General features: G+C 44.5%; 5 protein-coding genes and 2 long non-coding RNA genes across 14 annotated transcripts; 1 reads left to right on the top strand and 6 right to left on the bottom strand.

Moving 5' to 3' along the window:
- Positions 1-83,787: 83,787 nt before the first annotated feature.
- Positions 83,788-148,622, bottom strand: DHX9 (DExH-box helicase 9). 2 transcript variants are annotated; one of them, XM_068239678.1, is made up of 28 exons: positions 148,547-148,622; positions 141,906-142,046; positions 134,651-134,791; positions 134,456-134,567; positions 129,712-129,839; positions 127,477-127,625; positions 121,899-121,945; positions 120,890-121,026; positions 119,185-119,274; positions 117,806-117,964; positions 117,248-117,325; positions 115,525-115,716; positions 115,292-115,433; positions 113,695-113,777; positions 112,612-112,768; positions 111,497-111,597; positions 111,174-111,387; positions 109,953-110,047; positions 108,470-108,543; positions 104,908-105,060; positions 104,626-104,786; positions 103,333-103,444; positions 101,675-101,836; positions 101,466-101,593; positions 100,573-100,802; positions 97,895-98,010; positions 87,786-87,986; positions 83,788-84,464 (listed from the first exon to the last, which is right to left on the bottom strand). In XM_068239678.1, the coding sequence occupies exons 2-28, from the start codon at positions 142,014-142,016 to the stop codon at positions 84,161-84,163; spliced, it is 3,777 nt and encodes a 1,258-aa protein (XP_068095779.1). In that variant the 5' UTR covers positions 142,017-142,046; positions 148,547-148,622; the 3' UTR covers positions 83,788-84,160. The 2 variants fall into 2 exon arrangements, with proteins under 2 accessions (XP_068095779.1, XP_068095780.1); XM_068239679.1 differs by lacking the exons at positions 127,477-127,625; positions 129,712-129,839; positions 134,456-134,567; ... (1 more) ...; positions 141,906-142,046; positions 148,547-148,622 and adding an exon at positions 124,729-124,796.
- On the top strand, positions 140,486-295,770 carry LOC137521000 (uncharacterized). 2 transcript variants are annotated; one of them, XR_011021987.1, is made up of 3 exons: positions 140,486-140,586; positions 143,284-143,371; positions 295,714-295,770. It is a non-coding gene; the product is annotated as an uncharacterized lncRNA (long non-coding RNA). The 2 variants fall into 2 exon arrangements; XR_011021986.1 differs by lacking the exon at positions 295,714-295,770 and adding an exon at positions 177,931-178,060.
- On the bottom strand, positions 174,994-209,010 carry NPL (N-acetylneuraminate pyruvate lyase). 3 transcript variants are annotated; one of them, XM_068239683.1, is made up of 12 exons: positions 208,863-209,010; positions 203,742-203,813; positions 201,356-201,432; positions 191,957-192,044; positions 191,637-191,694; positions 188,563-188,638; positions 186,656-186,748; positions 180,799-180,941; positions 180,658-180,704; positions 177,990-178,074; positions 177,847-177,886; positions 174,994-176,004 (listed from the first exon to the last, which is right to left on the bottom strand). In XM_068239683.1, exons 2-12 carry the CDS (start codon positions 203,807-203,809, stop codon positions 175,859-175,861), a joined length of 921 nt encoding a protein of 306 aa, XP_068095784.1. In that variant the 5' UTR covers positions 203,810-203,813; positions 208,863-209,010; the 3' UTR covers positions 174,994-175,858. The 3 variants fall into 3 exon arrangements, with proteins under 3 accessions (XP_068095784.1, XP_068095785.1, XP_068095786.1); XM_068239684.1 differs by lacking the exon at positions 208,863-209,010 and having other exon boundaries at positions 203,717-203,774; XM_068239685.1 differs by lacking the exons at positions 201,356-201,432; positions 208,863-209,010.
- On the bottom strand, positions 220,088-309,690 carry LOC137520998 (uncharacterized). 2 transcript variants are annotated; one of them, XM_068239680.1, is made up of 9 exons: positions 309,605-309,690; positions 291,128-291,180; positions 288,705-288,746; positions 271,689-271,740; positions 261,148-261,214; positions 236,948-238,148; positions 235,390-235,441; positions 228,742-228,805; positions 220,088-225,543 (listed from the first exon to the last, which is right to left on the bottom strand). In XM_068239680.1, the coding sequence occupies exons 2-9, from the start codon at positions 291,177-291,179 to the stop codon at positions 225,376-225,378; spliced, it is 1,698 nt and encodes a 565-aa protein (XP_068095781.1). In that variant the 5' UTR covers position 291,180; positions 309,605-309,690; the 3' UTR covers positions 220,088-225,375. The 2 variants fall into 2 exon arrangements, with proteins under 2 accessions (XP_068095781.1, XP_068095782.1); XM_068239681.1 differs by lacking the exons at positions 261,148-261,214; positions 271,689-271,740; positions 288,705-288,746; positions 291,128-291,180 and having other exon boundaries at positions 309,605-309,658.
- A 6,850-nt stretch (positions 309,691-316,540) lies between these two features.
- Positions 316,541-342,276, bottom strand: LOC137522490 (cysteine-rich secretory protein LCCL domain-containing 2-like). The gene is made up of 7 exons (XM_068242558.1): positions 342,221-342,276; positions 339,823-339,874; positions 339,673-339,739; positions 322,294-322,516; positions 320,277-320,328; positions 320,129-320,195; positions 316,541-319,938 (listed from the first exon to the last, which is right to left on the bottom strand). The coding sequence occupies exons 3-7, from the start codon at positions 339,712-339,714 to the stop codon at positions 319,762-319,764; spliced, it is 561 nt and encodes a 186-aa protein (XP_068098659.1). The 5' UTR covers positions 339,715-339,739; positions 339,823-339,874; positions 342,221-342,276; the 3' UTR covers positions 316,541-319,761.
- Positions 342,277-459,977: 117,701 nt separating this feature from the next.
- Positions 459,978-469,023, bottom strand: LOC137522491 (uncharacterized). Its single transcript, XR_011022309.1, has 3 exons — positions 468,940-469,023; positions 465,784-465,837; positions 459,978-460,021 (listed from the first exon to the last, which is right to left on the bottom strand). It is a non-coding gene; the product is annotated as an uncharacterized lncRNA (long non-coding RNA).
- Positions 469,024-485,457: 16,434 nt separating this feature from the next.
- On the bottom strand, positions 485,458-548,580 carry LOC137522492 (protein rtoA-like). Of its 3 annotated transcripts, none has more exons than XM_068242561.1 (21): positions 548,427-548,580; positions 544,067-544,099; positions 543,901-543,915; positions 543,700-543,732; positions 528,422-528,445; positions 526,819-526,851; positions 525,409-525,441; positions 525,245-525,277; positions 522,939-522,971; positions 521,269-521,301; positions 521,102-521,134; positions 520,210-520,242; positions 520,057-520,086; positions 512,526-512,558; positions 510,840-510,872; positions 510,004-510,036; positions 509,816-509,848; positions 509,613-509,645; positions 499,770-499,799; positions 495,349-495,378; positions 485,458-485,603 (listed from the first exon to the last, which is right to left on the bottom strand). In XM_068242561.1, exons 1-21 carry the CDS (start codon positions 548,563-548,565, stop codon positions 485,578-485,580), a joined length of 756 nt encoding a protein of 251 aa, XP_068098662.1. In that variant the 5' UTR covers positions 548,566-548,580; the 3' UTR covers positions 485,458-485,577. The 3 variants fall into 3 exon arrangements, with proteins under 3 accessions (XP_068098662.1, XP_068098661.1, XP_068098663.1); XM_068242560.1 differs by having other exon boundaries at positions 543,883-543,915; XM_068242562.1 differs by lacking the exon at positions 499,770-499,799 and having other exon boundaries at positions 543,883-543,915.
- Positions 548,581-576,716: the final 28,136 nt, after the last annotated feature.

The following is a 576,716-nucleotide window of genomic DNA, read 5'->3' on the forward strand; positions in this document are numbered from 1 at the left end:
CCCGTGTCCCCCAGGTTCTGGTGCATAGCCCCGGCTCCTTGCAGAGAAATGCTGTGGCACTTCCATGGCACACTTGGATACAGAGAGCCCCATGGCCCCATGGCACCTATCTGCAAGGAGTTGGGGGTATGTGCCCGAAGTTGGAGGACAACGGGCTTTCAGAGTGAGCTGGACAAAAAAGACTTGGCAAGTAATTATAACTTTTTATGAGAAGAAGATAGATACAATATTTATTTTAGACTATATAGTCTCTTTAACTGACTCATCCAACAGCTGAATCCAGAGAAGAGAGAAAGTTGTAGATTCCAAACACACCTGCCCATGAAAACGTATTCTGTCCAGCATTTTGCTTCTATACACCATTTATATTTCATTATCTTAGGGCTGGTGCACACCGAGCGGCTTTTTGGGCGTTTTCAGATCCGCTTGCGGCTGCGGATCTGCTTGGTCAATGTATCTCAATGGGGTGGTGCACACCAGAGCGGCAGGCGTTTTGCAGAAACGAAAAATGCCTGGGTGAGGCATTTTTTGGATTTCGGATGCGTTTCTGCCTCAATGTTAAGTATAGGAAAAACGCAAACCGCTCTGAAAAACGGCACTTCAGAGCGGTTTTGCAGGCGTTTTTGTTACAGAAGCTGTTCAGTAACAGCTTTACTGTAACAATATATGAAATCTACTATACTGAAAACCGCAGCAGCAATCCGCAAAACGCTAGCAAAACGCCTCATAAAAATAAAAAAAAGCGTTTAAAAATCTGCTAGCATTTTGCGGATCTGCTAGCGGGTTTTGGTGTGCACCAGCCCTTAGGCCTGGTGCACACCAGAGGAGTTTTTCTGAGCGTTTTGAGTTTTTAAATCTGCTGCTAATGTTATCCTATGTGTCTGTGCACACTGGAGCAATGAGGTTTTGTAAAAAAAAAACCCATAGCATTACATTGGGAAGAGCTTTTAGAGGTTTCAAAAGCTCTTCCCAATGTAATGCTATGGGGTTTTTTACAAAACCTCATTGCTCCAGTGTGCACAGACACATAGGATAACATTAGCAGCAGATTTAAAAACTCAAAACGCTCAGAAAAACTCCTCTGGTGTGCACCAGGCCTTCCTGACTGCTCTTAGTTTGCCTTGTTTAGTAATTCTTGAACTAGCAGTGCTTTACATTGGCTGTATATGAATCCAGGCTGCAAAAAGCAATGCAATCCTGAAACCTAATTTTGCTAAATAGGAAAATGATGGTGTTCTTTCCATAAGCAGCTCCTCTACATTGTTAGCATTCTTTTGACATGTCCTGTTTAGAAATTGCAGCCAAACCCTACATAAGAAAAAAATAAATAAACAGAGAAGTCATGATTTCTCAGTTTCCATCTTGCAAGGGATGTCATAGCTTGCAGGCAATAAAAGCTGAGTCACTTATTTGATTACAACGGAAAATATAAGGTTGTCATTCAAATATGGAAGCAGGATTTTCTATAACAAGTATCTACGTACATGTCAGCCAAGGCAAACAATGGCATTACAAAGCTGTCACTCTTAGAAGCATGTTGTTTCACATACGTGCGTGTGTGTGTGTGTGTGTGTGTGTGTGTGTGTGTGTGCCTGTGTGCCTGTGTGTGTGTGTGTGTGCGTGTGTGTGTGTGTGCGTGTGTGTGTGTGTGCGTGTGTGCCTGTGTGTGTGTGTGTGTGTGGTGTGTGTGTGTGTGTGCCTGTGTGCGTGTGTGTGTGTGTGTGTGTGCGTGCGTGTGTGTGTGTGTGTGCCTGTGTGTGTGTGTGTGTGTGGTGTGTGTGTGTGTGTGTGTGTGTGTGTGTGTGTATGTATTGTATTGGTTGATGCACAGGGGAACCAAGGAAGTTTCAGATTTGACAAATCAGGTTCAGGTGTGGATAACAAAGTTAAATGGATATTTCAACAACTTATGCAGCACTTCCGAAAAAGCAGCAGTGTGTAAGAATGTTTGAATCATTCTCAGTATGGTGGATTAATTCCAACCAAATTAATATGAGCTTCACGTCACACTTTGGGGACAGGGAAGTGGAGTACCTGGACCTCAAGGTGGTGATTGAGAATCATAGGATTGTGACTAAGGGTTACAGAAAAGAAACGGCTACTAATAGCCTACTTCACGCCTCTAGTTACCACCCCAGACATGTCAAGGACGCCATCCCGTATGGACAGTTTCTACGCCTTAAGAGAAACAATCAAAGACAGGTTGATTTCGAGACACAGGCAGAAGACCTGTGTGAATGCCTTGTGAATAGGGGATATGACACCCTATCTATTCACAGGGCTTTGGATAGAGCCCGGGAGGTCCCTAGGGAACAGCTACTCCTGAGGAGAAAACGGCCACGTCCTAGTGGGAATCGGTGTAACTTCGTTTTCGACTATTCACCCCTTTCTGACAGAATCAGGCAGGCCATCCGTAATCAATGGAGGATTCTTAAATTTGATAGGACCCTTAGTGAACTAACCACTGCTCCACCTAGAGTCAGCTTTAGACGGGGGAAGACCATCAGGAAAGTGTTGGTTAACAGTGATGTTAGAATTAAAGATGAAGGCCAGCTAAATTGGTTATCCAAACATAAGTGGGAAGGAAATTATGGGTGTGGGCACTGTAGTGCCTGTCGATCAATGAAAAAAGGGAAGGTGGTCCAGATTGGTCCAATCACCTGGAGAATCAGAGAATTCATTAATTGTCGTACAAAATACGTAGTATACTGTGTATGGTGTCCGTGCGGTCGGTACTATAATGGTAAGACCGTTCAGCCACTAAAGGAACGCTTTCTCCAACATAAGAGATCGATTGGTAACGGCGTAGGTGCTACCCGTTTCATAGAACATGTGAGGGGGGGTCACTTGGGCGATGCGGAGTGCCTCTCCTTTGCAGGTTTGGAAGTTGTGCAAAGCGACCTGAGGGGAGGTTGGAGGGATGATAAGCTCTCTAAAAGGGAAGCATGGATGATATCACGTACTGAGGCTCTGGGGAATCTGGGTTTTAATGAGAGGGATGAAGTTAATGCTTTTTTTAAATAAGGGTCTAGGAAAGAATTTAGTATTCACTACACTGCCACCCATACACCTCACTTAGAGTAATATCTCCCCCTCCCCCCTGTGAGAGAGAGGTAGATGGTGGGAGGAGTTACCTGTATATAGGTGGGGAGGAAGTGATGGGTGTCAGGCCCCACGTGTCCTGAAGAGGCGTGTTGTACACGTGAAACAGCTGTAGACTGAGGGGCGTCCTTTTGTACCTGTAACATGTGGCGTGAATAAAGAGAAGATTTTGATGGAGTGCCGGAGTCTGCTCATTTCTTTGGAAGCATTCTCAGTATATGCTTGCACAGGAAGTTAAGCACATACCACGCAGCTATGCAAAAAGGGCGCAGAGGAAAAAAGGGCGCCTGGTGAAGCCAAAATGAGAATTTCAGCAATAATAGCTAAATATAACCCTATAGCTGATGACCCATTGCCCGGGTATGTATTTGGCTGCTGTTGGCTCTGCCCACTTTTTCTAACCCTAACACACAAACACTCAATGTCCAAGCTTTGAAATGTTGGGGTCTTTGGCATCAATAAATTGTATATTCCCATAGAAATTAAACAAATCTGATTGGCTGTTTGTGGCTTCGCCCCTCTCCAGTATTTGAACCCCAGTCACCCAATGACCAACTGTAACAGGTTTGAGGCATCTGCTATTAACAGTGTAAAAATGGCAGCAATTTAAATATTCCCCTTGAAAATCAACAGGTGAATTTTGATTGGCTATTAAAGGCTCCACCCACTTCCCTGAATATTAATCTCAGTCTCCCAGTGACCATCTGGGCAAATTTTGAGAACCCTGCCATTAACAGTGTAGGAATGGCTGCAGTTTATATTTTCCCTGAATATTAATCCCAGTCACTCAGTGACCAACTGTGTGAAGTTTGAGAACCCTGCCATTAACAGTGTAAAATGGGTTCAGTTTATCTTTTCCCATGTAAAAAGTTTATTTATTGGCTCCGCCAACTTTTTCTGAACTTGACATGCAGTCACTCAATGACCAAGTTTATGAGCTTTGGGGTCCTTTGTATCAATAATTTGTATATTCCCATAGAAATTAAACAAATCTGATTGGCTGTTTGTGGCTCCGCCCCCTTCCCAGAATTTGAACCCTTGTCACCCAATGACCGACTGTACCAGGTTTGAGGCTTCTGCCATTAAGAGTATAGGAATGGCAGCAATGTAAATATTCCCCTTGAAAATCAATAGGTGAATTTTTTTGTAGGCTCCACCGACTTTCTTGAATATTAATCGTATTCACCAAGTGACCAACTGGGCAAAGTTTGAAAACACTGCCCTTAAGAGTGTAAGAATGGCTGCAGTTTATATTTTCCCTGTGAAATTTGTTTTTGACTCCATACACTTTTTGTAACCTTGACACACAGTCACTCAATGACCAAGTTTGTGAGCCTTCAGGTTCCTGGCATCAAAAATGTGTGAATGGAAGCAGTTTATGCAGCAAAGAAATCTGATTGGCTGTTTGTGGCTCCGCCCCTTTAGTGAATTTGAACCCCCAGTCACCCAATGACCGACTGTAGCAAGTTTGAAGCCTCTGCCATTAACAGTGTAAGAATGGCAGAAGTTTTATTCCCCTTGAAAATCAATAGGTGAATTTTGATTGGCTGTTGTAGGCTCCACCCACTTTCCTGATTATTAATCCCATTCACCCAGTGACCAACTGTGCAAAGTTTGAGACCCCTGCGATTAATAGTCTAAGATTGGTAGCAGTTAAGATTTTCCCATTGAAAATGAGTGGCTGAAATCTGATGGCTCTTTTATGCTCCACCCACTTTTCCTGAGTTTGTAGCTTTGGTCACCAAGTGACCAATTGTGCCAAGTGTGGGGACTCTGGCTTGATTACTGTGGGAATGGCAGCCTTTCCCATTTTTCCCATTGACTTGAATAAGTAAAATCCGATTTGCTGTTTGTAGCTCCGCCCAGGTGTGCAGCGGGGACCCGAGACCCCCACAACATATCATCCCAGGTAGTGAGGGATCTGTATACCAAGTTTCATTCAAATCGGTCAAGGCGTTTTCGAGTGATCGAGGCACATACATACATACACACATACATACGATTTTATATACAGGTAGTCCCCGGGTTACAAACACCCGACTTACGAATGACCCGCCAATACGAACGCCCGCCGACCCGCCGCAATGACGTCATGCAGCCCGGGGACTACCTCTTGTGCCCCGTTTCCTAATGCAGAGTATGCGCAGCAGAAGCGATTACAAGTCTCACCTATTCCATGGCGGCTCCGGGCCAATCAGCAGCGTCCTCTCTCCCCTCAGTGCTCTTAATACAATACAATACAATAACATTTCTATAGCGCTTTTCTCCCATAGGACTCCAAGCGCTTAGGCTCTCTCAGATTCAGTAATTGGTAGTAGGATGAAGTATTCACACAACAAAAGTTATATTTCTGCAAATGCCAAACTGAACAGGTGGGTTTTCAGTCTGGATTTAAACACGTCCCAGCAGCTTCCCTAGCATCGCGTAATGAAGCAATCAAAAGGAGACCCCGCGGCTCCTTCTGATTGCGTCATTGCGTCATTAGGAGACGCTACTAGTGAAGCCGCTGGGAGGAATGGTGAAGGGAGAGAGGACGCCGCTGATTGACCCAAGAGCCGCCATGGAATAGGTGAGACTTGTAATCGCTTCTGCTGCGCATACTCTGCATTAGGAAAGTGGGCACAAGGAGACACAGAGGGGGGCAGAAATGACACAGAGGGGGGACACTGGAAGGACAGGGGACAGAGAAGGCACAGCGTTCCGATTTAAGGACGGATTCAGGTTAAGAATGAGCCTACAGTCCCTATCTCGTTTGTTAACCGGGGACTACCGGTATATAGAATCTCACACTGAACCCTCCCTCTACCAATGCCTAACTGCTCACCCGCAGCTAACCTTAATTACCTTCCCCCACTGCTAATTTTAACCACTCCTCACCCCCACGGCTAACCTTAACCGACACCCCTCCTCCCCAAAAGGAAGACTTGAAATAAAAACAGTACTTTTCGGGCATCAGGCACCCAAATGTACCCTTAATTCTGATATCTGAATGGGTGTCTATGGCATTGCCCGAACTTCACAAATGGTGGTCACCCAAATATCTGTGATCTACAACCACCTGTGGACAGCATAATCTGTAAAATAATGACATATTGAAAGACAATTAAATGATATCCGAGCTGAAATGTAAAAGCGATGGGAAAACCGATGTTAAAATCACAGTATAAATCGCTCAGCGCTTGCGATATCGCTGGCAATTTATAATGTGAACAAGGCCTAACTCCATGCAAAACCTTTTCATAGGTTAGGCAGCTAGTATTAAAACCTCCGCCCGGCCTTTATTGCTGTCTGAGATCACACATACGGTGGCCACTAATGATCCGATCTTTTTTATCCGATTTTACCATTTCTATGTAATATAATGGACTTCCTAAAGCATCCATTCAATATACTCACTCAGTCACCCTCCTACTACATAGATTTTGGTAAAATTAGACAAAATAGACTGGATCATTAGTGTCCACCATCAGGAAAATTTCACCCACTACTTTTTCCTTTCATGGGTTTCACAAAGGGCAGGTCATGAATGAAATGTACTTCTTTAGTGGAAAAGTTAGTACTGGTACCTCAGTCAGAGTTTTAATGACTGTCCCAAAGTCGTCACAGAAAGCAGGAAGTGAGAGAATAGCTTCCCAACAAGTACTCAGACAGTGGTAACAAACAGTGGTTCTAATGCTTTCCGTTTCTGTTTGTCGTAAAAATGTTTGAATGAAGATGAGGTTTGAAGATTGAAGTTATTCCATGTTCATTCCAGAACAGGCATGTCAGAAGACCTCTTGGGGGTGAAGAAGGCAGGCTGAGAGAACATTCTCTGGCTTTCAGCCCTGGACAATAGAAACAGCAGCTGGAATGACATTAACCCATGTTAGGAACAATGGGCCCAATTCATTAAACAGAGATTTTTCAATTTGCCTGTTTACACCTCAAGTACGCGACCACAATCATAAAAAAATCTATTTTGTTTATAATTAGCTTGATTCTGATTGGCTGTTTTGAAAATGTGCAGTATTTCTTTGTTTGTTTGTTGCTGGGCATACACGGTGCGATCCGGTGGCTCGATTAGCCGCCGGATCGACTCCCGCCGCGTCCCCGCAGGTCCGCTCGTGCGCCCGAATCGATTACCGCTCGTCCCTGCCGGCGCCGCTTATCTTCCGCTCGATTCCCTGCCATTGTCCCTGTTCGGGAATCGAACGGGGAATCGATCCATTCGTGATCGGACCTGTCGGATATTATCAATCGAGCTCATCAGCGACTCGATTGATAAGAAAGAAACGCACCGTGTATGCCCACCAGTTAGGGACAACATGTGCATGGACAATAGATTTACAAAACTTTTTTGCAATCACAGCAATAAGAGAAATGTTTAAAATGCATGACTAGACAATTTACCAAAGTGAAAAAGTAGCAGGGAAATGTGAGAGTGCAGAGAAATCCTTTTTTTCAAATTCATTGGACATGAGTGGATGTTAGAAGTGAGGAGATGTATACTTCTCTAGATGTAAACCAATGTTTCAATGTCACGGTGGAATGTAGCTTTCTATGAAATTGGAGCAGAGACAAGCATCTTTCCGATGTATGAGGACTAACCTGGATCCGGCAGCTGATACTACACTATTCATTGCAGTCCAGTCACAGTGTCCCCTGATTACTACCCACCTGAAAAGGAAACACTGAAACAGGATTGCTGAGAGTGGTCTTAAAGCGGTAGTTGCTGAAACGTTGATTAAATTGCACCAGCAGAACTACAAATACAAAGTATAACAGTACTACTAGCTAAAACTTACTAGCTACTAGTAAAACTTACCGACTTTAGAAAATTTCATATAACTGGGTTCCTGTATCAAATTCAGCCTACTACCATCTTAAAAACGCAACCGCAACATTAAAATGTAACATAAAAATGCAAATGTAAAGCACAAACGCAACATTAAAACAGAAAACACAAAACATATGTGATTTTTTTTTTCAATTTTTGTGCATTTGCAATTTGGGGGGGAGTTAGATGGTGTTCCCTGAAGCACTTGTGAGCATGAAACCAGGAGAGCCACGATGGTAGATATATGTGGGTGTGGGTGTGTGTGGGGGTAGGTGACTATTTCATGTATGTGAGGATGCCATTAGGGATTACCCCACATTAGATCTCGGATCCACTTTAAGATGTGTGTGTGTGTGTGTGGGGGGGGGGGGGGATGCTTTCTTCTGTCTGAACATACTAGAAACATTACATATGCATCCCTATTTGGTTTTATGTTTTTAAAGCTCATTTCCAGGAATAATAACTAGCACAACGATGTGCCTGATGTCCCCAAAAGCCTCCTTATACTCACCTGTGGGGTTTTTACATTTTCAGCTTCAGGGATCACATGGCATCCTTCTTCAGGTGGACTATTTGGCTTCTACCCACAACAGCCTAATTTCTTGTTTTCCAGATGCCACCCAATCCCTGGGTGATGGCTACCATCTGGCCACAATTGATGTGGTCAGCTTATATAGCCGAATTCCACATACGGCGGGGCTACGAGCATTGCACAACGTGTCGGATCAATACGGGAAAAGTGATGAATTCTCTGACTACCTGTGTGAATGTATGCAGTTTATCCTAGAACAGAATTCATTTATGTTTAACCAGAAGTGGTATAAGCAAGTGTCAGGAACTGCTATGGGGACCCCTGTGGCCCCAACCTATTCTAATCTCTTCTTGTCAGTTTGGGAGGATGAAACCATCTGGTCCCCCACTAACCCCTTCCGCAAGCAGATTAAGTTGTGGCGTCGGTACGTGGATGACGTCCTGGTAGTCTGGGATGGTGACGAAGTGGAGTTTTCTAAATTTATGGAGTGGATTAATTCCAACCAAATCAATATGAGTTTTACCTCACACTTTGGTGACAGGGAAGTGGAGTACCTGGACCTGAAGGTGGTTATTGAGGATAAGGCGGTGACCACTAAAGGATATAGGAAGGTAACCGCCACTAACAGTTTGCTCCATTTCGATAGTTACCACCCCAGACATGTCAAGGACGCCATCCCGTACGGACAATTTTTACGCCTCAAAAGGAACAATAAGAATGAGACAGATTTTGAGGAACAAGCAGGCGAGCTTAGCGAACGCCTCCTAAACAGAGGGTACAAGGTGGAATCAGTGCATAGAGCTCTGGTTAGAGCTCGTGAGGTCCCAAGGGAACAACTACTGGTCAGGAGAAGTAGGACATGAACGAAGGACAGTCGATGCAATTTTGTATTCGACTTTCCCCCACTCTCTGAAAAGATCAGACAGGCGGTCCATAATCAATGGCGTATCCTAAAGCTGGATAAACATCTGAAGGATCTAACCACCTCACCCCCAAGGGTCAGTTTTAGGAGGGGAAAAACAATTAGGAGAATGCTAGTACATAGTGACATTAGAAGGAAGGAGGATGAGTTGGGTAATTGGTTAACAAAGAAAAAATGGGAAGGAAATTATGGTTGTGGTCACTGTAGTGCCTGCCGCTTTATTAAAAAGGGCAAGGTAGTACAAGTGGGTTCAGTCACCTGGAAAATCAGGGAATTCATTAATTGTCGTACACGATATGTCGTTTACTGTGTGTGGTGTCCCTGCGGTCGCTATTATATCGGTAGGACGGTTCAGCCCCTGAAGGAGAGATTTCTTCAGCACAAAAGGTCCATTAAAAACGGTGTAGGTGCTACCCGTTTGATTGAACATGTGAATGAGACCCATTCGGGTGATGCTGATTGTCTCTCCTTTGCTGGGCTGGTGGTTGTACATTGCGACCCCAGGGGAGGATTAAGAGATGATAGACTCTCTAAAAGAGAAGCGTGGATGATCTATCATACTGAGGCTTTGGGGAATCTGGGTTTCAATGAGAGGGATGAGGCTAATGCTATTTTTAAATAGGTCCTTAATAGGAATTTTGTATACACTACACTGCCACCTATACTCTAGACTTTGCTTCTTCCTCCCTGATCCTGCCCTCTGAGAGAGAGGTGGGAGAGGGGGAGGGGTTACCTTCTTATAGGTGGGGTAGGAAGTAGAGGTGTTAGGCCCCACGTGTCCTGAAGAGGCGTGAAACTCACGTGAAACAGCTGTAGACAGAAGGGGCATTTGTTGTATCTGTTGCTGTGTGGCTTCAATAAACAGAAGTTTTCCTATGGAGTGCCGGAGTCCGTGAATTTCTTCCTTGACTACAATCCCTGGGTGTAGTTTACGTAATAGACTACTGCTGTTCCTTCACACTACTCCCACACCACATGCCATGATCTTCTGGTGTGCTAGTACAGCTCACAGTCACTCCCCCATAGGGAATATCAGGAGGGAGGGTGAAGGGAACATAATACTTCCTTCCAGAAGGCAGTGACGGTGGTCAGGCTAGAAGATCCTGGGACTTCAATTAGAAGATGATGAGTGATGTCTTTGCTAGATGGAGAGTTGATAGGGATCTTGTGAGAATTAAAGTCTTGGTGATGGTGGTGGTTAGTTGGAGGACTTTATAAGTAGCGAGGAGAACCCTGCAGCTGGCCAGAAAAAAAAATCTCAAATCAGGTCATTTCTGCGCACTACCTGTCGCTACCACAGGCACCACCATAGCCTACAATGTACAGTATACCTGCAGCTATGGATCACCAGGTGGTAATTTTGGGTACCAGCAATTATCTGTTATATAATTGAGCACAGGCACTTGGCTATTCAGTATCCAACCCCCGGGCTACGGGCTACAGTGTAACTAAGTGTTGGCTGACAGTGCACAATGCTTATATTGTATAGCCGAGCGTCAGTGGTTGGCTTTTCAATAGCTGGGTTTCAGTACATGGCAGTGTGGCCGCTGGCAATCAGCTGTCCAGAGTATGACTGCTAATATTGGCCATGAGCGTTTAGCTATTTTATAGCCATGTGCTGGTAATCAGCACATATTATCTGATCTGATGTTGCAGATTGTATAGCTGGTGTTTGCCTATTACACAGCCAAGTGCTAGCTATTGTCTCCACATAGTGCTGGGTAAAGAAGTTAGGGTTAGGCATATATAGGTTAGTGTTAGGAATAAGTGAAGGAAGGTTAGTGTCAGGGAACAGGGTAGGGGGAGGTTACTTACACGTTCCGTATAACATCAACAACTATATATTACCAATATTGCTACTATCGACATCACCCAGCACCCAAAATATGCAGCAGCAGCTAAATATTTACTAGGGAAGAAGGGCGTTACATCTAGTTAGAGGGATAGATAGGCTACCATCTTAATCCCCGTTTTATAAATTCCTGTTTGCCTAACAGTCATTCTTATCCTTTGCTTCTAATACATCTTGAATCAAATTTGCAGATTGGTCCAACTGACACAAATCTAATTCCTGTGGCCCAAATGCAAACAAACTAACAAATCCATATGGATTATTCTATCAGATACCTTCAGCTGTGCATCCAGGACCTATGTACTCCGGCTCCTCTTAGATGATGACACAGCTCAACCACTACGGCGGCTCCCCTCTGTGAATCCCACCACTGGCTTCCTATCCAGTCCAGAATCAGATTCAAGATACTATGTCGAGCCTACAAATCTGTCTACAAAACCTGCCCAGCCTACATTTATGATCTTAATTAGAGGTACACACCTAGCTGCTCACTCCACACCTCCAATGAACTTAACCTGACCGCCCCGCATCACCTGGTCCCATGCACGCCTCCAGGACTTCTCAAGAGCTGCTCCAACACTATGGAACGCCCTACCTCCCCCTCATTAGGGTTGCTCCCTCCTGCAACATCTTCAAGAAGGCCCTCAAAATGCACCCTTTCACTCTGGCAAACCCCCTTCACTGGTGCTCTAAATCCACAGCTGACCTCTGGTCCCCAAACTTTAGTGTCCCTACCTCTCCCTCTAGATTGTAAGCCTTCGGCAGGGTCCTCCTCCTTGTGTCTCCTACCTGTTCACTCACCTCCATTACCGTACACCCATCCTATGGATCTGAGTGAACTGCCTAATCTCCACGCTCTCATCCAGTGACTGACTAAGCATTACCTTGTACTCATGCTGTGCTGCATTATCTGGTTTGCACATATTCCTGTATTGTCTTATTGCTGTATGTAACCCCTAAATATTGTCTGAAACCTTAACTAACTAACTTAATGCCCAGTGCTGCGTAATCTGTTGGCGCTTTATAAATACAATAAATAAATAAATTTAAGAAATATCCTTTAACAAACAAACAAAACAAATTGGACATGTCTTTATGTTTTTATTTTCCAACATTCAACAATGAAATTACAGGTTACCACAGTTCCAGGCCTCTTTCCTTTTATCTTCTGGTGCACTAATACATGGTGACAGGACACGCCCTTTAATATGACACCTTCAAGCCTATGAGGGGAAATTCCACCACACATTAATATCATTAATAACATATTATTATGAATTAAACATTATGAATCAGTCTCTTTGATTTATTCAGGTGGTTATTAGTTATGTGCGCATTGAGAATTCCTCCCCTTTCCTCAGCAGACAGTAAGATTCCTTCTGCAGAGATATGTTTCCTTTACATTTCACATTTTCTCAGTATGAAATGTGTAAACAATCTTAGTCATTGTGCAACACAAGCATGCTGGAAACATGCCTCCGCAGCAGCTGACAAGATCTTAGCTTGCAAATGCTTCCATTTGATACCCGATGAAATTTTCCCAGGGTTAATGTATAAATACCATTTAAACAGATTAGAAATGCTACCGTCATGCCATATTGTGCAGCCAATGTATGTTTAAAGAGCCAGAACTTCATGAAGGAATCTCAGGAACATGGTAAACCATGAATAGCATCTGTAACTTCACCAAGCCTTATACCAGAACGGTTGAACAGATGCAGAATTGTTCATGATCGTCTGACATTTTTAGTTATGATAGTCTGTTTATTAAGATTCTATACTAATGAAAGTCAGTTAACCAAACTTGGAGCTCAATAAATGAATGGAGCTGGTCACATTACAAAGCATATTCCATCCCTAATGGGTCTGTTACAGGGGGCTTTGTCACTAAGGGGCTGCCCCTTTCTTTTACTCTTGCCCCTCCATCTCTTCTCTCTCTTCCACTCTCTTCCCCCTCCTTCTGTCTCCTCTGCCTCATTTCTCTTCCTAGTCTCTATCTCCTAGTCCTGGGGCCCAGTAGAGTGCTGTCAGCTGTGCTTCGGGATTGCCAACGATCATCAGTGACCCCAAAAATAACTATGCTGATGAAAGTGAATGGAGGGGAACCCAGAGAAGCAGTTGTGGTTTGGCCAAATAATTGCGTTCCAAAGCAAAAGATAGGACAGCTGCAAAAGTTATTTTGAAGTGACTGTGTGTTTACATGCGTAAATAAAGTTCAAACTACTTGCTGGGCTTCCCAATTTCCAATTCTGCCAGCCTCTGGCCAGGGACGGATCAAGAACAAGTTGCGCCTGGGGCAAGGTCAGGTTTTGGCGCCTAAATGTCAGGTTTTGGCGCCTAAACTGCCATTCATTTTGCCGCCTTTTTAAGAATTCAACAAACTGCGCCTGGGGCAAGATACCTGCTTGCCCCCCTCCCCTAGATCCGTCCCTGCCTCTGGCGTGTAACCACGCCCCCTAGCACAAGAGGTCCTCAAGGCTCCTCTATTTGGAGATAGAGAAGCACCTAAGACCTCTTGTGCTTGGGGGTGGGGTTATGCACCTGAAGCCAGCGGAAAATGAACTTGGGAGATCCAGCATAGTTTAAACTTTATTTACACCGGATACAAAAGATTAAAAAAAAAAACCTGCAAATCAGATGTGCTTTACAATTGCCGGCAGTAGATTGTACAGCAATTCCAATTGCTGTACAAATTGAGCTGGAAATCCCTGTAGCAGCTCTCTGTAGTGAGCCCCCGGCCTTACTCTTGCTTTCTCCCCTACTTCTCTTTCTAATTCTTTAGAATCTATTTAATTTTCTCTTTAACTCTTGAGGCCCACTTGTGCGCAATTCCAACATTTTTTGCCGAGATTTCAGATCGATCACTATTTGCTCCTCATTTGCCTGAATGTGATTGCGCCGGATCAGTCGCAAAAATGCTGCATCAGCCTGTGATCGCAACTGCGGGCTCACTCCCACAGGCTTTCAAGATCAAAGCACTTATGGAATCGTCAGAGATTCCTAGAGAGCATAATTTGCTTTCTCATTCATCTTGATTCTCATTCTGGATTTAGTAATTTGGGTGCTGGGATCAGCAGGCATCTGAAAGACGCCAATATAGAATATCGGTAATCAGGGTCCCAGTGGTGAGTTAAGTGCTCAATGCTGCTAATTGTTGCAGCCGATCATCTTTTTGTAGATGATCGGCTTCGGATAGTGGTTATTTGGCACACAGGCTAGTTAGTATGAGGGGAGGTTAGTGTTAGGTACCAGGAGGGGGGATTAGCGATAGTCATTAGAAGAGGGGGTTAGGGCCTGTTTCCACTACACGCTGTGACAATCTGTCAGCTAGAGCACGGAGATCTGATTACGAGATTATCTGCAGTACAACCACTAATGCAGATATATAAGAGCAAGGCAATCAGTATCTTCCTGATGGGAAATCAGCGGAAGGCTCACTACTGATGTCACCAATCATACAAGGACAGACCCGATTATATAGCAATCTGCAGAATTGCTTATAATGCGGGCTGATCAAAACAGGGTAATCGACACACGAATAAATGCGGTAACAATAAATGCAGTAAAAATTCACAACGTAGTGGAAATATCCACCACACGGCGATTCCTCAGAGGTGTGGTTACCTCTGAATGGGAACCCCATGTGTGAGATCCTCCAAAGGGGCAGAGGAAGAATCTCGGCCTCTAGCAGTAACGGTCTGCTAGGGCAAGTGTCTCGGAGAGGCAAGCCTCAGAGAGAACCCTACAGTGGGAGACGTTCCACTGAAGGGAGAAAGGTCAGACAGACAGAGGTTCGGCAACAGTACAGGCGGCAACAGTACAGAGACGTGAGACGAGGGAATAGTCAGAAACCAAGCCAATAGTCGGTAACGGTGCGGGCTGGCAAGGTACAGAAACAGAAGGCTGATTCATAGTCGGTAAACAGGCAGGGTCGGCAACTTGAATCAGATAGGCGGAAGTACAATAATGATTAGAGTAAAGGATAGTCAGGGATAGCCAGAGTCATACACAGGTAAACAATCAAATACAATCCTAATCTGAGGTGTGAAGTCCTTGGTTTCGACACCTGGGATCTAGCCTAAGGTCTGAGCGCTAACACAGAAGTATTTACGGCAGCAGACAACTTGCTACTGACAAGCAAGTCCTATATGTAGCCAGAGAGCTGCCCAGCGCCGCCCCAGTGCCCCAGCCAATCCAAGGACCTGCTGGAGTCAGCTGACCGGCCTGGTCAGCTGACTCCCCTTCTGGAGGCATAAAGTTCACTGAGCCGGCGACGGAGTGGATGACCCCCCAGGCAGCAACTGTGCGGCGGAGTCCGCCGAACTCACGGACTCCGCCGCCTGCCCTACTCCGCCCGCCGGCAAGGATGCGGAGGCTCCCGCTTGTGATACGGAACCCGCCGCCACGTGCGTTCTGGCGGCGGTTACGCTAGTTATTACACACGCAAATCGGATGCAGAATGGATGCATAAAAATGCCTATGGGGAAATCTGCATCAGAAAAATTGCTTTTAGTGGAAACAGGTCCATAGGCTTTCATTGGAGTCAGTTTTTCTGCATCCATTCTGCGTCCAATCTGCGTGTAGTGGAAACAGGTCCTTAGCGTTAGGCACTAGAAGCAGAGGGTTGGTGTGAGAATGGTGGCCGGGTTATTCTATAGTAAAATATTGGTGATATACCAATATTTTTACTATTGGCGCCACCCAGTGCCCAACTGAAACGGTGGAATTGCTACACATACACTTCCCAACCCCCCTTACATACTACAGTACTTGCTACCATGCTCACTTCCAACAACTGCACAGGATTAATGAGCTAAGCGGTGTGAAATGCATAATTTTGTCTTGTTGGTTGGATCAGTGTAATATGATACACTACAATAGTAGGGGTGCTAGGTTATTGAGACCTCAGGTTCAACTATAAGCCCTAGTTCACCCTTCCATTTTTTAATGCACATAATAGTTCATGTGCTGTTAAGTTTTGTGCATTGCAGAAATATGTCTGACTGGCTGGGTTGGCTTGGTCCTCTAGCTCCTTGCTGCCAACAGAGTGGAAATTTCTTCCTAGGGACCAGGCTGATCACCTGTAGCCACTCCTGTCTTGTCTCTGCTGAAAGTTCACTTCTGTGTGGCCAGCAATGCAGTGAAGGATCCCTTCTGTTTAGTGTAATAAAGCATTTAACTTTTCCCAGGCTTTTTTTTTCTAGAAGAGCCAGATGTACCTCTCACCACCCCGCAAGCTATAATATATATCAATTCCCACTGCCCCTTTACCTTTTTTATAAACCCACTGGAGAGGATGTGGAAAGAAAAATACACACTGAGCAGGTAGTAAATGGATAGGAAAATGAAAAAACTGATGAGCTGCAGTACTGACCACAAAGAGTCTGTCAGCAGCACAAGGTGGAGATGGTCCGGATCAACGGATCAGAACTGTGTTCAAAGTGAAATACCTGTCAGTGCTCCTTCAGAGCTCCTCCCTGACTACGTCATCGTTAATGATGGGATAGGGAGGAGTTTGAATGGCTCACAGACTGCTGTTCACTCTAACCAAGCAAAATAGCAACTGAAACTGGCACAGAAAGACAGTTTTGTAAGGCCAGCAACTAGGAGGATAAAAAATGAATATTACAAATAAATACATAAACAATAATAACACGCAGGCTGCTCCTCTGTAATCATCCATGTTAATACTAAAATGAACTGATCTGTCATCCCTACTTTACCTTACAACCCAGATTTGATACCATCCTGTTTAAAATACCACTGAACTGGGGCCCAAAAAAATGACTGAAGCCCACGGTGAGCTAGATTACCTTTGTAGAAGTTTGCTGCTGCTGTTCGTTGTCCTTGAGCTCCCCCCATTCCCCAGTCATCTTCATATTTAATAGTTTCCTCCAGTGGAATAGGAAAACCAGTAAACACCCCCACCCCCAGTGATGGCGTGTGAATCAGAACTGTGCAGGTGCAAGATCCAATCCGCATGAGCACAGCGAAAGCAAGAGCTTGTTCACAAGAACATTCTTTCACTGCGCAGGTGCAGCTTGAAACTTGCACCTGCACACTTAACGGGAACCTAAACTGAGAAGGATGTGGATTTTTCCTTTTAAAATAATACCAGTTGCCTGACTCTCCTGCTGATCCTGTCTCTCTAATACTTTTAGCCACAGCCCCTCAACAAGCATGTAGATCAGGTGCTCTGACTGAAGTCAGACTGGATTAGCTGCATGCTTGTTTCAGGTGTGTGATTCAGCCACTACTGCAGCCAAAGAGATCAGTAGGACAGCCAGGCAACTGGTATTGCTTAAAAGGAAACATCCACACCCCTCTCAGTTTAGGTTCCCTTTAAGAATAGCTTTGTGCTGCTCAGATAAACGTCTGGGTGGTACGGTAGCTACGAGGACAGGGGATCAGGAAAGGAGGGGGGCAACAAGTAGCAGCAGAACACATCTACAAAGGTAATTTAGCCCACCATGGGCTTCATTTCATATATTTTACCTTGGTTCAGGGGTGCTTTAAAGAGAATCTGTACTCTAAAATTCTTACAATAAAAAGCATACCATTCTATTCATTATGTTCTCCTGGGCCCCTCTGTGCTGTTTCTGCCACTCACTGCTGCAATCCTGGCTTGTAATTGCCAGTTTTAGGCAGTGTTTACAAACAAAAGACATGGCTGCTAAGCAGCTTGTGATAGGCTGAGAGGAGCTCAGTCTGTGGCTCACACAGAGCCTGCAGGGGGTGTGGAGGGGGTGTGTATAGCTTCTATCCTATCACAAGCAGACCAGCACATTCCTGCCTGAGTGCCTGAGCCTGACAGAGCCATCAGCGGAAAGAAGATTAGATTATATAACAGAGATAATACAGCCACTGTGCAACTAGGAAAGGCTGCAGTAAGACAGACCACATTAGAACAGGTATAGGAAATTATAGGATAGAAGAAATAAGGCTGAACATTTTGTTACAGAGTCTCTTTAAGCTAATGAAGAATGTAATCTGTGGCACAAGATTTAAGGACCTGCAGGTGGTCCAAGTAGCTGTGAAACGATGAGATGGAGTTCCCTGGGAAATTTCTCCATTACAGTTTTGAGGCCTGAATCTACTAGTGGCAAAATACATCACCATGATCATGACTATATGGAAAGGTAGCTGCAAGTAGAGAACTTTAATGACAAACTTAATTTATGTTGATTGGTTCCACCTTTCCATTATTAAAACAAAAACACAAAGAGATTGTTACTTTTCATTACTTTTTGATAGCCTCTCATATTATAACTGTGAAGCAATACTTACTGTGAGAATAACCCAGGCCTGAAGTCAGACAAAAACATGACTATTCAGCTTCCTCTTCACTTCACATGTGTAGAGTGAAACACATAAAATTGCTTGGTGTAATCAGACTGCAATTTGTGAGATAAATGCAAGACAGACTTTGGTGTGACAAGGTCTGTGCATAATTAAAGAAACTAAATATAGCTTATTAGGTAAAGCTTATTTTCGATTGATGTCTGCCTCTTAAAAGTTGCTGAATGCTTTTCACCATGACTCACTTGTTTCACACATTGCTCTCCCCACATCCATGATTCCCCACCAATGCGTCACAAAGCTAGGCTGGCTGGAGAAAAAGAAGACGGCAAAAACTAATTTTGAGAAACATGCTTTAATTCCGTATTATCACTACACTAATAGTGGCCATACATGGTACAATAAAAACGTTCTATGATCCTGTTTATTCGATCTAAATGATCGAATTGAATGAAAGTTGAAAATTATTTTTTTTAGATCAAGAAATTTGAACGATTATCCCGTTTTTTCGAGAAAAATCAGATCGGACATGCTGGAAAAATCTTTATATTCGATCTAACGGAATAGTCGAAACTAAATTATCTAATCGAAAAAAATGAAAAATTGTACCATGTATGGCCACCTTAACCACTTGAGGACCCACCCTTTACCCCCCCCTTAAGGACCAGCGCTGTTTTTTGTGATCTGTGCTGGGTGGGCTCTGCCTACACGGGGCGTCCCTGTAAAAGACGCAATTCACGATTGCGTCCAACCGAAGCCTCCCACCTGAATGCTAATCTATGTAATTCCTGCTAGGTATGGTACAGCAGGCAAAGGGTGTATGACAGTGCACCTGATTGGCTGACTAGCGTCTGCTGGCCAGATAGAGGCAGGATATTGCTCTGACTGGAAGTTAGCAATTGTGTTTGTTGCAGTTGGCATTCAGTTTAGAGGTGGTGGGGTGAGTTCCCTGGAGGTGAGAGGTCCAGGGCTTGCCCGCACTTCCCTCTAGGTGTCGCATGGTGGTTTGGGGGCCCCAGTGAGTGAGAGAGACCTGGGGCCCCTGGGCTGTCATGTGGACCAGTGTTTGTGATTTTAAATTAATTTTTTGCAGCTTCTAGGATGCGGTTGACAGGTGAGTGGTTAGGGAGGGGACCGTGTGGGAGATGTGCCTACACGGGGCGTCCCTGTAAACGACGCAATTCACGATTGCGTCCAACCGAAGCCTCCCACCTGAATGCTAATCTATGTAATTCCTGCTAGGTATGGTACAGCAGGCAAAGGGTGTATGACAGTGCACCTGATTGGCTGACTAGCGTCTGCTGGCCAGATAGAGGCAGGATATTGCTCTGACTGGAAGTTAGCAATTGTGTTTGTTGCAGTTGGCATTCAGTTTAGAGGTGGTGGGGTGAGTTCCCTGGAGGTGAGAGGTTCAGGGCTTGCCCGCACTTCCCTCTAGGTGTCGCATGGTGGTTTGGGGGCCCCGGTGAGTGAGAGAGACCTGGGGCCCCTGGGCTGTCATGTGGACCAGTGTTTGTGATTTTAAATTTATTTTTTTGCAGCTTCTAGGATGCGGTTGACAGGTGAGTGGTTAGGGATATGGTTATTTTAGGCCTGTTTCACATTGATACTAAAAACAGTACGTTTAGGCTACTTTCCCACCAAGATATTGCGTTTTAGGGGACGTTATGGTCACATAACGTGCTCCTAACGCAACGCATGGTGGTGTTGAAGTTAGACGTCAGATTAAGCTGCGTTATGCAGCTCTCAAAGCAGCCGCTCCAGGTTAGTGATAGGAAGTCCGGATCTTTTTAAGGGTTCGGATCATTTGAATCGGATCATTGAAAAGATCCGGATCTTTGAACCGAATCATTTGAATCATTTTACTAGGGAAGCAGACTGGGTGAAATGACTAGCAGGACAAGACTTTCCCTGCACTGTACATTCTGTATGTTCCTGTTTCCTCCAGACAGACATCCACTGTGAACCGAATCTTTCATTGTGATGATCCGGATGATTCGACTCACAAAAAAGATCCGGATCAAATGAACAATTCGTTCATGATCCAGACAACACTACAGTCCCACCACAGTCTCCTCAGTGCAGTGAATATTAATTAGCCATGTGGCTGGCCTGAGGAGGAGGAGGGGAGACCTCCTCCTCCAACATTACTGAGCATGTGCAAATAGTCTAACGTGGCTTAGCCCAGTATAACGTACAGCATGCAGCACTTTGTTTAAACGTGCTGCGTTACTATGTAACGCAACGTGTGCACTGTGAAACAGCACATTGATTTTACAGTGCTGTGAGTTAGGCTGAGTTACTGGCTGCTGTAACGTGGGACTTTAACGTCCCACTGTGAAACCAGCCTTAGTGGAGCTAAACGGACCAGATCCTAACAGAGATGAATGGATCCTATGTTAGGATCTGTTCACATTGCTCCGTTAGAACGGATCTCTTTGACACATTCCTCTGAACAGACCACAAATTTGGGGAAACTGCAATAATTTTGGAACGACAGAGGCGTCATATTTACCCCATGCTAACGGGAATAATCAAAAACTGATGCCCAATATAAAGTTTACACGGATCAGTTTCCATGCCAAATTCCACCTCCAGCCGCTTGACTGTATAGTGCCAGCCCCTGCATTGGCCTGGACTGTTAAACATGTATGTCATCGCTTGGCAATGCAAAGTGCAGCAGCATCTTAAGGCAGGGTTCACACTTATAATTGTGGAAAACATCATTTTCTCATGTTTTTTCACATTAAAATGTGCATTTGCACGCTCTCAGAACAGTTCATGAAAGTCAATGGGAAATAGCATACGTTGTGTGAATTTATGCTGCAAGAAGTACATTTTTTCACCCATTCAAAAATGAGAATTTTGGAAGAAGTGAATTTTCATCAGTGTGAACTATACCTCAAACAAGGTAAGTGCAGGTCGTCAATGGCATTTGTTTGAAAAGCAAGGCCATAGAAATTCACTTTAGCACAGTCAATGGAAATCATTACAGGATACAAGAGCCGAAGTATATAGGAGAAAAGGGGAGAGCTAACATGTATGGTGAGCCGTCTTGATGCCCACTGATCCCCCATTCTCCTTTCTGCTCCTCCAATCCTCCTAATTGCCCACCGGCACCTTCTTCCGAGTTGCCAGATTTGGGCATCACTGCGCCAGCGCTGGCCCGGCTGAGCTCATCCTAATGCACCCGACCGTGGTCAGGAGCGCTATGCACATGATGCAATCCTAACGTCATGCGGAGAACACTCCTGGCTGCGATCATACGTTGTATGACGCATGCAGCCGGGCCAGCACTGGCGCAGTGATGTCCAACCCGGCCGACTAGGAAGAGGGTGCCGGAGGGCAATTAGGAGGATCGGAGGGGCAGAAAGAAGAACAGGGGGAGTGGTGGGATTCAGGAAGGTTCACCATACATGCCTGTTCCCCCCGTTTCTCCTATATACGTTGGCTCTGGTATCCTAAATTCCTGTAGGCTGAGTGGGATTAGCACCACAGGTGCCTGGCTCAGTAGTGCATAGTCAATAGTCATAGTCAATAGGATTTTGTGTAGGAATCAAAAGAAACCTAAAAGTTGTATTTTCACAGGCTAAGGAGGTTGATGGAGTTATAAACGGGTGTTTGAGAGAGAAAATGACGGAGAAAAATAGATGGATTCGCGTTTGGAAGACAAACCCAGAGTTATTCTTCTGTAAATATGAAGAAAGTTCCATACAGTATGCTGGAATTCTTGTTGTGGTAAACGCTCTGCTTGTTGTATTCATGCATAATTGCTTCCTCTCCGTACAGGGCTTCAGAAGATCATGTCATTATATATGTCAAAAATATAGCTAGCACTTTGCAGAAAGGTTTTCTGACTTCAGGAGCTTCGTTTTTTTGTGCATGTCATTTTTCTGAGTTTATCTTGCCAGAAAAAGCATTTACACTCATTGTCACAGTGACAAGGAAATAAACAAAATATGAGATTGAAGGAGATTCTGGTAATAGCTTGTTCAGCCAAATTATATCAAGCTTGTCACTGAAAACACACATTTTGCTGTTTGAATCTCTAGACACAACAGACACGATAATTACTTCCCAACATGACTAGGTCTAAAATAGTTAATCTTTTAGACTGTTGCATGTTTGTATTTTGGGCATGTGCAAACACGGTTGTCAACCACAAGAAAGGAATCTTTGTGTAATGTACCAATTGTAAAAAATGTCAGCTATTGTCAGCCATGACCAGGGACAGTAATCCACATGAATACTTCCTACGATAGAAAAAAATGTATCCCATGCTCCAATGAAATATCCCATTTTTTTGCATGTCAGCAGACACATCCTAGATTCTATCTGTGCTGCATTTGCTGCTATGTTTATGTGGTTTGAATTGAATTAAAATGGCTGCTTCACAAAGTCTTAACCCATTTAATTGTGAAACCTTTCATTACTGCATTATGTGAGCCTCTTTGGAAATGCTAAAATGCTTTAGCCGACAATGTGTCATGTGTGAATCCCAAGTACTCTTAAAATTCTAGAAATTGTGTTACGTGGCAACATGTGAACACTACAAATTTCTTCTACTTAGAAACACACATCACTAATAAGAACCTATTGTTCCCATTTAGCTGGGAGGAGACATTTTCCCTATTTGCTGAAATGACTCTTGGCAGCTGTTCAGTTCCTTTGAACATTTAGCTTTTTCATGTGTAGCATTTCAATTTTAAGTTGTTTTGTGAACTTTTAGCAATAACATGAATAACATGTTGCTACATCCTAGAAAAACGATTGTTTACAATCAGGCTTTGTAACTGTCTGGGAAAATAACACAAATGCTAGATACAGTAGAGTCCTTGTTGTCCATGGCTCAAATAACTAGCAGTCTCAACCAACCAGCACAAATGGCCAGCAGTACTCACAGTTGTGAAGGCCAACTTCTTACACTGTTTGTGGGCTCTGCTGTGCTGAAAGACTGGGCTCCACAGCTCCCCCAAGGTTAATATACTTTCAGTTACTGTATTTTAACATTTAATACAGAGTTCATGGTGTGTATACAGAGTGGGGTATAGTCCAGGGTATTGGCCAGGCCTACTTTTAAAGTCTCAAGCAACTAGAAAGCACACTATGGGCCTTATTCACAAAGCTTTTCTGTTAAATTATCTCACTTTACTTATTAACTCACAATGTATCTCTCCTTAAATGACTTAACTCATGATTTAGCTCTCCTTAAAGAGAATCTGTACTCTAAAATTCTTACAATAAAAAGCATACCATTCTATTCATTACGTTCTCCTGGGCCCCTCTGTGCTGTTTCTGCCACTCCCTGCTGCGATCCTGGCTTGTAATTGCCAGTTTAGGCAGTGTTTACAAGCAAAAGACATGGCTGCTAAAAGCTTGTGATAGGCTCTGAGAAGCTCTGTCTGTGACTCACACAGAGCCTGCAGGGGGCGTGGAGAGGGTGTGTATAGCTTCTATCCTATCACAGCAGAGCAGCAGATTCCTGCCTGAGTGCCTGAGACCAACAAAGCCATCAGAGGAAAGAAGATTAGATTATATAACAGAGATAATACAGCCACTGTGCAACTAGTAAAGGCTGCAGTAAGACAGACCACATTAGAACAGGTATAGGAACTTATAGGATAGAAGAAATAAGGCTGAAAATGTTGTTACAGAGTCTCTTTAAGTGACTTAACTTATTATTTAACTCTCCTTATCTAACTCAACTCATGGTTTAGCTCTCCTTAACTGACTTAATTAATTGTATAACTCTCCTTAACTGACTTAACTCATGGTTTAGCTCTCCTTATCTATTTATCTCATGAATTATCTCTCCTTATTTGTTTATCTCCTGCATTAGCGCTCCTTACAGTTAAGGTGAAAAATAAATAACCTTTGTGAATTAACCCCTTGGCGCCTAAAGGATATAATCTTGGTGAGTAACGGTAGCCATACACCTAGCGATGAAGGGCAGATTTGACCAAGAGACAGATCTCTCTCTGATCGAATCTGATTAGAGAGCGATCTATCGGCTGCCCATACACCGCAGACCGATTCCTGATCGATATCAGCATGAATCAGCTGCATCCGCTGCCTTGGTGCTGCCCCCCCCCCCAATGTATAGATGTGCCCCCCATATGTGCACTTATACATTACTTTTCCTATGTCGACAACCGTGCTGTGTTCATCCGTCATCCGCTTCCCACTCCTTGCGCCTCATACGCTGCCAGCATTTCACACATGGCGTCACACATGCTATACGCTGGGGGCGTGTGAAGCGGAAGGAGCAGGATTCTGAAGAGGGTTGAGCACCTGCAGTGGGTAACATAGGATAGCTAATGTATAAAAGCACACATGGTGGGTGGGCACATTTATACACTGGGGAAACAGCCCCAAGGGGTTCGTTGCTCGTCCCGATATCTATCCAATTCGATAATAATTATTGAATAGGATGGTCGATTGGCCACCAAGTCATGTATGGCAAACCTTAAAGGACTTCCGAGGCCAAATGTTCCCCCAAAAAATAAAAAAAAGTTAGATACCTGTATAACTTTGGTGGACACGGAGGACGCCGTCCGCGCCCTCTGTGCCGTTCCGCCAGGTCCCCGCCTCTCAATATCCCCCCGAATGGCTCCCGACCCCACGGCCAGGGTCGGGCTCTGCTGCCTGTATAAAGATGGCCGCCGGCGCTGGCCGCGGCTGCGCACTCCGCATGGCGGCTGCGCAGCTCTAGGGCCAACCCCCTGATCCACGCAACAGGCTGTTTCCTGTTGCGTGGATCGGGGGGTTGGCCCTAGTGCTGCGCAGCCGTAGTAGCGGCCATGCGGAGTGTGCAGCCGCGGCCAGCGCTGGCGGCCATCTTTATACAGGCAGCAGAGCCCGACCCTGGCCGTGGGGTCGGGAGCCATTCGGGGGGATATTGAGAGGCGGGGACCCGGCGGAACGGCAGGGGGGCGCGGACGGCTTCCTCCGTGTCCACCAAAGTTATACAGGTATCTAACTTTTTTTTATTTTTTGGGGGAACATTTGGCCTCGGAAGTCCTTTAAGGCCCTGTTCACATCTGAAATTGCAAAACGGTAGCGTGTTTTGCGTGGGTGATTTTACCGTGATTAGCGCAATAAAATCACTGCTCACACTTCCATGATTCAGAGCAATCGCAGTCAGCGCTTTATAAGCACTGTACCGCGATCGCAAATCGCGGCAGTGAGATCACTGTCATAGGGTAAAATAGCACTAGCACTTTGGCAATGAGCAGGAATCGCCCGCTAATCGCTGTAGTATGAAAGTGCCAAGGATTATGTGGACACACTGCATAAGTAACAGATATTACCAGGCTCAACCAAATAGGAAGTTTCTGACTAGTTAGTATGTCCATGTGTAGAATAAAACACCTTATTGGGACTTGCTTTACTAAGGAATCCCAAGGTGATTTTTAAGAGGGTACTAACCCTGAAGCACTCAATTAGTACCAGAGCCTTGGATGTACCGACCAGACCTACCAATACGTTTGTGAAGGAGACAGGGTTTTTTCAGGGCTGCACACTTTTCTGTGAGCAGACTGACTGCACACTTACCCAAGTGCTGTATCCACATACAGTGTACACTCATGCATCCGCTCTGATCATGTGCTGAAAATTTTTACACTCCTTGTAAACACATTCACCCACTGTAAGCATGTGCACTGTATACCACCCCTTGTAAACACTTGCAGTGTATACCTGCTGTAAACAGATGTGCTGTACGCTTCTTAACTTGATGTAAGCACATGTGCTGTACACTTACCCATCCGCAGTAAGCACAAGCCTCGTAGCGTTACCAACCCACTGTAAGCTTATGCTCTGTATACTTGTTCACCAGCTGTAAGCACATGCATTGTGCACTTGCCCACGTGCTCAACACTTACCCATGTACTTTATGTGCATCTACGCTGGGTTAGAGCTGTTTCAGGGGTCCAGAGGAGCCCTCTGGAGCAGTGGTGGTCACAACCTCTGCGATCCTTATCCCTTAGGGCAAATGTACATGGGGCCTGATTCACAAAGCTTTTCTGTCTATCAGTGTTAACTCAATTTATCTCTCTTTAAATGACTTAACTCATGATTTACCTCTCCTTATCTAACTTAACTCATGGGTTAGCTCTCCTTATTTGACATAAATCATGGTTTAGCTCTCCTTGTTTGACATAACTCATGGTTTAGCTCTCCTTATTTGACATAACTCATGGTTTAGCTCTCCTTATTTGACATAACTCATGGTTTAGCTCTCCTTATTTGACATAACTCATGGTTTAGCTCTCCTTATTTGACATAACTCATGCTTTAGCTCTCCTTATTTGACATACGGTAACTCATGGTTTAGCTCTCCTTATTTGACATAACTCATGGTTTGGCTCTCCTTATTTGACATAACTCATGGTTTAGCTCTCTTTATTTGACATAACTCATGGTTTAGCTCTCCTTATCTATTTATATCATGAATTATCTCTCCTTATTTGTTTATCTCATGCATTAGCACTCCTTAAGGTGGCCATACACTTATAGATGTGCAGCAGATTCGACCATCAGATAGATTTCTGTCAGATGCCTGTCAAGTCGAATCTGATAGGAATCTATCTGATGTGTACCACACACTAGGAACAGATTTCCAATAGATTTCAGAATGAAAGCTTTTGGAAATTGATCTAAATTCATTATTGGACCATTAGATCCAATGCAACTCTAAGGGCCATCGACCTGCTGTCAGCAGCAGATCGACCTAGATTTTCCATCCTGTCAGATAGATCAAATCGATCGAAATCGGCCGCAAATCGATCGATAGATTTGATAGAATCAATTTCCGATTGATCAAAATCGACCAGTGTATGGACCCCTTTACAGTTAAGGTGAAAAGTAACCTTTGTGAATCCACCCCAAGGAGTTCTGAGTTCAGGATAAGGCCTGACTCCAACCTGAGCTAAAACTGAGGAAAATATGTCCCTTTATGCCTGGAAAAACTGACTTCAAACTGTAACTTATGTTAAACTGATAGCTTACTGAAGTAAAAGGTGAGTGCTGTGTCAAGTTTGGCAGAGCTGTATTTTAAAATGACACTGTAAAAAGAATGATCTGTGTATCAACTCCTACTTAGTACTTTGTAAATGAAAGAAAATGGTTTTACCTTTTGGCAGTGCTGTCTGTTTTGTTTCATACATCCACATGCAGGCGTCTGTGGAGTCTCCTGAGATGAAATTAGCATAATGGTCTCCTAAACTTGTCCCACAATTGCCCCTTGCTCTTCTCTCTCTTCTTTTAGTGTAAATACTCTCCTCCCAACTCAAGAGAACCCTAACTATTGAACAGAGCCAGGACAAGGTCCTCCAGCACCCAAGGCTGAGAAACCAAAGTGCCCTCCATCCCTCCCACCCCAGCCGTCACACACTGATTGCTATTACACTAAGAGGCACCCCAGGGCCCCTAACACCTTAATCTCTAGTTATCTGGCTTGCAGTCACTGCTATGTATCCCCTTTTCTTATTTATCTCTGCTTCAAACACAATAGAGTATTGCTAGCTGAGGGAGTGTTGTGCCCCCACCTAAACTGCGCCCTGAGGCTGGAGCCTCTCTTGCCTCTGCCTTGGCCTGGCCCTGCTATTGAATAGTATTCCTCCTCTGTTCCTCTCTACAACTGTGCTGATCCACATTGCATAGTTTGCCTCAGATATTACAAATGTGTAAAATGGAGGCAAGGACATAATTCTGATCATAAACTATCATAACGTTTTACAGCTGCAGTTCAGCTATTCTATGACCTGTTTTGGTGTTTGTTGTTGGTACCACTCGTAAGACACTCCATTGTATTTCCATTGCATTTTTTTCTATTTTTTATTCAGATTACTTGTAAACCTTGCACAGATGTTTCACTGTTAATGGCCACTATTCAGATCGCTGAACCTTTTTCCTCTAACACTGCTAATATTCCCAGACAATTAGTTGCAGAAGTACTGGAACAACTTGACAACTGTGTGCCTTTGTTAGAGATCTACCCTACAGAAGGACAAGATGACACAACGTGTGAAACTGCTAATTCTTTGGAATTTGTGAGGTAGGTACAAATTGTATTCCACATCAGTGATTTAAGTTGCTTGTGTAAATATATTATGTTTGGCGACGGTATGTGGACACAAGTACAACACCTATGGGTGATGAATGAACATAAGCATTGATAAGGAGGTACAGGTAGTCAAGACAAGACAACATTTATATTGCACTTTTCTCCTGGTGGACTCAAAGCGCCAGAGCTGCAGCCACTAGGACACGCTCAGTAGGCAGTAGCAGTGTTAGGGAGTTTTGCCCAAGGTCTCCTTACTGAATAGGTGCCGGCTTACCGAACAGGAAGAGCTGAGATTCAAACCCTGCTCTCTTGTGTCAGGCAGAGCCATTGACCAGTATGCTATCCAGCCATTACCCCAGTTAACAAACAAGATAGAGACTTTCAGTTCATTCTAATCTTAACCTGACCATAAGTTGGAACATTGATCCATTTCTGTCCCCTGTACCTCCTCTATGCTTCTCCCCCCCCCCCGTGCCTCTAGTGTCCCCTCTGTGTCACCCCAGTCCCCCTGTGTCCTCAGTGTACTACAGCGAAATCTAATTTCATCTGTTTAAAATCCATTTTCTCAAAAACAACAAGGTATTTTTGGAAAAAAAAAATGTTTGACTTGTTCCCAAAGAATCACAGTTCCCATTTTTGGGCCGTTCGTAGCAGCTAGTATTGATATGGAGGTAGTTCCGTTTCCTTCTATAACAGCCTCCACTCTTCTGAAAAGGTTTTTACCTAAATTTTGGAATATGGTTGCAGATATATGTTTATGTTGCGACACAATAATACACACACACACACACACACACACACACACACACACACACACACACACACACACACACACACACACGTTACAGAAGGCCACAGTGCTGGTTTATATGGTTAATGCGAACTTTCAGAGTTTTCAGCTATTTCAATCTATGCATAGTTCTTTTTCGTATATTACTGGAATTCCAACACCTTATTCAAATTTGAACAGAATTGCTGTCAATTCATGTTTGCTGGTTTCATTGATATGTATATCATAGGCAAATGCAAGGGATGGTTATGGTTGCCCAGAATCCCCCCTCAGACCAGGACCGGTGCTCCCTTTATCTCTATGCTACAGTTGACTTTGGATGAAGCAGGTCAGGTATGAGCACAGCCCTGTCCCTTGCTGTGTGAATGCTTCACTTTCCCCTTCATTACCAATGTCGGCTATCCTGTCTGGAGCAAATCGGACATTTAGAAAATAATTGTCAGATCCTGTCAGTCAGATGGGAAATTGCATTATGTGTACCCAGCATGATGTCCTACCATATTATTATACTGTTGTGTGGCTGAGGGAGACCTTTCAGGAATCCACCCTTCCCCATTGAAAATCCTATGTATGATGTACTTGATGCTCTGTAAAGGGTAGACCTTGGCAATACTGTTTTTGTGATATCTTTCAAGCTGTAGGTTAATGATATTTTACTGAATTCTTCAATAAAAAGAGTTAAAAAAGGGTAGTGTATTTTTATTGCGTGTTTATATAGCAATGACATCTTCTGAAGCACTTTACAGAGTGCGTAGTCATGTCACTAACTGTACCTCAGAGGAGCTCAGATTCTAATCCCTACCATAGTCCTCTAGGGCCAATTCATTTGGGGGAACCTATTTACTTACCAGTATTTTTCTGGGATGTGGGAGTAAAACTGAGTTCCTGGCGTAAACCCAAGCAAACATAGGGAGAACCTAGGGAGGCAAGCAAAGCTGGGCAAAATGATTATGATGATGGCGATGATACGAATGCCACGTATGTTCCCAATAAAGGAGATGAAGAGGAGTAGGAGGAGATGAGTTCCTGAAAGAAGCAGGGGGAGCTTGTCGTCAGAAACAGCTGGTGGCAGTGTCCGGCGCCATGTATCACCACCTATGTACAGCCAGCCAACATGCCCTTCAACGTCAGCTGCTGATTCCACCATAGTGCCATCACCCCAGGGGGGCTCAGCGGTTAGGACATTTTTTAATATGTCTGCCGTAGATCAGAGCAATGCCATCTGTTCTCTCTGCCTCCAAAAATTGAGCCGTGGAAAGGCCAACACCCATGTAGGGACAAGTGCCTTACAAAGGCACATGAAGAAAAGGCACAAACAGCAATGGGAAGAACACCTGAGGAAAAGCAGCACACACCCTCCTTCTACTCTTCCTCCTTCAGGTGCAGCATCTTCAGCCGCTTTCTCCCTTGCACCTTCATAGCCACCCTCCTCCACTCCGCCTCTGACCTTGAGCGGTTCCTGCTCCTCTGCCCACAGCAGTCAGGTGTCTGTGAAGGAAATCTTTGAGTGGAAGAAGCCAATTTCTGCCAGTCACCCCCTTGCCCGGCGTCTGACACCTGGCTTGGCGGAACTGTTAGCTCGCCAGCTGTTACCATACCAGCTGGTGGACTCTGAGGCCTTCCGTAAATTTGTGGCCATTGGGACACCGCAGGGGAAGATACCAGGCCGCAATTATTTCTCTAAAAAGGCGATACCCAAACTGTACTGTGAAGTTGAGAGGCAAGTGGTGTCATCTCTGGCACACAGCGTTGGGTCAAGGGTCCACCTGACCACGGATGCCTGGCATGACCATGGATGCCTGGTCTGCCAAGCATGGTCAGGGCAGATACATTACTTACACAGCCCATTGGGTCAACCTGGTGACCGATGGCAAGCAGGGAGTACGTGGCTGTGCAGGGGACTAACTTGTGACACCTCCACGGCTTGCAGGCAGGCCTCCTGCCACCTCCTCTCCTCCTGCTACATCCTCTTCGCTGTCGTCATCCTTCTCCTCCTTGGCTGAGTGTCATAGTACCAAGGCTTAGAGGACGTCCTGAAGCAGGCCAGGAAGTTGTGTGGGCATTTCAGGCGGTCTTACACGGCCATGGCACGCTTTGCCGATATTCAGCGGGGAAACAAGTTGCCGGTGAGACGCCTGATTTGCGATAGCCCGACTGACTGGAATTCGACCCTCCTTATGTTCTCTCGCCTGCTAGAACTGGAGAAAGACGTCACCCAGTACCTCTACAACTACAGTAGAAGGACACAGCCTGGGGAGATGGGGATGTTCTGGTCCAACAACTGGACACTCATGCAAAATGCATGCAGGCTCATGTGGCCGTTTGAGGAGGTGACCAACCTGGTGAGTCGCAGTGAAGGCACCATCAGCGACTTGATCCTGTACGCTTACTTCCTGGAGCGTGCCGTGCGTAGAGTGGTGGATCAAGCTGTGGAGGAGCGTGAACAGGAACAGTTACGGGAGAAACAGTTGTGGGAGCAATTTACATCAGAACAAGATGTTTCCTCAACACCTGCGACAGAGGGGGGAGGAGGAGAAGGAAGAGTCATGTGGGGAAGAGGAGTCAGACTCGGATGATGAGGAAGATGTTTCTTTGGAGGAGGAGGTGGAGGCGGCGGCAGAAGAACAACCGCAGCAGGCGTCGCAGGGGGCGTGTGCTGCTCAACGTTCCCGTGGTATTGTTCGTGGCTGGGGGGAGCAGGAGGACTTACTGGAAGTCACTGAGGAGGAGCAAGAGGAGATGGATAGTACGTCTGGATCCAACTTTGTGCTGATGGCATCTTTCATGCTGTCCAGCCTGTTGAGGGACGCCCATATAAAAAAACTCAAGGGGAATGACAATTACCGGGTGGCCCCGCTACTAGACCCTCAGTATAGGCACAAAGTGGCGGATATGTTACCAACTCACCTGAAGGCAGAACGGATGCAGCACTTGCAGAACAAGATGGCAACTTTGCTTTACAATGCGTTTAAGGGTGATGTCACAGCACAACGCAATAAAGGTACCACTGCCAGTAAACCTTCTCCCATGTCCACGCAGGCAAGGACAGGACGCTCCAGCGATTTCATGGTGATGTCGGACATGCGGACATTTTTTAGTCAAACGCCTCGTCTTAGTGCTTCCGGATCCACCCTCCACCAACGCCTGGACCGGACGACCTCTATGCCAAATTGCAGCCCCCAAGCCCGCTAGTTCAGGAGATAGATTAGAGAAACCTATCTCGGGAACCAGTGGAGCTCGGGGGCTGCAATTTGGCATAGAGGGAGTTTGGAGGGTCCCCTCCCTACCCTGAAAATTTGGGGAGTGTAGGATGTGAGGAAGCAGAGATATTTAGTATTTTACCACCAGCAGCATAATTAAATAGGAACTGTGGCCGCACAGTCTCCTACTGCGCATGCGGGGCAGCCCAAATTAACAGGCAGCGTAATCAGACACAACACCGGCTATATGAGTGGCTCGGGGGGGAGGGGGGGTTTGCTGGACATTCACTGTTCTGTCATTGAGCTACCTCAGCCTAGCGACCATATGGGCATGAAAACCGCTATCGCCTGCACTCTCGCCATGGTGCGCATCAGTCCACCAGCACGGCCGTCATAACACAAATAGCTGTTTGCGGTGCGTTACACAGTGAGTTTGGTGTGTCAGTGTGAAGCAGTACTCTAATTACACTCCCTGATTGATGTATACACATGCAAGATGTTTTAAAGCACTTTAGGCCTCCAATTTAGCATTCATTGTGATTTCTGACCTTAAAACGCTGCTTTGCGACAAATCCAGATTTTTCCCCGGGATTTTTGGCATCCATCCCACTCCTCCATGCAAAAACTCAGATGTTAGACCCCTTGAAACATCTTTTCCATCACTTTTGTGGCCAGCATAAGTGTTTCTAGTTTTCAAAATTCGCCTGCCCATTGAAGCCTATTGCGGTTCGCGGAAGTTTGTGCGAATCGAACTTTTGCAGAAGTTCGCGAACCGAAAATCGGAGGTTCGGGCCATCTCCACTAATTGTGTCCCAACCTAGGTAACCGTAGCAAATAATCATCCATTGCAGTATGTTTGAGGTTGCGCACACACAAGGACCTGTGAAAACTACTGTTTTAGATCAAACATTTCAGAAAGTTGTAAGTTATACTTTGTTTCGTTATATTTCTTTCTAGCGTTTAACACATCCTAATTGTTGCAATAAACTTTGCCCTCTTTTTATGTTCCATACAGCCGTCATCTGTGAGCAACACACATACAATTTCTTTGTCATGTTCTATTATAAAATATGTTGAATAAAGTTTGAAATAAAGTTTTTTCTTGTGTAAATTTCCAAACTAATTTTAACATTTTCTCAGGTTATTGATGAAAAGACATAAGAGACGTGAAAGTTTGCTAAAAGTTCTCTAATGGATATTTTCTGAAAACAAGAGACCTATACTTTTAACACTGAGTGTAATTTTGACTTCTTAAAACAGAAGATATTTTTGATAATTCAGCTTTAAAGGAAACCAGAGATAAGTTACTATAAAAAGATTTATACATACCTGGGGCTTCCTCCAGCCCAATGCGCTCGTATCGCTCCCACACCGCTGTCCTCAGTCTTCTCCAGCTCCGGTACCGGGTCCTGTAACTTCATCCAGTCGTGGCCAGTCTGCGCAAGAGAAGTGCGCTCATTACGTATCTCTCCAGCAGCCGCCAGAGAGAGATACGTAGAGGGCGCACTTCTCTTGCGCAGACTGGCCGCGACTGGATGAAGTTACAGGAACCGGTACCGAAGAGGGAGAATACTGAGGTTGGTGGCGTGGGAGAGATCCTTGCGCATGGGGCTGAAGGAAGCCCCAGGTATGTATAAATCTTTTATAGTAACTCGTCTCTGAGCGTACCTAAGAAGTAGGATAGAAAAAAATGTATACATATCTAGGGCTTCCTCCAGCCCCCTTCAGGCTGATTGCTCCCTCACCACCCATTCGTGCGGCTGGATCCTCCGCTAGCCGGCCTGGTAATACCTTCAGTTGGGGCCAGTCTGAACATGTGCACACCAGCTGTGCGCTCCCCATCAAGTTTCTGTCACTGGGAGTGTCCAGCGCAGAAAGGGGGCGCATGTAGCAGTATGCCCCGATTAGATGAAATACCGGTCTGAATATTGGTGGATCCAGATGGCGTGTGAGGACAGCAAGGGAGCGATGAGCTTGAAGGGGGCTAGAGAAAGCCCCAGGTATGTATATCCGTTTTCTATACATTTTTCTCAGCTTTCCTTTAAGGGAGCAACTGTGGTTTCCCCTGGTGCATCACTCTTAAATATGTTAATTTTCTCTTTTTACCATTATATAGCTAAAGAGACACTGAAATGAAAAAAAAATATGATATAATGATTTGTATGTGTAGTACAGCTAAGAAATAAAACATTAGGAGCAGAGACATAAGTCTAATATTGTTTCCAGTACAGGAAAGTGGAATATAACCCTGCATTTCAACTTAGCTCTAAAACATTATTTACAGTATATTATATGCAACCAGCATTTTTTTTACTAGACTAGCATTGTAAGGGTTACAAAGGGCTTTAAAGTTCCTGGAGATTTCTGCAGACGCATCCGAAGCTGAAATAGATACATTTTGTTTACATAAATGTATCTAAGTGTTGAATGTGACTCACTCTCTCTGACTGAGAAGGAGCTTGGAGGACAGCCAAAGAGTGTGTAACATTTATCAATAGATACATCTAACTAAATAGAATGTATCTATCTGAACTTCTGCATATCTCTCCACGGAACTTGAAACCTCTGTGTTTAACCCTTCCAATGCTGGCCTAGTATAAAAAAAATGCTTTTTGCATATAATATGCTGTAAATAATGTTTTAGAGCAAAGTTGAAATGCAGGGTTATATTCCGCTTTAAGAAAGTATGCATTAGAGCAACAATACCATCCTTTAAAAAGACACTGAAGCGAAAAAAAATATATGATATAAAGATTTGGTTGTGTAGTACAGATAATTACTAGAACATTAGTAGCAAAGAAAATATTCTCATATTTTTATTTTCAGCTATATAGGTTTTTTTATAACATTGCATCATTTTTAATATTTGCAGTTTACACACTACTCAGCATTCTAAATGATTTTACAGAGCAGGCCAGTAAATTTTTGAACGTTCTTCTGCAGAGAAAAAGAAAATACAATGACTGACCGTTGAGATAACAAGCTTCAGAAGACAGAGCTCTCTGCAACTTTGAAAGTCCTGGAGCTCAATGGCTCTTTTGCATAGATAACAACTGGAGTATTATGGTTGTGCAAATGTAATATTATCTATATTATGGCTATGTGTTTGTTATTGGGTTATAACACTTATTAGGATAGCGTAAATAAAAATCACAGAAAACTTTTCTTTAGAAAATAAGCAGTCAGTTAACATTCCATCTATGGCACAGCGCAGTCATTGGATCTTAACCCTACTGAGCTACTGTGGGAACAGCGTGACCGAATTGCACATTAAAAGTGCCCATCAAACTAATCCAGCTTGCTTCAGGAAGCAGGGAGTGAAATCACCTCAAGTTACCCCTACAAACTGGCAGCTGGCATGTCCTAGGTCTGCAAGTAATTGCTTCAAGTGGACAATTTTTTGACAGAAGCAATGTTCATTATTATTTAAATGACTACATTTCTTTTTTTTGAAATGACTTGTAGCATCTTAGTGATATTTATTTAGTTTTTTTCAGTAATCATTAAAGGTGTATAAACAGGTATAGGTATTGCAGGGGTTAACCTTCCTGGCGGTAAGCCCGAGCTGAGCTCGGGGTAAGCCGCCGGAAGGCACTGCTCAGGCCCCGCTGGGCCGATTTGCATAATTTTTTTTTTGCTGCACGCAGCTAGCACTTTGCTAGCTGCGTGCAGTGCCCGATCGCCGCCGCTACCCGCCGATTCGCCGCTATCCGTCGCGCCGCAGCCGCCCCCCCCAGACCCCGTGCGCTGCCTGGCCAATCAGTGCCAGGCAGCTCTATGGGGTGGATCGGAATCCCCTTTGACGTCACGACGTCGATGACGTCGGTGACGTCATCCCGCCCCGTCGCCATGGCGACGGGGGAAGCCCTCCGGGAGATCCCGTTCTTTGAACGGGATCTCCGGATCTCCGATCGCCGGCGGCGATCGGAGGGGCTGGGGGGATGCCGCTGAGCAGCGGCTATCATGTAGCGAGACTTTGTCTCGCTACATGAAAAAAAAAAAAAAAAATTTAAAAAAAAAGATTTGCTGCCCCCTGGCGATTTTTTTGCAAACCGCCAGGAGGGTTAATAAGGGAATGATAGGCTAGGCTAGGTAGGGCTTAAAACTTAACTGGGAAAAAACACTTCATTTTATTGAGATTCTTGTAACTTTTTTTCTTTTTAACTTGCACAACTTTTTGTCTAATTTTTGAATGAGTTGAATGAGTATTGCTTTTTGCTGTAGCAACAGTCATTCACTTTTACAAAGGTTCGTGCCCATGCAAGAACTTGTAGCAAGCGGGTGCACGCACGCCATATGCGGGAGCACGCATGGGCACACGCAATGACAGTATGGCGTTTTTTAATCTTGGACGTACAAACTTGTTGCATTTGTTTTATATAGAAAACAGGGACATTTCTGTGACTCCAACGTTTTTTTGAATGATTGTGTATGAATAGATGCTAGATTTTTCATTAATAGAGTTTCAGTAGAATGATTATATTGTCTGTACAGCTGCCCTATCCAAGCTACATGTCTGTAGAGCAATCATTCCCAAAGTATCTGGAATTATCATATCTCCGTGGCAGTTCATCAGATCATGTAGAGGATAACTGTGGATTCCTCATGCTCTCTGGTGTTCACAGATATCAAACATAGGTTAATTATTATGTTGCATTTCAGAGAAAACCATGTCTGTGACAGAAGGTGGTAGCTGCTTGGACACCTTCAGGTTGTGTCCAGAAACCATCTAGCTAATTTTGATATGAGTGGCATTTATAGCAAGATGGAAATATAGAAGATTTTTTTTTTCTTTCTAACTTAATTAAAGGTGACTTCAGGCTCATCCACCCGTGGACAGGACAGGGGGATGTTGCTTTGACAGTAAATGGTTTACAACAGGACTCTGGTTTCTGGTTCCCTGACTTCCTTATCAGTATTCTTGTGAAGTCTATATCAGAAAATGTCTGATGAGTCATTACATGTGGAAATCAGGCCTGCTAGGAAGAAGTAATGGTTTTATGGCTTTCCCTGTGAAAAGGGATAATTTGCATATTTAGTGGTAGTGCATTGTGGGTAACCACAAATGTTCATTTATAACTGAATTATTGCACATTTCCTTCTGTTTTAAGAAGGCAATTACACCAAGCCCTGTGAGGGGGAAAGTGTAAACACTTTCCTGACAAGACACATTTAATTTGCATATTTAGTGGTAGTGCATTGTGGGTAACCACAAATGTTCATTTATAACTGAATTATTGCACATTTCCTTCTGTTTTAAGAAGGCAATTACACCAAACCCTGTGAGGGGGAAAGTGTAAACACTTTCCTGACAAGACACATTTTCTTTATGTAAACAAAACTCTACGGCCTCCAGAGCAAGCCTTACTACGTATACTTTCATGTGAGGCACGCATCTGGCACAGGCGAATCTGTCACAATGGTTATGAATGTAAATGACAGGCAGATGAGCAATCTGCAGGAGCCTACAGAGTTTCGAGGCCGGGTGGACAGTATGTCTCTGACGCTTGTTTGGAAATGGAAACACCCAGATTTCACGTCATACAGCGACCCATTAGTCACTTTCTCAAATTGACTTGGTCCTGGGGAATTGGGAAGCATTAGCGGCTGTCCTGGACATAGAGCGGCTACCGTGAGCTCTCTCGTATCATGCTCCTCTTTTGACCACATTGAGTCTAAGGGAGAGTTCAGGTTTGAGGCCATGAAGGTTGTCGGGTTGTTGATCAGTGATGAAATGGTTGAACCTAAAATTACAGTGGAAATACCTAAATATTCAGATCCAGATGTTTCCCAGTCCCAAGGTAAGTACCCCCTTTGGGCACTTTTTTCACTACAGGTTCACTTTATTAACCACTTCTGTACCAGCAGTCTCTGCCCCATTAAGGACCAGAGACTGCTGGTGTGGTAAAACGCTGCTTCCCGACAAATCGCCACAATAATCCGCCGCTCCCATCCTTTAATGCGCTGCCTCATCGCAGAAGGCTCCTCTCTCTGCCATCTCTTTGATGGCAGAGTGCTGACAGCCGGTCAGGAGCCGCTTTCATTGCCCTCCTGATGCTGACTATCAATAGGAGCCAATGTGATTGGCTCTCTGTGATCACACGGTCAGGAGCCAATGAAAGTGGCCCTGACATGCTTGCAGAGCTCTGTTGTCTTTTAGAGCGAGCGAATTGCAGCGGACACAGAGTGAAGGTAACGGCTGGGATGCGCGATGCAGTGTGACGTAGAATCTACATCCAGTCAGAGCGGCAGCACCACCTGCTGGACATAGATTCGTACTGCGTCGGTCCACAGGAGGTTAATGTAGTGTGCAGACAGTATGCAACAATATTACCAGTACTTAAAACAGCAGAGTACTCTGTGTGGTACAATTTGCGTGACCCGGGGTACACGGGTAATGGAAGCATTGCTTTGTTACCTAGTCTGATAGGGTGTCACTGAAGAATTCAGTGCAGAACAGTGTACTTTGCTGTCCATTTAATCACTATACCATTGTCACTAGAACTGTAAGGCTTGAAAGGTTATGTCCCCAATCAGTCTCTATGCCCCAATCTATTACCACGGCTCTGAGCCGGGCCCACAGTCTTCAGCTATAGACAAGCCCCCACGTGAACAGGACACGTTATTTGTCTCCTGACTACGGTTACCCCCAGGTTTTACCGTGCAAGGCATACAAACTGAAGGAGAGAGGACAATAACCCGCCAGAACCCCAATGAGGCTAGTAACACAGTTCAATAGTTCATAAGTATCACACAGGGCTATTACCTTGATTCAGAAGGATGAGGCCCTCAGCGTCAATTGTCAGTAATGACAGATGTATCAGGAACAGGCAGTGAGGTTCCAGGTATATAGGAGAGAGTTCATGCAAAGTCCTCATGCAAGGTTATTCAGCAGGCAGAGAATGATCCAGGAGAGAGTTCATGCAAGATCCACATGCAAGGTTATTCAGCAGGTAATGGGTGATCCAGGTAATATATGAGAGAGTTCATACAAGTCTGCATGCAAGGTTATTCAACAACTGGCAAGGATTAGTTCAAGTGTACTTAGCGTCCGGTCCAGGTAGCATTTAAGAGTATCCAGTAACAGGCAGTAGTCGGTGCAGGTGGCAAGCAAGAATATCCAGTAAACAGGCAGAGGTTGGTCCAGGCGGCAGGCAAGGGTATCCAGTAAATAGACATAGGTTGGTCCAGGCAGCAGGCAAGAGTATCCAAGAATCAAAGCAAGGGTTAATAACAGCAAACAGGAATAGTCAAATACAAGCCGAGGGTCAAGATCCAGTAATCTAACAAAGTGAGTGTGCACCCAGCAACTAGCCAAAGCTATGCTTATCACGGGCGATGACTGGGAGCACTCTGCCGGTTTAAATACACCTTTCATCCAATCAGAGGCTAGCCACACTCCGCACATCAAATAACACAGTAGTACATCTACCTAGGTGTCTGCTGTAACGTCAGCTGACACCGCACTATCAACTGATCGGAGTCAGCTGACTATTGTTTACATCTGCAGAGGGCATACTGGGAACACGCCTCTGCCTATTAGAATGTGAAGCCTGTGTCTGAGCGGCAGCGTCATCAATGAGGAACAAGCGCCGAGACTCGGAAGCAACGGATTCCACTTCTGTATTATATCTGTGTTTTTATGTACCCATGTTTCATTCCTTGTTCTTTATGCTCGGAATACACAATGAGTTTTTTCTGTAGAATTACTGTCTGATAGATTTTCTGATCGATTTTCTGATCGGGATCCATTTCCATTCACTTCAATGACAAAATCGTTCAGAAAATCAGATTGGACCTATTGGAAATTATCTATCGAGCCATCTATCTGCCACAAAATCTCATGGTATATTCCAAGGATTAACATTGCCATGGGAGATAATGGGGCTAAATGATAATAATGTCCAGTGAGGCTCTATTGGGTACGGCAACCACTGCTTTATCAACACAATCTAAATTGAATCAGCAACACTTCTTATGTATTTCAGATTTTTTCATGACTACCTTTGGAGAGACTGGGATGAAGAGGAAAACTTTGAGAATTATATACTGTTCTTAGAGGAGAGAATACAATTGTAAGTTCTTATATTACTTTTCTTATCTTGTGAGATTTTTGACTTTCAATATGTAGTTTTAAAAATAAACATTTTGTCCAATCCAAAAAGGGTGTTGCATGAAGAGAATGTACGTGCAGGATGTACATGGGTGTTTGGGAGTTGGTTTATTTATTTATTTATTTATTGTATTCATAAAGCGCCAACATATTACGCAGCACGGTTTAGTGGGAAAGTTCATATAAGCATGTGATCAAAACCAAGAAATGAGTTTCATCCATCAAAACTACTTTCTTGCAAGTATACAAGCTGATTGTGGATGCTTGCTTTTGATCTGTGAAGGAGCAAGCGTACACAATCAGTAAAGTAGCTACGCTGTGTGACGGTGTTGGCACTGAAGTAGGGGAGCCGTTACACCTGTTGCTAAGGGTATCCGCTCCTGTATCGGGGTTCTGTGGCTGTCATCCTCTGCCTGCTGAGATCTGAAAGGTACTGTCTGAATGGATTTTCTTTTGATGGATGGGATAAATTATGAGGAGCGCGGTGGCAAGGGGCACAAGTAGCACTAGAAACCAGGGAAATACCTAATGGGCAGGAGGATTTACAAAAAGAAAAAAATAAAATGTACATGAAAATGTTACCTATGTACTTGGTATTACCCAGTCCATCATCATCATCCGTCAATGAATTACTTCTGCTGTATTATAACATAAATATCTGCAATCCTGACCTATTTTTATATAAAAAATACCAGTACTGTAATCATTACAGGATTTTTTTTTACAGCTTTTTCAGAACTGATGGCCGTTAAGCTAGCCGTATACTGCTTGATTATGAGCCGATGAGCCTATCCATTTTATCCCTCTCAGATTAGAATCTGATCGGATTGTTATTGATACCTCCCCCACACACAGCACATCAATTTTCAAAAGATTGCAGCAGGGAATCTATTGAAAATGTATCAAACCGCAGTTAGAAGTAGTGCAATGCTAGAGCCCAGCGGTCAGCTTTTTGTTCTGTCCAGTTGGTACTTTCGATTAATTTTTGGTCAGAATCAATTGAATTGGTTTTTTTTGGTGACAATAGAAAAATGTATTGAAATAAAAAGGAGATTACGACATGAGATCCTCACAGAGGTCAAGGTGGACACATAGAAATAACAAATGATATGACAAGAAATTAGTGTAGAGGCTATTACCCCAATCCTAGAGGCCCTAGGACTACTATGACACTATATATATATATATATATATATATATAGAGAGAGAGAGAGAGAGAGAGAGAGAGAGAGAGAGAGAGAGAGAGAGAGAGAGAGAGAGAGAGAGAGAGAGAGAGAGAGAGAGAGAGAGAGGAGAATAACAGCAGGATGAGAATAACAAATGCAGTCCCCCTCCTACACTGCGCCCCAAGGCTGGAGCCTCTCTTGCCTCTGCCTCAGCCTGGCCCTGCAGTAAAGCAAATTAACAATGAGTGAATCAACTGAAATTTAATCTAACATTGGGGAGGGGGGGGGTGTTCAATTTCCAGCAGATTTTATCAGAGTAATCAAACCTGCCTGGAATTGAACGAGAAAATCAATGCATGCATGGGCACCTTTAACCACTTTGCATTTCTGGGATTTTACCCCTTAAGATTCCTGACAATTTTGGCATAACAGCTGTGTTGCTATTGATACAGCAATAACTTTTTATTACCTATGCCATCAAAGTGATACATATATCGTTTTTCAGGACAGTCTAGGCTTTCTATGGGTAATATTTTTTCCAAGTATTGTTTAATTTCACAGGCATTTTAAAACGCAAAAATTAAATTTTTCATGTTTCACCTTTCCTAATCTTCACATGACAAGTGCCACGGTTATTACTGTATATTCTGGCGTATAAGACTGCTTATTAACCCTTGAAAATCTTCTGAAAAGTCAGGGGTCGTCTTATACGCCGGGTGTCATTGATGCCGGTGATACGCCCTATCCTGTTACCGACTCTCAGATCTCTCTGCTGAACACTGTATTGAAGCGGCGCAGGCGCACATGTGAGAGATCTGAGAGGCGGAGAAGGAGGCTAATAGGATTCAAGGGTGGGCCAGAAGGGAGAAAGAGGCGTGTTTTATAGGCACAGCGTGATCTATTCTTCCATACCGCTCTGATAAACAGGTAGACAAGGAGAGCTGACCAATCCACTTAGGGAGAGTTGCCCAATCCACCCAGTCAATCGCCTATATACTGTTATATGCTGAATACCACATACAGTACAGCACCAGTATCTGTTCATACATAGCACCAGTATATGATTTTTTAAAATTTTTATTTGGTGTGCGTTGGAAGAGGGGTAGTCTTATACGGCGAGTATATCCCAAACCTATATTTTAGCTAGAAAAGTTGGGGGGTCGTCTTATACGCCGGAATATATGGGTATTATTATTTAGAATTTATATAGCGCTGACTTCTTTCGTAGCGCTGTACAGAGTACATTGTCTTGTCACTGACTGTCCCTCAGAGGGGCTCATAAGCTAATCACTACCCTAGCCTTATGTCTATGTATGCATTGTGTAGTGCATGTATCATAGTCTAGGACCAATTTAGGGGGGATCAAATTATCTTATCTGTATGTTTTTGGGGATGTGGGAGGAAACCAGAGGAAACCCACGCAGACACGGGGAGAACATACAAACTCGGTGCAGATAGTACCCTGGCTGGGATTCGAACCAGGGACCCAGCACTGCAAAGCAAGAGAGCTCGCCTCTACGCCACCGTGCTGACACAGTTTTACAACACCTCTACACGTATTTACAACACCTCAAAATACTTTTGGCTTATCCCAGTTAAAACAACACCATATATGCCATATTTCATTGCTAGTTGGGCATGTGTCATACTATTATCGTCAGCCTATGCGTCTGTAGTGATTGCATGCGATCACTAGGGTGCCTAGTTTGATGACCCCAGTTCTGTATAGATGCTTTGCTAGGCAGCAACAGAAGGATGCATCTATACAGTGTTGGACCCCCGAGCTGTCGCCCTAGTTTTTTAATGGGACATTGTCACTTTACCTTTAAAAAAAAAAAAGCTTTTAAAGCGGTATTGTCACCATAAAAATCTCATTTCAACAGCAACTGGGCTGAGTGTATAAAGTAATAAAGATGCTAATCCTGCATTCAAAACTTTCAAAACTTTTTCTGCTGTTATGATTTGGAGTTATCACATACTTAAGGAGCACTGGCCCTTTAGTAGTCAGTGTCAAACAGTTGCATGCTGGGGGTTCTTTTTATCTATAATATATTCCTCCTCTTTCATTTATTTCCCTGCCTAGGTGCTTATCTGAAACACGATCCCCTGCTCACTTGTGTTTACAAGCAAAGCTGAGGTGACTCAGCGATTGGAGGAAAAGGGGAGAAAAAAAGAAAAGGGCAGAAATGACATCAGGATTTAGCTTCAGCTGTGTGGGCAAAAGACATGGTTCCCACCAGGAACAGAATTCTCTTCATTTACTATATAAAATTCAATGAAATCAAAACGTGGACAGTACAATACATGTTATGTAAGTAGATCAAGTATTTATCTACTTATATATGTGTTTTTTCCCCTGACATAGTATGGCTTATACTACTGCTTTAACCTCCTCCCCCCCCCCCCCCCCCTCTCATTTTATTTTAATGATTGCTGCTATGGCAGCAGTCATTCTCTATTGAATTGGTGCACGAGTGTGCACAATGACGTGCATGTGCATGAGCAGCCGGGGCACGTGTGGTTGCACGATCACGGTGGCGGTTTTTTGTGCTGGACATGAGTCTCACGTGCAGGAATCTTTACAGTAACTAATTTAGATGTGAGACTTGTGAGACTTGCGTCATAGAACAGAAAGTGGTTAAGCTACCTACTCACTTTAAAATTCCTGTCACCAGAAATGATTGCTTGTGATGATTAATCAGGTGACAGCCTTGGAACAACGACTGCACAAACACACTACTTAGCTTTCTGCAAAGCAGCCTGCTATATTATATCCAGAGAGGAGTGGGTGGACAAGCAGGGGGCCTTCTGCAGCAGGATCTTCAAGAAAAGTTCCTTCAAGAACAGTAGAGGTCAGATATTACTGATCCAACATGGTGGATCACTAACCACCACCAACTACCACCTTGAGGGACAGCTATAAACATTCTAGATTTTTGACTGAGACTATCATGAAATAATCATTTTCAAAGAAAGAAAACCTAAAATCGGTCTTTATCTTTTGCAATAGTCCATTGTTAAGTGCTATTACCTGCCACGATTGGTACAGCATAGATGGCAATAGACAACTTTAGGCCTTGTTCACATTGCGTTCCGTTCGCGTGTCCGCCCGGCGCTTAGGTGGGCGATTAGTTTTTGTGCTTTGCGGTTTTCTAAGCGTTTTTTTCCGAGCAGTTTTGTAATTCACTACCTGACGCAAGTCAGGAAGTGAACTCTTTGACCCGGAAAAGAATAAATACAATGTATTTATTCTTAAAAACGTGAGCGCAATCGCCTTATTGCGCATTTTTGTACGCATTCGCCGATTTTCCTATACCCTTCCATTGAGGCGGAATCGCCCCAAAAATGGAACATGCACCACTTTCCTAGCCGCACCGCGCACGACCCGTGCTGATATGAACCGTCTCATAGATATGCATTAGCCACGCAGTCGGGTGGGGGGAACGTTTTTAAAAACCGCAGGTGGACGAAAAACGGCTGCAGTGTGAACAAGTCCTCAAATAAACTTTTCATAGCAGGGTTCACGTGTATTGCCTGGAGACTAGTTCTCATACTTTCATGAAATCTAGTTTGTACCACCTATTCTCTATATGGAATACACTAAAAGCTGCATTTAATAAGATTCTAGGGTCAATGACATCCAATATGGAACAATTCCCCATCCTGTTGGACTGTGATTCAAAGGACACTTGAAAACTATCGTAATAAAAGACTGGGACTGATTGACTTTCAGGGTATTAAGAAGGATGACCCTTCAGTTACTGAAGCTGTTGATTGCTGGAAAAGATACTATGAGGTCCTGATGCTGTGTGGCCTGTTAAAAATATGACAAGATCTGCGTCTCAGGTATAGGATGTCTAGTCTTGTACTGTATACTCTGCTGGTCAAAATCTGCCGTGGTATTTCTAGTGTCTTTTATACATATATAGAACATGATAGATTAAATGGATAATTTACTTTCACACTTGAGCTCCAGAATTCCTTTCTATAGCAGAAACGATGTGCTTTTTCTAATACATGGCAATACACGGGCAGCACGGTGGCGCAGTGGTTAGCTCTCTCGCCTTGCAGCACTGGGTCCCTGGTTCGAATCCCAGCCAGGGCACTATCTGCAAAGAGTTTGTATGTTCTCTCCGTGTCTGCGTGGGTTTCCTCCGGGCACTCCGGTTTCCTCCCACATTCCAAAAACATGCGGATAAGTTAATTGGCTCCCCCTAAAATTGGCCCTAGACTACAGTACTTACACTACATAATATAGACATATGGAAATTGTAGGGATTAGATTGTGAGCTCCTTTGAGGGACAGTTAGTGACAAGACAATACATATATATACACTGTACAGCGCTGCGTAATATGTCGGCGCTATATAAATACTAAATAATAATAATAATAATACATGCCTCTGTAAAATAAATATTTGAGGCAAGCTGGATGTATCGTTAGGTATGACGGTCCGGACTACGTTTATTTGTGCAGTGCAGTGGGATTAATACGCTAAGGGTCGTGCACTTGGAAACATAAATGATCACACAGAGCTGGGATAGATGATTAAAAAAAATGTGTACTGTTTGGTAGCAAAGGTTTGCAATCCTCGCATGGATGGTATCAGACAATTTTCTTAAAGAAAATAGAATTTGCAGTATTGTAGCTACATTGCACACATCCACTGCAAGATTTTATGTTTAATAAATCCAGGGTGTGGGCCCATGTCTCCAGTTGCACATCTGCTAAATAGGTTGTTAGCACATGTGTTTACAGCCTCATTTGCACAGTTGCGGCCGAACTTCCCCTCTGTCCGTGGCCCATCAGTATGACCCCCTCACAATACTGTCCCCTAATCGGTTCCTGATCTTCACATCTCCCATGCTGACAGGCAGAGCAGGGCTACCGGTAAATGATCCCCAAAAGTCCGGGACTGGAGACACACATAATACAGTGTAGGGCTTCGGGCTTCAGATGCCATTTTCCCGCTGCCCTGCTCGGTTAAAAGTCACAGTCTTCTGTAGACTGAATGGGAGCTGTGGCCAGTGAATTAGCACGGTGTCCACTGGACACCGCAACGCCAGTTGAATCCAACCCAACATCGGCGGGCTGGATGAAATAGCCAAGCTCTAGTTTGCCTACACCATCCAATTAGAAATATAAATTAATTTTACCCAGGATAAAATATTTCTGCTACAAAATACCGGAGGAACAGTTTTACACTCACAAGTAAGCAGGATTAATTGTTTGGAAAGGAATATAATTTGAAAAAGTTTGCTTCCACTTTATTTTGAAAATATATACTCTTCATTTCATATATGGTAAACCGTGCATGGTTAAAGATATTAGAAAGTCTAAAATACTTATGGTGTGCATGGCATTCTTCTAAAAAGTTATATTGACTTGCCCGTTATATTTCAGTATAACTCACTATTGGAGACCCCCTGTACTGCGACTTTTGGCGGTTGGCTCCGCCCCCTTATAACCGAGCTCCATAGCGTTCTCTGTATCGGAGATAGACACAAAAGCACCACAGCACTTGGCTGAAAGGGGGCGAGCTAACTGCCGGAAGTCGAGACGCAAAGGTTCTCCGAGCGTGAATTATACTGAGTTATACTAAAAGCAACATACATAAAGTTGGCACACAGTTAAAGGGGCACTATGATGAAAAACTGTAAAATTTAAAATATGAGCAAACATAGACAAATAAGAAGTATTTTTTTCCCAGAGTACAATAAGCCATAAATTACTTTTCTCCTATGTTGCTGTCACTTACAGTAGGTAGTAGAAATCTGACAGAAGCGACAGATTTTGGACTAGTCCATCTCTTTATAGGGGATTTTCAGCAAGGCTTTTATTCTTTACATTCCCTAAAAAGAATTTAAACAATGATGCTGGCCAGCTTCCCTGCTCGCTACACAGTTTTTTGGCAGTTGGACAGAGCAACTGCCATTCACTAAGTGCTTTTGAAAATAAATATATCCCTGAGAATCCCCCATGAAGAGATGGACTAGTCCAAAACCTGTTGCTTCTGTCAGATTTCTACTACCTACTGTAAGTGACAGCAACATAGGAGAAAAGTAATTTATGGCTCATTTTACTTTGAAAAAAACGTACTTCTTATTCGTATATGTTTGCACATATTTTAAATTTTAAAATTTTTCGCCATAGTGCCTCTTTAAATAACATATGGCAGAGGCTGTTATACTCTGCTGTCTCTGAAACTTCTGCAACAAAAATCCATAAAAAACATTCAGTTCAGTGACTGTGTGGGCTGTCTTTTAAGGAATGTAATGAAGCACAATGAAAAAGTTCTGTATGTGCTTGTTTGACTGTACAGCAGGCATTCATAACTGGCATTAGTTGTGATGCAATACATTTTTAGTACTTCTTATGTATAAAGCCATTGTTTGGTGTAATGTGTAAAAGCATCTATGCCATTCTTTGGAATTGTGAATTGTTAACATTTTTTTAATGCATAGAGCTATTTCGCCATTCATGCTTAGTTGTATTGCAATTGCAGAGCTTATGGGCCATTTTTTCCAAGAATACTGAGAAGTAAGAAAGGCCTTAGAGATTCAGGAAAGGTTGTGACGCATGTAGCTTGCCTTACTGTGTAAAAGATGGAACAAACCTTCAACTTCACCAGACACGACCAGACTAAAATACTAGCACAATACAGACTTGTATGGGGTATGCATGTGCCTGTGAAAGTTCCCAAATTGATTTATTTGCATTTAGGGAGGTCTATATTAGCCTCAAAATGTCTTACTTTGAGCTAAACCCTGCCCCTTGCCTTGCTTATCACCACTTATCACCACCATATTTTTCGGACCATAAGACGCACTTTCTCTCCCCCGAAAGTGGGAGAAAAAGTCAGTGCGTCTTATGGTCCGAATAATACAATTCGGACTGGCGCTAACATTAATGCTGCAGCGAACCACGCTGTGGAGGGGGGAGCAGACAGGACTGCCATCAGAAATTTTGGGGCCCCTCACACATCATCAGGCCTTCCCCCCCCCCCCCCCCCACTGGTTGCTGTGCTCGCTCACTAGCCCCCCCATGTCCATGCGCGAAGTGCTCTGTGGCGAAAAATGTGCATGGCTCTGAAACTGAAGAAAGTGGCATGCACAGCGTGATGCGGCAAAAAGTGGGAGTGACCATGGCATGTCGTGGGTGGAGCCAAATACTAGCAAAATACATGTAGTACACGGTTAACAAAAGAGTTAGGGACTTGTAGGTCTGTTCTTATTCTTTATCCGTTCTCTTTTGTCCCCCTCTTTTCTTCCTGTGCCTTTTTTGTCCGCGTCTGTGTTACCTCAGTTTGTGCCTCTTCTATCCCTCTGTGTGACCTCATGTTCAGTCTTATTTCTTTTCTCCATGTGCCTCTTTTGTTCGCTCTGTTCCCCCTGTGCCTCTTTTATCACCTCTTGTCCCTTTCTGTCTCAGCTCGTCCCCCTGCCCTAGCCAGATATAGGTGCCTCCAGTATAGGTATCCAGGCATAGGTGCCCCCAGTATAGGTAGCCAGGTATAGGTTACCCCAGTATAAGTAGCCAGCTATAGGTGGTGCCCCAGTATAGGTAGCCTGATGTAGATGCCCCCAGTATAGGTAGCCTGGTATAGCTGGTGCCCCAGTATAGGCTAGAAAGATACAGGTGCCCCAGTATAGGTATTCAACTATAGGTGTTGCCCTGGTATAGGTAGCCTGGTATAGTTGCCCCAAGTATAGGTAGACTAGTATGGGTGGTGCACCAGTATAGGTTAGCCAGGTACAGGTGCCCACAGTATAGGTAGCAAGCTATAGGCGCACCAGTATAAGTAGCCAAGTATAGGTGGTGCCCCAGTATAGGTAGCCAGGTACAGGTGGTGCCCTCAGTAAAGGTAGCCAGTAAAGGTAGCCCTATACTTGGGTATAGGTGGTGACCCAGTATAGGTAGCCAAGTATAGGTGGTGCCCCGGTATAGGTAGCTAAGTATAGGTGGTTCCAGCTCCAGTATATAAAGTCCGCTGTAGCGGGCTAACTCATCTTCTCCCCACGTTCAAGTGCTGATGTCACTCTTCTCTCAGTGCTGGAACGTGGCGTACTGGTTAGTGAGCAACGGGCTCGCAGCCAGCACATGTGGCCCTTCCAACGCTTTGGGGGGGGGGGGGGCAGCAGGGCCCCCAGAAGCCCTGGGCCCCTCACTGCAGTGTCAGTTGTCCCCCCCCTGATGGCTGCCCTGGGAGCAGAGCAGCATCAGAAACAGTACCTGTGTGTGTCCCCCGTGCCTTCTTCTGGGTCTTGCTCTGTTCACCCCCGATATCCCTCCACTACCACACCTTGTGAGAAGTATGCTGCCTCAGTGTCCTGTGCCGTCTTCTGGGTCCTGATCTGTCCACCCCACTGTCCCTCAGCTGCCACACTTCATGAGAATAATGCTGCCTCCATGTCCTGTGGCTTCTTCTGGGTCCTGCTCTGTCCACCCCGCTGTCCCTCCGCTGCCACATCTCGTGAGAACAATGCTGCCTCCGTGTCCTGTGCAGTAGCAGTGTTAGGGAGTCTCGCCCAAAGAACTCCTTACTGAATAGATCCTGGCTTACTGAACAGGCAGAGCCGAGATTCGAACCCAGGTCTCCTGTGTCAGAGGCAGAGCCCTTAACCATTACACTATCCAGCCACCACTGTTCATTTTGAAAGCCTGTATTGTCTAGTGAGGCTCTGGTACCAGACTGTTCAATAGTTTGGCTGGGCTTTAGTGCATGAAAGAGGTTGGTTTAGTTTATGGTATTGACTTCTGTCTCTTTAAGGAGCTCAACGTCTAATATCTTTTGTAGTCTTAGTCTTATGTCCTTACCCTAATTTAAGGCCAGTTTGTAGTAGAATTAGTTGACTTATCCGTGTGTTATGGGATGCTGGATGAAACCAGAGTGCCTGGAGGAAATCCACACAAACAAGGGTAGAACAAATTCCAGGCAGATAGAGTCCTCTTCCAGATGTGTTCATGGGACACAAGCCCTGCAGGGGAAAGTGCTATAAGTTACATCAGAGCTTCTCATCCCTGTCCTCAGGAGCAGGGCCGCCTTCAGGGCATCATAGGTGGGACTACAGTATGGGGTCCCCGTGTGATTCTGGGGCCCGGTGAACAATGCCCTAAATATAGGCCCCTGCTGCAAGTCTGTCACAAAATGTGGCTGGCCAATTTTGCATTGCAATTTTTTTTGGGTGATTTTGCCATGCTTGTGCTTTGCCATTCTCATTTCAATGAATGAGAATCGCATCACAATCACTGAGAAAATGCTGCATGCAGGCGTTTGTGATTTTCGCTAATTGTAAGTGCTGCTCAAGCACCGCAGTGAGAGTAATCCCATAGGATTACATGTGTCACAGCACTTTGCTGATCACCAGCAATCACCTTATCTTTAGCGCTACAAAACATTCACTGTTGGTAATTCCCAAGGACTGGTGGTTTAAGATCCCCTGCACTACACCAGTGTTGTACTTATGTGTACACTGCTCTATTACTGATTTTCCTTATATTCCAACATATAATGTTAACTACTGCAGCTATTGCCATTGCAGAAATTATTTAGTGACAGACAGCCCATTATCTGTACATTATCTGTTATCAGCACTTGAGTAGAGACAAAATAATGAATCTGTTATCCCTTTGGATACAGGTGGGGCATTGTTATAAAATATGAAATTATTTTGAGCACACTTACTTTGAGGCTCCCTACACACTACTAATCTGATTTGTGATTCCGATTTCAAAACAAAAAGAAAAGAATGCACAAAAAAAAAACACCGCAGCATGCAGTACCGATTCAAAATTGCAGATCGGAATCGCATGTAGTGTGCAAGAGGCCTAAAACCACCTGCCAAATGTTGTGTAGGTACTTTTTTTGCTGACAAAAAAAACTCTGACCCTTCCAGGCATGGAGTCTACAAGACCTCTGTAGCAGTAGATCCTTTAATTCATGTAAGTTGCAAGGCCTCCTTTCCAGCGCATGCCTCACATGCTTGCTTCGAGGTCCAGTCCTGATGCTCATTTGCCCATTATTGCTTTCAGCAGTGGAGAGGGCTCAGCATGGCCATGCAAGCTCCATACACAGCATGCTGAGATGCACTGTATTATGATGTACGGTATTTCTCTCATGGCCTTCATGGCGTTTTTCAGCAGTTTGAGCTACATTATCTCATGCATGATTGGACTAGATGGCCTTTGCTTGTCAAACACATCAGTAAGCCTTATATGGCCATAATCTGGTTGCTAGTTCACTGGCTGTTCTTCCTAGGACCATTTTTGGCCACAACCCCAAGACCTGATGTTTTGAAGATGCTCTAACCTAGTCAACTAGGAATCATACTTTTGATAAAGGTGCTAAGGTCCTTAACCACTTCCCGACCACCTAACGCACAGGGGCGGCCGGGAAGTGGAGCCCGCAAGGACCAGCTCACCCACAGAGGTGGCGGTCCTTTTAGGGGCATGGGCGGTGCAATCACCTCATCTGTGATGCGATCCTCCGCCGGCGCCAGTCTCCGCTCACCCGCCGCAACATCCCGCCGGCCATACGGAAGCGCCGGCGGGATGTTAACCCTACGATAGCCGCATATAAAGTGTATAATACACTTTGTAATGTTTACAAAGTGTATTATACAGGCTGCCTCCTGCCCTGGTGGTCCCAGTGTCCGAGGGACCACCAGGGCAGGCTGCAGCCACCCTAGTTTGCACCCAAACACATGGATCTCCCCCCCCCCTGCCCCCTGATCACCCACAGCACCCCTCAGACCCCCCCTGCCCACCTCCCAGACCCCTGTTTACACCCAATCACCCCCCTAATCACCCATCAATCACTCCCTGTCGCTATCTGTCAACGCTATTTTTTTTTAACCCTAAACTGCCCCCTGGGGACTCCTGATCACCCCACACCCCTCAGATTCTCCCCAGACCCCCCCCCCCTGTGTACTGTATACCTCTATCCCCCTGATCACCTGTCAATCACCTATCAATCACCCCCTGTCACTGCCACCCATCAATCAGCCCCTAACCTGCCCCTTGCGGGCAATCTGATCACCCACCCACACCAATAGATCGCCCGCAGATCCATCGTCAGATCACCTCCCAAGTGCAGTGTTTACATCTGTTTTCTACCCTAAACACCCACTAATTACCCATCAATAACCCATCAATCACCCCCTATCACCACCTGTCACTGTTACCCATCAGATCAGACCCTAATCTGCCCCTTGCAGGCACCAAATCACCCGCCTACACACTCAGATTGCCCTCAGACCCCCCCCCCCCGTATCAATTCGCCAGTGCATTAGTTACATCTGTTCTTCCCTGTAATAACCCACTGATCACCTGTCAATCACCCCGTCACTGCCACCCATCAATCACCCCCTGTCACTGCCACCCATCAATCAGCCCCTAACCTGCCCCTTGCGGGCAATCTGATCACCCACCCACACCAATAGATCGCCCGCAGATCCGACGTCAGATCACCTCCCAAGTGCAGTGTTTACATCTGTTCTCTACCCTAAACACCCACTAATTACCCATCAATCACCCCCTGTCACTGCTATCCATCAGATTAGACCCCTATCTGCCCCTAGGGCCCTCAATCACCCGCCCACACCCTCAGAACGCCCTCAGACCCCAGCCCTGATCACCTCGCCAGTGCATTGCTTGCATCTATTCCCCCCTCTAATCACACCTTGAGACACTCATCAATCACCTGCTGTCACCCCCCTAGCACTCCTATCCATCAGATCAGGCCCAATACAACCTGTCATCTAAAAGGCCACCCTGCTTATGACCGGTTCCACAAAATTCGCCCCCTCATACACCACCTGTCATCAAAATTTGCAGATGCTTATACCCCTGAACAGTCATTTTGAGACATTTGGTTTCCAGACTACTCACGGTTTTGGGCCCGTAAAATGCCAGGGCGGTATAGGAACCCCGCAAGTGACCCCATTTTAGAAAAACGACACCCCAATGTATTCTGTTAGGTGTATGACGAGTTCATAGAAAATTTTATTTTTTGTCAAAAGTTAGCGGAAATTGATTTTTATTGTTTTTTTTCACAAAGTGTCATTTTTCACTAATTTGTGACAAAAAATAAAATCTTCTATGAATTCGCCATACACCTAACGGAATACCTTGGGGTGTCTTCTTTCTAAAATGGGGTCACTTGTGGGGTTCCTATACTGCCCTGGCATTTTAGGGGCCCTAAACCGTGAATATCTCTGTAAATGGACAATTGTGTGTAAAAAAAATCAAACAATTGTCATTTACTAAGATATTTCTCCCACCCAGCATGGGTATGTGTAAAAATACACCCCAAAACACATTATACTACTTCTCCTGAGTACGGCGGTACCACATGTGTGGCACTTTTTTACACCCTAAGTATGCTAAGGGGCCCAAAGTCCAATGAGTACCTTTAGGATTTCACAGGTCATTTTGCGACATTTGGTTTCAAGACTACTCCTCACGGTTTAGGGCCCCTAAAATGCCAGGGCAGTATAGGAACCCCACAAATGACCCCATTCTAGAAAGAAGAGACCCAAAGGTATTCCGTTAGGAGTATGGTGAGTTCATAGAAGATTTTATTTGTTGTCACAAGTTAGCGGAAAATGACACTTTGTGAACAAAAACAATTAAAATCAATTTCCGCTAACTTGTGACAAAAAATAAAAACGTCTATGAACTCACAATACTCCTAACGGAATACCTTGGGGTGTCTTCTTTCTAAAATGTAGTCATTAGTGGGGTTCCTATACTGCCCTGACATTTTAGGGGCCCTAAACCGTGAGGAGTAGTCTTGAAACAAAAATGACCTGTGAAATCCTAAAGGTACTCATTGGACTTTGGGCCCCTTAGCGCAGTTAGGGTGCAAAAAAGTGCCACACATGTGGTATCGCCGTACTCGGGAGAAGTAGTATAATGTGTTTTGGGGTGTATTTTTACACATACCCATGCTGGGTGGGAGAAATACCTCTGTAAATGACAATCTTGATTTTTTTACACACAATTGTCCATTTACAGAGTTATTTCTCCCACTAAGCATGGGTATGTGTAAAAATACACCCCAAAACATATTGTACTACTTCTCCCGAGTACGGCGATACCACATGTGTGGCATTTTTTTGCACCCTAACTGCGCTAAGGGGCCCAAAGTCCAATGAGTACCTTTAGGATTTCACAGGTCATTTTGAGAAATTGTGTTTCAAGACTACTCCTCACGGTTTAGGGCCCCTAAAATGCCAGGACAGTATAGGAACCCCACAAATGACCCCATTTTAGAAAGAAGACACCCCACGGTATTTTGTTAGTAGTACGGTGAGTTCATAGAAGATTTTATTTTTTGTCACAAGTTAGCGGAAATTTATTTTTATTGGTTTGTTTCACAAAGTGTCATTTTACGCTAACTTATGACAAAAAATAAAATCTTCTATGAACTCGCCATACTACTAACGGAATACCTTGGGGTGTCTGCTTTCTAAAATGGGGTCATTTGTGGGGTTCCTATACTGTCCTGGCATTTTAGGGGCCCTAAACCGTGAGGAGTAGTCTTGAAACGAAATTTCTCAAAATGACCTGTGAAATCCTAAAGGTACTCATTGGACTTTGGGCCCCTTAGCGCAGTTAGGGTGCAAAAAAGTGCCACACGTGTGGTATCGCCGTACTCAGGAGAAGTAGTATAATGTGTTTTGGGGTGTATTTTTACACATACCCATGCTGAGTGGGAGAAAGACCTCTGTAAATGGACAATTGTGTGTAAAAAAAATTAAAAAATTGTCATTTACAGAGATATTTCTCCCACCCAGCATCGGTATGTGTAGAAATACACCCCAAAACACATTATACTACTTCTACTGAGTACGCCAATACCACATGCGTGGTACTTTTTTGCAGCCTAACTGTGATAAGGGGCCCAAAGTCCAATGAGCACCTTTAGGCTTTACAGGGGTGCTTACAAATTAGCACCCCCCAAAATGCGAGGACAGTAAACGCACCCCACAAATGACCCCATTTTGGAAAGTAGACACTTCAAGGTATTCAGAGAGGGGCATGGTGAGTCCGTGGCAGATTTCATTTTTTTTTGTCGCAAGTTAGAAGAAATGAAAACTTTTTTTTTTTTTTTTTTTGGTCACAAAGTGTCATTTTCCGCTTACTTGTGACAAAAAATAATATCTTCTATGAACTCACTATGCCTCTCAGTGAATACTTTGGGATGTCTTCTTTCCAAAATGGGGTCATTTGGGGGGTATTTATACTATCCTGGAATTCTAGCCCCCCATGAAACATGACAGGGGGTCAGAAAAGTCATAGATGCTTGAAAATGGGAAAATTCACTCTTTGCACCATAGTTTGTAAACGCTATAACTTTTACCCAAACCAATAAATATACACTGAATGGTTTTTTTTTAATCAAAAACATGTTTGTCCACATTTTTCGCACTGCATGTATACAGAAATTTTACTTTATTTGAAAAATGTCAGCACAGAAAGTTAAAAAAATCATTTTTTTGCCAAAATTCATGTCTTTTTTGATGAATATAATAAAAAGTAAAAATCGCAGCAGCAATCAAATAGCACCAAAAGAAAGCGTTATTCGTGACAAGAAAAGTAGCCAAAATTCATTTAGGTGGTAGGATGTATGAGCGAGCAATAAACCGTGAAAGCTGCAGTGGTCTGAATGGAAAAAAAGTGCCTGGTCCTTAAGGGGGGTAAAGCCCACGGTCCTCAAGTGGTTAAATTTGCCCGTACTTACTGCTTCCAACACATCACAGAAATGGACTCCACTTACTATCTAATATACTCCACCCTTTAAAGAGGAACTCTGGTGAAAATAACGTAATGTGCAAAAGTGCTTAATTTTTACAATAGTTATGTATAAATGATTTAGTCAGTGTTTGCCCATTGTAACATTTTTCCTTTCCCTGATTTATATTCTGACATTTATCACATTTCAAAATGTTTACTGCTGGCAGGTGATGTCAGCAGAAGTAGCTGCTGCTTGCTTTTTTGGCAGTTGGAAACAGCTGTTATTTCCCACAGCGCAACAAGGCTCCCACAGTGTGATATCAGCACCATGGTCCTGACATCACACTGTGGGAGGGGTTTCACCACAATATCAGCCATACAGAGCCCCCTGATGATCTGGTTGAGAAAAGGAAAAGATTTATCATGGGAAAGGGGGTATCAGCTACTGATTGAGATGTACAATCTCAAGTTCAATCCTTAGTTATGATTTCTCTTTAAGAGATGCCCTTGTATGAAGTAATCAATATTGTTTTCATCACCTGACAGTGGTTTTTATGTTGTGTACTTCTCTGTGAAAACAATGTTGGCACTCATCATTGCTTATTCCATATTTAAAGTAACCCTGTAATGGCTCCATCTATCTTCTGTTTTGTAACCTTCTTTGTCCTTCTTTATACTTAATCTAGTGATTTTATCTTTTTTTATAGTGCTTTCTTCTGCTGACATTTTCTTTTGTATACTTCCATGTTTTTTAACCTTTATTTTCAGTCTTGTAAATTCTTGCTTGCAGGGTCGCCTGCTGCCCACCCTCCCCACTGCACTACTGCTACACCTCTGTGGAACCTTCAAAAACTACCGCTCCCTACCACACCTCTGCCAGGCACCCCTCACACTGCTGGGCACTGCTGTCACAGCTGCACCGTTCCACCTCAGCACAGTATAGGAAGACCTGCAAAAGCATCTTTAATTCACCCTCTGGGGCTCCCTGTTGGTCCATTGATTGGATCAGTGAGAATTCTCCCTGAGAAGGATTTCCATAGGCCAGATCAAAGGACCAATGAGGAACCCTAGCAGCAGGTTTAAAGGGGCTTAGTAATCTCCAATATTGCAGCAGTAGTAGGAACCCCCAGCAAAAGCATCTCTGAATTTCCCACTGGGGATTCCTACTTGCCTGTATGATGACCATGTCATCCCTTTCTGCTCAGGAGACATCTAGTCATCTTTCTCATGAGCTAATATTCACCTAGCAGTGCAAGGTTAATTGAGTTATGTAATTCAAAAGTTGCATACAGTGTTGCTCGAATGTACCCAAATTCGATTCGAGTACATTCGAATCCGAGTCAAATCCGGATTCGGCCGTGATCACGACCATAGAATACGATTCGAATTTGAATTCGAGCCATGATCACTAATTGAATTTGGATAACAAGTCGTGATCACGAATTCGAATGGCCTTAAAGAGACTCCGTAACAAAAATTTCATCCGGTTTTCTTCCATCCTACAAGTTCCAAAATCTATTCTAATGTGCTCTGGCTTACTGCAGCACGTTCTACTATCACCATCTCTGTAATAAATCAACTTATCTCTCTCCTGTCAGACTTGTCGGCCTGTGTCTGGAAGGCTGCCAAGTTCTTCAGTGTTGTGGTTCTGTGATGCATCTCCCCCCTCCAGGCCCCTCTCTGCACACTGCCTGTGTGTTATTTAGATTAGTGCAGCTTCTCTCTGCTCTATTATCTTTTACAAGCTGGATAAATCCTCCTCTGAGCTGGCTGGGCTTTCACATACTGAGGAATTACATACAGGCAGAGCTGTCTGCACTCTGCAGAAAGAAACAGCCTGACACTTCAGTGGAAGATAGCTGCAGGGGGAAAGAAACACACAAATGATCTCTTGAGATTAAAAAGGAAGGCTGTATACAGCCTGCTTGTGTATGGATGTATTTTCTATGTGTGGACATACTGTACATCAACCTACTTCCTGTTTTGGTGGCCATTTTGTTTGTTTATAAACAAACTTTTTAAAACAGGTTTTAACCACTTTTAATGCGGCGAGGAGCGGCGAAATTGTGACAGAGGGTAATAGGAGATGTCCCCTAACGCACTGGTATGTTTACTTTTGTGCGATTTTAACAATACAGATTCTCTTTAAAGCATCTTTTGTTTTTTAAAGGGAAACCACATATATGTGGAGGGGTAATTTTAAAAAATTTGTTTGTTTATTCTTCTTCACTATCCTCACCTTCTTCTTTTTCTTCTCTCCATCTTTTTCTTCACCGTCTTCTTTTTCACCATCTTCTTTCTCACCATCATCTTCACCATCTTTTTCTTCGCCACCTGGTCCTCCTCCTCTGACTCCTCCTTTTTCTTCTTCTCCTCCTCCATCTTCTTCTTCTCCTCCTCCATCTTCTAATTTTTTTTGTTCATATTCTTCCTCTTGTACCCAACTTAATGGTTTTTCCCTTACAGAATTGTTTACATTTTTTTTCTTCAACAGCATAGCTAAATTTGTGGCGTAATAGCTAGTGGCGCATGGCAGCAGCGCATAATTCTGTGGACCCTGGTGGTGGGATTACAGACAGCAGGAGGTTAAATACAGCAGCAGCAGCAGGAGAAGGGAGGAGGAGTGACGTGTGGCAGCAGGCAATGTAACGGGCCATGGCACCTAGCATTGGTACCACGGCTGTAATAAACACCATACAGCAGGAGGTTCCAGACATGTGTCCAATACACAACTGGGACAGCACAGTTTTCAACCCAGACACCTCAGAATTTTCTTTTTTACGACAAAAAAATTTAGCTATTGTAGTGGCATAATAGCTAGTGGCGCATGGCAGCAGCGCATAATTCTGTGGACCCTTGTAGTGGGAACACAGACAGCAGGAGGTTAAATACAGCAGCAGCCGGAGGAGGAGTGGCATGTGGCAGCAGGCAATGTAACGGGCCATGGCACCTAGCAGTCGTACCACGGTTGTAATAAACACCATACAGCAGGAGGTTCCAGACATGTGTCCAATACATAACTGGGACAGCACAATTTTCAACCCAGACACCACAGAATATTTTTTTGAGGATCAAATAATGTAGCTATTGTAATGGCGTAATAGCTAGTGGCGCATGGCAGCAGTGCATAATTCTGTGGACCCTGGCGGCGGGAACACAGACAGCAGGAGGTTAAATACAGCAACATGAGGAGGAGGAGGAGTGACGTGTGGCAGCAGGGAATGTAACAGGCCTTGGCACCTAGCGGTGGTACCACAGCACCTACAGAAAAACCAGGCCAAATTTGCAGGGGACTGAAGGTTGATGTTGTGAAAAATTAATTCCCAGGCACCTCATGTCCTCCTCTCGCTGACAACAGGTGCCTGGAATGTGCCTTCAATCCAGGCCTGGTTGATCTTAAAAAATGTGAGTCTGTCCACGGACTCTGAGGACAGACGAGAGTGCTTCTCGGTGACCACGCCACCGGCCGCACTGAAGCACCTCTTGGACAGCACGCTGGAAGGGGGGCAAGACAGGACTTCCAGGGCGTACTGTGCCAGCTCATTCCAGATCTGCAAGCGCTCAACACAGTACTCCAAGGGGTCCACAGGCTCCTCGCCAGTGTTAAGCCCGCTGAAGGACCCCATGTAGTAGGCCACCATCCGGGTCAGGTGCTGGCTGTGACTTTGAAAGGAGGATGCTGCTGCATGCACCTCCACTCCCGGCTGCTCTACCGTCATGTAGAGTGCCTTAGTCAATGACAGCAGGTCTCCTGGGTGCCTGATGCTGCTGGCTGCAGGAACCAGCTGCTGTGCTGGCTGGACAGGGACAGAGGGGGTGGAAGGCTTGGGGAAGGCTTCCTCCAATCACCGAACAAGGATCTGCTGCAACTCCCTTGTTCGCTGCTCAGTGTCTCCAGCAGGCAGGAACTGACCCACCTTCCCCTTCAGCCATGGGTCCAGGATCATGCTGATGCAGGCGTCTTCCCGAGCTCTCATCTGCTTAACCCTGGGGTCTGTGCGCAGGCACCGCAGCATGTGCACTGCCATGGGGAACAGGGTGGACCGTCCAGCAGAGACATCAGGGTCAGTGGCCACAACACTGTCCTCCTCCTCTCTCCACCCTCGCACCACTGCAGCTGCGCTACGCTGTTCCCCCTCAACAGCAACGTCCAGGACCTCCAACTCCTCCTCCTCCAACAACAACTCAAAATCCTGCGCAGAAGTGGACTGCGCAGTCGGCTGCTGTTCCAGCTGGATCAGGGCCTCCTCTCCCACATCCATCAGATCACACAGTGCCCTGTCCAGCAGACAAACAAAGGGGACCCACTGGCAGAGGGATGCCCATTCCTGGCTCACCAGGTTGGTTCCCTGCAGGAAGGGAGCCAACACCCAGCAGACCTGCTGCATTTGCCCCCACTGTGCGTTTGAGAGGAGCTGGAGTTTGGTGGTGCCGGCAAGAGTGGCCTCAACAATGGGACGGTTGACAGCCCTCCTCTGCTCAACCAGCCGCTCCAACATCGCCAGGGTGGAGTTCCAGTGAGTTGGCACATCTATGACAAGCCGGTGTCGTGGCAGGCCCTCGCGCTGCTGCATGTTGGCCAGGTTTGCTGCGGCAGCCGCTGTGCAGCGGAAAGGGCGCACAATTTTCCGAGCCGCTTCCAACAGATTGTCCATCCCCTGGTAGGAACTATGATGTCCTACCATATTATTGGTAGGACATCGTATTAATATGATGTCCTACCATATTATTATACTGTATTGTGTGGCTTAGGGAGAAAATACTGGGGTTGCCCCTGGTACGGTTTTGTATTTTGCAAAAATTCAATAACATTTCACTTTAAAAATATTGAAACAGCGTCTGAGGTGTTGTAGAGCACCAGTTGGAGAAAGCGACTAGTTTTAAAATATTATTTAAACTTATATTTCAGGAGTTGAAAAGAAAGAAGAAATGATCATTACATCAGATTCTACCAGTGATAGCTGTGTTACATCCAGAGCCCAAAATATAAAGTTTATTAATCTAACTCTGATACAGAGAGGAACAACAGATGACATAGTGGACGTAGAGAAAGGTCACATGACCATCGAAGACTGTTCTCTTAAATGTGAAACAACAGGAGTTTGCGTTCTTACAGATGCTGGTCCGACCACGAAAGGTCGTGAAATAACCGCCTCCCAGGTAATCACAGAGGGAATGGACAAAGTCCACCTCCATTTTACATTGCAGTATAAAGATTTCACTCTGTTTTGGAAAGAAAACTAGAAGCTGTTATGACTAACACAGAGATACCTGCAATTTGTTATTAGTGCAGTAGAACAAGTCTAAGTTAAAAAGCTACACAAATAAACAGCTACATATGTGAGCAGCAATCATACAGTCATAGCCACGAATAACAACACAAAGAAAGGTAGCAGGCAAATGCAACAGCAAACATCAAGCTATTTATATTATATCCAAGGGACCAGTTAGGCTATGTTCACATTATCAGTCGCCGGCACTATCGCAAGGGCTGAGCGTTTTATTGACAGTTTTGTCAGCGCTTTTCCTTGTGTTTTGCACTTAGAAAAGCGATTTTCTAAGGGCTTTTGCAGAGTGATTCGTGAACTATATAACCCGGAAATGAATTAATACAATGTATTTATTCATAGAACCGCTCGGGAAATCAATATACAAAGCGCTTTTCGATTTCCCTAAACCTTCCATTGAGCCAAAGCGCTCAGAAAATGGTACAGGCAGCGCTTTTGAAAGCAGATCGCAATCGGTCATATGTAAACACTCTCATAGGGAATCATTGCACAAGCGCTTTTAGAGTGATTTCTAAAATCGCCAGCGCTTAAAAAAATATGCAAATGCTTATAGTTTAAACAAGCCCTAAGGATGTCCATAAATTCCTTGATTTTCAGCATTGACATATGCCCGATTTGATCATACTGATCGATCTGGCAGAGATCGATGCTGCAACATGGCCACCTGATCAATCGTTTCAATTGATTACTGGCCAAAACAAAATGACCAATCTGGCATACTGGAAAAATCTCAGTCAGTATTTGATTTGTTGACGACTGACCAACACCCAGACAGTCCCCCCCGCCAAGCTTATGTGTAACAATCGGGCCCATGGGGAGTGTTGCAGGCTCACCAGTCATGCAGGAAATTGCAGGAAACAGAGGCGCCAGGAGAGTATAAATTGATCATAGGTAAAAACAGATAAAAGTTGAGGGGCAAGGGTGGACTTGCCTCCCAAAAACCAAACACAACCACTATGCATGGTTTAAACAAGATTTAATTCGTACTCCAGAACAAATGTAACACGTTTCGCAGGTCTCAAGCCCGCTTCCTCGGGCTAGAGGAATCGCAATCACTCCAGTGGAATTTGGCCCATTCATTAACATTATCGCTCCCTAAATGCTCACAAAATCGCTCTTGTGGGTTTGAGCCCTTTGAGCCACTAGCAGACCAGTCAAAGAACTGCAAGTTTCTTAAAGGGAACCTAAATTGAAAGAAGAAAAATAAGTTTCACTTACCTGAGGCTTCTACCAGCCCTCTGCAGCCATTCTGTGCCCACACCATCACAGATCGAGTCTCCTGGCCCCCCGCTGTCACTAAGTTTTGATCTTCCCGACTCAGGCATGTGGATGGTGCCTGCAAACACAGGTGCAATTGCATTTTTTGCTAACAGTTGGATTGACTTCTTAGCAGTCTTATCAGCTGTTTGAACAATAGCAAAATACTTTTTTTAGTTGTTTCACAACAAAAGTTGTATGGGGCTTTATGCTGGGCATACACGGCTCAATTTTGCCACTCAATTCTCCCGCTGGATTCCGCAGGCGATTCTCTTATCTTCCTCTCGGTTTTCTTATCTTTTTCCATTGTGTTCAATGCGGAATTGAGTGGGGAAACGATCGGGCGGGAGATCGGACATGTCAGAAATGATCTATCGAGCCATCTAAATGGCTCAGAATTGAGCCATATATTCCCAGCATAACAGACAAGTTTGGTAGATAGTTGGTAGGTGTGTATGAACCTTTACATCCTACATATGAATCCTATGTGTTCCCTTGTATGTGCCAAAACCAATTCCGGGCACCAGTCATGCTTAGAGAATAAAACTGATTCTGAAACTTGTAACAACAAAAATATGTCATGACAAAAACAGTACAATATATTTTGTGCATGAAGACAACTTTGTTTATATGTCTGAAACGTTATTCCAGTCATTTGTAAAGGGGGCTGCCTCTATACTTAGTTGACCCCTTTTCTACATAGATTTCATAAGGTTATGCAATTAAGATTGTATTATTGATGGGCACCATTATACTTTAATCCTATAAAGTGGTGTGGAAGGACCAGAGGAAGCCTACCAACATCTCTGAGCTGAAGCTGTTTTTGTAAGAATTGGGCTTAAATTCCTCCAGGCTGATGTGCTGGACCGATCACAGTTATCAGAAATGATTACTACTTCAACAATTACTGGTCTAGTTCACACCAAAACACACCGTAATCGCAAGCACTTAGCGCTATTTGTAGAGATTCCCAGAATGTACCTAGCGATTTTTTTTATTTATGCCCAGCGATTTTGGTGTGTTTGCTTTTAGTGATTTTGTAGTTTACAGTTTGACCTGGAAGTAGTGTTGGGCGAACAGTGTTCGCCACTGTTCGGGTTCTGCAGAACATCACCCTGTTGGGGTGATGTTCGAGTTCGACCGAACACCTGATGGTGTTCGGCCAAACGGCCGAACTAAGAGTGCATAGCCGAACGGTCATAGCCGAACGTTCCCCGAACGTTCGGCTAGCGCTGTGATTGGCCGAATGGGTCACGTGGTTCGGACCCGAACGTGCTCTGATTGGCCGAACGGGTCACGTGGTTCGGGTAAATAAATACCCGATCCACGTCATTTCTCCGCCATTTGTCTGTGGGTTTAGCTTTGGGTAGGCAGGCAGGGTAGTTCACTCTCCAGCCAGGCTAGCCAGGGTCCCCCCAGTCATTGTGTCGCTGCTGGGAACAGTAGTACACCGCTCACCCACACTATATAGCATTGTGTTTACTGCCACTCTGTGTACACCGCTCACCCACCACTGTATAGCATCGTTTACTGCCACTCTGTGTCTCTGCTGGGAACAGTAGTACACCGCTCACACGCCACTGTATAGCATTGTGCTCTGTGTCGCTGCTGGGAATAGTAGTACACCGCTCACCCACCACTGTATAGCATTGTGCTCTGTGTCGCTGCTGGGAACAGTAGTACACCGCTCACCCACCACTGTATAGCATTGTGCTCTGTGTCGCTGCTGGGAACAGTAGTACACCGCTCACCCACCACTGTATAGCATTGTGCTCTGTGTCGCTGCTGGGAACAGTAGTACACCGCTCACCCACCACTGTATAGCATTGTGCTCTGTGTCGCTGCTGGGAACAGTAGTACACCGCTCACCCACTACTGTATAGCATTGTGCTCTGTGTCGCTGCTGGGAACAGTAGTACACCGCTCACCCACCACTGTATAGCATTGTGCTCTGTGTCGCTGCTGGGAACAGTAGTACACCGCTCACCCACCACTGTATAGCATTGTGCTCTGTGTCGCTGCTGGGAACAGTAGTACACCGCTCACCCACCACTGTATAGCATTGTGCTCTGTGTCGCTGCTGGGAACAGTAGTACACCGCTCACCCACCACTGTATAGCATTGTGCTCTGTGTCGCTGCTGGGAACAGTAGTACACCGCTCACCCACCACTGTATAGCATTGTGCTCAGTGTCGCTGCTGGGAACAGTAGTACACCGCTCACCCACCACTGTATAGCATTGTGCTCTGTGTCGCTGCTGGGAACAGTAGTACACCGCTCACCCACCACTGTATAGCATTGTGCTCTGTGTCGCTGCTGGGAACAGTAGTACACCGCTCACCCACCACTGTACAGCATTGTGCTCTGTGTCGCTGCTGGGAACAGTAGTACACCGCTCACCCACCACTGTAAAGCATTGTGCTCTGTGTCGCTGCTGGGAATAGTAGTACACCGCTCACCCACCACTGTATAGCATTGTGCTCTGTGTCGCTGCTGGGAATAGTAGTACACCGCTCACCCACCACTGTATAGCATTGTGCTCTGTGTCGCTGCTGGGAACAGTAGTACACCGCTCACCCACCACTGTATAGCATTGTGCTCTGTGTCGCTGCTGGGAACAGTAGTACACCGCTCACCCACCACTGTATAGCATTGTGCTCTGTGTCGCTGCTGGGAACAGTAGTACACCGCTCACCCACCACTGTATAGCATTGTGCTCTGTGTCGCTGCTGGGAACAGTAGTACACCGCTCACCCACCACTGTATAGCATTGTGCTCTGTGTCGCTGCTGGGAACAGTAGTACACCGCTCACCCACCACTGTACAGCATTGTGCTCTGTGTCGCTGCTGGGAACAGTAGTACACCGCTCACCCACCACTGTAAAAGCATTGTGCTCTGTGTCGCTGCTGGGAATAGTAGTACACCGCTCACCCACCACTGTATAGCATTGTGCTCTGTGTCGCTGCTGGGAACAGTAGTACACCGCTCACCCACCACTGTATAGCATTGTGCTCAGTGTCGCTGCTGGGAACAGTAGTACACCGCTCACCCACCACTGTATAGCATTGTGCTCTGTGTCGCTGCTGGGAACAGTAGTACACCGCTCACCCACCACTGTATAGCATTGTGCTCTGTGTCGCTGCTGGGAACAGTAGTACACCGCTCACCCACCACTGTACAGCATTGTGCTCTGTGTCGCTGCTGGGAACAGTAGTACACCGCTCACCCACCACTGTAAAGCATTGTGCTCTGTGTCGCTGCTGGGAATAGTAGTACACCGCTCACCCACCACTGTATAGCATTGTGCTCTGTGTCGCTGCTGGGAATAGTAGTACACCGCTCACCCACCACTGTATAGCATTGTGCTCTGTGTCGCTGCTGGGAACAGTAGTACACCGCTCACCCACCACTGTATAGCATTGTGCTCTGTGTCGCTGCTGGGAACAGTAGTACACCGCTCACCCACCACTGTATAGCATTGTGCTCTGTGTCGCTGCTGGGAACAGTAGTACACCGCTCACCCACCACTGTATAGCATTGTGCTCTGTGTCGCTGCTGGGAACAGTAGTACACCGCTCACCCACCACTGTATAGCATTGTGCTCTGTGTCGCTGCTGGGAACAGTAGTACACCGCTCACCCACCACTGTACAGCATTGTGCTCTGTGTCGCTGCTGGGAACAGTAGTACACCGCTCACCCACCACTGTAAAAGCATTGTGCTCTGTGTCGCTGCTGGGAATAGTAGTACACCGCTCACCCACCACTGTATAGCATTGTGCTCTGTGTCGCTGCTGGGAATAGTAGTACACCGCTCACCCACCACTGTATAGCATTGTGCTCTGTGTCGCTGCTGGGAACAGTAGTACACCGCTCACCCACCACTGTATAGCATTGTGCTCTGTGTCGCTGCTGGGAACAGTAGTACACCGCTCACCCACCACTGTATAGCATTTCTGTACTGCCACTGTACTGCTGCCAGTCAGCGTGTACTTTAAGGATAAGTGAAATGAAGAAGAAATCCTGTGAAAGAGGGAGGGGCAAGGGAAGAGGTGTTTCCCCTGACGGTTCACGTACAGGCCACAGTGGAGCACCGAAGAAAACCCACTCAATACCGCCCATGTTGTCCAGGAAATCAAACCTCACAAATCCAAAAGAACAGGACCAGATAATTAATTGGATGACCTTTCAAGCGTCCAGCAGTGGGTTAAGCAGCACCAGCACATCACACACGAGGTCCGAGTCCTCAGCCAGTTACAAGGAGCCAGTGGGCACAAAGCTGACACAACCGGCAGCGACACCACGCACACAACTGCCAAATACCCAGTCCGAAGAATTTCCTCAGGACACAATGGGGTATTCGCAGGAACTATTCCCAGCCCAACAAACTTCCACCTTTCAAAGGTCAATGGAACAGCTAGAAATGTTGTGCCCGGATTCACAACCATTTACTGTGGGAAATGCACCGCGCACTGAAATGCAAGGCGAGTCCGAAGACTTTGAAACCCAAATCCCAGAGCAAGTTGGGCAGGAGGGGTTTCAATTGCAGGAGGTCGGCCGAGAAGATCTGGAAGACGACGTTGGAGTGAGCTGCGCAGAGGTTGTTCTGAGGAGCTCTACTCCACGGCGGCGGCCCACAATCACATATGACGAGTTTGAGGAGATGGAAGAGGAGGGTTTGGACAATGTGGACACAGACCCAGATTTTGTATGTGAAGGAGAACATCGCCGTCGTAGCAGCACAGATGAGTCTGTTGAAGAACCCACTGCTGCACGAGTTTGCCTTGTGCCACAAGGTAGGCGGCGTGAAATTTCAGGCACCACAATCGTGGAAGTTCAAGTGAGACGCAAAAGAGGCGCAAACAGAAATCGCCAGCAAGGCAGGTGCTCCAAAGTCTGGCCTTTCTTTGAAGACTGCAGTGAGGATGGTACCATGGTGATTTGCAAGGTGTGCAAGACCCGCCTGAGCAGGGGGAAAAATATTAACAACCTCTCCACCACCAGCATGACCCGCCACATGGTATCCAAACATCCCACTCTGTGGGCAAACGCGGCAGGACAGGGTACCAGCAACACTGCCTCCCTTGGGGTCACCAGACTCACCACCAGACCCTCCTCAGCAGCAGCAGTAGCCCAGCCATTGCGTGGTTCACATTCACAAACATCAGACGACGCTGACACTGTCACTTTCCGGAATAGTGCTCTTGAGGTCTCCCAGTCTTCATCAAACACAACAACCAACAGCCCTTCAGTGTGCAGCCCTACGGTTCAGTTGTCTGTCTCGGAGATGTTTGAGCGCAAGAGGAAATTGCCAGCAAATGACCCCCGGGCCGTGGCACTAACAGCCAGCATAGCCAAGCTTCTGGCCTGCGAAATGCTGCCATATCGAGTGGTGGAGACAAACAGCTTCAAGGGCATGATGTCAGTGGCCATCCCACGTTACGTGGTTCCCAGCCGCTACCACTTTGCGCGCTCTGCAGTGCCTGAGTTGCATGAGCACGTGGTCAGCAAAATAACCCGAAGCTTGAAGAATGCCGTTGCCTGCAAGGTTCACCTCACCACTGACACCTGGACAAGTGCGTTCGGCCAGGGTCAATACATCTCCCTTACCGCGCACTGGGTGAACCTTGTGGAGCCTGGCAGCGATTCCTCACCTGCTACGGCACGGGTGTTGCCCACGCCGCAAACAGCTGCACCGCCGTCCCTCCCACTGGATAACAACAGCAGCACCTACCTCTCTGACTCCTTCTCCTCCAACGCATCTCAAAGCTGTACCTCATCCGGAAACGCTAACCCAGCAGCAGTAGGATCGTGGAAGCAGTGCAGCACAGCTGTTGGCATGCGTCAGCAAGCGTTGCTGAAGCTGATCTGCCTTGGGGATAAGCAGCACACAGGGGAGGAAATTTGGAGGGGAATAAAGGAACAGACGGATTTGTGGCTGGCACCGCTGGACCTGAAACCGGGCATGGTTGTGTGTGATAATGGGAGTAATCTCATTCGCGCTTTAAGGTTGGCTAAGCTGACACACATCCCTTGCCTGGCGCACGTGATGAACCTAGTAGTTCAGCGGTTCCTGAGGACATACCCAGGCGTGGCCGATCTTCTGTTGAAGGTGCGACGAGTAGCCAAACATTGTAGAAATTCCAGTACTGCTTCGGGGGCACTCGCCAAGATGCAGGAGCGCTTCAATCTCCCCCACCATCGCTTGCTGTGTGATGTCCCTACGCGCTGGAATTCTACGCTGCACATGCTAGCCCGCTTTTGCGAGCAGAAGAGTGCAGTGGTCCAGTACATGATGGCGCAGTACCGAGGCGCATCCAGACAGCTGCCAAGCTTCTGTGGATCCGATTGGGCCAACATGTTGGACCTCTGCCAATTCCTCCAAAATTTTGAGCAATCCACGTTGCTTGTGAGCAGTGACAACTCTTCAGTCAGCATTACCATACCACTGCTGTGTTTACTGAAGAAGTCAATGTTGAAAATCAAGGAAACAGCTGTCATGATGCAACTGGGGGAATCTGAAGGAGAAAACGATCAGCGTGATGATACCAACATCAGGCCATCTGCTTTAGGAAACGCTGGCCCCAGCAGCTATGACGAAGAAGAGGAGGAGGAAGGAACAGCTGGAGTTGGAGCAGGAATTTCATGCCACCACTGACGAGGGCCAGAGCGGTGCACGTTGAACTTCCACAATTCAGCGCGAATGGTCAGCAGAAGCAGACCAGGAAGAAGGTGACGACTATGATGCATCACAACAACTATCACAACGCTCACAAGAGGAGGATGAGGATTCTGGCAGGACTCTGGCACACATGGCTCAATTCATGCTAGACTGCATTGAACGCGACCCACGCATTGTGCGCATTCTGGACAACACCAATTACTGGGTTTATACCCTTCTGGATCCACGGTACAAACACAATGTTCCAAAACTGCTTGAAGAAAGAGTCAGACAGGTCAAAATGGAAGAATACCAGCAGGCCCTTGTGGAGACTTTAGAGAGGAGATTGACATCCTCCCCCTCCTCTAGCCAGTTGTACGCCGACAGACTGACTTCCGCAAACCCAGGACGACCAGGAGGGCAGCAAACAACACAAGCCACAGCTAGTGCCCAAAAGGGAATGGTATCGGCGGTGTCCTTGGAGTGGGAAAATTTTCTGACACCCATGCAGCAGCCCACAGAACAGCAAGCGTGCAGATCCACCTCCAACACCGATCGCCTGGAGAAGATGGTCAAGGACTACATGTCAGATGGCGTAGCTGTGTTGAACAATCCATCTGCACCCTTCAACTATTGGGTATCGAAGCTAGACAACTGGCACGAACTGGCAATGTATGCAATAGAGGTGCTGGCTTGCCCGGCAGCCAGCGTTATGTCGGAACGCTGTTTCAGTGCTGCCGGAGGCATCGTCACAGATCGGCGTATCCGCCTCTCCACAGAAAATGCAGACCGTCTGACTCAAATTAAAATGAATCAATCCTGGATTGAAAACGACTACGCAACACTCCCGGACCCCAACCAAGTAACATGAACAATGACCATCTGTGATGGGTTAGCGTTTCCGGTCCCCGTTTATTGAACCTCTCATCTGTATTACATTTATGACTGCATGGCGACAAAATGCATTGCTATCCGCACGCTTCTTGTCCTCATGCAAGGCCTGGGTTGTTGTGTCTCAAAGCGTGGCCTTCTCCTCCTGCGCCGCCCTCCTCCTGTTCCATCACGTGTGCTGCTGCTGCTGCTGCTGGGTTAGCGTTACCGGTCCCTTTTCCTGGAACCTCTTCTCTGTATTACATTTATGACTGCATGGCGGCAAAAAGCATGTTACCTGTGCAAAGAAAAATGACATTTTCCGCATTTAAAAGACAGTTTTTCTTTTGAAACTTTACAATCAATTTTCTCAAAAACTATAAGCTCTTTTTCAAATATTTTTTTCCCTCTTGTACCCACTCCCAAGGTGCACATACCCTACAAATTTGGGGTATGTAGCATGTAAGGAAGCTTTACAAAGCACGAAAGTTCGGGTCCCCATTGACTTCCATTATGTTTGGAGTTCGGCGCGAACACCCGAACATCGCGGCCATGTTCGGCGAACGTTCGCGAACCCGAACATCTAGGTGTTCGCCCAACACTACCTGGAAGTGAAGAGCTTTTGGCAAAAAAATGCTTTCAGAAATTTTAGTTTCCCTATATTTTACATTGAGGTGTAATCACCTTCAAAATGCTGCATTTGCGTTTGGGGAAAAAGTCACATCGCTCTGATGGGAACTAGCCCACTTAGATTTTGTATTCTGGTATAGTGTATGCAAGGAAAGCTAAAGTAAAGAGACTCAAGTGAAATATATACAGTAGAATCTCATTATAGTAAACTCTGATATAGTAAACCTCTGGATATAGTAAACTCAGTCCTTAGGACCCAGCAAATTCATCTGTATAAATATACAACGTATGCCACTTCTTATGTAGTAAACTACTCTTCCTGGTCCCTTGGAATTTACTATAAAGGGATTCTACTGCAGCGATAGCTGTCATTATAACCAACAACACAGCATGTCTATATTCCTGTAGGGGGCTGGAGTGGAGTTGTACCCAGGCAGCATCACTATATTGGAGGGTAATAAAACACATTGTAACAGCCTGAAAAGGTCAGATATTGTACGGAATACTCCAGGTGGGATTAGTGTAAAGGTGAGCGAATGTAGTCTGCTTTTTCTGCTGAGCGCTGGAATGTAGTGTAAGGGCGTGACATGTACAGCACCATTTGTTTAAAGATGAACACACAAGAATGTCAGTTAAATACTTCAGTCTAATCACAGCCATAAATGTCTAAACAACTGGTTTACTTACATAAAAGTCAGCATAAAATACTATTTTTAATGTAATAAATTATGTTGAAAAATCCTGAAAAATAATTATACTCTGAAACATGACTTCACTTGCGCTACAGAAGTTTATATAAACAGCATAATTTTACCATAATGTAAAAGTAAACATTACATGTGCAGGCAGCGCACTTAATGCACTACATAATTTGTAATAGAGCCCTTTTCCACAGGCTGCAGTCAGAAAATCGGATGGCATGTGTTTTTGCAGAGTTCAGGAAATTGCAGGGACACTGTATTATCACTGTAATTGCCACGCCCCTTTACCTCTGTGGTGATTGGGTGTGATTTTTACCTAAGCACAATCACACTGCCTACTGCAGTTCTTCTGAGATTGTGCTTAAAGCGGATCCGAGATGAAAAACTAACTATAATAAGAAGTTTTAAATCAGGATAATACCATTTATTGGCTAACTACAAATGAATAAGAATAAACAAGCTTTCGGCTTTGCAGCCTTCGTCAGGTAAACCTGACGAAGGCTGCAAGGCCGAAAGCTTGTTTATTCTTATTCATTTGTAGTTAGCCAATACATGGTATCATCCTGATTTAAAACTTCTTGCTTTTACTGATGGCTAACACGGTACAATACCCTACTGCTAACTATAATAAGTAACATATCTTCTAACTATCTTATGTTCAGTTTAGATCAGCCTTTCTCAACCTTTTTACACTGGAGGAACCCTATAAATAACTTTGGATCTCAAGGAACCCCTGCAAACAATTTGTTTGACCTCGAGGAACCCCTGCACAGAGGCGGCCTTAGAGTATGCGGGGCCTGGGGCGAGTGTCACATGCGGGGCCTAGAGCCATAAGTGTAGGCCATATACCGTATCGCCACGTTCATGGGCTTGTCCGCCTTTAATGCAGTACGCCTTACTATTATTGTTTGAAAACAATTACGTTCGGTAAAGGCCACTAAGCCAACCAATATAAAAAACAATGGTACTACCATTCGCTATTTGATTACATTACATATTTTAATTATTCTATATAGCTAGTACAGCGCCCAGTATATAGCTAGTATAGTGCCCAGTATATAGCTAGTATAGCGCCCAGTATATAGCTAGTACAGCGCCCAGTATATAGCTAGTATAGTGCCCAGTATATAGCTAGTATAGCGCCCAGTATATAGCTAGTATAGCGCCCAGTATATAGCTAGTACAGCGCCTAGTATATAGCGAGTATAGCGCCCAGTATATAGCTAGTACAGCGCCTAGTATATAGCTAGTACAGCACCCAGTATATAGCTAGTATAGTGCCTAGTATATAGCTAGTATAGCGCCCAGTATATAGCTAGTATAGTGCCCAGTATATAGCTAGTACAGTGCCCGGTATATAGCTAGTACAGTGCCCAGTATATAGCTAGTACAGTGCCCGGTATATAGCTAGTACAGTGCCCGGTATATAGCTAGTATAGTGCCCAGTATATAGCTAGTATAGCGCCCAGTATATAGCTAGTACAGTGCCTAGTATATAGCTAGTATAGCGCCCAGTATATAGCTAGTATAGCGCCCAGTATATAGCTAGTACAGCGCCTAGTATATAGCTAGTATAGCGCCCAGTATATAGCTAGTACAGCGCCTAGTATATAGCTAGTACAGCACCCAGTATATAGCTAGTATAGTGCCTAGTATATAGCTAGTACAGCGCCTAGTATATAGCTAGTATAGTGCCCAGTATATAGCTAGTATAGCGCCCAGTATATAGCTAGTACAGTGCCCGGTATATAGCTAGTACAGTGCCCGGTATATAGCTAGTACAGTACCCGGTATATAGCTAGTACAGTGCCTAGTATATAGCTAGTACAGTGCCCGGTATATAGCTAGTACAGTGCCCGGTATATAGCTAGTACAGTGCCCGGTATATAGCTAGTACAGTGCCCGGTATATAGCTAGTACAGTGCCTGGTATATAGCTAGTACAGTGCCCGGTATATAGCTAGTACAGTGCCCGGTATAAAGTTAGTACAGTGCCCGGTATATAGCTAGTACAGTGCCCGGTATATAGCTAGTATAGTACCCGGTATATAGCTAGTACAGTGCCCGGTATATAGCTAGTACAGTGCCTGGTATATAGCTAGTACAGTGCCCGGTATATAGCTAGTACAGTGCCCGGTATATAGCTAGTACAGTGCCCGGTATATAGCTAGTATAGTACCCGGTATATAGCTAGTACAGTGCCCGGTATATAGTTAGTACAGTGCCTAGTATATAGCTAGTACAGTGCCCGGTATATAGCTAGTACAGTGCCCGGTATATAGTTAGTACAGTGCCTAGTATATAGCTAGTATAGTACCCGGTATATAGCTAGTACAGTGCCCGGTATATAGTTAGTACAGTGCCTAGTATATAGCTAGTACAGTGCCCGGTATATAGCTAGTACAGTGCCCGGTATATAGCTAGTACAGTGCCCGGTATATAGCTAGTACAGTGCCTGGTATATAGCTAGTACAGTGCCCGGTATATAGCTAGTACAGTGCCCAGTATAAAGTTAGTACAGTGCCCGGTATATAGCTAGTATAGTACCCGGTATATAGCTAGTACAGTGCCCGGTATATAGTTAGTACAGTGCCCAGTATATAGTTAGTATAAATAGTTCCCAGTGCATAACTAATAACAATAATGCTCCCCCAGCCAGCCCCAGTGCCCCGCCCAAATCATGTACCCCTCAAATAATCCTACCTACCGGACAGTATCTGCTGTGCCTCAGCTGAGTCCCCTGGCCTCTGCTCTGCAATACGTCCGGCGGCTGCTGCAGACAGTGGCTCGCTCAGTGAGTCTCAGACTCTCAGTCCTGGTCGGCTCTAGGTCGGGCTGCAGCTGCCACGGGGAGCGCTCTCTCTGCGCATGGATATGACGTCATTCGTGACGTCACTCGATGGGTGCCAGCAGCCGGGCAGAGGAGGAAATGCCGATGCGCTCCAGCCTATACAGGAAGGAAGCGCATCAGGTCAGTGCGATCGGCGGCTGCTGCCGCCGCAGCAGCCAGCAATAAATATTAAATTAGGCCGGCTCTGAATGGCGGTGCGCGGGGCCTCCTCAAGCGCGGGGCCTGGGGCGACCGCCCCACTTGCCCCCCCCAAAGGCCGGCTCTGCCCTGCACTTATTTTGCTGGAGGCATGGTTTTTGAAAGTAGGTGAGGATGTTTATTTCACTACCCACGTATTACACTGCCACTTATTATACTGTCTCCTTATCCTCAGGGGCGTCTCTAGCCACTTTGTCACTCCAGGCAAGAAAGCCTGTGGGATACAACCCCTCCCCCCCCCCGCTGCGTGGTGCCCCCTGATGTAAAATAATCGTAACGCAGCAAAGTTTCACCATAAGATAAAAGTAAGGCGGCAGTTTTTCAACAGAAAATATTCATAACGCAGCAATGATTCACTTAAAATAATCGTAATATGGCAATCTTTCACCAGAAAGATGCAATCTTTCACCAAAAATGCGGCCATAACGCAGCAATGATTCACCATAAAATAATCGTAATGTGGCCAGCGTTCACCAGGAAATAATCGTAATGTGGCCAGCATTCCCCAGAAAATAATCGTAATGTGGCCAGTGTTCCCCAGGAAATGATCATAATGTGGCCAGCGCTCCCCAGGAAATGATCGTAATGTGGCCAACGTTTCCCAGGAAATAATCGTAATGTGGCCAACGTTTCCCAGGAAATAATCGTAATGTGGCCAGCGTTCCCCAGGAAATAATCGTAATGTGGCCAGCGTTCCCCAGGAAATAATCGTAATGTGGCCAGCGTTCCCCAGGAAATAATCGTAATGTGGCCAGCGTTCCACAGGAAATAATCGTAATGTGGCCAGCGTTCCCCAGAAAATAATCGTAATTTGGCCAGCAATCCCCAGGAAACAATCGTAATGCGGCCAGCGTTCCCCAGGATATAATCGTAATGTGGCCAGCGTTCACCAGGAAATCGTAATGCGGCCAGCGTTTACCAGGAGATAATCGTAATGCGGCCAGCGTTTACCAGGAAACAATCGTAATGCGGCCAGCGTTCACCAGGAGATAATCGTAATGTGGCCAGCGTTCACCAGGAAATAATCGTAATGCGGCCAGCGTTCACCAGGAGATAATCGTAATGCGGCCAGCGTTCACCAGGAAATAATCGTAATGCGGCCAGCGTTTACCAGGAGATAATCGTAATACGGCCAGCGTTTACCAGGAAACAATCGTAATGTGGCCAGCGTTCACCAGGAGATAATCGTAATGCGGCCAGCGTTCCCCAGGAAATAATCGTAATGCGGCCAGCGTTTACCAGGAGATAATCGTAATACGGCCAGCGTTTACCAGGAAACAATCGTAATGTGGCCAGCGTTCACCAGGAGATAATCGTAATGCGGCCAGCGTTCCCCAGGAAATAATCGTAATGTGGCCAGCGTTCACCAGGAAATAATCGTAATGTGGCCAGCGTTCACCAGGAAATAATCGTAATGCGGCCAGCGTTTACCAGGAGATAATCGTAATGCGGCCAGCGGTCACCAGAAAATCATGCTGTGGGCAGCATTTACTCACCTGCAGAAGACTCCTGTAGCCAGCCGGCGGTGGCACTGGCCCCTGGTGCGTCACACGGTGCCTTCAAGCACGTGTGACAGGCGGAGAGCTGAGTTAGGGGCGGCGCCGCACGTATAAACAAACTAGCGTGCGGCCGCTCGCTCTGCACAGAGAGGGAAAGGGGGCGAACCAGAAGACGGCACCAGGCACAGGCTGAGCTGCCTGTCACAGCCGGCTGCTCGCTATGAAGGGAGAGGAAGGGGGCAGACCAGTAGGCGGCACCAGGCACAGGCTGAGCTGTCTGTCACAGCCGGCTGCTCACTCTGAAGGGAGAGGAAGGGGGCGGACCAGTATGCGGCACCAGGCACAGGCTGAGCTGCCTGTCACAGCCGGCTGCTCGCTCTGAAGGGAGCGGACCAGTAGGCGGCACCAGGCACAGGCTGAGCTGCCTGTCACAGCCGGCTGCTCACTCTGAAGGGAGAGGAAGGGGGCGGACAAGTAGGCAGCACCAGGCACAGGCTGAGCTGCCTGTCACAGCCGGCGCCGACCTGATAGTGAACAAAATAAAAAATAAACACACAGCGCGGTGAAAGAGCGCCCACTTCCACCCACGGCGCTCTAGGCCAAAATTTATAGTTGCCTAATGACAGAGACGGCTCTGCTTATCCTAGTGCTTTTTTTTTTTTTATGTGCCCATTTTTATTCTGACCTCCAATTTAGTGCTTTTTACAGTACCCCCTATTATAATGTGCTCTATTATACTTCCCCTATGATGGGGGAAAATGCCAAGAAACCCCTGCAGAGTTCTCAAGGAACCCTGGGGTTCCAGGGAACACTGATTGAGAAAGCCTGGTTTAGATGGTTTAAACAGCAAATCTGTCTACATACTGCTTTAATAGAATATGAGTATTTCTTCCTGTGATACGACAGCAGCCACGTTGTTTGTAAACATTACAGAGGCAGGTTTATCTGCACCATCAGCACTCAGACTGAAAAAACCTAATTCCCCCCCCCCCCCCTCCTCCCCTTTGCCTCTAAAATCTCTGGCTAGTAATACCTCCTCCTGACCAGACTGAGCTCCCATGAGCCCTTGCTACTGCCAAGGCTCTCTGAAAACTGTGGGTGGGGCTTAGTTTATAGGGAATTAGAGTATTAAAACAAAAACGTATTTGGCTTGAGGAATGCCCTATAAATTATAGAAAAGGAACACAATTATGCAAGGAGTAAAAGTTAATCTCGGATCCACTTTAAGTGGTAGTCTACTACGGGAGGACACAAAAATTGCATAGCAAGCGCATGATTGCAATTTTCATGCAATTCCCCTATGCAACATGAAGCTCCATCCCCTTATGGCCTAAAAACGGAGATCACAATTGCACCGCTCTAAAAGTCACGATGCAATGCACAGGAAATTGCATATTTGATTTGCAGTGAAAGAACTCTTAAAAGGGCACTACAGCAAAAAAAAACTGTAAAATTTAAGATATGTGCAAACAAATAAGAAGTACATTTTTGGGATCAGCTATTTCCTGGGCTTCTCAGCTCTCCCAATCAGAGAACTGACTGACCTGCAACCAGCCTGTAGAGGAGCAGCAGACCATGGGTTTTATACTGACATTTGATGCATGCACCGCCCACTGTTTACTATATCCAGAGTCAGCGTAACGTAGGGGCCAAACACGTTTACTATAACAAAAGTTTTATTATTTTATCAGTTTACTATACCAGGCACTGCTCCCGTAGACTTATAATAAAGATTGGCCGGGACCTGGAGAGGTAGTTTACTATACCCAAATGTTTCCGTTTCCCATTTCAGAGTTTATACTGTATCATGCTATATGTCATTTCAAGCTCTTTAGTCCCTTATGTCCATGAGGCCTACTGAAGTAGATGAAATGCGTCAAACATGTTATTTGTTTATAGGTTCTTCCTGCACCCATTGTGAAGTTAAAGTGGACCCAAATTAAAAATACAAGATTTTAGAAATAAAATCTATTTTCTAAATTATAATAATAAATAGCAGCCTTTTTTCAGCTGCATGATGACAAATATAAAATATTTTACATTTATTGGAGGAGCCCCTCCCTTCCTTTCAAATTGCCGGCAAAAAAAATCTGGCAAACTGGTGGAGTAGATGGTGTCTGGCAATGGAGGAATTGCTAATGGCTGCCACCTGTATAACCCTAGTTATGAAAAGAGAAGGGTGAAAAGCATGCACTGAAATGATCATAGGTTTGAAGGAGTGTTTATTTATCTTTATATGTGTCAAAGTGGTGCAACTAAATATTTGTAATTAAAAAAAATGTTTGGTTTGGGTCCGCTTTAAGCAACAACCACATTTAGGGCCCTTTTCCACCAGCGCAAAATCGCAAACCGCTAGCGATTTTACAATCGCTACGGTTTGCTTTTTAACATAGGAATCGCGGTAGGTAATTTCCACTACCGCGATTCGTTTTTTACTTGATCGCGATCGCGCTGCGGAGCGACTTTTGCCGCGATTTTGCTATGCAGTGCATAGCATAGCAAAATCGCGGCCGCGAACGTCGGGGAATCGGCGGTAATAGCGATTCAGCAATCGCTAGCGGTCAGCGTGAACGCTAGCGATTGCTAGTGGAAAAGGGCCCTTACAACAATGGCTATGGTGTTATTGTACAGCCAGAGGGGACGATTAACATGCACAATTCTGGAAGACCCTGCCTGTGGTGACCAGGAGGATGTACTGACAAATGCCATGCAAGCTGGACTTCAGCACCAACAACCTGGAGAAAATGCTTTGGGAAAGGTTGGAATAGTCTTCATAAAATCCACTCTGATCCAAGTTATGAGTGACTGTTGTGTGCATTATTTCAACACATAGATTTGTTTGTTAAAGCATAACCAAGGTGAACAAAGCAAAAATAAATAACTATTTACCCAAAAAGAGGGAAGTCCCACTTCCTCCTGCCCCCCACCATTGCTGCTGTGTGTGGACCCCTGAAACATTGTTGGATATGTCACCTGGCTGTACGCAGCGAGTAGCGCCACACCTGCGCAGTAAGCGGAATTTGCTCGACCACTAGGGCTGCAGTGCTATTGCGCAGACGTGCTTGTGCATGAAGAGGGAATGTGGATGCCAACTTCTAGATGGTCCCGGGCAGAGGCGGTTCCCTGGAGGAGGACGCTCCAGGCGCTTCCCTCTTAAAATATCTAATTTTGTGCTTTAGGTTCATATCAAGTACTCTTTACCATTGACAGCGTTACTATTTAACTAGTTTGGGCCACTCTGTAATAAATGCACAGCTGGGCATGCTTACAAATTTCTCGCTTAGGACACAACTGACAACCTGCAGCGGAGGGAATATGGTGGCTGCCATTGAATGCTACTTGCATGGCATGTTTGCTTGCTCCAGCTAAGTGCTGAAGTCATACACAGCTAGGGGAATCTAAAAAGCAGATATGCATCTACAGTGGGATGCGAAAGTTTGGGCAAGCTGGTTAATCGTCATAATTTTCCTGTATAAATCAATGGTTGTTACGATGTCAGTTAAATATATCATATAGGAGACGCACACAGTGATATTTGATAAATGAAGTTTATTGGATTTACAGAAAGTGAGCAATAATAGTTTAAACACAATTAGGCAGGTGCATAAATTTGGGCACCACAAAAAAGAAATGAAATATTTAGTAGATCCATTTGCAGAAATTACAGTCTCTAAACCAGGGTTCCTTGGCATTTTCCCCCATCGTGGGAGAAGTATAATAGAGCACATAATAGGGAGTACAGTAAAAGCACTAAATTGGGGGTCAGAATAATAATGAGCACAGTATAATGAGTGGCAGTGTAATAGGGAGTAAGGGAAATTAATAGCCTCCTCTACTTTTAAAGACCATGCCTCCGGAAAAATAAATGCAGGGGTTCCTCGAGATTAGAAAATTGTTTGCAGGGGTTCCTTGAGATCCAAAAGTTATTTGCAGGGTTCCTCCAGTGTAAAAAGGTTGAGAAAGGCTGATCTAAATGCTTCCTGTAGTTTCCAACGAGTCTGGATTCTGCTTGAAGGTATTTTGGACCATTCCTCTTTACAAAACATCTCTAGTTCATTCAGGTTTGATGGCTTCCAGGCATGGACAGCTCTCATTAACTCACACCACAGATTTTCAATTATATTCAGGTCTGGGGACTGAGATGGCCATTCCAGAACGTTGTACTCGTTTCTCTGCATGAATGGCTTAGTGGAGTTTGAGCAGTGTTTAGGGTCGTTGTCTTGTTGAAAGATCCAGCCCCGTCGCAACTTCAGCTTTGTCACCGATTCCTGGACATTGGTCTCCAGAATCTGCTGATACTGAGTGGAATCCATGCATCCCTCAACTTTGACAAGATTCCCAGTCCTTGCACTGGCCACACAGACCCACAGAATCATGAAACCACTACCATATATTTTTTTGTAGGTAGCAGATGTTTTTCTTAGAATGCTGTGTTATTTTTCCACCATGTGTAACACCCCTTGTTATGGTCAAACAACTCAATTTTAGTTTTATCAGTCCACAGCATCTTATTCCAAAATGAAGCTGGCTTGTCCAAATGTGCTTTAGCATACATCAAGCGACTGTGCTGTGGGCAGAGTAAAGGCTTCCTCTGCATACAGCATCTCCTTGTGTAAAGTGCACCAAATTGTTAAACGATGCACAGCAACTCCATCTGCAGCAAGATGATGTTGTAGATCTTTGGTGCTGGTCTGTTGGATGACTGACTGTTCTCACTATTCGTCGCTTCTGTCTACCCGAGTTTTTTCTTGGTCTGCCACTTCGAGCCTCAACTTGAACTGAGCCAGTCAGTGGTCATCCATTTCCTCAATATGTTCCTAACTGTGGACATAGACAGCCGAAATCTCTGAGACAGCTTTCTGCATCCGTCCCCTAAACCATGATGGTGAACAATCTGTCTTCAGGTCATTTGAGAGTTGTTTTGAGACCCCCATGTTGCTACTCTTCAGAGAAAATTAAAAAGGGGGAAACTTACAATTGACCCCCTTAAATACTCTTCCATAACTGGATTCACCTGTGTATGTAGGCCAAGGGTCACTAAGCTTACCAAGCAAATTTGAGTTCCAATAACTAGTTTTGGAATCAATAAAATGACAACAGTGCCCAAATTTATGCACTTGCCTAATTTTATTTAAACAATTATTGCGCACTTTTTGTAAATCCAATAGACTTAATTTCACTTTTCAAATATCACTGTGTGTCTCCTATATGGATATATTTAACTGACTTTATCGTAATAACCAACGATTTATACAGGAAAATCATGACAATTAACAAGGTTGCCCAAACTTTTGCATCCCACTGTATATATTTTAAGGTTAAGCATATCAGAAAATAAAGAGCACTACCCAGAAAGTTCACACCACTCAGCACTGCTAAACGCAGTGGAGCAGGGAGCAAGCATGGTTCCATTCAATACAATGAATTGGGTCACGTTTCGAGTCACATCAAGATGCTCTTGGAAGTTATTTGTGCATAGTCTTTGGTGTGAACAGTAGCAGGTCTGTGAATGGGAAGCCTTGGTAGTAATGGGTAAGTGATGGTGCTGAGCAATTTGGACCATGCAAGGAAATGTACTTCAAGGCATCACTGAAAAGTATTGTGCACTAGAAAAAGTAGAAAAACAAAAAAACAGGGTGTCCTCCAATCCTTCCATGAAAAACAATTGTGAAAAGTGCAAAAATAGGACGTTTTAAATTGTAAATCATAATATAACCACTTGCTGTGCACCCAGACTGAAGGAATGCAATATGGGAAGAAGGGGAGGAAGAACCTGGTATTTAAAAAAGTTATTTTCTGTCACAGTAAATTCCTGCATACATGCAAAGCACTTTGAAAAATTGATACCAGGAACATTTGTTGATTTTAATGGTTGAAATGTTAATAGGCGCCAGATTATTTATTTCAGCATTAATTGCTCGTTATGTTTGAAGAATCTGTTATGTTGTTTGAGCAGGACTAGAGACAAAAATGTACCTTGTTCCTGTAGTATTTCGACAGAGCTGCCTGACAAAGACAGTGCTGGATAAAGGAGATTATATTTAGACTGCTCCCAGGTCACAGAGGCCTGAAGTAAAAGCCGAAGCAGTCACGTTCACAAAAATAAATGATTAGGAGCTTTTTTTTTTAAATTAAAAAGTTAATAGACAATCTTGGGTGAGCATTTGTATGGTGCCTGAACAATGCAATATCCATTCATGTACATAGCGTCTTTCCCCGAATATAAGACACTGTCATATTCTTTTTGGGGAGGAAATAATGTGCTAGGACTTATTTTTTGGGGAGGGGCTTACTGTAAGGAGAGGGGTAGACTGTATGGGGAGTTGTGTGGTCTCTTACCACACTTCCCTTGTGACTGCACCCCCCTCCGTTCCTTGTAACTTCTGCACTGACCAGCATAGAATTGAAGCTGTACGGGCCCCTTTCTCCCTCATGCTGACACTGTACGTGAGGTCGCCTCTACGCTCGTGCTCCCTTCTCGTCATAATCCATGTTCGCCTGGGACGCATCAGCCAGGAGCACATTGATTATGACGAGAGGGAAGCATGGGCGCAGAGTCGACCTCATGTACAGCGTCAGCATGAGGGAGAAAGGGACCCGTACAGCTTCAAATCTATGCCGTCTACACATAAGTTACCACGCACCTCCCCATACACCTAGCGTCCTTAGCCACCGGTAGGTCTTATTTTTGGGGGTTGGCTTACATTTCAAGCATGCTTGAAATATAAGCTAGGTCCTATTTTCGGGGAGGTCTGATTTTAGGGGAAACACGGTATGACCAGGTAGCAGGCACCCACCACACTTTACAAGTAATGTTTTACGCCACACAAAGGCGATAACCTTTCTGCCCTGCTGATTTTCTGTCTCCTGCAGTTTCTGAATTTACACCTGAAACAAGCATGCAATTGGTGCAGTCACATCTTCGTACTTTATTTTTACACCATTTCTAGGTGAGTACTAGAGAGAGGATAAGCAGGACTGTCAGGCAACTTTCATATTGCTTTCACTAGTTATCTTAACAGCATTGTAACACCCACAGCATTTAGGGATGCCCCCATTAAGTCACAATACCAGCCACCAAATAGCAGTCCATCCTTAGCAAATGCAGAGAAGCACAAGGTTCACCTGTCTGAGAACTTGGCATAACGTTGTCTACAGTCCTGCTGCACTTGTTTTCTTTAGTCTTGCAATAGAGCTCAACAGGATGCATTGTATAAACAATAAAGAAGTCATAACCAGATTTTAGAGTGCGGTTTATTTCTGTTGCAAACAAAACGGGACCACACGGGTACTACATGTATAAAGGAAACCCTGCTGTATGCAAAGGGACTGCCAGACCCACCCTCATACTGAGTGTCTACCAGTTAAAAACAGAGCAATCACCATCATTTAGTATTGCTTCCTGGTTGCTTTGCTCAAATAAGGAATATTTCATATTTTCGTTTTTATTGTCTACAGTCATAAACTGGTATTAAAAAAAAAAAAAAAAAAAACAACTTTTTTTGTACAAATGTGTTTACAGTCTTCCAAAGGAGCAACGGGGAGAGAGCAAACATGAAAAAAAAAAAAAAAAAATGAAGAGTCCTTTGATTCTGTCTCTTGACTAGCCTCAGAAACCACCTCTTCCGCCATAGCCGCCACCACCTCTTCCTCCATAACCGCTGCCACCTCTTCCCCCACGGAATCCACCTCCACCATAGCCACCTCTGTAGCCTCCACCTTGATTGCCTCCTCTGAAGCCGCCGCCTCCATAACCTCCTCGATTTCCACCTCTGAAACCACCACCGCTACCTCCTCTAAATCCTCGATAGCCGCCTCCTGAGTTGTAGCCACCTCCTCTGTTACCTTGGTATCCACCACCACCACCACCATCCAAGCGAGCCATTTTGGGTGGACGAGGTCCATCTCCATACCTGAAAACAAAACCAAAAAAAAAAATTAAATAAAAACATGATTTCCATTAAATTAAGTGAGCCAAATCCAAATCTAAACTCAGAAGTGGTCTATCACATAGATCCCGAACCCTGTCCTCGAGGCCCACCAACAATACAGGTTTTGCAGAAAACCACTAACATGCACAGTTGGGGTAATTAGTGTCTCAGCAGAGCGGATTACCTACCTCTGTGGATTTCCACAAAACTTGCACTGTTGGTGGGCTTTGAGGACAGGCTTGGGGGAACACTGGTCTATCACATCCAGACTTTAAATCACCACTTTATAACACTTTAGCTGTGTAATTGTCAAAAGAGAATCTTAACTGTAGCTCTGCAAGCTGGAAGAGGACAGTTTCTGTACTGATGTAAATTGTCTTATGCTGGAGTTGCAAACCGCTATAAAAAGACGCCAGATAAGGGGAGATTGTTCATAGAAAGGACTTCCGAGATGAATAACTAAATTTAGCTTTATTTAACTGGGGCTTCTTGCAGCCCCTAGAAGACATTTATGTCCCTCGCCACTGCTCCTGCGGTAAGTAAAGCTAATTTACTCACCAAGGAGCAAAGCTAGTTTGAAAGCTGCCTGGATTTATTTATGCCAGTAGTGCAAAACTTTCTGGCAAACCAGCGAGCTGAAAACTATGCAAAAAACTCAAACATGCTAACTGCATACCAGCAACTTAGCTGCTGAATGTCGCTGAAAATAAATTTCTAAAGCCTGGGACACGACTTCAATTTTGATTGGCCAATCACTGACCACTTTTTACCACATTCATTTATGAACGTTACTGTAGACGATCTGCTCATAGCATTCAAAATTTGCCGACTCTCACACTACATGAAGGTGGTAAAACTGGAGACTTTAACCTCCCCGGCGAACGATTGAGATTGCCAGGGCGGCTGCAGGAGGGTTTTTTTTTTATCAAAAAAAAAAAATCTATTTCATGCAGCCAACTGAAAGTTGGCTGCATGAAAGCCCACTAGAGGGCGCTCCTGTTGCATATTTCTGATCGCCTCCGATGATCAGAAGTAACAAGAAGGGCCGCGATGAGTGGCCCTCCTTGTTTTGCTTTTCTCGTCACCATGGCGATGAGCGGAGTGACGTCAGCCGACTCCGATCCAGCCCTTAGCGCTGGCCGGAACTGATTGGTCCGGCATCGCAGGGCTCGGGCGGCTGGGGGGACCGTCTTTCGCCGCTGCTCGCCGCAGAGCGGCGGCGATCAGGCAGCACACGCGGCTGGCAAAGTGCCGGCTGCGTGTGCTGCTTTTTATTTGATAAAAATCGGCCCAGCAGGGCCTGAGCGGCAGCCTCCGGTGGTGATGGGCGAGCTGAGCTCGTCCATACCGCTCAGGAGGTTAAACCAGAAGGTGTGCACCAGGCTTAAAGCCCAATTTTCATTACATCTACATATCACCTGGGCTGCGTCCATCATTTAAGGCAGATTTTTTTCTATATCCGAACCATGTCGGATGTAAATATCATTCTGGTCTCACATCAAATAGGATTTGAAGTGAAAATTGCTTGGTGTGTACCAGACCCTACACACTACAAATCTGCTGCTTATTTTGTTTATCATAGACAGGATGAAAAAAATCGTAGTGTGGTTCACCCATAATATATCAAAATGTAACAATTTCAGACAGACAAAACAGTGTTTGTTTTTTTTTTAACCAAAGTTCTTGTAGTTTATTCTTTCTTTACAGTCTCTCCAAATCGCGGACAAAGCATATAGGTACAAAGACCGAACTTCCACTTCACATACAAAGACTGCCTAACACGTGTTTCGCAGCCAGCAGCCGCTTCCTCAGAGGCACATCGTATACAAACATCCGTGGATTTACGTAAGGTAATATCGCAATATGGCGTTTCAGGCAGAGACTGCACTCAGCGACGATGCCAAAATGCGCATAAGTTGCAAGAGACTAGCAACTTAGGCACGTTTTGGCATTGTCGCTGAGTGCAGTCTCTGCCTGAAACTCCATATCGCGAAATTACCTTACTTAAAACCACGGATGTTTGCATACGATGTGCCACTGAGGAAGCGTCTGCTGGCCGCGAAACACGTGTTAGGCAGTCTTTGTATGTGAAGTGGAAGTTCGGTCTTTGTACCTATATGCTTTGTCCGCGATTTGGAGAGACTGTAAAGAAAGAATAAACTACAAGAACTTTGGTTAAAAAAATCCACTGTTTAGTCTGTTTGAAATTGCTTATTTTGTTTAACAGAAAATGTTTATTGAGTTTTCAATATAGTATATCAAAACAAATAAAACAGCGTCATATAAAAGAGCAAGGTCCACTATAAGCAGAGGAATTCACATAAACATCCAGATGTTGGTAGCAACAAGACACAACATCCTAGTGAAGTCAACCAATGCTACTGCTTATTTTAATATTAGCATGCTGACCATCCATTTGTTAATCCGTAATCCACCCATTATTATGCATTCACGCTATAAGATTTCATTTCTAAAAGTTTTTACCCAACCTTTTGTTCCTTTAAAGATCCCACTCCCCGTTTATTGTTTCCAGTGGCTGGTTAGGAGATTCTCTTAATTGCAGTAGACTATACAGGTTGCTTTAAACCGCAAATTTTATAGAATGGTCCTTTCTCAGTCTACAGCTGACCATACACAGAGGAATTGTGATCAATTTGATAGTTTGCTTACCCAACTTGCACCACTAGATATTTAATCATACTTCAGTAGTAAAAAAAAATTACCAAAATATTTGGTACATTGTCACTGCTAACTTTGTACTGCTTGTAAGTGCTGAGCTGAGTGCAAAGCTATACAACTGCCAATCGCTCGTCTGTCCCTGTGCTTGTACTCTATAGATATAAAGCCCACTGCCATGCTGTCAAGTTTATATTGTGTTTTCAGCAGTATGAATTACTGACCCAGAATGGCCATGAGGATCAGCTGCTTAGAGACCAATGACTGTGCTTGCAACTGCAGAGGCTCCCCACAACAGTCAGGCAAGCAGCATTTTCCAGCAATGCCACCTGCTATATCCCATTCATGGCAGGATTCCTTTTACTCTCAATAACGAACAAAATGACCAGCTTCCTTTATGACTTGTGCCCTCCTAGAACGTACGTCATATACAAGAAGTGAAGTAAATAACTTGTTTTGCAGTGTTTGCAAAAGTCAGAACTGTCTGCAAGCTTTCCTCTTTTTGGAAATCCAAAAACACATTAACAAAAAATTAACAAATGGGTGACGAGCCTGCCTTGCTCTAAACAGAATTGGGCTATTAATATTACTCCCGAACACAAATCGATAATTGTAGTGTTGGCTTACCTAGAATTCCCTATACTGAGACTAATTCCAGCTGTAGACGGTTTGGATATCTGACGAATCATGTTCAACATCTTCACATTAGTCGGGTCCAGCTCTGATAAAATCTCTGGTTCCTTAGTGACTTCAACGACAAGTGCTTCCATTGCAGCTCTCAGACCAACAATGCTGGCTGCGTCCTCGTGAGCCATGGTCAGTTTAATCCTAAAAAATAATAAAAACAGGTAAATAGAGAGCAGATAGAACGGGAAAGTATGTACTTATAAATGATTGGTTAATGGCTAGACCCAGCATTCCTCCAGGTCTTTAAAGAGACTCCGTAACAAAAATTGCATCCTGTTTTTTATCATCCTACAAGTTCCAAAAGCTATTCTAATGTGTTCTGGCTAACTGCAGCACTTTATACTATCACTGTAATAAATCAATGTATCTTTCCCCTGTCAGACTTGTCGGCCTGTGTCTGGAAGGCTGCCAAGTTCTTCAGTGTTGTGGTTCTGCTATGAACTTACCCTTCCAGGCCCCTCTCTGCACACTGCCTGTGTGTTATTTAGATTAGAGCAGCTTCTCTCTTCTCTCTTATCTTTTACAAGCTGGATAAATCGTCCTCTGAGCTGGCTGGGCTTTCACATACTGAGGAATTACAAACAAGGGCAAAGCTGTTTGCAGGAAGAAAAGAGCAGCCTGAAACTTCAGTGCATGGGGGAAAGAAACACACAAATGATCTCTTGAGATTCAAAAGGAATGCTGTATACAGCCTGCTTGTGTATGGATGTATTTTTCTATGTGTGGACATCAACCTACTTCCTGTTTTGGTGGCCATTTTGTTTGTTTACAAACAAACTTTTAAAAACTGTTTTTAACCACTTTTAATGCGGCGAGGAGCGGCGAAATTGTGACAGAGGGTAATAGGAGATGTCCCTTAACGCACTGGTATGTTTACTTTTGAGCGATTTTAACAATACAGATTCTCTTTAAAGCAAACCAAGAAGCAAGCAGGCACCATTCAATAAAATCATGCCCGTAGATCAACATATAGCAACCTTTCAAACCTGACTCACTGTCAAATGTGAACAGCCTCTCGCTACTTGTTTATTCATATTCATTCTGCTGTTAAAGGACTTACGAGCCCAAAAACTTTAAAAAGTGAAGTACCTTAATCATGTTTAAATGCACGGAGGACGCCATACGCGCCCTCCGTGCAGTTCCGCCGGGTCCCCGCAGTGTAAGAGCCCCCCGTGCCGCTGCCGACCCCACAGACGGGTCGGGCTCTCCTTCCTTTCCTAATATGGCCGCCAGAGCTGGCCGCGGCTGCGCAGTCCTCATACACGTGAGTGCGGCTGCGCAGCTCTAGGGCCTCCCCCCCGATCCACGCACAGTAGCGTGGATCGTGGGGGGGGGGAGAGGCCCTAGAGCCTTTTCCCTTTGATATCAGCCTTAGGCGGCCGGCAGAGAGTATTCAAAATCCAGGGGAGAGAGGCCCGGAGTACCGCTGATTGCGCATGGGACCCTGGTAAACAAAGGGAGCAGCTGTTTTAGCTAGCTTACCGCTTTCAGCTCCTACTTTGCCTTTCATCTCAGGTTCACTTTAAAGGACTTACAAGCCCAAAAACTCTAAAAAAGTGAAGTACCTTAATCACGTTTAAATGCACGGAGGACGCCATCCGCGCCCTCCGTGCAGTTCCGTCGGGTCCCCGCAGTGTAATAGCCCCCCCCCGTGCCGCTCCCGACCCCAAAGACTGGGTCGGGCTCTCCTAATATGGCCGCCGGAGCTGGCTTCGGCTGTGCAGTCCGCATACACGCGAGTGCGGCTGCACAGCTCTAGGGCCTCCCCCCACGATCCTCGCTACTGTGCGTGATAGTTCACTGGCCTGCTCTGTACAATCATTTAGAATGCTGAGTAGTATGTAAACTGCAAATATTAGAGAATGATGCGCATTATATAAAAGTACTATATAACTGAAAATAAAAATATGAGAATAGGTTCTTTGCTACTAATGTTCTAGTAATTATCCGTACTACACAACCAATTATCTTTTTTTTTTTTCGCTTCAGGGTCTCTAACCACTTAAAGAGGAACTCCAGGGAAAATAATGTAATAAAAAAGTGCTTCATTTTTACAATAATTATGTATAAATGATTTAGTCAGTGTTTGCCCATTGTAAAATCTTTTAAATCCCTAATTTATTTTCTGACATTCATCACATGGTGACATTTTTACTGTTGGCAGATGATGTAGCTGATGCTTGCTGTTTTGGCAGTTGGAACAGCTGTAAACAGCTATTTCCCACAATGCAACAGGGTTCACAGACAGGAAACTGCCAAGAGTACGTACTGAGAATTTCTTTGTTGGAGGGTTTTCACCACAATGTCAGCCCTACAGCGCCCCCTGATGGTCTGTTTGTGAAAAGGAATAGATTTCTCATGTAAAAGGAGGTATCATCTACCGATTGGGACAAAGTTCAATTCTTGGTCGGATTTTCTCTTTAACCACTTGCTGACCGCCCACAGCCCATGGGCGGCGGCAAAGTGGACGCCTAAAGGACCGCAATACGCCTTCAGGCGGCGCGTCCTTTAGGCATGCCGGGGGAGCGATCGTGTCATTGATGACGCGCGCTTCCCCCGGCAACTGGCTCCGCCCACCCGCTGTAACATCCCGCCGGCCATACGGAAGCGCCGGCGGGATGTTAACCCCGCGATCGCCGCTACAAAGTGTATAATACACTTTGTAATGTATACAAAGTGTATTATACAGGCTGCCTCCTGCCCTGGTGGTCCCAGTGTCCGAGGGACCACCAGGGCAGGCTGCAGCCACCCTAGTCTGCACCCAAACACACTGATCTGCCCCCCCCCGCCCACTGATCGCCCACAGCACCCCTCAGACCCCCCCCTGCCCACCCCCCAGACCCCTGTTTGCACCCAATCACCCCCCTAATAACCCATCAATCACTCCCTGTCACTATCTGTCAACGCTATTTTTTTTTTACCCCCCCCCCCCTGCCCCCTCCTGATCACCCCCCCACCCCTCAGATTCTCCCCAGACCCCCCCCCCCTGTGTACTGTATGCATCTATCTTCCCTGATAACCTGTCAATCACCCGTCAATCACCCATCAATCACCCATCAATCACCCATCAATCACCCATCAATCACCCATCAATCACCCCCTGTCACTGCCACCCAACAATCAGCCCCTAACCTGCCCCTTGCGGGCAATCTGATCACCCACCCACACCAATAGATCGCCCGCAGATCTGACATCAGATCACCTCCCAAATCCATTGTTTACATCTATTCTCTCCTCTAAACACCCACTAATTACCCATCAATCACCCATCAATCACCCCCTATCACCACCTGTCACTTTTACCTATCAGATCAGACCCTAATCTGCCCCTTGCGGGCACCCAATCACCCGCCAACACGCTCAGATTGCCCTCTGACCCCCCCTTATCAATTCGCCAGTGCATTAATTACATCTGTTCTTCCCTGTAATAACCCACTGATCACCTGTCAATCACCTGCCAATCACCTATCACCCATCAATCACCCCCTGTCACCCCCTGTCACTGCCACCCATCAATCAGCCCCTAACCTGCCCCTTGCGGGCAATCTGATCACCCACCCACACACACCATTAGATCGCCCGCAAACCCGCCGTCAGATTACCTCCCAAATGTATTGTTTACATCTGTTATCTTCTCTAAACACCCACTAATTACCCATCAATCACCCCCTATCACCACCTGTCACTGTTACCTATCAGATCAGACCCTAAGCTGCCCCTTGCGGGCACCCAATCACCCGCCCACACGCTCAGATTGCCCTCAGACCCCCCCCCTTATCAATTCACCAGTGCATTAATTACATCTGTCCTTCCCTGTAATAACCCACTGATCACCTGTCAATCACCTGCCAATCACCTATCACCCATCAATCACCCCCTGTCACTGCCGCCCAACAATCAGCCCCTAACCTGCCCCTTGCGGGCAAACTGATCACCCACCCACACCAATAGATCGCCCGCAGATCCAACATCAGATCACCACCCAAGCGCAGTGTTTCCATCTATTCTCTCCTCTAAACACTCACTAATTACCCATCAATCACCCCCTATCACCACCTGTCACTGTTACCCATCAGATCAGACCCTAATCTGCCCCTTGCGGGCACCCAATCACCCGCCTACACGCTCAGATTGCCCTCAGACCCCCCCTTATCAATTCGCCAGGGCATTATTTACATCTGTCCTTCCCTGTAATAACCCACTGATCACCTGTCAATCACCCATCAATCACCCCCTGTCACTGCCACCCATCAATCACCCCTGTCACTGCCACCCATCAATCAGCCCCTAACCTGCCCCTTGCGGGCAAACTGATCACCCACCCACACCAATAGATCGCCCGCAGATCCGACATCAGATCACCACCCAAGCGCAGTGTTTCCATCTATTCTCTCCTCTAAACACCCACTAATTACCCATCAATCACCCCCTATCACCACCTGTCACTGTTACCCATCAGATCAGACCCTAATCTGCCCCTTGCGGGCACCCAATCACCCGCCTACACGCTCAGATTGCCCTCAGACCCCCCCTTATCAATTCGCCAGGGCATTATTTACATCTGTCCTTCCCTGTAATAACCCACTGATCACCTGTCAATCACCTATCAATCACCCATCAATCACCCCCTGTCACTGCCACCCATCAATCACCCCCTGTCACTGCCACCCATCAATCACCCCCTGTCACTGCCACCCATCAATCAGCCCCTAACCTGCCCCTTGCGGGCAATCTGATCACCCACCCACACCAATAGATCGCCCGCAGATCCGACGTCCGATCACCTCCCAAGTGCAGTGTTCACATCTGTTCTCTACCCTAAACACCCACTAATTACCCATCAATCACCCCCTGTCACTGCTACCTATCAGTTTAGACCCCTATCTGCCCCTAGGGCACTCAATCACCCGCCCACACCCTCAGAATGCCCTCAGACCCCAGCCCTGATCACCTCGCCAGTGCATTGCTTGCATCTATTCCCCCTTCTAATCACACCTTGAGACACCCATCAATCACCTCCTGTCACCCCCTAGCACACCTACCCATCAGATCAGGCCCTAATTTGCCCCGTGTGGGCTCCTGATCACTCGGCCAAACCCTCAGATCCCCCTCAGACCCCCTTCCGATCACCTCCCCAGTGCATTGATTGCATCTATTTTCCCCTCTAACCACCCTCTGAGACACCCATCAATCACCTCCTGTCACCCCCCTAGCACTCCTATCCATCAGATCAGGCCCAATACAACCTGTCATCTAAAAGGCCACCCTGCTTATGACCGGTTCCACAAAATTCGCCCCCTCATAGACCACCTGTCATCAAAATTTGCAGATGCTTATACCCCTGAACAGTCATTTTGAGACATTTGGTTTCCAGACTACTCACGGTTTTGGGCCCGTAAAATGCCAGGGCGGTATAGGAACCCCACAAGTGACCCCATTTTAGAAAAAAAGACACCCCAAGGTATTCTGTTAGGTGTATGACGAGTTCATAGAAGATTTTATTTTTTGTCAAAAGTTAGCGGAAATTGATTTTTATTGGGTTTTTTTCACAAAGTGTCATTTTTCACTAACTTGTGACAAAAAATAAAATCTTCTATGAACTCGCCATACACCTAACGGAATACCTTGGGGTGTCTTCTTTCTAAAATGGGGTCACTTGTGGGGTTCCTATACTGCCCTGGCATTTTAGGGGCCCTAAACCGCGAGGAGTAGTCTAGAAAACAAATGCCTCAAAATGACCCGTGAATAGGACGTTGGGCCCCTTAGCGCACCTAGGCTGCAAAAAAGTGTCACACATGTGGTACCGCCGTACTCAGGAAAAGTAGTATAATGTGTTTTGGGGTGTATTTTTACACATACCCATGCTGGGTGGGAGAAATTTCTATGTAAATGGTCAATTGTGTGTAAAACAAATCAAACAATTGTCATTTACAGAGATATTTCTCCCACTTAGCATGGGTATGTGTAAAAATACACCCCAAAACACATTATACTACTTCTCCTGAGTACGGCGGTACCACATGTGTGGCACTTTTTTACACCCTAAGTACGCTAAGGGGCCCAAAGTCCAATGAGTACCTTTAGGATTTCACAGGTCATTTTGCGACATTTGGTTTCAAGACTACTCCTCACGGTTTAGGGCCCCTAAAATGCCAGGGCAGTATAGTAACCTCACAAATGACCCCATTCTAGAAAGAAGACACCCAAAGGTATTCCGTTAGGAGTATGGTGAGTTCATAGAAGATTTTATTTTTTGTCAAAAGTTAGCGGAAAATTGATTTTTATTGTTTTTTTCACAAAGTGTCATTTTCCACTAACTTGTGACAAAAAATAAAATCCTCTATGAACTCACCATACTCCTAACGGAATACCTTGGGGTGTCTTCTTTCTAAAATGGGGTCATTTGTGGGGTTCCTATACTGAACTGGCATTTTAGGGGCCCTAAACCGTGAGGAGTAGTCTGGAAATCAAATTTCGCAAAATGACCTGTGAAATTCTAAAGGTACTCATTGGACTTTGGGCCCTTTAGCGCAGTTAGGGTGCAAAAAAGTGCCACACATGTGGTATTGCCATACTCGGGAGAAGTAGTACAATGTGTTTTGGGGTGTATTTTTACACATACCCATGCTGGGTGGGAGAAATACCTCTGTAAATGACAATCTTAATTTTTTTTTACACACAATTGTCCATTTACAGAGTTATTTCTCCCACCCAGCATGGGTATGTGTAAAAATACACCCCAAAACACATTGTACTACTTCTCCCGAGTACGGCGATACCACATGTGTGGCACTTTTTTGCACCCTAACTGCGCTAAAGGGCCCAAAGTCCAATGAGTACCTTTAGGATTTCACAGGTCATTTTGCGGAATTTGATTTCCAGACTACTCCTCACGGTTTAGGGCCCCTAAAATGCCAGGGCAGTATAGGAACCCCACAAATGACCCCATTTTAGAAAGAAGACACCCCAAGGTATTCCGTTAGGAGTATGGTGAGTTCATAGAAGATTTTATTTTTTGTCATAAGTTAGTGGAAAATGACACTTTGTGAAAAAACAATAAAAATCAATTTTCCGCTAACTTTTGACAAAAAATAAAATCTTCTATGAACTCACCATACTCCTAACGGAATACCTTGGGGTGTCTTCTTTCTAAAATGGGGTCATTTGTGGGGTTCCTATACTGCCCTGGCATTTTAGGGGCCCTAAACCGTGAGGAGTAGTCTGGAAATCAAATTCCGCAAAATGACTTGTGAAATCCTAAAGGTACTCATTGGACTTTGGGCCCTTTAGCGCAGTTAGGGTGCAAAAAAGTGCCACACATGTGGTATTGCCGTACTCGGGAGAAGTAGTACAATGTGTTTTGGGGTGTATTTTTACACATACCCATGCTGGGTGGGAGAAATAACTCTGTAAATGGACAATTGTGTGTAAAACAAATGAAAAAATTGTCATTTACAGAGATATTTCTCCCACCCAGCATGGGTATGTGTAAAAATACAACCCAAAACACATTCTACTACTTCTCTTGAGTACGGCAATACCACATGTGTGGCACTTTTTTGCAGCCTAACTGCGCTAAGGGGCCCAAAGTCCAATGAGCACCTTTAGGCTTTACAGGGGTGCTTACAAATTAGCACCCCCCAAAATGCGAGGACAGTAAACACACCCCACAAATGACCCCATTTTGGAAAGTAGACACTTCAAGGTATTCAGAGAGGGGCATGGTGAGTCCGTGGCAGATTTCATTTTTTTTTGTCGCAAGTTAGAAGAAATGGATTCTTTTTTTTTTTCTTTTTTTTTGTCACAAAGTGTCATTTTCCGCTTACTTGTGACAAAAAATAATATCTTCTATGAACTCACTATGCCTCTCAGTGAATACTTTGGGATGTCTTCTTTCCAAAATGGGGTCATTTGGGGGGTATTTATACTATCCTGGAATTCTAGCCCCTCATGAAACATGACAGGGGGTCAGAAAAGTCATAGATGCTTGAAAATGGCAAAATTCACTTTTTGCACCATAGTTTGTAAACGCTATAACTTTTACCCAAACCAATAAATATACACTGAATGGTTTTTTTTTAATCAAAAACATGTTTGTCCACATTTTTCGCGCTGCATGTATACAGAAATTTTACTTTATTTGAAAATTGTCAGCACAGAAAGTTAAAAAAATCATTTTTTTGCCAAAATTCATGTCTTTTTTGATGAATATAATAAAAAGTAAAAATCGCAGGAGCAATCAAATAGCACCAAAAGAAAGCTTTATTAGTGACAAGAAAAGGAGCCAAAATTCATTTAGGTGGTAGGTTGTATGAGCGAGCAATAAACCGTGAAAGCTGCAGTGGTCTGAATGGAAAAACAGTGGCCGGTCCTTAAGGGGTAGAAAGACTGTGGTCCTCAAGTGGTTAAGCCTAACTGAAGCACAAGTTTGCTACTAAATGAGGCACATGTGGTATAATTTTAACTGTGACAAGTTGCAGAATACATTTTGGTGTGTCTAAAAGCTGTGAACCACGTCACATGAAAAATAGGTATGGTACAAACTCAAACATACAAAAGTCATTTTCAGAATTATGATCAAACTTGGGAAAGTTTTAACAACACTACAAGAGACATATGTGGTATCATTTTAACCGTGATAAGTAGCAGAATAGAGTTTAAAGAGTTTTAGGGTTGAGGCGCATGTTTCCTGTATTTTTTTAGTCACAAACTGAATCAAAAGAAATTAAATTTCGCATATTCTGTACCAAAATAAAAAAGACTTGTAAAATGAAAACAAAGTGACAGAATATGAAACAAACAACATATTGTTACCTTAGGAACCTGGCTTTTTAAATATATATGCCATGAGGGTATATTACTATTATTTTTCAAAATAAGGCCTTGTAATCATTGATCGTGTACAACGAGAAAGTAAAAAACAGAAAAAAAAAAAAAAAAAAGACTTATTTCCAAATACAATATTGTCACAATACATTGTGCTAGGAACATAATCTATGTTGTAAATAAAATTAGTGGGTTTAACTTATATTCAGCACTGTTTAATGTAAAGCTATAATGGATGTAAATGGAGAAAGTTTGTTTTTTCAATTTTTTCCCTTATTTTCCCTTTAAAATGCACAGAATATAAGGTGATTACTAAACAAAATTAACACAACACTAAAAGCCGAATTTGTCCTGAAAATAATATATAGATCATTTAGCTGTGATAAGGAGTAATAACGTTATTGACGAATGAATGGGAGCACCGCCTATATGTAAAAATTGCTTTTGGGCTGAAGTGGTTAAGGTAAACCTGAGCACATGGGCGCTCTAAACATCTGACGAGCTTGTTGGATATGTTCTGGCTACACAATCAGGAGAAGGTCCTGGACAGTGGGGTCAAGGAGGACATGGGAAACCTCTGGATCTTTTAGAGCCTTCCCTCTTTTCAGGTATCTTAACTTTTTCTGGTTTGATTTAAGGTACAGTTAGTCTACAGCAAAATAAGATTATTTTAGGGGAGGTTTTCACTAGTGCCGGCCATCCATCTCCAAGGCCGATGCCAGCACTTGTGCACACCGATTACACATCCCTATAGCCATGCCATGCACAGCTATGGAGATTCGGACGCGTTGTACAGAATTCTGAAGCAGTGCTTCAGAATTTTTTCATGCATACAAATCCGGAAGCAGCCTATTGAGTTCAATAGGCTGAGATTCCAGATCCGTATTCATGCGCGTAAATTTGAGCACATTCAGCTCTAGTGGAAACGGGCCCTTAGCTGCATAAAAACATGACATTACATAGGATGAAAAAAATCAAATTATGAGATTAGTCTATATACGACAATATGTTAATCCCACATGCTTTCCAACAAGCATACTGCAGTATTCCATAGAGAAGCCTGCTCATGTTGTACACACAGGTCAGCTGTTGTAGGCTCTCAGCGTGACGGCAAGACGTGGGAAAATGGTTGTGAAAGCCAGCACAGCTGCTCTAATCAGAGCCTGGAACCACCTCTTCATGTTTTACCAAAACTGACATACTGCACACGTTAATGAACATACCAGTCATCGAGGGTTACTGTCTCTCCATCGGAAAACACCTTCTTGGAGGCGAACAGTAACAGCTGCAATGGGCTCACCATGGTCATACCCTTGGCAGATATAGCACGGGTGCGGATCTGCAGTTGGCAAAGGAAAAAATATAAGCATGTATGATTTACACAGAGAAGTGAAAACTATTCTCTATAATGAAACATACAGTATGTGAATAACCACGTTATCTCATTACAGATGCTCTGCTTCACTTGCACACATACCAAACTAGAGTATCAGACGCAGAACAATTACACAGAACAGACTAGTCTACCTGCATCTCAAAATGCTGGCTTCATATTCAACAATTTGAGCTATCAGCTATATAGTATGGGGAAGAAACTGACGGAATATACCTTGAAAATATTGTTGAGCCATATTTGTACATATTACACACAGTATAAACAGTCAAGGTTGAACAGGCACTGCTTACACTGTCACAATGTGCAGCCAGCTTAAGGTGAAACAATACTGCTGGTAATCAAATATTGGGCAATTTGTTTCCGTTTATACACGGCTTGAAAGAAGCTTTTTTTTTTTAAATCCACGTTTGGTAATCTAGGCGTAGTTGTAAATTCATTGCAAAGATACTCTATAAACTAGTGCCTTTACTCCAAGCTCAGGTCTCTCTGCTGTTCTGGTGCCATGCAGACTGATCTCTCACATGGGTTGCAGATGGGCTTCAAAGCCCAATTCCAGGCATTTGAAAATAACCTATTCATGTTCTGTAAATAAACCCCTAATATACTGCCACATCCTTCAGTAGTAATACAGTAGCCAGATACCAAATTTCATCAATTATTGATCTGGCCACATGAACAAAGTTCTTTTGTTCTTAAAAGGAACCCAAGGTCAAACACCATGACACTGTGGTAAAGTTTGACAACACATGGTTACCCTGGAAACAAACCTCACACAAACATCTAAAGCATCTCTCAATTCTGTGTTCCCTAAGGGCCCGTTCTCACCTGACCGGGAATCGCGCTATTCCCGCTCATGGCAAACCGCTAGCGGTTCTGCAAGAACCGCTACACAATGCGGCGAGTGGAAGATTTCTCACTGCCGCGGTTGCGGTTAGCGATAACCGCAACCGCGCTGCATGCAGCGGTTTGCCGGCGAAGAGTGTTCCGCGATTTACGATCGTGATAAGCGTGCATAGCATGCTAATCGTGAGCGCTCCAAAACCGCCGCAGTGTCCAGTGATTTTTCCGCGCTAATCGCGGGAAAATCACTCCCGTTCTGCGATTTTAAGTGTGAACGGGCCCTTAGGTTTGGTTCACACATAAAAAGGTGTCCTGTCAGTTTGACAGTTGCCATCAGTTTTTGTTTCTATGGGTGTGTTCACACATAAAAGGTGCACATTCCCAGTCCAGTCAGGTAAAACGGATAGAAAACTAATTCAAAACTAACAAGAAAGATGTATGTGCAGATAAATGTACAGATTTATGTGTGAACCAAGCCTTAAAGGGCTCCCGAGGTGAAAATCTAAATTTATCTTTACTTACCTGGGGCTTCTTCCAGCCCCTAGACGTCTTCTGGCTCCCTCGCCACAACTCGGGGCTCCCCAGTGTCCCACTGGCCACCCGTAAAGCTCAGCGACTCATTTGCAGATCAGTGCTTCTGCACATGTGGGCCCGAGTCATCGGGTGCGTACTGTGCCTGCACAGACAGTACGCTCCTGGTTATGTGGGCGCGTTCGCTTGTGCGAGTCCTATGTGAGGCCAGCCGGGAGCACCGGAAACTGCGGCAAGGAATTCAGAAGACTTCTAGGGGCTCGAAGAAGCCCCAGGTAAGTAAAGATGGATTTAAATTTTCACCTCGGGAGCCCTTTAACGTAATGTTCTGCATTATCTTATGCAAACAAACATGAATACAAGGATATATAAACAAATTGTATGAGGAGACTAAAACCCCATCTACATTATACGATTATTTGAGCGATTCGATTAAGATTCTATTTACAATCCGATTAAATCCAACATGTCCGATCGGGATTTAATTAGATTCAATCCGCTTTGCCATTGTTTTGCAATGGCAAATCGAATTCCGATCGGACATGTTAGATTTAATTGGATCGTAAATAGAATTGTAATCGAATCGCACAAAGAATTGTATCGTGTAGATTGGGCTTAATGGCGCCCATCCATGGTAAAATTTTTTCCTGTTAGATAATTTCATTTGATTACTCCGTTAGATTGAACAAAGATTTCTCCAACATGTCCGATCGGATTTTTATTGGGGGGGGGGGGGGGGGAAATAATCGCTCGTTTTTCTTGATCGTAAAAAAGATTATTTTTGACTTTCATTCAATTATTTTGGTCAAATAAACAGGAAGACTGAACTTTTTTTTATTATACCATGTATGGGCACCATAAAAGGTTCTTTGAAGATGGGCTTAATATTTTAATGTATCAAAAAGTACAAAAATCATTCATAATTCTTCAAATAGATTCATCTTCAGGAAAACATCCCATAATTAAAGTGCAAAAACCAAATGGAAATGATTGTTTTTGAGGCTATCCTATGCACCACCTTGACTCACCTGTATAAGGCAAAGTTATTTTACCAGGAATAAAAAAAAAAAAATTGTGCCAGAAAAACACATTCCATTTATGGTCACTTGAGGTAAATGTGACTAGGTTGGTTACCTTCTCACTGAAGACAAAGAATGGTGATGGATACTTCAGGTCTTGGTTGCTAAAGGGGCAGTTGACAGAAGATTTGTGAATGAGAGCATTTCGGCCTTCTGTGGTCAGAATCTTTCGCTTCTCCTTGTGGTAGCAGACGTTGGGGTAAACCCCAAATGCCAACAATGAGATCACCACATCCAGGTTATTATCTGGGCCAGTGTTGTTGAAAACCTGATTCATTAAACAATCTATTGAAAGGAAGAAAAAAAAATAGTGTGAAAAATAAATGCATACAAAACATTAACCACTTCACATTCCTGGGGTTTCACCCCTTAAGATTCCTAACAATTGTGGCATTGCAGCTGTCACTATTGATGCAGTAATGATAATAATTCAGGACAATCTAGGTTTTCTTTAGGTAAGATTTTTTTTCCCAAAACTATTTTATTTTACAAGTATTTTAAAGGGGAAATATTGAAATAAATGCAGAAAATACATGGAAGTGGCGAGCGTAGCCAATCAACAAGACAAGGAGATCTAAGATTGCGTTTTCAGAGACAGGAAAAGGAGGTACCAACATTTTAAAAAGGGCCATCCACTCATTTGAATGGACGACTACTGAAAGATGAACGTAGTGACTACTGTTTAACGCCCATAAGGGCCAGCCATTAGTATAACAATGTCATAGTCAAGTCAAGTTTTTATGAATGATCACTGCTCTTTACTACAGCAGCGATCATTCACTTTTAAATGGAAGCATCGGCACGAGCGCGGCCGTGCAGTGACAGCTTTCAGTGCAGAATGTGAATGTCTCATCCTGGAATGCAGGGGAAGTCTAATTAGAGAAATACATGTTCTTAAAGGTTTAGGGGTTAAGCAAGCCAACATATTCATCAAAAAAAAAATCTAACCTTCAGGGAAACCAGCATTGACCAAGATATCTTTCAGCTGCACCTTGGCTTCCCATGTCATGCGCAGAGTGGCCATATTGAGGCGCTTGTGCTCACAGAATCTCATTTCAGCATCCTCTCCTCCCATTCTACACAAAATGAAAAAATGTTAACTAAACAGAAGACACTCTGGGTACTTTATACACCTGTCCCTCCTGCAGCAAACTTACCTGGCATCATCCCAGGCCTGAAACACGGACAGCAGCGCCACGTGGTCAGAGAACCTGCTTCCCGCAAAGTTTCTGTGGACATAGCCCAGCCTCCTGCCTTCACTGACGAAAGGCTCGGGGAAACAAGTGGCAGCCGAAATAGTGCACACAGCATCTCCAACACTAAAACAAAACAAGGATGTTAACTGTGAGTTCCATATATTCCATACCAGTTTTTATGCAGATTCTTTTAAGCACTTCGGTATCAGGAGAGCCATACAAACAATATACTGACGGTGATTAGCCAAACAAGGGAAAGGAAAAACTAGAGCAAATGCTCAGATTAGAGTGGGATGAAACTCAAATTGTGTATATGGTCTAAAGCTCAGGTGTCAAACAAGGCCCACGGGCAAAATGCAGCCCACCTTGCCATTTTATGAGGCCCTCGAGAGCTTCAAACGTGCATCATTGTAAGCAGTAAAACGACCGCACACTGCCTTCCCAACCAGAGGAGCACACTGGTGACAGTTTCTGGGTGAAATATTGTCAGTTTGAGGTAGGGTGCAGCAACAACCCTTGGGATCCCTCAGCAAAATTACCATGGGGCCTGTCTAGTTTTCCACTCAAACACAGGTCTTACAATTGCTTACAGCCTACATTGAACTAAAGCCTGCCTCCTTGTGGCCTCTACAGCAATAAGGATGCTAACATTTGTGTAGGGCTTTTCTCCTGTCTGACAAAACATTTGAGAGCTGCAACCACTACAGGCACGCTCAATAGGCCACCCTACAGTGTTAGGGGCCTTGCCCAAACTCTTACTGGCTTAAGCCATGCTCTTCTATGTCGGAGGTGGCCTTAAAGTAAATGTGAAGTGAGTTTAAACCAAAAAGTCTGATACCTATGAACAGGGAAGGCTTTGGATCTTATAAAGCTTTTCCTGTTGTCCCCTCTTGCTCCCCTTGATTCAGCGCAGCCACCAGTTTAAATCTGCCCTCTCCAGGGGTATCAGAAGTACTTGTGTCCCCAAGAGCTACCAAAGAGACGGCTCTGTACTGCGCCCTCATACATCTGCAGTGCCGCCTGTCTTTAGAAGCACTTTTGGGCTCACGGACGTGTATTTGACCACTTGTTCAAAAACACACAATAGGGGTTACGGATGCTGGAATGAAGGGAAAGGGAAGGTTCTGTAGCATCCAGAGCCTTCGCTGTCCATACGCAAGTATCTGCTCTTTTGTTTTTAAACTACAATGGGAATTACAGGGTCGCCCCAGATTGAACCACCTGCCAGTTCAAGTCAGAGAAGAGAACACAAGCTCTACTGCAGGGGAATATTCTGTTCAACGGGCATCACATATACACTCGTTTTCTTCTACACTGTTTATATTTACTAAACCTCATTTTAAATAAGATTTTCTTTGTTCAATTTTAGGTTGATTCAGGTATAATGTCACCTCGAACTCCATTCCATGCCCTGGCTGTTTCTATACTATCTATATTGTCCTTGTAAAGCCTTAACGGTTCACATGGTATTTTACCTACAACTGGTATGCACACAAGTTTGCAGTATTCCTATATACAGTAAATGTATCCTGAAAAACACTGTTGCTTTTGTCACAAAAAGTAAGCTTATGTAATTCTTTTTCTTCTTACTAGGCTGTGCACGGCAGCCATGTACTTACTAGAAGATGCAGCCCATGATCATCATCTTCCCAAGCCGGGGCTCGATAGGAAGTTTAGCCAAAATCCTTCCCAGGGGAGTCAACTCGTCATTAGTATCCAGTGCATCCAGCTCTAAAAATGACATGATCGTTACCAACTAGACAATGGCCCAACAATGCAGCACCATCAATAAAAGCAAACCAAAGTAATGTATCCATGTCCCTGCCCTATTATATGGTAGGGATGCAACCAATTAAATGACAAACTACTGGCCTGACATATCATTGCTATGCTGATGACACCCAGCTATATTTGTCATTCAAACCTGACGTCACAGACCCTACTCCCCAAATAAACGCATGCTTAGCTGAGCTTCAGGAGTGGATGAATAATAATTGGCTAAAACTTAATGCTGACAAAACTGAGGTTCTTGTTATCGAGGGCCAGGGCTCAACAGCAAAGCAGCTCCAGTCTCAACCAACACCGCTAAGGATAGGGAGCTCAGACCTGAACAACTCAGACTGTGTGCGCAGCCTGGGAGTACTGATTGATGGGAATTTAAGCTTCAGGAATCAAATCTCAGCTGTTGTGAAACATTCCTTCTTTCACCTAAGGAATATTGCAAGGATTAAACACCTAATTCCTTCAGAGGATCTTCCAACCCTAGTTCATGCCTTCGTCACATCAAGGTTAGACTACTGCAACGTCCTCTACACAGGCCTGCATAAGAAAGACTTACGCCGCCTGCAATTAGTACAGAATGCCGCCGCAAGGCTGTTAACGAGCCAACCCCGCCATTGCCACATAACACCAACCCTGAGCTCACTCCACTGGCTACCGATAAAATGGAGAATTCTGTTTAAGATTGGCTTACTGACATTCAAATCCTTGCACAATCTGGGCCCTGGATACCTGAAGGACTTGTTGCAACTACATCACACCCCCCACAATCTTAGATCAAAAGGACGTAACACCTTGGTCACCCCCAGAGTCCACCTCAAAACCTTTGGAGACAGAGCCTTTTGTCATGCTGCCCCTACACTTTGGAACTCCCTGCCACACCCAATCAGGACAGCCCCATCCCTGGAAACATTTAAGTCTAAACTGAAAACCTACCTTTTCAGTCTGACATTCATGAACATCTGACTATCTCCTCTGTAACACAACCCAGCCTGAAACCCTGTATTAATCTGAGACACAGCTATGCGCTTTGAGTCCTATGGGAGAAAAGCGCTTTACAAATGTTATTGTATTGTATTGTACCGACCACTGATCATTTGAATGCCTTTGGGTCACTGGCTGACAATACTTGCCTCTTAGCGTGTGCTCTGCTTCTATCACAGCATCCAGAGGAGGAGGCTCTATGGCCTTTGACAAGAAATGTCCAATGGCACCCAAACGGAGAAGTTTAATACTCAGCGCAACTTCATGCAATGGAGTACGGAATATTTCTGGTGTAAGGTGGGTTTCCAACCTACAAAATAAGAAAACACTAAGTATCAGTAAACATTTCCAGCAATAGTAGACTTCACAGTTTAATCTGTTTCCAACCTTCTCTCCAACATGAAACAGAACAGTATACAGGAGGTCCTCACCGCTCATAACGTGCTCTGCTGCACAGGTGGAAGCAAAATCCAGGGCGCACACGACCCGCTCTTCCTTTCCGCTGCTCAAGGTTGGTCTTAGAGGCCCAGACTGTGGCGTAGTTTGTCATGTTGTTGTGAGATGTGAACAGTTTCACCTTTTGCCTTAAATAAAACAAAAACAAGGATGTAGGCCATGCTTTTAAAGATAAGTATATATTAAAAAGCAACTGCCTAACAGATTTGTATTACATATTCAGGTCTTCTCTAAAAGGAAGTGGGCAAGAAAAGAAGGGTAACCCGACTCCCCCACTGTGATGAGAGATCATCTCCGGTCCTAAATGCCCAGGGGAGAAGGCGGTAAAAAGCGGAATCCAAACCTGCCTATCAATCACTGATCTTTATGGGCGGTGACTTTGGAACCACTGCAGTACAGATAGGTTGTCTGGCTCCTTGCTAAGCAGCATGTCCTGCTATATGGGTTGGAGGGAGGGGCAAGAGTAGCAGTAAGTTAAGGTAACTTCCTTAAAGAGGAACTGTTGCGAAAATCTTAAAAGTTAATACACATACAAATATGAAGTACATTTCTTCCAGAGTAATATGAGTCATAAATTACTTTTCTCCTATGTTGCTGTCACAATAGGGAGTAGAAATCTGACATTACCGACAGGTTTTGGGCTAGTCCATCTCTTCATGGGGGATTCTCAGCATGTCCTTTATTATTTATAAAGACATTCCCTGAAAAAGATTTATACAAAGATGCTGGACAGCCCCCCAACTCACCGTACACTTTTTTGGCAGTTGGACGGAGCAACTGTCATTCCCGAAGGCCTTTTAAAAATAAAGAAAACCCCCTATGAGAAGATGGGCTAGTCCTAAATATGTCAGTAAAGGAAGAAATGTACTTATTTGTATATGTTAACACGTATTTTAAATTTTAAGGTTTTCGCAACAGAGGTCCTTTAACCTCCTGAGCGGTATGGACGAGCTCAGCTCGTCCATCACCGCCGGAGGCTGCCGCTCAGGCCCTGCTGGGCCGATTTTTATCAAATAAAGTGCAGCACACGCAGCCGGCACTTTGCCAGCCGCGTGTGCTGCCTGATCGCCGCCGCTCTGCGGCGATTTGCCGCGAGCAGCGGCGAAAGAGGGCCCCCCTAGCCGCCTGAGCCCTGCGCAGCCGGAACAAAAAGTTCCGGCCAGCGCTAAGGGCTGGATCGGAGGCGGCTGACGTCAGGACGTCGGCTGACGTCCATGACGTCACTCCGCTCGTCGCCATGGCGACGATCTAAGCAAAACAAGGAAGGCCGCTCATTGCGGCCTTCCTTGTTTATTATGGGCGCCGGAGGCGATCGGAAGAACGCCTCCGGAGCGCCCTCTAGTGGGCTTTCATGCAGCCAACTTTCAGTTGGCTGCATGAAATAGTTTTTTTTTAATTAAAAAAAAAACCCTCCCGCAGCCTCCCTGGCGATCTCAATAGAACGCCGAGGAGGTTAAACATTCATGCAGAGAACAAGTCATTGGGGAGAATGATCTGTCTGGTTGGATTCCTACAGAGGAAGACCGTAATGTCGGGGGAACAAGCTTCAGGCTGAAATGATTACTACAATCACTACATCCAAAAACAATCTGAAGAGCACAGGGTCCTCCTTCACCTTCTGAACCAGAGAGCTAGGTGGACAGTTCCAGGCATGAAGCATTAGAGAAAAAAAAAAAATCAGTAACCCTTTCCACACTCGCATGCAAATGTTCAAACAAATGCATTCACAGATTCACTCATCCAGGCATCACTGTCTTCCCTACAGCTAAGTTAAAAGCCGGGGTCTTAGTTCACAAAGGAATGCATTCATGAATGATCATTAGAGCTATCTAATGCATTAGAAAGACACGCTGCGCGGAGCGGGTCTCTAATTTTTTGTGAGGTAAAATTGGTTTTACTGTGTGTGGCCACTTTTGAGGCATCTCATTTTAATCTCAACCTCAAGTTATATCATCAGGTTTTGCATTAACTCTTTCTACAATGGTTTTTGTATAGTTTTAGTGGTGTGCATTTGCACCTTTTGTGATCTGTCATCTAGAAATCAGGCAAGAGGTCGTCGCTGAGTGATATCAGGTTTTAAAACTGAAACAACCCCACATCCTGGTATGTGAACATTTGCACAGCACCCCAATTATGTTTCAGTATCTCATCTAAGTAACCAAGCAGCTCAGGGTGACTCAAACCACTAGGAATATATAGGGGGATAAAAGAGACCAAAAAGCCCTCCTACTAATAAGCAATGCTCTGGGAAATTTGCCTTCTTAAAACAGAAGGAAACTTGCAATAATTCAGCTATACGTGAACATTTGTGGTTACCCACAATGCACCACTACTGAATATGCAAATTATTATTATCACCCCTGTAAGCCAGGCAAGCATCCAGAACCGCTGGTGTATAGCAAGCCTATAGCTTTAAATATTACACAGCCACATCAACCCCACATGTAGACAGCCTGTTTCGGTCCTCATCAGTAAATGGCAGGGATTGATATGGCTAGTATCATCTAAAAATTTGATTATCAGTTGAGATGATGAATTTTTGTAATAAAAAACATTTAAAGTGTAACTGGCATAAAATCAATTCTTTATTTTTATTTGGGAAACAAGTAATAAGGATGCTAACCAGGCAATCCAAAAGTTAAAATCACTATTACTTTTCTTGTTGATCAATGATCATTGCCCAGTTTACCTGACTTATTTGGTACACACAAAATTTGGTACACAAAAAGGAAGTTGCAGGGCATGCTGGGTTGTCCTTTTTTGCTTCTCTACTTCCCCCTCAGACTTAACTAATGCAGGCAGATTGGCTGAAGCTTCTTTCCCTCCCGTTTTCCCCTCCCATACCTCTGTTCCTCTCTAATTGGCCGATACAGTTGTGTTTATTATTCAACACCCACTGAAATTTAGTATTTTGGACAGTTTAACATTGATTTTGATCATTTCAGTCATCAAAACAAAGAGGCACTTGTAAATCAGACAAATATAACAACATTTATAATGAAATAACCACAAATGTATTTTCTGTGCTCACATCATTATCAGTTTTATTCAACCCCCAAGTGACATTTATTCTTAGTACAACATCCTTTTCCAGTTAGAACAGCTTTTAAATGTGAAGCATAGCTTGACACAAGTGTCTTGCAGCGATCTACGGGTATCTTAGCTCATTCTTCATGGGCAAAAGCCTCCAGTTCAGTCACATTCTTAGGCTTGCGCACAAAAGTTTGAATAATTTTGAACACAACTGTATCTGTCATGCTGCGACAATGCACTTTCTATAGTGAAGGGAGGGCTATGCATACAAAATCAGGCAGAGGGGTAAGGGAGGAAAGGACATCCGGACTGGCTTCAAAATAGCCACAATTAAAATGAGAAATGCCAACGATTTTCTTTTTTTTTACGGTAGAGAAATCACTAAAATCAAACCGTGGACAGTGAAATACATAGGTTATGTAAGTAGAGCAAGTATTTATCTACTTGTACATGTGTTTTTTCTGAGATAGTATGGGTGACCGCTCCTCTTAAAGGCAAACTTACTTGCAGGAGTCTATGACATAAACCACGTCATTGATGGTGATACTGGTTTCTGCAATGTTTGTGGACAAAATAACCTTGGAGGAAAAAAAAAAAAAAAAAAAAAAAAAAGTGTCAGAATAAAATAAATAATTTAAGAATATACTTCTGCTAAATTTAGTGAATAAAATGACTGTTGCTTTTTATATAAATAACTTTAGTCTCTGCTATCCAGGTCCAACAGAGAACGGCTGATGCCGGATAAGTGTGCTTTTTGGTTGCGTGAGACTCAATGTTAAAAATAGGCCTAGCTAATACAGTACTGTACCTTAACTCTATATACATACCATGAACTTTATCAGCACAGCAGAGGCAACAAACAGCCTAAAAGGGGCCCATACACTGGTCGATTTCAGCGATCGATCGGCAGCAAATCGATGCACAATCAAACTGCCAATTGAATCCTTTGAGGCCGATTTCAATGGATTTGATCTATTTGACAGGATGGAAAATCTAGGTCGATCTGCTGCTGGCAACAGATCGATGGCCCATAGAGTTGCATTGGATCTAATGGTGCAGTAATGCCTTTAGATTGATTTTTCAATAGATTTCATTCTGAATCTAAAAGTGTAAAGTAAAAGTGTATGGTCACCTTAAGACATTGGCCTTAACCACTAAATACTGCCGGCAATTTGTGCTGGTGGTTGAGACTGCTGTTTAACATAGTTCCAGATAAGCGAGACTCCACTGTACTGGGTAATTTGTGCCCATTGGGATGGGTATGCTTAGTAAAAGGAGGCATTTAGGTGAGAGCTGGTTGAGCTTCCCACCTTTTCTATTTCTCATCTCAGTTTATGCCTCTGCAATTTCCATTTCTACTGGTGTTTTCATCTTGCTGATCTGTTTTCCCAAAGTACCTCCACCCTCTCCATTTCTTCTCCCGTGCTACATCCCCATCTCCTTCTGCAGTATAGCCTCTACCTTTTCCCTCTATTCTGCTCTATGCTCCCACGTCTTGTTTCTGTAGTGTACCCCATCTGTCTTTTTGTGCTTTCAGTAACCACCTTTGCCTGCACTATGTGCTCCACCTTCTCCCACAGCATACCCCAGCCATCTTATGCTTCACATCTTCACATTCTGCTGCTGTGTATACCCACTTTCTGTGCCTCATTCCTGCCACCTTGTTCCAAGAGTGTACGGCTTTTTTTTCAATAGCATACCCCCACCTCTATCTCCTTGTTCCGCGGTGTTTATGCTCTTAGGCAGGGATCAAAGTTGTGAAAAACTGCTGAGTATTGGCGCAGTTCATAAACGCATGTATTCATGGTCTATGGTTCCCGCACACACAAGTGTGAGTCCTCACCAAAATCTCCCATATCCCACAGTGTAGCCTTCTCTTCTCTAGACACCCATCTTTATCTTCTTCAAATCTGTAGTGTACATTTTCTCTTTCCTCACCCTATCTATTCCTTTCCTAGGATTCCCTCGCAGTAGAGAAGCATTTTACCTTGATCATTCCATCTGGAACATTATCAAACACCTTCCTCTGCTCCTCTCTGGGGATCTGAGAATGCAGCGGCAAAATCCGGTAACGGTGACTACCTGGAAAGCAGAAGGCAAACAAGGAATATTCAGAATCTTATATATCTTGAGGCATGACCTAAAATATTGCAGGTGATCCAAAGAAATTATTCTTGAGCTGTACAGTGACATAATGTGACTTTTTAGTTACAAAGATGCTGTGTAGTTGAAAATACTCTGTGTGTTGCTATTGCCATCTTATGAATCAGACTGCTTTCCATCAGCAATGGATGATCATTTGAGACCACCATACACCAGCAACACATGCTGGATTATTGGCAGAAGCAGTAGTTATCGCCTTGGCCAAACTTCATCTGGCATGTTGAGATACACAAGTGACATGAACGTCGTATGTATGTTTAGTATTCACTCTCGTATGTCTTTGCTTCTACTGTAGTTCAGCACCTGGGTATTATCGGAGTTCAATTCCAGATGTCCTGGATGCTATTTGGGTTCAGTGAAGTATGTTGATGCATTCCTGAATCCTGCTACAGCCAGTTTGAGTGGGTAGTCGTGAGATATTGGTGCATGAGATACGCAGGAGTACTAAGTAAGCCATTGTTTTCCCATTCAGTGAGCACAAGGTGTCCACACTCGGCTGTTTTGTACTGCGCAAAAGTGGATATCATAGATTTGTACTGTGATCAAACGCCTACGACAGCAACTGTATATGCGCTTGCGCGTGTTATGGTTTAGGGAGTATAACGGAGTTGGAAAAACGCCTGGACTCCGGGACTTTGCTGAGACCAAACATGACGGATTGTGTCGCGAGGTGTTTTCCCCTATGGAGGATTGAGTCCCCTCTTCGTTGGGTGATGTTGCTACAACCAAGGAAGAGGGGACTACGTCAATCCTCCATAATTACTAACCCTTAAACTGATTCTGCAAGCCTAGATAATTATTATTACAGGATTGTAGCTCAATAAATACTATTATTGAACCTTTCCTCATGGTTTGCTGCAATTCACTTTACCCACTACGGTGGTGAGCGAAGTGTACAGGCCTTAAGACTGTAGGATTCAAGGAATTTACTATTTAGCAGTAGGACTATAGATAAACAATTTAGCTCAACAATTTGCACATCAGCTTTGCTTTAAGCATAGTAAATGAATAGCATAAGAGTCACTAAACAAATGTAAAAGATTACCGAAATGTGGGTTCATCTCAAGGTGCTTCTGTAAAGTATAAATGAGGTTCCAGCCAGGCAAAAACACTAGAACAGCGCCAGGTACTTTCAGGGTTTCAATGTACTTCAAGAGAGCTTCAATAAGTTCAATAGGAGTTTCCTTCTCACTGAGCTGTGACAATGAGCGACGGGTCTCTGGGCCATAGTCAGGACCACAAATCAGATTACAATTAGCCTGGAAAAATACAAACATTATTATAATGAAAACATTCTGCCAGAGTATAGCTCATTCAGATGAACAGGCTGATTTGGATGCTTATAATGTAGACTACATCGTTACATACTTCATCATCTTCCCCTCCCTCTTCATCTTTGTCCTTCCGCTTCCTATCCCTTGGAGGTGGGATGAACTGTGTCATCTGAATGCAGTCTTCTAAGTAGTATTCTGTCAGGAGGACAAAGGTAGGTTAGAGACTGGGAAACATGAATGAATACCCCAATAGTGTGACAATGGAACCAATAGGATTTATGCCAGCCTTTTTTTCTATGGAAATGTGTTTTACAGTAGACCCTCCCTCAAAGACGTTCTACAAGGGTTCATTAATGCAGTCTGTGGATCCAGCCAAGAAAAAAAAAACAGCCCTGAACTCAACAGCATAAAAATCTTTAAAAAGGAAAACTTTTTTTGTTACAGCTGATACAAGTCTTGCAATAAAGCTGCAGTGTGTCTACATCCAGAAAGCAGACATATTAACATCCTGGTTTCCAATTAGCTGCTCTGCCATGGCAGGAGATTCCAGAGCTACCAGCTGAGGAATCAAATTACAACTTGTGCTTAGTCACCGATGAGGAGGAATTAGGACAGGCTAAACTCTCTAAATACATACAGGGTGCATTTTCCTATGTCTTAATTCCTTTCTGTGCAAGAGTTCAGGTCCACTTTAATGGAATAAGGGCCTGTTTCCACTAAGTACACATTTGCAATGCAAATTTTCACAGATAAAAATGAAACCAGTGCATGTCAATAGTGTCATTTCCATTGAATGTGAATCTTCGCATGCAACGTGATGCAAAAAAATAATGACTGCATGCTGCAGATTTCTGCACCACATCAGTTTCCCACGTAATGATTGTTAGACGCATATGAAAATTTGCATAAAACCGTATGCAAAATGTAAAATCCTGGTGGAAATGGACCCCTTAAGGATTCTGCCTCACAGTTGTGGCTTAACATAGCTATACACCATACAATATATTTTGCCTGACAGACAAAATGTCTTATTGATTGATGGGTGGGCATGCACATGAATTTCAGGACAGCGAGCGGCTGGTTGGCTGCAAAGGTACCGCTAGCATTTTAAGCTCCTTGCTTGCAATTGGTTTTACTCAGATTTGTGACAGCAAATAAAAAAAAGTTGGTTTTACATAGAAACAGTATATATAACATACAGATACAAACCTTGCACGGGAAAAGTCCTGCCAAATACTTCAATGACTGGACAATTGAAGAAATATTCACAGAACATGGTTGTATCAATTGTGGCAGACATGAGGATGACGCGGACTTCAGGAAACGCTTGAACTACGTCTCTGAGTACAACCAGCAAGAAGTCAGTCTGGAGGCAAAAAAAAAAAAAAAAATGATTTAAGAATACTTCCTGCTTTAAGATTTCTACAATTACAAAATATAAAAGTGAAAATACAACTAAAGCAGAGTGGCAGAAAAGGTTAGAAAGTATTTAATCAGTTTTTGGGTGCTTCGTCACCACTTTCAGTCAGTCTGGACAGAAAGAGGGCAATTCTTCCTTTAGGTGCCCATCGCTGATACAATCTTATCAAATCTAATGGAATAGTAGGGTTAATTAAATAAATACACTTTCAGAAACAATAAGATTGTATCGTTGTTGGGCACAAGGAAGGTGGTGGTGAGGGGTTGAGAAAGTCACCTTTTCCTAATACTACACCTGTGCATGATTTGCAGGTACCCACTAAGGATGAGTGAGAATTTTATGGAAAGTGAAATAGTCCTCCTGGAGTGTGTGGGGGGCACAGGCTGTGTTTAACTCGCCTAAGCCACCTCCTCCCTTCCAATGCGCTCCACAAGATGTCCCATCTTCTTACGTCTGGAGGCGGAAGTGTAAGATGATAGAACACAGCATGGAGCACATCAGAAAAGAGGCTCCAGGTTCTGGAAACCCTGCTCCATACAAAATTAAACAATGTGGTTTCAATTTTAAAGAGAAACCGTGACCAAGAATTGAACTTCATCCCTGGCAGTTTCCTGTCTGTGAACCTCATTGCATTGTGGGACATGGCTGTTTACAGCAGTTTCCAACTGCCAAAAAAAAAAAAACTAGCAACAGCTACTTCCAGTGACATCACCTGCCAGCAGTAAAAATGTCACCATGTTATACATGTCTGAATGTAAATCAGGGAGAGGAAAGCTTCTACAATGGGTAAACACTGACAATCATTTTTACATAAGTATTATAAAAATGAAGCACTTTATTACATTATTTTCACTGGAGTCTGGTAAACTTACATTAAGGTCCCGCTCGTGGATTTCATCCACAATCACATGGCTAATCCCTCTAATTCCAGCCTCCAGTTTTCTCAGAAGTACACCTATAAATGAAAAAACAAATTAATAAAACTTGAGTATTAATAATGCAACATTAACCCAACTATAGAATTATTAGTTATCTATACAATTACATCTTCATGCTTAAAGAGTCTGAAGTGAGAATAAAACTCGCTTCAGTTTTTATATTCAGCAGGGGCATGTGTGCCCCTGCTAAAACGCCGCTATCCCGCGGCTGAATGGGGGTCCCTTACCTCCCAAATCCCCACCGTTCTTTGCGGGGATCTCTTCCTGGTGAGGCAGGGCTAATGGCCGCAGCCCTGCCTTACACGCGTCTGTCAGCTCGTATCTCCGCCTCTCACCCGCCTCAGTCTTCCTTCGCTGAGAGGGGCGGGGGAGAGGCGGCGATGCACCGCTGATAGACGGGCTGAGAGGCAGGGCTGCAGCAGTTAGCCCTGCCTCCAGCAGCAGCAAAATCTACGACAAAGTTGGTCGTAGTTTTTGCAAGGGGGGATTTGGGGGGTAAGGGACCCCCGTTCAGCCGCGGGATAGCGGCGTTTTAGCAGGGGCACACATGCCCCTGCTGAATATAAGCTCTGAAGCGAGTTTTATTCTCGCTTCAGAGTCTCTTTAAACCCAACAGTACACTAGTCAGGTGTGTAGCAATAGCCATATAGGAGCTGTTATGGGGCTCTGGAGCAGAGGGGACCCAGGTTGTAACTTGATGTATTCACTATTAACTTTCTTGTCTTTCTCCTCCCTCTCACTTTGTCTTAGTTCCCATGGACTATATGCATTGTAGATTGCATGGAAATGTAAATTGTCCATTTAAAGAGAAACCGTAACCAAGAATTGAACTTCATCCCAATCGGTAGCTGATACCCCCTTTTACATGAGAAATCTTTTCCTTTTCACAAACTGATCATCAGGGGGCTCTGTATGGCTGATATTGTGGTGAAACCCATCCCACAGGAAACTGAGGACCATGGTCCTGGCAGTTTCCTGTCTGTGAACCTCGTTGCATTGTGGGAAATAACAGCTGTTTACAACTGCCAAAAAAGCAGGCAGCAACTACTTCCACTGACATCACCTGCCAGCAGTAAAAATGATATATGTCAGAATGTAAATCGGGGAGAGGAAAGATTTTATAATGGGAAAACTGACTAATTCACGATAATTATTGTAAAAATGAAGCACTTTATTACATTATTTTCACTGGAGTTCCTCTAACTCCTATGCATAGGGTAGGGGCAGGTGTCATTGCTTGAATGCCTGCATCTGAAGGCCCCATGAAAGTTCTGCAATGAGGCACCATAATCTCTAGCTACGCCGCTGTCACTAAGTGCTCATACGACTCAACTTACAGCATCTACATCTTGCTAAATCTGGTGCTAGAGGCAAAGTGGCACGCATTCCTATAGATGTAGGGAAAGAATGTGCACAGCAGGTCTCTGAGCACATTGATCTGTGGTCCTGGAAGCAAAAGGTTTTTTTGCGTGGAGCTAGGCTCTAATTCTACACCACCTGATGCACTTGAATTAACCATGTAGACACTTACCCACAGTGCAGAACATGACACTGGCATGAGGACGAGGGAGCATAGATTCAAAGCGCACACTGTACCCACAGCTCTTGCCAACCTCCTCTGCCCTCTCATAGGCAACTCGCTCTGCCACAGACACTGCACTGATTCTACGAGGCTGAAAAGAATATAAAGAGATGTTAGTAAAGAAAACACCACCTCTAACGCATTATGAAAACCTGAAAATGTCATCTAGGATTGTTCTGTACCTGAGTCACCACAATATTACACTGTGCTGCTCTGTCACTATGAATAAAGTCATCCAGGATATACTGTGGGACCTGCGTGGTTTTACCACAGCCAGTGGCTCCTCGAATGATGACCACAGAGTTATGGTAGACGGCATCCATGATTTCCTTCTCAAATTTCTTAACAGGCAGAGAATCCCGCTCAGTCAAGATCTGCAGAAATACAAAGAATTACCTATGAATAAATAAGTATGCGATTGAGGTCTGTTCTGCCATTTGATTCCAAGCACATGCTGCATGTTCACCAGCCAATTAACACATCAGTGTAAAAGCCAATAGCAGGATAGATCTAAGAAAGGCCAAAATGTGCAGAAATTGATTTAAAAAATATAGTTACCGTAGGTCTTTACATTAGTTTGCTAGTGCAGTACTTATTTTAAGCGCCTTAAAAAGGTGACGTGATTTTATTTGATGCAATATCCTGAATTATGTCCATGCATACATGCAGTTACAGTCAAAGAACAGCTCCACTCAGATGAAGACCATAGAATTGCCCAAAGTTTAAGTTAGAACAGTAAATATAGATGGCTCTTTGATCTCACTATGCCCAAGGAGCTGGACTAACAATCAACGATGGCATGAAGAGCCTGTTCATATCTGCCTATTCCTGAGCACTTCAGCCACACCCACATCATGGCTTTGCATCTGACGCACAGATTTGTTCCAGTCCACAAAATGGGCAATCCCTATTGTTGCGCATGCTGAACATGTCGCTGCCACCACTATCATGCAAAATGTAGTTCTTCCAGAGGCAAATCACAGCACATTGTCATCGTCACATTTCCAGAAGCAAGCAAGCCAGGAAATCCAAACTATAGCAGACTAACAAATCACATGCATGCAATGTGTTGGAATTACTTTTTTTCGAGTGTGCAAATATGCTTGTAAAGAGCCGACCGAGCTCACCGCTGCATGCAGGCTCGCCCTGCCACGCTGCAGGAAGAGGAGCTGCATGGACCCGATGTGGATGGGGGCCGCACTCAGCAATGGGGGGGGCGCAACAGTAGCAAGGGAAGCCTCAATAGGATTCTTGAGGCTTCCCTCTCTTAAGAGGAAGGTCTGAGCAGCTTACAAAAAAGTCACTTACGTAGCAGTCTCCAATGGTTGGAGGAAGCTCTGGGTAAGTAAATGACTTTTTTAAGCTGTTCGGACCTTCCCTTAAAAAGGTATCTGATTTTAATCCCAAGTTTTGGCTCAGGATCACTTTAACACTGGCTGAGGGGCTCAACCACGTCGGTTGATATGTGAAATGTGAGAACAACAATGTGTTTAAGGGCCCGTTCACACTGCACGCGTTTCCAGCCGCGTTTTGGAAACGCGTGCAGGTGGCCAAAACGCACGACATCAGACATTGCATAGAGTGCAATGTCTGATGTTCACACAGCATGCGTTCCGGACCTGTGCGGTCCGGGAACGCATGCTGCACGCAGATTTTACAAAAACGCGCGGCTGTCCCATTCACTTTTCAGTGATGGGATCAGCCACGCAACGCATACGAACGCGGACATGCGTGCGTTCGTACGCGTTGCGGTCCGCATGCGTTGCGGTCCGCATTTTGTAGTCTGAACGGGCCCTAAGGCATTTTGTGCAAGTGCTGGCTAATGCATTTTCAGCTGTCAGTGATTCATGATTTTTTTTGTTTTGTGCTCCTGTCTGATTCACAAAAACAAAACTGACTACTCACGTGCTGCAGTTCCTTGTCATTTTCTAACTGATACAGAAGCTCACTCTTCAGATCTGCACTGATTTGCTCATGTGTCGCCTATAAAAAAAAAGAAAAGAAAATGAAAACATTGGTCAAACAGCTACCAACACAAAATACTGCTTTGTATCCTTATACAGGTACACACCGATAACCCTATTGGGAGGAAATAGAAATGTATTAAAATGTAACGTTTAATGAATTACACTAAAAACAGAGAAGAGCCAAGACTGCCAAGCTAAGGTGTAGACTGGGAGTATTTGCTCCCAACCCCACGCTGCTAACAGTAAATTTTGCAACCACCCCACACAAACTCTAAATGTTTTACCCCCAAAACAGGTGCCTCGCCAGGGGAAAGAAAGTGCCCAGTGCTAAAGTGCAAAGATTACATCACACATTTAGATCACACATTTTAGCAGTCTATTGGCTCTGTCAGCTGACATATAGCACTGCTATCTTTAGTTGGGCTTAATCACTGACTGAAAACTGCATTTCTTCTGTTTGTAAGAATGGAGATAAGTTTAAAAAAAAACGACTTACAAAAGCTAGAGGACCCTCATCGATGTTACTGCTGGTCCAAGGATTCCAGTTCTCCTGCGGGGGAGACCATGGCACCACACCGCCTTGGCTCCGCTGAGAGGGTTCAAAATGCACCAGCTTTCCCAGATTAAGAGACACTGCTTGGCTAGGATCTTCCGGCTGTAAATGAAAGATGAAGACATGAACTGAGCAAAACAAACCTGGTGATCTTTCTGTGAGTCAGGAAATTTTATATACCAGTAAGCATCAGAAGAGAATTACTTTCAACAGCAGCATTAGTAAGGAAGAGAACCGCTGTCCCTTTAAATGTACTAAATTCAATAGGTATCCCAACAAGACTGCATGTTCAGGTTAAGTACTGATTACTTCCATACTGGGCGGTGTTCTCCCCGGGCTCTTTTTGCCAGGTGCTCCATCCGGCTAGTTTTGGTGAGCACCCGGCTGTCATCGGCTCATCTCCTCCTATGCTAAAAGCAGAGTTGCGCAAAGAAGCATCAGCCCTGCATTCTCTCATATTGCCCCACCCGGCTACTTTTTCATGCCACCGGGCTGGAAAAAAATTCTGGGGAGAACACTGCTGGGTATGTGTTCTGTAGAAATATTAACAGGATGTATGGCAATATTTATAGTACAGAACAGTTTCCAAGTTGAGCGATTTGCTGTGATCCAATCATCACAGTGAGGTAATAACACACCCAGGTGATCACAGAGCTCACAAATCAATAAAATAATCAGATGAAAGCCTAAGCTGATAGCAATCTTTAATCACATCAGGCTATTGAATGGATGCAAACGTCCCAAAATATACTGTAAACTGCTATGGGGCTGTGAATGTCAGTGACAGCAACTAGACTTATTGCTTTTTATATACATATTTATATTCATTATTATAGTGAGAGGTAATATAGTTATTAACCACAAGATGACGAAAACATACAGAAGAGCTCATAGGCATGTCATTATTTAGTTAAAATTTGCAAGCAGAACCAGGCTATAAATAGCATTAGCGGGGATTATGTGATCACCTGAGGAATGGGAAGGGTGCCCGCAATGCGTAGTGACGTCACAGTGGATGTAGTGTCTAGCAAGGGGAATGCGCAGCTAACTGGATTTCCTGCTGAGGAGAGTCGCTGGCCACTGCTTGTTATCTGCGCATCTCTGGCACGCACTGCACTATACTTTCAACTTGGGAGTTAAGTTGAATTTAATTGGGTGTGGAAATTTGTAAATAAACCGTAATATGCTATAGAGGGCCATTTTCTCTGTCTGTCTTTTCTATATTAGGTAATAAGATCAGACAGCCAAGCCTTGCTCCTATGATACTTATTTCCTGTCAACAGTTTACAATGCACAACACAAAGTTAAATGTATATACTTACAGGATATGGCAACTCAATATTCAGTTCCTGAATAACATTTTGGAGTTGTTTTTGAACATCTGGATTTAGGTTCACCGGGAAGGGTTCAATCTGTACAGAATGAAGATCAGAATAAACAAGACGGCAAGAGAGTCTAGCTACAGCACCCAAGTCATGAGATCATGAGTGAATGTATCAAAATTGTCTCCCATATGGTTAAGTTGCATACTTTGAGCTTCACTAATAAAGGACACCTGAACTAACCCCAAAAATCCGGACCCAAACATGTGCAGTGCCTGCTCGATCCCATTCTATACTCCTGGTTTGTCTGCAAACCCCCTTGGTACAGCAGCTGCAACCTTTCTGAGGCTTGCCCACTTCACAAGTGCCTTCCCCTAGGAGTGGCTTGTTCAGCTGTAGCCAGATGTCTGTGCAGAACTTGTTAAAAAAACTCTTTAACCTTCACTAATTTCAAGGTCCACACTCAGCTAATTTTCTCTAATCCACACAAGGTTACTCCTCTTATGAAAAAAAAAAAAATCAGAACTAGGACTTTTAGTCAGTGACCTACCATTGTTTCATCTTAACCTCTGAGGCACTGATTATTTCTGGATTTTAGCGTCTAAAGCAGTGCAATTTTTTTTACTTGAAACTTTAAAATCCTGCAACTAGCTTGGGATCTGGCCACACAGCAGGTCTTCATCCTGTCCTCCTGGTGACACTCCATCTCTACAGCGAGATTGCAGTCTATCATCATGTGACTGGCGGCGAGATCACACCATAGAGATGGGGAGCCTCAGAGGAAGCACTAAAGACAGGTCACTTGTGCCTTAGATCCTGGGTAGGTGGGCTATAAACTCAGTTGTTGCTGTTTCTACCATAAACCTGCCAGGCGGTCACCCCAAACTTGGTTAATAGTGGTAATTTTTCACCCCGAGCATGGTTTGGCAATATTGCTGGGGTGGGGAAGACAATGTTAAGCGAACCAGTAAACCACATATTACCACTCTGAAAAAATGTCATACTCTCCTAAAAGTGGATACAAGATAAAATTTTTACTCATTCCATAATACTCATTCCTCAAGCCAAATACTTTTGTTTTATTTTAATACTCTAATTCCCTATAAACGAAACAAGCCTCGCCCACAGCTTTTCAGAGAGCCTTGGCACTCAGTCCCAGGTAGCAAGGTCTTATGGGAGCTCAGTCTGGGCAGGAGGCGGTTACTAGCCAGAGATTTCAGGGATAGAGGGGAGGAGGAAGGAGGAGATGGGATTGAGCTGAGGGCTGGAGATGCTATCAGCTTGCCTCAGTGTAGTGAGACAAACAGAACATGGTTGCCCTCATTGTATCACAGCAATAAATACAACTTTTTAAGCTGTGTGCAGCTAGATTTGCTGCGTAAACGATCTAAACGTTAGATAAGCTATATAGACAATTTACTTGTTATAGTTACTTTTTCATCTCGCATCCGCTTTAACCCTATATGCTTACCCACTATCCCCTTAGACTACAAGCTCATAAGGGTAGCATTCTCTCTCATAGTATCTTGGTATCACTGTATCTACCACTTTATTCTCAAACACATTGGAGAAGATATGTTGCTGTGCTATTGTCCATACAAAGGTTTTGCAATGTATGCCATTTGTCAAAAAAACAAAGAGGTTAGTACGCATAAATCAACCCTAATACAGTAAGCAGCCATGTATGAATCATGGGGGAACTCACAGACTCTCCCTCTTTCTTCTTGGTTATTCCAGTGTATGGTTCTATAACGTTCAAGTGGTAAAGCTGCCGCACAATGGACAGAGCACAGGACTGCGCAGCCAGCTTCTTGTTGGAGCCATGTTCACGGGCGGTAATTCCTACAAGATAACACGACTGATGAAAGAGGCTACTGTTATAACCACAATGGAAAAAAGGCATGTAAATATCATCTGCATTATCTAAAACAGGGGTCTCCATACTTTTTCAGTCAAGGGCCAGGCAACATCCTTCAGACTGCTGGGGGGCCGGAGTATACATGAAATGATGTAGAAATACATAACATTGAGCCTAGGTATTGTAGACAGCGTCTATTAACATGGGCAGGCCTCAGGTCTCCCATTTAACCAGAGCAGATGTTATGCCCCCAATACATGATGTGCAGATAGTAGCTCCCCCCCCCAAACACAGCATGTGTAGATATCATGCCCTCCAACGTAGCATGTGCAGTTATTATGCCACCAATACAGTGCAGATATCGTGACCCTAACATAGCAAGTCATATGTGAGCCATAATGTCACCCAATGGCCTGCAAAAGCCTGCAGCACAACCCAGAAGCCAGCAAATTACTGCTTTCTGGCTTCCATGTGGAAGGTTGGTGCCAGAACTGCTATTCTATATGCAGGCCACCAATATTGAAAGATGCAGCAGACCAAATCTATAAGGAATACATTTTGTGTGTGGGGGGCCGGTAAAAAAGCCTCAGGGGGCCGCATTTGGCCCGAGGGCTTTAGTTTGAGGACCACTGATCTAAAATATCTTCTGACAAATGTATACTCCTGTTAAAACATCAATTACACCTTTACTATAAAAACTCAAAGCCTTGCCAATAAAGATTATGCTCTCATAACACTACAGGGTGGTTTTCATAACATTCTAACATATTTCCTTTAGCCAATTACTGCTACAGCTAAGGTATTTTTGAAACAAGTCTATGAGACATAAGAATAAATAAATAAGTGATACACTTACGCCGTCCAAGTTGTTTAACAAAGAGGGTCATTTCTGCTATAAAGCTCCTGTGGAACAGACAAGTTCAACATTAGGCATAAAACACACACATTTCCTCAAAGGGAGTTCACCATTAAAGGCAGTTATTAATCCAGTAAAAAATTGGGTGTTCTATCAAAAATGCAAATGTATGCCAACAAGTGGAAGTAAAGACACTTCTATGTGAGCTGTGGTTTAGTTTTGCTTAAAGGGATACTGTAGGGGAGTTGGGGGAAAATGAGTTGAACTTACCCGGGGCTTCTAATGGTCCCCCGCAGACATCCTGTGTTGGCGCAGCCACTCACCGAGGCTCCGGCCCCGCCTCCAGTTCACTTCTGGAATTTCAGACTTTAAAGTCTGAAAACCACTGCGCCTGCGTTGCCGTGTCCTCGCTCCCGCTGATGTCACCAGGAGCGTATTGCACAGGCCCAGTATGGTCTGTGTCTGCGCAGTATGCTCCTGGTGACATCAGCGGGAGCGAGGGTACGGCAACGCAGGCACAGTGGTTTTCCGACTTTAAAGTCTGAAATTCCAGAGGTGACCCGGAGGCAGGGTCAGAGCATCGGGGAGTGGCTGTGCGGGCACAGGATGTCTGCGGGGGACCATTAGAAGCCACGGGTAAGTTCAACTCATTTTCCCCCGACCCCCCCTACAGTATCCCTTTAAATACAGACCCAAAATTATATTGCAAACATGTTTTGTTCTTGGATTGTAAATGTCCAAACTTCAGGGGGAGGGGGTGGGTTGGTGGTTACTTGGGGAACTTGTCTCGGGAAGGGTAATTTTTACCGTAAAACTAAAACCAACTTGTCTAAAATGAATAATTGTTCTTATATCAACAGATCTTTCTTAAGATCCTCATTGTCTCTACTAATTGTAAGTTTATTATGTAAAAAATGTTTTAAAAATGATGGAGGATCAACACAAAAGATACTTGCTTAAAACCTAAATGTAACTTGGTTCTTGTATCTGTCTAATACGCTTTAATCACTGTATGTTATAATTTTCTTTATACCTCCAAATAAAAAAAAAATTACATCACTCGGAGGAGAAATAGTATTTAATGCTGCTGGGGATTTGAGTGGCAGAAGGGTGAGCGGTCATTGGGCTCACCCTGCGGCCAGCTCACCGCCAAGCCCTAATGAGGCTTTCGACGTCCTCTTCTGCAGTCCTGATCCAGTGCTGGCTCCCCTGGAAAAACAGGCACCATAATATTTACATATGCAAGCCAGGCCCAAGCGATGTATCAGCTTCCCGCTTGGGTCTGGTGGAAATAGCCAAGCCTGATCACCTCCACTCTACTGAGCAGGCGTACGATGATCCTCAAAGTTACCAGGAGCCATAGCGGAGAATGCAGGAGGCGGAGAAAGGCTGCGAGACGGATCAGGCGGAGGAAGCCCCAGGTAGGTAGAAAACTTTTACTTTCGTTCATCCCAGGTTTACTTTAAGGACATGCTCACAGTGACCATTGCGTCATTGCTGTTACAGGAATGCAACACATCGGGAAAGTGCCGCCGCATGTTCCATCACATACATGTCAAGTGCATTACAGTACCGCACTTCATTACACTGCAACGCACCAGGCACACTGTGAAGAACTCATTGGCGGTGCAGCCATTGTGCTGAGAGAGCAGCAGCCATTGTGCTGAAACGCACCCCTGTGAATGTGGTCTAACTGAATTGAAATTACATTCAGAACTACTAAATTCAAATGAATGCATAACCATTTTTTCCAATTCCTTTTTAATAACTATGATGGATTTCAGTCTTTAAAGGGATACTCGCTCCCGCTGATGGCACCAGGAGTGTATAGTACAAGCCCAGTATGGTCTGTGCCTGCGCCGTGACAGCCTCAAAGGACCACTACCACGAAAATTGTAAACTTTAAAATACATGTAAAACCACATCCAATTAATGGTGCCCATACACGATACAATAAAAACATTCGATTTTTCCATTCGACCAAAGCGTTCGATTTAAAATGTAAAAGAATCTATTTTTTATTATCAAGAAAAACGAACGATTTCAATGAAAACCATATCGGACGGGACATGTTGGAAATATCTTTATATTCGATCTAATGGAATAATCAAACTAAATTATCTAGTAAAAAAAAATTGAAAAAAACTGTACCATGTATGGGCACCATTAGAAGCGTCTGCGTCCACCTGCATCCCAACGCCATACCGAGTAGGCGCAGGGCCAAGGGAGGGAGTGGGGCCACGAGCAGAACAAGTCACTGTAATCCTAGCCCCTGATGGCTACTGATGAAATCATTTACAAACATGTCCAAGGCAAGGTTTCAAAGTGTAGCAAGCTGAGAATGTAAAAACTAGTTTCACATTTCCCCAAAACACAGAGGACACATGCCAAACGTTGTTCACAACAGTCAGCCACACGCAGTTAGGGCCCATTCACACTTGTGCATTTTCAGCATTGTTGAAAATCGCTAACAATTTGAAAAACATGTGTACAATGAAAGAATATGGAAGTGTTCTCATCTAAGCGATTTGCTGAAATGCAAACTCGTTGCCTACAGAGTTTTTTGAGCGATTCTGCAAGGCTTAATTAAAGACAAGGCTTCATTCTGAAGCTTAGTGAACCAGGAATCTCGCAAAACGCTAATTGCTGGAAAAACGCTTTCTATACAGTAAACAAAAAAAAACCCCTGGGAAATCACTAGGAAAAAACTCCAGAAAATCGCTCAGCGTTTGCGTTTTTAGCGATTTCTAGTGTGAATGGGCCCTTAGTGGCATAGCTCTCCACCACTTCCAAGGACAACCTTTTTTGTTCCCAACCACAGTGCACTGACCTGTAGTAAGTGTCTCCCTAGCAGCCCATGGTGCCTGTGCATTTCTCAGCCGACCTCTTGTCCACCTGAAGAGAGTGACACCAGGAATCAGTAATCAGCCATTTACTTCACATGGGATTTACTTAGTCCAGCCTAGGCATCATCCCATGTCAGGAGAGGAAAAAAGTATTGATTCCCAATGTCACCCTTATATCAATCCATCATCAAAAATTTCAATGAAGTCATTGGCCTCAATTGACTAGGCTTTATCAAACACTTTATCAAACGTTTGATTATTTACCTCAAGGGTAAAATCTAATTTTGAACGTACTAGGGTGCTATAGATTTATCGAACGTTTTATCGATAAAACGTTCAATAAATCTATAACACCTTAGTGAATTCAAAATTAGATTTTACCCATAAGGTAAATTATCAAACGTTTGATAGTGTGTTTGGTAAAGCTTAGTCAATTGATGGCCATTGTGTCGGGTCATTTAAAGATGCCTGCAACTAAAACAAGCTTTCTTTTTCGTTTGTTTGAAATGTAATAGATCGCATATATCATGAAAAACTAGGCCCTGAAAATTCTTCTGAAAGTTTTACAAACAATTTTGTGTTGTGCGAGTTTTACTGGGAGTAAATGAAATACTTCCTTGTAATACTCTCCATTACATTGGCAGGCTGAGAAACACACAAGCCCAGGGCAGGAGATCTAGCTGGGTAATACAACACATAACGGCACAAAGTATAACAGTGAATCAAAACATCTTTCATCTACGAAAAACCACCCCCTTTGAGTTATGATTCTTTCCATATTTTAGGGTCTAAAAGTAGTGCATTTTTTTTTTGCAAGCTTTTAGATCATAAAACCTGGAAAAAAAAATCATGCTGCTATAGAGTTTTGCAGAAGCTCAGCACTCACCTCCCTGGGATCCAGTGCTGCAGTTTTCTCTCTGTCCTCTAGGTGGCACTGTAACCCTATAGTGAGATTGCTGGCTGTCCTCATGATGACAGACTGCGATCTCACCAAGGGGAAGAAGAGCCCCGGAGGAGAGGAAGAAGAATGGTGGCTGATGTTGGGATCGCCCACCTCTCGGCAGCTACCATGAGTTCAGCTCGGGGTTACCGCCCCTGGCTTGTTTTTTTCCACGCCGAGCTGAACTCATGATTTCCACTAAGGAGGTTAAAATAAACCTGTAGAGAAAAAGTGCCTCTAGGGGTACTTATCTTGGGAGGGGGAAGCCTCTGGATCCTAATGAGAGTTCCCCCCATCTACCTCCGCCAGCCTGATCCAGTGCTGACAGCACAGAGCGACAATTTAATTTTGACTGCATCAGCGGCTTTCTGCTCAGGCTTTGGTGGAAATACAGTTCAATCGGGTCCTTTCAACAACGCAGGCCAATTCCCTCGGAGCCTAAGTGGAAAGCTGCAAGTGCGCCTGCATGCAGCAGTAAAAAACGGGAGTCCCACTGCTGGATCGCCTCTGCTGAAGAGGACAGGGGAGCCTCTTTAGGATCTAGAGGCTTCCCCCTCGAGGCAAGCATCTCCCAGAGAAAATGTTCACCACGGCCACCTTAAAGGAGAACTGTAGTGAGAGGTATATGGAGGCTGCCATATTGATTTTCTTTTAGGCCTCGTTCACATCAGGGCCGTTTCTGTGCGCTTTTTGCAGCGCACTGCCCTGTGCGATCAGCAAAGTATTTACTTTCCCATGTAACTAAATGTAGCTGGTTCACATCTATGCGCTACGTTACAGAAACGTAGGGTTGCATGCATTTCTGTGCGTTGAGCTGGAAAGCGCACATCAATGCAAGTGAATGGATGCGATTTTTTAGCGCATAGAAGCGCGTACAAGCGCATAGAAGCGCATGCGGTTTTTACCCCTAATTGGAGAAAAAAAATACATTTACATACAAAAACAAAGTTTTATTGACAACTGCTGCTGGTACAACAAGCAAAACGTGCTTTAAAGAAGCACAGCGCAACGCACAGAAACGCGCACTAAAGCGCATGCGGTTTTTTACCACGCGCTTTCACACGCAGCACAGCAGATGTGAACAAGGCCTTAAGCAATACTAGTTGCCTGGCAGCCCTGCTAAGCTATCTGCCTGCAGTAGAGTGAATCTCACCAGAAACAAGCATGCAGCTAATATTGTCAGATCTGACAAAAATGTCAGAAACACCTGATCTGCTGCATGCTTGTAAAGGGGCTATGGCTAAAAGTATTAGAGGCAGAGGATCAGCAGGCTAGCCAGGCAACTGGTATTGCTTAAAAGGAAATCAATATGGCACTCTCCATATACTTCTCACTACAGTTCTCCTTTAACGTACCTGGAGGTTGGATTCCTTCCTGATTTTAGGATCTAAAAAAATCATACCACGAGAGTGCCTGCAGCAGCCCCTGCACTTACCATCCTGGGATGCAGCGCTGCAGTTCTCCTTCAGTCCTCCGGGTGGCACTGTAACTATGGTGAGATCGCCGGCTGTCATCAGATCGACAAATGGCGATCACACCAGAGGGATCCAGAGCACTACGAGGACAGGAAGGAGAACGGCTGCCAGCATCTGAATCTTGGGGTAGGTAAATAGAAACGCCCACTGTGCGCTATGCTCTGCATTAACCTCGTTGCGGCTACAAGTCAGGCTCAGGGTTACCGCTCTGAGCTGCGGATTTCCAGCCCCGAGCCTGACTTTCCGGGTTACCGCTCAGGAGGTTAAAATATCACTTGCCAGAAGCTCTGACCAAGAATTAAAGCAAAAACACAAACCTGTTGTGATCAGGCCCTACTTGTGAATACTTATAGTCAGCTTGAGTCTTTTCTTTCTGGAAAAACTGATGGAGGCGAGATTTGGCATTCTCAAGTGTCCAGTTCCCATGCAGCCCTGCATTCAAGTCCACTGTTTCTGACTCCAGAGTCTAAACACAAAACAGAAACAAGAAAGCATTTACAAAGATCCTAAAAAGAGGTCTACAGAGGGTGCCAAGCTAGCAGTTTAGAGCAGTGGTTCTCAAACTTTTCCAGGTCAAGGCACCCTGGATGGCTGAAATTTTTTCAAGGCACCCCTTAGCAAAAACAATTCTGGTTGCCGTATTTTGCATCAAATATTGCCCAACTATATGTATTACAAACACCATATGAAACATTCCCCCTCTAGTTACATAGCACCCCAGTTAAGCAGGCAGTGTCCCCCCTTAAGGTAGGTAATGAAAAGCTTAAGTTAGGAAATATCCCCCTTTAGATAGGCTTCATCCATGTTACACCTGTAGTGGTCCCCTTTAGTGTCCCTACCAGGTGGTCAGTGTTCCCCTTTAGTTAGGCAACATACCTATTTAGGTAGACAGTAGCCCCATTTAGATGGGCAGGCGATATCCCCCTTTTAACACCCCGCCTTCCATTAGGAAAGCCACATACCCTCCAGATTCTGCCTAATTTAGGTTTGCAGGTTAAAGGAGGGCTCTGCCTTATTATGCTTGGGGATTTAATCATGTTTGAGGATTTAGAGGGGTGAGTCCTACCTTAAATCCCAAAGCATAATAAGGCAGACTACCCCCTAAATTCGTAGATAATTATGCAGCACTTTCCCTTTCGAATACCCAAAATAATAAGGTAGAGTTCCTCAAACACTTAGGAGTTCTCCTCTAAGAAATGCACTGAGGGTGCTGGAGAGAAAAGAGCAGCGTGTGCGGGTGCTGGGAGCAGCGGGTGCGGGTGCTGCGAGCAGCGGGTGCGGGTGCTGCGAGCAGCGGGTGCGGGTGCTGCGAGCAGCGGGTGCGGGTGCTGCGAGCAGCGGGTGCGGGTGCTGCGAGCAGCGGGTGCGGGTGCTGCGAGCAGCGGGTGCGGGTGCTGCGAGCAGCGGGTGCGGGTGCTGCGAGCAGCGGGTGCGGGTGCTGCGAGCAGCGGGTGCGGGTGCTGCGAGCAGCGGGTGCGGGTGCTGCGAGCAGCGGGTGCGGGTGCTGCGAGCAGCGGGTGCGGGTGCTGCGAGCAGCGGGTGCGGGTGCTGCGAGCAGCGGGTGCGGGTGCTGCGAGCAGCGGGTGCGGGTGCTGCGAGCAGCGTGTGCGCAGCGTGTGCGCAGCATGTGGGGGTGCTAGGAGCAGAGTGTGGGGGTGCTAGGAGCAGAGTGTGGGGGTGCTAGGAGCAGAGTGTGGGGGTGCTAGGAGCAGAGTGTGGGGGTGCTAGGAGCAGAGTGTGGGGGTGCTAGGAGCAGAGTGTGGGGGTGCTAGGAGCAGAGTGTGGGGGTGCTAGGAGCAGAGTGTGGGGGTGCTAGGAGCAGAGTGTGGGGGTGCTAGGAGCAGAGTGTGGGGGTGCTAGGAGCAGAGTGTGGGGGTGCTAGGAGCAGAGTGTGGGGGTGCTAGGAGCAGAGTGTGGGGGTGCTAGGAGCAGAGTGTGGGGGTGCTAGGAGCAGAGTGTGGGGGTGCTAGGAGCAGAATAAAGGCACATTGATGGTAAAAAGAAAGAGGCAGCAGGCAGAAATTGGGCTGTATTGATGATGTGGGGGGAGGGCAGACAGCATGGGCTGACAGTTAGGAGAATGCAGTATGTCCCACAAATTCTACCTTGCACATGCTTTGTCTCTGCAGTCCCTGGCCTGGTGAAGAGAAGGGCTAGTGGCACTATTAGATCCTCTCTCCATATGTACACTCCCGCTTCGCATCACTAGCTGTTCTCCATGGGGAGGCGGGGTTACTCGGATGGCCAGCCAATGCGGTATAAATCCTCTCCCCCTTGCCTCCCACTGTGCTGTCAAAGTACAGGGGGCGGGGGAGGGATTCTCTCGCCCTGGCTCTGCATGCAGACACAGCCAGCCTGCGTCTGATAATACAGTGCAGGGTAGGACATTGAAGTACTGGAGAAGATTAGAACAGTATTGGGAGGGCAGCTGCGGCACCCATGGGATGAGTTCACGGCGCACCAGGGTGCCGCGAGACCCAGTTTGAGAACCTATGGTTTTGAGTGTTTGCACAATAATTAATAGAAGTATTTTTAGTAATGAAGGAACATACAGCTTCAGCCTCCTGCTCGTCTCTCTTGGAATAGTAGTCCTGCAGATTGGCTCCACGCTCCCAGGTAGCACCACCAGTTTGAGGGCCATATCCCGAACTTCCTGCACCTCTTCCAAAGGAGGGCGTTGCTAAGGAAAAAAAAAAAAAAAAAAAAATGAATGACAATATTTGCTGTAGAACGTAGCTTAAATAATGCAACAGTAACATTCTGCACTATTTCAATCATGATTGGTTTGCAAACAATGGATCTAAACCTGGTTTTGGTTACTTTATGCAAGGAATACAAATCTTTGCCAGTTTTTTTACTTAGTGAATGGCAATTGCTCCGTCCAACTGCCAAAATAGTGTGCAGCGAGCAGGGAGGCTGACTAGCATCTTTGTATTAAAGGGGCACTATGGCTAAATTCTTTGTTTTTTGTGGCTGTGATATTTATAGCTGTATGTGGAGAATAGTTAGAAACATGCAATGTGGCAGATTATTTTTTTTCTTTTTACACTAACACCATCCTTGTGTAGGTTAAAGCTGGCCACTAACGGTCCAATTTCTAGCGAAAAATCGTTTGAGCGATCAGAAATTCTGATCGGATTGGTTGTAAATAATCTCCATTGGTGGACACAATCGATTATGAACGAGTGAAAAAAATGTCGCCCGAATGAATTTTCGTTGAACGAAAATTTGGATTTTCTTGGTGGTCGTGATAGATAGGAAGCAATGATTGGTTAGTTAATGGTGTAGTGAACGATTTTTCGTCCGATCAGATTTTCTGATCGCTCGAACGATTTTGCGCTAGAAATTGGACCGTTAGTGGCCAGCTTTAGAGTCGCATCGGCAGATTTACCTTACTGACGCGACTCAGGCTAATCCATTATGGAGCAGGAGGCATCTTTCCCTGCTGCTGTTCTGCCGTCTCCCCTCTCGGAAGCGCTGGTAGCATATTCCATCTTTCAATGCACAATCGTGCAGTTACATAGCTCTCCTCATCAGCCGTAAAGTGTATCAATGTGCCGCCGTGCAGTGCCAGTGGCACGCAACCTCCATCTGCGGTGGGAAGCAACCGCCGTGTGGAGAGGGACGCAGCCTCACTGATGATGCTGCCCGGCAAGGACCCCTGTAGCGAAGCTGGCAATGAAACGGACACCTACTGTTGTCCGTTTCTACGGTTACCAGCCTTCGCTGTTTGAAGTGCGCAGTGTAGCGGCGGCATGAGAGCAGATGCGTTGTTTGCTCTCTCATGCCGCCGCTACACTGCGCACTTCAAACAGCGAAGGCTGGTAACCATAGAAACGGACAACAATAGGTGTCCGTTTCATTGCCAGCTTCGCTACAGGGGTCCTTGCCGGGCAGCATCATCAGTGAGGCTGCGTCCCTCTCCACACGGCGGTTGCTTCCCACCGCAGATGGAGGTTGCGTGCCACTGGCACTGCACGGCGGCACATTGATACACTTTATGGCTGATGGGGAGAGCTATGTAACTGCACGATTGTGCAGTTGAAAGATGGAATATGGAATATGCTACCAGCGCTTCCGAGAGGGGAGACCAACAACGGCAGCACAACGGCAGAACAACAGCAGGGAAAGATGCCTCCTGCACCATAATGGATTAGCCTGAGTCGCGTCAGTGAGGTAAATCCGCCGACGCGACTCTAAACCTACACAAGGATGGTGTTAGTGTAAAAAGAAAAAAAATAATCTGCCACATTGCATGTTCCTAACTATTCTCCACATACAGCTATAAATATCACATAAATATCACAGCCACAAAAAACAAAGAATTTAGCCATAGTGCCCCTTTAATCATTTTCAAGGAATGTCTTTATAAAGGATAAAGGCCATTCTGAGAATCCCCTATGGACAGTTGGACTAGCCCAAAACCTGTCGGTTATGTGAGATTTCTACTACCTGCTGTAAGTGACAGCAACATAGGAGAGAAGTCATTTATGGTTCATTTTACTCTGAGAGAAATGTACTTATTTGTATGGGTTTTAAATTTTAACATTCTCATGACAGTTCCTCTTTAACAGCAACTGATTTAGTGTGAAAGAACCCTTAAAGAGAATCTGAAGCGAGATTAAAACTCGCTTTTCACCTTATATTCAACAGGGGCATGTTTGCCCCAGCTAAAACGCAGCTATTCCGCGGCAGAATGAGGGGACTTTACCCCCCAAATCCCCTCCGTGGTGTCTGGGGATCGGTTCCTGTTAAGGCAGGGCTAATGGCCGCAGCCTGCCTCTCAGCGCGTCTATCAGCGCTGATCTCTGCCTCTCTCCCGCGCCTCTCAGTCTTCCTTCACAGAGAGGGGTGGGGGAGAGGCGCAGATCCGCCGCTTATAGACGCGCTGAGAGGCAGAGCTACAGCCGAAAGCTCTGCCTCCATGAGCAACAAAATCTACGACCAAGCTGGTCGTGGATTTTGCAGGAAGGGGGGGGGGAATTGGGGGGTAAAGGCCCCTCGTTCTGCCGCGGGATAGCAGCGTTTTAATCTCGCTTCAGAGTCTCTTTAAAGGGAACTTGAAGCAAGTGGGATAAGGAGACTTACATATTTATTTCTTTAAACAATACCAGTTGCCTGGCAGTCCTGATCTCGCTGGCATCCGTAGTGTCTGAACACACACCTGAAACAAGCATGCAGCTAATCTTGTTAGAAACCCCCGATCTGTATGCTTGTTCAGGTTTTCTAGCTAAAAGCATTAGGGTAGTAACACAAGGTGGAGGACAGGTGCCAAGGGAGCGATCAGGCCGGAGGGGGCTGGAGGAAGCCCCAGATATGTATTTTTTATTTTTATCTCTGGTACACTTTAATTCAGGTTCCCTTTAAAAACGCACCAGTTTTTCAGCAAAAAAAAGAAGAAAAAAAAAAAAGCCTCACTCTTTTATACTCGCAAGGTATAAAAATATTTTCAATAACAAATCATTTATAGCGGATAAAATCGCACAAGCATTTCAACTAAATTGTATGCAACCATGCATTGTGTTGGAGTGAAGTGCAATGCATGGTTGGAAACAGCCAGTGTAGTCTATGCCCTTGATCTTTTCCCATCCCATCTTTACTCTTCCATTACACATGCCTTGAAGTGAACCTAAGACGAGAAGAGCAAGAGGATTGCACTTACCTGGGGCTTCTTCCAGCTCCCTTGGCATCCTCCCGGTCTCCTTTACTGTGTTGCTGTCGGTCAAAATAATTCTAGTCCATGATCTAGCCGGGTCGCAGGCTATTGCGCATGTGTTGTTCCAAGCCAGGAGCCTCCTCGACTGAGTTCAATCGTATGCGCAATAGCCCAAAATCAGGTTACAGGCTACTGCGTATGCGCTGTCTCAGCTGAGTGCCTTAACCTGCTGGGCGTTCTGATTATGCGCAGCCGCACGGCTGTGCATGTTTTTTTTTTTTTATACCCAATTTTTTTTTTTTTAAATCATGTAGCTAGCCTAGCGCTAGCTACATGATACACCCCTCCCCCCCTCCTCCTGCCAATTCCCACCCACCCTTCCGATCGCCGCCGGCGCCTATGCCCGTCAGGAAATCCCGTTCTGAACGGGATTTCCTTGAGGGCTTTCCCCGTCGCCATGGTCCGCGAACGGAATGAAGTCATCGACATCGTGACATCATAGGGAGTCCCGATCCACCCCTCAGCGCTGCCTGGCACTGATTGGCCAGGCTGCGCACGGGGTCTGGTAGGCCCCATTATGCGGCAGATCGGAGAAACACGCAGCTAGCAAAGTGCTAGCTGGGCGTTTCAAAAAAAAAAAAAAAATTATTCAAATCGGCCCAGCAGGGCCTGAGCGATGGCCTTCGGCGTCTCTGGACGAGCCTACCTCCTCCAGAACGCTAGGGAGGTTAAATGGGGGTGCCAGCAGCAGAGGAGACCAGGAGGACACCGAGGGCACTGAGACTAAAGGGTAATAATCCTTGTTCCCCTTGTCACACTTTAACCCAGAGTAACCCACACTATTAGAGCTACTTTCAAAATTATAAACTGAAAGCGATGTACCAAGTAGACGAACTACAGATGCAAGCCACAACTGCAGCATATGCACAACACATAGGAGGGATCTACTGGTCGATCGCAATCCATGCAATGGGCACCCCTGCTTTAACCACATTCTTCATCCTTACCTTTTCCACAGATATCTTCCCTCCAGTTATAAACCTTCTCTATCTTTCCCAACTACCAAGCCTGTCTCTCTTTCAAACCACATCAGCCAATGTGTCTCAATTTTTATTGTTAGTCTTGTTCTTCAACCCTCCCCTCAATCAGTGTACTAAGAGAACTATAAAAATAAATTAAAGTGTGAACAATGGCAGATTAGCCGGGCAGTCACATAATCTGTGCTTTGGCATGGTTTCTGTTTCTGGACAGATGCCTCACCTGACATATCCTGCGAGTTTGCTGCCTTAACCCCCCCTACATTCAGCACACTGGGAAGGGGTTGAATGAGTTGTGTATCCCCATCTCAAGTTGAGTGCACCAAAGCAGCCACAATAGACATCCTTCGCCCTCCAGAATGTAACAGTCCTTCGCCCTCCAGAATGTAACAGTCCTTGACCCCAGAAGTGCAGCAGTACGAGTCATGCAACCCTGTGACTCATTTCTAGATTTAGTAAGTAAATGCCATTTTGTATTTATTAATCTTTGTACAATGGTGAGAAGGGAAACGGCACAAGACTGGAGAGAATCTTGGAATTCCATAACATACAGCAACTACTCTGCCCAAGAGAACTCATAACTTAGCTTCTAACAATACTTACTGCTAGCTTCAGCTTTCAGTGCCAAGTGGGGTGGCAATGGACCTCCGACAGGGCCATCACCTGGTTCATTCTTCACCGGTGCAAACCCATCCGTATCATCTGCCTGGCAGGCCTGCAATGAAAAGAAGTATTAGCGAACACGTCAGTATTACTACATACACCCTTCTATGTAGAGAAGAGATGACCAGCCCTTACCCCCAGTGACGGCACTTCTTCAGCTCTTATCTCTCCAAGTCGCACCAGGTAATTTACAAAGTCCCGGGCAGCGTTACTCTGGGCATCTTTTTTGTTTGTAGAGTTTCCCATGCCTGTGTAATTGTAGCCATCTATGCGAACCTATTGGAAGAAGTCAGCGTTGCAATGAAATGGATTCCAGCAGAGATGACAAAGGATTATGCAGGTCAACTAAATCGAGTGGAAGTTCAGAACCATTACCTGAGCACAAAAAACTGCACAGATATTTTATTTTACAGAACCATGTGAGAGCAGCGCACCAGCAGTCAGGCTGCAAGGAAAGAGGCACATTCTATAAAGATAGACTCAGACAGGTTTGAGGGAGGGAAGTCAAATGTACATATTGCACCAAGTTAGAAAAATAAGCATCTCCGTAATCATCTCTAAAGGCTGCGTCACACTGCAAGTGCCTTTTAAGCGCTAATGATTTGAAAAGCTCTTGCTAATGCAATGCGATGGGGGTTTTACAAAATCACACACAGAACACACACAACATTACAAGAGCTTTTAAAATCACAAAGCGCTCGGAAGAGCGCTTGTAGTGTGACCCAGCCCTAAAAGGCAATAGTGATAGAAAGGCTATCTCAAGAATCTCACATCAGCATCGGACAGGTATACAATCATGGCAGAGAGGCGGATATAAAAAAAATAGCTTTTTTTGTAAGGGTACTTTTACACTGCTGCCCTGCGGTAGCCCAAAAGTCACACAATATAGCCACAGTTCGACCAAAGAAGAAAAAAATTAACTAGCAACTTAAAGAGAACCTGAACTGAAAATAAAAATGCAAAATAACCATACGCAGGTCATACTTACCTCCTGTGTAGTCTACTCATTCTCTTTCTCCTCTCCTGCGTCCCATTTGTCCACTAATCTATGGAATTCTCCATCCCCCATTTTAAAAATGGCCATTACCCCATAACAGCTTCCTGGTCAGCACACGGTTAAACTGTAATATCACCCACTTGAGCCACAAGGGAAACATGGACATTACCTTGCACAGTTGTAACTAACAACTGCTGATATATAACTGACAATAACTGGTGTATTTCAGTTCTGACAAAATATTGTCAGAACTGGAAGGGATCACTGTAAGAAGAAAATGGTGAGCTTCTGAGAGGAACTGCCAGCGAGCTAAGTATGTAATATTCATTTGCAGCTACGTCATGTATTTATTTTAAATAATTTTACTCGCTTCAGGTTCCCTTTAAGAAATCGCAGGGTAACGCACTTGTGCATTACTCCTGCTATGCCCGGAGCACTTCCGTTGCATCGCAAGCAGCTTTTCATATCTTGCAGGCTTTAACGCCCATTGTAACGGGGGAGAGGACCACGATGCAATGTGTTGCAGTAATGCAATGTGTTGCCACCGAGTAAATCTAAAAGGGACAAAGAAAAAAAAATAGTTACTCACCTATGGCGGGGGACGGCTCTGGAACCCATAGAGACTTCACCGTCCTCTACACTGGGGCTTTTCAACCCTGTCCCAAAGTACCACCAACGGTGCATGTTTTGCAGAAAACCACAAACATGCACAGGTGAGGTAATTAGTGTCTCAGCAGAGCTGATTAACTGCCTCTGTGGATTTCCACAAAACATGCACTGTTGGTGGTACTTGAGGACAGGGTTGAAAAGCCCTGCTCTACATCACCTCACTCCAGTGCCAGACCCCAATTAAATACTTTAGCTCATATCACAGAGATCTGAACTGAACATGCAGCATGCGTAGTTCAGATGCACCCACCTCGGGTAGTGCACTGTGACGCAATTACTTCCGAAGACTGCAGGAGTCCCGAAGGTGCAGAACTTCACTGGGGAACAGCACATGAATGAGGGTATGGAGCGGGAACTCTTTATGGGATCCAGAGCCTTCTGTCTCCCTTGGTGAGTATCTAACCTTTTTTGTAATGCTTTATATTTCCTTTAAAGTAAATGGGAACTGCTTGTAAAAAAAAAAAAACCAAAAAACAAAAAAACAAAAAACCAGATACTTAGCTATGGATAGGGAAGGCTCTGGGTCCTAATGAGCCTTCCCTCTTATGTTCCGATGCAGCACTGTCCCCGGGAGCAGTATTTGATTAAATTGGTCAAATACTTCTTACTCCACTGGCGAAGGTGACTTTGGAAGTCTTTGGGAGCAGAGTCCTCCGTACTTCAGGCTGCTCTATACAGCGCAAGCGCCCTATCTCACGAGTGTGCAGTATTGAGCCCCCTGTCTGAAGACTTCCGAAGTCCCTGCGGCGGGGGATTTAAACGAGGAAGCTGATTCCACAACGACCGCACCGGGAGAGGAGAGGGAAGGCTCATCAGGACCCAGAGCCTTCCTTCACCTGAAGTATCTTTTCTTTTTCTTTTTTTTTTAAAGGAGTCCCATTTACTTTAACAGCTAGAGTTTATGTTCACTCTAAAGCTCATCTGACCTGGGACAAAGCTACCCAATTGGCCTGAACGATTTTAGGAGGATTGAATCGAGCAATTTCTGTCTGAAATCACAATTTCGATTCACAACTTTTTTCAAATCAAGCTTTGTTCCCCCTGTTTCCGTCTCTGTGCCAGATCTGTCTCTCTGTACCCCCCCCCCCCTCTCTCTGCCAGCTCTGTCTCTCCTCTGTGTCAGCTCTCTGTGTCTCCTCGGTGCCAGCTCTCTGCTCGCTGTGTTTCCTCTGTGCCAGCTCTCTCTATGCCCACTCTCTCCCTGCTGTGTCTCCTCTACTTGGTCCCCCATGTCTCTAGAATCACTCCTTGAAAAGTTTGCCTTTTGGCTTAAAAAAGATTTTTAGACAGGAAGGGGGCATGCTTGCTGTTATGTTCCCTCCCATTTCATCATCTTAAAGGACAACTGTAGTGAAAAAAATATGGAGGCTGCCATATTTATTTCCTTTTAAACAATACCAGTTTCCTGGAAGACCTGCTGATCTATTTGGCTGAAGTACTGTCCGAATCACACCAGAAACAAGCATATAGCCAATCTTTAGTAACAAATATATCGGCGCCAAGGGACAATTGAACCGCCGCTGAGAAGAACAATGTCCAAAAGTTCAGAAGTCAGGCATACATCAAAGGTCAGCGCAGGTTTAGAAAGTCATATGTAGGGAATGGTAAATTCTTCACCACAATATATCAAATGCTCAGAGGTAGATATCCGCCAAACATCAAAACTAGAAAAGGCTTACCAGCTCCCAACAACCCACATTATAAGGTTGCAAAATGGCTCAGGTCACAGATAATGTCCAGGGAACATCAGACGTCGTGAAGATCCAGTGGACATCCGTATGGAGGTAAAGTTTCAGGAATTTATATAGGAAAACAAAAACGGCAATATCTAAGCGTAACCCGTTTATTTAGATAAAATTTCTTTAAAAGGCAGTAGATAAAAAAACGATAACTCACATACGGGGCCCATAAACAGGGAACCCCGGAAGATTAACGCGCATGTAATGGTCAATCGTAGATCAATAGACAATGGTGCCGCCTGTTACCTGCCCGACTGGTTCCGCAGTCTTGCGTCATCAGGGGAGAAAAGGCGGCAGGCACCAAATTTATAGCTTTTAGTCTGGGAAAAGAGGGTGGGGTGAAAGAACTTCCTCAGAAGGGCATCACTAATCAAAGTAGGAAAGAGTCACCTAAATGTGTAAATAAAGTGAAAAACAGAACAATATGTAAATAGCATATTAATAGCAAAGAATGGTGTAAAAAAATATAATGATATCAGTAGTAAAAACAAGATTACAAACAAAAAACACCTAGACTTTTTGAAGATCAATAGGCAGCTTGATTACTCTAGTCTGCACAGGGAGCAGAGCAAGGGGGAAAAAAAAAAAAAAGGGAGGGAATATTGGAACATACACTTCCTCTCTACACACAATAAGGAAGTGTCTATTGGGACATACAGGCACCCCTGCATATCAGAAGAGGCATATAGAACACACAAAAAAAGGATGCATTTCCACACAGTGGTAAAATAGTGCAATGGTGAAGGGCTCAGACTACGACACAGGAGACCCGGGTACAACTCCCGGCTCCTCCAGCCCAAAAAACCACACCCATCAAGCAAGGGACTCTCGAAGACAAGGGGAGAGTCACATGGGGCACAAAAACAGCCCCCAATTTTAAGGGGGGGAAAAAAAAAGTAAAAGCGCAAAAAGCGCTACGTGCTAACTAATATATTTTTTACTTTATTTTTCCCCCCCTTAAAATTGGGGGCCGTTTTTGTGCCCCATGTGACTCTCCCCTCGTCTTCGAGAGTCCCTTGCTTGATGGGTGTGGTTTTTTGGGCTGGAGGAGCCGGGAGTTGAACCCGGGTCTCCTGTGTCGTAGTCTGAGCCCTTGACCATTGCACTATTTTACCACTGTGTGGAAATGCATCCTTTTTTTGTGTGTTCTATATGCCTCTTCTGCTGATATGCAGGGGTGCCTGTATGTCCCAATAGACACTTCCTTATTGTGTGTAGAGAGGAAGTGTATGTTCCAATATTCCCTCCCTCCCCCCCCCCCCCCCCCTGCTCTGCTCCCTGTGCAGACTAGAGTAATCAAGCTGCCTATTGATCTTCAAAAGTCTAGGTGTTTTTTGTTTGTAATCTTGTTTTTACTACTGATATATTTTTTTTTACACCATTCTTTGCTATTAATATGCTATTTACATATTGTTCTGTTTTTCACTTTATTTACACATTTTGGTGACACTTTCCTACTTTGATTAGTGATGCCCTTCTGAGGAAGTTCTTTCACCCCCACCCTCTTTTCCCAGACTAAAAGCTATAAATTTGGTGCCTGCCGCATGTTCTCCCCTGATGACGCAAGACTGCGAAACCGGTCAGGAAGGTAACAGGCGGCACCCTTGTCTATTGATCTACGATTGACCATTACATGCGCGTTAATCTTCCGGGGTTCCTCGTTTATGGGCCCTGTATGTGAGTTATCGTTTTTTTATCTACTGCCCTTTAAAGAAATTTTATCTAAATAAACGGGTTACGCTTAGATATTGCCGTTTTTGTTTTCCTATATACAGTCCTGAAACTTTACCTCCATACGGATGTGTACTGGATCTTCACGACGTCTGATGTTCCCTAGACGTTATCTGTGACCTGAGCCATTTTACAACCTTATAATGTGGGTTGTTGGGAGCTGGTAAGCCTTTTCTAGTTTTGATGTTTGGCGGATATCTACCTCTGAGCATTTGATATATTGTGGTGAAGAATTTACCATTCCCTACATATAATGACTTTCTAAACCTGCGCTGACCTTTGATATATAGCCAATCTTGTCAGATCTGACAAATAATGTCAGAAACACCTGATCTGCTGCATGCTTGTTCAGGGTCTATGGCTAAAAGTATTAGAAGCAGAGGATAGGCAGGCGACTGGTATGGCTTAAAAAGGAAATACATAGGGCAGCCTCCAGATCTCTCTCACCCTTATCCTTTAAGGGGAATGATTGAGGCAGGGAAGAGGAGGGTGGTAGGAGAGATCAAAGCAAGCCTGCTTTTCAAGAAGCGATTATGGGAACCTGTGGAAAAGAGGAAAGGAACAGACAACGCACAGAGGTATATGGATTCAGTATAACCATACCCCTATACTCAGGTATCCTTTATGTATTCACCGGTCCATGCTATCTCTGCTGTGATTGCTGTAATTTTCTATACTTTCTGCAGTTGGCAGCACTCTGGCAAAGACCACTATATTGTGAGAGTAATTCTTGCCATTCATACAGCACCCAACTCCTCCCCTTTCCGTTTGTGCAAAGGCTCTCAACTGCTGTGTATGTACGATAACGGTCAAATGGATATATTTATACATATCTCAAATGACATGCAGGTTACCAAATGGAATGCGGGGTGCTTCTTTGTGAGATTAACATATTTTTGGACCAGAAGACGCTCCAGACCATAAGGCGCAACTAGGTATAGAGTATAAAAATCAGGGGGAAAAAAAATATATTCTAAACCTGGTGCATCCATAGTGCAGTGGAGTCTTGTGGACCATCCCAGGGTATGTAGGCAGGTGGCCCAGAATAGCTTCCGCTCCCCATATGTACTGTATATTTCATGTGTGTACATAAATATATACGAAATATATGACATCTACATAGATTAGTACTGCTGTATGTGTATTGTCACAAATAAGGTAACCTGATCCTGAAAGCTACCTCTCTAACCTTCAGATCATGCTTGCCCTCGCTAAACCCTCCTACACACTAGCTTGTGCCGCCCTGCTCGGTCAAATCCCCCAGCACCAGTCCCCTCACTGGGCACACAGACTGGCCTGCACCTGCCGCCTCGCCTCCCCCATGGGCACACAGGCAGTGCTAGGCAATCACATGCGGAATAGGGAGTATTACAGGGGTGACCCATCTGGTCTTTGTGACATCCGTCCCCAGCAGCCCACAAGGCCATCACATCTTCTGTCTTCCTGCTGAGGGATCCGCCGGGAGGAGGAAGATGGGAGTTCATGAGGAGGTATGCTTGCTTCTTGGAATAGAGGTGAGGCGCAAAATAGTCTCCACTCCCTAGCCGGTGCAGCATAGCAGTACCAGACACTGCACTGGCAGCTCTGGCTCCTATAACTTCCTGGTACCCCATCTGTGATGCGAGGCTACAACGCCCCCTTCTGGATTGGCTGCCGGTCCTGCATTAGATGGCGATTGGCTGAGCGGTACTTCTAGGACCCGCCTCCGGAAGTGTCGAAGTCAGTACCCCACGTCACAAATTGGGGACCAAGAAGTTATAGGAGCAGGAGTTGCCAGTGCAGAGTCTGGTTCTGCTACGTTGCACCAGCTAGGGAGTGGAGACCCTTTTGTGCCTCACCTCTGTTCCAGAAAGAAGCAAGCATGAATCCTAATGGACTCCCCCGGCTGACTCCCATCTTCCTCCTCCTGGCAAATCCCCATCTTCCTCCTCAGCCTGGATTGGAATGCCTGACGACTGGATTGTGGAGATCAGAAGGAGGGGGGGGGGGGGGGGGCATGGGGGTGGTGGAAAGGTATTTGCAGACGCCGCTGCAATAGCACAGTGGCGGGACACTTTGGCACAGGTCCGAATGTAGTATATGTGCCATAAAATGCACGTTCTCCCCCACCTCTCACTTGGAGGAGAAAAAGTGCGTCTTATGATCCAACAAATATGGTAGGTCCCATTTCCCAGAATCGGGTAAAAAAAAAAAAAAAAAAAAAAAAAAAAAAAAAAAAAAAAAAAGCATGCAGACAGTGATAAAAATCAATTACCTCACACTGAAATTTCTGGCGCATCTTGCCACCAACAGTCCGGATATCATAGTTGGGAGTTACTTTCTTTTTCCCACACCAAGCATAAAGAAAATTCTTGATGTCAGCCATGGTGGAACAAAGGCTGTGCTGTCTAATGATCTAAAAAAAAAAAAAAAAAAAAAAAAAAAAAAAAAAAAAAAAGACATATGTATATATATTTTTATTAAAAGTTTAATATAACCACTGAAGTCAAAACGCTTACTTTAACCTTGTAAAAAAACGAAAGCTATGCCGTCTGGATTACAGTTGCTATTAAAAGTAAGAGAGTACCAACCATACTGCATGAGTTATTAGCTGGAGGAGGCAAGCACCATTTTTACCTATCTTGAACACTGCGATTAACCCATTTACCATCAGTAAAACACTAACATTCCAGACCTATTGTCTGTTATGGAGCCCATACACTAATAGATGGGCACCCAATGTAGCCAATAAATAAAAATCAAACTCTCTCAGATCGGAAAGGGATTGAATCCTTCTAAACTGTACTTGTATTTTTATTAGAATTCAGGATTAAAAATATTTTCAACTGCATCGGCTATGCAGTGCAGCGCTATGGGCCGTTGATCTACCTCTGCTCCCTACCTCCTGCAGATCGATAGTTTCAGCCCGATTTGTTATTGGTTGAAATTGATCGGGCTGGCAGGTTGGAGCATTGATTTCTATCAGCTTCCATCACAGTGAGCAAATCTGCTGGGAATCAATGGGAAAAATTGTATAGGCATCCTAACACAACCTGAACACCACCTACATGATGGTGGCTTTGTGAGGGAGGGAGCTGTAAATTTACCTACGGTGGCTGCTCAAGGTGTCTATCTTGCGGCAGTACTTCAAACGGGCCACGAGTCCATCACATTCAAGGTGATGTTCCTGGCCCTGCTGCATGTCAGGAGATGTATTCATTAAATAATACATCTCCCAGAATGCATTAGGGGCCGGGCATGCTCGTTTCCCATCATGTAGCAGGGCTAGGAACAGCACAACCCCCGGGGTACACCAGCCCCAGGAACGCTCTGGACTTGTGGTCCCTTTGAAGTACGGCCACAAGATGGACACCTTATTGGAGATGGGAGCTATGGAGCAGCCCCCATAGGCAAGTTAATTTATCGCTGCCCACCCCCACACAAAGTTACCAACAGTTACAACCCTCGTTTAGAGGGAGGTCCATTTAAAATATTTTTATGTAGATGGTAAATAGTCTCATATTTTTAATTTCAGTTATATAGGTTTTTATAACATTGTATCATTCTGTAATATTTGCAATTTACACACTAAACTCAGTATTCTAAATGATTTCACAGAGTAGGCTAATTAACTTTTGAACTTCACTATGCAGAAACACAAAATACAGTTGACAGACATTTGAGATAATAAGCCTAAGAAGACTCAGATTCAGACAGCTCTCTGCGACCTGTGGAGCTCAGGTAAGCTCTTTTTTAGACTTCATATCTCTGCTGCTAATGTATTATTTCTTAGATGTACTACACATACAAATCATATTTTCACTTCAGATTCCATTTAAGAGTGACATTTTACAGACATTGAAGGGGTAGCCCTTCGGTGAAGTAGGGTAGCCTAAAGGGAAGGAGCAATATTTGGTTACTGTTTTTTCTAATATATGTAATTTATATACACCACAGATTAATCTAAATGCTTTAATAAAAGCACCCTGTCCTAGGGGGTTGCTTAAAACAAAATCTATGCACACATATTGTAAGAATAAAGGCTTCTTATATTATAAGGCCAGTAGATGCATTTGTTCAATGTCAGCCAATGGAGATCGGGACCTGACCCCTCCAAGCAACATGGCTGAACTGAGGCTGTACAGATACGTAATTAGCCCACAGTCTAACGATACATACTGTTGAAATTGGAGTGAAGGGCATGTGTAATGCCGATGGAGCGGCACAGACGTGGGGTCATATGGTTGGCACGGAAAGAAAACAATCTATTGGCCGTCGCTTGGCCGAGATGACCCACCTAGAGAATAGTTTGCCTGGTGACGGTCAGTGTACACCCGATTAACAGAAGAGGTGGTCATTATTGGCTGCCTCACACGACTTTAATCTAGTTGGTGTATGGGCCTTTAGACACACTTTAGGCTGGTTTCACAGTGGGACGTTAAAGTCCAACGTTACAGCATTCAGTAATGCAGCCTAACTCACAGCACTGTAAAATCAATTGTGCTGTTCACAGTGCCCACGTTGCGTTATATAGTAACGCAGCACGTTTAAACAAAGTGCTGCATGCTGTACGTTATACTGGGCTAAGCAGCGTTAGACTGCTTGCACATTAGGCCTGAACGATTTTAGGAAAAGATTGAATTGCACGATTTCTGACAGAAATTGCGATTTCGATTCGATTCACGATTTTTTTTCAATTTGAGCCTTTGCACTAAATTCTCAAAGTACAATACCATTTACAAACATGCACTGACAGAAAATCACAAACATACTATCAAATTCATAGTATGATGTCATTTTCTGTCATGTTTATAAAGGTTACTGCATTATGTGAATTTATCTAAACAAATAGCTATAAATCTAAAATGCGGTGATGAAAATTAAAGGCAAGAAATAAGAATTGCTTTCAATTAAATTTATTAATATGAAACATGCATGTGTCTTGCATGAACATTCTTGAGGGCCCGCTTCCACTTGTGCCGCACGCGTCAGCGAGACGCGCGGCGGCACTTCCGGGTCTGCGGGTACGCAGACGAATCCCATCAGCCGTGCCATGCAAGGCTATGGGATTTGCAGCCTCCCGCACAACTTCAGATGGAAATGCTGGCCGAATCGCTAGCGCAAGCGATTCGGCTGGCGGCACTATTCATCCCTACGGCAGAGTTTCCCTGTGCGATTTGCCTGCAGGGTAACTCTGCGGATTTGGCGTGGTTTCCGCGCCAGTGGAAACAGGCCCTTAAAGTTTTTTTACTGCCCCCGCTGCAGCTTTGCAGATTGCAGAAAGATCACCACAGTGTCACACCACAGCAGTCATCATCATTATCACGCTGACACAATGTGCAGAGTGACAGAGGTGATACAAAACTTGAATGACAGGGTGTGGGCGGAGTCTGCTGCTTATGTTAGTGTGATTGACTTGCATGTGGGCGGAGTCTGCCGCCAGCCCAGCAAATGATGTGGAAGTGCTGGGAGGAGGGAGTCGCCAAGTAAGAGCCAGACTCTGCCGCTCATACCACAAAAAAAAAAAAGTGACACAATAGTGATTATTTGCTGACAAGTGATTTTCAGCAGACTCGGCGTGCAATCTGCCCAGCTTATGATGTGGGGGTGCTGGGAGGAGTAAGCCACTGGGACGGAGTGTAAGAGGGGTGGGCGGAGTCTGCCGCTCGTAACAAGAAGTAATTGACAGCCGTGCAGGCGGAGTCTGCCGCCCGCCCAGCTAATATTGTAGAGATGCTGGGAGGAGTGACCTGCGGCGACACGTGTGAGAGCCTGCGGGCGGAGTCTGCCGCCCGCTCCGCTGATTGGCTGCACTCTAAAGTTAGTGGAGAGAGTGAGCCGCCTCCATCACGGCAAGTGTAAACACTGGCACTAAGCCGCCGCGCACCGCCGCTGCATAGAGCGGGAGAGGGTACTGCTGGACTGGCTACAGAGGGGGGTGAAAATCGTTGCTATGGCGATCACGGAATCGTCATTTCCGTGATCGCGATTTCGGTCCAAAAACGATTTATCGTTCAGGCCTATTGCACATGCTCAGTAATGTTGGAGGAGGAGGTCTCCCCTCCTCCTCCGCAGCCAGCCACATGGCTAATTAATATTCACTGCACTGCAGAGACTCCTGGTAGGACTGTAGTGTTGTCCGGATCATGAACGAATTGTTGATTTGATACGGATCTTTTTTGTGAGTCGAATCATCCGGATCATCACAATGAAAGATTCGGTTCACAGTGGATGTCTGTCTGGAAGAAACAGGAACATACAGAATGTACAGTGCAGGGAAAGTCCTGTCCTGCTAGTCATTTCACCCCCAGTCTGCTTCCCTAGTAAAATGATTCAAATGATTCGGTTCAAAGATCCGGATCTTTTCAATGATCCGATTCAAATGATCAGAATCCTTAAAAAGATCCGGACTTCCTATCACTAACCTGGAGCGGCTGCTTTGAGAGCTGCATAACGCAGCTCAATCTGAAGTCCAACTTCAACACCACCATACGTTGCGTTAGGGGCACGTAATGCGACCATAACGTCCCCTAAAACGCAATGTATTGGTGTGTAAGTAGCCTTCAAGTCTTACAATGTAGCAAGCAAACAGTTTACAGAAAGGTAACAACCAGTACAGTGAATAGTAGTAACCAATAGCGAGGGTGGCGTCTGAACCCAGTGAATGTGCTGTGTGGTCTTTGCTGAAATCAAACAATGATAATGGACAAAGTTACCCAAAGCACTGGAGGAAAAAAATGAGGATCAAAGTGAATCAACATTTCAGGGGACCATACCCCCTTACTCAAGATAGACCTCCCTTGAGTCATCTCCCAGTGCCTGTAGTGACCTGGCATTATGTATGCACTCCAGTACGTACACCACAGACTTACAGGGTCACTATGGGCATCGGGAGATGACAGCAGCAATGAGGAAGGAGCATTCTTACTGGGAAGGTGTGAATGCACTTAAGCCTCGTTCACATCATTTCACACAGATGGCAGTGCAATCAAAACGCAATGCATATGATCGCATGCTATCTGCGCTGCTGATACTATTCACTTCAGTGAATGGGCCAGTGCTGCACTTCCTAAAAAAATGCATGCAGCTCTGAGATAGTGCACCGCACTGCTGCGCAGCACCTATCATGAGAAAGGCTGAAGTGCTGACTATGCACTTCTGCCGTTCTTGCGTGTTGAACATCATACGCTCTGCCAAAATGCACATGGCAGCACGTATGATGTGAACGAGGCATTATACTCTGCATAGCGCCCCGGGGAGCAGCACTAGCAGGGGGGACACCTGAGGAAGTGGTGGTATTTGATGTTTAAAAGATTTCATGCTGAGATCTATTAAAAATCTATATGCAGTGTTTAAGCAGTGATAAATCCCTTTTTGATCTGATATTGATCTATCCTTTGTGCACGTCAGGATAAAGTCTAGCATATGGCAGACTTTAAGCCTCATCCATACGGGTAGATGAGGCTCCGATCAGGCGGCTCGATTAGCCGCCGGATCGCCTCTTCCGCGTCCCCGCTCGCGCGCCGGATTCGATACCCCGCTCATCTTCCGCTCGATTCCCTGCCATTGTCCCCTCGCGGGGAGCGAGCAGGGAATCGGTGGTGGGGAGATCCGTCCTGTCGGATCTTATCAATCTAGCCGCATCAGCGGCTCGATTGATAAGCCACATCGCCGCCTCATCTACGCGTGTAGATGAGGCTTTAAGCTAGGTACACACCATACAATTTTCTGTTATGCTGGGAATACACGGGTCGATTCTGGCGCTCGATTCTGCACCTGATCTGGTTATCATCCGCTTGTTTTTCTTATCTTTTTTTCTTTTAACTTCAATGGTGAATCGAGCAGCAAAATGATCGACCGGTGATCGGACATTATCTATCGGGCCATCTTAATGGCTTATGCTGGGCATACACTGCTCGGTTTTTTATTATCAATCGAGCAGCTGATGGCTCGATTGATAATAACCGACGTGACCGATCACCGCGCCAGATCGATACTGCACTCGCTCCATGCGGGCAGACAATGGAAGAAACTAAGTGCAGATAAGGAAGTGCCCGCAGGGACGAGCGGGAATCGATCCGGGCGCCCGCGTGGACGCGCCTGGATCGAGCCAGCGGCTCGATTCCTGCGCACAAATGAGCCGTGTATGCCCAACATTAGAATCGAGCAGTGTATTCCCAGAATCAGATTTACCTACCAGATAGATATTTTCCAACATGCTGGAATTTATCTAACCATGTAGCTGCCTAGCAATTAGGCATTGTTCTACTCAGCAGGAAATGACCAGAAGACAATGCACCAGAGATATTGGGTATGATTCACAGAGCTTTTTTTACCTGTTTTCCTCGGTTTTCCCAAAGCTATGTAGCTCCCAAGGGGCAAAAATATAATAAGGGTAGGAAAAGTAAAATTGAAATGATGATAATCAGGAACAATTTACTCAGAAAATTGTATGGTGTGTGTACTAGGCAATACAGCAGCATAAATACAGAGTCTCTGGAGATCAGCTGATCGACATCTATATAAACAGACCTCGAGTTGTGAGCTCCTTCCAGTAAGGATGTAAAATACCTACGTGTATCCTTGCAAAGCATCCCACCATATGCCAGCAGCGCGTACATACATATAACTATATAAACGTCCTCACAACATACACGTCATAAAAGTATCTCTGCCAGCCTGCTCTATACAAATACACGTGGCACATGCTTACTAGGATTTGTACATGAAGGCTCATTTCCCTCAGCCAGCAGCACAAGCTCTATGCTGGACAAGCATGGCAATGCACAAGCTCTATGCTGGACATGCATGGCAATGCACAAGCTCTATGCAGAGCAGCTTGCAGCACCGCCATTGCCTGCTATGACTAAACCGTGCCCATTCATTTACTACAGCAGCAGTAGCTAGCTCACTTACCGGATACGCGAACCCGCTGCACACACCTCCGATCACAATAGCGCTGCAAACAAAATGGCCGCACCTCCCTCACACGCAAACCGGGAGCACACACTGCAGTACCGCGATATCACATAGGCCAATCACAGGAAGGGACCAGGACACGCTGTCCTGAGCAGAGGAAAGAACTTCGCGGCTGTGCATACATGACTTATCGCGAGAAGGAGGGACTGTAGAAGGATCTTGGTTTTAGTTTAGCTGAGAGGGAAAAGGGAAGGAAGTGCAGAATATTTCGGCTTCCAACAGAACAGTCATTAGTTCTTATTTTCAACCACAGCTCACTATCTCTCCTAGGCCCATATGCAATTAACTATTTCTCCTTAGTTATCTCCTAGCCTAGGAGATACTTTTTATTTTCTCTTTAAAATAACTTTAGCATTTTACAACTGAAAAAATCAGGTAAAATTTTGTGAAAAAGTAGTATAAAAATTATTTTGAGTAATTGCTTGCTGGTGGTTTAAAAAGCATTTAAGGTGTAAAAATATCACATAGGAGAAAACTCAGAAGAAAAAATGAATTTCATATGTGCCCTTGTCCTTTCCCAGTGGCGTAACAATAGACCCTACAGGGATACAGGGGGACTATGAAGGGAGTAGCCTGGGTGGGGCGCTGAGAGCAGAGCTGTCTAGAAAGACATTTTCAGGCAGTCCTACCTTGAGAGACTAAGGGCCCATTTCCACTGTCGTTTAGGATGCGAGGCGATCTCCGCCTTGCATCCCTCCGCAAGTACTTCCGGTTGTCTTCCGTACAATCGGATGCAGTCATGCGGCTTCCCGTCGGCAGCTATGGGAACTCGGATGTGTGCTGTGGAAAAGTGCAGCATGCTATCCGTAATTTCCGTCACATCGCGCCGGATCGTGTAGGTAAATTCGCGTCAATGGAAGCTACCCCATTGACGTGAATTGGTTTGCAGTTTCTTTGTGTTGCGCTGCGGTTTCGGCATAGCAATGTGTCTAGTGGAAACTGGCCCTCAGGGATCTTTCACACTAGGAGCTGTCCGTTTTGACAGAACACACCTAGGAGGCAGTAAGAAATGTAACGTGAAAATCTATTGACTTTCATGTTGCCTTTCACATTTAGACAAAGCGTTCTAGAGCGTTACATTGCAACACATTTGGGAGCTTATAATCGTACAGCGCAAGCATTTTCCTGTCGGGTTAATTAGAGCTAGCGCCGCTGATATGCGTTGAACCGCAACTTCTGGACGTCATGTCGTGATTCATAATGGGTGCAGGCGTTAGCTAGTGTAAAAGAGCCCTAAGGGTGCAGAGAGAAAAAGCTTTCTGCTCTCTGCACAATTGTTCTAATGACTACATCTGCTCAGGCACTGATAAGGAATCATAAAAGTTTTTGTAGCGTGAAAATAATCTTGTTTTCCCGCGAAAACGCTATCGCGACCGCAATAGGAGTTATCACGGCTTTGTGAATCAAGCCCCATGTGTGTCTGTGTGTGAAAGCATGCATGTTTTATCACAGAAGCTAATGTAATTGAGAGAGAAAATGCTCCCAGTGCTTCACTGCTGTCAGTTTTATATGCATGGGGAAAATACATTCCAATGTACCCTATCCAATTGAATAACTTTGGTTCTTGGTTTTCCTGTGCAGGAAAACACACAAACAGACAAGTGTGCTCCCAGCCTAAGGACAGGACAGCATAGTGAGATCAGGAGTAGCAGCTGGGAGCGGCACACATATGTCCCAGTGACTATCTGTTGTTTGCACAGTGACTTGCTGTGAGTGTAGCAGCAGGTCTGTGTTCTTATGAGGGCTCTGTCACTTGTGGAAGTCTCACAGGATCAAGCTCCATCCTGACTGGAAACACCAACATAGCCTGTGTGTGCAACAGAGGCGTAGCTAAGGGTGGGCAAGGGGCACATATGTCCCCGGGCGCAGCACTGTGAGGGTGCTCAGCACAGCTGCTGCACCCCCACACATGTGAGAGACAGCTTGCTTGTTGCCTGAAGTTCCCTTGCTTCTCTCGTTCCATCTGCAGTGGAGTGCAGAAATGTTACAGCAGCAGAAAAGTGGGCACATCTGTCTATATAAACAGGAGGAAGGGGAGCAAATCTGGCTATATAAACAGGAGGAAGGGGGACACATTTGGCTATCTAAAGGGGGCACATCTGGCTATTTATAGGGGGCATATCTGGCTATCTAAATGGGGGAAGGGGGCACATGTGGCTATCTAAACAGCATTTGTTCATCTGTCTCCACCCATGATCACGCCCAGGGGCGGACTGACCATTAGGGCACTCGGGCACAGTCCGAGGGCCCGTGGTCAGGGGGGGCCCGCCGCCCGCCAGAGAGCCCTGAGCACAAGGGGAGACAGCCAGCGAAGGAGGGCGATGGGCAGAGCAGCGGAGAAGGGGGGAAGTTCCCCCCCCTTCTCTCACCTTGGGGCCCCCCTTCCTGGCTCTCCCCTCCAGAATCGGTAAAGTGTCGGCGCAGCGGCTGACAGCGGGCGGAGATTTACCGCTGTTCAGCCACTGGAGGGAGCGCTGATCTGTGTGCCACTAGTCTGGGCTTCTCAAGCCCAGACTAGTGGCACACAGATCAGCGCTCCCTCCGATGGCTGAACAGCGGTAAGTCTCCGCCCGCTGTCAGCCGCTACCCGCTGCGCGGACACTTTACAGATTCTGGAGGGGAGAGCCAGGAAGGGGGGCCCCAAGGTGAGGGAAGGGGGGGAACCTCCCCCCTTCTCCCCTTTTATGCAAATCGCCCTCCTTCACTGGCTGTCTCCCCTCCTGGAGACACTACAAGCCTGGCTGCATATACTGGGGGCACCTATAGACCTGGCTATACCGGGGAGGCCTATACACCTGGCTGCATATACTGGGGAGACCTATACACCTGGCTGCATATACTGGGGAGACCTATACACCTGGCTGCATATACTGGGGGCATTTATACACCTGACTACATATACTGGGGGCACCTATAGACCTGGCTATACCGGGGAGACCTATACACCTGGCTGCATATACTGGGGAGACCTATACACCTGGCTGCATATACTGGGGGCACTTATACACCTGACTACATATACTGGGGGCACCTATAGACCTGGCTATACCGGGGAGACCTGTACACCTGGCTGCATATACTGGGGGCACTTATACACCTGACTACATATACTGGGGGCACTTATAGACCTAGCTACATATACTGGGGGCACCTGTAGACCTGACTGTATATACTGGGGACACCTATACACCTGGCTGCATATACTGGGGATACCTATACACCTGGCTGCATATACTGAGGGCACTTATACACCTGACTACATATACTGGGGGCACTTATAGACCTAGCTACATATACTGGGGGCACCTATAGACCTGGCTGTATATACTGGGGGCACCTATAGACCTGGCTATACTGGGGACACCTATACACTTGGCTACATATACTGGGGACACCTAAAGACCTGGCTATCTATACAGGAGACACCTATAGACCTGGCTATCTATACAGGAGACACCTATAGACCTGGCTATCTATACAGGAGACACCTATAGACCTGGCTATCTGTACTGGGGACACCTATAGACCTGGCTATCTGTACTGGGGACACCTATAGGCCTGGCTACCTATTCTGGAGACACCTGTAGACCTGGCTACCTATACTGGGGACACCTATAGACCTGGCTATCTTAACTGGGGACATCTATAGACCTGGCTATCTTAAATGGGGACATCTATAGACCTGGTTATCTATTCTGGGGACACCTGTAGACTAGGCTACTTATACTGGGGACACCTATAGACCTGGATACCTGCACTGGGAAAACCTATAGACCTGGTTACTTCCACTGGGGATACCTTTTGACCTGGTTACCTATACTGGGGGCACCTATTTTGGGGGAACTGCTGCCAGATTAACTATTTTTGGGGAACTGCTGCTGCCAGATTAAGTGTTTTTTGAGAAACAGCTGCCAGATTATGTGTATTTTTGGGGAACCGCTGCCAGATTGTGTATAATGGGGGAACTGCTGCTTCCAGATTCTGTGTATTTTGGGGGAACCACTGCTGCTACATGTATTTTCAGTGACCCGCTGCCAGATTATGCATATTTTGGGGAGCTGCTGCCAAATTATGTGTATTTGGGGGAACCGCTGCTGCCAGATAACGTCTATTTTGGGGGAACGACTGCCATATTATCTGTATTTTGGAAGAACCTCTGCCAAATTGCATGGATTTTTGGTGAAATGCTGTCAGATTACATGTATTTTGCGGGGAAACACTATGGCAGAGTTCAAACTTCCCCGGCAGACCTTTTACACCACTGCTAAGGTCATGTATATTTTGCCCCACTCATATTCTGTTGCGTGACCACACCCATTTTTTGGTGCACCGCGCTAAGCGCGGTGCAGGGCTTTTTATCAGTATAAAATATAACATATTTACTGTTGTCAGTAAATTATTATATCTTAGTCTGTAAAAATATAACGTGAAAGGTGGGAAACACTGGTATGGGGGCCCCATAATCTCCTATTGCCCGGGGGCCCCATGAGTTGTCAGTCCGCCCCTGATCACGCCCACATTCTGATGCATGTCTACACCCTTTTTGCCCGGTGGGGGGAGGTGCACAAACATTGTCTTTGTCCCCGGGTGCTGAAAACCATAGCTACACCTCTGTTGTGCATATTTAGTGTAAGCTTTAAATAAACTTACAGGGCTGGTGCACACCAAACGCTCCAATCTGGCGTTTTTCAAAGCATTTTGCGTTTTTCCTATACTTAACATAGAGGCAGAAATGCCTCCGAAATCCAAAAAATGCTGCAGCCTGGGAGTATGCGTTTCTGCAAAACGCCTCCTGCTCTGGTGTGAACCACCCCATTGAAATACATTACCCAAGCGTTTCCACATCCGCAAGCGGATCTGAAAACGCGACAAAAGCCGCTCGGTGTGCACCAGCCCTAAATAATTGTCTCATGTAGATATGGTGACCCCTGGGTAAAAGTTTCATCAATTAGCTCTTACAGATGTGTTCTTCAGCGGCAACCAAGCCCAGCCTCCTATACCATTTCTAATGGCTACATTTATTCCTGAAGCCAAACTTTAATCACCCTTACCTAGGCCTTCCTTGCTGGTATGTAACCATATGAAAAACCTGAACTAAAAAATGTACTTTAAAATTAGATAATGGCACTCCAAGCTGTTTACATAAGGACTTACTACACTCTGTCGGCTGCCATAGTCATAGTCTAACGTCCTACCCCTTCCAATGTTTTTTTGGGGGGAGGGGGGATGGTGAGGTGAACAGTGATTTCTAGTTACCCCACAGTTTCAATCTAGTTATCCCACATTTCAAATATTGTTACAGTAAAGTTGTTACTGAACAGCTTCTGTAACAAAAAAAGCCTGGAAAACCGCTCTGATCTAGCGTTTTTCAGAGTGGTTTTCCACTTTTCTATACTTTAACATTGAGGCAGAAATGCCTCAGAAATCTAAAAATGCTGCAGCCCCCGAGTTTGCGTTTGTGGAAAAAACGACCCGCTCTGGTGTGCACCATCCCATTCACTTTCATTAGCCAAGCGGTTTTCCCCCTGCAGGCGTTTTAAAAAACGCTCCAGAACTGCTCTGGTGTGCACCAGCCCTGAGACAACATGAAAACCAGATCACATAGCACAGTATGCGTACAATGCTTAGAGATGGGAGCATGGATATTAGGCAAGTCGAGTTCACTCAAGAGTTCACTCAGATCCATAGGATGGGTGTATGGTAATGGAGGTGCGTAAACAGGTAGGAGACATAAGGAGGAGGACCCTGCCCGAAGGCTTCCAATCTAGAGGGAGAGGTGGGGACACAAAAGGTAGGGGACCAGAGTTCAGCTGCTGCGGGTTAGAGCACTAATAGGGGGGGGGGGGGGGGGAAGAGTAGGCCAGAGTGAAAAGGCAAGTTTTGAGGGCCTTCTTGAAGATGTTGAAGGAGGGGGAGACCCTAATGGGGGAAGGTAGGGAGTTCCATAGTGTTGGAGCAGCTCTTGAGATGTCCTGGAGGTAGGGGCATAGCAATAGGGGTTGCAGAGGTTGCAAATGCATCGGGGCCCTTGGGCCCTCCCTCAACCACAGTATTAGCTCTCTATTGGTCCTGTGCTCATAATAATCACTTCTATAAATACTTTGAATAGTGATCATCATTAATAGACTGTTCCCCATCCCCTTCTTGCACCTCAGACACTGTAGTTGCCATTGGCAGGTTTGGTGCGCCGTATCAAATGCTATGTATAGAATGCTTGGGGGGCCCCATTGTTAAACTTGCATCGCGGCCCACAGCTCCTTAGCTACACCATTGCCTGGAGGCGTGCATGGGACTGGGTGATGCGGGGGGCAGTCAGGCGAAGTTCATTGGAGGAGCGGAGTGAGCGGCTAGGTGTGTACCTCTGGGTAAGATTGGAAATGTAGGTTGGGTTGGGATATAAAGAAAAACTCGAAGATCCCCCATAAGGAAATGGACTAGTCCAAAACCTTTTACATTTTTACAACCTATTGTAAGTGACAGAGTCGTAGGAAAAAGAAATTTACAGTGGGTTTTACTCTGGAACAAATGTACATTTTATACATATACATGCATATTTTACAATTTTTAGTGATTTTATTTGACCTCTAAATCATTCATTTAAATTGCTTTTTGGGTACTTTGAAGTTTCAAAACTAAATATGAAATCATTGGGCCAGTGGCGGACAAAGCCAACGATGGGCCCCTGTGCAAATTAAGTGAAGCGAGTGGGCGTTGTCATGACAGGTGGTCATGTTTGGATCCAGATAATGCCGACAGGATAAAAGTACATGAGACTAAAGGTAGCCATACACTGGTCGATTTGCCATTAGATCGACCAACTTACAGATCCCTATCTGATCGAATCTGATCAGAGAGGGATCGTATGGCTGCCTTTACCGCAGACAGATTGTGAATCGATTTCAGCCTGAAACCGATCACAATCTGTTGAGCTGCTCCTGCCGCCTGCCCCCCCCCCCCGTATACATTACATTAAGGTGGCGCCGGGCCCTATTCTCCGTGCTGCACCCCGCACCGCATCCCAGCATACACTGTGTCACTCCGTGACCAGGAAGTTCAAATAGAGCGCCCTCTATTTGAACTTCCTGGTCACTGGAGTGACACAGGAAGTTTTAATGTACGCTGGGATGGAGCAGGAACAGAGCGGTGCAGCGCGGAGAAGATGCCCGGGAGCCAGCGTCAGGTAATGTTGTATACCTGTATCAGATCGGCCTCCGCTAGCGACGCGCTCCCTACCCGCGGGCGATCGATGGTAATTTCCTGCACGGCGCAATCGACGGACCGATCCAATTTCGGGAGGAAATCGGATCGGCGGGTGCGTTTAGCGCGAACGATTGGCAGCAGATTAGATCCCAATGATCGAATCTGCTGTCGAACGGCGGCAAATCGGGCCAGTGTATGGCCAGCTTACGTCACATCCTGTAGGCACTGTATTAAAGAGGAACTGTAAACAGAAAAAAAATCCTCTCAGCGATGTCCAGTAAAAATGCCTGGGACGAACCATTTTTACTCCTGGCAGAGTAACCGTTATTTTTTTCTTTATTCCAGTAGTTGTAACTGTTATACAGTGAAGGTTGTAACCACCTTTTTTTTACTGACTGATGTCATCTGAAGGTGCCCAATGCATGTGTGGAGAGAGAAGTGCAGTTAGAGAACTAGCTGAAGGAGGCTAAAAGTAGTTTGTATATACAAACAAAATTGAATGGTTGTTGTAAAGCAGTTTTAGTAAAGTAATTGTAGCAGGGTAAATGAATGGAGAATAGTGAGGAGCGCAATGACCTAATTACGTTTACGCGAAATGTCGCGTAATTCGCGAAATTAAGATTATGGCCATAATAGAAATTTTGCAAATTTCACAAAATTACATGAAATTTCGCGTCTATGGGGAATTTTGTAATTACAATAGATTTTTCATAAGTAGGATCATTTACTTAACACAAGCAAATCAGAATTTTGTGTTTAACACGAAAATCCTTCAGTTCTTGAAATTGTGTTCCAGTCCAGAGCCTCCTGATACATTTAAAGCGACAGCACTTGCAGGGACCTTTGCATCATCAGATATTGCAAAACCAAGTGTCATGATCACTAAATGCACCTTGACAAAGGGCTGGTGCACACCAGAGCGGTTCATGAGCGTTTTTAAAGAGACACTGAAGCGAGACTAAATCTCGCTTCAGGTCTTATAAAACGCCGCTATCCCGCGGCTTAACGGGGGTCCCTTCACCCCCAACCCACCCCCCGCAAAAGTTGGTCGTAAAATGGTCGCTGGTAATCTTCTTCCTGGAGGCAGGGCTAACGGCTGCAGCCCTGCCTCCCAGTGCGTCTATCAGCGGCGCATCGCCGCCTCTCCCCCGCCCCTCTCAGTGAAGGAAGACTGAGAGGGGCGGGGGAGAGGCGGAGATACGCGCTGACAGACGCGCGTGGCGCAGGGCTGCGGCGGTTAGCCCTGCCCCAACCAGGAAGCGCTCCCCCGCTGCACGGAGGGGGTTTGGGGGGACAGGGACCCCCGTTAAGCCGCTCTATAGCGGCGTTTTAGCAGGGGCACACATACCCCTGCTAGCGGTTTTTGGTGTGCACTGGGCCAAAGAGCACGTCTTAGAAGTGGCTGCAGATAGAGCCTCCTGATACATTTAAAGCGACAGCACGTGTAGGGTCCTTTGCATTATCATTAATTGCAATCGATGAGTGTCTTTCCTGAGTTTAGTCATTACCTAAATGTGCATAATTACTATTAGGGCTGGGGCACACCGAGCGGCTTTTTGAGTGTTTCTGCAGCAGCTTGCAGCTGCGGATACGCTAGGGTAATGCATTTCAATAGGGGTGTGCACACCACAGTGGGAGGCGTTTTGCAGAAACTAATTCTCCCGGGGTGAGGCATTTTTTGGATTGCGGAGACGTTTCTGCCTCAATGTTAAGTATAGGACAAACGCAAACCGCTCTGAAAAACAGCAGATCAGAGCAGTTTGCCAGGCGGTTTTGTTACAGAAGCTGTTCAGTAACAGCTTTACTGTAACAATATATGAAATGTACTACACTGAAATCCGCAGCAGCAATCCGCAAAATGCCTCAGAAAAATAAAAAAAGCGTTTAAAAATCTGCTAGCATTTTGCGGATCTGCTAGCGGGTTTTGGTGTGCCCCGGGCCTGAGAAATGAAATTATGTCCATTTTGTTAATTCAAATAACTTTGTTTCTGTAGAAGACATGAAATTACGAAATTTTGCAAGAGCGACGAATGCGATGAAACCCCGGCGCTGTTCCCACAATGTGTATGTACGTAATATGTAAGTGCGCGTTTACACATTACCTGTCCTGTGTTGCGGGTGCCCGCCTGTCTTCTGCTGCTCTTCTATTAGCTGCATAAACCACGCTGGCGTGCTATGCGGCAAGCAGAAGAGTGTTGGAAAATGCACGGGCACTGCAACACAGGACAGGTAATGTATAAATGCACATTTACACATTACACACACACATACATATGTACAGTGGAGAGGCGGTGGACAAGGTGGGCTCGGCCAATTCCCAAGATTTCATGCAGAAATCGATCGGAAATCGCTCTGTGGTGTATAGGCAGCTGACAGATGTGTACCTAGCATTAAGGTAGCCATATCGCTAGCAATGATGGGCAGATTCGACCAAGAGACAAAACCCTCTCTAAGCGATATGGCTACCTTAACCACCCTGGCGTTCTGATAAGATCGCCAGGGAGGCTGCGGGAGGGTTTTTTTTAAATTAAAAAAAAACTATTTCATGCAGCCAACTGAAAGTTGGCTGCATGAAAGCCCACTAGAGGGCGCTCCGGAGGCGTTCTTCCGATCGCCTCCGGCGCCCAGAATAAACAAGGAAGGCCGCAATGAGCGGCCTTCCTTGTTTTGCTTACACCGTCGCCATAGCGACGAGCGGAGTGACGTCATGGACGTCATCCGACGTCCTGACGTCAGACGCCTCCGATCCAGCCCTTAGCGCTGGCCGGAACTTTTTGTTCCGGCTGCGCAGGGCTCAGGCGGCTGGGGGGACCCTCTTTCGCCGCTGCTCGCGGCGAATCGCCGCAGAGCGGCGGCGATCGGGCAGCACACGCGGCTGGCAAAGTGCCGGCTGCGTGTGCTGCTCTTTATTTGGCGCAAATCGGCCCAGCAGGGCCTGAGCGGCAGCCTCCGGCGGTGATGGACGAGCTGAGCTCGTCCATACCGCCCAGCTGGTTAATGCTAGGTACACACGTTGCAATTTTCTGACAGATTTTTCTGTCGGATCGATTATTTCCAACATGTCCAATCTGATTTCTGATCAATTTCCCATTTACTTCTATTGGAAATCCATCAGAAATCCGATCAGACATGTCAGAAATAATCGATGACTGTAAATCTGGCAGATAATTGCATCATGTGTACCTAGCATTAGTTGTCAGTCTTTCAAGACTGAAGAAAAAGACTTTTTTTCTGGACAGAATATTTACAGTGCTGAGTGGACCCCCTGTAGTGTAGGGGGTTGGGGAGGAGGAGGATTGTGCTAAAGGTATGTCTTTACAAAGGGAGAGGTCAACACCCACAGACAAATGACTGCAGAAGGGGAAACAAACAAGCAGAAGCCTGCATTTGTCAGAATGTGTTGTTTACTATGGGTAGCTGTGCAGCCTTGCAGCCCCCACCTCTCCCATATCAGCTTGTTTTACTCACTTCATCCCAGCTGGAAGTCCTCCCTTATCAGCTCTTTCTACAGCCCTCCATTTCAGTAGCTCTATCTCTGCTCTGCCTGCCATGTGAGTTCACCGGAGATGCAGGCAGATGGGACAGAGATAACACAGAGATTGCAGGAGAGCTGTAGGAAGTGTGTGCTGAAAGCACAGGGCTTCCAGCTCCGATGAAGTTCCTTACACACACCAGCTGATCTGCAGGACGTGGAGCTGAGAGTGGCAGCGCAGATTCAGGGGGGCAGAGAGGAGGAAGATCTGTCACAGCAGCTGAGGCTGCAACATCGGCTGCTTCTGCCTCCCCTCGTGCACAACTGCACATGTCCTTCCTTGATGACGGTGAGGACAACAGTTTTTTTTTCTCTCCCAACTACTGCTGGTGATGTCACTACCCAGGGGGCAGTGCGCACAACTAATTTATACATCCGCGGAGGAAACTCATGGAGGGGGCGTGGCTTAGCATTTAAAGGTGAAATTCCAGCAAAATGCTGGCTTTATATGAGGAAATACTGGGGTTTCCCCCATAAATTAGGTATGGCTATCTGCTGGCAATGAGTTGTCTTTGATGTTACAGTACCTCTTTAATGTAGCACACATTTGAAACTTGTATATGACTGGGGCACGTTATTATCATTGTTTCTCTTGAGTTTCAGAGAAAAATATATCTGGAAAAGCCTAGAGGATAATCAGCCCCTGACTGGTGCAATTTCATGGGCCCTAGAGGACATGGGTCCCCTGTGCGGCTGCACAGGCCTATGGCCGCCTCTGCATTGGGCACAGTCCAGGTCACATTAAATATTTTTATTTTGATAACCTTGCTGACATGTATATAACAGGAAAAGCATCAGTTTGCCAGCAGAGTTTTCTGTTTAAAGCAAAATCCCATTCTCCGCCATGCAGAATCGAGCACGGAAACGATCGGGCGGGAGATCGGACATGTCGGAAATTATCTATCGAGCCATCTAAATGGCTCAGAATCGACCCGTGTAGTCCCAGCATAAGGGTCTAAAAGCGGTACATTTTTTTTGCTCCCTTTCAGACCCTAAAACCTGGAAAAAATCATGCTGCTGGGGAGATCTGCAGCAGCTCAGCACAGACTCCTCTCCCTGGGATCCAGCGCTGCAGTTTTTCCTCTGTTCTACGAGTGGCGCTGTAACCCTATAGTGAGATTGCGACTGTCGCCATGACAACAGAGAGCGATCTCATCAGGGGGAAGCAGAGCCACGGAAGAGAGGAAGAAGAATGGCGGCCGACTTTGGGATCCCCCTGGAGGTTAGTTTAAACACCCGCTGCGCGCTATACTTTGCAGTAACCTCCCGGCAGCTACCATAAGTTCAGCTCGGGGATTCCACTCCTCAATGCATTCCAATGAGTCAGCACCGACCTTAGTAAAATAGCTCTTTTATTTGTGTTCAATCTCCTCTCTTCTGGAGATTGATGTTACGCTATACGGCTTGAGAAAGGGCAGATTGCCCAAAACAGCGGAGCTGTCGCTGTCTGCTTCATCATGATCTTTTAATTTTTTACAAATAAAAGAGATATTTTACTAAGGTTGGTGCTGACTCATTGGAATGCATTTTGGAAGATACCTGTAGTGCACAGGTATATTGGAGTCTGGAGCACGACCGCGTACTACTTTTTCTTCCCCCATCGGTGCTTGCCATACACAGCTTTGCTTGGGGATTCCACTCCTGGCATGTTTTTTTCCACCCAGAGCTGAACTCGTGATTACCGCTAAGGAGGTTAATAAATAAGGTGAGGTAATTCAATAGAACAATTTGTGAATCAGCCAGATAGTCATTTATGCTCACCAGAGGAGTGGGAGAAATTGATGTCAAATAGTGTTACCCAACAGACCCTTGTCTACCCACGATGCCCAGCACAGACCCTGAACTTCAGAGACTGAAACACTAATTCCTGGAAAATATCAGCAGTAAATACCCCTACATACCTGAGCAGAGAAGACAAATAAAATGCAACATTTTCTAATCCGATACATCTTGAAACCGGACCAAATGAATGCAGGTGTAGCTGATTTTGGATTGCTCAAACGCCAAGCTGCTTCCTGTACAAATAGCGTTCAAATTTGCACCACCCTGGACAACGCAAAGATATAGATAGTTACTGTATTTTTCGCCGTATAAGACGCTCCGGAATATAAGACACACCAAAGTTTAGGTGGCAAAAAACAAGGAAAAAAAAAATATGCTAAACCTGGTGCGTCCATGTTCCAGGAGCGTCTTGTAGATGTTCTCCCTTAATTGGTGTCCTCCTGTGTCCCCTATCTGTCCCCTTCTGTCCCCAGTGTGTATACTACTGTCCCCAGTATGTTACTAGTGTGTCCTGCTGTCCCCAGTATGTCCCCTGCTGCTCCCAGTATGTCCCTGTGTGTCCTGCTGTCTTCAGGTGTTCCCTGTATGTCCCCAGTATGTGTCCTGCTGTCTTCATTATGTCCCTAGTGTGTGTCTTGCTGTCTATAGGTGTCCCCATTCTGCCTACAGTGTACCTCCCCATGCATGTCCTCAAACCAACCCCCCTCCCCCCCATCTTTTTCTATGTTCTCCCTGGGTGGTCCACAACTGCCGTGTGTATGTCCGCAAACACCGCCGCCGCGTGTGCATATGTTCCGCGTGTGCATATGTTCCCCGTGTGTTCCGCAACTGCCTGCTTGTGCCCCCGCTTGAGTCGCCGATTTCCCCCGGTGTAAATAGTTGTACTGCGCTCATCTTACCTAAGTCAGTGTCTTCTGTAGGGATCGGAGACCTGTCTTCACACACGCGGCTCCCCCTAGTGAAAGCATCTGCTGATGACGCAGCAGAAGCAATAACTAGAGTTGAAGGGCGGAAGTGAAAACAAGTCGCCGATCCCCGCAGAAGACACTGACTTAGATAATATGAGCGCAGTACAACTATTTACACCGGGGGGAAGCAACGACTCAAGTGGGGGCACAAGCGGGCAGTTGCGGAACACACAGGGGGAACATATGCACACGTGGCGGCAGCGTTTACAGACATGCACACGGTTTGTTGGCAGAAAGCGGACCACATGCGGGAGCCATGGACACACACGCGGGGCAGAGCAGCACATAGAGGGGAAGTGCAGGGAATCTGACGTGGCGGCGGGTCGCGGTTCCTATCGGCGGGCATTCGTAAGTCGGGGATTCTCTGCCTTTGCCGTATAAGACGAAGGGACTTTTTCTCCCCATTTTTGGGGGAGAAAAAGTGCGTCTTATACGCCGGAAAATACGGTATGCAGGGCTGGATTTACCATATGGCACTGTAGGCACGTGCCTACAGGCGCCTGATGATGGAAAGGAGGCTCACTTCCCTCCCAGAGTGGCTCCCTCCCTCCATCCTGAGCAGAGTGTAAATGAGAGGCTACTCACCCAGCTCTCGGCATGGCAGTATGATTCTTTCCAGATTTTAGGGTCTACAAGCGGTGCAATATTTTTGCATGCTTTTAGACTCTTAAACCGGGGGAAAAAAAATCATGCTGGGATACAGCGCTGCGATCTCACCAGGGGGATGCAGAGCCTCCGTGGAGAGGAAAAAGAATGGCAGCAGACATCGGATCCTCCAGGAGATGAGTGAAACCGCCCGCTGCACGCGTTGCTCTGCATATACCTCCGGCGGCTACCATGAATCCAGCTCAGCATTACCGCTCCTGGCATGTTTTTTCCACCCCGAGCTGGACTCTGTTTACCATTAAGGAGGTTAAAGAAAAACATTTCTTTGTTTCATCTGATACAAATCCTGCAATAAATCTGCAGTGTGTCTACTTCCTGCTTTCATGGATGCAGACATAGGGCTAACATCCTGTGTTTACAAACTAGCTGCTCTGCCAAAGACTGTCAAGATTCCTGAGCTGACACAGCTGAGAGATGAAATGACACTAGTGATTAGTCACAGATGAGGGGGAAATTAGAGTCTAAACTCTATAAATGCATACAGGGTGAATTTCTCCATGTTTTACTTCTGTCTTGTGCAGGAGTACAGGTCCACTTTAACCACTTGCCAACCGCCCACTACCTATGGGCTTCGGCAAAGTGGCACCCCCAGGACTGCCTAACGCCGATCAGCGCATAGATGCGCGCTCATCCGCCGGCATTAGGCTCCGCCCACCGTCAACCCGCAGGCCAATTAGCAGCGGCGGCGGGTTGTTAACCCTCGATCTGACGCGACAAAGTGTATAATACACTTTGTAATGTATACAAAGTGTATTATACAGGCTGCCTCCTACCCTGGTGGTCCCAGTGATCAAGGGACCACCAGGGTAGGAGGCAGCTGTGTATGTATGCATCCAAGCACACTGATCCTGCCCCCTGATCGCCCACAGCACCCCTCAGACCCCCCCCCCCCAATCACCCCCTCAGACCACTGTTTGCACCCAATCACCCATCAATCACCCCGTCACTATCTGTCAATGCTATATTTTAGATCAGGTCCTAAACTGCCCCCTGGGGGCTCCTGATCACCCCCCCCCCACACACACAGCCTCAGATCCTCCCCAGACCCCCCCCCCCCTCCGTGTACTGTATGCATGTATTCTCCCCTGTAATCACCCACTGATCACCTGTCAATCACCCCCTGTCACTGCCACCCACCCATCAGATCAGTCCCTAACCTGCCCCTTGCGAGCACCTGATCACCCGCCCACACCCTCAGATCGCCCATACACCCGCCCTCAGATCACCTACCATGTGCATGGTTTACATCTGTTCTTTCCTCTAATCACCCACTGATCACCCATCAATCACCCCCTGCCACCCATCAGATCAGACCCTCATCTGCCCCTTGCAAGCACCCAATCACCCGCCCACACCCTCAGATCGCCCTCAGACTCCCCCCCCCCACCCGATCACCTCGCCAGTGCATTGCTTGCATCTATTCTCCCCTCTAATTAAACCCTGATCACCCATCAATCACCCCCTGTCACCACTACCCATCAGATCAGACCCTAATCTGCCCCTTGCGGGCACCCAATTGCCCGCCCACACCCTCAGACCCCCCCCCCTGATCACCTCTTCAGTGCATTGATTGTATCTATTCTCCCCTCTAATCACTCAATCACCTCCTGTCACCCCCTAGCACTCCTACCCATCAGATCAGGCCCTAATCTGCCCCATGCAGGCTTCTGATCACAAAACCCTCACCCGCCCCACCGCAGTGACAGAATTTTTTTTTCTGATCACTGCTGGTCGCTACGACTTAATTGTGGCTGAGACCAACAGTTATGCCACACAATACGCAACCGCCAATCCAAGAAGCTACCATGCCCAGCCTTTTTGGTGGAAACCACTCCAAGTTTCCGAACGTAACATTTTTTTGGGGCCTTTTCCTTAACATGGGTTTAGTCAAAAAGAAATGTATTGCGGTCTTATTGGTTTACGCACCCAATACATCACATGCCCATGTTCTCTGCTGCCATGTCCAGGTCAAGATTTGAGAACATCCTGCGCTTCAGTGCCAATGCAACCTGTCATCTAGGAGGCCACCCTGCTTATGACCGGTTCCACAAAATTTGGCCCCTCAGACCACTTATCATCAAAAATTGTAGATACTTATACCCCTGAACAGTCATTTTGAGGCATTTGGTTTCTAGACGACTCCTCACGGTTTTGGGCCCCTAAAATGCCAGGGCAGTATAGGAACTCCACAAGTGACCCCATTTTAGAAAAAAAGACACCCCAAGGTATTCCGTTAGGTGTATGAGGAGTTCATAGAAGATTCTATTTTTTGTCACAAGTTAGTGGAAAATGACACTTTGTGAAAAAAAAAAAACAATAAGAATCAATTTCCGCTAACTTGTGACAAAAAATAAAATCTAAACTCACCATACTCCTAACAAAATACCTTGGGGTGTCTTCTTTCTAAAATGGGGTCACTTGTGGGGTTCCTATACTGCCCTGGCATTTTAAGGGCCCTAAACTGTGAGGAGTAGTCTAGAAACCAAATGTCTCAAAATGACCTGTGAAATCCTAAAGGTACTCATAGGACGTTGGGCCCTTTAGCGCACTTAGGCTGCAAAAAAGTGTCACACATGTGGTATCGCCGTACTCAGGAGGAGGAGTATAATGTGTTTTGGGATGTATTTTTACACATACCCATGCTGGGTGAGACAAATAGCTCTGTCAATGAGTTTTTTTTTTTTCTTCACACAAATAAAAAAAAATCTAATTTACAGAGCTATTTCTCCCACCCAGCATGGGTACGTGTAAAAATACACCCCAAAACACATTATACTATTTCTCCTGAGTACGGCGATACCACGTGTGACACTTTTTTGCAGCCTAGGTGCGCTAAGGGGCCCAACGTCCTATGAGCACCTTTAGGCTTTACAAGGGTGCTTACAATTTAGCACCCGCCAAAATGCCAGGACAGTAAACACCCCACAAATGACCCCATTTTGGAAAGTAGACACCCTAAAGTATTCAGACAGGGGCATGGTGAGTCCGTGGCAGATTTCATTTTTTTTTTGTCACAAGTTAGCAGAAATGGAGACTTTTTTTATTTTGTTTTGTTACAAAGTGTCATTTTCCGCTAACTTGTGACAAAAAAAATTAAATCTTCTATGAACTCACCATGCCTCTTAGTGAAATACTTTGGGGTGTCTTCTTTCCAAAATGGGGTCATTTGGGGGGTATTTATCACTATCCTGGAATTCTAGCACCTCATGAAACAGGACAGGTGCTCAGAAAAGTCAGAGATGCTTCAAAATGGGAAAATTCACTTTTTGCACCATAGTTTGTAAACACTATAACTTTTACCCAAAATAAATAAATATACACTTATTGGATTTTTTGTTAGCAAAGACATGTAGCACAATAATTTTGGACAAAAATGTATATAGAAATTTTACTTTATTTGAAAAATGTCAGCACAGAAAGTTAAAATAATTTTTTTGGACAAAATTCATGTCTTTTTTGAAGAATATAATAAAAACTAAAAATCACAGCAGCAATCAAATAGCACCAAAAGAAAGCTGTATTAGTGACAAGAAAAGGAGGTAAAATTCATTTAGATAGTAGGTTGTATGATCGAGCAATAAACCGTTAAAGCTGCAGTGGTGTGAATGGAATAAAAAAAAAAGTGTCTGGTCCTAAAAGGGAACCAGAGATGAACGATTCACACAAAATAAACATATCAGTTGATAGCTTGTAAAGAATAAATGCTCTACCTGATAATTTCGCCACTCTGGTGTGCCTTTTTGAGTGTTTTTTTTTTATCCATTATTGCTCCAGGAAATATCCAATATGGCCGCCAGCTCATACCTGTTCTGATTCCGGGTTATGAGTTGTTCTGGATGTGCTGTCTATCCTATGAGACTATAGACAAGCAGGGCTGCTGCAGCCTTTCATCTGTCTGCTTTCAACTATTATTCTGGAATGCTGTGTGGCTGCCTGTAGGAAAGGAAATGAAACTGCATGCAGTAGATAATGACAGGCTGCACCCTGCACACAGATACACTGTTTCAGAGCTTCTTTCTCGGCAGCAGCAGCCCCTCCCATGTCAACAGCTCTGAGTAAGGAAATCTGATCCAGGAGGTGGCAGGCTTGGGCTTGAAAAGACTCCACAGAAGAGTGACTCAGCTATAATGATTCCAGGTCAAACCTCGACTGAATAGTCGGTGGATTCTTATAACAGTTGATAACAGATAGATTAGACTGAAAAGAATAAAACTAAAAGCAGGGTAGGTGTTTACTGTCATGTTCCCACTGATAAATGTAATAAAATACATGAGGGTGCTTCGTCTCTGGTTCTCTTTAAGGGGTTTTAAGACTTCAGTCCTAAAGTGGTTTAAGTGCACCTGTAGGGGAAACATTGCCCCATTTAGATACAGTACTTACCTCAGTAGAGAGGGAAGCCTCTGGATAATACAAAGGTTTTGCCTGTCCACCTCACCTCCACTGATCCAGTGCTGGCGCCCTCTTAGCCTCCATGTGCGCATGTAAGAAATGGGGGGGGGGGGGGGGGGGGGGGGCGGTGTTACTGTTATAAATCACCTATTTGCTTCCACACCAGCAACTTCGTAGAGTTGCACCTCACAGACTGTGAGATAACTTGACTCTCAACACAGCAAGCATTATTGGAGATAGACCGTTCTCAGGCTTCTTCAATGTACAAGTTATTTATTCAGGAAACAGATATAGTTCGTCATATCTTAGCCAAGCAGATTCTTGCCTTGCGTTACAGCTGCGTGATTACCTTCCTGCTGAAGATCAGGTCCTCTTATGTCTATCCTACATTACATCTAGACTAACTGCACAGCATACATTATATCAGATTACATAAAGAAAGGAAATAATTAGGGGTTCCAGTCAGCATATAGAGAGCATGAAAGTACGAATAAGAATGCGCTCTGTCGGGTCATCCGGCCCTTTAATACTGACTAGGAAAGAGTTAAATGTGACCTCATCTTAGTCATCCCCCAGACCCAACTATTGGCTTAGACCCCTCGTGGTGTCATAATACCCACCTACTCGATTAATACTCCATGATGCCTTTCACTTATATACAAGAATGTGATATTTTGTAAATATGGCCTATGTTGATTGTTCTCGTAGTCCATTTGTCTGGGGCAGTGTAGACCTGTGGCCTTCCTTCAGGAACATGTTCTCAGTATCTGCTTGTATCATCTGCTTCAAGCAGACACTGAGATGCTTCTGCCTGCATCACGAAAACCTATTTAAAAAAAGGTATACTCTGCAAACAAGCCTTTTACCTAAAACTCAGTCCAAATAACTGAGGCCTACTTAAATTATAACAGTTACCACTGCCCAGAATCCCCACCTGCTCCAAGGCCAGCACTGGGGAAGCTTAGGCAATGCTGGTCACCTGCTCCCCCCTCTGCTGGTTTACCTCCTCTGCTCCTGGTCTCCTCCTCTAGAAAGTCCAGACCCCCCTGCTGAATTGCCCAGTGGCATTCATCACACTTCAGATCAGCAGCGACCTACAGTGACGGCAGCTAGCTTTTCGAAAACTCCTTTTAGTATTAATGTGTTTGGAATATTCAAATTAGGAACTGTAACGATCGGTGTCAGCACGCAGAGAGAATCTGATTATTGGTGATCTGCAGTATCACCAAGAATACAGATATATACCTGATTATTGATGATCTGCAGAATCACCGATAATACAGATATATTGCTAACCTCTTGACACCTGGATGATGTGAGTGTTTGGTGTAACGGTAGTACTTTGAGAATAGCACAGGAAATTAGAGACAGTATGGGAAATACTGCTCTAAGGATAAGGAAACCTTCCAGTAGCCGGAGACTCCCTAATGGGCGGAGTCAGGCTGGAAGAAGGAAGATTCAGAGAGTGAGTGACAATAAGGACAAAATGTCACTGAGAGATCTGAAGACTATCTCTTAATAGTTGAGATAGCTCTCGAGGTTGGGGAAGCCAGGTCGGCAACACACGGTCAGATAAGGTACATAGACAGAAGACTGATTCGGTATCCAAGGCAAGCAGGGTTTGGCAACAGAGTATCAGATGTGCGAGGTACCGAATCAGAGGAGTAGTCAGGAAAGCAATAAGTCATAACAGATATCAAACAATGCCTAGTCTGGGTGTGAGGTCCTTGGTCTCTACACCCTGGAACTAAGCTGATATATAACAAAATGGTAACACAGGTTCCCTAGTCTGGGTGTGAGGTCCGTGGTCTCTACACCCTGGAACTGGTCTAAGCATAAACAGAATACAATACAAGTAATCTGGCTCAGTGTGAATTCCCAGGTCCACCTGGTTCAAACACACTGCAGGATCTGACTAAGGTCTGAGTGCTTCCACGTAGTGTTCGCAACGGCAGACCACTTGTGACTGGCCAGCAGCTATATATAGTGTAGTGCTCTCTGGCGCCACCTCTAAGTGATGGAGCAATAGAAACTTGCTCTGGCATCAGCTGACCAGCCTGGTCAGCTGGTCCCCTCTTGGCCGTCATAAAAGCTCTGCCTCTTAGCACGCGCGCATATTCCTAAACCTGTGTGAACTAACAGATTTAGCCACACCAGAGGCACGCTGCTGCGTGCAAACCGCCGTGCTGGACGTGGAACCAGCCGCCTCGCTGTCAGCACATGCGGCGGCTTTTCCGCGTTCTGCCATGTTACCAGACACACACGTCTCCGCGTGCAAACCGCCGCGTTGGACGCGGAATCAGCCACCTTTGCTGTCAGAACGCACGGCGGCTTTTCCGCGTTCTCACAGGAACTTCATTCCAAATTATTCCAGTCAGAACCTTTGTACACATGCACTACAGCAGGGGGTGTTACGTTACCCTTGTCGCCACCTCTGTGCACTGCCCTCCATGTCACGTTCCAGCTCTCACATATTTCCACCCTCACGAGGAAGTATATGAGGGCTGGAACGCGATGTGGAGTGCAGGGCCACAGACAAAACTAATGCCCATCTCTCTAATATTTTCAGGCATGAGTTATTAAAAATATGTAAATCCTCTGTTTCTGTGGAGCTCATAGCCAAGAATGAACCCACCCATTACATAGCGTTTGGAGCAGCTAAGCGCAAACCCACCTATATAAGGAAGTATAACTACGGTACATTGCAGAGTATTGACCAACACTTATGAAACAGTAAAATCATGAGACAAATACAAAAAGTTAGTTAAAGTTTTTATTAGGCTGTTTTTTTTCCATGTAACATTGATTTTTCATACAAGTGCTTGTCATAGGCTTTGTATGTGCAAAATATTGACGTCTGTATAAAAAGAAACACCTGAGTTTTTATATATCATAATAAAACGCAGTAGAGGGTTTTTGTTGTCTTTAATTATTCATCCAGTCAGATTACCCATTTCTCTTTCCCAAAATGCACTTGGAACATAAAAAGTGCAACTCTGGCTAGACTCCTCCAAACCACAGTTCCCCCAACACTGGCCTCAATTCACGGAGCATTATCAAACGTTTATCAAACACTTTATCAAACGTTTGATAATTTACCTCATGGGTAAAATCTCATTTTAAATTCACTAAGGTGTTATATATTTATCGAATGTTTTACCGATAAAACTCTCAAATATATAACACCTTAGTGAATTCAAAATGAGATTTTACCCATGAGGTAAATTATCAAACGTTTGATAAAGCTCCGTGAATTGAGGCCACTGTCCTCAAGTCCCACTGAAAGTACCTGTTTTGCAGAAAACCACACAAATGCACAGGTGAGGTAATTAGTGTCTCAACCGAGCTGATTAACTACCAGTGTGGATTTCCACACAACATGTATGGTTGGTGGGCCTTGAGGACAGGGTTGGAGGACACTGCTCCAAACATCAACAAACATTAGGAACAAAACAAACATGCAAAATACTACAAACATGGTAACCTTTACATAGGCCTCGATTCATAAAAGTGCTGTCGGTAAAGTAAATCCGTGCGGGGAAACACCGCTGTCGGTATTTCAGCCTTCTGGGTGGTCATTCATAAAGTTGCGATAGGAGTGTGGAAATATCCCGCTGTAGGCTAGCGTTAGGCTGTCGGTAGGCATGCGGAAACAGGAGAAGCTGGTCGAGTCCCTCCGTGCGGTGATCTCTCTGCTGCTGCTTGGGAGGTCTGTCCCATTCACTTAAATGTACTCCACATGCTTATCGCTACCTCAGAGGGAGCGGTATTCCCTGTCCGCATACCGCCTGCGCTAATTTTTATGAATTAACTTTGTTACATTTCCTCATAGAATCACCACACAATGCGGTAATTTATCGCTCTGCTCGGGAAAGTCCACTTCACATGCGGAAACAGCCTTTATGAATACACATTTTGCTATGTGGTCAGTAAAGTTGGCTGTTTTTAGAATTTCCGCATGCGGGAATGCTTTATGAATCGAGGCCATTGTGTGAGAAATAAACAAAACACAAACCCTATGCTAACTAATGTAATACAATCAAACAAGTAATATTACTGTAGGTTCTGTGAGTGGGTGGACTGCTCCAGCTTCTGTTTAGGCTGAGCACAGCTAGAGGCAGAAGGCGGTATAGATACAATTCAAAAAAGCATCTACACCTGCCCTTTAGGCTGGGTTCACATTGCACAACCGTGCGTTTACAGAGTATCTGCTCAGGCGAAGCGTATGTGACAACCAGCCTAGTGATGAAGGACACTGTCTGTTGTCATAGGCTTCCAATGATTCTGCCCGCCGCGTCAGTAATACAGATGCAGAATGATTGTGCACTGCACAACCTTCAGTTCCGCTCAACAGAACTGAATGAATGGATCTGTTCCAAAAAGACCAATGTGAATGTGTCCCATTGCTTCACATAGGAAGTGTTTGCATGTCTGATTATCTGTTCCCCTTTCATAAGCGGAACATTTATGGCAGCGGGAACCCAGTCATAGACAATCTGGTCTGGAGAAAAATTTGTAACCTGCTTCTGCAGGCTTATTACCTGGAACCTTCCTTGCACACTTATTCCAGATGAATAATTTAGAATGTGTTAATCCATGACGACCTCCATATTGGTTATGACAGGTGTGCTCCAAGTTGTTGTAGGCATGTGAAGTTTTCAAGCATTGTATTTACGCATGGCGATAACCTGAGCAGTACAAATCTAGCAGCTGCCAGCCTGCCATCCTATCAGATGGCTGAGAATACTGAGTGGTGCATGGTGGCATCCAGGTAAAAGTCACCACTAGTGCATGGTAGGCTTTAAAACTTGTCTGATATAGTAAAATATAAATTCTCTAGATCTAAAGAAGAGGGAAGGCCTCATTGAAAACACACACCTTTGTAATCAAGGATGACTACATGTTCTACAAATGACCAACTGCATTTAGTTCCATGCAACTTTTCACTCATTACCTGCCATGTAAGTGCATTGGCACTTAAATTGGCCAGGCATATCATTGTAGAGGTAAAAAAAAAATATACTTCCCAATCACACCAATGACAATATTTGAACAGGATTATATTGCATGCTTAACAGGAGGACCTTGCCATTTTGCTTATTTGTTATGTCTTATATGCTAAGCACATGTGGGCATCAAACTACAGCGTGATTAGTTTTTTTAAAGTTTTGGCACAAACTGTTCTAAAAGGCTCCTTCAATGCCAGCTTTATAAATATGAATATCTGCACTCAAGATAATACACAATCCATAAGCTAGTCCACCAACCACTCTGGTGTCTGAGGTGACGGCATCCATACTTCTATACAAGGTGAGATACTTCTGCTGGGTCCCTGCGATAAGGGCCAGTATATAAATAGGTTTTATGTTTCTGGCTCAGAACAGCTCGTTCACACCTAGGGCGTTTTCCCCATTTTTTTCAGCCAACGATTTTAAAAAAATCATTCTAAAAACGCTTGTGCAATGAATCCCTATGGGATAGTTCATATCAGCGCGATTCAACGGCTTTCCGCTCAGCAAAGCGCTGCCTGTACCATTTTTAAAGAGATTTTGCTACAATGGAAGGTATAGGAAAAACGTTAAAACGCTCACAAAATCGCTTTGTGCGGCGATTAAGTTCACGCTTTTAAGAATAAATACATTGTATTTATTATTTTCCGGGTCAAAAAAACAAAATTGCTTTGCAAAAGGGCTTTGAAAAGCGCTGTACACAAAAAACACACACCACACCTCAAAAAAATAAATCACAAAATGCTGGCTTTTGTGATTTTGATTTTAGATGTAAACAAAGCCTATGAGAGCAAATAAGAAAAAGCCAAAGTGTACTATTAAATAGTGTGCTGTATTCCTTGGTTGCATATATACATCTTGGGAGCCTGGTTTATTTGGATGCATAGGAAGGTGTAAAGAGCTAGGAAAGCAGAGAGAAACTGCCTTGGCCTGGTGGCAACACTTGTGCATAGACCTCATAACTTGGGTCTGCTATTACTCCGGTAAGCCTACACTTCGATGGGTGGTTGGTGGAAGTTCTGACATAATAAGTGCTGAAGTTATTTACAAATGCCGACTTTCTGCTTAGGTGAGTGAAGAGCAAAAATGCAGCGTAAAAATTTGTGAGAGTGAGTGAAAGAATGAAGGAGTGTGAATTTCCCCACACCACGAATTACATGCAGACCTTATAGGCCGGTGGGAACACGAATGAGGCTGAGAGGTCCCTGGTATTCACACCAAGACTGGTTCATTACTAAATAGAAGAGTTTATGAGCTGGAGTTTAAGTAGAAAACCTTAAGGGCCCGTTTCCACTAGTGCGACGCGATTTCGCCGGCATTCCGACGCTTGTAAAAACGCATGCGGGTGCGTTTCCGCATGCGTTTTACCTGCGATTTCGCGTGCGATTTCGCATGGCAGGGTGCCATGCGAAATTAACCATGACACTGCCAGGACAAAACAACATTGGGAAGGGTGCGAAATCGCACGCGAAATCGCGGGTAAAAACGCATGTACCAAACGCATGCGTTTTTACTATTAAATACATTAGCGGCGATTCGCACGGATTCCCGACGCAGGCGAAAACTGTGGGTCCCGCCGTGCAGATTTGGCCCGCTGCCAAATCGCTCCCGCACGCCGCACAGGTGGAAACAGCCCCATCCACTAACATTAGCTATGCGAATCCGCATGCAGTGCCCGCATGCGGATTCGCCCTAGTGGAAACGAGCCCTAAAAGATAACTGAAGTGAGAAGTATATGGAGGCTGCCATATTTTGGTACACACAAAAGGAAGTTGCAGGGCATGCTGGGTTGTCCTTTTTGCTTCTCTACGTCCCCTGACTTAACTAATGTAGCCCGATTGGCTGAAGCCTCTTTCCCTCCCGTTTTCCCCTCCCACACCTCTGTTCCTCTCTGATTGGCCAGTATTTCTCAAGTTGAGACAATGCACTTTCTATAGTGAAGGGCAGGCAATGCATACACAATCAGGCAGAGGAGAGTAAGGCTCGAAACCCACTAGGAGAGCTTTTCTGAGCGCTTTGTGATTTGAAAAGCTCTAGCTAATGTAATGCTATGGGTGTGATTCCACTTGAGTGATGTGATTTTCTAAAAATCCCCCATAGCATTGCATTACCAAGAGCTTTTTGAAATCACTCACGCTTACAAAGCGCTCCCAGTGGGTTTCTGGCCTAAGGGAGGAAATTACATCAGGATTGGCTTCCAAATAGCCACACTTAAAATGGGAAGTGCTAAGAAGGATTTTCTCTTTTTTTTACTGTAGAAAAATAACTAAAATCAAAACATGCACAGTGCAATACATGTTATGTAAGTAGAGCAAGTATTTATCTACGTATATATGTGGGTTGTTGTTTTTATAGATAGTATGGCTGACAGCTCCATAAAAATGGCAGCCTCCCTATCCCTCACACTTCAGTTGCCCTTTAAATACAATGTTAAAGGATACCACAACTGAAATGTGACATAATGAGATACATGTTTATGTACAGTGCCTAGCTCACAGATAACTATGCTGTGTTCCTTTTTTTCTTTCTCTGCCTGAAAGAGTTAAATATCAGGTATGTAAGTGGCTGACTTAGTCCTGACTCAGACAGGAAGTGACTGCAGTGTGACCCTCACTGATAAGAAATTCCAACTATAAAACACTTTCCTAGCAGAAAATGGCTTCTGAGAGCAAGAAAGAGGTAAAAAAGGGGAATTTCTTATCAGTGAGGGTCACACTGTAGTCACTTCCTGTCTGAGTCAGGACTGAGTCAGCCACTTACATACCTGATATTTAACTCTTTCAGGCAGAGAAAGAAAAAAAAGGAACACAGCATATTTATCGGTGTGCTAGGCACTGTACATACACATGTCTATCTCATTATGTCACATTTCAGTTGTGGTATCCTTTAAGGAAGATTAGTAATACAATAGTAAAGCTAGCAGTTGAGCCCTTGCAAAACTGAAATTAACCTGGCTGAACTCTAGCTGGTCAATCTGCTAGATAACATCTGGAGGCAACGTTTTTTTTTTTTTTTTTTTTACAACTTGTCAGAGCCATTCCAAAATGGAAGGCGAGATAGGACTAATGCAGATACTTATGCGTGAGAAATCTGAGAAACCCAACAGGATTTTGTAAGTCACAAATTGTATCTGCATGTACCACCTGAAAGCATAAACATGCGTACATGGGTGTCCCTAGCATTTATGTCTACAACTGTACTGACAAGACTATGGGCTCGATCCAATTTGGATTTTCTCCTAGGAGATATTTTTCATCTTCCATTTAAAATCACTTTTCAGCACTGTGAAAGATAACCTAGGGGAAAACTTTAGGAGAAAAAAAATGAACTGGATCAGGCCTTGTTAAAACAAGTCTACTCCTCTAATTGTCCTCTCTTGCCAACTGTACACGGTACAGATAGTGGAGTTTTTGCCGAAGGCAAGGCTCCATGAGGATGAGGAGACTGAGGAGAGGAAATTCTGTGATTGAAGAAAATACAGAGCAGCCAGTGACTTCTCACAAAATCATATCAGTTTTGCAAAGCCTTACCCTTAAAGATCCAGTCAAAACATTCAAGAAATGTAATATTTTAACCTTGGCATATTCCTTTCGACACTAGAAGCCATAAAGACAAATAAACATCAAGGCCATTTCAAAGACGGTGCCCGAGACTTGTTCATCATAACCATTAAGTTTTCATCTAGCCTGGAGTGTGTCACAGTTTAGATTAGGTCCAGTTTGTTCATCGCTGTTGTGGTCTTTTCTGTGTCCTCCGGTTTCCAGCTTGACAACAGGGGTAATCGGGGTGGCCCCAAATTTATTTTAGATACCAGAGACATTATGTTTTTAAATTCTGGTAAACCCCAGCCTGTAAAAAAAACAAAGACAAACAGTTTAAAGAGAATCTGTAACGTCAAAACGTCCCCTGGGGAAGGGGGGGGGGGGGGGGGGAAGCCTCAGGATCCTAATGAAGCTTCCCACGCCATCCTCCGTCCCTCAGGGGTCTCGCTGCAGCCCTCCGTACAAGATGACGTCAATATTTACCTTCCCGGCTCCTGCGCAGGCGCTCTGACGGCTGTCGGCTCCGAAGTAGGTGGAAATACCCGATCGCCGTTGGGTCTGCTCTACTGCGCAGGCGCAAGTTTCCAGCGCCTGCGCAGTAGAGCGGACCCGACTGAGATCGGGTATTTCCGTCTACTTCGGAGCCAAAAGCAGCCAAAGCTCCCTGATTTTACCGCAATTCGATGATAAAAAAAAAAAAAAAAAAAATGAATGGATTTCCCGAAAAAAAATCAAAACCTTTTTTTCTTCTTCAATCAAGCAAGAAATCCAAATCGGATTTCCTGCTTTTATTTGATACAAATTGATCAGGAATGGTGGATTTTTCTGATCAGTTTTTAAGAAAAAATTGAATGGTGTGTGGTAGATTGTCAGTTTATTAATATATACACCTAAGCAATTTTTTTTCAGAGTTTACAATCATTTTTATCATAACTGAGCAAAAATTGAACATAAGTGCATGGTACATTGGGCAAATTTTTGAAATGTAATGCTGGGAATACACCACGAGATATTCTGGCAGATAGATGGTTCAATAGATAATTTCCAACAGGTCCGATCTGATTTTCGATTGTTCTTCTGATCGATTTCTCGTAGAAGTGAATGATAAACGATCTGACAGAAAATCTGCTGAAAAATCTCAATCTTAAAGAGTAACTGTTAGCCCCCAAATTGAAATTTAAAACACTATTGCAATGTTTTATTTATTATATAAGTGAGCCAAAACGCCAATGTACAAGTTAAAAATCAATCTAATTTTGTTACTATCTAACCTTTTCCCCCAGCTCCTGACGCAAGCCGCATATCAGATACTGTAGCATGCAGAGCATGCCTATGTCTGGCCGACCCCCCTCTCCCCCCCAGGACCAGGTGCCAATATATTCTCCCCACCGCAGCTGACCGCTCTGACACGGAGAGAGAGCGGCAGCACTTCCAGAGCAGCACCGCAGAGCAGCCGCCGCCGAGTCACATGTGAGAGAGATGCACGGCGCTGGCTGCTCTGCGGTGACGGTGCTGGAAGTGCTGCCGCTCTCTCCGTGTCAGAGCGGTCAGCTGCGGTGGGGAGAATATATTGGCACCTGGTCCTGGGGGGGAGAGGGGGGTCGGCCAGACATAGGCATGCTCTGCATGCTACAGTATCTGATATGCGGCTTGCGTCAGGAGCTGGGGGAAAAGGTTAGATAGTAACAAAATTAGATTGATTTTTAACTTGTACATTGGCTTTTTGGCTCACTTATATAATAAATAAAACATTGCAATAGTGTTTAAAATTTCAATTTGGGGGCTAACAGTTACTCTTTAAATTGCAAGCAAATTTTCTGACAGTCAGAAAAATTGCTTGCAATTCTTGAATTGAACAGATATTTAAAAAAAAAAAAATTGTATGGTGTGTGGCCACCTTTACAATTTGAGATATCCCTCTTGCCTTATTTTTGTATACAGTGCAAGCCCACAAACCTTTTGTTGGGCCTACATGCTAGGAACAAAAAAATGTTTAGAATAATCTCAAGATCTCATGGTTTTTTTCTTATATCAGCATGTGTGGCATAGGTGCTGTGCTACATCCAAACTCCTAGCAGTTCAAACACCTTTGAATTGCTTAACAAAAAAAAAAAAAAAAAAACACGCACAAAAATGTTAAGGTACTTACCCATGGAAAATACCAAAGCTATGAAGTCTTGTATTTGATTCTGGGGAAAAAAATAATAATAATAAAACAAATAATCAATTGCAGATAACCACACGGTGGGGGCAGAAGACACCATCCAATAACATATCCCAGCCATGATGTACCTCTATCTCCCGAGCCTTATTGAGGTCACCCTCTTCAAACGCCGCCAGCATTTTATTGGTCTTAGCACCCAGGTAATTGTATGTGCTGTTGGGAGATTAGGGCTTTGTTATTAAAAATTCTAAGGAAAATATTAAACAGATAAAGTAAAAAAAAAAAAAAAAAAAAAAAAAAAAAAAAAAAACCCACATAAGTCACCTAAAGACAATCCCTCTGTAGCCTGGTACACATCCAGTCTTGATTGGCCAATTTTACAAGTTCCATGTAGTATCAGAGCATACCTACACAATCGGTTCATAGTTTTCAGTCTGTTGCTGGGCTCCTGATAGAACGGTTCAGCCTTAGGCTCCCTGCACACGATTCCGCTTTTTAATCGGTTTTTACATCCGATTCAGATTTTTAATCTTTACTGCATGCTGCGTTTTTGATCTGTTTTTCTGTTGAATGTATTCACAGAAAATCGGAATTGAAAAATCGGAAACTGAATCGGAAAACGGATTTGCAGTGTGCAGGGAGCCATAAGGTGGGAGAAATTACAACTAAACACACATTATGCTAAAATCAGTTTCTTTCTAGGGCCAACATTCAGGGCCGGATTAAGGCCTAGGCCCCCTAGGCCGTGGCCTAGGGCACCACAGGAGGAAGGGCACCAAAGCAGCAGGCTAAACTGGTGCAGCATATGCAAGCTTGCAAATGCTGCAATGCAGGGAGATCAGGCGAGCGCCTGACTGTGGTACTCTGCTGCCAGCCCCCTGTGCAGCAGCCACCTTGCTCTCTGTGCACATTCGCATTGTGGCCGGCAGCTATAGACTTGGGCAGCATTGGAGATGGAAAGGAAGAGGAAGCTTCTGCACTGGAGACGAGCAGAGAAATGAGTGACACTAATGGCTGCTGCGGTGGGAAGGTTTCCTGGCTACCGATACTGAAGGGGGGGGGGGGGGGGGGGGTTGGAGGTATTGAAGGAGTCATCTGGCTACCTATACTGGAGAGATGGAGAGAAAGGGGGGGAGGGGTCATCTGGCTACCTATACTGGAGGGAAAGGGGGAGGAGTCATCTGGCTACCTATACTGGGGGGGGGGGGGGGGGGGGAAGGGAAGGGGTCATCTCACTACCAACTGAAAGGGGGGGCGGCTGGTGACAGTGGCCTAGGGCGGTAAAGAATTAGCGTGTTCTGTCCGTTGCAGTGGAGCTGCAAACAGACATTTCTGGCTTATCTGCTTGCATTCGGTAGTGCATTCGCAATAAAGGTGCGTACACACGCACTACGTCCGTCAGACCCTCCCGCTGGGCGGACTTTCAGGCGACAGTAACGTGTGTGTACGCAATGTCGGCGGACCGCCGGGCGGATCGCTCAGAAACAGCCTTATCGGTCCGCCGACATTGTGTACACACGCGCTACTGTCGCCTGAAAGTCCACCCAGCGGGAGGATCTGACGGACCCGTCGTTGGCGGCCGTAGTTGTATGCACCTTAAGTCTCATTGTCATTTGCAATCGCTCTGCAGTTCTGGGCAGCTCAGGATGCGGTCATCATTCCACCAATTGCTTGCTGCAGCTGAGCTGCGGCCAGATAGCCCTGGATTTCCTGCATGCATGTTGTTACATAATACTGCATGTACAGTATTTCTTATGGGTGTCCTTTGCATTCACAGCCAGCTAGCAAATGGTAATCAAGCCAGCTCAGAATTGAACGATTACCATTCAGCTGTGTGGAAATTTGCATACATGCATCCATTGGTTGATGCTGGCATAAAAGTCTGCCTCCATTTTAGACTTTGCCCGTCATAGCGGTCACTACACTGGTCTGCTGGGCACTTTGTCACTCTGTAAAAGATCTGTTATTGTAGTTTAATGCGACCTTATTACTTGTGCTTTAGCTAGTTTCTTGATAAATATATATGCAGACTTGCTAATATATATTTATCCGTTAGTTGAGCCGTTTGTTCTTCTGTATTATTGTGTATTGCCTGGTTTCCATGCCTGATGGACGTTCGCTGCATCCGCGGTGGGTCAGTGAAGTCCACTATCCTGATAGCTTGGATTCTGCCATCACCACATTGGTGACTGGTAGTATTCCTGCTACTCTAGTTTCTAGGAACGTAACTATAGGCTGCAGTTGCTATTAGTTACGTTCTTTCATGTAGTCTTGCCTGTGTGAATGCTTGCTGGTGACTGTTAGCCTGCTGGCTCTGCTTTGGTGGACGTGACTGTGAGCTGCGGATGCGACTAGTTACGCTCCAATCTATACTTGCACCTGTCTGAATTCTTGCTATCGGTAAGGCAGCGCAACATCGCTCTGCGCTGCCATTGTGTCTTATTTGTAGCAATATCGGAAGCCCAGAGCTGCAGTTGTTCTGGGCAACCTGTGTAGCCTCTTCCACTATTCAGCTGCCAGCCTTGTTGCTCTGGGTGGTCAAAGTATAGCCCCTAGGCATTTCACACGTAGGACCCCTTTATCAAGGCAATGTTTGCTCCTACACAAAAATCTGTCTGTCGCTGTACAAAAGTTCCTGGAGAGGAAGTGGGAGTCTGGCTCCTCTAGACACTTGCAAAAAGCGATGTGTATTCATCTGGGATCAGAAGCAGACAGGCTTCTGCTGCTGATACACCTGTACTGAAGTAAATAAGCATTTTCTTGAAAATGGCATTTTAATAACAAAAAACGAGTTACCTGCCTACTGCTCCCTTTGCACCAAAGGCTAATGCTCCCAAGAGTTGCTGCATAAAAACAAAAAAGGTGAGAAATCATCATTTACAAAGTCCATTAACTTTAGAGTATATACTCCAAACATACAAGCACACACAAACCTACCTCATCTACACCATAGAAAAAATCAAGTTCCTTATACTGATTGATACACCTGCCGAATTCCATAAGGTTGACATCTGTAAACTTCACCCCTCGGAAAGATGGAATTTGTAGCTGCATCTTTCCAACCAAGCTGGTCACCTGAACTATACAGAATAACATAGGACTACATTAATAATAACAAAGAGCACGTTCACAGCCCTACCTAGCACTGTTAACCACTTGAGGACCACAGGTTTATCCCCCCTAGTGACCAGGCGATTTTTTACAATTCACCACTGCACAGCTTTGACAGTTAATTGAATGGCCATGCAACTTACCACTCAAATCAATCTTACTTCCTTTTCTGACACCCGCTCTGCCTTGTGACAGGTGCTCCAGTCTAATCTCGCGCATCGCAAGAGGATGCAATCCTTCTTTAGACAGTCCTGGGGAGCCACTCTGCGGCTGCCATCCTGCGTTAGGCAGTCGCAGAGTGGTTAAGGTTTGGAATCACCCAATCACTAGAAGACTCACAGGCAAGCTGTCATTTTGAGCACATGGAAAAGGTGTGTGCAGAAATGTCGAATGCTTTCTACATTACAGAACATACCCCTTTATGAATGGTGGTATACACCAGGTACCCTCTGTTGTGGAGATAGATTAGTTTATATTAGTTTTGGTGGCACCCAATAATGGTGTATGAATATTTTTCAAAACATTCCTTCCCTTTTTAAAGGACAACTGAAGTGAGAGGTATATGGAGGCTGCCTTTCCTTTTAACCACTTGCCGACCGCCCACAGCCGATGGGCGGCGGCAAAGTGGACGCCGAAAGGACCGCAATACGCCCATGGGCGTTGCGTCCTTTCGGCATGCCGGGGGAGCGATCGCGTCACTGGTGACTCACGCTTCCTGCGGCAACTGGCTCCGCCCACCCGCGACGACAACCCGCCGGCCGTTCGGAAGCGCCGGCAGGTTGTTAACCCCACGATCACCGCTACAAAGTATAGAATACACTTTGTAATGTATACAAAGTGTATTATACAGGCTGCCTCCTGCCCTGGTGGTCCCAGTGTCCGAAGGACTACCAGGGCAGGCTGCAGCCACCCTAGTCTGCACCCAAGCACACTGATCTCCCCCCCTTCCCTCTGATCGCCCACAGCACCCCTCAGACCCCCCCCCCTGCCCACCCCCCAGACCACTGTTATCACCCCCCTAATCACCCATCAATCACTCCCTGTCACTATCTGTCAACGCTATTTTTTTTTATTCCCTAAACTGCCCCCTGGGGACTCCTGATCACCCCCCCACCCCTCAGATTCTCCCCAGACCCCCCCAGTGTACTGTATGCATCTATCCCCCCTGATCACCTGTCAATCACCCATCAATCATCCCCTAACCTGCCCCTTGCGGGCAATCTGATCACCCACACCATCAGATCACCTCCCAAGTGCATTGTTTACATCTGTTCTCTCCTCTAAACACCCACTAATTACCTATCACCCCCTGTCACTGCTACCCATCAGATTAGACCCCTATCTGCCCCTAGGGCACCCAATCACCCGCCCACACCCTCAGAACGCCCTCAGACCCCAGCCCTGATCACCTCGCCAGTGCATTGCTTGCATCTATTCCCCCCACTAATCACACCTTGAGACACCTATCAATCACCTCCTGTCACCACCTGTGTGTCACCCCCTTGCACACCTACCCATCAGATCAGGCCCTAATTTGCCCCGTGTGGGCTCCTGATCACTCGGCCAAACCCTCAGATCCCCCTCAGACCCCCTTCCGATCACCTCCCCAGTGCATTGATTGCATCTATTTTCCCCTCTAAGCACCCCCTGAGACACCCAGCAATCACCTTCTGTCACCCCCCTAGCACTCCTATCCATCAGATCAGGCCCAATACAACCTGTCATCTAAGAGGCCACCCTGCTTATGACTGGTTCCAAAAAAAATTCGCCCCCTCATAGACCACCTGTCATCAAAATTTGCAGATGCTTATACCCCTGAACAGTCATTTTGAGACATTTGGTTTCCAGACTACTCACGGTTTTGGGCCCGTAAAATGCCAGGGCAGTATAGGAACCCCACAAGTGACCCCATTTTAGAAAGAAGACACCCCAAGGTATTCTGTTAGGTGTATGACGAGTTCATAGAAGATTTTATTTTTTGTCACAAGTTAGCGGAAATTTATTTGTATTGGGTTTTTTTTTTCCACAAAGTGTCAATTTCCGCTAACTTGTGATTAAAAAAAAAAAATTCTATGAACTCACCATACTCCTAACGGAATACCTTGGGGTGTCTTCTTTCTAAAATGGGGTCATTTGTGGTGTTCCTATACTGCCCTGACATTTTAGGGGCCCTAAACCTTGAGGAGTAGTCTTGAAACCAAATGTCGCAAAATGACCTGTGAAATCCTCAAGGTACTCATTGGACTTTGGGCCCCTTAGCGCACTTAGGGTGCAAAAAAGTGCCACACATGTGGTATCGCCGTACTCAGGAGAAGTAGTATAATGTGTTTTGGGGTGTATTTTTACACATACCCATGCTGGGTGGGAGAAATCTCTCTGTAAATGGACAATTGTGTGTAAAAAAAAAAAAAAAAAAAAATAAAAAAAATTGTCATTTACAGAGATATTTCTCCCACCCAGCATGGGTATGTGTAAAAATACACCCCAAAACACATTATACTACTTCTCCTGAGTACGGCAATACCACTTGTGGCACTTTTTTGCAGCCTAACTGTGCTAAGGGGCCCAAAGTCCAATGAGCACCTTTAGGCTTTACTGGGGTGCTTACAATTTAGCACCCCCCAAAATGCCAGGACAGTAAACACCCCACAAATGACCCCATTTTGGAAAGTAGACACTTCAAGGTATTCAGAGGGGAGCATAGTGAGTCCGTGGCAGATTTCATTTTTTTTTTTGTCGCAAGTTAGAAGAAATGGAAACTTTTTTTTCGTCACAAAAGTGTCATTTTCCGCTAACTTGTGACAAAAAATAAAATCTATGAACTCACCATGCCTCTCAGTGAATACTTTGGGATGTCTTCTTTCCAAAATGGGGTCATTTGGGGGGGTATTTATACTATCCTGGAATTTTAGCACCTCATGAAACATGACAGGTGGTCAGAAAAGTCCGATTTTTCAAAAAAAAAAATAAAAAAAAAAAAAATGGGAAAATTCACTTTTGGCACCATAGTTTGTAAACGCTATAACTTTTACCCAAACCAATAAATATACACAATGGATTTTTTTTTTTTATCAAAGACATGTAGCACAATAAATTTGGACTAAAATGTATACAGAAATTTTACTTTACTTGAAAAATGTCAGCACAGAAAGTAAAAAAACATTTTTTGTGACAAAATTCATGTCTTTTTTGATGAATATAATAAAAAGTAAAACTCGCAGCAGCAATCAAATAGCACCAAAAGAAAGCTGTATTAGTGACAAGAAAAGGAGGTAAAATTCATTTAGATGGTAGGTTGTATGACTGAGCAATAAACTGTGAAAGCTGCAGTGGTCTGAATGGAGAAAAAGGCTCTGGTCCTTAAGGGGTAGAAAGACTGTGGTCCTCAAGTGGTTAAGCAATACCAGTTGCCCTTCATAAATACCTGATATGCTTCATGCTTGTTCAGGGTCTATGGCTAAAAGCATTAGAGGCAGAGGATCAGCAAGGCTGCTAGGCAACTGGTATTTCTTAAAACAATAAATATGGCAGCCTCCATATACCTCTCACTTCAGTAGTCCTTTAACTAAAAAAGGAGGTATTCAGGTTTGTTTATACAGGTAGTCCCCGACTTACAAACGACCCGCCGATACGAACGGCATGGATTCTCTGTTTCCATGGGAACAAGTCAAATTTTTTCTTCAAATTGGACTTGTAGTTTTTGAAAAAAAAAAAAAAAAAAAAAAAAAAAAAATATAATAATAATAATAATAATAATAATAATAATAATAATAATAATAATGAAAAAATGGCTTTTAAACATGTATAACCAGGTACAGAGGGCAGAGGTGACACAGAAGGGGACACTGGAGGCACAGAGGAGATACAGGGGACAGAGATGGTACAACGTTCTGACTTAAGAACGAACCTATAGTCCCGATCTTGTTCGTGAACCCAGGACTACCATTTGTGCCATTATGTCTTTCCTCTAACAACTTACTGTAATGAAGTGTACGGTAATGAACTGACTGAAACCCTTTAGATTGTAAGCCTATGGCAGGGCCCTCCCTCTTGTGTTTCCAACTTGATCATGCACACTCCCGGGCAGGCGCCCCTCTCCCAGACTAGAACTATTGTTACCAAAGACCAAGAGATTACGCTCACCCAGGGATACTCCTTCCACATTGAGAAGTGCACTTCTAAAGCCTGATACACATATTGAATTTTGTTGATTGGTCAATGACTGGCCAAATTTACTTCCTCTATATGGTATACTACATGGAAGTGGTAAAATTGACCAATGATTGGCCACATGCATATAGAGTGTTTTGGACTTTCTGATCCTCATCAATGCATTGAAGGGATTGATATGGCTCTATGGGGTAGTGTTTGGACCAGTACTGTAGAATACCCAGATAGATCATGGCGACCAGTGACCACTGGAAAAGTATAGGGGGCTAAAAGAGATCCAAAACACCTCTTACTAAAAAAGGAATGCTGAGTTTTTCAGGTCTCTTTTTAGCCCCTATACTTTGCTGTAAGCCATAGCTCATAGAGCCATACCAATCCCTGCCATGCACTGATGAGAGCCAGAAAGGCTGAAACAGGCCGTCTGCATGTTGGGTTGATGTGGATCAGTAAGATGTATAAGCTACAGGCTTGCCATACAGCTGTGGCTCTGGTTGGGAGCCTGACTTAAAGGAAAACTTAAGTCAAATAAAAAAAATGACATTTACTCACCTGGGGCATCCCTCAGCACCCCGAAGCTGGATGGTGCCCTCGCAGCCCCGCTCCGATCGTCCTGTCCCCGCCGGCGGCTACTTCCGGTTCGGCGACAGCCGCCGACAGGCTGGGAACGCGGCTGATTTTCCGCGTTCCCAGCCGCTGCTATCACCCTCTATGCTGCTATAGCGTATATATAGACGCTATAGCAGCATAGAGGGTGATAGCAGCGGCTGGGAACGCGGAAAATCAGCCGCGTTCCCAGCCTGTCGGCGGCTGTCGCCGAACCGGAAGTAGCCGCCGGTGGGGACAGGAGGATCGGAGCGGGGCTGCGAGGGCACCATCCAGCTTCGGGGTGCTGAGGGATGCCCCAGGTGAGTAAATGTCATTTTTTTTATTTGACTTAAGTTTTCCTTTAAGGGGCAGATAGAGATAATTTACATATTCATTACATTGTGAGACCACAGTTGATCACTTAAAGCTGAATTATCGCCAATACCTTCTGTTTTAAGAAGGCAAATGACACTTCGTGTTGCTTTTCAGTCTCTTAGCCACATACACTTTCCTTGTGGCTCTGGGTCACCATGGGCTATCTGGGTATTCTGTAACATTTGAAGCAGTAGAGTGATGTACCATGTTAGCCATCAGTAAAGTTTTGAATGAAAGTTGGCATCATCCTGATTCAAAACTTCTTGCTGTTACATTTGGCAAGTCAGCTTCCATTCCTTGGTGACTGTGCTACTGGTGATGAGCACTGATCTCTACCATCTGGTTTGAGGAATGGGGATTGTGCACTTCAGTACATTCAGTTGCTTTTTTGCATTTGTTATAGAGTTCCACATTTTGGTAGAAAGACAATGAAATATATGTAAATAAAATTGTAGAAGTAGCAGGTTTTGTAGCCACAGACCATATAAGAGGAGATCCCCATGTAACCATTCTGTATCCACCCTTTTCTTTATGAAAGCCCCGTCATACTTACATCTCACATCAGTAAGTTGTGGAATGTGATAGTAATAAAAGGGCAGATTGGGAGCAGCTGCAGCCACTTCTTTGAGGTACAATACTAAGGCATCTGGAGAAAAACACAAAAAAATAGGAAAATCTCAGGCTACAGCCATTCTTTAATGAAAAGCTAAACAAATCCAAGGAACACTGCAACTGGTCATAAGAAGGCTTCAATTCACCTAAGGCCGGGGAACTGAAGCAAGGGCTCACTTGTGGTCAAACCCTCTATAATCCCTATTCCTATGCCAATAAACTTGATGAACCTTGTTGCTGGGGATTATAAAGCATCCAATGTAAGGCCTGTGACCCAATAGCAGCACTTTTCTAAGCACTTGTGATTTGTAAAGCTCTTGCTAATGTGTACATAATCTCGCGCTTCCTGCTGTCTCCACATCTTTTGAGCCCATTGGCCATTTACCCTGCCAATAGGCTCACATGATGCAGAGACAGCAGGAAGCGCGGAAGAGCTCTCCTGCTGTGAATCAGGGTGGACATCAATCGCTCCTTCTCTGCTCTCCCCACGGGCATCTGACCGATGTTGCTTTGATCTCCCCTGGTATCCGGAGGCTGCAGCTCTGATCTCCGCCGGGCATGCGATCACTCCTCATTAGCTGTTCTCAATGCGCTCTCCTCTGCCCCGATCAGCTGGAAGCATGTCCTACTGCAAGTCCGCTCAGTATCACCGCTGCACTCTCCATTGCTCTGCACTCTAAGTATATACAGTAGTTCATTCAATTTACTCTGTGAGAGTACAATTTTTCACAATAGGGATTTTTGATAAATCAGCTTTTTTTTTCTGGGGGTAACTAGGTATCACAGTATCACACTGTCCCACAGCAAAAGTTGGATGGTTTTTCACTCTCAAATGATGATGTCCTTCCATGCAGAGCAAGGTGGCTCCCAGAGTAATGTTGACATCAAAATGCTTTAGCAGGACTACTAGACTTGCTAACCAATGAAGAAACTTTCCCATGACACTTTGTATTTACAAGTCTCTAAGTGGTATTTATGGGCTTGGTACTGGTGGTTTGAGTATGGGCAAGAGATTTGCTACACTCAGTTGCTTCTCTCAGCATCACAAAGTTAAAGTGAAACAAAGAAAAGCGAGGGGGGTGGGAGGGAAAGCCTCAGGAGCTGCTGCAAGTCAAAGAGTGTGTGTGTGTGTGTGTGTGTGTGTGTGTGTGTGTGTGTGTGTGTGTGTGTGTGTGTGTGTGTGTGTGTGTGTGTGTGTGTGTGTGTGTGTGTGTGTGTGTGTGTGTGTGTGTGTGTGTGTGTGTGTGTGTGTGTGTGTGTGTGTGTGTGTGTGTGTGTGTGTGTGTGTGTGTGTGTGTGTGTGTGTGTGTGTGTGTGTGTGTGTGTGTGTGTGTGTGTGTGTGTGTGTGTGTGTGTGTGTGTGTGTCTTAACGGGTATTTTATTGATAAGTTGTGGAAATATCACCTAGGAAAAAAAAGTAAATTGGATCAGACCCAATGTGTGTTGGATATCAGGTAGATATAGTATTGTTTTACCCAATCATTTCCTTGTTCTGTTACATAGAATACTGTACAAAGTTATGAGAACACTGCTCTTGTACAGCTGCCACTCACAGCTCCTTTACTGCTACTGCCAGCATTACTTGCATGAAGAATGACCATTCTCCTCCACTGCCAAATCAATCTTTGGAGAGAGTATATCAGAAAATGTTTGCACAGCACATCGCTCACTTCTGAACCCTACAAATTATTGATGCAACCTAAAATTGCATCAATAGGATGCCACATCCCAAGCTCCAATATAATGCAACTGCTTGATGCCCAATTTCAACTCTAGAGAAGTTAACATGGCAGAATGAATTATAGTGGTGTGAGAATACTAGAAGAATGATTTTTTTTTTCTCTTACCTGGATTGGATGGCTTGATGAAAGAAGGACTCACAGCACTGATTGCATCAGCTCCACAGGAAGCAGCATGGGCAGCCTAAATAAGGACAACAACATTGGTAAAAGCTATATTACAATTATTTAAAAAAAGAGACCCTGAGCAATTGTTAAAAATGAAATAAAAAAAAAAAAAGTGACATAGCGGGAAGCAGCCCTGACGACTTTAGGCCGAAGTCGTCAGGGCTGCCGCCAGCTGTGACCGGGAGAGGAGCCAGGAGGATGCCAGGGGACCTTGCGGCCTACGGTGGGCTAGAGGAAGCACCAGGTAAGTCACTATTTTGATTTTTAATGAATGCTCGGCATCCCTTTAATGCAAACCTGAAATGACAATAAACTAACAATTATTTGTATGTCCTTTACTAAAAAGGGAAATGCAACGTAAAGCCGCGTGTCATTTTTTTATGTCCAGTTTAATTGCTTCATTTAAGGACTTCATCCCAAACAGCAGCTGTCACAACTCTGCCTCGCTGAGTAAAAAAAAAAAATAAAAAAAAAAATAAAATAAAATAAAATAAAAAAAAAAGCATAAAGTATTTACCCTTCAACCTTTCCACTATTGAAACCTTTTCACAAGCCTTCTCCCACTGAAATTTAGCAGTTTTGGCTTCTATTTACTTTCCAAGAAACAGACTGACTTCAACAATTCATTTACTTTTTTTTATGGTTTGCTGTACTAGAAAAACAGGAAGGGACATTGTCTTAGGAGGGCTAGTGCTACATATACTTATGTTTAACTCAGAAGGTCACTTCAGATACACTTCAAGCTTATATAGCCTAGATTATTGAAAATTCTCAGTATCTGATGCATATCAGGTGACATCCCTAATGCTGTATACACACCATGAGTTTCCGCGTCGCACGCGGCCGTCGATACGATTATTTCCGAACGAATTTCGATGATTTTTAGGTCGAATGCCATGTAAAGTATGGCAAATTGACCTAACGATCCATCGAAGCTTGAATCGGACATGTCAGAAATAATCGAATCGATGCGTATCGACGGCTGCATCGAACGCGGAAACGCATGGTGTGTATCCAGCATAAGGTAAGGAATGATATAATGTCTTAAATTTGCAATAGCAGTTAATCAAGAAAAAACAAAAAAAACAAACAAAAAAAAAAAACAACAGTTAAATACATATATTGCAAAGACTTCATCAGATTTCACTGCAGATCCTGGGCTGTAGATAATGAGAGAAATCATTGCAGTAAATGCTTTACACAAAGTGGTTGATGCAAATAATACTAACTTTATGAATCAGAAATGTTGACTACAGCAAAAACATACATAAAAGCATATATTCAATTCCGCTTGTATAAATACATCATTATATAATATATAGATTATTAAGAACACCATACTAATGACCCTCTTTCGCCTTCAGAACTGCCTTAAAGAGACACTTAAGCCAGGAAAAAAAAAAAAAAAAGAGTTTTACTCACCTGGGGCTTCTACCAGCCCCCTGCAGCAGTCCTGTGCCCTCACAGCCACTCACTAATCCTCTGGTCCCCCGCTGCCAGCTAGTTTCGTTTTTGCCGACAGGCCCGCCGGGACTGGCCACGCGTAGCTTTTTCCGCATTCCCAACTGTATTTAGCGCTATTGCAGGCCGCAATGCGTACAAAAATAAGTGTTGCCACAATACGCACGCATAGATATGCGGCAACGCGTATTTTTGTACGCGTTGCGGCCCGCATTAGCGCTAATTACAGTCGGGAATGCGGAAAAAGCTATGCGTGACCAGTCCTGACGGGCCTGTTGGCAAAAATGAAACTAGCTGGCAGCGGGGGGACCAAAGGATTAGTTAGTGACTGCGAGGGCACAGGACTGTTGCAGGGGGCTGGTAGAAGCCCCAGGTGAGTAAAACTCATTTTTTTCTGGCTTAAGGTTCACTTTAATTCTATGTGGCATTGATTCAACAAGGTGCTGAAAGCATTCTTTAAAAAAGTTGGCCCATATTGATAGGATAGCATCTTGCAGTTGATGGAGATTTGTGGGATGCACATCCAGGGCACGAAGCTCCCGTTCCATCACATCCCAAAGATGCTCTATTGGGTTGAGATCTGGTGACTGTGGGGGCCATTTTAGTACAGTGAATGCATCGTCATGTCATGTTCAAGAAGCCAATTGGAAATGATTCGAGCTTTGTGACGTGGTGCATTATCCTGCTGGAAGTAGCCATCAGAGGATGGGTACATGGTGGTCATGAAGGGATGGACATGGTCAGAAACAATGCTCAGGTAGCTTGTGGCATTTAACCGATGCCCAATTAGCACTAAGGGCCTAAAGTGTGCCAAAAAAAAAATAAATAAAATGCAGTCACTGGAGTTGAAAATGGAAAATGAGAGAAACGCAATTGAATCTTAGCACCATCACGTTTCTCAGTGGAAAGCAGCTCTCATAAAAACCTTAAAGGTGAATCTACCCTTCTTGCTTGAATGAAAAGGAAACCCACTTTAGAATTTTGGCATCCTTAAAGAGAACCTGTACTGAGTAAAATTATTTAAAATAAACACGAGGTAACTTCAAATGAACATTACATAGTTACCTTGCTATTAGTTCCTCTCAGAAGCGCACCATTTTCTTCTGACAATGATCGCTTCGAGTTCTGACAACATTTTGTCAGAATTGAAATATATCAGTTGCTGTCAGTTATTTATCAGTTGCTGTCAGTTATAGCTGGGAGGACAACGGATGTGCCAAGTAATGTCTATGTTTTCCTATGGCTCAAGTGGGCGATATGACAGTTTAACAGTGTGCTGACCAGAAAGCTGTTATGGGTAATGACCGTTTTCAAAATGGAGGACAGAGAATTTCCTTGATCACAGTGGACAAACAGGACGTGGGAAAGGAGACAGAGATTGAGGAATAGACTACACGGGAGGTAAGTATGACCTGTGTATGTTTATTTCACTTTTAATTTTCAGTTCAGGTTTTCTTTAATGCTTATTCACTTGTGAGCTTAGTCTTGTGAGTAAATGCTAGTCATAAATGATAACATGAAGGAACATGCATCAAATGAAGAACACAACTCACCAAGTCTTTGGCATCCTCCAGGCTGAGACAACCTACATGCACAATCACGTTGTCCATCCTATAGAGGAAAAGAACAGAACATCTCAAAAACCTGCATATACTATACAGCTTGCATGGCTTCACTCAGTCAGAAGTCTCATAAATTTTCATAAACTGGCTGTGTTTAAAATTTAAAAGAATACATAGAAGAAAAAAAAAAAAGAAAAAAAAAAAAGTGTTTAAATCAGCTGCTAGTCAAAATTGTGATGAGGCAGACACTTTTAATGGATACCAGAAATGGCAACCTGGCAAAAATTGTACAGTTTACTGGAAAAACTCACTTTCCTTTTGCATGTTTTACCCATTCCTCAGCCAGACTCTTCCTCTCTTTAACACTGAGAGACATTCCTTCTCCAGTTGTCCCATTTACTGAAATACATAGTAAATTACAATGGACCCGATTAGTAAAGTCTAAGAAGAAAATATTACCTGTGTGACAGCAAATCAGGATCAGTCACTCCAGTTCACAGTTTTGGTTCAGGGTCTAAACTGGACAAATTCTTGACTGTGGTCATTCACAAAAAGGAGGGGGAGGGGGTATCCCAAAACAAAAAACACACAAAACTTCCAGTGTTTTGCTCAGTACACTGTGGGGACATTTAGTGGCCAAAAGTAACAAAAAAAAAAAAAAAAAATTATACATAAAATATACATTAAAATAATAAAAAAAAATCCCCAATTAGTTACTAACCTATTCTCCCCCACTCCCATATTTATTAAAATAAAAAAAAAAAAAAAAAAAAAAAAAAAAAAAAAACACACCACACACAACACATAGTTACCTTAGAGACTGTGAGGAAACGCGGAAAAGCCGCCGTCTCTCAAAGTGAGGCGGCTGTTTCCGCGTCCAGCAGGGCGTCACAACGCGGAAAAACCACCGCATGCCGCTTAGGCAGAGCGGCAGAATCTGCATTGGGAACGGCGGAATCCGCATTGGAGGCGGCCCCCGCAAGCGGTTCACAAGATACATTGCAAGACAGTACTGGTGTGGCTGGGACTGATAGTCCACCAAGATTCAGAGTGACACGCGCGCGCGCACAGAGGCTGAGTTTAAATAACAGCCAGAAGTGATTTTTCCACAACTCTCATTGGTCCAGCAATTAGGGAGGTCCTGGAAAGGTCCTTGAGTATATATACTGCTGGCTGTTCACTTGCTCTTTGTCTGGCGTTGCGATCACATATGTGGGAGCACCCAGATCCGTAGTCAGATCCGCAAGTGTGCCGGGACCAGCTGGAGCTGTAATCCTACACTTAGCTAGATTTTGTTGATAGCTAAAGTACTAGTTTGATTGTGATTATCTGTTACGACCTTTGCCTGCCTTGACTATCCCCTTGAACACTGATCTTATACCTCGATACTTCTGATACTCTGTTGCCGAACCCCGGCTTGTACCTAGACTCCGCTTCTGCCTCTTTATTCTGTACCTCGTTATATCTGATTCCCCGTTGCCGAACCCTGCCTGTACTTAGACTCCGCCTTTGCTTTCTGATATTGTACTGTATCTGTCCGTGTGTGTACTACCTGGCTTGTCCGACCTTGAGAACCGACCTTACCGTTAGAGGCGGTTCCTCGCTCTGTTAGTGACCCTTCCTCCTGAGTGTCACTTTCAGACAATCCTTCCTACTGTCAGTCTGACTCCTCCCGTCTTGGAGAGCTCAGGTCTGCGGAAGGAATCTGTGCAGTACTCCTCGCTGCACTGAGGCCTTGCCCTCTAAGTATTACTGTTACACCAAACACTACACTCTACTCAGGTGAACAGAGGTTAGCTTGTATATCGGATTGTCAGTGATACTGCAGATCACTTATAATCTGGTATACTTCTGTATTCCCAGTGATACTGCAGATCACCGGTAATCAGATCCTCTCTGTGCTTCACCGATCGTTACAGAGACTTAGCTTTTTTTTTTTTAATGTCTATCATGAAGGTATATACTTTTTTACCCCCCTTTCAATTAAGGGATTGTAATTGATATAAAATAAACACTGAATGGAAAAAAGACACTAATTACTTACGGTAACGTCTTTTCCAGTAGTCCGAAGGACAGCACCCCTGAGACCTGTCTCCCTCCCCACAATTGATGGACAGGAACTAGATTAGCATAAAAGATTTGCATCAATTAGGCAGACATATAAGCAGGGTGAAACCAGACCTCGTCAGTAATAAAAAAACACAACACCATTATGTAATGCTTCCAAAAAATATGTTTTAATAGAATAAAGGGTGGGTCGCAAGGGTGCTGTCCTTCGGACTACTGGAAAAGACGTTACCGTAAGTAATTAGTGTCTTTCCAGGAACGTCCTTGGACAGCACCCCTGAGACGATAGACAAGACCATATAATTTAGGGGGGGGACAACTGCTTGTAACACTTTTCTACCAAATGTCAAGTCTGAACTTGCTAAGACATCTAGTCTATAGTGTTTTACGAATGTATTTTGACTAGACCAGGTAGCCGCTCTACAGATCTGCTCAATCGTGGCTCCTGCCTTCTCTGCCCAAGATGCTGATACTGCTCTTGTAGAATGTGCCTTCACAGATGAGGATAGGATCTTCCCCTGGCGAGAATAGGCTAAAGCAATAGTTTGTCTTATCCATCTGGCGATCGAGCTCTTTGAAGCCTGTTTTCCTCTGAATTTTCCTCCAAATAAAACAAACAGAGCATCTGACTTTCTCCATAAACTGGATCTTTCAATGTATGTTAATACAGTTCTTCTCACATCGAGGCAATGAAGTCTCTGTTCCTTGCTGTTTGAAGGATTATTACAAAATGAGGGCAGAAATATTTCTTGAGATCTATGAAATCTTGAGACTACCTTAGGCAGAAAAGAGGTGTCGAGACGCAGAGTTATTCTGTCTCCTGAAATTACACAATACGGTTCCTTCACTGAAAGGGCCTGAAGTTCACAAATTCTCCTGGCGGAAGTGATTGCTATTAGGAAGGCTGTTTTAAGGGTTAATATCTTGTCCGAGACCTCCTACAGAGGTTCGAAGGGGGCTTCACACAAGGCCTGAAGTACTGTGTTGAGGTCCCAAGATGGCATCTTACATTGAACAAACGGTCTAAGACGTTTTAGAGCTCTGAAAAAACGGACAAAGTATTCTTCCTCTGCTAGTCTCCTTTCCAGAAACACACTAAGGGCGGATGTGTGAACCTTCAAAGTGCTTGTGCTGAGCCCCATTTCATAACCATCTTGCAGGAACTCGAGAACCGAAAGGGAAGAACTCACTTCTCTTGAATTCTGAAAACACCATTCATTGTACACATTCCAGACCTTTCCATAGATTTGCCTTGTGACTTTTTTCCTACTTTGCAATAAAGTCTCTGAAAGCTTGTTTGAAAAACCTCTGTTCTTTAATAACCTCCATTCAGGCTCCATGCGGAAAGATGAAGCATCTGCAGATTGGGATGAAATGCTGGACCCTGAAGAAGAAGGTCTGGCCGCATCTGAAGACGAATTGGATCTGCTGTAGCTAAGCTCCTTAGAAGAGTAAACCAGGGTCTCTTTGGCCAGTATGGTACTATTACTATTGCTTTTGCTTGATCCTGGCATATCCTGCTGAGAACCCGAGGTATTAGACATAGAGGAGGGAAAACATACATTAGTCCTGGACTCCATTTTATTGAGAATGCGTCTACCGCAAAGGGCTTGTCCTGTGGACACAGGGAGCAGAACATCGGGCACTTCTTGTTGTTCCTTCGTGCAAAGAGATCCAGGACTGGATGACCCCATTGCTCTGTGATCTCCTGAAATACCTCCTCGTTTAGAGACCATTCGTCCTGGTGAAGAGGGGATCGACTCAGGAAGTCTGCCAGCTGATTTAATGTTCCCTTCAGATGTAGAGCTTTCAGGGACTTCAAGTTCATCTCGGACCATCTCAAAATCTGATCTGCTTGTAAGTAAAGGGATCGGCTCCTTGTTCCCCCTTGCCTGTTTAGATATGCCACAACTGTGTTGTTGTCTGTTCGAATCGTGACATGAGTCTGTCTTATCTGGTCCTGGAAGTGTTGCAAAGCCTCCCATACTGCCTGAAGTTCTCTGTTGTTTGATGATCGTAAGTGTTCTGACCAAGTTCCCTGAGCTGGGGATGTGCCTAGATGGGCTCCCCATCCCCAGGCGCTCGCGTCTGTCGTTATAACAGTCTCTGAGGGAAAGTTCCACAGATTTCCTTTCGAGAGATGAGGAGGCCTCAACCACCAATCCAGCGATCTCTTGACTCTCTGAGGAATGATGACAGACTTGTCTAAAGATTCCTTCTTCCGATTCCAACTCCTTAAAATCCAATGTTGAAGAGTCCTGGCGTGCAGCTGTCCCCACTGAACCGCGGGAAGTGAAGAGGTTAGTAATCCCAGCAGTGCCATAGCTTTCCTTAGTGTGACTGATTTCATTTCCTGGAAAGAAAGAACACATCTTAGAATGGCAGATATCTTTCTCTCGGGCAGAATCACCAGGTTAGCAAGAGAAGATATAGTGAAACCCAAATATTCCATAGATTGACAGGGAGTAAGAGAGGACTTTTCCCAATTAATCAACCATCCCAAGGATTGAAGAAAGTCTAAGCAGACATTCACTTGAGCATGCACAGACTCAAAGGATGGACCCCAGATCAAAAGATCATCTAGATAGGCGATAATGTGAATAGATTGTAGTCTAAGAACCGCCAAGATCTCACATAGTACTTTAGTAAATAGCCATGGTGCAGAGGATAGACCAAAGGGGAGGGCAAGAAACTGATAGTGTCTTACCTCTCCTTGTAGCATCAGGGCAAACCGCAGATACCTCTGAGATTCCAGATGAATTGGTATGTGCAGGTATGCATCCTTGAGGTCTAGAGAAGACATGTAACATTGATGTTGAAGCAGATTTATTACGCTGCGAACATTGTCCATTCTGAACTTCCGATATCTTATTGACATGTTTAATCTCTTTAAGTTCAGGATGAATCTGTATTGACCCTGGGGTTTTTTTTACAAGGAACACTGGTGAGTAAAAACCCTGATACTGCTGGCACTTTGGGACTAATCTGATTACTTTCTTTTCTAACAGTGAGGACACCTCTGTCTTTAAAGCTAGATCTTTGATTGGATCCTTTGGAGATGGTGTTAGGAAGAACTGACTTGGAGGGTGGTCTGAGAACTCGATCTTGTACCCTTCCAGAATTATGTTTAGTAGCCACTTGTTTTGATAAATGGATTCCCATTTTTCGTAGAAGAGCGCAATTCTGCCCCCCACTGGAAGCCTGGCGTCATTGTCTAGGGGGCTGTGAGGTTGGATTAGAGGAGAAATTGGAGGAAAAATTGGGCTTAGAACGCTGTGTTTTATTTGGGACCCAACGTCTCTTATTGGGGGGCCTGCTGTCAGTCTCTTTCTTTTGGTCTCGAAAGGACCCCTTTCTTTGAAAATTCCTCCTCTTAAGTTCTTTTTCCTATCAGCTGATCTCTCTAGGATATCATCTAATTTGGATCCGAACAGGAACTCACCCTCACAAGGGATCCCACATAATTTTGATTGAGGGCTCGTTTCCACTAGTGCGGCGTGCGTCTCGTAGACGCACGCCGGCACTGAGCGGGTGGGCGGGATCGCAGGCGATTCCCATCAGCCGTGCCATGCACGGCTATGGGAATCGCAGCCTCCGCCGCGAATTCTGTAGGGGTTTCCGGCCGAATCGCTACTGCAAGCGATTCGGCCGGCGGCGCCGTTGTCCCCTATGGCAGAGTTTCCCCGCGCGATTTGCCTGCGGGGAAACTCTGCGGATTCGCGGCCGTTTCCGCGAGAGTGGAAACGGGCCCTCAGAAGACGTGTCACCTTGCCAGGTCTTTACCCAAATGCCTCTCCTTGATGTATTCACCAGGGCTGAAGTTCGAGCTGTTAGTCGTACTGTATCGTCTGCTGCATCTGAAAGATAATTAGCTCCATGCAACAAATTATCAAAATCTTTAAGTATCTCTTCCCTGGGTACTCCTGAAGCAATGCGGGATTGTGTATTCAATAACCAGACCTTCAGAGACCTAGCTGCTGCTGTGGATGCTACTGCTGGTTTTAAAGTTAGAGTAGACGACTCCCATGCTCTCCTTAAAATGTTGTCCATTTTCTTGTCTATGGGATCCCTGAGGTTACCAAAATCTTCAAACTGAAGGTCTGACCTCCTAGAAAGTTTGGATAATGAGGGATCAAGTTTTGGGGCTGTACCCCAGAACTTCTGATCTTCTGGATTAAATGGATACTTTTTAGATAGGGATTTTGGCCAGAAGGCTCTTCTCTCAGGATTATCCCACTCTCGTTTAACAATATTCTTTAGGGCACCGTGAACAGGTATATAAACAGTCTCAGGGTCAGATAGACCTACATACATCTGATCTAATGGAGTAAGAGTCTTTTCGTCAGGTTTTATCCCCATAGTATCATGCATTGCTTTCAGAAAAATTTTCATAGAGTCTGGGGGAAAAGCAAACCTATGCAATTTATCCTCTGTATGTTCATCTTCAGAACCGATCTCCTCTAACGAGGAGATGGCTACCTCACCCTCAGATAAATCTGACTCAGCCGAGTCCTCTCCTCTCCTTTTATGAGTAGGGACTGATTCTGCAGGTTCTTGTTCAAGCGTAGAAGGAACTACCCGAACAGGGGCTGCCTCAGAGGCAGTAGAGGCTGAGGGCTGGGATGCAGGATTAACATCTGATGGAATATTAGATGGAATGTTAGCTTCCTTGATCACTTGGATCGCAGTTGCCATTTCAGACTTCATCCAACCCATAAGGTCTTTGAAGATTACAGGGGATTCCTTTTTAACAATTTTATCAGTACAATTACGGCAAAGAGGCCTTGAGGATGATGATGATATTCTCTCTGAACATATAGCACACTTCTTATAATCCGATTTCTGTGTAGACTTTCCCTTGTCACTCTTTTCTCCCTTATCAGGTAAATCGGGCTTGTCTTTAACTGATTTAGGCACAGTGGGCTACAAGAGAACAGATGGGAAAGTATAATCAGAATATGCCCCTTTAAGCGTATTACAGCAAACAACTGTTAGGATTCATATCATAGTCCTACCAGAGAGGCATCGGAACCAGGCTCCACAGATCTAGTAGACCCAAGTCCTGCGGCAGCGTCCATGATCGAAGTATTAATGCAGAGACCATGTGCTTAGTTTAAATAGGCCGCCCAAGAAATACCGCCCCTCTACCTGTGGTGTCTCTAAAAGATTTCCCACAGAAACAGTGTCAGATGACACATAGTCCCCCTCGCTCATACCTCTCCCGCCGCCCGGAACCATCCGTCTCCGCATCCCTCGATCCGTAGCAGCCACGCCGACTCAGAGGGTGGGGACCGCAAATGCAGCAGCCGCATCAGCAGCCGCATGACTCCGGGCGGCGAATCAGGAAGTACTTCCGGGGTCGAGGTGGCGTCAGTCTGCCCGCGTGATCACATGATCCGCAATCCGGAAGTGGGCTATGAACGCGTCCGGCATGTAGTCCTTCTGATACGGAGAAGCCAGTAGGTGCAGCACGGAACCTGGGCCAGTACACTAACCGGCCTACAACCAGGAAACCCCGCCACACAGCTCCTGTCCCACGGACATGGTTGGCTCCAGCTTCTCATCCAGCTCCTGGTGGTGGACAGAAAACAACTGACGAGGTCTGGTTTCACCCTGCTTATATGTCTGCCTAATTGATGCAAATCTTTTATGCTAATCTAGTTCCTGTCCATCAATTGTGGGGAGGGAGACAGGTCTCAGGGGTGCTGTCCAAGGACGTTCCTGGAAATACACCTTTATTTCTAAATAAAATACTGTCATATTGTACTAGGGACATAATTTAAACAGTCATAACCGGGACAAATGGGCAAATAAAATGTGTAGGTTTCATCTATAGCAGCACGTTTTAATTTTAAAGCTATAATAGCTGAAGACTAAGATTTTTATTTTTTAAATTCTCTTTTTATTCCCTTTAAAATTCATATAAAATATAATTCTTAGGAAACAAAAAAAAAAAAAAAGTAGTGATACAGTTATTGGTGAGTGAATGGGAGGAGCAAGACATGTGAAAATTGCTCTGGTTGTTAAAGAGAATCCGTGGTGGATCTTCTGGGGGCAGATGGGATACAGAGGCTTGTTCTCTGCCGCCTGACATGCCTCTGTGTCCCCACACCACCGCGCTATAGCCCCCCTGAGATTGGGCCAAGATTTGTCGCTATCTCGGAGGTAAACATTGAGGAGAGAATTCCCTATTGAAAATGCACGCCAGGGGGGTTCCTACAGGGTTTACAGAGCTGCCATTGGGCAGCTCTCTCTCCTTAGCCACGCCCACTGCAGCTCCCCCATCTTCCCTGCACTCTATGAGAGACACACTGTCTCTCGTTGCAGCGTCATGATCTATAAATCACGCATGGAGTGGCGGGGAGCAGCAGTTTTTGCAGCTATCTGATCCGCTCAGCCCTGCGGATCCGGTAGCTTACTTTTTTTGGGACTTACGAGGCGAGACACTGAAAAAAGTTAAATACCTGGCAGCTGTAGCCTTAGGGGGCGTTATCCGCATCCTCCGTCCCATTCCACTGTGGTTTTTTCTTTTCAATTTACACTCTCTGTTCCGGCCTCGGCCTGTCCTAATTTTCCCCAATAAAGATGGCCGCCAGTCTCGCGGCACCTGCACAGTCCGTATAGCCACGAGTGTGGCTGCGCAGCCCTAAGTTTTTTGTCCTGTCTCTAATGGGATAAATGTCTTTATCTCATGTCCTAATAATGACAAAGACTCAGTGCAACTCTAGTTTTAGTATAGGGCACTGATCTGCAAACTTGGCTCTCCAGCTGTTAAAGAGGAACTCCAGTGAAAATAATGTAATAAAAAAAGTGCTTCATTTTTACAATAATGATGTATAAATGATTTAGTCAGTGTTTGCCCATTTTAAAATCTTTCCTCTCCCCGATTTACATTCTGACATTTATTACATGGTGACATTTTTACTGTGGGCAGGTTATGTAGCTGCTCCTAGCTGTTTTGGCTGTTAGAGACAGCTGTAAACAGCTATTTCCTGTCTGTGAACCTTGTTACATTGTAACAAACTGCCAAAAGTACCGCGGTCCCAGAGCTTCTTGTGGGAGGGGTTTCAGCACAAAAAAAGTTATACCTAAAATTGAACTTTTAGGATAATCATAGAGATTGATAGTGGTTTCTTCAAAGAGAATCTGTAAGGGAAAAACGGTGCCCCTATGGGGTACTTACCTCTGGAGGGGGAAGCCTCTGGATCCTAATGAGTCTTTCCCATTCACTTCAGCCTTGGAGATCCAGCACTGGCCGTCCGTGAACAGCACTCTGCAATATTTTCCAAGCCTTGCTCCTGCACAGCCGCAATACAAGCTTCTCTTCTTCCACTCGCACCTGCACAGGAGCGAACCCGATCAGGCTCGGCTATTTCCTCCAGAGCCCGAGGGAAGCTTGTACTGCGGCTGCACAGGAGAAAGGCTTGATAAATATTGCCACGTTATGAGCCTCCACTGCACCGCCCAACAAGCGCGTCGGCAGATATTCGAGGGCTGACAGCACTGGATCCTCGAGGATGAAGATCAGCCTCAGTAGGATCCAAATGCTTCCCCCTCCCGAGGTAAATGCCCCATAGGGCAGATTCTCTAAAGTGTATCACACAGAAGTCATGAGAAATATATGGGATGACTGACAAACTTACCAAATATATTTTTAACATTCTGCGTGTGTACCAGGAAATCTACATACTGCTGGATAACACTCAGGTTGACGTCTCCACTGAAAGAAGGAACAGAATAGAAAATAATTTTTTTTTTTGCCTTCTCATCCACAAATAAATAGGAATATTAAAGAAAGAATAAAGTGTGGCTGAGTACTTAACAACCTAATGTCCGCGTCACGGCGATCGGCGTGACCACGACGGCAGCCCCAGGACCGCCTAATGCCGATAAGTCCTGGGGCAGGGATTTGCAGGAGACTGTGCATGCATGTCCGCTTGGATGCTTCATCATCAGTCTCCCAGTGGCGATCGCCGCTAGGAGACTGTTATACTCTGTACAGCACTGTGATCTATGGCAGCGCTGTACTGGGGACAGCTGTGTGACACAGCTGTCCCTCTGGGAGGCAGGAGAGCAATCAGCTATCATTGGCTGAAGTCTATGACAGCGATCAGTTGTCTAGGGGAGGGAGGGTGAGATAATAGAAATAAACTTGTGTGGCGAGTTATACGGCCCTGCAGTGAGGCCTTAAAAGCTGCTGTGGCCTATTTTGTAAAAAAAAAAAATGGCCTGGTCACTACGGGGGTTTTAAGCCCAGGGTCCTCGAATGGTTCAAAAGGGAACTGCAGTGAAAATAGCGTAACGAAAAAAAAGTGCTTAATTTTTACAATTTTATTATGTATAAATGATTTAGTCAGTGTTCACCTCTGATTTATATTCTGACATTTATCACAAGGCAATAGCTTTACTGCTGGCAGGTGATGTCAGTGAAAGTAGCTGCTGCTTATATTTTTGGCAGTTGGAAACAGCGGTTATTTCCCACAATGCAACAAGGCTTCCACAGTGTGATGTCAGCACCCAGGTGGGAGGGGATTCACCACAATATCAGCTACACAGAGCCCCCTGATCTGTTTGAGAGAAGGTAAAGATTTATCATGGGAAAGGAGATACCGGCTACTGATTGGGATGAAGTTTAATCATTGGTTACGTTTTCTCTTTAAAACCTGACTTTTAGAACAGGGAATGCCGATTGTTTGCAGCTTGGAACTGGGCCAATCAAATGCACTGCCTGACAATGTGGATTAGCCCAATTTCAAGTCACATACAATTTTTATTCAGGTCACATTCACAGTGGCACGTTGCGGAGCTGCATTATAAAGTCTTATAACCCAGCTTACCGCACTGCAATGATAATCCTATGGGACTTTCACAGCGCGACGTGAGCGTTGCATTGAAAAATGTTGCGTTATGGTAACTCAGTGCTTGCAGTGCGTTACCTCTCAATGCAGACACGTTGCGACTTTAACATCACATTAAAACGCAATATCCCACTGTGAATACAGCGTAAAAGGACATAGAGTGAAAAATTGTAAAAAATTTAAAAACTTCTACTAAAGAAAAATGCACTAGAAATTACTTCCCCTCCCCAATGTTGCTGTCACTTACAGTAGGTAGTGAAAATCTGACAGGTTTTGGACTAGTCCCATCTCCTCATGGGGGATTTTCAGGCATTTATTTAAAAAGGACTTATTGAAAGGCAGTTGCTCAGTCCAACTCTCCCCCCCCCCCCCCCCCCCCAAATCCTCTGTATAGATCACAGGGTGTGCTTTTGTAAAGAATTAAAGAGGTACTACTGAGATTTTGGATTTTTGCATAAAAAAACTTTCTAATGCAGACTACATACAGACCAGGCAAGTGTCACAGTGGACACCTTATGATGCGGCTGTGACTTGCAGCAAGCAAGGTAGGTTGTTAAAAGCAGACTGACAATTGCTTGTGATGCCAAGCTAGCCACACAAACTCGGCAGCTTCTACCGAGACTATTTCTGCTCCTCTGCATGTCAGTCCCCACAGGAAGGATGCAAAGCTTAACAAGCCCTTTTACATACATTCAGGGCTGGTGCACACCAAAACCCGCTAGCAGATCCGCAAAATGCTAGCAGATTTTTAAACGCTTTTTTTTATTTTTATGAGGCGTTTTGCTAGCGTTTTGAGGATTGCTGCTGCGGTTTTCAGTATAGTAGATTTCATATATTGTTACAGTAAAGCTGTTACTGAACAGCTTCTGTAACAAAAACACCTGCAAAACCGCTCTGAAGTGCAGTTTTTCAGAGCGGTTTGCGTTTTTCCTATACTTAACATTGAGGCAGAAACGCATCCGAAATCCAAAAAATGCCTCACCCAGGCATTTTTCGTTTCTGCAAAACGCCTGCCGCTCTGGTGTGCACCACCCCATTGAGATACATTGACCAAGCAGATCCGCAGCCGCAAGCGGATCTGAAAACGCCCAAAAAGCCGCTCGGTGTGCACCAGCCCATAGTGAATGTGGTTTGGTGGAGGCTTACAGAGTATATAGATTTTGATCTTTACCCGCATTCAGTCATTGGAGTGAAGGTTGCAGCTATAAGACCTTTCATCTTTTTCCCAGTCAATGCCATGGTCCTGTGAAAAAAACAAAAACAAATCAAAAACAAAAGAAAAAACAAAGAAAAAACTAAGAAAAACACCCCATAAGCATAATTTTGTGGGTACAAACACAGCCTGACCACATGGAGGGCGGGGGCGTAGCTTGGGGGGGGGGGGGGGGTTGGTAGGACATGTGCCCCCAGCCATGAGGTGTCTTCCCTCCGCCAGTGAAGGAGGAGCGGTGGGCACAGCTTTGGGGAAGGGGGGGGGGGGAACGTCTTCCCCCTTCCCTCACCTTGGGACTCCACCTTCCTCGCTCCCCCCTCCAGATATGATATACCCCTGGCTGCCTATTCTGGGGACGTCTATACGCCTGGCTAACTATTCTGGGGACTACTATAGACCTGGCTACCTATTCTGGGCGAATTTTGGGGGAACAGCTGCCAGATTATATGTTAGGGGAACCGCTACTGCCAGATTATGTCTATTTTTGGGGAACCACTGCCATATTATCTGTATTTTGGAGAAACCTCTGCCAAATTACATATATTTTTGGTTACATGCTGTCAGATTACATGTATTTTGGGAGGGAAACAGATGGCAGAGCTCTAACTTCCCTGACAGACCTTTTACACCACTGCGAAGGTCATGCGGGGAGTGGCGAAAAGTAAATGAATGTGTATAGGGAGACAATAAGAAGCCGGTGGTAGTTTTTTTAAATTAATATTTCACACAATATTTCAGTTCCGCTTTCACTTACAAGGCCATAAATAGGGGTACACAGTCCAAATATTTATTTTTTATACACACTTATAGCTCATAAGTTTACATACCCCTTGCAGAATTTATGATTTCTTAACCATTTTTCAGAGACTATGAATGAGAACACAAAAACTTTTCTTTCACTCATAGTAAGTGGTTGGCTGAAGCCATTTATTGTCAAACACCTGTGTTTACTCCTTAAATGTTCGCTGCAATTACCAATTAAGCAGCAATGCAAGTCAATGGGCTTGCATACACTACAGTGAATGGGGTCAGCGCTGCGCTTTGCTGAAAAATGTGTGCAGCATTGCATGTAGTGTAAACAGTTCTTGCTTACTGCCCACTATATACATTGCCGAAATGTGCACGGCAACGCATATGCTGTAATGCGGACAAGGCCTTAGTGATCACCAGAGCATAACCTGGACATTTTATACAATCAGCTGAATTTACAAGCGGCTCCTCACATGCAGGTGAAGGGATCACTGAGCAGGAATTTAGCATTGTGACTAGTTCACTAGCCGGATTAAAGTGTAACAGAGGGTCACAAAAACAGGATACAAGTGTGCTGTGTTTGCACAACTGCATCCTATGTATTTAAAGCTGCAGTTCCCCAAAGAAACTATAAATACGTCACTTTCATTATACCCATCATTGGAACCAGTTGCTGATATAACTTATTTAAACAGGTTTTGGCTATTCCCACTACTGTATATATTTCCTGATACAAGGAGGAATCCGTGGCTAGCTGCTGAACAATTTTTTCTTGGGGAAGGGGGGGGGGGGGGGTGTTTGAAGGGCACATAAGCCTCTGAAGACTCGCTGGAGCAAAACAATTGTCAGGCGGACCCTCATTGCCACGCTGCCCCACAGCAGGTCACTTCACTTCACCTGGTATGTCTCCTACTTTTATATATGATTTATTGTGTATGAGATTGAGAACAAACAGCAAGATTTAAAATAAAGCGGTTTTATTTAAAAGGATTTGTGCCGGACATCACTTTCTACATAAGTATATGTTTAACGGCTAGCTCTAGATTGCCCAGAGCACATCCTTCCGCTGGAAGAGGAGCTTGAAACCAGGGAGGAAAGGAACGTCCCTAAATGTCACATATCTTCCAGACCAGATGACATTGGCCTCAATTCACTAAGATCATGCTGGAGCTAATGAGGCAAGAGGGAAGGGGAAAAAAAAAAAAAAAAAAAAAAAAAAATTCTTACCTCCACACAGTGAGAGAGTTATCTTATCTCTTCATTCCTTCAAGGACTTACGAGGCGAACTTAGTAAAAAAAGTTAATTACCTGCCTCATCTTTTATGGCACGGAGGACGCCGTCCGCGCACTCCGTGCCGATCCGCCGGGTCCCCCCGCTCATTAGCCCCCCGGGCCGGCTGCCGACCCCACGGCCCGGGCTCTCTTGCCTCTCCCAAAATGGCCGCTTGCTCTGGCCGCGGCTGCGCAGTCTGCCGAGGCAAGAGAGCCCGACCCGGGCCGTGGGGTCGGCAGCCGGCCCGGGGGGCTAATGAGCGGGAGGACCCGGCGGATCGGCACGGAGGGCGCGGACGGCATCCTCCGTGCCATAGAAGATGAGGCCGGTAATTAACTTTTTTTTTACTAAGTTCGCCTCGTAAGTCCTTTAAATTACCTCCTCTGTAGTTATTTTCAAACACAGTTAATAAACAGCCGGTCTTTAACTGTGGAGTTATTTTAAGGATTAAAGAGTTAACTTAAAGACAGAAGAGTTAACTTTAGGTTTGCCTGAAGTAAAAGGTTTCCTGAATACTACATGCCTTATCACCATGGTGACCACTCTAGAGACGTTATTAAAGACAGGAGATAAGCTTAGTGAATTGAGGCCAATGTCTATCAAATGCTAACTGTAGTGCCAGTCCTGTATCTACTTGAAGTACATTATGTGTAGATCTTAAATAAATTTACTCAATTCAGTTTCACTTTAAGGCCCCATTCACACTAGAGCGTTTTGCCGTGATTTCGGATGAATGAATAAAACCCTATGGGCCCGTTCTTACTTGGGCGATTTGCGATAATCGCCGCAAATCACCCAAAAACAGGCAAAAACGCGAAACGCGTCGCCTGCACCATTTTCAGGCGATCGCGGTTCAGTGCAATAGAAGCGAAAAACGTGATTGCGGCAAAATCGCTGCAGTGTTCAGTGATTTTTCCGCGTGAAATCATGGAAAAAAAAAAATCACTCCTGCAAACGCCGGAAAAAATCTCCAGCGTTTTGCGTTTCTAAGTGTGAATAGGGCCTTAGGAGGCTTTTACAGAAATGGGCGGTACAGTGGTGTGTGCCGTGGATAGCACCCTTTCCTTGCAACACTCGGTCCCCAGTTCAAGCCTCGGCCAGGACACCTTCTGCATGGAGTTTGTATTCTCTCCTAATCATTGTTCGGTTTTCTTCTGTGCACTCCTGTCTCCTCCCACTATTATGATGGACCTATGACTATGTTTGGGATTAGATCCAGAAGCCCCACTAAGGGATGGTTTGTGATAAGACTACACATTCTGTAAAGCACTGTGGAAGAAGTCAGTATTATGCAAGTAATAAATACAAATATGCTTATCGACTATGGATATCACAACTTGTAACTACTGAGCCATATCAAACCGCGATACTGGATGTAAGTGTGATCAACCAAACTATCTGCTATTGCTTCATTCTACAGACCACCAACACTGGAGAGGTCAGCTTGACTCAATCAATGACATAGATTTTTCGGGCAGAGCACTACTTAGTGAGGAATAATGTTTCTCCATTCACTGAGAAGGACTTGTGGATCTATAGGGTGTCTGTCTGTAGAAATAATGACACACCTCATGTCATTTCTGCAAGTGCTCATGTGGAAACGGACATGTGTTTTTACATTTGGCACACATTCATCCCAACAAACCACATTTTTTTACTTTTCGCGCAAGAAGTTGTGCAATGTGATCTACAGCCCAGGCAAAAGATCACTTTTTTGTGTTATTAGTATCCACCTTTTGTTAAATACAGAAGGAAGGTAGCTTTGTTTTAGGTTAGGTGTGCTTTAGGACAAATGTATTTCTTCTCTTGGACTAGGCACTGTATAATTTCTTTTATGTAGCAAGCGGTTTGTGTGCCTTTTGACTTCATGCAAGTTATGGTGGCCATACATGGTACAATTTTTTCATACAATCTTACCATTTCTATGTAGTATAAGGGTAAATTAAGTGAATATACTGAAAGGATAAGTTATACAGTTCCCTCACATTACATAGAAATTGTAAGATTGTATGAAAAAAATTGTACCATGTATGGCCGCCATTAGTTGGAGCAACTTACTACTAGCCTTGGGCTGCCTATCCATATTTAGATGTGTTTTGTTGTAACAGCCTGCAGTTTAAAAACAGCTAGTCCTCTATAATAAAACACCTGTGTCCCTGCGTCACGCTGTCCCTGTGTAGCTGGTCCGTGCTTTTTGCTACTACACACAGCACGGATCCAGCCTCACAGAGACAGGAGGATGGGGCCAGGGAGCCGTGCGGACGTGTGAGCGGCTGGCCGGGTGTGCGGCGGGTGCGCAGTAACAGGCGGTGGCGAGAAAACACAGACCTAGGTCTGGTGCACACCAGAAGAGTTTTTCTGAGCGTTTTAAGTTTTTAAATCTGCTGCTGATGTTATCCTATGTGTCTGTGCACACTGGAGCAATAAGATTTTGTAAAAGAAAAAAAAAACATAGCATTACATTGGGAAGAGCTTTTGAAACCTCTAGCGCCCAAACGCTAGAGGCTTCAAAAGCTCTTCCCAATGTAATGCTATGGGGTTTTTTACAAAACCTCATTGCTCCAGTGTGCACAGACACACAGGATAACATGAGCAGCAGATTTAAAAACTCAAAACGCTCAGAAAAACTCCTCTGGTGTGCACCAGACCTAGAGCCCATTTTTAAACGGCCTGGGTCTGCTAGTTTAATATAAATTATCAGCAACGAGTGATTTAAATTTTTTAGTTACCCTACATTACCATTGAATTCTCCAATCCTCAGTAGTACAGTAATGCTAAATACACAATGCAATTTCTGCACAATACAACCTTTTCTTATCTGTTGTCAATCCTGTTTATACAAGGAATACAATAATCCAGCATGAACCTAGAAACACACAGCAGACTACAGATACAGTTCTCTCATCACCTTTGTAGGAAATATAAATGAATATATTACAGGTTACAGTCTTGCTACTAACATCAGCAAGCCAGATAGCCTGTGACACTCCCCAGCTACTGGGGAATACAAGCTGAGCAGCATTACCTGGGAACAAGAGAGAGCATTCTATTCATACCTTGTGTGTGCAGATTGCAATGCAGGCAGGGCTTTTGTCAGGAGCCTGTAGCAGCGCTGTAACTTGCAGAACTCCACCAATGACAGCTCCCCGGCTCTGCTTTACATACTGTCGTTATAAGCCCTCCCACCACTGCATGATGGGAAAATACACAAGACAGACTTGCCTCAAGTGTACAGAGTGAAGCTGTCTGACTCAGCAGCGTGCATGTGCTTGGTCAGATGACAAAGTTCCACGACAAATCGACACCACACTAGGAAAGCAGGAAACTACGATTCCCAGCATGCCCCGCAGCACTAGTCAGCTGCCTGCCAAAAGAAATGATTTCTTAGAAACTTCACGTGTTGTTGATTCATACTGTTGATCTCTGGACCAACAAAAGTTTGCTTTCCTAAAACAGAAAGAATTTGCGATAATTCAGGTTGGAGTGAGCTCGAGATGTCTCCCAGAGCAACACTGCTGAATATATGCAAATTAACCATCTCTGGACCAGTGCTCTGCTACAGAGAAATGAAGGGCTGGTTCAATCACATGGGACACGGAGCAGTGCTTTTCAGCGCTGCTAGATTTGGGCGCAGCCGGCGCCTCCATAGACTTCAATAGGAATTCCTATTGAAGCACTCAGTGTGTAACGTCGGCGGAGCTAGTCTACTTTAGGGGACCCACCGCAAATCCCCATAGACAATTTCACCTGGGCTGCAAAACGGAACAAATGTCTTCCGTTTGCTTGTTTAAACCTCCACAAGCCTTATATCCCTGGGTAGCTAAGCAGGTCCTCTAACGAATTTTGCGGTTTCGGTCAAAAAAAAAGTTGGAACTGACTGTACAGGAGCCGCCGAACGGCCGCAATTTCGGGTCCGTCAGCCATCTTTGTTCTGCTCTGCAGGTCGTTTCTTCCTCCTCATTGGAGGGAATTGTTAGGTGGGGGCGTGCCAGCTTCTGTCGGCAGCTAACGAACCCTCCAATGAGGAGAAAGAAAGGACCTGCACAGCAGAAGGAAGATGGCCGACGGAACCGAGATGAAGGCCGTTCGGCGGCTCCTACACAGCCCATTTCAACTTTTTTTGGACCGAAAACCTCACAGTTCGTTACAGGATATGCTTACCTATCCGTGGGTATAAGGCTTGTGGGGGTTTAAACAAGGTGAAAGCGGACATTTGTTCCGTTTCTGCAGACCAGCTGAAAGTGTCTATGGGGATTTGCGGTGGGTCCCCTAAAGTAGACTAGCTCCACGTCGGCTCCATCAGAAGATGGAGCCGAGGTTGCTTAAAAACATAATAATTCAGCCTCCAGCAATCGCTGGAAGCCGAATTATTTCATTCCCCCACTATCCATGTCGGCCTGGAGGGGGAATAGTAATTAAATCGGCCCGGACTTGTGCAGCTATATATACCGCTGTATCCTGCGCCCAAGTCTACCGGCGCCGAATTCAAATGTACTCATGGGACAGGTTGTGCAGCTTGTTTAGCTCGGACTGTCATTCTGTTGTGTTGTGTTTTGAGTCCTGTAGGGACACGGAAACGCTGAACACAGCCAACACTGGACGCCACATGCGATGTCCAAGACAGCATCTACCATGGCATTTATGTGAATCATGCTAATAGCTGTCACTGTCTTTCATTCATTTGAATGGAATGGCGGTGGATCCCTTAAAAAATTACGTTTTCATTGGCCGCCAAAAACACGTTTAGGCCTCATTCACACCTAAAAGCTCAAGTGTTTCGCATTTTTGTGCGCTGTTTTGTTTTTCCCCTCCCGGTGCTCCACTTTTTGAAAAAGCGCTTTTCTAATCGCTTTGCTAGAACGGTTTTGAGATTCACTCCCTGACGCAATGAACTCTTTGACCAGCAAAATAATATTCTAAAAAATGCAAACGCAATCGTCATATAAAGCGGTTTTGTGAGCGTTCAGCGCTCTTCCTATACCTTCCATTATAGCAAAAACGCTCCAAAATGGTCCAGGCACTGCTTTGCTGAATGCACAGCGCATGAACCGCGCTAATATGAACCTTCTCATAGAGATTCATTGCACAAGCATTTTGAGGGCGATTTTAAATCGCCTACGCTTAAAAAAAGGCCTTATATGCCCCTAGTGTGAACGAGCCCTACCGCCCATTGTAGGCACACAGCGTTTCTATGCCTCCTCTCCTTAGCTCAGCTTGCAGAGCTGTCAGACACAGGCATGCTCCCCGCACTTGTAGCCGGTGTCCATTGTTGCTGCAGTTGTAGCCCTTTATGCTTGTAATTATTAAAATACTAATTTGGATTTGTTTTATATATGAGTTATAAAATGTCTTTTTTTTATCTCAGAACTTACTACTGTACTTTGGTTTGACAGGTACAGTGGCGTAGCTAAGGAGCTGTGGGCCCCGATGCAAGTTTTACAATGGGGCCCCCCATTGCACTCTATACAGAACAATTGATACAGTGAACCAAAACCTGCCAATGGCAACTACAGTGTCAGAGTTGCAAGAAGGGGATGGGGAACAGTTTGTTAATGATTACCACGATTCAAAGTATCTATAGAAGTGATTATTATGAGCACAGGACCAATAGAGAGCTAATACTGAAGTTGAGGGAGAGCCCTTTGGGGCCCCTCTGACCCAAGGGCCCCGATGCGGTCGCTACCTCTGCACCCCCTATTGCTACGCCCCTGGGTACAAATTCAATTACTCCATGAGCCCTACACAAGTACTGCTCAAAATAATTATCTTCTCTGTCCCTGTCCCTATACTTCCTGGCCTGATGATGTAATAGCATAATGGTTACATCTCCTGGCATGCATTGCGCGGCTGGGTACATGCAACATCACAACAGGTACTTTAAGCTGCGGTACATACAGAGTCAGAAAAGATGGAGGTCTCTCCATACTATGGAGCAGCCCCCTGTAGATGAGTAAATGCTTGCTGCCCCCCTAAAAGCCCACACAGTTTACTAACCTCCTTTAGTCCCCTTTCAGAAAGGCGGCTGAACTGCGCATTTGCTGAACAGTTCAGCCTCCCATCTGCCGCCCGCCAGTGCTATTCGGGTGCAATTTAAATACAGCCAAATTGCATTGGTTGTAATACCAATGCATGTCAAGCGTTGACACGGGGTGGTGTTACTGGGCAGTGGAGGAACGCAACATGTCGAGTCTGAGCGAAGAGCTCAGATATCACTCTGTGTGGGGGCCACCTGTACAGTGCCAGTACCGGCTGCTAACAAGCACCTGGCCAGTACAGGAGTTGACAGGCTGTGACCTTACTGCTAGTCAGCCGCCCGTGTAAAAGAGCCCATGCTAACCAAATATAACATACTGTATCTTTATTGAAAGATCACAATAAAAACATTTAAAAACAAAAAGCTGTGGGGATTAATTGAATCATACAGTATGAATCATATATAATCACAATACAACTCATCCAAGGTGCTATCTAAAGAATGTGTATATAATTTATTCACATGTGTCAGGGCTCATTTCCACTTGTGCGGTGCGAATCGCAGCGGATGCAAATTTCGCATGCGGGTCTATGCAAATTTTCATACAAATTGTCATGCAAATTCGCATGGATGACGATGTATGCGAATTTAACCATGGCAGTGCTGGTGTGTTTTTCCATTGTTTCTATGCAAATTCGCATGAAAATGCGCATGAAAATTTGCATACCCAAACTGCATGCGAATTTCCTATTAAATACATTGTATGCGATTCACATAGCTGTATGCGGCATGCGAATTCTGATGACTCTGCCATGCGAATTTTTTCTGCACAGAAAACCGCAAAGGAATCCTGACAACAGTCCCATTCATTTGTATTGTTATGCAAATTTGCATGCGAAAAACGCATGCGAATTTGTGATAGTGGAAATGGGCCCTCAACCAAAATAACACTGCACACAGATTTTGTATCGATTTCAGCATGAAATCAATTCACGAACTGTGGAGCTGCCACTGCCCACCACTCCCAGCAGTATATTACCTCTCCGCCAGTGCAAGTCCCCGCTGTTCCTTCTGTCCACGCTGGACATCTTCACTTTACTTCCTGTCATGTCCTGTGACCAGCGGTAGTTCATACAGACTACGCTCTACTGTTTGAACTTCCCCTGACCGGACGGGTCAGGAAGTGAAGAGAAGATGGCCAGTCGGAGAAGGGACAGCGGAGACTCGCGCCAGCAGAGAGGTAATATATTGCTGCCGCTATGCTGCGTCGGTCGTCGGCCAATCGACATGCTCCTGAACCACCGGTGATCAAGAGAAATTTTTCCGCCTGGACAGATCGACGTGATCGATCAATTTTGGATGGAAATCAGTTGATCGGTCAGCGTTTGCGTTATCAACTTAACAGCAGATTCGATCACAGTGGTGGCAGTAGTTCTGCGTCTGCGCAGTCCGCTCTGGTCCACGTGGCGGTGATTGACAGCGCCGCTCGCGCAGGCGCAGTACAGGCCGACCTGGAGGTCGGCCTGACGTCATCGCCGGGGACCGGGGCAGAGCTGCGGCGAACGGCTGCGTGCAGAGCTGCGGCGAGGGACATGCTGAGAGCTTGTGGCTGGAGGAAGCCCCGGGTAAGTAGCACTTAATTTTTTATTTTAGGCCTGATAACTCTTTTAAGTCATGTGAGTAAATTGTATACACATTCCTTAGATAGCTCCTTGAATGAGTTGCATTGTGATTATATATTATTTATATGTATACTCCAATTAATCCCCACAGCATTTTGTTTTTAAATGTTTTTATTATGTACTAGGTACTTGACTTAGCCAGGATTCAAACCCTGGTCTACCATGTCAAAGGCAGAGCCCTTAACCAGTACACTATCCAGCCAGATATGTTATATTTGGTTAGCAGCAGCATCTGTGTGCAATATGTTGGCGCTATATAAATCTAATAAATAATAATAATAATAATAATTTATGATTCTAATTGCTCTCTGACGTGGATGTCTCTTTCCTAGTGCCAGGTGCTCAGACATGAATATGAATTGGGTAATGCCAGGGAGAGTTACCCGGTTGCAAATAAACACGATTTATTGATTCAGACTCATTTCCCAAAATTCAAAGGATTATTCAAAAGTGATTGAGAGCAGCATTAAAGGACAACTGAAGAGAGAGGTGTATGGAGGCTGCCATGTTTATTTCCTTTTAAACAATACCAGTTGCCTGGCAGCCCTGCTGACCCTCTGCCTCTAATACTTTCAACCAAAGACCCTGAACAAGCATTCAGCAGATCAGGTTTTTCTGACATTATTGTCAGATCTGACAGTTTACTTGTTTCTGGTGTAAGGCTGCTTACACACAGGGACGTTACAGGCGCACGTTAGTGCGCCTGTAACGCTCCCCCAACGCACAGCAATGTAACACAAGTGGGCTGTTCACACAGCCCATGTTGCGTTACATGTAACGCTGCACGTTGTCGGGAAAGTGCAGCATGCTACGGCGTTAGAGCGGCTATAGCCGCGTTAGACTGTTTGCACATGCTCAGTGGGGGGCGGGGAGAGCCAGCTACAGTAGCCGCGCACATGGCTACTTAATATTCACTGCACTGGCGGCCGCTGATTGGCCGGCGGGACCACGTGATGCGGAGTGTCTCGCTCCGCATCACGTGGTCCCGCTGGCCAATCAGCGCCACTCTGGGAGACCTTGTAGGGATAGAGCCGCCTAACGCGGCTCACTCTACCGTCCTTTCTTGCAGCACCATACGTTGTGTTAGGTGCACGTTATGCGACCTTAACGTGGCACCTAACGCAACGTCTTGGTGTGCAAGTAGCCTTATTCAGACACTTCTGCAGTCAAACAGACCAGCAGGGCTGCCAGGCAAGTGGTATTGCTTAAACGGAAATAAACATGGGAGCCTCCATAGTCTTCTCATTTCAGTTGTCCTTTAACCACTTTACCCCCACGCGTACGCATTTCTCCGTCCCTTTTTCCATCCTTTCACCACCAGGGACGGAGAAATGCATACTTTCTGCGCTCCCGCCGCTGCCCGCGTTCCCGCTCGCTCTAGCGCACACTCCCGCTGGTAAACACGCCGCCGGCCGCTCGCCTGGAGATCAATGAACGGGAAAATCCATTCCCGTTCGTTGATCTAAGCCCCGGAATGATCCGCTGCTTCTCCGATAAGCAGCGCGATCATTGTGGAAAAAAAAAAGTTCCCAGCCTCTTTGTACTTCCTGCAAGCGTCCTTCCGGACGCTTGCAGGTCGCACCGACGCTTGCAGGTCGCATAAACAAAATGTTTCTGTGGCCATCTTGTGGCCAAATAGTAAAACTACACCCTAAAGCATTTTTCACATACAAATAAATTAGTTTTACACACAAAATTAACTCCTTACCTCCCACACTCCCCAATTTTTTTTTCTTGTAATTAAAAAAAAAAATTACAATAAAAAAAAAATACATAAATAGTTACCTTAGGGACTGAACTTTTTAAATATTTATGTCAAGAGGGTATAACACTGTTACTTTATAAACTATGGGCTTGTAATTAGGGATGGACGTAAAACTGAAAAAAATGCACCTTTATTTCCAATTAAAATATTGGCGCCAAACATTGTGATAGGGACATAATTTAAATGGTTTTATAACTGGGACAAAAGGTCAAATACATTTCATGGGTTTTAATTACAGTAGCATGCATTATTTAAAAACTATAAAGGCCAAAAACTGAAAAATAATACATTTTTTCCCACATTTTTTCCTATTTTCCCATTAAAACACATTTAGAATAAAATAACTCTTGGCATAATGTCCCACCTAAAGAAAGCCTAATTGGTGGCAAAAAAACCAAGATATAGTTCATTTCATTGTGATAAGTAATGATAAAGTTATAGACGAATGAATAGAAGTAGCGCTGTAAGGTGAAAATTGCTCTGGTGGTCAAGGGGTTAAAACTCCTTTTACACTAGTAGGTCATTCCTGTGTTGTGTTACCCTATTTTGCCCCAAGGGGCCGCAGGAGCAATGAAAGTCTATGAAGAATTTTACATTCACTGCGGTTCTTTGCAGTGCGCCAGAAGTATCTGACCTGACACAAGGGAAACATCACATTACCGCAGGAAACATCAAGCAAAAAAGCCTCCCCATGATATACTTACCCAGGGCTTCCTCCAGCCCCTTAAAGCTGACATGTCCCATGCCGCAGCTCTACTCGTAGCTGCCGGCCCAGGGTCCCCACACGGTTCAGAGGCTGACCTCCTCTACTGCGCCTACGCGAGTGCCGCTGTCAATCAAGTTCACGTTGTCCACGGCATACTGCACAGGCACAGTAGTTCTGCACCTGTGCAATACACTGCGGACAATGTGGGCATGATTGACAGTGGTGCTTCACGCAGGCGCAGTAAGGACGACCTCGAAGTCGGCCTCCGCACTGTGCAAGGACCCCGGGCCAGCGGCTGAGAGCGGAGCTGCGACATGGGACATGCCAGCTGCAAGGGGCTGGAGGAAGCCCCAGGTAAGTAAATCGGGGGTATGTTATATGGCCTGATGACTCCTTTAACGCACAGTGCTGGAGGTGATGGAAGTCAATGGGCAATGCACGTAGTGTAAACAACTGAGCACGGTGCGGACCAACAGGAATCCCAGTACGTCACTAAGTGGGGGATGGTGCTATGCATATGACTCTATTGGCGAACTCTGCCGCAGGGTCATATGTTTTTTACTTTTTTTGTTGTGGTGGGATGTGGCAGGAACACGGCCTCCCCACTGCAAGGCAAAAAATATATGTAACACCGGCCTCAAGGAAATCATTATTGGCAAACACTTCATGACATTTGAGATGGAATTGCATTCTAAAACACCATTGTATTATACTGGAAATATATAAAACTTTGAAGCAGCCCCTGCGTTGCTCCACAATCAATGGAATTGGTTTATTGTCTTTCCTCACAATATTTGGACGCAGTTTTTTTTTTTTTAAATAATTTTATTGATGCACTCAAAAAAAGGCATGCATATCACAGATTGTATACTGAATACATGTACACGTTTTATAATCCGAGATAATAAAATATAACATATAGACTCTTAGCTACATCGTCATAACATTTCTGAATATAGATAAGAAAAAGAACCAAGTATATTGCAGGCGAAATCCTCCTTATTCCACCCACTATATATAATGACCAACATCAGTATTGTCAAATAATCTAACAGAACTAAAATCGAAACCTCCATGTAAAAATAACAAAAACAAACCTGAACAAACAAACCTTTGCTCTCTGGCGCTTTGAGTCCGCCAGGAGAAAAGCGCGATATAAGTGGTCTGTGTCTGTGTTTGGTTCTACACCTCATCATGCTGACTACTCCCCCCCCCCCCCCACCACCACCACCACCAGCGCCCCCATCTGACACTTTTAACATCATGGTCGAATCTCCAGTCTGCCCAACGAGCCCGCTATCATATTCATCAAATACCATGTCATATTTTCAAAAGATCTCATTAAATGTGTGATTTGATCATCCAAGTATATATTTTCCACATAACTACGCCAAGTTTTTTAAAAAAAATGTGCAGTTTTAGCCTTAGTATCCTTTTGTAAATGTAGTTGCCCCATTTGTAATAAATGATCGACTAACTCACATACCGAGGACTGGGATGGAGAATCTAGCAGTATCTAGTGTTTCATTATCGCTTTTTGGGTGGCTAGAAGAAATAAATGTTTGCATTTCATCACAGATGGGGCATTTTGATCCTCCTGGCGATCCGGAGCATGAAATAGGCAGAACATCAAATCCAATCCACGTTTAAATCCTGTAACTCTATTCATCTCATCTAAAGCTTTCCCCTATTCATTTTTTATCCCCCGGGCACTCCAGCAATAAGTGATTCAAGTCAGGGAAGTCAGGGGAATTACCATTACACTTAGGACATAGTGGTGTTCCTTCCCTTCTGGTCACCTCTTTATGGATATAAGGACCCTTATGGGATATAAGCCCTATGGACAATTTTGAGAAACATTTCTCTCCAGTCCTTGCTCCGCACCGCCTTCCTCATAACCATCCAACTATTTCGGACAACTTCCTCAAATTCTTTGATCGTAAAAGATAATTTGGACGGGGTGTGATACATCTGTCCATCTGGCTGCTTATATGAAGGGGGGGGGGGGGGGGCTGCTACATCTGGCTACCTATACTGCAGGATCTCATCTGGCTACCTATAATCAACGGGTGGTGGTGTGTGTGTGTGTGTGTGTGTGGGGGGGGGGGGGTTTGCAGGGTGTGATACATCTGGTCATCTGGCTGCTTATATGGGGGGGCTGCCACATCTGGCTACCTATACTGCAGGGGGTCATCTGGCTACCTATAATGGAAGGGGCGGTAGTGGTGGTGTGTGTGTGTGTGTGTGTGTGTGGGGGGGGGGGGGTTTGCAGGGTGTGATACATCTGGTCATCTGGCTGCTTATATGGGGGGGGGCTGCCACATCTGGCTACCTATACTGCAGGGGGTCATCTGGCTACCTATAATGGAAGGGGCGGTAGTGGTGGTGTGTGTGTGTGTGTGGGGGGGGGGGGGGGGGTTGCAGGGTGTGATATATCTGGTCATCTGGCTGCTTATATGGAGAGGCTGCTACATCTGGCTACCTGTGCTGCAGGGGGTCATCTGGCTACCTATAATGGAAGGGGCGGTAGTGGTTGTGTGTGTGTGTGTGTGGGGGGGGGGGGTTGCAGGGTGTGACACATCTGGTCATCTGGCTGCTTATATGGAGAGGCTGCTACATCTGGCTACCAATGCTGCAGGGGGTCATCTGGCTACCTATAATGGAAGGGGCGGCGGTAGTGGTGGTGGTGTGTGTGTGTGTGTGTGTGGGGGGGGGGGGGGGGGCAGTTGCAGGGTGTGATACATCTGGCTGCTTATATGGGGAAGCTGCTATATCTGGCTACCTATACTGCGGGATCTCATCTGGCTACCTATAATCAATGGGTGGTGGTGTTGTGTGTGTGTGTGTGTGTGTGTGTGGGGGGGGTTGCAGGGTATGATACATCTGGTCATCTGGCTGCTTATATGGGGGGGGGGGGGGGGCTGCTACATCTGGCTACCTATACTGCAGGGGGTCATCTGGCTACCTATATTGGCGGGGCTACATCTGGCTACCCACCTATACTGCGGGGGTTATCTGACTACCTATGCAGGGGTGTGGGGCTACATCTTGCTATGCGCAGGGGGACCATTTCTTAGAGTCCTAATCTTCATTCCCTATACATGCAATAAAAAGCAATACCCAGAGGAGGCTGGGTAATACTATGACAGCAAAGAGGACACAGAAGACTAAAGCAGGGAAATGTGAATTTGTGATTGTTTTGTCTACCAAAAGTCACGCGTCAAGTAAAAGATGTCATGGATACATTTATAATGTAATCATTTGGTATACAAGGAAAATCAAGGCAGACTGCAGACCAAAGTGGATAGGTATAACAATAATAGTCAAAAAGCATTCATTTAGGATATGTCTTTATCACAGAATTCTGAATGGACTTTTCTTGTAACAATATATAGTACTTATACATGCATTGTGAAATTGCAGATCCTTTATTTGATAATAAATTTATTTTGTGGCCGTTTTATTTCACTCCTAAAATGTTAGCTGTAAATAAGTCTATAACTGTATTGCCATATACAGTGCCGGGCCGAGGCAGAGGCTGGAGAGGCTCCAGCCTCAGGGCGCAGTGTAGGAGGGGGCGCACAATTCATTCAGCTGTCATTCCCAATTGTGTTTGAAGCAGAAAGAAATAAGAAAAGGGGATACATGACAGTGACTGCAAGCCAGATAACTAGAGATTAAGGTGTTGGGGAGGTTGGGGGCCCTGGGGCACCTATTAGTCTAATAGCAATCAGTGTGTGACGGCTGGGGTGGGAGGGATGGAGGGGCGCACTTTGGTGTCTCAGCCTTGGGTGCTGAAGGACCTTGTCCCGCCTCTGGCCATATAATGTGCACTATGAGTGTGATTCACTTAGGCAGGAAAAAAGAGGAGGATGACCCAACAATCCTAAACTGGAAATACAGCAAAGTCCCTAGTATCTGGCTCTGGCGGGGATCACCTGATGCCGGATACATGTGCCTGCCAGTTGCTTGAGCAACGGGCCGAGTAAGCACAAACCTCCCCCCTCACCCCAGGATAGAATAGTCACTGGGCCTCCAGCGACATCCTGTAGCTCCTGGCGGCCTTCCAACATCCTCCGTACACAGCTTCCGGTGTGTCACCTGACCTATGTAGGGTCACATGACACGCCAGGAGCCGTGCATGAAGGCAGCAAGTCGCTAGGAGCTACAGGACATCGCTGGAGGCTCGGCTAGTATTTTACCCCCCAAAAAACAGTCCCCGGCATCCCCTCAGGCATGCCAGTTAGTTGAGACTTCCGTTTGCCTGAGTTCCGTGATAATGGAGACTTTGCTGTAAAAAGAAAAGTCTTCTATAAATGACAAAAATTTGTAATTCTCAGCTGAATATGTCAGATTATAATGAGCACGGCTGAAAGGACAGTAAAGAAGTCAGGATGAGCAGCTGAGCTATAATAAGCAACAAAAAAATCATTGTTGGTTCTAACTTTTGATCTTCTGATCTACAATTGGTGTGATCTAGCTGCTGATGGCTGACTTGCAGACAACTGGCTTAGAAGATCCAAGGATCCAATGTTTTTTGAGAAACAAGAAACTAGAAGAGAAAACTCCTCTGGAAAAAAATGGGAACATATACTCATGTATACAGTAAATATGTATATTACTAGTTGACCTAAGCCCGTTTAAAAATGGGCTCTAGGTCTCTGTCACACCGCCGCATGTCAGTGCGCGCGCACCTGCCCAGCTCCCTGGCCCCGTCCTCCTGTCCCAAATGCTGTCCGTGCTGCACATGCGCAATAGCGCAAACGGACACGGACAGTATGACGCAGGGACACTTAGGTTTTATTACATAGGATAGTGAATATGAAATGTAAAACTTATTTAACTTTATTAGAATTATTTTTTTTTTAAACAGAATAATATGATCAACAAATTGGTAATTAAATAATAATAATAATAATAATAATATAATCATATTCTTAGGGAAAAAAATATGTAGGCCCTAAAGCTCGGTTCCCACTATAGCAGAAAACTGACATTTTTTTGTCCGTTAGGACGCTATCCAAAACTGACAGTGAACAGGTATTATTTTATAAATGAGGATCTGTTCATACTTGCAGACAGAGCAGAAATGGAACAAATCATGAAACACACTTTTGTTCAGTCTGCAATTTTTTCATACAAGCGTATGTGTTCCCCATATAGCCTGTGGTGGCAGTGCATCTGCCCAAGATCCAACTGCACCACAAACACTACACTGTCTGTTCCCGCTGGCGGTTGGAGTCCAGTTCACGTGGGAACCTAGCCTTAAAGTGTACCAGAGCTGAGATAAAATAAAAGTTTTATACATACCTGGGGCTTCCTCCAGCCCCATGCGTACGGATCACTCCCACGCTGCCGTCCTCAGTCTTCTCCCTTTTTGGTACCTGGTAACTTCAGCCAGTCGTGGCCAGTCTGCACAAAAGAAGTGTGCCCTCTACGTATCTCTCCGCCGGTGAGATTACCTTTTCTGCCTTGTGCCGCGTCCACCACTGCTCAGGCGAAATGGCATTTAGCTTTTTCCTACTCATCCTTAGACCCATCTTTCGACTGCTCAACATTTCAATGGCAAATTGTCACATGTTAAGGAACTAGATACACTTATAATATGTCTGCTCTGCTTCCAAGTCCTAAAGATGGAAATACTGATAGCTAGCTAGAAAGTATAAAGCCAAAAAACAATGAAATCCAGCACCAGAACACAAGTCCTCTTAATGATCAGATCTTTACGTAGTGTTTCACAGTAAAGGTGGCCATACACAATTCATCCAAAACATTACATTTTTCACTTTTTTTTTTTATAAAAATTGTCTTTTTCTTAGACCACAATTGATCAAATGTCTAGAATTTTTGATCTGTCATCTGGGTTTGATTTTTTTTTTTTTTAAAGAAATCTATTAATTGAATTTACTGAATTTAAAAGATCAAAAGAACAAATTGTATATTGAATAAATAACGTTACAAATAATAATAATAATGATGATAAAAATAGCTATGCAGAAAGTGGATCACACCATTAGCAATAGTTCAGATAGGTAACTAGGAGCATAGCCATGAGGCCTGTGTGTGATTTCCCTGCATGTAGATTGGCATTAGATGTGATAGCCCATGTTAATCAATGAGCTCATTCATATATAAATGCAATTCACAGGAAAAAAACAAACTTCACATACACATCGTCATGGAGAGTAGAGTTGGGCCGAACCTCCGATTTAAGGTTCGCTAACCGAGTTCGCGAACTTCCGCGGAACGTTCGGTTCGCGGAAAAGTTCGCGAACCGCAGTAGACTTCAATGGGGAGGCGAACTTTGGAAAAAAAATTCTGCTGGCCACAAAAGTGATGGAAAAGATGTTTCAAGGGGTCTAACACCTGGAGGGGGGCATGGCGGAGTGGGATACACGCCAAAAGTCCCCGGGAAAAATCTGGATTTGACGCAAAGCAGCGTTTTAAGGGCAGAAATCACATTGAATGCTAAATGACAGGCCTAAAGTGCTTTAAAACATCTTGCATGTGTATACATCAAAAACACATGATTGCTTCGCACGTTTTTAAACTTTTTTTTCAGCTCTAGGACATGGCGGACAGGTGAGCGGTTAGGGAGGGACCCCTGTGGGAGGGATGCCTGCACGGGGCGGTCCTGCTAGCAACGCAATCTTGCGATTTGCGTCTAACTGAAGCCTCCCACCTGAATATTAATGGCTGCTAGATGTGGTATGGCAGGTAAAGGGTGTATGACAGTGCATCCTGATTGGCTGACGAGCACCTGCTGATGACTCAAATGTAGCTGCATGCATGTATTGCTGTGTTCTATTGCTTGTGTGTGTCGAATGTGTATACATCAATCAGGTTCACTGAACAGAACAGGTATGCAGTGGCGGGTTCACTGAACAGTACAGGTATACAGTGGCAGGTTCACTGAACACAACAGGTATGCAGTGGCCGGTTCACTGAACAGAACAGGTATACAGTGGCGGGTTCACTGAACAGTACAGGTATACAGTGGCGGGTTCACTGAACACAACAGGTATGCAGTGGCGGCTTCACTGAACAGAACAGGTATACAGTGGCGGGTTCACTGAACACAACAGGTATGCAGTGGCGGGTTCACTGAACAGGTATACAGTGGCGGGTCCACTGAACAGAACAGGTATACAGTGGCGGGTCCACTGAACAGAACAGGTATGCAGTGGCGGGTTCACAGAACAGGTATGCAGTGGCAGGTTCACTGAACACAACAGGTATGCAGTGGCGGGTTCACTGAACAGGTATACAGTGGCGGGTCCACTGAACAGAACAGGTATACAGTGGCGGGTTCACTGAACACAACAGGTATGCAGTGGCGGGTTCACTGAACAGGTATACAGTGGCGGGTTCACTGAACAGAACAGGTATACAGTGGCGGGTCCACTGAACAGAACAGGTATGCAGTGGCGGGTTCACAGAACAGGTATGCAGTGGCAGGTTCACTGAACACAACAGGTATGCAGTGGCGGGTTCACTGAACAGGTACATAGTGGCGGGACCACTGAACAGAACAGGTATGCAGTGGCGGGTTCACTGAGCACAACAGGTATGTAGTGGTGGGTTCACTGAACAGGTATGCAGTGGTGGGTTCACAGAACAGGTATGCAGTGGCAGGTTCACTGAACAGGTATGCAGTGGTGGGTTCACTGAACAGGTATACAGTGGCGGGTCCACTGAACAGAACAGGTATGCAGTGGCGGGTTCACTGAACACAACAGGTATGCAGTGGTGGGTTCACTGAACAGGTATGCAGTGGTGGGTTCACAGAACAGGTATGCAGTGACAGGTTCACTGAACAGGTATGCAGTGGTGGGTTCACTGAACAGGTATGCAGTGGTGGATTCACTGAACAGGTATGCAGTGGTGGGTTCACTGAACAGGTATGCAGTGGTTGGTTCACAGTACAGGTATGCAGTGGTGGGTTCACAAAACAGGTATGCAGTGGCAGGTTCACTGAACAGGTATGCAGTGGGCTCACTGAACAGAACAGGTATGCAGCCAGGAACAAGCTAAGCCTAACTAATCTTTCCCTATGAGAGACAGTCTGCAGCAGCTCGCCCTACTCTCACTAATGCAGGCACACGAGTGACCGTAATGGCCGCCGCTGCCTGCCTTATATAAGGGGGGTGGGGCTCCAGGGGCTAGTGTAGCCTAATTGGCTACACTGGGCCTGCTGACTGTGATGTAGAGGGTCAAAGTTGACCCTCCATGGTGCATTATGGGGCGAACCGAACTTCCGCAAACGTTAGCCTGCGGGATGCGAACGCGAACCACGGAAGTTCGCATGGAACCGTTCGCAGGCGAACCGTTCGGCCCAACTCTAATGGAGAGGAAAATGACATATGCGTTTCCCACATGTGGTAAGTGTGAGACCTGCCGAGGGTGTTTCTTTCATAGACTTAATACAACTCGATATTATCTTTGTAATGCCTGATTCACACGGCAAGAGCTTTTTTAGCTCTAGTGATTTGTAAAGCTCTTGCCAATGCAATGCTATGGGGGATTTTTAAAATTGCATCACTCAAGTGGGATCACACCCACAGCATTAGCAAGAGCTTTTCAAATCACAAGCGCTTAGAAAAGCTCTTGCGGTGTGAACCAGACAATTTATTTCAGGATGAAACTAATATATTAAATAGGAACTATTTGCAGGTGTTTTGAATGAATAAGCTGATTAAAGTCTGACACTTTGAGTCTAGAATATTGAACTTTTTCTCATTTTTTTAATATATTCTAATATTCTAAATGTTTTGAGTTTCACCTGTATGTGTATATATGGTCCCAAGAAGCCATTCTCTTTAATTGCAAAGGCTTTCTCTTCCATTCTCTGGTTTATCAAGAAACATTTGATTCTTGGTTAGTTCTCTAATAGGGAACAGGATTATTAGTTATTCTTACTAAATCATAATTATTAAAGACAGTAATCATTTAGGGCTGGTGCACACCAATCGGCTTTTTGGCCATTTTGCGGATACGCTAGGGTTATGTATTTCAATTGGGGTGTGCACACCAGAGCGGGAGGCGTTTTGCAGAAACGAATACTCCCGGGGTAAGACATTTTTTGGATTGCGAAGGCGTTTCTGCCTCCAATGTTAAGTATAGGAAAAACGCAAACCGCTCTAAAAAACGGCAGATCAGAGCGGTTTGCCAGGCGGTTTTGTTACAGAAGCTGTTCAGTAGCAGCTTTACTGTAACAATATATGAAATATGCTACACTGAAATCCGCAACAGCAATCCGCAAAATGCTAGCAAAACGCCTCATAAAAATAAAAAAAAAGTTTCAAAATCTGCTAGCATTTTGCGGATGTGCTAGCGGGTTTTGGTGTGCCCCAGGCCTCTGTGAGGTTTGCATCTCCTTGTATACTAAGTTAAAACAGATTCTTAATACACCAGGCCCTATGACTTAGAGAACATTATAGTTCTACATAAAAATATAGGATTCTGTGACAAAAGTGGTGCTCAAAGTACTAATTCCATTTTGGAGAGTTCCTGTGTACTTGGCCTGTATAGGTTCCCTCTTCAAAGTCACATATCCGCCAGTGGTAGTGATCACTCCAGCATGGATCGCTGCAGCACAGATTTCAGAATCCTGCCAATAAGAAATAGCAATTATTATATAGACAATTCTCCAGGAGAATTTCTGCCAGTCATGCTATACGTCAATACTAAGTATAAAGATGTTGATTCATTGATTCATTAAGCTGAGCTACTAAAGCAGCACAGCTTAATGAGAGGAGTGTGAGTTATGCGCATGCTACCCCCAGTAGTGCAACGTAGCGTGCGCTGCTATCTTACTCGCGCTCCTTCTAAGTAATGGCCGCTCCACTGAACTCGCCCTGAACCCCGACGGGTCCAGTGACTTTGATGGACGTGATCCCCGCACTTTAATTGGCCCAATAGGATGTTTTGTGCCAAGCATATGTATTGGGATATTTGGGGTATCGACCCACTTCCATTTTGTCCACAATAGGAATTTTGATGTCTTGAGGGCCACAATTATAGAGCAGGTACATCACTCTAATAAATACGAAAGGTATCGCGTCCTGTGTAGACGCGAGTCATTTTGGATTTTAAAACTGGGGACTCTCGAACCAGGGGGCCTCAATAAATGCTTGGAAGAAATGAGCCATCTCCAACCACTTGTACACTGATGTAGGGTCTGGGTGTAGTATTTCTTAATAATTTTGGAGTTTCCTATTCCCCCCCTGTTTCTGTCCCCCCCCCCCTTCCTCCTTCTTCTTTTTCTACTCCCCCTCTTTTTCTTCCTTGGCTACTCCTTGTTTCTTTCACTTTTCCTCCCCTTTTGCTTTTTCTCTCTTTCTTTTCCCTCTTCCTCTCCTTCTCTCCCATTTTCCTTTTTTCCTCGAATTCAAGTGTTTGGATATACATATAGTAGACCATTGTGGAAGACCATCCGGCATTGCATGTGTGTATGTATGCACTTATGCCTATATCTGCGTGCTTTGTAGATAAGATGGGCTTAACGTGATGGGGCCTGTAATATCTAGGTCCCATGGGGAACTTTTTTAAGATAATTGGCATCTAAATCCCTAGGGATTGGTGTTTTATACGCAATCTCTTTTTTATTTGATTTTATTTCATGTAAGATTTCTGCCTTTATATTAGGGGAAATATAATTCTGCTAGTACTATTCGGAGCATTATGGCCTCCAAACTCCTCCCAAAGCTAATTGGTTAGTTTTTAATCATGTTCGCTTGTAGATTGTATATAATGAATTGTGTATCTCTACATATTGATGAATGACTTGAAAAAGCGGAGTGTGTTCCTCCGTGAAACGCGTTGTCAATATTAATAGATTTGTACTTTTAGTGTACCCTATATCTCTTTTATACCGCTCTATGCGGCGGTTTTTACTTCCTTAATGCCATTCTGTATGTGAATCCAGGCGCCGCTCGCTGTATTTTACATGCATGCGTCCTGGTCTCCATAACGACCTATGCGAGGAGGATCCTGGGAGTGTGACGTCTCATCCGCCCCGTGATCGCGGAGATCCCGGTCCCCGGCTTGGCAGCTGAGTATGCTGTGCCAGCCATTGGATAAACAGGTGAGACCTGTCTATTAGGAGCGTGCTATAGTGGTTTTTGGAGTCTCAGAGTGCCCCTTTTTTCTTGTATTTACTTCTTAGTGGTTTTCCTTGGGAGCAGCTAATCAAATACAGGGTGGCCTGATCGCTCCTAGGGGCTGATCCACTACCCCACAACTTGCCAAGCATATGTATTATCCTGCTGCAGGTGAGCTGGGAACAGAATGAGCCGAATGACGGCGGCATTACTATTCCCCCTCCGAATTGTATAGACTCTGAGGGAGATGTAATTTGGGGTCTGGCGATCGCTGGATCCCCGAATTACTCTTGCGTGGGGCGTGCAGCATAGCACTGGTGCTATGACAGCGCTCAGCTTTGAAGCCGAAATGACCTGCTTTGCCTGCCAACCCTTATAGGAGTTGTAGTCCTGAAAAGAGTAACTCTTATTGTCTTGGGTCTTGTGGGGTCTTTTGCGATTATTTCTATTTCTTTTTTTTTGGGGGGGGGGGGGGGTCTGCTTTCCTTGGTGAAGGGTCTATTTGTCCTGCTGCATTCTATTGCCCATTGAATTTACTTTTTTTACAAATACAACAAAGTCATAGTTATCCAGAATTCAGGCAACCAGAAGTCAACTAACCAGCATGCCTGAAGGATAACAGGGACTTCTTTTAGGGGGCTTTCTGTGGGAGCTGGCAGGCGGTAAAATACTTACCGAGCCTCCAGCGACGGCTGGCAGTCTTCCTGTACCTCCTCGCAAGGCTCCTAGCAGCTTCTGGTGTCCGTGTACAGAAGCTGGAGTGTTACATTACCCGATTTGGGTCAGCCGACACTCCGGCTTCCATGTACTGGGGAAGAAGGAAAGACATTTGGAGCCCACAGGGAGATATAGGGAGACTGACAGCCATCGCCGGAGTCTCGGTAAGTATCTAAGGGGGAAGTTTGGCACTATTTTGGCTGGTTGCTCAAGCAACTGGCAAACACAGGTATCCGGCATCAGGCAATCCAGTGAACGCAACTTCTTCTTAGGGTCTCTTGCGGTCCATGTTGACATGGAATCGCCGGTGAATGCAGCTTCTCCTTAGATCACAGATTGCAGTTACACTTGTCATGGTCCACTGTTGATGTTTGTATACAGTGTGCCTCTGAGGAAGCGGCTATTGGCTGTGAAACATGTGTCAGGCAGTCTTTTTGTGTGATGGAACTCTGAACTTGTATTCATACGTCTTGTCCGCAATCCTTGAAGATATTTGTGAATGAAGAATAAATAGAAAAACTGTTCATAAAAAGCCCCATTTTTTCAGAATTGTGTTTATTTATATCAGGCAATCCCTGCCGGTGCCGGATACTGGGGACTGTGCTGTATACTGTACTGTAGCCACCTGGACACTATTTACATTGACTGTTTTATGACCTTTAACCTTATTTTTGGAGTAGGGCTTACAGTATATTTCAAGCATTCTCAAAAATCCTGGAAAATCATGCTTGAAGTTATTTTCAGACCAGTTCATATTTTCAGGAAAAATACTACATTATGCGGTAACAACTCAGACCAGAAACTGGAAGTCATCATTGGCATTTGCTAGTGGGGAAAATAAAAACAACTGCCCAAAAATGAACTATAGTTTTCATTTTTTTCGGTGGAGTAGGAAGCATTCAAGGATGTCCGGGCATAAAACAGCTTTAGTGCATAAAACAAACAAGCAGCTTCACAGTAGGTAAACACAAAGAAAACAAGTTTCTTACAGATGTGTAAATGGTAGTTCCCCACACTAAATACGAGGCATCACAGTGAGCAGGACACAAGACCCTGTGGAATAAATAGAGATGTCTGCTGAAGTGAAACTAGTTTTCATAAAGTGCAAAGTCATCATAATCTGTTTCTGTTCTGCATTCTTTGCTTGTTCTTTTCAAAATTAGGACTAAGTTTGAAGCTTGCATTTTCTATTATCACATGGTTTGTTCCAGTACAATATAAACACCTCACTGCTGGAGTGTTCTTCAACATGTAGCACTCGGGGTCCATTAAAAATGGCGCCAGTTATCGTAGTTAAAAAACGGTGCCCCATAGAGAACCACTATCGCCAGTAATTTTTCGTTTTTGACAGCTAAAAAACGGCGCCGACTTTAAAAACGAAATTTATCGTTTATATTTGTATTGCTCCCAAACGATATTTTTCATTTTAACCCTTGCTTTGCTGCCGTTTGGAAAATATCTGCCCGCCGGCTTCAATGTTTAATAGCAAAGCCCCCTTAAAAGCTAAAAACACCAAATTTGCAGGGAATGTTAAGAAGAAAATTGTGAACAAGAGGAATTTTTTTTTGAAAAAGACCTTATAGTTTTTGAGAAAATCGATTTTGAATATTCTTCTTCTGGCCGTGGGAAAATTAAACGCCCGCCGACTTTAGCTGTTAATAGCAAAGCCCCTTTAAATGCCAGAAACACCAAATGTGTAGGGAATGTTAAGAAGAATAGTGGGAACACGAAGAAAAAAAATTGTTCAAAAAGACCTTATAGTTTTTGAGAAAATCGATTTTAAATCTTCAAAGAGGAAAATGTATCTATTTAAATTGCGTACTGACATTTCCGCGGCGGAAACAATTCCCGCCGACTTTAGCAGTTAATAGCAAAGTCCCCTTAAATCCTAGCGACACCAAATTTGCAGGATATGTTAAAAATATACTGGGAAACAATATTTAAAAAAAAAATGGAAAAATTTTATTTATTTATTTTTTTAAATTAAAATTTTTGGGTTATGTTCAGAGTGTGGGAAATTTTTTGAAAAAAATGACGTGGGGTCCCCCCTCCCGAGCCTCTGTAACCCCTTGTCCCCCATGCAGGCTGGGATAGCCAGAATGTGGAGCCCCGGCCGACTGGGGCTTCGCAACCTGAGCTATACCAGCCCGCATGGTCCATAGTACGGGGGGCTTCGGGGGGGAGGGGCGGCCAAGCCTTCCCCTCCCCCCCGGAGCCCTTGTCCAATCCATGGACAAGGGGCTCTTCCCCACCTCCGGTGCCCCAGGAGGAGGTGGGGGCGACGACTCCCGGGGGGGGGGGGGGTTCATGGTGGCATCTGGGAGTCCCCTTTAAGAAGGGGAACCCAGATGCCTGCCTCCCTCCCAGGAGAAATGAGTATAGGGGTGCAAAGTACCCCTTACCCATTTCCATAAAGGGTTAAATGAAATAAAAACGCAATAACGAGAAAAGTCCTTTAATGTTCTAAATTAACCAAAAATACTTACCTGTACCTTAAAGAAAAAAATCCCAAGCCAATTAGGTCCCACGACAGTATCCTCCATCTTGCGATCTTCAGAAATACTTACCTGTACCTTTAAGAAAAAAATTCTTACGCCATTATCCTCGGAAAAGGTCCCGCGCTATAATCTGTTTTGTCCCACGACGACAGTATCCTCTGTCTTGCGATCTTCAGAAATACTTACCTGTACCTTTAAGAAAAAAATCCCACGCCAATCAGGTCCCACGACAGTATCCTCTATCTTGCGACCTTCTGATACATGTTGATTGAAAATCTCCGACGCCACACACGCCGCCTCCGCCGAACTGCTCTCAGCTATACTTAGTATAGCTAAGAGCAAAAAGCATCTTTAAATTTTAGCTCCAATGGTCCCCATTGGTTCCTTAACAGACCAATGGGGATCAGGAGGATCCCCATTGGTCGATAAGGAACCAATGGGGAGCCTTGGAGCCAAAATTTAAAGATGCTTTTAGTTCTCAGCTATACAAAAGTATAGCTGAGAGTGCATCTATATAGACGCATTACCGCTGGCTGTCGCTGCCCTCCCTGCCTCCCCCCACCTGGCACCCTCACGCATGCTGGCACCCATGGGTGCATTGGGTGCCAGCATGGGTGAGGGTGACAGGTGGGGGGAGGCAGGGAGGGCAGCGGCAGCTAGTACTAATGCGTCTGTAATAGACGCACTCTCAGCTATACTTAGTATAGCTGAGAGCAGTGCGGCGGAGGCGGCGTGTGTGGCGTCGGGGCGGCGGAGAGCTTCAATCAAGATGTATCAGAAGATCGCAAGATAGAGGATACTGTCGTGGGACCTGATTGGCGTGGGATTTTTTTCTTAAAGGTACAGGTAAGTATTTGTGGTTAATTTAGAACATTAAAGGACTTTTCTCGTGGTTGTGTTTTTATTTCATTTAACCCTTTGTGGAAATGGGTAAGGGGTACTTTGTACCCCTATACTCATTTCTCCTGGGAGGGGGGTGTGCATCTGGGGGTCCCCTTCTTAAAGGGGACTCCCAGATGCCACCATGAACCCCCCCCCCCCCAGGGAGTCATCGCCCCCACCTCCTCCTGGGACACCGGAGGTGGGGAAGAGCCCCTTGTCCATGGATTGGACAAGGGCTCCGGGGGGGAGGGGAAGGCTTGGCCGCCCCTCCCCCCCAAGCCTTCCCCTCCCCCCCAGAGCCCTTGTCCAATCCATGGACAAGGGGCTCTTCCCCACCTCCGGTGTCCCAGGAGGAGGTGGGGGCGATGACTCCCTGGGGGGGGGGGGGGGTTCATGGTGGCATCTGGGAGTCCCCTTTAAGAAGGGGACCCCCAGATGCACACCCCCCTCCCAGGAGAAATGAGTATAGGGGTACAAAGTACCCCTTACCCATTTCCACAAAGGGTTAAATGAAATAAAAACACAACCACGAGAAAAGTCCTTTAATGTTCTAAATTAACCACAAATACTTACCTGTACCTTTAAGAAAAAAATCCCACGCCAATCAGGTCCCACGACAGTATCCTCTATCTTGCGATCTTCTGATACATCTTGATTGAAGATCTCCGCCGCCCCGACGCCACACACGCCGCCTCCGCCGCACTGCTCTCAGCTATACTAAGTATAGCTGAGAGTGCGTCTATTACAGACGCATTAGTACTAGCTGCCGCTGCCCTCCCTGCCTCCCCCCACCTGTCACCCTCACCCATGCTGGCACCCAATGCACCCATGGGTGCCAGCATGCGTGAGGGTGCCAGGTGGGGGGAGGCAGGGAGGGCAGCGACAGCCAGCGGTAATGCGTCTATATAGATGCACTCTCAGCTATACTTTGTATAGCTGAGAACTAAAAGCATCTTTAAATTTACAGTTACAACATTTAATTTTCAAATGTAATTTTCAAATGTAATTTTCAGTTACAAAACCACTAACACAAAATCCATGGAGGAAGTAAGCTGGAGTTGTAGAATGATAAAAGTTTATTACGCTCTTTGCCACACTAGGAGCTGTGCCGTCGGTTCTGATGGACCGGTCATAGGATGGGATGAGCAAGGTAACATGAAAGTCTATTGACTTTCATGTCACTATTCACATTAGTTAAAGCGTTCCAGAGCGTTTCGTTGTAACGCCTCTTGGAATGTTTAATTGCATGACGCAAGCGATTTCTCGTCGGGTGAATTAGAACTAGCACCACTAATACGGGTTGAATCTCAACTTCCCGCCATCATGCCGTACATTGTAATGCATGCACGAAATTGGAGTCATGCACATGTTAGCTATTGGGAAAGGTAACAAATGTACACTGCCACATGCAGCATATCGTAATACAATACCAACTGTATAAGTAGCTGTATAGGTAAGCTGATATATAAATGTATTATTCATCCATCATGTGGAATTATTGATTATTTTATGTGCTTTACTTATCCAGTTGGAATTTTTTTTATGAAATTCTGCATGTGGCAGTGTATACCCTCCCCCACTCATTTATTTTAATTGTTTTTAATTGTGTTTTCTAATAAACGTTGATCCTTCTTCTACTTGAGCTTTTTTCCTCCGTGGATTTCTTTGTGTCAGTGATAGTGGTTAATTATCCATGATGTATTCAACAATTGTCTTAGGGCTCAATGGGGTTGATGCATTAAACGGCGGTAATACTGCGGTGTGCATATAGCGCATGGCAATATTACCTTTACTTCCGCCCTGCAGCACCGTGAGTTACACTTTTAGCAAGACTGGTAGTACTAGAGTGGTTCAACAGTTGCTATGGTAACATGCATTACTAATAACGCTCATTAATATCATGCATTACCATAGCAACAGTCGTACTACTCTAGAACTGCGAGTCGCACTAATAGCTTAACTCGCGGTGCGCTAAGTCTGCACCACAGTATTACCGGCGGCTGATGCATCAACCCCAGTATTTTATACAAAATGACTTTCATAATGATGGTGTGTAATAGTAGAGAAATGTACCATATTAGCAGGGGAGGACTGGCCAGGGGGAAAGGGGGGAGCTTCCCCCCAGGCCGCCTCTCATTTAATGATTTAGCGCTGGTGCAGTGCCTGGTGCATTCAGGTTTTTGTATAAGGCAATGTGAACCTCTAGGCTGGCTGAGGGAAATAAAAGCCCTATTACAGAGCAATGAGAGGTGGGCAAGCTGGTAAATATACACAGCATGATACAGAGCAGAGGCTTGCCAGCAGGGTCCGTGGGAAAAAAATCTGTCTGGTCTCTCACCACCATTGTTAAAATGACAACATGTGCACAGCTACATAAGGTATTGTCTAGGTTGAAAAGTTTCAGACAGTCCCTAGATTCTAGGAGGGCTGCTGTCAGACAGTCCCTAGACTCCAGGAGGGCTGCTGTCAGACAGTCCCTAGACTCCAGGAGGGCTGCTGTCAGACAGTCCCTAGACTCCAGGAGGGCTGCTGTCAGACAGTCCCTAGACTCCAGGAGGACTGCTGTCAGACAGTCCCTAGACTCCAGGAGGGCTGCTGTCAGACAGTCCCTAGACTCCAGGAGGGCTGCTGTCAGACAGTCCCTAGACTCCAGGAGGGCTGCTGTCAGACAGTCCCTAGACTCCACGAGGGCTGCTGTCAGACAGTCCCTAGACTCCACGAGGGCTGCTGCAGACAGTCCCTTGACTCCAGGAGGACAGGGACAGGAGTCATATATATTACAGGCAAGTAGCCTCTGTGTGATGTCACTGCATTACTATTAACTTCTCTGTTCCATCTCAGGCTATTCTCAGTCTCACCCCACTCATACAGGAAAGCTAAATAAAAGTGCAATCCAGTGGAGGCAAATACCTTCTTTCCTCTCTTTCAGCTTTTCTCCTCTCCCTGCCTCTCCCCTTTTCTCTCCTCTGTCATTCTCCACTTTGTCCACCCCCCCTCCCCCATCTTACCCTCACAATTTAAACACCCCAATCTTTTTATTAGTAACCCTAATCTCAGGAGCGTTGCTAGCCCCAAAGATCGGTGGCTCGTGCCCTGGATCTATTCTGAAGTGGCCCGGATGTCCCCCAGGCAGAGTAGAGCCACCACAGCACCTGGCATGCCCCACAGAGGCATCACAGCACCCAGCATGGCACCACAGCAAACAACATGGCATTACAGCATCCAGCATGTCCCAAAGAGGCACCGTAGGACTCAACATGACACTATAGCACCCAGCATGGCACCACAGCACACAGTAATGGGGGGGGGGGGGGAATTGCTGGCTGCTATGGTGCCTCTATGTGGTCATATTAGGTGCTGTGATGCCTTGATGGGGCCATGCAGGGAGCTGTGGTTCTTCTATAGGAGCATGCTGGGAGTTGTGGTGCCTCAATGGGAGGCCCGTGGCAGCATGGGAGGTGGTCCATTAGAAGGTCAGGGAATGTTATGGGGGGACTGCGAGACAACCTGGCAGCAGACCAGCTCACCCAGCAGAAAGCCAGTACTACCAGCACAGGAAGCAGGTAACTCTGCCTAGTTATGTTTAAGTGACACTGCTTATTTATGTGATATGCTGCATTTTTATTTTATTTTATTTTTTTATTTTGTATTAATGGAGAGGGGGGCTTCATCCAACATTTTATTGGGCAGGCCTATTTAGACTGCTGTTAAGTTCATGTAAAGTTGGCTCCACCCTTGACCACACCCACATTCTGGTGCATGGCCACACCCATCTATCGGCTGGAGTGCCCAAAAGTGCCCCGGATCTCTTAGGATCCTTGGAACGCCCCTGGCTGGCCATACATGCATCGATTTTTACTGACAAGTGTCCTTGCTGTATTTCCGCATTGGCACCCCATGGGACTACCAGCATATAGCACATGGGGCACGTGTGTGATGTCATTTAGGCTGGAGCTGCCATGAAAACGGGCCTCTAGTTTGTGTTTTCCCCCCAGGCCAAAAGGTCCCAGTCCTCCCCTGCATGATAGCCATCAGTTCTATTAAAGCAGGAAGTTTTACATTATATCATACTAATTCAATACTTCTCTGTGTCATATAAAATTTGTATGCTAAAATCGAGTAACCTTATTATTACACCTTGTGATTAAAAAAATGTTTTCGTAGCAATGGCATCATAGCATTTTTTTTTTTATTTTTTTTTTACAAAAGTAGAATATCTTTGTAATGATTGTTGCTAAGTGTTCAGATACAACTTACAGCATTGGGTCACCAATTAGGTCATCTGCGGTGGTATAGCAGACAATGTTACCTGAAAAGAAAAAAATACAGTAAGTGATAATACAATAAAGATAGTTTTTCAGATCCTGTTCTGCAGCTATCCAGATGGCAGCTGGATTATGTTTTTAGATGTACCCAGTTAACCTTAACCACCAGTACACAAACCCCTTAGCACTGAACTATTTTTTTATGTGTATCTCTACATATTAAAGCAAACCTGTGAGGTTTAGATACAATCAATTAGAGATCAATTACGATCAAAAGAGATACTCAAGTTAAAATTAAAAATTATTTTAACTTACCTGGGGCTTCTTCCAGCGCCCTGGACTCTTTCTGTGCCCACAACGCCTTCGTGGTCCCGTCCGGCCAGCAGCAGCGACCCCGGCAAATTTGGCCGGTCAAATGGAGTTGGCAGCTACTGCAAATGCGTGGCACTGAGTTGTGCGCAACCTGATTGCACTCCCATGGTCAGGAGCATTCTGTGCATGCGCAGTAGTGATTTCTCTGTACTGCGCATGTGCAGAGCACTCCTGACCATGGGAGCGCAAACAGGGTGTGTGCGGCTCAAGGATGCACATGCGCAGTAGCTGCCGACTCCCGGTGACCGGACAGCTGTGCAGGGGTCTGGCCAGAGGGGATCAGGAGGATGTTGCGGGCACAGAATGAGTCCAGGGGGCTGGAAGAAGCCCCAGTTAAGTTAAAGCGGTATTTTCACCATAAAAATCTAATTTCAACAGCAACTGGTCTGAGTGTATTAAGTGATAAAGATGCTAATCCTGCATTCAAAACTTGCAAAACTTTTTCTGCTGTTCTGGTTTGGAGTTATGGCATACTTTAGGAACACTTGCTCTAGTGCCAAGCAGTGCCAAAGAGTTGAATGCTGGGAGTTCTTTTTATCTATAATATATTCCTCCTCTTCCATTTATTTCCCTGCCAGCTGCTTATCAGAAACTCCCTCTGATTACTTGTGTTTACAAGCAAAGCTGAGGTGACTCAGTGATTGGATGTGTAAATAGAAAAAAAAAGTGCAGTTCCTAGTATACACCTCAGTGGGAGTGTCTGAAGACTCTGGGAGGAGGGCAGCTAATGAATACACAATGAGCAAGAGAAGGGAGGGGGGGAAACAAGAGTCAGGGAGGATATGATGTCAGCATTAGCTTGGCAAGATGGCCACTGCCTAGAATATGATTTTTTGCTTTTCCTTTGTAAAATTCACAGGAATCGTTACGTAGATAGCACAATACATCTGTTATGTAAGTAGAAGTAGTATTTATCTACTTATATATGTGTCTTTTATTTCTAGGTTAGCATGGGTGTCGCTTGTTCAGTCAATCTCTGGACCCCCCCCCCCCCCCCAGTTCCTCTTTGCTTCTAGCAATGTGCTTGCAGGGAACCAATTCTGGGGATACAACACAGCTACTGGAGAAGCACAGCATGCCTTTCCATATCTTTGATGATATCTACAGATTAAAATGTAGGCAGAAGTCCACACCGCTGACTTGGAGAACAAGAAGAAAAAAAACAATATAAATCTTACCAATTTTAACCAGCTGTGTAGCAGTGGCCACATTCTGTGTATTAGACATGGTGGTCAAATCAGTTGTTTTATATACTGTTGCAGCTGGAGTAGCAGTAGTGAACACACCATTAGTCGTAGCACCAGTCGCAACAGCAAGTGTATCAGCTGCCATTGCAGCATTGATAGAATCAACAGCTACATAGCTATTGGCTGCCACACGTCCAGCAGTAGTAGTAGTCGTAGTAGTGTCTGTAGTACTTGAAGCATCACTAGTAGTAGGTGTGTCAGTAGTGACTGCAGCAACATTCGATTTTAGAGTGTCAGTAGAGACTGCAGCAACAGTAGATGTAGGACTATCTGTAGAGACTGCGGCAACAGTAGATGTAGGATTATCTGCAGAGATTGAAGCAGTAGCTGATGTTGGATTTTTTGTAGAGATTGAAGCAGCAGTAGATGTTGGATTTTCTGTAGAGATTGAAGCAGCAGTAGATGTTGGATTTTCTGTAGATATTGAAGCAGCAGTAGATGTTGGATTTTCTGTAGAGATTGAAGCAGCAGTAGATGTTGGATTTTCTGTAGAGATTGAAGCAGCAGTAGATGTTGGATTTTCTGTAGAGATTGAAGCAGCAGTAGATGTTGGATTTTCTGTAGAGATTGAAGCAGCAGTAGATGTAGGATCATCTGTAGAGACTGAAGCAGCAAAAGATGTAGGAGTGTCAGTAGTTACTGCAGCAGCGGTAGTTGTAGAGAAATCAGTACTGACTGAAGCACCAGCAGTTTCAGGAGTGTCAGTAGTGACTGGAGCACCTGTAGCACTTAAAGCCTCAGGAGTTTCAGTAGTGGATGGAGCACCACTGGTGACAGGGGCATTGAAAGTCATAGGAAAATCAGTTATTGCAGGGACAGCAGTTGCACCTGTAGATGTGGTGGCAGCAGCAGGGAATCCAGAAATAGTGGCATCGCTAGTAGGGTTTTCGGTGTTAAGAGCTGTAGCACCAGGGGCCACAGTGTTCCCCACGGTGGTAGTGGAAGCGTTTGTGATGGTAGAGCTGGCAGACAATACAACAGAGCTGGTTGAGGATCCATAGCTGAGGCTGCTGACACCATTCTTGATGGAGCCAATGTAACTCGTCTGACCTGGCATCTTTGTTACTGTTACATATCCGCCTCCATTAGAACTTACTCCAGCATGAATAGCAGCTACACAAATAGGAGAGGTCTGTAAAGAGTGAACAATAGAAGATTAGATATAATATACATTTAATGTAGGTTATAAAATAGATTTGAATAATATATTTGGAATAATACTGAGAATCTCAGGGTATCATTGAGTTAAACATCTACATGTTCTTAAAATGTGTATATATTATGATTTCTAGTGCTCAAGGTATTGTACATAAACCCTTTTTGCTTTATTCATTTTTATTATCTGGCATGCTGGGTTTGTTAAACTGACTTTCTATGTTAATGTCAGATGTGGCTTGGATAGACTGATTGTAATGATCTGCTCAGCTGTCTGCATGGGCAGACAGCTGTTCGTCCATTCCTTAAGTCTGAGGGCTGCAGGTCTCTGGAAAAGAGACCGGTCTTCTCTTTGCAAGTTTCAGAGTTGCTCTGCTGAGGAATTTGTATACAATTGTCATGCAAATTGCCTACCTGCCTCCTTTGAGGGCTTGCAGTATAAATACCTTGTTCTCCCAGAATCCCTTGCTGGTCATGAAGGTTTGTTCCTGCTAAAGTCTCCTGGAGAATCAGCCTTGCTTGTTTGCTAAAGATTATCTTAGAGTAATTCCTTGGGACTGCACTGGGCATCCCTTCTAGTGCAGTCAGGTTGTATTATCTGTTTTGTCCGTGCGATTGCACGGTCGCCAGCGGTTGGCGATTGTGAATCGTTCTGTCTTGCGATTGTCTTGTCGCCAGCGGCGGTCGACAGGAAATCGTTCTATCTGTTTTGGTCGCACTTGCCCTAACGGTAGTGGCGGTGGTTCCGTCCGTGCTCTGTCTGGGAGTGTAGGCCAGAGCTGCGGTTGCTGCTGGCTGCTCCTTCTCTCTACCTTTGTCTTGTACGAACGCTTGCTGTAGGCTCGGTGAGGTAACCGCTTAGCAAACGTTCACATTCTCTATTTCGTGTTTGTGTTCTTTGGTTAGTTAGGGTGGCACGCTTATCACTGGGCGCCTAACGCGCGGTGATCGTGCTTAAACGTGTTCGCTGTTGCGAATGAGTGCGGTGTTCGCGTTTAGTGAGCGTTTGTTATTTTCCTTGTTGTTCTTATTACTGTTACTGGTTGTGCCTTCTTGCTACTCTCGTGCTCTGTCCTGCTCGGTCTTGTGTCACTATTGGCAATCGCCACTCTGGCGATTGCGTTCCCACTTCATTTTCATTGTTGTGTGTTCACCGTCAATGGGTGGCGACTATATTGGTGGACACACATACATTCTGTCTCTGTGTTCTCTCTTTTGTTAAGGGCGATCTTGCCCTGCATTGCTTCAACTCGTACAATTCCCAACTGGCGTCTGTGGCAGTGCAAAGGCTGTGTTCGTCTGCACTCCACAGCTCCATCTGCCGATGGGAATCTCCCTCTACAGGTGCATAGCACCATAGCTGGGTTCTCTCAATTTATAAGCTTGTGGAGGATTTCCGTAGTGTCAGCGCACAGCTTGTGCGCTGACCTCAGAGATAATTCCCCATTCGTTACACTGATCAGCAGTTTGTGAACTATCCAAACTCCTCCACACAGTGGCGTAGCTTAGGAGCTAGGGGCCCTGGTGCGAGTTATACATGGGGCCCCCCAGCACTTTATACATAACCGTTGATACGATGCACCAAAACCTGCCAAGGACAACCACAATGTCAGAAGTGCAAGAAGGGCATGGGGGAGCAGCTTGTTCATGATTATTATCATTCAAAGCATCTATAGAAGTGATTATTACAAACACAGGACCAGTAAAGAGCTAATACTGCAGTTGAGGGAGGGCTCTATGTGGCCCCTCTGGCCCAAGGGCCCCAATGAGGTGGCTACCTCTGCAACCTCTATTGCTACGCCACTGCCTCCACTACCCATCATCATCCACATGGCATAGTCAGAGAAGAGGAGCTTAGAGGGGACACCAGATATTATTTCACTGTGAGACGAGCTACAAAATTGATATGTGGGATGGAAGGTCTCGCTTACCAAGAAAGGTTAGATAAACTGGGTTTATTTAGTCTAGAGAAAAGACGCCTTAGAGGAGATCTAATTAACATGTATAAATACATCAGAGGGCAATATAATAGCTTGGCGGATGAGCTTTTTGTCCCTAGGCCTTCTCAAAGGACTAGAGGACATGATCTGCGCATGGAGGAAAAACGTTTTAGCCATTTATTTAGGAAAGGGTTCTTTACAGTAAGAGTGATTAAGATGTGGAATGCATTGCCACAGGAAGTCGTTATGGCAAACTCTATACCTGCATTTAAAGGGGGCTTAGATGCTTTCCTTGCGTTGAAAGACATCCATGGCTACAATTACTAGGTTATGCCTAATGATGTTGATCCAGGGATTTTATCTGATTGCCATCTGGAGTCAGGAAGGAATTTTTCCCTTTTGGGGCTAATTGGACCATGCCTTGTGGTTTTTTTTTCGCCTTCCTCTGGATCAACAGGGGTATGTGGGGGACGGGCTGGAGTTGTACTTTGTACTGGATGAACTCGATGGACATATGTCTTTTTTCAACCAAAATAACTATGTAACTATGTAACTATGTAACAGAGAGAGGTGACTCTGCCCATTACTCTTAAGGTGCCCACTTATTACACAACCTTAATTGTACGATATTATAATTTTAATTGGCAGGATCAGCTCTCTATTCACAGTGATTCATAGGCAGCCAACACAGCTGTCATATACTAACCTACCCCCCCTCCAAAGGAATTTTTGTTTAAATTGCAGCCGGTGATCTGGGTGAAGGTAAGTGAAAATGAGCTCCTTGGCACTCATATTGTGATAGTCCAGATTTAGAAAGAAAAATATGTCGTGGCTCCACTCAATAAGATTCCAATCAGCCAAGTAATGAGGCCTGCATGCTGCTGATTGGCAGGTAAAGGACCAGTGAGTATGTGATCCTTTCAATTCAAAGCAATCTGTCAAATGGTTTTCGGTAAGATGAGGAAGGTAGAAATGCCTTCTTCTCCTTACAAAGCTTTGGTGCCAAATCCTGGTGGGCAACAGGTTTCCCATTTCCAGCTGTCAATTAGGGTTAATTAGTCAAAGAAGATGCTTTCGGCGCATGGTACTCGCTGCAGAGCAGCGAAACTAGGCGTGGCTGTAGCAGTAATGTTATACTGCGCCGGGCACATAAGGGGAATTCGGGGCTCCAACGATGGCCTCAATTTAGGTTCATGAATTTTGATGACATCTTAAAATTGTATTTCAAATTTGAATCTCTAAAATGTAGGTTGAATTCATGTGTAGTTTAAATCCAAACCTCATAACTAGTTTTGTGTTATTTTGCATTACTTCTGAGTAGATGCATCAATGCCCTGGAACTAGCATCATGCATGGGAGTAGATAAGTGACAGATTGCTTTTAGAGATCCTACAGCAAAAATGGAAATCTGTCCATAGAATCCCATCAATTTTAACTGAACTTCAACTTTACTTGGCTGGTTAGTGGCGGCCGCTATGCAGGCGCTGGATCTTTTCCAGAGGTAGCTGTGAAAAACTCAGGGGGGTGGCCCAAAAACAGGGGTGTGGTCAAAAAGGGGCGTGTCTATGCACTGGAAAGTGGGCTGTATAGGTAATAAAGTTGCCCCAGTATAGGTAGTATAGTTCCCCCGGATAAGTAGTATAGCTGCCCCAGTATAGGTAGTATAGCTGCCCCAGTATAGGTAGTATAGCTGCCACAGCATAGGTAGTACAGCTGCCCCAGTGTAGGTAGTCCCAGTGTAGGTAGTCCCAGTGTAGGTAGTCCAGCTGCCCCAGTGTAGGTAGTACAGCTGCCCCAGCGTAGGTAGTACAGCTACCCCAGCTTAACCTCCTTAGCGGTAACCCCATGTTGGACACGGGGTAAGTCGCCGCGGAGGATATCTCAGCCCCTGGTGGGGCGATACCCAATCTGTAAACTGCCGTACGCGCAGCTTGATCTGCGGCGATCAGCCGCACACAGCGGCGGAAGAGGGCCCCCCCGCCAGAGCCCTGCGCAGCCCAGACCAATCACTCCCGGGCAGCGCAAAGGGCTGGATCGGATGCTCCTGAATTCAGGACGTCGGCTGACGTAGCCATGGCGACAGGAGAAGCCAAACAGGAGATTGCGTTCTATACGCAATCTCCTGTTTGCTGTTGTTGCCGGCGGCGATCGGACTAGAGGGACACATGCGCCCTCTAGTGTTTCATGCAGCTACCACTCAGGTAGCTACATGAAACAAAAACAAAAAATTACAAGAAAATTGCAATGCAGCCTCCATGGCAGAAACAATGAACCGCCAAGGAGGTTAAGTAGTACAGCTGCCCCGGCATAGGTAGTACAGCTGCCCCAGCATAGGTAGTACAGCTGCCCCAGTGTAGGTAGTACAGCTGTCCCAGTGTAGGTAGTACAGCTTCCCAGTGTAGGTAGTCCCAGTGTAGGTAGTACAGCTGCCCCAGTGTAGGTAGTACAGCTGCCCCAGTGTCGGTAGTACAGCTGCCCAAGTGTAGGTAGTACATCTGCACCAGTGTAGGCAGTACAGCTGTCCCAGTGTAGGTAGTACAGCTGTCCTAGTAGCCCCAGTGTAGGTAGTACAGCTGCCCCAGTGTAGGTAGTACAGCTGCCCCAGTGTAGGTAGTACAGCTGTCCCAGTGTAGCCGGTAGTACAGCTGTCCCAGTGTAGGTAGTCCCAGTGTAAGTAGTACAGCTGCCCCAATGTAGGTAGTCCCAGTGTAAGTAGTACAGCTGCTCCAGCATAGGTAGTATAGCTGCCCCAGTGTAGGTAGTATTCCTGCCCCAGCCTGCTCCCCCCTCCGCTCCCACGGCTGCCGCTCGTGCATCCTTCGAGCTCTCTGCCGCTACCTCTATGCCTGCTCCCGCAACCTCATCTTCTGTGCTTCTCCCCGCCTCCTCTCCCTCTGTAGTGCTACAAGAAAATGGCCACCGATGTCCGCATTTTTGGACATTGGAGGCCATTTTCTTGTAGCACTACCGAGAGGAGAGAGAGTGGGGCGGCAAGCGGCTACTGCTGCAGGTGCTCAGGGGGTGCTTGGACAATTTTAGGGGGTGCTTCAGCACCCCAAAGCACCCCCCTGGCACTGCCCATGCTGGATAGTGTACTGGTTAAGGGCTCTGCCTCTGACACAGGATCAGGGTTCAAACCTCGGCTTTCTCTGTTCAGTAAGCCAGCACCTATTTAGTAAGGAGACCTTGGGTAAGACCAGTGGCGTAGGGCCCGCGGTCGCAACGGTCGCCTTGGTGACCGGGCCCGGCTCCTGAAGAGGCGGGGGAGGGGCCCGGGGGGCCCATGTCCGTTTGGAGGGCCGTGCGGCCCGTGCGCGCTATTGGGAGGGGGGAGCCGCAGCCGCGGGGAGGGCAGCCCGACCTCTCCCTCCCTTCCTCTCCCCGGGACCCCCCCCTCAGATGCAGAGTGAGCGCGCACGGAAGCGCTGTAGGCAGAACTCACCTCCCTGCGTTCCAATCGCCGCTGATCTCCTCTCTGCATAGACGCTGAATGATACATGCTGCTTCCGGCTAAACAGGAAGCAGCGTGTGTATCATTCAGCGTCTATGCAGAAAGGAGATCAGCGGCGATTGGAACTAGTGATGGGAATTCCGGCTCTTCTCGGAGAATCGGCTCTTCTGAATCGGCTCCCATTAAAGAGCCGGCTCTTACGGCTCTCAATCGGCTCTTCATTAAATATCACTAGACACCACTCAGAATCGGAGTAAAAGCCCCGCCCCCGTCTCCATGACAACTCCAGACTGCTTCTCTGACTGGTGCAATCCCTCCTGCTACTGCTCTGCTCCGCCCATACACTTCTACAAGCTGCGAGAGGAGGACTACATCTCCCAGCATGCCTCAGCGCCCTTTTTTACAGACCAAAGCAGGGCTGTGTGGGGCGGCTGAGGCATCGGATCTTTTGAAACTGAGTACCGGCCCTTGTCGTTCGCAGCAAAGAGCCGGCTCTTAGAGCCCGCCCGTTCGCGAACGACCCATCACTAATTGGAACTAGGGACGGAGGTGAGTTCTGCCTACAGCGCTTCCGTGCGCGCCCACTCTGCATCTGAGGGGGGGGGGCGGGGAGAGGAAGGGAGGGAGAGGTCGGGCTGCCCTCCCCGCGGCTGTGGCTCCCCCCTCCATTATGGGGGGGGGCACCTACCTACCTACCCTCCCTATCCTGGGGGGCAGCTACCTACCTAACCTATCCTGGGGGGCAGCTACCTACCTAACCTATCCTGGGGGGGCAGCTACCTGATCTATCCTGGGGGGGGCAGCTACCTAATCCATCCTGGGGGGGAGCTACCTAATCTATCCTGGGGGGGCAGCTACCTACCTAACCTATCCTGGGGGGCAGCTACCTACCTAACCTATCCTGGGGGGGGCAGCTACCTACCTAACCTATCCTGGGGGGCAGCTACCTACCTAACCTATCCTGGGGGGCAGCTACCTACCTAACCTATCCTGGGGGGGGGGCAGCTACCTAATCTATCCTGGGGGGGCAGCTACCTAATCTATCCTGGGGGGGGCAGCTACCTACCTAACCTATCCTGGAGGGCAGCTACCTAATCTATCCTGGGGGCAGCTACCTAATCTATCCTGGGGGGCAGCTACCTAATCTATCCTGGGGGGCACCTACCTAATCTAATCTATCCAGGGGGGCAGCTACCTAATCTAACCTGGGGGAAAGCTACCTAATCTATCCTGGGGGGCAGCTACCTAATCTAACCTATACTGGGGGGCCACCTACCTAATCTAACCTATACTGGGGGGCACCTACCTAATCTAACCTATACTGGGGGGCACCTACCTAATCTAACCTATACTGGGGGGCACCTACCTAATCTAACCTATACTGGGGGCACCTACCTAATCTAACCTATCCTGGGGGGCAGCTACCTAATCTATCCTGGGGGGGCAGCTACCTAATCTATCATGGGGGGCAGCTACCTAATCTATCCTGGGGGGCAGCTACCTAATCTAACCTATACTGGGGGGCACCTACCTATCTAACCTATACTGGGGGGCACCTACCTAATCTAACCTATACTGGGGGGCACCTACCTCATCTAACCTTATACTGGGGGGCACCTACCTCATCTAACCTCATACTGGGGGGCACCTACCTCATCTAACCTATACTGGGGGGCAGCTACCTAATCTAACCTATACTGGGGGGCACCTACCTATCTAACCTATACTGGGGGCACTTACTTATCTAACCTGTATTCGGGGCACCTAGCTAGCCTATACAGGTGGCAACTATACTGGCTACCTATATGGAGGCACCTACCTAACTAACCTATACTGGGGGCACCTACCTATCTAACCTATGCTGGGGGCAACTATTCTGGCTACCTATATTAGAGGCACCCACCTAGCTAACCTGTACTGGGGGCACCTATCTATCTAACTTATCTAACTTATAACAGCGGCGCCTGCCTATCTAACCTATACTGGGGGCAACTATACTGGCTACCTATGTGAGGAAATAACAGGGCGCTCTACAGTGTTCAGACACGCTATTCAGATACAGGTATGATTAGAACCTGTTATAAATAATGTCCATAAGCCTTGTATAGGCTATAAAAACACAGTAAGGGATCAAATGAAAACCATGATGAACAAGTCAATAAATGGGGTAAGATAAATAAAGTCCCATAGGTCTTCCTCCAAACTTCTCAGGAATGACGTTTAGCACTTTTCCTGATACATACAATCAAATATGCGCTCACCAAAGGAGACAGCTGCCCCTCTCAGGATCAGCCCAAAACACTTTTGGCCCAGCCAGTAACTCCTCGAGATGCAGATATCCTTTCCTTCCACCTAGTGGCTCCAATCATAAAAGAAAACTCCAATAGTGTGATACTGTATGGTAAGGGTAAATGACTTCCACCAGTGCACCCAGTTTATACAACGGCACCCAGTGCTCCACCACCAGCGATCAATCTAGCCTCTCACCGTGTTGTCTGGCTGACCCAGCACAGACCAGCAGTAATCACTTTGTAGATGACATCAACCTTCCTTCTTACAGTAGTATTTGTCCTAGGGCTCAAAGAGGGCCAAACATAGTGTAAAACCTTCTTTATTAAAAAGTTTAAAAGTAGTGCACTTACAGAAACGAAGATTCAAATGCGCATAATAAAAGTATCCATAGAGCTCGTTCAGCGTCCCTCGCTCCTTAGGCCACGCCCAACTAGTTTTGTCCTATGACTTATCAGGGGCTTGGGCCATTCAGAGTGAGAGAACGCTTTATACTCCCTCCCCTGCATCACATAATCCATTACGTATAGAGGCTCTGCATGATTCACTCGCCGCTTCCTGGATCACCAGGATTGGCTGACGGCCTTCTACATACTCGTCATAGCAGCAGCGGCTGCTGATTGGCTCAAAACCTCCTTCAATTCCCCATAGCACTAACGCTGCAGCGGCACTGCATCCACTCCTCCTTTTCAAACTACATTACCCATAATTCCCTAATTGTTCGCACTGGTGGAAGTCATTTACCCTTACCATACAGTATCACACTATTGGAGTTTTCTTTTATGATTGTAGCCACTAGGTGGAAGGAAAGGATATCTGCATCTCGAGGAGTTACTGGCTGGGCCAAAAGTGTTTTGGGCTGATCCTGAGAGGGGCAGCTGTCATCTTTGGTGAGCGCATATTTGATTGTATGTATCAGGAAAAGTGCTAAACGTCATTCCTGAGAAGTTCGGAGGAAGACCTATGGGACTTTCTTTATCTTACCCCATTTATTGACTTGTTCATCATGGTTTTTATTTGATCCCCTTACTGTGTTTTTATAGCCTATACAAGGCTTATGGACATTATTTATAACAGGTTCTAATCATACCTGTATCTGAATAGCGTGTCTGAACACTGTAGAGCGCCCTGTTATTTCCTCACATATCATTTGACAGAGTGACACACACACTCAATACAGGAGCGATCCAGGCCGCTTATATGAGCTATTAAGAGTTGAGGAGCGCACTTTTTGAGGTTTTCATTTATATACGTTAATTTGTGTTATACCTGTGCAGCACACTTGATTATGGAGGTTTTCAACATTAGGAACAGAGGAGTTATAGATATTGATAAAATCTTTGTAAAAGAACCAGACCCCAACCATCAAAATGCAGACGGCTTATTTAAGCAGCTGCAGCATTTGATGATAAGAGAAACCAACACTTGGTGGGACTTGGCTATCCTTAAAAAACAGGCAGCAGAAGGAATCATCCCTAGGAGATACAGATGGGATGTCCTGCCGAATGATGGGGAGGAGAATGATGAGAACGATAGAGAACTGAGGGAATTTTTAAATAATTGTGGTATCAATCTTTTGAAATTATTAGCTAAAAGAAAACAAAGCAGGCTCGATAGGCTGGGTAAAGAGATTGATAACATCAAAGGGAGGTTAGAGCCGTTCAAAGATGAGGAAGAATTTAACGCTAATGCAAACACTCTGAGTAAAGTAATTCAAAAATGTGAAAAAGAGGTATGTGAGGTTAGGATTAACAGGTTCCAAAATGATTGGCAGGACTATAAGAAAAAAGTGGCCTATAAATGGCAAGTGGAACACAATAAGAGGAAAAAGAAAGAGGAGGAAGTAAGCAAAACCAATATAAAAAATCAAGAGGAAAATGATGAAATGGAGGCTAGCGGAGTTGGTATGCCCAACTGTGACCAGGACAGAAAACAAGATAATTGGGACAATGTAATGATCGCTGCTGCAGCAGGTGTTGCTGGAAGCAGTAGTGCTGCAGCTCAGGCAGTTCTGATGTCTTTCCATGCAAGCTGCATAGCTTTGTCTGTCTTTCCCTGCTGTCAGCTTGTGACTGATTATCATTCACCTGTGTGGGAATCTGCATGTCTGCTCCCATTGGATGACCTCAGTATAAAGATCTGCTTCCTGCAGGGTTTCCTTGGGTTTTCATAGCTTCAGCTTAAGCCTGCCTTGCTGTCGCTTTAGCCCCCGATCGTGTTTCTTGTTAAAGATACTTTGCTGGTCTTTGCATCATATATTGGTTCATTGCCAATATATATGCATACCAGCACGTTTATTATTTTCCTTGTATTTGTGTTACGTTGATATATCAGTGTCGCTGATGTATACGTACACGAACTGTTTATATCCTGTGTGCAGTTAGTCAGCTTTCCAGCACGTTTTGGTAGGTTGCGCGTACCGTGACCACCCGTGCTGAGGTAGTTACCCTGCTCCTGGTTCTGTTTGTGGATTGCGTTCATCTCTGCGAAGAGATAACGAATCCTTCTGAATCCTGTTCTGTTACCGTTTGTGGATTGCGTTCATCTCTGCGAAGAGATAGCGAATCCTTCTGAGTCCTGTTCCCTGTGTTACTCCATTCCTAGTCAGCGTTCCTGCTTATGTCATATATCGGTTCATTGCCGATATATACATATGTTAGTCAGACGTTACAAATAGTTTCATTGATAGCTGTAATTGTAATACGCTAGGAAAACATACTTATTGTATATTTATCTGTGTTACGTTCATCTATCTTAATCCTGCTGTTTTCTGACTGTCCTGTCCTGTCTTTGTGAGGCACGCCATCGCCGCATCGCATTGGCTGCCTCATTCCAGTCTGTCTGGTTTTGGACGCTTGCTGTCGCTAAGTAGCCGCTAGCTAGCAAGCGTTCATTCTGTCTACCTGTCCTGATCTCCTCAGTTCTGGTTTGTGCGCTCAGCGCTACTTTGCGCTGAGACGTTATAACGAAAGCATGGTTTGTGGCTGTCAGATCTGCACCGGCTCTGTGCGCCACAATCTCCTATTGCAGTCAGTCCTCCCCTCCACTATACTAGGGATAGCCTGTTTCCTTGTGCTAGTGTGTGTACCTCCTTCACGTCAGCTCATGCGTTGCATGCTGACTGTGGAGAATACACCACCAAGCCTTACATTATGAAAACCCCATTACCAATCCCCATTGTGGGGGGGATTCCCAGAAAGTATGACACTGTTAATTATGGTTCCTGTTCCTTTAAGAAATTTGAAGAACTTAGCTCTGAAACAGAAAATGAGTTTTTCTCTGAATGTGCCAGGTTCCTGACCAATCCTGATCTCCAAGCGACTCCTGTTTCAACCTGGGCACTCCAACTAAGTTATATTTTGTTTAAAGGGGAATTATTCCAGTGGGCATTTGATGTTCTCAATCATTCCGATTTGAAAGATAGACCGCTGGAATTTCTAGCGTTTGTGATCCATAACTGGTTGCGCATAGATCCATTGCCTTTTCCTCTTAATGAACTCCTGGCAGCAGGCCAATCAGCTGCTCCTTCAATTGCTTGCAAGAATGAGCAGCAAGCAGAAAGTGTTACTGATAATTTTCCTGCAGCTTTGAATAAATCACCAGCAAGGTCAAAGGCAAAACGCAAACGTTCTAAGAAACGTGTCCAATCTGCAGAATCGTTATCCTTAGCGACTGAGACCTATAATGAGATTCTGCCATTAACAGATAATGAAATGCAATTGTCTTTCAGGGGAGTTAAATGGACTTATGAAACTACTAATGAACTTTCCTCCCTGGCTAGGGAAAATAAAGATTTTTGTTTAAAAGAATTATCTGAGTATGATTATGATGAGATATTACAGAGTATTGAACAAATCAACTTATTTGTGAACCAAGGGAAGTTTGCATACACTACAGTTCAACACTTGCTACAGGTATTGGAGATTCTTAAGAATAAGGAATCTGCCAATCACCTGCTAATTAACCCTATACATGTGCCTGCCACAATCATATCTGCAGACTGTGATCAGCCTAAATGTTTCGCTGTTAAGTATGCATGGGATCCTCCATTCGAGAGGGGAGAGATGGAAGCCCTGGTCTGTGAATGGAAGAATGATTCAAGTTCATTTTGTCAATTTTACAGTGCAAAAAGTGAAATGGTATTGAACGCATGCATTAAGTCAGCCTATAACCTAATAGAGGCTGGTGTGTGTAGGTATGACTGTGTGGCTCCTTTGATTGATGTGTGGGAACTGATTTTGGATGATTTTTATGTGACTCCGAATTCGCAAATTTGGCGTTCTGACCCGCCTGCTTCAGCACCTTTGGCTGATTCAGCAGGTGATTCGGAGCTCTTTTTGTGTGAAATTGAAGTTCCTGCAATTCCACCCTGTACCATGGATAACTCAGTGTTACTTCCCAGTAAAACAGAAGCCACTGATACATTCTTAACCTTGCCCTGCGCAAATTTCTCAGCAGAGAATCCAGAGGTCCTGCTGACTTCCGAGTCCAGCCTAGCCAGTACTCATGACTCTTTGTTTAGTGAAACAGACACCAGAAAAATCTTGCCTGTCTCTGCAAACACTTCTGCAGAAATTACCTGTGTTAATAAAGTTCAACTCCTGTCTGATCCAGCAGATGCCAATAGATGCACTACATCAGTTTCCGAGTCCCAGCAAATGAATGGTGATTCAGATGCGCAAACATTGTGTCTTGATCTTCCTGTTTCTACACCTCGCTCTAGTTTCGTGAATAGCTCAGAGCATCTGCTATGTGAACCTGAAATCGCAGAATTATTACCTTGTTCAGAAAATTTTCCAATAAATTTGCCCTGTACCATGAATTGTGCAGTAGATCTCTCCAATGAAACTCAGGTCACAGAATCATTATGCTGTCCAGCAGGTGCTTCCATGGTTTTGCCCTGCAATATGGACTGTTCAGTGATCCTGTCCAGTGAAGCTGTGGTCGCAGAGTCTTATGCTTCACCCAGTACTTTGGATACTTTAAACCCTCTAGCAGAGGAGGCTGAAGCACTGCTTACCTCAGTTGGTGTTGCAGTAATATTCACTTGTCTAGCAGCTGTTTTGGAATTACAGTCTGCTCTAATAAAACTTGATGAATTTCTGCCCAGCAAAGCAGAAGCCATTGAAATATTGTCCTCGTCAGCAAGTGTGTCAGATACCTTGCCCTGTACACAGTCTGATTTAACCAATGTTGTTGAGTCCCTCTCCAGTGTTGTAACAGCCGAGGAACTCCAGCCCTGTCCTCTGAATGTTTCAGAAGTCTTGCCCTGTAACATGGATAATTCTGATTCTCTGGTCAAAATAATAGAAATCTCAGAATTTCAGTCCGGTCTGATGAGTGTTCCTGAAACCCAGCCCTGTATCCTGAAAGATTCTGGTTCTCTGGCCGCTGTGGCAGAGGTTCCAGAGTCCCCTTCCTGTCCAGGGAATTCCTCAGTTTTGCCTAGTCCAGTGGGGGCTGCTGCAATACTGACTTGTTCTGCAGCGCCTCATGAGCTCCAATCCAGTGTATTAAATGAGTCTCTGTCCAGTCCAGAGGTAGTTGTGGAGTCCCTATCTGGTTCAGTGCATACATCAGAAGATTTGTCCTGTCTTGTTAGTGCCCCTGAATCTGATTTGTTACTGACTTTGCTGGAATCAGCGACATCTAAGTCTGATCCAGCATTCTCGTGTAAAAGTCCAGTAGTTGCGAAGTTTAGTCATGATGATTTTTTTTTGGCCAGTCCTGGTTTTGGTCCTGTCTTGGCTGACCCTGAGGCTCACAGTTCCTTGACATGCCCAGAGGTTTCTCTTGTGCCGGTGTGCCCAGATGTTCTTTGTGTGCCAGAATGCCCAAGTGTGTCTAAGGTGTTAGCGTGCTCTGATGCTTCCTTAGTGGGAACACGTTCTGATATTGCCAGTCTGCCTGCATGCCCAGAGATGGTTCTGGTCCCTGAAAGCCCTGATATTGATGTTTGTCCTTGTGGCCCTGACTCGGGAATTGCCCTAGGTTCCATAGGGGTTCTTGATGGTTCTCCATGTGAGCCTAAGGGGCATTCTGACCTATGGGGATCTCTTTGGAGCTTCAAGGTGTTCTGGGAGGTCTCTGAGAAAACTTGTCCTGGTGCCTTGGACTGGTTCAACAGTGGGTTTTGTGTTGGTAAAGACAGTACCGGTGGGCATTGCAAAGGCTTTGGCGTTTCTGAACGGTTCCTGGAAGGCGGTGGGTATCGCTCAGGGAGTTTCGGAGGGCTTTCTTCTGGAAATCATGGTTCTGATGGGTGTCACACTGGGGCTTGTAGTACTGATGGGCATGGTTCTGTAGGTTCTGGTTCTGATGGGGCCAGTGTTGTGGGGACTGATTCTGGAATTCGGTCTTGCCGGGCTGTCCCGGTCATCATGAATTATCAGTCAGACTGTTTTGTTGGGAATTTCAGTTTTGAAAAGCGTCTGGAATCCGCTTTTAAGGGCGGGGGTACTGTAATGATCGCTGCTGCAGCAGGTGTTGCTGGAAGCAGTAGTGCTGCAGCTCAGGCAGTTCTGATGTCTTTCCATGCAAGCTGCATAGCTTTGTCTGTCTTTCCCTGCTGTCAGCTTGTGACTGATTATCATTCACCTGTGTGGGAATCTGCATGTCTGCTCCCATTGGATGACCTCAGTATAAAGATCTGCTTCCTGCAGGGTTTCCTTGGGTTTTCATAGCTTCAGCTTAAGCCTGCCTTGCTGTCGCTTTAGCCCCCGATCGTGTTTCTTGTTAAAGATACTTTGCTGGTCTTTGCATCATATATTGGTTCATTGCCAATATATATGCATACCAGCACGTTTATTATTTTCCTTGTATTTGTGTTACGTTGATATATCAGTGTCGCTGATGTATACGTACACGAACTGTTTATATCCTGTGTGCAGTTAGTCAGCTTTCCAGCACGTTTTGGTAGGTTGCGCGTACCGTGACCACCCGTGCTGAGGTAGTTACCCTGCTCCTGGTTCTGTTTGTGGATTGCGTTCATCTCTGCGAAGAGATAACGAATCCTTCTGAATCCTGTTCTGTTACCGTTTGTGGATTGCGTTCATCTCTGCGAAGAGATAGCGAATCCTTCTGAGTCCTGTTCCCTGTGTTACTCCATTCCTAGTCAGCGTTCCTGCTTATGTCATATATCGGTTCATTGCCGATATATACATATGTTAGTCAGACGTTACAAATAGTTTCATTGATAGCTGTAATTGTAATACGCTAGGAAAACATACTTATTGTATATTTATCTGTGTTACGTTCATCTATCTTAATCCTGCTGTTTTCTGACTGTCCTGTCCTGTCTTTGTGAGGCACGCCATCGCCGCATCGCATTGGCTGCCTCATTCCAGTCTGTCTGGTTTTGGACGCTTGCTGTCGCTAAGTAGCCGCTAGCTAGCAAGCGTTCATTCTGTCTACCTGTCCTGATCTCCTCAATTCTGGTTTGTGCGCTCAGCGCTACTTTGCGCTGAGACGTTATAACGAAAGCATGGTTTGTGGCTGTCAGATCTGCACCGGCTCTGTGCGCCACAATCTCCTATTGCAGTCAGTCCTCCCCTCCACTATACTAGGGATAGCCTGTTTCCTTGTGCTAGTGTGTGTACCTCCTCCACGTCAGCTCATGCGTTGCATGCTGACTGTGGAGAATACACCACCAAGCCTTACAGACAACCATTGGAATAGGGGGGGCCCAGCTGTAAGAGCGGGTAGAGGAGCATATGGTTCACCTATCAGAAGGAACCCTAGATCTGAGAGAGAATACTGGGAGGCACCTAGATATAACAGAGGGAGGGGTCATAGAGGCAGTAGGGGACCCTATGGGGGTAACCCTCGGAGCCATGCCAGTACATAGCCCCTATAGAAGAAACCCTGCTAAAGGAAGTTGGGAAGAAAGAGAAAGAAGAAATGGGATGTTACCAATATATAATAGATATGAACCACTTGAACATGAAACAGATGAAACTGTCCACAATCATTTTTTAGGGGACAGGGGGGGAGGGGTGGATCAGTGGCAACATCTGGAATACCAGATACGGAACACAAGAAAAAGAGAAATAGAAGAGGACGTAGAGGGGGCAGATATGAAAAGTAGGAAGTAAATCGTACAGGTATTTTCAACATTAGTGGGGTAGATGCGACACAAGCTGAGTTAAAGATTTTAGATAAAGGTTTGAAGTATGCCCCGAAACAAGGGGTAAACAAGTTCAATGTCTACATTGATACCCATAAATTTATTAGAAAAATGAATATAAAAAAATAATTCCTATCAAGGGAGGGCCCCTCAAACAGAGCTAATCAGGGGGGAGCGATACAGCAATATGTCCATACTAATCTAAGGAACCGTTCCACATTCAATCCACCGGACCCAATGAAAGATAGTACTATAAAAAGTTTTAAAAATATGGTACTAAAAGATTTAAAAGCGGTTAGAATCAAAAATAACACAACTGAAATTAAACAGATTAATGAACTGAGTAAAAGGAAGGAAATCCTCATAAGACCAGCAGATAAAGGAGGGAGGGGTGGTTATTATGCACCAATTACAGTATAAGCAAGAGGTATACAAAATTCTTGGGGAAACTGTTACCTATAAACAGCTGAGAAGTGACCCAACAGGTGAATATAAAGAGAAAATGAGGAAAATTCTGAGGGGAGGGCTTGAGAAAGGCATACTGAATGACGCAGAGTTCAAGTACTTAATGATTGATGCACCACGTATACCGGTGATGTACATTAACCCAAAGATCCATAAAAGTCAGACACACACCCCTGGTAGGCCCATCATTAGTGGGATTGGAGGGTTAAATCAAAGACTGGGGGAATATGTGGATCAATTTTTGCAGCCGGTGGTGGGGACCCTTCCACATTTGTTGAAAGATACAAAGCATTTTTTGCAAACAATCAATGGTATTCAGGTTGATGATCAAAGTATACTAGTGACTGCAGATGTAACGGCATTATACACTATAATACCGCATGATAAAGCACTGGAGGCTGTCAAAAGAGCACTGGTGGAACAGAATTTATTGGATAGGGAGCAGATTGAATTTATTCTGGAGTTATTACAATTCTCACTATCACACAATTATTTTTGGTTTGATGGTAAATTTTATTTGCAGGTGGTTGGTTGTGCAATGGGGGCTAAATATGCCCCCAGTGTTGCAAATATTTTCATGGATCAGTGGGAAAGAGAAGTTCTGGATATGGCGCAAAGTGGAAAAGTTAGAAACTGGCAACGGTTTATAGATGACTTGTTTTGGATATGGGAGGGGGATGAGCTGAACAGTTAGACCAATATGTACATTGGCTGAATGATAATCAAATGGGGATTGACCTCACTATGAAATTTAGCACTGAGGAGATTGAATTTCTTGATATAGTGGTAATGAAAAGAGGTGGCACCCTGGGGAGCAAAACCTTTTTTTTAAAAAAAACTGACAGGAACTCTTACATACCCACGCGAAGTTGCCACCATCCAAATTGGATGGCTAATATCCCTAAAGGCCAACTGAGTAGAATCCGTAGGAACTGCTCTAACATAAGTGACTATACTAGAGATGGGACGACGAATCCGGCGAATCCACGAATCCCTCGAATATTGGGAAATATTCGAGATTCGTGGATTCGAATCCCGACGCCATTTTCCACTTTACGAATCCGCCGAATCCCGACGCTGCATCGCCGCGCATCCGCCGCTCGCACTCGTCCTCCTCCGACCCGCGCCTCCTCCGACCGCCCCGCGCCTCCTCCGCCCGGCCGCCCGCATACTTTGTATCAACTCACCCGTCCAGTGGAGCGCAGACAGAGCGGCAGACCTCTCGCTGACTTCCTGGTTCCCTCTAGTGACGGCTTTTACAATGACGTCATCAGTAAAAGCCGGTCCGGCCACTAGAGGGAACCGAGAAGTAAGGACGAGGTCTGCCGCTCTGTCTGCGCTCCACTGGACATGTGAGTTGATACTTATGCAGGGGAGAGCGAGGAGGCACGGGGGACGGAGGAGGCCATGGGGGTGAGCGGAGGAGGCACGGTAGGGGGGAGCGACACCTACCTACCTACCACTTTACCTACCTACCTGCCACTATACCTACCTAAAGGCCCCCTATACGTACCTACCTACCTACCGGGCACTATACCTACCTACCTACAGGCCCCTATACCTACCTAAAGGCCCCCTATATGTACCTACCTACCTAAAGGCCCCTATACCTACCTAAAGGCCTCTATACCTACCTACCTACCTAAAGGCCCCCTATACGTGCCTACCTACCTAAAGGCCCCTATACCTACCTACCTAAAGGCCCCTATACCTACCTACCTACATACCTACCTATACTTAAGGCCTTATACCCTGCTACCTATACTGAAGGTCCCTTTAACTACCTACCTACCTACAGGACACTATACCTACCTACCTACCGGCCACTATACCTACCTACCTACCTACAGGCCACTATACCTACCTAAAGGCCCCCTATACGTACCTACCTACCTACCTACCTAAAGGCCCCTATACCTACCTACCTACCTAAAGGCCCCTATACTTACCTACCTACCTACCTACCTAAAGGCCCCTATACCTACCTACAGGCCTCTATACCTACCTACCTACTTAAAGGCCCCCTATACGTGCCTACCTACCTAAAGGCCCCTATACCTACCTACCTAAAGGCCCCTATACCTACCTACAGGCCTCTATACCTACCTACCTACTTAAAGGCCCCCTATACGTGCCTACCTACCTAAAGGCCCCTATACCTACCTACCTAAAGGCCCCTATACCTACCTACCTACATACCTACCTATACTTAAGGCCCTATACCCTGCTACATATACTGAAGGTCCCTTTAACTACCTACCTACCTACAGGACACTATACCTACCTACCTACCGGCCACTATACTTACCTACCTACAGGCCACTATACCTACCTAAAGGCCCCCTATACGTACCTACCTACCTACCTAAAGGCCCCTATACCTACCTACCTAAAGGCCCCTATACCTACCTACCTACATACCTACCTATACTTAAGGCCCTATACCCTGCTACCTATACTGAAGGCCCATATACCCTGCTACCTATACTTAAGGCCCATATACCCTGCTACCTATACTGAAGGCACATATACCCTGCTATCTATACTGAAGGCCCCTATACCCTGCTACCTATACTGAAGGCCCATATACCCTGCTACCTATACTGAAGGCCCATATACCCTGCTACCTATACTGAAGGCACATATACCCTGCTACCTATACTGAAGGCCCATATACCCTGCTACCTATACTGAAGGCCCATATACCCTGCTACCTATACTGAAGGCACATATACCCTGCTATCTATACTGAAGGCCCCTATACCCTGCTACCTATACTGAAGGCCCATATACCCTGCTACCTATACTGAAGGCCCATATACCCTGCTACCTATACTGAAGGCCCATATACCCTGCTACCTATACTGAAGGCCCATATACCCTGCTACCTATACTGAAGGCCCATATACCCTGCTACCTATACTGAAGGCCCATATACCCTGCTACCTATACTGAAGGCCCATATACCCTGCTACCTATACTGAAGGCACATATACCCTGCTACCTATACTGAAGGCACATATACCCTGCTACCTATACTGAAGGCCTATATACCCTGCTACCTATACTGAAGGCCCATATACCTTTCTACCTATACTGAAGGCCCATATACCCTGCTACCGATACTGAAGGCCCATATACCCTGCTACCTATACTGAAGCCCATAAACCCTGCTACCTATACTGAAGGACCATAAACCCTGCTACCTATACTGAAGGCCCATATACCTTGCTACCTATACTGAAAGCTACCAATATTGAAGGCACCCATACCTAGCTAGCTATACTGAAGGCACCTTTACCTCGCTATCTATACTGCGGGCAACTATACCACGGATCGCACAATTCGTATGTGCAGGATTCGTTAGATTCGGGATTCGAAAGGTTCGAGATATTCGAGAACCTTTTTAGATTCGGATCCGGATTCGGATTCGAAGAAATTGTGGATTCGTCCCATCCCTAGACTATACCATGCAAGCAGAAATGCTAATAGAAAGGTTTGTTGAGAAAGGATACAGCAGACAGTATTTAGAATCAATATCAGAAGTTATACAAGGGGGAAGAGATAAGCTTTTACAGGTCACTAGGAACAATAATAGACACACTCAGGGCAGGACCAGTGCTTTTGAACATGCGGTTTTTCTGCAATTTAATTCTCAATACAATTAGGTTGAAAAAATATATAAGAGACATTGGGGGCTGCTAAGAAATGACCCCACTCTGGGAAAAGTACTCCCACAGCAACCCAAATTCATTTATAGACGAGCGCAAAACTTACAACAAAAATTAGTTAGAACATATGTGGATGGTCCCCGGGTCAACAATAAAACGGACGCATGGGGTAATGTGGGTTTTTTCCCATGTCGGCAATGTACAACATGTGAGATAGCACAGGGAGTGAAGCAGAGAGAAATTGTGTCCAATCAGACAGAAAGGAGTTTTAAAATTAACGAGTTCATTCACTGCTGCAGCACACATGTGGTTTACCTCCTATGGTGCCCATGTGGGCTGTAGTACGTGGGTCGTACTAAAAGAACCCTTAAAAAGCGTGTGGGTGAACATATTGCCAATATAAGTAGAGGCTTCAGGGGACATAGCGTCTCAAAGCATTTTTTGGAAAAGCATGAACGTAATCCAGCACTGTTGAGGTTTTGTGGAGTACAAAAATTAACAACCAAATGGAGAGGATGCCACAAGATCAGAGAGATTTCACAGATGGAAACAAGGTGGATATACGATTTACAAACGATGGTGCCAAGGGGGTTGAATGTGGAACTGGATGTCAATTGCTTTATCGCTGATGATTAGGAGGAAAGTGTACCAGCTGCACACACTATGGCTCTACCGGTGAACTGTCTGCAATGTGTGTTGGGACAGTTGCCAGCAGGTGGACCCATTAGGTGTGAGCCCACTTGTTAATGACAGGATGGAGTCTGTATGAAGTTCTGTGAATTCTGGATAGAATATTGATACCTGTCTAAAGGGGATGCTTATGGGAATAGGGGAGGTATACGGTTAAGGGATTTACTTTGTGAAGAGGTTATGCATGATTTATGAGCAGCTGCCAGAAAAAGATGGGACTGCTTTAGTACAAACTGTTAATTGGATTGTCAGCAACATTCACCATTCAGTGGTTCAAATTTGGGATGGGGGTGGATACTGCTGGTTTTTAAGACAGCCAGACACGTGGGGAGCATAGTAGGTTTATTAGTAAAGTGAGTTATGTCTCCATGGCAACTAGAAGGGTAGGTCTATTGGTAAAGCGAGTTATAACTTTATGTATGTCACCATGGCAACTAGAATGGTGTCTTAGCTCAGCCCCCGTAGAAGTGAAACATAAGAGGCTAGGGCGCCTGGGTAATGTAGTTCGTTTTGAACACTAAGGCTGTATGGGAAGTTCAGCCTCTCATGAGCGTATTAAGCTCATGGGGAAAAGTTGATAAGCTACCCCCGTTATATAGTTATTAACGACCTCTTTTAATAGAAAGTAATGGCTGTTAGTATGATGCCAATTGGATAGATGCGAACAATTAGGGAATTATGGGTAATGTAGTTTGAAAAGGAGGAGTGGATGCAGTGCCGCTGCAGCGTTAGTGCTATGGGGAATTGAAGGAGGTTTTGAGCCAATCAGCAGCCGCTGCTGCTATGACGAGTATGTAGAAGGCCGTCAGCCAATCCTGGTGATCCAGGAAGCGGCGAGTGAATCATGCAGAGCCTCTATACGTAATGGATTATGTGATGCAGGGGAGGGAGTATAAAGCGTTCTCTCGCTCTGAATGGCCCAAGGCCCAAGCCCCTGATGAGTCATAGGACGAAACTAGTTGGGCGTGGCCTAAGGAGCGAGGGACGCTGAACGAGCTCGATGGATACTTTTATTATGCGCATTTGAATCTTCGTTTCTGTAAGTGCACTACTTTTAAACTTTTTAATAAAGAAGGTTTTACACTGTTTGGCCCTCTTTGAGCCCTAGGACAAATACTACTGTAAGAAGGAAGGTTGATGTCATCTACAAAGTGATTACTGCTGGTCTGTGCTGGGTCAGCCAGACAACACGGTGAGAGGCTAGATTGATCGCTGGTGGTGGAGCACTGGGTGCCGTTGTATAAACTGGGTGCACTGGTGGAAGTCATTTACCCTTACCATACAGTATCACACTATTGGAGTTTTCTTTTATGATTGGAGCCACTAGGTGGAAGGAAAGGATATCTGCATCTCGAGGAGTTACTGGCTGGGCCAAAAGTGTTTTGGGCTGATCCTGAGAGGGGCAGCTGTCACCTTTGGTGAGCGCATATTTGATTGTATGTATCAGGAAAAGTGCTAAACGTCATTCCTGAGAAGTTTGGAGGAAGACCTATGGGACTTTATTTATCTTACCCCATTTATTGACTTGTTCATCATGGTTTTCATTTGATCCCTTACTGTGTTTTTATAGCCTATACAAGGCTTATGGACATTATTTATAACAGGTTCTAATCATACCTGTATCTGAATAGCGTGTCTGAACACTGTAGAGCGCCCTGTTATTTCCTCACATATCATTTGACAGAGTGACACACACACTCAATACAGGAGCGATCCAGGCCGCTTATATGAGCTATTAAGAGTTGAGGAGCGCACTTTTTGAGGTTTTGATTTATATACTGGCTACCTATACTGAAGGCACCTACCTGGCTAACCTATACCGGAGGCAACTATACTGGCTTACCTTTGCCTGGCTACCTATACTGGGGGGACCTATAGCTGGCTATAGGGATGCGGATATGTGTGTGCGTCGGGTGTTGCTGGGGGAGGGGGGGCTGTTGTTGCCGGGGGGGGCACATCCAGATTCCGCATCGGGGCCCAGAGGTTTGTAGCTATGCCACTGGGTAAGACTGCCTACTGAGTGCACCCTGCCTCTGGTGCTCTGAGTCCACCAGGAGAAAAGCACAATATAAATATTCTGTGCCTTGCCTTTTGTGATTAATCACTAGATGAACACAATGTATTTTCAGTTTTGATGAAAATTGACGTATACAAAATCAATGTAGAAATTAAATTGGTTATGATAGTCCCTTGACAAGTTTCTGTATGGTCACCCCCTTGTTTGTAAAATCAACTGACTAACTTATGTAAGACCAGAAATAACCCTGACTAAGCAATCTGACAGACAGCATTGCACATGCAGTGATATTCTGAATGCAATTTGAGGAAGGAAAGCATCCATTTACCTCTGTGTAGATATCTGTTCCCCAAATGGAAAGTTTCTTGGTCAGGCATCCAGCTGGGCAATACACACTGCAGAATATCAATAGATAGCTAATGGCAGTTCAAGTTATTTTTAGAGCTAGGCATATATGTATACATTAATTGTGAAAGAAATATAGTTGTCTTATTTTACGTTTTGATATTTTATACAATTGTACAATTACCCTGTAAGGAGTCGGCAGGCAGCCGCCGACGGCCCTGCCGCTGACTCACAGTTTGTTGCTGTCCCTGCCGCTGACTCACATGCGTGCAGGGCGGCAGGCAGAGGATGCATCTCTGTGCGCACTCCGCCTACGTAAACAGTAGCCACATGTCTCCCTGTGTGTCAGCTGATCAGCTGACACGCCTAGCTCTGATTGGTCAGGCCTTTTATTTGAACCTGGTGAGCGCTCCAGTCTGTGCACATGATAGCCTATGCTGGGCTTGTTGCTGTGATTGCGCTCACACCAAGAGCTTGTCTTGCTGAGGACTTGTGCCTGTCTTTTGACTAAGCTTCTTCTAGATTGTATTACTTGTTACTGACCCGGCTTGAACCTGACCACGCTTCTGTATTGGATACCCTGTTACCGACCCAGCTTGTTAAAGGATTCCCATGAACGCTGCCTGCATTGACCCTGGCCTGATTGACCTCGCATCTGTCTAGTGATTATGCTTCAGCCGTTCCCTGCCACCTCATCTTCATCTGGATTGCTTCAGCCTATAGGCCTCAGGTGACTATTCAGTATACTGTGTTTCATTTCCTTGCTGTGTTTGGTGATTGCTGTCTGCCAGTTTGTATGCTACATCTTCCTGCAGGGTTTTGTAGTTTACATTAGGCAGGAGCTTTCGCAGGTGTTAGGACTGGGTTTTAAGTCAGTCATATGGGCATACAGTCTGACTCACACAGCAGGTGACCAGACAAGCCTGACATACCCTTTGAAAACATCAAATTCACTTGCCTGATATTTGGTAGGTCCCCCAATCCCCCAAACAGCTACAGCTCTTACCCATTGAGGCATGGACTGCACAAGCAGTAGCAGATCTTTTAAGTAGTGTAAATTGTGAGGGAAGGCCCAGTCAGTACAACCTCATTTGGTTTGAGAACTGGGGAATTTGGAGACCAAAGAGAACATGATTCAATAGATCAGGTCACCTTTTACCTATCATATGTGCTTAAAATGGTGGCCATGGACCAGCATAGGTAGTCTGATCAGTTTGTGGCTACACGTGTCCAAAGACGACAACCTTCAGTGCACTTTATGTTCTTTCATGGCTTTCACAGCCATGCATATCATGAAGCCTTTGGCACCCATGTTGTTGGTAGGTACGAATGACTGCATACTGGGGATAGCTCACAAGATCTGCTGTTTTTGACATGTTCTGACCAATCCTATCAACTCTTTACATCATCAAGCTAAATCACATGCTGTTTCTTATCTCTTGAGGTTTCATCACAATTCATAGTTCTTTTGAATTGCCACAATACTTATCAAGCCATCTAGTACACCCTGATTTTTTTGGTTCATCTCTGAATTTGATCTGTATAAATAGACAGAGGCGCCAGAAGGATAAAATAGTTTAAACTGTTTAAAACAAGAGGAGGCCTAGGTGGACCTACCTCCTCCAAAGCAGACACACACTAATATAGTGTATATTGGAAAAGTAACAAATGTATTTACATAGTTAAGAAAGTGCATGTGCAACGCGTTTCGCAAGCATCTCCCGCTTCGTCAGGCAATAGAAATGGAGAATAAAACTCAAATAGGTCTAGTGCAAAGCTCAGCACCTCTATCACTGAATTTGAGGTCATTAGAGCTCATCACAAGCGATCTTAGAGAGCTGTGCTTGATTTATTACAAATCCTGAGCTATTTGATGGAAAGAGTTTGTAACTCTGGCCTAGATCACATCCGGTAATTATTGTGTTGCTGAAAGTTAGTGAATAGGGATGGTTAATGACATGTTCAGAATTTAAAGTTGATGCAGATTGTATCATGCATTTGAACTATACTACCTAAACTGTATAAGTATGCTTAAAGTTGGCATCAACAAATAATTATTAGTATGTCATTGACCATATTATTAGTGAACTCTGGATTTCGCAACTTTAAGCATGTGTATTCACTAGTGTTGGGCGAACACCTGGATGTTCAGGTTCGCGAACGTTCGCCGTACATGGCCGCGATGTTCGGGTGTTCGCGCCGAACTCCGAACATAATGGAAGTCAATGGGGACCCAAACTTTCGTGCTTTGTAAAGCTTTCTTACATGCTACATACCCCAAATTTGCAGGGTATGTGCACCTTGGGAGTGGGTACAACATCCCAGGCCTTGCATGAGGACAAGAAGCGTGCAGATAGCAATGCATTTTGTCGCCATGCAGTCATAAATGTAATACAGATAAGAGGCTCCGTAAAAAGGGACCGGCAATGCTAACCCAGCAGCAGCACACGTGATGGAACAGGAGGAGGCGCAGGAGGAGAAGGCCACGCTTTCAGGCGCAACCCAGGCCTTGCATGAGGACAAGAAGCGTGTGGATAGTAATGCATTTTGTCGCCATGCAGTCATAAATGTAATACAGATGAGAGGTTCAATAAACAGGGACCGGAAACGCTAACCCATCACAGATGTTCATTGTTCATGTTACTTGGTTGGGGTCCGGGAGTGTTGCGTAGTCGTTTCCAATCCAGGATTGATTCATTTTAATTTGAGTCAGACGGTCTGCATTTTCTGTGGAGAGGCGGATACGCCGATCTGTGACGATGCCTCCGGCAGCACTGAAACAGCGTTCCGACATAACGCTGGCTGCCGGGCCTGCCAGCACCTCTATTGCGTACATTGCCAGTTCGTGCCAGGTGTCTAGCTTCGATACCCAATAGTTGAAGGGTGCAGATGGATTGTTCAACACAGCTACGCCATCTGACATGTAGTCCTTGACCAGCTTCTCCAGGCGATCGGTGTTGGAGGTGGATCTGCACGCTTGCTGTTCTGTGGGCTGCTGCATGGGTGTCAGAAAATTTTCCCACTCCAAGGACACTGCCGATACCATTCCCTTTTGGGCACTAACTGCGGCTTGTGTTGTTTGCTGCCCTCCTGGTCATCCTGGGTTTGCGGAAGTCAGTCTGTCGGCGTACAACTGGCTAGAGGAGGGGGAGGATGTCAATCTCCTCTCTAAAGTCTCCACAAGGGCCTTTTGGTATTCTTCCATTTTGACCTGTCTGACTCTTTCTTCAAGCAGTTTTGGAACATTGTGTTTGTACCGTGGATCCAGAAGGGTATAAACCCAGTCATTGGTGTTGTCCAGAATGTGCACAATGCGTGGGTCGCGTTCAATGCAGTCTAGCATGAATTGAGCCATGTGTGCCAGAGTCCTGCCAGAATCCTCATCATCCTCTTGTGAGCGTTGTGATAGTTGTGATGCATCATAGTCGTCACCTTCTTCCTGGTCTGCTTCTGCTGACCATTCGCGCTGAATTGTGGAAGTCCAACGTGCGACGCTCTGGCCCTCGTCAGTGGTGGCATGAAATTCCTGCTCCAACTCCAGCTGTTCCTCCTCCTCTTCTTCGTCATAGCTGCTGGGGCCAGCGTTTCCTGAGGCAGATGGCCTGATGTTGGTATCATCACGCTGATCGTTTTCTCCTTCAGATTCCCCCAGTTGCATCATGACAGCTGTTTCCTTGATTTTCAACATTGACCTCTTCAGTAAACACAGCAGTGGTATGGTAATGCTGACTGAAGAGTTGTCACTGCTCACAAGCAACGTGGATTGCTCAAAATTTTGGAGGACTTGGCAGAGGTCCAACATGTTGGCCCAATTGGATCCACAGAAGCTTGGCAGCTGTCCGGATGCGCCTCGGTACTGCGCCGTCATGTACTGGACCACTGCACTCTTCTGCTCGCAAAAGCGGGCTAGCATGTGCAGCGTAGAATTCCAGCGCGTAGGGACATCACACAGCAAGCGATGGTGGGGGAGATTGAAGCGCTCCTGCATCTTGGCGAGTGCCCCTGAAGCAGTACTGGAATTTCTACAATGTTTGGCCACTCGTCGCACCTTCAACAGAAGATCGGCCACGCCTGGGTATGTCCTCAGGAACCGCTGAACTAGTAGGTTCATCACGTGCGCCAGGCAAGGGATGTGTGTCAGCTTAGCCAACCTTAAAGCGCGAATGAGATTACTCCCATTATCACACACAACCATGCCCGGTTTCAGGTCCAGCGGTGCCAGCCACAAATCCATCTGTTCCTTTATTCCCCTCCAAATTTCCTCCCCTGTGTGCTGCTTATCCCCAAGGCAGATCAGCTTCAGCAACGCTTGCTGACGCATGCCAACAGCTGTGCTGCACTGCTTCCACGATCCTACTGCTGCTGGGTTAGCGTTTCCGGATGAGGTACAGCTTTGAGATGCGTTGGAGGAGAAGGAGTCAGAGAGGTAGGTGCTGCTGTTGTTATCCAGTGGGAGGGACGGCGGTGCAGCTGTTTGCGGCGTGGGCAACACCCGCGCCGTAGCAGGTGAGGAATCGCTGCCAGGCTCCACAAGGTTCACCCAGTGCGCGGTAAGGGAGATGTATCGACCCTGGCCGAACGCACTCGTCCAGGTGTCAGTGGTGAGGTGAACCTTGCAGGCAACGGCATTCTTCAAGCTTCGGGTTATTTTGCTGACCACGTGCTCATGCAACTCAGGCACTGCAGAGCGCGCAAAGTGGTAGCGGCTGGGAACCACGTAACGTGGGATGGCCACTGACATCATGCCCTTGAAGCTGTTTGTCTCCACCACTCGATATGGCAGCATTTTGCAGGCCAGAAGCTTGGCTGTGCTGGCTGTTAGTGCCACGGCCCGGGGGTCATTTGCTGGCAATTTCCTCTTGCGCTCAAACATCTCCGAGACAGACAACTGAACCGTAGGGCTGCACACTGAAGGGCTGTTGGTTGTTGTGTTTGATGAAGACTGGGAGACCTCAAGAGCACTATTCCGGAAAGTGACAGTGTCAGCGTCGTCTGATGTTTGTGAATGTTGTTGTGAACCACGCAATGGCTGGGCTACTGCTGTTGCTGAGGAGGGTCTGGTGGTGAGTCTGGTGACCCCAAGGGAGGCAGTGTTGCTGGTACCCTGTCCTGCCGCGTTTGCCCACAGAGTGGGTTGTTTGGATACCATGTGGCGGGTCATGATGGTGGTGGAGAGGTTGTTAATATTTTTCCCCCTGCTCAGGCGGGTCTTGCACACCTTGCAAATCACCATGGTACCATCCTCACTGCAGTCTTCAAAGAAATGCCAGACTTTGGAGCACCTGCCTTGCTGGCGATTTCTGTTTGCGCCTCTTTTGCGTCTCACTTGAACTTCCATGCTTGTGGTGCCTGAAATTTCGCGCCGCCTACCTTGTGGCACAAGGCGAACTCGTGCAGCAGTGGGTTCTTCAACAGACTCATCTGTGCTGCTACGACGGCGATGTTCTCCTTCACATACAAAATCTGGGTCTCTGTCCACATTGTCCAAACTCTCCTCTTCCATCTCCTCAAACTCGTCATATGTGATTGTGGGCCGCCGCCGTGGAGTAGAGCTCCCCAGAACAACCTCTGCGCAGCTCACTCCAATGTCGTCTTCCAGATCTTCTCGGCCGACCTCCTGCAACCCCTCCTGCCCAACTTGCTCTGGGATTTGGGTTTCAAAGTCCTCGGACTCGCCTTGCATTTCAGTGCGCGGTGCATTTCCCACAGTAAATGGTTGTGAATCCGGGCACAACATTTCTGGCTGTTCCATTGACCTTTGAAAGGTGGAAGTTTGTTGGGCTGGGAATAGCTCCTGCGAATACCCCATTGTGTCCTGAGGAAATTCTTCGGACTGGTTATTTGGCAGTTGTGTGCATGGTGTCACTGCTGGTTGTGTCAGCTTTGTGCCCACTGGCTCCTTGTAACTGGCTGAGGACTCGGACCTCGTGCGTGATGTGCTGGTGCTGCTTAACCCACTGCTGGACGCTTGAGAGGTCATCCAATTAATTATCTGGTCCTGTTCTTTTGTATTTGTGAGGGTTGATTTCCTGGACAACATGGGCGGTATTGAGTGGGTTTTCTTCGGTGCTCCACTGTGGCCTGTACATGAACCGTCAGGGGAAACACCTCTTCCCTTGCCCCTCCCTCTTTCACAGGATTTCTTCTTCATTTCACTTATCCTTAAAGTACACGCTGATTGGCAGCAGTACAGTGGTAGTACAGAAATGCTATATAGTGGTGGGTGACCGGTGTACTACTATTCCCAGCAGCGACACAGAGCACACTGCTATACAGTGGTGGGTGAGCGGTGTACTACTATTCCCAGCAGCGACACAGAGCACAATGCTATACAGTGGTGTGTGAGCGGTGTACTACTGTTCCCAGCAGCGACACAGAGCACAATGCTATACAGTGGTGGGTGAGCGGTGTACTACTATTCCCAGCAGCGACACAGAGCACAATGCTATACAGTGGTGGGTGAGCGGTGTACTACTATTCCCAGCAGTGACACAGAGCACAATGCTATACAGTGGTGGGTGAGCGGTGTACTACTGTTCCCAGCAGCGATACAGAGCACAATGCTATACAGTGGTGGGTGAGCGGTGTACTACTGTTCCCAGCAGCGACACAGAGCACAATGCTATACAGTGGTGGGTGAGCGGTGTACTACTGTTCCCAGCAGCGACACAGAGCACAATGCTATACAGTGGTGGGTGAGCGGTGTACTACTATTCCCAGCAGCGACACAGAGCACAATGCTATACAGTGGTGGGTGAGCGGTGTACTACTATTCCCAGCAGCGACACAGAGCACAATGCTATACAGTGGTGGGTGAGCGGTGTACTACTATTCCCAGCAGCGACACAGAGCACAATGCTATACAGTGGTGGGTGAGCGGTGTACTACTGTTCCCAGCAGCGACACAGAGCACAATGCTATACAGTGGTGGGTGAGCGGTGTACTACTATTCCCAGCAGCGACACAGCGCACAATGCTATACAGTGGTGGGTGAGCGGTGTACTACTGTTCCCAGCAGCGACACAGAGCACAATGCTATACAGTGGTGGGTGAGCGGTGTACTACTGTTCCCAGCAGCGACACAGAGCACAATGCTATACAGTGGTGGGTGAGCGGTGTACTACTGTTCCCAGCAGCGACACAGAGCACAATGCTATACAGTGGTGGGTGAGCGGTGTACTACTGTTCCCAGCAGCGACACAGAGCACAATGCTATACAGTGGCGGGTGAGCGGTGTACTACTGTTCCCAGCAGAGACACAGAGTGGCAGTAAACACAATGCTATACAGTGGTGGGTGAGCGGTGTACACAGAGTCGCAGTAAACACAATGCTATATAGTGTGGGTGAGCGGTGTACTACTGTTCCCAGCAGCGACACAATGACTAGGGGGACCCTGGCTAGCCTGGCTGGAGAGCGAACTACCCTGCCTGCCTACCCAAAGCTAAACCCACAGACAAATGGCGGAGAAATGACGTGGATCGGGTATTTATTTACCCGAACCACGTGACCCGTTCGGCCAATCAGAGCGCTTTCGGGTCCGAACCACGTGACCCGTTCGGCCAATCACAGCGTTAGCCAAACGTTCGGGGAACGTTCGGCCATGCGCTCTTAGTTCGCCCATATGGCCGAACGGTTTGGCCGAACACCATCAGGTGTTCGGTCGAACTCGAGCATCACCCGAACAGGGTGATGTTCTGCAGAACCCGAACAGTGGCGAACACTGTTCGCCCAACACTAGTATTCACCCATATCCAAAACTTCTTGAAATAAATCCAGATAATCTTTTTTAGCAACTTTTAATTATGGCCGATATACAGGTTATAAATACTGTAGATCCCTTGCTCATGAAGTGGGTTTGTGTCACTACGGATCATATGATAATATGAATAAGCGCATGATACAAAGCCCTCTGGTTTCTGTGGAGACTGGTCTGGCAGACATATGAACAGAGAATGCTAAAAAATGTTATTAATTACTCATTATGGATGAGTTTAAAATTCTATTAATGTGCAAATCTTTTATGGCCCAGGAAATGTCATTCAATCTTTGACATGAAAGCCACTAGCTGCTGATTGATGGAGTTGCTTGAACATGGCTGTTCGATTCACTAGAAGCTCGGCTTGACTGATCAAAAAGTTTTCGTTTTGGAAGGTCCCAAATCCAAATGCTCTTGATGTCAACAGAGTAAAATTTTGGAGGTTTACTTGGGTCACGGGGGCATCTATGGTAGCAAAAGGCACAAAAATGGTAGCAAAAGTCCACCACATTTGTGAAGAAGCATTTTCCTATTTCAAATTTATTTATTTATTTGTTTATTGTATTTATAAAGCGCCAACATATTACGCAGCACTGAAATGAAAAAGGAAAAGTGTTTGTGGGGAGTTTGGAAGGACCATTATGTACAGCTTGGAGGGCAACATAGAGAAGATGCAAGTCCTTCAACTTACAGCTTTGTGAGAGCCACTAAAGCCATAACTCACCCTCCTTGACTGCAGTACCAGTGAATGGAAACAATGGGGTAAATGGCCATCAAGACAAAGTGTGAAAGCAGATATGAATGAGCTCAACCACAATTATTGAATAATTTCTTTTATTTTACAGTGTACATAATGCAGACAGGCACGACATGCTTGTCTGCATGCAATACATTGCATAATAAAATAAATGAATCCGTAATTGTGGTTAAAGGGGAACTGAAGAGAGAGGTATATGGAGGCTGTCATGTTTATTTCCTTTTAGACAATACCAGTTGCCTGGCAGCCCTGCTGATCCTCTGCCTCTAATACTACTAGCCATAGCCCCTGAACAAGCATGCAGCAGATCAGGTGTTTCAGTGGTTCAGACTTATAAGTCTGATTTGACAAGACTAGCTGCATGCTTGTTTCTGGTTTTAATCAGATACTACTGCAGAGAAATAGACCAGCAGGGCTGCCAGGCAACTGGTATTGCTTAAAAGGAAATAAACATGACAGCCTCCATGTACCTCTCTCTTCAGTTCCCCTTTAAGCTCAGGTCATATCTGGTTTCACGGATCTTCACAGGGGTGCTAAATTACCCTAATGCGGGGAATACACGGCTCGATTCTGAGCCATTTAGATGGCTCGATAGATAATTTCCGACATGTCCGATCTCCCGCCCGATAAATTCCGCGCTCGATTCTGTATGGAAGACAATGAGAAAAGATAAGAAAAACGAGCGGAAGATAAGAGAATCGCCTGCAGAATCAAGCACAGAAAACGATCAGGTGCGGATTAGAGCGGCAAAATCGAGCAGTGTATGCCCACTATTAGGGACCTTGGTGCTACCACACCGCACACCGCTAATTGGCGTAGCCTGCAGGATCATTACTATTTGGACATCACGACAAAGTCGACATTTGCTGAAAACACTGCTGTGGAACATGGGGGAGGATCAATTAGGAATATAAGAAAAAAAGGACAAGAGCCTAGAGGGATTCTTCCGGTAGTAGTGTGTTTCTGCTTTTCTCCCTGCAGGAAAATGTCAGATTTACCCTGGAACTGACAAGTTATCCAGTAGCGATAGGAGGGTTCTAAGTGGGCCTTCTGCACCACTGGATAAAGGTGGCCATACACTCGTTAGATTAGCAGCAGATAGATCATCAGATAGATTTCTGATCTATCTGATGTGTTTAGGAACATTTTTTACTAGGAACAGATTTCCAATAGATTTCAGTTTGAAATCTATTGAAAATCGATCTGATGGCATTTTTTTTTTGCCATCAGATTGTCATTAGCACCAATGCCAAATGATAAGCAATCTCAACAGATCGACCTAGATTTACCAGCCTGCCAGATCGATTGAAACTGATCGAAATCGGCCGCAAATCGGTCAATTGGTCAATCGATTTGCAATCGACCAATGGATCGTCCAAAAATCGTCTGAGTGTATGGGCCCCTTAAAAAGACACTGTAACATCAATAATATCCCCTGGGGGGTACTCACCTCGGGTGGGGGAAGCCTCGGGATCCTAATGAGGCTTCCCACGCCGTCCTCTGTCCCACGGGGGTCTCGCTGCAGCCCTCCGAACAGCCGCTGACAGACCCGACTGTCAATTCAATATTTACCTTTGCAGGCTCCAGCGGAGGCACTGTGGCTGCTTTCGGCTCCAAAGTAGACGGAAATACCCAATCTCAGTCAGGTCCGCTCTACTGCGCAGGCGCCGGAGACTTGAGACCTGACGGCGATCGGGTATTTCCGCCTACTTCGGAGCCGACAACCGTCAGAGCGCCTGCGCAGGAGCCGGGAAGGTAAATATTGACGTCACTGCTGTACGGAGGGCTACAGCGAGACCCCCAAGGGACGGAGGACGGCGTGGGAAGCCTGATTAGGATCCTGACCCCCACCCGAGGTGAGTACCCCCCAGGGGACGTTTTGATATTACAGATTCTCTTTAAGTCACAGTTGCAACCACATAAACATTTTTTCCTATACCACTATTTAGAGAAATCTCATTGTTTATTTTTATTCCATATTTAGATAAGATTAAAATATTTGATACTTACTCAGTAATGCTATTAAACAGGTTGGTTGATGTAGTAGAACAGGGAACTAAAACTGAAATAGAAATTGATCACACAGCGTACAGTAACATTCAGCTGAAGACATAATGTTAAATCATTGCTTGTTAACTTTACCAAATCCATCAAATTACTTTGTCCAAACAGATCAGCATGTCACACCAAAGCATATGACTGTACGTGCAACAGGTCAGGACTTGTTTAACTCACATGGTACAGTTTATATGTTTTATTATAAGTATATGTTCTGCTTTTTCAATATCTGTTTCCCAATTTCAAAACAGTAAAAAAACAAAACAGAAATACCCTGATTGTAAAATTGGAGAAGTTCCTTTAGTATATGCTCTCTTTTAAAAAGACATATTTTAATTATTTTCACAAAAATACGTTTTACAACATTTACAGTGGCTTGCAAAAGTATTCGGCCCCCTTGAAGTTTTCCACATTTTGTCACATTACTGCCACAAACATGAATCAATTTTATTGGAATTCCACGTGACAGACCAATACAAAGTGGTGTACATGTGAGAAGTGGAACGAAAATGATACATGATTCCAAACATTTTTAAAAAATAAATAACTGCAAAGTGTGGTGTGCGTAATTATTCAGCCCCCCTGAGTCAATACTGTGTAGAACCACCTTTTGCTACTATTACAGCTGCCAGTCTTTTAGGGTATGTCTCTACCAGCTTTGCACACTAGAGACTGAAATCCTTGCCCATTCTTCTTTGTAAAACAGCTCCAGCTCAGTTAGATTAGAAGGACAGCGTTTGTGAACAGCAGTTTTCAGATCTTGCCACAGATTCTCGATTGGATTTCTATCTGGACTTTGACAGGGCCATTCTAACACATGGATATGTTTTGTTTTAAACCATTCCATTGTTGCCCTGGCTTTATGTTTAGGGTCGTTGTCCTCTCGGAAGGTGAACCTCCGCCCCAGTCTCAAGTCTTTTGAAGACTCCAAGCAGTTTTCTTCCAGGATTGCCCTGTATTCGGCTCAATCCATCTTCCCATCAGGGATGCTCGGATGTGCCTCATCCACGAATTCGGCAATCCGCGTGGTTGCAAAAAAAATCCGCATTCTGCCCCGCCGCATGCGGATTTTCGTCCGCGTCCACGCAACCACGCGGATTTTCTGCCGTGAATGGCGTAATCACGCGTGGATTCCCGCCCGGAGGCGGATTTTCTTTTAACGTTAATAACAAAGCCCCCCCCCAAATTGCATGGATTATCGAGGTGATAAGGGGCAACATAACTTCAACATTTTTTTTTTAATGGCTTTTAAAGACAAATCACCACTGTAAATGGGGCTATTAATTGGTAATACGTGGTTTTAAAAAGGGATATACGCGTTAAGCAATCAAAGAGGTAAGGCGAGTTCCAATGGCACTTGGCGGCGAAGGTACCGCTGGAGGAGGTTGAGTGGCTGACGCCAAAAAGGCCCCAGAGAGGTTTTTGTAATTTGTTATTTTTTTTTTTTTTTTGCAGCAATTAGCAATGACATTGCAGCAGAGTTGTCAGTGGACACGGGCAGTGTGAACGCAGAGTGCAGTGGTGGTAGCGACTGAGTCAGGAGAAGGACTATGCGGGCGGTCAGTTCAGCAGCACAGAAGGACCACGGCAACATACTGGTAGTAGTAGTAGCAGCACAGCGTCATAGTGCTGGCCAAAAAATTAAATGCACCCGGTGACCCGGGCAGTGTGAACGCAGACAGAGTACATTGGTGGAAGCGACTGAGTCAGGAGGAGGAGGACAATGCGGGCGGTCAGTTCAGCAGCACAGAAGGACCATGGCAACATACTGGTGGTAGTAGTAGTAGCACAGCGTCATAGTGCTGGCCAAAAAATTAAATGCACCCAGTGACCCGGGCAGTGTGAACGCAGAGTGTAGTAGCGACTGAGTCAGGAGGACAAAGCGGGCGGTCAGTTCAGCAGCTCAGAAGGAGGACCATGGCAACTTACTGGTAGTAGTACCATAACACCAAAAAATTAACCAAGGTAGGCACTAGGCAGGTAGTAACTGTCTTTATAAAGGCAGGCATAGTTAACAACAGCACATGCAGCAGCCACTTCATGTCCCCCTGTGTCCGACAATAGGGGCCAGGAACTCACCTTCCACCCAAGCCTGGTTGATTTTCAGGAAGGTGAGTTTGTCCACAGAGGCGTGGGAGAGCCGAGAGCGCTTCTCTGTGACCACGCCACCGGCCGCACTAAAGCATCTCTCTGAGAGGACACTGGAAGGAGGGCAGGATAGGAGTTCCAGGGCGTACTGGGAAAGCTCGCTCCAGATGTCCAGTCTCTTGACCCAGTACTCCAAGGGGTCCACGGGGCTGTCGGTGTCATTGAGCCCGCTGGATGACCCCATATAGTCAGACACCATGGTGGTCAGTCGTTGCTTGTGCTGGTTGGTGGTGGATGCTGTGGCGGGCACCTCTGTTCTGGGCTGCTGCACTGCATACAGGCTCTTGCTTAGGCTCTTCAGGTCTCCGGGGCGCCAGTTGCTGCTGCTGCTGCTGGTGCTGGTGGTTGTTGTTGTGCTGCTAGTGGCAATGGCAGGCACCTCTTGCTGGCTTGGCAGAGCAGTTACAGTGGGGGTGGAAGGCTGGGGGAGTGCTTCCAGTAGTCTGCGCACAAGGGCCTCCTTCAACTCCCTTGTGCGTTGCTCGGTGGTGGATGGCGTCATTAAGTCTCCCAGCTTCCCCTTCAGATGGGGATCAAGCATCAAGGTAATCCAGATGTCCTCCCTTGAACGCATCTGGATCACCCGGGGGTCCCTGCGAAGGCAGCGCAACATGTGCACAGCCATGGGAAACAAGTGGGCCCTGCCAGCAAGATCTTCCTCGTCCTCGCCATTGTCCCATAACGCATGCCTGTCCTCTTCCTGTGCCATGTCGTTGTCCTCCTCAAACCGCCATCCACGTACAACGCCTTCTGCACTCTGCTCCTCCTCCTCCTCCTCATTCAGGTTAGGGACCTCCAACTCTTTCCACTACCTGCTGTGAGCCCTCCTCTGAGCTGGACTGTGCTGCCAGCTGCTCCTGTTCTTCCAACTGCCTCAGGGCTTCATCCCCACGCTCAATTAAATTGTCCATTGCCTGCTCCAGTAGACAAACCAAGGGCACCCACTGGCACACAGAGGCCCGCTCCTCACTGACCATCTTGGTTGCCTCCAGGAAGGGACTCAGCACCAGGCATACTTGCTGCATCAGTGTCCACTGAGTGGCAGTAATCATGGGGACTTGCTGGTTGCTGGGGACACTTGGGTCTAGCATGTAGGCCCTAAGAGCCAGCCTGTGCTGACACAGCCGCTCCAACATGGCCAGAGTCGAATTCCAGCGAACTGGCATGTTGATGATCAGCCGGTGTTGTGGCCTTCCATACTGCTGCTGTAAGGTGGACAAGAGTGCAGAGGCAGTGGCTGACAGGCGGAAAAAACATACCACTGTTATAATTTAAGTAGGCCTCAGTTACTTGGCCTGAGTTTTATGTAAAAGGCTTGTCCGCAGTGTATGCCTTTAAAATAGATAGAGGTTTGGTGATGCAGGCAGAGGCATCTCAGGGTCTGCGTGTAGCAGAAGATACACGCAGATACTGAGAACATGTTCCTAAGAGAAGGCCATCGGTTTAATCTGACCTCCACTTACCGGACAGGAACAGTAAACATTGGCCATATTTACTAAACATCCACATGCCTGCATCTGGGTCAAGTGCCTCATTGATTATTAATCGAGTAGGCGGGTATGATGACACCACGAGTGGGTCCACCAATAGACTGATATAGGGGGTGGCGAAGATGATGTCATATTTAACTCTTTCCTAGTCGGTATTAAATCTGGAGCGAGCGATGGGGAACTCACTTCTGCTTCTTCCTTCCGCACTAGCTCGCAATACTGACTGGAACCCAATTATTTCTCTAAGCATGTTCTTCCTTTATGTAATCTGATATAATGTTTGCTGTACATAGGTAGTTTAGTGGAACGTAGGTAGGAAGAAGGTACCTGATAGACTTCAGCAGGGAGTCTAATCATGAGCTTATAATGCAACATGAAGATTTGCATAGCTAGGATATGATGACTGTATCTATCTGTCTTTCTGTGACTTGAATAAATAACGGAAACATTGGAGAAGCCTGAGAAAGTCTATTTCCTGTTTGCTGTGTGGAGAGTCAAGTGATCTCACAGTCTGTGAGACGATGGTGTCGAAGCAAGGTGATAAGAACAGTTTATAACAACCACCGCCCGGGCATCCTGCAGCAGCTCGCTCATCCCCTGGTAGGTGCGCAAGAAGCGCTGCACCACAAGATTGAGCACGTGGGCCAAGCAGGGGATGTGCTGGAGGTTTCCCTGCTGCACTGCTGCCACCAGGTTGGCCCCGTTATCGGCTGCCACATACCCCACTTCCAGGCCTCTGGGGGTCAGCCACCTCCGCTCCTGCTTCCTGAGGGTGGCCAGGACGTTGGTGGCCGTAAGCCTCTCCTTCCCCAGGGTCACCAATTTTAAAAGGGCTTGGCAGTGCCGAGGCTTGGCGCTGCTGCTGCCGAGGCGGGCTTGCTTTCCGGGTGCAGAGGGAGTGTCGTGACAGGACCCTTCTGCATCCCCCCTGATCCCGTGTGGTGGCACCACTAGCTGGGCTGATGCGCTCTTGTCCTCCCTCCCTTCCATCAGTGTCACCCAGTGGGCCGTAAAGGACAGGTAGCGACCTGTCCCAAATCTGCTACTCCATGAGTCCATGGTCACGTGGACCCGCTTGCCCACCGAGTAGTCCAGGGAACGGGCCACGTTTTCCACCGCAAACTTGTGGAGTGCTGGGATCGCGCTCCTGCTGAAATAGTGGCGACTGGGGACTTGCCACTCGGGGATGCCAAATTGGAGCAGCGTCCGCATGGCGCTCCCCTCCTGCACCAGGGAGTAGGGAAGCAGCTGTGATGCCATGGCCCGGGCCAGCAAGCCATTTAGTTTGCGGATCCGCCTGTGGCTTGGAGGCAGAGCCTTGGTCAGACCCTGAAAGGTGTCGCTCAGCAGGGTCTGACAACGCTGGGATGCAGGGGAGACAGAGGAGAGAGGCGACCACTGGCTGTCAGCCTCAATGTCTGTGTCCTGAGTAGCCGAGGTGGAAGAGCGCTTGCGTGCTACTACTGCTGCTGCTGTGGGGGATTCACGACCCTGAGGGAGGGATGATGCTGCTGCGCTGGTGGGCCTTCTGCTCTCAGGAACCCCTGCCAGCAGTGCCTGCTTCCTCTTAAACTCTGCATACTCGCGGCAGTGGCGGCTTCTCAGGTGGCCCTGGAGGGATGAGGTACCCATCTTGCTCAGACTTTTCCCACGGCTCAATCTTTTGCTGCATAACCTGCACACCACATACCTTTTGTCATCAGTACATTCATCAAAGCAATCCCACACTGGTGACTTTAATTTACTGCGGCCCCCACTAGCAGAGGGTGCAGCGGAACAATGTGTGGTAGTAGTTGCCGGGGGTTGCATGGTGGTGGTGCCAGCTGAAGCAGTGTCCTGTCTACTTCCTCCACGCCCACTGCTGCCGATGCCCCTGCCCCTGCCTGACATATGGCGATATCCTTGCCTAGGCCGAGGTGACTCGTCATCCTGCTCTGACCATTCTTCCCCGGACTCAGCAGGCTGCGCATAGTTAGGGTCCACAACGTCGTCGTCATCATCAGCAGCATCATCATAATCCAGCTCTTCCTCTGACTCCCCCGCCTCCTCTTCTGTCCCTACATCCCCAGACACAGACCCCTCTTCTTCATCACCAGAACTCAACAACGCTTGTGATTGTGGCCCGATCTCAATCTCTGCCACATCAGTCCCCAGTAAGTCCTGAGCTTCTTGCATCAGCAGGTTCCCAGATGCCGGACTGAGGGACAGAACACTGTCATCCTGGGAGGGCTGCTGACCAGTTGGTGCTGGGGTGGATGTCACAACAAGCGTGGGACGTTGGCTGCTGCTGCAGCTGCTGCTTGGAGTGGTGCTCACAGTAGAGGTCTGGGAGGAAGTCATGATGTCCATGAGTACGTCAGGTTCCATTTGCTCAACCACCACACGGGGACCAGAAACTTTAAAATATTTGGACAATAGCGTCCGCTGACTCGGCCCAGGCTTTGCTGCCCCCCTTTCTGCTGCATCACGACCACGTACAGCTGGGCGTCCTCTCCCTGGACGTGGAGCAGTCCCAGAAGTGGCTGAGGCAATTGAACTCCCTTTCCTCTCACCCCGCGAAACCCTGCCAGACATGTTGCTAGTAATGAATCACTGGATGCAGTGGGCACAGTACAAGGTCACTGAAGGATGCACCAGGCACAGTACAACGTCACTGAAGGATGCAGTGGGCACAGTACAAGGTCACTGAAGGATGCAGTGGGCACAGCAGTGGGAACTGGATATACAACTAGGTCACTGAAGGATGCAGTGGGCACAGTAGTGGGCACTGGATATACAACTAGGTCACTGAAGGATGCAGTGGGCACAGTACAAGGTCACTGAAGGATGCAGTGTGCACAGCAGTGGGCCCTGGATATACATCTAGGTCACTGAAGGATGCAGTGGGCACAGTACAAGGTCACTGAAGGATGCAGTGGGCACAGCAGTGGGCACTGGATATACAACTAGGTCACTGAAGGATGCAGTGGGCACAGTACAAGGTCACTGAAGGATGCAGTGGGCACAGCAGTGGGCACTGGATATACAACTAGGTCACTGAAGGATGCAGTGGGCACACAAGGATGTCACACTGTGTAATGAGATGCTTATATGCCAGCGAGCGAGCAGTGGGCACTGGGCACGGCACAAGGTCACTGACAGAATGAATGAACAGCGCTGGCAGAGAGTGGCGGTGCCGGCGGTGTGACTGGCTGCCTGCAAATAGTACAAGTGAAGTGTATAACTGTCACTGAAATAATATACAAGTGTGTAATGAGATGCTTATATGCCAGCGAGCGAGCAGTGGGCACTGGGCACGGCACAAGGTCACTGACAGAATGAATGAACAGCGCTGGCAGAGAGTGGCGGCCACGGCGGTGTGACTGGCTGCCTGCAAATAGTATAAGTGTATAACTGTCACTGGAATATACAAGTGAACACTGCAGCTGCACTAACCTGCCTGCCTGCACTACACACAGATAATCCCCACTCCCACTACACTGACTACACTGCAGCACTGAACCTGCCTGCACTACACACAGTTAAATAATCACTAGACTCCCACACTCCCACTACACTACACTGACTACAACTAACTACAGCAATCACTCACTGACTAGCTAACTGTGTACAGTATAAGAGCAGTGTTAGCAAAAAAAACCGCTTTGTTTTTAACACAATAAATGCACTTGCTCAAACAACAATGGCCTGGAGATAATCCTCTCAGCACCACAGTCTAGCAAGGACAGATCTTTTCCATCATGGCCGCCGCTTTATATTCAGGAGGGGAGGGCATAGCTCCCCTCCTGTGATTGGTTGCTAGGGCCTGGCTGTGGCCCTCTCATTGGCCTGCAATGTGTCACTTCCGCATAGTTTGACGCATTTCCGCTAACCACGACTTCAGCGCCGGGTTTCACGAGCGTTAATGCGGATTTCTGTCTTCTGTGTTTTCGTAGTTGAAAATCTATTCACGGCTTAGCGTGTCCGAGGCGGAATGCGTCAAAATGGTCGTGAATCCACGCGTAAGCGTGATCACGACCTGGCGGTGAGCACCACTGCTTCCCATCAACTCTGACCAGCTTCCCTGTCTCTGCTGAAGAGAAGCACTCCCAGAGCATGATGCTGCCACCACCATATTTGACAGTGGGGATGGTGTGTTCAGAGTGATGTGCAGTGTTAGTTTTCCACCACACATAGCATTTTGCATGTTGGCCAAAAAGTTCCATTTAGGTCTCATCTGACCAGAGCACCTTCTGCCACATGTTTGCTGTGTCCCCCACATAGCTTGTGGCAAACTACAAATGGGACTTCTTATGCTTTTCTGTTAACAATGGCTTTCTTCTTGCCACTCTTCCATAAAGGCCAACTTTGTGCAGTGCACGAATAATAGTTATCCTAAGGACAGATTCCCCCATCTGAGCTGTAGATCTCTGCAGCTCATCCAGAGTCACCATGGGCCTCTTGACTGCATTTCTGATCATCGCTCTCCTTGTTTGGCCTGTGAGTTTAGGTGGACGGCCTTGTCTTGGTAGGTTTACAGTTGTGTCATACTCCTTCCATTTCTGAATGATCGCTTGAACAGTGCCCCGTGGGATGTTCAAGGCTTTGGAAATCTTTTTGTAGCCTAAGCCTGCTTTAAATTTCTCAATAACTTTATCCCTGTCCTGTCTGGTGTCTTCTTTGGACTTCATGGTGTTGTTGCTCCCAATATTCTCTTAGACAACCTCTGAGGCTTCACAGAGCAGCTGTATTTGTACTGACATTAGATTACACACAGGTATAATCTAATTTAGTCATTAGCACTCATCAGGCAATGTCTATGGACAACTGACTGCACTCAGACCAAAGGGGGCTGAATAATTACGCACACCCCACTTTGCAGTTATTTATTTTTATAAAATGTTTGGAAACATGTATGATTTTCGTTCCACTTCTCACGTGTACACCACTTTGTATTGTTTTTTTACGTGGAATTCCAATAAAATCGATTCATGTTTGTGGCAGTAATGTGACAAATTGTGGAAAACTTCAAAGGGGCCGAATACTTTTGCAAGCCACTGTACATGAGCAGTTAGATATAGGCAGCGTAAAGATAATGGAAATGATAGTAAATAGAGTTGGGCCGAACGGTTCGCCTGCGAACGGTTCCAGGCGAACTTTGGGGGTTCGCGTTCGCCTGCATCAGGCGAACTTTTGCGGAAGTTCGATTCGCCCCATAATGCTGTATTGAGCAAAATTTTTAACCTCAGCAGACATGTTATTGTCAAACACACTGCTTTCAGTGTTAGAGAACCCGCCTACCCTCCCTTCAAGCTAGGTCCTTTATACCATTTGACTCAGTTGTCTGCCTACACTAATTAATTATGGGACAGCTGGTACACACTCTGCTAGGGAGATTTTAATTCCTCCCTCCTCCCTTTCTAACCATTCCCTCCTCCCTCCTACCGGAGGGAGGAGGGTCTCTTCTGCCAGGGAATTATACTATTTTAAAAACCAGTGTACATCATACCATAGCTGGTACATCATACCATAGCTGGGAATACATACATGAGTATACATCATACCATAGCTGGGAATCGAACCCAGATCTCACTGTGTGGTGGACACGTCACCCTAAGCACTGTACCACTACAGAAGTAAGTGAAGCTAGCCTAAAATGTAACATTTATGCTCAATGCAATAGAACCATTAGGTTGCTTAAAGGAGAACTGTAGTGAGAGGTATATGGAGGCTGCCATATTGATTTCCTTTTAAGCTATACCAGTTGCCTGGCAGCCCTGCTGATCTATTTGGCTGCAGTAGTGTGAATCACACCAGAAACAAGCATGCAGCTAATCTTGTCAGATCTTACAAAAATGTCAAACACCAGATCTGCTGCATGCTTGTTCAGGGTCTAGGGCTAAAAGTATTGGAGGCAGAGGATCTGCAGGATAGCCAGGTAACTGGTATTGCTTAAAAGGAAATCAATATGGTAGCCTCCATATACCTTTCACTACAGTTCTCCTTTAAAGGGAACCTTAACTGAGAGTGATATGGCTGTTTCCTGTAAACAATACCAGTTGCCTGGCAGTCCAGCTGATCTTTGTGACTGCAATAGTGGCTGAATCACACCCTGAAACAAGCATGCAGCTAATCCAGTCTGACTTCAGTCAGAGCACCTGATCTGCATGCTTGTTCAGGGGCTGTGGCTAAAAGTATTAGAGACACAGGATCAGCAGGCAATTCAGGCAACTGGTATTATTTTAAAAGGAAAAATTAGCTGCATGCTTGTTTCTGGTGTGATTCACACTACTGCAGCCAAATAGATCAGCAGGGCTGCCAGGCAACTGGTATAGCTTAAAAGGAAATCAATATGGCAGCCTCCATATACCTCTCACTACAGTTCTCCTTTAAGCAACCTAATGGTTCTATTGCATTGAGCATAAATGTTACATTTTAGGCTAGCTTCACTTACTTCTGTAGTGGTACAGTGCTTAGGGTGATGTGCCCACCACACAGTGAGATCTGGGTTCGATTCCCAGCTATGGTATGATCTGGTGTTTGACATTTTTGTAAGATCTGACAAGATTAGCTGCATGCTTGTTTCTGGTGTGATTCACACTACTGCAGCCAAATAGATCAGCAGGGCTGCCAGGCAACTGGTATAGCTTAAAAGGAAATCAATATGGCAGCCTCCATATACCTCTCACTACAGTTCTCCTTTAAGCAACCTAATGGTTCTATTGCATTGAGCATAAATGTTACATTTTAGGCTAGCTTCACTTACTTCTGTAGTGGTACAGTGCTTAGGGTGACGTGTCCACCAAACAGTGAGATCTGGGTTTGATTCCCAGCTATGGTATGATGTATACTCATGTATGTATTCCCAGCTATGGTATGATGTACCAGCTATGGTATGATGTATACTGGTTTTTAAAACAGTATAATTCCCTGGCAGAAGAGACCCTCCTCCCTCCGGTAGGAGGGAATAGGTGGAATAGGTAGAAGGGTAGAAGGGGAGGTGGGAGGAATTAAAATCTCCCTAGCAGAGTGTGTAGCAGCTGTCCCATAACTAATTAGTGTAGGTAGGCAAATGGTATAAAGGATCTTGCTTGGAGGAGGGAGGGCGGGTAGGTCCTCCAGCAGTGATGTGTATTTCACTCAATTAGGTGTGGCTCCAGGTATTAGAGCTTTTGAAACATGTTTTCTATCATTTTTCCAGTAGATAGAATTTTTTAAAACTTTCAAAGTTCGCCTCCCCATTGAAGTCTATGGCGGTTCGCGAACTTTTTCGCGAACCGAACCTTTCGCGGAAGTTCGCAAACAGGGTTCGCGAACCTAAAATCGGAGGTTCGGCCCAACTCTAATAGTAAATGCAATCGTACATGAAGTCATATTACAGACTAAGGAACAGCAAAGAAAAGGCAGGCAATCGGGCTGTGTTGCATGGAATTCAAACGCAGCACAGATGTAACAACCAATGTGATCACTCAAACAATAACTATGTGCTCTAGACTGAAAGGGGCGAGTCCATATATATTGCTAAAAGGAGCAAACAAGAGTCTGGCACTATAGTTTAACCACTTGAGGACTACAGTGGTAAACCCCCCTAAAGACCAGGCTAATTTTTACTAAAATGGCCACTGCAGCTTTAAGGCCAAGCTGCAGGGCCGAACAACACAGCACAGGAGTGATCCCCCCCCCCTTTTCCCCCCACCAACAGAGCTCTCTGTTGGTGGGGTTTGATCGCCCTCAGTTGTTTATTTTTTAAAAAATAAATATTTATGTGTGTACTTTTGTGTTATTTTTTAATGTTTTTCTTTTTTTTTCTTTTCAGCAAACCCCTCCCTCCCCCCAGCCGGCCAATCCTGGCGATCGGGTGTCATAGGCTTCTGCCTATGAGAGCCAATCGCTCTCTTGTCCCCCAGGGGGGCAGCCGTGTCACACGGCTGTCCCCAGTGCAGCTCTGCTGCTGATCGCAGCACTGCACTATGTAAATAGACGGCGATCACGCCGTCTAGCAGTCTCCCGAGCGCAGATAGCCGATCGGAGACTGAAGAGGGGGCGGAGTTCCGCCTCCCGAGAAGGAGATGCGCAAAATCTCCTTCAGTAGCCTGCTCCAGGACCTGACGCCAATTGGCGTTAGGCGGTCCTAAGGTTGCCGCTGCGGCCACGCCCATTGGAGCGATCTTAGAGTAGTTAACAGTGCCAAATTGCAGGCTTCAAACCATCTTCCAAAGACATTATCTTCTCATTTCCTTGTGTCCCTACACTACTCCTACATATGCAGGAACTGAAACTATCAAACAACCCCCTTTTTGTTTTACCAACCCCTCCCTCCCATTATACCCCACCCACCCTACATCTCCATGCGTCACTAATTACCCCTGCAGAGCTTAAGGGGGTAATCAGAGAACCATCTCCACTAGATCACCTTATGGTACCACCAACTTGGCCTGCAATTGTTCCATTAAAAACCGTCTAGTGTACTTAAAGTTCTATGTCAACGCCACTCTTTAGACCTCTGAAAGCTGCTCAAGCATGTATTTTCTCCATACCTTTTTGTCCTCTTATCTTTAGCCTGCAGTGTATTCAACTTCTCAGTCAAGAACAGCCCATGTAATTCCTGTTTAAACATGCTTTGCTTAGGGGGGCAGTATCCAGCCATTTTGTAGCGACACTTGCCTGGCTATTATTAACAATGCATGGTACATGGCAGATAGCCTCTGGGTTGACTCAACTACATCTTCTGATACATAGTTGAATAAACATAGGTATTTTTCTTTAACAATATTCTTGTTACAGACTCTGTTAGCACAGGCAAACACTGTCCCACATCCAGTCTACACATGTACATTCCCATAGGCAATGGACGAGGCGTGTATCAGAAAAGGGCACCTGGAATAAAGGGCACGGGATATAGCCAAAATGATAAGTTGTAATGTAAAACAATATTTTTTCGTTTATAGCTTATAAACGAAAATGTAGTGCTAAATAGGTTGAATAAACGGAAATGAAACTGCAAATTACCGTCTATAACAACAAACAAATCCGGAAATGAAACGTCAAATAGTGTCTCTAAAAAAAAACTATATTTACACTTGTATTAAGCATAGTAATACAATGGTAGATTTTACAGGTATTTTACTGCAACTATACTTAACTGTAGGCTCACACAGATCTCTCCCTATCCCTAACCCCTAGACCCCCCCTTTGTGTAAATATACATAATTTAATTAATTGTACTGTATATATTACAAATATTGTACTGTAACTATACCTAACCCTACTCTCACACAGAACCCTCCCTGTACCTATCCCTAACCCATAGACCCCCCTGGCGGTGCCTAACCCTAATCACCCCCCTGGTGGTGTATATTGTACTGTAACTATACCTAACCCTACTCTCACACAGAACCCTCCCTGTACCTATCCCTAACCCCTAGACCCCCATGGTGGTGCCTAATCCTAACCTCCCCCTGGTGGTGCCTTATACTAAAACCCCCCTGGTGGTGCCTAACCCTAAATACCCCCCTGGTGGTGCCTAACCTTAAGACCCCCCTGGTGGTGCCTACCCCTAAGACCCCCCTGGTGGTGCCTAAACCTAACAACCACCCTGGTGGTGCCTAACCCTAACCACCCCCCTGGTGGTGCCTAACCCTAACAACCACCCTGGTGTTGCCTAATCCTAACCAACACCCTTGTGTTGCCTAACCCTATCCACCCCCCTGGTGGTGCCTAACCCTAACCACCCCCGTGGTGGTGCCTAACCCTAACACCCCCCCCCGGTGGTGCCTAACCCTAAGACCCCCCTGGTGGTGCCTAATTCTAAGACCTCCCTGGTGGTGCCTAACCCTAAATCTCCCCTGGTGGTGTCTAAACCTAACCATCCCCCTGGTGGTGTCTAACCCTAACCATCCCCCTGGTGGTGTCTAACCCTAACCATCCCCCTGGTGGTGCCTAACCCTAACCATCCCCACTGCACAAACAACCTTACACACATATAAACAATAATGTATTTAACCCTAAAATACTTTACTATAAATAACATGAATAGAATAATTTATATATTTGTAATAGAATAAATAGCCTTAAAGAGACTCTGTAACAAATTGTTTATCTTTATTTCTTCTATGCTATAAGTTCCTATGCCTTTTCTAATGTGGTCTGGCTTACTGCAGCTTTTCCTAATTGCACAGTAGCTGTGTTATCTCTGTTATATGATCTAATCTTCTCTCTATAGTCGGCACAGTCAGGCTGAGGCAGTCAGACTGGAATGTGCAGGGCTGCTTGTGATTAGCTAGAAGCTGTACACACCCCCTGCAGGCTCTGTGTGACTAACACACTCTGCTTAGCTGAGCCTATTAGAAGCTGGTTAGTTTGTTTGTAAACACTGCCTAAAACTGGCAATTACAAGCCAGGTTTGCAGCAGAGAATGGCAGAAACAGCACAGAGGGGACCAGGAGCACATAATGAATAGAATGGTATGCTTTTTATTGTAAGAATTTCAGAGTACAGATTCTCTTTAAAATCACGCACACGTTAATAATATTATAAATAGAAAAAGGTATATATATATATATATATATATATATATATATATATATATAGTAGAATAGATAGCCTTACAATCACGTAATCACGTATGTATGCATTAAAAATCTTAAAATAACGGTAATATTAAAAGATATATTAGCAAGTTAATAAATTTGAAAACTATAATCGACACATACAAGTGTAAAAAACAAAGTTAATACCAAAAGCGATGTATTTCTAATAGAATAAGGTTGAAAACGATATTTAAGCATTATATGTATGGAAACGAATTTTAAATGATAAAATAAGTGCAAACAAAAATTTACTTGTTACAGTCTTGAAAGCGAAATTTAAAAATGGAAAACTAAGTAAAAGCTCCTATAAACGAAATTTAAAAACGAAAAAATAAGTAAACCGCAAAGTCAAAACTAACTTGTAAACAATATTTGTAATAAACCTTATTCTATAAACGAAAACTTTTGTTAACACGATTCCTGCAACCGCTATTTCTCGGGCGCTCAAATTTCCTGTCGGGCGCCCAATAGCCGATATTTTGCATTTCAGTCTATGGCCCTATTCATATTTTCCCTCATTGTGAACCACAACACTGCTTTGGCCTTGACACTCATCCATTTTTCTCTATTAACTTTGCTCTAGCAAATACTGGTGCTGGGAAATACTGTATCTTTGTACCACTCGTTAAGTTGGAGCTTTCTGGCTGAAACGTAAGAGATGATACAATCCCTCAGGACTGATTTTTCCATCTCTCAGAACAGGACTGGGGGTCTCTTTTTGTTGTCAATTGTCATATTCATACTCTACCCACCAACTTTTTATGAGCTGCTCAAATGCCTTGTCTCCATATCAGTTAGTAGGGAATCTCCACACTATGTCCGAGCCCCTCAGGATCGCATCATGGATCTTTAAAGAAAATATGTTACGTAAAAAAGTGTCCCTGGGGTGGTACTTACCTCGGGAGGGGGAAGCCTCTGGATCCTATCGAAGCTTCCCCCATCCTCCTTTGGCTCACGGTGGTCTCACTGGGCCCCTCCGAACAGCGGGCATGTAAATATTTACCTTCCCAGCTCCAGCACAGGCGCAGTAGCGGCTCTCGGCTCGGGATCAGGCGGAAATAGCCGATCCCAATCGGGGCCGCTCTACTGCCTGAAATGGTGTATGTAGAACTGCACTATCATATCTAGTTTGCTTTGTAAACACGTGAATAGAACATAGATCGGATTTCAGCAGCTTCTGCAGAGGGATTGTGAGAAAACGCGGAAAAGCCGCCGCCTGTAATCAGAACAAGGCGGCTGATTCCGCGTCCAATGCGACGGTTGGCACGCGTAGGCCTACATCTAGTAGTATGGCCGAACGCGGAGAAACCGCCGCATGCCTTGACAGCGGTGCGGCGGATTCAGCGTCCAGCGCGGCGGGTGCTTTACATCACATGTCTGGTGTGGCTGGGACTGATAGTCCACACAGGTTCAGAAGGACGCGCGCGTGCGCTGAGAGGCAGAACTTATATGACAGCCAGAAGGGAGTCAGCTGACCAAGCCGGTCAGCTGATGGTTGTACCACTTCCCATTGGTCCAGCATTTAGGGGAGGCGCTGGAGAGCGCTTTGCTATATATACTGGGTGCTGGTCATTCTCTGGTTGTCTGCCGTTGCGATCACTACGTGGAAGCACTCAGACCTTATTGTCAGAATCTGTGTTATCATTCTGTTATACTTCAGACTAGTTCCAGGGTGTTGATGATCAAGGACCTCACACCCAAAGATTAGGAATCTGTGTTATCATTCTGTTATACTTCAGACTAGTTCCAGGGTGTTGATGATCAAGGACCTAACACCCAAAGATTAGGAATCTGTGTTATTCTGTTATACTTCAGACTAGTTCCAGGGTGTAGATGACTACGGAGCTCACACCCAAGACTAGGAATACTGTGTATCATCTGTGTTATACTTCAGACTAGTTCCAGGGTGTTGATGACTACGGAGCTCACACCCAAGACTAGGAATTAGCTTTACCATCCTGTTATTCTTCAGACTAGTTCCAGGTTGTTGATGATCAAGGAGCTTACACCTATAGACTAGACATTGTTGATTATTTGTTATGACCTTCTGCTTTCCTGACCTCTCTTCTGATCTCTGATTTGGTACTTCGCTATATCTGATACTCCGTTGCCAAACCTTGCTTGCCTTAGGACTCTGAATCAGTCTCTTCCACTGTATCTTATCTGTCTGTCTGTTGCCGACCTGGCTTGTCCGACCTCGAGAACTATTTCTTCTGTTTAGAGATAGTTCACAGATCTGTCAGTGACACTCCACCATTGGTGTCACTCACACTCTGGTCCTTCCCACTCTCAGCCTGACTCCTCCCCTTGGGGAGCCTCAGGCCATTGGAAGGAGCTTGTTCTTGGGCAGTATCTCTTACTGCCTTGCACCCTCGATCCGGGTGCTCTCCTCAAAGTATTACTGTTGCACCAAACACTTATCGGTGATACTGCAGATCATCAATAATCGGGTATATATCTGTATTCTCGGTGATACTGCAGATCACCGATAATCAGATCCTCTCTGTGTTACACCGATCGTTACAGGGATGAGGTGATTTATCTTCTATTTCCCTTCTCAGCTTCTGTCACACTAAATTGCCCTCAACCAATCAGCAAGGTGCAGGAATGTGGGAGGGGAAGAAGGGGAGATAACAAGCTTCCCTCTCCCTGGCAATATATGAGAAAAGAGCCAGGTCGACTGAGATAAGAATCATTACAACAGATTCATTTATGATTATTTTGGAATGTTTACAATATTCGGTGTTGCATTTGAGACTTACCAGCATATCCCACATCACATGATTGTATCTGTATCTGTGATTCTGCAAAAATTCAAACTTACAGAATTAATTTATCTGTCCTTTAAGAAGCCTATGTCCAGACACAGATGTACATATGTCACGGAAAAGCTTTGCAGTTTCAGTAATAGAGTGCAGTTTCCTGTGTGGTATGAGGCTTCTATGGCTAATAATCCCGTTTTGATAGTTTGTTTGTGCAATCAGGACATGAGTTCAGGCTGACAACTTTAGGCTATGTGAGCAGGACTGCTGCTTGATTCTGCTGTTTAGACTGTAAGGAGGGAGGTACAGACTGAATTTGCCTGTCAAGGTTGTAGCCTGTAGCACTAACAGTCAGTGTTGCTGAAAGTGGGCTATGCCTCTGCTCCTGACAAAGTAAGTATTAATTTGACATTAGCTAATCAGTGTTCCTAAAAAATAGTCAAAAACAAAGCATGCAGGACTAGGAAAACATTTACGTCTTGACCTTTAGTACGACCTGACGTGTGAATTTACTGACTTGCGCAGACTGCATCCAGTTTGCATGCAATGTAAGTTGGAATTATTAGCATCTTATTGGGCAGCTCTAATAACAACCAACAGTACTTTAACATATACAGTTTTGCTGACATTTTTAAGCTTTGAACTAGTTGCTTTAAAGTGAACCCGAGGTGAAAATAAACTGAGGTGTTTTTTTTTGTTTTTTGTTTTTTTTTATATTCCATGGTCTTATTTTAAATTTAAACATTTACAAAGTATACTGAATGTTTTATTGTCCCTGTTCAATGGCAGCCTATTAAGAGTCCCAGAGTTTAAATACCATACATGAAGTATTGACCTTTTTTATCTCTCCCCTGCCCTTAGAAGTTGTATTCTGCCAGGAAAACTTTTATGGCTGTAATATTCTTATCAGTGATGTTTACTATATTCTCAACAAGGTACTGACAAGACAGAAGCTGTTGCTTCAGACAGTAGAATAAAACAAGTAAAACAGCCTGGTTATTAATATGTTTTGTCCTGTACATACACATGTTTATCTCATCATGTCACATGTCGCCTCAGGTACACTTTAAAGTATATTTACTTACTGATCAGGGCCCTTTTTATGGAATTTTAAACACATTTAAAGAGAAGCTGTGTAAAGCCTGACACTTCTAAGTACAAGAGGGATGAGAAACACCACTCACCACACCACCTTGTCAGCCAGGAGCAGGACCAGGAACAGCTAGGCCATGCAATCACTAAGAAAGGGAAGGTCCACTCCAATAGTCAATTAAAAGTCAGATTTTTATTCAAAAGGCAACAATACTGGACCAAGGCATATCAGCTTGCGCGTATTGGGGCATTCTAGCTCCTTAATCCTAAGCAGCCTGAGTATGTATTGCTGCGGCGGAGCTGGATGGTGCCGCCCATTAGTAAAAAGTATTGGTATTTTGAATCTTACTTTACTCATTTTTTTAAACTATGCACTCATTCTCACTTGAACCCTCCTTTCGTAGTGTCTAAAAAGAAACCCCCACCTAATGTTTAACCCTAACTCCCCACCTAAGTGCCTACAAAGAACCCACATAATGCCTATCCCTAATCTCCCACAGTAAGTGCCCAACTCAAAACTTCTAACCCCGGAGCCCAAGCAACCACTAGATGTAGCCAATTGTCTATGATTGGCTTCAACCATGTAGAAGAAAAGGACTAAGGCCCAGTGCACACCAAAAACCGCTAGCAGATCTGCAAAACGCTAGAGGTTTTTGAAGCAGATTTTAGAGCGATTCTAGGCATGTTTAGAGTTGTTTTCTAAACATGCCTAGCGTTTTTGGGAGCATTTTTGTGTAACAGATTTCATATATTGTTACAGTAAAAGCTGTTACTGAACAGCTTCTGTAACAAAAACGCCTGGAAAACTGCTCTGATGTAGCATTTTCCAGAGCGATTTGAGCTTTTCCTATACTTTACATTGAGGCAGAAACGCTTCTGCAAACCGCAAAAGTGCTGCAGGACCCACGTTTGCGGTTTGCTAAAAACCTCAAACCACTGGTGTGCACCATCCCATTCAAATACATTAGCCAAGCGTTTTCACAGGCGGAAGCGGTTTGGAAAACGCTACAAAAACCGCTTGGTGTGCACCAGGCCTAAGATGAAATGAGGCCCTAAGCAAGATAGGAGTTTTCTTGCCCACCACTGATAATAACCTGGCTTTATAAGTAAGCTTTTGTGGGAGCTAGCATCCATCAGGCAGCGGGCCCTAGACTCCCTCCAGGCGGCGGTTACTGTGTGGATAATCCAGCTTTAGTTAGGGGAAAGGAAAGGGGTGGGGGAGGGTAAGTTAAAGTAAACTGCAGTGCTGTCCCATGCAGGGATGCTACAGTCTGGGTATGACTGCTCCCCTTTGTTCTATAGAAACTAAATACAAATTGTTATATTCATACCTGAATGTTTCACTAATAAGCCAATAAGTGCCAGTGCAGACAGCAAGTACATCCTGTAAAATAAAGAATTAAAATGTTATTAAAAAATACTAATTATAGAGTTTAAAGACAATGGCAGTTCATCCTTCAGATCCAAAGGTAATAATATCTAAAGCTTAGCTTAACTTCATGCAGGATTATGTACATTTTATTTGCAAATGTATGCAGCTTGAAAATGGACCAATCAAGTCCCACCAAGATTTATATTGATTGGTCCATTTTCAAACTACATATATTTCCATACAGCTAATTAAAAAGCAGAGGAGCTGAAGAGCCTCTAAGCTGCATGCAGTAGATGGGGTGTCGGGACACTCTGGAAAGTAGAGATAAAACAAAAGTCCGAAACGCCCAAATTGTGTAGTATGTCTGTAACACTGTAAACAATATGATGATAAAAGGGCTATTCACAAAGGTAGGTTGCTGGGGGCAACTGACCACAGGAAGTAGATGGACATATTGAACCCGTCTCCACTCGGGGTGTCCCAGACTGGGACTGGTGGTGGTCGCTTTTTCTTTAAAAGACAATAACGGCTTCAATCGTGGTCTGTTTTTGAACCCCACTGCAGATGTGGGAGGGGTGACTAATCAAAATGAGGTTAAAGAAGTGCACACTAAAAAAAACGATAAATGACCTAACTGATAATAAGCAAAGTGGGAAGGGAATCACATTTTAAGATGATTCATAAGTCCAAATACGGCTTTAATGTTAAATATAAGTCGTCACCCCCCCATCTCATTATACACCGGAGTTTCCTAAATGCAAGCAACCAAACGCTTCCATGTTCCACTGTTTATGGGAGTGCGTTGATGTAACACGGTTTTGAAAGAGGGTTCAAGATTATGTGAAGCAGGTCTGTAATTATAAGCTACCTTTCAATGTCCAGTTACTACTTTTTAACTACTATGAGTCAACAGAACAAGAGGAAACACAGGATAGAGTGTCCTCTACAAACCCTTCCATGTTGGTACATCTCATCCTAATAGCAGCAAGAAAAGTAGTATATTACAGATGGATACATTCTACTCATACAATAGTGCTGGACATACAGGAAGAGCTACTCCATATGTTTTATTTAGACAAATTAGAGACTCTCATGCATGATGATAGGATGACGAATAAGCTTTTCAAAATATGGGAAAAGTTCATAATCTATACATTTTCTCCACAGGAAATTCATGATATAATGGAACCCTTCCAGTATACGGCTTGGTACTCTATCAGAGACTTGGTTGGCAGTTTGGGAAAACTGGAAATGTAGCATGGAGGAAAATGTATAGCATTACCAAAAAGGGGCTTATTGCGAGTTGTGTAATTATTCTCTGAAGTTATTTTGTGTTTATTCTTTAAGAAAAGAGCTAATGACGAGGGAGGGACTTTGGGGAGGGGGGTGGAAGTAGGGTTACAAGGGTAGACAAGTTAGGGGTGTTATAGACCATGCTTTCAAAATTGTTGTGAAGGATTATCATAAGTTTAGTAACGGTATGAGTACACTGTATGGTCTTACAAATGTGACAACGTTGTAAATTCTAGTCTCCCTTGAGGAGGGTTGTAAACCTTTATATTGAAAACCAATAAAATATTTAAAAAACTTGGTTGGCTACAGTGCTGTTTTTCTGAAGAGCTTATCTCACTGTTTCTTGTTTGATTAAGGTTTTTCTGTAGGAAAGTTCAAATGGTCATTATCTCTGCACTGTTTCATAGCTTAAAATACAGAGTATAGTTTCTAAACTGCAAATATTAGAGGATGAAGCAATGTTATAAAAAAAAGCTATATAACTGAAAATAAAAATGACTCTTATCTTTTGCTAAAAAAACAACAACAACAAAAAAATGATAAATGAGGTGTCTTACCTCAATAAAGATAGTAAAAAAGACAATTTTATTTTTTTTATCATATTCTACATCTATCGTCCAATCTTCTTTCCTTTCTGTATTTCTAATCACTTAACTGCAGAATGCCTCTTTGCTGTCTGTTCCCAACACTTGCCGGCTAATCGCTGCCTGGAAGCTGCAATGCCCTGCAATTAAGTATGCACTCATGTGTAATAGTTGCTATTATTTCAACAGAACCAATCATCATAGCCCATGATGTACTGAAGACAACTTACATTACTCTACACTAGCAGTTTCAGCTAACCTGAATAATCACAATTCGCAGACTACTAGCTTACTGAATCATGTCCTTTGTGTAATAGGACCTGTGTCCTTGTTAGGTCATATCCATCATCACTTTTCATAGAACACGATGAGCCTACAGGTGCATGAATTCTACCTAGATATATGCTCTGTGGTTTCTCACCTGACACAGAGCTTCACCAGTTTCCATAAACAAACATACTCCACAGAGAGGTAGGAAAATTGTGTTTGATTATGGTTTTCATAAACACTGTTTATCAGCTTGTTTCTGGCTTTTGAGCAGTGAAGTTCCCTCTGCAGTCCTGGGCCATCAGCACTTGATCTGGAACTGTATTTGTATCTACAGTAAATGTGGCAGTTATTTTGTTGTTAAAGGGTCTTACCCCATGCTTATATAGCTTTTTAAAGAGTGCAAGAAAAAAGTTTGTTAAGTGAATTTTTTATTATCACCATGCTTTTATTAACAGCATGCTTCTGTTTTGTCATCTCAACATTTTGTTTTTGTGTGTTGTGTGGTATACCTGCAGTGGAAGTGCAGGCAAGTTCTCTTACAAATACTCTAAGTGGCCAAAATTATTACTATTACAGACACCCTCTAATAACAAGTTGGTCCACCTTGAGCTCTGATCACAGCCGATATTCTTCTTGGCATGGACTCAACAAGATGAGTACTTGCTGAGGAATGTTGGCCCATGGTGACACAATGGCAGCTATAAATTGGGTCAGATTGGATGGTGCCGTTTCCAAGCTTTGAAGTGATCTTTCAATAAATGCTCAATATGTTATGGTTTGAGGGGAAAAGTGGTAGAAACACAGTTGACCCTTCTATTGAGGTGAGAGTTCCCTTTGTAAAGAGTCTAAGTGACCATGGGTCTTCACCAGAGAACCCCGCCAGGGGTGATGGGCCACTCCACCTAATTGGTAACAGACTGCTATGCTGCCTATTGCCCACCAGGTTGCATGCAAGTAGAGTGATTGGGTGAACAAAGAATACCACAGGGTGGAGGATTGGAGAACATTGGAAGAAATGTAAATAATGGTATTCAGTAGGCAAGCTGAGGTCGAAGGCAGATGGCAAGATTTGTAGTCAGGTGGCAGGCCAGGATCGGTGCAGGCAGCGTACAGGCTAAAAGAGGAATGGACCAGGATCAGGGCAGGCAGCAGACAGAGAAAACTGATAACAAGCCGAGGTCATTTCAAAGAGGCAGTTCGAGAATGGTCAGACAAGCCAGGTCAGTACACAAGAACACTTGAAGCAAGACAGGCAAACTGGTTAGCACAGAGGCTAGTCGACACTAGCTGAGGTGCCCCCAGTATAGGTAGCTGGATATATATGCAACCAGCCTTAAGGTGAAAGCCTTTTGCAATTTCATGGATTCCTGCAGTGCCCATTTCTTTTGCCTGATATTTACATCTTATAACTATATGGCTGAGCAAGCTTTCTGAACAATTGCCTACCACTGACTATTGTGCTGAGGAGTGTTGCAGTCCCAGTCCGGTCCTGCCAGAAGACCGGATGGTGTAAGTGTGCCAACTTTCTTTCCTTTTTATCCATTTACAGTAATGAAATAAGGCATATGTGGTAAAATGTTTACTGAGAAAAGCCACATACTAGGGTTGATTCATTATAACAAATAGCGAGCGTTACGTCCTGAAACCCTCGCTATCTCCTTTTGCTCTCTTCGCCCTATCGGGGTTAACATGCCTTATTAGCGTTAACATGCCTTAACAGAGTTAGCGTGCCTTATCAGAGTAGCATAGCGAGCGCTACAAACTTATACCTGCTAATTGGCAATGACGAGAGCTCCACTTGTCCTGCCCTGAGCCCCTGTGGGTCCAATCACTTTAAAGAACATTATCCCCGCACTTTGATTGGTCCAATAGGCTGCCTGTTACTCGACAGGAAACTTGACAGGTAGCCTATTGGACCAATCAAAGTGCGGGTATAATGTCCTTTAAAGTGATTAAACCCGCAGGGGCTCAGGGCAGGACGAATGGAGCTCTCATCATTGCCAATTAGCAGACATAAGTTTGTAGCGCTCGCTATGCTACTCTGATAAGGCACATTAACTCTGATAAGGCACATCGACTCTGATAAGGCATGCTAACTCTGATAAGGCACGCTAAGAGTGCACTAAGGGGAGCAAAAAGAGATAGCGACCGTTACAGGAGGTAATGCTCGCTATTTGTTATAGTGAATCAACCCCAATATATTTTGATGTGTTTTATAAGTGTGAGACTTCTGATTTTGAAAATTAAGAAGTGTGAAAAATGAAAAAAGTGCTTTTTCTGCACTTACACCTGATTTTTTCTTGTAAAATACCTATAAAAATAAAATTGTTAGTGGTGTTCCACTGCCCAGATGTTCCCTACTAATTAATTACTCATTTATATTTGTTCTGCTTTTCAGATACCTTTGTGAACTTTTGATTCATTCTCATTTTGTGTGGCACTTTACAGATTCCCCTCTCACTCTTTAGGTGGGTATTAGTCTCTTTACCTTTCATTTTTTTTGCACTTTAATATTGGTTGTTAAGGTCACTTCTTGTTACTATATGCTATATTTAAATTTCTCTTTCTCCCTCTTCACTTTGTGGCTTACGTCATATATACTGCATTCCAAATTATTATACAAATTGTATTTACGTTTCATAAAGATTAAATATTTTTTTTTTCAATTAAACTCGTGGATTGTATTGTGTCTCAGGCCTCAGGGCTCTTTTGATCACTGAAATCAATTTTCGGACATCTCTGATAACTAGTTTGCCAGGTGAGAGACTACTAAAAAAAGGGTGTTCCATATTATTAAGCAGACCACCATTTCCAAGCAATATGAGAAAGAAAAAATATCTCTCTACTGCAGAAAAGTGTGAAATAGTTGAATGCCTTGAACAAGATATGAAAACCTTTATATTTAACTTAAGCATGATCATCGTACTGTTAAAAGATTTGTGGCTGACTCAGAGCACACGTGGGTTTGTGCAAATAAAAGGAGAAAAAAAAATAAGGAAGGGTTCTGCCAAACAAATACATCAGATTAAGAGAACAGCTGCTAAAATGTCATTACAGAGCAGCAAACCCATATTTGAAGCTGCTGGTGCCTCTGGATGTTTACTGATAAGTGCCGTGCAACTCTTCATGATCCAGATAGATGGAGTGGTGGATGGTTGATTAACAGCCACCACATCCCAACAAGTGTAGTGGGGTGTAGCGGTGTAGTATAGTTCTTAAGCTATTTTATTATTTTAATGTATGTGTATTTATTTTTTGATCTACGTTGTATTAAACGGTCCAAAAAAGGGTTAACTAACCTGAAACAAGGCGGCGTTGTTGCCAAAACAGAGAATACAAGCCTTAACTGTTAAAATTTTTGGGTGGGCCTCATTTGTCGGTTATTGTTGCTGGATGGATGCATTTCTTACTACTGAAGACGTCTTTGTCATTTTTTTTGCAATTTCAATCTTTAAAGATGAATTATAAAGACTATTTTTGGTTTCCAAAGCTCTAGATGTTTTTGATTTCATATCCTTGTAAAAATTCATATGGAACTAAAATACTAGCCAGAGAAGACTAGATTAGAGGCCTGCATGGCTCTAATTTTTCAGACCTGCAGCCTGCTACTTGCACCCGATCTGAAAACCGCTTTGCTGGTGAACCTGATACATGCACCTAACCGGACCTGCAAGCATCTGGACCTGCAACCTGCTTTTTCCATTTTCTTCTAAAATGCACATGGGAAGTATCAAGGCTGAAAGTAAATGAAACTTATACACAAACCAAAGCCAAAGAAGTGTTTTAAAAATGTTATTGAAATCCATAAAAAACAAAAAGTAACAGTCCTGCTCAAACAACTAAAAGCAGAACAGAGCAACTACATCCCTGTCCCCTTCTGCTTTAGGCTGTGCAGAGTATGGTTTAAGTGGCATCAACACCATAAATAAAAATAAATAGTGTGGGTGCTTGGGGGTGGGTGGGATTAAAGCATTAATCACCTTCAGGGGGCGGCTCCCTAGTTCCCCATCTGAATCCAACGGAGGAAAGAGGCATCCTGGTATGATAAAAGCGTCTAAAAACAGCTTAAAACAGTAAGTATTTTGAGGTATCTTACCTCAATGACGAAATCTCTGTAAATTATTACAGAAGATTTTTATTAGCACAGGCAACGCGTTTTGCGGGTCTCAGCCCGCTTCTTCAGGCCAATGGCAGTGCCAAATAGAAGAAATCCTTTAGCATAGGGTGGCTCCCTATGCGAAAGGATTTCTTCTATTTGGCACTGCCATTGGCCTGATGAAGCGGGCTGAGACCCGCAAAACGCGTTGCTTGTGCTAATAAAAATCTTTTGTAATAATTTACAGAGATTTCGTCATTGAGGTAAGATGCCTCAAAATACTTACTGTTTTAAGCTGTTTTTAGATGCTTTTATCATACCAGGATGCCTCTTTCCTCCGTTGTGCTAAGTATACCCCCGAACAGACTCTGTTCGAGGGGAGGTGACATACCACCAGTGGAGTCCCCACAGTGGTTGTTCCAACCTTTTTTCTATTAAGAGAGCGACCATCCTTCCGGTCCTGGCTAGGACCACCCCAAGTGGAGTCGGGTTTATTGTCTCCGCCTGCTTCCTGTGGTTGGTTGCCCCCAGCAACCTTCCTTTGTGAGAAGTGCTTTCATTTACTTACTTATACTGAGATTTTTAACATATTGCACTACTGGGCTTCCATTTTCTGTCTCCTGTGTCTTTTCCAATAGGGTGCTGAATCACCCCCACCATTATCCCTCCCCATCTGAATGTACATTTCTATCTTCTAAAAATGCAGCTCATAGTTGCAATGGTGGACATGTTACCCTTGCCACTGCAATGCACACTGGGAGATGTAGTAAATTAAGGTGATCTCCTGGCCAGGATATCTTATCACATTAATATACTACATCTCCCATTATGCATTGTGACAGCTAGGGCAACACTTCCACTGCTGCAGCTGTGAGCTGAGCTGCAAAACTTTCAGAAGGAGGAGTAGAGAGAGAGAAGGAGACTCTAAGTCCAGACTCATATAACAAATATTCTGATGCTAGGGTGCATACACACACAATATTGATTGGTTAATTTTATAACTACCACACAGTATGAGGGCCAACAGATGTTGAGTACTTAAAACAGATTGTGTAGTTAAGCTCTCATATTATATGGAAGTGGTAAAATTGTCCAATCAAGAGATATTACTTCTGCTAGGACCTTTATTTATTAATGATGAGCTACTGCAGTGCTAAATGAAAGTTCTTGCAGATCTTTCTGTGAAAAAACTTGTAGACTTGAGAAGATGCATTTTTATGTGTCAAAATTAACAATTTTTTTATCCAATTTTGGATTACACACATGCTTGATCTAGCAAACAATCGACATTTCCATCAATGGGATCATGGAGATATAATTTGTGAGATCAAATGGAATGCGCAATGAAAGAGTGAAATGCTAAAATTGTCACGAACCTTAAAGGAAACATCCAAGGAGGCAAAAAGAAAAAGGATCCACTTACCTGGGCTTCCTCCAGCCCGTGGCAGCCGTCCTGTGCCCTCGCCGCAGCTCTGGAGTGTAAGGCTTGGTGGTGTATTCTCCACAGTCAGCATGCAACGCATGAACTGGCGTGGAGGAGGTACACACACTAGCACCAGGAAACAGGCTATCCCTAGTATAGTGGAGGGGAGGACTGACTCCAATAGGAGATTGTGGCGCACAGAGCCGGTGCAGATCTGACAGCCACAAACAATGCTTTCGTAATAACGTCTCAGCGCAAAGTAGCGCTGAGCGCACAAACCAGAACTGAGGAGATCAGGACAGGTAGACAGAATGAACGCTTGCTAGCTAGCGGCTACTTAGCGACAGCAAGCGTCCAAAACCAGACAGACTGGAATGAGGCAGCCAATGCGCTGCGGCGATGGCGTGCCTCACAAAGACAGGACAGGACAGTCAGAAAATAGCAGGATTAAGATAGATGAACGTAACACAGATAAATATACAATAAGTATGTTTTCCTAGCGTATTACAATTACAGCTATCAATGAAACTATTTGTAACGTCTGACTAACATATGTATATATCGGCAATGAACCGATATATGACATAAGCAGGAACTCTGACTAAGACTGGAGTAATACAGGGAACAGGACTCAGAAGGATTCGCTATCTCTACGCAGAGATGAACGCAATCCACAAACGGTAACAGAACAGGATTCAGAAGGATTCGTTATCTCTTCGCAGAGATGAACGCAATCCACAAACAGGACCAGGAACAGGATAACTAGCTCAGCACGGGTGTTCACGGTACGCGCAAACTACCAAAACGTGCTGGAAAACTGACTAACTGAACACGGGATATAAACAGTTCGTGTACGTATACATCAGCGACACTGATGTATCACGTAACACAAATACAAGGAAAATAATAAACGTGCTGGTATGCATATATATTGGCAATGAACCAATATATGATGCAAAACCAGCAAAGTATCTTTAGAACAAGAAACACGATCGGGGGCTGAAGCGACAGCAAGGCAGGCTTAGGCTGAAGCTATGAAAACCCAAGGAAACCCTGCAGGAAGCAGATCTTTATACTGAGGTCATCCAATGGGAGCAGACATGCAGATTCCCACACAGGTGAATGATAATCAGTCACAAGCTGACAGCAGGGAAAGACAGACAAAACTATGCAGCTTGCATGGAAATAGATCAGAACTGCCTGAGCTGCAGCACTACTACTTCCAGTAATAGCTGCTGCAGCAGCGATCATTACAGTACCTCCGCCTTTAAAAGCGGATTCCAGACGCTTTTCAAAACCGAAATTCCCAACAAAACAGTCCGACTGATAATTCATGATGACCGGGACAGCCTGGCAAGACCGAATTCCAGAATCAGTCCCCACAAGACTGGACCCATCAGAACCAGAACCTACAGAACCATGCCCATCAGTACTACAAGCCCCAATGTGACACCCATCAGAACCATGATTTCCAGAAGAAAGCCCTCCGAAATTCCCTGAGCGATACCCACCGCCTTCCAGGAACCGCTCAGAAACGCCAAAGCCTTTGCAATGCCCACCGGTACTGTCTTTACCAACACAAAACCCACTGTTGAACCAGTCCAAGGCACCAGGACAAGTTTTCTCAGAGACCTCCCAGAACACCTTGAAGCTCCAAAGAGATCCCCATAGGTCAGAATGCCCCTTAGGCTCACATGGAGAACTATCAAGAACCCCTATGGAACCTAGGGCAATTCCCAAGTCAGGGCCACAAGGACAAACATCAATATCAGGGCTTTCAGGGACCAGAACCATCTCTGGGCATGCAGGCAGACTGGCAACATCAGAACGTGTTCCCACTAAGGAAGCATCAGAGCACGCTAACACCTTAGACACACTTGGGCATTCTGGCACACAAAGAACATCTGGGCACACCCGCACAAGAGAAACCTCTGGGCATGTCAAGGAACTGTGAGCCTCAGGGTCAGCCAAGACAGGACCAAAACCAGGACTGGCCAAAAAAAAATCATCATGACTAAACTTCGCAACTACTGGACTTTTACACGAGAATGCTGGATCAGACTTAGATGTCGCTGATTCCAGCAAAGTCAGTAACAAATCAGATTCAGGGGCACTAACAAGACAGGACAAATCTTCTGATGTATGCACTGAACCAGATAGGGACTCCACAACTACCTCTGGACTGGGCAGAGACTCATTTAATACACTGGATTGGAGCTCATGAGGCGCTGCAGAACAAGTCAGTATTGCAGCAGCCCCCACTGGACTAGGCAAAACTGAGGAATTCCCTGGACAGGAAGGGGACTCTGGAACCTCTGCCACAGCGGCCAGAGAACCAGAATCTTTCAGGATACAGGGCTGGGTTTCAGGAACACTCATCAGACCGGACTGAAATTCTGAGATTTCTATTATTTTGACCAGAGAATCAGAATTATCCATGTTACAGGGCAAGACTTCTGAAACATTCAGAGGACAGGGCTGGAGTTCCTCGGCTGTTACAACACTGGAGAGGGACTCAACATTGGTTAAATCAGACTGTGTACAGGGCAAGGTATCTGACACACTTGCTGACGAGGACAATATTTCAATGGCTTCTGCTTTGCTGGGCAGAAATTCATCAAGTTTTATTAGAGCAGACTGTAATTCCAAAACAGCTGCTAGACAAGTGAATATTACTGCAACACCAACTGAGGTAAGCAGTGCTTCAGCCTCCTCTGCTAGAGGGTTTAAAGTATCCAAAGTACTGGGTGAAGCATAAGACTCTGCGACCACAGCTTCACTGGACAGGATCACTGAACAGTCCATATTGCAGGGCAAAACCATGGAAGCACCTGCTGGACAGCATAATGATTCTGTGACCTGAGTTTCATTGGAGAGATCTACTGCACAATTCATGGTACAGGGCAAATTTATTGGAAAATTTTCTGAACAAGGTAATAATTCTGCGATTTCAGGTTCACATAGCAGATGCTCTGAGCTATTCACGAAACTAGAGCGAGGTGTAGAAACAGGAAGATCAAGACACAATGTTTGCGCATCTGAATCACCATTCATTTGTAAAATTGGAAAATTCAGATGCTGGGGTTCTGAGTTTACTAGACAGGATTGCTGGGACTCGGAAACTGATGTAGTGCATCTATTGGCATCTGCTGGATCAGACAGGAGTTGAACTTTATTAACACAGGTAATTTCTGCAGAAGTGTTTGCAGAGACAGGCAAGATTTTTCTGGTGTCTGTTTCACTAAACAAAGAGTCATGAGTACTGGCTAGGCTTGACTCGGAAGTCAGCAGGACCTCTGGATTCTCTGCTGAGAAATTTGCGCAGGGCAAGGTTAAGAATGTATCAGTGGCTTCTGTTTTACTGGGAAGTAACACTGAGTTATCCATGGTACAGGGTGGAATTGCAGGAACTTCAATTTCACACAAAAAGAGCTCCGAATCACCTGCTGAATCAGCCAAAGGTGCTGAAGCAGGCGGGTCAGAACGCCAAATTTGCGAATTCGGAGTCACATAAAAATCATCCAAAATCAGTTCCCACACATCAATCAAGGGAGCCACACAGTCATACCTACACACACCAGCCTCTATTAGGTTATAGGCTGACTTAATGCATGCGTTCAATACCATTTCACTTTTTGCACTGTAAAATTGACAAAATGAACTTAAATCATTCTTCCATTCACAGACCAGGGCTTCCATCTCTCCCCTCTCGAATGGAGGATCCCATGCATACTTAACAGCGAAACATTTAGGCTGATCACAGTCTGCAGATATGATTGTGGCAGGCACATGTATAGGGTTAATTAGCAGGTGATTGGCAGATTCCTTATTCTTAAGAATCTCCAATACCTGTAGCAAGTGTTGAACTGTAGTGTATGCAAACTTCCCTTGGTTCACAAATAAGTTGATTTGTTCAATACTCTGTAATATCTCATCATAATCATACTCAGATAATTCTTTTAAACAAAAATCTTTATTTTCCCTAGCCAGGGAGGAAAGTTCATTAGTAGTTTCATAAGTCCATTTAACTCCCCTGAAAGACAATTGCATTTCATTATCTGTTAATGGCAGAATCTCATTATAGGTCTCAGTCGCTAAGGATAACGATTCTGCAGATTGGACACGTTTCTTAGAACGTTTGCGTTTTGCCTTTGACCTTGCGGTTTTTGGTGATTTATTCAAAGCTGCAGGAAAATTATCAGTAACACTTTCTGCTTGCTGCTCATTCTTGCAAGCAATTGAAGGAGCAGCTGATTGGCCTGCTGCCAGGAGTTCATTAAGAGGAAAAGGCAATGGATCTATGCGCAACCAGTTATGGATCACAAACGCTAGAAATTCCAGCGGTCTATCTTTCAAATCGGAATGATTGAGAACATCAAATGCCCACTGGAATAATTCCCCTTTAAACAAAATATAACTTAGTTGGAGTGCCCAGGTTGAAACAGGAGTCGCTTGGAGATCAGGATTGGTCAGGAACCTGGCACATTCAGAGAAAAACTCATTTTCTGTTTCAGAGCTAAGTTCTTCAAATTTCTTAAAGGAACAGGAACCATAATTAACAGTGTCATACTTTCTGGGAATCCCCCCCACAATGGGGATTGGTAATGGGGTTTTCATAATGTAAGGCTTGGTGGTGTATTCTCCACAGTCAGCATGCAACGCATGAACTGGCGTGGAGGAGGTACACACACTAGCACCAGGAAACAGGCTATCCCTAGTATAGTGGAGGGGAGGACTGACTCCAATAGGAGATTGTGGCGCACAGAGCCGGTGCAGATCTGACAGCCACAAACAATGCTTTCGTAATAACGTCTCAGCGCAAAGTAGCGCTGAGCGCACAAACCAGAACTGAGGAGATCAGGACAGGTAGACAGAATGAACGCTTGCTAGCTAGCGGCTACTTAGCGACAGCAAGCGTCCAAAACCAGACAGACTGGAATGAGGCAGCCAATGCGCTGCGGCGATGGCGTGCCTCACAAAGACAGGACAGGACAGTCAGAAAATAGCAGGATTAAGATAGATGAACGTAACACAGATAAATATACAATAAGTATGTTTTCCTAGCGTATTACAATTACAGCTATCAATGAAACTATTTGTAACGTCTGACTAACATATGTATATATCGGCAATGAACCGATATATGACATAAGCAGGAACTCTGACTAAGACTGGAGTAATACAGGGAACAGGACTCAGAAGGATTCGCTATCTCTACGCAGAGATGAACGCAATCCACAAACGGTAACAGAACAGGATTCAGAAGGATTCGTTATCTCTTCGCAGAGATGAACGCAATCCACAAACAGGACCAGGAACAGGATAAGTAGCTCAGCACGGGTGTTCACGGTACGCGCAAACTACCAAAACGTGCTGGAAAACTGACTAACTGAACACAGGATATAAACAGTTCGTGTACGTATACATCAGCGACACTGATGTATCACGTAACACAAATACAAGGAAAATAATAAACGTGCTGGTATGCATATATATTGGCAATGAACCAATATATGATGCAAAACCAGCAAAGTATCTTTAGAACAAGAAACACGATCGGGGGCTGAAGCGACAGCAAGGCAGGCTTAGGCTGAAGCTATGAAAACCCAAGGAAACCCTGCAGGAAGCAGATCTTTATACTGAGGTCATCCAATGGGAGCAGACATGCAGATTCCCACACAGGTGAATGATAATCAGTCACAAGCTGACAGCAGGGAAAGACAGACAAAACTATGCAGCTTGCATGGAAATAGATCAGAACTGCCTGAGCTGCAGCACTACTACTTCCAGTAATAGCTGCTGCAGCAGCGATCATTACATGGAGGCTCCCGGTCTTCTCCGATGCAGAACCCGAGATCGCCAGGTCGGATTCTGGGCCGGCCTCTTCTGCGCTCCACCGCGCGTGTCACGTGGTCCGGCCTAGGACTGTACTCCGTAGTTCTGCGCCTGCGCAGTACCGTCCTGATGACTTTGGCTGGACCACGTGACCCATGTGGTGGAGTGCAGAAGACGCCGACCCGGAACCTGACCTGCTGAGGTCGGGTTCTGCAGCGGAGAAGACCGGGAGCCTCCGGAGCTGCGGCGAGGGCACAGGACGGCTGCCACGGGCTGGAGGAAGCCCCAGGTAAGTGGATCTTTTTTTTTTGTTTCCTTGGACCTTTACTTTAAGGTGGCCATAAACTGGTTCATTTTTTCCATTGATATTCTGGCCGATTTGATCATTTAATCGAATCTGCTAGAAATCAATGCTATAAACGATGCCCAATACATAATTTTTCTGCCGAACTTGATCAAATTGGTTGATTGTGCTGGGCGGAAGATATCGCTGCAGCAACAGTGGGTCAGGAGCACAGTGGTAGAAGCATTCCATTTTGGAATGAACGCCATGCAGTGTAGGCAGCGGAGCTTACACTCACCTGTCCACTGGCATGCTTTCCGTATCTTCTCTCACCTCTGGGCAGTCCTCCTGTATCTTCTCTCCTGGGACACCTGGGGCACTTGTGTCACGTGACAAACGCTAGAGGCCAAACACTAGAAACCTTTAGTGGCTATGTAAGGTACCTGCCATGGTACCTCTAGTGTTTCGGTCTCTAGCGTTCATCACTGGACCCAGGTGCCCTGGGAGAGAAGAGACAGGGAAGAGCTCCCGGCAATGGAGAGGAGACTCGTGGTGGGAAACAGGTGAGTGTAAGCTCCGCTGCCTACACTATGCACTGCTTGGGGGAAGGATTGTGCAGGAGAGATATATATATATACTGTATGTACTGTATATTAGAGTCCCAGTTTATCCGGGACTCAGCTAACCAGCGGCCTCAACTAACCGGCACAGCAGTAGGGGGCCCAACTACTACTTTACTCCTTCTGATAAAGGGGTCCATCCTTCAGACCAGGTGTTTTTGAGGCTAACTTGTTATAGGCATGAAGATTACGAAGTCCACACTTGTTTTATGACCCATGCAAGATGAGTCAGCAGACTGGGAGGCTCATAAGTGGTTGGCAAGGGTGTAAACATTGGGGGGGCCCCAACAAAGTTTTGCTGAAGAGCCCCATGATTAATGGTTATGCCCCTGTAAGCACAGATCACATACACACTGTAAGGATCCCTCCTGTAGCATATTCTGTCCGTTGCAGTGGAGCTGCAAATGGACAGTTCTGGCTTATCTGCTTGCATTCGGTTGTGCATTTGCAATGGGTCTCATTGTCATTTGCAATCACTCTGCAGTTCAAGCCAGCTCAGGATTGATTGATTACCATTCAGCTGTGTGGAGATTTGCATACCTGCATTCATTGGCTGATGCCAGCATAAAAGTCTGCCTCCCATTTCAGACCCCACCCGACATAGCGTTCAGCTCTCTGAGTTGTTGTTGGGTCTATGCTGTGAAACTTGTTATTGTAAATGTATAATGCCTTTCTCTGTATTGTCATGTCTGCTGGATGTTTGCTGACCTGCGGGGGTCAGTGAAGTCCTTCTGATCTTGATAGTTAGATTCTGCCAGCACCACATTGGTGACTGGTAGTATCCCTTTTAGCCTTGTTCTTGAGGACAAACTATAGCAGCAGTTGCCAGTAGTTTGCTCCTACCTGTTAGTCTTGTCTATCTCAGTGTGAATGTTGCCGTCGCTGAAACAGCAACTAGATTGGCTGAGCATTCAATCTGTCTGTCTGTTGTCTGTCTTGTTAATTATCATTACTTGTGCTTTAGCTAGTGAGTTATTTGAGAACTACATTTCATATATTGTGCATCAGCACGATATATATGTACTCTAGTCAGTCAGTATTGTATTATTGTAATATTGTATTGTGTACCGACCTTTGCCTGCCTCTCGACTAAGAATCTGCCTAATCCTTTAATCCTTCCAATATGACTGATATCTGAATTAACGTGTATGACCCAAGCCTGTTACCGACTACGTCTGTTGTGTATTGTATCACATAGCATCTAGCCTGATAGGCGGCCCGGAGCTGCATTTGCTCTGGGCAATCTTGCTCCCTTGTTCATTACTCCTGTGTCCATCTGTGGAGCCTCTTCCATTATCCAGCTCTTAGCCTTGTTGCGCTGGGTGGTCAGAAAGTATGATCCCCCAGCATTACACACACAGTGGTGAAGGTCGACTTCTTAGGATGCTTAAAGGACTCCGAGGTAAAAAATAAAAGCAATCTTTACTTACCTGGTCTTCTTCCAGCCCCTAGAAGTCTTGTGGGTCCCTCGCCACAACTCTGGTACTCCCCGCTGGCTGCTTCTGCTTCTACGTGCCCAGTGACGTGGGTGTGCACATGGGCGGCCGCGCACGGGCAGCCTGCCGACGAGTCGGCGAGCTTTGCAGGTGGCCAGCAGGACAGCAGGGAGCATTAAAGCTGTGGCAAGGGACTTACAAGTTTTCTGGAAGAAGCCCCAGTAGTGTTGGGCGAACATCTAGATGTTCGGGTTCGGGCCGAACAGGCCGAACATGGCCGCGATGTTCGGGTGTTCGACCCGAACTCCGAACATAATGGAAGTCAATGGGGACCCGAACTTTTGTGCTTTGTAAAGCCTCCTTACATGCTACATACCCCAAATTTACAGGGTATGTGCACCTTGGGAGTGGGTACAAGAGGAAATTTTTTTTAGCAAAAAGAGGTTATAGTTTTTGAGAAAATCGATTTTAAAGTTTCAAAGGGAAAACTATCTTTTAAATGCGGGAAATATCTGTTTTCTTTGCACAGGTAACATGCTTTTTGTCGGCATGCAGTCATAAATGTAATACATATAAGAGATTCCAGGAAAAGGGACCGGTAACGCTAACCCAGCAGCAGCACACGTGATGGAACAGGAGGAGGGTGGCGCAGGAGGAGAAGGCCACGCTTTGTGAGACACAACAACCCAGGCCTTGCATGAGGACAAGAAGCGTGCGGATAGCATGCTTTGTACCGCCATGCAGTCATAAATGTAATAAAGATAAGTGGTTCAATAAACAGGGACCACGCGGCAACGCTAACCCAGCAGCAGCAGACGTGATGGAACAGGAGGAGGCGCAGGAGGAGAAGGCCACGCTTTGTGAGACACAACAACCCAGGCCTTGCATGAGGACAAGAAGCATGCGGATAGCATGCTTTGTATCGCCATGCAGTCATAAATGTAATAAAGATAAGTGGTTCAATAAACAGGGACCACGCGGGAACGCTAACCCAGCAGCAGCAGCAGCACACGTGATGGTACACACAATGCTATATAGTCTGGCTAAGCGGTGTACACAGAGTGGAAGTACACACAATGCTATATAGTCTGGCTGAGCTGTGTACACAGAGTGTCAGTAAACAATGGTATATAGTCTGGCTGAGCGGTGTACACAGAGTGGCAGTAAACACAATGCTATATATAGCGTGGCTGAGCGAGGTGCACAGTGGCAGTACACACAATGCTATATAGTCAGGCTAAGCCGTGTACACAGAGTGTCAGAAAACACAATGCTATATATAGCGTGGCTGAGCGAGGTGCACAGTGGCAGTACACACAATGCTATATTAGTCAGGCTAAGCCGTGTACACAGAGTGTGAGAAAACACAATGCTATATATAGCGTGGCTGAGCGAGGTGCACAGTGGCAGTACACACAATGCTATATTAGTCAGGCTAAGCCGTGTACACAGAGTGTCAGAAAACACAATGCTATATATAGCGTGGCTGAGCGAGGTACACAGTGGCAGTAAACAATGCTATATATAGTGTGGCTGAGCGAGCGGTGTACTACTGTTCCCAGCAGCGACACACAATGACTGGGGGGGACCCTGGCTAGCGTGGCTGGAGAGCGAACTACCCTGCCTGCCTACCCAAAGCTAAACCCACAGAGAAATGGCGGAGATATGACGTGGTTCGGGTATTTATTTACCCGAACCACGTGACCGTTCGGCCAATCAGAGCGCGTTCGGGCCCGAACCACGTGACCCGTTCGGCCAATCACAGCGCTAGCCGAACGTTCGGGGAACGTTCGGCCATGCGCTCTTAGTTCGGCGATGTGGCCGAACGGTTTGGCCGAGCACCGTCAGGTGTTCGGCCGAACTCGAACATCACCCGAACAGGGTGATGTTCTGCAGAACCCGAACAGTGGCGAACACTGTTCGCCCAACACTAAGCCCCAGGCAAGTAAAGATTGCTTTTATTTTTCACCTCGGGAGTCCTCTAAAGACTGGGTTCCCCGGCTCCCCAAAGTTTAATATACTTTCAATGTCAGTATTTCAAATTTAATACAGAGTTCATGGTATGCATATAGAGTAGGGTATAGTACTGTATTAGCTTGGCCTATCTTTAACATTGAGTCTGAAGCAAGCACACTTATCTGGCATCAACCTTATGCCTGTATTCCTCTAAATCCTTTCCCATTGCCTCTACAGCCAAGTTATTCTTAAGGTGCCCATTGACGGTATAGTCTTCTGAACAATCAACTGCCCTACCCAATCTGACATCATTGATGGTGCCAATCAACAACAAACGATTGATGTATGCATTTTTCGTATTGATTTCACTGATTGGATCAGATTGGATTATAGTTAGCTCTGTGTTTGTGGGCCACATCGCTTGTTTCCGACAGTTGCAATTATCGGATCGGGCAGTCAACTGTTCAGGAGATCTTACCGTTAATGTGCACCTTAACACACATAACAAAAATATGAAATTCTCTTATTGTTTTATCTGCTCCCTGTAGACGAAACACGACTAAAGCAGTTATCCAGTTACCTATAAAACATTTGCTTTGTAACATGAAATTAGAAATAAGTGCAAAATAGAAAGAGGTACCTTTTGAAGTGTGTCTTCTGACTAACTTGCTGGAGCTTTTATTGTAAATCTGTCCCTTCCTTTAGTCATAGTGCTTCCAGCCACCGATGCCTGTCATGTGGGATTTTACTATGTCATTACAGAATTAGTATTTATAATAGGCTTATGGAAATGTTTTAGGTTCTCAGCCTGTGTAGGCAAATCAGTTAGGAATACTCCTGGAGCGTGTATGAAGTGCCTACCAATGGCAGAGGTGGGGTGTCCTGACAACCTAAAGAGAAAAATGACACAGAGACAATGGGAGCACAAATAGTGCAGCACATTCGTAGCTCAAATATGGTATTAAAGCGGACCCAAACCAAACAATTTTTTAAATTCAAAATATTTAGTTGCACTACTCTGACACATACAAAGATAAATAAACACTCCTTCAAGCCTATGAGCATTTCAGTGCATGCTTTTCACCCTTCTCTTTTCATAACTAGGGTTATACAGGTGGCAGCCATTAGCAATTCCTCCATTGCCGGACACCACCTACTACACCAGTTTACCGGATTCTGTCCCGGCAATATGAAAGGAAGGGAGGAGTTCCTCCAATAAATGTTAAATATTTTATATTTGTCATCTTGCAGCTGAAAAAGGCTGCTATTTATTATTATAATTTAGAAAATAGATTTTATTTCTGAAATCTTGTATTTTTAATTTGGGTCCACTTTAAGATCAAACAAAACTACTCACAAAGGAGGGTTGCAGTAGGGGCAACCAACCACTTGAGGCAGGTGAGGACAATGAACCCGACTCCACTCGGGGTGTCCCAGCAGGGCTGGATGCAGTCACTCTCTTAAAGAGAGTCTGAAGCCAATAAAATTAGCACTTTTTATTTACTTCTCCCGCTCCGCCTTATCAGCAAAGATGATTTGCCGCATTCCCCTGGCATAACGATGTGCTTAGCCCCCTGAAATCCTCGGGGCAAAAATCCTCAGTTACTTCCTGAAGGAGGCAGAGCTTTGTGCTGTAGCTCTACCTCCAGTTTAGTCAATCTCCGCTGCTCGACGCCTCTCTCCGCCCCTCTCAGTGAAAGAAGACTGAGAGGGGAGGGGAGAGGCGGCGATCAGCGCAGATTGATTGGACTGGAGGCAGAACTACAGCACAAAGCTCTTCCTCTCCCGGCCAGCAAAATCCACGACCTGGAATTTTGCCCTGGGATTTTGGGGGGATAAAGAGCTAGTTTTGCTGCAGGGATGCGGCGATTCATCTTTACTGATAATACTGAAGAGGAGAGGTAAATACAAAGAGCTAATTTTATTGGCTTCACACTCTCTTAAATGAAAAACAATTGAATATCGCAATGATGTTAACCATGCAAAATCAGAGGGGACACCTCCAATCTTGAAGGGGTGGGAGGTATGAAGCATACAACAGGGGTAGAGAGGAGCCCAAGTATAAATTAAACTGGATTAAAATCAATAAAATACAGGCTTGTACACGTGAAATGTGTTGCCTGTGCATCCTTTGTGCCTATTTCTGTCCCCCTTTATGCCTCCTTCTGCCCCCCTGTGCCACCTCTGCCACCTGTGACACCTCTGCCCTAATAGTGTTTCTCTGTTCCCTTGTGCCTCCTTCTTCTACCTCTACCCTACCCTACCTACTACCTCTACCTCTGACCCCCTGTGCATCCCTCTGTGCCTCCCTTTGTCTACCTGTGCCTCCTTCTGTTCACCTTTGTGAATCCTTATGACCCCTGTGCCTCTTTCTGTCCCCCTGTGCCTCTTTCTGTCCACCCAAGCCTCCTTCTGTCTTCCTGTGCTTTGTTCTGTCCACCTTGTGACTCCTTATGTCCCCTTGTGCTTCCTGCTGTCCCTCTGGGCTACATCTTCCCTCCTGTGCATCTCGGTCATATTGTGCATCCTTCTTTCCCCCTTTGTGCCTCCTTCTATCCACCTTTGTACCTCCCTCTGTCCCCCTGTGCCTATTTCTGGTAATTTTTCTTCTATCTGTCCCCATCCCCCCTCCTGTGCTCCCCCAGCCCAGTCAGTGAATTCAGAGCATGGCGCAGCAGAAGCCATGCTCTCACCTACTGGCCAGAGTTCAGCATTGTGCCTGTGCGTACATCCTGTCTGTCTTCTACTCCCTCTAGTGCTGGCACCTCAATCTCCTCATGTGACGTGTAAAAATGATACATGCGGTAGGAGATGCCGGGCACTAGGCCGATCAGTGAGTGGACAGGCAGAAACACAGTACTGGCGGAGAGGTGAGATATATACTCTGCACTTACACATTGGGCTGGGGAAGTGCAGGAAGGGGGTGTGCAGTTGACTTTCATGACCTGCGGTAAAAAACGCATTAGAAAAATTGCATTTTTGAACGCAAATTTTAACCACTTGCCGACCGCCCACAGCCGATGGGCGGCGGCAAAGTGGATCCCTAAAGGACCGCAATACGCCCAAGGGCGTTGCGTCCTTTTCACATGCTGGGGGAGCGATCGCGTCATTGATGACGCGCACTTCCCCCGGCAACTGGCTCCGCCCACCCGCCGCAACATCCCGCCGGCCATACGGAAGCGCTGGCGGGATGTTAACCCTGCGATCGCCGCTACAAAGTGTATAATAAACTTTGTAATGTATACAAAGTGTATTATACAAGCTGCCTCCTGCCCTGGTGGTCCCAGTGTCCGAGGGACCACCAGGGCAGGCTGCAGCCACCCTAGTCTGCACCCAAACACACTGATCTGCTCCCCCCCGCCCCCTGATCGCCCACAGCACTCCTCAGACCCCCCCCCCTGCCCACCCCCAGACCACTGTTCGCACCCAATCACCCCCCTAATAACCCATCAATCACTCCCTGTCACTATCTGTCAACGCTATTTTTTTTTAGTCCCTAAACTCCCCCCTGCTCCCTCCTGATCACCTCCCCCCTCAGATTCTCCCCAGACCCCCTCCCCCCCAGACCCCCCCCCCCTGTTTACTGTATGCATCTATCCCCCCTGATCACCTGTCAATCACCCATCAATCACCCCCTGTCACTGCCACCCAACAATCAGCCCCTAACCTGCCCCTTGCGGGCAATCTGATCACCCACCCACACCAATAGATCGCCCGCAGATCCGACATCAGATCACCTCCCAAGTGCAGTGTTTACATCTGTTCTCTACCCTAAACACCCACTAATTACCCATCAATCACCCATCAAACACCCCCTATCACCACCTGTCACTGTTACCCATCAGATCAGACCCTAATCTGCCCCTTGCGGGCACCCAATCACCCGCCCACACACTCAGATTGCCCTCTGACCCCCCCTTATCAATTCACCAGTGCATTAATTACATCTGTTCTTCCCTGTAATAACCCACTGACCACCTGTCAATCACCTGCCAATCACCTATCACCCATCAATCACCCCCTGTCACCCCCGTCACTGCCACCCATCAATCAGCCCCTAACTTGCCCCTTGCGGGCAATCTGATCACCCACCCACACCATTAGATCGCCCGCAAACCCGCCGTCAGATTACCTCCCAAATGTATTGTTTACATCTGTTATCTTCTCTAAACACCCATCAATCACCCATCAATCACCCCCTATCACCACCTGTCACTGTTACCTATCAGATCAGACCCTAATCTGCCCCTTGCGGGCACCCAATCACCCGCCGACACGCTCAGATTGCCCTCTGACCCCCCCTTATCAATTCACCAGTGCATTAATTACATCTGTTCTTCCCTGTAATAACCCACTGATCACCTGTCAATCACCTGCCAATCACCTATCACCCATCAATCACCCCCCGTCACCTCCTGTTACTGCCACCCATCAATCAGCCCCTAACCTGCCCCTTGCGGGCAATCTGATCACCCACCCACACCATTAGATCGCCCGCAAACCTGCCGTCAGATTACCTCCCAAATGTATTGTTTACATCTGTTATCTTCTCTAAACACCCACTAATTACCCATCAATCACCTATCAATCACCCCCTATCACCACCTGTCACTGTTACCTATCAGATCAGACCCTAATCTGCCCCTTGCGGGCACCCAATCACCCGCCCACACGCTCAGATTGCCCTCTGACCCCCCCCCTTATCAATTCACCAGTGCATTAATTACATCTGTTCTTCCCTGTAATAACCCACTGATCACCTGTCAATCACCTGCCAATCACTTATCACCCATCAATCACCCCCTGTCACTGCCACCCATCAATCAGCCCCTGTCACTGCCACTCATCAATCACCCCCTGTCACTGCCACCCATCAATCAGTCCCTAACCTGCCCCTTGCGGGCAATCTGATCACCCACCCACACCATCCGATCGCCTGCAGACCAGCAGTCAGATCACCTCCCAAGTGCATTGCATCTGTTCTCTCCTCTAAACACCCACTAATTACCCATAAATCACCCCCTGTCACTGCTACCCATCAGATTAGACCCCTATCTGCCCCTAGGGCACCCAATCACCCACCCACACCCTCAGACCCCAGCCCTGATCACCTCACCAGTGCATTACTTGCATCTATTCCCCCCACTAATCACACCTTGAGACACCCATCAATCACCTCCTGTCACCACCTGTCACCCCTAGCACACCTACCCATCAGATCAGGCCCTAATTTGCCCCGTGTGGGCTCCTGATCACTCGGTCAAACCCTCAGATCCCCCCTAAGACCCCCTTCCGATCACCTCCCCAGTGCATTGAGTGCATCTATTTTCCCCTCTAACCACCCCCTGAGACACCCATCAATCACCTCCTGTCACCCCCCCCTAGCACTCCTATCCATCAGATCAGGCCCAAAACAACCTGTCATCTAAAAGGCCACCCTGCTTATGACCGGTTCCACAAAATTCGCCCCCTCATAGACCACCTGTCATCAAAATTTGCAGATGCTTATACCCCTGAACAGTCATTTTGAGACATTTGGTTTCCAGACTACTCTCGGTTTTTGGCCCGTAAAATGCCAGGGCAGTATAGGAACCCCACAAATGACCCCATTCTAGAAAGAAGACACCCAAAGGTATTCCGTTAGGAGTATGGTGAGTTCATAGAAGATTTTATTTTTTGTCACAAGTTAGCGGAATATGAAACTTTGTGAAGAAAAACAATTAAAATCAATTTCCGCTAACTTGTGACAAAAAATAAAATCTTCTATGAACTCACCATACTCCTAACGGAATACCTTGGGTTGTCTTCTTTCTAAAATGGGGTCATTAGTGGGGTTCCTATACTGCCCTGGCATTTTAGGGGCCCTAAACCGTGAGGAGTAGTCTTAAAACAAAAATGACCTGTGAAATCCTAAAGGTACTCATTGGACTTTGGGCCCCTTAGTGCAGTTAGGGTGCAAAAAAGTGCCACACATGTGGTATCGCCGTACTCAGGAGAAGTAGTGTAATGTGTTTTGGGGTGTATTTTTACACATACCCATGCTGAGTGGGAGAAATATCTCTGTAAATGGACAATTGTGTGTAAAAAAAATCAGACAATTGTCATTTACAGAGATATTTCTCCCACCCAGCATGGGTATATGTAAAAATACACCCCAAAACACATTATACTACTTCTCCTGAGTACAGCGGTACCACATGTGTGGCACTTTTTTGCACCCTAACTGCGCTAAGGGGCCCAATGTCCAATGAGTACCTTTAGGATTTCAAGGGTCATTTTGAGACATTTGTTTTAAAGACTACTCCTCACAGTTTAGGGCCCCTAAAATGCCAGAGCAGTATAGGAACCCCACAAATGACCCCATTTTAGAAAGAAGACAACCCAAGGTATTCCGTTAGGAGTATGGTAAGTTCATAGAAGATTTTATTTTTTGTCACAAGTTAGCGGAAAATGACACTTTGAGAAAAAAATCACTTAAAATCAATTTCCGCTAACTAGTGACAAAAAATAAAATCTTCTATGAACTCACCATTCTCCTAACGGAATACCTTGGGGTGTCTTCTTTCTAAAATGGGGTCATTTGTGGGGTTCCTATACTGCCCTGGCATTTTAGGGGCCCTAAACTGTGAGGAGTAGTCTTAAAAACAAATGTCTCAAAATGACCTGTGAAATCCTAAAGGTACTCATTGGACTTTGGGCCCCTTAGCGCAGTTAGGGTGCAAAAAAGTGCCACACATGTGGTATCGCCGTACTCAGGAGAAGTAGTATAATGTGTTTTGGGGTGTATTTTTATACATACCCATGCTGAGTGGGAGAAATATCTCTGTAAATGGACAATTGTGTGTAAAAAAATCAAACAATTGTCATTTACAGAGATATTTCTCCCACCCAGCATGGGTATGTGTAAAAATACACCCCAAAACAAATTATACTACTTCTCCTGAGTACGGCAATACCACATGTGTGGCACTTTTTTGCAGCCTAACTGCGCTAAGGGGCCCAAAGTCCAATGAGCACCTTTAGGCTTTACAGGGGTGCTTACAATTTAGCACCCCCCAAAATGCAAGGACAGTAAACACACCCCACAAATGACCCCATTTTGGAAAGTAGACCCTTCAAGGTATTCAGAGAGGAGCATAGTGAGTCCATGGCAGATTTCATTTTTTTTTTGTCGCAAGTTAGAAGAAATGGAAACTTTTTTTTTTGTCACAAAGTGTCATTTTCCGCTAACTTGTGACACAAAATTAAATCTTCTATGAACTTACCATGCCTCTCAGTGAATACTTTGGGATGTCTTCTTTCCAAAATGTGGTCATTTGGGGGGTATTTATACTATCCTGGAATTATAGCCCCTCATGAAACATGACAGGTGGGCAGAAAAGTCAGAGATGCTTGAAAATGGGAAAACTCACTTTTGGCACCATAGTTTGTAAACGCTATAACTTTTACCCAATCCAATAAATATACACTCAATGGTTTTTTTTTAATCAAAGACATGTAGCAGAATAACTTTCGCGCTCAAATGTATAGGAAATTTTACTTTATTTGAAAAATGTCAGCACAGAAAGTTAAAAAAGTAATTTTTTTGACAAAATTCATGTCTTTTTTGATGAATATAATAAAAAGTAAAACTCGCAGCAGCAATCAAATAGCACCAAAAGAAAGCTTTATTAGTGACAAGAAAAGGAGGTAAAATTCATTTAAGTGGTAGGTTGTATGACCGAGCAATAAATGGAGAAAAAGGCTCTGGTCCTTAAGGGGTAGAAAGACTGTGGTCCTCAAGTGGTTAATGTGAAAAACTTTCAGTTTTTTGCAATAAGTGTGAACCCTGCCTAAGAGTTAAGGTGAATCACTAGACCACAAGGGAAAATGATAAAGGGGCGCAGCACAGGCCTACCATGAGGGGCACTGTAAGGGAGAACAAGAAAGGGGATACTATAGGGGGTGCTATAAATCGGAAAGTGGGGATCACTATAATGGCACACTTTGATGGGGAACTAAAAAGAGACACATGGAATGAGGACATGTAATAGGTTAGCAGCAAAATATAGGTGATGTAGTAAGAACAAAACATGGGGCTATGACAATGAAAATACAGTTAAACCATTTTCTATAACCCTACCCACTTATGAGACCACACCCTAATAAAGTAACTGATTGCGCTCTCAATAAACATTTTATATCACTTTTTTTTACCTTTAGAAATGTTTTTATTAATATTACAGTACTAAGAGGAAAAGTACTGTACATCATGCAGAAAAAAGACACCATTATTTCAAAATCAGATATTGTCACCAGAGATTGTACTAGAAACACAATTTAATTTTCTCCTGAGAAACAAACAATGTATATATCAATTAGGTCTAATAAGTAGTGTTAAAGATATAGCTCATTATTAGGGACATAACTGGTGAGGTGAGTATTAATATTATTATTGTTAATGATTTGCATAGTGTCATCATCTTGTGTGGCACTGTACAGAGGAAAAAACAAGCAAGGATACATAATATTACGATGTTGGTATATATGCCAATACAGACATTGGTACAACATACAGAAGTAGAAAAGAGTATGATAGTAATGGTGATTAACATATGGTGATTAACAAAATACAGCATTTTGCAAGACATAAAATGGAGAGAGCGCTGCCCTGTTTATAACCTAAAGTAATAGGGAAGAATTGAGGTAGGGAAATGGACTACAGTATATTAAGAAAGGAGCACAGCTTTTCCAGAGACTAAAAGTGGAATGTCCTACATTAGATTATATGCTAATCTGAAATAGTGTGTTTTACGGGTGCGCTTGAAGGTCAGGAGGTTTGGAGAGAGATGGATGTGTTTTGGACGAGAATTGCAGAGGATAGAAGAGGCTTGTGGGAAGTCCTGTATACATGAATGGAAGAAGGTGAGTCTGGGGTGGAAGGAATAGGATCTAGAGCACAGGTAGTAAAATGGGATTTGGAGATTAGGGATGAGAGAGATGGTTCAGTAAGGCTTGGTTAGCACATAAATCTGTACATTTCCAGTCCAGTCCTGTCCTGTCAGCTTTTCAACAGTTTTACCTGATAGGATTGGAGCTGCACACCTTTTATGTGTGAACACATCCATAGAAAACTGATGCAAAAATGACAGGACAGGAGTGGACTGGACCTAAAATGTACACCTTTTATGTGTGAACCAAGCCATAGAAAACTGATACAAAACTGACAAGACAGTACTACACCAGAAATGTACAGATTTATGTGTGAATCAAGCCATAAAAAAGTATACAAAACTGATGGTTACGATGTTGCATATGATGTAGTAGTCATTTTATTTAACTTGTACCGTGTGGGAGCCTCCATTTTCTGCTTGGGTAAGATACAGATGTATAATACACAACTGGACTGTCTAGAGTCTGCTGTTGGGAGGCTCAAAACAGTACAGGAAACTCTGATATTTGCATGTAGCAGCACGCTGGAATTTACCAGAGATCTTGACAAACTGTTGCTATATCATAGCAGGAAATTAGATTATTATTTTTGGGATGCGGCATTTGGGTAGCCCTGGGGCAGACTTTGCCCTATAAGAAACCACTTGAAGGTTCAGAAATTGTAGTCCCCAGAAGACTGCGAGACGCTAGGTCTACCCTGATTTCTGATCAGAACCAGCGTTCTCCCGCCAAATTCGGATCTCTAAGCTCGTTAAGTTCGATTTCTGTTTTTATTCCCTATTTATTTTGATAAGCAAATTGTCTTGTTGTCTGTCTTTGTACTTTGTTTTTTGTAAATATCTTTGCATATATTTCTTTCTGCACTGTTCTGCTTTTTTGGAATATTAAATCTTTATTTTATAAGCTAGTCTACTGAGTACTAAGCAGAGCTTTACATCTCCTAGAGAGACTGCGGTGTAATGGTGTTACAAGTTCGGTGCCTGATTGTGTGCTCGGATTGTTTATTGCTACCGTGTGAGATTGCATTGGGTGTGTGGCGTTCTCGTACTTTGGCCTTAAGCCTTTGGCTGGTCCAAAAATACGTAAAACTGCTCCTCCTCACAATTAGATCGAAACTCCCATCAGGAACTGTCTCTGCAGGCTTGCCATGGGGCTGATTCCTGACAATGGTGACTGTCAAAACTGACAGTACATGACCGGACACCTTTTATATGTGAACCCAGCCTAAGTGGGTTGAAGACAGTTACAGAACAGTTAAACAGATGTGTACAGACAGCACTTGAGGGTTGCTATGAAACGTCACTATGGATTTTGTCAGTTTTATCAGTGAAGTATGATGTAAAATCTTGTATCCAGTATGATTCAGGGAGATGGATAAGGGGGCAGGGGATGGAGAATAGAGTTGAAAGTACTAAACAATCACTTTGGATTGATGAACTGAGAGGATATGAGGCCAGGAACATAGGACTGTTTTGCAGATGACGTCCCTAAAATCCGTAAGAGCCTTTCTGTAGGACAGGAAGTCTTCTCCAGTGTTGCTTTTTCTCCAACCATGCTCGGCTACTTTAGAGCACCTTTTAAGGAGTTGAAGGGATTTGGTCAGCTAGGGTTGATGGATTGGTTGACTCTGTGCAGGCAAGCATTGGTGAAAACGTGTCCAAATCTCATGTGATGGTACTCTGGTAATGTATAGCTGCAGTGTCCCACTGCATGAGAAAATGAGTTCAGTTCTAGATAGTCACTGTGCAGGTGTGTAAATACCTGCCATAAATCACAGGAAGAGATGATTTTTAGCAAGTTGAGATCACAAAGTGGGAGCCGAGAGTTAGCAAAATCAGCGAAAGATCCAGTGATTATTTTTATCTGTTACAAATGTATTTTGAATACAAATGATCCAGACCAAACTCCATAACTATAAGTAGTGATTCCATTCTTGCTATAACCACTGTAATTGACTTGACCGGGTATCTTCTTCAACCTCACTAGCCCACCTTTGATGCCAATTATTCCTTCATGGATAGCTGCTCTGCAAATGGAGGAGTCCTGAGAAACAAACAGTATATCAGTTATTTAACATTTATATTCAAATATTAACCTATTATTATTTTACAGTTTATAAATAAAATAGTGTTAGTAAATCTAACCATTTCAAGCGCTCCCACACCGCTAGTGCGCTTTAGCAGAATAGCAGGACTTTGATAAACGTGTATTTTATAGGAAGAGGTCAACTTACATCTTTGTAGACACCAGTTCCCCAAACAGCACTTCCATTCAACAAGCAATCAGCTGGGCATTGCACACTAAGGCAAAAAATAATTTTAGGTTTGTCATAAAAACAGTAATTTAATATATAATTCCTTATTTGTTGACACAGAACTTACACTGGATTGGAGTCGTATAGGATTCTAGCAGTAGTCGAACAGGTTCCTGGTACTGCAAAGAACAATAATCATTACAGCAAGCAGAAATGCTTTTGTGCAGGAAAGTCATGATGGCTTAAACAAATTAAGGTCCATCACATTCCATCTTCCAACATGTACAATGTTGATACTGACTTAGCTACACGTTACTGAAAGCTTCCTACCAGACATGGCTACTGTTCTTTTCAGCTAGTCATTACATCTACATTTGACACCCTTTCCCCCTTCCACCCCTAACCTCAATTATTTTCTAGTTGTATATAGAATAGGGTAGGGCTGGAACCTATATGAAGTTTGTATTGCTGTTGAAGACCCTGTTGTAGAGATCTTCTACACTGTATCAGACGCAGATGTCACACAAAGAACTGGAACCGAAAATAAAGTTAGGGCAGAAGTTCCCATTCCATACTGTGCAAGCTGGAACCTTAGTGGATTAAACATGGACCTGTATAACAGCATCACGGATAACTACCCTATTGGCTGACTGACACTTACACGGACCTACCAATGTTATCTCATGAGAGCAGACCCTGGGACTGGTCTCAATGTGCAATCTGGGTGTACAGGAGGCTTAATGCTTCACAGATTATCACAGCATTCACCCTGTAACCTTTAACCTCCCTGGCGATCTGATTATTTCCAGATTTTACGGTCTAAAAGCAGTGTCATGTTTTTGCATACCTTTAGACCCTAAAACCAAAAAAAATCATGCCACCAGAAAACCTGCAGCCCCTGCACTTACTCACCTCCTTGGGATCCAGTGCTGCAGTTCTCCTTCTGTACTCCGGGTGGCATTGGAATCCTATAGTGAGATCACTGGCTGTCGTCATGACAATAGGCAGCAACCTCCCCAGGGGGATGCAGTGCCTTGGAAGGCAGGAATAAGAATGGCTGCCGGCGTCTGAAACTCCAGGGAGGTGAGTTGAAACGCCCATTGCGCGCTATACTCTGCAGTAAACTCGGGGCGGTCACCACAAGTCTAGCTCGGGGTCACCGCTCTGAGCTGCGGATTTCCAACCCTGAGCCTAACTTGGGGGTTACTGCCAGGTAAGGTTAAAGGAAATCTGAAAGATTTAAAAAAAAAAAAGAGTTCCACTTACCTGGGGCTTTTGCCAGCTTCCTGCAGCCGCCCGTTGCCCTCACCAGCACGGAAGGATCTTACGGTCCCCCCCCACGGCTAAATTTCATTACCACTGACTTGCAAGTCGATGGCCACTGCACCTGCATGGCCCTTGCCACCCGTTCTAGTTTGCGCTACCGTTGCCGGGAGCATTCTGTGCAAGTGCAGTACGAGACAACCTCGTACTGAGCCTGTGCAGGACTGGAGCATGAATGAGGACATGCGCGGCCATGGCCATGCAGGCACAGTCGCCATCAACTTGTAAGTCGGCTGTAACGAAACTTAGCCACAGCAGGGCACCGGAGGATCACTCCGTGACAGCTTGGGCACAGGATGGTTGCAGGGGGCTGGAAGAAGCCCCAGGTAGGTAAAACTCTTTTTTTTTTTTTAAATCATTTAAGGTTTCCTTTAGGTCTACAAAACGGAATCCAAAACGGTCCCTTGTATGCATGGGTGATGTGAGGTGACTGTGAGTGGTCTATATGGGAGCTCTCCTTACTAGGTTATTTTAATAGTTTTTACAATGTGTCCTTGGCAGTATATGTTCAATACAATTTTTTAACGTGTTATTTTCACAAGAGCGATAGATATCAGTAGTATTGAAGTATTTACATTTGCTGCTCCCGCTATTTAGTGGTCTGTGAATATACAATATGTGGCTGAGGTCGAGCTAATTTATTATTTAGAAGTTCCCATTTAACTTCCTTTTTTGTATAACTATAATTTAACTGAATGTTCCTTTTCCTATATGATTGATATACTTACTGCCCTTTGTTCATAGCCAGTACTTTGCATTGAACAATTTTCCATTTTCCGGTCTAGTTTTGTGTTCACCATAGTGTCTTGTAAGAAGATTACCTGGTGGATTTTGGAATGGTGGAGTTGTGGAATTGGGAGTTGCTGGTCCAGATGTTCTGTGTAATACAAATGATCCAGACCAAGGTCCATAACTGCTTGTTGTGACTTCATTTCTGGTTGATCCATTATAGCTGGCTTGACCCGGAGTTATCTCAACCATTGCTAGTCCTCCTTTATTATCCAAAACTCCAGCATGGATGGCTGCTTTGCAAACAGAGGAATCCTAAAACAAAAAACATATCCAATCAAATATCCAATCAAAAGACATATCCACGGATCAGGGCTGATTGGAGCAAGGATTGTTACTGATTGGTTGAGCATGGTATAGGAGGTGGGGATGGAGCTAGAGGTGATAGGATACGTAATATAATTCCGCAAACTGCACTAGATAAACAGCACAAATCGCGCAATATGGCGCGAGAATTGATTTTTAAGCTGATAGTGATTATGGGTAATGTAGTTTGCTAAGGGGTAGGACCATGTAGTTGATGGGGAAGCATCGCGGGAGTTCGTGGGGATGGAATGCGGCACTCGCTTGTGAACCTCTATAGGAAAGAGCTGAAAGGAAGTATCGCATGAACTCGCGGTGATGTCACACGGCACTGAGAGGGGATTCTGGGTAATGTAGTCTCGGGAGCTCGGGAGAGTTCCGTTAGGAGCGGTGAATAAAGCAATTAAAGTTGAATTTTATATTGGGTAACTGTATGAGATGGGGTATAATAGTGATGAGACGGGGATTGGATAATTATAAACGGTTAATGCAGTATGGAAATCTAAGGGATGGGCTGATACGGACTATAAGAGGCGTCCTCACACTGTCATTGGCCAAGCCCCTGATGAGTCAGCAGTGACAAAACCGGTTGGGCGGAGCCTGGGATGCAGTGTAAGACGCCAGCCCCACGTGGATTTTATGATATGCGCATGTTGAACAGCTGTTTGTGAGTGTAATTTTAAACTTCATATAATTTTAATAAACGGTATTATGCTATGGAGGCCTCTTTTTGAGTTTTAAGGTGCGGAGGGTTTGTGAAGCCACCCAGAAAGGCTGAGCGCAATTTGCTGTTTCCAGAGAGGGTCAGCCATTGTATCTGGTGAGCGGCTCAAAGTATTCTGGTGGAGGAGTATATTCATTCAAATTGCATGCTTGAGCACAAGAGGTGTCTGGAAAGCTTAACAGTATTACGCTATGTAAAGTTTTCTGTCCTTTTTATCCTAAGGATTGAAGGTCGTAGTCTGCCAGTGTGTAAGGGGAGGAACCCCAACAAACGCTGTTGCTGATCTATAATTTGGTCAGCCAAGCTGTCTGGTGAGCGTATAGTGTTTATAACATTGTTGTCATGGTGGATGCTCACGTTACTTATAGACCACATAAGGATTCAAAGGGACATTGTCAAGTTTCCCTGAAGGACATTTACAGTGCAATAGAGACTATGGCTATATATGAATGTGTGGTGTTTATGAGATCTGTGACTAGTAAACTGCTCAGCTCTGAGAAGCGCATACCAAATATAGATATAGTTGATTGAGGGACTACCCCCTTTAAAGGAAATGCGCACCTGAGTTAGAGTTGCATTTTGTACAATTCGGTTAAGGTTAATTGGTTGGAGATGCGTAATAACCACTTTGAAAGAAAGTATTTTAGAGGTATAGTGGTGTGCAGCTATCCACACATACATACAAAAGGATGGAAATGTTTAATGTAAGGAACAGAGGTGTGATTGATTTAGACAAAGTATTTTTAAAGGAACCCGGTCCTGATCATCAGACCCTGGATGGGATGTTCAGGCAGCTCCAGGCTTTGATGATTAAGGAAACAAATGCGTGGTGGGATCTTGCTAATTTAAACAAGTGTATTTTGGAAGGTATAGCACCCAAAAGATATAGGTGGGATATATTGCACAACGATGGGGAAGAAAGTGAGGAAAATGACAAAGAGTTGGAGGAATACCTTAATTCATGTGGCGTAAACCTTCTTAAAATTTTGACAAAGAGGAAACAAAGTAGATTGGAGAGGTTAGGGGAGGAGATAGAAACTATCAAGCGGAAAATATCAGCCTATAAAGATGAGGAGAATTTCTCCAATAATGCTGGTATTCCCACCAAGATAATACAAAAAAATGAAAGGAAGTGAGTGAAATTAGAATAACGAGGTTCCAAAATGGCTGACAAGAGTACAAAAGTAAGGTAGCATACAAATGGCAACTAGAGCAGGAAAAAATGTGAAAATTAGTGGAGGAAAGGAACACTCCAAAAGTAATCTTGAGTCAGGGGAGTACCCAAGCTCTAGAAAAACAACCCCAGGGTTCTAATCAGGACATACTGAGGTCCAATGATGGGAGAGGGTGGGAAGAAAGACCGTATAGACCAAATACATTTGGGAGAGGCAATAGGGGGGGGGGGACACCCCATCTGGAACCACTCCATCTGGTGAAGTATATTATAATCATACAACCCCAAGAGATAGGGGGTGGGAACAGCCCCAATTTGGAAGAGGTAGAGGTTTCCAGGGGGGAGGGGGGCCCACGCCCATATGATAGAGGAAATCATGCCCCATATGAGAGGAATGATGCCCCTTATGGAGGAGGTTTATCCGGACAGAGGTTGGGATGATAGGGGCAGGAGAGAACCGCTCCCTACATATAATAGATATTAAACCTCTTGATAGAGAAACTGATTTTTTAGGGGGGATGGGGGGGGAGCAGAGTCCATTGGGACAATCACGAATATACCCCAATAGGAGGTCGAAAAAGAGGAATAGAAGAGGAAGAAGAGGAGGCAGAGTACAACAAAAAAAGAAGAGGGTAGAGGGGAAAGGCATTGTTAACATTAGTGTGGTCCCATTGAGCAATGCAGAGATTAAAATTCTAGATAAGGGTTTAAAATACCAACAAGGTATTAATAAGTTTAATGCATATATTGATATTAATAAGTTTGCATGTAAATTAAATATTAAAAAATATTTGTTAGCGAAGGAAGGACCCACAACAAGGGTTAATAGGGGAGGTCTGAATGAAGGGTATGTGCATACGAATCTGAAGAATCGCTCCACGTTTAATCCACAGAACAATCAGAAAAATGGTACTATTCAAGTGATTAAAAATATGGTCATTAAGGAAATTGAAGGAATTAATAGTAATTGTAATATAAATGAGGTGAAACAAATTCAATAGCTGAGTAAGAAAAAAGGTGTTCTAGTGAGACCTGCTGATAAAGAAGGAGGAGTGGTTATATTACATGCGGATCAATACAGACGAGAAATGGGGAATATCTTAAGTGATGCTGGTACGTATAAGGAGTTGAAGGGGGACCCTACTAAACAATTTATGGAAGAGATGAGAACCCTGCTCAGGAAGGGTCTAGACAAAGGAATACTTAATGATGCTGAATTCAAATACTTAATGATTGATGCACCCCGCATTCCAGTTATGTTCCAGAATCCAAAAATACATAAGAATGTAGAAAACCCCCCGGGCAGGCCCATTATAAGTGGTATTGGTTCGTTGAATCAGAGATTGGGAGAATATATTGATAGATTACTGCATCCAGTGGTATGGACTTTACCCTATTTACTGAAGGATACCAAGCATTTTCTGCAAAATTTGAGGGGAATTAAAATGAACAAAAATTCATATTTAGTAACGGCGGACGTTTCGTCATTGTATACAATAATACTGCATGATATGGCCCTTAAATCAGTCCAGAAAGCCTTTGAGGAACAGGGAATTTTAAAGGCAGAACAGGTTGAGTTCATATTGCAACTTTTGACATTTTCACTTAAACATAACTATTTTTGGTATGGAGGAACGTATTACCTCCAAACTCTTGGATGCGCAATGGGTGCAAAATACGCACCGAGCGTAGCGAATATTTTCATGGATAGATGGGATAAGGATGTCTTACAGCAAGGAGATAGTGTCAAAGTAAAATATTATGCTAGGTTCATTGATGATCTGTTTTGGATATGGGAGGGGGAATTAGATGAATTAGAACAATATTCGGGATGGCTTAATGACAATGAAGTGGGCATAAAACTTACCGCCAAATGGAGCCCAGAGGAAATATATTTCTTGGATATAGTGGTTTACGAGAGAGGGGCGGGGGTTAGGCACTAAAACGTTCTTTAAGCAAACAGATCGAGATGCCTACATACCAATTAAAAGTTGCCATCATCCAAAATGGCTACAAAATATTCCAAAAGGCCAGTTCAGTAGGATCAGGAGAAATTGTTCCAGCTACCTTAATTATATTAATCAGGTAGATACGTTAGTGAACAAGTTTGTGGAGAAAGGGTACAATCGGGAGGAATTGATGAAAACGGCCTGGGAAATAAAGAAAAAATCGAGGGAGGAACTCTTAGGCAATATAAGGGGCCAGATAGCAAACAATCGGTGTGAATATGCGGTATTGTTGGATTACAATTCCCAATATTGGAAGGTGGAACAAATTAGTAGAAAATATTGGGGAGTGCTCAGGAATGATCCCATTCTGAGCAGGAATATCCCTGAAAAAACAAAATTTTTCCACTGACGATCTGGAAACTTGCAGAAAAGCTTGGTTAAAACACACATTGATGGACCAAATAAGAAAGGTACAGATAGCTGGGGACAAAAAGGTTTTTTTCCATGTAGAAATTGTACACCTTGTGAGAAAGCCTGTGGGGTTAGAATGGGTAATGCTGTGTCAAATCAAACTGGGAAGTCCTATGGCATCACCAAGTTCATCCACTGCTGCAGTACCCATGTTGTGTACCTATTATGGTGCCCATGTGGGCTGCAGTATGTGGGGAGAACTGAAAGAAAATTAAAAGAGCGGATCAATGAACATGTCAAAAATATAAAGAGAGGATTTCAGGAACATAGTGTGTCAAAACACTTCCTGTTGAAACATGACAAAGATCCCTCTCACCTCAAATTCTGTGGGATTCAAAAGCTTGTGCCGGGTTGGAGGGGATGTCATAGGATAAGTGAGATATTGAAGTTAGAAACAAGGTGGATATTAGAATTTAAAACTCTCACTCCTAGTGGGTTAAACGTGGAGCTGGATTTAAATTGCTTTACATCAGATGATTAATCAGAGAGGTTCTATAGCAGTGGTGGAATTTTGGGAGTATTTTAGGATGTAATTTTTTTTAAAAATTATATGTACGTAGTTTTTATGATTTATGTGAAGAGATCGTTAATGTATGTATACGTGGGGATTGGGTTCCATGCTGTATGGGATCTATACTGTAGAAATATGGGTATGATCATATAACATATATGGAATGTTAACAAGTACACTGTAGTAGGAATAGGGGCATATATGTATACAATTGGAATGTGACTAGGAAGATGACACTATGAGGGGAGGAGTAAAGTATGAAAAATGCACCAATATGATGACCTGTAACCAGCGAATGCGCTCATTGGGGCGCAGGGAAGCGGATCAGGGCTGATTGGAGCAAGGATTGTTACTGATTGGTTGAGCATGGTATAGGAGGTGGGGACGGAGCTAGAGGTGATAGGATACGTAATATAATTCCGCAAACTGCACTAGGTAAACAGCACAAATCTGGCGCGAGAATTGATTTTTAAGCTGATGGTGATTATGGGTAATGTAGTTTGCTAAGGGGTAGGACCACGTAGTTGATGGGGAAGCATCGCGGGAGTTCGTGGGGACGGAATGCAGCACTCGCTGGTGATCCACAATAGGAAAGAGCTGGAAGGAAGTATCGCGGGAACTCGCAGTGAAGTCACACGGCCAGGGCCAGGCCGAGGCATAGGCTGGAGAGGCTCCAGCCCCAGGGCGCAGTGTAGGAGGGGGCGCACAATTCATTCAGCTGTCATTCCTAATTGTGTTTGAAGCAGAAAGAAATAAGAAAAGGAGATACATGGAAGTGACTGCAAGCCAGATAACTGGAGATTAAGGTGTTGGGGGCCCTGGGGAGCCTCTTAGTCTAATAGCAATCAGTGTGTGACGGCTGGGGTGGAGGGATGGAGGGGCGCACTTTGGTGTCTCAGCCTTGGGTGCTGGAGGACCTTGTCCCGGCTCTGCACACGGCACTGAGAGATGATTCTGGGTAATGTAGTCCCGGGAGAGTTCCGTGAGGAGCGGTGGATAAAGCAATTAAAGGTGAATTTGATATTGGGTAACTTTATGAGGTGGGGTATAATAGTGATGAGACAGGGATTGGATAATTATAAACGGTTAATGCAGTATGGAAATCTAAGGGATGGGCTGATACGGACTATAAGAGGCGTCCTCACACTGTCATTGGCCAAGCCCCTGATGAGTCAGCAGTGACGAAACTGGTTGGGCGGAGGCTGGGATGCAGTGTAAGACGCCAGCCCCACGTGGATTTTATGATATGCGCATGTTGAACAGCTGTTTGTGAGTGTAATTTTAAACTTCATATAATTTTAATATATGGTATTATGCTATGCAGGCCTCTTTTTGAGTTTTAAGGTGCTGAGGGTTTGTGAAGCCACCCAGAAAGGCTGAGCGCAATTTTCTGGTTCCAGAGAGGGTCAGCCATTGTATCTGGTGAGCGGCTCAAAGTATTCTGGTGGAGGAGCATATTCACCCAAATTGCATGCTTGAGCACAAGAGGTGTCTGGAAAGATTAACAGTATTACGCTATGTAAAAATTTCTGTCCTTTTTATCCTAAGGATTGAAGGTCGTAGTCTGCCAGTGTGTAAGGGGAGGAACCCCAACAAACGCTGTTGCTGATCTATAATTTGGTCAGCCAAGCTGTCTGGTGAGCGTATAGTGTTTATAACATTGTTGTCATGGTGGATGTTCATGTTGCCTATAGACTGCATAAGGATTCAAAGGGACATTGTCAAGTTTCCCTGAAGGACATTTAGGGCCCTTTTCCACCTGCAGTCGCTAGCGTTCACGCTGAACGCTAGCGATTGCTGAATCGCAAAACCGGCGATTCCCCGACGTTTTGCGGCCGCGATTTTGCTATGCTATGCACTGCATAGCAAAATCGCGGCAAATATCGCTCTGCCGCGCGTTCGCGTTCTGGTAAAAAACGAATCGCGGTAGTGGAAATGACCTACCGCGATTCCTATGTTAAAAAGCAAACTGTAGCGATTGTAAAATCGCTAGCGGATTGCGACTGGTGGAAAAGGGCCCTTACAGTGCAATAGAGGCTATGGCTATATAGGAATGTGTTGTGTTTATGAGATCTGTGACTAGTAAACTGTTCAGCTCTGAGAAGCGCATACCAAATATAGATACAATCATGGGCATAGCTAGAAATGACTGGACCCCATAGCAATTTTCTTTATGTTGCCCTCCAATGCCACCCTTTCAGTAAAGAAAGAAATATGAGGGGGTGTGATGTCGATATGCTCTAAATTGTTAGTATCTCCTTAAAGGGGTTCTTTCGCGAAAAAAGTAGGCAGTTAAAAAATGTGACAGATGACAGGTTTTGGGCCAGTCCATTTTTTTAAGGGGGATTCTCAGGGCTTTCTTTGTTTTCAACAGCATTTCCTGAACAGCAGTTGCAAAGTCTAACTGACATAATAGTGTGCAAGTGATTAGGGAGGCTGGCTGGTATCTTACTATGTTGGCAGTTAATCTGCTGTTCAGGAAATGCTGTTGAAAACAAAGAAAGCCCTGAGAATCCCCCTTAAAAAGATGGACTGGCCCAAAACCTGTCATCTGTCACATTTTTTAACTGCCTACTTTTTTCGCGAAAGAACCCCTTTAATGTAAAGTGTAACTGTCAGGCATAAAATCAAACATCAATTCAAAGGCAATCCAAAAGTTAAAAATCACTCTTATTGTTCTTCTCTATAAAACATCATTCCCCAGTTTCCCTGGCTCTTATTTGGTACATTTGCCGCTCAAAGGAAGTTGCAGGGCATGCTGGGTTTTCTTTTTTTCCCCTCAGACATAACTAATGCTGACTGATTGGCTGAAGCCTCTTTCCCTCCTGTTTTTCCCTCCCACACTTCTGTTCCTCTCTGATTGGCCAATATTTATCTATGCACTTTCTAGTGCAGACCTGGGTGGGAGTGTCTAAAGACTGGGAGGGGCGGGCAATGATACACAGACAGAGTAAGGGAGGAAATTATGTCAAGATTGGCTTCAAGATAGACACAGACAAAATGGAAAATCCTAAGAAGGATTTTTTTTTTTTACTATAGAAAAATCACTCAAATCAAAATGTGGGGGGCAAAAGTTTGGGCAACCTTGTTCATCGTCATGATATCCTGTATAAATCGTTGGGTGTTATGATGAAAAATGTCAGTTACATATATCATATAGGAGACACACACAGTGATATGTGAGAAGTGAAATGAAGTTTATTGTATTTACAGAAAGTGTGCACTAATTGTTTAAAGGGAACCAGAGAGGAACGGGGGGTGAAAAAAGAAACAGGTTTTATACATACCGGGGGCTTCTTCCAGCCCCATAAGCCTGAATCGCTCCCACGCCGCCATCCTCAGCTTCCTGGATCCGCCGGTACCGGACCCGTCACTTCCGGCGGACGCGGCCAATTGTCCGCATCACAGGGGCTCCCTCCATACATGTACGCATGCGGCTGCGCAGTTAACAGCCACATGCGTATCTGTATGGGGAGAGCACCCTGTGATGCGGAGAATTGGCCGCGTCCGCCGGCCGACTTGCCGACTCGCGGCAATGACGGGACCCGGTGGCGGCTGATGCAGGCAGCGGAGGAGTGCGACGTGGGAGCGATCCGTGCGTATGGGGCTGGAGGAAGCCCCAGGTATGTATATTGCATCCTCTCTGGTTCCCTTTAAATAAAATTAGGCAGGTGCATAAATTTGGGCACTGTTGTCATTTTATGGATTCAAAAACCTGTAGGCCTAATTATTGGAACTCAAATTGGCTTGGTAAGCTCAGTGACCCCTGACCTACATGAACAGATGAATCCAATTATGAAAAAGAGTATTTAAGGGGGTCAATTGTAAGTGTCCATCCTCTTTTAATTTTCTCTGAAGAGTAGCAACACGGGGGTCTCAAAACAACTCTAAAATGACCTGAAGACAAAGATTGTTCACCATCATGGTTTTTGGTTTAGGGTTTAGGAGAAGGATACAGAAAGCTGTCTCAGAGATTGCAGCTGTCTGTTTCCACAGTTAGGAACTTATTGAGGAAATGGAAGACCACAGGCTCAGTTCAAGTTAAGGCTCAAAGTGGCAGACCAAGAAAAATCTTGTATAGACAGAAGCGATGAACAGTCAGAGTCAACCCACAGACAAGCACCAAAGACCTACAACATCATCTTGCTGCAGATGAAGTCACTGTGCATCGTTCATCCATTCGGCGCACTTTACACAAGGAGATGCAGTATGTGAGAGTGATGCAGAAGAAGTCTTTTCTCTGCCCACAGAACAAACAAAGCCGCTTGAGGTATGCTAAAGCACATTTAGACAAGCCAGCTTCATTTTGGAATAAGGTACTGTGAAACTGATAAAACTAAAATTGAGTTATTTGGGCATAACAAGGGGTGTCATACGTGCAGGAAAAAGAACACAGCACTCTAAGAAAAACACCTGCTGCCTACAGTATAATATGGTGGTGGTTCCTTCATGCTGTGGGTCAGTGTGGCCAGTGCAGGGACTGGGAATCTTGTCAAAGTTGAGGGACTCATGGATTCCACTCAGTATCAGCAGATTCTGGAGACCAATGTCCAGGAATCAGTGACAAAGCTGAAGCTGTGCTGGGGCTGGATCTTTCAACAAGACAACGATCCTAGATACTGCTCAAAATCCACTAAGGCATTCATGCAGAGGAACAAGTACAACATTCTGGATTGGCCATCTCAGTCCCCAGACCTGAATATAATTGAAAATCTGTGGTGTGAGTTAAAGAGAGCTGTTCATGTTCGAAAGGCATCAAACCTGAATGAACTAGAGATGTTTTGTAAAGAGGAATGGTCCAAAATGCCTTCAAACAAAATCCAGACTCTCATTGGAACCTACAGGAAGCGTTTAGAGGCTGCAATTTCTGCAAAAGAAGGATCTACTAAATATTGATTTAATTTCTTTTTTGTGTTGCCCAAATTTATGCACCTGCCTAATTTTGTTTAACCACTTAAAGGAATACTATCGATGTATGCATTTATTTTTAAATGCTGTATGTTGTAGCACACATTAGGACAAGTACTAGGAGCAATTTGATTCCTCACACAGCTGTTCCTCTCAGCTGTAAAATCCTCCGTCAGTTTTGGCGTCAGTGTTGGATACAAAATGTATCTAATACTGAGCTCCCAAAGGGCTAGACCATGTGTCTGCACAGGGGAGTTGCTATCAACGCCTCAGTTTATAGTTTAATTATCACCTTGCTGAAAGAATCTTATTGATATGGTGGTAAGGGGTTAAAGATTCTAGCAATGTGTGTTTTTTATCTTTGCTTCTCTTGACTGATAAAGATACTAATAATGCTAATTGTAGACAGTGGTCTGCCCCTCTCAGCAGCTTGTAAAGTGGATGCAGCCTGGAGTGAATCACCTCAAGCAGGCAGCCAGTCTGAGTGTAAACACAGACTCATGGTATAGCTAGTTATATTCCAGCAATATTCCAGCTCATTTAGTTACCTGTTACCACCTCAGATCAGCCTATTTCTCCTCATGTCTGCTGCATGCTGTGAGTGAAACAGTGAAATATATTTGTGAGCTGTGTGACAGAGTAACCAAGCAGCTCAGGGTGACCCAAACTACTATGAGCTGTGTGAGAAATTAATAAGCAAGGATAGCGACAGAGAGACCTGGGTGAATAAATAAAGTGCCCCTAGCACTAGTGGTAATGTGTACACTAATATAGAGTATTTAAAAAAAAAGTCGTTTCAATCGATCGTATTCCTTTAAGGACTACAGCCTTAAAACACCTTAAGGACCAGACACTTTTTCCATTCAGACCACTGCAGCTTTAACAGTTTATTGCTCGGTCATACAACCTACTATCTAAATAATTGTACCTCCTTTTCTTGTCACTAATACAGCTTTCTTTTGGTGCTATTTGATTGCTGCTGTGATTTTTAGTTTTTATTATATTCATCAAAAAAGTCATGAATTTTGTCAAAAAATGATTTTTTTTTTCACTTTCTGTGCTGACATTTTTCAAATATAGTAAAATTTCTATATACATTTTTGTTTAAATGTGTTGTGCTACATGTCTTTGATCAATAAATAGACGTTTATTGGATTTTTTTTTGTTTGGGTAAAAGTTATAGTGTTTCCAAACTATGGTGCAAAAAGGGAATTTCCCCAGTTTGAAGTATCTCTGACTTTTCTGAGCACCTGTCATGTTTCATGAGGTGCTAGAATTCCAGAATAGTATAAATACCCCCCAAATGATCCCATTATGGAAAGACAACACCCCAAAGTATTCACTAAGAGGCATAGTGAGTTCATAGAAGATTTTATTTTTTGTCACAAGTTAGCGGAAAATGACACTTTGTGACAAAAATTTAAAAAGTTTCCATTTCTGCTAACTTGTGACAAAAATGAAATCTGCCACGGACTCACCATGCCCCATTTGTGGGGTGTGTTTACTGTCCTGGCATTTTGGGGGGTGCTAAATTGTAACCACCCCTGTAAAGCCTAAAGGTGCTCATAGGACTTTGGGCCCCTTAGCACACCTAGGGCTCGATTCACAAAGCGGTGATAACCCAGTTATCACGCCTAAAAGACTTTAGGCGTGATAACCTTTGCACCACTGAGTTATCACCGATTTGTGCTGCTCTTCGCGCGAAGCTACCGCGCGTACGCGCAAAGTCCCATAGGGCTTAATGGGAGCTTCGCGCGAAGCGCCGGGTGCTGCGCGCGCCTGCGCGCTTGCGCGCCGAAAACTTTGCGCGCGGAAAATTCGCGCGAGTTTCTTCTTATCACGCCTAAACTGAGTTTAGGCGTGATAAAGGGCTTTTCACAGGCGTGCAAACACTTTGCACCGCTTTGTGAATCAAGCCCCTAGGCTGCAAAAAAGTGTCACACATGTGGTATTGCTGTACTCAGGAGAAATAGTATAATGTGTTTTGGGGTGTATTTGTACACATACCCATGCTGGGTGGGAGAAATAACTCTGTAAATGAGAATTTTTTGATTATTTTTTTTTTACACACAATTGTCCATTTACAGAGATATTTCTCCCACCCAGCATGGGTATGTGTAAAAATACACCCCAAAACACATTATACTACTTCTCCTACTACAAAAAATAAAATCTTCTATGAACTCATCATACACCTAACGGAATACCTTGGGATGTCTTCTTTCTAAAATGGGGTCACTTGTGGGGTTCCTATACTGCCCTGGCATTTTAGGGGCCCTAAACCATGAGGAGTAGTCTAGAAACCAAATGCCTCAAAATGACCTTTAAAATCCTAAAGATACTCATAGGACGTTGGGCCCCTTAGTGCACCTAGGCTGCAAAAAAGTGTCACACATGTGGTATCGCCGTAGTTACTTTCTGTAAATGACAATTTTTTGATTTTTTACACACAATTGTCCATTTACAGAGATATTTCTCCCACCCAGCATGGGTATGTGTAAAAGTACACCCCAAAACATATTATACTACTTCTCCTGAGTACGCCGATACCACATGTGTGACACTTTTTTGCAGCCTAGGTGCGCTAAGGAGCCCAAAGTCCTATGAGTACCTTTAGGATTTCACAGGTCATTTTGAGGCATTTGGTTTCCAGACTACTCCTCATGGTTTAGGGCCCCTAAAATGCCAGGGCAGTTTAGGAACCCCACAAGTGACCCCATTTTAGAAAGACAACACCCCAAGGTATTCTGTTAGGAGTATGGTGAGTTCATAGAAGATTTTATTTTTGTCACAAGTTAGCGGAAATTGATTTTTATTGTTTTTTTCACAAAGTGTCATTTTCCACTAACTTCAAACAATGTACAGGAGGAGCACTACAAATAGTAGCTATCTTCAAGTGTGCCCTGGTCAAGGTCTCAGTGTCCAGACAGACCTGCAGCAATCCCAAGAACAAGTAGGAGCGGCACCGCTCTCATAAGTAGTATCAAAGCTCTTTTATTGTATCAAAAGGCATAGCGTTGCTATGCCTTTTTGATACAATAAAAGAGCTTCGATACTACTTATGAGAGCGGTGCCGGTCCTACTTGTTCTTGGGATTTTCCACTAACTTGTGACAAAAAATAAAATCTTCTATGAACTCATCATACACCTAACGGAATACCTTGGGGTGTTTTCTTTCTAAAATGGGGTCACTTGTGGGGTTCCTATCAGTATAGCATTTTAGGGGCCCAAAACCGCGAGGAGTAGTCTGGAAACCAAATGCCTCAAAATGACTGTTCAGGGGTATAAGCATCTGCAAATTTTGATGACAGGAGGTCTATGAGGGGCCGCATTTTGTGGAACCGGTCATAAGCAGGGTGGCCTCTTAGATGACAGGTTGTATTGGCACTGAAGTGCAGGAAGCGCAAGTTGTTCTCAAATCGTAACCTGGACATGGCAGCAGAGAACATGGGCATGTGATGTATTGGGTGCGTAGACCAATAAGACCGCAATACATTTTTTTTTTACTAGACCCATGTTAAGGAGAAGGCCCAAAAAAATGTTAAGTTTGAAAACTTGGAGTGGTTTCCACCGAAAAGGCTGGGCATGGTAGCTTTTCGGATTGGCGGTTGCGTATTGTGTGGCATAACGGTTGGTCTCAGCCACAATTAAGTCATAGAGATCCACGGTGCAGAACAGATGAAAAAAGTCTAGGGCCAATCCTAGATTATCTGTCTCCACTTGGACTCCAGACTGGGCAGTGAAAGGGGGCAGTATGGGTGCGGCGGAACCAGGGGATTGCCCATTGGTATTTGCCAGCACCTCTGAGAGACTATGGGTAGTACGGGTCTGTTTTGCTGGTGGCTGCGACTCGGTCTTAATGCACCTGCCACCGAACCAGTTTCTACTACCATGCTGGTGCTCGCCACTTCATCAGGGTCTACGGTAGTACTGGTGCTAGGTCCAGGAGATGCTACGCTGCTGGTACATGCCTCACCAAGAAAACCCGAATCAGTGCTAGCACCACTCTGCTGCCCTTGAGTCTGATCCTGCGGTTCAGTGACATGGGGTGTGGTACACCTGGCTCTAGCCGGGACCTCAACCTCGTCATTGCTATCAGAGAGCCACTGCTGTTCACCGGTTCGTATTCTGACCCGGATGATTCGTCGGATGAGGCTTCCCAATCGCACTCAACCCACTGGGCCAGAATCTCGGTGGCCTCTTCAGCGGAATACCCCTTTTTTGCCATAGTGGACTGCTAAATTTAGGGGGTCTTCATCTGAGACTACCCAGGAAAAAGAGCACCTACCTAGCAAAAGGGAGTACTTGTGAAGTAGAAAGCTGTGGTCACTGAGTTTTGATAAAAAAAAAAAAAATCGAAACGGATCTTTACAGCGCCACAGTTATTGTACAGTGTTTTTTGCAGTGATCAGAAAAAAAAATTCTGTCACTATGGTGGGGCGGGTGAGGGTTTGGCCGGGTGACCAGAAGCCCAAGGGGGCAGATTCGGGCCTGATCTGATGGGTAGGAGTGCTAGGGGGTGACAGGTGGTGACAGGAGGTGATTGATGGGTGTCTCAGGGTGTGATTAGAGGGGGGAATAGATGCAATCAATGCATTGGGGGGGGGGGGGGGTGATTGGGGGTCTGAGGGTGATCTGAGGGTGTGGGCGGGTGATTGGGTGCACGCAAGGGGCAGATGAGGGTCTGATCTGATGGGTAGCAGTGACAGGTGGTGACGGGGTGATTGAAAGGTGATCAGGGTGTGATTAGAGGGGACAATAGATGCAAGCAATGCACTGGCAAGGTGATTGGGGGGGGGTCTGAGGGTGTGGGTGGGTAATTGGGTGCCCACAAGGGGAAGATTAGGGTCTGATCTGATGGATAGCAGTGACAGGGGGTGATTGATGGGTGATCAGTGGGTGATTAGAGGGGAGAACAGATGTAAATAATGCACTGGGGAGGTGATCGGGGGGGGGGGGGGGGGGTCTGAGGGTGATCTGAGGGTGTGGGGAGGTATTTGGTTGCCCGCAAGATTAGGGTCTGATCTGATGAGTAGAAGTGACAGGTGGTGACGGGGTGATTGATAGGTGATCAGGGTGTGATTAGAGGGGACAATAGATGCAAGCAATGCACTGGCGAGGTGATTAGGGGGGGGGGGGGTCTGAGGGTGATCTGAGGGTGTGGGCGGGTAATTGGGTGCCCGCAAGGGGAAGATAAGGGTCTGATCTGATGGGTAGCAGTGACAGGTGGTGAGAGGGGATGACGGGGTGATTGATAAGTGATCAGGGTGTGATTAGAGGGGAAAAGAGATGCAAGCAATGCATTGGCGAGGTGGTCAGGGGGGTCTTAGGGCAATTTGAGGGTGTGGGCTGGTAATTGGGTGCCCGCAAGGGGAAGATTAGGGTCTGATCTGATGGGAAGCAGTGACAGGTAGTGACAGGGGGTGATTGATGGGTGATTAGAGGGGAGAATAGATGCAAGCAATGCACTGGGGAGGTGATCAGGGGAGACTGAAGGTGATCTGAGGGTGTGGGCGGGTGATTGGATGCCCACAAGGGGCAGATTAGGGTCTGATCTGATGGGTAGCAGTGACAGGTGGTGACCGGGTGATTGATAGGTGATCAGGGTGTGATTAGAGGGGACAATAGATGCAAGCAATGCACTGGCGAAGTGATCAGGAGGGGGGTCTGAAGGTGATCTGAGGGTGTGGGTGGGTAATTAGGTGCCCGCAAGGGGAAGATTAGGGTCTGATCTGATGGGTAGCAGTGACAGGTGGTGACAGGGGGTAATTGATGGGTGATTGATGGGTGATCAGTGGATGATGTAAATAATGCACTGGAGAGGTGATCAGGGGGGTTCTGAGCGCGATCTGAGGGTGTGGGTGGGTGATTTGGTGCCCGCAAGGGGCAGGTTAGGGTCTGATCTGATGGGTAGCAGTGACAGGTGGTGACAGGGGGTGATGGGATAATTGATAGGTGATCAGGGTGTGATTAGAGGGGAGAACAGGTGTAAACAATGCACTTGGGAGGTGATCTGAGGGTGGGTCTGCGGGCGATCTGAGGGTGTGGGTGGGTGATCAGGTGCCCGCAAGGGGCAGGTTAGGGTCTGATCTGATGGGTGGCAGTGACAGGTGGTGACAGGGGGTGATTGATGGGTGATTGACAGGTGATCAGTGGGTGATTACAGGGGAGAATAGATGTATACAGTACATGGGGGGGGGGGGGGGTCTGCGGAGGATATGAGGGGTTTGGGGGGGGGTGATCAGGAGCCCCCAGGGGGCAGTTTAGGACCTATTCTAAAATATAGCATTGACAGATAGTGACAGGGGGTGATTGATGGGTGATTAGGGGGGTGATTGGGTACAAACAGTGGTCTGAGGGGTGCTGTGGGCGATCAGGGGGGCACGGGGACAGGATCAGTGTGTGTGTGCTTTTACATACACAGCTGCCTCCTCCCCTGGTGGTCGCTCTATCACTGGGACCACCAGGGAAGGAGGCAGCCAGTATTATACACTTTGATAGCTTAACAAAGTGTATTATACTATTAGTAACAGGGAGATCGGCTGTTTACAACCCGCCGGCACTGCTAATTGGCCGGCGGGTTGACATCGCGGGTGGGCGGAGCCTAATGCCGGCAGATGCACGCGCATCTATGCGTGCAATCCCCCGCTAATCAGTCCCCCAGGTGCCGCAGATCGGCGTTACGCGGTCCTGGGGGAGCCACCTTGCCGACGCCCATAGGTAGTGGGCGGTCGGCAAGTGGTTAAACAATTATTGCACACTTTCTGTAAATCCAATAAACTTAATTTCACTTCTCAAATGTCACTGTGTGTGTTTCCTATATGATATATTTAACTAACATTTTATATCGTAAAAACCAACGATTTATACAGGAAAATAATGACGATTAATAAGGTTGCTTAAACTTTCGCACCCCACTGTATGTTATGTAAGTAGAGCAATTACTTATCTACTTATATATATGTTTTTTTCTGAGATAAAAGCAAGAGGTTTTGAATCAGGATGATACAATTTATTTTCTAACTTAAAAGTATATATAAAAGAGTAAGCTTTCGGCCCTTGGGCCTTCATAGTATGGCTGACAGCTCCACTTTAAGGACTTTTGTGTCATCATGCTAGCGCCACATTATTCATGCGCAATAGAACTTTCATTCTCTGAAACAGCAGAGCATCAGCTGGTTTTGGAGACTTGCACAGTTGGTAGGACCGAACCATTCTCAATATGGACTGCACCATTACTTTTATTATTATTATTTAAAGTTCATAAATAAAATAGTATTAGAAATTTAACCACTCCCCCAGTGCAAGTGCACTTTAGCAGAATAACAGGGCTTTGAAAAATGTCTATTTTGTAGGAAGTGGTTAACTTACATCTGTGTAGACACCAGTTCCCCATACAGTTCTTCCATTCATCAAGCACTGAGCTGGGCATTGGACACTAAGGCAAAAAAATAATTGTAGGTTTATCGTAAAAACAGTAGTTTACTATTTAATTGACTTATTTGTTGACACAGAACTTACACTACAATGGAGTCTTTTAGTTCTCTAGCAGTAGTCCAACAGGGTACTTGTACTGCAAAGAATTAGAAACCATTACAGCAAGCAGCAATGCTTTTGTGCAGCAAAGTCAAGATGGCTTAACCCAGGCCCGGATTTACATTACAGGAGCCTATAGGCGCAGATGTCCTGGCACCCTAGACTTTGCCCTCCATGAACCTACAAACCCTTGCTGAACCGTACCGCAAATGTGATGGCTGTCTTAGCTTTCACTTCTCCCTTACTTCCCTTGCCTGTCATAGGTAGTTACAGGTGCCCCTTAGTATTAGGTGTCCAGAAGTAGCCTAAATGTTAAGTAGATAGCGATCCAAGTATTAGGTAGCTAGAGGTGCCCCCGACTGAAGGGAGATTTGGTCAGGGGAATGCCAAGGCCCGGCTGAGTAACCTCTCATTTACACTGTCCTCAGGACTCTGCATAGGTAAGGAGGTAGGGACGCACTCAGGGAGGGCAGTGAGCCACCTTCCTTTCATCAGGTGCCTGTAGGCACGTGCCTACAGTGCCTTATGGTAAATCCGGTAAATCCGGCCCTGGCTTAACCTCCTTAGCGGTATGCCCGACACTGTGTCGGACATACCGCTCTGTGGCCTCAGGAGTCCCCCATAATAAAAGTATTGGCCCAAATGACTGTAAACCATTTAGCTAGCACTAGGCTAGCTTGTACAAGTGTCGGGCACCCGCCGCTCCCCTGCGATCCCCCCTGATCCCCCCTGTTTATACATTGCCCCCCTCAATCCAGCGATCGCGCAGCCTCCCTGCACAGCTTCGTCCTCTCTATGGGGAGGATCGTTTTTGCGCATGACGTCATATGCAATCCTCCCCATAGTGAAGGGCTTAAACGACTAAAAGTAGAAACCGAGAGCCCAATCTAACGTAGTATTTTGGAAAATTGACAAAAAATGTGTGAATGAAAATATACTCACAAGTGTGGGTCACCTCACAGGCGACCACTAGATAGGCAAGTGGGGAGAATTAGAACCTGACCCCACTCAGGTTAAAATGTCACTCTCTGTAGATAGAAGAAAGATGGGGGAAAACACCCCTCCACCGAAGGGTGGACTAGATATATAATAAACACAAGGATAACAGATGCGCCAATTGAGAATAATTTCTAAAGGCTCATCTGGCCTGATCATTATTTACCTGAGGGAAGTGAGTCCACCCACTTCCCTCCTTTTAGACGGTTTTTAATTGTTTTTATTCTCGATTGGCGCCTTTGTTATCCTTGTGTTTATTATACTCCCCATAGTGAAGACCGGAGCTGTCCGGGGAGGCTGCGCTGGTCGCTGGATCCAGGCTGGGTAATGTATAAACAGGGGAGCGGCGGAGATCGGGGGGTGCCCAACACCTTTACTAGCTAGCCTAGTGCTAGCTAAATGGTTTACAGTCATTTGGGATAATCGTTGTATCAATCGGGCAAAGAGTGAAAAAAACCTCCTGAGCGGCGTAACGCTCAGAAGGTTAAACAAATTAAAGTCCATTGCATTCCATCTTAGATTTTCTTTTCCTGTTTGTATAGCTAGCAAGTTGGTTATCTACAGACAACATGTACAATTTTGATACTGACTTATCTACAAGTTACTGAAAGCTCCTTATCACACATGGCTAGTTGGCTACTGTTTTCAAAACATTTTTATTAGTGGAAGACATATCAAACAAATCAGGTTAATAGTGTTGAACAGATATGGCTACTGTTCTTTGTGCCTAGTTTTTACAACTACATTTGACACCCTTTTCCCTTCAACCCCTATCCACAAATGTTTTCTAGTTGTATATAGAGTAGGGTAGGGCTGGAACCTATATGATGTTTATTTTGCTCTTAAATGATTCTCTTGTAGAGATTTCCAACACTTTCTTTACCAAAGTCAGATGTCACACAACGAACTGGTGCTCAAAATAAAGCTATGGCTGAAGTTCCCATTTTGAACTGTGTAAGCTGGAACCCTAGTGGAATAAACATGGACCTGTATAACATCATCACGGACCACTGCCATTTCGGCTGACTGACACTTACACAGACCTGCCAATATCATCTGATGAGAGCAGACGCTGGGACTAATGAGACCACTAGTCTCAATGTGCAATCTGGGTGTATTGCTGCTTCCGTTATTTAGTGGTCTGTGAAGCTAATTTGTTGTAATTTTTACGTTCCCATTTAACTTCCTTTGTTTATAGAAAGTGCATTTTTCAACAAGAAGCTGAGGGGTTTCCTTTTTTGTATAACTATAATTTAACTGAATTGTCTTTTTCCTGTATGCTTTATATGCTTACTGCCCTTTGTTCATAGGCAGTACATTGCATTTAACAATTTTCCATTTTCTAGTCTAGTTTTGCGTTCACCATAGTCTCTTGGTGAAAGAATACCTGGTGGTTTTTGGGTTGGTGGCTTAGTGGGATTGGGAGTTGCTGGTCCAGATGTTCTGTGTAATACAAATGATTCAGGCCAAGGTCCATAACTGCTTGTTGTGGCTTCATTTCTGGCTGATCCATTATAGCTGGCTTGACCAGGCGTCTTCTCTACTATTACTAGTCCTCCTTTATTATCCAAAACTCCAGCATGGATGGCTGCTTTGCAAACAGAGGAGTCCTAAAAGCAGCCAACAAGAAACATATTCAATGATACTCTATATTTAGACAGTTACTGTATATTACAGTATTACTGGGAAAAGGCAGTCATTGTTCTAACTTACATGTGTGTAGATATCAGTTCCCCAAACTCCTCCTCCATTTATCAAGCAGTCTGATGGACATAAGACACTAAGAAATATATAAAAAACACATTTGTTTAATCTGTTAAAAGCAACATCTTTAAAGAATAACCTCTTTTCTATGTTGTTGCCTTGAATCTTGGAAACCCCAACATTAACCCCCTGGCGGTATGATCATTTCCAGATTTTAGGGTCTTTTTAAAAGGTTTCAGACCCTAAAATCAGGAAAGCAAATCATGCCGCCAGAACGCCAGCAGCAGTCCCTTCTCTCACTCACCTCCCTGGGCTCCAGTGCTGCAATTTTACCTCTGTTCTCCAGGTGGCGTTGTAACTTTGGTGAGGTGAATGATGGCAATCTCACCAGAGATTTAGAGCATCCAAGGACAGGAAGGATAACGGCTACCGATGTCTGGATCCCCTGGGAGGTGAGTAAAAGCTCCCGCAGCACCCAATACTCCACATAGAGCTCCCGGCGGCTAGCCTGAGCGTCGCTCAGGATTACTGACAGGGAGGTTAAACAGAAGACAAACTTACACTGCAATAGATTCTTGTAGTTCTTTAGCAGTAGTTGAACAAGATCCCTGTACTGAAAAAAAATAGACAATATGGGTTATATTCTTTGTAGATAGTCATTGCTCTTTGCATCTTTGTTTGGATTCTATGCCATGATCCATGCCTGTAGAACACAGAGTTTCACTTACCTGGGGTTTCTACCACCCCCTGCAGCCGCCCTGTGCCTGCGCCATCCTGGAACGCTACTCCGATCCCCCGCCGTGGCTAAGTTTCATTTTCGAGCCACTGTGCCTGCGCAGCCCTGGCCATGCGCGTCCTCGCTCTCGCTTATGTCACTGTCCTGCACAGGGAAGAGAAAGTCCACCACGCAAGGCCGCACAGGCGCAGTGATTCAGCGACTGGCCAGTCACTAAAAATGAAACTTAGCTACAGTGGGGGATCGGAGCATCGTTCAAGGACGGCGTGGACACAGGGCAGCTGCTGGGGGCTGGTAGAAGCCCCAGGTAAGTGAAACTCATTTTTTTTTGTTTAGTTAAGGTTCACTTTAAAGTAAGAATACATGATTGTTCAGTAAAATGCTAGACTTATGTCAGTGTCATTTTGCAATTTTATGGCTTCAATTCACAAATCATTACCGCATGTGGTAAAGAAAGAAGCAACTGATTTTACTGAATATTTTGTGGAATGTCAACAGTGGCGTATCTAGGTAAAATTGCGCCTATGGCAAACACTGAAACTTGCGCCCCTCCCCAAGACATTAGACTATGGTACGGATTAGATTGTGAGCTACTCTGAAGACAGCCAGTGATATGACTGTTCTCTGTGAAGTGCTGCAGCACGTCAGTGCTTTTATAAATACATAGTAATATGGTAGGATATTAGACTATAACTACAGTAGTATTCGATTGTCAGCTCCTCTGAGGACAGTCAATGACATGACTACGTACTAAAGTGCTGCAGAAGATGTCCAGGGGGGTGGGCAGAGGGAGCGATGGAACTAAAGACGGCTACTAATGGTCCGATTTCCTGAATGAATGGCTGAAAATTGGCCGGGAACACCAATGGTAAATTAAAATATGCTAGATCCAATCCGATCATGGAAATCGATTCCAGTTTCCCTGATCAATCGCTTGTGGGCGATTTTCAGACAGTTAATTGTTGAGGAAATTGAACCATTAGTAATTTAGTGGCCACCTTAAAGAAAAATGTTAAGAGAATGTAATATTGTCAGTTACTTTCCTGGGGCCTTTTCTGGCCTCCTGAAGTCCTTCTGGTCCCTTGTCTCATTCCGTGCTGCTCCATTCAGCCCCTCTGCCCCTCTGAAAGCTGTATGTGCGACCCTGTGCCACGTGCCTTGTCCATCGCACTCCCATTGCAGGGAGCATTAATTGCTTGCGCAGTAAGTAAAAATTGCTACTGTGCATGCATAGAACACTCCCAGCTATGGGAGCGTGATCGAAGAGGTGGGGACAGGGCATGTGTCCTGGCCCGCAAGTGGTGGGCTCAGCCAGATTTTGGAGGGGGACAGTGGCTGAACGGTGGCAGTGCGGAATGACACTGAGTGCACATGATTCCAAGGGGCTGGAAGAAGCCCCAGGTAAGATAAACTAGCCAGATATACTTCACTTAAAAGTCCTTTTTAAGGGGGAAACAATAGAGTAAGAGAGAAACAGAGAGAGGGGGGAGTGAGATGGGGAAATGGAGAGTGAGACATGTGGGACAGGCAGAGGGGTAGACACAAAAGAGAGGGGGAAAAAGGGAGGAAAAAACACAGGAGAAGAAGGGTGGGAGATAAAGTAGTAGAGAAACAGGAGGGACAGACTGGGAGTTTAGTCTTCACTAGTCCCGTTTAGCAGGGACATGTATAACACACCACCAACATGCTTCAATGAGCAGGGCAGAGACAGGAGAGCACATGGTGTGAGAGAGAACTGAACATGAAAGGAAAGTAAACTTCTTATCTAAATTGTCGGGAACTTCACATACTTGGGCTAACAGCACTGTCAGCTTATCACAGCTTTGCTCACAGTAGGGAGACAACGATCCTCTCATTGAGCCCAATGCTGCAGGTTTTCCCTCTGAATGTGGGAATAAAGCAGCGACCAGCTTCTTTCAGATGTAATCACTCTCTGTCTCTGCCAGCGCGTCACTCCAGCCGCTGCATCTACACAGACTCTTGTTCTCCTCTTCTCTCCAGCCCCCATCAGCCCCAGCGGCAGCAGCAGGGCTCCATGCATCCAATCAGAAGAGGGATGCGAGCGGAGCCGAAGTTTAGCAGGGCTATAACTAAGCAGCAGGTCAGTGAATGGGACACAGCACAGCACTGTAAAAGGGTCTCCTACTACTGTACTGTGCTCGCTGTCATGCGAAGGAGCCAGGAAGTGCTTGGATCTGGCTGGGAGGGAGGGTTTGATGTGCTCACTTCATGCGCCCCCCTGGGAGGTGAGTGACAAGGGGCGCCTATAGCAGGAGCCCCATGTGCACGCCTCCAGATCCGCCTCTGAATGTCAATTCACTAAGGTTGTTACTGCATAAAAAACGAATGTTACCAATTGGTGAAGTAAATTACTGCCTTGTGAGGTAAACACAGCATAAAAGTAATTCACAAAGAATAGAGCTTGCACTAACACAAGTGAGATGTTAGGTAGGTGTTTTCGGTGTTTTGTGCTGTCGGTGAATAACAAACAGCCATTCAAAAGGTTAAAGAGAAACTCCGACCCAGAATTGAACTTTATCCCAGTCAGTAGCTGATACCCCCTTTTACATGAGAAATCTATTTCTTTTCACAAAAAGACCATCAGGGGGCGCTGTATGGCTGATATTATGGTGAAATCCCTCCCACAAGAAACTCTGAGGACCGTGGTACACCTGGCAGTTTCCTGTCTGTGAACCTTGTTGCATTGTGGGAAATAGCTGTTTACATCTGTTCCCACCTGCCAAAAAAACATGCAGCAGCTACATCACCTGCCAACAGTAAAAATGTCACCATGTAATAAATGTCAGAATGTAAATCAGAGATTTAACAGATTTTACAATGGGCAAACACTGACTAAATAATTAACCACTTTCCCCCCACACGTACGAATTTCTCTGTCCCTTTTTCCATCCTTTAACCCCCAGGGACGGAGAAATCCGTACTTTGCGCACTCCCGCCACTGTCCGCGCTCCCGCTCGTAAACACGCCACCCGCCGCTAGTAAACACGCCGCCGCCCGCTCGCCCGGAGATCAATGAACGGGAAAATCCATTCCCGTTCGTTGATCTAAGCCCCGCAATGATCCGCTGCTCTCCGATGGGCAGCGCGATCATTGTGATCTTACCCAGCCTCCAAGTACTTCCTCCAAGCTTCCGGAAGGACGCTTGGAGGTCGCATTAAAACAAAAAGTTACTGTGGCCATCTTGTGGCCAAATAGTAAAACTACACCCTACACATTTTTCACATACAAATAAATTACTTTTATACAAAAAATTAACTCATTACCTCCCACACTCCCATTTTTTTTTTTTGTAATTAAAAAAAAATAAAAAAATGTACAATAAAAAAAATACATAAATAGTTACCTTAGGGACTGAACTTTATAAATATTTATGTCAGGAGGGTACAACACTGTTACTTTATAAACTATGGGCTTGTAATTAGGGATGGACGCAAAACTGAAAAAAATGCACCTTTATTTCCAAATAAAATATTGGCGCCAAACATTGTGATAGGGACAATTTTATAACAGTTTTATAACCGGGACAATAGGGCAAATACATTTCATGGGTTTTAATTACAGTAGCATGCATTAATTAAAAACTATAATGGCCGAAAACTGAAAAATAATTAATTTTTTCCCAGATTTTTCCTATTTTCCCATTAAAACACATTTAGAATAAAATAATTTTTGGCATAATGTCCCACCTAAAGAAATCCTAATTAGTGGTGGAAAAAACAAGATATAGATCGTTTAATTGTGATAAGTAATGATAAAGTTATAGATGAATGAATGGAAGAAGCGCTGAAAGGTGAAAATTGCTATGGTGGTCAGGGGGTAAACCCCCTCAGTGGTGAAGTGGTTAATACATAATTATTGTAAAAATGAAGCACTTTTTTTATGGCATTATTTTCATTGGAGTTCCACTTTAAAGAAAGGAGGAAACAGAGAAGAAAAAAGGTAAAAACTAATAAAACAATTCAGGAAAATAAGAAGGTTAATATTAAAAACGCATTTCCCTAATTTCACATTATGATGTAGTGATTAAAAATGGTTAAGAATATACTAATAGTTTTTAGCTAAATCAAATTGTATGTTAATTTTATGCAGGTTGGACTTGCACTTTACTTGTCAATGTATTAATCAAAACTGTCATGTTATTATAAACACTTGTAAGCCCAAAGAGCCAATTTTTCTCAAACCATAGAGTCAGTAAATTTTGTACAATTGTATGCACTCACTAAAGTACTTTCTGTCCAGTGACACCCCTTTAACCCTTATATTTCTGCATGATTAGTTACATGCAAAGAGCATTAAATATATATATATATTTTGTACCATCTTGTCTATTTTGAATAACGATTTATATGTTTTTGATTGTGTGTAGTGTTTCTTTAAGGATTCGGCTATTGAGAGTTTGGGGTGGAGTTTTTCTCCTTCCACCTATATATAGCCGTCCCCTTAATAGGTTCAATTTTAACTATGACTATGGGCAGATGGTAAGCCCGATACGCGTCAGTTGATTCTGTGATTTTATTGCACGTTGTTTTGTGGATTTGTTCAATAATTAACGGACTTTTCTTCACATCAACCAAATCTGGTTTGCGGATCCTTCTTTTGTCTACAAAGAGCATCAAGAAATACAGTTGTTAAAAAATGAAACTATACTTAACATCAAACTACCACATCCAGCAGGCAGTGTGCTGTTGTCCATTAAATTTGCTGTGTGCAGGAAGTACATGGTAATAATGCTGATAGCAACACCAGCAGAGCACAGCAACTTATGCAATTAGCGTGACCCCAGGTACAGGGTCAACATGAGCATTGCTGTGGTAAAGTGCATAATGCTATTTGCTTAAAGCACATTACTATAGCAAAGCTGGCATTACTCATGTAGCGGTGATCACACTAATAGCGCAATGCAGGGTAGTCTGTTGGGGGTACATCTCATCGGGCAGTTTAGTGCAGGACGAGTGGAATGATAGCTCTCCCTGCAGCCGCTAAACTCCCACTCCGAGTTGTAGCAATTCGGAGAGAGATGTAATTCAGGGTCTGGCAACTGCCGGAGCCCCGAATGACTGTTACGCGGGGCGCACAGCAGAGCATCGCTTTGGTGCCCAGCTTCAGCGCTCAGCGCTGAATCCCGGGTGCCGAAATAAACTGTTTCAGTCTGTTGGTGCTAGCACCAGTAATTAGTGTTGATGTTCAAATTCGGGTTGTTGAACTCTGAAAAAAACAACGAATTGGCCTATCACCACTTCAGCATCCAGACAAGTGGACAAGGCCAGGGGAAGTTCTTACCGTATAAGTGCTGCACGTTGCACTTCATGTGAGTGATGTGAAGCGTAAATAATTGAGTTCCCCCTGACCCTGTCCACATGTCTGAGTAATTAAGTGTGGTTACAGGCAATTTGGGTTTCCGAATTTCAAGAACCTGAATTTGAATACCAACACTACTGGTAATATTGGTGTGTGCTACTTGCGCACTGCAAATGTACTAGCGGTTCGTGCATCATGCCCAATGTGAGAAGGTTGTTAATATTCCTACTTATAAATTAAGGTAGAAAATGTAAAACAGAGTTTTGTGTTCACCATAGTCTCTTGTTGGAAGAATACCTGGTGGTTTTTGAGTTGGTGGCTTAGTGGGATTGGGAGTTGCTGGTCCAGATGTTCTGTGTAACACAAATGATCCAGCCCAAGGTCCATAACTGCTTGTTGTGGTTTCATTTCTGGTTGATCCATTATAGCTGGCTTGACCAGGAGTCTTCTCAACCATCACTAGTCCTCCTTTATTATCCAAAATTCCAGCATGGATGGCTGCTTTGCAAACAGAGGAATCCTAGAAGTCGGCAACAAGAAACATATTCAATGATACTCCATATTTAGACAGTTCTATGCAGTATTACTGGGAAATGTCAGTTATGGTTTTAACTTACATCTGTGTAGATATCAGTTCCCCAAACGCTTCTTCCATTTACCAAGCAGTCTGATGGACATAAGACACTAAGAAATATATAAAAAACACATTTGCTTAATCTGTTAAAAGCGGCATCTTTAACCACTATGGCCCCGTTTACACTTAATCAGTTGGTGTGCGTTAGTATGCGTTGATACGCGTTAGTGCGCGTTGGTACGCGTTTTTTCCATAGCTTTGCATTGGGAAGAAGATTTCAAATGCGTTAAGTGTGAAAGGTGCCATACGAAAACATGGGCGTTACTTTAAAAATCAGTTTTCTTTCTGTTTTAACTGAGAGCAACTGATTAAGTGTAAAAGGGCCCTTAAGCTCTCAGTCGTTTTCACTTTATGCATCCGAGCAATGTTCACCTCCCATTAATTCGCCTATAACTTTATCACTACTTATCACAATGAACTGATCTATATCTTGTTTTTTCCGACACCAATTAGGCTTTCTTTGGGGGGTACATTTTGCTAAGCGCTACCTTACTGTAAATGCATTTTGACAGTAAGAATAAGAAAAAAACGGAAATAAAATCATTATTTCTCAGCTTTTGGCCATTATAGTTTTAAAATAATACATGCCTCCATAATTAAAACCCACGTATTGTAATTGCCCATTTGTCACGGTTATTTCACCGTTGAAATTATGTCCCTATCACAATGTATGGCGAAAATAATTTATTTGGAAATAAAAGAGCATTTTTCCCGTTTTGAATCCATCACTATTTACAAGCTTATTAAAAAAAATATAGAAATATTTAATCTTTACATAGATATTTAAATAGTTTAGACCCTTAGGTAAATATTTATGTGGTTTTTTTTTTTATTAAACATTTTATGTGGGTATTTTTGGGAGGGGGGGAAGTAAATAGTGTTTTATTTAGGGAAAAATGTGTGTAGTGTAATTTTTTTTTTTACTTTTAAATGTAGTTTTACTCTTTGGCCACAAGATGGCAACCTTGAGTTTGTTTACATGACGTCACATAGTCTCAGAAAAAGCGTAACTTCCGAGAGAAGCTGTCGCTTTTTCAGCGGGGGAGAGGAATCAGTGATCGGGCAGCATAGCCCGATACATCGATTCCTGGGCTACCGAATCCGCAGCCTGGAGTGCGCAGGCACGCGCGCGATCGGCCGCGGGAGCGCGCCTGTCCTCCTTGACGTTTTTATACGTCAAGGAGGACAAAGTGGTTAAGGAAAAACTTTTTTTTTTTGCTTTGAATCATTGAACCCCAACATTAAACAGAAGAGGAAGAACTTACACTGCAATAGATTCTTGTAGTTCTCTAGCGGTAGTTGAACAGGATCCTTGCACTGAAAAAAGAAATGGACAATATGAGTTATAGTCTTCTCTGTAGATAGTCATTGCTCTTTGCAACTTTGTTTGGCTTCTTTGCCGTGATCCATGCCTGTAGGACACAGAGTTTCCATCTTTTAGAATCACTCAAAGTGAGAATGCATGTTTGTTCAGTAAAATGCTAGACTTATGTCAGAGTCATTTTGCAATTGAATGTTTTCCATTCACAAAGCATTACCACATGTGGTAAAGAAAGAAACAGCTGATATTTACTGAATATTTTGTGAAATGTCAATTCACAAAACTGTATGGAAAACTATTGTTACCAAATAATGAGGTGAATTACTGACTAGTGAGGTAAATACCCCATTAATGTCAATTCACAATAAATAGAGCTTGCACTCAGGGCTGTATTTAGGGTTTGGGGTCCCCTAGGCACCCCAAACCTACGGCGCACCCCGGGAGAATGTGGAAGAACGTGGAAAATGGGCATGGCCACAGAATGCAGTGGGCATGTCCATAACACAGTGGGTGTGGCCAATTAAAATATCCTAGTAAGAGTGCAGCCCAAAGTCAGTGGGACCATGGTTTCTCCCTGGGTATGAGTAAAGTGACCTTAAAAAAGCAAGTAGGAAATGTTCCCCCCCCCCCAAAAAAAAACCCCACGCATTAGCCAGTGTTCTCTCGCACAAAATAGTGGTAGGTATTAGAGTGTGAGCTCCCCTGAGAAAAGTCAGTAACATGACTATGTTCTCTGCAAAGTGCTGCAGAAGATGCCAGTGCTATATAAATACATAATAATATGGTAGGACATTAGACTATGGGAGAATTAGATTGTAAGCTCCTCAGAGGATAGTCAGTGACATTACTACGTACTCCGTGAAGTACTGCTGAAGATGTAAGTACAATATAGTACAGTGGTATGGCAGCATGATGGCGTAGTGGTTAGCACTCTCGCCTTGCAGAGCTGGGTTCCTGGTTCGAATCCTAGCCAGGTCAACATCTGCAAGGAGTTTGTATGTTCTCCCTGTGTCTGTGTGGGTTTCCTTAAGACACTCTGGTTTCCTCCCACATCCCAACAACATACAGATAAGTATAATGTTAATTGGCTTCCCCTAAAAATTGGCCCTAGACTACGATACATACATAGACATATGACTATGGTAGGGATTAGATTGTGAGCCCCTCTGTGGGACAGTTATGTGACAAACCACTACATACTCTGTACAGCGCTGCGTAATATGTTGGCGCTATATAAATAATTAGTATAAGTACAGTAGCCAGGTCTATATGTGTCCAAATGTAGACATACTATAGGTGTCCCCAGTATAGATATCCAGGTCTATAGGTATCCCCAGTTTAGGTAGTAGTCAGGGGCGTAACTAGAAATCACTGGGCCCCCTTGCGAGAATTTGGTGGGGCCCCACCCCCCATAGGTGCCAAATAATCATAATGGGGCAGCGTTTCACCATAAAATAATCGCAATGTGGGCAACATTTCACCAGAAAATAATCGCAATGAGTGCAACATTTCAGCAAAGAATAATCGCAATGTGGGCAACATTTCACCAGAAAATAATCGCAATGTGGGCAACATTTCACCAGAAAATAATCGCAATGAGTGCAACATTTCAGCAGAGAATAATTGCAATGTGGGCAACATTTCACCAGAAAATAATCACAATGTGGGCAGCATTTCAGCAGTAAATCACACAGTGGGCAGCATAACACCAGTGGGCTGGCTGAGTACCTGGCTGGGTGAGCGGGTAGTGGGCTTGCTGGGTGAGCAAGCAGTGGGCTGGCTGAGTAATTAATTGCAGTATTTGTATAGCGCCTTTCTCCTGTCAGACTCAAAGCACTTGCGAGGCAGCCACTAGAGCGCACTAAGTAGGCAGTAGCAGTGTTAAGGAGACTTGCCCAAGAAACTCCTTACTGAATAGGTGCTGGCTTACTGAACAGGCAGAGCCGAGATTTGAACCCTGGTCTCCTGTGTCAGAGTTAGAGCCCTTAACCATTACACTATCCAGCCACTGCCTGGCTAAGTGAGCGGGCAGTGGGCTGGGTACCTGGCTGGGCAGCGGGCTGGCTGGGTACCTGGCTGGGCATGCGGGCTGGCTGGGTACCTAGCTGGGCAGCGGGCTGGCTGGGTACCTGGCTGGGTACCTGGCTGGGCATGCGGGCTGGCTGGGTACCTGGCTGGGCATGCGGGCTGGCTGGGTACCTGGCTGAGCATGATGGCTGGCTGGGTACCTGGCTGAGCAGCGAGCTGGCTGGGTACATGGCTGGGCATGCAGGCTGGCTGGGTACCTGGCTGGGCATGCGGGCTGGCTGGGTACCTGGCTGAGCATGATGGCTGGCTGGGTACCTGGCTGAGCAGCGAGCTGGCTGGGTACCTGGCTGGGCATGCGGGCGGGCTGGGTACCTGGCTGGGCATGCGGGCTGGCTGGGTACCTGGCTGGGCAGCGGGCTGTCTGGGTACCTGGCTGGGCATGCGGGCTGGCTGGGTACCTGGCTGGGCAGCGGGCTGGCTGGGTACCTGGCTGGGCATTCGGGCTGGCTGGGTACCTGGCTGGGCATGCGGGCTGGCTGGGTACCTGGCTGGGCATGCGGGCTGGCTGGGTACCTGGCTGGGCATGCGGGCTGGCTGGGTACCTGGCTGGGCATGCTGGCTGGCTGGGTACCTGGCTGGGCATGCTGGCTGGCTGGGTACCTGGCTGGGTACGCGGGCTGGCTGGGTACCTGGCTGGGCATGCGGGCTGGCTGGGTACCTGGCTGGGCATGCTGGCTGGCTGGGTACCTGGCTGGGCAGGGGCTGGCTGGGTACCTAGCTGGGCAGTGGGATGGCGGAGTACCTACCTGGCTGGGCGAGCTGGCTCCTGGCTGGGCAGCTGGGCTGCAGTTGCCAGCGGCTCCTTCGCGTGTCTCCCGGGCTTTTCCCGACTCGCTCCCGCCCTCCAGCAGAGTGGCAGCTGTTGGCCAGGCCCAGGACGTGATCCTTAACTCTGCATGCCACCGCCTGGTCTAGTGTCGTCACTAGACCAGGCGGCGGCAGTGGCGTACCTAGGGCATTTGGCACCCGGTGCTGGGTATTAAAAGACCCGCACCCGGTGCTGGGTATTAAAAGACCCCCCCCCCTTAAAAATGGGCATGGCCACAACCTGTGGCGTGCTTCTCGGCAAAAATGGGCGTGGTCATGACCGGATGAGGGCGAAGCTAACTGTAATTTAAAGTATTAGCTAGTATAGTTGCCCCAGTATAGCTAGTATAGTTGCCCCCAGTATAGCTAGTAGTTTCCCCCAGTATAGCTGACCCAGTGAAGCTAGTATAGTTGCCCCCAGTGAAACTAGTTGCCCCAGTGAAGTTAGTATAGTTGCCCCCAGTATAGCTAGCTTAGTTGCCCCCAGTATAGCTAGTATAGTTGGCCCCAGTATAGCTAGTATAGTTACCCCCAGTATAGCTAGTATAGCTGCCCCCAGTATAGCTAGTTTAGTTGCCCCCAGTATAGCTAGTTTAGTTGCCCCCAGTATAGCTGGTATAGTTGCCCCCAGTATAGCTGGTATAGTTGCCCCCAGTATAGCTGGTATAGCTGCCCCCCAGTATAGCTAGTTTAGTTGCCCCCAGTATAGCTGGTATAGTTGCCCCCAGTATAGCTGGTATAGTTGCCCTCAGTATAGCTGCCCCCCAATATAGCTAGTTTAGTTGCCCCCAGTATAGCTAGTTTAGTTGCCCCCAGTATAGCTAGTATAGTTGCCCCCAGTATAGCTGGTATAGTTGCCCCCAGTATAGCTGGCCTGGTATAGCTGCCCCCCAGTATAGCTAGTTAGTTGCCCCCAGTATAGCTAGATTAGTTGCCCCCAGTGTAGCTAGTATAGCTGCCCCAATATAGTTGCCCCAAGTATAGCTGCCCCAGTATAGCTGGTATAGTTGCCCCCAGTATACCTGGTATAGTTGCCCCCAGTATAGCTAGTTTAGTTGCCCCCAGTATAGTTGCCCCCAGTATAGCTAGTATAGTTGCCCCCAGTATAGTTGCCCCCAGTATAGCTGGTATAGTTGCCCCCAGTATACCTGGTATAGTTGCCCCCAGTATAGCTAGTTTAGTTGCCCCCAGTATAGTTGACCCCAGTATAGCTAGTTTAGTTGCCCCCAGTATAGTTGCCCCCAGTATAGCTGCCCCCAGTATAGCTGGTATAGTTGCCCCAGTATAGCTGGTATAGTTGCCCCCAGTATAGATGCCCCAGGAGGGGGAAGCAGCGCTAGAAGGAGGGGCAGTGGCGGCAGCGGTGGGGAGGGGGGAAATATCCCCCCCTCCCTCACCTGGAACCCCTCCTTCTGCCTCTCTACCCCTCCATAGAGTAGCGGTGGCAACTGCGGGCTCGGCGGCGGGGAGACATGCGCAGAATTACTCACCACGCCACGTTCCAAGCGCCAACAGCGTCATGTCGTCACAGATCTCCGCCTTCAATGTCGCCCACTGTGCTTCCGCTAATCAGGAAGCACAGTGGGCGGCTTTGAAGACGGAGATCTGTGACGACATGACGCTGCCGGCGCTTGGAACGCGGAAGTGGTGAGTAATTCTGTACATGTCTCCCCGCCGCCGAGCCCGCACTTGCCACCGCTACTCTATGGAGGGGGAGAGAGGCAGAAGGAGGGGTCCCAGGTGAGGGAGGGGGGGATATTTCCCCCCTCCCCACTGCTGCCGCCACTGCCCCTCCTTCTAGCGCTGCTTCCCCCCTCCTGCTCTGCTGCTGTGGGGGGTCGTGGCGACACCCCCTAGCAGTCTGTCACCCGGTGTGCCACGCCCCCCTGCGCACTACAGTAGGAACGCCACTGGGCGGCGGCATGCAAAGTTCAGGATCATGTCCTGGCTGGCCGCTGCCACTCTGCTGGAGGGCGGGGGTGAGCGAGCTCTCCTCATCTGTAAGTGCGCTCTCCGCCACTCCCCCCGCTCCCCCCATGCCCCCTCCCCCCCCCCCCCCCCCGCCCAACAAAAAAAAATATTTTTTTTGTTTTTTATGAATTAAAAAAAAAAAAATGAACTATAGGTGCCCCCCCCCCCGAGGACCCGCCCATGGCACCGACCCACGGGTGCCTCTTAATAGATACGGCCCTGCTTGCACTAACACAAGAAGTTTTAAATCAGGATGATACCATTTATTGGCTAACTTAGAGATGGATATACAGTGAGCTTTCGACTTATAAAAAGCCTTCGTCGGACTGGTTCCTGACCAAAACTGAAAAACACAGCTTATATACACTGACATAGAGAGGAGAAACATTCTTTAGCAAACATAAATGTAATTAGATGCCTTAACTGTTACTGAGGAGGCTTTCCCAGGCATCCTGGCTAAATTGATAAGATCAATAGAATCCTCAACATGACATTGTAAGGAAACGCGGAAAATCAGCCGCCTCCACTCAGCGTGAGGCGGCTGTTTCCATGGAGAGCATGGCGGAACGCGGAAAAACCGCTGCGTCTGACGCGGCAGTTAGCACGCATGGCTCTGTTGCTGACACTTTGACCCAGCGCGGGGAGGCAGCCGCCGGTGCAGATAGCGGTGCGACCAACCCCGCGCATGGGTCAGCGGAGACATTGCAAAGCAGTACTGGTGTGGCTGGGACTGATAGTCCACCTAGGTTCAGAATGACGTGCGTGCGCGCGGAGAGGCAGAACCTTTATGGCAGTCAGAGAAAGGTCAGCTGACCAGGCCGGTCAGCTGACAATCACAGCAACTTTCATTGGTCCAGCACTTGAGGGAGATGCTGGAGAGCACAGGTGTATATATACTGGGTGCTGGTCATTCTCTGGTTGTCTGTCGTTGCGATCACTACGTGGTAGCACTCAGGCCTTGTCTGTATCTGTGTTCTAGCATAGTTTCCAAAGGTGTTGAAGATCACGGACCTCACACCTTAGCGTTAGGAATATTGAACTGTATTATTTGTTATGACCTTCTGCCTGCCTGACTATCCTGCTGAACTCTGATTCTGAACCTTGCTATCTCTGATATCCTGTTGCCAAACTCTGCTCGTTCCCGGACTCTGTATTTGCCTCTCGATTCTGTACCCCGCTATTCTAATACTCAGTTGCCAAACCCTGCCTGTTTATTGGATTCCGTATCTGTCTCCTGAATCTGTACCGTATCTGTCTGTGTGTTAACGACCTGGATTGCCCGACCTCGAGAACTGGCCTTACTGTTAGAGGTAGTTCCCAGACCTGTTAGTGACACCCTCTCTCTGGTGTCACTCACGTTCTGTCCTACCTATCCTCAGCCTAGCTCCTCCCCCTGGAGAGTCTAGGCATACGGAAGGAACTTACTTCTGTGCAGTACTCCTTACTGCTTCTGTACCTTCTCCTAAGGTGCAATACTCTAAGTATTACTGTTACCCCCAAAACACTCTTATCCCTCAGGTGTCCAGAGGTTAGAATTTATATCTGATTATCGGTGATACTGCAGATCACCAATAATCGGGTATATTCTGTATTCTCGGTGATACTGCAGTTCACCGGTAATCAGACCCTCTCTGTTACACCGATCGTTACAGAACGACAGACCAAAACAATATGGACGCACGCACTGACCGTCTGGGCGCACTTGCCACTTCGGTGGATAACATCAACCAAGTGCTGGGTAATCACAAAGCATTAATTGATGCCCTATCAATGTCTGTACAAACCCTCCAGACGTAAGTGGACGAGGTGCAATCTCCTCTCAGCATTGACATACGTATGCCTGTACCCGAAAGATTTTCTGGCCACAGATCTGACTTTCGAAATTTTAGGAGTAGAGTGTTGTCTTATTTTGAGTTGAGACCCCGATCCTCGGGGACCGAAACCCAAAGGGTCACATTTATTAAAACCTTGTTATCTGGCGACTCTCAGATGTGGGCGTACAGTTTGCCCACCGGAGACCTAGCCCTTACTTCTATGGAGGAATGTTTTAAAGCTATGGCGGTAATTTACGACGATCCGGACCTTGCCTCGACTTCTGAGCGGAAGCTCAAGCTTTTGCGTCAAGGCAAGGGTCCGGTCGAAGATTATGCAGCTGAATTTAGGAGGTGGGCAGTCATAGCTCGGTGGGACACTTATGCCCTGTTAGATTGTTTCTTGTCAGGACTGTCCGATGAGGTCTCTGATGTAATGCTAAGTCAGCCCGAGCCCAGAACAGTCGATGAGGCCATTTCAGCGGCCATACGAATCGACCGCAGGCTGCGCTATCAAAGACAGACCAGGGGTAGTCACCGTGTCAGAGTAGTGTCTTACGCCACAACCCCAGTGACCCCACCTCCTTCTACCTCACCTCCTCCCGTCTCGCCTCCACCCGAGCTAATGCAGATTGGTCGGTCTAAGCTGTCCCAGGTGGAGCGAAGACGGAGGATGTCTGAACAGCTGTGTCTGTACTGTGCTGAAGGGGGACATAGAGTACGAAACTGTCCTAATAAGCCGGGAAACGCTACCGCCTAGGAGTTGTAGGGGGTAACACCCCAGGCGCCCGACTCTTACCCCTAGAAGATAAACGGTTGCTTCTTCCCTGTACAGTTACATAGGAAGATAAGACCGAGGTCACTGAAGCCTTTGTTGATTCAGGCTCTGCAGCTAATTTTATGGATTTTGAGTTTGCTAAGAAACTGGGTATTTCACTCACCCCGGTAAAACCACCCATCCAAGTCACAGCTGTGGATGATTCCCCCCTGCAGAGGAATCATCCGTTGTCCCAGACACCAGAGGTGGGAGTCACTATAGGGGTGCTGCACAGAGAAAGATTGCAGTTATTCGTGCTACAAATGACAACCTTCACAGTTATCCTTGGCATGCCCTGGTTGCACCTCCACTCCCCACAGATCGATTGGGCCACCGGTCAGCTAACTAGCTGGTCAGATGATTGTGTTCAGCAGCGTTTAGGGAAGGTGAAGTTAGGCCAAACCAGGGTTCATTTGGAGGGTGTACCCATGCAGTATTCTGAGTATTCAGATGTGTTCTGTCCCAAAGCTGCAGATAAGTTACCACCCCATCGCCCGTTCGATTGCCCCATCGATCTCCGATCTGGTTGTATGCCTCCCAGGGGCCATCTTTATAATTTGTCTGGGCCAGAGAAAGTGGCCATGCAGGAATACATCCGTGAGAACCTAGCCAAAGGGTTAATTCGCCCGTCCCGGTCGCCCGCTGGCACAGGTCTCTTTTTTGTTAAGAAAAAAAACGGTGGCCTGCGTCCCTGCATTGATTACCGGGGTTTGAATAAAATCACAGTGAAGAATCGCTATCCTTTGCCCTTGATAGACAACTTATTCACGCAGATTACTGACACTCAGATTTTTTCAAAATTGGATTTACGGGGTGCATACAACCTGGTGCGGATTAGAGAGGACGATGAATGGAAGACGGCCTTTAACACGCCCGACGGGCATTACGAGTACTTGGTGATGCCCTTCGGGCTGTGTAATGCCCCGGCCGTCTTCCAAGAACTAATTAATGAGGTATTCAGAGAGGTGTTGGGCAAATTCGTCCTGGTTTACCTGGATGACATCCTTATTTTCTCTAACAACCTCTCCGAGCACAGATCCCATGTCAAGTTTGTGCTGAATAAATTAAGGCAAAACATGCTTTATGCGAAACTGGAAAAATGCACCTTTGAGGTCACATATGTTGCCTTCCTGGGATATATAATTTCAACCTCGGGCCTGTCTATGGACCCTGCCAAAGTCTCCGCTGTTCTGGAATGGCCACAGCCAGTGGGGTTGAAGTCTTTGCAGCGTTTTTTAGGCTTTGCGAATTACTATAAAAGGTTAAGCCCTCGTCAGGCTCGATGGTCACTGTTTTTCTCAAGGTTCAGATTTATTATTACGTACACGCCGGGTAGCAAGAATATTAAGGCAGATGCCCTCTCCAGGTGCTTTGAACCAGAGACAGCACAGCCCTCCGTTTCTGAGACCATTGTCCCACAGAAATTGGTGCTAGCTAGAACTGAAACTTGGGAGGACTGGAAGGAGACTTTAAGTCCCTTCCAGCAGGACATCCCGGAAGGGAAACCGGATGGGGTTATGTTTATTCCTCTACCATTTCGTCTCCAGGTCTTGGAAATGTTCCATTCACACAAGAATGCGGGACATCCTGGGGCGTCTAGAACACAAGATCTTGTGGCCAGGTGTGCTTGGTGGCCTTCTCTGGCAGCAGATTGCAAAGAGTTTGTTAGGGAGTGTACGGTATGTGCAAAAAGCAAGCCCTCCCGGCTGGCACCTGTAGGTACTATGCAGCCTTTGCCCACCCCGAGTGAACCATGGACTCATTTGTCCATGGATTTTGTGGGTGAGCTTCCCAGGTCTGAGGGCATGTCGGTCATTTGGGTGGTAGTCGACCGCTTCAGTAAGATGGCCCATTTTGTGCCCTTGAAAGGACTCCCCTCGGCCCAGGAACTGGCCGATTTGTTCATCGCCCACGTTTTCCGGCTGCATGGCATTCCGGAAAACATAGTGTCAGATCGGGGAGTCCAATTTATTTCTAGATTCTGGAGGGCATTTTGCCACCAAATGGGCATGAAGCTGTCATTTTTGTCAGGCTACCACCCACAGACCAATGGTCAGACTGAGAGAGTCAATCAGTCATTGGAGCAGTTTTTGAGGTGTTGCGTTGCAGAGGCGCAGAATGACTGGGTCAAATTTCTGCACTTCGCAGAATTTGCACAAAATAATTTGAAAAGTTCTTCCTCCGGATTTTCTCCGTTTCAGGTAGTGACGGGGAGATTGCCCAAGTTTTCCCCATTGCCAGTGGCCTCCACTCCGTTTCCAGCTCTGGAGGCCTGGCAAAACTCTTTCAAAGACATTTGGTGGACCGTGAGAAATAATTTGGAAAAAGCGTTTCAGAGTCAAAAGGGTCAAGCTGACAAGAGACGTTCTTTAGAATGGAGATTGGAACCAGGAGACTTGGTGTGGGTATCCACATGTCTCTTGACCCTGAAACAGCCCTCAGACAAGTTGGGCCCCAGGTTTGTCGGTCCTTTCCCGGTGGCTAGAAAGATCAACAATGTTACTTATGCCATTGATCTTCCTGCCAGCATGCGTGGCGTAAGATCTTTCCATGTGTCACTACTCAAGCCAGCAGTCCATGTAGGTTCCACTCCTCCTCCTCCTGTGATGATAGATGACCAACCTGAGTACGAAGTAGAGAAGATTTTAGACTCACGTGTGGTGCAGAATTCAGTACAGTATTTGGTGCACTGGAAGGGGTATGGGATTGAGGAAAGGACATGGGTACATGAGTGTCGCATGCATGCTGATAAATTGAGAAGCCGGGAAGGAGCTGTCCGGAGTCCACTCCTCGGGGGTGAGGGGGTGGAACTGTAAGGAAACGCGGAAAATCAGCCGCCTCCACTCAGCGTGAGGCGGCTGTTTCCATGGAGAGCATGGCGGAACGCGTCTGACGCGCCGGTTAGCACGCATGGCTCTGTTGCTGACACTTTGACCCAGCCGCCGGTGCAGATAGCGGTGCGACCAACCCCGCGCATGGGTCAGCGGAGACATTGCAAAGCAGTACTGGTGTGGCTGGGACTGATAGTCCACCTAGGTTCAGAATGACGCGCGTGCGCGCGGAGAGGCAGAACCTTTATGGCAGTCAGAGAAAGGTCAGCTGACCAGGCCGGTCGGCTGACAATCACAGCAACTTTCATTGGTCCAGCACTTGAGGGAGGTGCTGGAGAGCACAGGTGTATATATACTGGGTGCTGGTCATTCTCTGGTTGTCTGTCGTTGCGATCACTACGCGGTAGCACTTAGGCCTTGTCTGTATCTGTGTTCTAGCATAGTTTCCAAAGGTGTTGACGATCACGGACCTCACACCTTAGCGTTAGGAATATTGAACTGTATTATTTGTTATGACCTTCTGACTGCCTGACTATCCTGCTGAACTCTGATTCTGAACCTTGCTATCTCTGATATCCTGTTGCCAAACTCTGCTCGTTCCTGGACTCTGTATTTGCCTCTCGATTCTGTACCCCGCTATTCTGATACTCAGTTGCCAAACCCTGCCTGTTTATTGGATTCCGTATCTGTCTCCTGAATCTGTACCGTATCTGTCTGTGTGTTAACGACCTGGATTGCCCGACCTCGAGAACTGGCCTTACTGTTAGAGGCAGTTCCCAGACCTGTTAGTGACACCCTCTCTCTGGTGTCACTCACGTTCTGTCCTTCCTATCCTCAGCCTAGCTCCTCCCCCGGGAGAGTCTAGGCATACGGAAGGAACTTACTTCTGTGCAGTACTCCTTACTGCTTCTGTACCTTCTCCTAAGGTGCAATACTCCAAGTATTACTGTTACACCAAAACACTCTTATCCCTCAGGTGTCCAGAGGTTAGAATATATATCTGATTATCGGTGATACTGCAGATCACCAATAATCGGGTATATTCTGTATTCTCGGTGATACTGCAGTTCACCGGTAATCAGACCCTCTCTGTTACACTGATCGTTACAGACATAAAGCAGACTCTGGTGATGGGGAGAGATCGTAAATTCCAAGTTCAAATGGTAACTGGCCTGGTTACATGCACCATTAATTCTAAGCTTAAGGGAATTGTGGCATTTAAAGCCAGCACATGAAAGCAAATAAAATGAATAGTGACAGTGAATTCCATCTTACACAGCATATGGCACAAAAATGAATGAAAAGATAGAAAAATTAAAATTAAAATAATTGTGGCATTTAAAACCCATCGTACCAGCACAAGAAGTTAGAGTCCTTGTTTAAACCATCTTCTACAGTTTTGAACCAATGTATAAACTTAGTTTCTTGTGTTAGTCTCATGTTTCCCGATTTGAAGCCACCCATTAATACAGTGACGCGAAAATCGCTTAAACTGTGTCCAGGTAAACAAAAGTGTGTTGGTATTGGGAGATCAGTATATTTTGTAATATCCTTTTTCCTGCTGTTAATAGTGGAGCTGTGGTGTGTCATGCGATCACGCAATGGTTGACTTGCTTCTCCCACATAAATTCCTTTGGGGCATTTTGCACATATGATCAGGTATACTACATTAGATGAGTCGCAGGAAAAGGTGCCTATTACTTTGTATTCCTGTTGTGTTCCTGGTATTAGTATCCTGTCAGTGGAATGGATGTGTTTACAGGTCCCACACTTTCCCTCAGCAGGGGAATGTTCCATTCTGTTCTTGCCTATTTAAGGCACTCCTCACTATCATCTGCTTAAGATTGGGTTGCTGTCGGAACACTAGGAGGGGAGGTTCAGGGAATATCTTTTTCAGTCTCTGATCCATGTATAGAACAGGATGAAGTTCTTTTGCAATCTTTCTTAAGATTTCCAGGCGTGGGTTGTAGGTGACTACCAGTGGGACACGGCTCTCTTCCTGGTTCTGCTTGTACTCCAGGAGCTGAGTCCTGGGGATGTTGTTAACTTTCTTGATTTGGGTCTCAGCCATTAGAGGATTGTATCCCTGTTTTATGAAATTCTTCTTCAGGTAATCCAGGTGTTTGTCTTTGTCATCCTTGTCAGAACAGATCCGATTGCATCTTATTGCCTGGCTGTATATTATGGAATTCTTTATATGTTTGGGGTGGAAACTGTCATACCTGAGGTATGTGGGACGATCCGTCGGTTTGCGGTACATGGACGTTTGTAAGCTGTTCTCTCTGATGTATATGGTGGTGTCAAGAAAGTTAATCTCCCTGTGAGAGTAGCTCAGTTTCAGTTTGATTGTGGGATGGAAGGCATTGAAGTTCCTGTGAAATTGGATAAGATCCTCCTCACTTGCAGACCAGATGATCAAGATGTCGTCGATAAAACGGAAGTAGACCATGGGTTTTATATGGCAAGTATCCAGGTATACTTCTTCAATCTTTGCCATGAAGAGATTTGCGTACTGCGGTGCAAACCGTGAGCCCATTGCCACTCACATTTGCTGTAAATAGAGGTCCTCCCCAAAAGTGAAATAATTGTGGGTGAGAACGAATCTCATCAGTCCAGCAATTGAGTTTATAGGTGTGCCCAAACCTTGAAGATATTTGCGACAATACCATCATTATGGGGAATGTTGGTGTACAGAGACTCTACATCCATAGTTGCAAGAATGGTGCCTTCAGGCACTGGGCCAATGGCTGCCAGTTGGTTCAGGAGGTGTGTAGTATCCTGTATGTAGCTGGGTCTTTTACAGACTAGAGGCTTCAAAATGTTTTCCAACCACCCTGAGATATTCTCTGTGAGAGTTCCATTCCCTGAGATTATGGGCCTGCCTGGGTTCCCCTCTTTGTGGACTTTGGGAAGCATGTAAAAGCAGGCGGTTCTCGGCTTTTCCGGGATAAGAGTCTGTACATGAAGCTTGGTGTTTACGGGCAATTTCTTTACCATCCTAGTGAGTGCCATCCTGTACCTTTTTGTTGGGTTCTCCTGTAATTTGACAAAGTGCATGGTGTTAGACAACTGTCTTTGTGCCACCTGGATATAGTCACTGGTGTTCATGATGACTATGGCACCCCCTTTATCCGCTGGTTTAATAATAATGTCCTTATTCTCCTTAAGGGATGTGATAGCTTGTTGCTCTTGCAATGTTAACGTTATGAGCCAGTGTTTTTCTTTTATTCAGAACCCTGTCAGAGATTTGGCGTCTAAATTTGTTGATGTATTTGTCCAGGGTAGGATTTTTTCCAGCTATAGGGGTCCATCCGCATTTTTTTGTGGATCTGGTGTGTGTTGGCTCATTATCAGTAGTGCTGCAAGATTCCTTGTCATAGTAGTGTTCCTTGAGACGCAGCTTCCTGAAGAATTGTTCCATATTGCCACAGAGTGCAAATCTTGTCTATGGGCTTTGCAGGACAAAATGACAGGCCTTTGGACAGTACTGCCATTTCAGCTTCAGTGGCCTGATAAGAGGAAAGGTTAATGACACCTGTGGGTTGCTCTTTCTCTGCTGCTGCGGTATCCAGGTGTCCACTCTTTATTCTGAGTCTCTGAAGCTTTTTCTTCTTGTTTTTAATTAAGATCCTCTGCAATTTCCTATAAAAGGTCTGTAGCTGTTCCCATGCTCCTGTGGGGTCATCAGTTAAAGATGTTTGGTATTTATCTCCAGCCTGGAGCTGTCGGTAAATTACTATAGCAAAGCTTGCGTTACCCCTGTACCGTGGGTAGCACTAATAGACAAGTGGCCAAGGCCAGGGGGAATTCACTTATATGCACTGCACTTTGCGATTCATGTGAGTGATGTGAAGCGCAAATAAGTGAACTCTTCCTGAACCTGTCCAGATGTCTGGGTATTAAGGTGTTGTTGTGGGCAAATTCGAGTTTCCAAATTTCAACAACCTGAATTTGAACATCAACACTACTGGTAATAGCTGTGTGCTACTTGCACACTGCAAATGTACTAGCAGTTCGTGCATCGTGCCCAATGTGAGATGGTTGTTAATATTCCTACTTATAAATTAAGGTAGAGAATGTAAAACAGAGTTTTATGTTTACCAAGGTCTCTTGTTAGAAGAATACCTGGTGGTTTTTGAGTTGGTGGCTTAGTGGGATTGGGAGTTGCTGGTCCAGATGTTCTGTGTAACACAAATGATCCAGCCCAAGGTCCATAACTGCTTGTTGTGGTTTCATTTCTGGTTGATCCATTATAGCTGGCTTGACCAGGAGTCTTCTCAACCATTACTAGTCCCCCTTTATTATCCAAAACTCCAGCATGGATGGCTGCTTTGCAAACAGAGGAATCCTAGAAGTCGGCAACAAGAAACATATTTAATGATACTCCATATTTAGACAGTTCTATGCATTATTACTGGGAAATGTCAGTCATGGTTCTAACTTACATCTGTGTAGATATCAGTTCCCCAAACTCTTCCTCCATTTACCAAGCAGTCTGATGGACATAAGACACTAAGACATATATAAAAAACACATTTGTTTAATCTGTTAAAAGCAGAATCTTTAAGGAATAACTTTTTTTATTTTGTTGCTTTGAATCATTGAACCACAACATTAAACAGAAGAGGAAGAACTTACACTGCAATAGATTCTTGCAGTTCTTTAGCGGTAGTTGAACAGGATCCCTGTACTGAAAAAGAAATAGAAAATATGGGTCATAGTCTTTGTAGATAGTCATTGCTCTTTGCAACTTTGTTTGGCTTCTTTGCCATGATCCAGGCCTGTAGGACACAGAGTTTCCATCTTTGAGGACCCGTTCATATTTGTCAGTCGTTTTTTGCGCAGGTGGTTTTACCGCAAATCACCGTACACGCTCGTGATTTAGAGCGATCACAATCAACGCTTTTATAAGAACTGTATCGCAATCACCCAAGAATCACAAGAAAATGCTGCAGGTTACAGGTTTTGCAATTGCCGTTAATCGCGGAACGCCCGTGATCAACGGCAATCATGGCAGTGATATTACTGCCATAGGGTTACAATTGTGCCAGCGCTTTAAAAAGGTATCACCCGGTAATCGCCATAGTGTGAATGGGCCCTTAGAATCACTTAAAGTGAGAACGCATGTTTGTTTAGTAAAATGCTAGACAGTATGTCAGAGTCATATTGCAATTGAATGTTTTCAATTCACAAAGCATTACTGCATGTGGTAAAGAAAGAAACAAATGATTTTACTAAATATTTTGTGAAATGTCAATTCACTAAGGTTGGTACTGTATGGAAAACTAATGTTACCAACTAGAGAGGTAACTTAATGACTTGTGAGGTAAATACCCCATTAACGTCAATTCACAATAAATAAAGCTTGCACTAACATAAGTAAGATGTTCGGTATTTATCTCCAGCCTGGAGCTGTCGGTGAATAACAAACAGCCATTTGGAAGGTTACAGAAGGTAGGAAACAGAGCAGAGAAAAGGTGAAAACTAATTAAACTATTCAGGAAAGTAAGAATGTTAATAATTAAACATATATCTCTAATTTCACAATATTATTATGCAGTGATTAAAAATGATTAATAATATACAAATAGTTTTGAGCTAATACAAATTGTATGTTCATTTTATGCAGCTTGGACTTTACGCTCAAAGAGCCATTTTTTCTTTAACTATGGAGTCAGTACATTTTTTACACTCATGCACTCTCTAAAGTACGTTCTGTCCAGTGACAACCCTCTAACCTTTATATTTCTGCACGATTAGTTATCTGCATAGAGCATCAACAAATGCAACTGTGAAAAAATGAAAATATACATTACATCAAACTACCACATCCAGCAGGCATTGTGTTGTTGGCTGCAATAGGCCTGATGCATGAACAGAAGTTAAATTTGTTGTGTGCAGGCAGCACATGGCAATAATACTGACACTATTACCAACACCAGCAGAGTACAGCAACTTATGTAATTAGTGTGACCCCACGTACAGGGTCAACATGAACACTGCTTTGGTAAAGTGCATGACGTTATTTTTTTAAAAAAACCTTACTATAGCAAAGCTTGCAGTACCCCGTTCTGTGGTTAGCACTAATAGTACAATGAAGGGTACCCCATTGGTGCAAGCATTGGTAATTAGTGTTGATGTTCAAATTTAGGTTGTTAAATACTGAAAACTCGAATTTGTCTATCACCGCACTTCAGCACCCAGACAAGCGGGCAAGGCCAGGGGGAATTCACTTATATGCGCTGCACTTTGTGCTTCAGGTGAGTGATGTGAAGCGCAAATAAGTGAACTCCCCTGACCCTGTCCAGATGTCTGGGTATTAAAGTGTTGTTGTGGGCAAATTCAGGTTTCCAAATTTCAACAACCTGAATTTGAACACCAACACTACTGGTAATATTGCTGTGTGCTGCTTGAGCACGGCAAATGTATTAGCAGTGCGTGCATCAGGCTCAATGTGAGATGGTTGTAATTATCCCGGCTTATAAATCAAGGTAGAAAATCTAAAATAGTTTTGTGTTTCCATGGTCTCTGGTTCGAAGAATACCTGGTGGTTTTTGAGTTGGTGGCTTAGTGGGATTGGAAGTTCCTGGTCCAGATGTTCTGTGTAATACAAATGATTCAGGCCAAGGTCCATAACTGCTTGTTGTGGCTTCATTTCTGGTTGATCCATCATAGCTGGCTTGACCAGGCGTCTTCTCTACGGTTACTATTCCTCCTTTATTATCCAAAACTCCAGCATGGATGGCTGCTTTGCAAACAGAGGAATCCTAAAAGCAGCCAACAAGAAACATATTCAATGATACTCTATATTTAGACAGTTCTATGCAGTATTACTGGGAATTGTCAGTCATGGTTTTAACTTACATGTGTGTAGATATCAGTTCCCCAAACTGCTCCTCCATTTACCAAGCAGTCTGATGGACATAAGACACTAAGAAATATAAAAAAACACATTTGTTTACTCTGTTAAAAGCAGCATCTTTAACCACTTTAGGATCCTTGGTACGCATATCCACGCCTCTTTAACCACTTAAAGACAACTGGACGAATATATTTGTCCAGTGTAGTTGTGGAGAGTGCACCTCTAGTTTGTTACTAAATGAGGCACATGTGGTATCATTTTAACAGGGACAAGTTGTAGAATTCATTTTGGTGTGTCTAAAAGCTGTGACCCACCTCACATGAAAAATAGGTAGGGACAAACTCAATCAAACATAAAAAGTAATTTTCAGAATTATAATCAAACTTGGGAAAGTTTTAGCAACGCTACAAGAGACATATGTGATATCATTTTAACCGTGAATACAGTTTAAAGAGTTTTAGGGTTGAGGCGCATGCCTCCTGTATTCTTTTTAGTCACAAACTGAATCAAAAGAAATTAAAGTTCGCATATTCTGTACCAAAATAAAAGACTTGTAAAATGAAAACAAAGTGACAGAATATAAAAGAAAAAAACATATATTGTTACTTTAGGAACCTGGCTTTTTAAATATGTATGCCATGAGGGTATATTACTATTATTTTTGAAAATAAGGTCTTGTAATCATCCGTAGTGTACAATGAGAAAGCAAAAAACAGAAAAAAGACACCTTTATTTCCAAATACAATATTGTCACCATACATTGTGCTAGGAACATATTCTAAATGTTGCAATAACCAGGATGGATGAGCAAATAAAATTAGTGGTTTTAACTTATAGTCAGCACTGTTTAATGTAAAGCGATAATGGATGTAATTGGAGAAATAGTTTGTTTTTTCTATTTTTTCCCTTATTTTCCCTTTAAAATGCATAGAAAATAAGGTGATTACTAAACAAAATTACCACACACTGAAAGCCTAATTTGTCCTTAAAAAAAAACAATGTATAGATCATTTAAGTGTGATAAGTAGTAATAAAGTTATTGGCCAATGAATGGAAGCAGCGCCTGTATGTGAAAATTGCTCTCGGGCTGAAGTGGTTAAACTACACGTGTGGATCAGGGGGGTAGATATGCGTACTGCTGCCTTACCGTAGCGTTGACGATCCCCGCACTGTTTACCATCAATCCACCATCGTAGCCCCCTCTATCTGTGATCAGGATGTGAGAATCTTTTGATTCTCAATCCCGATCACCGTTCCCATGTCTTCGGAGAGCTTGTAAATGTCACACAAGCTCTCAGACCCGACACTTCCGTGTTCGGCCGTGTTCTATTAATAGAAACACGGTCTCAGTAGCACCATCTTGTGGCCAAAAAGTAAAATACACCTATTTATGCCACTATACTGTTTTACATAAAAAGTTTATTATTTTTTTTTTTCATTTTATTACCTTTAACCCCTTCCAACCCTGCCCCACAGTTATAGAAATAAAACACTTGTTAAAAAAAAATAAAAAAAATTACATCATTTTTTTTTTTACATAAATAGTTACATTAGGGACTTTTCTAATACGGATGTCATGAGAGTATATCACTGTTCATTTTGCAAAAAATGTTCTTGTAATAAGTGAAAAAGTATTAAAAATCCCTAAATGGAAAAATACTCCTTTATTTCCAGATAAAATATTATCACCATACATTGTACTAGGGACACAATTTAAATGTTGTAATTAACCAGACAAATGGGCAAATAAAATGTGTGGGTTTTATTACCAAAGCACATTTTATTTTAAAACTATAATGGCTGAAAACTGAGAAATAATAAAATATAAAATAAAATAATTCATAGCAAAAACTACCACCTAAAGAAAGCATAATTTATGGCGAAAAAAACGATATATAGATCATTTCAGTGTGATAAGTAACAATAAAGTTATCGCTGAATGAATGGGAGGAGCGCTGAAATGTGAAAGTTGTTTTGGTTTTTAAGGGAAAAAAACCTGTGATCCTGAAGTGGTTAAAGAATAACCTCTTTTTTATGTTGTTGCTTTGAATCATTAAACCACAACATTAAACAGAAGAGGAAGAACTTACACTGCAATAGATTCTTGTAGTTCTTTAGCGGTAGTTGAACAGGATCCCTGTACTGAAAAAAGAAATAGACAATATAGGTTATAGTCTTTGTAGATAGTCATTGCTCTTTGCAACTGTGTTTGGCTTCTTTGCCGTGATCCATGCCTGTAGGACACAGAGTTTCCATCTTTTAGAATCACTCAAAGTGAGAATGCATGTTTGTTGAGTAAAATGCTAGACTTATGTCAGAGTCATTTTGCAATTTAATGTTTTCCATTCACAAAGCATTACCACATGTGGTAAAGAAAGAAACAGCTGATTTTACTAAATATTTTGTGAAATGTCAATTCACTAAGGTTGTTACTGTATGGAAAACTAATGTTACCAACTAATGAGGTAAATTACTGACTTGTGAGGTAATACCCCATTAATGTCAATTCACAATAAATAGAGCTTGCACTAACACAAGTGAGATGTTTGGTATTTATCTTCAGTCTGGAGCTGTCGGTAAATTACTATAGCAAAGCTTGCGTTACCCCTTTACCGTGGGTAGCACTAATAGACAAGTGGCCTAGGCCAGGGGGAATTCACTTATATGCGCTGCATTTTGCTATTCATGTGAGTGATGTGAAGCGCAAATAAGTGAACTCCCCCTGACCCTGTCCAGATGTCTGAGTATTAAAGTGTTGTTGTGGGCAAATTCGGGTTTCCAAATTTCAACAACCGGAATTTGAACACCAACACTACTGGTAATATTGCTGTGTGCTGCTTGAGCACGGCAAATGTATTAGCAGTGCGTGCATCAGGCTCAATGTGAGATGGTTGTAATTATCCCGGCTTATAAATTTAGGTAGAAAATATAAAAGAGTTTTGTGTTCACCATGGTCTCTGGTTAGAAGAATACCTGGTGGTTTTTGGGTTGGTGGCTTAGTGGGATTGGGAGTTGCTGGTCCAGATGTTCTGTGTAATACAAATGATTCAGGCCAAGGTCCATAACTGCTTGTTGTGACTCCATTTCTGGTTGATCCATTATAGCTGGCTTGACCAGGCGTCTTCTCTACCTTTACTAGTCCTCCTTTATGATCCAAAACTCCAGCATGGATGGCTGCTTTGCAAACAGAGGAATCCTAAAAGCAGCCAACAAGAAACATATTCAGTTATACTCCATATTTAGACAGTTCTATGCAGTATTACTGGGAAATGGCAGTCATGGTTTAAACTTACATGTGTGTAAATATCAGTTCCCCAAACTCCTCCTCCATTTACCAAGCAGTCTGATGGACATAAGACACTAAGAAATATAAAAAGACCACGTTTAATCTGTTAAAAGCAGCATCTTTAAGGAATAACCTCTTTTTATGTTGTTGCTTTGAATCATTGAACAACAACATTAAACAGAAGAGGAAGAACTTACACTGCAAGAGATTCTTGTAGGTCTTTCGCGGTAGTTGAACAGGATCCCTGTACTGAAAAAAGAAATAGACAATATGGGTTATAGACTTTGTAGATAGTCAGGGGCGTAGCAATAGGGGGTGCAGGGGTTGCAACCGCATCTGGGCCCTTGGGCTAGAAGGGCCCTATAGGGCCCTCCTTAAACCACACAGTATTAGCTCTCTATTGGCCCTGTGCTCATAATAATCACTTCTATAGATGCTATGAATAGAAGTAATCATTAACAAACTGTTCCCCATTCCTTTCCTGCACCTCTGACACTGTAGTTGCCATTGGCAAGTTTTTGTGCGCCGTACTAATTGTTATGTATAGCGTTCTTTGGGGCCCCATTGTAAAACTTGCATCGGGGCCCACAGCTTCTTAGCTACGCCACTGTAGATAGTCATTGCTCTTTGCAACTTTGAAACTGGGAGAGAGGGGAGGCAGGCACTCAGCTAATCCTGTGGATGTTGTGAGCCTGTCGACTGTTATAATGTAGTTCCAGCAGGTGTTACGGGCTCAAGACAATGCATAGCTACACATTGCAAAAATTCAAAAAGAGAAAAAGCATGGATGTTTGGCACTGTAACTTTAATGGAAACAGCGGGTGTACAACAGATGAATCATGATGCAAGCACAAAATATATGTGTCCGTGCAAATGCATGGTACTTATCGTGCTCTACTGGAATGGGGAGGCAGCTGTGGGCACCAGACGGTGCACGGCCATACGACCGTTTCGCAATGGGGTGAGCCTTGCTTCCTCGGAGGCGAACGTTAGCCTCCGAGGAAGCAGCAAGGTCTTTGCAACTTTGTTTGACTTCTTTGCCGTGATCCATGCCTGTAGAACACAGAGTTTCCATCTTTTAGAATCACTCAAGGTGAGAATGCATGTTTGTTCAGTAAAATGCTAGACTTATGTCAGAGTCATTTTGCAATTTAATGTTTTCCATTCACAAAGCATTACTGCGTGTGGTAAAGAAAGAAACAAATGATTTTACAAAAAATTTTGTGAAATGTCAATTCACTAAGGTTGTTACTGTATGGAAAACTAATGTTACCAACTAGAGAGGTAAATTACGGACTTGTGAGCTAAATAACCCAATAATGTCAATTCACAATAAATAGAGCTTGCACTAACACAAGTGAGATGTTCGGTATTTATCTCCTGCCTGGAGCTGTCGGTAAATAACAACCAGCCATTTGGAAGGTTACAGAAGGGAGGAAACAGAGCAGAGAAATGGTGAAAACTAATTAAACTATTCAGGAAAGTAAGAAGACCTGTAAGCCCAGGGAGCCATTTTTCATTAACTATGGAGTCAGTGCATTTTGATGCACTCTCTAAAGTACTTTCTGTCCAGTGACAACCTTTATTTTTCTGCATGATTAGTTATGTGCAGAGAGCATCAAAAAATGCAACTGCGAAAAAATGAAGCTATACTTTACATCAAACACCACATCCAGCAGGCATTGTGTTGTTGGCTGCAATAGGCCTGATGCATGAACAGGAGTTACATTTGCTGTGTGCAGGCAGCACATGGCAATAATACTGAAACCATTACCAACACCAGCAGAGTACAGCAACTTATGTAATTAGCGTGGCCCCAGGTACAAGGTCAACATGAGCATTGCTGTGGTAAAATGCATCTTGTTATTTTCTTAAAAAACCTTACTATAGCAAAGCTTGCATTACCCCTGTACCGTGGGTAGCACTAATGAATCAATGAAGGGTACGTCATTGGTGCAAACATCGGTAATTAGTGTTGATGTTCAAATTTAGGTTGTTGAATACTGAAAACTCAAATTTGCCTATCACTGCACTTCAGCATCCGGACAAGTGGCCAAGGCCAGGGGGAATTCACTTATATGCGCTGCACTTTGCGCTTCATGTGAGTGATGTGAAGCACAAATAAGTGAACTCCCCCTGAACCTGTCCAGATGTCTGGGTATTAAGGTGTGGTTGTGGGCAAATTCAGGTTTCCAAATTTCAACAATCTGAATTTGAACACCAACACTACTGGTAATATTGCCATGTGCTGCTTGAGCACGGCAAATGTACTGGCAATTTGCGCATCAGGCTCAATGTGAGATGGTTGTAATTATCCCTGCTTATAAGTCAAGGTAGAAAATCTAAAAGAGTTTTGTGTTCACCATGGTTTCTGGTTAGAAGAATACCTGGTGGTTTTTGGGTTGGTGGCTTAGTGGGATTGGGAATTGCTGGTCCAGATGTTCTGTGTAATACAAATGATTCAGGCCAAGGTCCATAACTGCTTGTTGTGGCTTCATTTCTGGTTGATCCATTATAGCTGGCTTGACCAGGCGTCTTCTCTACCATTACTAGTCCTCCTTTATTATCCAAAACTCCAGCGTGGATGGCTGCTTTGCAAACAGAGGAATCCTAAAAGCAGTCAACAAGAAACATATTCAGTTATACTTCATATTTAGACAGTTCTATGCAGTATTACTGGGAAATGGCAGTCATGGTTTTAACTTACATGTGTGTAGATATCAGTTCCCCAAACTCTTCCTCCATTTACCAAGCAGTCTGATGGACATAAGACACTAAGAAATATAAAAAAATACATTTGTTTAATCTGTTAAAAGCAGCATCTTTAAAGAATAACCTCTTTTTTATGTTGTTGCTTTAAATCATTGAACCACAACATTAATTAAACAGAAGAGGAAGAACTTACACTGCAATAGATTCTTGTAGTTCTCTAGCGGTAGTTGAACAGGATCCTTGCACTGAAAAAAGAAATAGACAATATGGGTTATAGTCTTCTCTGTAGATAGTCATTGCTCTTTGCAACTTTGTTTGGCTTCTTTGCCATGATCCATGCCTGTAGGACACAGAGTTTCCATCTTTTAGAATCATTGAAAGAGAGAATGCATGTTTGTTCAATAAAATGCTAGACTTATGTCAGAGTCATTTTGCAATTTAATGTTTTCCATTCACAAAGCATTACCGCATGGGGTAAAGACAGAAACAGCTGAGTTAACTAAATATTTTGTGAAATGTCAATTCACTAAAGTTGTTACTGTATGGAAAACTAATGTTACCAACTAGAGAGGTAAATTACTGACTTGTGAGGTAAATACCCCATTAATGTCAATTTACAATAAATAGAGCTTGCACTAACACAAGTGAGATGTTCTGTATTCATCTCCAGCCTGGAGCTGTCGGTAAATAACAAACAGCCATTTGGAAGGTTACAGAAGGGAGGACACAGAGCAGAGAAATGGTGAAAACTAATTAAACTATTCAGGAAAGTAAGAAGACCTGTAAGCCCAGGGAGCCATTTTTCATTAACTATGGAGTCAGTGCATTTTGATGCACTCTCTAAAGTACTTTCTGTCCAGTGACAACCTTTATTTTTCTGCATGATTAGTTATGTGCAGAGAGCATAAAAAAATGCAACTGTTAAAAAATGAAGCTATACTTTACATCAAACACCACATCCAGCAGGCATTGTGTTGTTGGCTGCAATAGGCCTGATGCATGAACAGGAGTTAAACTTGCTGTGTGCAGGCAGCACATGGCAATAATACTGAAACCATTACCAACACCAGCAGAGTACAGCAACTTATGTAATTGGCGTGGCCCCAGGTACAAGGTCAACATGAGCATTGCTGTGGTAAAATGCATCTTGTTATTTTCTTAAAAAACCTTACTATAGCAAAGCTTGCATTACCCCTGTACCGTGGGTAGCACTAATGAATCAATGAAGGGTACTTCATTGGTGCAAACATCGGTAATTAGTGTTGATGTTCAAATTTAGGTTGTTGAATACTGAAAACTCAAATTTGCCTATCACCGCACTTCAGCATCCGGACAAGTGGCCAAGGCCAGTGGGAATTCACTTATATGCGCTGCACTTTGCACTTCATGTGAGTGATGTGAAGCACAAATAAGTGAACTCCCCCTGAACCTGTCCAGATTTCTGGGTATTAAGGTGTGGTTGTGGGCAAATTCAGGTTTCCAAATTTCAACAACCTGAATTTGAACACCAACACTACTGGTAATATTGCGGTGTGCTGCTTGAGCACGGCAAATGTACTGGCAATTTGCGCATCAGGCTCAATGTGAGATGGTTGTAATTATCCCTGCTCATAAGTCAAGGGAGAAAATCTAAAAGAGTTTTGTGTTCACCATGGTTTCTGGTTAGAAGAATACCTGGTGGTTTTTGGGTTGGTGGCTTAGTGGGATTGGGAATTGCTGTTCCAGATGTTCTGTGTAATACAAATGATTCAGGCCAAGGACCATAACTGCTTGTTGTGGCTTCATTTCTGGTTGATCCATTATAGCTGGCTTGACCAGGCGTCTTCTCTACCATTACTAGTCCTCCTTTATTATCCAAAACTCCAGCGTGGATGGCTGCTTTGCAAACAGAGGAATCCTAAAAGCAGCCAACAAGAAACATATTCAGTTACACTCCATATTTAGACAGTTCTATGCAGTATTACTGGGAAATGGCAGTCATGGTTTTAACTTACATGTGTGTAGATATCAGTTCCCCAAACTCCTCCTCCATTTACCAAGCAGTCTGATGGACATAAGATACTAAGAAATATAAAAAAATACATTTGTTTAATCTGTTAAAAGCAGCATCTTTAACCACTTCACCACTGAGGGGTTTTACCCCTTGAACACCAGAGCAATTTTCACCTTTCAGCGCTCCTTCCATTTATTCGTCTATAACTTTATTATTACTTATCACAATGAAATTAACTATATCTTGTTTTTTTCGCCACCAATTAGGCTTTCTTTAGGTGGGACATTATGCCAAGAATTATTTTATTCTAAAAGTGTTTTAATGGGAAAATAGGAAAAAATGTGGGAAAAAAATATTACTTTTCAGTTTTCGGCCATTATAGTTTTTAAATAAAGCATGCTACTGTAATCAAAACCCATGAAATGTATTTAACCATTTGTCCCGGTTACAAAACCATTTAAATTATGTCCCTATCACAATGTTTGGCGACAATATTTTATTTGGAAATAAAGGTGCATTTTTTTCAGTTTTGCATCCATCCCTAATTACAAGCCCGCAGTTTATAAAGTAACAGTGTTATACCCTCTTGACATAAATATTTAAAAAGTTCAGTCCCTAAGGTAACTATTTATGTTTGTTTTTTTTATTGTATTTTTTTTTTTAATTACCAAAAAAAAATTGGGGAGTGTGGGAGGTAATGAGTTAATTTATTGTGTAATGTAATGTTTGTTTATGTAAAATGCTTTTAGGGTGTAGTTTACTATTTGGCCACAAGATGGCCACAGTGTGTTTGTTTACATGCGACCTGTAAGCGTCCTTCCGGACGCTTACAGGAAGCAGTAGGAGGCTGGGAGAATCACTATGATCGCGCTGTTTCTAATAGAAGCAGCGCGATCATTGCGGGGGCTTAGATCAACGAACAGGAATGGACTTTCCCGTTCATTGATCTCCGTGCGAGCAGGCGGCGGCGTGCACGAGCGGCGGGTGCGCGCGCACGAGCGGCGGGAGCGCGGACAGCGGCGGTAGCGCGGAAGGTACGGATTTCTCCATCCCTGGTTTTTTAGGGGGGAAAAAAGGGACGGAGAAATTCGTACCGCGGGGGTTTAAGTGGTTAAAGAATAACCTCTTTTTTATGTTGTTGCTTTAAATCATTGAACCACAACATTAATTAAACAGAAGAGGAAGAACTTACACTGCAATAGATTCTTGTAGTTCTCTAGCGGTAGTTAAACAGGATCCTTGCACTGAAAAAAGAAATAGACAATATGGGTTATAGTCTTCTCTGTAGATAGTCATTGCTCTTTGCAACTTTGTTTGGCTTCTTTGCCATGATCCATGCCTGTAGGACACAGAGTTTCCATCTTTTAGAATCACTCAAAGTGAGAATGCATGTTTGTTCAGTAAAATGCTAGACTTATGTCAGAGTCATTTTGCAATTTAATGTTTTCCATTCACAAAGCATTACCGCATGGGGTAAAGAAAGAAACAGCTGAGTTAACTAAATATTTTGTGAAATGTCAATTCACTAAGGTTGTTACTGTATGGAAAACTAATGTTACCAACTAGAGAGGTAAATTACTGACTTGTGAGGTAAATACCCCATTAATGTCAATTTACAATAAATAGAGCTTGCACTAACACAAGTGAGATGTTCTGTATTTATCTCCAGCCTGGAGCTGTCAGTAAATAACAAACAGCAATTTGGAAGGTTACAGAAGGGAGGAAACAGAGCAGAGAAATGGTGAAAACTAATTAAACTATTCAGGAAAGTAAGAAGACCTGTAAGCCCAGGGAGCCATTTTTCATTAACTATGGAGTCAGTGCATTTTGATGCACTCTCTAAAGTACTTTCTGTCCAGTGACAACCTTTATTTTTCTGCATGATTAGTTATGTGCACAGAGCATCAAAAAATGCAACTGTTAAAAAATGAAGCTATACTTTACATCAAACACCACATCCAGCAGGCATTGTGTTGTTGGCTGCAATAGGCCTGATGCATGAACAAGAGTTAAACTTGCTGTGTGCAGGCAGCACATGGCAATAATACTGAAACCATTACCAACACCAGCAGAGTACAGCAACTTATGTAATTGGCGTGGCCCCAGGTACAAGGTCAACATGAGCATTGCTGTGGTAAAATGCATCTTGTTATTTTCTTAAAAAACCTTACTATAGCAAAGCTTGCATTACCCCTGTACCGTTGGTAGCACTAATGAATCAATGAAGGGTACTTCATGGTGCAAACATCGGTAATTAGTGTTGATGTTTAAATTTAGGTTGTTGAATACTGAAAACTCAAATTTGCCTATCACTGCACTTCAGCATCCGGACAAGTGGCCAAGGCCAGGGGGAATTCACTTATATGCGCTGCACTTTGCGCTTCATGTGAGTGATGTGAAGCACAAATAAGTGAACTCCCCCTGAACCTGTCCAGATGTCTGGGTATTAAGGTGTGGTTGTGGGCAAATTCAGGTTTCCAAATTTCAACAATCTGAATTTGAACACCAACACTACTGGTAATATTGCCATGTGCTGCTTGAGCACGGCAAATGTACTGTCAGTTTGCGCATCAGGCTCAATGTGAGATGGTTGTAATTATCCCTGCTTATAAGTCAAGGTAGAAAATCTAAAAGAGTTTTGTGTTCACCATGGTTTCTGGTTAGAAGAATACCTGGTGGTTTTTGGGTTGGTGGCTTAGTGGGATTGGGAATTGCTGTTCCAGATGTTCTGTGTAATACAAATGATTCAGGCCAAGGTCCATAACTGCTTGTTGTGGCTTCATTTCTGGTTGATCCATTATAGCTGGCTTGACCAGGCGTCTTCTCTACCATTAGTAGTCCTCCTTTATTATCCAAAACTCCAGCGTGGATGGCTGCTTTGCAAACAGAGGAATCCTAAAAGCAGTCAACAAGAAACATATTCAGTTATACTCCATATTTAGACAGTTCTATGCAGTATTACTGGGAAAAGGCAGTCATGGTTTTAACTTACATGTGTGTAGATATCAGTTCCCCAAACTCTTCCTCCATTTACCAAGCAGTCTGATGGACATAAGACACTAAGAAATATAAAAAAATACATTTGTTTAATCTGTTAAAAGCAGCATCTTTAAAGAATAACCTCTTTTTTATGTTGTTGCTTTAAATCATTGAACCACAACATTAATTAAACAGAAGAGGAAGAACTTACACTGCAATAGATTCTTGTAGTTCTCTAGCGGTAGTTGAACAGGATCCTTGCACTGAAAAAAGAAATAGACAATATGGGTTATAGTCTTTGTAGATAGTCATTGCTCTTTGCAACTTTGTTTGGCTTCTTTGCCATGATCCATGCCTGTAGGACACAGAGTTTCCATCTTTTAGAATCACTCAAAGAGAGAATGCATGTTTGTTCAATAAAATGCTAGACTTATGTCAGAGTCATTTTGCAATTTAATGTTTTCCATTCACAAAGCATTACCGCATGGGGTAAAGACAGAAACAGCTGAGTTAACTAAATATTTTGTGAAATGTCAATTCACTAAAGTTGTTACTGTATGGAAAACTAATGTTACCAACTAGAGAGGTAAATTACTGACTTGTGAGGTAAATACCCCATTAATGTCAATTTACAATAAATAGAGCTTGCACTAACACAAGTGAGATGTTCTGTATTCATCTCCAGCCTGGAGCTGTCGGTAAATAACAAACAGCCATTTGGAAGGTTACAGAAGGGAGGAAACAGAGCAGAGAAATGGTGAAAACTAATTAAACTATTCAGGAAAGTAAGAAGACCTGTAAGCCCAGGGAGCCATTTTTCATTAACTATGGAGTCAGTGCATTTTAATGCACTCTCTAAAGTACTTTCTGTCCAGTGACAACCTTTATTTTTCTGCATGATTAGTTATGTGCAGAGAGCATCAAAAAATGCAACTGTTAAAAAATGAAGCTATACTTTACATCAAACACCACATCCAGCAGGCATTGTGTTGTTGGCTGCAATAGGCCTGATGCATGAACAGGAGTTAAACTTGCTCTGTGCAGGCAGCACATGGCAATAATACTGAAACCATTACCAACACCAGCAGAGTACAGCAACTTATGTAATTAGCGTGGCCCCAGGTACAAGGTCAACATGAGCATTGCTGTGGTAAAATGCATCTTGTTATTTTCTTAAAAAACCTTACTATAGCAAAGCTTGCATTACCCCTGTACCGTGGGTAGCACTAATGAATCAATGAAGGGTACTTCATGGTGCAAACATCGGTAATTAGTGTTGATGTTTAAATTTAGGTTGTTGAATACTGAAAACTCAAATTTGCCTATCACTGCACTTCAGCATCCAGACAAGTGGCCAAGGCCAGGGGGAATTCACTTATATACGCTGCACTTTGCGCTTCATGTGAGTGATGTGAAGCACAAATAAGTGAACTCCCCCTGAACCTGTCCAGATGTCTGGGTATTAAGGTGTGGTTGTGGGCAAATTCAGGTTTCCAAATTTCAACAATCTGAATTTGAACACCAACACTACTGGTAATATTGCGGTGTGCTGCTTGAGCACGGCAAATGTACTGTCAGTTTGCGCATCAGGCTCAATGTGAGATGGTTGTAATTATCCCTGCTTATAAGTCAAGGTAGAAAATCTAAAAGAGTTTTGTGTTCACCATGGTTTCTGGTTAGAAGAATACCTGGTGGTTTTTGGGTTGGTGGCTTAGTGGGATTGGGAATTGCTGTTCCAGATGTTCTGTGTAATACAAATGATTCAGGCCAAGGTCCATAACTGCTTGTTGTGGCTTCATTTCTGGTTGATCCATTATAGCTGGCTTGACCAGGCGTCTTCTCTACCATTACTAGTCCTCCTTTATTATCCAAAACTCCAGCGTGGATGGCTGCTTTGCAAACAGAGGAATCCTAAAAGCAGTCAACAAGAAACATATTCAGTTATACATTTATATTTAGACAGTTCTATGCAGTATTACTGGGAAATGGCAGTCATGGTTTTAACTTACATGTGTGTAGATATCAGTTCCCCAAACTCTTCCTCCATTTACCAAGCAGTCTGATGGACATAAGACACTAAGAAATATAAAAAAATACATTTGTTTAATCTGTTAAAAGCAGCATCTTTAAAGAATAACCTCTTTTTTATGTTGTTGCTTTAAATCATTGAACCACAACATTAATTAAACAGAAGAGGAAGAACTTACACTGCAATAGATTCTTGTAGTTCTCTAGCGGTAGTTGAACAGGATCCTTGCACTGAAAAAAGAAATAGACAATATGGGTTATAGTCTTCTCTGTAGATAGTCATTGCTCTTTGCAACTTTGTTTGGCTTCTTTGCCATGATCCATGCCTGTAGGACACAGAGTTTCCATCTTTTAGAATCACTGAAAGAGAGAATGCATGTTTGTTCAATAAAATGCTAGACTTATGTCAGAGTCATTTTGCAATTTAATGTTTTCCATTCACAAAGCATTACCGCATGGGGTAAAGACAGAAACAGCTGAGTTAACTAAATATTTTGTGAAATGTCAAATCACTAAAGTTGTTACTGTATGGAAAACTAATGTTACCAACTAGAGAGGTAAATTACTGACTTGTGAGGTAAATATCCCATTAATGTCAATTTACAATAAATAGAGCTTGCACTAACACAAGTGAGATGTTCTGTATTCATCTCCAGCCTGGAGCTGTCGGTAAATAACAAACAGCCATTTGGAAGGTTACAGAAGGGAGGAAACAGAGCAGAGAAATGGTGAAAACTAATTAAACTATTCAGGAAAGTAAGAAGACCTGTAAGCCCAGGGAGCCATTTTTCATTAACTATGGAGTCAGTGCATTTTGATGCACTCTCTAAAGTACTTTCTGTCCAGTGACAACCTTTATTTTTCTGCATGATTAGTTATGTGCAGAGAGCATCAAAAATGCAACTGCGAAAAAATGAAGCTATACTTTACATCAAACACCACATCCAGCAGGCATTGTGTTGTTGGCTGCAATAGGCCTGATGCATGAATAGGAGTTAAACTTGCTGTGTGCAGGCAGCACATGGCAATAATACTGAAACCGTTACCAACACCAGCAGAGTACAGCAACTTATGTAATTGGCGTGGCCCCAGGTACAAGGTCAACATAAGCATTGCTGTGGTAAAATGCATCTTGTTATTTTCTTAAAAAACCTTACTATAGCAAAGCTTGCATTACCCCATGTACCGTGGGTAGCACTAATGAATCAATGAAGGGTACGTCATTGGTGCAAACATCGGTAATTAGTGTTGATGTTTAAATTTAGGTTGTTGAATACTGAAAACTCAAATTTGCCTATCACTGCACTTCAGCATCCGGACAAGTGGCCAAGGCCAGGGGGAATTCACTTATATGCGCTGCACTTTGCGCTTCATGTGAGTGATGTGAAGCACAAATAAGTGAACTCCCCCTGAACCTGTCCAGATGTCTGGGTATTAAGGTGTGGTTGTGGGCAAATTCAGGTTTCCAAATTTCAACAATCTGAATTTGAACACCAACACTACTGGTAATATTGCCATGTGCTGCTTGAGCACGGCAAATGTACTGTCAGTTTGCGCATCAGGCTCAATGTGAGATGGTTGTAATTATCCCTGCTCATAAGTCAAGGTAGAAAATCTAAAAGAGTTTTGTGTTCACCATGGTTTCTGGTTAGAAGAATACCTGGTGGTTTTTGGGTTGGTGGCTTAGTGGGATTGGGAATTGCTGTTCCAGATGTTCTGTGTAATACAAATGATTCAGGCCAAGGTCCATAACTGCTTGTTGTGGCTTCATTTCTGGTTGATCCATTATAGCTGGCTTGACCAGGCGTCTTCTCTACCATTACTAGTCCTCCTTTATTATCCAAAACTCCAGCGTGGATGGCTGCTTTGCAAACAGAGGAATCCTAAAAGCAGTCAACAAGAAACATATTCAGTTATACTTCATATTTAGACAGTTCTATGCAGTATTACTGGGAAATGGCAGTCATGGTTTTAACTTACATGTGTGTAGATATCAGTTCCCCAAACTCTTCCTCCATTTACCAAGCAGTCTGATGGACATAAGACACTAAGAAATATAAAAAAATACATTTGTTTAATCTGTTAAAAGCAGCATCTTTAAAGAATAACCTCTTTTTTATGTTGTTGCTTTAAATCATTGAACCACAACATTAATTAAACAGAAGAGGAAGAACTTACACTGCAATAGATTCTTGTAGTTCTCTAGCGGTAGTTGAACAGGATCCTTGCACTGAAAAAAGAAATAGACAATATGGGTTATAGTCTTCTCTGTAGATAGTCATTGCTCTTTGCAACTTTGTTTGGCTTCTTTGCCATGATCCATGCCTGTAGGACACAGAGTTTCCATCTTTTAGAATCACTCAAAGTGAGAATGCATGTTTGTTCAGTAAAATGCTAGACTTATGTCAGAGTCATTTTGCAATTTAATGTTTTCCATTCACAAAGCATTACCGCATGGGGTAAAGAAAGAAACAGCTGAGTTAACTAAATATTTTGTGAAATGTCAATTCACTAAGGTTGTTACTGTATGGAAAACTAATGTTACCAACTAGAGAGGTAAATTACTGACTTGTGAGGTAAATACCCCATTAATGTCAATTTACAATAAATAGAGCTTGCACTAACACAAGTGAGATGTTCTGTATTTATCTCCAGCCTGGAGCTGTCAGTAAATAACAAACAGCAATTTGGAAGGTTACAGAAGGGAGGAAACAGAGCAGAGAAATGGTGAAAACTAATTAAACTATTCAGGAAAGTAAGAAGACCTGTAAGCCCAGGGAGCCATTTTTCATTAACTATGGAGTCAGTGCATTTTGATGCACTCTCTAAAGTACTTTCTGTCCAGTGACAACCTTTATTTTTCTGCATGATTAGTTATGTGCACAGAGCATCAAAAAATGCAACTGTTAAAAAATGAAGCTATACTTTACATCAAACACCACATCCAGCAGGCATTGTGTTGTTGGCTGCAATAGGCCTGATGCATGAACAAGAGTTAAACTTGCTGTGTGCAGGCAGCACATGGCAATAATACTGAAACCATTACCAACACCAGCAGAATACAGCAACTTATGTAATTGGCGTGGCCCCAGGTACAAGGGCAACATGAGCATTGCTGTGGTAAAATGCATCTTGTTATTTTCTTAAAAAACCTTACTATAGCAAAGCTTGCATTACCCCTGTACCGTTGGTAGCACTAATGAATCAATGAAGGGTACTTCATGGTGCAAACATCGGTAATTAGTGTTGATGTTTAAATTTAGGTTGTTGAATACTGAAAACTCAAATTTGCCTATCACTGCACTTCAGCATCCGGACAAGTGGCCAAGGCCAGGGGGAATTCACTTATATGCGCTGCACTTTGCGCTTCATGTGAGTGATGTGAAGCACAAATAAGTGAACTCCCCCTGAACCTGTCCAGATGTCTGGGTATTAAGGTGTGGTTGTGGGCAAATTCAGGTTTCCAAATTTCAACAATCTGAATTTGAACACCAACACTACTGGTAATATTGCCATGTGCTGCTTGAGCACGGCAAATGTACTGTCAGTTTGCGCATCAGGCTCAATGTGAGATGGTTGTAATTATCCCTGCTTATAAGTCAAGGTAGAAAATCTAAAAGAGTTTTGTGTTCACCATGGTTTCTGGTTAGAAGAATACCTGGTGGTTTTTGGGTTGGTGGCTTAGTGGGATTGGGAATTGCTGTTCCAGATGTTCTGTGTAATACAAATGATTCAGGCCAAGGTCCATAACTGCTTGTTGTGGCTTCATTTCTGGTTGATCCATTATAGCTGGCTTGACCAGGCGTCTTCTCTACCATTAGTAGTCCTCCTTTATTATCCAAAACTCCAGCGTGGATGGCTGCTTTGCAAACAGAGGAATCCTAAAAGCAGTCAACAAGAAACATATTCAGTTATACTCCATATTTAGACAGTTCTATGCAGTATTACTGGGAAAAGGCAGTCATGGTTTTAACTTACATGTGTGTAGATATCAGTTCCCCAAACTCTTCCTCCATTTACCAAGCAGTCTGATGGACATAAGACACTAAGAAATATAAAAAAATACATTTGTTTAATCTGTTAAAAGCAGCATCTTTAAAGAATAACCTCTTTTTTATGTTGTTGCTTTAAATCATTGAACCACAACATTAATTAAACAGAAGAGGAAGAACTTACACTGCAATAGATTCTTGTAGTTCTCTAGCGGTAGTTGAACAGGATCCTTGCACTGAAAAAAGAAATAGACAATATGGGTTATAGTCTTTGTAGATAGTCATTGCTCTTTGCAACTTTGTTTGGCTTCTTTGCCATGATCCATGCCTGTAGGACACAGAGTTTCCATCTTTTAGAATCACTCAAAGAGAGAATGCATGTTTGTTCAATAAAATGCTAGACTTATGTCAGAGTCATTTTGCAATTTAATGTTTTCCATTCACAAAGCATTACCACATGGGGTAAAGACAGAAACAGCTGAGTTAACTAAATATTTTGTGAAATGTCAATTCACTAAAGTTGTTACTGTATGGAAAACTAATGTTACCAACTAGAGAGGTAAATTACTGACTTGTGAGGTAAATACCCCATTAATGTCAATTTACAATAAATAGAGCTTGCACTAACACAAGTGAGATGTTCTGTATTCATCTCCAGCCTGGAGCTGTCGGTAAATAACAAACAGCCATTTGGAAGGTTACAGAAGGGAGGAAACAGAGCAGAGAAATGGTGAAAACTAATTAAACTATTCAGGAAAGTAAGAAGACCTGTAAGCCCAGGGAGCCATTTTTCATTAACTATGGAGTCAGTGCATTTTAATGCACTCTCTAAAGTACTTTCTGTCCAGTGACAACCTTTATTTTTCTGCATGATTAGTTATGTGCAGAGAGCATCAAAAAATGCAACTGTTAAAAAATGAAGCTATACTTTACATCAAACACCACATCCAGCAGGCATTGTGTTGTTGGCTGCAATAGGCCTGATGCATGAACAGGAGTTAAACTTGCTCTGTGCAGGCAGCACATGGCAATAATACTGAAACCATTACCAACACCAGCAGAGTACAGCAACTTATGTAATTAGCGTGGCCCCAGGTACAAGGTCAACATGAGCATTGCTGTGGTAAAATGCATCTTGTTATTTTCTTAAAAAACCTTTTTATAGCAAAGCTTGCATTACCCCTGTACCGTGGGTAGCACTAATGAATCAATGAAGGGTACTTCATGGTGCAAACATCGGTAATTAGTGTTGATGTTTAAATTTAGGTTGTTGAATACTGAAAACTCAAATTTGCCTATCACTGCACTTCAGCATCCAGACAAGTGGCCAAGGCCAGGGGGAATTCACTTATATACGCTGCACTTTGCGCTTCATGTGAGTGATGTGAAGCACAAATAAGTGAACTCCCCTGAACCTGTCCAGATGTCTGGGTATTAAGGTGTGGTTGTGGGCAAATTCAGGTTTCCAAATTTCAACAATCTGAATTTGAACACCAACACTACTGGTAATATTGCGGTGTGCTGCTTGAGCACGGCAAATGTACTGTCAGTTTGCGCATCAGGCTCAATGTGAGATGGTTGTAATTATCCCTGCTTATAAGTCAAGGTTGAAAATCTAAAAGAGTTTTGTGTTCACCATGGTTTCTGGTTAGAAGAATACCTGGTGGTTTTTGGGTTGGTGGCTTAGTGGGATTGGGAATTGCTGTTCCAGATGTTCTGTGTAATACAAATGATTCAGGCCAAGGTCCATAACTGCTTGTTGTGGCTTCATTTCTGGTTGATCCATTATAGCTGGCTTGACCAGGCGTCTTCTCTACCATTACTAGTCCTCCTTTATTATCCAAAACTCCAGCGTGGATGGCTGCTTTGCAAACAGAGGAATCCTAAAAGCAGTCAACAAGAAACATATTCAGTTATACATTTATATTTAGACAGTTCTATGCAGTATTACTGGGAAATGGCAGTCATGGTTTTAACTTACATGTGTGTAGATATCAGTTCCCCAAACTCTTCCTCCATTTACCAAGCAGTCTGATGGACATAAGACACTAAGAAATATAAAAAATACATTTGTTTAATCTGTTAAAAGCAGCATCTTTAAAGAATAACCTCTTTTTTATGTTGTTGCTTTAAATCATTGAACCACAACATTAATTAAACAGAAGAGGAAGAACTTACACTGCAATAGATTCTTGTAGTTCTCTAGCGGTAGTTGAACAGGATCCTTGCACTGAAAAAAGAAATAGACAATATGGGTTATAGTCTTCTCTGTAGATAGTCATTGCTCTTTGCAACTTTGTTTGGCTTCTTTGCCATGATCCATGCCTGTAGGACACAGAGTTTCCATCTTTTAGAATCACTGAAAGAGAGAATGCATGTTTGTTCAATAAAATGCTAGACTTATGTCAGAGTCATTTTGCAATTTAATGTTTTCCATTCACAAAGCATTACCGCATGGGGTAAAGACAGAAACAGCTGAGTTAACTAAATATTTTGTGAAATGTCAAATCACTAAAGTTGTTACTGTATGGAAAACTAATGTTACCAACTAGAGAGGTAAATTACTGACTTGTGAGGTAAATATCCCATTAATGTCAATTTACAATAAATAGAGCTTGCACTAACACAAGTGAGATGTTCTGTATTCATCTCCAGCCTGGAGCTGTCGGTAAATAACAAACAGCCATTTGGAAGGTTACAGAAGGGAGGAAACAGAGCAGAGAAATGGTGAAAACTAATTAAACTATTCAGGAAAGTAAGAAGACCTGTAAGCCCAGGGAGCCATTTTTCATTAACTATGGAGTCAGTGCATTTTGATGCACTCTCTAAAGTACTTTCTGTCCAGTGACAACCTTTATTTTTCTGCATGATTAGTTATGTGCAGAGAGCATCAAAAAATGCAACTGCGAAAAAATGAAGCTATACTTTACATCAAACACCACATCCAGCAGGCATTGTGTTGTTGGCTGCAATAGGCCTGATGCATGAATAGGAGTTAAACTTGCTGTGTGCAGGCAGCACATGGCAATAATACTGAAACCGTTACCAACACCAGCAGAGTACAGCAACTTATGTAATTGGCGTGGCCCCAGGTACAAGGTCAACATAAGCATTGCTGTGGTAAAATGCATCTTGTTATTTTCTTAAAAAACCTTACTATAGCAAAGCTTGCATTACCCCATGTACCGTTGGTAGCACTAATGAATCAATGAAGGGTACGTCATTGGTGCAAACATCGGTAATTAGTGTTGATGTTTAAATTTAGGTTGTTGAATACTGAAAACTCAAATTTGCCTATCACTGCACTTCAGCATCCGGACAAGTGGCCAAGGCCAGGGGGAATTCACTTATATGCGCTGCACTTTGCGCTTCATGTGAGTGATGTGAAGCACAAATAAGTGAACTCCCCCTGAACCTGTCCAGATGTCTGGGTATTAAGGTGTGGTTGTGGGCAAATTCAGGTTTCCAAATTTCAACAATCTGAATTTGAACACCAACACTACTGGTAATATTGCCATGTGCTGCTTGAGCACGGCAAATGTACTGTCAGTTTGCGCATCAGGCTCAATGTGAGATGGTTGTAATTATCCCTGCTCATAAGTCAAGGTAGAAAATCTAAAAGAGTTTTGTGTTCACCATGGTTTCTGGTTAGAAGAATACCTGGTGGTTTTTGGGTTGGTGGCTTAGTGGGATTGGGAATTGCTGTTCCAGATGTTCTGTGTAATACAAATGATTCAGGCCAAGGTCCATAACTGCTTGTTGTGGCTTCATTTCTGGTTGATCCATTATAGCTGGCTTGACCAGGCGTCTTCTCTACCATTACTAGTCCTCCTTTATTATCCAAAACTCCAGCGTGGATGGCTGCTTTGCAAACAGAGGAATCCTAAAAGCAGTCAACAAGAAACATATTCAGTTATACTTCATATTTAGACAGTTCTATGCAGTATTACTGGGAAATGGCAGTCATGGTTTTAACTTACATGTGTGTAGATATCAGTTCCCCAAACTCTTCCTCCATTTACCAAGCAGTCTGATGGACATAAGACACTAAGAAATATTAAAAAAATACATTTGTTTAATCTGTTAAAAGCAGCATCTTTAAAGAATAACCTCTTTTTTATGTTGTTGCTTTAAATCATTGAACCACAACATTAATTAAACAGAAGAGGAAGAACTTACACTGCAATAGATTCTTGTAGTTCTCTAGCGGTAGTTGAACAGGATCCTTGCACTGAAAAAAGAAATAGACAATATGGGTTATAGTCTTCTCTGTAGATAGTCATTGCTCTTTGCAACTTTGTTTGGCTTCTTTGCCATGATCCATGCCTGTAGGACACAGAGTTTCCATCTTTTAGAATCACTCAAAGAGATAATGCATGTTTGTTCAATAAAATGCTAGACTTATGTCAGAGTCATTTTGCAATTTAATGTTTTCCATTCACAAAGCATTACCGCATGGGGTAAAGAAAGAAACAGCTGAGTTAACTAAATATTTTGTGAAATGTCAATTCACTAAAGTTGTTACTGTATGGAAAACTAATGTTACCAACTAGAGAGGTAAATTACTGACTTGTGAGGTAAATACCCCATTAATGTCAATTTACAATAAATAGAGCTTGCACTAACACAAGTGAGATGTTCTGTATTCATCTCCAGCCTGGAGCTGTCGGTAAATAACAAACAGCCATTTGGAAGGTTACAGAAGGGAGGAAACAGAGCAGAGAAATGGTGAAAACTAATTAAACTTTTCAGGAAAGTAAGAAGACCTGTAAGCCCAGGGAGCCATTTTTCATTAACTATGGAGTCAGTGCATTTTGATGCACTCTCTAAAGTACTTTCTGTCCAGTGACAACCTTTATTTTTCTGCATGATTAGTTATGTGCAGAGAGCATCAAAAAATGCAACTGTTAAAAAATGAAGCTATACTTTACATCAAACACCACATCCAGCAGGCATTGTGTTGTTGGCTGCAATAGGCCTGATGCATGAACAGGAGTTAAACTTGCTGTGTGCAGGCAGCACATGGCAATAATACTGAAACCATTACCAACACCAGCAGAGTACAGCAACTTATGTAATTAGCGTGGCCCCAGGTACAAGGTCAACATGAGCATTGCTGTGGTAAAATGCATCTTGTTATTTTCTTAAAAAACCTTACTATAGCAAAGCTGGCATTACCCCTGTACCGTGGGTAGCACTAATGAATCAATGAAGGGTACTTCATGGTGCAAACATCGGTAATTAGTGTTGATGTTTAAATTTAGGTTGTTGAATACTGAAAACTCAAATTTGCCTATCACTGCACTTCAGCATCCGGACAAGTGGCCAAGGCCAGGGGGAATTCACTTATATGCGCTGCACTTTGCGCTTCATGTGAGTGATGTGAAGCACAAATAAGTGAACTCCCCCTGAACCTGTCCAGATGTCTGGGTATTAAGGTGTGGTTGTGGGCAAATTCAGGTTTCCAAATTTCAACAATCTGAATTTGAACACCAACACTACTGGTAATATTGCCATGTGCTGCTTGAGCACGGCAAATGTACTGTCAGTTTGCGCATCAGGCTCAATGTGAGATGGTTGTAATTATCCCTGCTTATAAGTCAAGGTAGAAAATCTAAAAGAGTTTTGTGTTCACCATGGTTTCTGGTTAGAAGAATACCTGGTGGTTTTTGGGTTGGTGGCTTAGTGGGATTGGGAATTGCTGTTCCAGATGTTCTGTGTAATACAAATGATTCAGGCCAAGGTCCATAACTGCTTGTTGTGGCTTCATTTCTGGTTGATCCATTATAGCTGGCTTGACCAGGCGTCTTCTCTACCATTACTAGTCCTCCTTTATTATCCAAAACTCCAGCGTGGATGGCTGCTTTGCAAACAGAGGAATCCTAAAAGCAGTCAACAAGAAACATATTCAGTTATACTTCATATTTAGACAGTTCTATGCAGTATTACTGGGAAATGGCAGTCATGGTTTTAACTTACATGTGTGTAGATATCAGTTCCCCAAACTCTTCCTCCATTTACCAAGCAGTCTGATGGACATAAGACACTAAGAAATATAAAAAAATACATTTGTTTAATCTGTTAAAAGCAGCATCTTTAAAGAATAACCTCTTTTTTATGTTGTTGCTTTAAATCATTGAACCACAACATTAATTAAACAGAAGAGGAAGAACTTACACTGCAATAGATTCTTGTAGTTCTCTAGCGGTAGTTGAACAGGATCCTTGCACTGAAAAAAGAAATAGACAATATGGGTTATAGTCTTCTCTGTAGATAGTCATTGCTCTTTGCAACTTTGTTTGGCTTCTTTGCCATGATCCATGCCTGTAGGACACAGAGTTTCCATCTTTTAGAATCACTGAAAGAGAGAATGCATGTTTGTTCAATAAAATGCTAGACTTATGTCAGAGTCATTTTGCAATTTAATGTTTTCCATTCACAAACCATTACCGCATGGGGTAAAGACAGAAACAGCTGAGTTAACTAAATATTTTGTGAAATGTCAATTCACTAAAGTTGTTACTGTATGGAAAACTAATGTTACCAACTAGAGAGGTAAATTACTGACTTGTGAGGTAAATACCCCATTAATGTCAATTTACAATAAATAGAGCTTGCACTAACACAAGTGAGATGTTCTGTATTCATCTCCAGCCTGGAGCTGTCGGTAAATAACAAACAGCCATTTGGAAGGTTACAGAAGGGAGGAAACAGAGCAGAGAAATGGTGAAAACTAATTAAACTATTCAGGAAAGTAAGAAGACCTGTAAGCCCAGGGAGCCATTTTTCATTAACTATGGAGTCAGTGCATTTTAATGCACTCTCTAAAGTACTTTCTGTCCAGTGACAACCTTTATTTTTCTGCATGATTAGTTATGTGCAGAGAGCATCAAAAAATGCAACTGTTAAAAAATGAAGCTATACTTTACATCAAACACCACATCCAGCAGGCATTGTGTTGTTGGCTGCAATAGGCCTGATGCATGAACAGGAGTTAAACTTGCTCTGTGCAGGCAGCACATGGCAATAATACTGAAACCATTACCAACACCAGCAGAGTACAGCAACTTATGTAATTAGCGTGGCCCCAGGTACAAGGTCAACATGAGCATTGCTGTGGTAAAATGCATCTTGTTATTTTCTTAAAAAACCTTACTATAGCAAAGCTTGCATTACCCCTGTACCGTGGGTAGCACTAATGAATCAATGAAGGGTACTTCATGGTGCAAACATCGGTAATTAGTGTTGATGTTTAAATTTAGGTTGTTGAATACTGAAAACTCAAATTTGCCTATCACTGCACTTCAGCATCCAGACAAGTGGCCAAGGCCAGGGGGAATTCACTTATATACGCTGCACTTTGCGCTTCATGTGAGTGATGTGAAGCACAAATAAGTGAACTCCCCCTGAACCTGTCCAGATGTCTGGGTATTAAGGTGTGGTTGTGGGCAAATTCAGGTTTCCAAATTTCAACAATCTGAATTTGAACACCAACACTACTGGTAATATTGCGGTGTGCTGCTTGAGCACGGCAAATGTACTGTCAGTTTGCGCATCAGGCTCAATGTGAGATGGTTGTAATTATCCCTGCTTATAAGTCAAGGTAGAAAATCTAAAAGAGTTTTGTGTTCACCATGGTTTCTGGTTAGAAGAATACCTGGTGGTTTTTGGGTTGGTGGCTTAGTGGGATTGGGAATTGCTGTTCCAGATGTTCTGTGTAATACAAATGATTCAGGCCAAGGTCCATAACTGCTTGTTGTGGCTTCATTTCTGGTTGATCCATTATAGCTGGCTTGACCAGGCGTCTTCTCTACCATTACTAGTCCTCCTTTATTATCCAAAACTCCAGCGTGGATGGCTGCTTTGCAAACAGAGGAATCCTAAAAGCAGTCAACAAGAAACATATTCAGTTATACATTTATATTTAGACAGTTCTATGCAGTATTACTGGGAAATGGCAGTCATGGTTTTAACTTACATGTGTGTAGATATCAGTTCCCCAAACTCTTCCTCCATTTACCAAGCAGTCTGATGGACATAAGACACTAAGAAATATAAAAAAATACATTTGTTTAATCTGTTAAAAGCAGCATCTTTAAAGAATAACCTCTTTTTTATGTTGTTGCTTTAAATCATTGAACCACAACATTAATTAAACAGAAGAGGAAGAACTTACACTGCAATAGATTCTTGTAGTTCTCTAGCGGTAGTTGAACAGGATCCTTGCACTGAAAAAAGAAATAGACAATATGGGTTATAGTCTTCTCTGTAGATAGTCATTGCTCTTTGCAACTTTGTTTGGCTTCTTTGCCATGATCCATGCCTGTAGGACACAGAGTTTCCATCTTTTAGAATCACTGAAAGAGAGAATGCATGTTTGTTCAATAAAATGCTAGACTTATGTCAGAGTCATTTTGCAATTTAATGTTTTCCATTCACAAAGCATTACCGCATGGGGTAAAGACAGAAACAGCTGAGTTAACTAAATATTTTGTGAAATGTCAAATCACTAAAGTTGTTACTGTATGGAAAACTAATGTTACCAACTAGAGAGGTAAATTACTGACTTGTGAGGTAAATATCCCATTAATGTCAATTTACAATAAATAGAGCTTGCACTAACACAAGTGAGATGTTCTGTATTCATCTCCAGCCTGGAGCTGTCGGTAAATAACAAACAGCCATTTGGAAGGTTACAGAAGGGAGGAAACAGAGCAGAGAAATGGTGAAAACTAATTAAACTATTCAGGAAAGTAAGAAGACCTGTAAGCCCAGGGAGCCATTTTTCATTAACTATGGAGTCAGTGCATTTTGATGCACTCTCTAAAGTACTTTCTGTCCAGTGACAACCTTTATTTTTCTGCATGATTAGTTATGTGCAGAGAGCATCAAAAAATGCAACTGCGAAAAAATGAAGCTATACTTTACATCAAACACCACATCCAGCAGGCATTGTGTTGTTGGCTGCAATAGGCCTGATGCATGAATAGGAGTTAAACTTGCTGTGTGCAGGCAGCACATGGCAATAATACTGAAACCGTTACCAACACCAGCAGAGTACAGCAACTTATGTAATTGGCATGGCCCCAGGTACAAGGTCAACATAAGCATTGCTGTGGTAAAATGCATCTTGTTATTTTCTTAAAAAACCTTACTATAGCAAAGCTTGCATTACCCCATGTACCGTGGGTAGCACTAATGAATCAATGAAGGGTACGTCATTGGTGCAAACATCGGTAATTAGTGTTGATGTTTAAATTTAGGTTGTTGAATACTGAAAACTCAAATTTGCCTATCACTGCACTTCAGCATCCGGACAAGTGGCCAAGGCCAGGGGGAATTCACTTATATGCGCTGCACTTTGCGCTTCATGTGAGTGATGTGAAGCACAAATAAGTGAACTCCCCCTGAACCTGTCCAGATGTCTGGGTATTAAGGTGTGGTTGTGGGCAAATTCAGGTTTCCAAATTTCAACAATCTGAATTTGAACACCAACACTACTGGTAATATTGCCATGTGCTGCTTGAGCACGGCAAATGTACTGTCAGTTTGCGCATCAGGCTCAATGTGAGATGGTTGTAATTATCCCTGCTCATAAGTCAAGGTAGAAAATTTAAAAGAGTTTTGTGTTCACCATGGTTTCTGGTTAGAAGAATACCTGGTGGTTTTTGGGTTGGTGGCTTAGTGGGATTGGGAATTGCTGTTCCAGATGTTCTGTGTAATACAAATGATTCAGGCCAAGGTCCATAACTGCTTGTTGTGGCTTCATTTCTGGTTGATCCATTATAGCTGGCTTGACCAGGCGTCTTCTCTACCATTACTAGTCCTCCTTTATTATCCAAAACTCCAGCGTGGATGGCTGCTTTGCAAACAGAGGAATCCTAAAAGCAGTCAACAAGAAACATATTCAGTTATACTTCATATTTAGACAGTTCTATGCAGTATTACTGGGAAATGGCAGTCATGGTTTTAACTTACATGTGTGTAGATATCAGTTCCCCAAACTCTTCCTCCATTTACCAAGCAGTCTGATGGACATAAGACACTAAGAAATATTAAAAAAATACATTTGTTTAATCTGTTAAAAGCAGCATCTTTAAAGAATAACCTCTTTTTTATGTTGTTGCTTTAAATCATTGAACCACAACATTAATTAAACAGAAGAGGAAGAACTTACACTGCAATAGATTCTTGTAGTTCTCTAGCGGTAGTTGAACAGGATCCTTGCACTGAAAAAAGAAATAGACAATATGGGTTATAGTCTTCTCTGTAGATAGTCATTGCTCTTTGCAACTTTGTTTGGCTTCTTTGCCATGATCCATGCCTGTAGGACACAGAGTTTCCATCTTTTAGAATCACTCAAAGAGATAATGCATGTTTGTTCAATAAAATGCTAGACTTATGTCAGAGTCATTTTGCAATTTAATGTTTTCCATTCACAAAGCATTACCGCATGGGGTAAAGAAAGAAACAGCTGAGTTAACTAAATATTTTGTGAAATGTCAATTCACTAAAGTTGTTACTGTATGGAAAACTAATGTTACCAACTAGAGAGGTAAATTACTGACTTGTGAGGTAAATACCCCATTAATGTTAATTTACAATAAATAGAGCTTGCACTAACACAAGTGAGATGTTCTGTATTCATCTCCAGCCTGGAGCTGTCGGTAAATAACAAACAGCCATTTGGAAGGTTACAGAAGGGAGGAAACAGAGCAGAGAAATGGTGAAAACTAATTAAACTTTTCAGGAAAGTAAGAAGACCTGTAAGCCCAGGGAGCCATTTTTCATTAACTATGGAGTCAGTGCATTTTGATGCACTCTCTAAAGTACTTTCTGTCCAGTGACAACCTTTATTTTTCTGCATGATTAGTTATGTGCAGAGAGCATCAAAAAATGCAACTGTTAAAAAATGAAGCTATACTTTACATCAAACACCACATCCAGCAGGCATTGTGTTGTTGGCTGCAATAGGCCTGATGCATGAACAGGAGTTAAACTTGCTGTGTGCAGGCAGCACATGGCAATAATACTGAAACCATTACCAACACCAGCAGAGTACAGCAACTTATGTAATTAGCGTGGCCCCAGGTACAAGGTCAACATGAGCATTGCTGTGGTAAAATGCATCTTGTTATTTTCTTAAAAAACCTTACTATAGCAAAGCTGGCATTACCCCTGTACCGTGGGTAGCACTAATGAATCAATGAAGGGTACTTCATGGTGCAAACATCGGTAATTAGTGTTGATGTTTAAATTTAGGTTGTTGAATACTGAAAACTCAAATTTGCCTATCACTGCACTTCAGCATCCGGACAAGTGGCCAAGGCCAGGGGGAATTCACTTATATGCGCTGCACTTTGCGCTTCATGTGAGTGATGTGAAGCACAAATAAGTGAACTCCCCCTGAACCTGTCCAGATGTCTGGGTATTAAGGTGTGGTTGTGGGCAAATTCAGGTTTCCAAATTTCAACAATCTGAATTTGAACACCAACACTACTGGTAATATTGCCATGTGCTGCTTGAGCACGGCAAATGTACTGTCAGTTTGCGCATCAGGCTCAATGTGAGATGGTTGTAATTATCCCTGCTTATAAGTCAAGGTAGAAAATCTAAAAGAGTTTTGTGTTCACCATGGTTTCTGGTTAGAAGAATACCTGGTGGTTTTTGGGTTGGTGGCTTAGTGGGATTGGGAATTGCTGTTCCAGATGTTCTGTGTAATACAAATGATTCAGGCCAAGGTCCATAACTGCTTGTTGTGGCTTCATTTCTGGTTGATCCATTATAGCTGGCTTGACCAGGCGTCTTCTCTACCATTACTAGTCCTCCTTTATTATCCAAAACTCCAGCGTGGATGGCTGCTTTGCAAACAGAGGAATCCTAAAAGCAGTCAACAAGAAACATATTCAGTTATACTTCATATTTAGACAGTTCTATGCAGTATTACTGGGAAATGGCAGTCATGGTTTTAACTTACATGTGTGTAGATATCAGTTCCCCAAACTCTTCCTCCATTTACCAAGCAGTCTGATGGACATAAGACACTAAGAAATATAAAAAAATACATTTGTTTAATCTGTTAAAAGCAGCATCTTTAAAGAATAACCTCTTTTTTATGTTGTTGCTTTAAATCATTGAACCACAACATTAATTAAACAGAAGAGGAAGAACTTACACTGCAATAGATTCTTGTAGTTCTCTAGCGGTAGTTGAACAGGATCCTTGCACTGAAAAAAGAAATAGACAATATGGGTTATAGTCTTCTCTGTAGATAGTCATTGCTCTTTGCAACTTTGTTTGGCTTCTTTGCCATGATCCATGCCTGTAGGACACAGAGTTTCCATCTTTTAGAATCACTGAAAGAGAGAATGCATGTTTGTTCAATAAAATGCTAGACTTATGTCAGAGTCATTTTGCAATTTAATGTTTTCCATTCACAAAGCATTACCGCATGGGGTAAAGACAGAAACAGCTGAGTTAACTAAATATTTTGTGAAATGTCAATTCACTAAAGTTGTTACTGTATGGAAAACTAATGTTACCAACTAGAGAGGTAAATTACTGACTTGTGAGGTAAATACCCCATTAATGTCAATTTACAATAAATAGAGCTTGCACTAACACAAGTGAGATGTTCTGTATTCATCTCCAGCCTGGAGCTGTCGGTAAATAACAAACAGCCATTTGGAAGGTTACAGAAGGGAGGACACAGAGCAGAGAAATGGTGAAAACTAATTAAACTATTCAGGAAAGTAAGAAGACCTGTAAGCCCAGGGAGCCATTTTTCATTAACTATGGAGTCAGTGCATTTTGATGCACTCTCTAAAGTACTTTCTGTCCAGTGACAACCTTTATTTTTCTGCATGATTAGTTATGTGCAGAGAGCATAAAAAAATGCAACTGTTAAAAAATGAAGCTATACTTTACATCAAACACCACATCCAGCAGGCATTGTGTTGTTGGCTGGAATAGGCCTGATGCATGAACAGGAGTTAAACTTGCTGTGTGCAGGCAGCACATGGCAATAATACTGAAACCATTACCAACACCAGCAGAGTACAGCAACTTATGTAATTGGCGTGGCCCCAGGTACAAGGTCAACATGAGCATTGCTGTGGTAAAATGCATCTTGTTATTTTCTTAAAAAACCTTACTATAGCAAAGCTTGCATTACCCCTGTACCGTGGGTAGCACTAATGAATCAATGAAGGGTACTTCATTGGTGCAAACATCGGTAATTAGTGTTGATGTTCAAATTTAGGTTGTTGAATACTGAAAACTCAAATTTGCCTATCACCGCACTTCAGCATCCGGACAAGTGGCCAAGGCCAGGGGGAATTCACTTATATGCGCTGCACTTTGCACTTCATGTGAGTGATGTGAAGCACAAATAAGTGAACTCCCCCTGAACCTGTCCAGATGTCTGGGTATTAAGGTGTGGTTGTGGGCAAATTCAGGTTTCCAAATTTCAACAACCTGAATTTGAACACCAACACTACTGGTAATATTGCGGTGTGCTGCTTGAGCACGGCAAATGTACTGGCAATTTGCGCATCAGGCTCAATGTGAGATGGTTGTAATTATCCCTGCTCATAAGTCAAGGGAGAAAATCTAAAAGAGTTTTGTGTTCACCATGGTTTCTGGTTAGAAGAATACCTGGTGGTTTTTGGGTTGGTGGCTTAGTGGGATTGGGAATTGCTGTTCCAGATGTTCTGTGTAATACAAATGATTCAGGCCAAGGACCATAACTGCTTGTTGTGGCTTCATTTCTGGTTGATCCATTATAGCTGGCTTGACCAGGCGTCTTCTCTACCATTACTAGTCCTCCTTTATTATCCAAAACTCCAGCGTGGATGGCTGCTTTGCAAACAGAGGAATCCTAAAAGCAGCCAACAAGAAACATATTCAGTTATACTCCATATTTAGACTGTTCTATGCAGTATTACTGGGAAATGGCAGTCATGGTTTTAACTTACATGTGTGTAGATATCAGTTCCCCAAACTCCTCCTCCATTTACCAAGCAGTCTGATGGACATAAGATACTAAGAAATATAAAAAAATACATTTGTTTAATCTGTTAAAAGCAGCATCTTTAACCACTTCACCACTGAGGGGTTTTACCCCTTGAACACCAGAGCAATTTTCACCTTTCAGCGCTCCTTCCATTTATTCGTCTATAACTTTATTATTACTTATCACAATGAAATGAACTATATCTTGTTTTTTTCGCCACCAATTAGGCTTTCTTTAGGTGGGACATTATGCCAAGAATTATTTTATTCTAAAAGTGTTTTAATGGGAAAATAGGAAAAAATGTGGGAAAAAAATATTACTTTTCAGTTTTCGGCCATTATAGTTTTTAAATAAAGCATGCTACTGTAATCAAAACCCATGAAATGTATTTAACTATTTGTCCCGGTTACAAAACCATTTAAATTATGTCCCTATCACAATGTTTGGCGACAATATTTTATTTGGAAATAAAGGTGCATTTTTTTCAGTTTTGCATCCATCCCTAATTACAAGCCCGCAGTTTATAAAGTAACAGTGTTATACCCTCTTGACATAAATATTTAAAAAGTTCAGTCCCTAAGGTAACTATTTATGTTTGTTTTTTTTATTGTATTTTTTTTTTTAATTACAAAAAAAAAATTGGGGAGTGTGGGAGGTAATGAGTTAATTTATTGTGTAATGTAATGTTTGTTTATGTAAAATGCTTTTAGGGTGTAGTTTACTATTTGGCCACAAGATGGCCACAGTGTGTTTGTTTACATGCGACCTGTAAGCGTCCTTCCGGACGCTTACAGGAAGCAGTAGGAGGCTGGGAGAATCACTATGATCGCGCTGTTTCTAATAGAAGCAGCGCGATCATTGCGGGGGCTCAGATCAACGAACGGGAATGGATTTTCCCGTTCATTGATCTCCGTGCGAGCAGGCGGCGGCGTGCACGAGCGGCGGGTGCGCGCGCACGAGCGGCGGGAGCGCGGACAGCGGCGGTAGCGCGGAAGGTACGGATTTCTCCATCCCTGGTTTTTTAGGGGGGAAAAAAGGGATGGAGAAATTCGTACCGCGGGGGTTTAAGTGGTTAAAGAATAACCTCTTTTTTATGTTGTTGCTTTAAATCATTGAACCACAACATTAATTAAACAGAAGAGGAAGAACTTACACTGCAATAGATTCTTGTAGTTCTCTAGCGGTAGTTAAACAGGATCCTTGCACTGAAAAAAGAAATAGACAATATGGGTTATAGTCTTCTCTGTAGATAGTCATTGCTCTTTGCAACTTTGTTTGGCTTCTTTGCCATGATCCATGCCTGTAGGACACAGAGTTTCCATCTTTTAGAATCACTCAAAGTGAGAATGCATGTTTGTTCAGTAAAATGCTAGACTTATGTCAGAGTCATTTTGCAATTTAATGTTTTCCATTCACAAAGCATTACCGCATGGGGTAAAGAAAGAAACAGCTGAGTTAACTAAATATTTTGTGAAATGTCAATTCACTAAGGTTGTTACTGTATGGAAAACTAATGTTACCAACTAGAGAGGTAAATTACTGACTTGTGAGGTAAATACCCCATTAATGTCAATTTACAATAAATAGAGCTTGCACTAACACAAGTGAGATGTTCTGTATTCATCTCCAGCCTGGAGCTGTCGGTAAATAACAAACAGCCATTTGGAAGGTTACAGAAGGGAGGAAACAGAGCAGAGAAATGGTGAAAACTAATTAAACTATTCAGGAAAGTAAGAAGACCTGTAAGCCCAGGGAGCCATTTTTCATTAACTATGGAGTCAGTGCATTTTGATGCACTCTCTAAAGTACTTTCTGTCCAGTGACAACCTTTATTTTTCTGCATGATTAGTTATGTGCACAGAGCATAAAAAAATGCAACTGTTAAAAAATGAAGCTATACTTTACATCAAACACCACATCCAGCAGGCATTGTGTTGTTGGCTGCAATAGGCCTGATGCATGAACAAGAGTTAAACTTGCTGTGTGCAGGCAGCACATGGCAATAATACTGAAACCATTACCAACACCAGCAGAGTACAGCAACTTATGTAATTGGCGTGGCCCCAGGTACAAGGGCAACATGAGCATTGCTGTGGTAAAATGCATCTTGTTATTTTCTTAAAAAACCTTACTATAGCAAAGCTTGCATTACCCCTGTACCGTTGGTAGCACTAATGAATCAATGAAGGGTACTTCATGGTGCAAACATCGGTAATTAGTGTTGATGTTTAAATTTAGGTTGTTGAATACTGAAAACTCAAATTTGCCTATCACTGCACTTCAGCATCCGGACAAGTGGCCAAGGCCAGGGGGAATTCACTTATATGCGCTGCACTTTGCGCTTCATGTGAGTGATGTGAAGCACAAATAAGTGAACTCCCCCTGAACCTGTCCAGATGTCTGGGTATTAAGGTGTGGTTGTGGGCAAATTCAGGTTTCCAAATTTCAACAATCTGAATTTGAACACCAACACTACTGGTAATATTGCCATGTGCTGCTTGAGCACGGCAAATGTACTGTCAGTTTGCGCATCAGGCTCAATGTGAGATGGTTGTAATTATCCCTGCTTATAAGTCAAGGTAGAAAATCTAAAAGAGTTTTGTGTTCACCATGGTTTCTGGTTAGAAGAATACCTGGTGGTTTTTGGGTTGGTGGCTTAGTGGGATTGGGAATTGCTGTTCCAGATGTTCTGTGTAATACAAATGATTCAGGCCAAGGTCCATAACTGCTTGTTGTGGCTTCATTTCTGGTTGATCCATTATAGCTGGCTTGACCAGGCGTCTTCTCTACCATTACTAGTCCTCCTTTATTATCCAAAACTCCAGCGTGGATGGCTGCTTTGCAAACAGAGGAATCCTAAAAGCAGTCAACAAGAAACATATTCAGTTATACTCCATATTTAGACAGTTCTATGCAGTATTACTGGGAAAAGGCAGTCATTGTTTTAACTTACATGTGTGTAGATATCAGTTCCCCAAACTCTTCCTCCATTTACCAAGCAGTCTGATGGACATAAGACACTAAGAAATATAAAAAAATACATTTGTTTAATCTGTTAAAAGCAGCATCTTTAAAGAATAACCTCTTTTTTATGTTGTTGCTTTAAATCATTGAACCACAACATTAATTAAACAGAAGAGGAAGAACTTACACTGCAATAGATTCTTGTAGTTCTCTAGCGGTAGTTGAACAGGATCCTTGCACTGAAAAAAGAAATAGACAATATGGGTTATAGTCTTTGTAGATAGTCATTGCTCTTTGCAACTTTGTTTGGCTTCTTTGCCATGATCCATGCCTGTAGGACACAGAGTTTCCATCTTTTAGAATCACTCAAAGAGAGAATGCATGTTTGTTCAGTAAAATGCTAGACTTATGTCAGAGTCATTTTGCAATTTAATGTTTTCCATTCACAAAGCATTACCGCATGGGGTAAAGACAGAAACAGCTGAGTTAACTAAATATTTTGTGAAATGTCAATTCACTAAAGTTGTTACTGTATGGAAAACTAATGTTACCAACTAGAGAGGTAAATTACTGACTTGTGAGGTAAATACCCCATTAATGTCAATTTACAATAAATAGAGCTTGCACTAACACAAGTGAGATGTTCTGTATTCATCTCCAGCCTGGAGCTGTCGGTAAATAACAAACAGCCATTTGGAAGGTTACAGAAGGGAGGAAACAGAGCAGAGAAATGGTGAAAACTAATTAAACTATTCAGGAAAGTAAGAAGACCTGTAAGCCCAGGGAGCCATTTTTCATTAACTATGGAGTCAGTGCATTTTAATGCACTCTCTAAAGTACTTTCTGTCCAGTGACAACCTTTATTTTTCTGCATGATTAGTTATGTGCAGAGAGCATCAAAAAATGCAACTGTTAAAAAATGAAGCTATACTTTACATCAAACACCACATCCAGCAGGCATTGTGTTGTTGGCTGCAATAGGCCTGATGCATGAACAGGAGTTAAACTTGCTGTGTGCAGGCAGCACATGGCAATAATACTGAAACCATTACCAACACCAGCAGAGTACAGCAACTTATGTAATTAGCGTGGCCCCAGGTACAAGGTCAACATGAGCATTGCTGTGGTAAAATGCATCTTGTTATTTTCTTAAAAAACCTTACTATAGCAAAGCTTGCATTACCCCTGTACCGTGGGTAGCACTAATGAATCAATGAAGGGTACTTCATGGTGCAAACATCGGTAATTAGTGTTGATGTTTAAATTTAGGTTGTTGAATACTGAAAACTCAAATTTGCCTATCACTGCACTTCAGCATCCAGACAAGTGGCCAAGGCCAGGGGGAATTCACTTATATACGCTGCACTTTGCGCTTCATGTGAGTGATGTGAAGCACAAATAAGTGAACTCCCCCTGAACCTGTCCAGATGTCTGGGTATTAAGGTGTGGTTGTGGGCAAATTCAGGTTTCCAAATTTCAACAATCTGAATTTGAACACCAACACTACTGGTAATATTGCCATGTGCTGCTTGAGCACGGCAAATGTACTGTCAGTTTGCGCATCAGGCTCAATGTGAGATGGTTGTAATTATCCCTGCTTATAAGTCAAGGTAGAAAATCTAAAAGAGTTTTGTGTTCACCATGGTTTCTGGTTAGAAGAATACCTGGTGGTTTTTGGGTTGGTGGCTTAGTGGGATTGGGAATTGCTGTTCCAGATGTTCTGTGTAATACAAATGATTCAGGCCAAGGTCCATAACTGCTTGTTGTGGCTTCATTTCTGGTTGATCCATTATAGCTGGCTTGACCAGGCGTCTTCTCTACCATTACTAGTCCTCCTTTATTATCCAAAACTCCAGCGTGGATGGCTGCTTTGCAAACAGAGGAATCCTAAAAGCAGTCAACAAGAAACATATTCAGTTATACTTCATATTTAGACAGTTCTATGCAGTATTACTGGGAAATGGCAGTCATGGTTTTAACTTACATGTGTGTAGATATCAGTTCCCCAAACTCTTCCTCCATTTACCAAGCAGTCTGATGGACATAAGACACTAAGAAATATAAAAAATACATTTGTTTAATCTGTTAAAAGCAGCATCTTTAAAGAATAACCTCTTTTTTATGTTGTTGCTTTAAATCATTGAACCACAACATTAATTAAACAGAAGAGGAAGAACTTACACTGCAATAGATTCTTGTAGTTCTCTAGCGGTAGTTGAACAGGATCCTTGCACTGAAAAAAGAAATAGACAATATGGGTTATAGTCTTCTCTGTAGATAGTCATTGCTCTTTGCAACTTTGTTTGGCTTCTTTGCCATGATCCATGCCTGTAGGACACATAGTTTCCATCTTTTAGAATCACTGAAAGAGAGAATGCATGTTTGTTCAATAAAATGCTAGACTTATGTCAGAGTCATTTTGCAATTTAATGTTTTCCATTCACAAAGCATTACCGCATGGGGTAAAGACAGAAACAGCTGAGTTAACTAAATATTTTGTGAAATGTCAATTCACTAAAGTTGTTACTGTATGGAAAACTAATGTTACCAACTAGAGAGGTAAATTACTGACTTGTGAGGTAAATACCCCATTAATGTCAATTTACAATAAATAGAGCTTGCACTAACACAAGTGAGATGTTCTGTATTCATCTCCAGCCTGGAGCTGTCAGTAAATAACAAACAGCCATTTGGAAGGTTACAGAAGGGAGGAAACAGAGCAGAGAAATGGTGAAAACTAATTAAACTATTCAGGAAAGTAAGAAGACCTGTAAGCCCAGGGAGCCATTTTTCATTAACTATGGAGTCAGTGCATTTTGATGCACTCTCTAAAGTACTTTCTGTCCAGTGACAACCTTTATTTTTCTGCATGATTAGTTATGTGCAGAGAGCATCAAAAAATGCAACTGCGAAAAAATGAAGCTATACTTTACATCAAACACCACATCCAGCAGGCATTGTGTTGTTGGCTGCAATAGGCCTGATGCATGAACAGGAGTTAAACTTGCTGTGTGCAGGCAGCACATGGCAATAATACTGAAACCATTACCAACACCAGCAGAGTACAGCAACTTATGTAATTAGCGTGGCCCCAGGTACAAGGTCAACATGAGCATTGCTGTGGTAAAATGCATCTTGTTATTTTCTTAAAAAACCTTACTATAGCAAAGCTGGCATTACCCCTGTACCGTGGGTAGCACTAATGAATCAATGAAGGGTACTTCATGGTGCAAACATCGGTAATTAGTGTTGATGTTTAAATTTAGGTTGTTGAATACTGAAAACTCAAATTTGCCTATCACTGCACTTCAGCATCCGGACAAGTGGCCAAGGCCAGGGGGAATTCACTTATATGCGCTGCACTTTGCGCTTCATGTGAGTGATGTGAAGCACAAATAAGTGAACTCCCCCTGAACCTGTCCAGATGTCTGGGTATTAAGGTGTGGTTTTGGGCAAATTCAGGTTTCCAAATTTCAACAATCTGAATTTGAACACCAACACTACTGGTAATATTGCCATGTGCTGCTTGAGCACGGCAAATGTACTGTCAGTTTGCGCATCAGGCTCAATGTGAGATGGTTGTAATTATCCCTGCTTATAAGTCAAGGTAGAAAATCTAAAAGAGTTTTGTGTTCACCATGGTTTCTGGTTAGAAGAATACCTGGTGGTTTTTGGGTTGGTGGCTTAGTGGGATTGGGAATTGCTGTTTCAGATGTTCTGTGTAATACAAATGATTCAGGCCAAGGTCCATAACTGCTTGTTGTGGCTTCATTTCTGGTTGATCCATTATAGCTGGCTTGACCAGGCGTCTTCTCTACCATTACTAGTCCTCCTTTATTATCCAAAACTCCAGCGTGGATGGCTGCTTTGCAAACAGAGGAATCCTAAAAGCAGCCAACAAGAAACATATTCAGTTATACTCCATATTTAGACTGTTCTATGCAGTATTACTGGGAAATAGTAGACATGGTTTTAACTTACATGTGTGTAGATATCAGTTCCCCAAACTCCTCCTACATTTACCAAGCAGTCTGATGGACATAAGACACTAAGAAATATAAAAAAATACATTTGTTTAATCTGTTAAAAGCAGCATCTTTAAAGAATAACCTCTTTTTATGTTGTTGCTTTAAATCATTGAACCACAACATTAATTAAACAGAAGAGGAAGAACTTACACTGCAATAGATTCTTGTAGTTCTCTAGCGGTAGTTGAACAGGATCCTTGCACTGAAAAAAGAAATAGACAATATGGGTTATAGTCTTCTTTGTAGATAGTCATTGCTCTTTGCAACTTTGTTTGGCTTCATTGCCATGATCCATGCCTGTAGGACACAGAGTTTCCATCTTTTAGAATCACTCAAAGTGAGAATGCATGTTTGTTTAGTAAAATGCTAGACTTATGTCAGAGTCATTTTGCAATTTAATATTTTCCATTCACAAAGCATTACCGCATGGGGTACAGAAAGAAACAGCTGAGTTAACTAAATATTTTGTGAAATGTCAATTCACTAAAGTTGTTACTGTATGGAAAACTAATGTTACCAACTAGAGAGGTAAATTACTGACTTGTGAGGTAAATACCCCATTGATGTCAATTCACAATAAATAGAGCTTGCACTAACACAAGTGAGATGTTCGGTATTTATCTCCAGCCTGGAGCTGTCGGTAAATAACAAACAGCCATTTGGAATGTTACAGAAGGGAGGACACAGAGCAGAGAAATGGTGAAAACTAATTAAACTATTCAGGAAAGTAAGAAGACCTGTAAGCCCAGGGAGCCATTTTTCATTAACTATGGAGTCAGTGCATTTTGAGGCACTCTCTAAAGTACTTTCTGTTCAGTGACAACCTTTATTTTTCTGCATGATTAGTTATGTGCAGAGAGCATCAAAAAATGCAACTGCGAAAAAATGAAGCTATACTTTACATCAAACACCACATCCAGCAGGCATTGTGTTGTTGGCTGCAATAGGCCTGATGCATGAACAGGAGTTAAACTTGCTGTGTGCAGGCAGCACATGGCAATAATACTGAAACCATTACCAACACCAGCAGAGTACAGCAACTTATGTAATTAGCGTGGCCCCAGGTACAAGGTCAACATGAGCATTGCTGTGGTAAAATGCATCTTGTTATTTTCTTAAAAAACCTTACTATAGCAAAGCTTGCATTACCCCTGTACCGTGGGTAGCACTAATGAATCAATGAAGGGTACTTCATTGGTGCAAACATCGGTAATTAGTGTTGATGTTCAAATTTAGGTTGTTGAATACTGAAAACTCAAATTTGCCTATCACTGCACTTCAGCATCCGGACAAGTGGCCAAGGCCAGGGGGAATTCACTTGTATGCGCTGCACTTTGCGCTTCATGTGAGTGATGTGAAGCACAAATAAGTGAACTCCCCCTGAACCTGTCCAGATGTCTGGGTATTAAGGTTTGGTTGTGGGCAAATTCAGGTTTCCAAATTTCAACAACCTGAATTTGAACACCAACACTACTGGTAATATTGCCATGTGCTGCTTGAGCACGGCAAATGTACTGGCAGTTTGCGCATCAGGCTCAATGTGAGATGGTTGTAATTATCCCTGCTTATAAGTCAAGGTAGAAAATCTAAAAGAGTTTTGTGTTCACCATGGTTTCTGGTTAGAAGAATACCTGGTGGTTTTTGGGTTGGTGGCTTAGTGGGATTGGGAATTGCTGTTCCAGATGTTCTGTGTAATACAAATGATTCAGGCCAAGGTCCATAACTGCTTGTTGTGGCTTCATTTCTGGTTGATCCATTATAGCTGGCTTGACCAGGCGTCTTCTCTACCATTACTAGTCCTCCTTTATTATCCAAAACTCCAGCATGGATGGCTGCTTTGCAAACAGAGGAATCCTAAAAGCAGCCAACAAGAAACATATTCAGTTATACTCCATATTTAGACTGTTCTATGCAGTATTACTGGGAAATGGCAGTCATGGTTTTAACTTACATGTGTGTAGATATCAGTTCCCCAAACTCTTCCTCCATTTACCAAGCAGTCTGATGGACATAAGATACTAAGAAATATAAAAAAATTCATTTGTTTAATCTGTTAAAAGCAGCATCTTTAAAGAATAACCTCTTTTTTATGTTGTTGCTTTAAATCATTGAACCACAACATTAATTAAACAGAAGAGGAAGAACTTACACTGCAATAGATTCTTGTAGTTCTCTAGCGGTAGTTGAACAGGATCCTTGCACTGAAAAAAGAAATAGACAATATGGGTTATAGCAGTTGTTCCCAACCTTTTCCAGGTCGTGAAACATCACGACAAACATTCAGATATCCGGGACACGTCACATCATGCCAAACATTCAGATATACATGACACGTCCCGTATGATAGAAAAGAGGGGCTCAGTAACAATCTGATGATGCTGCAGGCACAATGAGGGGCTCAGTAACAATCTGCTGATACTGCAGGCACAATGAGGGGCTCAGTAACAATGTGCTGATGCAGCAGGCACAATGAGGGGCTCAGTAACAATGTGCTGATGCTGCAGGCACAATGAGGGGCTCAGTAACAATGTGCTGATGCTGCAGGCACAATGAGGGGCTCAGTAACAATCTGCGGATGCTGCAGGCACAATGAGGGGCTCAGTAACAATCTGCTGATACTGCAGGCACAATGAGGGGTTCAGTAACAATGTGCTGATGCTGCAGGTACAATGAGGGGCTCAGTAACAATCTGCTGGTGCTGCAGGCACAATAAGGGGCTCAGTGACAATATGCTGATGCTGCAGGCACAATGAGGGGCTTAGTGACAATCTGCTGGTGCTGCAGGCACAATGAGGGGCTCAGTGACAATCTGCTGGTGCTGCAGGCACAATGGGGGGCTCAGTGACAATCTGCTGGTGCTGCAGGCACAATGAGGGGCTTAGTGACAATCTGCTGGTGCTGCAGGCACAATGAGGGGCTCAGTGACAATCTGCTGGTGCTGCAGGCACAACGAGGGGCTCAGTGACAATCTGCTGGTGCTGCAGGCACAACGAGGGGCTCAGTGACAATCTGCTGGTGCTGCAGGCACAACGAGGGGCTCAGTGACAATCTGCTGGTGCTGCAGGCACAACGAGGGGCTCAGTGACAATCTGCTGGTGCTGCAGGCACAACGAGGGGCTCAGTGACAATCTGCTGGTGCTGCAGGCACAACGAGGGGCTCAGAAACAATCTGCTGATGCTGCAGTGCCCCAGTATAGCTAGTATAGTGCCCCAGTATAGTCCCCAAGTATAGCCAGAATAGTGCCCCAGTATAGCCAGAATAGTGCCCCAGTATAGCCAGTATAGTGCCCCAGTATAGTGCCCCAGTATAGCCAGTATAGTGCTCCAGTATAGCCAGTATAGTGCTCCAGTATAGCCAGTATAGTGCCCCAGGATAGCCAGTATAGTGCCCCAGGACAGCTAGTATAGTGCCCAAGTATATTGCCCCAGGATAGCTGGGGCAATATACTGGCCCAGCTATCCTGGATAGCCAGTATAGTGCCCCAGGATAGCCAGTATAGTGCCCCAGGATAGCTAGTATAGTGCCCCAGTATAGTGCCCAAGTATAGCCAGAATAGTGCCCCAGTATAGCCAGAACAGTGCCCCAGTATAGCCAGTATAGTGCCCCAGTATAGTGCCCCAGTATAGCCAGTATAGTGCTCCAGTATAGCCAGTATAGTGCCCCAGGATAGCCAGTATAGTGCCCCAGGATAGCCAGTATAGTGCCCCAGGACAGCTAGTATAGTGCCCCAGTATAGCCAGTATATTGCCCCAGGATAGCTAGTATAGTGCCCCAGTATAGCCAGTATAGTGCCCCAGGATAGCTAATATAGTGCCCCAGTATAGCGCCCCAGGAAGGGAAGAGGACAATCCTGCGGCCGTCCTGTGGACCACAGGCAGGTTGGGGATCCCCGCCCTAACTCACCCCTCCATAGCCACCACTCCGCCCCTTCTTCTTCTCCCTGAGCCACTCATTCACACCGTGGCTCCGTCCTCGATGCGCTGCCTCCGCCCTCTGCCTGTAGTTAGTGTACATCTACAAGAAAATGGCCGCCGCATGTCTGCAAATTTGAACGGCGGTGGCCATTTTCTTGTAGCCCTGAGAAGGGCGATCTGCGGGGGAGACGAGCAGGGGGAGCAGAGAGCGGCGACACATAGCTGGTGCTGCCGCGACACATGAATGACTCGCGGCACGCCGGTTGGGAACCTCTGGGTTATAGTCTTCTCTGTAGATAGTCATTGCTCTTTGCAACTTTGTTTGGCTTCTTTGCCATGATCCATGCCTGTAGGACACAGAGTTTCCATCTTTTAGAATCACTCAAAGTAAGAATGCATGTTTGTTCAATAAAATGCTAGACTTATGTCAGAGTCATTTTGCAATTTAATGTTTTCCATTCACAAAGCATTACCGCATGGGGTAAATAAAGAAACAGCTGAGTTAACTAAATATTTTGTGAAATGTCAATTCACTAAAGTTGTTACTGTATGGAAAACTAATGTTACCAACTAGAGAGGTAAATTACTGACTTGTGAGGTAAATACCCCATTAATGTCAATTTACAATAAATAGAGCTTGCACTAACACAAGTGAGATGTTCGGTATTTATCTCCAGCCTGGAGCTGTCGGTAAATAACAACCAGCCATTTGGAAGGTTACAGAAGGGAGGAAACAGAGCAGAGAAATGGTGAAAACTAATTAAACTATTCAGGAAAGTAAGAAGACCTGTAAGCCCAGGGAGCCATTTTTCATTAACTATGGAGTCAGTGCATTTTGATGCACTCTCTAAAGTACTTTCTGTCCAGTGACAACCTTTATTTTTCTGCATGATTAGTTAGGTGCAGAGAGCATCAAAAAATGCAACTGTTAAAAAATGAAGCTATACTTTACATCAAACACCACATCCAGCAGGCATTGTGTTGTTGGCTGCAATAGGCCTGATGCATGAACAGGAGTTAAACTTGCTGTGTGCAGGCAGCACATGGCAATAATACTGAAACCATTACCAACACCAGCAGAGTACAGCAACTTATGTAATTAGCATGGCCCCAGGTACAAGGTCAACATGAGCATTGCTGTGGTAAAATGCATCTTGTTATTTTCTTAAAAAACCTTACTATAGCAAAGCTTGCATTACCCCTGTAACGTGGGTAGCACTAATGAATCAATGAAGGGTACTTCATTGGTGCAAACATCGGTATCTAGTGTTGATGTTCAAATTTAGGTTGTTGAATACTGAAAACTCAAATTTGCCTATCACCGCACTTCAGCATCCGGACAAGTGGCCAAGGCCAGGGGGAATTCACTTATATGCGCTGCACTTTGCGCTTCATGTGAGTGATGTGAAGCACAAATAAGTGAACTCCCCCTGAACCTGTCCAGATGTCTGGGTATTAAGGTTTGGTTGTGGGCAAATTCAGGTTTCCAAATTTCAACAACCTGAATTTGAACACCAACACTACTGGTAATATTGCCATGTGCTGCTTGAGCACGGCAAATGTACTGGCAGTTTGCGCATCAGGCTCAATGTGAGATGGTTGTAATTATCCCTGCTCATAAGTCAAGGGAGAAAATCTAAAAGAGTTTTGTGTTCACCATGGTTTCTGGTTAGAAGAATACCTGGTGGTTTTTGGGTTGGTGGCTTAGTGGGATTGGGAATTGCTGTTACAGATGTTCTGTGTAATACAAATGATTCAGGCCAAGGTCCATAACTGCTTGTTGTGGCTTCATTTCTGGTTGATCCATTATAGCTGGCTTGACCAGGCGTCTTCTCTACCATTACTAGTCCTCCTTTATTATCCAAAACTCCAGCATGGATGGCTGCTTTGCAAACAGAAGAATCCTAAAAGCAGCCAACAAGAAACATATTCAGTTATACTCCATATTTAGACTGTTCTATGCAGTATTACTGGGAAATGGCAGTCATGGTTTTAACTTACATGTGTGTAGATATCAGTTCCCCAAACTCCTCCTCCATTTACCAAGCAGTCTGATGGACATAAGACACTAAGAAATATAAAAAAAATACATTTGTTTAATCTGTTAAAAGCAGCATATTTTAAGGTGAACCTTATAATCCAAAGTGGTTGTTTGCTGAAGTTTACGTACAATTACTATATCGAAATATATCAATGTTGTATATGCTTGAACTCAAACTAATTGTGATTTATGTAGCACAAACTTAAAATTGCATTAATGGACCAGACGGATTATTGTACCTGTTATGTTCCTTATTACTGGTTACTTAATAAAAATTATTGAAACAAAAAAGCAGCATCTTTAACCACTTCACCACTGAGGGGTTTTACCCCTTGAACACCAGAGCAATTTTCACCTTTCAGCGCTCCTTCTATTAATTCGTCTATAACTTTATTATTACTTATCACAATGAAATGAGCTATATTTTGTTTTTTTCGCCACCAATTAGGCTTTCTTTAGGTGGGACATTATGCCAAGAATTATTTTATTCTAAATGTGTTTTAATGGGAAAATAGGAAAAAATGTGGGAAAAAAGTATTACTTTTCAGTTTTCGGCCATTATAGTTTTTAAATAAAGCATGCTACTGTAATTAAAACCCATGAAATGTATTTAACCATTTGTCCCGGTTATAAAACCATTTAAACTATGTCCCTATCACAATGTTTGACGACAATATTTTATTTGGAAATAAAGGTGCATTTTTTTCAGTTTTGCATCCATCCCTAATTACAAGCCCGCAGTTTATAAAGTAACAGTGTTATACCCTCGTGACATAAATATTTAAAAAGTTCAGTCCCTAAGGTAACTATTTATGTTTGTTTTTTTTATTGTATTTTTTTTTTAATTACAAAAAAAAATAAAAAATTGGGGAGTGTGGGAGGTAATGAGTTAATTTATTGTGTAATGTAATGTTTGTTTATGTAAAATGCTTTTAGGGTGTAGTTTACTATTTGGCCACAAGATGGCCACAGTGTGTTTGTTTACATGCGACCTGTAAGCGTCCTTCCGGACGCTTACAGGAAGCAGTAGGAGGCTGGGAGAATCACTATGATCGCGCTGTTTCTAATAGAAGCAGCGCGATCATTGCGGGGGCTTAGATCAACGAACGGGAATGGATTTTCCCGTTCATTGATCTCCGTGCGAGCAGGCGGCGGCGTGCACGAGCGGCGGGTGCGCGCGCACCAGCGGCGGGAGCGCGGACAGCGGCGGTAGCGCGGAAGGTACGGATTTCTCCATCCCTGGTTTTTTAGGGGGGAAAAAAGGGACGGAGAAATTCGTACCGCGGGGGTTTAAGTGGTTAAAGAATAACCTCTTTTTTATGTTGTTGCTTTAAATCATTGAACCACAACATTAATTAAACAGAAGAGGAAGAACTTACACTGCAATAGATTCTTGTAGTTCTTTAGCGGTAGTTGAACAGGATCCTTGCACTGAAAAAAGAAATAGACAATATGGGTTATAGTCTTCTCTGTAGATAGTCATTGCTCTTTGCAACTTTGTTTGGCTTCTTTGCCATGATCCATGCCTGTAGGACACAGAGTTTCCATCTTTTAGAATCACTCAAAGTGAGAATGCATGTTTGTTCAATAAAATGCTAGACTTATGTCAGAGTCATTTTGCAATTTAATGTTTTCCATTCACAAAGCATTACCGCATGGGGTAAATAAAGAAACAGCTGAGTTAACTAAATATTTTGTGAAATGTCAATTCACTAAAGTTGTTACTGTATGGAAAACTAATGTTACCAACTAGAGAGGTAAATTACTGACTTGTGAGGTAAATACCCCATTAATGTCAATTTACAATAAATAGAGCTTGCACTAACACAAGTGAGATGTTCTGTATTCATCTCCAGCCTGGAGCTGTCGGTAAATAACAACCAGCCATTTGGAAGGTTACAGAAGGGAGGAAACAGAGCAGAGAAATGGTGAAAACTAATTAAACTATTCAGGAAAGTAAGAAGACCTGCAAGCCCAGGGAGCCATTTTTCATTAACTATGGAGTCAGTGCATTTTGATGCACTCTCTAAAGTACTTTCTGTTCAGTGACAACCTTTATTTTTCTGCATGATTAGTTATGTGCAGAGAGCATCAAAAATGCAACTGCGAAAAAATGAAGCTATACTTTACATCAAACACCACATCCAGCAGGCATTGTGTTGTTGGCTGCAATAGGCCTGATGCATGAACAGGAGGTAAACTTGCTGTGTGCAGGCAGCACATGGCAATAATACTGAAACCGTTACCAACACCAGCAGAGTACAGCAACTTATGTAATTAGCGTGGCCCCAGGTACAAGGTCAACATGAGCATTGCTGTGGTAAAATGCATCTTGTTATTTTCTTAAAAAACCTTACTATAGCAAAGCTTGCATTAGCCCTGTACCGTGGGTAGCACTAATGAATCAATGAAGGGTACTTCATTGGTGCAAACATCGGTAATTAGTGTTGATGTTCAAATTTAGGTTGTTGAATACTGAAAACTCAAATTTGCCTATCACCGCACTTCAGCATCCGGACAAGTGGCCAAGGCCAGGGGGAATTCACTTATATGCGCTGCACTTTGCACTTCATGTGAGTGATGTGAAGCTCAAATAAGTGAACTCCCCCTGAACCTGTCCAGATGTCTGGGTATTAAGGTTTGGTTGTAGGCAAATTCAGGTTTCCAAATTTCAACAACCTGAATTTGAACACCAACACTACTGGTAATATTGCCATGTGCTGCTTGAGCACGGCAAATGTACTGGCAGTTTGCGCATCAGGCTCAATGTGAGATGGTTGTAATTATCCCTGCTCATAAGTCAAGGTAGAAAATCTAAAAGAGTTTTGTGTTCACCATGGTTTCTGGTTAGAAGAATACCTGGTGGTTTTTGGGTTGGTGGCTTAGTGGGATTGGGAATTGCTGTTCCAGATGTTCTGTGTAATACAAATGATTCAGGCCAAGGTCCATAACTGCTTGTTGTGGCTTCATTTCTGGTTGATCCATTATAGCTGGCTTGACCAGGCGTCTTCTCTACCATTACTAGTCCTCCTTTATTATCCAAAACTCCAGCATGGATGGCTGCTTTGCAAACAGAGGAATCCTAAAAGCAGCCAACAAGAAACATATTCAGTTATACTCCATATTTAGACTGTTCTATGCAGTATTACTGGGAAATGGCAGTCATGGTTTTAACTTACATGTGTGTAGATATCAGTTCCCCAAACTCCTCCTCCATTTACCAAGCAGTCTGATGGACATAAGACACTAAGAAATATAAAAAAAATACATTTGTTTAATCTGTTAAAAGCAGCATCTTTAAAGAATAACCTCTTTTTTTATGTTGTTGGTTTGAATCATTGAACCCCAACATTAAACAAAAGAAGAAGAACTTACACTGCAATAGATCCTTGTAGTTCTTTCGCGGTAGTTGAACAGGATCCTTGCACTGAAAAAAGAAATAGACAAAGGCCTCGATTCATGAACAGCAGTGCGATAAAAAAATCTTGTCGGGAAAATACCGCACTCGGTATTTTCCCGGTCTGTGTGCTAATTCATAAAGATTTCCCCAGCTGCCTTTGGAGGTTGGTAAATTACCGCAGCCCATTGAGCGGTAGAGTAGAGCAGTGTCTCGATTCTCTCTTTGCCCTGCAGAAATGAATCACACAGATGGCTCTCTCTGGCTCTCCCACTGATGACTCAGACAGATGAGTCACACAGTCTTTCCCTGCCTGCTGAAATGATTCACACAGAGGGCTCTCTGGCTCTCTCCACTGATGACTCAAACAGACTTCGGCTCTCTGCACTTTTGCATTCATCAGAGCTGTCAGAGCTGTCGGTAAGGTGTTAAGACCTCACCAGAGGTGTCGGTAACTACTGCCAGGCTTACCGCTTGTTGCAGGCTTTATGAATTGACATTTGCTGACAATTTACTGACATGTGTTGTCGGTAACTGCAGCCAAGTCGGAAATTTATCTACCTGGTCGGTAGTGTCAGCTTTTCATGCGGTAACAGCCTTTATGAATTGACATTTTGCTAAGTGGTCTGCTGTTTTCAGCATTACCGCATGAGGTAATGTTTTATGAATTGAGGCCAATATGGGTTATAGTCTTTGTAGCTAGTCATTGCTCCTTGCAACTTTGTTTGGCTTCTTTGCCGTGATCCATGCCTGTAGGACACAGAGTTTCCATCTTTTAGAATCACTCAAAGTGAGAATGCATGTTTGTTCAATAAAATGCTAGACTTACATATGTCAGAGTTATTTTGCAATTGAATGTTTTCCATTCACAAAGCATTACCGCATCTGGTATAGAAAGAAACAGCTGATTTTACTGAATATTTTGTGAAATGTCAATTCACTAAGGTTGTTACTGTATGAAAAACTAATGTTACCAACTAGTCAGGCAAATTACTGTCTTGTGAGTTAAATACCCCATTAATGTCAATTCAATCAAGAATAGAACTTGCACTAACACAAGTGAGACGTTTTTATTTTATTTATTTTTTATTTTACTTCCAGCTTGGAGCTGTCAGTGAATAACAAACAGCCATTTGGAAGTTTATAGAAGGAAGGAAACAAAGCAGAGAACAGGTGAAAACTAAATAAACTATTTGGGAAAATAAGAACGTTAATAATAATAAAAACATATTACTCTAATTTCACAATATTATGTAGTGCAGTGTTTCTCAAACCTGTCCTTGTGACTCCCCAATGGTGCATGTTTTGCAGGCAACCTCACCTATGCACAGGTGGGGTAAGTACATTTGCCGTGTCCAGAGAGCACATGGCAATAATACTGATACCAACACCAGCAGAGTACAGGAACTTGTGCAGTTAGCGTGACCCCAGGTATAAAGTCAACATTGCTGTGGGAAAGCCCATCACACTATTTGCTGAATGCGCATTACTATAGCAAAGCTTGCGTTACCCATGTACTGGGGGTAGCACTAATAGCGCAATGCAGGGTACTCTGTTAGAGCTAGCACCAGTTATTAGTGTTCATGTTTGCCCCAATTTGCCTATTACTACACTTCAGCACCCAGACAAGAGGACAAGAAGGTTGATTCACTAAGCTGTGCTGCTACAGCAACGCAGCTTAATGACAGCAGTGAGTGGTAATAATTCTTAGATGTAGTCATAGCGTGCACTTCTCAATTACACTTTGCTCTGAAAGTTTAACGAGTGCTTCGTTAAACTTAATTAGCGCTCCACTGAACCCACACAGAGCCTGATGGGTCCAGTAGCTTTAAGGAAAGATATTCCTACACTTTGATTGGCCCAGTAGGCTGACTGTCAAGTGACATGTTGTAGCAGCGCAGCTTAGTGAATCAACCTCCAGGTGTATTGTGTATTTTTTTTTGAGGAAAAATGGAGCCAAAATTGTGATACTAGAGGGAAGAGAGCAAAACCTGGAAGTCTACACAACACGTGTTCAGCTGATCTGTGGCAAATCAGCCTTTGAACGCCGGTGAGAGTATTCATTTCTACTAAAGACTGGGATCTCTGTGGTTTATGGAATTTATGCACTGCTGTGAGGAGTGAGCGCTGTACAGACTCTTTCTTCTACATGTTATAGGGGAGGGCTATCCCCACTGTATAGTGATCCTCCTAACAGCTTGAGACGGTTATTTGGATAAACTCTGTGATACTGAGGAGCGCCCAGACCACTGCTTCATAACTAGAGTTCACATATATGCGCTGCACACTGCGCTTCAGGTGAGTTATGTGAAGCGCAAATAAGTGAACTCTCCCTGACCCTGTCCATATGTCTGGGTAGTAAAGTGTGGTTTATCAATTTTCCCGTTGTGTTTCTTTTGGTTAATTTATTAGTATATCTTATAATAATGATGACACCAAAAATGCTAAATGCTACAATAGTAACCCCAAAGATGTAAATGCAGCTACTATGACCATCAAATAATAAATGCAGCAAATATTATCTCTAAAACATGATATGCATGAAATGCAGATGAAAGTTACCTCCTACACATGAAATGCAGCAAACATTTCCTCCAACACATGCAATGCGGCAAACATTACCTCTGTAACGAATGGTGTGGCAACACAGACGTCTGATCATGTGTGATCTGCAGTATCACCGATAATACAGACGCTATACCCGATTATATGGTGAACTGCAGAATCACCAATAATGCAAGTATAGCTAGCAGAATAACAAAGTGTATAGTGCTTGGTGTAACAGTACTGAATAGTTTGACTAGACCTCACCAGAGGAGCTGGTGGGTACTATCAGTGAGCACCTCACCAGAGGAGCTGGTGGGTACTATCAGGGAGCACCTCACCAGAGGAGCTGGTGGGTACTATCAGTGAGCACCTCACCAGAGGAGCTGGTGGGTACTATCAGTGAACACCTCACCAAAGGAGCTGGTGGGTACTATCAGAGAACACCTCACCAGTGACAAGAGCTCACTGGTGAGTAGAGTAGTAAGACAAGCTAGGATCGGCAACAGGCGGGCAGGTACAGTACCAAATCGGCAGGCAAGAGAGTAGTATAATATCAGGCAGAGTTCAGCAACGGAGTCAGATAGGCAGAGGTACAGAATCGATAAGCAAGAGCAAGGTCAGAGATAAGCCAGAGTCATACACAGAATATCAAATAACAATAATATAAAAATAATCCTAGTCTTGTGTGAAATCCCTGGTTTCCTCCCAGATCAAAGCACACCGGATACTGTCTAAGGTCTGAGCGCTAACACATAAGTATTCGCAACAGCAGACAGGTTGCGAATGAACACTGAAGGCTTTTGAAGCAGAGGAGACCCCACGCCCACACCAATCAGCCAATCCGGCACGCCGTGAGTCTCCTCTGACGTCAGCCGTCCGGCTGGTCAGCTGACGCGCCTCCTCCCCGCATAAAGGTCCTGTCTCCACGCGCGCCCACGCGATACAGCAACCCTATGGGCAAATGACAACCCGTCCTCGGCGTACTAGATGCCAGAGGAACGGGCGAAGTCCCTGAGCAGGAAAGCGAGGCAGCTGCGGAGACACCCTGCGTGCCCGCAACCGCAGCTTCGGTGGATGTTACAACCTCCAAGTCAAACACATGAAATGCAGCATATGTTACCTCTGACATGTGAAACGTGGCAAACTTTCCTCCGACACATAAAATGCAGCAGACATTATAGGTAGCCAAATAACCCCTGTCAATATAGGTAGCCAGAGAGCCCCGTCTTGATATAGTTATCCAGAGAGCCCCCTAAATATAGTTATCCAGAGAACCTACCCCTTGATATAGTTAGCTAGAGAGCCCCCTTTCATAAAACAGTTTTTTTTTCTGGAATGGGCCTCATCTTGTGTCAGTTTAGTAAACTGTATAAGGTATGCATTAGTCTGTTTTCTCAAAGGCAGAACACTATTTCATTATTTGTAATTTTGTAGTGAGAAAAGTTATTGTTTTCTTAGTCATTGTAAAATTGAGAGGTCATTTTCTTCATAACAGCAATTTGCCTTTCCTAAAACAGAAGGTATTTAGGATTATTTCGGTTGGAATGAGCATATGAGCTGTCTCACAATGCATTACTGCTGAATATGCAAATTATCCCTTTGTTGTCCCTAAAAGCTACACACTTTCCAGAACTGCTGGACTGCAATAATGAGTCAGCTTGTCAATTTTACAGTGCCATACTAATCCAACATGTATTCGACTGGTTATTCCTCACCAGTGCATGGATCAACCAATTCCAAGCAGTCTATATGCATGTTGGATTAGTATGGCTCTGTACAAATAACTGGCACATCATTTCATTCCAGCGGTTCTGGAGGTGTGTTTAGCTTTAAGGGACATCAGAGAGGTGATTTGCATATTCAGCAGTGATGCACCGTGGTACATATGCTCACTCCAACCTGAATTCATAGCATTTTTAGCAAGAGGGATTTTTGGTGGTTTTTAGCCCCTTACACACTCCTACGAGATTTGGTTTACTGTGAGCTTGCTGGGCAATCTGTATCTCCTTGTGACAAAATATTAAGTGGGTTGCAGAGCAGAGACAGAAGGTAATTAAAAAAAAAACTGTCCTGATCTCACAGCAAGGAAATTCTAAAAAATAAAAAATAATGTTTCCTATATAAAAAACAAAAAATAATTATGTAGACATCAGAGCATAGACAAAAAGCATTTGGAGGGGTATACATAAAAATTACCAATGCCTTAGAGTAGAGAATGAGATAGAAGAAATGTATAAAAGTCTCAAAGTACAAAATGAGGTTGGGCTCATTCGTTTTGCTATTGGCGGCAATGAGAGCTGGCTGTTTGTTTTTAATCTATGCTTATAAACCAAGCTACGAAATCTAAACATAATGGAATTACTTTTTTTATCAATGAAAGTAAAATTTCATTTGAAAAGAAAAATACCTGTTGTTTTTTTGGTAGGGAATGCAAATGACCCAGGCCAAGATCCATAGTCTTTTGTTGTGATTCCATTACTGGTTGATCCATAATAGCTGGCTTGACCAGGAGTCTTCTCCACTGTCACTAGCCCTCCTTTATTATCTAAAACTCCAGCATGGATGGCACCTTTGCAAACCGAGGAATCCTAAGAAGCAAAAGGCATTATAGGCTTGATTCACAAAAAGTATCTTAGAAATGTTCTCTCCTTATTTCTTTATCTCATAATGATCTCTTCTTATTTGTCTAGCGTATGATTCAACTGCATAATATAAAAGACTCACTGCTTGAAAGATGTTTTTTGTATCTCCAGTTTAACGCATCTACATTTGGTACTTTTTGAATTGTAGAGTGTTGAAAAGTTATTTTAAGCAGAAGTTGAAAAATTATCACCTAAGATACAGGTGTCGAACTTCAGGCCCACGGGCCAAATGTGGCCCTTCTTGCCATTTTATGTGCCCCTCCAGAGCTTCAAATGTACATCACTGTAAGCTGTAAAAAAACGACAGTACAATGCCTTCCCATCCAGAGGATGACTGTTTCTGGTTGAAACATTGTCAGTTTGAGTCGGGGTGCAGCAACAACCCACGGGACCACCTGCAAAATTAGCTCGCGGCCTTCTCGAATCCACCTGCTTGTGGCTGGTAGAACACACACCTACACACTAGGACTGCATAATTAAATTAAAATCGTGATGTGTGGCATGACGATTACGTAATCATCAAAGCGGTTATTTTTAACTCGTATATTTTTCCACGTCCTGCCGCAACCCGCCACGTTCCCACGCATTAATGATAGTGCAACTCACCTTCCAGGATCCCCCGCAGCTTCTTTGTACTTCCTCTCCCAGGCGGCAGTCGCATTGGTAACAGCGCCCCCTATGATGACATAACGGCATGTCAGGACAGGGGTACCAACGCTGGTACCAACACGATGGACAACTGGGAGAGGAAGAAGGAAGAAAATAGAAGCTGCTGGTGTCATCCCGAATGGTAAGTTGTTTCTATGCTATGCCCGCTCTCCCTCGCAGCTACACCTATGCTGCCTGGCTACCTATACTGAAGGCACCTACCTAGCTAACCTATACTGGGGGCAACTATACTGGCTGTGGCTACCTACACTGGAGGCACCTACCTAGCTAACCTAAACTGAAGACAACTACACTGGCTACCTATACTGAAGGCACCTATGTGGGAAACCTATACGGAGCAACTATACTGGCTTTGGCTACCTACACTGGAGGCACCTACCTAGCTAACCTATACTGAAGGCAACTACACTGGCTACCTATATTGAAGGCACCTACCTGGCTAACCTATACTGGGGGCAACTATACTGGCTACCTATACTGAAGGCACCTATTTGGCTAAACTATACTGGGGGCAACTATACTGGCTGTGGCTACCTACACTGGAGGCACCTACCTAGCTAACCAATACCGAAGGCAACTACACTGGCTACCTATACTGGAGGCATCAACCTGGCTAACCTATACTGGGGGAAACTATACTGGCTACCTATGTTGAAGGCACATACCTGGCTAACCTATACTGGTTACCTATACTGGAGGCACCTACCAGGCTAACCTATACTGGGGACAACTATACTGGCTACCTATACTGAAGGAACCTACCTGGCTAACCTATACTGGGGGCAACTATACTGGTTACCTATACTGAAGGCACCTACCTGGCTAACCTATACTGGGGGCAACTATACTGGTTACCTATACTGGAGGCACCTACCAGGCTAACCTATACTGGGGGCATTGTAAATTTAGTGCTACAGCTTGTTTTGAAGAAAATCGTGAATACAATCGAAATTGCAATTTTTGAGAGAAAAATCGCAATTTCAATTTTTTCCTAAAATCGTGCAGCCCTTCTACACACCTCTCCCCTCCAGAACCCTCTCTCCACATAGCAGTGTAGCAGAGCAGGCATTTACCTGCTCCAGTAATGCATCATGTCCCTTCTGTACTTCCCGGCAGCTGCACGCTCTATGCTTCTATACCTCCTCCTCCCGATCATCATGCATTGAGAGCGAGAAACATGCAGAATAGAGCATATGTGGCTGAGGACACATGAAGCAGGCCTGGAGCAGGTAAATATTAAACTGCTACTCTGCAGAAGGGGAAAGAGAGGTATCCAGCCCCCACATGGTCACTATAATTATGCCACTTAGGGCTTGATTCACAAAGCGGTGCTAACCTACTTAGCACGTCTAAAGTCTTTAGACGCGCTAAGCAGGGTGCTAAGTAGGTTAGCTCCAGATTTCTCAATTAGATCGCGTGCTAACTTTGCGCGCGCAAAGTTTTACGCGCGCAAAGTTTTACGCGCGCTAAGTCCCATAGGCTTTCATGGGCACTTCGCGCGGAGCGCCCTGCGCTCTGTGCAGTACGCGCGTAAAGTTTTATGCGCGAAAAGCTTGTTTAGACCTGCTAAGGGGGTTTTCACAGGAGTGCTAACAGTTAGCACCGCTTTGTGAATCAAGCCCCTAGTGTGATATTGATAAATAACAGTTAAATCTTAATAAACAATCTGGCCCACAACTTAGACTATTTTTTTTATTTTGGCCCCTCAATAAAAGCAATTTTGAACTTGCTGCTGGGGTTTCCTGTTGATCTGTGCACTGGGATCCTTTCTTGCCTTTTTCAAAAACAGTATAGGACTTTCACTAGACATACAATTGGAAATGGTGAGATATGGTGAGATAATGTATCTTATTTGATTTGTGAAGCTAAATACTGTACACCTGCAGTAATAAGAGCATAAGAGGGGTGATCCCAAATTCCACAGACTCACACAGAAAGAAGAGATTTCGTTTTTTTTCAACAAATATTTTCCAATGCTTTCAGCATGGTCTGAAGAAAATGCATCAAAACTAAAAAAAAAGATTATACAAAAAAAATGTTTTGCTTCTGAGACCTTTATTTCTGTTTGTGGCTATGGACTTTTGCATCACCCTTCAGGCATGAAACAAAGCTTCCACTGTAGCCTGCATTTTATAATACTGGTTATAATTTACTTACAATGCTAATTTTATCCACCTAGCAAAATATTTCCTATAAGCAGGACCGGATTAACCATAAGGCACTGTAGGCACGTGTGTACAGGTGCCTGATAGCAAGGCGTCTGCTTCTAGAGTGCCTCCCTCTCTCCTTCCCCATGCAGAGTCCCAAGCGGAGTGTAAATAAGAGGTTACTCACTCGGCTCTCAGCATTTCAATAAGGAAATCTCCCTTCAGGAAGGGAAACCTCTGGCTACTTAATACTAAAGTTCATCTGTAGCTACTTAATACTGAGAGAACCTGTGGTTACCTGATACTAAGGGCACCTATGACGGGCAAAGGAAATAAGGGAGAGCTGACATTTGGACCAGCCAGAACACTTGCGGTGTGGTTTGGTGGGGGTTTGTAGTTTCATGGAGGGCGAAGTCTAGGGTGCCATGACATCTGTGCCTACAGGCTCCTGTGATGTACATCCAGGCCTGCCTATAAGTTAAGCTTAGGGTGGCCATACACTAATAGATGGCTTCCAAATTCATTCATCAAATCTGATGGTATGAAATCTATTTAAAATCTATGGAGCCACTGCCGCCACGTGCCGATCCACCAGGTCTCCCCCATCTGATGAGCATGCCCTGGTTGACCAGATTGTTAGCAGCAGGAGAGCACTCAGCTGTCCACTGGTGCGCTACTCCCATGTCCGTTTTACATGCGCCTTTCCCTGTGACCCAGCGCATGTACCGTGTCATCTTATGATGCCTTCATGCCACAGAATACAGGTGCACGAGCGTACATGGAGAAAGGACACAGGGCAGAGGAGGAGCGTGCCAGCGGACACAAGTGCATACACTCCTCTGACAACACTCTGCATGGCTTAGGGGGGAGCACATTTTAGATGGGGGGAGACCAGCCAGGGGTCCACCAGATCCATTGGCAATCCTGAAATTAAACGCTGCTAAAGCTGCACCCAACTGATCCCTTTAAGATCTTTCTAGCTTGCATGATTAATTGAATTGAAATTATGATCGGGCAGCCATATTGCGGCATAGATGTTGGCAGATTTGATCATTATGATCGAATACGCTTGGGGCAATCAACAAGTATATAGGCACCCTTTACAATGTAATAGAGCAATCAGTAGATAGATGGAGAGATAAACAGATACAGCACATAAACATTTGCCTTCCTAAAACAAAAGGTATTTTCAAATAGCTAGCATCATATGAGCAAGTGAATGATTATGCAAATGAATAGGCTTTAGGTATAATCCAGCAGGTATATGTCTGCTTTGTCTGAGACATAAAAAAATGATAGTTGAATTATGATACAACTTCTTGGGAAGCTGTTTTAGAAATAGCAGAAAGCCTTATCAGATGGAGCAAATATTGCAGAAGTGAGTTCTCTGTGAAGTCTACCAACAATCTGACAGCACAGAAAATAATAAAGATTAGATTTCTAAACATTTTTTAAATTATGTTAAAATGTTGGGGATGCAGCTGATTGAAATCTACACCATTAGAAGCCTCTTATTCCTAACAGGGCATAGAGTTCAAACTTCCATTGCCATTGTCATTGTCTCCTGACCCTGTGATCACTATGAGCCAATCACAGTGACCTTAACCTCCCTTGGGGTATCTGGACCTTAACCTCCCTGCGGGTATCCCCGAGCCAGGCCCTGTTTGGAAAAAAAAACATCTAGGAGCGATAACCCCGAGCCTTACTCATGATAGCCGCAGGGAGGCTTGTGCAGAGAGTGTTTTAACTCACCTCCCTCGGGATCAAGGCACAGGCAGCCATTCTCCATCCTGTCTACGGAGGCTTTGCATCCCTGTGGTGAGATCACCGTCTGTCGTCATGATTGGTGACAGCCAGCGATCTCACTTCAGGGTTACAGCGCCTCCCTGGGGACGGAGAAAGAACTGCAGCGCTGGATCCCAGGAAGGTGATTAAGTGCAGGGGCTGCTGCAGGCTCTCTAGCAGCATGATTTTCCCCCACAATTTTAGGGTTGTAAAGCCTGCAAAAAATTGCACTGCTTTTAGACCCTATAGTCTGGAAATAATCCTACTGCCAGGGAGGCTAAGGGGCCAGAACCAATGCATCCACAAAAGGTTAAAAAAGCAATGCTTTACCATAGGGTAAAACTTCTGTCCATCTCAACAATGAAAATTAGATGCAGGGATTGTGCCTGCACTTTGATCGGCAGGAAATAGCCAGAGAATGGATACCGCCCTGGTGGGTGGAGTGAGGGAGGTTACAGAGCATAAGTTGTGTGAATTATGATCTGCTAGCCGCACCCTGAGGAAGCGTGCATGCGTGAAACCGGTTGGTGGGTGGAGCCTGGAAACCCCTGACGTCTCACACACCCAGCAGAGCCGGCGGACGAACGAAGGAAGATGCTTAGGCGTCCCGCGGCTCACATAATCCGCCAAAGCCTTATCAGTGCGGAAGCACTTTCAACCTATGACTCGCTGGAAAACCAGGAACCTTGCTTGTACTAGAGGTGGGCCGAACGGGTTCGCCGGCGAACGGTTCCAGGCGAACCCCGGGCGGTTCGCCTTCGCCGGCGGACTTTCACGGAAGTTCGATTCGCCCCATAATGCTCTATGAAGGTCAACTTTCACCCTCTGCATCACAGTCAGCAGGCACATTGTAGCCAATCCGGCTATACTAAGCTCTGGAGCCCCACCCCCCCTTATATAAGGCAGGCTCCGGCAGCCATTAGCCTCACTTGTGTGCCTGTTAGAGACAGACTAGGGACAGCTGCTGCAGACTTGTTCTCCTAGGGACAGATTAGTCAGGCTCTTGCCTTCTTAGTTTGCTCCTAGCTGAATCTTATTGCTATAATAGCGCCCCAGAACAGCTCTTTTCAGAGCTCATCCTGCTCGTGTGATCAATTTTTTTTTCTGTGTTTGAAACTGACACTTGTGTTGCTTAGACAGCATTGCTAATTTATACTGTGTGTCCCACTGCCAGCAGCCCAGCAGCAGCAGCAGCAGCAGCAGCACATTCAGTGACTACCTGTGTGTGAGACACTTGTGTTGCTTAGACAGCATTGCTAATTCATACTGTGTGTGTCCCACTGCAAGCAGCCCACCAACAGCAGAAGCACATTCAGTGACTACCTGTGTGTGTGAGACACTTGTGTTGCTTAGACAGCATTGCTAATTCATACTGTGTGTGTCCCACTGCCAGCAGCCCACCCAGCATCAGCAGCACATTCAGTGACTACCTGTGTGTGTGACAGGGAGCTGCACATTGTACTACCCACCCAGTACTGCATTTACCTACTACTAGTACCTGTTGTGTTTAGTTAACCCACCTCATTACTGCATACACCTACATTTGTGTTGAGTGAACCCACCTCGCTGCACATAACTACCTTTTGTGTTGAGTGAACTTGCCTAACTGCATATAACTACCTTTTAAGTTGAGTGAACTCACCTCACTGCATATCTACCTTTTGTGTTGAGTGAACTCACCTCACTGCATATAACTACCTTTGGGTTGAGTGAACTCATCTCACTGCATATAACTACCTTTGTGTTGAGTGAACTCACCACACTGCATATATAACTACCTTTGGGTTGAGTGAACTCACCTCACTGCATATAGCTACCTTTGTGTTGAGTGAACTCACCTCTCTGCATATAACTACCTTTTGTGTTCAGTGAACTCACCTCACTGCATATCTACCATTTGTGTTGAGTGAACTCACCTCTCTGGATATAACTACCTTTTGTGTTCAGTGAACTCACCTCACTGCATATAACTACTGTCACGGATGGTTGCGGGGCCGCAGATGTGTCCTGGAACCGCCCGTGAAGAAAAAGCGATCGCACTCGATTCTCTGCATCGATTGCGCTTCAGATCAATAGAATCTGGATTGATTGTGTAGGAGCATCTGTCTTTTCTCAGCAGAGAGAAGACATCAGCTTAACTGCAGGGTGGCTCTTTTGATATGCTAATGAGCAGGAACAAACCCTTGAGTTCAGGAAGCTAATCTCCACATGGGGGGGGGGGGCATAGAAAGCCAGCCGAAGCGGCTCTGACCAGGCCAGATATGAATGCATGTGAGGTATGGTTTCTTGACGATTATATGGCAACCATACCTCGCACAGCTATAAAATTCATATCGACTTGTTCGGTAAAATCTGGCCATCGTGCTGATATGAAATTCATTGTGATAGTCTGTCCGGTTATTGAGGTATGACCCTTCCCAGGAACCTGACCCGCTGCCCTAGCCATGTCTGATGTCATATTAATCGGTATTTTCCGACAAGTATGAATATGCTATCCCCCTAAATATGACATGTATGGTTCATGAGTTACGGCACTTTATAAGTTTAGCCCTAAAATCTCTCAGAGGGAATGAACTGTCATTGGGTCAGAACAGGTGGAGGAGGTTCCGGCCTCCTCCCCCTCCTCTGACCGCAGGGATGAGACCTTTCAGCCGCTGGCCTCGTGTGACATGAGCCAGTTGGCTGAAACTGACCGCGTCCTCACAGCAGCACTACAAAGCGACCCAAGCCTGGAGGTGCTCAGGCAGCAAGCCTCTGAGTCCCTTGCAGACGGGGCCACTTTCAAGGTGTACTGGGAAGGTGGGAGACTGTACAGCGAGTCTGTACAGCCCCCTACAGGTAAGCCGCAGGCGAATACCAAATGGCTTGTGGTCCCGAGTGCGTTCAGGGGACATGTTCTGAAATCCGCACATGATAATTCCCTGACAGGACACTCTGGTGTCCGCAAGACACTCGCCTGTATTCGGAGACAGTTTTATTGGCCCAGGATGAACTGGGATGTAGCAAACTACTGCAAAGCATGTGCCATCTGTCAGGAGCTGGGAAGGTCCAGGGATTCCCGCAATGTTCCCTTAGGTCCACAGCCACTTCGCAGGGAACCCCTGCGTGGGCTGGCTGTTGACCTACCCAAACCACTGCTCGTTGTCAGCAGTCCTGGCAGACGCCCCATCCGAACGCAGTGGCGCAAACGCCCAAGCCGGAACGGTCCATGTCGGGTCAAGCCTGTAGGTGGCGGACCGCGACCTGTCCAGGGAAACCGAGCCACAGGCTCCAATGGGTTTTCCCGCCGTACCGGCAACCCGAGACCCGTCAGCCAGGTTAGCGGCGCCACCACACATCTTGCAGGTGTGTGTCTAAGCCGCAGACAAGAGGGGGGGCTGTCACGGATGGTTGCAGGGCCGCAAATGCGTCCTGGAACCGCCCGTGAAGAAAAAGCGATCGCACTCGATTCTCTGCATCAGTTGCGCTTCGGATCAATATAATCTGGATTGATTGTGTAAGAGCATCTGTCTTTTCTCAGCAGAGAGAAGACATCAGCTTAACTGCAGGGTGGCTCTTTTGATAAGCTAATGAGCAGGAACAAACCCTTGATTTCAGGAAGCTAATCTCCACAGGGGGGCCATAGAAAGCCAGCCGAAGCGGCTCCGACCAGGCCAGATATGAATGCATGTGGGGTATGGTTTCTTGACGATTATATGGCAACCATACCTCGCACAGCTATAAAATTCATATCGTCTTGTTCGGTAAAATCTGGCCATCGTGCTGATATGAAATTCATTGTGATAGTCCATCCGGTTATTGAGGTTTGACCCTTCCCAGGAACCTGATCCGTTGCCCTAGCCATGTCTGATGTCATATTAATCGGTATTTTCCGAAAAGTATGAATCTGCTATCCCCCTGAATATGACATGTATCGTTCATGAGTTACAGCACTTTATAAGTTTAGCCCTAAAATCTCTCAGAGGGAATGAACTGTCATTGGGTGGTAACTCAGAGGGGGCCGGCATTACCACACCCCCAAACCAGCTTCATCAAAAACATATGCGAGGGGCTCTTCCCTCATTCCTCCATTTTTCCACCTTCATGAACACACGGCCACCGTGAGGAACAAGTGGTGGCCATCTTGTCTGAGCTGAAACAAAGGACACATGGCTAGCGGCCATCTTGATCGGCCATCTTGTCTGAACTGAAAAAAAGGACATATTCCATTTTGCCTAAACTTAGCTGGAACAAAGAACTTTGCGGAACTTGGAACCAAGGACTTGATGATTTTCCCACAAAGTATTTTTTCTCCCTTTCTTTTATTTTTCATACTGGCTATTACTGTTTTAATAATTGTTGATTTTAATAATTGTCTGTATATATTAACTATTTATATTGCCGTGAATAAACGACTTTATCCAAGTCATTCACTGTTCCGCTACCCTGCTTCGCAGCCGCACAAACTGAACCAGACTTATGAAGAGACGCTACTATTGTATTGTTGCTAGCTAGACAGAATACAGCGTGTTTTAACCGTTTTTATTTGTAGATCTAGGTTCAGACAGTCAGCGGGCTCCTCTGTCCCATGGTAACAGAGGTGGTGGCAGTTTTACCTGAACTAGTGTGTAAAGTGTATTTCCGTAACCCACAGGCTCCCTTCTGGTCGGGCTGCTGCCCAAATTTCTGTCGGCTTCTGCGCAAAGATCGCGCCCAAAGCTTGCATGGTCTGTGTGCTGAAACCGATTGGAAGGCAATTTGCGGTCTGACCACTAGGGCTCCTGTGACAACTACCTTTGTGTTGAATGAACTCACCTCACTGCATATATAACTACCTTTGGGTTGAGTGAACTCACCTCACTGTATATAGCTACCTTTGTGTTGAGTGAACTCACCTCTCTGCATATAACTACCTTTTGTGTTCAGTGAACTCACCTCACTGCATATCTACCTTTTGTGTTGAGTGAACTCACCTCTCTACATATAACTACCTTTTGTGTTCAGTGAACTCACCTCACTGCGTATAACTACCTTTGTGTTAAGTGAACTCACCTCTCTGCATATAACTACCTTTTGTGTTCAGTGAACTCACCTCACTGCATATCTACCTTTTGTGTTGAGTGAACTCACCTCTCTGCATATAACTAGCTTTTGTGTTGAGTGAACTCACCTCTCTGCATATATAACTACCTTTTGGTTGAGTGAACTCACCTCACTGCATATATAACTACCTTTTGGTTGAGTGAACTCACCTCACTGCATATATAACTACCTTTGGGTTGAGTGAACTCACCTCACTGCATATAACTACCTTTGTGTTGAGTGAACTCACCTCTCTGCATATAACTACCTTTTGTGTTCAGTGAACTCACCTCACTGCATATATAACTACCTTTGTGTTAAGTGAACTCGACTCTGTGCATATAACTACCTTTTGTGTTCAGTGAACTCACCTCACTGCATATAACTACCTTTGTGTTGAGTGAACTCACCTCGCTGCATATATAACTACCTTTGGGTTGAGTGAACTCACCTCACTGCATATAACTATCTTTTGTGTTCAGTGAACTCACCTCACTGCATATCTACCTTTTGTGTTGAGTGAACTCACCTCTCTGCATATAACTACCTTTTGTGTTCAGTGAACTCACCTCACTGCATATAACTACCTTTTGTGTTGAGTGAACTCACCTCACTGCATATCTACCTTTTGTGTTGAGTGAACTCACCTCTCTGCATATAACTACCTTTTGTGTTGAGTGAACTCACCTCTCTGCATATATAACTACCTTTTGGTTGAGTGAACTCACCTCACTGCATATATAACTACCTTTTGGTTGAGTGAACTCACCTCACTGCATATAACTACCTTTGTGTTGAGTGAACTCACCTCTCTGCATATAACTACCTTTTGTGTTCAGTGAACTCACCTCGCTGCATATATAACTACCTTTGTGTTAAGTGAACTCAACTCTGTGCATATAACTACCTTTTGTGTTCAGTGAACTCACCTCGATGCATATAACTACCTTTGTGTTGAGTGAACTCACCTCGCTGCATATATAACTACCTTTGGGTTGAGTGAACTCACCTCACTGCATATAGCTACCTTTGTGTTGAGTGAACTCACCTCTCTGCATATAACTACCTTTTGTGTTCAGTGAACTCACCTCACTGCATATATAACTACCTTTTGGTTGAGTGAACTCACCTCACTGCATATAACTACCTTTGTGTTGAGTGAACTCACCTCTCTGCATATAACTACCTTTTGTGTTCAGTGAACTCACCTCGCTGCATATATAACTACCTTTGTGTTAAGTGAACTCAACTCTGTGCATATAACTACCTTTTGTGTTCAGTGAACTCACCTCGATGCATATAACTACCTTTGTGTTGAGTGAACTCACCTCGCTGCATATATAACTACCTTTGGGTTGAGTGAACTCACCTCACTGCATATAGCTACCTTTGTGTTGAGTGAACTCACCTCTCTGCATATAACTACCTTTTGTGTTCAGTGAACTCACCTCACTGCATATAACTACCTTTGTGTTAAGTGAACTCACCTCTCTGCATATAACTACCTTTTGTGTTCAGTGAACTCACCTCACTGCATATCTACCTTTTGTGTTCAGTGAACTCACCTCACTGCATATAACTACCTTTGTGTTGAGTGAACTCACCTCACTGCATATATAACTACCTTTGTGTTGAGTGAACTCACCTCTCTGCATATAACTACCTTTTGTGTTCAGTGAACTCACCTCACTGCATATCTACCTTTTGTGTTGAGTGAACTCACCTCTCTGCATATAACTACCTTTTCTGTTGAGTGAACTCACCTCACTGCATATAACTACCTTTGTGTTGAATGAACTCACCTCGCTGCATATATAACTACCTTTGGGTTGAGTGAACTCACCTCACTGCATATAGCTACCTTTGTGTTGAGTGAACTCACCTCTCTGCAGATAACTACCTTTTGTGTTCAGTGAACTCACCTCACTGCATATCTACCTTTTGTGTTCAGTGAACTCACCTCTCTGCATATAACTACCTTTTCTGTTCAGTGAACTCACCTCACTGCATATCTACCTTTTGTGTTGAGTGAACTCACCTCTCTGCATATAACTACCTTTTGTGTTCAGTGAACTCACCTCACTGCATATCTACCTTTTGTGTTGAGTGAACTCACCTCTCTACATATTACTACCTTTTGTGTTCAGTGAACTCACCTCACTGCATATATAACTACCTTTGTGTTGAGTGAACTCACCTCACTGCATATCTACCTTTTGTGTTGAGTGAACTCACCTCTCTACATATTACTACCTTTTGTGTTCAGTGAACTCACCTCACTGTATATAGCTACCTTTGTGTTGAGTGAACTCACCTCTCTGCATATAACTACCTTTTGTGTTCAGTGAACTCACCTCACTGCATATCTACCTTTTGTGTTGAGTGAACTCACCTCACTGCATATAACTACCTTTGTGTTGAGTGAACTCACCTCACTGCATATATAACTACCTTTGTGTTGAGTGAACTCACCTCTCTGCATATAACTACCTTTTGTGTTCAGTGAACTCACCTCACTGCATATCTACTGTAACGAAAAATCTGCAACGCCGGATGGATTGCGGAAATATGGTCGCATCCAGTCCGGCAAGCGGACCTTCCAACGCGGGATGCGGAAATTCGTCCGCATCCGCTGCACACACCCGTCCGAGCACTCTGCTCCAAACTCACCAACATGCTGTTCACCAGGGTTCTGCCATCTTGCCTCTAGGGGGTGCGGCCGCACACCAGACACGCCTTTATACTCTTAGAAAGCGTGTCAGCTGACCTGGAGGTCAGCTGACATTTTAGCCTGCTCTGATTGGTTGCTGCCTGGGGTGGAGACTTCTCTCCCAGGCAGTATATAAGGAAGTGCTTTTCAGTCACACTTTGTCTGTGTTTGCGATACCCTGTGTCAGCACTCAGACCTTAGACTAGATCCCAGGTGTTGAAACCAAGGACTTCACACCTAGACTAGGAGATTATTATTATTGTTATTGATTCTCTGTGTATGATTCTGTGCCTGTCTTGACTTCTCTTCTGCTTCCTGATTCTGTACTCTGCCAGCCCGTACCGTTAACGACTATTGGCTTGGTTCCTGACTATTCTCTCGTCTCACGTCTCTGTACTGTTGCCGCCTGTACTGTTGCCGAACCTCTTTCTGTCTGACCTTGCTCCCTTCAGTGGAACGTCTCCTACTGTTGGGTTATTATCTGAGGCTTGCCTCCCTGAGACGCCGGCCCTAGCAGACCGTTACTGCCAGAGGCCGAGATTCCTCCACTGCCACTTTGGGGGATCTCACACACGGGGTTCCCATTCAGAGGTAACCACACCTCTGAGGAATTGCCGTGTGGTGGATATTTCCACAACTTTGTGAATATTTACTGCTTTGTATATTTTCATGTTGTTCGTGTGTCCACTGCTTTACATCTACCCGCATTATTAGCAATTCCGCAGATTGCTATATAATCGGGTCTATCCTTGTATTATTGGCGATACTGCGGATCCCCAATAATCAAGGTTTGGGGTGTGACACTGGTCTGAGTAGATCATTTCAGGCACTTACCGTGTTAGTGAGCCTTCCGCTGATTTACCATCAGGAAGATACTTACTATTTCACTCTAACATATCTGCATTAGTGGTGATTCTGTATATCACCACTTAATCAGATATTTGTGCCTCTTGCTGACACCAATCGTTACAGAAACACAGACCATAAAGAAGTAAGATGGAGGGGGTGATAAACCAGCTTCAGACTGTAAGGGCAGAGTTAGAACAGCTGAAGATTACTGTAACTGCACAGCATGCTCAGATTACTCAGTTAAATGAGACTGTCCAAAGGTTGCAATCACCACTTAACGTTCTACCTCCCCCGGCTCTTAGCGAGCCTAAAATGAACATTCCTGAGAAATTTTCAGGCACAAGGTCAGATTTCCAGAATTTCCGTCACAGAGTGCTGTCTTACTTTGAGATGAAACCTGTGTCCTCGGGAACCGAGGCTCAGAAGGTCACTCTTATCAAGACACTATTGCATGCAGATTCCCAGACGTGGGCTTATGGCTTACCTGATGAGCATCCTGCTCTGTCTTCTGTCCAGGAGTTTTTTAAGGCCATGGCGGTCATCTACGATGATCCAGATAGTGCCGCCACGGCCGAACGTAAGCTCAAAAACCTTAGACAAGGACGCAGTACTGCTGAGGAGTATGCGTCAGAGTTTAGGAAGTGGGCTGTGTCCTCTAGATGGGAGCGATATGCACTCTTGGATAGATACCTAGATGGGTTGTCAGAAGCAGTAACTGACGTGATGGTTAGTCATCCGGAACCCAAAGATCTAGATGAGGCTATTACGCTGTCTATTAAAATAGATAGGCGTCTGAGGTACAACAAGAAGGGCAGGTACCCCATGTACTCTAGGACTTCTGGGGCCAGTAGCTCGGCAGCAGTTGAGACTGAGGAGCCGATGCAGTTAGGCCACGGGCGCCTCACGGAGGCGGAAAGGTCAAGAAGACGCAGAGAGGGTCTTTGCATGTACTGCGGGGAAAAGGGCCACATTGCACAAAACTGTGGTAGGAAGTCGGGAAACTCCTCGGCTTAGGTGTGGTAGGGGGTACCACCCTAAGCGGAATTGTTTTACCTCCAAAACAAGAAAAAATTTTATTGCCCTGTTCCCTAAATTGGGAAGGGAAGAACTTTCCTACCACAGCATTTGTAGATTCCGGGTCAACAGCTAACTTTTTAGATTTAAGCTTTGCTTTAAGTTTAAATATCCCTGTACTTCCGGTAGGAAGACATTTATATGTTACAGCGATTGATGACACTCCTTTGCAAGGAAAGTCCCCACTGTGTCAGACACCTCCCCTCTCGCTGCAAGTGGGAGCTCTGCACAGGGAGGTCATACAGTTTTTCATTTTAAAGATGTCTACCTCTACGGTGATACTAGGGTTGCCCTGGTTACGATTACATTCTCCTCAGTTTGATTGGGGGAATGGGCAGTTGACTACTTGGTCGCCTTATTGTACACAACATTGTTTACAGAATGTAGTTTTGTGTTCTACTAAGATTCAAGTGGAAGGAGTACCTCCACAATATCAGGAATATGCTGATGTCTTTTGTCCTAGGGCAGCAGATCAATTACCCCCCCATAGACCTTTTGATTGCCCAATAGATTTGAAACCAGGAACCATGCCACCCAGGGGCCACCTATACAACCTCTCGTCCCCGGAAAAATTGGCCATGGACGAGTACATTCAGGAGAATTTGCAGAAGGGTTTCATCCGCCCTTCAAGATCTCCTGCAGGAGCGGGATTCTTTTTCGTCCAGAAAAAAGATGGTGGTTTGCGCCCCTGTATTGACTACAGGGGTCTAAATAAGATCACGATTAAGAATCGGTATCCACTACCGCTAATCGACGATTTATTTACACAGGTTCCCGGGGCTTCTGTTTTCACTAAGTTGGATCTAAGGGGGGCCTACAATTTGATCCGTATCAGGGAGGAAGATGAATGGAAGACGGCATTCAACACTCCCAAGGGGCATTACGAATACTTGGTGATGCCCTTTGGGTTGTGTAACGCTCCTGCAGTTTTTCAGGAGTTCGTCAACGAGATTTTTAGGGAGGTACTGGGTCGCTTTGTAATCGTCTACTTAGATGATATCTTGATATTTTCTAAAAATATCACGGAACACCGCCAACATGTGAAGTATGTGTTACAAAGACTCAGGGAGAATCAATTGTTTGCGAAATTAGAGAAATGTGTTTTTGAGGTAAAGGAGATTGCCTTTCTTGGTTACATTATCTCTACATCAGGGTTGTCCATGGATCCCAAAAAGGTCTCTGCTGTAAGGGATTGGCCACAACCATCTGGGCTTAAAGCACTACAGAGATTCTTGGGATTCGCAAATTATTATAGAAAATTTATCAAGGGGTTCTCTTCGGTGGTGTCTCCGCTTACTAATTTGACAAAAAAAGGGGCTGATGCCACTCATTGGTCAGAAGAAGCAGTTGTGGCATTTTCCTCTCTGAAAGAGGCATTCTGTTCTGCTCCCATATTACGTCATGTAGATGTTTCTTACCCATTTATAGTGGAGGTGGATGCCTCGGAGGTTGGAGTAGGAGCAGTATTGTCTCAACGTTCAGGACTTCAGGGCAAGCTTCATCCCTGTGCTTTTTTTTCCAGAAAATTCTCTCCTGCCCAGAGAAATTATGATGTTGGAAACAGGGAATTATTAGCCATCAAGCTTGCTTTTGAGGAGTGGCGCCACTGGTTAGAGGGGGCGGAGCATGTAATTACGGTGTACACGGATCATAAAAATTTACAGTACATTGAAAAAGCTAAAAGACTCACCCCCAGACAGGCTAGATGGGCTCTCTTTTTCTGCCGTTTTAATTTTATAATTACATTCACACCAGGGAGTAAGAACGTTAAAGCGGACGCCCTTTCTCGTTGTTTTGAACCTGAAACTGCTCCATCTCCTTCCTCAGAAAGTATTCTGTCGAAAGAGATCATCCTGGCAGCCACTGAGATAGTTGAAGACCTTCCTAGCCTCTTAAGTCCTTTTCAATTAGAAGTGCCAGAAGGGAAACCAAGAGGGGTTCTTTATGTCCCTTGTACTTTACGTCCCAAAGTGCTGCAGTTGTTTCATGGACACAAGAATGCTGGACACCCTGGCATTACCCGAACCCAAGAATTGTTGTGTAGATCTGTCTGGTGGCCATCTCTACAACAAGATTGCAAGGAATTTGTTAAGACCTGTACCGTCTGTGCCAGGAGCAAACCCTCCCGACTGGCTCCAGTTGGAACTTTGCAGTCTCTGCCCTCCCCTCAGGAGCCATGGACACATATTTCCATGGACTTCGTGGGAGAACTTCCAGATTCCAATGGAAAGACTGTCATATGGGTGGTCACAGACAGATTCAGTAAGATGGCCCACTTTGTGCCTTTGAGTGGTTTCCCTACTGCTCAAAAATTAGCAGATCTTTTTATTCAAAATATCTTTAAATTACACGGCATTCCAGAGAATGTTGTCTCAGACAGAGGGGTCCAGTTTGTCTCTAGGTTCTGGCGGGCCTTCTGTAAGGGGATGGGTATGTCGTTGTCCTTTTCATCAGGTTACCATCCACAGACCAACGGCCAGACAGAGAGGACCAATCAATCTTTGGAACAGTTCCTGAGATGTTATGTGGCGGACGCCCAACACCAGTGGGCGGAGTTTCTACCATTTGCTGAGTTCGCACATAACAATCTCAGGAATGAGTCCTCTGGTTATGCGCCTTTTCAAATTGTCAATGGGAAATCTCCCAAATTTTCTCCTTTGCCAGTGTCGACCTCTCCATTCCCTGTCCTGGAGGAGTGGCAGGAATCTTTCAAGAGGATTTGGGCTAATGTCGGAGAAAATTTAAAAAAGGCTTTCATCATACAGAAGAGGCAGGCAGATAAGAGACGGTCTGCGGAGTGGGAGTTTAAACCAGGAGACAGAGTTTGGATATCAACTCGTCATATAGCTCTGAGGCAGCCATCCGCGAAACTGGGGCCCAGGTATATTGGACCATATCCAATTTCCGAAAGGGTTAATCGTGTTACTTACAGAGTCAGGTTACCGCAGTCTCTAAAGGTGGGGAAAGCCTTTCATGTGTCACTCCTGAAACCAGCTGTTCAGGTGGATTCCCCCCCTCCTCACCCTGTCATGGTTGATGGTGAGCCTGAATGGGAGGTTGAGGAGATCTTGGACTCCAGACGAGTTCAGGGTTCAGTGCAGTATTTGGTGCATTGGAGAGGGTACGGTCTAGAGGAAAGATCCTGGGTCAAAGCAGGTGATTTACATGCTGATAAACTTAGGAGACGGTTCCATGAGCTCCATCCTGACAGGCCAGGTGGGACGTGTCCGGAGTCCACGCCTAGAGGGAGGGGTACTGTAACGAAAAATCTGCAACGCCGGATGGATTGCGGAAATATGGTCGCATCCAGTCCGGCAAGCGGACCTTCCAACGCGGGATGCGGAAATTCGTCCGCATCCGCTGCACACACCCGTCCGAGCACTCTGCTCCAAACTCACCAACATGCTGTTCACCAGGGTTCTGCCATCTTGCCTCTAGGGGGTGCGGCCGCACACCAGACACGCCTTTATACTCTTAGAAAGCGTGTCAGCTGACCTGGAGGTCAGCTGACATTTTAGCCTGCTCTGATTGGTTGCTGCCTGGGGTGGAGACTTCTCTCCCAGGCAGTATATAAGGAAGTGCTTTTCAGTCACACTTTGTCTGTGTTTGCGATACCCTGTGTCAGCACTCAGACCTTAGACTAGATCCCAGGTGTTGAAACCAAGGACTTCACACCTAGACTAGGAGATTATTATTATTGTTATTGATTCTCTGTGTATGATTCTGTGCCTGTCTTGACTTCTCTTCTGCTTCCTGATTCTGTACTCTGCCAGCCCGTACCGTTAACGACTATTGGCTTGGTTCCTGACTATTCTCTCGTCTCACGTCTCTGTACTGTTGCCGCCTGTACTGTTGCCGAACCTCTTTCTGTCTGACCTTGCTCCCTTCAGTGGAACGTCTCCTACTGTTGGGTTATTATCTGAGGCTTGCCTCCCTGAGACGCCGGCCCTAGCAGACCGTTACTGCCAGAGGCCGAGATTCCTCCACTGCCACTTTGGGGGATCTCACACACGGGGTTCCCATTCAGAGGTAACCACACCTCTGAGGAATTGCCGTGTGGTGGATATTTCCACAACTTTGTGAATATTTACTGCTTTGTATATTTTCATGTTGTTCGTGTGTCCACTGCTTTACATCTACCCGCATTATTAGCAATTCCGCAGATTGCTATATAATCGGGTCTATCCTTGTATTATTGGCGATACTGCGGATCCCCAATAATCAAGGTTTGGGGTGTGACACTGGTCTGAGTAGATCATTTCAGGCACTTACCGTGTTAGTGAGCCTTCCGCTGATTTACCATCAGGAAGATACTTACTATTTCACTCTAACATATCTGCATTAGTGGTGATTCTGTATATCACCACTTAATCAGATATTTGTGCCTCTTGCTGACACCAATCGTTACATCTACCTTTTGTGTTCAGTGAACTCACCTCTCGGCATATAACTACCTTTTGTGTTCAGTGAACTCACCTCACTGCATATAACTACCTTTGTGTTGAATGAACTCACCTCGCTGCATATATAACTACCTTTGGGTTGAGTGAACTCACCTCACTGCATATAGCTACCTTTGTGTTGAGTGAACTCACCTCTCTGCAGATAACTACCTTTTGTGTTCAGTGAACTCACCTCACTGCATATCTACCTTTTGTGTTGAGTGAACTCACCTCTCTGCATATAACTACCTTTTGTGTTGAGACAACTCACCTCTCTGCATATAACTACCTTTGTGTTGAGTGAACTCACCTCTCTGCATATAACTACCTTTTGTGTTCAGTGAACTCACCTCACTGCATATATAACTACCTTTGGGTTGAGTGAACTCACCTCACTGCATATAACTACCTTTGTGTTGAGTGAACTCACCTCTCTGCATATAACTACCTTTTGTGTTCAGTGAACTCACCTCACTGCATATATAACTACCTTTGTGTTAAGTGAACTCAACTCTGTGCATATAACTACCTTTTGTGTTCAGTGAACTCACCTCACTGCATATAACTACCTTTGTGTTGAGTGAACTCACCTCGCTGCATATATATCTACCTTTGGGTTGAGTGAACTCACCTCACTGCATATAGCTACCTTTGTGTTGAGTGAACTCACCTCTCTGCATATAACTACCTTTTGTGTTCTAGGAACTCACCTCACTGCATATCTACCTTTTGTGTTGAGTGAACTCACCTCTCTGCATATAACTACCTTTTGTGTTCAGTGAACTCACCTCACTGCATATAACTACCTTTGTGTTGAGTGAACTCACCTCACTGCATATATAACTACCTGTAGGTTGAGTGAACTCACCTCACTGTATATAGCTACCTTTGTGTTGAGTGAACTCACCTCTCTGCATATAACTACCTTTTGTGTTCAGTGAACTCACCTCACTGCATATCTACCTTTTGTGTTGAGTGAACTCACCTCACTGCATATAACTACCTTTGTGTTGAGTGAACTCACCTCACTGCATATATAACTACCTTTGTGTTGAGTGAACTCACCTCTCTGCATATAACTACCTTTTGTGTTCAGTGAACTCACCTCACTGCATATCTACCTTTTGTGTTGAGTGAACTCACCTCTCTGCATATAACTACCTTTTGTGTTCAGTGAACTCACCTCACTGCATATAACTACCTTTGTGTTGAATGAACTCACCTCGCTGCATATATAACTACCTTTGGGTTGAGTGAACTCACCTCACTGCATATAGCTACCTTTGGGTTGAGTGAACTCTCCTCTCTGCGTATAACTACCTTTTGTGTTCAGTGAACTCACCTCACTGCATATACCTAGCTTCCCCCCGAGATGGACAAAATGGACAAACCAAGTAGAGGAAGAGGTAAAGGCAGACCCAGAGGAAGGCCATCTGGCACTGGCAAGTCTGTGCGAGGTGGTGTTGCTATGATTTTGTGCGGACCTGGCCCAAAGTACAGTGCTCAGAAGAAGGCACGTGCCATCACTTCCCAAAATTGTGAGGACGTGCTTGAGTATTTAACACAGAACACCTCATCTCCCGCAGCCACCAGCACTACAACAAGCACCACATCTGCTGCATTTGACACTTCGCAGGAGTTATTATCCACATCCAGCATGATTCTGGAGTGCTCAGCCTAATATAATGTATTCTTTTATGTCTTTGTTGTGGCTATCAGAACAGAGATTATCTACAATGTTTATAGGGTCGGCCTCATCCAATCAAGGGACCAGTGATCTAGGTGCAAATTTTGATTATTACGGAGTTTGAATAGTTTCTCCATTTGGAGGTTGAATTGAAGGGTGTTTTTTAAGTGTCCAGTATTGGGTTTATCAATTTGTTTCCAGTTGGCCACTATTAGTTGGCGGGCAATGCATAAAATATGGGTTGTGACCATCCTCAGCTGTCTAGGGATCTCATCTATATCTATAGAGAATAAGGCCATTTTAGCGGTCAATTTAAAGTTAGCATCCAAAAGGATAGTATAACTTCTATTTCCTCCCAAAAGGGGCGTATTATAGGGCATTCCCATAGAATGTGTATTAGAGTCCCTGGGTGGGAGCATTGCCTCCAACATAGTGGGGAATTACTCGAAGAAAATTTGGAGAGCTTGACCGGGGTGTAGTACCATTTGGTTAGTATTTTCTGAGTAGTTTCTATGTGGGATGCGCATTTAGAGTACTTCCTAATGTTTATCATGGCTCTGTTTATTTCTGGTAGGTTTATTGGGGTCTGGAGATCATATTCCCAAATGCTTATATATTTGCTTAAAGGGGAGAGACTATTTTTGGAGATCCAAGAGTGCCATAAAGTTATCCCTCCTTTTTGGTGTATAGGACTAGTTATATAGGCCCAGATGTCCGAAGGGAAGTTGGGCAAGATTAGAGGGTTTGTTTTGTGTAGATGAGCTATCTGGATATAGCTGTATTGTTCCGAGTCCGGAAGCTTATACTTCCACTTTAGGAAGGAGAAAGACTGAAGTTGTTTATTAACTATGATATCATTCAAGCGAGTTATCCCAGACGTTATCCATCTGGCAATATTAAGATTGGGGATTATAGCCTTAAGTGTTTGTATAGGGATATCGAGTGTGGACATTTTCTCTGAAGACAGATTTAAGTTGGTGACGTGTTTCCATGCTAAGGCCGTGGTTGTTATAAAAGGGTGCGATTGGGTTTTGAGAGGCCTACCTATTAATGTTAGAAATATAATGTCCTGTAACTGAATATTTGATAGGTTTCTCTCTAATAGGGCCCAATTTTTAGTTGGAGTTCCCTCCCACCAAAAATGTGCCATATCTAATAAAGATGCGTATTGATACTTTTGCGGATTGGGTAGGCCAAAACCTCCTGCTTTGCTTGGAGTAAAAAGCGTTTGGATAGAAAGGGCTTGATTCACAAAGCGGTGCAAAGTGTTTGCACGCGAGTGAAAAGCCCCTTATCACGCCTAAACTCAGTTTAGGCATGATAAGAAGAAACTCGCGCGAATTTTCCGCGCGCAAAGTGTTGCGCGCGCAACCACGCACGCGCGCGCGCAGCGGCCCCCGCTTCGCGCAAAGCTCCCATTAAGCCCTATGGGACTTTGCGCGCGCACGTACGCGCGTACGCGCGGAAACTTCGCGCGAGTTAGAGCACAAAGCGGTGATAACTTTGCTGGTGCAAAGGTTATCACGCCTAAAGTCTTTTAGGCGTGATAACTGAGTTATCACCGCTTTGTGAATCGAGCCCAAAGTCTGTGTTTCTTGGCTTTCCAGATATACTGAGATACAATTGAGTTAAGGGTCTTGAAAAATTTAGGTGGTAACGTTATTGGTATAGTTCGGAAATAGTACAAGATCTTAGAAAATATAAACATTTTATATGCTGCTATTCTGCTGGTCAGAGAGATTTCCTGTGGGAGCAGGTTCGATAAATCATCCTTTATTGTCTGTAGTAAGGGAGGAAAGTTGGCAGAGTAGATCTTTTTGGTCGAAGAAGGTATAATAATACCTAAATATTTGGTACCTGCTTTAGCCCATGTAAAGGGATATTCTCTAGAGATTTGGCTTTTGAGTGTGACATATTTATTCCCATTAGGGTGGATTTATGATCGTTCACTTTATATAATGATACTTTGGAAAAATCTGATAGGGCTTCGCATATTGCTGGTAGAGATTCAGAGGGTTTTTCCATTGTTATTAGCACGTCATCTGCAAATAGGTTGATTTTTGCTTCTGTCTTACCACAGGTGATACCGGTTATAAGCGGGTTCATACGGATATACTCTGCCAATGTTTCCATTATTAATACAAATATTAAAGGCGACAGGGGGCATCACTTTTAGTGATGGTAAAAGTCTTAGATATAAATCCTGCTACATTAACACATGCTGTAGGAGTCTTATATAAAGCTAATATAGCTTGTTGAAAGTTTCCCCTTACCCCAAATTTGCTCAAAACAGCTTCCAAGAATCCCCAGTGGACCCTATCGAAGGCCTTCTCTGCATCCAAAGCTAGGAACAGAGAAGGCCTTCGAGAGGACTCCACTTTGTACAGTAGATTCAATACTCGTCTTGTCCCATCTGCTGCCTGTCTTCCCTTGGTAAAGCCCACCTGGTCCAGCTCCACCACCTCAGGCAATAAATCAAACATTCTGTTTGCCAAAATCTTTGCATAGAATTTTAAATCACTGTTCAATAGCGATATTGGTCGATAGTTGGAAGTAGATGTAGGATCCTTACTGCCTTTGGGGAGTACTGTTATGATTGCTTTAGTGTATTCTGGGGGTATATTGCCTGATGTAATGAATTGGTTATAAATTCTTGTAAGGGCTGGAGCTAACAGGGTGTCAAAGGTTTTGAAATATTCATTTGCTGAAGCCGTCCGGGCCTGGGGCTTTGTTGTTTTTGGAGTTTTTTATCGTTTTGAGCACTTCTGAGACTGTTATTGGAATATTGAGGAACTCCGCTTGTGCTTTTGAGATTTGGGGAAGATTTAGCTTGGTTAGAAAATCAGAGATCAGAGTTGGGTTTGGTTGAGGGGTGGAAGGGTCATCTTTCAAATTGTAGAGTTTCCCATAATAATCACTAAATGCGTCCACTGTTTGTTGGGGGTTTGTTAATAATTGGTTTGTGAAGGGATGGGACAGTTTTAGGATTTTCGTTCTGGCCTGTTTATTTTTTATCAATTTTGCTAAGAGTGGGCTTGCTTTATTATCTTGATGATAGTGTGCAAACTTTAGTTTTGCAATCCTAAAGTCGTATTCAGAGGATAGAACCATTCTAAGCTCCTGTCTAAGGTCAAAGAGTGTTCTCTGGTTTGCTTTGGGGGAGGTTTTTTGGGAGGCTTCAGCAATCTTAATTTTTAGGAGAATTAGATCTATTTCCTTGGACTTCGCCTTTTTTGTACGAGCCCCTAGTTTAATCAGCTCCATGGGTCGTATAAGTCCAATTTAGCAAACAGTTTTGGAAGTTGATGTGAGGACTTTGACTGGGGATTTGTTGAGTCTAATTTCCTGTCATATATAGAATTAAAATCCCCCCCCTATTATCAGGCACGAGGACTGGTTTCTTTTCAGCTTAGAAAGTAGCTTTCGGAGGAATTTAATTTGGCCGTTGTTCGGAGCATAGAGGTTTAGAAGGATGTAGTTAGTATTGTCCACAGAGCATTCAATTAGGATATATCTCCCTTGTTCGTCCTTTTCAATTGCTTTGATGTCCACTTTCAAATCCCTGTGAAAGGCGATAAAAACCCCTCTCTTCTTTTTCCCAAAGTTGTTGAAGTATATTTGTGGATAGCTTGGGTGTGAGCATTTAGGAGCTCTGCCTTCTTGGAGGTGAGTCCCTTGTGTAAATAGAATGTCAGTATGTAGGTTTAAAGCTTCCTTCCATAAAGCGTGTCTTTTAACTGGGTGATTAAGACGCTTGACATTGATTGATGTAAAGTTAAGCATTTCCATGCAGGGTAAAGGGCTTTGGGTAGTAGCTGAAGGGTTTTGTGGCCAGGTGGATATACTGGATCCTATGGTGGGGGAGGGGGGGAGGGGAGACAAGGTGCCCGGGGTTTGTTGACAGGCAGGTAGTAGCTTCCCATATGTATATGTTATGGTGTGGCAAAAGTTCAGGAGCTAAGAAAAAAAACAACAGGGAGACAAATAGTCTCAACAACAACAACCATCTAACAGTCTTGCTCATACCATCTCTAAGTGGGGGGAGGAGGTGAATCTGTCTCTCCGTCTTTGACAGATCCACCTTCTGGAGAACTCGATGACACTTGGGTCGGGCCTCCTATATTCAGGTAATTGACTGGGTGCCAGTCTAGTTATGTCTTGGAGGAGCGGTGCTGGCGTTGATCTTTGGGGGAGCTTTGACTGATTTGGACTCCCCATGTGTTCAGAAGTTTTGCTCCCTCCTCTGGGGTGGAAGCAATCCAAACTTTCCCTTCCTTGTTAATTAAGAGTTTGGTGGGGAACCCCCATTTATATGGGATATTCTTATCCCTGAGTGCCTTTGTTATGGGCCACAATGCTCTTCTTTTAGCTAGCGTAGCTTGTGAGAGGTCTGCAAACAGGGTGATATCCTTATAAGAATCTGGCAGGGAGCCATGTTGCCTTATGAAGTGCATCAACTCTTCCTTTGCATGGTAAAATTGGAAATTGCAGATGACATCTCGTGGTGTGGAGTCGGGTAAGTGCTTGGGCCGAGGCAGTCTGTGGGCTCTTTCGATACATAGCTCAATGTCAGTCAGGTGTGGCAGAGCGGCGTGCACAATTTTCTTTATCAGATCTTTCAGTTGAGAAGTGGGTACAGCTTCTGCTATCCCCCTAAGCTTCAGATTAGCTCTCCTATTTCGATCCTCCAGATCGGCTGCTTTGGCTTTAAGCCATGAGATATCAGTCTGGTTCTCATCTATGCAGTCCATCGCTTTATTAAATTCTGATGTGAGGGAAGACACACTTGTTTCTACCTCTGCAATCCTGTCTCCTAGCAGATCAACAGATCGCTGTAGCTTGTTCGTGATCTGCAAAATGTCAGTTGTCATAGAGGATTTGAGGGACATAATTAGGTCCTTCATGTAGCTTTGTGTCACCATTTGTTCTGAGGCTGGGAATGCCTCAAGCGCTGTGTGTGTGGTGAGAATAGCAGGCTCCAAGATGGCCGCTGAGCCTACCTGTTCTTCCAGCTCTGTCAGCCTTTGCCTTGATTTTGCTGGGCTTCTGACCGCGGGTGAGCCGCCATCTGAGGAGTCTCCTTCCTGATGGATGTCTGCGCTCTCCGTGCGCTGTGTCACAGCCGCAGAGGAGTCGTCTGTCTTCCTCCTTGTGTCGGCGCCATCTTTGCCCCTGTTGCGCGCGTGGATGCCCGCAAACAGCTCCGGTAGTTTTTGAGGTTTCAGCTGCCGTTTAGTGCCCTTTTTCACCGCGGCTACCTCCATCGCCTCTTCCGACATGTTTATGGACTAGCGTGCTGCCCAGAGCTGCTTTGTTGCCGCTTTTGTTGGAGTCTCGTCCCGGAGCTCTCCTCTCACACGTCCAGCGTGCTCGCGCGACGGACACGCCCCCCCCGGTTTGGAAATATTTTAACGTGTGTGCCTCAGATAGGAGCAAAGCCATCTGTTCTCTCTGCCTCCGAAAATTGAGCCGTGGAAAGGCCAACACTCACGTAGGGACAAGTGCCTTACGAAGGCACCTGGAGAAAAGGCACAAACAGCTATGGGAAGAACACCTGAGGAAAAGCAGCACCCCTCAAAAGACAAGCCACCCTCCTACTCCTCTTCCTTCTTCAGGTGCATCGTCTTCATCCGCTTTCTCCCTTGAACCTTCACATCCACCCTCCTTCACACCGCCTCTGCCCTTGAGCGGTTCCTGCTCCTCTGCCCACAGCAGTAGCCAGGTGTCCGTGAAGGAAGTCTTTGAGCGGAAGAAGCCAATTTCGGCCAGTCACCCTTTTGCCTGGCGTCTGACAGCTGGTGTGGCGGAATTATTAGCTCGCCAGCTATTACCATACAAGCTGGTGGAGTCAGAGGCTTTCCGTAAATTTGTGGCCATTGGGACACCGCAGTGGAAGATACCAGGCTTCACTTATTTTTCATGAAAGGCCATACCCAAACTGTACCGTGCAGTTCAGAGGCAAGTGGTGTCATCTATTGCGAAGAGCGTTGGGTCAAGGGTCCATCTGACCATGGATGCCTGGTCTGCCAAGCACGGGCAGGGCCACTACATTACGTACACAGCCCATTGGGTCAACCTGGTGACCGATGGCAGCAAGCAGGGAGTACATGGCTGCGCAGCGGACCGACTTGTGACACCTCCACGGCTTGCAGGCAGGCCTCCTGCCACCTCCTCTCTTTCTCCTCCAGCTACATCCTCTTCGCTGTCAACCTCCTCCTCCTTGGCTGAGTGTCAGTTGAACTCTAGCGGTGCTGCCATCTCCTCTTCCTCTCCAGCTACACAGCACCATCTCCCCAGAGCCTACGCTGCATGCCAGGTACGACGGTGTCACGCAATTTTAGACATGTCCTGCCTCAAAGCGGAGAGTCACACTGGAGCAGCTCTCCTGGCTGCTCTTAACAAACAGGTGGAGCAATGTCTGACCCCGCACCAGCTTGAGATCGGCAACGTGGTGTGTGACAATGGCAGCAATCTCCTTTCCGCTTTGAATTTGGGAAAGCTGACACATGTACCCTGCATGGCACATGTGCTGAATCTGGTCGTGCAAAGATTTGTCTCAAAGTACCCAGGCTTAGAGGATGTCCTGAAGCAGACCAGGAAGTTGTGTGGGCATTTTAGGCGGTCTTATACGGCCATGGCACGCTTTGCGGACATTCAGCAGAAAAACAACTTGCCGGTGAGACGCTTGATATGCGATAGCCCAACTCGCTGGAATTCTACCCTGCTCATGTTCTCTCGCCTGCTAGACCAGGAGAAAGCCGTCACCCAGTACCTGTACAACTACAGTAGAAAGACACAATCTGGGAAGATGGGGATGTTGTGGCCCAACAGCTGGACACTGATGCGAAATGCATGCAGGACCATGCGGCCGTTTGAGGAGGTGACCAACCTGGTGAGTCGCGCTGAAGGCACCATCAGCGACTTGATCCCCTACGCTTACTTCCTGGAGCGTGCCGTGCGTAGAGTGGTGGATGAAGCTGTGGAGGAGCGGGAACAGGAACAGCTACGGCAGGAGGAGTCGTGGGAGTGATTTTCATCCAAACCACATGTTTCCTTGACACCTGCGTCACCACAGAGGGGGGAGGAGGAGGAAGAAGAGGAGTCGTGTGGGGAAGGAGAGGAGTCAGACTCGGATGACGATTATGAGGAAGGTGTTTCTGTGGAGGAGGAAGAGGCGGCGGCGGCAGAAGAGCAACCGCAGCAGCCGTCACAGGGGCTTCTGCTGCTCCACGTTCCCGTGGTATTGTTCGTGGCTGGGGGGAGGCAGAGGAGTTGCGTGCCGTCACTGAGGAAGAGCAAGAGGTGATGGAGAGTACGTCTGGATCTGACTTTGTGCAGATGGCCTCTCTCATGTTGTCCAGCCTGTTGAGGGACCCCCGTATCAAAAAACTCAAGGCGAATGACCTGTACTGGGTGGCCATGCTACTAGACCCTTGGTACAGGCACAAAGTGGCAGACCTGTTACCAACTCAACACAAGGCGGAAAGGATGCAGCACTTGCAGAACAAGCTGTCAATGATGCTTTACAATGTATTTAAGGGTGATGTGACAGTACAACGCAATAAAGGTACCACTGGCAGTAATCCTCCTCCTCCTCCTCAGTCCACGCAGGCAAGGACAGGACGCTCCAGCGATCTCAGGGTGATGTCGGAAATGCGGACATTCTTTAGTCCAATGCCTCGCAGTAGCCCTTCGGGATCCACCCTCCACCAACGCCTGGACTGGCAGGTAGCCGGCTACCTGGCCTTAAGTGTGGATGTACACACTGCGACTGCGAGCAGCGATGATAAACCCTTGCTCTACTGGTTGCGCATGCTTAACCTGTGGCCAGAGCTGTCCCAATTTGCCATCCAACTTCTCTCTTGCCCTGCCGCAAGCGTCCTGTCAGAAAGGACCTTCAGTGCAGCTGGAGGCATTGTCACTGAGAAGAGAAGTCGCCTAAGTCATGACAGTGTTCAGTACCTGACCTTTATCAAAATGAATGAGGCATGGATCCCTGAGGGCTATTGCATGACCGAAGACTAAGTCAGTCCCCACACACAGCATCTCTGCCTGCAGGCCGCTTGACTGCCTTCTCCGCCACCACCAACAGGGTCCAGAACTCTAGGCCGATTCCAGAATTTTTAAGGCCGCTGCTAGCAGCGGCCGCTATACTAATTTTTCTGGGGCGTGCATATGCCTGCCTAATTTTTCTGGCTGAACTGCAGGCGGCTGCAACAAAAAAACAAAAGGCATGTACATGTGCCCATCCCCCTTCATGATCATTACCTTGCTGCGGTGAAGGGGCTTGCGTATCACAATGAACAATGACCGCCGGCTATATGAGTGTCTCGGGTGGGGGTGGCACACCAAAGATAATAAGGTCGTTGTTTCATTGTGGTCAGACCAAATTTGATCAGCTGGACAGTCACTGTTCTGTCATTCAGCTACATCAGCCGGGCGACCATATGGGCTGAAAAGCCACCATCACCTGCACTCTCACCATGGTGCGCACCAGTCCAGCACGGCCATCACTACACAAACGACTGTTTGCAGTCACTGCATACCTTTCACTGCATACCTTTCACTGCATCTGTGACTGCACATTGTATTATACCTGGCAGTCAGTGCATAACTTGCACTTGAATGGATGGCAGACTTGCCCTCCATAACGGATTCCCGTTAAAAGATTTAAAGTTGATTCATTACAATTAGGGCCTCAAAAAGTACTCCTGAGTCCTGTATTGTTATTTTTGGTCACTACCTCGGGGCGGACATGCCTGCCTGCTGCCCTCCTTGCCTGGATGTGTGGTGGGAGCCGTTTGTTAGGCTACAACTCCGGACCGGAATCACACCAGGAAGGGTTCCCCCGCCATTGGCCACGGTCAGTGGTCACGATGGCAGACTTGACCTCCATAAGAGATTCTCGCCGGAGACCAACCTGGTGAATCGCAGTGAAGGCACCATTATTATTATTTAGTATTTATATAGTGCCGACATCTTCCGCAGCGCTGTACAGAGTATATATAGTCTTGTCATTAACTGTCCCTCGGAGGAGCGCACAATCTAGTCCCTACCATAGTCATATGTCTATATCGTGTAGTGTATGTATTGTAGTCTAGGGCCAATTTTTTTTTTTAGAGGGAAGCCAAATAACTTATCTGTATGTTTTTGGGATGTGGGAGGAAACCAGAGTGCCCGGAGGAAACCCACGCAGACACGGGGAGAACATACAAACTCCTTGCAGATGTTGACCTGGCTGGGATTTGAACCAGGGACCCAGCGCTGCAAGGCGAGAGCGCTAACCACTACGCCACCGTGCTGCCCCACAATCAGACATGCCCTCCATAACGGATTCCCGTTAAAGGATTTAAAGTTGATTCACTACAATTAGGGCCTCAAAAGTCCTTCTGAGTCCTGTATTGTCATTTTTGGTCACTACCTCGGGGCGGGCATGCCTGCCTGCTGTCCTCCTTGCCTGGATGTGTGGTGGTAGCCGTTTCTTAGGCTCCAACTCCGGAACGCAATACAAACCGGATTCCCCGGCCATTACCCGTGGTCAGTCACCATGGTACTGAGACTATAGTACCATCTACAGTTTCACACAATTGAAAAAAATGGCAAACTTGCCCTCCATAAAACATTCTTGGCAAATGCTTTCGACTTGGTTTGTCTTCCACTGGGTCATTACCCGTGGTGACAATGGCAGACCTGCCCTCCATAACGGATTCCCATTAAAGGATTTAAAGTTGATTCATTACAATTAGGGCCTCAAAAAGTCCTCCTGAGTCCTGTATTGTTATTTTTGGTCACTACCTCAGGGCGGGCATGCCTGCCTGCTGCCCTCCTTGCCTGGATGTGTGGTGGTAGCCATTTCTTAGGCTTCAACTCCGGAACGCAATACAAACCAGATTCCCCGGCCATTACCTGTGGTCAGTCACCATAGTACTGAGACTATAGTACCATCTACAGTTTCACACAATTGAAAAAAATGTCAAACTTGCCCTCCATAAAACATTCTTGGCAAATGCTTTCGACTTGGTTTGTCTTCCGCTGGGTCAAGGGTCCATCTGACCACAGATGCCTGGTCTGCAAAGCAGGGTCAGGGCAGGTACAGCATGGGTCTCAGCAGGCTCCCACTTCGGGCCGGAATCCAGCCTTCATTCCCCGCCCATTACCCGTGGTGACAATGGCAGACTTGCCCTCCATAACGGATTCCCGTTAAAGGATTTAAAGTTGATTCATTACAATTATAGCCTCAAAAGTCCTCCTGAGTCCTGTATTGTTATTTTTGGTCACTAACCTCGGGGCGGCCATGCCTGCCTGCTGCCCTCCTTGGATGTGTAGTGGTAGCCGTTGCTCAGGCTCCACACCGGATTCTACCCCTCATTCCCCGGCCATTACCCGGGGTCACAAATGGCAGACTTGCCCGCCTCTATATGATTCTCGTGAAAGGAATGTGGTGTCATCTTTGCCCGCCATAACTGGTTCTCGTTAAAGGATTTAAAGTACATTCATTCAAATACACAGCAGGGCCTCGAAAGTCCTCCTCCTGTATTGTTATTTTTGGTCACTACCTCGGGGCGGTCTTGCATGCCTGCCTGCTGCCCTCCTTGGATGTGTAGTGGTAGCCGTTTCTCAGGCTCCACACCGGATTCCATCCCTCATTCCCTGGCCATTGCCCGGGGTCACAATGGCAGACTTGCCCTTCATATGATTCTCGTGAAAGGAGATCTTTGGGATTGCCAACCATGTACTAATTGCCCGCCATAACTGGTTCTCGTTAAAGGATTTAAAGTCAATTCATTTCAAATACACAGCAGGGCCTCGAAAGTCCTCCTCCTGTATTGTTATTTTTGGTCACTACCTCGGGGCGGGCGTGCATGCCTGCCTGCTGCCCTCCTTGGATGTGTAGTGGTAACCGTTGCTAAGGCTCCACACCGCATTCAAACCCTCATTCCCCGGCCATTACCCGGGGTCACAATGGCAGACTTGCCCGCCTCCATAGGATTCTCATTGTAGCGGTACTGAACAAGTACACAGCAAGTAGAAAATGTAATTTAAAAACAAAACATAAGCTTTTTAACAATGCCATGGAAAGTTGATAAGGCAGTCACACATTAGCTGACATTACTGAGTGAGGAAGAGCAATCTCGCCATGTTGCGCAGTAGTCCAGCATGGCCGTCACTACACAAACAGCTGGTAACTTGCGGTGCGTTACACAGTTAGTGTGGTGTGTCAGTGTGAAGCAGTACTCTAATTACACTACCTGATTGATGTATACACATGCAAGATGTTTTAAAGCACGTTAGGCCTGCAATTTAGCATTCAATGTGATTTCTGCCCTTAAAACGCTGTTTTGCTTCACACCCAGATTTTTCCCCGAGACTTTTGGCGTGTATCCCACTCTGCCATGCCCCCCTCCAGGTGTTAGACCCCTTGAAACATCTTTTCCATCACTTTTGTGGCTAGCATAATTTTTTCTATTTTTCAAAGTTCGCCTCCCCATTGCAGTGTATTGCGGTTCGCAAACTTTTTCGCGAACCGAACCTTCCGCGGAAGTTCACGAACCCGGTTCGCGAACCTAAAATTGGAGGTTCGGCCCATCACTAGCTTGTACACCCTGGACACTATGTCAACACAGTATGCACACAGGAAACTTGGATAAGGCAAGTGTTTGAAAAAACTTTTACAGCAGTATACATGCTCATGTGCATTCAGCAATAACCTGTGTATTATATACGGGAGCTAACAGTGGAAGTCTGCAACTGGGACTTTGTTTTGCTTCGCTATTTTCCCTACTTTTGAGCTTGAAAATCCCAGTGGCTTACAATACAACACATGCAGGAGCTTACTGGAAGTCTGCAAATGGGACTCTGCTTCGCTCTGCTTATTGCTTTAAAGAGAAACTCCAACCTAGAATTGAACTTTATCCCAATCAGTAGCTGATACCCCCTTTTACATGAGAAATATAATGCTTTTCACAAACAGACCATCAGGGGGCGCTGTATGACTGATTTTGTGCTGAAACCCCTCCCATAAGAAGCTCTGAGTACCGCGGTACTATGGGCAAACTGCCACAATGTAACAATGTTCACAGACGGGAATTAACTGTTTACAGCTGTCTGTAACAGCCAGAACAGCTAGAAACAGCTACATAACCTGCCCACAGTAACAATGTCACCATGTAATACATGTCAGAATGTGAATCTGGGAGAGGAAAGATTTTACAATGAGCAAACACTGACTAAATCATTTATACATAATTATGGTAAAAAATGAAGCACTTTTTTACTACATTATTTTCACTGGAGTTCCTCTTTAACTAAAAAGTGATCAAGCTTGCAATGCATACATAAGCTCTAATATGAAGTTTGCCATTGGGACTCTGTTCTGCTTTGCTTCTATCTGTGTTGCTGTCCAGGCTATGCATAACTACTTTCCTGCACTGAGATAAAAACAGGGAACACCAAGAGCCCCAATAGTGTAATTCGTACTGGACAAGGTGGCAATAAGTTTCTATTAAACATACACATACATATATCCAGGCACATCGCCTCTAGTTAGGACATTAAATAAATTATTAGGGAAAGGGAGGTGCTGAAGGGGGTGTGGCTAGAAACAGGAAAAATCAATTAACCCTTCGCACACTCACATGCAAATGTTCAAACAAATGCATTCACAGATTTACTCATCCAGGCACAAGTGTTATCCCTACAGCTAAATTAAAAGCCAGGGTTTTAGTTCACAGAAGAATGCATTCTTATGCTTAGTCACCTATACTGCGCAGAAGTACCCAGGTAAACATAGGTGTCCTAACTCTGGCCCTGTAACATGCATAGTGCAGACATGCAAACACATTCATTGCATCAAACCTATCAATGGATTAGGAGCACACATCCTAACTTCCTCTCCTGGGAAAGACAGTGCATCTTACCAATCGCACAAGGGAGCTAACATTATGTGTCCATGTGCACCATGCGCATACACCAGCATAAGCTGTCTGCATGCTGACAAACATACAGGGGAAGGGGGAGTGCACCGAATTGGACCCTAGCCACAGGGGTCAATGATAAGAATAAACATACATATATCCAGGCACATCGCCTCTAGTTAGGACATTAAATAAATTATTAGGGAAAGGGAGGTGCTGAAGGGGGTGTGGCTAGAAACAGGAAAAATCAATTAACCCTTCGCACACTCACATGCAAATGTTCAAACAAATGCATTCACAGATTTACTCATCCAGGCACAAGTGTTATCCCTACAGCTAAATTAAAAGCCAGGGTTTTAGTTCACAGAAGAATGCATTCTTATGCTTAGTCACCTATACTGCGCAGAAGTACCCAGGTAAACATAGGTGTCCTAACTCTGGCCCTGTAACATGCATAGTGCAGACATGCAAACACATTCATTGCATCAAACCTATCAATGGATTAGGAGCACACATCCTAACTTCCTCTCCTGGGAAAGACAGTGCATCTTACCAATCGCACAAGGGAGCTAACATTATGTGTCCATGTGCACCATGCGCATACACCAGCATAAGCTGTCTGCATGCTGACAAACATACAGGGGACTTTAATAAGTTTCTATTGCTAAATACTCACAAGTCAGGGTCACCAGCAGGCAGCCACTGTAAAGGCAGGTGGGGAGATTGTCCTGACCCCACTCAGGATTAAGAAGTCGCTCTCTGTAGACAGGAAGAAAGGGTAGCAACCCTCCACCAAGGGTGGACTCAAAATTGTATACAATGAACAGAGGCGCCAAAAGTATAAGATTAGGTTAAATGAGCTTAAAAACCAACTTAAATGGCAAAATTGAAGGAGGAAGTGGTGGTCTTACCTCCCTCAACAGAGGCGCTTAATTTGAATCCTTGTGCGGATTGTTTGATACTCCTCCCTATATTGCCTGATGAAGCGGGGTTGAACCTGCGAAACGCGTTGCATTTCTTTTTGGAGTTCCTAATAAATGTGTTTGACTGTCTGAATCGCAGTCGTTGTCGTGTCTGCTTGAGGGAGGTAAGACCACCACTTCCTCCTTCAATTTTGCCATTTAAGTTGGTTTTTAAGCTCATTTAATCTAATCTTATACTTTTGGCGCCTCTGTTCATTGTATACTTTCCTGCACTAACTAACACGAATTGAAAAGTCTGCGAGTGGGACTTTATGCAACATATAAGTGCCAGGAATATTCATATGTCTTGGTGCTATATAATAGGGTGAATTGTATTTATCTATTTCCGCATTGATTATCTCTATGGTGTGTTGTGACAATATACTTAGGTCAGGAGAGTTTCCTAATTGTTTTATTAATTTTAAAAGAGGTGCTGTCTAACCTTCAGATGTCCATGTATTTATTTAAATATTCATGAATTTCATATCAATAAAATTTTGCATCTTTTTTCACTATATATACTTCTCTGATCAAGTTTGTGACTAGGATACAAATATACTGTCTTTTCCTTTTTTAATCATCTCAACAATGACCATGGGGGTGTGGATGAATTAATGTTTTGACAGGCGTACATACTTTTCTGCTTTTTTTTTTTTCCTTCTCTTTTTGTTTTTCTCATTCTGGTTGTTTTGTTCTATAACTTATGTAAAGAAAAGAACATTATGTATAGTAACCAGCTTGCATTGAAATAAAATTGGAGATATTATAATCAAAAACAATGATGCAAACTTGTCCCTGTAATAGGAGTGTTGCTATGAAGCCAATTTTGCTCTAACTGGGTATAAGTACCTTGGTGTACGCTGTGTTTGAAAAAAAAATGCTTACAGGAATATCAGAATCATTTTTGTTGTAGTGATTAATTATGGTAACTTACATCTGTGTAGACATCAGTCCCCCAAACGTTTTCTTCATTCGTCTGGCATTCAGATGGACACTGGAGTCTATGAAGAACAACCGTTTCTTAAGTTATTTTATGGTCTACAGTATGTCCTCGTTCCTGAAGACATGGTATGTATACCTCTCGGAGTACTTGGGTTAGGTTCAGGTGGTACTTAAGCTTCAGACTACTACATTGAGTTTGGATATTTTAAAAAAATAAAATAAGACTGAATACGTTTTAATTACCGTTTTTTTCGGACTATAAGATCCTCCTAACCATACGACACACCTAGGTTTAGAGGACAAAAACCAGGGGGAAAATATATATATATATACTAAACCAGGTGCATCCATGGTGAAGGGGCGTCTTGTGAATTATGCCCCCTTTGTACCTCATGCCCCTTGTACCTCTCGTGTCTCACTGTGTCCTCCCCTGCCCCCCTTGTGTCCTCCTGTGTCCCCCTCTGTCCTCCTTGTGTCCTCCTGTGTCCCCCTCTGTCCTCCTTGTGTCCTCATCTATGCCCCTTTATGTCCCTCTGTGTCCTGTGTTTGTCCCCGTGTCCTCATCTGCATGGGCACAGTACAGCATTGCAGTACATTGGCTATCATTCATAAAGCATTTCCGCATGCGGAAATGCTGAAAACAGCCGACTTTACCGAACACATAGCAAGATCTTCATTCATAAAGGCTCTTTCCGCATGAAAAGCTGACATTACCGAGCAGAGCGATAAATCACTGCCTTGTGCGGTGACTATCGTAACAAATGTAACAAAATGTTAATTCATAAAGAAATACGCAAGCGGTATGAGGACGGGAAATACCGCTCCCTCTGATGTGGCAATAACAATGTTAAGTTAATAGAGACACAGACCTCCCAGGCAGCTGCAGTAGAGCGGAACACGGAGAAATGTATCAACTCGGCAGCTTCCTGTGCTTCCGCAAACCTACTGCCTGCCTATCGACAGCCTAGTTCGGGGAAGCTCCGCACTGCTATCGCAACTGTGTTCTTTTTTATGAATGACCACACAGAAGTGTAAAATACCGGCAGCTGTGTTTTCCCGCACTGATTCTCATTACCGACCACACTTTCATGAATGATAGCCATTGTGTCTGTATGACTTGACAAAGAATCAAAGGATTCGAAACGCCGGGCGTTGTCTTGACCCGCCACTTTTTCTATGCAATTTTATTCTGCATTTTTTATGAAGATGAAATAAATACTTGATCTTTTTGTGAAAGAAGGACCTGAAAGCATTACAACACAGAACTGAAAATGAACGCTTCTCACAATGTTTACTACCATTTAACGCATATACACAGTACTGTCCTTGACTTGCACTAATATCTGAACTGTCTGTCCTTGTATCGTATTGTCTGTGTCTGTTAAGTAACTGCCCAATCAATTTCCTCGTAAGTGCAAACTCGCTTAGCCAAATAAAATTTGATTATAATTCTAAGCAGCACACACCATCTTTCATAAAGGGGTACGTACTGAAATCATGTAGAGTTGGGCCGAACGGTTCGCCTGCGAACGGTTCCATGCGAACTTCAGTGGTTCGCGTTCGCGTCCCGCAGGCGAACCTTTGCGGAAGTTCGGTTCGCCCCATAATGCACATGGAGGGTCAACTTTGACCCTCTACATCACAGTCAGCAGGCCCAGTGTAGCCAATTAGGCTACACTAGCCCCTGGAGCCCCACCCCCCCTTATATAAGGCAGGCAGCGGCGGCCATTACGGTCACTCGTGTGCAGCCTGCGTTAGTGAGAGTAGGGCGAGCTGCTGCAGACTGTCTCTCAGGGAAAGATTAGTTAGGCTTAACTTGTTCCTGTCTGGCTGCATACCTGTTCTGTGAACCCACCACTGCATACCTGTGCTGTGAACCCACCACTGCATACCTGTGCTGTGAACCCACCACTGCATACCTGTGCTGTGAACCCACCACTGCATACCTGTGCTGTGAACCCACCACTGCATACCTGTTCAGTGAACCCACCACTGCATACCTGTGCTGTGAACCCACCACTGCATACCTGTTCAGTGAACCTGCCACTGCATACCTGTTCTGTTCAGTGGACCCGCCACTGTATACCTGTTCATTGAACCCACCACTGCATACCTGTGCTGTGAACCCACCACTGCATACCTGTTCTGTGAACCCACCACTGCATACCTGTGCTGTGAACCCACCACTGCATACCTGTTCAGTGAACCTGCCACTGCATACCTGTTCTGTTCAGTGGACCCGCCACTGTATACCTGTTCATTGAACCCACCACTGCATACCTGTGCTGTGAACCCACCACTGCATACCTGTTCTGTGAACCCACCACTGCATACCTGTTGTGTTCAGTGAACCTGCCACTGCATACCTGTTCTGTGAACCCGCCACTGTATACCTGTTCTGTTTAGTGAACCCGCCACTGTATACCTGTTCTGTTTAGTGAACCCGCCACTGCATACCTGTTCTGTTCAGTGGACCCGCCACTGTATACCTGTTCAGTGAACCCGCCACTGCATACCTGTTCTGTTCAGTGGACCCGCCACTGTATACCTGTTCAGTGAACCCGCCACTGCATACCTGTTGTGTTCAGTGAACCTGCCACTGCATACCTGTTCTGTGAACCCGCCACTGTATACCTGTTCTGTTTAGTGAACCCGCCACTGCATACCTGTTCTGTTCAGTGGACCCGCCACTGTATACCTGTTCAGTGAACCCGCCACTGCATACCTGTTCTGTTCAGTGGACCCGCCACTGTATACCTGTTCAGTGAACCCGCCACTGCATACCTGTTGTGTTCAGTGAACCTGCCACTGCATACCTGTTCTGTGAACCCGCCACTGTATACCTGTTCTGTTTAGTGAACCCGCCACTGCATACCTGTTCTGTTCAGTGTTTGAAAAGCATGTTTGAAAGCACTTTAGGCCTGTCATTTAGCATTCAATGTGATTTCTGCCCTTAAAACGCTGCTTTGCGTCAAATCCAGATTTTTCCCCGGGACTTTTGGCATGTATCCCACTCCGCCATGCCCCCCTCCAGGTGTTAGACCCCTTGAAACATCTTTTCCATCACTTTTGTGGCCAGCATAATTATTTTTTTTTTTCAAAGTTCGCATCCCCATTGAAGTCTATTGCGGTTCGCGAACTTTAACGCGAACCGAACCTTCCGCGGAAGTTCGCGAACCAGGTTCACGAACCTAAAATCGGAGGTTCGGCCCAACTCTAAAATCATGTTGAGAAACACGTATATGTGCTAATATTCTTTTGTTGAGATACATTGTTACTCCGCTGAATATATGCTCACATTCATAGCATTTTTTTCTGTGTATAACATGACTTGGAACACAAATGGAAGCTTATTTAAAGAGAATCTGTACTCTAAAATTTTTACAGCAAAAAGCATACCATTCTATTCATTATGTTCTCCTGGGCCCCTCTGTGCTGTTTCTGCCACTCTCTGCTGCAAACCTGGCTTGTAATTGCCAGTTTTAGGCAGTGTTTACAAACAAACTAACCAGCTTGTGATAGGCTCACATAAGCAGAGTGTGTGAGTCATACAGAGCCTGCAGGGGGCCTGGAGGGTGTGTGTATAGCTTCTACCAATCACAAGCAGCCCTGCACATTCCACACATTCCAGCCTTAGCCCGACTGTGCCGACAGAAGGAAACAGATTAGACCATATAACAGAGATAACACAGCCACTGTGCAATAAGGAAAAGCTGCAGTAAGCCAGAGCACATTAGAACAGGCAAAGGAACTTATAGGATAGAAGAACTAAGGCTGAAAATGTTGTTACAGAGTCTCTTTAAGTGACTTTCTTGCGTTTTATATTTGCATCAGTTCGCCCTGTTTGGCCATGTTGTGCTGCTGCCCTCCAGTGGTCATTTTATAGTTAGCTACTCAGACTACATAGCAAAATTTGCTTGCAGACATTTAATTTAAAACTTTAGACATAAATATGGAGTTAGTATTCACTTTACTGCTATAACAGACTCTACACTTTGATAATCTGGATAAATAGTGGGGCTTGCTCTCATTCAGACTCACGACTGTGGTAATAATGGGACAACTACGTGGTGATAAAGTGCCAGTACCAGTAGATGACTACAGGGCTGGAAGTGAGCAGTCTCTGAACCATCAGTCGGAGACTGCTGACAGGGGATCCAGCGCTGGAACACAGGGACCATAGGAGGAACAGGAAGGCTATATAGGTGCCAGAGCCTTCCTCTCCTTAGGTAAGTATCTGTTTTTTTTTTTTTATTAACACTTCAGACTCCCTTTAACGCCGCAATAGATTTTCAGCGGCTCACCCTGCGCCCAACTGATTGGGCAGTGTAATAATACATACGCAGCTGAAGAGGCTTTTGCCATAACCAGCACTTATACAGACCACATGTGTAATTTCTTTTAAGTGTTAGTTTTATTCATTTCCTGGTGCAGTCCTTGTGATGGAAAACTTACGTTGTAATGGCTTCTTGTAGGTCTCTTGCAGTAGTTGAGCAGGTTCCTTTTACTACAAAATCAGGGAAAAAGTTGCAAAATGTACTTGTAAGAGCAGTTATATAATCACACCAATTAAACAAATAATGACCAAGGCCTTTGTCATGCAGCATTTGATTGCTCACATGCATTTTTTTTCTATTATATTACATATGTATTCTTTTTTTATTATACAGCAAAGTCCCCCGTCTCCGGCACCGGCGGGGATCACCTGATGCCCGATACATGTGCTGGCCGGTTGCAACCAACCAAGATAACACAAACCTCAACCCCTGAAATACGCTGCGGGCTCGGAGCAGCTTTCTGGCTTCGCCAGTGCATGGAAGCCGGAGTGTCTGCTGACTCGCATTGCGTCATGTGGCACTCCGGCTTCCGTACACTGATGCCGGAAGCCACTCAGAGCCCGCAGGGAGATTGAGGGAGGCTGCTACGCATTGATGAAGCCTCAGTTAGAATTTAAAATCCTGCCAGCACCCACAGGAAGCCCCCCAAGAGAGGTCTCCATTATCCCTCAGGCATGCCGGTTAGTTGAGACTTCCAGTTGCCTGAATTCCAGATAACGGGGATGTATTACATGTGGGCTGTGTCCTAGCGAAACTGCTGCCCAAGGGGACAGGTTGAACATAGAAGAACGGAATTATAAATGGAAAACGCCTGTTTCACATGTGAGGCTGAAGGTGGTGAATTCACTACCTGTTACTCCTCCCTCACACTGGCCAGGTGCTTGCTAGTGGTGAAGAGGCGCCCCACCCCTCCATCCCCATGGAATTTCATCTCAGCATGGCCGCAGCCATAATTTTGGGACAAAGTACTTACTAGAGATGCTGTTCCTGCTGCTTGTTGCCTCCAGTGTCCCTCCCATTCCCTGTTCTGCACAGTCCCTTTTTCATTTCTAAAAGTTCACTAGTCTATTAACCTTCCCGGCGGTAAGCCCGAGCTGAGCACGGGCTATGCCGCGCAGGAGGATTTCTCAGGCCCTGCTGGGCCGATTTGCATCATTTTTGTTTTGCTACACGCAGCGCTGAGGGGCGGATCGGGACTCCCTTTGACGTCACAACGTTGATGACGTCGGTGACGTCACCCCGCCCATTGCCATGGCAACGGGGGAAGCCCTAATGGAAATCCCGTTCAGAACGGGATTTCCGGATGGGCTTGATCACCGGAGGCGATCGAAGAGGGTAGGGAGATGCCGCTGCACAGCGGCTGTCATGTAGCTAGCGCTAGGCTAGCTACATGTTTGTTTGTTTTTAAATTTAAAAAATAGTGCTGCGCTGCCCCCTGGCGATTAACCGCCAGGAGGGTTATTAAGCAGCTCATTTGAACTGGGCATATGTGAGTTCCAAACTACACATGCGCAATCAAAGGAAGTGCTTGTACCCATCTTCTGTACTTTAGTCACGAGCACTTCCTCTCAGTAGGCATGCATGGTTCAGAACTCATGCATGCCCAGTAAGTATGCTGTCAGGAATGACCATGTGCATTCCTGCTAACCGGATTCAGCTGCCTGACTGTGAATTCTGATATTATATTTGGGCGGTAGGGGGACGGGAGGGACCCTGGAGGCAACCAGCAGCACTGACATTATCCGTAGTAAGTACTTTGTCCCAAAGGTATATATATATATTTTTCATCTAATTTTTAAGAAGTCTTAAGAACTCTAGGTCAAATTAGTGAGATTGCTTATGTTTTTCACTGTTCTCTGGATTTCTTTGCCCTGGCAGAATTGAACCCCATCTCCAGGTACAGGTCTAAACATGTCTTCTAATAGGTAGTAATTAAAGTGCTGAAAATGTACCAATTTTTGACACAAGAATTCTGCAGCTAACAATCCTGCCCAAAAACTTCGATCGCATTACCCAAAACAGCTGTTCTGAGGGAGCTGACCTGAGGAAGTTAGTGGCAGACTCTGTGGGCTGGACTTACTGTATGCTCAGATCGCAGCATTCTACTGTTCAGACTAGGAGTAAGGAGGCACTGCATCTCTGAAGACTGTTGCTTTCAGCAATTAAACACTGAAGTATAGATTGAGATCCAGCCCAAGTGATTTATTTGACATTAACTAATCATGCGGCTTCTAAACTGATAAAAACAGCCTTTGTTCTCAGTTATTTTGACTAGATTTCTAGAGATGTAACAATCATTTTGTTTTTTTGTCCAGAGGCAACATTCAGTAATTGGTTATCTTTCTGTCTTTGACTGTAGCAGGACCTAATAATATTAATAAAATTCAGCCAGTTAGTTTTAATCCCCACTCTCCTTTAAAGGACAACCGAGGTGACATGTGACTAGAGATGGCCCGAACGGTTCGCATGTGAACTTAGCTGGTTCGAGTTTGCGGTGAACCGCGAACTTTATGCGCGTTCGACCCGCCCTCCTATGCTACATCATTGGGCTAAACTTTGACCCTCTACATCACAGTCAGCAGACACATGGCAGCCAATCAGCCTGCACTCCCTCCTGGAGGCCCCCCCACCTTATAAAAGGCAGCAGCATCGGCTATGTTCTCACTCTGTGTGTGTGCTGCTGTACTAGTGAGAGAAGGGAGAGACATTGGAGAGAGAGGGAAAGCGATAGTTAGGAGGTCGGTTAGCTTGCCCCTTGCTGATATTTGTTGATGAAAAGCACCCCAAAACTGCTCTTTTAAGAGCTAATGTTCTTCTGATGTGTTGCGTGTGCCACTGACACTGCATATACAGCTCTGTCTGTCACAGCTGGCCCTTGCTTATTGCTGTACTGTGCCAGGCCCAGCACATTCAGTGCATACCATTCACTGCCTCTGTGTGACTGCACTTTGTATTATACAATATACTACCACCAGTCAGTGCATACCTTTCCCCTGCACCTGTGTGACTGCACAATTATATTATAGCAGCAGTCACTGAATACCTTTTCCCTGCACCTGTGTGACTGCACAATTGTATTATAGCAGCAATCAGTGCATACCTTTTCCCTGCACCTGTGTGACTGCACAATTGTATTATAGCAGCAGTCACTGCATACCTTTTCCCTGCACCTGTGTGACTGCACAATTGCATTATAGCAGCAGTCAGTGCATACCTTTTCACTGCACCTGTGTGACTGCACATGGTATACCAGCAGTCACTGCATACCTTTTCACTGCACCTGTGTGACTGCACAATTGTATTATAGTGGCAGTCAGTGCATACCTTTTCACTGCACCTGTGTAACTGCACATTGTATCATATCACCAGAAGTCAGGTCAAAAATACCTTTATCAAAATGAATGAGGCATGGATCACGGAGGGCTACTGCCTGCCCGAAGACTAGGTCAGTCCCCACACAGCATCTCTGCCTGCCGGCTGCTACAGCCTGCCCCAAGACTAAGTCAGTCCCCACACAGCATCTCTGCCTGCAGGCCGCTTGGCTGCCTTCTCCACCACCACCAACAGGGTCCAAGACTCCAGGACTCCAGGTGGATTCCTGAATTTTTATGGCCGCTGCTGCAAGCAACGGCTGCTACCAAACATAATAATAATTTTTCTGGTGCGTGTACATGCCTCATTTTTCTGACTGCACTGCGGCTGCAACAACAAAACAAAAGGTATGTACATGTGTCAGTTCCCCTTCATGATCGTTACTTTGCCACGGTGAAGGGGCTTGTGTATCACAATGAAGCAAATACCTATATGCATGTGTGTGGGGGGGGGGAGGAGGGGGGGGGGCACACCCAAGATAATAAGGTCGGCGCTTCATTGTGGACAGACCAAATTCGATCAGCTGGACAGTCACTGTTGTTCTGTCATTGAGCTACCTCAGCCCGACCATATGGGCTGGAAACCTGCCATCGCCTGCACTCTTGCCATGGTGCGCACCAGTCCAGCACGGCCGTCACTACACAAACAGCTGTTTGCGGTGCGTTACACAGTGAGTTTGGTCAGTGTGAAGCAGTACATTAATTACACTACCTGATTGATGTCTACACACGCAAGATGTTTGCAAGCACTTTAGGCCTCCAATTTAGCAATGCAATGTGATTTCTGCCTTTTAGGGATTATAACCCTGCTGTGTGTCAAATCCGTAATTTCCCCTGGGACTTCTGGCATGTATCCCACTCCGCCATGCCCCCCTCCAGGTGTTAGACCCCTTGAAACATCTTTTCCATCACTTTTCTGGCCAGAAACAGTGTTTGTAGTTTTGAAAGTTCGCCTGCCCATTGAAGTCTATTGTGGTTCAAAAAGTTTGCAGGATTGTGAACTTTTTCAGAAGTTCGAGTTCGGGGTTCGCGAACCAAAAATCGGAGGTTCGAGCCATCTCTACATGTGACATGATGAGATAGATACAATTGTTTTTCTCATGAATTTATTTTCACCTCGTATGTCCTTTAAGTGGACATGAACTCAGAATTTCCGCTCTGCTATAAAAGATAAGCAACATCACAATAACCTTTTAAGAATAACATTTCTTTGTTGCAGCTAACACAAATCCTGTATTAAATCTGCAGTGTTTCTACTTCCTACTTTCATGGAAGCAGACATATTGTTAACATCCTGTGCTTTCAAATTAGCTGCTCTGCCATGGCGGTCAGCTAACACAGCTGAGGTATCAAATTACAACCTGTGATAAGTTACAGATGAGGTGGAATTAGACAGGCTAAACTCTCTAAATACAAACAGGGTGCATTTCTCTCTGTTTTCCTTCTGTCCTATGCAAGAGTTCAGGTCCACTTTAACCCACCCTTAGCTGCTTGTTTTTGTCTTCCATCTCAGGGTTTTTTCCATCCTGTACATGCCCAATCCCAGTTGGTTGAGTTAATGGTGAAGGGAATCAAGGTCTGGTATGCCAAATTAATCCTGAGGGCTCAAACCCACTAGCAGCCTTTTGTAAGCGCTAGTGATTTGAAAAAACTGCTGCCAATGCAATGCTATGGGTGATTTTTATAAAATCACATTGCTCAAGTGGGATCCCACCCATAGCATTACATTAGCAAGAGCTTTTCAAATCACAAAGCGCTCAGAAAAGGGTTCCAAGTAGGTTCGAGGTCTCAGAGTGATTTTCATTCAGTGAAGATTTCCTTAAAGGGATACTTAAGTGTGAGATAAAAAATGACTTTTACTCACCTGGGGCTCCCCTCAGCCCCCTGCAGCTGAACGGTGCCCTCGCCGTGTCCCTCTGATGCGCCTGGTCTCGCCGGCGGCCACTTCCGGTTTGGCCGTCACTGGCCGACAGGCTGGGAATGCGGCTGATTATCCGCGTCCCTGGCCGCAATAGCATTATAGAGGGCGCTATTGTGGCCGGGGACGCGGATAATCAGCCGCGTTCCTAGCCTGTCGGCCGGTGACGGCCAAACCGGAAGTGGCCGCCGGCGAGACCAGGCGCATCGGAGGGACACGGCGAGGGCACCGTTCAGCTGCAGGGGGCTGAGGGGAGCCCCAGGTGAGTAAAAGTCATTTTTTCTCTCACACTTAAGTATCCCTTTAAACAAGATTGACATATTTTTTACTCATTTTAGCTATGTGGACGGCACAGTCTTCTGGGATTGGAAGTACCTGGGCATGCTTAGGCAGGAAAACTTCATCTTCTGACCAGGTAAGGCCAGTGACTGGCTGTTTGGCAGTGAATGCTCTTGATTGATGCATGGCTCACATTTTTGTCTTGGCTCACTGCTAAATTCACACATTTACAACTTACTGGGTGAGCTGCTAGTTACCGGTAACCTTTGTATAAAACCTAACTGTTCTTATTACAAGAAGAGACCTGTTTTACTTGGCTTTGCAAAACACTTTTATGTTCAGTAGCAACCATAAGCAAACATACCTGATTTGTTTGAGGAGATCTGTTCATTGGGATCAGCAGCCAATAGAAAAGACACTTGTAATGGCAAAATGAACACTTTATTAAAACAATATTTAATGACATTTTTTTTACATTATCTATTTTTTCTGTATTTATGTTCTGTGATCCATATACAAATTGAATTTAAAGGACAATGGGAGTGAGAAAAATATGGAGGCTGATATATTTATTTCCTTTTGAACAATACCAGTTGCCTGGCAGCCCTGCTGATCTATTTGGCTGCAGTAGTGTCTGAATAACACCAGAAACAAGCATGCAGCTAATCTTGTCAGATCTGACAATAATGTCAGAAACACCTGGGGCTTGATTCACTATGCGGTGCTAACCTACTTAGCACGTCTAAAGTCTTTAGGCGCGCTAACCAGGGTGTTAAGTAGGTTAGCACAGGTTTTCTCAATCAGATCGCGCGATAAGTACCGCGTGCAACGTTTTACGCGCGCAAAGTCCTATGCGCTCACTAAGACCCATAGGTTTTAATGGGCACTACGCGCGGAGCGCCCTGCGCTCTGTGCAGTGCGCGCGTAAAGTTTTACGCGCATAAAGTTTTGCGCGCGTAGACATGCTAAGGGGGTTTTCACAGGCGTGCTAACAGTTAGCACCGCTTTGTGAATCAAGCCCATAATCTGCTGCATGCTTGCTCCAGGTCTATGGCTAAAAGTATTAGGGGTAGAGGATCAGCAGGACTGCCAGGCAACTGGTATTGCTTAAAAGGAAATCAATATGGCAGCAGCCTCCATATCCCTGCAGCTTCAGTTGTCCTTTAAAAAGCATTGTGTGTTATATTTGTTTTAGTTTAAAAAATTTTATTAAGAAAATACTTACTTAAATTTACCATCAGTAATTAGAAAATAGCCCCCTCATGGGGGGAACAATATTAAGAATATATTACACTTTGGTCTCTGAAGAAGCGGGAATCACGCAAAATGGCTGTAAGGCTGGTGTCTTTGTACCCATACGTTATGGTATGCCTTGTATGCTAATTCCACAATAAACCCTTAATTGCATGAATTGATGCCTCGCCTGCTATCTGCTCTTTGCATCGATTGATATGTCTGGCAGTGCACATCCTGGGGAGTAGACGGCAAGTGTAACTGTCGGGTATTGTATCTGGTGCCGACCTCATCTCTACGCATTAATAGAACAAAACAGCACCAGATGATTAGTAGTGCATAAAATGGCACCAAGTATTTAGGTAGCTCCAATTGTAATAATTAACATCAGTCAATATATTGCTATTTTTAGATTCCCTGAGATAACATGAACTACCTAGGTCAGTAAATGTTGGACTAATCCCTGAATATCCAACCATGCACAAATTAGTTCTACCCTTGGTATTCACCAATTAGTATAACAAGTCAAATGTTCGGAATCATTTACCACATCCCTTCCAGAGTTCTTGTGTGCAGTACAGTAAGCCGGGCACTTCCTTATTTTTCAATAGTTTTACTGATGCAGACCGCCAGCAAACGTTTCGGGATGTGCAAGTCCCTTCTTCAGGACAACCCAGTCTGTCAGTTGCTGCAGCCAGATGGAGCACACCTTGATTCGGCGAGTGCAGGGGCAACTGCTGTGGTGGGTGTCTTATGTTCTGATAAACCTATTTGCCCTGAAGAAGGGACCTTTACATCCCTGACTGTCTGCATCAGTAAAACCGTTGTAAAAGAAGAAATAGCCAACCTTGTTTTATTGCATATATGAATATTATGTAGGTAGAAAAAAACAGTCTTGCAAAAGTAATATCTTTTAATATACAGTACATGAATATTCAAACAGTTTATGAAAAAGGACCATACTTTAAGGAAACACTCATGGGCATCATTTAGACTACTTTCACAGTGGGACGTTGCGTTTGATGCAACGTTAAAGTCGCACAATGTGCCCCTAACGCAGCGCATGTAGGTTATGAAATTGGACGTTATTTTGCACTGTGTTACGTGTCTCTTGGTGCACCGTTTTCGTTGCATACTGATGGAACGAAAACGGCGCATGCGTTACATTTAAAAAAACAAAAAAACATTACTGAGCAGGTTCAACACACATAATGCAGCATATGTATTGCTAAAAGCACAGCGTGCAGCACTTTCTAAATATTGCTACACGACGTTATACACAATGCAACGTGTGCACTGTGAATGTCGCACAGACTTTGTATTGCTGTGTGTTAGTCTGCGTTATAATTTTTTATAACGTGCAACTTTAACGTCCCACTGTGAAAGAGGCCTAAGTCTACCAAGAGTGTTTTATGCAATCAGTATTGCAGTTAGTTTGGTTAGAACCATGGAGCAGAAAGAAGCAGTTGGTTTAATGTTATATTTCAGTTAAAACGTGTATAGTGGAACCGGATCCATAGGAAAACATGGACATTACTTTGAACATCAGTTGTCCTTTCAGTTATAATTGAGAGAAATGAATATAGTGTAAACAGACCCTAATATTGGAACTGATAACATTCATCTATAGCATGGAAGTCACAGTTCAGAGCAGACTTTATTTGTGTGAAAGTCTTGGTGAGTTTAATTCACAAGAATTGCTAGACTGGAGGCTGTAGTATGAATATCACCTGTAATTAGGGATGATCAATAAGATGCACACTTTTCCGAAATTATGCAATTTTTTATGCAAATGTATGCAGTTTGAAAACGGACCAATCAATTTAAACCCAGGTTTAAATTGATTGGTCCATTTTCAAGCTGCATATATTTGCATAAAACATTTGCATAATTTCGGAAAAATGTGCATCTCATTTAACTCGGAAAAAGTTGCATATCTGTGATCATCCCTACTTGTAATACTTTGCTGTATCAATTCACTTACGTGATCAAGCAGAATTGTCCCTGAACTGTCAGGACGTTTCCAAAATAAAAAGATTAGCAAAAAGGTTAGCAATCCATACAGCAGCTAGCAACAGCTAACATGTTTCAGATATTATTATTCATAGCAGTGCGAATCCATTTCGTACACATAGGAATAAGCATGTTCCCTGGAGAAGAATCATATCACACGACTGATGCAGTTAGTTAAATTATACTGATCTGTTGATTTACAGCATCAAGCACAGCCAATACTTAAACTTAAGCTTCTACAAAAAAAGTATGTTATATTCAATAAAATAATTACCTTCACTCAGGAATGTGAGTGCAGTCAGCAACAAGATCATCAGGGTCCTCATGACTTGACTTGTCTGCCTCACTTTACATGTAGAACTGGAAACGTGTAAGTCACAGAGTAAGACTTTCTATTGAGTTCCAGTAAACTGACACTCCTTCAGATGAGTTGAGCAATAATACACATATCGCAATCACAGGAACGCCTGTCATTTCAGCCTTTTTAATTAAGGATTAGCAGTGGAACAAATAATGACTAAAACACCTTAGCTTTTGTCCATGCCATTTGTCATTCTAGTTCCCATTCATTAATCTAAGTCCCCGTGTGAATGATCACCAACATCAATGAGATGCCTATGTCATTATATTTTCCGGAGTAACACGTGATCGCATTACTACCGGTTTAGCGTACTTATAGTGCGCTAATAGAAAATAATGCGTGAGGACATCTTGTGGCCAAAAAGTAAAATTGTACCTACACTCATTTTTTTTTTAAATAAAAAGACCCACTATTACATTTAAAATTAAACCCTTTCCTCCCACCCTCTCCCATAGTTACCTAAATAAATAATATGCATATTAAAAAAAAGACAAATAAAAAAAATACATAAATAGTTACGTTAGGGACCGAACTGTTTTTTTTAATATGTATGTCAAAAGGGTATATTTATGTTATTTATGAATTTATGGGCAAAATTGAAAAAATGCAACTTTATTTCCAGATAAAATATTGGCGCCATACATAGTACTAGGGAAATATTTTAAATATTATAAAAACTGGGACAAATGGGCAAATAAAATGTGTGGGTTTAAATTAGGGTTGCATGTATTATTTTAAAACTACAATGGTCAAAAACTGAGAAACCCTCAAGGGTTTTTGCCCTAACGGACCAGAGCAATTTTCACCTGACAGTGCTCCTCCCTTTCTTTCACCAATAACTTTATCACTACTTGTCACAGCAAAATGATCTATACCTTGTTTTTTTTCCACCAATTAGGCTTTCTTTGGGTGGTAAATTATGCTAAGAATTATTTTATCCTAAATGTATTTTAGCAGGAGTAATAAGGAAAAAATAAGGAAAAATGGAATTTTTTTTTTATTATTTCTCAGTTCTCGGCCATTATAGTTTTAAAATAAAACATGTTACTCTGAATCAAACCCACATATTTTACTTGCCCATTTGTCCAGGTTATTACGTTTAAATTATGACCCTAATACAATGTATGGCGACAATATTTTATTTGGAAATTAAGGTGCATTTTTTTCAGTTTTGCATCCGTCACTAATTACAACCCCATATATGCAAATATAACAGTAATATAGCCTCTCATGCCATACATAGTAGAAAACAGAGTCCCTAAGATAACAATTTTATGTATTTTTTTTAAATGCTGTCATTTTTTTAATAAGTGTTTTTATTTTGGTAACTATGGGGGTGTGGGGTGGATTAAGGGAGGGGGAAGGCAGTATTAATTTATTTTTTTATTTATTAATTTATTTTGATTTAATTTAATAAATATCAAATGTAGTGTGAAATGTGTTTTTTTTTTTGCATGTATTTTTATTTGGACCACTAGATGTCCTCTGTGAGACAGAGAGGGTGTTGTAAGAGCAAATCTCATTGGCTTCTTGTTGAAGCCATGATTTTTGCTTACCGGCGCTCTGATTGGTTCACAGAAGGATTCTTCCCTTTCCCCAATCACGGCCCTGCGGGTCCCGGCAGTGACTGCGGTGGTAAGCGTATGCAATCGTGAATGGTAGCGGAGGCGAAATGGGACATTTTAAAACGTCCATTGGTCTATAAACAGCAGGCAGTGGTTAAGGGGGAGATGAAACTGTACTTTAAAAACTCTTGTACCTATTATTAGGTTCAAAAGTATCAGTTTAAAGCAGATCCGAGATGAAGAACTAACTATAACAAGTAATTTGTCTATATATCTTATCTAAAGTTTAGATAGTTTACACAGCATATCTAGCTGCAAACAGCTTCAAAAGTTTATGATTATTTATTCTTGTGATACAATGAGGGCAGCCATGCTTTGTTTGTCACATTGTCACAGGCTTAGGCCTGGAGATGTTATCAGCTTGCCTGTGTGGAAATTCAGTCCCCTCTCCTCCTCCCTCCTCCCCTCTGCCTCTGAAATCAACGGCTAGTAACCTCCTCCTCCTCCTGCCCAGACTGAGCTCCCATAAGCCCTTGCCAAGGCACAGTGAAAAGCTGTGGGCGAGGCTTGTTTAGTTTATAGAGAATTAGAGTATTAAAACAAAACAAAAAAAGTGTTTGGCTTGAGGAATGCCCTATAAACTATATGAAAGGAACACAATTATGCAATGAGTAAAAGTTTATCTCGGATCCACTTTCACATACGTTACATCCGGAAAGTATTCACAGCGCATCACTTTTTTCACATTTTGTTAAGTTACAGCCTTACTCCAAAATGGGTTGTACTAATAACCTGACAAAATTAGGTGCTTGATTATTTTGAATGGTTGACTGAGGAGAAAGAGGATTTCTGTCACAATCACTTTGCTGGTTTTTCTAGCCTATAACTGTTAATTAGAGACATGCATGCATGACCATGTAAATGAGGGAATTTTGTCTCACATGAAGTAAAGAATCTGGTCAGAATCTAGAAATGACCTTGTATTGCCTGTCCAATAAAGTGATTATCTGGCCCCATTTACAAAAAACAAAAAATTGAAGCTCTGATTAATTTTTTTGAGAATGGCAGGTAGCGTCATACCATGCAAACCTGTATTAATTATTTTCCGTCTCTGATTAGTCAGGGAATATGCAAATATGGGAAGGCCTCTTTTTTGTTATCTGCCTGGCAGAAAATTGTGTCACATTGTTCTGCGTCTCATTCCCTGCCTGTAAAAGATCAAACTAGTTTTGATTCAATGTTTAATTCTTATCAAATAATTTATTTGATTGTTTAATGAAGAATAGAAAGGGATTTTTGAGTTTTACCCTAAGAAAAGTACAGAGTATGTGACTACATGCATTCTCTGACTGAACATGAACTCTACAAGCATGAATCAGCCTCTTTTCTAATTGGCACCTGGCAAGAAATCCTGTCTTCAGGTGCCCATTTTCTTCTTTCTGTTAACCTTCTGTAATGAACAGCGGAGATGCCGCCGCGTGGGGTAGTGACAGGGCGGCTATCTCTGCATTCAGACCGGCGGTTTCCGCGTAGCGACACGCGTCTGGCTTGGCTGGACCTTCTAGTTCACACAGATGGAGAGCTACGCGTGCGCGCGCCAGGCGGCAGGATATTTATATCAGCAGAAGGGGAATCAGCTGATCAGGCTGATCAGCTGATCCCAGCTGGACTCTGGATTGGCTGAGTGGCTCGGGGGGAGCTGCACAGCACTGCAAGTATATATAGATCTTGCTTGTCAGTTGATGGTTGTCTGCTGTTGCGAACACTTACGTGTGAGCACTCAGACCTCAGTCAGATCCTACAGTGTGTTAGAACCAGGTGGACCTGGGAATTCACACTTAGCCAGATTACGCTATTGTTATATACTGTGTTATACTTTAGACCAGTTCCAGGGTGTTGTGACCATGGACCTCACACCCAAGCTTAGGATTACTGTGTCATTACTGTGTGATACTTTAGACCAGTTCCAGGGTGTTGTGACCAAGAACCTCACACCCAATCTTAGGATTACTGTGTCATTGCTGTGTTATACTTTAGACCAGTTCCAGGGTGTTGTGACCACGGACCTCACACCCAAGCTTAGGATTACTGTGTCATTACTGTGTTATACTTTAGACCAGTTCCAGGGTGTTGTGACCAAGGACCTCACACCCAAGCATAGGATACTGTGTTATTCTTTAGACTAGGTCCTGGGTGTCGAGACCAAGGTCCTCACACCCCAGACTAGGATTGTGATTTATATCTGTTATTACCATTTGCTCGGGTGTCGCCGACCTGGCCTGCCTGACCCTTCTGGCTGTCACTCATCCCTGGAGTGTTCAGTCTGTCTGTACTACCCATGACAACATTCCACCAAGTGTCAGTTAGCTGCAAGGACCTCTTGCTCATCAGAGAGTCCTTCCTACAGTACAGCCAGTGGCCTATCTCCCATTGGAGCCCCCTGGCTGCAGTACAGTCTGATTTCTAGTTACCAGGGAATCACTGGCTGCCAGATTATCTCTATCTCCTCTCTCAAGGAGATAGTCGCTGCACAGGCCAGGGCCACCTGCCCCTCAGGTGGTTCCTGGCCAAGCTGCCCGTATCTCCCGCCTCTCGGGAGATAGCCTACAGTTACACTTACTTCATTAGGTGTCCAGAGATTAGCCATACCTGTATTATTGGTGACTCTGCAGATCATCCAAAATCAAGTATACATCTGTATTGTTGATGATTCTGCAGATCATCAATAATCAGATTCTCTCTGTGTGCTGACACCAATCGTTACAGAACGGCAGACCGAAAACACTATGGACGCACTGTATAGTCATGTTGAAGTCCTGACCACCGCAGTAAACAATCTTTCCGGGGTAATTATGAACCAACAGACTCAGATCAACCAGCTATTTGGGGCTATTCAGGAACTTCAATTAGCTATAAATTCAGTGCGATCCCCTCCAGTCACAGACATTCGTATGGCCGTACCTGAAAAGTTTTCTGGCCATAAATCTGACTTTCAGAATTTCAGAGATCGGGTACTGTCTTATTTTGAGTTGAGGCCTACCTTGTCAGGAACTGAGTCCCAAATGGTAACATTTATAAAGACCCTGCTGTCGGGTGATTCCCAAACATGGGCATATAGCCTACATGCAGAGCATGAGGCGTTATCATCAGTTCAGGAATTTTTTAAGGCCATGGCCATTATATACGATGACCCGGATATTTCTTCCACTGCTGAAAAGAAGCTCAAGATGCTCAGGCAGGGTCGTAGATCGGTTGAGGTTTAAGCCGCTGAGTTTAGGAAGTGGGCTGTCTCGGCTAGATGGGGAGCAAATGCTTTATTAGACTGTTTTTTGGCAGGATTGTCGGATGCAATCCATGACGTGATGATAGGACACCCTGAACCCAAATCTGTAGACGAGGCAATTTCTTTGGCCGTGCAGATAGATCGCCGTTTGCACTACCAGAAACAGATTTGTGGTAGGATTGTTATAAGGTTTGTCTCATACGACTCTTCTCGACCTTCATCACCCTCAGATGAGCCGATGCAAATCGGATATTCAGGGCTGAGTCAAGTGAAAAAGAGTCACAGAAGGCCAAGAAAACGCGGTCTATATGGTGCTAAAAGGTCAGGAGAATGCTGCCGCCTAGTCAATACCATAGGCGAGTGGTCTTTATCTCTAAACAATAATCGTCTGCTCCTTCCCTGCTCTTATTCATGGGAGGGTCGGACTAGTTCCGCAGAAGCCTTTGTGGACTCCGGTTCTGCAGCGAATTTCAAAGATTATGATTTCGTAAAAAAATTGGGGATATCCTTGTTCCCACTAGACCGGCAGATTCTGGTCACTGCAGTGGATGACTCTCCGTTGCAGAATGGTCAACCTCTTTTCCAAACCCCCTTGTTGTCATGTTGTTTAGGGGCGTTGCATGAAGAGAAATTACAGCTCCTGGTCCTGCCAATGGTAAACTCTACTGTTGTTCTTGGTATGCCCTGGTTACAACTCCACTCTCCGCAGATTGACTGGGCTTCAGGACAGCTACTGAAATGGTCACCCCATTGTCATCGGCATTGTTTGGGGAGAGTTGCTGTTGGTACTACCAAGATACGGGTCGGAGGAGTGGCAGTGCAGTGTGCGGATTTTTCTTACGGGTTCTGTCCCTCACGGTCACCTCTTACACATATACCAGGTAGTAGAAATTCCAAAGCAGACGCTCTATATAGGGGTTTTGAGCCTAAGACCATTCTACTGCAGATAAAACAGGCAGATGAGAGACGGTCTGTAAAGTGGAAGTTTTCCCCAGGGGACATGGTATGGGTGTCCACTCGGCATTTGGCCTGGAAGCAACCATCACCCAAACTGGAACCTAGATTCGTAGGACCATTCCCAGTGATTAGAAAGATCAATAATGTCACTTATGCGATTGATCTCCCAGCCAGTATGAGAGGTGTGAGATCATTCCATGTGTCTCTGTTGAAGCCGGCAGTGCACGTGGATTCCTCTCCCCCTCCCCCCCCCCTTTGGTCTTTGATAACCAACCTGAATATGAGATCGAAAAGATTCTGGACTCTCGCTTAGTGCAAGGTTCTGTGCAGTATCTGGTCCTCTGGAAAGGTTATGGTGTAGAGGAAAGAGCTTGGGTGCCGGATTGTCGCTTGCGTGCGGAAGTATTAAAGAGAGAATTTCATGACTCACATCCTGGGAAGCCGGGTGGGAAGTGCCCGGAGTCCACTCCTCAGGGGGGGGAGGGGGGTACTGTAATGAACAGCGGAGATGCCGCCGCGTGGTCTAGTGACAGAGCAGCTATCTCTGCGTTCAGACCGGCGGTTTCCGCGCAGCGACACGCGTCTGGCTTGGCTGGACCTTCTAGTTCACACAGATGGAGAGCTACGCGTGCGCGCGCCAGGCGGCAGGATATTTATACCAGCAGAAGGGGAATCAGCTGATCAGGCCAATCAGCTGATCCCAGCTGGACTCTGGATTGGCTGAGTGGCTCGGGCGCAGCTGCACAGCACTGCAAGTAGTATATATAGATCTTGCTTGTCAGTTGCTGGTTGTCTGCCGTTGCGAATACTTACGTGTGAGCACTCAGACCTCAGTCAGATCCTACAGTGTGTTAGAACCAGGTGGACCTGGGAATTCACACTTAGCCAGATTACGCTATTGTTATATACTGTGTTATACTTTAGACCAGTTCCAGGGTGTTGTGACCATGGACCTCACACCCAAGCTTAGGATTACTGTGTCATTACTGTGCGATACTTTAGACCAGTTCCAGGGTGTTTTGACCAAGAACCTCACACCCAATCTTAGGATTACTGTGTCATTGCTGTGTTATACTTTAGACCAGTTCCAGGGTGTTGTGACCACGGACCTCACACCCAAGCTTAGGATTACTGTGTCATTGCTGTGTTATACTTTAAACCAGTTCCAGGGTGTTGTGACCAAGGACCTCACACCCAAGCTTAGGGTTACTGTGTCATTACTGTGTTATACTTTACACCAGTTCCAGGGTGTTGTGACCAAGGACCTCACACCCAAGCATAGGATACTGTGTTATTCTTTAGACTAGGTCCTGGGTGTCGAGACCAAGGTCCTCACACCCCAGACTAGGATTGTGATTTATATCTGTTATTACCATTTGCTCGGGTGTCGCCGACCTGGCCTGCCCGACCCTTCTGGCTGACACTCATCCCTGGAGTGTTCACTCTGTCTGTACTATCCGTGACACTATTCCACCAAGTGTCAGTTAGCTGCAAGGACCTCTTGCTCATCAGAGAGTCCTTCCTACAGTACAGCCAGTGGCCTCTCTCCCATTGGAGCCCCCTGGCTGCAGTACAGTTTGATTTCCAGTTACCAGGGAATCACTGGCTGCCAGATTATCTCTATCTCCTCTCTCAAGGAGATAGTCGCTGCACAGTCCAGGGCCACCTGCCCCTCAGGTGGTTCCTGGCCAAGCTGCCCGTATCTCCCGCCTCTCGGGAGATAGCCTACAGTTACACTTACTTCATTAGGTGTCCAGAGGTTAGCCATACTTGTATTATTGGTGATTCTGTAGATCATCCATAATCAAGTATACATCTGTATTGTTGATGATTCTGCAGATCATCAATAATCAGATTCTCTCTGTGTGCTGACACCAATCGTTACACCTTCTGTTTACTTTTAACCATGTCCAGTACTCATGACCCACAGCAGTAAAAATTGCTCCATTCGCCTCAGATTGGAAATCCGGCTATAAGTCATCCACAAGTACGCAGCCTGTATGTCTGTTACCCAGAGTAACCAACTTTGACTAGCCTGTCCCTGTGAACCGGAAGATTTCTGCTTCTATACATTCAGCAATCAGATCCACACCTTGATCCAAACACTAACCAAAACAGTGCAAAGGCCTTCAGCCGATATCTCTCTGGTGCAGCTTTTAACCAATTCCTCTCCGGTGCAGCCTCCAGCTGATTTCTATCCAAAGCAGCCTTAACCAACTCCTCTCCGGTGCAGCCTTCAGACAATTTCTCTCCGGCCCATTCTCCAACCAACTTCTCTCCGGTTTGCTGTATGCTGCCGAGCCTGAAGTCTTCCTGTCCACTGTCCTGCCTCCTTCTCTGCCAGATGGTCCTCAGCCTGTTGTTCTACTTGATGGTGCTCTGCCTGATGAGCTTCAGTCTTGGCCAGTCTTCTGACCTATTGTCTTCAGGGATCCAGCCTTTCTTTTCTGTTTCAATACAGCTGCCATAAACTTTTCTCCAGCACAGCCTTCACAGATGTATCTAGCCAAGCCGCCAAAGACTGCCCCTGCTATAGCCCAGATGCCAAAGACTTATCCTGCTCCTGCTCAGCCACCACACACTTTGTCTGCAGCTCTGCCTCTGCTAATTTTTCCATCACTCCCTCCCAGCCTCAGCAATTGTTACCCAACCTTGTTGAGTCTTCTGTGATCCAGATGTCTGCAGCTGTATTGGTTAATGCAGGGTTATTACTGTCTGGGATCCCTGTTTCTGTCAGGCTTGTCATTTGAATACTACACTCTGACCCAGATTTACTTGGTCTGCTTCAAACTTCTCCTTCAACTAGTGTTCCAGCAGCCACACCTACTGAGGAAGCCGGAATCATGCAGGCGAAACATGTAGAGGCCCATGTGGCTCTACATCTCCTTTGCTGGATCCTGTTTTGCCTCCTAATCCTGCTATATTATCTGCTGCTCCAAGCCTCTTTGGACTATCACACAAAGGAGGGACTGTCTGGCCAGGATTGCTATGTACTTGTTATCCCCAATGGCTTGTACTTCACCACTGGGAGTCAATACTGCTGGAGTTGGAATATCTGTTGGAGTTGGGGTGTGCTAACCCTGCACTACTTGATTGGTGCTGCGAAGGTGGATTCTGATTGTGGATGAGAAATCTGTGCACTGCACACTAATTTTTGCAATCCTTGCTTTACCCAGCTTGCTGCCATGTATCTGAATTGGCTTATGCAATACATTTTATGCAGTTGCAATTGCTTATTCTCAGCTTTCTGGCTAACATTTCTGGACTCACAATGATGTTATGAATCACACTGGCTGGGTTTCAGTCTATCTGCTGACTGGTGCAATCAGTTGTCAATCTTCATCTTTGAGGAACATTTAATACTACTGCACATGATCATGACTATTAATACTGCTGGAAGTTTTGCTCAGATTAATAAGGTGATCAATTGAGGGGTTTCTTCTTCAACATTCGGCCTTATTGTCCCCTCAATTAGAATTGTATGTGTGTGCCTCCCGTTCTGTATATCCTGGTCAGCGTGGTCGGCGCTGCCTGTGACCATGCTCGCTGGGAACCAGTACACTGTACGAGGATGTACCCGGAGTGTGCACATTCCACCGATGAGCGTGGTCACAGGCAGCCCAATAGGACATACTGTGCATGTGCAGTGCAGTATGTCCATGTCAAAGGGCGCCGACTGCGCTTACCAGGATATATAGAATGGGAGGCACAGCAGGCGATCCATAGAAGACACCGGGCCCCGGCAGGTGCGGTAAGCCTTTGCGCACCTCCACACACACACACAGGGCGTCATGACTAGATTGAGGCAGGGAACACACTTGACTGCTTTCGTGCGCGTTTTCTGCACAGAAAAACTGAGAACTCATGTTAATCAATGGGTTACGCGCAGAAAAAAAACTGACATTCTGCATCATGACTCTGCACATTTTGTCAGTTTTTTGTATCAATTACATCATCTGCTATGAAAAAACGCGCATAGAGACACGCTTGGTGTGCAGAAAAAGTATACAGAAAAACGCGCGTGGAAAACTGAAAGTCAAGTGTGTTCCCTGCCTTAAATTAGCGCTAAGGTATCCATTAAGGATATATGGTGGGCACTTGTGTAACAATAATGGAAGCAGCCCCTGCCCCCGTGGGGGGGGGGGGCGCTCATGGCCGTTTTGGGGGGGTAGGAGGGGTCGCAGCATGAGGGGAGAGCTTTGCACATCAGCGGGGAGGGGGGACAGCCCCCACCCCCTCACCTCAGGCTCTGCCCTCTGCGCTCCCCTCCTGCATCTATCTAAGGGGCAGCAGCGGCGGCAGCAGCTATATATACCTACATTCACCATGGAGGTCTCCGATCTGAAAGGGCTTCACATTACTTCCTGTTTTAACCTGAGGTGAGCGAGGGGGGACCTTCCCCCGTCCCCGCTGATATGCAAAGCACTCCCCTCATGCTGCAACCCCTCCTGCCCCCCCAAAACGCACATGAGCGGGCCCCAAATTCTTGCAGGGGGGCCCGGGGACTTCTAGTTACGCCCCTGATGGTGGGAGGTGGTTATTGGATGGGGAGCTTGTAAACTGAAGTCCAATCAAGGGTATAGTACTAGTTTTATCAGTGTCTCTCTCCATATGTAGAGAAAAAGAGACAAATATCAAATGTGTGAATGACAGAGAGAGCACGAGAATATCAAATGTGGGAATGATAGAGAGAGAGAATATCAAACGTGAAAATGAGAGAGAGAATATAAAACACGGGAATGATAGAGAGAGAAAAATACCATCTCACAGTGGCTCAGTACCTCGTCACGTGACACAAACACAGATCCTGACACATTAACCAGTACCATGTGAGCACTCACAGCCTGCAGATGGAGTGACATCGGCAGATAGGGAGAAGAGGAGTCAGAGGACAAGGCAGCTCCAAAGACTCACCGCCAACATCCCAGATTGAACCTCTGTGTAGATGAGAAGAGGAAAGTGTACACGGAGGGTAGATGCCTGTCACACAACAGAGAGAAACATGGTACCCCTTATGTACAGTCTCTGTGGAGAGGAAGCGCTGTTGCCATTTCAGGGGCCCACCACTCTCTGCTGGTGGCATGGGACACTCTTAAAGGGAGGGGCCATGCTGTTTCTTTTTTTGCTGGCTTTTCTTGCAGCTGAGCACATTCACCACCAAGATGGAAATCTTCTTGTGCTGCTCTAACATCCAACTGGCTACAACACAAAGTGAGCAGTGCTGTGCCATAAAACACTGAGAGGCAATAAGATGCGTTTATAGTTTACATTCCAAAATGCTATTAGTGACTAACATTTTTAAGTGATCCAAATGTAGATGGACTACTGATGTACAATTTTTGAAGACAGTGTTTCTCAACATTTTATTGGTATGTACTCAGCAGATATACACCTGGCCACAGATATACACCTGGCCGCCCACTTCGCTCCTCCAACAACCTCCTCTTAACCACCCCACGCATCTCGCACTTCCATGCACGACTGCAGGACTTCACTAGAGCTGCCCCCATCCTGTGGAACTCTCTTCCACTGCCCATCAGGCTCGCTTCCAACCTTCAACACCTTTAAAAAAGCACTCAAAACTCACTTCTTCAAGGAGGCCTACATCAACTCAACACTTCCCTAATCCTTTCTGCCAAGAACTTCTTGTTACACTCCCACCCTTTGTGTCACCAACCCCTCCCTCTAGATTGTAAGCCTTTGGCAGGGCCCTCTCCCCTTGTGTATCTTACTTGACTGTGTGCACTTTACCCAGAATTTGGAACTTGTATTTTTACCACTCCCATTCCAGTGTATGATCTGGCATTGTACTACTATCTGCATTGTGTTGTGTATCTTATTGCTTATTACCTGTATTGTTGTATCTATTGTCTATTACCTGTATTGTGCTGTCACCCCTGTAATCATTGTCTGTAATCCTATTTACTGTACAGCGCTGTGTAATATGTTGGTGCTATATAAATCCAATAAATAATAATAATAAAAACCTGTATTCACCAAGGGTACCCCCTACCACAGTAAACATCACAAGTACCCCTTGACAAATATATATTTAATCATAGTACATGATAATTGGTTCTAAACGATTATTCCCAAACATTTACTGTTACTTTTAATTAGCTAAAACACTAATTTTGTGATGTTTAAATACGATTTATCATTTTCTAAAACTCTAAATTTGTTATTCTTGGTTAAAATAACTCTATCAAACCATGTGTTCTAAATTGACAATGTACAATTAATGTCTAAGTAGCTGTGTAAACATTTTCCTACTTTTTATGTTAAATATCAGAGGCAAAAGCTGTAATTAATTGTGTGTAGATTTTAGATACGTTTGGAATGTCTCATTTGCAGAGGTATGAATCTCTGCCACCTGACATGCTGAGAACAGTGTAATATTGAAGCAGATTACCTGACAGGCTTTTGTTTTTATATATCAGGTTTCACGCACACAAGTACAGATGTTTATGTTGCACATAAGATACATTTCCTCTGCTCTCTGAGAGAAAGCGCTGCCTGTCTCTGACTGAGCTCTCTGCACACATAGAGTTGACCACCCTGGCGTTCAATTAATTGCGGCCATGCGGCCGCGGGTGGCTTTTAAAAAAAAATGTGTCTAAGTTGATGTAGCTAGCACTAGGCTAGCTACACTTTCTCCCCCAAGTCCCCCGGCACTGTCCCCCTCCCACTGCTCGCCGCCAGCGATATTTACCCGGCCGCGATCCCGCGATAGCCGAGACTTCCGCCATAGCTTCAGGCATTGCTATGGCGACGATCAGGCATGATGTCTGATGTCATCAACGTCATGCGCATGCGACCCCTGGAGGCTATGGAGAGGCTATGCCGGCATGGGCTTCGGGGGTATGTATACAACAGCGTGATCGGGGGGATCAGAGCGAACCGGCGGCAAAGTGCTAGCTACACCCCCTCCGAAAATTTGGTGGAAAAAGACCCTCCAGGGGCTGAGCAATCCACCGCGATGGTAATGGACGAGCTGAGCTCGTCATTACCGCCAAGGTGGTTAATGATGGACTGTGAAGAGAGACCCCCCCCCCCCCCCTTCATGGCTGAGTCTGCAGTCAGAATTTCAGCAGACTGCCTTCAGACAAGTGTGAAAGGGATTAGATAACAGTAAACAGGGAGATAAGGATTCAGATGTATACACCAACACTTAGCAGCACTTCCCAAACATTTCCTATCTCAGTTGAAAAAAACATGTCAATCGATAGGGTCCCTTTAAGTATATCAAGCCTGAGTACCCCCTGGAACCATTCAAAGTACACCCTGGGGTACGCGTACCACTGGTTGAGAACCTAGATGTTAAACCAAGAATAATTTGTTCTATTGAACACTGTTGAAGGTGAAGTTTTATAATGTAGTGTTCTATTTTATAGCTAATAATGTATGTCTTTTATTACCTGGACAACCTAGTGAAATGAATTTAAAGAGGTGATAACTTTAAATTATTAAAAAACCTGATACTCCAGGCAGGTATCAACACTACACAACAACTGGTCTCTGAAACAGAAATATTATCCTTCCAACAGATTAAAGAATCATACAACATCCCAAATACCGAATTTCACACATATTTACAACTACAACACTACTTAAAAGATCAATACCACAAGTCCCCACTATGGCCTAAGACATTGCTTAATCTATTTGAAAAAAGGTCTCTTATCAAAAAGAGGTATCTCAATATGTTATGATAACCTAACTTTAAATATCCAAACTGGCCTCCTCAAATATATTCCCAGTTGGTCCTCAATATTAAATGAGGACGTGAACATTGAACAGTGGCATAAAGCTACAGAACAGTTATCAAAGTACTCAAAATGCTCATCTCATGGAGAAACACTGCACAAAATCCTATTAACCTCCTTGCCGGTCTAAAAAATCCGGCAAGGAGGCAGCGCCGCACTTTTTTTTTTTTAAATCATGTAGCGAGCCCAGGGCTCGCTACATGATAGCCGCTAAGCGGCGGCATCCCCCCACCCACTCCGATCGCCTTCAGCGATCAGAGTATGCAGGGAATCCCGTTGAGAACGGGATTTCCTGCAGGGCTTCCCCGGTCGCCATGGCGACCGGGCGGGATGACGTCACCGACGTCATAGACGTCGTGACGTCAGAGGGAACCCCGATCCGCCCCTTAGCGCTGCCTGGCACTGATTGGCCAGGCTGCGCAGGGGTCTGGGGCGGGGGGGGGGGGGGGGGGCGGCTCGACGCGGCGGGCAGCGGCGAATCGGCGGCGAGCGGCGGCGATCACGTACTACACACAGCTAGCAAAGTGCTAGCTGCGTGTAGGGAAAAAAAATTATGCAAATCGGCCCAGCGGGGCCTGAGAAATCCTCCTGCGCAGGTTACCCCGAGCTGAGCTCGGGATAACCGGCAAGGAGGTTAAACTGGTATTACACCCCAGAAAATCTAAATTTTATCCAGGTGAAAAAGGGGAATGTTGGAGAAATTGTGGGGCATCTGGCTCTCTATTCCATATTCTTTGGCAATGCCCAATGATCCAACTTATCTGGGAACATATTTTCTTGTTACTCTCTAAACAAATAGGAGGAAACTTTCCCCCCTCACCCAAATTGGCAGTACTAAATATAGGCCTTCAACAAATTTCGCACTGTCATAGACTATCTACTACTCATTTTATATGTGCAACAAGATAGGCAATCATATCCAACTGGAAAGATAGTTCCCCTCCAATAATTGAACAAATAATTAATCAAGCGCACTTGAATTTAGATATGGAATACAGACTCAGAGATATAGCCAGATAACCAATACATTGCCCCCATTATTAAGATGGTCCTTCAGCACTCAAACTAATTTAATATTCTTGAGGTGTTACATTTTATCACTCCTTCAAATTACTTTCTCAGGAACACTGGTTCTAGTTATGATTTGTTCTCGTTTGTGTTTACAACCCAAACGTGTATATTTCAAGATTGTTTCTAACTACATATTGCAACATTACGACACACCCAATCTTGATTGTCTCTCCCCCCCCCCCCCCCGAAGCCAGCCTAATCCCCCCAGACAAACCAAAACAATAACAATCACAGTGGCCTGCCTGCCTGCGCACTAGAGGATTTCCACTTGGGGGCCAGTGGAAATAACCAAGCCTGATCGGGTCAGCTCTACTGTACAATAGAGCAGACACAATCGGGCTCAGCTATTTTCCTCAGGGCCTGAAGGGAAAGCCGCAACTGCGACAAGCGCCGACAAGTGGACTTTCGGGGGTCCCAGTGCTGAATCGCCTTTGCCGAGGAGGACGGGGGAAGCCTCTTTAGGATCCAGCGGCTTCCCCTCCTGAAGTAAGTGCCCCCTTAGGGGCAGTTTTTTTTCACTTCAGGTCTACTTTAAACAACTAATGCTACATATGTGCCCTTAAAAGTCCCAATAGACTCACAACTAGTTTACATTATAAGCCTTTAGAAATATTGGGCACATACATTTCTTTCTAAGAACTGTTTCTTTGTTTCGACTGCTAAAAAGTCTAGTTTATAAATCTATGTACGATCTATATTTTGAGCGTAATATCAATTGAAAATGCCATTTTTTCAATATATATTTTCATTAGTTTCAATATCGATATCAAATCTAATTAAGATAGATATTTGCACATCTAAAGATCTAAACTAGACAAAAGCAAAGCAATTCTGTATGCAGTCCAGGGTATTGAGGAGTTCCCTGGGGTGGAGCCCCAGGATTTGTTTTATTATAGGTGCTATGCAGGTGTTGGATCCACTGGTAGGCTGCACTGCAGAAAAAAATGGGTGTGTCCAAGCACTGGAAAGTGGGTGTGGTGATGCCGGGTCCTGGGAAGGGCCAAATGTACATGAACTTAGCAGCGGTGTATTTCACAGACAGTGGACATAAACAGCAAAACTTTGAATGAACCCCTTCTCCTATTCAAAAATAATGCCCTACTTAGTATACACTGAACCCACCCCTGAGGTTGCATTTCCACTTGTGCGGTGCGAATCGCCGCGGAAAAAATTCGCACACGAATTCGCATGGATGATGATGCATGCGAATTTAACCATGGCAGTGCTGGTGTGCTGTTCCATTGTTTCTATGCGAATTCGCATGAAAATTCGCATGAAAATTCGCATACCCAAACTTCATGCGAATTTCCTATTAAATACATTGTATGCGATTCGCATAGCAGTATGCAGTATGCGAATTCTGATGGCTCTGCCATGCAAATTTTTTCTGCACAGAAAAACGCAAAGGAATCCTGACAAGTGGAAACAGTCCCATTCACTTGTATTGCTATGCGAAAAACGCATAGCAAATTCGCGATAGTGGAAATGAGCCCTGATGGTCACCTGGCTTTTAGATATGATTTAGTGGGGGCTGCTGTCAACCGAACTTGATCTCTCCAGGCCCTAGGTTGCTACCTAAATTCCCCATGGATAGTGCTTTTGTCTTGCCCAGTTTCAAGTTGTATACAGTATAAATTACATTTTCCTGCAAGTCGTTCACATTTTGTAAGATATGACACGGACACAAATCTTCATACAATGCTTTAGCTTTTATTTTTCTGTTTGCCAGGAAAGCAGCAATTTTCAGAGATTGCATGTTTCAAGGCAAGGAGCAATGCACACAGTAAGGCACACAGAATAGGAAATATTACAGAGGCATTCTATATGAAAAGCAGGCAATGATCTTTCATATAGAGTATTCATATATATTCTATGTCCTGTGCAGCTCCGACTTCACGATCTGGACAGGTTACCCCCAACGTTGACTAAAAAATCCTGGAAGAAAATAAGGGTAAAAATGAGAGATATGCCTTTTTCACTTCATTTTTTTACCAATGTTTTAAACTTGAAGCCCAACATTAGCTAAGCAGTTATTTTATTTTTACTGTTATCGCTCATCCTCTTTCTGGGAAACTTCCTCTTTTCTAAAACCACAACAGCATTTTCTCAACATGGGACACGTACATCTATAAAAACCCGACTGTGAAAAAAACAAAATATCCCCATTGCTGTAGTAGATGTATTTTAAATCATTTGCTATGTCTGGGAAATCATAGCTGGCAGCAGATTAAAAATTATTTTTTTATTAAAGTGAATGTGAAGTAAAAATAAACTTATAGGTTTATTTTTACTTCACATCATAGACCGAGAGATCGAATCCCAATTCCTGTGTGTTCAGGGCTGAAATTGAACACTGTGGGCCATCCTCAATGCCTAGTGGTCAATTCCTTCCCTATTGCTCCCACCTGTCTCCCCCATGTAGTTATCTGGTGACTAGTGGCCCTCAGTTCCCTGGTGTCTAATGCCTGCTCTCTCCCCTATACAGGCCTCTGGTGTCTAGTGGTGTTTAATGGTCCTCTCTCCCTCCCCTATACAGTGTCATGAAGTCTAGTGGCCTCCTACTTCCCTTATACAGTTCCCTGGTGTCTAGTGGCTTCCTCCCGTATATAGTTCCCTCATGTTCTGTGCCCCCCCCCTCCCCTATAAAGTTCCCTGGTGTTTAGTGGCCACCCTCCCTCTCCTATACAGTTCCTTGGTATCTACCGTCTTTCCCTGAAAATAAGGCACTGTCTTATATTAATTTTTGCTCTAAAAGATGTGCTAGGGCTTATTTTCAGGGGATGTCTCATATTTCTATTAGGAAGTGTCTCAGCAGAACATTTCCTGTTCCTTTGTACTGTGATGTTCATGGATTTGAAAGTATTCTACTGTACTGATCAGGCACCTGCCCTGTCTTCCCTGCACACAGCTGATAAACTTGCTGTGTGCTGGGATGACAGGATCAGTGCCCGATTGGCACTGCACCACTGTGTCCCCACTTCATGTCTGCCTCTTCCTCCTCTTTAACTTCCGCTAGGGCTTATTTTCGGGGTAGGGCTTATATTTCAAGCATGCTCAAAATTCCAGCTAGGGCTTATTTTCAGGGTAAGTCTTATTTTCAGGGAAAGAGGGGTAGTGGTCCCTCTCCCACCTCTACACAGTTCCCTGGACTCTAGTGATTCACTCCTCCCTCATTTATACAGTTTCCTGGTGTCTAGTGCTTTCCACCTCCCTCTCCCATATGGATTCCCTGGTGATCTAGGCCTAGTGCTTCACCTCCAGTATAGCTTCCCTGGTTGTCTAGAGTGGTCCAAGCATAATGCAAAGTGGGGAAACCACTTGCGGGCCACATTTGATGGCTTTGTGGGACAGATTTGGACTGCAGGACAGTTTTTGACATGTATGCTCTAGGCAATGAAAGAGGAACTCCAGTGGAAATAATGTAATAAAAAAGTGCTTTATTTTTTACAATAATTATGCATAAATGATTTAGTTAGTGTTTGCTCATTGTAAAATATTTCCTCTCCCTGATTGACTTTCAGACATTTATCACATAGTGACATTTTTACGGCTAGTCTGTAATGTCACTGGAAGGAGATGCTGCTTGCTTTTTTGGCAGTTGTAAACAGCTGTTATTTCCCACAGTGCAAAAAGGCTCTTACAGTGTGATGCAAAAGTTGAGGATGCAAGGACTGGGGAAGAGTCTGTGTGCATGGATAGGGAACTGGCTAATGGACAGAAAACGAAGAGTTGTGGTCAATGGATCATACTCAAAATGGGTGACTGTTAGCGGATCTCACAGGGGTCTGTAATGGGTCCAGTGCTCTTCAATTTATTTATTAATGACCTAGTCGATGCAGTAGAAAGCAATGTTGCTATTTTTGCAGATGATACAAAATTGTGCAGAATCATCAACTCTCATAATAATAATATTTGCATAATATTGCAAAAAGAATCTGGATAGGATGGCTATATGGGCACATAAATGACAGATGAAATTCAATGTTGAAAAATGTAAAGTCATGCATTTTGGTCGTACCAATGATCTAGCACCATACAAAATAAATAAAATACAATTGGGGACATCAAACTTGGAGAAGGACTTAGGAGTACTCATTGACAACAAGTTAAATAATCGCATTCAATGCCAAGCCAGTGCAGCTAAAGCTAATAAAATTTTGGGATGCATTAAAAGGGAAATAAAAACTTGACATGCTAGCATAATACTGCCCCGTTTAACTCTCTAGTAAGACCACATCTGCAATATGGAATTCAGTTCTGGACACCACATTACAGGAAAGATATTGCAGTTTTAGAGCAGGTGCAGAGACGAGCGAAAAAATTGATATGAGGGATGGAATGTCACACTTACAAGGAAAGGTTAGATAAACTGGGTTTATTTAGTCTAGAGAAAAGATGCCTTAGAGGGGATCTAATTAACATGTATAAATACATCAGAGGGCAATATAAAAGCTTTTTGTACCTAGGCCTTCTCAAAGGACTAGAGGACCTGATCTGCGCATGGAGGAAAAACATTTTAGCCATTTATTTAGGAAAGGGTTCTTTACAGTAAGAGTGATTAAGATGTGGAATGCATTGCCACAGAAAGTAGTTATGGCAAATTCTATACCTGCATTTAAAAGGGGCTTAGATGCTTTCCTTGCGTTGAAAGACATCCATGGCTACAATTACTAGGTAATGCCCACCCAGTGATGTTGATCCAGGGATTTTATCAGATTGCCATCTGGAGTCGGGACGGAATTTTTTCCCTTTTGGGGCTAATTGGACCATGTCTTGTAAGAGTTTTTCGCCTTCCTCTGGATCAACAGGGATCTGTGAGGAAGCAGGCTGGTGTTGTACTTTGTTCTCTGGTTGAACTCAATCGATGTAAGTCCTTTTTCAACCCAAATAACGATGTAACTATTTCAGTTCCTCAGTGCTGTGAGGCGCTGACATCACACTGTGGGAGGGGTTTCACCACAAAATCAGCCATACAGAGCCCCCCGATGATCCGTTTGAAAAACAGAATAGATTTCTCATGGGAAAAGGGGTATCATTGATCAGCTACTGATCAGCTACTCGGGTCAGAAGGGCCCGAGGGGCCCTCCCTCAAGCACAATATTAGCTCTCTCTTGGTCCTGTGTTGGTAATAATTCAAAATAATCACTTCTATAGATGCTTTAAATAGAAGTAATCCTTAACAAACTGTTTCCCATCCCCTACTTGCATCTCTGACACCGTGGATGCCCTTAGTAGTGTTGGGCGAACATCTAGATGTTCGGGTTCGGGCCGAACAGGCCGAACATGGCCGCGATGTTCGGGTGTTCGACCCGAACTCCGAACATAATGGAAGTCAATGGGGACCCGAACTTTTGTGGTTTGTAAAGCCTCCTTACATGCTACATACCCCAAATTTACAGGGTATGTGCACCTTGGGAGTGGGTACAAGAGGAAAAATTTTTTTAGCAAAAAGAGCTTATAGTTTTTGAGAAAATCGATTTTAAAGTTTCAAAGGGAAAACTGTCTTTTAAATGCGGGAAATGTCTGTTTTCTTTGCACAGGTAACATGCTTTTTGTCGGCATGCAGTCATAAATGTAATACATATAAGAGGTTCCAGGAAAAGGGACCGGTAATGCTAACCCAGCAGCAGCACACGTGATGGAACAGGAGGAGGGTGGCGCAGGAGGAGAAGGCCACGCTTTGAGACACAACAACCCAGGCCTTGCATGAGGACAAGAAGCGTGCGGATAGCATGCTTTGTACCACCATGCAGTCATAAATGTAATAAAGATAAGTGGTTCAATAAACAGGGACCACGCGGCAACGCTAACCCAGCAGCAGCACACGTGATGGAACAGGAGGAGGCGCAGGAGGAGAAGGCCACGCTTTGTGAGACACAACAACCCAGGCCTTGCATGAGGACAAAAAGCGTGCGGAGAGCATGCTTTGTACCGCCATGTAGTCATAAATGTAATAAAGATAAGAGGTTCAATAAACAGGGACCACGCGGCAACGCTAACCCAGCAGCAGCAGCAGCAGCAGCACACGTGATGGAACAGGAGGAGGCGCAGGAGGAGAAGGCCACGCTTTGTGAGACACAACAACCCAGGCCTTGCATGAGGACAAAAAGCGTGCGGATAGCATGCTTTGTACCGCCATGTAGTCATAAATGTAATAAAGATAAGAGGTTCCATAAACAGGGACCGGCAACGGTAACCCAGCAGCAGCAGCAGCAGCAGCAGCACACGTGATGGAACAGGAGGAGGCGCAGGAGGAGAAGGCCACGCTTTGTGAGACACAACAACCCAGGCCTTGCATGAGGACAAAAAGCGTGCGGATATAGCAGCAATGCTTTTTGCCGCCATGCAGTCATAAATGTAATACAGATGAGAGGTTCAATAAACAGGGACCGGAAACGCTAAACCATCCCAGATGTTCATCGGTCATGTTACTTGGTTGGGGTCCAGGAGTGTTGCGTAGTCGTTTCCAATCCAGGATTGATTCATTTTAATTTGAGTCAGACGGTCTGCATTTTCTGTGGAGAGGCGGATACGCCGATCTGTGATGATGCCTCCGGCAGCACTGAAACAGCGTTCCGACATAACGCTGGCTGCCGGGCAAGCCAGCACCTCTATTGCGTACATTGCCAGTTCGTGCCAGGTGTCTAGCTTCATGCCCGGTTTCAGGTCCAGCGGTGCCAGCCACAAATCCGTCTGTTCCTTTATTCCCCTCCAAATTTCCTCCCCTGTGTGCTGCTTATCCCCAAGGCAGATCAGCTTCAGCAACGCTTGCTGACGCATGCCAACAGCTGTGCTGCACTGCTTCCACGATCCTACTGCTGCTGGTGCTGGGTTAGCGTTTCCGGATGAGGTACAGCTTTGAGATGCGTTGGAGGAGAAGGAGTCAGAGAGGTAGGTGCTGCTGTTGTTATCCAGTGGGAGGGACGGCGGTGCAGCTGTTTGCGGCGTGGGCAACACCTGCGCCGTAGCAGGTGAGGAATCACTGCCAGGCTCCACAAGGTTCACCCAGTGCGCGGTAAGGGAGATGTATCGACCCTGGCCGAACGCACTTGTCCAGGTGTCAGTGGTGAGGTGAACCTTGCAGGCAACGGCATTCTTCAAGCTTCGGGTTATTTAGCTGACCACGTGCTCATGCAACTCAGGCACTGCAGAGCGCACAAAGTGGTAGCGGCTGGGAACCACGTAACGTGGGATGGCCACTGACATCATGCCCTTGAAGCTGTTTGTCTCCACCACTCGATATGGCAGCATTTCGCAGGCCAGAAGCTTGGCTATGCTGGCTGGCTGTTACTGCCACGGCCCGCGGGTCATTTGCTGGCAATTTCCTCTTGTGCTCAAACATCTCAGAGACAGACAACTCAACCGTAGCACTGCACACCGAAGGGCTGTTGGTTGTTGTGTTTGATGAACACTGGGAGACCTCAAGAGCACTAGTCCGGAAAGTGACAGTGTCAGCATCGTCTGATGTTTGTGAATGTTGTGAACCACGCAATGGCTGGGCTACTGCTGCTGCTGAGGCGGGTCTGGTGGTGAGTCTGGTGAACCCAAGGGAGGCAGTGTTGCTGGTGGTACGGTGGTACCCTGTCCTGCCGCGTTTGCCCACAGAGTGGGATGTTTGGATAGAATGTGGCGGCTCATGCTGGTGGTGGAGAGGTTGTTAATACTTTTCCCCCTGCTCAGGCGGGTCTTGCACACCTTGCAAATCGCCATGGTAACATCCTCAGTGCAGTCTTCAAAGAAAGCCCAGACTTTAACTGGCTGAGGACTCGGACCTTGTGCGTGATGTGCTGGTGCTGCTTAACCCACTGCTGGACGCTTGAGAGGTCATCCAAGTAATTATCTGGTCCTGTTCTTTTGGATCTGTGAGGGTTGTTGTCCTGGACAACATGGGCAGTATTGAGTGGGTTTTCTTGGGTGCTCCCCTGTGGCCTGTACGTGAACCGTCAGGGGAAACACCTCTTCCCTTGCCCCTCCCTCTTTCACCGGATTTCTTCCTCATTTCACTTAAAGTACACGCTGACTGGCAGCAGTACAGTGGCAGTACAGAAATGCTATACAGTGGTGGGTGAGCGGTGTACCACTATTGTCAGCAGTGACACAGAGCACAATGCTATACAGTGGCGGGTGAGCGGTGTACTACTGTTCCCAGCAGACACAGAGTGGAAGTAAACACAATGCTATATAGTGTGGCTGAGCCGTGTACACAGAGTGGCATTAAACACAATGCTATATAGTCTGCTATATAGTCACCCCGAACAGGGTGATGTTCTGCAGAACCCGAACAGTGGCAAACACTGTTCGCCCAACACTACTGGGAGGGATCGCAGATTTTAGTACCTAAACACACGATACAACATGTTTTCCGGGGTCGGACTCTGAGGCACATACAGATGGTCCCGATCATCATCCTCATCATACAACTCTTCTCCTGAGTCTGACCCACCCACCACCTCTGCCACCCCAACATCCCCAGACACAGACCCCTCATCGTCCTCAACATTAACTTGGGATGCTGGCCTGAGCCAGACCTCCTCCTCCACATCAGGCCCCATCATCTCCTCAATGGCAGCCCTCATTAATCGCTCTGGCGACGGACTGATGGACACAACGTTCTCCTCCGGGGAGGGCTGCTGCTGACCACTGGCTGCTGGGGTGGATGTTATAGCTTGCGTGGGGCGTTGGCTGTTGCTGTTGTTGGGAGTGCTGCTCACAGCGGAGGTCTCTGGGGAACTCATGTTGAGCTCATATAGTGGTTGACGGTGAGTGGAGTATTACTGATCCCAGCAATATACACACTGACTGGCAGAGTACGCAATGCTATATAGTGTGGCTGAGCGGTGTACACAGAGTGGCAGTAAACACAATGCTATATAGTCTGGCTGAGCGAGCGGTGTACTACTGTTCCCAGCAGAATCAGAGTGGCAGTAAACAATGGTATATAGTCTGGCTGAGCGGTGTACACAGAGTGTCAGTAAACAATGGTATATAGTCTGGCTGAGCGGTGTACACACAATGCTATATAGTCTGCTATATAGTGTCAGTTAACAATGGTATATAGTCTGGCTGAGCTAGCGGTGTACTACTGTTCCCAGCAGAATCAGAGTGGCAGTAAACAATGGTATATAGTCTGGCTGAGCGGTGTACACAGAGTGTCAGTAAACAATGGTATATAGTCTGGCTGAGCGGTGTACACACAATGCTATATAGTCTGCTATATAGTGTCAGTAAACAATGGTATATAGTCTGGCTGAGCGAGCGGTGTACTACTGTTCCCAGCAGAATCAGAGTGGCAGTAAACAATGGTATATAGTCTGGCTGAGCGAGCGGTGTACTACTGTTCCCAGCAGAATCAGAGTGGCAGTAAACAATGGTATATAGTCTGGCTGAGCGGTGTACACAGAGTGTCAGTAAACAATGGTATATAGTCTGGCTGAGCGGTGTACACACAATGCTATATAGTCTGCTATATAGTGTCAGTAAACAATGGTATATAGTCTGGCTGAGCGAGCGGTGTACTACTGTTCCCAGCAGAATCAGAGTGGCAGTAAACAATGGTATATAGTCTGGCTGAGCGGTGTACACAGAGTGTCAGTAAACAATGGTATATAGTCTGGCTGAGCGGTGTACACACAATGCTATATAGTCTGCTATATAGTGTCAGTAAACAATGGTATATAGTCTGGCTGAGCGAGCGGTGTACTACTGTTCCCAGCAGAATCAGAGTGGCAGTAAACAATGGTATATAGTCTGGCTGAGCGGTGTACACAGAGTGTCAGTAAACAATGGTATATAGTCTGGCTGAGCGGTGTACACACAATGCTATATAGTCTGCTATATAGTGTCAGTAAACAATGGTATATAGTCTGGCTGAGCGAGCGGTGTACTACTGTTCCCAGCAGAATCAGAGTGGCAGTAAACAATGGTATATAGTCTGGCTGAGCGGTGTACACAGAGTGTCAGTAAACAATGGTATATAGTCTGGCTGAGCGGTGTACACACAATGCTATATAGTCTGCTATATAGTGTCAGTAAACAATGGTATATAGTCTGGCTGAGCGAGCGGTGTACTACTGTTCCCAGCAGAATCAGAGTGGCAGTAAACAATGGTATATAGTCTGGCTGAGCGGTGTACACAGAGTGTCAGTAAACAATGGTATATAGTCTGGCTGAGCGGTGTACACACAATGCTATATAGTCTGCTATATAGTGTCAGTAAACAATGGTATATAGTCTGGCTGAGCGAGCGGTGTACTACTGTTCCCAGCAGAATCAGAGTGGCAGTAAACAATGGTATATAGTCTGGCTGAGCGGTGTACACAGAGTGTCAGTAAACAATGGTATATAGTCTGGCTGAGCGGTGTACACACAATGCTATATAGTCTGCTATATAGTGTCAGTAAACAATGGTATATAGTCTGGCTGAACGAGCGGTGTACTACTGTTCCCAGCAGACACAGAACAGTACACAGAATGCTATATAGTGTGGCTGAACGAGCGGTGTACCACTGTTCCCAGCAGACACAGAACAGTACACAGAATGCTATATAGTGTGGCTGAACGAGCGGTGTACCACTGTTCCCAGCAGACACAGAACAGTACACAGAATGCTATATAGTGTGGCTGAACGAGCGGTGTACTACTGTTCCCAGCAGACACAGAACAGTACACAGAATGCTATATAGTGTGGCTGAACGAGCGGTGTACTACTGTTCCCAGCAGACACAGAACAGTACACAGAATGCTATATAGTGTGGCTGAACGAGCGGTGTACTACTGTTCCCAGCAGACACAGAACAGTACACAGAATGCTATATAGTGTGGCTGAACGAGCGGTGTACTACTGTTCCCAGCAGACACAGAACAGTACACAGAATGCTATATAGTGTGGCTGAACGAGCGGTGTACTACTGTTCCCAGCAGCGACACACAATGACTGGGGGGGACCCTGGCTAGCGTGGCTGGAGCGCGAACTACCCTGCCTGCCTACCCAAAGCTAAACCCACAGACAAATGGCGGAGATATGACGTGGTTCGGGTATTTATTTACCCGAACCACGTGACAGTTCGGCCAATCAGAGCGCGTTCGGGTCCGAACCACGTGACCCGTTCGGCCAATCACAGCGCTAGCCGAACGTTCGGGGAACGTTCGGCCATGCGCTCTTAGTTCGGCCATATGGCCGAACGGTTTGGCCGAGCACCGTCAGGTGTTCGGCCGAACTCGAACATCACCCGAACAGGGTGATGTTCTGCAGAACCCGAACAGTGGCGAACACTGTTCGCCCAACACTAGCCCTTAGCAGGTTTTGGTGCGCCGTATTAATTGTTATGTATAGAGTGCTTGGAGGGCCCCATGTAAAACTTGCATCAGGGCCCATAGCTCCTTCGCTACGCCGCTGCTCTTGAAGTTCAAGTGTTCCTTTCCTTAAGCACTGTGAGAGAGTGGTGTCACTTATTGTGCATGTAATATGCAAGCTGAGGAGGGGAACAATATATAAGAGCACACGTGGTGAATGTGACCAGGAAGGAAATCATAGCCTAAGCTGCAATACTCTTTTTCATATATAGTCCTTTACCTTTTGCTGCAGCATATGTGGCACAGTTGTTATGCTAATTGTTGCAGTGAGATAAGCACAACTATCAAACTCATTATTTAAAGGTGTGGACAAAAGTAACATATTTACCTTGTGGCGACTTAACGGTCTGTTGTGTACCTGTATTTATAAAATATAAAATTAAATTATTTAAATGCATTCTATTTGCTGAGTGAAAGCCACAAAGTTCAAATATCCACAGTAAAATAAGAATATAATAAAATAATAATAATAATAAAGTAATTATGATGTAAAGGTAAACTACCATAAGTAAATATAGAGTTATATATATTATTGCACCATGCTTCATATTTTTTAAAAGTTATAGTTTCCTATACAAATCTTAGAAATAAAATTTCAGCTTACAATTGTGGGCCCCAAAGCTAAGTTCATGGTGGAGAATGGCAATGCAATGTAACAGAGGCGGTAACGCACTGCAAATGTAATTCTACATGACATTCAAATAGCATCCAGTACAGAGCGATCCAACATACTACAGTATCCCAACACAGTGCATGTAGTGTGTTACTGCTTAACGCACACATTAACGGGGCAGTGAAGCACACTTTTGATTGACTGTATGCTTCGCTGTATGTGATGCAATGCTTGCATAATGTGTGAAATGACTTTTCCCCTCTGTTGCGTTCCTGTTTTTACAGGGAACACAACACAGCTCTCATTGTATTACGCTTCTGGGTTCATGCCCTTTACTACATAATATATCTCTGACTTAGAGAGTTGGAATAAGCATGCAGAATTTAACCACTTAAGGACCAGGACTTAAAGCCCCCCCCCCCCCCCCCAGTGACCAGGCCATTTTTTGCTAATTAGTCCACTGCAGCTTTAAGGCCTTGCTGCAGGACCGCACAACTCAGCACACAAATGATTTACCCCTACTCTTTTCTGCCCACCAGCAGAGCTTTATGTTGGTGGGGTCTGATCGCTCCCCCAATGTTTATTTTTTTGATAAATATTTACGGTATGTTTTCATTTTATTAATAAATGTGCCTTTTTTTTACCCCCCCCCCCCTCCCCCCGCCAGCCAATCAGTGCAATCGGCTGTCATAGGCTTAAGCTTATGATAGCTGTCTTGCCACCCAGGGGGGTTCCCAGTACAGCTCTGCTATAGATCACAGCGCTGTACAGAATAAATAGATGGCAGTTTCGCCGCCTAACAGTCTCCTAGCAGCGATCACCGCTGGGAGACTGATGGCGGAGGGGAGCTCCGTCATCCAAGCAGAGATGCGCGCGATCTCCTGCAAATCCCCGCCCCAGGACTTTATGCCGATAGGCATTAGGCGGTCTGCCACCGCGGTAACACCTATCGGCGTGCCACGGTCGGCAAGAGGTTAACTGATTTCCCACCAAGCACATGGTGAACCAGAACTAGCAGGAGTGTGTAAGGGCTTACAAAGGACCAAAAAGCCCTCTTACTAAAAGTGTTATGCAAAACAGAAGTTGCCTTCTTAAAACATAACAAATTTGTGATTATTCAGGTTGGAGTGAGCATATGAGGTATCCCACGATGCATCACTGCTGAATATGCAAATCATCCCTTTGTTGTCCCTGTAAACTAAACACACCTCCAGAACTGCTGAAATGCAATGATGTGTCAGCTTGTTAATTGTACAGAGCCACAATAATCCAACATGCATATAGACTGTTTCAGACTGGTTGATCCTCATCAATGCATGGCATGGATTTATGTGCCTCTATGTGGTAGGACTTGAAACTGAGACATCCACCAGCTGCATTCCTGTCCTCGGTAAATGGTTCACCACTGATGAAGCATCACAGTCCCATAGATTCCCCCTTTGAAAGGAAGTCAACAACAGAAACTCCCATATTCTATTCTAACAGACTCCAGTTAATTGACAGCTGAGCTGAAATTAATAAGAGGGCTGCTATGTTATTCTATTCCTTTAAAAATGCCACTTCAGGCTGTTCTAATAACCCTATTATCATCACGTATATAATGAGAGGAGCACACATTTTTCAGTATCAGACAGCTAATTTTCCATCGATAACAGTTGTCTTTTTTCTCTGCTCAGTTGAATTGAACTAAGGCCCTGTTCACATTATAAATCGCCAGCACTATCGCAAGCACTGAGCGATTTACTGAGAGTTGTGTAAGTGCTTTTTCCAGCACTTTGTGCTTAGAAAGCGCTTTTGCAGAGCGATTCGTTTTTTCACTTCCTGACGTCAGTCAGGTCGTGAACTCTTTCACCCAAAAATGAATAAATACAATGGGCTCGATTCACAAAGCAGTGCTAGTGCATAGCACGACCGTGCCTTGCATTTAGCATGCATGTGACGTGCACGAAGGTCTGCATGCGTAAAGGTTAGCGCGTGGCTACGTGCGCGTGCTAACAGCAAAGTGCGTCGCATTACCATGTGACAAACCTTCTGCTGCACGCGCATGCAAACCTTCACGTGCATCACACGGTCGTGCTATGCATTTAGCACTGCTTTGTGAATCAAGCCCATTTTATTTATTCATACTGTAAAAAGCTATACAAAGCGCTTTTTCAAGCGCTTTGCGATTTCCCTATACCTTCCATTGAGCCAAAGCGCTCAGAAAATGGTACAGGCAGTGCTTTTGCGAGCGGAAAGCAATCAAACCGCTCATATCTGAAGACTCTCATAGAGGATCATTGCACAAGCGCTTTTGGGGCGATTTTCAAAATCGCTAGCGATTAAAAAAATACGCAAATGCTCATTGGGTTTAACTCATTAAACCGTGATCACTCAAATATCACACCTTATCAAAGATTTCAAGCCTTAAGAAAAGATATCACACCTTATGAAAAGATATCACACCTTATCAAAGTTATCAGAGTAGCATAGCGAGCACTGCAAACCCGCAGGGGCTCAGGGCAAGACGAGTGCCATCGCCAATTAGCAGGCATAAGTTCTTAGCGCTCGCTATGCTACTCTGATAAGGCGTGTTAACTTTGATAAGGTGTGATATATTTTCATAAGGTGTGATATCTTTTTATAAGGTGTGATTTTTGATAAGGTGTGATATTGGAGTTATCACGGTTTAGTGAATCAAGCCCCTGACCAAAGATATCACACCTTATCAAAGATATCACACCTTATCAAATATATCACACCCTATCAGAGTAGCATAGCGAGCGCTACGAACCCGCAGAGGCTCAGTGCAGGACAAGTGTCATTGCCGATTTGCAGGCATAAGTTCGTAGGGCTCGCTATGCTACTCTGATAAGGCACGTTAACTTTGATAAGGTGTGATATCTTTGACAAGGTGTGATATCTTTGTATAAGGTGTGTTATCTTTTCATGAGGTGTGATCTTTGATAAGGTGTGATATTTGAGTTATCATGGTTCAGTGAATCAAGCTCATAGTGTGAACAAGCCCTAACTGTCATCTCCTTTCTTCACAGAGGTTTTGTTTTTCGTCACTGAGTGTCCTTTCTGCTCACACTCTGTTAGTACTCTGTGGCCCTTATTCAATTCACTTTGGGCCTGATCCAATTCACTTCGGGCCTGATCCAATTCACTTTTTCTCCTAAGATTTTTTCACATTATCAATAAAATGCCTTTTAAGCCACAAAAAGCAAGATAATACTTAGAATAATAAGTATTCTTAACCAATTTTTTTTTTGGTCTTTTTTTTTTTTTTTTAATTGCAGGGTGCAAAGCATATTTGTATTGATTTTTTTTTTAAAATATACAGCACTTTATATATATGCAGTGAATTCCAATCAAGATATCAACAACGTCACATTTGTTTGGTAGATATCACAGTATACATAAAAGATAGGTCGGATCTCTGGAAGCCACTTTTCTATCAGTGACTACTATACATTATGATAAATGGTATATATTTGCAATCGAAAACACATAAAACCAAAAAAACAATTAACCTAATAAACAACCCACCGTAACCCAACCCCTGGATTGCAAAAGTTATTTTAAACAGAAGATGAAAAATGATTTCCAAGGAGAAAGCTTAGGAGAAAAAGTGAATTGGATTGAGGTAATTTTTCATCTTGTGTTTAAATATACATTTTTAGCATTTTATCAGAGGTGTTATGTGTATACGTATTACATTTTATTGAGCATTTGTGACTACTTGTAATTGACACTGCTGTTATGAGTAATGGATACCTCAAAGTGTTGCATGGAACCCTCAAAACCTGTGAGTTTAGAAATCTGCGATGGGCCTCTCACCCCATGTCTGAGCCCATTCGCACAGGTGATTGTCTGGGTTACCATAGTGTGGGGGAGGTCCTAGTAACACTGAACCAAAAAGTGTCCTTGCCAGTGAGATGTCACAAAATGGCTTCATTTGCATCCACTAATTGTGCAATATTAGCTGACCAACGTTTTGAAAAAGGCTAGCATTTTCCGGCAGGATAACCTCCATGCTTTTGGTCATCTTCATTATGAAATTATTTATACATTTACAGTATAATGTATACATAAGGTGATTTATATTTTATACTCGTTTGATTTTTTTTCCAACAGATGCTGTAAATATATACCTGATGACTGTGAGGCCTCACGTTTCATACCTGGTGAAACAAGGAACCATTATAGGTGAGACTCAGGGTTATGTTTATATAGCACTTTTCTACAGCAGTTTACAGAGATCATTGAACAACTTACACCAAAATATATACCACAGGGACAATTTTTAGGGTGGAGCCAAGTAACCTACAAGCATGTGTTTTGGTTTAGGTAGGAAATGCCACCCGGGGAAATCCATGTAAACATGGGTAGAGCATATAAATCACATAAAAGTAATGCTCTGGCCAAAATACAAACCTGCAGCAAGATGAGCATGACAAGAACTTGCTGCCTTAACCACTTCGGGACCACAGTCTTTTCGCCCCTTAAGGACCAGAGCCTTTTTCTCCATTCAGACCACTGCAGCTTTCACGGTTTATTGCTCGGTCATACAACCTACCACCTAAATGAATTTTACCTCCTTTTCTTGTCACTAATACAGCTTTCTTTTGATGCTATTTGATTGCTGCTGCGAGTTTTACTTTTTATTATATTCATCAAAAAAGACATGAATTTTGTCAAAAAAATGACTTTTTTAACTTTCTGTGCTGACATTTTTCAAATAAAGTAAAATTTCCTATACATTTGAGCGCGAAAGTTATTCTGCTACATGTCTTTGATAAAAAAAAAAACATTCAGTGTATATTTATTGGATTGGGTAAAAGTTATAGCGTTTACAAACTATGGTGCCAAAAGTGAATTTTCCCATTTTCAAGCATCTCTGACTTTTCTGCGCACCTGTCATGTTTCATGAGGGGCTAAAATTCCAGGATAGTACAAATACCCCCCAAATGACCCCATTTTGGAAAGAAGACATCCCAAAGTATTCAGTGAGAGGCATGGTGAGTTCATAGAAGATTTTATTTTTTGTCACAAGTTAGCGGAAAATGACAGTTTGTGACAAAAAAAAAAAAAAAAAAAAGTTTCCATTTCTTCTAACTTGCGACAAAAAAAAATGAAATCTGCCACGGACTCACTATGCTCCTCTCTGAATACCTTGAAGTGTCTACTTTCCAGAATGGGGTCATTTGTGGGGTGTGTTTACTGTCCTGGCATTTGGGGGGTGCCTAATTGTAAGCACCCCTGTAAAGCCTAAAGATGCTCATTGGACTTTGGGCCCCTTAGCGCAGTTAGGCCGCAAAAAAGTGCCACACATGTGGTATTGCCGTACTCAGGAAAAGTAGTATAATGTGTTTTGGGGTGTATTTTTACACATACACATGCTGGGTGGGAGAAATATCTCCGTAAATGACAATTTTTTTATTTTTTTTTACACACAATTGTCTATTTATAGAGATATTTCTCCCACTCAGCATGGGTATGTGGAAAAATACACCCCAAAACACATTATACTACTTCTCCTGAGTACGGCGATACCACATGTGTGGCACTTTTTTGCACCCTAACTGCGCTAAGGGGCCCAAAGTCCAATGAGTACCTTTAGGATTTCACAGGTCATTTTGAGAAATTTCGTTTCAAGACTACTCCTCACGGTTTAGGGCCCCTAAAATGCCAGGACAGTATAGGAACCCCACAAATTACCCCATTTTAGAAAGAAGACACCCCAAGGTATTCCGTTAGATGTATGGTGAGTTCATAGAAGATTTTTTTTTTTTGTCACAAGTTAGCGGAAATTGATTGTAATTGTTTTTTTTCACAAAGTGTCATTTTCCGCTAACTTGTGACAAAAAATAAAATCTTCTATGAACTCGCCATTCTCCTAACGGAATACCTTGGGGTGTCTTCTTTCTAAAATGGAGTCATTTGTGGGGTTCCTATACTGCCCTGGCATTTTAGGGGCCCTAAACCGTGAGGAGTAGTCTTGAAACCAAATGTGGCAAAATGACCTGTGAAATCCTAAAGGTACTCATTGGACTTTGGGCCCCTTAGCGCACTTAGGGTGCAAAAAAGTGCCACACATGTGGTACCGCCGTACTCAGGAGAAGTAGTATAATGTGTTTTGGGGTGTATTTTTACACATACCCATGCTGGGTGGGAGAAATATCTCTGTAAATGACAATTATTTGATTTTTTTTACACACAATTGTCCATTTACAGAGAGATTTCTCCCACCCAGCATGGGTATGTATAAAAATACACCCCAAAACACATTATACTACTTCTTCTGAGTACGGCGATACCACATGTGTGACACTTTTTTGCAACCTAGGTGCGCTAAGGGGCCTAACGTCCTATTCACAGGTCATTTTGAGGCATTTGGATTCTAGACTACTCCTCACGGTTTAGGGCCCCTAAAATGCCAGGGCAGTATAGGAACCCCACAAGTGACCACATTTTAGAAAGAAGACACCCCAAGGTATTCTGTTAGGAGTATGGTGAGTTCATAGAAGATTTTTTTTTTGTCACAAGTTAGCGGAAAATGACACTTTGTGAAAAAAAAAACAATACATATCAATTTCCGCTAACTTGTGACAAAAAATAAAATCTTCTATGAACTCATCATACACCTAAAAGAATACCTTGGGGTGTCTTCTTTCTAAAATGGGGTCACTTGTGGGGTTCCTATACTGCCCTGGCATTTTAGGGGCCCTAAACCGTGAGGAGTAGTCTTGAACCCAAATGTCTCAAAATGACCTGTGAAATCCTAAAGGTACTCATTGGACTTTGGGCCCCTTAGCACAGTTAGGCTGCAAAAAAGTGTCACACATGTGGTATCGCCGTACTCAGAAGAAGTAGTATAATGTGTTTTGTGGTGTATTTTTACATATAACCATGCTGGGTGGGAGAAATATCTCTGTAAATGACACATTTTTGATTTTTTTACACACAATTGTCCATTTACAGAGAGATTTCTCCCACCCAGCATGGGTATGTGTAAAAATACACCACAAAACACATTATACTACTTCTCCTGAGTATGGCGATACCACATGTGTGACACTTTTTTGCAGCCTAGGTGCGCTAAGGGGCCCAACGTCCTATTCACAGGTCATTTTGAGGCATTTGTTTTCTAGACTACTCCTCACGGTTTAGGGCCCCTAAAATGCCAGGGCAGTATAGGAACCCCACAAGTGACCCCATTTTAGAAAGAAGACACCCCAAGGTATTCCGTTAGGGGTATGGTGAGTTCATAGAAGATTTTATTTTTTCTCACAAGTTAGTGAAAAATGACACTTTGTGAAAAAAACAATAACAATCCAATTTCCGCTAACTTTTGACAAAAAATAAAATATTCTATGAACTCATCATACACCTAACAGAATACCTTGGGGTGTCTTCTTTCTAAAATGGGGTCACTTGTGGGGTTCCTATACTGCCCTGGCATTTTACGGGCCCAAAACTGTGAGTAGTCTGGAAACCAAATTTCTCAAAATGACTGTTCAGGGGTATAAGCATCTGCAAATTTTGATGACAGGTGGTCTATGAGGGGGCAAATTTTGTGGAATCGGTCATAAGCAGGGTGGCCTCTTAGATGACAGGATGTATTGGGCCTGATCTGATGGATAGGAGTGCTAGGGGGGTGACAGGAGGTGATTGATGGGTGTCTCAGGGGGCGGTTAGAGGGGAAAATAGATGCAATCAATGCACTGGGGAGGTGATCGGAAGGGGGTCTGAGGGGGATCTGAGGGTTTGGCCGAGTGATCAGGAGCCCACACGGGGCAAATTAGGGCCTGATCTGATGGGTAGGTGTGCTAGGGGGTGACAGGAGGTGATTGATGGGTGTCTCAAGGTGTGATTAGAGGGGGGAAATAGATGCAAGCAATGCACTGGCGAGGTGATCAGGGCTGGGGTCTGAGGGCGTTCTGAGGTGTGGGCGGGTGATTGGGTGCCCGCAAGGGGCAGATTAGGGTCTAATCTGATGGGTAACAGTGACAGGTGGTGATAGGGGGTGATTGATGGGTAATTAGTGGGTGTTTAGAGGAGAGAATAGATGTAAACAATGGATTTGGGAGGTGATCTGATGTCGGATCTGCGGGCGATCTATTGGTGTGGGTGGGTGATCAGATTGCCCGCAAGGGGCAGGTTAGGGGCTGATTGATGGGTGGCAGTGACAGGGGGTGATTGATGGGTGGCAGTGACAGGGGGTGATTGATGGGTGATTGACAGGTAATCAGTGGGTTATTACAGGGGAGAACAGATGTAAATATTGCACGGGCGAATTGATAAGGGGGGGGTCTGAGGGCAATCTGAGCGTGTGGGCAGGTGATTGGGTGCCCGCAAGGGGCAGATTAGGGTCTAATCTGATGGGTAACAGTGACAGGTGGTGATAGGGGGTGATTGATGGGTAATTAGTGGGTGTTTAGAGGAGAGAATAGATGTAAACAATGGATTTGGGAGGTGATCTGATGTCGGATCTGCGGGCGATCTATTGGTGTGGGTGGGTGATCAGATTGCCCGCAAGGGGCAGGTTAGGGGCTGATTGATGGGTGGCAGTGACAGGGGGTGATTGATGGGTGGCAGTGACAGGGGGTGATTGATGGGTGATTGACAGGTAATCAGTGGGTTATTACAGGGGAGAACAGATGTAAATATTGCACGGGCGAATTGATAAGGGGGGGGTCTGAGGGCAATCTGAGCGTGTGGGCAGGTGATTGGGTGCCCGCAAGGGGCAGATTAGGGTCTAATCTGATGGGTAACAGTGACAGGTGGTGATAGGGGGTGATTGATGGGTAATTAGTGGGTGTTTAGAGGAGAGAATAGATGTAAACAATGGATTTGGGAGGTGATCTGATGTCGGATCTGCGGGCGATCTATTGGTGTGGGTGGGTGATCAGATTGCCCGCAAGGGGCAGGTTAGGGGCTGATTGATGGGTGGCAGTGACAGGGGGTGATTGATGGGTGGCAGTGACAGGGGGTGATTGATGGGTGATTGACAGGTAATCAGTGGGTTATTACAGGGGAGAACAGATGTAAATATTGCACGGGCGAATTGATAAGGGGGGGGTCTGAGGGCAATCTGAGCGTGTGGGCAGGTGATTGGGTGCCCGCAAGGGGCAGATTAGGGTCTAATCTGATGGGTAACAGTGACAGGTGGTGATAGGGGGTGATTGATGGGTAATTAGTGGGTGTTTAGAGGAGAGAATAGATGTAAACAATGGATTTGGGAGGTGATCTGATGTCGGATCTGCGGGCGATCTATTGGTGTGGGGGGGTGATCAGATTGCCCGCAAGGGGCAGATCAGGGGCTGATTGATGGGTGGCAGTGACAGGGGGTGATTGACGGGTGATTGACAGGTGATTGACAGGTGATTGACAGGTGATCAGGGGGGATAGATGCATACAGTACACGGGGGGGGGGGTCTGGGGGGGGTCTGGGGAGAATCTGAGGGGTGGGGGGGTGATCAGGAGGGAGTAGGGGGCAGATTAGGGACTTAAAAAAAAAATAGCGTTGACAGATAGTGACAGGGAGTGATTGATGGGTGATTAGGAGGGTGACTGGGTGCAAACAGTGGTCTGGGGGGTGGGCAGGGGGGGGTCTGAGGGGTGCTGTGGGCGATCAGGGGGCAGGGGGGGGGGAAATCAGTGTGCTTGGGTGCAGACTAGGGTGGCTGCAGCCTGCCCTGGTGGTCCCTCGGACACTGGGACCACCAGGGCAGGAGGCAGCCAGTATAATAGGCTTTGTATACATTACAAAGCCTATTATACACTGTTGCAGCGGCGATCCGGATGCCAGTAACCCGCCGGCGCTTCCGAACGGCCGGCGGGTTACGGCGAACGGGGGGCGGAGCCAGTCCCCGGCGGCTGATCGCGTCACGAATGACGCGATCGCCGCATAGCCACTCCCGCAGCCGCCCCCGCCGATGGGCGTATTGCGGTCGTTTGGGCCCAGACTTTGCCGCCGCCCATCGGCTGGGGGCGGTCGTTATGTGGTTAAAGAGGACCTTTAACCAAGGATTCATTCCAATCAGTAGCTGATACCCCCTTTCCCATTAGAAATCTTAACAATTTCTTGAACAGATCATCAAGGGGGTCTGTATGGCTGATATTGTGGTGAAACCCCTCCCACAATGTGATGTCATGACCAAGGTCCTGACAGTTTTCTGTCAGTGAACCTCGTTGCACTATGGGAAATAACGGCTTTTTCCAACTGCCAAGCAAGCAACATCCCCCTCTGTGCATAGAACTCACAGTAACGAACATTCCATACAGTTCAGCTGACAGAACTAAAGATGTCACTACCAGTAATACATTTCAGAATGTAAATCAGGGAGAGGAGACATTTTGCAATGGGCAAACACTGACTAAAAAATCTATAAATGAATACTGTAAAAAAAAAAACAATTTTATTAATTACGCTATTTTCACTACAGTTCCTCTTTAAAGAGAATCTGTACTTTAACCACTTCGCCATATCTGGACGCATATATCCGTCCAGATAGGCAGTGGTGCTGCAGCCGTGTGGTGCGCGCGATCGGGCGCGCGCCCGCGCGCGCCCCCGCTGCCTCCCCGATCAGTGAATGGGAATATAATTCCCATTCACCGATCCAAGTCCCCGGCAGAAATACCGACGCTTTCTCATCAGAGAGCGTGGTATTTCTGCCCCCAGGAAACAACTTCTCTTCATTTTAGTTCCTAGATGCGACATCGTTCGCATCTAGGAATTTTTTGAATGTGGCCATCTTGTGGCCAAATAGTAAACTGCACCCACATACCTGTATTGAATAAAAAATACATTATATTACATCTAAAATTGGCTATTTACCTCCCAAACTAAAATTACCCAAATACATTTTTGTATTAAAAAAAATAATAAAAAAAATTACAATTAAAAAAAAAAAAACTACATAAATTGTTACCTAAGGGTCTGAACTTTTTAAATATACATGTCAAGAGAGTATCTTATTGCAAAGATTAAACATCTGATTCCCCCAGAGGATCTTCAAACCCTAGTCCACGCCTTCATCACATCACGGCTGGACTACTGCAATGCCCTTTATGCTGGCCTCCCCAAAAAGGACCTGTGTCGCCTGCAATTAGTGCAGAATGCTGCTGCCAGATTGCTAACAAACCAGCCTCGCCACTGTCACATTACACCGATCCTTCGCTCACTGCACTGGCTACCAGTAGAATGGAGAATACTCTTCAAGATTGGACTGCTGACATTCAAATCCCTGCACAATCTGGGCCCTGGATACATGAAGGACTTGCTGAAGCTGCACCACACCTCTCACAACCTCAGATCAGCAAGTTCTATAAACTTGGTCACTCCCAGAGTGCACCTCAAAAAATCTGGAGACAGAGCCTTCTGTCATGCTGCCCCTACTCTTTGGAACTCCCTACCACATCCAGTAAAGACAGCACCATCCCTGGAGCTATTCAAATCCAGACTGAAAAGCCACCTGTTTAGCCTGGCATTTCCAGATTTATAAAATTCTTCCTCTGTACCACGATGGTCGGAGCCATGCTTATGCGCTTTGAGTCCCACGGGAGAAAAGCGCTTTACAAATGTTATTTGTTGTTGTTGTTGTTATTACATTTTTTAAAATTATAAGCTTGTAAATAGTGATGGACGCAAATTGAAAAAATGCACCTTTATTTCTAAATAAAATATCGGCGCCATAAATTGTGATAGGGACGTAATTTAAATGGTGTAATAAGCGGGACAAATGGGCACATAAAATGCATGGGTTTTAATTACTGTAGCATGTATTAATTTTAAACTATAATGGCCAAAAACTGAGAAATAATGATTTTTTTTGTATTTCTATCTTAATCTTCCTGTTAAAATGTATTTACAGTAAAGTGGCTCTTAGCAAAATGTACTACCTAAAGAAAGCCTAATTAGTGGCGGAAAAAACGAGATATAGATCAATTAATTTTGATAAGTAGCGATAAAGTTATTAGCGAATTAATGGGAGGTGAACATTGCTCGGATGCATAAGATTTTCGAAGCTGTAGGCTGAAGTGGTTAAAATTCTTACAATAAAAAGCATACCATTCTATTTATTATGTTCTCCTGGGCCCCTCTGTTTCTGCTGTTTCTGCCACTCCCTGCTGCGATCCTGGCTTGTAATTGCCAGTTTTAGGCAGTGCTTACAAACAAAAGACATGGCTGCTAACCAGAGTGTGATAGGCTGAGAGGAGCTCAGTCTGTGACTCACACAGAGCCTGCAGGGGGCATGGAGAGGGTGTGTATTGCTTCTATCCTATCACAAGCAGACCTGGACATTCCTGCCTCAGCTGACAAACCCGGCAAAGGAAAGAATATTAGATTATATAACAGAGATAATACAGCCACTATGCAACTAGGAAAGGCTGCAGTAAGACAGACCACATCAGAACAGGTATAGGAACTAATAGGATAGAAGAAATAGGGCTGAAATTTTTGTTACAGAGTCTCTATAAGCTTTCCCTTCCGAAATTGTTACTATCGTCATCTGTTCTGACAGCTAGTGGGTATATTTCCACCAAGGATAGAGACAGGAAAATGTGAAGAAATGTATAGAACTCAGTGAATTAAAATGCTTGATTTTTGTTTTGTTTGTTTTTGTTATATATTTATAAATTATTTAATAAATTGATCATTGTAAAATCATTCCGCACCCTATTATACTTTCTTACATTTATCAGAGATGCTGACAAGTTTACTGCTGGCAAGTTGAATCACTGTGAAGTATTTATTTTTCTGTGAAGTCAGCAGGTACATCACATGATCTCCCAGAGTGTTCTTATGGGAGAACTTTGCACTAAATCATAGCCTAGGCTAAACATCCCTGGGAGGGTAGTGTTACATTACAGACAATATACTGCTGATTAATTATACAAATGTATAATTATTGGTGATATAATTAACCTTAAGTGGCAATCCACATGGCTTCATACACTGGAATGGATTAGTGAATTGCTAGGTGCCACCATTATTGCTTGCGAGAAAAGTAAGCAGTATGTGGCTTGTTGTCTTCCATTCACACCATGTAGGAAAACTTGAGATGGGATAACAAGATGACTTACTTACATGGGGCTTCTTCTTTTAGGTTACTTGTCGGTTTACTGCAAGTGCCCACTATTGTGATGCTGTCAGCCAAATTCAAGTCTGAGACTGATTTATGGGTTCCTGGGCATGCACTGTCCTTGCCAAGCGCCTCATTGATCGCACTCCCATCACTGGCAGTGTCCTGTGCATGTGCAGTTTCAAGACCACTGTCACTGGCTGAGACCCTCTTGACATTCGCATCCGTGCTCCCTGATGTGCCTGAGTGTGGTCGCGTGTGGCTCCGGCTTTCCCTGCAGTTGCCATGATAACATATCCAACAGGCTCTTGTTGGATATGTTTCAGGGGGCCCGCGCGTTCCAACGGTGGTCTCCAGGAGCACATGGGAAGCTTTTGGAGGATCCAGAAGCTTCCCTCTTCATAGAAAAATATCCATTTATTTCCTTGTGTTTGCTGCTTTAAAAAGAACCAAGGTGGCATATGATAATTCCTAATAGGACCCAGAGGCATGTCGTGTGCACAATGACATGCCTTTGGGTCATTGTACCACCGCTGCTGCCAGCCCCTACTGCGCCGTGCTGCACCCCCTTAAATGATCGCCAGGCTAGTTGGCTTTATTTATGTGAGGCTGTCAGTCAGCCTCGTAGCATCTCTGCCTGGATTCCAGGCTCCCCCCACCGCTCCCCGCCTCTGTTAGGAAGCCAAGCCGCGACCCAGGCAGTACTGGGTCCTATTAGGATTATCATATGCCACCTCGGGTTCTCTTTAAGACAAGCTATGTAAGTGTGGAAGCTTCATCCACCCCAATATATAACATCTAAATACAATGATTACTAGACTGCTAGGTGGTATTTTGAGATCTGTGCCTGGAAATGGACTTTAACATATCATTAATTTAATACTACTTTAAAGTATAACATATCACCTGGTTGAGATTCAGCACCATTCTGTGTTCCTCCTAGAAATGAAAAAAAATTCAGTTTAAAAATAGACTCCTTTAATAAACAATTTCCTAATGATTATTCAAAAGTATTTTGTTATTCTATGGATGATATGCTGTTTATTCTTGATCATTTACAGTAAATTTGTCTGCAAAATATAAACGATTCTTAGGCTGTAGAATATTACCTATCTGAAATGAAAAACTGGATTGTGTTCCTCCTAGTAAAAAAAAAGAAACAAATAAAAGCTTGTTAATTTAGAATCTGTACTCTTTCAAAAATGATTTCTCAACTTTTAACTAAACGGAAAAGTATTGCATATTTTTATGTTATAAGACGCCTGTACTGTTTTGCCTGTAGGACTAGTTAGTTTACCTGGTTTAAAGGAAGCACTTGATTCTGATCCTCCTAGGAAAAAAAATAATAACAAACAAACGTTTACATTTTGAATGTAAAATCATAAAATAATTTTATGCTTTTTTAATAGAAAACTGTTGCTTATCTTTATTTTAGGAATTGTGTTATTTTTCAAAGGAAGTGTTTGTAGTTTATAGTAAAATTAGCCTCAAAAAGTGTAAACATAGTTGAGATGAAACACCTGCTTGTGACCCAATTAAGTAAAAAATGAAGGTGCGCACCACACACCCTATCAGTGTTGCCCATCAGGATAGAACTTGATTCTGCGGTTGGCACTGCTGGGAACAAGTGCTGTACAGACATGTTATTTGTGTATTCATGTGAAAAGGGAGGGACTTATTTGTAACAATAGATGATGCTGTAAGCATTGTATGTAGGTGGATGGAGAATAATACAAGCTCTTGAATTTGAAAACTTCATTGTTTCAATAAATGAATCCCCTATTAAAATGTAAAAACAAATGGCCGGTCTATTTCTGACTAGTGCAGTACCCTGTGCACTCACTATTTTCCATTGTACAGTAGTGGCGGGTTGAGCGGCCTTCTCCACTCCAAGACACCTGGGTCTGACTTGAGGCTACGGACCATGTGCCACTATCTACTTCTGCCGGTCTCCAGTCTCATTGGTCCAAAAGATGGCGACCAGCATCTAGGAAGGGCAGAAGGCCACGCAAACTACTACCTATGGAAAATCCTAGTGAGGGGTGGTAAGAAGTGGACCATGGTGATCTAGTCAGCAATGGCTGCTTTTTAATTTAAGGTAGGGTTTACTTGTACTTGACTTGTATTTATTACCTGTCTGGTATGCAAAACCCGACTGAATTCCTCCTATGAGAAAAAAAGAAATAAAACTTGAATGTAAAAAAAAAACTACACTTTAAAAAAAAAAAAACGTAATTGCTTCATTTTATTGCATGGTAAAGTATTGCTTACTTTTATTGTATTTGCAGCTGTATTTTTAATATTTTCTGCTATTCTTGATTATTTACTGTAAAACTGGCCTCAATATATGTATAACTCTTTAAAGAAAACCTGTAATGAGAAAAAGTTCCCCTGGGGGTACTCTCCTGGGGGTACTCTCCTGGGGGAGGGGGGGGCTATGGGGGACACCCTCCATATCCTGTTGAGGCTTCCCTGTCCTCCAGTGTCCCAAGGCGGTGGCGAAAATCCTCCCGGAACGGCGGGGATGTAAATATTTACCTTCCCGGCTCCAGTGCAGATGCAGGATCGGCTCTCCGCTCTGAGATAGGCAGAAGTAGAAGATCGCTGTCGGGCCGTTCTACTGCGCAGGCGCATGTCTCCTGCGCCTGCGTAGTAGAGCGGACCGGACAGAGATCCACTATTTTCGCCTATCTCCGTGTGGAGAGCCGCAACAGCGCCCCCGCTGGAGCCAGGGAAGGTAAATATATCAAGCCTTGTCGAGCCAGGATTGCGGGATACTTCGGGGGAGCCAGCACTGGACTGCCTGCAGCTACAGGGATGGGGGAAGCCTCATTGGGACCCTGAGGCTTCCCCCTCCCAAGGTAAGTACCCCTCTGGGGAATTTTTTTTGTTACAGGTTCTCTTTAACCACTTTTGCCTCCTGGACGTAGTACCTACGTCCAGGAGGCCATGCCTCCCGGCCCGTGGTTCGTTAGCCAGGCAATCAGTAAATCGAGCTATGGTGCCCGATCACTGATTCCTCTCCCCCGCAGAAAAAGTGACAGCTTCTCTCGGAAACTTCGCTTTTTCTGGCTTCTTGCGTCCCTCTAAGCGTATGTTACGCTTAGAGTGACGTCATGTAAACAAACTCATGGCTGCCATCTTGTGGCCAAAAAGTAAAATTACAACTAATTGTAAAAATAAATAAAAATGCACATATATTTATCCCAAACAAATACTATTTCCATCCCACCCTCCCAAAAATACCCAAATAAAATGTTTAATATAAAAAAAAAAAATAATTACAATAAAAAAAAAAAAACTTAAATATTTACCTAAGGGTTTAAACTTTTTCAAATATCAATGTAAAGATGAAATAGTTCTATTTTTTTGTTTAATTTTAAACTTGTAAATAGTGATGAATGCAAAACGGAAAAAATGCACCTTTATTTCAAAATAAAATATTGTCGCTATACATTGTGATAGGGACATAATTTGAAGGTGTAATAACCGGGACAGATGGGCAAATACAATACATGAGTTTTAATTATGGAGGCATGTATTATTTTAAAACTATAATGGCTGAAAACTGAGAAATAATTATTTTTTTTCCATTTTTTTTCTTATTCATCCTGTTAAAATGCATTTACAGCAAAGTGTCTCTTAGCAAAATGTACCACCCAAAGAAAGCCTAATTGGTGGCGGAAACACAAGATATAGATCAGTTCGTTGTGATAAGTAGTGATAAAGTTATAGGCTAATGAATGGGAGGTGAACATTGCTCGGATGCATAAAGTGAAAACGACTGAAGGCTGAACTGGTTAAGGAGTAAAACATTACCTGGTTGGGATGAAATAGCCGATTGCATTCCACCTAGTAAGAGGAAGAATAGTAGACATTGATTTAGTAAACAATGTAATATTTAGGTAACATACAATTGAAACCACATATAAAACTCCCTTTGTGGCACTCTACAGGTTTACCACATTACCTTGTGTATACAAGTGACATTGCTGCACACAGAAGATAAGGGGATTGACTGGGAAAGCCCGACTGTAGGGAGCTCTGGCTGAACCTCCTGCATCAATGCAGTGAGGCAGCACACAGTCACATTGTGTAAGGAGGCATGGTGGGTGCATGCCATGTAATGAGAGTAGATGGGGCTAAATAGATCGAATCAGCTCAAACTCTGTAAATGTGAAAAGTGCAGGACACAGAGGACTCAGTCCCCAGAAGCAGTCCAAAAAGAAAATGGGCTCTGCACAATGTCCAATATGGTATAAAAAAAGTCCTTTATTATATCAATCAGGTAACAATGGTCCTAGTAGGATTACACTCTGACATAATATTTAATAAAATGGGTTTTCCTACTTCTTTTATATTACCTTATTTATTACCTAAACTGTTATCTTATTTGCCTTTGTGCTCAAGTATTATTGTCCATTTACAAATTACAAGTTCCCAAAGTACAGTTTAGCTGTCCTGAAAGCTGCCATTGCATTTTAGTGCATAGATGCTATATTCATATATTATAATGTATCCAGTGATCATTTCTCACCTCTCTGTGCTTCTATTATGTGTGCAGTTAATTTCTGCACTGCCAGAAATGTATAATAATTGTAGCCAAGAAAGGAATGTAAACAAAACATAATGTTATCTTCTCTTCGGATGCAGTAGGAAGCGTTCCACTGAAGAAGAAAGTGTTTTATGCTGTAAAAAATCTTTTAGAGCTAAGAAGAAATGCTGAGTTTCATACCACTTTAACCGCAGCATAGGTTCAGAGTGAGGTGTGACATTAATAAAACATAAAACCACACCCCAACCCAAATTAGCTCAGAAACACACCCCAAAAAGGGGAAGTCTTGCATATAAAAATGAATAACTCACAATCATAAAAAAACAATAATATTCTGGTTGTAGAATAATACAGAGGCTGTAGAAGCAATTGTAGAAGCACTATGCTATGATTAAAGGGAAGGTTCAGGGAGGGTGGGCAAAAAATAAAAATCAAATTCCACTTACCTGGGGCTTCCTCCAGCCCGTGGCAGGCAGGAGGTGCCCTCGCCGCCGCTCCGCAGGCTCCCGGTGGTCTCCGGTGGCGCGCCCGACCTGGCCAGGCCGGCTGCCAGGTCGGGCTCTTCTGCGCTCCAAGGCCCAGAACTTCTGCGTCCCACGCCGGCGCTCTGACGTCATCGGACGTCCTCCGGGCTCTACTGCGCATGCGCAGAACTACTGCGCATGCGCAGTAGAGCACGGAGGACGTCCGATGACGTCAGAGCGCCGGCGTGGGACGCAGAAGTTCCGGGCCTTGGAGCGCAGAAGAGCCCGACCTGGCAGCCGGCCTGGCCAGGTCGGGCGCGCCACCGGAGACCACCGGGAGCCTGCGGAGCGGCGGCGAGGGCACCTCCTGCCTGCCACGGGCTGGAGGAAGCCCCAGGTAAGTGGAATTTGATTTTTATTTTTTGCCCACCCTCCCTGAACCTTCCCTTTAAGGACCACTGTGCGTCTGAAACCTGTCGGCAGTTGGTGGGTCGTTTTTTTACTTGATCGTTTATACCATATCAGAAATTGTGCCCAACCCAATTCACTTTTTCTTCTAAGTTTTCTCCTAGGTGAATTTTCACATCTTATCAATATAATGCCTGGCGTTCTATTAGAACAGCCAGGGCGGCGGCGCATGCACATTTTTTTTTTAATCATGTAGCTAGCCTAGCACTAGCTACATGATAGCCGCTGTGCAGCGGCATCCCCCCACCTCTTCTGATCGCCTCCGGCGATCAGAACAGGATTTCCTGTTTGGCTTCCCCTGTCGCCATGGCGATGATCGGGATGGCGTCGGAGGGAGTCCCGATCCACCCCTTAGCACTGCCTGGTGCTGATAGGCCAGGCTGCACACGGGGTCTTGGGGGGGCCCCTGTTACGTGGCGGGTAGCGGCGCATCGGCGGTTAGCGATCGGTATAAACACGCAGCTAGCAAAGTGCTAGCTGCGTGTTTAAAAAAAAATTATGAAGTTGGCCCACCAGGGCCAGAGCAATCCAGCGCGGCGGTCATGGACGAGCTGAGCTCGTCCATACCGCTAAGCTGGTTAAGCCACCCGCCAGCAACAAAATACTCAGAATAGTTTTGACAGTACTTTTCTACCTACTTTTTGGAACTTCATTTCTAAGTTCTAAGTTAATTAAACAGAAGATAAAAAATTATCTCCTAAGAGAAAATGTGCATTGGATCGGGCCTATTGTGCGAAACTCATCTTCTTTTTGATAGTAGATCAGGCTGAGCAACAGATGAGGAAAAAGTAGTTGAAGTGTAAAGACTAGAGGATCGCCAAAATGAAATGATTCATAGCAGGTAAGATTGCATTTTGTAATGTAAAAAACATTGCCCTTCTCCAGCATCAGTGTGCCCTGTTCTGCAGCTGTATGCGCACTGTAAACAAGTCACAATCAATTCCACTTTCAAAAATAACCAAACTTAACGTACATCTTATCTATTTTAACGTAAATCTGGAGTGATTATGAAGGCAGCCAGTATTCATTTATTTTATTTTTTTAAATGTAAGAGCTAGTTCACAGTTGCATTGCAGAATAATTCTGCATGTCAGCTCACTGCCCATACAGTTCTATGGGCCTGTTGCAGGCTTTGTATTAAAGTCTATGTCCTGTAATGATCATCACAATTACGATTAGGTGACATTTTGCGTACATTTTTGCAATTACACCTATACGTAATTACGATTTTAAATTGAATAGATTTTTCATATGGTCATTCGTAATTTCACGTAAAATTTTGCATAGTTTTCACGTAATTTCATGCCGACTTTAGCAGTGAATAGAAACCCCCCCCCATACACACGCATAACATATGTTGAGGAGAATAGTGGGTACAAGTCAAAAAAATAATTTTCCAAAAAGAGTAGTTTTTGAGAAAATCGATTTTAAAATGCAAAGAAAAATGTATTTTAAACTCAAAAAAACGACAGTTTAAAAACAATTTTCTTTGCATTTTTAACATCAATTTTCTCAAAAACTACAAGGTCTTTCTGAAAACTTTTTTTTTAATTTGTACCCAATATTATCCTTAACACTGGGATGTCAAACCGGTCCTTCGAGGGCAGAGGTCTTCACACATTTTTGACATGGCTCAAATTAATTGAATCAGTAAAGGTGATAAGGTGTAACCTTATTAATATTTCACTCCTTCCCCCTACACCCCCTCCAATCTCGGCTGCCCTCTGGAATGCCCGCTCAGTCTGCAACAAACTGCCCTTTATCCATGATCTTTTCATTTTCAATGCTTTCACATTCTTTGGGATCACTGAAACCTGGCTGACCCCTTCTGACACAGTCTCACCTGCCGCCCTCTCCTATGGAGGTTTCCGCTTTAGCCACACTCCTAGAGGTGGGAATAAGCATGGTGGTGGTGTGGGCATTCTCCTCTCAGATAAATGCTCCTTCAAGCCTCTCACTCCTATTCCCTCTCTCTCACTGCCATCCTTTGAAGTCCATGCAGTCCGACTATACTCTCCCTTGAACCTCCAAATTGCAGTTATTTACCGCCCTCCAGGCCCTGCTTCTGTTTTCTTGGATAATTTCTCTGCCTGGCTTCTCCAGTTCCTATCCTCTGACATCCCTACCATCATCATGGGTGATATTAACATTCCTATGGACACCAATAACACTGTCTCCAAAAAACTTCTATTACTCACTTCCTCCTATGGCTTGTCTCAGTGGTCCTCTACCTCAACCCACACTGATGGCCATACGCTTGACCTTCTATTCACTCGTCTCTGCTCTGTCACTGACTTTACTAATGATCCACTACCACACTCTGACCATCACCTACTTAGCTTCTCTCTCTCCTCCTCTTTTCCTACCACCCTGGCACAAGCACGCTCCACCCTGGCACAAGCACGAAGAAACTATCGCAATCTAGACATTCAAACTGTCTCTGATGCCCTGGCACCTCTCCTCACACAATCCTTCACTGACCCAGACTCGGCTGCTATACACTACAACAGCTCCATTACAAAAGTCATGGATGACTTCACCCCCCTCGTCAATGCCCGCCCTCACCGTGTCTGTCGCCAACCCTGGATGACCAAAACCACTAAACAGTTAAAAAGATGCTCTAGAGCAGCTGAACGGCGCTGGAGGAAAAGTAACACAAGTGAGGACTTCATCTTATATAAAATTGCCTTGAACAACTTCAGAAACGCACTCTCTGTGGCAAAAAAGTCCTATTTTTCTTCCCTAATATCCACCCATTTACACAATCCAAAACGCTTGTTCAGCACCTTCAACTCCGTTCTCCATCCCCCTCCTCCTCCTCCTTCATCTTGCTTATCAGCTGAAGAATTTGCAACACACTTCACTGATAAAATTGACAAAATCAGAAGTGAATTCTCCATGCAGCCCTCAAATCCCACCTCCACACCTCTCATTGACTGTTCTCTAACTGCCTTCTCTCCACTCTCTGAACACTCTCTTTCCTCTATAATTGCCAAAGCTAATCTAACCACCTGTTCTTTGGATCCTATTCCCTCCCATTTCATTCCGCAGCTATTCTCATCTCTCTTGCCTGCACTAACAACTCTATTTAACCTGTCCCTCTCTACTGGCATCTTTTCGTCCCCACTCAAAAAAGCTGTTGTGGCACCACTACTTAAAAAAACCTTCTATAGATCCTACCACACTTGCCAACTACCGCCCAGTATCACTTCTCCCATTTGCACCCAAACTACTTGAACGCCATATACATGCAGAATTAAGCCATTATTTATCTGCTAACTCCCTACTTGATCAGTTTCAGTCTGGCTTTCGCTCTAACCACTCCACGGAAACAGCCCTTACCAAAGTGGCCAATGACCTTCTTACAGCCAAATCCAAAGGTCAATTTTCCATACTCATCCTTCTTGACCTGTCATCAGCATTTGATACTGTCAACCACACCTTACTCCTACAAATACTTTCAAATGTCGGAATAAAGGGCCTTGCTCTCACATGGTTATCTTCCTACCTCTCTGGAAGGTCCTTCACAGTCTCCTACTCAGATCAGATCTCTTCTCCTCATGCTTTGTCTGTCGGGGTTCCCCAAGGCTCTGTCCTTGGTCCCCTCCTCTTTTCCATCTACATGCATGGTCTTGGTGATTTAATCAACTCATTCGGGTTTCAATACCACCTCTATGCAGACGATACACAACTGTACCTCTCTGCCCCAGACCTTAACTCCCTCCTTAAACGTGTTCCTGACTGCTTGTCTGCTATATCCTCCTTCATGTCCTCTCGCTTCCTAAAACTTAATATGAGTAAAACAGAACTAATAATTTTTCCACCGTCTCTGTCCACCGCCCTGCCTGAAGTTACAATAAATGTTAATAACACTCCCATAACTCCAGTTCCCAAAGCTCGGTGCTTGGGAGTGATATTCGACTCATCTCTCTCTTTTATTCCACATGTTCACTCCATAACCAGCTCCTGCCATCTCCAACTCAAAAACATATCTCGCATCCGTCCCTTTCTCACTCAAGACACAACTAAAATGTTAATACATGCTCTCATAATTTCTCGTCTGGACTACTGCAACATACTACTTTGTGGACTACCGTCTAACAAACTGGCCCCGCTCCAGTCGATCTTCCTCTGCCGACCCTCTTTGTCAAGCTCTTCATTGGCTGCAAATTAACCAGAGGATTCAGTTCAAACTCCTAACCCTAACCTACAAAGCTCTCCACAATCTCTCTCCCCGGTACATATCCTCTCTAATCTCCAGATACAAACCCAATCTCAATCTCAGATCGGCACATGATCTTCTGTTGTCCTCCTCTAGAATCAACTCCTCACATTCACGTTTACAAGACTTCGCCTGCGCTTCACCCCTCCTCTGGAATGCCCTCCCACAACACATCCGTCACTCGCCAACCTTTGTTACCTTAAACGCTCTCTAAAAACACACTTGTTCCGACAAGTATATGCGCTACCTTAGGCCACTTCCCTTTGTACTAAGACCAAATTGCACTCCTACTTGGTATCCTAAAACACAAAGCCTCTATATATTTGCTGCATACTACCCCTCCTCCTGTCCCCCCCCCCTCCCATTCCCTTTAGATTGTAAGCTCGCAAGGGCAGGGCTTTCTCCCCCTTTTGTGTCTTGGTAACCATTATACATTTTATTCACCATGTTAATTTTATCACTGTCATTACCAATTCGATAATTTGTATTTTGTATCATTCTTTGTATTTTGTCACTAATTATGTATCTTGTATATTGGTATACACCATTGTCTGTATTATTATGTACCCCATGTTTTTTTCTTACTTTGTACAGCGCCACGGAATATGTTGGTGCTTTATAAATCAATAATAATAATAATAATAATAATAAAGGTGTGGTCCATTAGGTAGAAAACATTTGTCTTTTTCTCAGTCCGTGTTAAACACTGGCATGGATCTGGCCCTCCAGGCTTGGAGTTCGACACCTGTTCCTTAGCATATGTAGCAATTTTGGTAGCAATAGCATGTATGGAGGCTTTGCTTTTAAACCGCTAAAGTTAGCACAAAATTACATGAAAAAAATTACAAAATATTACAATCACATACAAAATTAATTACGATTTTCCCTGAAAATGTAAACTATGATTACGATGCGTAATTGTGAATTTCGAAGCGTAATTATGCACAGGCATAACTTCTGCTTATCACTAATGTCCAGTCTCCATTGCAGCTCATACTCATTATAACGCCTGCTTCATGCAACTAACCACTGTGAACCTAGGATGAGTTATTTTTTTTATGCTGATTTTTCACATAAGAGGTTTCTTAAACAATACCTGAGATGTAGTCATTTTCTATCTGTCTGCCCCTGCTATTTCCTTACTTCTAAATATGTCTCCTGTTCTATAGGCTGTTTGAGTGTACAGCTGCACTCATTTGAGAAATAATTACAAAACAATTATAAAAATAAACACATGAGTCCAGGATTCCAGGAACACCCGCACTAGGCTCCAGTGTAAGGCGTGAGCCCAGATCTTCACCCCCATACCAAGGGGTCCCATAGCACAGTCCACAAAGGATCAGCACCACACAAATTAGTATTAATAGCTCTGATACTTTATTCAAACATATTAAAATGACAGCAAAAATGCTGCCATTTTAATATGATTTAATAAAGTATCAGAGCTATTAATACTATTTTTTTGTGGGGCCGATCCAAAAGATTATAAAATAAATAAAATATTACCCATTTTGTGTTATTGATGCTAAGTCTATGTATCTATTCAGTAAAATTATGTACTAGACCATTTATTCTTAACTATTTACAGTGAAATTAAAATCATCCCCAAATAGAAATAATTCTTAAGGTGTAAAACATTACCTAGTTTAGAGGAAACACCCGATTGTGTTCCTGGTAGGAAAAGGAAAGTAAAAACTTAATAAAAAGCTGCAATTTTTCAATGAATGATCAACTGGTGCTTATGTAAACAATATATGGTCTGCTTTTATTTTCGCTTAACCAAGAAATCATTACCTGTCTGAAATGAAACACCTGATTGTTTTCCTCCTGGAAATGAGAAAACATAAAAGATTCAAATTTAAAGTCAATGGGAATCGACCCCACCCCCCAAAAAATCAGATACACACCTAAGGAGAGGGAAGGCTCTGGGTTCTATAGAGCCTTCTCACTCCTCTCCCGTTACCCCTGATGCAGCGATAGCTTCCTCATTTGCATCCCCCGCCGGAGGAGGCTTCGGAAGTATTTCGGAGCCGGGTCCTCACGAAGATAGGCGGCTCTGTACTGCTCCTGCGTGAGTGCACGTGAGAGCACACTGCACAGACTTCCGAAGCCTCCTTCGGTGGCAGATAGAGCAGTATTTGACCAAGTTGATCGAATACTGCTATCGGGGAGCCAGTGCTGGAACAGGGACTGTGAGAGGAGCAGGAAGGCCTTCCTCTCCTTAGGTAAGTATCTGGCTGATTTTTGAGGGGGTTGATTCCAATTGACTTTAAGTCACTCTATAATTATTCAAAAGTGAAATATTGCCCATGGGGTAGTTGTACTATTTATCTAATGCACCATTTTTAATCGGTTAGGCAATATTCACATTGAAACATTACGTTGCATTGCATTGGACAGTACAGTATAATCTCATAGCAAATATGATGCTATTATGATGTAATGGTACGTTCACATATATGCATTAGCAGCGCGGCACATTTATAGTGCAATGAAGCATACTTTTTAAGTACTGTTTGTCTCACTGGATGCCTCGCATCACATGCATAACGCATAATGTGGCATTTTTCCCTCCATTTCGTTGCAAACCTGTCCTTACAGGGTACACAATGCCCTAGTATGAAACTAGCCTATGATCATACTTATCCGTAAAGTATAAATATTTCCTTGGGATGTTAAATATTACCTTGCTGAAATGGAAAACCTGATGGTATTCCTCCTAGAAATAAGAACAAAAAAAGATTTTAAATGTAAAAATCACACTCTTACAATAAATGATTATTATGTGCTTTGTCTTGTATATCTTTATGTTATGGGTGGATACATTGGTTTTGCTTTTGAACTGTTTATTACCTGACTGGAAGGAAAATACTGATTGTGCTCCACCTAAGATTAGATGAGAAGAAATGTAAAAGCTATACTTATAATCATCACTTTTTTGCTTATGTAATTGTAAAGTGTATTCTTATTTTATGGATAGTTGTGCTATTTGTCCATTGGATTATTCTTATTTGTTTACTGTAAAATATACATAGTTCTGCTATGGTGTACATATTATATTGGTGAGAAAAAGTACCTGATTGTATATCTCTTAAAAATAAGAACATAACATTAAAAAGCCGTCAAATGTAAAAGCTGCACTCTTTCGATAAAGTACCACTTAAAGAGACTCCGTAACAAAAATTGCATCCTGTTTTTTATCATCCTACAAGTTCCAAAAGCTATTCTAATGTGTTCTGGCTAACTGCAGCACTTTATACTATCACTGTCTCTGTAATAAATCAATGTATCTTTCCCCTGTCAGACTTGTCAGCCTGTGTCTGGAAGGCTGCCAAGTTCTTCAGTGTTGTGGTTCTGCTATGAACTCACCCTTCCAGGCCCCTCTCTGCACACTGCCTGTGTGTTATTTAGGATTAGAGCAGCTTCTCTCTTCTCTCTTATCTTTTACAAGCTGGATAAATCGTCCTCTGAGCTGGCTGGGCTTTCACATACTGAGAAATTACAAACAAGGGCAAAGCTGTTTGCAGGAAGAAAAGAGCAGCCTGAAACTTCAGTGCATGGGGGAAAGAAACACACAAATGATCTCTTGAGATTCAAAAGGAATGCTGTATACAGCCTGCTTGTGTATGGATGTATTTTCTATGTGTGGACATACTGTACATCAACCTACTTCCTGTTTTGGTGGCCATTTTGTTTGTTTACAAACAAACTTTTTAAAACTGTTTTTAACCACTTTTAATGCGGCGAGGAGCAGCGAAATTGTGACAGAGGGTAATAGGAGATGTCCCCTAACGCACTGGTATGTTTACTTTTGAGCGATTTTAACAATACAGATTCTCTTTAAAGTAAAACTGAATCAAACAAAAAAAAAAAAGATGATGATTATGTTATGATATAATGAATTGTTTGTGTAGTACAGATAATAATTACAACTGTAATGCTTATTTTAGTATAACGTGCTGCCTATGCTTATGTTATAGATTGCAAGTGCTTCTTTGTATATCCGACTGTTTACTACTTGTCTGGATAGAAACACCTGGTTGAAGATCTTCTAAAAAAATGTACATGAAAGCTTTTTAATTTGTTAGGGGTAGTTCATACGAATGATTCTGCGATGGTAAATGGCGAACTCAGTGCACGTCGTTTAATTGCTGTCCATTCAGATGAATGAACAGCCATCAGTGGAATTGCTAACCAGCGTTAAACGGCATTTGTGCAAACGCCACATTTTCATACCGATTTTCACCTTTGTCTGCCCGGCGCTTCCAACATCATTTACCACCACGCTTCTCTGTCCTCCTGAAAAGATAAAATAACGTTGCGCGCGGGGAAGTGCCGCAAAAAGCGTTTGAAGCAAGACGGTTCAGAAGTCCGTATGAACCACCCTAAGTTAGTAAACAGTAAACAATTGCCAGTTTGTATTTTATTGAGGATTGTATTATTTTATTATTGGGTTAGTCTCAATAATGCACAGAAACATTGGTCTCCAAATGTACATAATTATTTAAGGTATAAGACATCACCTGATTGGGATGAAACATCTGATTGGACTCCTCCTATTAATAAGAAAAATTAAATAGTAATGTGATAAGTTTAATGTAATTAAATAAAGGTGGATTCAAGGCACAGAGCTAAATACAGAGGTGGAATGCAGTATATGTGATATTTGTTAGCTGTCAAAATATTTGTAGTTCTGTTCAATGAGTCCTGGGCACTTTGGCACCAAGGGCAGCGCTACACTGGAGCACTGCCCCCCCCCCGTTCAGGAATCACTGTGCCCATACTAAGTGCCCCCCCCCTGCTCAGTTACATAAAGTTAACTGTTTCCAGGCTCCAGCAGCATACAGTGAACAGGATAGGGTCTGCAAAAATCTCTCCATGTCAGCGGGAGTCTACATAGGCGTTAAGAGTCTTATCTATTTGACATAAATACCTCACAAGCCTTGCAAGATCCTTTGCAATTAGTGTGTTTGGGTGGACAAAAACAAATATCTCTACCTCTTTTTAATTGTAATGCTGGATACACACCATGCGTTTCCGCGTCGAATGCGTCCGTCGATACGCGTCGATTCGATTATTTCCGAGCATTTCCGAACGCATTTCGATGATTTTTAGGTCGATTGCCATGTAAAGTATGGCAAATCGACCTAACGATCCATCGAAGCTTGAATCGGACATGTCGGAAATAATCGAATCGATGCGTATCGACGAACGCATCGAGCGCGGAAATGCATGGTGTGTATCCAGCATTAGTTTAAACATTGTCAAGCTGATAAGCTTTCAATCTGAAAGTTTACTTTCTCTCTTTTAATTTAGCCTATAAACTAGAGCTTGTATTTTACACTATGTTTAGCTACTAAGACAAGGAATTACATAAACAGTGTTTCTCTCCCTCCTGCCTCTTCACCCCCCCCCCCCCCACCCGCTTGTGGAGTCATGATTCGTGACACACAGGCTGGGGGCTGGAATGATTTGTCTGTGATCTGTCCACACAGAAGCAGTTTGCTAGCAAGTAATGATTAAAGCATGTCAGCAAACTAGCCGAGTATACAGTATCTGTAGGTAACTTTTCTTCAATAATAGCACCATCATTTGGACAATCTGCTCTGTCAAAAAGCCTCTACATTCTGCTTGTGATGTTTACAGTTGGTTACAATCATTGCTGAACTAGTTAGCCTTAATTTTATCACTTGCATTAGGTAAAAAACATCTAAAGCTCGCCATACAAACAATTTTGATCACCCAAATGGTCCCCACCAGCCAGCCCCCCCATAAAAAAATGTAAAGCTGGAGCTGCCACTGTTGGGCACTAAAGGACAGACGCTCGCTGATGTGCTTATCATTCTGCTGAGTAATCAAGCCCACACAGGTTAGCTAATAAGGAACCTAAGGTGTGACACCAATGAACGCTGACGTATTTATTTCCATTTAAACAAAAACAGTTACCTGGCTGTTCTGCTGAATTATTCTGGTCAAAAGGATCTAAATCACAAACCTGAAACAAGCATGCAGCTAATCTTGTCAGATTTGTCATAGACATCAGATACGCATGCTTGTTCAGGATCTATGGCTTGGAGTATTAGAGTAAGAGGATCAGCAGGACAGCCAGGCAAGGCCTCCCTCACCCATCCTTATTTACCCGAAAAAGGGAATTACAGGATGACTGCATTTAATTGTTTATTGAACATGCTACTGAAATAAATGTCTTAAATATTTCCTTGAGTTTATTGTTTACTGAGCGTGTTACTGAACTTAATTAATCTTAAAATATATATTTTATAGATATATATATATATAAGTTCAGCTTTAAGGTTTAATACCTGTCTGGAACGTCTGTGTTCCTCCTAAAAAAAGGAAAACTAAAAGGCATGCTGTGCTGTACAGGACAATTAGTGCATTTACAGTGCAATGAAGCATACTTTTTAAGTGCTGTATGCTTCACTGGATGCCTCGCACCGCATGCATAATGCATAATGGCCCATATGCAATTAACTTTTCACCTGAGTTATCTCCTAGGAGATAATTTTTATTTTATCTTCAAATTAACTCCTACAATTGAAAAAGTACCCAAAAATTGGTGAGAAACTACTAACAAAATGTATTTTAAGTATTGTCTTGCTTGCTGGTGGCTTAAAATGCATTTTATGACAAGGTGTGAAAATATCACCTAGGTGAAAATTCAGGAGAGAAAGTGAATTGCAAATGGCTTTTCCCCTCCATTGTGTTGCAAACCTGTTCTTACAAGGTACACAATGCCCCAGTGTGAAACTAGCCTATGATTATAGTTGTCCGTAAAGTATAAATATTTCCTTGGGATGCTAAATATTACCTTGCTGAAATGGAAAACCTGATGGTATTCCTCCTAGAAATAAGGGGAAAAAATGCTTTTGAATGTAAAAATCGCACTCTTGCAATAAATGATTATATGCTTTGTCTTGTATATCTGTATGTTATGGGTGGATACATTGGTTTTGCTTTTGAATTATTTATTACCTGACTGGAAGGAAAATCCTGATTGGGCTCCACCTAAAATTAGACAAGAAGAAATGTAAAAGCTATACTTATAATCATCACGTTTCTGCTTATATAATTGTAAAGTGTATTCTTAGTTTATGGATAGTTGTAATATTTGTATTCTCATTTGTTTACTGTAAAATATACGTAGTTCTGCCATGGTGTACACATTATATTGGTGAGATAAAGTACCTGAGTGTATACCTCTTAAAAATAAGAACATACAATTAAAAAGAAGTCAAATTTAAAAGCTGCACTCTTTCAATAAAGTATTATTTAAAGCAAATATGACCCCCCCCCCCAAAAAAAATGATTATATTATGATACAATTAATTGTTTGTGTAGTAATAATTAGAACTCTAGTGCTTATTTTAGTATAACGTGCTGCCTATGCTTACGTTATAGATTGCAAGTGCTCCTTTGTATATCCGACTGTTTATTTCTTTTCTGGAATGAAACATCTAATTGTACTTCTTCTAGAAATAAAATATACATGAAAGCTTTTCGATTTGTTAGGGCTGGTTCATACGGACTGTTCTGCGATGGTAAACGATGGCCCCAGTGCTCGTCATTTAAAGAGAAACTCCAACCTAGAATTGAACTTTATCCCAATCAGTAGCTGATACCCCCTTTTACATGAGAAATATAATGATTTTCACAAACAGACCATCAGGGGGCGCTGTATGACTGATTTTGTGTTAAAACCCTTCCCACAAGAAGCTCTGAGTACCGCGGTACTCTGGGCAAACTGCCACAATGTAACAATGTTCACAGACAGGAAATGGCTGTTTACAGCTGTCTATAACAGCCAAAACAGCTAGGAGCAGCTACATAACCTGCCCACAGTAAAAATCTCACCATGTAATAAATGCCAGAATGTAAATCGGAGAGAGGAAAGATTTTACAATGGGCAAACACTGACTAAATCATTTATACATAATTATGGTAAAAAATGAAGCACTTTTTTTACTACATTATTTTCACTGGAGTTCCTCTTTAAATGCTGTACATTCAGATGAATGAACAGCTGTCAGTGGGATTGCTAACTGACATTAAATGGTGTTTGTGCAAACCCCACATTTTCATCCTGATTTTCAGCTTTGTCTGCCCAGCGCTTCCAGTACAGAAGATAAAATAGCATTGCACGCCGGGAAGCACGGCAAAAAAATTTCTGCATGCTTGCAGGAAGCGTTAGAAACGAGACCCCGGGCTGCCGCGGGCTGCTGGTTCTGAAGTCTGTCTGAACCAACCCTAAGTTAGTAAGCAGTAAACAATTGCCAGTTTGTATTTTATTGAGGATTGTATTGTTTTACTATTGGGTTAGTCTCAATAATGCACGGCAAAATTGGTCTCCAAATTTACATAATTATTTAAGCTATAAGACGTCACCTGATTGGGATGAAACATCCGATTGGATTCCTCCTATTAATAAAAAAAAATCAAATAGTAAAATGTGATAGCTTCAATGTAATTAAATAAAGGTGGATTCAAGGCACATAGCTAAATACATAGGCGAAATGCAGTGTATGTGATATTTGTTAGCTGTCAAAATATTTGTGACCTGGGCACTCAGGCAATACAGGACAGACGCTCGCTGATGTGCTTATCATTCTGCTGGATAATAAAGCCCACACAGGATAGCTAAAAAGGATCCCAAGGTGTGACACCGATGGAAGCTGCCATATTTATTTCCATTTAAACAAAACCAGTTACCTGCTGAATTTTTCTGGTCAGAAGGATCTAATCACACACCTGAAACAAGCATGCAGCTAATCTTGTCAGATTTGTCATAGACATCAGATCTGCATACTTGTTCAGGGTCTACGGCTTAAAGTATTAGAGGAAGAGGATCAGCAGGACAGCCAGACAATGTGCTTTATTTAAAAAGAAATAAACATGTCAGCCCCCATATCCCTCTCACCTCAGGTTCCCTGAGTCTAAAGAAAAAAACAGATACTCACCTAAGGAGAGGGAAGGCTCTGGGTCCTATAGAGTCTTCCCATTCCTCCTACTGGTGTCCGCTTTCCCCCGCAGGATCTCCATTAGCAGTGCACAACCAATTTGGTCTTTAGAAGCATGAGCGCTTCGAAGACTGCTGAAGTCTCCCATGGTGGGAGATGTAAAAGGTGAAGACTGCGGGGGAGCAAGGAGACCACCAGGTGAACGGGAAGGCTGAGGCTCTACTGGACCCAGAGCCTTCCCTCTCCTTAGGTGAGTATCTGGCTTTTCTTTCAGATTTCACTTCAGATTCACTTTACAGTGAACCAGAGACGTAGCACCCTCATGTATTTTATCGTATAGCATATATATAAATGGGAACATGACAGTAAACACCTACCCTGCTCTTTGTTTCATTCTTCTCTGCTAAATCTGCCTGTTATCAGCCCTCATAAGAATCCCCGACTGAGCATTCAGTCTAGCTTTGCCCCGGAGTGATTATAGCTAAGTCAGTCTTCTGTGATGTATTTTCAAGCCCAAGCCTGTCCCATTGTGGCTCTGCTTTGCTGCTTCGAGGATAAATAGCAGCTAATCAGAGCCACAAGGGGGCAGGCTTGGGCTTGAAAGACATCACAGAATACTGACTACGCTATAATCATTCCGGGTAAAGCCAGACTGAATGCTCAGTTGGGGATTCTTATCAGGGCTGATAACAGGCAGATTTAGCAAAGAAGAATGAAACAAAGAGCAGGGTAGGTGTTTACTGTCATGTTCCCATTGATATTTACAGTAAAATACATGAGGGTGCTTTTGTCTCTGGATCTCTTTAAGTCCATGCAGTGAAGCTTGACTAACTCACACAGCAGGTCCCCATCCTTATTTACGCTATAAAGGGAATTACAGGATGACTGCATTTAATTATTTATTGAACATGCTACTGAAATAAACTGGCTTCTTAAATATTTCCTTGAGTTTATTGTTCACTGAGCGTGTTACTGAACTTAATTAATCTATAAATATATATTTCCTTAAGTTTGGCTTTAAGGTTTAATACCTGTCTGGAATGTCTGTGTTCCTCCTAGAAAAAGGAAAAATAAAAGCTTTAATTTTAAAGCAAACCTGCATAAAAATTTGCTTAATAAGGTAAATGGGTGTACAGATTTCAAAACGTCTTATAAAGGATTGCCTGTTTTGTTTTTGTCTGTTTTTTTGTGGCTCATAGGTCCTCAAATCCAGGTTTAAAATTTCTGGTTGCTGTACCTCGCAAACAGAGCTATACCAGATTACTATTTACTAGCAGATTTTTGGCGTAAGTGGTTCAGAGGGTTTTAAAAGAGGGAGCACACTGCTTTAACCTTTTGGGGACAGCCTGTATTAGAGCCTACGCCGCACTTGTGGCTGATCTATGATCTATGCCACCCACCATTTCCGCTCCCGACGCGATCATGCGCACCCGAGAGGGGAGATTTAGCTGTCATATGACAGCTGACATCTCCCCTCAGTGATTAGAAGCCATTGCGTATTGCTCCTCATCACGTGATCACTGCGATCCACTCTTTTCCCCCCCTACCGCTGGCAGCTGCAGAGGTAGGGGGGGGAGAAGAGGATCCACTCACCTCCCTGCCGTTCCCACAACAATTGGCGCTCCCCACCGCTCTGGCCGGCATCCCCACTCTCTCTGATGTCAGTGCCGGGTCCCAGCTTGATGACGTCATCAAGCCGCGACCCGAAACTGAGCAGCAGTACGAGCAGAGATGCCGGCCGGGGTGGAGGGGCCACTGCGGCTCATCGATGTAGCCTGGAAGGTGAGTAATGGCTGCCAGCTATAGGGGGGACAATGGGCTACAGGGGGGACACTGTGCCCAGCAAGCCCCACTGGGGATCCGGCTGCCGACCCCCCAAACATGCCCCCCTTGAGCAAAAATGCCTGGTCCTTAAGGGGGAGGGGTAGGCAGCCGCTCCCCAAAGGGTTAAAAAACAAGATAAAAGTATTTTTAAAACAATAATACAAAAATAACAAAAATGATGGATGAAAGTTACCATTCTGTACTAAAGAATTGATTTTTATCACCTAGGTCAAGGTCAAGTTAAGTTTAGGTCAAGTTAAGTTTAGCAATCATTTTTTATGTTAAGTAACGCTTATCACATCTAAAGTCACTATTCCGATCAGGAGAAAAGAACATAAAGATGATAAAAAAAGCTCAAACAAGTTTAACCTTGCACAACTGTGTGGGATAGTTATTACCCAGCATTGTACTATTCATTAAGTAAAAGGAGTACATATTCACACATGAAACACAATCAATAGCCCTTAACACTAACGTTTGTGTGTAAGTGAAGCAGTTCCCAGATTGTATTTCTCCTTAACATTAGAAAAATAAATGTTCTTAAGCTACATTCTTAATACAGATAATATCTCCACATCCTCTATAAAAAATCTCCCTGTGTCCCTGTGTCACGCTGTCCCTGTGTAGCTGTCAGAGAGACAGGAGGACAGGGCCAGGGAGCTGGGCGGGCGTGTGAGCGGGCGGCTGGGTGCAGCACGCAAGGGTGAGGCAGGTGCATGCATGTGCAGTAACATGCGGTGGGCCTGCGAGAAACACAGACCTAGACCACGTTTTTAAACGGGCTTGGGTCTGCTAGTTATAAATAAAATGCCTTTTAACCACTTGCCGACCGCACGCTTATACCGTGCGTCGGCAAAGTGGCAGCTGCAGGACCAGCGACGCAGTACTGCGTCGCCGGCTGCAGCCTAATTAACGAGCGATCGCGCGGCTACAGCCGCGCGATCGCTACGTCACACTCTTCGGCCCCCATGTGACTTCAGCCCGCCGGCCAATCAGCAGCGCCGGCGGGCTGTAAAAATTCAAATCGGCCAATAGAACAGGTATAATACAGTTTGTTTACGTAACAAACTGTATTATACTGCCTGCCTCCCGCTGGTGGTCACACTTAGCGATCGACCACCAGCGAGGAGAGCAGGCACAGTAAGCACACACACACGCACACATTAGGAGCCCCACAGACCCCCCGATCACCCGCAGCACCCATCAGACACCCCCCTGTACCCCCCTGCAGCACGCAGATCAGACCTAACCAACCCCCATATCACCCATCAATCAATCCCTGTCACCACCTGTCACTCCTATCCATCAGAGCAGACCCCCAACTACCCCTTAGGGGTATCTGATCACCCCCCACACCTCCAGATCTCCCCCCGACCCCCCCCCCCCTGTATACTGAACCTATCTATCTCCCCTGCATCTGTCTATCTCCCCAATGATCAGCTGTCAATCAACTATCAGTCACCTGTCAATCATCCCTTGTCACCACCTGTCACTGCCCCCCATTAGATCAGACCCCCAACTGCCCCTTAGGGGTATCTGATCACCCCCCACCCCTTCAGATCTCCCCCCCCCCGTATACTGCATCTATCTTCCCTGTAATTGCCCGCTGATCAGCTGTCAATCACCTATCCGTCACCTGTCAATCATCCCTTGTCCCCACCTGCCACTGCCCCCCATCAGATCAGACCCCCAACTGCCCATTAGGGGCTTCTGATCACCCACCCACCCTTTCAGATCCCTCCGAGACACCCCCCCTGATCACATCAGCAGTCCATTGTTTACATCTGTTTTTCCCTGTAAACACCCACTTATCACCCGTCAATAACCCATCTATCACCACCTGTCACTCCTATCCATCAGATTAGACCCCCAACTACCCCTTAGGGGTATCTGATCACCCCCCACCCCTTCCGATCCTCCCCACACCGTCCTAGTTCATTGATTGCGTATATTCTCCCCCCTGCCATTGTGTATCTTATCTCCTGTCTGTAAGGCTTGATTGTGCTTTGTTTGGCTACAATTGTCTCAATTGCACTGTGATTGGCATCGATTGTCGTGTGATTGGCTTCGATTGTCACGTAATTGGGCTTCGATTGTCGCGTGATTGGCTTCAATTGCCCGTAATTGGTTTTGATTGTGCCAATTGCCCACTGATTGGCTGTTTTGCCCTGTGATTAGCATCGATTGTCGTGTGATTGGCTTCAATTGTCACGTAATTGGTTTTTGATTGTCACGTTATTGGATTCAATTGGTCCGTGATTGGCTTTGATTGCGCCGATTGCTGTAATTGTGTTGTAATTGTCTCGTGATTGTTTTTGATTATTTGTGATTGCTCTCTGATCCCCAACCCCCCCCCCCCCCCCTCACCATCACCATCACTATCACTATCCTAGTGATCTAAAAACTTTTTTAGTATCACTAGTGGTAACAAACAGTTAGGCCAGTTAGCTAAGCAAAAGGGTTGTTAGTGTCAGTTAGTGCTCAGCCCACTGCACCACAGTCACTAATTAGCGTCATCACTGTCGCTAATCAGCATTGGTACTATATAGTATCTGTAAGTGATTATTAGTGATCACAGTCAGATCTATATTAGGGTCTCTAGGATCCACAAAAAAACGCAGTGTTTGCCCGATCAGACCTGATCGTTCGCCTGCACTGCGTTCAGCCCGCCCCACCGCAGTGACAGAAATTTCTTTTTTCTGATCACTGCAAAAAACACTGTACACAAGCTGTGGCACTGTAAACATCAGTTTTGATTTTTTTTATCTAAACTCAGTGACCACAGCTTTCTACCTCTCAAGTACTCCCTTTCGCTAGGTAGGTGCTCTTTTCCTGGGTAGTCTCAGAGGAATACCTCCTAAATTTAACAGGCCACCATGGCAAAAAAGAGGTTTTCCAATGAAGACATCTACAGGTACATGGACCAGTCGGATGAGGATGATTGGGTCGACTTATTCGACGAATCTTCGGGTTCAGAGTACGATCCTGTAGACAGCAGTGGCTCTCAGACCGATAGTTCCGATGACGAGGTTGAGGTCCCGGCTAGAGCCAGGCGTACCACACCCCATGTCACTGGACTGCAGGTGGCGGAAGATCAGTCTCAAGGGCAGCAGAGTGGCGCTGATCTGATTTTTCTTGGTGAGGCATGCACCAGCAGCGCAGCATCTCCTGGGCCTATCAACACCAGTACTTCCGCAGAAGACCCTGATGAAGTGGCGGACACCATCCTGGAAGTAGAAACTGGTTCGGTGGTACGTGAATTAAGATCCGATCCGCAGCCACCAAGTAGACGGGCCCGTACTCCCATTGGTTTTCCAGAGGTGCTGGCAAACCCTGATTGGCATTCCCCTGATCCCGCCGCACCCATACTGCCCCCTTTCACCGCCCAGTCTGGAGTCCAGGTGGAGACAGTTGAACTAGGATCGGCCCTAGACTTTTTTGAACTGTTCCTCACCCAGGATCTCCTTGACTTAATTGTGGCTGAGACCAACCTATATGCCACACAATTTATAACCGCCCATCCGAAAAGCTGCCACGCCCAGCCTTTTCGGTGGAAACCACTCCAAGTTTCCGAACTTAAAATTTTTTTGGGCCTTCTCCTCAACATGGGTATTACTAAAAAAAATGTATTGCGCTCTTATTGGTCTACACGCCAAATACATAACATGCCCGTGTTCTCTGCTGCCATGTCCAGGACGCGATTTGAGATCATCCTGCGCTTCCTGCATTTCAATGACAACGACACCTGTCATGAAAGAGACCACCCAGCTTATGACCGGCTCCACAAAATTCGGCCCCTCATAGACCACCTGTCATCCACATTTGCAGATGCTTATACCCCTGAACAGAACATCTGTGTAGATGAGTCCCTCGTACATTTTACCGGGCGCCTTGGCATCAAACAGTACATCCCAAGCAAGCGCGCCCGGTATGGGGTGAAACTGTATAAGCTCTGTGATAGGGCCACAGGCTATACATCTCGTTTTAGGGTCTATGAGGGAAAAGACTTAAAATTGGAGCCGGTCGGATGTCCTGACTACCTGGGGAGCAGTGGAAAGATTGTGTGGGACTTGGTGTCACCCTTGTTCCAGAAGGGGTATCATCTTTATGTGGACAACTTTTACACAAGTGTGGCCCTCTTTCAGCACTTAAAGTTAGAAGGAATCCGATGCTGTGGCACCGTGCGGCCTAGTCGCCGGGGCTTCCCCCAACAGCTCGTTAACACCAGACTTCAACGGGGGGAGAGGGCCGCCTTGTGTACCGATGACTTGCTCTCGGTGAAATGGAAGGACAAGATGGACGTTTACCTTCTGTCTACCATTCACACAGACACGACAGTACAAATTACACGGGCAACAGAGGTCATTGAAAAGCCCCTCGCCGTCCACAGCTATAATGCCAACATGGGAGGGGTGGACTTCAATGACCAGATGTTAGGGCCCTATTTAATTTCCCGGAAAACCAGACGCTGGTATAAGAAAGTGTCTGTGTATTTAATTCAATTGGCGATGTACAACAGCTTTGTTCTCTACAGTAAGGCTGGGAGAACTGGATCTTTCCTTCAATTCCAGGAAGACATTGTTTCGGCACTCCTCTATCCAGAAGGTGACAGAGCCCAACCCCCAAATGCAACTAGCCGGCTGCATGGAAGGCATTACGCCTACCCGATTCCCAGTACCCCAACTCAACGCAACCCCAGAAAAAGATGTCGTGTCTGCAGCAAGGCTGGAATAAGGCGTGACACCCCCGTTTACTGTCCCCGCTGTCCTGACCAGCCTGGCCTATGCCTAGGGGAGTGTTATGAGAGGTACCACGAGAAGGCACACTTTTAGAACCTAGGGAACTACAGACACAGCAGTAGGCACACAAGGGTCTCTCAGTGCTATTTCACACTGGCGCGATGCGTTAGGGCAAATTGCCTAGCAAAAGTCACACTTTGCGGTCCCCCCCTACGCCGGAAGTGCTTGACTTAACGCTAGTGCATGCCTACGTTACTGCGTGGCTTCTGCGGCAATTTGGGTCGGCCCGGAAGTCATGTTAGTCTACGGCGACGCAGTTAATTACTAGGCCGAATGCTACTCTTGTGGTATTCCCTGAAGATCTATTTTGGGCGAGACGGTGCGGCGGGCTCGACCGACCGGATAGGCCAGTATGCAGTGTGAACCCAAACATCAGGTTTTGAGAGATCCAAATACACTGGCCTGCCAGAAACCTCTCCTTTCACTTGGGACAGAATGCATAATGTACTTCGCCACATATCTGTGCGATTTGCACTTTGCACATTGACCCATGGGGGAGGAGAAGTTTATCCTCAGCTCGCAGGTAAAAAAAAACAAAAAAAAAAAAAAACAGGTAAGCAAAAAAGTTAATATTTGGTTACCAATGTTATTGTTTGGTTTGAACATATTTAATAAAGTTTAAAAAGTTAATGTTATTGAAGTGCTTTGCTGCTTGCTTGCTTTTTTTTTTTTTTTTTTTTTTTTTTTCTTCTTCTCTCTTTTTTTCCAACCGACCAATCAGCTGCAGCACTGATGATGCATCCTGACAGAAGCATTGCGCTTCTGTCAGGTTACACAAAATCGGTGCATGCAGCGCTGTAGGACGAGATTTCTCCTCCACAGTAAAAAAGATACGTTTGCCGAGGCATATGGGCCAAGGTGTGGTGTTGGGGATTCATATGCTTTGGCAAGCACTTTGTATCAAAAAAGAACTCAAGCAATGATTTCTCCATTCACATCGATCAATGTGGATGAATAAATCAGGATTGCCTGGGCATACGAGCTGGTGGGTTTGGATTTTTGGGGTGGCAGCTCCTATGTCCAGGCGGACGCCTTCCCCTCCTTTTTGTTTTGTTTTTTTCGTTTTTCTTCTCTCTTTTTTCTATCCAGACCGACCGACCGACCAATCAGCTGCAGCACTGATGGTGCATCCTGACAGAAGCATTGCGCTTCTGTCAGGTTACACAAAATCAGTGCATGCAGCGCTGTAGGACGAGATTTCTCCTCCACAGTAAAAAAGATACGTTTGCCGAGGCATATGGGCCAAGGTGTGGTGTTGGGGATTCATATGCTTTGGCAAGCACTTTGTATCAAAAAAGAACTCAAGCAATGATTTCTCCATTCACATCGATCAATGTGGATGAATAAATCAGGATTGCCTGGGCATACGAGCTGGTGGGTTTGGATTTTTGGGGTGGCAGCTCCTATGTCCAGGCGGACGCCTTCCCCTCCTTTTTGTTTTTTTCGTTTTTCTTCTCTCTTTTTTCTATCCAGACCGACCGACCGACCGACCAATCAGCTGCAGCACTGATGGTGCATCCTGACAGAAGCATTGCGCTTCTGTCAGGTTACACAAAATCAGTGCATGCAGCGCTGTAGGACGAGATTTCTCCTCCACAGTAAAAAAGATACGTTTGCCGAGGCATATGGGCCAAGGTGTGGTGTTGGGGATTCATATGCTTTGGCAAGCACTTTGTATCAAAAAAGAACTCAAGCAATGATTTCTCCATTCACATCGATCAATGTGGATGAATAAATCAGGATTGCCTGGGCATACGAGCTGGTGGGTTTGGATTTTTGGGGTGGCAGCTCCTATGTCCAGGCGGACGCCTTCCCCTCCTTTTTGTTTTGTTTTTTTCGTTTTTCTTCTCTCTTTTTTCTATCCAGACCGACCGACCGACCAATCAGCTGCAGCACTGATGGTGCATCCTGACAGAAGCATTGCGCTTCTGTCAGGTTACACAAAATCAGTGCATGCAGCGCTGTAGGACGAGATTTCTCCTCCACAGTAAAAAAGATACGTTTGCCGAGGCATATGGGCCAAGGTGTGGTGTTGGGGATTCATATGCTTTGGCAAGCACTTTGTATCAAAAAAGAACTCAAGCAATGATTTCTCCATTCACATCGATCAATGTGGATGAATAAATCAGGATTGCCTGGGCATACGAGCTGGTGGGTTTGGATTTTTGGGGTGGCAGCTCCTATGTCCAGGCGGACGCCTTCCCCTCCTTTTTGTTTTTTTCGTTTTTCTTCTCTCTTTTTTCTATCCAGACCGACCGACCGACCGACCAATCAGCTGCAGCACTGATGGTGCATCCTGACAGAAGCATTGCGCTTCTGTCAGGTTACACAAAATCAGTGCATGCAGCGCTGTAGGACGAGATTTCTCCTCCACAGTAAAAAAGATACGTTTGCCGAGGCATATGGGCCAAGGTGTGGTGTTGGGGTTCATATGCTTTGGCAAGCACTTTGTATCAAAAAAGAACTCAAGCAATGATTTCTCCATTCACATCGATCAATGTGGATGAATAAATCAGGATTGCCTGGGCATACGAGCTGGTGGGTTTGGATTTTTGGGGTGGCAGCTCCTATGTCCCTCTTTCTTTTCTTTTTGTTTCACATTTTTTGGCAGATATTTGTTCATCCACATTGATCGATGCGAATGAAGGGATGTTTGCCGTTCATTTTTCCTTTCAGCCCAGAATGCACTACCTGTATGCCCAATATAAGGAGTATAGCAGAAATACTGGCCATACATGTAATGATTGCAGAGGCCCTAAAATGCCAGGACAGACCCCACAAATGACCCCATTTTGGAAAGAGGACACCCCAAAGTATTCCGTGAGGTGCATGGTGAGTTCATAGAAGATTTTGTTTTTTGTCACAAGTTAGCATAAATTGTTGTTTTTTGTTTTTTTTCACAAAGTATCCTTTTCTGCTAACTTGTGACAAAAAAGAATTTTTTTTATAAACTCACCATGCCCCTCATGGAATACTTTGTGGTGTCTTATTTTTAAAATGGGGTCATTTGTGGGGTTTGTTAACTGTCCTGTCATGTGGGGGGGGGGGGGGGCTAAATTGTGAGCACCCCTGTAAAGCCCAAAGGTAGTCATTGCACGTTGGGCCCCTTAGCGCAGTTAGGCTGCAAAAAAGTGCCACACGTGCTATCGCCGTACCCGGGAGAAGTAGACCAATGTGTTTTAGGGTGTATTTTTACACATACCCATGATGGGTAGAAGAAATCACTCTGTAAATGACAATTTTTTGATTTTTTTTACACACATTTGTCCATTTACAGAGATATTTCTCCCACCCAATATGGGTATGTGTAAAAATACACCCCAAAACACATTGTACTACTTCTCCCGAGTACGGCAATACCACATGTGTGGCACTTTTTTGCACCCTAACTGCGCTAAGGGGCCCAGAGTCCAATGAGTACCGTTAGCATTTCACAGGTCATTTTAAGAAATTTGGTTTCAAGACTACTCCTCACGGTTTAGGGCCCCTAAAATGCCAGAGCAGTATAGGAACCCCACAAATGACCCCATTTTAGAAAGAAGACACCCCAAGGTACTCAATTAGGAGTATGGTGAGTTCATAGAAGATTTTACTTTTTGTCACAAGTTAGCGGAAAATGATTGTTATTGTTTTTTTTTACCAAGTGTCATTTTCCGCTAACTTGTGACAAAAAATAAAATCTTCTATGAACTCACCATACTCCTAACGGAATACCTTGGGATGTCCTCTTTGTAAAATGGGGTCATTTGTGGGGTTCCTATACTGCTCTGGCATTTTAGGGGCCCTAAACCGTGAGGAGTAGTCTTGAAACCAAATTTCTCAAAATGACCTGTGAAATGGTAACGGTACTCATTGGACTCTGGGCCCCTTAGCGCAGTTAGGGTGCAAAAAAGTGCCACATATGTGGTATCGCTGTACTCGGGAGAAGTAGTACAATGTGTTTTAGGGTGTATTTTTACACATACCCATATTGGGTGGGAGAAATATCTCTGTAAATGGACAATTGTGTGTAAAGAAATCAAAAAATTGTCATTTACAGAGATATTTCTCCCACCCAATATGGGTATGTGTAAAAATACACCCCAAAACACATTGTACTACTTCTCCCGAGTACGGCGATACCACATGTGTGGCCCTTTTTTGCACCCTAACTGCGCTAAGGGGCCCAGAGTCCAATGAGTACCTTTAGCATTTCACAGGTCATTTTGAAACATTTGGTTTCAAGACTACTCCTCACGGTTTAGGGCCCCTAAAATGCCAGAGCAGTATAGGAACCCCACAAATGACCCCATTTTAGAAAGAAGACACCCCAAGGTACTCAATTAGGAGTATGGTGAGTTCATAGAAGATTTAGCTTTTTGTCACAAGTTAGCGGAAAATGATTTTTATTGGGTTTTTTTTACCAAGTGTCATTTTCCACTAACTTGTGACAAAAAAAAAATCTTCTATGAACTCACCATACTTCTAACGGAATACCTTAGGATGTCCTCTTTGTAAAATGGGGTCATTTGTGGGGTTCCTATACTGTCCTGGCATTTTAGGGGCCCTAAACCGTGAGGAGTAGTCTTGAAACCAAATTTCTCAAAATGACCTGTGAAATGCTAACGGTACTCATTGGACTCTGGGCCCCTTAGCGCAGTTAGGATGCAAAAAAGTGCCACACATGTGGTACCGCAGTACTCAGGAGAAGTAGTATTATGTGTTTTGGGGTGTATTTTTACACATACCCATATTGGGTGGGAGAAATATCTCTGTAAATTGACAATTGTGTGTAAAGAAATCAAAAAATTGTCATTTACAGAGATATTTCTCCCACCCAATATGGGTATGTGTAAAAATACACCCCAAAACACATTGTACTACTTCTCCCGAGTACGGCGATACCACATGTGTGGCACTTTTTTGCACCCTAACTGCGCTAAGGGGCCCAGAGTCCAATGAGTACCTTTAGCATTTCACAGGTCATTTTGAAACATTTGGTTTCAAGACTACTCCTCACGGTTTAGGGCCCCTAAAATGCCAGAGCAGTATAGGAACCCCACAAATGACCCCATTTTACAAAGAGGACATCCCAAGGTATTCCGTTAGGAGTATGGTGAGTTCATAGAAGATTTTATTTTTTGTCACAAGTTAGCGGAAAATGACACTTGGTAAAAAAACCCAATAACAATCATTTTCCGCTAACTTGTGACAAAAAGTAAAATCTTCTATGAACTCACCATACTCCTAATTGAGTACCTTGGGGTGTCTTCTTTGTAAAATGGGGTCATTTGTGGGGTTCCTATACTGCCCTGGCATTTTAGGGGCCCTAAACCGTGAGGAGTAGTCTTGAAACCAAATTTCTCAAAATGACCTGTGAAATCCTAAAGGTACTCATTGGACTTTGGGCCCCTTAGCGCAGTTAGGGTGCAAAAAAGTGCCACACATGTGGTATCGCCGTACTCAGGAGAAGTAGTACAATGTGTTTTGGGGTGTATTTTTATACATACCCATGCTGAGTGGGAGAAATAACTCTGTAAATGGACAATTGTGTGTAAAAAAAAATCAAAAAATTGTCATTTGCAGAGATATTTCTCCCACCCAGCATGGGTATGTGTAAAAATACACCCCAAAACACATTGTACTACTTCTCCCGAGTATGGCGATACCATATGTGTGACACTTTTTTGCAGCCAAACTGCGCTAAGAGGCCCACAGTGCAATGACTACTTTTAGGCTTTACAGGGGTGCTTACAATTCCGCACCCCCCAAAATGCCAGGACAGTAAACACACCCCATAAATGACCCCATTTTGAAAAATAGACACTTCAAGGTATTCATTGAGGGGCATGTTGAGTCCATGGCAGATTTCATTTTTTTTTGTTACAAGTTAGCAGAAATGGAAACCTTTTTTTTTTTTTTTTGTGACAAACTGTCATTTTCCGCTAACTTGTGACAAAAAATAAAATCTTCTATGAACTCACTATGCCTCTCAGTGAATACTTTGGGATGTCTTCTTTCCAAAATGGGGTTATTTGTGGGGTATTTATACTATCCTGGAATTTTAGCACCTCATGAAACATGACAGGTAGTCAGGAAAGTCAGAGATGCTTAAAAATGGGAAAATTCACTTTTTGCACCATAGTTTGTAAACGCTATAACTTTTACCCAAACCAATAAATATACACTGAATGGGTTTTTTTTCATCAAAAACATGTTTGTCCACATTTTTCGCGCTGCATGTATACAGAAATTTTACTTTATTTGAAAAATGTCAGCACAGAAAGTTAAAAAAATCATTTTTTTGCCAAAATTCATGTCTTTTTTGATGAATATAATAAAAAGTAAAACTCGCAGCAGCAATCAAATAGCATCAAAAGAAAGCTGTATTAGTGAGAAGAAAAGGAGCCAAAATTCATTTAGGTGGTAGGTTGTATGACCGAGCAATAAACCGTTAAAGCTGCAGTGGTCTGAATGGAAAAAACAGCGCTGGTCCTTAAGGGGGGGTAAAGGCTGAGTCCTCAAGTGTTTAAGCCGCCAGCAAGCAAGAAAATATTCAGAATAATTTTGACAGTACTTTTTAACCTACTTTTTGGTTGTTTTTCAAATGCAAAAGTTATTTTAAAAATAAAATATCACCTAGGAGAAAACTATTCTCACACCTGGGGCCGTATGCAATTTACTTTTTTCCCCTAGGTGATATTTTCTCACCTTATCAATAAAATGCATTTTAAACCACCAGGAAGCAAGAAAATAAAAATAATTATTTCGACAGTGCTGTTTCACTTACTTTTTAGCACTTTTTCAATTGCAAAGTGCTAAAAAGTTATTTTAAATGAAAAATTATCTCCTAGGAGAAAATGCAGGATAAAAAGTGCATTGAATCAGGGCCCTTGTCATACGGCGCATGCGCGGTTTAATCGCGAATGCGCCGAACAGTCACACCGGCCGCCGTGATGACACGAGGAGGCCGGCGTGTGACGTCAGCAAATGACATTTACGGAAGAGGAGCCCGACACTCGTCCCAGTGTCGCCCGCCAGCCATTTCTGAAGAGGTGATGGGAGAAGAGCCAGGATGCCGGTGTGGGACGTCCCAACCTACACTGGGCTGCAGAAAGCCCCAGGTGAGTACTATTTTATTATTTATGTTGAGCTCGGAGTCCCTTTAAAAGCAAAACAGTATGTTTTCATGGCTAGCTGCACTATTCACGTACTCGACTTCATTTTGAACACTAAAATTGACTTCAAATTGCGCAGAGGCAGCATTGATAAACATCATAAAATATGGGATAAGTGGCTATAAATGTAATCATGTTATCTAAGAGAAATAGTTTAAAAGGAAAGTGAATTTCTACTATTCGTAAAAAAAGTATCCCTGAACCGTAGTGGTTTTTTTTGTTTCGTTTTTTCTAGTGATGTCGTATTTATGGTGCTATGACATATGTCACAGCACCATCCTCACCCTCCAGCATCCCCTGCAGTCCTTGCACTGCTCAGCAGTAAGGCCCCGTTCACATTACAAATGCGGACGGGCACGCACGCGGAACGCAACGCGTACGAACGCACGCCATCCGCGTTTGTATGCGTTGCGTGGCTGATCCCATCACTGAAAAGTGAATGGGACAGCCATGCGTTTTGGCAAAAAATGCGTGCAGCATGCGTTCCCGGACCGCACAGGTCCGGAACGCATGCAGTGTGAACATCAGACATTGCACTCTATGCAATGTCTGATGTCGTGCGTGTCGGCCACCTGCACGCGTTTCCAAAACGCGGCTGGAAACGCGTGCAGTGTGGACGGGGCCTTATACTCGACTGAGCAGAATGTCAATTAAGGGTGGGGAGGAAGTGGCAATTCCCCTCCTCTCAGCCTGTCCTTAGGAACGCCCCCTGCACTTATCATTTCCCATACTGCACACAGTTTGCAAGATAACCGTAACGTGTGTGCGCTTCAGGAAAGCTGTACATACTTGTGCAGCTGCTTCAGCTTTTACATACGCTTTCACTAAGCTCCAACTGAATATCAAGGTACAATGACAAAACAGCGGTAGACTTTTAATTCAATTACCATTCATCTATAGTCTCATTTGAGGGGGTTAATATTGGTAAAAGTGCATTCATGTGATTCTGCACTGTATATGCATTTCCATTGACGTATGGTGCACCAGTACATTATAGTGAAGCATACAGAACAGTGAAAGTATGCATCACTGCCACTGCAAACACACACACTACCTGGTTAATGCACAACATGCTGTGCATTTACTTTGTCGGAACCCACTGCACTTGATGTGAAAGCCTCATAGGGATATCACTGCAGTACGTTGTGATGATATTGTGCAATGCAATGCAATGGACTTAGGTCTGTTTTCCATGGGCAGCTGAACTGCTTGTGTGTCAACGATATCAGCCTCTCAACATCCGGCTACATGTGCCATTAAGCTGCAGATACATGCAGCCGATGGGCAGCGTTTGGTTACACAGCACGTGTCACATTTGACATGCAGATACATTACCTTGTCTCATGTCACATCTGAGGACAGCAACCGTCGTGCTCAGACGCAACTCCATAAGGGGGCCGTCTGTACCCTATCCATGCTGAACGCTACCAAGCACCTGGTTAGTGGATGGGAGTGAATTCACCTCCTTCAGCTGCTTATGGAAAGGAGGCCTTAGTGTAAAAGGAGCCTTAATTATTTTTTACTGAAAAGTAACCTGTAATCTTCTAACATTTTGGGCCATATTCTATTGCCCAAAATGTTCTATGGAGCATCGCCTAATCCTATTCAACTGTAATTACTGTCCACATAGGAGCTCGGGCAAAGCATCTTTGAATCTGAAGCCGGGGCTGCCCATTGGTCCGCTGTCTGAGACAATTAAATGGACCAATGGGTAGCTTGGCTTCAGATTCAAAGATGCTTTGCCCGGGCTCCTATGCAAACAGTAATTACAGTCATAGATACACTGTAATTACGCAACAGAATTTGCAGCAAGAGGCGTTGGGTGATTAGCGGCGGTATGTATCTTTACAGGGGTGACCGGCACAGTTATGTGGGGGGGCTTCTAGGGTGTGCTGCGACCCGACGGGGAGCTCTGGGGGTCTCCTTATTAAATGAGACCCCCAGATGCTGCGGCAGAAGATGGCGTAGATGTTCGGCGTGTGAGTGCGCATGTGTGGGGAGCGAGGCCGTGGTGCTGAAGGACAGCACCACAGCGTAAACCTCGCTCCCCATCACTCAGTAAAAGGGAGCATCGCTCAGGCTTTTGCCTGAGTAATGCTCCCTAACGATGGCAAGGTGATAAGTAGCTCGCATCTGCAAGCTACTTATCACCTTGAATAGGATATGGCCCTTTGACTGCAATTCAAGTTTAAAGCTAATGTTAAGCCTGTGGAAAATAAATAAAACAGTTACTCACCTATGGAGAGGGAAGACTCTGGTTCCTATAGAGCCTTCCAGCTCCTGAAGATGTGCAGCTCCGTACTAAGCATTGGTGAGCCGCCCGTCTCCGGGAGTGCTTGAGCTCCTGAAGACTTCCAAAGCCTCTCGTGGTGGCAGAGAAGCAGTATTTGACCAATTGGTTGGATACTGCTTACCGGGTGACATCACTGGAACGCTCTGTAGGACCCAGAGCCTACCCTCTCCATAGGGGAGTATCTGTTTCATTTTTTTAATCCATCTTAAAACTTACTTTAAGTAGTAAAATATTACCTGGTTGGTATGAAAAACTAGATTGCATTCCCCCTAGAAAAAAAAATCTCAATTAATTTTTTTTAAATAAAGTTTTATCTGTTTTTTATTTTTAGATGATTGTGCAGTTACTATTCAGTCTTGCTTTATATATTGTCATGTGTCCTCAAAATTTAAATATTTCTTTAAAGTATAAAATATTACCTAGCTGATGTGAAATACCTGATTTTATTCCTCCTAAAATTAAGAAAAATACAATATTTTGAGTTGTAGAATACTTTCAATGTATATTTACTAATACTGTATAAATGTGAAGCATCTCCAACATTGATTCCATATTTTACCTGACATACACGTGTTGTATTTTATGTATTGGAATATTCTTTACCTGGTTGATAGAAGAAACCAGATTGCTTTCCTCCTAGAAATAAGGGGGGAAATGTCAGTGCTGTGTTGTTTTAAAGGTTACCTTCATAAATTGTCATTGGGTTGGGCAAAGCAGCAAAGTATTGCTGGTTTTGTTTCACAATTTAAACCTGCCTTGGGTATGAACAGGAAGGTATCAGTCTATGAAAAACTTAAAGGGAACCTAAACTGAGAACGATATGGATTTTCCTTTTAAAATAATACCAGTTGCCTGACTCTCCTGCTGATCCTGTGTCTCTAATACGTTCAGCCACAGCCCATGAGAAAGCATGCAGATCTGACTGAAGTCAGACTGGATTAGCTGCATGCTTTCTTCAGGTCTGTTATTCAGCCACTACTGCAGCCAAAGAGACCAGCAGGACTGCTAGGCAACTGGCATTGTTTAACCATTTCAGCCCGCGGGTATTTTTTACCTTATGAACGAGAGGAATTTTCCCATTTCAGCGCTTTTCCCTTTCATTTCCCAATAACTTTATCACTACTTGTCATAAAGAAATGATCTATTCCTTATTTTTTTCCGCCACCAATTAGGCTTTCTTTGGGTGGTACATTATGCTAAGAATTATTTAATTCTAAATGCATTTTAACGCGAATAATTAAGAAAAAAATTGAAAAAATAATTATTTCTCAGTTTTTGGCCATTATAGTTTTAAAATACCACATACTACCGTAATTAAAATCTGCACATTTTATTTGTCCATTTGTCCCGGTTATTGCAATGTTGTATGGTGACAATATTTTATTTGGAAATAAAGGTAAATTTTTTCAGTTTTACATCCTCCATCACTAATTTTTAGCCCATACATTTATAATAATATGCCCTCTTGACATACATAATTTTTTTATTCCCTAAAGACAGTAGATTAGTAAGTAATTTTACTACTTGGCCGCAAGATGTCCCTGCTGAGCAAAACCTATGTAACGTATAAGTACGCTACATACCGTCTTTCCCCGAAAATAAGGCAGTGTCTTATATTGATTTTTGCTCTACAAGATGTGCTAGGGCTTATTTTCAGGGGATGTCTTATATTTCCATTAGGAAGTGTCTCTCAGTAGATCATTTCCTGCACCTTTGTACTGTGATGTTCATGGATTTGAAGGTATGCTACTCTACTGATCAGGCACATGCCCTGTCTTCCCTGCACACAGCTGATAACCTTGCTCTGTGCTGGGATGACAGGTTCAGTGCCCGATTGGCACTGTACCACTGTCCCCACTTACTGGCTGCCTCTTCCTCCTCTTTAGCTAGGGATTAATTTCAGGGTAGGGCTTATATTTCAAGCATGCTAAAAATTCCAGCTAGGGCTTATTTTCAGGGTACGTCTTATTTTCAGGGAAAGAGGGTAGGTGTTGCTACATTGTAACTAGGGAATTGATGCAGGCTTCAATGGAAACCTGTGATCACGGTGTCCTGCGGGGAGATTAATGAATGGGAACTTTTTTCCCATTCATAAATCTAACGAACGGCAGTGGAAAGCGGCGGCAGAAGGAAGGGCAGCGGCTCTATTTAAGAGTAAACACTGGTTTTGAACAAAAACAGTGTTTATTCTCAGCGGACATGTACGGATTGGCACAGGGTACTTTTGTCCCCTGCAGCCAATCCCTCCTGTAGCCGGCAACATCACGATTGTGGGCATCTGCCCACATGATTGCCTGCACAGCCCCCCAAACTGCAGGGACGTGACTAGCGCGTCCCTGCAGCCGTAGCAGCTGCCGCTGTAGATGTGTGGCTCACGTCCGCACAGCATAAATGGTTAAATGGAAACATTGAGGCAGGGAACACACTTGACTTTCAGTTTTCTGTGTGCGTTTTTCTGCATACTTTTTCTGCACACCAAGTGTGTTTCCATGCAGGAAAACGCGCGCGTTTTTTTCACAGCAGCTGATGTAAATGATAGAGGAAACTGCCAAAATGTGCAGAATCAGGATGCAGAATGTCAGTTTTTTTTCTGCGTGCGAACAACACAGTAAGTGTGCACTAGCACATTGATTAACATGAGTTCTCAGTTTTTCTGTGCAGAAAACGCGCACAAAAACAGTCAAGTGTGTTCCCTGCTTCATATCCCTCTCAGTTTAGGTTCTCTTTATAAGTGACCCTGAGGCTGGCTTCAGACTGTGTCGCCATAGTCTTACATGACTTCCAGTCTCACACAGATCGCTGCAGCTCACCGCAGGAGCCTCGTGGCAACATAGGTATGTATGCGGGTCAGATAGGGCACTTCTGGCGCAGCGTACCACCACGTGGGAGGTATGAACTACCCCATAGACTTTCATTAGTGTGCTAGAACCTAAGTTCTCAACACATGGTACACATACCCCTGAGTTGGCTTTAGGGGGTATTTTAACTTGTCACAGTAAATACTGTATATAGGGCTCTGCCTTTGACATGGGCAACCAGGGTTCAAATACTGGCTAGGGTCAGTACCTATTCAGTAAGAAGTCCTTGGGCAAGTCTTCCTAACACTGCAGGGTGGCCTCTTGAGTGCGCCCATAGTGGCTGCAGCTCTTGAGCACTTTGAGTCCAACAGGAGAAGAGCGCTATATAAATGTTAGGATTATTATATATTGTAGATATATTACAGTGAGTTTTAGGATACAAATAATAGTTTAGTTTGTTAAGGGGTACTTGAGATGACACTGTCTTTATTATGGGGTATGTACTGTAATGATGTCTAGAAACACTGCCCTATAAGGTTACATGTATTTTCTAGCTGAATCATGTAATGAACAGAACAGATCTGGGCAATATCCAGCATGGTAGTACTTATCTATTGCAAGTGAATTATTGCTATTTTTTATCTTCATGGTTAACTAAAGTACCCCTGAATCAGGGTAACCCTATTGTTTGAAGCACATGGTGAGCTAGATTTCCTTTTCCTGGATATGCTGCCACTGTTCATTGTCATCAGGGTCCCACCCGTTCCCCATCCCCTATACTCTGAAGTGGCTCAGGAGTTCCTCCGCAGTGCAGGACAATTCTGAACTAGACAGGTGCGAGTTTGGGCATGCGCCTGCGCAGTGAAGGAAAGTGCTCATGAACGAGCGCTTGCCTTCACTGTGCTTGCGCATGTGCTCCTGGGCAGTTCTCTATTGCGCTCCATCGCATTCAACTGGAAGAACCCATCAAAGACAAAGAGGAACGGATGCAGGGAATGGGAAGGGAATGGGAGGGGCAACAAACAGTGGCAGCACATTCAGGAACATATAATCTAGCTTACCATGGGCTTTATACCACAATTGTTATGTCAGATCAGAGGACTTTAATTATAAAATGTAAACAATTCATATTATTATATAAAACATGCTGGGTGGACAGTTTCTGAGACTTTCAAGTGTCTATCACCTTAGTCAAGGACACTTTTGTTGTGGTTTTTATTGACCTGATGAAGTGGGTAATACCCATGAAACAGGTTGTCTAAACCCTTTTTCTGTGCAATAAATCTTAAGAAGTTACTTATAGCTGTATTGGCTATTTTATCTACAGGAGAGATTAGTCTACTACTACCTCTCCTCATTGAATTATTTCTGCGAACTACCTCTCTTTCTGAGAGGTTGTTATTTAAGTTTAGTTCCCCAACTTAAGTGGCCTACCTAATCTCCAGGAGTGTGACCAGTGAGGACCCTCACAAGCCCTGAGCTGTGGTGGTTATTCCTCTGCAACCCTTATTGGTGTTTGCATTAGTATTTCAACCAAAAAAAGTGAGAGTCGTTTCTTCTACTTTGCTTTCCTTTTACACATACTAGGCTATTGGCTCCAGGTTCCTTTGTATCTTTTTTGGTCCTTGGAGTTACCCGATCCGAGATGAAAAACTAACTATAACAAGTATCTTGTCTATATATCTTATCTAAAGTGTAGATAGTTTACACAGCAAATCTAGCTGCAAACAGCTTTAACAGTTTATGATTATTTATTCCTGTGATACAATGAGAGCGGCCAAGTTCTGTTTGTCACATTACACACAGGCAAGCTGTTAGCATCTCCAGTGCTCAGCCTGTGAAAACTTCACTCCCTTCTCCCCTCTGCCTCAAAATCTCTGGCTAGTAAACTCCTCCTTCACCTGCCCAGACTAAGCTCCCATAAGCCCTTGCTACTAAGGCTCAAAGTGCCAAGGCACTCTGAAGAAACTGTTTAGTTTATAGGGAATTAGAGTATTAAAACAAAACAAAAAAGTATATGGCTTGAGGAATGCCCTATAAACTATATGAAAGGAACACAATTATGCAATGAGTAAAAGTTTATCTCGGATTCACTTTAATGACTACATAGTTATTTAAAGACAGTTATAGACAGTTTTCTATTTAACTTATTAGGCTATTTTTACCTTGCATATTGCCGGATATTGCTTCTCCAAAGCCTTGCATATTGCCGGATATTGCTTCTCCATAGCCTTGTATATTACTGGATATTGCTTCTCCAAGTCCTAGCATATTACCGGATATTGCTTCTCCATAGCCTTGCATATTGCCTGATATTGCTTCTCCATAGCCTTTCTTTTTACCAGATATTGCTTCTCCAAAGCCTTGCACATTACCACCAGATATTGCTTCTCCAAAGCCTTGAGAATTACCAGATATTGCTTCTCCAAAGCCTTGCACATTTCCAGCTATTGCTTCTCCAAAGCCTTGCACATCACCAGATATTGCTTCTCCAAAGCCTAGCATATTACCGGATATTGCTTCTCCATAGCCTTGCTTTTTACCGGATTTTGCTTCTCCAAAGCCTTGCACATTACCACCAGATATTGCTTCTCCAAAGCCTTGCACATTACCACCAGATATTGCTTCTCCAAAGCCTAGCATATTACCAGATATTGCTTCTCCATAGCCTTGCTTTTTACCGGATTTCACTTCTCTAAAGCCTTGCTTTTTACTGGAAATTGCTTCTCCAAAGCCTTGCACATTACCACCAGATATTGCTTCTCCAAAGCCTTGCACATTTCCGGCTATTGCTTCTCCAAAGCCTTGCACATTGCCAGATATTGCTTCTCCAAAGCCTAGCATATTACTGGATATTGCTTCTCCAAAGCCTAGCATATTACCGGATATTGCTTCTCCATTGCCTTGCTTATTACCGGATATTGCTTCTCCAAAGCCTTGCTTTTTACTGGATATTGCTTCTCCAAAGCCTTGCACATTACCACCAGATTTTGCTTCTCCAAAGCCTATCATATTACCAGCTATTGCTTCTCCAAAGCCTTCGGAATTACCAGATATTGCTTCTCCAAAGCCTAGCACATTACCAGATATTCCTTCCCCAAAGCCTAGCATATTACCGGATATTGCTTCTCCAAAGCCTAGCATATTAGCAGATATTGCTTCTCCATAGCCTTGCTTTTTACCAGATTTTGCTTCTCTAAAGCCTTGCTTTTTATTGGATATTGCTTCTCCAAAGCCTTGCACATTTCCACCAGATATTGCTTCTCCAAAGCCTTGCACATTACCACCAGATATTGCCTGTCCAAAGCCTAGCATATTACCAGATATTACTTCTCCAAAGCCTTCCGAAGTACCAGATATTGCTTCTCCAGAGCCTTGCACATTACCAGATATTGCTTCTCCAAAGCCTAGCATATTACCGGATATTGCTTCTCCAAAGCCTAGCATATTGCCAGATATTGCTTCTCCATAGCCTTGCTTTTTACCGGATTTAGCTTCTCTAAAGCCTTGCTTTTTACTGGATATTGCTTCTCCAAAGCCTTGCACATTACCACCAGATATTGCTTCTCCAAAGCCTTGCACATTACCACCAGATATTGCTTCTCCAAAGCCTTGCACATTTCCAGCTATTGCTTCTCCAAAGCCTTGCACATCACCTGATATTGCTTCTCCAAAGCCTAGCATATTACCGGATATTGCTTCTCCAAAGCCTAGCATATTACTGGATATTGCTTCTCCATAGCCTTGCTTTTTACCGGATTTTGCTTCTCCAAAGCCTTGCACATTACCACCAGATATTGCTTCTCCGAAGCCTTGCACATTACCACCAGATATTGCTTCTCCAAAGCCTTGCACATTACCACCAGATATTGCTTCTCCAAAGCCTAGCATATTACCAGATATTGCTTCTCCATAGCCTTGCTTTTTACTGGATTTCGCTTCTCTAAAGCCTTGCTTTTTACTGGAAATTGCTTCTCCAAAGCCTTGCACATTACCACCAGATACTGCTTCTCCAAAGCCTTGCGCATTACCAGTTATTGCTTCTCCAAAGCCTTCCGAATTACCAGATATTGCTTCTCCAAAGTCTAGCATATTACTAGATATTGCTTCTCCATAGCCTTGCTTTTTACTGGATTTTGCTTCTTTAAAGCCTTGCTTTTTACTGGATGTTGTTTCTCCAAAGCCTTGCTTTTTGCCAGATATTGCTTCTCCAAAGCCTTGCACATTTCCACCAGATATTGCTTCTCCAAAGCCTTGCGCATTACCAGCTATTGCTTCTCCAAAGCCTTGTGCAGTACCAGATATTGCTTCTCCAAAGCCTAGCATATTACCGGATATTGCTTCTCCTAGGACAAAGAAAGCATTTTTTTTATTCAAAAGCTGGCCTTAAAAAATGAAAACTAAAAACTAAAAAAAACCCACTTACTGCATATTTAAATAATAGCACATTTTCTGAAACTGCGTGCAGAGTGAAGATGGAGGGACAGAATAAAGGTGGCCATACAATGGTCGATTTTTCTCACCTGTTGTCCAGCACTTCCTCTTGTGTCTTCTCTCCACCACCGGGCTTCTCCTTGTCTCTACATGGGGCACCTGCGTCACATCACAAACGCTAGAGGCCTCTAATGCTCTCGTATGGTACATGCCACAGTGCTCCTAGTGTTTAGTCTCTATCATTTAGTCATGGAACACACATCTCCACCAGAAATAAGACACAGGGAGAGATGCCAGCAGTGGAGTGAAGACACGGTAGGAAGCACTGGCAGACAGGAGAGAGTATTCACTGCTTATACCGCTACACCGCATTGCCCGGGTGTGGGGTTGGGGGAATTACTGACCTGGCAGGCAGTGCACACAGATTTTCAATCGATTTCATGCTGACATTTATTGAAGATCTGTTTACAGTGTCTTGAGGAATACAATCAGTAAGATCCCTCTCTGATCAGATAACAATAGACCAGTGTATGGCTTTAGATTAGAATGTATTTCAAAGTAAAGGCCCATACACACGTCGGATTTCTGCGAACGACGGGTCGTTTGAACGTCCCGTCGTTCGCCCGCTAAATCGGGCGTGTGTACAGACTGTCGTTCGCTTGATAAGAGTGAGTTTGAGCGATCCGCCCGGCGAATCGCTCAAACTCACTCTTATCAAGCGAACGACAGTCTGTACACACGCCCGATTTAGCGGGCGAACGGCGGAACGACGGGATGTTCAAACGACCCGTCGATCGCGGAAATCCGACCTGTGTATGGGCCTTAAAGTGTTCCCTACTTTTATAGACGGTCTGCTGTTTAACATATTAGGCTAGTTTTACCTTGCATAATACCGGATAGTGCTTCTCCAAAACCTTGCATGTTACCGGATATTGATTCTCCTAGGAAAAGAAAGGCATTTTTTTTTTTAAAAAGCTGACCTTAACAATTAAACACACAAATAAATTACTGCATATTTACATAATAGCCCCCTTTCTTAAAACTCATGTGTCCAAAGGGAAGATGGATGGATGGACAGAATAACCATTATAGTAAATAACAGTCCATCTGCTGCTAGGATTATAGGATATTGGAGTCCTGATTAAAGCTCTGTACACACGTGTGGATCACCGTCGTGGTAGTGTTCATACACATGTTTATCTGATCATGGGGCTGATTCACAAAGCTTTTCAGTTGAATTATCGCACCTTACTTATTACCGTATTTTCCGCCATATAAGACGCTCCGGAATATAAGATACACACAGGTTTAGAGGGCAAAAACCAGGGAAAAAATATATAAAATACTAAACCTGGTTGATCTGTATTCCAGTAGCGTCTTGTAGATGTTCTCCCTCAATTGGCATCCTCCTGTCTTCCACATGTGTCCTCCTGTGTCCACTTCTGTCCCCAGGTGTCCCCTTCTGTTCTCAGGTGTCCCCTTCTGTCCTCCCAGGTGTCCCCTTCTGTCCTCTCAGGTGTCCCCTTCTGTCTTCCCTTCTGATGCCAGGTGTCCTCCCTTCTGTCCTGTGTGCCCGCTTTGTCCTCGTACCTCTGTTTCCTTCCCCCATGTCCCTGCTTCCCTCCCCATGTCCCCGCTCCCCATGTATAAGTTGGCTTGTACGCATGACGCAATAACTGAGGAGAGAAGCGGGGACACGGGAGAGGAAAGCAGAGGTGCAGGGTACAGAGGGACAACACAGGGAATCCCAGTCATGTCAGCCATAAAGCCAAAAGCTCAGCATGCTTTATATTGCTGTATAAAACTATTAGCCCTATAGTACAGTTCTTCATCTTCAGACTTAAAAATCATCGCTTTAAAGGTAGAAGCTAGTGTTGGGCGAACAGTGTTCGCCACTGTTCGGGTTCTGCAGAACATCACCCTGTTCGGGTGATGTTCGAGTTCGGCCGAACATCTGATGGTGTTCGGCCAAACTGTTCGGCCATATGGCCGAACTAAGAGCGCATGGCCGAACGTTCCCCGAACGTTCGGCTAGCGCTGTGATTGGCCGAACGGGTCACGTGTAGTGTTGGGCGAACATCTAGATGTTCGGGTTCGGGCCGAACGTGGTCGCAATGTTCGGGTGTTCGAGCCGAACTCCGAACATAATGGAAGTCAATGGGGACCCGAACTTTCGTGCTTTGTAAAGCCTCCTTACATGCTACATACCCCAAATTTACAGGGTATGTGCACCTTGGGAGTGGGTACAAGAGGAAAAAAAAATTTAGCAAAAAGAGCTTATAGTTTTTGAGAAAATCGACTTTAAAGTTTCAAAGGGAAAACTGTCTTTTAAATGCAGGAAATGGTTTTCTTTGCACAGGTAACATGCTTTTTGTCGGCATGCAGTCATAAATGTAATACAGATAAGAGGTTCCAGGAAAAGGGACCGGTAACGCTAACCCAGCAGCAGCAGCACGTGATGGAACAGGAGGAGGGCGTCGCAGGAGGAGAAGGCCACGCTTTGAGACACAACAACCCAGGCCTTGCATGAGGACAAGAAGCGTGCGGATAGCAATTTGCATTTTGTCGCCATGCAGTCATAAATGTAATACAGATGAGAGGTTCAATAAACAATAAACAGTAATTGGTGTTGTCCAGAATGCGCACAATGCGTGGGTCGCGTTCAATGCAGTCCTAGGCCGAAGAGGTCATAGCCTAGGGTCACAAAAACCTGTTTATTTGGGCAATTTCAATGGTGGCGAGTCTGACGTACATAAATCGCAGCAATGGCCGTTAGCAACGTCTGAATCTCACGAAATGTCTCATGCAGGTAGAAGACATATTGTTAGACTTGGGCTCCAAAGATGGGTTCCCTACATCTCTGCAAACCAGAGTTACAGGGTTCCAAATTTGGTAAAATCCCCCATAGGCTTTCATTGGGCCTCCTATTTACAGTTCCAAAATATTACATCTTTTCAAAGGGCAATTGCTCAGCAGTGGCAAATTTTCTAGCATTGTAGGGACCCTTAGGGGGAACATGACTGGTGAGTTTCGGGCCTCTAGGCCAAAGAGGTCATAGCCTAGGGTCACAAAAACCTGTTTATTTGGGCAATTTCAATGGTAGTGATGCTGACGTACATAAATCTCAGCCATGGCCGTTAGCAACGTCTGAATTTCACAAAATGTCTCATGCAGGTAGAAGACATATTGTTAGACTTGGATTCCAAAGATGGGGTCCCTACATCTCTGCAAACCAGAGTTACAGGGGTGCAAAATTGGTAAAATCCCCCATAGGCTTTCATTGCCTCCCTATTTCACTTTCCAAAATCTCACATCTTTTCAAAGGGCAATGGCTCAGCAGTACCAAATTTTCTAGCATTGTAGGGACTCTTAGGGGGATCATGACTGGTGAGTTTTGCCACTGCTGAGCCATTGCCCTTTGAAATGGTGTGAGATTTTGGAACGGTAAATAGTAGGCCCAATAAAAGCCTATGGGGGATTTTACCAATTTTGGAGCCCTGTAACTCTGGTTTGCAGAGATGTAGAGACCCCATCTTTGGAATCCAAGTCTAACAATATGTCTTCTACCTGCATGAGACATTTCGTGAGATTCAGACGTTGCTAACGGCCATTGCTGCGATTTATGTACGTCAGACTCGCCACCATTGAAATAGCCCAAATAAACAGGTTTTTGTGACCCTAGGCTATGACCTCTTCGGCCTAGGGGCCCAAAACTCACCAGTCATGTTCCCCCTAATGGCCCTACAATGCTAGAAAATTTGCCACTGCTGAGCCATTGCCCCTTGAAAAGATGTGAGATTTTGGAAAGTGAAATAGGGAGGCAATGAAAGCCTATGGGGATTTTACCAAATTTGGACCCCTGTAACTCTGGTTTGCAGAGATGTAGGGACCCCATCTTTGGAATCCAAGTCTAACAATATGTCTTCTACCTGCATGAGACATTTAGTGAAATTCAGACGTTGCTAACGGCCATGGCTGAGATTTATGTACGTCAGCATAACTACCATTGAAATTGCCCAAATAAACAGGTTTTTGTGACCCTAGGCTATGACCTCTTTGGCCTAGGGGCCCGAAACTCACCAGTCATGTTCCCCCTAAGGGTCCCTACAATGCTAGAAAATTTGCCACTGCTGAGCAATTGCCCTTTGAAAAGATGTGAGATTTTGGAACTGTAAATAGGAGGCCCAATGAAAGCCTATGGGGGATTTTACCAAATTTGGAGCCCTGTAACTCTGGTTTGCAGAGATGTAGGGAACCCATCTTTAGAGCCCAAGTCTAACAATATGTCTTCTACCTGCATGAGACATTTCGTGAGATTCAGACGTTGCTAACGGCCATTGCTGCGATTTATGTACGTCAGACTCGCCACCATTGAAATTGCCCAAATAAACAGGTTTTTGTGACCCTAGGCTATGACCTCTTCGGCCTAGGACTGCATTGAACGCGACTCACGCATTGTGCGCATTCTGGACAACACCAATTACTGTTTATTGTTTATTGAACCTTTCATCTGTATTACATTTATGACTGCATGGCGACAAAATGCAAATTGCTATCCGCACGCTTCTTGTCCTCATGCAAGGCCTGGGTTGTTGTGTCTCAAAGCGTGGCCTTCTCCTCCTGCGCCGCCCTCCTCCTGTTCCATCACGTGTGCTGCTGCTGGGTTAGCGTTACCGGTCCCTTTTCCTGGAACCTCTTATCTGTATTACATTTATGACTGCATGCCGACAAAAAGCATTTTACCTGTGCAAAGAAAACAGACATTTCCCGCATTTAAAAGACAGTTTTCCCTTTGAAACTTTAAAGTCGATTTTCTCAAAAACTATAAGCTCTTTTTGCTAAAAAATTTTTTTCCTCTTGTACCCACTCCCAAGGTGCACATACCCTGTAAATTTGGGGTATGTAGCATGTAAGGAGGCTTTACAAAGCACGAAAGTTCGGGTCCCCATTGACTTCCATTATGTTCGGAGTTCGGCTCGAACACCCGAACATCGCGGCCATGTTCGGCCTGTTCGGCCCGAACCTGAACATCTAGATGTTCGCCCAACACTAGTAGAAGCACATGCTACCCTTCCAGATCATGCAGTTAATAAATTGAATCACCTTTACTGTATATGTTGTTCTTCTAAACACACCTTCCTTTAAAGCCAATTAATAGGGAAACAGCTAAATGTGTAAAGTACTGTATGGCCATATCCAATAGAGATGGCCCGAACGGTTCGCCGGTGAACTTGTTCGCGCGAACAACAGGGGTTCGCGTTCGCGGCAAGCCGCAAACACATAGCGAGTTCGACCCGTCCCATATACCACATCATTGGGCTAAACTTTGACCCTCTACATCACAGTCAGCAGACACATGGCAGCCAATCAGGCTGCACTCCCTCCTGGAGCTCCCCCCCTTATAAAAGGCAGCAGCGTCGGCCATATTCTCACTCTGCCTGCTGCTGCTATTAATGAGAGAAGGGAGAGAGGTTGCTGGAGAGATACGGAAAGCTTAGTTAGGTCTTGTTAGCTTGCTCCTTGCTGATATTTGTTGCTGAAAAGCACCACCAAAACAGCTCTTTTGAGAGCTAATGTTCTTGTGATGTGTTTTTTTTTTGTGTGGCCCACAGACACTGCATATACAGCCCTGTCTGTCGCAGCTGGCCCTTGCTAATTACTATACTGTGCCAGGCCCAGCACATTCAGTGCATACCTTTTCACTGCACCTGTGTGACTGCACATTGTATCATACCACCAGCAGTCAGTGCATACCTTTCACTGCACCTGTGTGACTGCACATTGTATTATAGCAGCAGTCACTGCATACCTTTCACTGCACTTGTGTGGCTGCACATTGTAATATAGCAGCATTCACTGCATACCTTTTCACTGCACCTGTGTGACTGCACATTGTATTATACCAGCAGTCAATGCATACCTTTTCACTGCACCTGTGTGACTGCACATTGTATTATAGCAGCAGTCACTGCATACCTTTTCACTGAACCTGTGTGACTGCACATTGTATTATAGCAGCAGTCACTGCATAAGTTTTCACTACACCTGTGTGACTGCACATTGTATTATACCACCAGTCGTCACTGCATACCTTTCACTGCATCTGTGACTGCACATTGTATTATACCTGGCAGTCAGTGCATACCTTTCACTTGAATGGATGGCAGACTTGCCCTTCATAACAGATTATCATTAAAGGATTTTAAGTGTATTTGTCTCATCATTATACAGCAGGGCCTCGAAGGAGTCCTCCTGTATTGTTATTTTTTGTCACTACCTCCCTGAGTCGGGACTTGCGTGCTGTGCCTGCTGGATGTGTGGTGGTAGCCATCTCTCAGGCTCCCACTCAGGACCGGAATCGAACCCTTATTCCGGGCCCCTTACCCGTGGTCACCATGGTACTGAGAAAGTACCATGGAAAGTTTATCCCACAGTTGAATGAATGGCTGACTTGCCCTCCATAACAGATTCTCGTTGAAGGAACTGCACAGACAGCAGAAAAAGTAATTTAAAAAAATAGATGTAAGCTTTAACAATGGTAGAGAAAGAACCATTAACAGTCTGAGCAGTGATGAACCCCTGGACTACTGGGTGTGCAGGCTTGACCTGTGGCCAGAGCTGTCACAATTTGCCATTCAACTTCTGGCTTGCCCTGCCTCAAGCGTCCCGTCAGAAAGGACCTTCAGCACAGCTGTAGGCATTATCAGTGAGAAGAGAAGTCACCTAGGTCAAAAAAGTGTTCAGTACCTCACCTTTATCAAAATGAATGAGGCATAGATCCCGGAGGGCTAGTGCCTGCCCGAAGACTAAGTCAGTCCCCACACACACCATCTCTGCCTGCACGTCGTGTGACTGCCTGCCCGAAGACTAAGTCAGTCCCCACACAGCATCTCTGCCTGCCAGCCGCTGCTGCCTGCCCCAAGACTAAGTCAGTCCCCGCACAGCATCTCAGCCTACAGGTAGCTTGACTGCCTCCTCCGCCACCACTAACAGGGTCCAGGACTCCAGGTGGATTCCTGAATTTTAGGGCTGCTAACAAAAAGAATAATAGTTTTTCTGGTGCGTGTACATGCCTGCCTAATTTTTCTGGCTGCAACAGCAAAACAAAAGGCATGTACATGTGTCAATTCCCCTTCGTGATCGTTACCTTGCCGCGGTGAGGGGGCTTGCATTTCACAATGAAGTAATGACCTATATGAGTGTGTTGGGGGCACACCCAAGAAAATAAGGTTGTTGCTTCATTGTGGACAGACCAAATTCGATCAGCTGGACAGTCACTGTTGTTCTGTCATTGAGCTACCTCAGCCCGACAATATGGGCTGGAAAGCCGCCATCACCTGCACTCTTGCCAACGTGCGCACCAGCACAGCCATCTGTTTGCGGTGCGTTACACAGTGAGTTTGGTCTTTCAGTGTGAAGCAGCACACTACTTACACTACCTGATCCATGTATACACACGCAAGATGTTTTTAAGCACTTTAGGCCTCCAATGTAAGAATGCAATGTGATTTCTACCTTTTAGGGATTATAACCCTGCTCTGCCTCAAATCCGTAATTTCCCCCGGGACTTTTGGCGTGTATCCCACTCTGCCATGCCCCCCTCCAGGTGTTAGACCCCTTGAAACATCTTTTCCTTCACTTTTGTGGCCAGGGAACAGTGTTTGTAGTTTTTCAAGTTCACCTGCCCATTGAAGCCTATTGCGGTTCACGATGTTCGCCGGTTTGCAAACGGTTTTTCGCGAGTTCACGTTCGCGGTCCGCGAACTGAAAATCGCCGGTTCGCGCCATATCTACAGTAGTATCCAACCGTCCAGGGGCGTAACTAGGCCCCACCGGGCCCCCCTGCAGAAATTCTGAGCGGGCCCCTCCCCGGGGCCCGCTTGGGGCCATTTTGGGGGGCTGGAGGGGTTGTATACAGGAAGTCGCGTCAGAGACTAGAGAGAGGAACGCACGCTGGAGCGCACAGAAGGTATGTAGCTGCCGCTGCCCAGACTCTGCCCACCGCTGCCCAGACAGTAATTTAATCTGGAGGGGAGCGCAGAGAGGAGAGCCCCGAGGTGAGGGAGGGGGGGAACGTCCCCCCTCCCCGCTGAGTGTGGCCATGGCTTTCCCCTCAGGCTGCGACCCCTCCAGCCCCCCAAAACGCCTTTGAGCGGGCCCCGGGGGGGAGCTCAGAATTTCTGCAGGTGGGCCCGATGGGGCCTAGTTACGCCCCTGGACGGTTGGATACTAGATATGGCGCGAACCGGCAATTTTCGGTTCGCGAACAAAAGTGATGGAAAAGATATTTCAAGGGATCTAACACCTGGAGGGGGGCATGGCAGAGTGGGATACACGCCAAAAGTCCCAGGGGAAATTACAATTTGACGCAGAGCAGGGTTATAATCCCTAAAAGGCAGAAATCACATTAAATTACTGTCTGGGCAGCGGCGGGCAGTGTCTGGGCAGCGGCAGCTACATACACACGCTGGATCGCACGGAAGGTATGTAGCTGTCGCTGCCCAGACTCTGCCCGCCGCTGCCCAGGCAGTAATTTAATCTGGAGGGGAGAGCCTCGAGGTGAGGGAGGGGGGGAACGTCCCCCCACCCCGCCGAGTGTGGCCATGGCTTTCCCCTCATGCTGCGACCCCTCCAGCCCCCCCCAAAAGGGCCCTGAGTGGCCCCCCCCCCCCCCCCGCGGGAGCAGAGGCTGCAGGCCCTATTGTTACGCCAGTGGAACTGTCCCCAACACACTGCATGTTCCAAATAATGTCACATGCATACTGTTCTATGTTCTCCACTTTATCCTCTATGCAGCTTTGCCCTGCCTGTAATCGAGCTTTCTGGACAGTGCTGAGCAATGCAGCAAACTTACTTTGTGCACAGTGCAGGTTTACCTCTGCTAGCCTGATTTCTTTTGAGTCACTTTCTAATGAGCCTATCACTGAATTAACACCTTTTGTTAACCATTTTCTACTGCTTCAGTAAATTCTCTGCTTTTGCTTTGTAGATGATTGTGCAGTTTTAGCTACTGGACTACTTATTTATAATAAAACTAGTGGACCTAAAAAAATGAATGGCCCTAAGCCCATGTAAAAACAGGCTAGGTCTATCACTGCTCTTGCGCCGGCCGCGCACGCACATTTCCACCGTGCGCGTGCACGACGCCCCTCGCCCACCCGCGCACGCCCGCTGACACGTCCGCCCCTTCACCCGTCATCGCTCGCCGCACGTCACTCTCCCTCAATGTCTCTGCGGCCTGCACATGCGCAGGGCGCATGTGGGACACACGCAGGGACATGGGACACAGAGACAGTAGGGTTTTATTATAGAGGATGTATTTCAGATTAAAAACTTGATGATATTACCTTCTAGATACAAAACACCCGATTGTTTTCCTTCTAGAAATAAAACTATAAGTTATTTTAGTAAAAAACCTGATTCCTTTCAATATACAGTTAATTAATGCATATTTCGCTGGCTCACAGTGGTCAGTTGCATAACGCATGTGTTATAATGTGTGTGAACTGCAATGGAGACTGGACTAGAAGTGTTAGAAATGCACATTAATGTGCACAAGGTAAGTCAAAAAAGATGCACATTGGTCAGTTGCTTCTTTGCATGCGTTACTCCACCATTCATTCCAAGTGTTGTTTTTGGTTGCGTTACATCTACGTTATAATGCAATGCAACGCTGTACTGTTGGACTAGCCTTAAAGGATACCCGAGTCATACATTAAATATACATTACATATACATAGAAAATGAGACTACTGACATACATGGCCATATTAGCAGTGCGTTACCACACTTTCTGATTACTTTCAAGAGGCTTTGTTCTTCTTTAATATGTTCTGTTAGTGACTTGGCGACCTTTGACCTAGAAGACTTAGCTCTGCACATGCGCAAGATTTAATTTGAGGCTCTGAACTGACCATGCCGTGTTCGCTGATGTGCTGAGAGCTTGCTAGAGCCTTGAAATTAATTACTGCACATGTACAGTCTTCCGGGTCAAGGGTTACGGTCATGGCCTTTAACAGAGCATATTACCAAAGAACGGAGCCTTGGAAGTAATCACAAAGTGCGGTAAGGCACTGCTAGCTGAAGAGCATGAATTCCACCTAACCGTAATTTGGCAAAATTACAAATGGATTACGCAAACTCAACTGAATTTCGAAATCGTGATTACGTGTGGCTGTAATTGCAAAATTTTACGTCATCTTAATTAGCAGATTACAATCATCAGTACTGCTAACATGGCCACATATGTAAGTACCCTCATTTTTATACTGTAATATTTGAGTTGGGTATCTTTAAAGCTATGTTTCCACTGTAGCATTGCATTTTCACATCAGGAAAATCACATGCGATTTTCCGAAAAATCCAGCCAAAAAGGCATGGTATTTTTACATGCGTTTTATGCAAATTTTCACAATGGCCCCAATTTACATGCTCTGTCTAGTAACAGCATGACAAGTTCCTTTTTCTGGTAAGAATACGAATGAGAAAATTTGCATTTGAAGGCGTTTTGTTTTTTTTTCGAATTATACGAAAAATCAAATACGGCATATGAAATTATAGAACAGCGTCAATTTTTTCACACATGCAATTTCATGTTGAAATTTACATGAATTGTAAACTTGCCCATTCACAATCATTGGTTTTGTTACGCATGCAAAATTTAATTGCGAATATTTGTGGAACAATTGCACAAGTGGAAACCTAGTCTTAAAGGGAACCTAAACTGAGAAGGATGTGGATTTTTCCTTTTAAAATAATAGCAGTTGCCTGACTCTCTTGCTGATCCTGTCTCTCTAATACTTTTAGCCACAGCCCCTCAACAAGCATGTAGATCAGGTGCTCTGACTGAAAGGGAACCTAAACTGAGAAGGATTTGGATGTTCCTTTTAAACAATACCAGTTGCCTGGCAGTCCTGCTGATCTCTTTGGCTGTAGTAGTGGCTGAATCACAGACCTGAAACAAGCATGCAGTTAATCCAGTCTGACTTCAGTCAGAGCACCTGATCTGCATGCTTGTTCAGGGGCTGTGGCTAAAAGTATTAGAGACACAGGATCAGCAGGAGAGTCAGGCAACTGGTATTATTTTAAAAGGAAAATTCATATCCTTCTCAGTTTAGGTTCCCTTGAAGTCAGACTGGATTAGCTGCATGCTTGTTTCAGGTGTGTGATCCAGCCACTACTGCAGCCAAAGAGATCAGCAGGACAGCCAGGCAACTGGTATTGTTTAAAAGGAAACATCCATATCCCTCTCAGTTTAGGTTCCCTTTAAGGTTCTGCCTATTTTTGTTTACATATTCCTGAGTTTTTTTTTAATTTTACTAATTATTACCTGGCTGAGAGAAAACATCTGATTGTATTCCTCCTAAAAAAAAAAAGTATCTTTAGTTTAAAAGCGTCACCGATTTAAAGGTGAACAGTAAGTGCTTTTGAATGTGACATTAAATAGGATATTTTTTAGCTTGTAAAATTGTCATGTCAGCGTGTGTTAAAGAGAATCTGTACTCTAACATTTTTACAGCAAAAAGCATACCATTCTATTCATTATGTTCTCCTGGGCCCCTCTGTGCTGTTTCTGCCACTCTCTGCTGCAAACCTGGCTTGTAATTAACAGTTTTAGGCAGTGTTTACAAACAAACTAACCAGCTTCTGATAGGCTCACATAAGCAGAGTGTGTGAGTCATACAGAGCCTGCAGGGGGCCTGGAGGGGGTGTGTATAGCTTCTACCAATCACAAGCAGCCCTGCACATTCCACACATTCCAGCTTTAGCTCGACAGAAGGAAACAGATTAGAAGAAGAAAAAGAAGAAAATCTTTATTGTCATTGTAACAACCGAAATTGTTGAAAAAGAAGAAAATCTTTATTGTCATTGTAACAACCGAAATTGTACAACGAAATTCTTAAGTGCAATTTTCCAGCAAAAGCAAATACAGCATAACATTCCATTCTTACATACATTGCATTGCACACACCCCTTATCAACATGGCCACTTAGCAGCATTTAACATAGAAATGGCTGAAGGATAAAAACTGTTCTTTAGTCTATTTGTCTTAGTTTTTATAAGTCTAAAACGTTTTCCAGAAGGCAGATGTTTAAATAACACATGTCCTGGATGTGAGGCATCGCTTAAAATTTTCTTAATATTCCTGAAACAATAAGACGTATATAATTCTTCTAATGAAAGGAGAGGACAGCCAACTATCCTCTGGGCAACCTTAATTACCCTATGAAGCTGCTTTTTCTGTGCTACTGTGCAGCTTGAAAACCACGCACAGAAACAGTAGACTAGGACACTTCCACTGTATTGCGGTAAAAAGACACCAACAATTTCTCAGGAATATTATTCTTCCTAAGCACCCTTAAAAAATATAGCCTCTTCTGTGCCTTTTTCACTACTTCAGCAATATGTGACCCCCAAGTCAGGTCCTCTTTAATAGTAACTCCTAAAAACCGAAAGTCTGTGACCCTTTCTACAATATTTCCATTTATAATAAGTGGCTGAATGTCATCTGCCTTCTTCCTAAAATCCACTATAAGCTCCTTAGTTTTAGCTACATTTAGGAGCAGATTATTGTCTCTACACCACATTTCCAGCCTTTCTACCTCATCCCTATAGGCAGACTCATCCCCCCCTGATATAAGCCCCACCACTGTAGTGTCATCAGCAAACTTAACGATGGTGTTACTATGGTGGGCAGAAACACAATCATGAGTGTAGAGGGTATAGAGCAGGGGGCTCAGCACACAGCCCTGAGGAGAGCCAGTGCTGAGACTGATAGATGAGGAAAAATTTGTACCCACTCTAACCCTCTGAGGACGATCGCTCAAAAAGTTCTTAATCCAGAGGCAAGTTGAATATGGAAGCCCTATGTCTGACAATTTGGTCACCAGTCTATGGGGTATAATAGTATTAAAAGCAGAACTAAAATCAATAAAAAGCAATTGTGCATAACTCCCTCGCTGCTCTAGATGGAACAGAACAACATGGAGGACAGTAGCCACCGCATCCTCTGTGGACCTATTTGATCTATAGGCAAACTGATATTGATCAAACATGGGAGGAATAAAAGACAATATATAGTTCCTGATGAGCTTCTCAAAACACTTCATAATCACAGGTGTCAATGCGACTGGCCTGTAATCATTAAGGCTAGTGATGGTCTGTTTTTTGGCCAGAGGAACTATAACAGAGGATTTTAAACAAGTTGGTACAATTGATTGAGAGACAGGGACTGATTAAAAATCCTAGTGAAGACCCCAGCTAGTTGGTCTGCACATTCTTTTAAAACACGTCCTGAGACACCATCTGGTCCAGCTGCCTTTCGTGGGTTGATGGCTCGCAACGTACGTCTCACATCATGCTCCCCCAATACATAAGGGGCACTGTTATTGATATCTGAATGGGGTCTAGCTGTCTCATATGAATCCACTTCAAACCGTGCAAAGTAATAATTCAGTTCCTCAGCTAACGATGAATCACCGCCCACATCTCCAGAATTATTTCGATAATTGGTCATATGCTCGATACCCATCCACACTTGCCTGCCATTGTTACTATCCAAATGTTCCTCAATCTTTTTTTTATAATCTAGCTTGGCCTCTCTTATGCCCCTGTTTAAGTTAGCACGAGCCAAGCCATAGAGGGCCTTATCCCCAGACCTGAAGGCAGTGTTCCTCTCTCTCAGCAGCCTCCGTACTTCCCTGGTCATCCATGGCTTCTGATTGGGGTAAACCCGAATACATTTATCCACTGTGACAATGTCCATGCAATATTTAATGTAGCACAGCACACTATCACTGAACATTTCAAGGTCCGAATGTTCAAAAATGTCCGAGTTAGTGCTACTAAGACAGTCCTGTAGCTGCTCAACAGCTCCCTCTGGCCAGGTTTTAATTACTTTTGTACTATTTGGAGCAGTTTTCCTAAGTGGGATATATGCCGGAATTAAAAACAACGACATGTGATCAGAGCGGCCCAAGTGAGGTAGCGGTATAGCCCTGTAGCCTTGTCTGATATTCGTATAGACTTTATCCAGTGTATTATCTCCTCTGGTAGCACACTTAACGTGTTGATAAAATTTAGGAAGCACTGATTTCAAATCTGCATGATTAAAATCCCCAGTGACAATACACACAGCATCAGGATGCTTGGCCAGCTGACTGCTAATATTGCGATGTAAAAGTTCAGTAGCTGTGTTTGCATTCGCATCTGGTGCTATGTAAACAGCAGTAAACAGGACCACAGTAAACTCTCTAGGAAGATATATAGGTCTGCACCTGACAGTCAAATACTCCAAGTCCGGGGAGTATTAGATCAAATAACAGAGATAACACAGCCACGGTGCAATTAGGAAAAGCTGCAGTAAGCTAGAGCACATTAGAACAGGCAAAGGAACTTATAGGATAGAAGAACTAAGGCTGAAAAAATTGTTACAGAGTCTCTTTAACTATACAATACAAAAAGTTCTCCCCCACAAGTTAAACAGTGGAAAAGAAAAACATGTCAGTGCTGTAATAACATGGAAAATCTTTGTGTGGATCACAAGTGATACAAAGACACCCCTGATAGTGGCAAAAACTGCAAAATTATCCACAGACATAAAGAGATATTGAAAACTGGCCGATGTGCAATAAAGTATGAGCAAAGTAGTCTGAGGCCTGGAACCCACTAGGAGCGCTTTTCTGAGCGCTTTGTGATTTGAAAAGCTGTTGCCAATGTATTGCTATGGGTGTGATCCCACTTGAGCGATGTGATTTTATAAAAATCCCCCATAACATTGCATTAGCAAGAGCTTTTTCAAATCACTAGCGCTTAGAAAAGGCTTCTAGTGGGTTTGAGCCCTGAGATTGTGTCTCAAAAACCAGCATATAGTCAAATGACCATAGGGTTAAACCACTAGGTAGGGAATGTGTTAGAACACACCAACACAGAGACAGAATGCGTGGGTTAAATGTTACCTATGGCTAATGCAGCAGTCACAGTACAATCAACAGTGATGTGGAGCGCCTAAATGTATGGCTTTTGCTGGGAGTGGGCTTTGCAGAGGGGAATACTAAAATAGACAAAATAATCGTCTTAACTGCAAATTTGTAAGCAGTGGCGAAACTTCAATTCATGGGGCCCCCCAGCAAAACTTTGATGGGGCCTCCCAATGTTTCTTTGCCTCCCCTTTGTGCCCCTTACAGCCTTGGGGCCCATCTCACAAGGGTCATAAAGGAAGTGTGACCATTTTCACCTTCGCACCCTTAACAAGTGTAGCTACAAAAACACTGGATCTGAAGTATAGTCCCCTGTACTGGAGGAAAGGAAGGTTAGTTGGGGCCCCCCTGCAATTGCAGGGTCTGCTCCCCTCTAGTTACGTCCCTGTTTGTAAGGTAATGCCTAGTACACACCATACAATTTTCTGTAAGATTTTCTGTTATGCTGGGTACACACGATGCATTTTTTTCCGTCGATTTTCCGTCCAATCAATTTCCGATTCGATTTTCCAATCGATTTCCGATTCTATTCTGTTATCTTTTTTTTATCTATTTCCATTCACTTCTATGAGAAATCGATTAGAAAAACTATCGAAAATAAGATCGGACATGTCGGAAATTATCTATTGAACAATCTATCTAACACAAAATTGTATGGTGTGTACCTAGCATCAGCTTTACCTGCCAGATAGATAATTTCCAACATGCCGCTGGCTCAATACCGGCGCATAAACGTGCAGTGTATGCCTGGCATTACACCACGTGACCCCCTCACCGTGGAGCGCACAGAAGCCGACCCGGAAGCCGACCTGGCGAGGTCGGCTTCTTCACCGCTGGACGCCGGGAGAGAGAGGAGGGCACCGATCGACTGCGAGGAGCTGGAAGAAGCCCCAGGTAAGTGCAGTTTGTTTTTATAATCTGCGCGGACCTTCCCTTTAAAACATAGCCACACTTCCAGAACCCCATGGAATGCAAAGATGTATCGTCTTGTTAATTGTACAGAGCCACAATAATCCAACATGCATACAGACTGTTTTGGATTGGTTGATCCTAATTAGCGTATGACATGGATTAACGTGGCTTTATGCTATTTTACAGGGACAACAAAGGTTGATTTGCATATCCAGCAATAAGGCATCATGGGAGACATTGTATGCACACTCCAATCTGAATAATTGCAAATACCTTCTGTTTTAAGAAGGCAAACGTAACAGGGCTTTTTGGTCCTTTATAGCCCCTTACACACTCCAATGAGTTCTGGTTCACCATGAGCTTGCTGGGTAAGGGCTTGTTCACACTATGGGCTTGATTACCTAAACTGTGATAACTGATATCACGGTCGCGATAGCGTTTTGTGCGTGTTATAATGCGCTTAATGGTTTTTATGCGCAATCGCGAATTTTTTGCACTCAACATTTTTCCGCAAAAATTTGCTATTGTGCAGGAAAAATTGCGATTACACATGAAGACCGTTACACACGCAAAACGCTAGCTCGACCATGATATCAGTTATCACGGTTTAGTGAATCAAGCCCTATACGCGCTGCCATGTGCATTTCGGCAGCGTGTATGGTATATGATTAGCAAGAACATCAGAAGTGCATAGAGAGCACTTCTGACGTTCACGCTATCCGTGCTGCGCAGCAGTGCGATGCGCTATCTCACTGCTGCTTACATTTTTGGCAAAGCGCATAGCTGATCCCATGCACTGTAATGAATAAGATCAGCAGCCCAATGCACGGCAACGCATTGGTTACGTCCCAAGCACACGGCCATACGCGTTGCCTAATGTGAACATGGCTTAATCTGTAACAGCCATTCCATTTTGATCCAAGTGTACTTATGCTTTGGATTGCAAATGACTTATTTTTTTTTAGTGCTATATTGATAATAAAATGTAAATATTTAATTAAGAAAATTCAAGGCAGGCGGAAGAATAAACAGATGATGAAATACAGTTTATGTAAATTTACTTACTTGCCAAGATAGTTGTAATTGTGCTCAGCTAGCCCTTTCGTTCACAAGGCTCTGTGGACTCCACTTTTTGTCTCTTTGTGAAAGCATGGGAAAAACCTCTATGCTAGGCCATTGACTGGACAATGCATGTCAGCAGCTCACTAAGCAACTTATAGGGCTGGAACCCACAGGAGCGCTTTTGGCAGCGTTTTGGCAGCGTTGCGATACGCTAGCACTTTGCCAAAATGCTGGGCCAATGTTAATGGATGGGGCAACTTCCACAGGACGTGCAGCATTTTGAGAGCGTTAGCGCTTCAATGTAAAGTATTGAAACGCTAGCGGAAACGCTCAGCAAAACCTAAACTGAGCGGTTTTGCTAGCGTTTTGCGGTTCAGCACACTGTAACAAAATGAAAAAAAATTCACAGGATCAATCAGGATAAAAACGCAAAACGCAAAAGGCTAAGCAACCGCTGAGCAAAAAAAATACAATGTTGCAAAACGCGACCGCAAACGCGCATGAATCCGCTTGCAAACCGCTCAGACAAAACTCTAGCGGTAGCGTTTCGCGTTTGCTGTTTTCAGTGGGTTCCAGGCCATAAGCAGTTTTTTTTAGCCTACACTGGACAGCTCTGTTCAAGGAAGTAAAGCCACAGTGCAGATCTATCTGTGCCTGATTGGGGCTGTGAATGGGATTAAGGGAAGATGATTGCATTTAAAGCAAATCTATAGTGATAAAAAATCAGATACTTACCTTTGTAGAGCGAAGGCTCTGGATCCTACTGAGCCTTCCCTGTCCCCTCTTATTGTTCTTTCTCCCCTGCTGTCTACCGGGCGGTGAAGTTACGCTGCCTCCAGGAGCCCACGGAAGGCTTCGGGAGCACTCAGAGACACAAGTTCTCCCATAACCTTCCGACGGTCCCCGAAAGCATATTAGATCAGTTGGTCAAATACATGCAATAGGAGTGACCGAGATGGGATAGGGAAGGTGCTATAGGATCCAGAGCTGTCCCTCTCCATAGGTAAGTATCAGACTTTTTTTTATCGCTTTCGTTTACTTTAAACACTATTTACTAAATGATATTACTAAATTAAACTAAGATTTTTTTTCTTCTTCAAGTTTACAGCATTACCTGTTTCAGTAACGGCACCAGATAGAATTCCAGTTTGAATACCCTCTAGAAATAAAAAAAAAGAATTAATTAATAACAACTATTGGTTTAAAAGAGTACTCTAAGATTCAGTGGAACTGACCACAGGAATTGAGATGTATATTCTCTTTAAAGAGAATCTGTATTGTTAAAATCACACAAAAGTAAACATACCAGTGCGTTAGGGGACATCTCCTATTACCCTCTGTCACAATTTCGCCGCTCCCCGCCACATTAAAAGTGGTTAAAAACAGTTTTAAAAAGTTTGTTTATAAACAAACAAAATGGCCACCAAAACAGGAAGTAGGTTGATGTACAGTATGTCCACACATAGCAAATACATCCATACACAAGCAGGCTGTATACAGCCTTCCTTTTGAATCTCAAGAGATCATTTGTGTGTTTCTTTCCCCCTGCATCTCACATGCACTGAAGTTTCAGGCTGCTCTTTTCTTCCTGCAAACAGCTTTGCCCTTGTCTGTAATTCCTCACTATGTGAAAGCCCAGCCAGCTCAGAGGACGATTTATCCAGCTTGTAAAAGATAAGAGAGAAGCTGCTCTAATCTAAATAATACACAGGCAGTGTGCAGAGCGGGGCCTGGAGGGGGGAGATGCATCACAGAACCACAACACTGAAGAACTTGGCAGCCTTCCAGACACAGGCTGACAAGTCTGACAAGAGAGAGATAAGTTGATTTATTACAGAGACTGTGATAGTACAAAGTGCTGCAGTAAGCCAGAACACATTAGAATAGCTTTTGGAACTTGTAGGATTATAAAAAACAGGATGCAATTTTTGTTACGGAGTCTCTTTAACCATTTACCGCCATCCTAACGTATTAAAACGTCATGCTTACCGCTATTAACAGCAACATGACGTTTTAATACGTCGCGCATTCCCGCCGCTGCTACCGCCGTGTGTCCGCCGCTACCGCCGCCATTACCGTCGGGATCCCGTGCTGGGCGATTGGGGAAGAGGACTGAACAGTCCTCTACCCAATCGCAGTGCCTGGAGTGAATGGACGTGACCGCGAACAGCGGCTACGTCCATTCACATAAACAGGAAATGTAACAGTTTAATAAAGTGTGTAAAGAAAAAAAAAAAAAAAGTGAACACGTCCTATGAGTGTTCACCAGCGCCATCTTGTGGCCAAAAAGTATATTACACTTACAAAATACATACATTTTCAAGTATATACACATCATTAATAAAATTACACTTCCAACCCTCCCCCCCAAAAAAAACACTTGTAAAAAAAAAAAATCAGCTTAAAAAAAATAAATAAATAGTTACCTTAGGGACTCAGCTTTTTTTATTCTATATTTTATGGGGGAAAATTAATTTTAATTTATTACATAGGGGCTTGTAATTATGGCCAGAACAAACAGAAAAATAACCACTTATATTTCAAAATAATATACTGTCGCCATACATTGTGGTAGGGACATAATCTAAACGGTTTAATTATCGGGACCACTGGGCAAATAAAACGTGTTTGTTTTATCCACAGGAGAATGTTTAATTTTAAAACTATAAAGGCTGAACACTGAGAAATAATGATTTTTTTTCTTTTTTTTTCTGTTTTTCTCATTAAAATGCATTTAGAATAAAAAAATTCTTAGCAAAATGTACTATCCACAGAAAGCCTAATTGGTGGCGAAAAAAACGAGGTATAGATCATTTTCTTGTGATAAGTAGTAATAAAGTTATTAGGGAATAAAAGGGAGGAGCGCTGACAACTGAAAATTGCTCTGGTCCGTTAGGATAAAAACCCTTGGGGGTGAACTGGTTAAAGAAACCCTGTACTGAAAAAAAGTTCCCCTGGGGGGTACACGCCTCAGTATGGGGAAGCCTCTGGACCCTATCGAGCCTTCCCCCGTCCTCATGTGTCCCACGGCGGTCTTGCCGCAGCCCCCGGAACGCACAGGCGACAAATCCGACAGCCTGTGCATTATTTACCTTTTCTGGCTCCAGTGGGGGCGCTGTTGTGGCTCTTCTGACGGAGATAGGTGAAAATAGACGATCTCCGTCGGGTCCGCTCTACTGCGCAGGTGACATGCGCCTGCGCAGTAGAGCGGCCCGATGGAGATTGGCTTTTTTCGCCTATCTCCGTGGGAAGAGCGGATACTGCGCCTGCGCTGGAGCCCGAAAGGTAAATATTTACATTGTCGCCGCTCCGGGAGGATTTTCGCCGCTGTCGTGGGACCGAGGAGGACAGGGAAAGCCTCAATAGGATCCGGAGGCTTCCCCCACCCGAGGTGAGTACCCCCCAGGGGAGGTTTTTTCATTACAGATTTTCTTTAAATGCTTTGGAAATAAAGGTTTCATTTCAAGTTAGGCATTGTTGTTCAGACTGAAAATACGCGACAATAACTCATTCACAAGAGACACTTTCAGCGATAGGCACAATAAACACATTTTTCTTAACTTAAGCCAAAGTTAGCTTATTGTAGCTCAAGGGGGAGATTGTAAGAGATCTTCTATATGGGTAGCTGAAGGCAGTGAATTCACCGCCTGTCAGCTGCTCTCTTGCACTCTAGCGCTCGGTACTGGTGGTGGACAGGTGCCCTTCCGGTGCCGGATTTTTCATAAGGCCCTGTAGGAATGTGTCTACAGGCTCCTTGTGTAAGACCAATGACCTGAGGAGCTTACAGTCTAATCCCTGCCTTATAACACTAACCTCAGGTACTTACACCCTAATTCGTGTCTCATGTCACTAAGGATGATAAGAGACAGTGATTACAGTGAAAGATTCTAAGGACAGTTAGTGACATGAGGAAGGAATTAGAGTTCAGAATATCTTTTCTTGGGGCCTGCGCAGAACGCTCACAGCTGCGTGAGCGCAATTGTGAGTGGAGTGGTCATGTGCTCATGCAGGTGCAGAGGCTGCCAACCTCGCCATGTCGGCTGTTGCATTGGAGGGAACCCCGGACCACCGCTGGGAGTGGAGCTGCGGCAAGGGACACATAAGCTACCAGGGGCTGGAGGAAGCCGCAGGTAAGTAGATCTGCTTTATGTAAAAACCCTGGATGTTCCCTTGAAGAATCCACAAACACATTTCACAGAGAATATTAACTCAGGTTATCTGATTATGTTAAGAGAGTATAAATCAATTTGACAGTTTTTCCTTTATATAACCAATCAGAATTAGGAAAAATGCTACTTTTTTGTATCTGATTATAGGTATGCAGTATTTAGCACATACATGTATCGTACATGTCAAACTCTGGCCCATTGTCCATATCTGACCCACAGAGCCATCAGATTTGGGCCCCAATTTGGAGGAACACAGAGGCCAGCGTAACCAACCTAAATGAATGTTGACGGTGGTGGGCTGAACCAGAACTTTGCACGGCTAAACAGATACAGACAGGGCCAGTTTTAGACTTTTTACTGCCTGAGGCAAACTCCCCCCCCCCTTCTCGATTTGGAATGATTGCACAGCACCCGACAATTTACTCTACTTCATTTAATGTTCTCACATGACATGCTGCAGCTCAACACAACAGCACACAGGCTGGCTGTAAGTCTGTGACAAACAAACTGCTCACCCTCAGCCACTCCATTCCTCCTCAGTCAGGACATCAGGGCCATCTCCTCCCTTCTGCTGTGCAAGTCAAATGAAACACTGCTGCTCTCCTGACTCCCCCCTCCTCACTCACTGTAAGACTTCTCACACAGCACAACAAGCTGCTTTTCCCCAAAGATGACTTCTATACATCGCTCTTATCTCGCTTCTCGTCCTACTCTGACTGCTGTTAGTGTAAACACACAGTACAGACATGCTGCTCCAGTAATCTCTGTGCCTGATGCAAATGTTACACCATGCTTCATGAGAGAACCGGCCCTGGATACAAATCTGGGGCTCTTTCATTCTATGCGCTTGTACGTAACACATCACTTATGTTTCAATCTTGTGTTTCATTTGAATATTTGCCCACATTTTTACCATGTGCATAGTGGTTAGCGCTCTGGCCTTGCAGCACTGGGTCCCTGGTACGAATCCCAGCCAGAGCACTATCTGCAAGGAGTTTGTATGTTCTCCCCGTGTCTGTGTGGGTTTCCTCCGGGCACTCCAGTTTCCTCCCACATCCCAAAAACATACAGATAAGTTTATTCGCTCCTCCCTAAATTGTCCCTAAACTACAATACATGCACTTCATGAAATAGAGATATGACAATGGTAGGGATTAGATTGTGAGCTCCTCGAGGGACAGTTAGTGACAAAACAATATATATATATATATATATATATATATATATATATATATATATATATATATATGTATATATATATATACTCTGTACAGCGCTGCGTAAGATGTTGGCGCTATATAAATACTAAATAATAATAATAATACTGATAATAAAAAGTAGGTGAAAAATACAAATGGTACCTAACTAATGAATCATTTGTCAGGTAATCATTCACTAGATCCTGAATCTGAATTTCCCCTTTCGGGTCTCATTCACAGCTAAAAATGAAAACGCAAATGCAAGTGTTTAGCGTTCTTGTGTGCTTTTTTTAAGCGCCTCCCAGCGCTCCACTGCGCTCTGCGTTTTTGTTAAAAGCACTATTGTAAGTGCTTTTCCAGGGTGTTTTTTTCATTAACTCCCTGATGCAAGTCAGGAAGTGAACTCTTTGACCCGGAAAAAAATAAATACAATGTATTTATTCTTAAAAACGTGAGCGCAAACGCCGCACAAAGCGATTTTTTAAGTGTTTTGTGCTTTTCCTATACCTTCAATTGAGGCGGAATCACCTCAAAAATGGTACAGGCACCGCTTTGCCAGCTGCAAAGCGGGCGCAACACGCTGATATGAACCTTCTCATAGAGATTCATTGCATAGAGATTCAGTGGGGGCGAAAAATCGCCTACGCTTGAAAAAAAGAGGCAGAAAACGCCCCTAATGTGAATGAGCCCTCACAGTCCTGTTATCCTTTGGGAAACTCTGCTTCCTGCAGTGCAATAAAGGTGCAATGTCATCCCTAGCTGAAGAAGGACTTGCTAGAACTGCTCTGATTTCCTCACTGAAACCCTATGTCCTGTTCACCACCACATTGGCCTACTAGTGGCTGTTTTGTAAAGTACAGCTAGAAGAAGAATATTTAGCAGAACTGCTATTTATAATGTTGTGACAGGCCTATCAGAAGTGGGCACCCACGTCATCTGCAATTACTAACCATTCAGCACTGAGCAGACTCCCTCCTTCACCTATCAGAGTGGGCTGAGAAGGACCAATGAGGGCTGCAGTGGCTTTTCTGCTGCAGATGCTGGGGAGCATGAGAAGAAACTGGATCCCAGAAGGTGCAGCAGAATCAGAGCAGCAGAGGCCCAGCAGCAGTGAGTCAGCCAGAGGCTACAGTAAGTGTAGCTGCTGCTGTGTTATTACTCAGGTCTCTGCTCAGTGCAACTGATTTTAATGAACAGAACAGGTCTGATCTGCAGAATATAAACACCTCAGAAGTGAGGATGGCTGCAAGGAGAAGGGGATCTGGCTGTCAGCAGTTTCCTTTGCAAAGGTATTCATGTGTTGTTCAGGGAATAAAATAATCTGCTCTGTTTATGCAATGCCCTTCTGTTCTGGGTGTTCTTAACTTGCAGAGGGCTCTCATAAAGCGATGTACTCGCACTGGAATTCTGAATGCGTATAGGTGTCCTATAATATCCCTGGCCTCAACTTTAGTGATTGGATTACTCTCATCTGACCACTGGCTGCTGTGCTTTTGTAGTTCCCGCAAGGCACTTTGGGAGCCTGTTCACACTGTGGGCTTGATTCACTAAGACAAATAGCATGCCTTATCAGAGATAACACACCTTATCAAAGTTATCATGCCTTATCAGAGTAGCATAGCGAGCGCTACGAACTTATGCCTGCTAATTGGCAATGACGAGAGCTCCACACGTCCTGTCCTGAGCCCCTGCGGGTTTGTTGCGCTCGCTATGCTACTCTGATAAGATGTGTTAACTTTAATAAGGCGAGTTAACTTTGATAAGGCATGCTATTTGTCTTAGTGAGTCAGGCCCAATGTGTGGGGTGCACAGGTGTGATTGTCTGCATAAGTTTTCCGACGCAAGGCACGCGTAGTGAGTTAGGCTATAACGCGGATGCCGGTGGTGCAATACCATCAAAGGCGACAAGAGATTGCATGATGCCATTAAAATGCTTCCAGATGTGTTACTTCATAACACCGAGAAACCTGCACTGTACTGTGAACGGTAACAAGAGAAACAGTGGACTTTCATGTTACTATGCAGATTGCACAACATGTGCGCTGTGCCAGAACAGACAGCACTGCACATAGGGGTATATTCACTACTTAAGTGTGAACGAGCCTCTGCTTATCCCCCCTCCCTTGTCTATGAAACAAGTGATTGCCCCTAATCTGTCACCCAAGACAATCAATAGGGTTGGAAGCCGCTAGGTATCGCTGCAGCGCTTAACAAATCGGAGCAGCGCTGTGTGCAGTGATTCCTAGGGCGTTTGTGCTCGTGTTTCACTTTGATTTTGAAGTGCTGTACAGTAAACTGTACAGCGCTTTTGATTCCCGCTTTTTTTTTCTTAAATAAACTATGTTATGCTTACCAGGTGTCCCGATGCCTGGCTTCCGTCTGCAGCCCCACTCCCTAAAAGAAGAGGTCATAGGTGCTTCTCTAGGACCAATCAGAGAAGCACCTGTGGCCTTTTCTGCTAGGGGTGGGGCAGAAGCCTGACATCGGAACATCCATTAAGCATAAATAACGTATTTAAATGTACAAACGCTCGCCGCCCAAATCCCTGAAAAATCGCTGTTCAAAGCGATTTTGCAGCACTTTTATACTTAGCATTGAGCGCAAGTGCGCTCAAAATACTGCATGTCCTTCGATTGCAATTAACCCTAGTCACTAGTCACAATCGCACCGCACCAGTGGGTTTAGCCTCACTTAGATACATTGGCAAAGAATTTTTTGGAATTACGGGCGATTGTCGGCAAGCCCAAGATGCTGCCAAAAACGCCCTAGTGGGTCCCAGCTCTACCAGAAACTCTACCAGAAATTTAAAGCGATAAATATTGCAAGAATATACATAACTTGACATAAACAGAGGAACACCAAGAGCCCCAATAGTGTAGTATGTATTGACAAAGGGGGTAATGACAAAGAGTAATAGTTATTATACTCACAAACATGGGTCACCAATAGGCAACCACTGTAAAGGCAGGTGGGGAGATTATCCTGACCCCACTCAGGAATAAGAAGTCGCTCTCTGTAGATAGTAGAAAGGGTCGCAACCCTCCACCAAGGGTGGATACAATATTATATAAAAGAGAACAGAGGCGCCAAAAGGATAAAAGGGGTTTTAAAGGAGCTTAAAAGCCAAAACTTGGTAATTAGAGGAAGCAGTGGTGGACTTACCCCCTCCAAGCAGACACAACACGACTGTACATTCAGTCTATTTATTAACGAACTCCAGATAAAGTAAAGCAACGCGTTTCACGGGTCAGCGCCCGCTTCCTCAGGCAATAGAAAAAGGAGTTACAGCATCTAGCAAAACAAACGACACTCAGCGCCTCTTTATCTGGGGCTCTTGGTGTTCCTCTGTTTATGTCAAGTTATGGCGCCTCTGTTCTCTTTTATATAATACATAACTTGAGGCTTTGTTCACATTAGCAAATGCGGACGGCTGTGTATTCGGAACGCAACGCGTACGAACGCACGCCATCCACGTTTGTATGCGTTGCGTGACAGCCGCGTGTTTTGGGAAAAATGCGTGCAGCATGCGTTCCCGGACCGCACAGGTCCGGAACGCATGCAGCGTGAACATCAGACAGTGCAGTCTATGCACTGTCTGATGCCGTGCGTGTCGGCCTCCTGCAGATGTTCCCGAAACGCGGATGGGAACGCGTGCAGTGTGAACTTAGTCAGATAGCAGCCTGTGAAGCATCCCATATGG

The sequence above is a fragment of the Hyperolius riggenbachi genome, chromosome 6 (assembly GCF_040937935.1).
Source record: "Hyperolius riggenbachi isolate aHypRig1 chromosome 6, aHypRig1.pri, whole genome shotgun sequence".
In the NCBI taxonomy this organism is placed as follows: domain Eukaryota; kingdom Metazoa; phylum Chordata; class Amphibia; order Anura; family Hyperoliidae; genus Hyperolius; species Hyperolius riggenbachi.

What these genes read in the sequence shown, in the direction of transcription:
- DHX9 (XM_068239678.1), bottom strand. Translation starts at nt 142,016, where the DNA reads ATGGCTGACATCAAGAATTTTCTTTATGCTTGGTGTGGGAAAAAGAAA. An exon ending in GCCAGAAATTTCAGTGTGAG is followed by an intron (nt 134,792 to 141,905) that starts GTAATTGATTTT and finishes TTCTTCCAATAG; the next exon opens with GTTCGCATAGATGGCTACAA. An exon ending in TGTCATGTTCTGCACTGTGG is followed by an intron (nt 113,778 to 115,291) that starts GTAAGTGTCTAC and finishes TTTCATTTATAG; the next exon opens with GTGTACTTCTGAGAAAACTG.
- LOC137522490 (XM_068242558.1), bottom strand. Translation starts at nt 339,714, where the DNA reads ATGAATGGAAGAACTGTATGGGGAACTGGTGTCTACACAGAT. An exon ending in GAACTGGTGTCTACACAGAT is followed by an intron (nt 322,517 to 339,672) that starts GTAAGTTAACCA and finishes TTTTTGTTTTAG; the next exon opens with GATTCCTCTGTTTGCAAAGC. An exon ending in GAACTGGTGTCTACAAAGAT is followed by an intron (nt 319,939 to 320,128) that starts GTAAGTTGACCT and finishes TTTGTTTCTCAG; the next exon opens with GACTCCTCCATTTGCAGAGC.
- LOC137522492 (XM_068242560.1), bottom strand. Translation starts at nt 548,565, where the DNA reads ATGCAAGGCTATGGAGAAGCAATATCCGGTAATATGCTAGGACTTGGA. An exon ending in AATATCCGGCAATATGCAAG is followed by an intron (nt 544,100 to 548,426) that starts GTAAAAATAGCC and finishes CCTTATTTCTAG; the next exon opens with GAGGAAAGCAATCTGGTTTC. An exon ending in GGGTGTTTCCTCTAAACTAG is followed by an intron (nt 512,559 to 520,056) that starts GTAATGTTTTAC and finishes TCCTCTTACTAG; the next exon opens with GTGGAATGCAATCGGCTATT.
- LOC137520998 (XM_068239680.1), bottom strand. Translation starts at nt 291,179, where the DNA reads ATGTACTTGCTGTCTGCACTGGCACTTATTGGCTTATTAGTGAAACAT. An exon ending in CTGTTTAATAGCATTACTGA is followed by an intron (nt 261,215 to 271,688) that starts GTAAGTATCAAA and finishes GATATTCTGCAG; the next exon opens with TGTGTATTGCCCAGCTGGAT. An exon ending in TACACAGCTGGTTAAAATTG is followed by an intron (nt 235,442 to 236,947) that starts GTAAGATTTATA and finishes TTTTCTTTTCAG; the next exon opens with GTAACATTGTCTGCTATACC.
- NPL (XM_068239683.1), bottom strand. Translation starts at nt 203,809, where the DNA reads ATGGCATTGACTGGGAAAAAGATGAAAGGTCTTATAGCTGCAACCTTC. An exon ending in GCAAAGGGAGCAGTAGGCAG is followed by an intron (nt 178,075 to 180,657) that starts GTAACTCGTTTT and finishes ATCTCCCAACAG; the next exon opens with CACATACAATTACCTGGGTG. An exon ending in ATAAGGCTCGGGAGATAGAG is followed by an intron (nt 177,887 to 177,989) that starts GTACATCATGGC and finishes TTTTTTCCCCAG; the next exon opens with AATCAAATACAAGACTTCAT.